Source organism: Halichoerus grypus, chromosome 9 (genome assembly GCF_964656455.1).
Source record: "Halichoerus grypus chromosome 9, mHalGry1.hap1.1, whole genome shotgun sequence".
Classification (NCBI taxonomy): Eukaryota; Metazoa; Chordata; class Mammalia; order Carnivora; family Phocidae; genus Halichoerus; species Halichoerus grypus.
The window spans coordinates 49,238,506-49,748,097 of NC_135720.1; the positions used below are offsets into that span (position 1 = coordinate 49,238,506).

At 39.6% G+C, this 509,592-nt stretch overlaps 5 protein-coding genes, 1 non-coding gene and 2 pseudogenes across 17 annotated transcripts; 4 read left to right on the forward strand and 4 right to left on the reverse strand.

The window, feature by feature from the left end:
- The first annotated feature begins 27,901 nt into the window (after positions 1-27,901).
- TRAF3IP2 (TRAF3 interacting protein 2) lies at positions 27,902-68,546 on the forward strand. Of its 4 annotated transcripts, XM_036105339.2 has the most exons (9): positions 27,904-28,106; positions 40,432-41,268; positions 51,203-51,389; positions 54,732-54,910; positions 56,986-57,074; positions 60,765-60,833; positions 61,966-62,082; positions 65,439-65,513; positions 67,985-68,546. In XM_036105339.2, exons 2-9 carry the CDS (start codon positions 40,440-40,442, stop codon positions 68,129-68,131), a joined length of 1,692 nt encoding a protein of 563 aa, XP_035961232.1. In that variant the 5' UTR covers positions 27,904-28,106; positions 40,432-40,439; the 3' UTR covers positions 68,132-68,546. The 4 variants fall into 4 exon arrangements, with proteins under 4 accessions (XP_077910990.1, XP_035961232.1, XP_077910992.1 ...); XM_078054864.1 differs by lacking the exon at positions 60,765-60,833 and having other exon boundaries at positions 27,902-28,106; XM_078054866.1 differs by lacking the exons at positions 27,904-28,106; positions 40,432-41,268; positions 51,203-51,389; positions 56,986-57,074 and having other exon boundaries at positions 54,796-54,910.
- Positions 31,547-142,040, reverse strand: LOC144379052 (uncharacterized). 4 transcript variants are annotated; one of them, XR_013441150.1, is made up of 3 exons: positions 141,687-142,040; positions 38,344-38,505; positions 31,547-31,842 (listed from the first exon to the last, which is right to left on the reverse strand). XR_013441150.1 is itself a non-coding variant. In XM_078054867.1 (3 exons), the coding sequence occupies exons 1-3, from the start codon at positions 141,853-141,855 to the stop codon at positions 65,816-65,818; spliced, it is 318 nt and encodes a 105-aa protein (XP_077910993.1). In that variant the 5' UTR covers positions 141,856-142,040; the 3' UTR covers positions 65,599-65,815. The 4 variants fall into 4 exon arrangements, 1 of the variants encoding a protein (XP_077910993.1); XM_078054867.1 differs by lacking the exons at positions 31,547-31,842; positions 38,344-38,505 and adding exons at positions 65,599-65,898; positions 67,521-67,586; XR_013441151.1 differs by lacking the exons at positions 31,547-31,842; positions 38,344-38,505 and adding an exon at positions 52,644-54,217.
- REV3L (REV3 like, DNA directed polymerase zeta catalytic subunit) lies at positions 142,017-321,807 on the forward strand. 5 transcript variants are annotated; one of them, XM_078054861.1, is made up of 33 exons: positions 142,509-142,644; positions 151,849-151,976; positions 193,772-193,961; positions 199,924-199,998; positions 205,682-205,842; positions 212,657-212,753; positions 216,988-217,082; positions 217,647-217,751; positions 218,903-218,987; positions 219,072-219,223; positions 225,087-225,206; positions 228,404-228,641; positions 234,326-234,468; positions 235,755-239,910; positions 243,534-244,447; positions 250,360-250,439; positions 251,763-251,888; positions 255,133-255,325; positions 256,596-256,707; positions 261,947-262,062; positions 265,615-265,733; positions 274,522-274,640; positions 283,495-283,636; positions 285,297-285,541; positions 286,746-286,854; positions 288,686-288,892; positions 298,311-298,420; positions 305,339-305,453; positions 309,491-309,628; positions 311,742-311,932; positions 313,045-313,291; positions 315,220-315,429; positions 320,686-321,807. In XM_078054861.1, the coding sequence occupies exons 3-33, from the start codon at positions 193,867-193,869 to the stop codon at positions 320,824-320,826; spliced, it is 9,156 nt and encodes a 3,051-aa protein (XP_077910987.1). In that variant the 5' UTR covers positions 142,509-142,644; positions 151,849-151,976; positions 193,772-193,866; the 3' UTR covers positions 320,827-321,807. The 5 variants fall into 5 exon arrangements, 4 of the variants coding, with proteins under 4 accessions (XP_077910985.1, XP_077910986.1, XP_035961230.2 ...); XM_078054859.1 differs by lacking the exon at positions 151,849-151,976 and having other exon boundaries at positions 142,017-142,644; XM_078054860.1 differs by lacking the exon at positions 151,849-151,976 and having other exon boundaries at positions 142,017-142,644; positions 256,641-256,707.
- On the reverse strand, positions 176,475-176,574 carry LOC118543969 (U6 spliceosomal RNA). The gene has a single exon (XR_004921353.1). It is a non-coding gene; the product is annotated as a U6 spliceosomal RNA (small nuclear RNA).
- A 19,065-nt stretch (positions 321,808-340,872) lies between the features above and the next one.
- LOC118543925 (pleiotrophin pseudogene) lies at positions 340,873-341,594 on the forward strand (annotated as a pseudogene).
- Positions 341,595-354,759: 13,165 nt separating this feature from the next.
- SLC60A2 (solute carrier family 60 member 2) lies at positions 354,760-362,673 on the reverse strand. The gene is given in 5 exon segments (XM_036105347.2): positions 354,760-356,568; positions 356,570-357,780; positions 359,035-359,151; positions 360,300-360,468; positions 362,292-362,673. Coding segments are annotated over 5 exon segments (1,584 nt in total). The 5' UTR covers positions 362,343-362,673; the 3' UTR covers positions 354,760-356,532.
- Positions 362,674-384,299: 21,626 nt separating this feature from the next.
- On the reverse strand, positions 384,300-498,549 carry SLC16A10 (solute carrier family 16 member 10). 2 transcript variants are annotated; one of them, XM_078054862.1, is made up of 7 exons: positions 497,286-498,549; positions 426,461-426,605; positions 423,849-424,311; positions 396,240-396,383; positions 387,665-387,893; positions 386,580-386,695; positions 384,300-385,325 (listed from the first exon to the last, which is right to left on the reverse strand). In XM_078054862.1, the coding sequence occupies exons 1-7, from the start codon at positions 497,620-497,622 to the stop codon at positions 385,047-385,049; spliced, it is 1,713 nt and encodes a 570-aa protein (XP_077910988.1). In that variant the 5' UTR covers positions 497,623-498,549; the 3' UTR covers positions 384,300-385,046. The 2 variants fall into 2 exon arrangements, with proteins under 2 accessions (XP_077910988.1, XP_077910989.1); XM_078054863.1 differs by lacking the exon at positions 386,580-386,695 and having other exon boundaries at positions 497,286-497,950.
- LOC118532133 (U2 spliceosomal RNA) lies at positions 477,410-477,519 on the forward strand (annotated as a pseudogene).
- Positions 498,550-509,592: the final 11,043 nt, after the last annotated feature.

A 509,592-nucleotide genomic window follows, 5' to 3' on the forward strand; every position in this document is an offset into this window, starting at 1 on the left:
AAAAATGTCTGTTCATGTCTTCTGTCCATTTCTTGATTGGATTCTTTGTTCTTTGGGTGTTGAGTTTGAGAAGTTCTTTATAGATTTTGGATACTAGCCCTTTATCTGATATGTCATTTGCAAATATCTTCTCCCATTCTGTCGGTTGTCTTTTGGTTTTGTTGACTGTTTCTTTTGTTGTGCAAAAGCTTTTTACCTTGATGAAGTCCCAATAGTTCATTTTTGCCCTTGCTTCCCTTGCCTTTGGCGATGTTTCTAAGAAAAAGTTGCTGCGGCTGAGGTCAAAGAGGTTGCTGCTTGTGTTCTCCTTTAGGATTTTGATGGACTCCTGTCTCACATTGAGGTCTTTCATCCATTTTGAGTTTATTTTTGTGTGTGGTGTAAGGAAATGGTCTAGTTTCATTCTTCTGCATGTGGCTGTCCAATTTTCCCAACACCATTTGTTGAAGAGACTTTTTTCCATTGGACGTTCTTTCCTGCTTTGTCAAAGATTAGTTGACCGTAGAGTTGAGGGTCCATTTCTGGGCTCTCTCTTCTTTTCCATTGATCTGTGTGTCTGTTTTTGTGCCAGTACCATACTGTCTTGATGATTACAGCTTTGTAATAGAGCTTGAAGTCCAGAATTGTGATGCCACCAGCTTTGCTTTTCTTTTTCAACATTCCTCTGGCTATTCAGGGTCTTTTCTGGTTCCATACAAATTTTAGGATTATTTGTTCCACGGGGCTCCTAGGTGGCTCAGTCGGTTAAGCATCTGCCTTTGGCTCAGGTCATGATCCCAAGGTCCTGGGATCGAGCCCCGCATCGGGCTCCCTGCTCAGCAGGAAGCCTGCTTCTCCCTCTCCCACTCCCCCTGCTTGTGTTCCCTCTCTCACTGTGTCTCTCTCTGTCAAATAAATAAATAAAATCTTTTAAAAAAAAAAATGGTTTGCTTTAAAAAAAAAAGATTATTCCATTTCTTGAAAAAAGTTGATGGTATTTTGATAGGGATTGCATTGAATGTGTAGATTGCTCTAGGTAGCATTGACATTTTCACAATATTTGTTCTTCCAATCCATGAGCATGGAACGTTTTTCCATTTCTTTGTGTCTTCCTCAATTTCTTTCATGAGTATTCTATAGTTTTCTGAGTACAGATTCTTTGCCTCTTTGGTTAGATTTATTCCTAGGTATCTTATGGTTTTGGGTGCAATTGTAAATGGAATCGACTCCTTAATTTCTTTCTTCTGTCTTGTTGTTGGTGCATAGAAATGCAACTGATTTCTGTGGATTGATTTTATATCCTGCCACTTTACTGAATTCCTGTATGAGTTCTAGCAGTTTTGGGGTGGAGTCTTTTGGGTTTTCCACATAAAGTATCATATCATCTGCAAAGAGTGAGAGTTTGATGTCTTCTTTGCCGATTCAGATGCCTTTTATTTCTTCTTGTTGTCTGCTGAGGCTAGGACTTCTAGTACTATGTTGAATAGCAGTGGTGATAGTGGACATCCCTGCCGTGTTCCTGACCTTAGGGGGAAAGCTCTCAGTTTTTTCCCATTGAGAATGATATTCGCTGTGGGTTTTTCATAGATGGCTTTTATGATATTGAGGTATGTTATTCATACTTTTTTAAAATTTTATTTATTTAAGTAATCTCTACACCCAACATGGGGCTCAAACCCGCAACCCTGAGATCAAGAGTTGCATCTCTTCTGACTGAGCCAGCCAGGCACCCGTATTCGTACTTTTTTTATTGCCAAATAATATCCCATTGTATGGATACACCACATTTTATTTATCCATTCATCAGTTGCTAGACATTTGAGTTATTTCTATTTTTTGCCTATTGTGAATAATACTGCTATGAACATTCATGTACAAGTTTCTGTGTACACGTATGTTTTCTTTTTTTTAAGATTTTATTTATTTATTTGAGAGAGAGAGAGAGCATGAACGAGAGGAGGCCAAAGGGAGGGGGACAAGCAGACTCCCCGCTGAGTGTGGAGGGGACCTGGGGCTCTACCCAGGACTCTAGGCAGGGCTCAACCCCAGGACCCCTAGATCACAACCTGAGCCAAAGTCAGACACTTAACCAAATGAGCCGTCCAGGTGCCCCTACACATATGTTTTCAATTCTCTTGAGCATATATCTAGGAGTGGAATACCTAGATCATATGGTAATTTTATCCTTAAACCATTTGAAAATACTAAGTTTCACTCAAATTTTTCTTACTCAAACTAAATAATTGAGAAGAGATATTCCATTTTCATGGATTAAAACATTTAATACTATTAAGATGTCAGTTTTCTCTATATTGATCTATCAAGTCAAGGCTATCCCAGTCAAAATCCCAACAAAACAATTTTATGGAAATTGACAAAATTCTAAAATTTATAAGAAATGCGAAACACATTCTGATAAGAATAACAAAGTAGGAGGACTTATACTACCAGATGTGAAGACTTACTATAAAACCAAGATAGAGTATTTGTATTGGTAATGGGGCAAGGATAAACAAATAGACCAGTGGAACAGAATAGAGGCTCCAGAAATAGACCCATATATATATATATATATATATATATATATAGTCATTTAATTTGCAACAAAGGCACAATTGTAATCTAATAGGAAAAAAGATGCTCTTTTCAATATAATGGTGCCAAATCATTTGCATATCCATGTGGGAAAAAATGAACTTTCACACTTATACCATACATAAAAATTAATTTGAGGGTTGATCATATTCCTAAATATGAAAGGTAAAATAATAGTTCTTTAGAGGAAGACATAGTAGAATATCTTCATGATCTTGGAGTAGGCAGAGATTTCTTTAAAAGATTTCAACTATTGGGGCGCCTGGGTGGCTCAGTCGTTGGGCATCTGCCTTCGGCTCAGGTCATGATCCCAGGGTCCTGGGATCGAGCCCCGCGCCAGGTTCCCTGCTCCGCGGGAGGCCTGCTTCTCCCTCTCCCCCTCCCCCCTGCTGTGTTCCCTCTCTCACTGTCTCTCTCTCTCTCTGTCAAATAAATAAATAAATCTTTAAAAAAAAAGAATTTCAACTATTAAAAAAAATAATTATAAAAATAAATAAATAAATGAAAGATTTCAACTATTTAAAATAAAACATGATAAATGTGGATCTTATTAAACATAAGAAATTCTATTCATCAGAAACAACATTAAGTGAATATGCAAGTTCCCAGGCTTGGAGCAGATATTTACAATATGTATTTTTTTAAAGATTTATTTATTTTATTTTAGAGAGAGAGAGAGAGAGCAGGCACTCATGGGCAAGGCACAAGCAAGGGAGGTGTGGAGGGAAAGACTCTCAAGCAGACTCTCCACTGAGTGAGGACTCAACTCGACTCCAGGCTCAATCTCACAACCCTGAGATCATAACCTGAGCAGAAATCAAGAGTCGGACATTTAACTGACTGAGCCACCCAGGCCCCCGCCAACATCTATTTTTTACAAAGTACTCATACCCAGAATATATCAAGAACTATAAATCTATAAGAAAAAAACAATTCATTTTAAAAATGGGCACAAGACTTGAACAGGCCCTTCATAAATAAGGATATCTAGGTGGCCAATAAGCATAAGAAAAGGTATTCAACAACATTACTCATCAAGGAAACACAGATTAAAATCACAGTGGGATAGCACTGAACAGCCAACAACAGAAGGACTGACAATACCAAAGTTGGGTGAGGAACAACTAAAAGGTCATTCATTGCCGCTAAGAATATAAATTCATTGCACCACTTTGGAAAACTGGCAGTAAAGTTAAGCATATGCCCACTACCCTATGTCCAAGCCATCTCACCCTTAGCTATATATCCAAGAGAAATTAGTACATACACATACAAAAAGACTTGTACATGAATATTCACAGCAACTTTATTCATCATAGCCCCAAACTGGAAACAATCCACATATTCATCAACATAGGAAGGGATCAGTGAGTTGTGGATAAATTCATACTGGGGAACATATTACACAGCAAAAAAAAGAAACTATTGATTCAAGCCAGAATATGGATAAGATCTCAAAATTTTAATATTGAGTGAAAGAAACAGACACAAAGAATACATTCCATACGATTCCAGTTATACAACGTTCAAAAACAAACAGAACTAATCAATGGTAATAGAAGTTGGCCTTGTGATTTTCTAGGGCTTGAGGGATATTAACTGGGAGAGGGCGCAGAGGAACCTTCTGGAGTGAAGGAAATGTTCTGAATCTTCATCAGATTGGTGGTTACATTAGTCTATAGATAAGTCAAAATCCACTGAGCTATTCACTTCATACTAGTGCACATTACTGAATGTAAATTGTTCCTCAATAAAAAAAATAAAATAATTGAGAAAGACTGCTCATCTTAAAAGAGATGTTATAAGGACTTAATTTTAAGTCTACTCTCTCTTTGGGGACAGGTGGAATGTTTACCTTCTCTGAGCCTCAGTTTGTCCTCTGTAATAGAGATAACACTTAATCCATATGTGTTAATCTGATGAGGTAATGTACATAAAACATGTCATTTAACCACTCTTCCTTAGTTTTCCCATCTGTAAAATAGGTATAAAAGTAGTAACTACCTCCTATCAAAGGTAATTCTGAGCCAGTTCACATAAAGCACTAAGAACAGTGATACAGGGACGCCTGGGTGGCTCAGTCGTTAAGCGGCTGCCTTCGGCTCAGGTCATGATCCCAGGGTCCTGGGATCGAGCCCCGCATCGGGCTCCCTGCTCAGTGGGGAGCCTGCTTCTCCCTTTCCCACTCCCCCTGCTTGTGTTCGCTCTCTCGCTGTGTCTCTCTGTCAAATAAATAAATTAAAATCTTAAAAAAAAAAAAAGAACAGTGATACACGGGCACCTGGCTGGCTCAGTCAGAGCATGTGACTTTTGGTCTCAGGGCTGTGACTTTGAGCCCCACGTTGGGTGTACAGATTATTTAAAATTAAAATCTTAAAAAACAAACAAACAAAGAACAGTGACACAGGAAGCTTTCAATATGGAGAGTAGCAGAGGCTACCGCTATTGTCGATATTATGAATATGGACCAGATTAACTTCAAGGCCCCAGTCAGCTGCTGGAGGCATCCATCTATCGATAAATGAAAGCCAGGAAGATCGAGTATGTGGTTCATGCCTCCTGCGACAGGGCTGAGGAGGAAAAGCAGGTCCCTTGAGTCCCTACCAGGGTCTTTCCACCACCTGCCTGGGGAAAAAAAAGAGAGAGAGAGAGAGAGAAAGAGAACAACCAGGGAAGTATTCATTCTGCAGTGATTTTTATGTGCCTGGCCCTCTGTGTCTGCCCAAAAAGTTTCTGTGTTCATGAAGGACAACGTGGCCTCCAGCATGGAGGTGGGGAGAGTCCCGCACCCTATACATGCTTAGACTGATTCCTACTACTCCAAATTAGCCCCTGAGATGCTATGTTCTCTTCTAATTGATGTAGTAAGGCTATTAGCCCAATTTCGTCGTTGAGAGAACTGGCAAACAGGGTGACTAAGTGACTTGGCCAAGGTCACACAGCTACTAAGTGGGGGAAGCCAGGAACCGAGCACACAGTGCCGGGTGCTGGGCTCCACGGTCCTAACCTCTGCGCCGCCGCCTCCTCCAGGGGTTCGAGGCTGCTGCCTTCGGGGTCACAGATCTCCCACACCAAGCACAGCTCACAGCATAAAAGGCTGTTGTGAGTTTGGATTGGGACGGAGGCTGAGTGCCAGAGTTTGACGGGCTGGCCCGCCTGCAGACCCCGCAGACCCCCGTTTGTGTTCTGTTCAGCTCCAAAGGCCTCCAGCTGATACAATTTGCAATCCGATAAAAGGGGTGAGTGGTGGTAAAGCACCTCAGCCTCTCTGCCTGTCACCACAGGAAACTGTGCTCTTTCCAGACCCAGATTTATGTCCGTCCTACATAAACTTTATGCAGTGCCTTGCGGCTGCTGAAAGTGATTTACTCACGAGATGTTGGATCCCAGGAGGCAGCCCTTCGGGAGATCTGTGCTAACCCCGCCGCTGTCACGTAAGGACACCACCGACACGTCAGAGTGATTCTCTGCAGAACCCGGAATCACAGGGGTCTGGGCTGAAGCTTCTCCCAGAGAAGGGGTGGCGGGGGCGGGGGGGTCCTCCTGTTTGCCTTGAAAGCCTGACGGCTATAAAACAGAAGAGGCCTCAGAAGTAGATCTCACTTGTGTTTTGTGGATGGCAGAAAACCCATGTGCCCTATCTTTCCTTTCTTCCCGATACGTACCCAAAGAGAGTCTGAGCATGTTGAAAGGGGGAAAATGTATATTCACATATTATCTGCAGAATTATATATGTATTTTTAAATATGGAAGACAATACCTTTTCTAAATATCTATAGAGGGCATCGAATCTGCCCCTACTCTTCGGTGAATAATGGGGAGAATAGAGCCCAGACCTTGGGCCTCGTCCTGGGGCACGTGGTGTGGGCACAGAGTGGGGTCCCCTGCCGGAGGCTGAGCTTTGGCAGAGAAGTGCTCCCTTCTTGCCTCAGCCCACGTTCTCTGTGCACTGAGGCCAAGTGTGGGTCTCCATGCCGAACCGAATTGTATCAACAACTAACTATACAGAATCTAGCTTCTTCATTTTGACAAGCTCAAAAAAAAAAAAAAAAAAGGAATAATGGATACTCTCTCTCCGCTACTTCAGTTTCAGACAAGCTGTCCGGGGGGGTGGGGGTCTTAAGTTACCTGGTGTATCAGTCAGGGAAATTAATACTACCTGCAATAACAAAAATCCCCAAAGTCTCAGAGACTTAACACAATATAGTCATATTCTAGTTTAATTTGAGTTGAGCAGCTCTCCTGCGTTCTCTCTCCTGGGAGCTATGTCTCAGGCTCTCTCTATCTCACGATACCGCCATACCCTCAAGCTTCTCTGGAGCCTGCTGCTCAGTCTTCCGCCTTCATCTGGTCATCAGTGAAGGGATAATGAACAGGTATTCTGATGGGACATATTAGGGGCTAGATCTGGAAGTAACATTTATTACTGCTTCTCACATCCTATTTATCAGAACTTGTTGCAGGCTTCACCTAGAAGCCAGGAGTCTGAGGAATGTTGTCCCCTCTTGTGCTTGCAAGAGGAAGTGAAATTAGTGGGCGTGTCGCCAGTTTCATCTACATCTAGGAATGGAGGCGAACTAAGAGGTCACCAACTCAAGGTCTGCCAGGCTCTCTGTCCACCTAGAAGCAACATTTAATAATCCCATCTAACGTGGATATAGAGTTCTGTCAACTACCTCGTGTAATTTCTGGACTGTCAGAAGGCTCTCCGACTCCAACATACCTTCTCTAGCTTGCCAATTCTGGAAACGTAACACTAGAGAATCCCACGGGATTCAACATTACCCTGATCTTTTCTTTCTCTTCTACAATGCGCGCCAGTGATCAATTTATTGCTTCTTAACTCCAAATTCATCCCTCATTGCCTGCTATTCAAAAACAGACATGCACCCTTTAAATAGTTTTCCTTTGCAGCGGGCACAAGGTTAAGCTTTGTCAATAAGGATAGTTGGGAAGGGGCGCCTGGGTGGCTCAGTCATTAAGCGTCTGCCTTCGGCTCAGGTCATGATCCCAGGGTCCTGGGATCGAGCCCCGCATCGGGCTCCCTGCTCAGCGGGAAGGCTGCTTTGCCCTCTCCCACTCCCCCTGCTTGTGTTCCCTCTCTCGCTGTGTCTCTCTCTGTCAAATAAATAAAATGGAGACAGTGCAGGAGGAGGGGGTTTTCTGTCCGAGTTCCCCTCAGCTTGTTCGGCAGACTCCTGCAGGTTAGCAGCCCCAGTAGCACTGGCAGCTTCTCCAGTCCGGCCCCTCTACCGCCCAGTGGCCCCCAGCCCCCAGTAGCCAGCAGCTCCGCTCTCGCTTCCCCCGCCTCAGGTGGTTTGGCAGCAGAGCCTCCCCCCCCCCCCCCCGAGGTATCTCCCTATGATCATCTTCTCCTAACACCCTAGACAGCAGATTTCCAGCGAGTTCTACCAGTACAGCCTCCCAGAGTCTTCTCTGCCATCCTGGGAGCCCCAGCTGTGACCTCTTCCGTAAGGTCGAAATCCTGACTAGGGGGCCTCCTGCCTCTGTCTCACTCTATCTCAGCCTCGAGCGTACTTGTTGCTCCTCATCTGCCATTCTTACATTTTTTAGAGTTCTCTTTACTTCTTACTAGCTCTTTGTTACTTTAATCCCCTGTTATAGTTAATAATTCTTTGTATTATACTTTCCCTGTCCAAATGACTGTGTAGATTCTCTCTCTCTTTTATTGGATCCAGAGTGATGTAAAATGCAAATGTCCTTAGGGTAAAATTCACAAAAAGTCAATGACACTTCAGTGTAAAATAGTTTGTTTTGTTTTCCTGGCACCTAGAGAGCAGTAGGTGCCTTGGAGCTAAGAGAGGGGACAGAAGAAAGACCCAGCAAGGGCTGACGGAAAAGTCCTAATGACAAACTTTGCCTATTTGACAGTTTTGCCATGGGCTGACTAGAGCCGTTAAGTGTTAATCTTCATTTCAGTGCAAAACATCTTTGGTTCCCCAAGGTCAGCCTAACAGCACCAGAAATAGAATCAAAACTAGTTTTTCTGGTGTAGTGGCAACCATTGTACTTTGATAAGCTTAGTACATTCTTCCCTTTGTTGTTTTGTTTCTTAATCACACACGAAAATGTGTTGCTATAGAAAACATAAAGAGAACAGCTCTGGATATTTTACTTCATTGAACAAAGCTGGGCTACTCCCTGAGTGTGCATTGGCTCCTTCAGACAGGACATTATTACCTTCAGGCTGCAAGGAAAATATGAATCAAAACCATGAAGATTGTCAGACAATGAAGTGGCTTTGTTAAGGAGAGGCTAGTGTTGCTTTCTCTAGGGATTATTTAAAATAGGGTGGCACCGGGCGCCTGGGTGGCTCAGTTGGTTAAGTGACTGCCTTCGGCTCAGGTCATGATCCTGGAGTCCCTGGATCGAGTCCCACATCCGCATCCTGCTCCCTGCTCAGCAGGGAGTCTGCTTCTCCCTCTGACCCTCCCCCTTCTCATGCTCTCTCTCTCTCTCTCATTCTCTCTCAAATAAATAAACAAAATTAAAAATAAAATAAAATAGGGTGGCACCTTGTACCTTTCAGATGGTATAAGTGTGGTCTTGATTAAAAACTGAAGTAGGGAACAGAGAACTAGAAAACAACCAGAAAACAATTAACAAAATGGCAATCAGTACCTATCATCAATAACTACTTTAAATGTAAATGGATTAAATGCTCCATTCAAAAGATACAGAGTGGCTGAAAGGATTAAAAAAAAAAACAAGACCCACCTGTATGCTGCCTATAAGAGACTCACTTCAGATCTGAAGACACACATAAACTGAAAGTGAAGGGATGGAAAAAGATATTCCATGCAAATGGAAGTGAAAAGAAAGCCAGGGTAGCAATACTCATATTGGACAAAATAGACTTTAAAACAAAGACTGTAACAAAAGACAAAGAAGGACATTAAATAATTATAAACACGTCAATCTAAGAAGATATAACATTTGTAAATATTTATGCACCCAACATAGGAGTACCTAAATATATAAAGCAAATATTAACAGACATAAAGAGAAAAATTGACAGTAATACAATTATAGTAGGGGATTTTAATACCCCACTTACATCAATGGATAGATCATCCAGGCAGAAAATCAATAAGGAAATGTTGGTCTTAAATGACACATTAGACCAAATGACTTAATAGATATATGGAGAACATTTCATCAGAAAACTGCAGAGTGCACATTCTTTTTAAGTGCCCATGGAACATTCTCCAGTATAGATCACCTGTTAGGCCACAAAATAAGTCTCAATAAATGCAAGACGATTGAAATCATATCAAGCATCTTTTCCGACCATAACGGTATGAAACTAGAAATCAATTCTAAGAAGAAAACTGGAAAAATACAAACACATGGAGACGCAACAACATGCCACTAAAGAACCAATGGGTGAATGAAGAAGTCAAAGAGGAAATAAAAAATCTCAACACAAATAAAGGTGAAAACACAACTTTCCAAAATCTGTGGGACACAGCAAAAGCAGCATAAGAGGGAAGTTCATAGCAACACAACCTACCTCAAGAAACAAGAAGACTCCCAAATAAACAACTTTATAACTAAAGGAACTAGACAGAGAAGAGCAAACAAAGCCCAAAGTTAGTAGAAGTCAGAAAACAATAAAGATCAGAGCAGAAATAAATAAAATAGAGCTTAAAAAAAAAAAAGACAAAAGATGACTAACACTAAACACTGTTTCTTTGAAAAGATAAACAAAATTGAATTGATAAACCTCTAGCTAGACCCATCAATAACAAAAGAGGGTCCAAATAAATAAAATGAGAAATGAAAGAGAAGTTACAACTGAACCACAGAAATACTAAGGATCATTAGAGACTACTGCAAACAACTGCAAACCAATAAATTAGAAAACCTAGAAGAAATGGATAAATTCCTAGAAAGACACAACTTTTCAAGACTGAATCAAAAAGCAACAGAAAATGAGGATAGACCAATTAAAAGTGATGAAATTAAATCAGTAATTTAAAAATTCCCCAAAACCCAAAATTCCAAAACCAAACATCTTCATAGGTGAATTCTACCAAATATTTAAAGAAAAGTTAGAACCTATCCATCTCAAATTATTCCAAAAAATTGAAGAGGAAAGAACACTTCCAAACTCATTTTACAAGACCAACATTACCCTGTTATCAAAATCAGAAAAAGACATGACACCAAAAAGAAAATTACAGGCCAATACCCCTGATGAACATAGATGCAAAATTTCTCAATAAAATATTAGCAAACCAAATTCAACAATACATTAAACGGATCATACACCATAGTCAAGTGGAATTTATTCCAAGGATGCAAGGATGATTTAACATCAACAAATCAATCCAACAACACAAAATGAAGGATAAAATCATATAATTATCTCAATAGATGCAGGAAAAGCATTTGACAAAATTCAACATCTAATTAAGAAAAAAGTTCTCAACAAAGTGGGTATAGAAGGAAAATACCTCAACATAATAAAGGCCATACATGACAAATCTACAGCTAACACCATACTCAATACTGAAAAGCTGAGAGCTTTTTCTCTAAGATTAAGAACAAGATGAGGATGTCCATGCCAACTATTTTTATTCAACATAATATTGCAAGTCCTAGCCACAGCAATTAGGCAAGAAAAAGAAACAAAAGGCATCCAAATTGGAAAGGAAGAAGAAAATTCTATTTGCAGATGACATGATACTATATATAGAAAACCCTCAAGATTCCACCAAAAAACTACTAGAACTAATAAATGAATTTAGTAAAGTCATAGAATATAACATTAACATACAGAAATTGGTTGCATTTCTATATACTAGCAACAAGCTATCAGAAATTTTTTTGAATCCCATTTACAACTGCATCAAAAAGAATAAAATACCTAGGAATCTATTTAACCAAGGAGATGAAGACCTATACACTGAAAACCATTAAGACATTAATAAAAGAAATTGAAGACAACATGAATAAATGGGAAGATACACCATGCGCATGGATTGGAAGAATTAACATTTTAAAATGCCCATACTACCGAAAGCAATCTACAAATTCAATGCAATCCCCATCAAAATACTAATGGCAAGGCGCCTGGCTGGCTCAGTCCATGGAGCATGCAACTCTTGATCTCAGGGTCATGAGTTTAGGCCTCACATTGAGCATAGAGCATACTTGAAATTAATTAATTACTTAATTAAAATAAAATACATGATTAAAAAAAATACTAATGGCATTTTCCACAGAACTAGAACAAAAAAATCCTAAAATTTGTAAGGAACCACAAAAGACCCCAAAGAGCCAAAGCAATCTTGAGAAAGAAGAACAAAGCTGAAGGTATTACACTCCCTGATTTCAAACTATACTACAAATCAATAGTAATCAAAACATATCGTACTGGCAGGAAAACAGACACCTAGATCAGTAGAACAGAATAGAAAGTCCAGACATAAATCCATGCATATACCATCAATTAATCTATGACAGAGGAGGCAAGAATATACAATGGGGAAAAGACAGTCTCTTCAATAACTAGTATTGCCCAAGCTAGACAAGTACATGCAATAGAATAAAACTGGACCACCATCTTATACCACACACAAAAATAAATTCAAAATGGATTAAAGACTTGAATGTAAGACCAGAAACCATAAAACTCCTAGAAGAAACCCAGGCAGTAAACTCTTTAACACCATTTTTAGTGGGCGCCTGGGTGGCTCAGTTGGTTAAGCAACTGCCTTCGGCTCAGGTCATGATCCTGGAGTCCCTGGATCGAGTCCCGCATCGGGCTCCCTGCTCGGCAGGGAGTCTGCTTCTCCCTCTGACCCTCCTCCCTCTCATGCTCTCTGTCTCTCATTCTCTCTCTCTCAAATAAATAAATAAAATCTTTAAAAAAAAAAAAAAACACCATTTTTAGCAATATTTTTTTGGACCAATCTCAGGCAAGGGCAACAAAAGCTAAAATAAACAAATGGGATTACATCAAACTGAAAATCATCTGCACAGCAAAGGAAACCATCAACAAAATGAAAAGGCAACCTACTGAACAGGAGAAGATATTTGCAAACCATACATACAATAAGGGGTTACTAACCAAAATATGTAAAGAACTTACACAATTTAATATCAATACAACAAACAAGCCAATTTAAAAAGAGAGGATTTGGGGGCGCCTGGGTGGCTCAGTCGTTAAGCGTCTGCCTTCGGCTCAGGTCAGGATCCCAGGGTCCTAGGATCGAGCCCTGCATCGGGCTCCCTGCTCCGCAAGAAGCCTGCTTCTCCCTCTTCCACTCCCCCTGCTTGTGTTCCCTCTCTTGCTGTCTCTCTCTGTCAAATAAATAAATAAATAAATCTTTAAAAAAATAAAAATAGAGGATTTAAACAGACATTTTTCAAAAAAAGACATACAGGTGGCCAAGAGGAACATGAAAAGATGCTCAACACCACTAATCATCAGGGAAATGCAAATCAAAACCACAATAAGATATCACCTCATAGCTGTCAGATTGGCTATTATCAAAAAGACAAAAAGTAACAAGTGCTGATGAGGATGTGGAGAAATTGGAACCTTTGCACACTGTTGTGGGAACACAAATTGGTGCAGACACTATGAAAAACAGTATGAAGTTTTCTCAAAAAATTAAGAATACAACTACCATGCGATCCAGCAATTGCACTTCTGGATATTTACCTGAAGAAGATGAAAACACAACTTGAAAAAATACATGCACCCCCATGTTCGTTGCAGCATTATTTACAGTAGTCAAGATATGAAAGCAAAATAAGTGTCCACTGATAGACGAATGGATAAAGAAGACGTGTTATTTATGTATGTATACATGTACACACACACACACACACACACACAATGGAATATTACTCAGACACAAAAAAGAATGAAATTTTGCCATTTGCAACAACATAAATGGAGCTAGAAGGTATTATGGTCAGTGAAATAATTGGTTACCAGAGGGGGAGGAGTTCGGGCGGGCAAAATAGGTGAAGAGGATTAAGAGGTACAAACTTACAGTTATAAAATAAATAAGTCATGGGGATGTAATGTACAGCATGGGGAATCTAGTCAATAATATTGTAATAACTTTCTATGGTGACAGATGGTAACAAGACTTAGCATGGGCATCATTTCATGATGTATAAAATATCAAATCACTAAGATCTACACCTGAAACTAAAAAGATATTGTATATCAATTATACTTCAATTAAAAAAAAAAACTGGAGGGGTGCCTGGGTAGCTCAGTCGTTAAGCGTCTGCCTTCAGCTCAGGTCATGATCCCAGCATCCTGGGATCGAGCCCCGCATCAGGCTCCCTGCTCGGCAGGAAGCCTGCTTCTCCCTCTCCCACTCCCCCTGCTTGTGTTCCTGCTCTCACTATCTCTCTCTCTGTCAAATAAATAAATAAAATCTTTTTTAAAAAAATAAAAAATAAACGGAATAGGAACAGACAACGAAAATCCCTTCCAACTTAAAAAAATATATATTTTTACCAGAGTAATATATCTACACAATTTAAAAAACAAATGGTAGAGAGGACTTCTTTAGCAAACCAACTGTCCTCTCTCTTACCTTCCTTCTCCTGCTGTCCACAGATTCCTGCTTCTCCATTTTCTTCATGTTGTGGGGTTATACCTTTTTCATATTCCTTCATTATCATTTTAATGGGTCCTTGAAAGGGAGCATATAGAAACCCATGTGCCCATCTTGAAAAATAAGCCTTCCTCTCAACATCGACTAATTTTTTTTCCTTAGGCAAGAATATAAAAAGCAGAATCCATTGTCTTGAAAATTCTCTGCTTACTGAGTGAAAATGCATACACATGTGTGTCATTTAAACCTGTGATGGAAACATACTTCTTCCATCTAGTCTAGTCCTTTTGACCTTCTAGATATTTCTCTATCCTGTCGCCCACATGGGTTCAGGATCCAGGCTTTTTGCCCTCATCCATTTGGTGCTCTTTGGACAAACATTACCTTGAACATGTACATTTTTAATTAAAACTCTTGATATAGGTCAACCGTTAAAATAGCAGATTGTAATATGATTATCAGAATAAAAACAGCAATGCCGCAAATAATGTATTAGCTACAGTCCCAAAGTGCTGTGCCCTAGGACGGGAGACATGGTGAGTGGCAAAGCAGCTAGAACCCAAGTGGCCGAAGTGTGGGATCCTCACACCATGGCCTTCCACTCTCCCAGGGATGGTTATCCATCCCATGGCTCGCTCCTCAGCTGGCTCCTCCCGCTATCCTTACCATTTCTGCCCTTCCTGGCAGCAAAATGGAGAGCCGGGCAGAGCGTAGAAGAGAAAAATTAGACTAAATTCATCTCTCTCCTACACCACTGCCAGTTAATCCACCTATACTTTACTTCATCCCAATTTCACTTCTCCCCAGCTGCTACACGCCGCAGAGGGCCCTGCCCGAAAGGACCAGCTAAACCAAAGCCACGTTTTAATGAGGCAGCCGAACCACACTAAGCTCCTACTATCGCATGGCCATTGGTCTATCATCTTTGTTTATTAACAACTGCTTTGCAGAGGGCTAAGTAGACAACACTCAGAGAATGCACCTTTATCTGGGTTAGTGTTTGTGAACAGGGAAAAAAAGAGAAGACATCTACTTTGCAAAAAAAGAAAAAAATGCCATCAAAGCTCCTTAGCACATAATACGTCTTAGCAATCAGAGCCAGAACCCAAAAGCATAATAAAGAAAAGCAAGTGAAAATGCCTATAATCGTCATTTTTTAAATGCCTTATTTCCTGCCAATCTTATATTCGCTTCCAGAGAAGCAAAAGTTGCCTGCTCTGCCAGCTCCTTTGTTAGCTGCCAGATGTTACTTTCCTTCTGGAAAAAGGGTCAGAAGGCTGCTGGTAGCTAATAGCCAGCCAGACGCCGCGAGGAAGAACCATGCCTCGTGGGTTTTAGCTGCTGGCTGATTGTCAGTTGAGAGCTACAAGTTCTGTTTTGATAAAAGCCAGCTATAGATTTCAAACCTTCTTTTTTTCTTTTTCCATTTGTGCTTTGAAATTGTCGTGCACTCCAAATGGAACTCTGCGAGCACGCGGGCCTTTGTTCTGCCTTGTTAGGCACCAGCAGTTAGAGTCCTCTCCAGACAGTCACTTTGCAGGGAGGGCCCGTGGGCTGAGGCGAAGCAAGGGAGGCAGGAGGGGAGGGGTTTGGGGCTGGATGAGCTGCGTGATGCAGCCCTGAGTAAGGATGGACCCAGCGGAGAGGGTTTCATGCTCTGAGAGACAAGCTCAGACTCTAGTTGTTTCTGTGATGGCCGGGGGGTGGGGTGGGAATGTGCTTGTAAGTTCAAGTCAGAATTTATTGACTGAAGTCCCCTGAAATGAAACGAGTCACCAGCTCGATGCACCAGGCATGAAATCCGAATCTTAAACTGCTTCAAGGCTACCAACTGTTCCCCAAGGCCAGCGATGAGAATTACCTTCTCTGAGACACCCTGTGGAAATCAGCGCTCTGTAGATTTCAGGGGGTCGGGCAAGAAGAAGGGGGGGCAGCAGGAATTCTGTACAATGGTGTGCTTTAAATTCAGATGCTTAGGGGCTGTCATGTGCCATGCATCAACGGTGAAAAATAAACACCCAGCAGAAGCTGGCTTTGAGTTAAGGCGAGTGCACAATAAATTTCAACTGGTTAAATTAATCGTTTGCTGAGTGTTGTGAATATTAATCCCAGGGAGGGAGCTGGCTTCAACCCAATCAAAAGACAGGTGAAAACTGAAAACAGCAAAACATTTGGGATCTTTAGAGGGAAGGCTTCCCTGTGAGCCAAGCGTTGATGCTGAGTCCCAGCGAGAAGCAGAATCTGACAAACAGCCCCTCCTGCTCTATGGGCACAGCTGTGCTGTGGGAGTCAGCTCGCCCTGCCCTCAGCCCTCACCTGTCCCCTCCGGGGCTCTCCAGGGACGTGTTCGGAGAAGAGTCTTGCCTGAGGGTGTGGAAGATGAAGGAGCCAAGACTCCTAATTTGGCTTTTTTTTTTTTATTGTGGTAAAATATACATAACAAAATTTACCATTTTAACCATTTCCAAACGTGCAATTCAGTGGCATTGAGTGTATTCACTGTGTTGTGCAACCATCACCACTCCCAATTTCCAGAATGTTTTCACCATCCCAAACAGAAACTCTGCACCCCTTAAACAAACTGCTCCTCATTCTCCCCTTTTCTGGTAACCTTTCTTCTATCTTCTGTCTCTATGAATATGACTATTTTAGGTATCTCATACAAGTGAAATCAAATAATATTCGTTCTCATATGTCTGTCTTATTTCACTTAGCATAATGTTTTCAAGGTTCATCCATGTTGTAGCATGTATCAGGACCTCATTCCTTTTTAGGGCTGAATAATATTCCATTTTATAGATTATACCACATTTCGTTTATCCACTCATCTATTTGGTTTTGGGGTTTTTTATTTACGTAGGCTGCATGCCCTGCGTGGAGCCTAGCATGGGGCTTGAACTCACAACCGTGAGATCAAGACCTGAGCTGAGATCAAGAGTCGGACACTTAACTGCCTGAGGCACCCACACGCCTCTATCCATTCATCTGTTGATGGACATTTGAGTTGTTTCCACTCTTTGACTTCTATGAATAGTGCTGCTATGAACACGTGTGTACAGATATCTGTTCAAGTCCCTGCTTTCGATTCCTTTGGGTATGTTTCTTTTTGAGGAATCACCAAACCGTTTCCTAATTTGTTTGTAATCTTCCTAGAATTTCTGATATAACAGAAAGAAAAAAATCATTACAAAAAGATAAAGTAATGGTCGCTTTTGGCACTTGGTATTGATCTCAGTGGGAGATGGCTGTTTATGGAATGACCCCGATGGGACATGTTTGGCCGTAAAAAGTGAGATCCTTTACAGTGGTCTGGAAGGAGAAAGTCACCACCAAGAAAAAGAAGTAGGTGGTACAGCCTTGATAAAGATGCAAAACTATTGTCTTCCCTGGGTGGTGCCGAGACAAGGACCCTGGAAGGAGGGAGAGGAAGAGGTCTCTGGAGAGAGGGAGCCACACCAAGGTCAGGGATCCTAAGGTGAAAGATGGCCAATGATGCTGGAAGGCCTCAGAGTTCATTTTAAGATCGCTGACTTGGTCTGCCCTGGGCTGTCATTCCCCTTCGTTGTCCCTAAACCGTCAGCTAAAATCTGTTCGGCGTCACAAAGTGGTGATAGTGGCCCTGTGAGCTAATCAGGAGCATGGGAGGGACAGGGAAGGGGCAAGGGGCTCTCACTGTGGGGGAGGTTGAACTGTACCCCTATTCGGTGCCAACAGGAAATCAGAGTTGGCTGTAAGGCATGTCCGAAGCCCAAGAGGAGATGAGGTAGGGATTCGCTATCACTTGGAGTAGATATTGAAGGAAAAGGCAGTTGCAGACGAGGGAAGACTTGGGGCTTTCCAGGTTATCCTGAGAATACTGTGCCTCTGAGCAGGAAAACCAGAGCCACCCTAGGTAAAGCCCCAGTGTCAGATGCGGGCAAGCAAGTCCTGCTTAGTGAATGTTCCGTCCCTGCCGGAAACCGAGACTCACCCTCTCTGTGGCAAGTTTTGTCAAAATGCACAGCCTGTTAAACAGAACTCCGTGGAGACACTGGGGCAGCTCAGATGAGATCTCACTTCCCGTCTCTATGAGGAACATCCCCAAACAAGTCGTTCCAGGGACCGGCCTTGAAATAAATATGAACTTGCTGAGACAGAACCCAGCCCGCACTGAGACAGGACCTTGTAAACTACCATCAGCCTCCATAAGGCCACCATGGGTATCAGAACCTTGACCCATGTAATGAAATGGCAGGAATTTGGGATTTTTCCCCAGGCCCCAAGGGAGACCGTGGCCCCATTACCCAGAATATGTTGAAAGGGGTCAGAATAGGCTCCCCAAAATGGCTACAGTCAAGGCTTACGGAGAAAGGTAACTCCGGGGAGAAATTCTCCATGGCAGGCAAAGCGAAGGGTCCTCAGACTAGCAGTCCCTGGGCCCTGCGCTTGAGACCCTCGCTGCTCAGACTGTGGTCCACAGAATAGCAGCATCGGTAGCCCCGGAGAGCTCGTTAGAAATCCAGATCCCAGGCCTCACCACAGACCTACTGAACCAGAATCTGTCACTTAAAACACGCCCTGGCAATTTACATGCACTGCATTCTGATAAGACACGTTTCAGGGTATTGCTCTGCAACCTTGGCTGTACGTTGGAACTACCTGGGAAACTTTTTAAAGTTTTGCCAGCCCACTATCAGAGCTCTCTGGTGATTCTAATACGCAGCAAAATCTGCGAACCACTGCTTTAGAGGGTTCTGCTCTGGCCTTTTCCTGGCTGCGCCCCTGTGCTTGGGTGAGGTGTCCAAAGTCAGTGGTGTACTGATGAACAGGCTTTCCAGGGGAAAGAAAAAAAAAACTGACTTGTAAAGTTCGAAAGTTGGAAGTTTGCCAGTTCTCCTTGTGTACATATTCCTACCCCACCGCAGCTGATTTCAGGCTACCAATGTGGTAGCAGGAGGGCAGAGGTAGGGCGAGATGACTCAGCTCTCAGGCACCTGTACCAGCCAGCACCCGGGCTTCGGACCAATTGGGTGTATCCACAATGAGCCTCTGCCCTCCTCTGGACCATAGAATTCCCTGATCCCATGCAGGCCTCTTCTCCAAGGGGGTGGTACAGAATTTAAACATGGGCCAGGGTGTCCACGCATGAGGCCCCTCGGAGGTGCTAGCATTAGGAAGAGCATGGGAGGGGCGTGAGAGCCGGGCTCTGCCCCATCCCTGTAAGTGCAGGAAGGAGCCTGCAGATAGCCATGCCCCATTTTGAATTTGCAGCTCTTTGCAGAGCTCTGCTATGGTATGGCAACCCTCTGTTATGACCAAACATTCCCCAGTCCTTAGGAACGGGTTTAACTTGCCAGTTTGGGGCTTAGGTGTGTTTCAGGGAAGAAGGGAGACAGACAGCACTCTTGCACTGGGCAAGGGACAGGGAGAGAGGCCAGCAAATGCTGGAAGGACTTGAAGGGACCAGGGACTTAAGTGGGAATAAGCAGGAGAATATAACTCAACCCCGACTGCCCAGGAAGCCTTGGAAATGGTGGGGAGTTGCTGGACTTCCCACAGGATGTGGGAGATAGATTTACGTCACCGTATTTGTTAAAGGAAAGATGATCTCAGAAGTCTGGAGGACTTACAGCAGAGAGCTCGGAGCCTTGAATTAGACTGCATGAATTCAAGTCCCAGCCCCACCACTCACTAGCCTTGTGGCCTAAGCTTCCTTCCATTCCCTACTCCACATCTGCCTTATGAACCTGGGGTGCACTGGCAGGCAGGGGGTTGACCAGATCTGGGGCAGGAAAGGGTCAAGGAGAGCAAAAGGCCTGGTGGCAATAACACTGGGAGGCTGGAGGAGGTGGGACAGAACAGGCAGCAACCCTCTCTGTGAAAGGAGTTTCTTGGGAAGATGGCACTCTGAAAGGACGCCTGGAACCAATGAAGGAAACTGATCAATGAAAAGAGGTTGAGGGCAAACATCACCTCCTTCCCAGCTGTTATTAGCACCAGCCTTCCGCCTCTCACCCAAATGTCAGGTAATACTTCTTTTATTTTATTTATTTTTTTAAAAGATTTTATTTTAAGTAATTTCTATACCCAATGTGGGGCTGGAACTTACAAGCCTGAGATCAAGAGTCGTGTGTCCTACCCACTGAGCCAGCCAGGCGCCCCAGCCCCAGTAAGACTTCTTTTAAAAGATTCAAAATGTGAGGGCTTGAGCTACATCAATTGCTAGAAATTAAGCTTCTTCAAAGGGCCTATGAGCTCCCCAGAATTCTGACATTTCTACCATGTGTGTGTACACATGTGTGTGTGTATGTGTGTGTATGTGACAGAGAGAGAGAGAGAGAGATGTTGTCTCATGGGTTGTCAGGGTCTTATGGCTCCAGCTACCTTGTCAGCTTCAGGTACCAGTCAGCAGCACGATCCCCTTTGCTTGTCTGTTTCCAACTTAGAACTACCCATATTCAGAGAGTCCCAGTCTGTGACTTCCTCCCATAGACTAGCTTACCTCCCCACAGAAGACATGCCCTCTATTCAGGGTCCTGGCCCTATTCAAGGGGCCCCAAGAGAGGAAGAGCTGATTCTCCCATTCTGGTCCAAGGCCAATCTTAGTCCTCAAATCCTTTTCATGATTGAACTCTTCTTGAGATTATTAATAACGGAAATGCCCACAATTCTCAAGGAAAATCTTTTTCCTACCTGAGACTGTTGGAGGGGATGGGGCTTGAGAAAATTGGGAAAATTCCAATAAGGCAAATCAAAGTCAAATATATTATTTCATACCTACAATATAAGTTCTGGTGTCATCAGGGACCCAGACCACTTCCATCTTGCTGCTCTACCATTCTTGGGGTGTTACTGTCAACCACATGGTCCCCAAAAGCTTACATCCACAACTAAATCCACAGTCTAGCCAATGATAAGTGGAAAAAAGAGGAAATCATGCCTCTTCCCTTGAAGGGCATGACACTTTCCTATCTTCTTTTTTTTTTTTTTTTAAGATTTTTTTTATTTATTTGACAGAGAGAGACACAGTGAGAGAGGGAACACAAGCAGGGGGAGTGGGAGAGGGAGAAGCAGGCTTCCCGCCAAGCAAGGAGCCCGATGTGGAGCTCAATCCCAGGACCCTCAGATCATGACCTGACCTGAAGGGAGATGCTTAATGACTGAGCCACCCAGGCGCCCACTTTCCTATCTTCTTAATCAGAACTTAGTCCACATGGCCATATTATCCACAGGGAAGGCTGGGTAGTATAGTCTTTATTCTGGGCAGCCATTTGCCCAACTAAAGATTCTATTACTGTGGCAGAAGAAGAGACTGGATTTTAGGGTTCACTTTCAGCCACTGTTGCAAACATCAACAACCCAAATTGGGTTGAGCTGAAATTGGGTCCATTTCCTTAAGAGAGTCTCCTAGAGAGGGGGAAGAACATGTCAGCCTACCCCTCTAGGAAAGCCAAGGTGAGCATTAAAAGGGGACTTGCTTGTCATGCATTGTCATCATCTTCAGATAAAAGCAAGGTGCTCAGTGAGACAAAGACTATTTCCACAGAGAATAGGAAAGCCCAACATGGGCCTGAGGCCTTGTGCCACCACCATGAAGACACACAGGCTTTCCTCTACCGCTAGACCCTATCTTGAAGAGAAAGAGGGAGAAATACCAAAAGACTGAATAATTGCCAAGGAGAGAGTGAATTGAGACTGAATTGCTCTGAATGGAAGCATAAGGTGTTTCCCTGACTCTTTAGTGGGATGGGAGCTCATGAGGACAGACTAAATCCTAGAAAAAAAGTGTTGCAGGGTTTTGGTTTTGTGTTTGGCTTAATCTACTAATGAAATCTCTCTCTCTCTCTCTCTCTCTCTCTGTGTCACACACACACACACACACACACACACACACACGAGTAAAATTTCCTGACCTTATTGTTTTTAAGATACAATTCTAAGAACATCTTTCTTATAGATAGCATCACTACCTCTGTTTACTCTTACTTCTACATGCGTTCTGCCAAGTAGGCAAAGCTGACGTGAAAAGAATCCATGTTTTTTTCTCTGCCAGGAAGGTGTCATCACCAAGGTAGCACGCTTAGAGAGAGAAGACAACTATGCTTTCAGGTGGCCTAGAGGTGAAGTAGTCCGTCTGTCCCCAGAGCAGAGTGCAGAGCAGGGCGGGCAAAAGCCCTCACCAGGTATGTGGTTCGACCTTTGGTTTTTCCTCAACTGGGTCCTCACATGTGGTTGGATGCTCTGATCTGTAGTAAATTCTCTGACATATAATACTCCTTTAGTCAATTGGTAGCATAAAAGTACATCTTCCTGCTACATATGAATATTTGTATTATCTACTATTTTGTTGTTTTTCCCCCTTACAGTATTGACTGATAACTGATTCTAATTGAGTTACGCATTTGTTTGATAGTTAATATTTATTATTATAATAGCAGCTAGTATGTATTGAGCACAATGCCAGAGACTGCACACAGATCATTTAATCTGCTCTTCATACTCATCCCACAGAGCTGCAGAACACAGTTGTGTCATTTGTCTGGCTGAGGAGGCAAATGGGGCTAAAGTCTACCCTGGTCCTCACTCACCAAGGGCTGTGCTGAGGGAGAGGCTTCATTCCCCTTTCCTCACACAAAGCCAGGAGAACTGCTACCTTTGGAGCCTTACTCACCTGTGAGAGAGAGAGGCCTTACTATTCCCATTCCAGAGATTAAGAAACTAAGGTACAAAGAAGTTACGAAACTTCCCTAAGGTCACACAACTGGCAGGCGGAGGAATAGGGACCCAAACCAGATGCCTGACTCAGAGCCCAGGCTCTTAACCTGGACGCTATTGGTACAATGTCTGTTCCACTCCCTGGGAAATTCCCAGTCTTAGGTTGTAAGCGCCCAGAAGACAGGCTTTTTGCATCCACATGATTTGCCTTCGATTCTATACAACATACTATGTTCATGTGTGCGTAAAGTGCATTCTCGACACTAAAGGAGTGAATGCTCAGATTCTTTGGCCAGAGATCTCCAACTACTGCACCTAGCTGCTTGAGACGAGAATTTCATGCTATAACAAGAAAAGAGGCACTGAGAACTGTGGGCCAGTGATGCCCTGAGGAAATCAACCCTCTAGATTCTCTTGAGGATGTGCACAGTTCTGAGGCCAAGCAAGACTAGGGTCTGGCAGTCAGGCAACCAAGTCTGCTCGAAGGGGAGGGTTTAACATGAAATGTCCCCCTAACTCCCTCGCATCCACGCCTCACATCTTGGTGGGGCCCTGAAAGATCAGTCTGCCCATAAAATAGATCTCCCTTCTAACTGTGTGCCTAAAGTTTCCACCATTGAATGCATTTCTTTGGGTTCGGGTTGCCCTGCCTGCCACCACCCTCCAGATTCTCCCCGCCTGCTCCCTGATGCCTGAAATTCCTTTAATATGGAACAAAGGTTTTCATTTCATAGAGGGTGATGAGGCTTAAAATGCAAGCACCCCTCAGAGAGGTGGCATACTGATTTAAATTCACACCATGTAACTTAGGTATAAATGAGTGCTCAGGTTTTTTTTCCTGAGAGCACCTTTTGATGAGGGGAAGGCAGAGGAGAGAATAAGGACACTAGGAAAGGCAGTGTTAGAAGAAGGGTAGTCTACAGAAAGAAAAGGGCACAGAGAGGAGATGAATCCGTGTGGCTTCAGCCTATGTGGGGCATCCTTGGCCCCCCCGCAGGTACCAGACAGCTCGGTGGAGGGGGGCAGCGCGGCTTTCTTCGAGAGTTCGCTCTGCCTTCAAACCCGGCTGAGTAGCCCTCGAAAGCTACTTAACTTCTCTGCACCTTCCTTTCCTCACCTGGAAAATGAGGTGAAAAAAACCCATTGTGCACGACTGCTTTGGGGATTTTTATTTTATTTATTTTATATTTTATTGTGGTGAAATGCATATAAGATAACATTTATCAATCTTAGCCATTTTTAAATATACAGTTCAGTGGCATTTCGCACATTCACATTCGGTGCAACCATCCCCGCCATCCATCTCTAGAACTCTTTTCATCTTGCAAAACTGAAAGTCTATATGCGTGAAACAATGACTCCCCATTCCTCCCTCTGATCTGCCCCTAGCAACCACCATTCTAATTTCTGTCCCTATGGATCTGACTATTCTAGGTAGCTTATATAAGTGGAATTACATAGTATTTGTCCTTTTATGACTGGTTTATGTCACTTACCATAATGTCTTCCAGGTACAGCCATGTTTGTAGCACATGTCAGAATCTCCTTCCTTTTTAAGGCTGAATAGTATTCCACTGTATGGATAGATCACACTTTGCTTATCCACTCATCCACTGATGGACCGTTGTGTTGTTTCCACCTTTTGGCTATTGTGAATAATGCTGTTATGAACATAGATGTACAAATATCTCTTCGAGACCCTGTTTTTAATTCTTTTGGGTATTAAAAAAAATTCTTTAGAGTATATACCCAGAAATGGAATTGCTAGATCATATGGCAATTGTATTTTTCTTTTGTTTGAGGAACCGCCATATTGCTTTCCACAGTGGCTGCACCACTTAACATTCCCACCAACGGTGCACAAGGGTTCCCTTTGCTCCACATCCTCACCAACCTTAATTTCTCTTCTCCTCCTCCTCCTCCTTATCCTTCTCTTCCTTATAACCATCCTAACTATGAAATGTAACTTACACAGTTTTTGCTTCTGAAAGACACACAAGAACACGTTGAGGATCTTTCAGTTTGCATGCCTAGCACCTGGTGTGTGTCTGGAGTAAGGCAAGCACTCACTAAAGGTTTGGGGACTGGAATACCCAGAAGAGCTGGACTAGACCCTGGGAGCCTGGGTGGTTCTTCTCGTCCTGCCATTGTCTCAACAGCCATGCCACAGAGCTGTCAGGCAGCAGTGTGTGAGCCAGGGGACCCTCTGAACAAGGGCCCTTCTCAGGGAAATTCCTTCTGGAGTGCCATAGTTTCACTCTGCCCTTTCAGCGTTTGAAATAACACCATTTAAAAATGGAAAATCAAGGCTCCTCCAAGGAATGAGTCTTTCCCTTTTTCCTTTCTTTTCATGGATTAATACCGCAGAATGGAGAGTTTCTGAACATCAGGTCCAAATGGCTTTGTTCGGTTTGGTTTACAGAGGTGGGAAGAGCTGACTTTCATCTAAGGATGTCTTTTGCAAGAATACTGAGCAGCTCTAGAAGCTGGCAAACACAAATCCTCCCCTCCTAGACTTCCAACTGGGGGGGAGAGAGCTGACCCCCATCTCGGCTACTCTACCTATTATGTCTACAGCCGCTAGCCCTGTATACACACCCTACGACTGGCAGTCTCAGCGCCACCCTTTTATCGTCTACAGCTTTTTTCCTTCTTGAGTGCTGTCAAGAGTTATGCAAAGGAAGTTACCTGTGTGCACCTGAGCATGTAGGAAGGACAGAGCACAACATGACAAGAAGGGACAAGAAGTAACATCCCCCCGGAGGTGAGACAGTTCTGGAATCCTTTTCCATAGACTAGCTGTGTAAACATGGAGAATTTACTCAATGTCTCTGAGCCTTGGATTCCCAAAAGCCAAGTGGGAATGACAGTAAATGGCTTTCTCGGGACTGCTGGAGGGTTAAAGGAGCTGACAGGTAGCGTATGGTAGGTTCTCCGTGATGGCAGCTAAAAGGGTGTATGTGTTAGTCTGAAAACACCAGTGGGGACTCCTGGGGAACAGAGGTGCTCATTTCCCAGACTCCCTGACATTCCCCCTGCGTCCACATATCCCTGTAGCTGCCTGTGGCACATTCAGACAAGACTCTCTCCTGTTCAGAATACCCTCTCTAAACAGTTTACGTCCTCAGGCTGCTTTCAATAAGGACCCCAGCAAAGGCCCTAGGTAGGAACCATTAACCTGTTCCTCCAGGTGCCTGCCCTTCTGTTCAGGATAAATGGAGACAGAAGGAAGGCCCAGCTAACAGCTATTAAAAGCAGCACTTTAGCACCTGGTTATCTTCCTACAGGGCCCTCAGGCCTCCCATCTGGGGAAACAGTTGGGAGGAGAAATGGAAAAGAAGATTCTCCCAGTTCTTCCTGATGGGTTGTATTCCAAAGGTAGTACTTGACAGAAGCATCTTCCAGGCTTTTCCCAAGCCATATAAGGGATCGAAGAGAAATGAAAACGATTTTCACCCCGCCCCTTTTCTTGGCTCTCCTTCTTGTTTCCTCCCCTTGACATTCTTTTCTTCTCTGTTCTCCAAGTATCCTGGGACTAGCTGCTGTACAGAGAAAACTATTTTTCCCTAAACTAAAAAAGATTATTATTATTATAATAATTTTGAGGCAGAAAGTTCAAGGCCAAGGTAATAAATACTATTTTTAAAAAAATATGCTTGTGGAAAAAAGACTCAAACAGCCCATATGTGTAAATAGTGTAAAAGTCCTCCATTCTCACTCGTTCCCCTCAATCTCATCCCCTGGAGGTGACAACCACTTAACAGTTTGCATGCATTTTTCCAGACATTTCTGATTTCTTCATTTGACAGATAGAGAATGGTTGCCTACTGTGTTCTGGGCAGTGTGTCAGGTGCCCACCAGCAGTGAACAGACATGAATCTATATATGTATGTATATGTGTTTATCTGGCATATACATTGGCAAAAATGAGATCATATAGCTCAATTAATAATATCCCAGAGCCACTTTTCCATGTTAGAATGTAGAAATACATACATACATATTTATAAGCTTTCACAGCTGCATGGTATTCCATTGTAAGGATATACCAAACATACACAACCTGTATGTGTTATTTTAAAAACAATCCGTGTTTCCTCTGCTTGCAGAATGCAGAGCAACCCACTTCATGGGACCTACTTGAGCAGAACCTGGCAGTCTGGATGGGGATGCTCCAGGGTCTGTCCCCTGCACAAAGGTGGAGAGATGGCTAGCTGCACGGGCTGACCCTCGGGCCTCTCAACGGGTAGGCAAGGCCAGCCCCTGAAGCGCAATGTGCCTGCCCAGGCATCTAGCTGTGGTGCCCAGCCGGCCAGTGCCATCACTGAGTTCACCCCCACATCCCTCTGACTCCAGAGCTCTAGAGGCCACAGCTCCCATCCCACTCTGCTGCCCTGGTCATCCTGTCGCCAGTGTCTCCTTCGACCATAACTTCTGTAGGCTACTGATTAAACAAGCAGAAGGAAGGAGAAGAAATAAACTTGAGGTCATGAAAAATGCAGCCAGAGGGAGAACAGTGCGTGTGTGCATGTGCATGGGAGTGTGCGTGTGTGCGTGTGTGTGTTTTCTTAAAAGGAGTCACTTTTTTCATGCCTGTTGATGGGCAGGGTGTGTGTGTGTGTGTGTGTGTGCACGCGTGTGCGCACATGCTCACGTGGGGTGGGCAGCGAGTCCTCCCTCACCGTGAAGGGCAACAAATGCTGATGTTTTAAGCAGCTACAGATAGTTCTTGCCTCATATTCCACCCCGCTATCTGCCCCCAATCTCCTCCTTTGGAGCTGCTAATGAATAACCAATCTTAACACCCAAGTTCAATCCCCTCTCCAGGCACCCTCTCCGGCTAGGGTTAGGGCATGCAGTAGCCCCGAGATCCGGGGCAGTGTGGACATTCCTCCACAGTTACTTAGCTGGGTGGTGGAAACAAAAAATGCACCCTAATTGGTCAGTCAGTGGCCTTTTCTACGGAATGAAGGAGGTTTCTGTTTTAAGAAATAAAGTGACTTCTCGGCTGTTGATTCACTGCCCACAGGGAGATTTTTCGTCGGAGGCTTCCTAGCCTCCGTAGAAATTTGCATACAACTTCCACTTCCTGCTTCAGAGCCTGTTCTACGGCTTACCTGGGCCTGGACAGGGAGGAGGGAGGCGGGAGCCACCCAAGGTGCAGTGTGAGAAGGAGAGAGCACGACCACCCTGTCGGCCGGTCTGTCTGTCCTTGGTGGTGCTAAGGTAAGTTGTTCAGAGCTGTCGCCTGCCTAGCCTTACTTTTTAGCCGCTGACCCATTTTCCCAAACACTGTTTTCTCCTTCACTGAAACATTCTGCCTTCCTTTCCTCCCACCTTCCACCCCCCACCTTTAACTTGTTCGTGCACCCGCTTGGGCTGAGAAAATGACACTTAAAAGTTTCTGGCGGCGAGAAAGTGCCGGTGGTTTAGTATTTCAGACAGGCGAGCTGAGTGAGATTAACTCTTCGAGGAATGGACGGTGCGCACACGGGTGTTGTTTTCGGAGCTGCCTGGGAACCATTTGTTTGAGTACTTAGTGTCCCCACAAGTTTTGGTGAAGAATCCAGCCCCCCTTCTCCAAGGAGGGAGCCCGGGATGGCAAAAATTAAGTAATTGGCTTCCAGCCCCGGGACACGTCAGTTTCAAAGATGGAAGGAAAACTCCCAGTTTTCTTGATCCTTGTCTCATGCAGGAAAAAGATCAACCCCACATTCTTGGGCCAGGAAGTTCAGCTCCGCTCTGTGCCCAGCCGGCTCCCCTACAGCCCCTCCGCCCCTCCCAAGCAGCCCGGACATTTACTGGCAATGAAAACCGGGGGAGAAACGCTATTACTTGATCTCAGCACCTAATCAAGCTTCATGTGACTTTCAAGTTCAAGATGATCTCTTAGAATAGGGGAATTTTTTTTTTTTTTAATGGATGGGGGGAAAGCCAAATAAATAATAAAAAAGAGGACAAGAAACTTGGTTTCAAGTCCTCACTCCACTCCTTGCTGGCTCTGTGACTTAGGCAATTCACTTTGGTTTCCCTAGGCCTGGATTTCTTCATCAATAAAATGTGTGTGGGAGATGAACTAACATGATTTTGTCTAAATTCCCTTCTAACAAAATAATGGGAGTCCCAGAGGGCAAGCCGTACTGGGTGGTCTTGGAAGATTTGTTTTGTTTACGGACTATTCAAATATATTAATTTTACCTCCGGCTACTAGACAGTTCCTTGAGGAAAAAGATTTTGTTTCTTAATCCTCTACCCCCTAGCACCCCATATGGTATCAAATGCTTCATCGGTGCTCAAGCTCTTTCCATATAAGCTGCTTTGATTTCTGTTTCACTCACCTGCTCTCAAGGCACAAGGTAAAAAGCAGCTTTCAAGGCCAGAGACTGGGGGGTGGCTGGGAGGCCACGTGGCTCTGTGTGAGGGCTGCCCGGAATTTAGGCGTTTTTATTGGCTCTTGCTACATAAAACAGGGGGTTTCTTGAATTAGTTCATGTCCCATTTGGGTTCCCCAGGAAGAACTGTCCTGTGAACTTGCCCACAAAGTCAAGGCAGGCCAGAGAACTGGCAGACCAGCCTGGAAGGTTGCCTTACTGACTTAGCTGGAGCTGAAAACCACTCCTGGGCTAGACCAATCACTGGGGGGGGGGGGGGGGGGGGGACCTTCAATGGGAGGTGAAAGGAAGCCGTGCAGCACATCCTGATACCATGTAAGGGTGATGGCTGTGATTGGACACGTCAGATGGCAGACACAGAATCCTTAACCTTTTCCAAACCACTACTTTATTATTATTATTGTTATTATTATTATTATTTCTTTGGGGCAATTATTTTTTGCCAGTACAGCTCCAACAGGCCCTGGCTGACTGGGACGGGCTGACTCAGGGCTTTAAGTATTGCCAAACTGTTTCTGTGGAAAGGCCCTGGTATAGTCATTGTCACGTTCTTAGATGGCTTTCTCTCCCCTCCTCCCCCCCCCCCAGCCCCCACCCCGGGATGAGAGGACAGAAATTTCAAGATGTTTCAACTGTGATGAGTTACCCATTCTATTTTCAAATAACGAAGCACCATTATCTGAAACGAGGCTCACTGCTGCCGGGCTGCCAGCCTAGCTTTTACCCAGAAAGACCACCCACAGTCATTCTTCATCTGGCGTTGCAGCTCCAAGTCATTTCATGATGGAGGTCACGAAATGGAGCCGTGACTGCTCTGCTCGCTGTGTGGGGTGGGCTGCCTAGGAGTGAAGTCAGGGCGATGAACCAGCAGGTCGGGGATAAGACTGCTATCTCGGGGATACTCACTTTTGGAGGGTGCAAAGACAGAAAACGTTTAAGCCTGCTTCTCCCAGGACTAAAGAGTTAGTGACTTTCAAATGGCTCTGAAAACAGGAGGAGAAGGCAGTCATCTTTGCAGGCATTCTTTAACAGGCTTGCAGAAGACAGATTATGTAGGCAATTTGTCTAAATGAAATCTGTTTTACACAGCACAGAATCGAAAGCTCAGAAATACCCTGAATTCAACCATTTTTCTACGGCAGGCAATTTTAGATTAGCCCATAAAAACATGTAAGAATTGCGGGCAACTGTTTGGGGGGGGAAGGGGCACAGATGAAGCACATTAAACTTTAAATTCCTTTCAGATCCAATGAAATGACCCCTAATGTTTGATCACATTTCCTTATCAAAACAATCTTGCCGTCCTTCCGTGAGAAAGCATCTGAGGATTGGAATCAAGGAGCTCTCCCCCTGGGCCTCTCCGGTTTCTTCTCAGTGCGTTGTCACCAAGATATTTTTAGTTCATGAAACCCTAGCTGTCCCTTCTCCCCCCGACATTCTTTGCATCCCATCTCCAGCGGACCTTTACTAGCCCACGTGCGCTTCAGGGCCTGGCCGCGAGCGTCGCTCTGCGCGTGCGTGTGTGGGCGCGTGCGTACGCGCGTGTATAGACACCGTGGGGGGGGGGGGTGCTGCGAGTTGTAAACTGGCTGAGGTTGGGGTGGGGGGGTCCCTTCGTCTACCAGGGGACACCGTAGCGCTGTGCCCGTTTGGCTTGGTTCCCTGATGAGGCAGCTAAAATGGAGCCATTTGGGGGTGATGGAACTGCCGGGTCCTCCCCCAGCCCGCGTGTCCCCCTTCCTTCCACCCTGAAGACCGAGGCTGGCTGGGGTCTTGGCAGGTCCCTCAGCGATGAAGGAAACTTGGCCCTTTTCTGCCTCATTGTTTTCCTGCTCTGGGGGGTTCCAGTGTTTTTCTTTCTTCCCCTCCCAGGGTCACTGGGCCTCCCTCCCGTCTCTGATCAGTCTTCCTCCTCTGTGCTGTCTGTCTAGGCTCTTCCAGGCTCACCAGCTGACCTATAACACTCTTACCTTTCACCTGTATTCATTCTTTCCCTTCCCTTCCAGCTGCCCCTTCTCATACCCAGTAATACATAAAAATCACAATTTAAATAAATCTCTCTCCTACACCAATAAAGGGCACATTTTTAAAGATGTCCTTCAAGGTTTCCCCACTTTCCTTGTTGTCTTTCCTCTTCCATTCTCCTTTCTTACTTAATAGCTCTTCTTTTTTCTCTCCTGATTTTTGCTTTCTGCCCCTTCTCCTTCACTCTGGGGCTTGGACTGAAATTAAGAATCATAGATACGTGCTTAGAGAAACCTTATCTGAAACAAAACGAACGAAAACCTGGGCTGGTTTGAGGTTGTTCTCCAAATATTTATTCCCAGCTCACTACAGAGCAGAATCAGTCCGTTCCCATTAGTCCATGGTCTCCTTGCTTAGCGGCTCAGAGGAGTTCCAGAGCGAACTTCAAATTAGGTCAGGTCATGCTGTGCTGCCTTGGGCCTGATGTGAGTCGTACTGTGCAGGGGATGAATAAGGGCCAGTAAATGCTCCCTTGTCTCTTGGGCTCACCACGACTTCCAGTCCTCTGGCAAACCAAATGGAAGAACTTCTCTGTCTGGGAAATCCTGCAAGTAAACTTGGAAGTATTTGTTTACTGGAATTTGAACTGGAGCCAAACAGTACACTCAAAACCATCTTCCACTGAGCAAACCGACATTGTGAAAGTTTGCATGCATTTGGGCAGTAAACAAAGAACATTAATGAGTTTAAAGATTTTTTTTAATACGTGACTTTTAGACTTTTAATTTATTTTTTTTTAAAATTATTCCCTGAGGAATGAAGAGCTTGAGAATCTGTAATTGAAACTATCTGATCCAAATTGGATCTGAGGATCTTTCTAACTGTAAATTTATATATTTATTTATTATGTCCACCTGAAATATTCATGTTGTGTGTCTCTAGGACTCTTCAACCCTGTTGTTGACCCAAAGAATTCTTTTTAAAAAAATCCAAGCAGTTGGTGAACAGCAAGCCTTGATTATTTAGGAGCTGGTAATGTGGTTTATTAATTACTCAGGCTGCTCACTTCTGCCCTTCCTCTGTTTCTTGCTATGCTATTTGTCTTCTTCCAGGGACATAACACCTTCATTAAATCCCATCCGTCCTTGCCTCAGAGGCGTCCCCTGGAAGATATCCCCTCTCTAGATGCATCACCATTTATCATCACCCTTTGTTTGTGCTCTGTCAACCAGTTTTCAATTTATTTTGAATTCAGTTTATGATTAAAATTTAATGAGATCCAATCAAGTGCTTTTCTCAAATCAAGATGCCTCTGCAGGCTCATCCATGTCCCCTATTGTAATGGCATGAAGGAAAGCCACCACAGGTTTCCCGCCTGGTAATCCTTTATAAAACACAGGTGGCCTGTATCCACGCCTCCTTAGCTGCAAGGTGAATGCTTCCGAAACATATTCATTCCAGAAGCTTCCAGGGGTTACTCAGCTCCTCCAGGCCCCTTCCTCCCTCCTCCCTTCAAATAGCTGTACAAGTCAGGCTCCCACCCAACAAACAAATTGTTAAGTGCGCAGGTTCTGGTGCTGAACTGCTGGGATTTGAATCCTGTCTATGGTGCTTACTGAGCATGTGATCTTGGGGAAGTTACTAAACCTCCCTGTGTCTCAGTTTCCCCATCTGTAAGATGAGATTGACAATAGTACTTACCAAATAGGGTAGCTGTGAGGATGAAATAAGTTAATATATGTAAAGCACTTGGAGCAATATTTGACACATAGTAAACATTCAATAAACATTAACAATTACTACTAATAAAGGGGAAGATTTCTTTCTTTCTTTCTTTTTTTTTTTTTAAAGAGATAGAGAGCATGCAAGTGGGGTGTGGGGGAGCAGAGGAAGAGAATCTTAAGCAGTCTCCACGCCCAGCGCTGAGCCCAATGCGAGGCTCAATCTCATGACCCTGAGATCATGACCTGAGCCAAGAATCGGACGCTTAACCGACTAAGCCACCCAGGCACCCTAAGGGGAAGGTTTCTTTATATTTTGATTTGTCAGTGTAGTCTATATCAGCTGTTGGTAAACTATAACCCTTGGGCCAAATGTGACCCATGGTCTGTTTTTACTACAGCATATTGCTAAGAATGGTTCTTGTATTTTTAAAGTGTTGTTTAAAAAGCACAGTATGAGACAGAGACCATATGTGGTCCATAAAGCATGAACTATTTACTATCTGGACCTTTACAGAAAAAGTTTGCCAAGCCTCTGATCTGTGTGGTTTAATGGAAAGAGTTAGGAGATCTATAGGCTAGATTCGGCTGTGACTTTGGAAAAGCTACTTAATGTATCTAAGCCTCTGTGAAATAGGAATGGGAAAGTGATAGCACATACCCAGTTTGTGGCCCAGCTTGTTTTAAGACAAGAGACAATGTGTATTGAATGTGCCAGAAACTACACACGTTGGTCAAAAAGATATAGTCTCCATTCATTAGGTTCACATAATAGCATTAACATTCAGGTATAAAACCAGTGAACATAGCGTAGAAGAAAGTTCTAAAGCCAAGTCACTTGTAAAAATAATAACAAGATGATGGGGCACTTGGGTGGCTCGGTCAGTTAAGTGTCTGCCTTTAGCTCAGACCATGATCTCAGAGTCCTGGGACTGAGTCCCGTGTTGGGCTCCCTGCTTGGCCTTGAGCCTGCTTCTCTCTCTTCCTCTGTCCCTCGCCTCCACTCATGCTCTCTCTCTCTCAAATAAATGAATAAAATCTTTTAAAAAAATAATAACAAGATGGGTTTTGGGTTTTGAGAGCTTGATACGGGCCAGGCCCTAGAGTCAGCATTTTTTTTTTTAAAGATTTATTTATTTATTAGAGAGAGAGAGCAAGCGTGAGTGGGGAGAGGGGCAGAGGGAGAGAATCTCAAGCAGAGTTCCCTCGGAGCCCGTTGCGGGGCTCGATCTCACAACTCTGAGATCATGACTGGAGCCAAAACCAAGAGTAGGACGCTCAACTGACTGAGCCACCCAGGCGCCCTACAGTCAGTATTTTATTTATATCTTCCTTTATCCCCACAATATACCTGCAAAGCAAACGTTATTTCCCCCATTTTACATATCAGAAAAATGAGGCCCAGAGAAGGTAAGTAATTTTCTCAAGGTCATACATTGAATCATGTAGCTGGCAGAGAAAGAATTAAAATGTAGGGATTTTGAATCTAGAGCCTGTGCATTTAAATTCTGCATATTTTCTGACATCCTCAAACTATGTGTTGATTCGGGGTAAGCCCAGCTGGAAAGCAGAGCCGCAGTTAATTGTGCATGTGGACATTAGATCTCTTCATGTGTGCCCTGACAGAGACTTGTTTGCCACACAGGGTGGGGTGTAATGGACATGCAGAAAGGGAGGTGGGAATGATGGAAGGAAAAGAAGCTTTCTGAGGAACTATGAGATCAGAAAAACAGTGTTGTGAAGGCTTCATAGGCTCTGTTTCTAGAAACAATTCAAGGCAGGATGTGCTGGAGGAGAAAAAGGTTGCTGGGAACAGATATGAGCAAAGAGTTGGAGGCGGCTCAGGGGGATTGACTGAGAGCTGTGTGCAGCAAGAGGGGGGAGGGGATGGGGAATTCTGTGAATGGGACCCCTGGGAGCATTGTCACATAGGACGTCAGAACTGCTGCCATCTGGATAAGATCTGAGCTTCACAATCGGGCTCCTCAAGGTAGAGTGGATATGCTCAGAGAAAGGTTTCAGGCTGGAGGAGACAGAAAGGCAGCCCAAAACAAGAGACTTGGGCAGAGAAACACTGACAGATTTGAAGCAAGGTGTGGTCAGAATCCAAGAGCTAGAACCACAGCTCACGGTCCAAAGGGCAATGAGATTCAAGAGAAGGAAAGTTAGTGTCTCTTGGGTCAGCTTGGGAGCCAGGCTCCCAAGCACGCACAACTGCTTCAGCCTAGTCGTGTGAGCTCCGGACTAGCCCTCTGTTCCAGCCCTCTGTTCCCGGCTTGTGCCAACCCATTCCCACCCCCAGGCAAATGTTCTCACCCTCTGCTGAATGCTCTTTTGTATTTTAAGGGACGTGTTCTTTCCCTGGAGTGGTTTCAGGAATGCCTCCTTCCTTCGCATTGGTTCTTAATCTTCGTGAACATCAGAAGCACTCTGGAGCTATTCCTTTTCTTTCTTTTCTTTTTTTTTTTTTTTTTTTTAGCTTTTAAGTAGATATAGAAGGTATAAAATGCTCCAAAAAGCAAGTCTCCCTCCTGCCTCTCAGCCATCCAGTTCCCTTTCCAGAGGCGACCACTGTTGCAAATGTCTGACGAGATGGCATGTACATACACAGTCTTAGTTTGTACAAAGGGTAGCATACTCTACATGCTGTCTGCTCCTTACTTTTTCTAACTTCACAGATAAAGCTTGAAGATAGTTCCTCCTCAGTTCACAAAGCACTTCCTCAGTCGTTTTTAAAAAGACACAGAGAAGTCCTCGTTTGGCTGGACTACAGTTTTAAAAATCAGAACCTTTCTGGACGTGTGGGTTGTTTCTAGTCTTTGCCATTACAGACAAGGCTGCACTGGCCATCTTCAGAGCCTCTTCATTTCACACGGTACGCACATATCCCTGCAGAGGAGATTCTTAGAAGTGAAATGACCAGGTCAAAGGGCATGAGCTTTAACAGTTCTGACAGTTCCTGCCAAATTGCACAGATTACATTCCCTTGGTAAAGAGCGAGAGAAGCTGTTTACCTGTGGGACTTAAACAAGAATACACAGGAGCCCTGACCTCGCCTCAGAATCTCTAGGTGGGAGGCCTGAGCACCTGTATCGTGAGCCCCAAAAAGAGATTCTGAGCCAGAGACTCCCTTGAATTGAGTTCCCTTAGCCTCTAGCCTCTCCCTTCTTCCAGGAATTTGCCCCAAGGTGAGGTAGACAGGGCCATTGCCCTCCAGGCCTGACAGGCCCAGCTGGCCCCAGGCTTCCTGAGCTGGGCAGGATGCTGGGGAGACACAGACTGTCCATGACGCTGCCAGGGGCTCAGGATCCTGGGGTCACAGGGTCCTGGGGCTCACAGCCCTTCTGGCCCCCTGGAGCCTTCTCCTCTAGGGCAATGGTAGGAAACAGAGTTTTTCTGCTTCCATCCAGGTGTCACCCCCTGTTAGGGACTGGAGCACAGGCCATGCCAGCATTATAACCATGTGGGCATCGTGTGGAGAAGCCCCGCAATAAAACAGGGAAAAATGGAAATATTAGGAGTGGTGAGATATTGAGTGATTTTTTAAAAAATGTGTAGTATTTTTACAATGTTGACATTAAAGACCAAAAATAAAAGTGCCATTTCCAACAACCCACTTATCTGCCCATGGCCCTCTGATGTACCATTTGTGTGTAGCTGTTCTCTGTGACACGGGGGGGATGGCAGGGTTTGTTCTGCCCGTTCTGGTAGGGGCCTAGAGCTGGGAGGGGCCCACATGGTAGCTGTAAGCATGCCTACCCTCTGCTGTGTGGGGCGAAGCCCTCAGGGTGCAGGAACAGACCAGCTCCCTGTCTGGAACAGAATAGCAGATGTTCCTATCACACTGGGTGGTAGAATCACCTTTATTCTCCAAGTGAGGGTGGTGGTCAACTCTGCCATGGGTGGGACCTCTGAGGCATAGCCCAGACTCACCTTGGGGCCTGACACTCAGTGAGCATTTAATAAATATTTGAGATGAAGCAAGGAAGGGGGGCGCCTGGGTGGCTCAGTTGGTTAAGCGACTGCCTTCGGCTCGGGTCGTGATTCCCTCTCCCTCTGCCTGCCACTCTGCCTACTTGTGCTCTCTCTCTGTGTGTCAAATAAATAAAACCTTAAAAAAAAAAAAAAAAGAAGAAGGAAGGAAGGGGGAAAGGTCCCCAGGTGGTATAATTTTTTTTTTAAAGATTTTACTTATTTATCTGAGAGAGAGAGAGAGAGAGAGCACCAGCAGGGGGAGGGGCAGCGGGAGAGGGAGAAGCAGATTCCCCACTGAGCAAGGAGCCCAACAACATGAGGCTCCATCCCAGGACCCTGGGATCATGACCTGAGCTGAAGGCAGATGCTTACCTGCCTGAGCCACTCAGGCACTCCTAATTTTTTCTTAAGAGAGAGGTTCGGCAGTGTGCAGAGGGAAAGGGAAAGAGAGAATCCTAAGCAGGCTCCATGCCTACATGGAGCTCGATCTCATGACCTGAGCTGAAATCAAGAGTCGGATGCTTAACTGACTGAGCCACCCAAGCGCCCCTCCATATAATTTTAAGAACTCTGAGTACTTGGCCCACAAATGCTCCTTGCCACCCACCGTGGAGCCTGACATTCTCACTGTCAGTGATCCCCCCAGCTACCCAGATCTGTACCCTCTCCAAAACAGGCATCGATAATTTATTCATTCAACAAATATTTATGTACCAGCTCTAGGTGGTGAGAATATAGCCATGAGACCAACAGTCAAAAATCGCACCCTCATGAAGTTTAAATTCTAGGGGAGGAAAGAAACAATAAACAAATAAGGCATGTATTAGATATTTGTATTTATAGTATACATTTTGTAGTATGTAAGATGGTGATAATTGCTGGAGAGGGTGGTGAAGCAGGGAAGAGAGACAGGGAGTGAGAAGGGCATGTAACCATTTTAGAGAGGGCGAACAGGGTGATCTCACTGAAAAAGTGGCAGCTGAGTAAAGACCTGAAGGAGAAAGGAGGCAGGCCATGCAGATATGTGGGGGAAGCAAGTGCAAAGGCCCTGAGGTAGGGCCTTTGATTTCCTACATTAGTTTTCTCTCTTGATCTGGATCACAAGTAACATGAAGGTAGGAATGGTGCTTTTTAAGTCCTTAGAAATAGTCTTGATTACCAATTCCCTGTATACCCTTTTGTACTCTTGAATTTTATACTACTTGTAGGTATTACCTATTATAAAAAAAAATGTTTTAATTCAGCTCATGCCTCAGAAGGAGGATACACAGCACTGAGTTGGACACATAGTAGCGTTCAGTAGTCATTTGCTGTTTGAATACTTGATAGTGACAGGTATAAAACATCAGGGTCTGTTTTGTCTTTTACGGATTACCAATCCCACAGCTTTCCTTAGAGGCTGTTCCTTACCTCGTCATCCTTACTACCATCCAGGGCCGTTTGTTCCTTTTTAGTCCAGTTGTAACTGTAGAATTCCTGCCGCAAGATCAACCTTGGGTGTTCAGTTATGTGAGATGACCCCACTAGTCAGCTTTGTCATTAGCTTCCACCCAGCCCCTGGAGGCTCCTCGGCTAGAAGAGAATTTGCAACTTTTTAGGGAAATACTTGTAAGGTATTTAAAAACCCCAGGGAAAATGTCAACAGTGGCACCTGAAGTGTGGGCAATGAACGTGCATCACGGAACAAGAAAGAGTCAACAGAATGCAGTCCTTTTGTGAGTTGACTCCCTTGGGGCATCTCTTTGCCCTCCCATTCAGCTGTGGGCCCACAGATGCTCGCAGGAGATTCCACAACACTCGGCCAGCCCTTCAGAAAATACTTTGGTTTCCTGACCAGCTGAAGAGCACGTTGTATGGCATATCCAATTTCATAGCTATGGACAAATTGTAGGCAAGAGAGGAAAACAATGGTAAGCATTCAAAAATAATTATTTATTATTTCAGCTATTTGCTGAAATATTTGTGTTTGCGGTAGGTTCCTGTTCATTTTTACAAGGTCTGATCAATGTAGGTGATGATATCTCTTTTTTGCAGAGTCCAGGGGCAAGGGGCACCCACCACCTAGACAGCTGCTTAGAAGGCAGGCAGCCAGGAGAAGAGGGAGCCTGAGGCACGGAGGGAGGGCCAGCCAGGAATTAGAAACTAAAAGAGTTTTCTTTTGTGCCAGAAAACAGTACAAAGGTTGTTTGCAGCAGATGGGTAAGTTTGTCACCAAGCGAGGGGAAGAGAAGTGTTAGTGTTCACTTGGCAGAGAGTGGGGAAGGGCAGTTGGAGGTATCTGTCTATAGGCGGTAAAGATAAATTTGGTAGGAAATTGCCGGTCCCACCTCTGCTCAGAGGGGAGCATCTTAAAATGCACGCTGTCCAGTTGCCATTGGGTTGGGTCCAGGGCTCAAGAGAAGGTGAGCTCATATTTTTCAAAACTTGTTTTAGAGCAATAATTGATGTACATCATGATTTTAGGCACAGCAAGCCCCCAGTAAAGGTTTGTGGTTGAAATTCTACATGGACCCAGAACACGCATTTAAAAATCCCCCACCGGCAGCACCACCCGTATTCTCTGATATTACGTCCAAGGCCTGCATAGACAAACCTCTGGGATGTCTTGTTCGCTGTCTCCCTCCCCCTCCACCTGCTCTGGAGCCTTCTGTAGGCCTTCAGTCACTCCTCTGCTCTTTTTTCCCTGCCTGTCTCCTGCCTTCCCCTGGAGCTTGGGTATCCTAGGGCATCATCTCAACCAAACTCAGGATAAGGGGAGGCTAATTTTCTCTCTCATTTTGTCATGTGGATCAAGAGTTCTATTGTTATAGGTAAAACCAGTACTACCTGGACTGTGGGCTAAAGGCGAGGTCGGCCAGCCTTGCTAGCTCATCACAAACCAGATGGTCAGGGCTACCCTAACTGCGGGCATAGGACCAAAGGGAATTAAGTCCTGCAAACAATCTATAGCTGTTAAGTGGAAAATGTCACTATGACCTTTTTTCAGTGCTTTTTAAAAACTCACTCTTCTTTTTTTTTTAATCTTTCGTGTGTGTGTGTGTGTGTGTGATTAGGCAATAGCCACACAGCAAAGTTTTTAAAGTTTAAAAGGTGAAAACTCTCTCCCTGATTAACTCCATCCTCAAAGGCAACCAACGTGCCAAAGCCTGGTGCATCCTGCACACGCGTCTTACACGTCTACATGCACGCACAAAGCAGCCCCCATGATAATTTCTCTTTCCTCAATACTTAGCTGTTGATTTTCATCTGCCCTCCTGTTGCACCATCCATCACATCACTGTCCAGTCACATCCTTTGAGTCACCTTCCATATAAAAATATCTTAATAAGGATTAGAGCTTTTGCTGGAGAATAAGTGAGCAACTTTATGTGACTGGGGCTTTGAAGCACGTTGGTGTCACACTGCTGCTAATTGAAACCACATCTTGAACGAGGTCCCTTAAGGTCATAAAGCTGGGACTCCAAGAAATGATCTGTGGCATGTTTTCTCTTGTTCCAGAAGCTAGAATGAACCGAAGCATTCCTGTGGAGGTTGATGAATCAGAACCATACCCAAGTCAGTTACTGAAACCAAGCCCAGACTATTCCCTGGAAGAGGGATCAGAACCACCTGCTCCAAATCTAAGGAACATGGCTCCCAACAGCTTGTCTGCGCCCAGAACCCCTCACTGTTCCTCAGGAGAATTTTCTCAGGCTCAGCCACCCCTGAAACTTTCAAATCACCTACGGCCTGTGTCCCAGCAGGTCACCTGCCTGCGCACTAAAATCCTGGAGGAGAGCGAAGACAGCTTCTGGAGGAGACACCCAGACCCGGGCAAAGATTTTCCCTTGGGCTCCTCCGCAGCCGGCGAGCATGAGCCCGAGTCTGTGGTTGGAGTCCTCCCTCCGGACCATCAGTTTTCATTTATGGAAAAACGGAATCAATGGCTAGGATCTCAGCTTTCAGCAGCTTCTCCTGACACTGGCCATGACTCAGACAAATCAGACCAAAGTTTACCTAATGCCTCAGCAGACTCCTCGGGCAGTAGCCAAGAGACGGTGCAACAGCCCGGGCCCCACAGGAACCGAGCAGCTCCAGATCTGCCTACCATAGACACGGGGTATGATTCCCAGCCCCAGGACGTCCTGGGCATCAGGCAGCTGGAAAGGCCCCTGCCCCTCACCTCCGTGTGTTACCCCCAGGACCTCCCCGGCCCGCTCAGGTCCAGGGAGCTCCCTCGGTTGGAACCTCAGAGGTACCCAGCGTGCGCACAGATGCTGCCTCCCAACCCTCCCGCACATGCGCAGTGGAACTGTCATTACCGTTGCCCTGGAGGCCCCTATCACCAGGTGCCGTGTAAGTGAACTTTACCTCCTCTGGACATTCCGGGCTGGGTAACTAAGTACACAAGGGCTTCGTGTCCGTGCCTCGCTTCACCAGACCAGCACAGACTGGTCAGAATGCAGGGAGGGCATTCTGCTTCCCAGTACAGGGGTTCTCCGTGTGTGGTTGGATTTGCCAGGAGCTCTAGAAGAATGCTGCATCTTAGCCCAAGCCAGTCCCACTTGGAACCTACTTCTCTATAAAACTTTAAGGAGAAAACAGATTCCTCTGTCTCGGTTAGTTTAACTGAAACCTGCCTACAGGCAGGGAGATGACCCAAATGATTTCTAGAGTATACTTTTTTTTTCTTTTTTTTTATTGTTATGTTAATCCCCCTACATTACATCATTAGTTTTAGATGTAGTGATCCATGATTCATTGTTTGTGCATAACACCCAGTGCTCCATGCAGAACGTGCCCTCCTCAATACCCATCACCAGGATAACCCATCCTCCCACCCCCCTCCCCTCTAGGACCCTCAGTTTGTTTTTCAGAGTCCATCATCTTCTAGAGTATACTTTTGTTGACTTAATTGGGCATCTGGGTTCTTCCTTCTCTGCATGCTTCTTGCCCATCTTAGGTTTGGCAAAGAAAGGGGGCCTTCAGTCTAAAATCCCAGAATGGTCTTGAAAACTCTGGAATCAGGCCATTACCCGAAGATTGAATTGCTCTTGTGATGCTGTTGCTTAAACTCCTTTGGGGACGTGAGCCGCTGCCTCTACTGTACGCTCCGGCCGCCCTCGAGGACCGCAGTCCCCCGAACCGGGCTAACTGCTTCACGCTTGCAAGAGCTTGCGCTTGCCCTTCTCTCTCCGGGATGTTGTTCCCCTCCTTGAACGTTTTAACCCAGCTCTGTACCTCTTCTGTTAACAGCTTTATTGCGATCTAATTTACATACTGTAAGGTTCACCTTTTACCCATTTAGGTGCACAAGTCAGTGAATCGTAGTGTTTGCAGACTTATACAACCATCACCATATACACCTTGTAAGACTTAGCTCAAGGGTCCCTCTGGAAAGTTCCTCAGATCAATCCTTCCTTCAGGCTCTCAGTGCCCTTGTGCTCTGCCCGTCAGAACACCTAGCATCAGTATGGCATCTACTCATGGACTTGTCTACCTCTCCCTCCACATCAGCAAAGGTATATCATTTTTTTAATTAATTAATTTTATTTATTTATTTGAGAGAGCATGTGTGCATGTGCATGAAGTTGGGGGCGGTTGGAGAGGGAGAGGGAGAATCTTAAGCAGGATCCACACCCAGTACGGAGCCCGAGGTGGGGCTCGATCTCGTGACTCTTGAGATCATGACCTGAGCCGAAATCAAGAGTCAGGTGCTTAACTGACTGAGCCACCCAGGTATCCCAGCAAAGGTATATTTTTAATCCATAACTCTCCAGCATTTAGCACAGTGACCAGCATATACTAGACTCTCAATAAATTATTTCTGAATCAGTGGCTAGGTGAATAACGTGTATTAGTGCAGTAAGCATTTCTGAAAGTGATAAAGTCTTAGATTGAGATAAAAGGTCCTTTACAATTCTTGATGTTCAGTCTCAGCTGAGGCTGCTGGGAAATAACAGGGCTTTGAGATATGATATTTTTCTTAGCAAATAAATGCTGTACAAAAAGCAGTTCAAATGGTCAGACCAAAGTGTCGGACCAAAGGCCTGATGCCTAGCTTTAAAATAAATTCTAGAAATAACCAAAAATGTTGTAACCAATCATAATTTATGTATTTGTACATGTACACCTCGTATAAAGCTTCCTAAAATGAATGGAGCAACAGTTGAATTCCTAATTTAAAAAAAAAAAGGAGGGAGAGGAATTTTTGTCCCGATATACGAAAGCTTACGTTCTGGAGGGAGAAGTAGACAAGTCCATGAGCAGATGCCATACTGACATTAGGTGTTCTGACAGGCAGAGCACAAGGGAACAGAGCCTGAAGGAGGCATTGATCTGGGCAGGTTTCCAGAAGGACACTTGAGCTAAGTCGTGGAGGAACTTAGAAGATGTTTGGAAGAAAAACGTAGGAACGATTGTGAGGTTAAGAGTGAGGCCAGGAGCTGTGGAAGCAGCAAGGCTTGGGGAGAAAGAGCCTCGGAGGCCTAAACCTGGGACCTTGAGTTTTGGAGGTTGGGAAGTCACTGATTGGGGTTCTGGACACCGCTGCCCACTCTAAGTGCCCAGTAATAGGATGGGTGCGGCGGCAGAGTTCCTTAAGTATGAATCACTGAGGAGTGAACCTTGGCAGCCTCAGGGCTGCATTTATTTCTCCATGATTTCCAGGTTAAAAGGGAATAATTCTGTGAGGATAATACTGTCAACTACTTTTTAACATTCTACTATCTGCGTTTAGAGAGAATTTTTCTGATCATAACAGCAATATATGTTTGCTCGCAAAATTGAAATATGCCTAAAAGTCCCATTCATATTTCCATCTCCTATTTATCATTCCTTATTGGGGTTTTGACTTATAAAATATATATATATATATTTTTTTTTAATGTAAAGATTAAAATAATTCCCAGTGACATTCAGTGCACTTCTTCCGGCATCATTTAAAAACGCTGCACAGTATTTAATCAGATGGATCTACCAAATTGCTTTTAAGCTGTTCTCTGTTATTGGACAATGGAAAGAGTTTCCAGTTTCTGATCCAGTAAGCAATGCGAGGATAAGCATCATGTATGTAAGTTTTTATCTGCATTGCTGATGAATTCCTTAGATTAATCTGTAGAAGTGTGAATACTTAGTAAGGGCTTTGTGATCCTAAGTCCCAGGCAGTTGCCTTTATCTGCTAACAGGAGAAAGCCTCATTGTGATAGACAAAGAAAGCATTAACTCAATATGATTTCAGGATCCCAGAAAGATCTTCCCACTTGCAAATATTTTTTTGTGTTGAAGCCTGAAGTGACACCACAAGCAGTGCAGGCTTTGGAGGGGAGTGCAAAGTGCCCCCTCTGGGCAGACTCTTTTAAAATGCAAACACCCCTGACTGGGGACTCTTTTAGTCTCTAATACCAGCTGATGAGATTTCTCTCATCAGCTGTCTTGCCCTCCCTCAGTACGCTATTTCCCTCCACTGAAGCAGGGAGGAGAAGGCCGCTGGGGGTCCTGGGAGGGAGGAGAGGTGATGAAAGGCAGAGAAGAGAATTTGGACAGAAGGGGCTAATTCACAGAAGACACACAAACAGTAAGCATATGAAACCAAGCTTAACGTTACTAAATTTAAGAAACACGTGTGTGTATATATATAGCAAAAAATTTTAAGCTACCCTTTTCCTAATTAGGTGTGCAAAAAGGAAAAAATCCTCAGCTGACACCCATTGTTATGGGGTTATGGGGAAATGAACACTCCTACCTGTTCTTGGCAGGCGTGGCAATTGGTACAATCTTCTGGAAGGCCGTCCCACTATTTATCAAAATTTTAAATGTGCTTCCTTGGCCCAACAGCCGCACTTGTAGGATCTATCCCATAGAAACACTAAACAAGCCTATAAAAACACATGAACAAGGATGTTTAGGAAAGCATCGTTGTAGAGTAAAAAGGAAAACAATTCCAATGCTACTCAGTAAGGGGACAGATAAGGAAGTTGTGGTTTATTTATACAGTGGACTACGAGGCCACTGTTACATAGAACAAAATACACATTTTGACAAAAAAGGTTAGGTGGATAAACAAGATGCAGGGCTGATTCCATATGTGTTATTTTTAAAAGCTGTATGTGTTTAAAACCCAGACATTGAAAAGTCTGGAAGGATTGCCCTGTTGTCAGTGATCATGGCATCGGGGGTGGAGGGGGCAGGGAATTCAGAAGAGACAGAGGGACTTTTCCTTCTAACTGTATATACTTAAATTTGTTACAGCAAACAGGTATTTTTATAATTAAAAATAAGTAAACGCTGAAGAAAGAAGAATCCCGGGAAATGGGAGCATACGGCAGCCTCATTCCCCGTGCCTCTTTGCCCTGGCCCTGGCTCCCAAAAGCATGTAATGGGGGGTGGGGAGGGTCAGGGTTGGGCTGGCTTTGTCTGGGAAGCCCAGGGCTGAAGTTTTTCCTCAGGGCACTGCAAGCCGGGAAGCTTTATGAGGCCTCTGCCACCAGTGGCTCCCGGGAAGGTCACTCTGAAGATTAAATGAGATAATATACTGAAGGTGCTGGGAATGGAAGCCATCCCCAACTGGCAGTTCTTACTTATTATTGTTATTACTTACATGGGTCCTGCAGCCTGGTCCTGTAGAGCGCCCCTCCCCTTCCAGATCCCTCCGGCTGGCACAGATTTTAAGCATTCAAAGCAGGTGTACAAATGCTTAGTTTCATGTCAGGACCATAACTGCACTTAATTGCCAACAAAACCACTTCAAAAGAGCTGTTCACCTAAGGGATGCTCGTGTGCTTGGAAACCATGGCTACGTGGTTCTACGTGGCTTTACAAGAGCATTACTTCCTCATCCGTTAATGAAAATATAAATAAATAATGATCGCCATGCAAATGGCATACCTTCGTCTTTGCAAGTTAAAGGAGGAATAGTTACTTGTCACCGCTTTTATGTAAAAAAAAGTTCAAAGCAGGTGAAAATGAGTAGAGAGTAAGTAGAAGTCGAATAAGCCCGTGTTTTCTCCCCTACCCCCAACCAGTCCCCCAGCGAAGCTGGCCTCTTACTATCTCAGAATCCTTCCACTGAAGGTCACTAGAATGGAGATCATGGCTGTGCAATCAAATAAAACCCATGATGCAAATCACTTGGAAAAAAAAGAATGTATGAAATCTAAAGAGCCTTTATTTTACTATTCAAATGTTCGCTTTCTCTACCAAGAAGACCGAATAAAATAAAACTGTGGGCATATGCCTACTATTACTCATAGAAACCCGAAAAAGTGATTATTTGTATGCTGGAGTGCATGCATAATTAAAAGTAAGGAAAAAATAACCCAGATGGAAGAAATGATAAAGAAAGGAGCTGCCTTTCAGGAACCACAGCTGCCTACAGCTGTGGGTGTTCTGGTAACAGTTTATGTTGGCCATTTTGTTTCCTGGCCAAACTGATTGCATTGTATCATCATGCTTTTTGACAACTTGAAAATCAGATTTTATTTTCTCTCTCATACTTTTGTAATACCATGCTTAATAAGGAAGAAAAACGTTGAATGTTTTGACTGATAAGTGGAAAACCTTCTTTAGGATTTGTTTTACAAATTCCAAGTGGTAAAAGGCTAGTAACATGAAGACCGTGTGTACCCAGGCCAAGAGGATCATAAGATTGATAAATAACATACAGTTCTGGGCACCCATTTATGAGTGTGCAAGATTTGTATTTTTGTTCTGTGATTAACCCTGCCTCAGAATTGAGGAGTTACCGTGCTCACAAATCACTTGTCTGTCCCATCATCCACCACCTTCTATCCTCCAGGCTCCTGCAGAATAAATTCTCTTGATGGAATTTTAGGCACTGAGGACAAGTCAGTGGGGGAGATATTTTTGGGCAGTAATTCTTAAGTCTACCAAGTAGGTGACTGCCGACTTGCACGCCTCCCCTTCTCACATACTAACGAGTGTGGGTTTGTGTTTCAAAACAGACACCCACAGACACACAGATTTTCTCTTTATCTATTTTGAGCTACTCAAAGAAACTGTATCCTATTTATCTATGTTCACTGCATGGCTAGCAACAGAGGTTCAACAAATATTTGTTGAATGAATAAGAAGAAGTTCTTTCTGTTCCCTGCCTCCTGGGGAAAGGAGTAATCCCTAATCATGAGTACAGCCTTTGTGATAGCAAGCCTTGGAAAGGCCATTTTTCATGGTCTTGTGGAAGAGGGGAGGGGAAGAAAGGAGGGAGGTCAATGGGACTTGGCAACAGAACTTGTCCATTCATTTATCAGTTTATCCAACAAATATTTCCCCAGTCCTGTGCTAGGCGCTGGTGTACAGTGATCAAACACATGTGCTCCTGTCTCCATGGAGGTCACAGTCTCCTAGAGAACCAGACAGGAGAGATCAGCAAACAAAACAACAAGGTCTAAGTGCTATGCAGGAAGAAACCGGGTGTTAGACATTAGTAGGATGGCAAGAGGAGACCTCTTTAAAAGGACACATCTGAGCTGAAATCTGAAGGATAAGAAAGCGAAGGAAGCAAGGAGCTCGGTGTAGCGAAGGCACCAAAAGCAAGCCGGGGGGGCTGGAGCAAGGTGAGCTACGCCAGAAGGTGAAGGATGAAAGGACCAGGGTAGGGAATTGGATTTTATTCTAAGTTAAACTTCTTTAGGAAAACAGAAAATTGAACTCTATAATCCCAAATAAGAAACTTAGTACAGTATCTGGCATGTAGCGAATGTTCAATAAACGTAAGCCACGATTCTATAGAGAGTACCCAACTAAACAAGCAAGGTTTGGTCAAAATCATGGAACAGAATGATTAAAACGTGAGCAATGAAAAGATCCTCGTTTACCTGATAAACGTTTGCATTTAGCCAATTCTCCACACAACCAAATTTCACTCACGAAAGGGAAAGCTTGTTTTTGATTGACCCTCTGGTGTTCAATATTTCTTTGTTTTAACCAATCAAAGCACAGCATAGAGGACTCTATTGTCAATTCTTAAAAATTGGTAAGGTGGATCATTTTCATCTGCTTGCAGAAACCGGTGTAGGTTTTTACCGCAGGTGGCCATTTCAGAAATGAAAGTTACAGCTAATCAAACCTTAGCCCACATGCCTTAGTGATTTTAATGACACGATTTGTTGCTATGAGACAAAAACATGTTGTGCGGGAAATAATCTGTTAGAAATCACATGACCTTGATTCAAAGGCTTTTGATTAAGAGCACTAACATCCGCTCTCTGGAAAAGAAACAAACCCTATGATTAGAGCCTGGTGGTCCTTTTAAAGCAAATAAAACCTTTATTAGCCACTTATTAATGGATATGGGAAGCAAAAATGGTTGCAAACATTAAAAACTTTTAAGGCCCCTGGCAAAGTTTCTCCTCTTTTACCTTGTCTTTCTCCTTTCTACTTGTGGAGGGAGACACTGGAGAAAAAAGACCAAAGTGGACTGCAGATAAGTAGCCGGTCTCATGGCTTCTCTTTTTCTGGGTGTGAGAAATTGGCTTTGAGAGCATGCAATCTCCATTCACAGACCTTCGATGCTAGTAGGGAAGGCAGACCAAAAGTTGACAAGAGTCATGCTTACTCATACACACGATAAGCGCTATGAAGAAAATAAAATCGGGGGGATAGATTAAGGCAACTGGGTGAGGGGGTGGGCCCCTCTGAACAGGCTAGTGTGGGAGCTGAGCCCAGAACAACAAGAAGTTGGTCTGTAAAGATAGAGTGCGAGAACATGCTAGGCAGAGAGGATGGCCATCTCATGATCCCAGAGTTAGGGACAAGCTTGGGGTGTTCAAGCAGAAAGATGACCAGGGTAGCTGGGGCTTGGTGAGCTTGGGAGAGCATACAAGGGGCTAAGGTCAAGGGCAGGGACCCAATCATGCAAGGAGGATTTTAAGTGCAAGGGGAGATCTCCGGAGGGTTGTAGCTGCAGCTGGTTTTGTAAATGGTCCACTCATACGAGCCTCCTCTAAAAGCAGGGCTGGCCCCCACCTGGGGACCTGATGGCCGTGGTACTTTTTCCCTTTTCTAGGGAAAAGGAGCAGTAGTAACAACCTGCCCTGTTGTCCTGAAATTCTTTTTTTTTTTTTTTTAAGATTTTTATTTATTTATTTAACAGAGAGATAGAGCACAAGTAGGCAGAGCGGCAGACAGAGGGAGAGGGAGAAGCAGGCTCTCCGCCAAGCAGGGAGCCTGATGCGGGGCTTGATCCCAGACCCTGGGATCATGGCCTGAGCCGAAGGCAGCCGCTTAACCGACTGAGCCACCCAGGCGTCCCTGTCCTGAAATTCTACCTGGCCATTGGACCCCTTGGAATATATGTGACCTGCCCCAGAATGGCTGTAAGAGCAAAATCTGTGGGGTATATCTTGTCGTGCAGTCCTGTGTCCCCACTCGTGGAGGTGCTCTCCAAGTCCTGGTCTCCTTTATCAGCCAGGGAGCTGAGATAGATCCAGGAACATCCCTTCACCCCCCTCCCCTTCCCTAAGCCCCCAACATCAAGACCAGCCCTAAGCAGTTGCAGGGAGGCATAATGGGCAGGGCCAGGAGACCGCCTGGATTAGAGAGGTGACAGGAAGGACCTGGCTGGTGTCCTGTGTCAAAGCAGACAATAGCTTGAACCCAGGGAACCTGACCATGCTTGAGAGACGGGCTTGGCCACATTTCCAGGGTCACCCAGCCAAGTTGCCTGAGTCAGGCAGTGGAGACCTGAGGGCAGTGAAGATGTACATTATTTGGTTTCTGTCTATACTTGAGGCTATTGTTCCCCTGAAAACATCCAGGGCTGCTGACTGCCAAACCAAGAATAAAATCCCCAGCCATGTTCTCAACCCCCACATTCTGGTTCCAACCTACCTTGTCTGTGACTTGCTTGCTTGCTTGCTAGTTTTATTTTGCTCTACCTTCCTGCATGTATCCTACCTTCACAGCAAGCAAACAGTATTATTATTATTATTTAAGATTTTATTTATTTATTTGACAGAGACACAGAGAGGGAACACAAGCAGGGAGAGTGAGAGAGGGAGAAGCAGACTCCCCGCTGAGTAGGGAGCCAGATGCGGGTCTCGATCCCAGGACCCTGGGATCATGACCTGAGCTGAAGGCAAATGCTTAACGACTGAGCCACCCAGGCGCCCCAGCAAACATTCTTATAGTTCTTCTTCTTCTTCTTATTATTATTATTATTATTATTATTATCAGAAAAAGAATAAAGACCAATACATGTTGTTTTGAAAAACAAGGATCCTTCTCGTTGTAACCAGCTCTGCCTCCTGATCACCCGGCTTCTTGGGCAGAGGTGGCGGAGCATGGATCACGAGGAGGTACTCATGGTTTATTTTGCAGTTTATCCACTCAGTTCTCTCCAGCCCCTCTGTAGGCTAGACCCATCCCTAAGGCGCATCTGCACACTTACGGCTTAGATTTCCCATTTGAGCCCCTTGGGGCCTGGGCAGGTCCCTGAGGGGCTTCCTGTCTCCCCCTGCCTGGTTTCCCTGCCTTCAGTTCTCTTCTTTCTCTGGCCTTCAGTTCTCTTCTTTCACCTGGTCAGGCAGGCCGCCCCTCTTCCCTGGGGACCCTGCTGCTCCTGGGCCTGGCTGGGACCCACTTTCTTGTAGGTTACATGTGCACATAAGTCATCACCAGCCCTGGCTGTGCCCCGGGGCCTGCCCTTTTCTAACTGCCGTGGCCCCAAGTGCATGTAGGCTTTTACAAGAGAAGACCAAGAAAGTTGGGAGGTGTTGCCAGCCGGTTAGCTACTTCCCAGAGGTAGGAGCCAAGTTTCATCATTCATTTACTTCTTCCTAAAGGAATGATATATGTGTGTGTGAGCGTGTGTGAGCATGTGTGTGTGTGTGTGTGTGTGTGTGTGTGTGTGTTGTGTCCCCTTGGGGGAAGGAAAGAAGAGAGTAGCGATTCTGTATCTATCATGGAGATAACTTCTAGCCTTGGATTCTAGAAACTTGGAAAATTATAGTCAGAATGGTGGTGTGAGAGTTTTTCGTGGTTGGATTATCCTAAGTATCTTATTAAAACAGAGGCCTGTGTGGAGCTCTGTGCTTTCCAATTAGAACACCAAACTCATGATTTCACAGATGTTTTTATTTAGGGAAAAATGACTCAATTTAATAAAAACGATCAAGTAAATAATAGTACAGAAATATGGCAAGCATTACAGAGGTGGTAACTGATATCTGAAACCCACAGTATGGAGACAAGAATTGGCAGTGAGCTTCTGCTTTCACACGAAGGCCGTAGAGTCATTCTGCCCTGTTCACTTTGCTGTCTTCACCTACAGGTGGCCACGACCACCCTCGAGCAGCCTACCAGCAAGTGGTCCAGCCAGCTGTGTGCGGGCAGCCTGTCCCTGGAGCCAGCGTGAGGGGCCCGCACCCTGTGCAGAAGGTCGTCCTGAACTACCCCAGCCCCTGGGACCAAGACCAGAGGCCCGCACAAAGAGACTACTCCTCCCCAGGGCTCCCGAGGTATCACTATGACAGGGCCAACTTTCAGACATTTTTTAGTGGGAAAAAGAATGATGCCAATGGGATCGAGATGTATCACAACTCTCTGTTGGTGTGCCACCCAGGCTAGTGACCGAGCCCCGCGGGGGAATAGACTCTTCAAGTCAGGAGGAAATGGCAGCTGGTAGACAAGAATCTCTTAACCAGATACATTAAAGTCACTGGTGACTCGTCAAAATTCTCTTGAAAGAAAGGCTCTTAAGATGCCAAGGGACACCCCCTCCTTTTACTGTCAAGTCACCTGGCCTTTTAGCCCAGAAATAGATTTTTGTTTTTACTGTGACTGACTTCCACCATTAGGAAATTCATGCTTATATCCCTAGTTTCTACACCTGTTTAAACCCATGTCTTACTTTGAAATTTTAAATTAGCTCTCAGTAGCAATTTTAAAAAGCCCATTGTTTTCTTTTCTAATATAAGCAACCACACATATGGAGCGCCATTATTAGGTCTTTCCGATACTTCTTCCAGAAAACCATTTCTGGCTTTGCTTGACCAGACCAGTTGTGTAACCTTCAGTCATGTCTCCCCTCATTGTTCTCCTTTGCCTCTTCTTCACATTTTCCTCTTCTCTTAATTTATGGATCTAAAATACAGAGGAAGAACTCCTAGAAATGGAACTCCTTAATTTAAGACAAAATTGAAGAGTAGGTGAAATGTTTGCTCTTGCTCAAGCACAATTTTTATATATCACTCAAAGTAAAATTACATTCTGTTTTGAGAATAGAATGAGATACAAAGGTCCTTTTAAAGCAGATTTTTCAGAAACGCAGAAGTTGGTAATTAGCTCAGAAAGTTCATTAAAAGAAGAAAAGCGCATTCTATTTACGATGGCAGATAAGGCACGTGCCTGCTTCCCCCTTTCCTCAAAAGCCCATACATTCTCAGATTTTCTTTCCTGACAGAGCCCTTATTTTTTGAGAACAAAATTACACAGAGTTTGGGGTACCTGGCTGGCTCCATCGGAGAATCATGCGACTCTTGATTTCAGGGTTGTGACTTCAAGCCCCATGTTGGGTGTAGAGTTTACTTAAATAAATAAACTTGAAAAAATTGCATGGAGTTTAAATAATGAAATCAGGAAAATGTGATTTTACAACCAAATAAGTACTCTTGCATAAGAAATATCTACACGTCCAAGAAAACAAACAAAACTTAAGCGTCTTTATGGAAACATGTCCACTGGCATTGGATAGGGGAGGCAATGGTAATTTTCTTTTTTTTTTTTTTTTTTTTTTTTTTTAAGATTTTATTTATTTATTTGACAGAGAGAGAGATAGCGAGAGCAGGAACACAAGCAGGGGGAGTGGGAGAGGGAGAAGCAGGCTTCCCGCGGAGCGGGGAGCCCGATGCGGGACTCGATCCCAGGACCCTGGGATCATGACCTGAGCCGAAGGCAGACGCTTAACGACTGAGCCACCCAGGCGCCCCGGCAATGGTAATTTTCTAAATAAACACTTATTTCGAAATATTTTCAGATTTACAGAAGAATTGCGAAGTTAGTACAGAGGAATTGCTTTGGTAACATCAATTTAAGCCTGCTATGGTCTCCTTGTATTTATTTTATCATTTTAGGATAATGAAAAATAAGTTCAGGTAATGAAGCTAATCCTCCTCTTAGTGATAAATTTGAAAGCAAACCTTGACACAGAAACTTTACTCTGTCATTAATAGCCATGATATTGTTTTTACATGGAAGTTTTTTGACATTACCAAAGCTTTAACATTTTTTTTTTAATCAAATGAGCAATTGTCTTCTATAACAACCAAGCAACTTTTGGTATAAAGGAATTTAATGCAAAAAGGATATGGAACTGGGTCCCCATTAGATGAGGGCATATTTTATAGGGATTTTTCTTCTATATATTAGTAAAAATCTAAAACAAAAATAATTTCCTCAAACATTCACCCTTCAGAAATATAGTACACTTGAGATTCTGTGTAATTTTATTTTAAATCCCGTTGCATAAGACTTTCAAAATTTTTCTTACTCTTTTGGGTAAAAATATAAGCATATGCAATAATCTATAAAAAACTGGGCAGATACACATCAATTTGGAAATCAAAACAGTTTTTAAAATTTAGAATATAAAACAATCTCAAACCTACAACAAATAACAAATATCCATGTTCCCACTCCCTAGATTTTTAAAATGTTAACATATTGCCACACGTCCTTCAGAGTTTTTTTTTAAGAAATAAAACATTACAGACGCAGTGTTAGCCCCCCTATCAGTCAGGATTCAGTGATAGAAACCAGAAACAATTCTAGTTATTTTCAGCAGAAGGGATTTGACATAGGGGAGTGGGCGCTTACAGAATTGTTGGAGGCTGGAGGAGCAAGCTTTAGGCCAGGCTTCCAGGAAAGATCCCAGAGCAGCACCTCAGAGTGGGACGCCGAAGAAGCTGCTTCCTCCATCACAGGGAGAGAGGCAGAAGATCAGAAAGCCGCCAGAGAACTCTCCATTCGAGGCCATGCTGCCATAGTACAATCCAGAATCAGGAAGCCACCACCACTGCAACGATTGGATCCATTCTGCGCCTGCTAGATCTGCACTGGCCCAAAATGGACGCCTCCGCCCTCACCTTGACTCGGGAGGCTGGTAAGGGGACACTGGGATGCCTCCTGAGGAACTCAGCACCTCACGGCAGCGCTTCTCAACAGAAACCGCAGAAGTGGCCGAAGCATGGCTTCCATTTCTTTCGGCTTTCCAAATCTCCCACGAGTGCGTCTGGCGGTTCTCAGCACGACGTTCATGGGAATACCGGCGACCAAAAACATAAGAAAGCTGCCATAGAACAATGTGGTAGAAACTTCTCTAAAGGGTCTTCAAAATCAGATTTTCATCCATATATTAGCAACAACATAAATACTTTAAACCTGCAAGGCCTTTTCTACCTTTTGATACGTAATTAAATGTTATCTATCATGAGTTAAAAGTCCTGCCTTTTTATCTGAATGCCTATAACACCAACCTTGTATATCACCCATTATACTACTTTCTTTTATTGGTGACCATGTCTGCCTTGTGCATACCACTTATCTTCCCAATTAGACAGTCCTTGAATGGAGAAATCGAATCAAGCTCCCTCTTTCGACCCCTAACACGGGTCCTTACATGTGGCAGCCAGCCGAATTACTTATTGACTCAAATTCAATGAAGCAACCCTCGTCCTTCTGGCTCAGAAAAGAAACAGAGGCAGAGGAGAGAGCTAGCTCACTGGTATCTCAAAGGCTTTCTGTCCCTCCAGGTTTGCCTTTGTACAAAACGAAAATTTGACTATAAATGTATTCTTTTCCAGAGACCAACTATATAACCAGCCACCTCATCGAGCTGGAGTTCCTGAGGAGTCCTTGGAGTGTCCTGCAGAGCTGAGAGCCCTAGGCCCTCAGGCTCCATCCCCAGCTGCTGTCCCTAGACCCCTTAGTAACCTTCCAGCCAGAGGGACTCTGAAAACAAGCAATTTGCCAGAAGAATTACGTAAGTTGTTTGCAATGTTGTTTTTCCTTCTTTTTGTCAGGTCTTATACTTTCAGAGTACTTGATGATTATTCACCCATAATCTTGGGTTTTTCTCATATACACAGTGAAATAAATTTTACTTCTTTACTCTTCACCAAAAAAAGTAACCAGCATTTTGTATGAGTGTTTTTAGTGATTCTGACACTGGCAGCAATCCTCACAAAATGCTTACCACAGGGTTTTCTCCAACATACGCTCCAGTGACAAGCCCAATGCCTCTCTCTTCTAAATGATGCTCGTGAGGGGACTCGTCCCTGGGTAAACTGACTGGATGTCCATGTGGTATTGGCCAGGGACCTAGCGTTTCGCCATAAATTAGCCGCAGCCATCAAGAACGAGGTCATTTCCTGTAGGAGTGAGCAATCTTGTTTGGAAAAAGTGGTCTCACATTCTCCATACTGCTTTACAACCAAATGCAAACTAAGCCTTTTATTTAAAGAAACATTCGACTAAGTGTCAGGTGATGATTCTTTTTCCATATTTTGCAGCCAGAACCAGAAATGTTGAAATATCACCAAAACAGTCTCATGTTAAGGTCAGTCAGGACAGTAAGTTCCAGAAATCTTCCAGAAATCTTACAAAAGCAGCCACTACTTGTGAAATTCTTATATTCTGTTGTGCTTGCTAGAGAAGCTCAGGTAATTCTAAGAAGCCCTTTACAAATCTGGGTGCCTCTTTGAACCAAACATGAAAATCAAGCCTTTTGCATTTGCTGACTCCCATCCAGGGAATCCCTGCTCGCTAGTCATTTAGGACTCCAGAAGATTTCTATGGTAAAGATCCACTGTTGTTTATCGTTCAAAAATTTTTTTTAATCTTCTTAAAATCTTACACATTTTAGTCCTGAGTATTTCTGGAGAATGGATGCTGCCTTGCATAGGATAGAACCCTGATGTCAGTCTATAGATCATATTTATCTTACTATAGTCTATAAAGGAGTCCTAAAATTCTTACACAGGAGTTGGTTGAATAGTAGGTGTTAAGGATACATTGAGTGCTATCAATATGCCTGGCTGTTTAAATGAGTCAATATGACCATTGTACACATTTCTATTTGAGATATCTGTTTCAAAAAAAACCAGAGCCCAAACATAGATGGATACACACACACTTATATTTTCTCTCTAGCCTTCCTTTCTTCTCCACTCTCTGCCCCAGGGACTTCCTGAGATTGAGCCTGTCCATTCCAGACTAAAAGCCAACACACAGAGATTATTCATCTGTCACATTAACATGCTAGCCAAATAATTTCCCACAAGAGTTTAGCCTGAGAAAACATCGGTTTGCGTCCTGACTGGGTCGGGCTCATGGGCACAATGCCTTCGGTGGCTCCAGGCTGACCTAGGGAGGAGACAGGGAGTCAGTGATGCTGGATGCCCAGAGGTGGCATCTGTCCTTCAAGCCGCGGACGTTCCTGTAACATTTCTGCTTTCATGTACCCCAACTGCCTGACCTTTCTCCCACCAGTGAGTGGAGAAAGGGCAGGAGGGGGTAAGGAGCCACTTCCTCCCTCTCCCCTAATTGCTCTTGTCAAGCAAGAGTTCAGGGCAGCAGAGAGCATCGTGAGATCAAAAGAGGACACTGCTGGGTGGCCCCTTAGCAAGGTTCGGCTTCTTGACCTGCTGCGAGAGTATTCCTTAGGCACAGTGCCAAGTGTCTCTAAGAAACCAGGAGGTGGCCTGATCTCAAGGACCTGCAGGTTCTGGGTGATGGATTTTGTTAGTGCCTCACGTGGTTTTTCAGCAGACCTCCTTGGTTTGTCTCAGGCTGCCAGCATTCTTCTTTCCCTGCACACTGGGCAGTCTGCACCCCCCTTAGACAGACCCCCTGCCTCTTGGCCTCTTGGGGTCTGCGCGTCTATGTCCTGAGGACAGCAATTCTCCCAGCTGCTGCCGGCATAAGCCCTCAGACCACCCCCATCCCAAAGTTTCACTTTATTATTCTAGAAAGACAAAAGACATCGCATACAATTTACAAGTGTTCGGAGTAGAATAATCTGACTAGTTTCTAATAAATGTGAAAAATCTCTCTTAGGGAAAGTCTTTATCACCTATTCTATGGACACAGCCATGGAGGTGGTGAAATTCGTGAACTTCTTGTTGGTAAATGGCTTCCAAACTGCAGTAAGTATTTTATCCCGAGAGAAGGCTGAACAATTAAAGTGAGTACAGTGAGAAGAAAAACAAAGGGAGAAAATATATATAAATAACTGTTGAGGTTTCAAACTATATTATTTGAGTTATGGGATTATGAACTAAATGCTTATGGATGGAGGTAATTATTTTCCAGGTTTTAAGCTATCCAGAGTCTCCAGCACTTATTTCTTGCATGCTTTTTGAGCGATTCTGAGTACCTCCGAACAGCCAGACGGTGTGCGTTAACGCTGACCGCAAATGCAGCTTGGCCCCTGGCCTGAAGCAAATCCTGGGCCCTTGCTGCCCTTTGGACCTTTGCCCTTTCTCACCAAGCACGCCTGCTTTGGCTGCGATTCCTGTGCTGCAGGAGGCTGCGGGCTTCCCCAGGCCACCTGCTTATTGTACCAGGTCCTTCTGCGGGGCCCTGGGCGGTGAGGCCTGAAGTACAAGGCCCACTGTGCCCAGCTGCCTTCCACACCTTGATGGGGCCATGGCCCTCCGGACAAGGACTCCACGGCCAGGTTCTCAGCTGGTCTAGTCTAGTTCTAGGGGAGGTAGACAACCCAGCCCTGCAGTGCACTGTGATCTTGGCTCAAGGAATCTCAGGAAGCACACACTCCCCAAGTTTCCCTGCAGGGCCTTCCAACAGCACAGCTTAAAGTCATGTACGTTCTTCTGTAGGATAAATAAAATACCACCGGAGGCCACTCCAAGGGCTGGCTTTCCTAAAACACTGAGATCACATCTTTTCCTTCCCAGAGGCCCCCTTGGGGCATTTAGTGACAGTGAATTCTAGAGAGTGGTGAAAAATTAAGGAAAACAACCATGAATAGCAATGTTGAAGGATAAAAAAGAAATACTTAGTAATGAAATGTCTATTTTAATGATTGCTTGGCATTATTTAACAGTTTTTATTGAATTTTTTCTTTAGTCTATACTTTTTTTAATGGGAGTGTCTGCAAGTTTAAAATGCATACAATTTATACATTCCAACTTGACTGCATAGGAACCAACATTTCAATTTCTCATTTCTGAAATAAAGCACTGTGGCAACCATGACATAAAATCAAATTGCAGGTCATAAGGCCAACATTTCAGAAAAGATCCTACTTTTGGTCATTTCCAAATAAGCATACTGATTGCCCCTGGAAAAGAGGATAGGTTTTTATGACCTTACCAATCAGGGGCTACTTAGACAGAACTTAAGTCTGTCCTTGATCCTGATCACTATGAAGCCTTGTAGTAGAATCACAGAGCCCCACCCTGGACAGCTAAGTTACTATATTGATACATCAAGAGCCCCTTAGTGGAAAAAAAACAAAAAACAAAAAACCACTTAATGGGTAATCTAAGGGAAGTTTAATGAAAGGACTATTTTCAAAGCTCTAGGTAAATTTTAAGAAATCCACAGGGAACAGAGCACTATCCTGGGACTAGCAAAAGCGGGGAGTTGCTACCACCCCTAGGTCTAAAGAGACAAGGGAACAGTGGTTACGACAACCTGAAGACGGAGGCTGTATTGGTTTGCTAGGGCTGCTATAAAGACAATAGATATGTATTTCCTCATAGTTCTGGAGGCTGGACGTGTCCAAGATTAAGGTGTCGGCAGGACTGGTTTCATTCTGGGCCTCTTCCTCGGCTTGTAGATGGCCACCTTCTTCCTATGTCTTCATGGGGTCTTTGCTCCATGTGTCTTAATCTCCTTTTCTAAGGACACCAGCCATGTTGCATCAGGGCCCACCCAGAGGACCCCATTTCACCTTAATTAAATCTTTAAAGGCTGTATCTCCAAATACAGTCACACTGAGACACTGGGGGGTTAAGACTTGATATAATGAATTTGGCGGTGGCAGGGGGAGGACACAATTTGGCCTGTAACAGTGGCTGTGTGGAGAAGTTGGCCTGACAGAAGCTGTGGACTTTGGCGGAGATCTGGAAAGACAATCCAACACATTCTGCCTCCCAGAAAGCCCACCTCAGTGGCAAGAAATAATTTAGGTGCTGGGTTAACAATTAAAATAACCATTTATTGAGTACTTAACTTCAAGCCTGGCATTATGATATTGCCATGTCCAATTGTTTTAATCCTCACAACCATCCTGGGAAGTAGGTTTGTTAACCACATATTACAAATAAAAATAATAAGACTTAGAGAGTTTCAGTGATGTTTTAAAAGTTAGACAAGTGGGAAGCGCAGAAGCCAAGAGTAGACCAAGAGGAGAGCCCAGCTGTCTGTTTCTTCTCAACCCCGACGTTATATTGCTTCTGTCTCATATAATAGAAAGGGGTTACCGATCCAGTCACAGAATGCCACACAAGCTTTCTCAAGATTACCTCATGTGGTCATTGGCGATCCGACATTTTAAAGCAGGAATCATCCAAGCCAAAAGGAAACCCATTCCATTTTTGATGTTCCATCAGTAAAGAAACATATTCTGAACTTGCCTGATGAACTGTACGTGTCTGACAGTTTGGTGTACTCGAGGCACTTTCTCGTTCCACAGGAAGAGTAGAGTCACGATGAAGAGATAAGGCAGACATACACGAGACATTTAGCAAATGAAAGGATGTTATAATAATGTGTTAACTGTCCAGGACCACTGGTCACAATGGGGCAGAGGTGGGTGAGGTGAGCACGAGGAAGTCAACGTGTGGGGAGGATTCACAGAGCAGGGAGGCTTGTGCTATGCTTTCGGGGTGCCCGGGAGTAAAGTAGACAGGACACGTGAGGAAAAGAGGTAGATGGCCTGGAGAGCTTGCTGAATGGCTAGGACTCGATCAGTCTTAAATGGCGGACTGACATTTAGGACAGCTGATCTGAGAGCAGTGTGGCTGAATCAAATACCCCTCCTCGAGGACACTGTCCCCGAGTCAGCCATTCTAGTATAGCATCCGTCTTCTAAGCAAGAGCACCTTGTACACCCGCACATTACTCTCTGGCTGCCCGACAAGCCGGAGCCCCAGAAAGGCCGCCTTATTTGGTCTTCTGAAAAATAGAAAATAACTGGTTTTTCTCCCCTTCAAATATTCCTTTGAAGACTTGATATTTAATATCAGTCTTTTCAAGGCCCAAGAGTTCTGCTTCTCGACTTTCATCATAAACCTTTTCCCACCATCTCAGTAATTGTTTTTGTGACTGTTGCTTGGATTTGCTCCAAGTTTCATACAATCCTTTTTAAATGTATAGATCGAAACTGGACGTAATACCATAATAATGACCTGGCTAATGCAAGGAAAGTGCCAGAATTGTATCTCAGTACTTGCACCCCACACATTCATTAAAATGTTCCAGGATGATATCATGTTAGCCTTTCAAATTACATATATATATATATATATATATATATATATATATATATATATCTGGCTTATATCCAACTTGGTCTACTAAGTCTCTCGGATTTTTAAAACATAATTATTGTGTAGCCAAAGATACATTTTGATGTGTACCACTATATCCTAATAATGGATATTAAATACTTAAATGCCTACTAATGTTAAAATAGGGAACACTTTAAGAAACTGTATTTTGTTTTTTTTAGACTTACATGTTCCTCCCTGCAAAATCATTTGTAATTTTTCCAATCTTAAATGCATGTAGTCTCTTGTATTTTCTCTTGCTCTGCATCTAGAGAGAGCTCCTCATTAAGAGCCACCTCCCACATCTTTTTCTCGTAGATTGACATATTTGAGGATAGAATCCGAGGCATTGATATCATTAAGTGGATGGAACGCTACCTTAGAGATGTAAGTACATTCCCAAATTCTGAGCTCGTTTTCTGGTGAAAAAGACAATTCGCCTGTGGAGTTATTTTATGAAAGAAGCACTGGCAAACCCACCAAGTCCAAAGCTGAGAAAGTCCCAACAAAGCCTCCCTTGTTGGCAGCCGTGCAGAGACCTGCAAAGGAAGGATGGGGTCACCCTCGTGGACATGCACAGGCAGGAAATAACGGTCAAACCAGACACAGGTGGTTGATAACAATCAGAGCAAACAATTTTTTTGACCAGAATGGGAAAAGAGGAAATGAAGGCAGGGAGTAGGGTGGGAGCGACAGAATTCAATTTAATCCGAGGCCACCCCAAGTGTTTTGCAGGATCGGGCTCCAGAGCTTTCCCTGGAGGCTGCCCGTGCCGCGCACCCCCACCCCCCCACCCATCCAGGCGCCCACTCGCAGCCCTGTGATTTGTTTTCCACTGACAGAATCTCTACTGACCACTGGGACACTTTGTGCTTTAACAAGATAGAAATTGATTGCTGCCAGAGTGTTTCCGTGTGGGCTGCTTCAGCTGCTGCTTTTGGAGCGAGCGGTGGGGGACAGAGTCTCAGCAGGCTGGGGCTTTGTGGCTTCTCCTTTTGTCTGCAGCCTGATGTTTGCTTTGTGCGGAAGGGGCCGCTCCTCGTGGCTGTGCGGCGGGTCCGCGCGCCCGAGCAGGGCAGTCAGGGGCGCAGGCACGACAGCTTCCATCCAGCGGCCGGAGGGAGGGGGCTTTCCGTCCGCGCCGCTGCACAGCCTCCGGGCCGGGACGCCGCACCGCTTCGTGATTCAGGCGTCGGGCGGACGGTTGTCCCTGGAGGCTGTGCAAGATGGTGGGCAGCACCGCCTGCCTTTAGGAGCGCTCGTCGCAGAGCCGTTTGCTCTGCGTTGGAAGGGAGCCGGGAGGAAGACGGAGGGGAGAAGGGGAGGCAGGAGTCTGCCCGGGGGGGGGGGGGGGGGGGGGGGGGGGGGCAGGGCCTTTCCCTCTCCACGGAGAGCGGCGGGCCCTCCAGCCGGCAGTCTGGCAGAACGCTTACAGTCCTGCTGGCCCGTTTCCAGCCTGCCTTCACCAAAAGGACCGCACTCTACACTGCCATAAACATGCTTTCTCTCTCATTAACAGAAGACAGTGATGATAATTGTAGCAATCAGCCCCAAATACAAACAGGACGTGGAAGGTGCTGAGTCGCATCTGGACGAGGATGAGCATGGCTTACATACTAAGTACATTCATCGAATGGTGAGTGGTGAGGAGAGCGCAGCACAGAGGGGCGCTTTCTTCGGTGAAGGCCCGTCCTCCGCTAGAGACCACCCGAAGGTGGCACGGTGAGGGGTGAAGAATCCCAGGCAGGAGTGGGGGATGTTGGTTCTGGCCCCGGCAACCTTCGGGACTGTGGGCAAGTGACCCCATCTCTGGGACTCAGTTCCTGTCAGTAGCAAGGGGAGATTCATCTGTGAACTCTAACTCCCAGGGCTCTGGAAAACAGTGCTCTGCTGGCTTGGTTGTTCACCAACAAATGGGCAGTCCCAAGAGCGGCCGGGGACAGGGCTGTGAGGAGAGCGGGCTCCTGCATCTGTGTCCTATTCTGTCCCCTGACTTAGACGCAGAGTATCAGAGCGGAAAGGACGCATGCCATTGTGTCACATGGACTTGGTTCAAATTCTGCTTCCTCCTGTATAGTTGGGTGACCGTGGGCCAACTGCCTAAACCTCTCTGTGCCTCCGTGTCCCTCATCATACGATGGGTCACTGATACTTACAGTGTTGTTGTGAAGATTCAATGAAATAATGTCTGTGAAGTGTATGGCACATCTCAATGCTCAGATCAAGGGAAGGGATTGTTCTGAGCTCATGATAGATGAGCAACAGTCCACCGCCACACCTGAACCATGGGGCCTGGCCAAACTAAAGCCAGTGGGAGAAATTTATAGGAAGATAGGCTTGCTTGGCATCTGATAGAACATTCTGACCGAAAATATCACCCAGCTTTGGAATTGGCTGTTTTGTGAGCTAGTGATCTCCCTGCTTTCCAGGATGACAGAGATGCTGCGGAGACAGTTCCGCTTCACTAGGACGCTGGACTAGACTTGCAACTTTCAAAATGTTCTATGGAGTCCCTACTGGGTGCCCATAGGTGCTGGGGGTCAGGGCGGCTCTGGGCCTCCCACCCCACCTCAGCCAGAGCTGGTTTGCCTTTCTCAGGCTTATTTGTTTACCAAGGATTCTGAGATTTCAAAAAGGCTTGACATCCACTGGACTAGAACTTGTAAGCTCCATTCCAACTGAAACATTCCATAGGCACCTGGAATGGGCAGAAAGGATCACAGACTAAGACGGGAGTATGGGGCAGGATGCTGAAGTGGCCCGGACAGAATAAGTAAGTGGCACAAGGCAGGACCCAGGCAGGCCTGAGATGGGCAGCTTTACCTCAGGGGAAGCTGACTGAAGTCCGGGTCTGTCCTGTGGATCAGGAGCACAGGAAAAAGGCAGAGTGGGTGGGTGGGTGAGGCTTCCCCATCTGTCTCCTCTTCTAGCAAGTGCCGACCACTTATTTGAGATTAGAACCAACCCAGAGTAAAGGCCAAGGCAGGGTGGTGAGGTCAGAGAGTAAGGCCAAGGAATAAGGAGCTAAGCATTCGCCATTCCGCCCTCTCCCAGTCTGACAGCCCATGGGCAGGGCCCTGCAAAGGGTCACAGCTGGCTGCTGCAGGTCTGCATGGCCCCAAAGCATTCCATGTCCTGTCTGCATCTCTAGGAGGCTGTCGGTCCGGGGAGCTGACAGCTGGTGTGTGGGATGGGCTCCCGGTCCCTGCCAGTTCCTAAGGAGACCTGTCAAGCTCTGCTGGTGTGCGGCAATGCCAGGCAGTAGAACCAGCCCAACCCCAGAGCCTGTCTGATGGTGCCCCGCCAGGAGCCAGATTGCCTCCAAACTCAGTTTTCTGGGGACAACGATGTCTTGGGCCCTTCCTTATCACTGGAGGGGTTGAGGAGGCCAGATAAGAAGACCTCCAGGCCCCCTCCAGGCAGCAGAAGCCTCTAGAACAGAGGGAATGAAGAGGTTGCCACGAGTAATGGCATCATAGGGCCAATGACCTCACAAAAAGCCCAGATCTGGAAATAGGAGAGAAAGCATGCACTGCGGCTGTCTGGCCGCCAGCCAGCTGGGCGGCCTAGTGGACAAGCAAAACTTTACGGATTCAGTGTCCTGGATGGAAGTCAGAGACTAAATCCAGTTCTTCCCTTGTAACTTATAAACGCTGTGCCCTTCCTTTCACATGTTTTTCCTGGTGATTGGTGTTTTCACGTTGCACAGTACACAGATCATTTTAAACTACGCTTTTGGTCCTCTAAATTTTAAAAGACAGTGGTTCTGAGAACAAAAAACCTTGTGGAGCATTCGTGTGTGCGAGTGTGTGTGTGTGTGTGTGTTTATGAGGGGGTTTCTATGGTGACTTCAATAACCAGCTGTCACCACTGCCACTTTCTTCTTGTCCTGTTTTTATTCCCCTGCACAATGAAGACTTCTCAGTGATAAAAAAAATCAATCAGAAGATGAAATACTTGGGAACACATAATTCCTCATCTCCTTGTCATCAGATGACTGAGAGCTTTGTGCTGGTCACAGCACTGGGAAGACTCCAGCTCCCCTCACCTTGAAAATTCTGGGTTTGATAGAGTTCTTGGCAGCTAAGTCTTTGGGGGCCACTGCGGTGTCAGAACAAGCTGGAACTGTGTGGGGAACCTACAGTGTGGCGGGCAGAGCACCTCACAGTTGACCCCCAGTCTCATCTCCCACTCCCTCCCTAGCCCATCCTGTGCTCCATCCACAAAGCATTGCTAGCTGGTCCCAACCCCACCAACGTTCTTTCACACCTCCAGACATTTGCTCATGCTGTTTCCTCTACTGAGAATGTCCTTCCCTTCATCCCTTACTTCCTCTGCCTGACCAACTTCTTCTTGTCTTTCAGTATCTAAGTGACACCTCCCTTGTAACTGCTGTTCAAATCACTGATGTAGAATGGATGGCCCCCATTTTGGGCTTCCACAGCAATTTTATACTTTTCACAGTGCCCTGTGGTTGGCAGTTTACCCTTCTTCCTGCTCACCAATCTGCTGGCTTTGGAAGGATAGGAATCGTGTCAGCAGTGTTCTGGTAACCTGGTTCTCAAAACAAAACAAAACAAAACAAAACAAAAAAAACCTGATTTGTAGCATTTCCCCATTTCCATGGTATAAATACTCTCATCATGGCCAATTTCAAGCTACCAGTGTAAAATCACTGAACACAGAATTAGGAAGGGAGGCATACAACTGGCTTTCGTGAGCCGATACAAGCCAGCTCAGCACACCCTGGAAGGTATCCTAATCCCTGAAACCCGAAGTCTAGCACAGAGTGTGACTTTTAATAGGCCTTCAATAAATGATTAATGAGTGAGTGAATGGCATGCATGTGTAATGGGGAAAACTTAAAAGTCTCGGTGTGTGGCACTCAAGGAAATCAGAATAAAAATGCTGTCGGGACTTGCATGGTCCTGGGTGCCATTAACTCCTCCTCCTCATTCCTGAAATCAAACCTTCAAATTCTTTCTGTTCCAGATGCAGATTGAGTTCATAAAACAAGGAAGCATGAATTTCAGATTCATCCCTGTGCTCTTCCCGAATGCTAAGAAGGTAAACAAAGAAATAAGCAAGCAAAAAACCTTACAATTCAAGCTTTGGTGTGCTTGCTATCTGGGATTTTAAGTGGAAAAGCTTGTGAACTCTTTTATCGGTCCTTAGAGATAACACTGTTAACCAGAAAGACCCACAGGTTGTAGCACGCAGCTCAGCAGCATGAATCAGGAAGGTTTTAAGGTGTTATCTGATGGACCATCGCTGTCCTAATTGTTCAAACAGCCATTACACACAAAGAAGTAGTTTGCATTTTAACTCATGAGAGAGAAAAAAACTGTTCATCTGATACTTCTTATCTCTCATACATAAAAGTCAAGATATGTACCTTTTTTTGCTGACTGTCCACAGACGTATTTTGGTGCACAGAGTTCAGCTCTCAAATCTGTAGATGACAGGAATTAAATCTACACAGTGACCAAAGTGAGCTTTGCTCTGGTTCACAGGAGGGTTTTTACACCAAAAGAACATGCCAGCAGGTTTGGGGCATGGGGACAAAAACCATCTGAAGCCATGTTCCAGGCTTGGCAAGGGGAAGGCAGAGGTGTAATGAATGTCTTGAGACTCAGACCACAGCACCCTGAGCTTAGGCCCAGCTGCACCCGGGAGGATCCCTAAATGTCAGGACTGCGCTGAGACTTGTATGTGGCAGGAGGCAGAGATGAGCTGAGATGATCTAGGGTTCCGAAGCTCACCCCGCTCCGTGCGATAGCGTGCATTTCCACCCCTTGCCCCAGGCTCTCATTGCTCCCACTGCAGGATCTCCTTACTGGCCTTCCCGTCTACTTTGACCCTATACTAACCACCCTGTACTCTGCCATCAAAGAGGAACATCCAAAGTGTAGATCTGATCTGTCTCTCTCCAGCTTAGAAACTGTGTGGTGGATTCCGACTGACTCCAGGATCGCATCCACCTTTCTTAGCGTGGCAGATGAGGCCCCTTAGAAGAGGGCTGAGCCCACTTGCTCAGGCTTCTCTCCCCACCATGTGCACAGTGACTCTGCTCCGGCCATACCGGACTATCTCAGCATGCCCCCACACCTGCCATGTTCTTTCATGTTTCTGTGCCTCACACGTTGCCCCTGCTCGCAGTGCCCTTCCCTCACCTGTCTGTGTAGTCAACTCTTGCTTAGCCTTCTAGCACCCAATCTCTCTAGATTCCGCTGCCCTCTCATCCCCCTTGCCAATATACTAAATTGTTCCTCTTTTGAGCGCTCTTAGCTCTAGTGCCTTGAGTCAATGTGATGTGGTTGGGAGGGGATGGGCTGCGGGAACATGGTGATGGAAAAGGAGACCGACTTTTAGTTGGTTTTATTGTTGTTTTAAAACTTCTTCAGACAACCCCCTTGCTGCCTGTGCTCAGGGCAGACTGCTCCCACCTCCTGCCCCTTTGGTACACCATTGCCTAGAAAATAGTTTCTTTACATTTTCATTTACATTCCATCGTTAGGCCGGGAACTCCTCAAGGCAGTAACTGTGTCTTTTGGATCTGGGTGTCATCCACACCCAGCATGATGCGTGACATGTAGCAGGTGCTGCTTCTAAGCTTATTCTGCAGGCTCCAAAGGGATCCCATCCACTCAGAGAAAGACCTACAAGGCCCTATCTGACTCAGGCCCCTCTACTTCCAGACCTCCTCCCCTACTCTATCTCACTCACTCTTCTCTGGCCACACTGGCCTGTTGCTCCTTGAACAGGCCAGGTATGCCCCCACCACAGGGCCTTTGCACTGGCTGGACCCAGACATCCACAAAGCAGGGCCTCCTCCGCTCTTTTAGGTCTTTGCTCATTTTCTCAGTGAGACCTTTCCTAAACACTCCACTTAAAGCTGCAAACCTTTCAGCCCTGCCCAGTACTCCCTCTCCCCTTTCTCTGTCTTATTTTTCTCCACAGTATGTATCACCATCGAACACACTATGTATTTTACTTATTCGTGTCTATCTCCCCAACCGAATGTCCACCCCGTGAGGGCAGTCTGAATCGGCACCCTCACGATCCCCGGCTTACAGTTTCTGCTTTTTGCCTGATCACAGACCTGGTGGGCTCCTTCTCCTGCAGGCCAGATCTGTGTGGCTGGAATGAAAGGATAATGAATTAGATTAAGCCCATAGCCTTGGCATACTTCTTCTGAAGCCACAAAGGAATTCCCATCACTCTGCGTGACCTCTGTCCTACCCCTTTTATGTGAAGGTGGTGAAAAGCACGTTGAAATGCAAAGGGCAGGTAGCCTGGGAGGCTGACAGAAAATGCCGCGCACATGTGGTTTCCATAATGAGATCTACAGCTTACACCCGAAGCCAGGAGCATTGCACATGCTAACCCCTTCCAAAAGCCAAACAGCACAACTCCCAGGAGACTTCAGTAGGGCACGCCCACGAAGGGAAGCCATAGAAGTTTGGGAACCGAGCCTGGGCTCTGGAATCCAGGTTTCTCTCTAAAGGCCTTCACTCCTGTCCTTCCCTCTCCCATAGGAGCATGTGCCCACCTGGCTTCAGAACACTCACGTCTACAGCTGGCCCAAGAATAAGAAAAACATCCTGCTGCGGCTGCTCAGGGAAGAAGAGTACATAGCCCCTCCCCGGGGGCCCCTGCCCACGCTTCAGGTGGTGCCCCTGTGACACCGTCGGTCCCCAGAGCCCGGGCTCATGCCGTGTGTGTGTGTGTGTTTGGGGCACGGATCCTGTTCCGACAAGACTCTTCCAGCAGAGGCTGTCCGTTCGCAGTCCCTCTGAGGGTTCCTCCCACCGCAGAAGGCCTGTCCTGCAGACGACTTCTGCGGAGACCTCCACAGACCCTGCCTTTCCAAAAGAGGCTGTGGCTGTTCTGTATTCCCTCCTTCTGATGCCCCCAGCACGTTGCTCCTCACAGTCGGAGGCCTCTCCCTGCTTAGCCAGTAGATAAATGATGTCGCAGTGAACGACCACAACCCCCAGCCCGTTGCTTAAAGCTACTTTTATGAGTTAGCCAGATGCTCGCGTGTCCTCGGACCAACCTGATTCGTGTACAAATAATAAAATGTTTACTCTTTTGTAAGATTGTATGTTGCTTTATCTCAAAGGAGATAGATGTGTGTTAATTCCTAGTGACATGGGCAGTTGCTTCAGGAAAGCTGCTTAGATGCGATATTAGATGAATATAACCGACCGGCCTGTATGAGAGGATTAGAGCCAGATAGTTAAACAATCCCTTTTAACCTAATCTTCAAAGCTTTATTCCTGCAGTAGAACTTTTTAACAAAACCACTCCTGTACACCACACAGCCGTGATTCTAAGTAGACTCTAAATAGGGCCTGGCTGTGCAGTAAGAACATCCGTGTATGGGAAGCACAGCAGCTGTGGCAGAAGGCGGCCCCGAACGGTGGTTTGTGCTCTCGTCTTGCTCCCACCACTAACTAGCTGTGTGACCTTAAGCAGGTCCTTTCACTCGCCTGAAACCCCAAGGACTCGCTTCTAAAATGACGTGGACGGAGGTATCTCGAGGGCACTAAGTGTTTTAAGGTCTGGGACCTAAGTTCTAAATACTCTTTTGAAGAATGACTGAGTTTTCATAATTATATCGCCCAGAGGATAAAATTACATTTTCCCAACAGGGACATTTTTCTCTTTTTTTAAATCTCATCAGCAACACCCTCACATTAGTAATTTTAGAAACATATATATCTTGCTCATCTGATCTCAAGAAAACACAAACATATCCATATATGAAATATATATATAATCTACATAAGCTCTAGAGCAAGGTGGGGTGACGTTAGCTATGGCCTAAGTAGTAGGAAATATGAAGATTTTGAGGTGCGGGGTGGGGGGAGAGAGCTACTGTTTCCTGTTACCTGTGTACCTCATCTCCAAAACAAGGCTCAATGGTGCTCTGAGAGAGTTCACCCCTTGTATGTCACCATAGGGAAAAGACAAATACCAACTATGAATAAGAAGGTTTGCTAACGAGCTGCAAAGGACACAATTTCATTTATGTTGTTACCCGATGTCTACTGGGTGGTAAGGTGAATGTCTTTGTTTAAAAAAAAAAACAACAACCAAAAAACAAAAAAAAACAGGAAAAGGGGAAAAAGCTAGTAAACCTGAAGTAATCATTACCTGAAGTAAGACTATCACCAGCATCTTTGGCGCTGTAGCATCTGAGACCTAAGAAACCCCCCAAACACAAACTTCAAGTCTTCTCTCTCTCTTTTTATTATCTTTTTTTTTGAAGATTTTATTTATTTATTTGACAGAGAGAGACACAGCGAGAGAGGGAACACAAGCAGGGGGAGTGGGAGAGGGAGAAGCAGGCTTCCCACAGAGCAGGGAGCCCGATGCGGGGCTCGATCCCAGGACCCCGGGATCATGACCTGAGCCGAAGGCAGACGCTTAACGACTGAGCCACCCAGGCGCCCCTCTTTGTATTATCTTTTTTTGGAGGTGACACCATCATTAAGGATTCACACAATTGTAAATAAAATGACGTCAGCAACCATTTCTCTGAAATGTTTCTAGTTTGCAAGGGTTTAATTAATGTGCTGTTACCCCTCCTCCCTTCAGAGGCCTGGCCTGAGCTCTCAGCCACTGTTCCCACCCCAAGTGAGTGACGAGGGAAGGTCCCTGGTGTTCCACAAATAGTCATTAAACTGTTACAGCTGGTAGCACTGGTAGCCAAGAAGACAAACAAAAAGTACACACACACACAACACCTGACCAGGTGATGAAAGTTTGACCCCTGAAGTTTCTATGAAATCTGCTGACCATGGACATCAAAGGAATTTTAACAACTATTTGAGAGCGCTGACACGAAGATTAACACTTGGTTTATTTAGATGTCATCCCTGTCCTCGTGCACTCATCTGCAGATATTTTGGGGGTGGATGTGGGGTAGGGCTGACTCAGTAAAAAATAACCTCTTGGCCACAAGGCTTTATTCAGACCAAAACTGATTTTAGGGGTGAGGTGTGCAGAATGCAAGGTTAGATTTTGTCTAATATTTAGTGACCAACTTAAAATTTGAAATGTAATTTTTAATTTCAGGGACTGAATGTACATATGCCTAGTTAGTTTAACTTAACCTCTATATCATCCAGAGACATCTCAGTGCATGGCTACAATCTAAGTATTAGACTAGCTATTTCTCAGTTCAGTGCTCAGAAAAATGATTGTTGTTGATACTCTTTTCTTTTTTCCTATTAAATAAATCACCTATTTAAAGACTGAGTGTTTCTCAGTCGTCTCAGCAAGGGAGGGAAGCCCTCCGCTTTGAGCATTCCAGACCTTGCTTCATGATGTTTTGCCAAGAGCATTTTTCTTAACCTCAGCCACTTCATTAACCACCTCCTCCACCACTTTGCCAAACACCCCATTGTCACCATCACCTTTGCCAAAGGGATTGCAAAGTCCTGTGATCACTGGGAAATGATCCAGAAAGAGTTTCTCAAAACACAGGATCTTTCTGTTTCTTCCTAATGAACCAAGAAGAATCAGTGAGCCCCACCTCCTCGTGGCGAGTGAAAAGAGAAGGAAGGTTAGACTGTGGGAAAATACCACAAAGAAGAATTGCCTCTCATCCTAAAGAACTTTGCGTTACTTTTCAAAATGAATAGCTCTATCTGAGCCCACCAACCAAATAAACAAAAACAAAAACCAGAAAGGAAGAAAGCACCGAAATAAATTTAATTCTTAAATCACTTATTTCTGGAACCATTTGGAATTTTCAATCTGAAAGGCCCCTAGAAATCACACACCTCTGCAGTGTACTTTTATGCATGCGAAGAGAGGGGCCCCCCGAAACCGTGGCTTCTTTAAGTTCCCCTAGGACTAGAACCCAGATATCCTGGTGTCTAGTCTGCAGACATTTATCTGGCAAGCCTAGAAAGCTTTCTGGCTCTCGACGGTAGATTTGTTCAACAAACGACCCAGTATCTCCCAGAGGTAAACTGAGCCTCATGAACGTAGGAGGCCTGAGGGAAGATGCACCTCTGTCCTCTGGTGGCTAGAGGATTAAATGATCATGTTGCAACTTGTTCTGGGGGAGAGTCTTTGGAGAATTAATTATTGCTGTGATTAGATGGAGTGTGACTTCTCTTGAAGTAGTTTTGGCATATTTATTTATTTCATGTGAGTATTATATAAAACCAAAGCACAATTTAAAAGATCTTGGCAACTTCCTGAAGCTTACAGATAAAATCTGCTGTTAGATCAATTTTGTTTTAGTTTTATCTGGCCAATCTCCACAGCAAGAACAATGAAAAATGCTTTTATTTTTAAATCCTGTAATAGTCATCTTTCCCCCCAGTGCTTCTCATCTGACAAGAGTAGCACTTGTTGGAATAATGCATAGCTGTTTGGAAAATCTGCATTACCTTTCAGATGAAGAAATGAGAAAGGTATGGGTCCTGATCATTCTCCTTTGAGTTGGGATGGCGGGGGTGGGGGGAGGCTGCAGAAAAAGCCCCTTTTGTCAGGAGGCACATGGACAACACCAAAGAGCCTAGCCCAGTCAATAGAGCTGGCATCTGGGGAGGCCCTGTGCCCAGCAGGATAGCATGTTCCAAACTCCATACTGATTTGTTCCATTTTCTATTGGAAAAAGCTTTCTGATAGAATCCCAGGATACTTGGTGGGAGCTAGGAAGCTTTCATGGACCCTGGGCACTCATGTGCTGCCAACTCACCCACATGCACCTCAGCCCCTCCATCTGTGACTGTGCATTTGCTCCCAAGTCCTTGGCCTCAAGCCAAACAGGTGAGACCCGGGAGAGGGACACTCAGTGTAGTTGAGCTCCCTGTGTCACTTCTCAAGGAGCATATGAGTGTGGGTCCAGGTCACACTCACCAGGGTCTTTAGGAAGTGATATTTGAGCCTCTGCTAAAACAAGGAGAGAGTCTTAGACCAAAGTGTACCTGGGCCAAGGTGACCATGTGCCGGGCCTGCCTGCTCTTTTCTAGAAACGCTCGTATGGAAGGAATAATTGCAGCCCCCCCGGTCCCCCGGCACTTGTAACTAAAACCACGAGGGCACACATGTCTTGTCCCTTGCCTGACCTCCCTTTGCTCCCTTCACCAGGAAGGCGCTGATGGTAGGCAGCAGCTGGGGTAAGGGGGGGCGGGTGTAGAGGGCGTGAGAGAGAACTCAGGCCTGATGGAGCCCATTAGGCTTCGTGTGCAAAGCAAGTTGAGATGAAGTAGCTGCTCTGGTATTCGTCCAAACTGCTGTTCTATTTTTAGCCTCTCCCGCGTGCTTCTTCGCCCCGCACGGAGCGCCTGGGCACCTGGATCGGCAGCAGAACATGGAACCGAGCCACTCATTTGTAAAAGTGGAAGCAAGGAGGCCACTGATGCAGGGCTTGTTTATCACTGACGGGGAAGGGGACCTGGAATGTTAATGAGGAAGGCTCTCTGAAGCATGCCTTCATGGTTAGCTAGGAGTTCAAAGGAGAAGGGAGCCTCAGTCCTGCGCCACACAAATGTAAACCGTGGATAGAGGGAAGGAGAAATCAATTATGCTGTCGCAGGCTTCCATGTCATTGTGTTGGAGTTGTTAGAAAAGGTAGGACAAGGACCGGATCTCAAAAGGAAACAAAGCCACATGGCCTTGAAGTATAACGAGTTTGCCATGGCAACTGATGGAAATGAGCCTCCCGGGCACCGAGCAGGTGTGTTATCTTACAGAATAAACATACTTCTCTCACTCCCTGGTTTTTATAATAAAACCTGTGTTTGGATTACTTTCGCCTCCTCTTTGTTACCCAGAGAAGTTGGCCGGGGCTCAATCAGCCCAAGGCTCTAGTGAGGGAAACAGCATCGGTGTTATCAAAAGGGCTGCTTTAGAAAAAGCTGGCGCGGGGCTTGGCTGCCTGTCTGGACGCTCAGCAGCAGCTGGGCCGCAGGTACCTGCCTGGCCTTTGCCCCCTGCGGGCGACGCCCTCCACGGAAGGCCACTTGTCCCTGAGAGCATCGAGGTGGAACGGGGAGGCCAGGCTCTCAGGCTGGCGGTGGTCAAAAGCGGCATTCTTCCGAGGAGAGGAGAAATGTATTTAGGTGAGGCTGGGACCCGAACGATTTCCAGCGTCCTGTGTTATCTGGGATACGGGCCAAGTGTTCCTTGAGTTCAGGGATTAACTGATTCTATCGTCCAATCTGTTGTTATCTACAAAGTTCGGGTACTCAGAAGCTTGCAGAGAGCGGCCAAGCGCTTCCCTGAGCTTTAAATCCCTCTCAGATGGGTTCTGCCGTGGTAGAGTCTCATGTTCGAAATGTGCACAAAACATGGAGATTTTATAAAATCCTCCCAAGTTAAAAAGAGAAGTTTCCCTTTTTTGTGGTTACAACGCCAAAAATCATGATCAACTAGGAGAGTCCTATTTTCATTGTTCTCACTTTGTGGCTAAAAGAAAACGGGTTCTAGAGGGGAGGAGGGTGAGGGGATGGGTTAGCCCGGTGATGGGTATTAAAGAGGGCACGTTCTGCATGGAGCACTGGGTGTTATACGCAAACAATGAATCATGGAACACTACATCAAAAACTAATGATGGAATGTATGGTGATTAACATAACATAATAAAATAAAATTTAAAAAAAGAAAAAAGAAAACGGCTCTCATTCTAGCTTCGCATAGATTTTCAAAACAGGATGCTCTTTCACAACAGACTCCAAGAACACAAGACAACTCTAAACTAGGCTGGGGCAAAACAGCTGAACTGGGGGCAAAACCGTCTAGCAGCGCTTACTATTCAGCAGCACCAAACGCACTCCCCGCTCTGGCCCGCGCCCCTGCTTTCCTCCCCCAGGATGCCCAGCACCAGTGCCCCTGCTCCATGTCAAGCCCCAGCCACCCCAGACGATGCCCTGGTGGCCCCTTCCCACATACCCTTATCTTTGACCCTAATAAGTAAAAAATAAGCTCTGGTGTCAGCAGTGGAAAAAGTCTCCTGCACTAACCCTCCGAGGCAAAGGAGTATCCCCAAGTTCAGGCGCTAAACCAGGCTGGGCGGTGACTGAAGGGGGGCGTTCCACACCCAGGTTTTTAAAATTCAAGATTCTAAACTAAGGTCTTTGGATACCAGCATACAGTTCTTCGTTGAAAAGGCAGAGGAAGCAGAAGTCCCAGCGTGAGCATGAAGGTTCTGGTTCCATCATGCTACTGTTTCTAATGAGACAGGTATTCAAAAGCTAATCCCAGAAAGGTCACACAGTGGAAGCTAAGCAGCAGCTAGAGATCAGCAACCAATCTACAATTAGTTATTAAATGCCTACTGTGTGCAAGGTCCTATGTTTGGCACAGAGGTGAGTGATATATGACTCTTGCCTTCAAATTATTTAAAATCTAGGAGCCTGGGTGGCTCAGTCGGTTGAGCATCCGACTCTTGGGTTGTGGGATTGAGGGCTGCATCAGGCTCCGCGCTCAGTGCCCCGCCCCCCCGCTTGCACATGCAGGCGCTCTCTCTCTAAAATAAATGAGTAGATCTTTAAAAATAAATAAATACAAAATCTAGGACATAGATAAAGTTATTTAAAATCTAGGATAGGACATGACACGTGACAAGACCAAATCAAGGCAGTACCCAGTAAATGCTAAGCCAGGGGGCCAGATGCTCCCTTTTCCCTGACCCTCATGATGACCCAGGCCTGAGCCCACATTTATGCAGTTTCAAGGTCAGATCCTCCAACAAGCAGTTGACTGGACATTTTTCCTAACAGAAGACTTGCTCATTCCTCCTCCCCACACACACGTTTTAGATTATAATATTCAACATCCCTATAAACCACCACATGGGTGAGATCCAAGATTAGGAGACACAATGTAAGAAATGGGAAAGTATGGAAAAGCACTGCAGAGCGTACGTATTAAACTAATAAATGAGGGCACCTGGGGGGCTCAGTCGGTTAAGCATCTGCCTTCAGCTTAGGTTAGGGTTAGAAGGCAGATGCTTAACGGACTGAGCCCCCCAGGCACCCCTCTAGGCTCTCTTTAGAGAAAGCTGATGTATGCCCTGCAGACTGCATTGTCATTTATTGGTTTATTTTTTATTATTTTTTAAAAATTTTATTTATTTATTTGAGAGAGAGAGAGAGAGTGAGAGAGAGCATGAATGGGGGGCCGGTAGAGGGAGAAGCAGGCTTCCCGCCAAGCAGGGAGCCCGATGCAGGGTTGGATCCCAGGACCCTGAGTCCCACATTGGGCTCCCCGCTCAGCTCCCTCTCCCTCTGCCTGCCGCTCCCCTTGCTTCTGCTCTCATTCTCTCTCTCTCTGTCAAAGAAAGAAAGAGAGACCGCCTAATCCATCCGGCAAGAGGGCCAGACAGTCCTGCAGTGAGAGGGAAGGTAAGGATGTGCATTTCACACTGCACCCTCCAATGATCTGGGAAGGCAGAGACCTGGCGGGTGCTGGGATCCGCTGGGAGAGAGCAAATGGGTTTCTGGACTTTGCGAAGTAGGGAGTGGGGAATGTTGGAAGTTGTGCCTGTCAGCCAAATCTACAAATAACTAAGTGGGAAAGCAGAAAATGATAATTTGCTGGAATGAGCAAGGAAACCCTCTCCATGAATGAATATTGACATTGTCCAGTTTCCCCAAGCAAGATATGTGGCAGAGAGCACCGACCATGCTGAGTCTGTCTTAACAAGTTTAACAAGTGTCTTAACAAGTTTCTCGCTTGTGCAGGCGCAGTAGCTTTGTAATCAAACAAACCTGAGTGTGGGTCCCAGTTCACTTACAAGTTGTGTGCCCTTAGGCAAGTTACTTTCTCTCAGAGTTTCAGCTCTAAAATGAGGAGGACAGAACCGACTCCTGGAAAGACTGTCAGGATAAGGTAAGATGGATGATATAAATCTTCTAGAATAGTGCCTGGCAGGTAGTAAGTTCTCAGTAAATGTTCCTTTCTTTCCCTTTCCTTCTTGCTTTCTCCCTCATAACCAATGATTATTTATGGGGACTTTGAATACTTTCTTATTTCCGAAAAGTAAAATAGCAAATCCTAACAACAACAAAAAATGAAGCCTTAGGAGGGTCAACATATGAGCTTTTAAGCTAAAAACACTTCCATCTTGTTTTCCAGAGGAGATCGTCAGCATTCATTTGTTTTCTTACTAAGGCCTGGACCACAGCAGACTCAAGAACAATCACAGCCCCTGGACACAGCCTTCTTCCTCCCCTCTGTCAGGTCACTAAGGAGCAAGACTCAGCAGCACTGGCTAGGATGATTAAAGGTTTAACATCTCAAACTTGGCAATGATGTTTGACTTTAAAGGAAACTACCTTTAGAGATTCACAACGGGGCCTCAAAAATAGGATAATGATTTGAAACTTTTTTGAAAAGTAATTTGAAACAAGGCAGTATTGTGTTCATATTATACCTATTATTAAAAAGGAAATTTTGAATTCAGTCCGGGAAAACTGTTATGCTCTCTCTGGTTCTGCTTTTTCAAGAAATGAGGTATCACTGTCCACCTCCAAAACAGCTCACTGCAAGCTATCTAGCCACGAAGGAAACGGGGGGGGGGGGGGTGGTAAGCAAACATTTTAATTGAAACATAGTTGCCATATTGATTAGTGTTTCTCAAACTTTTTTTTTCCCCCCACAAAGGAAAAAGTTCTCTTGAAACTTCCCCCATGTTGGCTTAAGTAATTTTCATTATATCATTCCTTAAATATGTACCAATATATGATTAGGTATAAATGCTTCATACTCGTAGCTCACTAAAAGCTATAGGAACAGAAAATGAAAAAGTTCTAGAGATCTCCTTCACAAGAATGTGAGTATACTTAACACTACCAAACTGTACACTTAAAATTGGTTAAGATGGTGAATTTTACGGTATGTGGTTTTTGCAATTTAAAAAAACTGTAAGGAGGCGCCTGGGTGGCTCAGTCAATTAAGCATCTGCCTTCAGCTCAGGTCATGATCCCGGGATCCTGCAATCCAGCCCTGCATCGGGCTCCCTGCTCAGCTGGGAGTCTGCCTCCCTCTCTCTCACTGCTGCTCCTCCTGCTTGTGCACTCGCACTCTCTCTCTCTCTCTCTCTTACTCTCTCTCTCTCGTGCGCGCACTCTCTGTCAAATAAATAAAATCTTTAAAAAATAAACTATAAGAACAAACCAAATTTACTAATTAAATAAAAATGACATCACCAGATAAATTCAAATAAAAAACAATAATTTACTGTAAAAGTGGTAATATATTGCTGAGACTAAATAGCCAATGTTGGGTTTAATTTATACCTGTCATTATAAAAGCAAATGAAGATGCTTTTTTGCATTTTATCTTTCAATTGTTGACCTAAATATTTGATGTTGAAAGTGACGGACAGTCTTTGACTCTCAATCATTATCATTATTATAATTTTTCCTCCCATCAGGTTACTCATTTGAATCTATCAGTTGATTATTTTAATTGGTCCAATGATTTAAAAATGGTTCACTCCAAAATATAATATTTATTATATTGATAAATCAATTTTTTAGAAAAGTTCTTCATGGAGACTATTTGCAAGCTGGGATGTCAAACAAACACAGATATCAAACCAACACATCTGCTTATAATCTGAATTAAGTGACTGCTTTGCCTAGCTTCTTTTGAATTCAGCCTATGCTACCATGAGACCTGTAATGACTCAATTTTCTCTCCCTTTTTCTCTTTGAATTACTGTAAAACTTCATTTATGCTGGTGCCACGATTCCTTTGGCCTTCACTTTCCATGAACGCGTCATCTTTGTGTTAAGTCGGCCCAGCTCTTTTCTCATTAGCCTGTGACAATTAAAGTAGCATGGCTATTTTTAGGATGGAAAATCAAAATTAATTTATTAAATACATTAAGAGACTAAATTGCATCTTATCACTGAAAAAGAGCAACTTTAGCTTTCTAATTGGTAAGATAATTCACTATGATTTTCATCAAACAGAAAGCAAGATGGTTGTTGTTACTTTGATGCCAGGAATGCCAATCTAAAGATAACCAAAACATTAAAAGTTGAATATTGCCACATTAATGATCACGTGGTGCCAACCCAATTTTAAACACAAAGCACCAATACTAAAGAGTATGTGGCTATAAAATAAACATCCCAGTTGAACCAAACAAGCTTATATTTTATTGTATGAGTGTTTTTAGATTGTTGTTGAAATGAAAATAGTATTTGATGGACCGTCCATAATATATACAGAGATATCTATAGTTTGAGGAAAAACTGATATAGAGAGAGAAAATACAAATCTTTAAAGAATTAGAACACCAGAAAATTGGGGTGAGGAGGGCATCTGGATGAGAGGGAGGCCTGGTGCAGGGTGTTGGGCCCAAGCAAGACAAGAGGGGCATTCCTGCAGAGGGTTGGCTTGGCTCAGTGTCAGAACCAAAGCTGGCTGAGTGGATGGCTCAGGGCAGGTTGCTGGATCCAGGGTGGGTTGAGGATTGGGAATTGGGGGGCAGCCCAGCATGGGGCTTCAGAGCCCACATGGGGCAAGGGGATTATTCTTACAAAGGGATAACCTCATATGTGGGGTGTTTGAGTCCAGGCAGGGTGAAGAGGGCATCCCTGCAGAGAGGTAACTCAGTATAGGATTTCAGAGCCCGGGAGGGATGAGAGGGGTATCTGTGTAGGAAGGTGGTCCAGCACGGGTTGTTACAGCCAAAGCAGCTATGCTAGCTCATAATATACAACAACAAGAACATAGCATCACTTTGTGGTGTTTGACAGAGACATAGAACTTAATCATGAGAAAACATCAAACACAAATGTAGGGACGTTCTACAAAATAACTGGTCTATATTCTTTAAAAGTGTCAAGGGTATAGAAGTCAAGGAAAGAAGGAGGATATATTCTAGACTGAAGGAGACTAAGGAGATATGAGAAATAATTGCATCATGTGGTTCTGAACTAGAATCCATTTGCTACAAAGTACGTTATCGAGCCATGGAGAAACTTGATTGGCATCTGAACACTAGAACTCAATGTGTCAATGTTAATTTCCCAATTTTGCTATTTGGACTGGAGTTCTAGAAGGGAATGTTTCTGTTTGAGGAAATGTGCACTATGATATTCAGGCATGATGGGGGAATTAGATTGGTAACAACCTTTCAAACAGTTTGGGGAAGAAAGGTCTTTGTACCTTACTCACAACTTTTCTGAAAATTTGAAATTGTCGCAAAATTTAAAATTTAATGGTACGATGTTAAGTTTAAAAAAAAGGATAAAAATGTACATATGAAGTATGACTAGCTATGTAGAAATATCTTGCAAAATAGTAAGAGTTCTCATATTGAGCATTTATTATGTGTCAGATACTGGGCGAAGTAGTTTGTATGTTTTATCTCATTTATATTTCACACCAATCTTACAAACTGGGTTACTAGTTTTGTTTTATAGATGAAGAATCTGAGGCTCGGAGAGGTTAAGTGACTTGCCCAGTTCTTAACTAACCTACTGTACTGCTCAGAGAAAAGATTGGAAAAAATTTCCAAAAAGACTGTGTAGGGACTGAGGGCATGCCACACCAAGATGGGCCACTTTGGCATGGAGATTATTCTGAGCTGAAGGCAATCAAGACCCTACAGTCTCAAGAGAAATCTTTGTCCCTTCCTTAACTACATAGAAGAATCTAAACTGGGGGTTCTTCCCAGAGTAAGGGTTATTAGCAGAGATAAATTTTATCTGGGTGACCCATCTGTATGGCAGGGCAAATACCTAATTACCAATCATCTGCTCTTCTTATCACCCTGTGAAGTACATTCCTTTCCTCTGAAGTCCTAGGCCCTACCCGCTTCTTAGTTCAGAATGACATACAGACCTCATTTTGTCTGTCTTTGGAATTTCCATGTCTGTGTGGATTCCCTGTATGTATGCTATTAAATTTGATTTCCTCCTGTTAATCTGCCTTATGTCAATTTGATTCTTAATCCAGCTATAAGGACCATGGAAGGCGACAGGAATTCTTGCTTCCTGACAATTGGAAAATGTTCAAAACAGAACTGCCACTGGGCAGTGGGACTCTAAATGACTTAGTTTTTCCTTTTCTCATTTTCAGTATTTTCCAAAATATCTACAACGTCATGTTACTTTTGTAATTAGAAAAAAAAAAGAGAAAGTTTTCATTTAAAAAGTAAATCATTTGTTGTGGAGGGTGCCTGGGTGGCTCAGTTGGTTAAGCGACTGCCTTCGGCTCAGGTCATGATCCTGGAGTCCCAGGATCGAGTCCTGCATCGGGCTCCCTGCTCAGCAGGGAGGCTTCTCCCTCTGACCCTCCCCCCTCTCATATGCTCTCTCTCTCTCATTCTCTCTCTCTCAAATAAATACATAAAATCTTTAAAAATAAAAAAAAATAAAAAGTAAATCATTTGTCGTGGAGCAATGTTGTAAAAATGTGCTGATTATTCAAAACCGTATTGAATAACCCAAACTATTAATGGTGATATTATCTTTTAGTAGTAGTATTATCGGTGACTTTCATTTTTAATTTTTTGCTTCTGTGTAACTTATTGTTTCCATAAATAATTCATTCAACAAATACTGTACATCTGCTATGATTTATTTTTATAAGAAAAAAATTTTTTAATGTATTATATAAGTCTAAAGTTGTAAATTTTATTCAGAAAAGCAGAAAGGAAGGGTATGTATGCTTAGAAAAAGACTGGGCACCAGAATATTAATAGCATGTTTTAGTGGAATAGCATTATGTTTTAGTGGAAATTCTATCTTTTAAAAATACTTCTCTATACTTTCCCAGTTTTCAACAATAAGAATTCCTCATATATTCTATTCATGGCTATGTCTTCAGTGCCTAGGACCTTAGAAGCAGTGGCACATATAGAAGTTCAAGAAGATTAGTTGAATGCATAAATGCTTTTGAGTACAAATACTCCAAAAATATAGTTTTCAAAAATAGCATTGACCTTTACTTATTCATTCCCTTATGGTAGTTTGCAAACTTTGCATTCAACCTATGCTCTCTTCCTCTGGAGAAGATCTATGAGAAGGCCCAGGTGTGGTAGGGAGTTCTCATGCCATTTACTGGGTGGTAGTGATGTGGAGAGCTATGTTACAAGAAGACAGGGTGAGCAGAAAGAGGGGACACACTATTCAGAAGAACATCACAATGTTGTTTTATTAAGATTTCTATTCAAACAATTTCTCGGAGGAATGGAGGTGACATATCACTATATTAGTGTCCATTGAGGATAGACCTCGTATTGTAATAGGTGGGTTTCTTGGTAGTGATATCTAAGGTTCACGGAGGAATGGAGGGGTGGGATAAGGTGGGGATGACTAGGTCATAAGCTTCTTTTTTGCTTGTAATTATGAAGTTCATTTCTCCGATTTTACAAATGAACTTGGATCATAAACCTTAAGGGACAGCACATATCAGGCCAATGTGGGGAGGTAAGTCCCTTGGCTGGTGCATAACTCAAGCTGACTGCCCAGCATCCATATCTCCACTTGGCTGTCCAGCTCTCAACACATTTATGGAGGAGGTTATGCACTATAGTGATATTGCCAAATGTGAAGATTCTAAAAAACCACACAAGGTAATCCTCATGTATATCCAAGGATTACTAGAAGAAACAAACCTTTGAAGTCATCCTGGAATCTTCTCTTTCTCTTTTAAGCAATACACTGCCAAATTCTGTTGGCTCTACCTTCAAACTATACCCAGAATCTGACCATGACCCATCCACCCCTTACCTCACTTGGATTATTTAAAAAGCCTCTTAACTGCTCCCTGCTGGGCCCACACAGCAGCCACAAGGACCCTTTTAAAACCTAGCTCAGACCATGTCTTTACACAAAAAATTGCAACGGCTATCGCCCATGTCATAGGTGCTACCTAGTGTCCTACGATTCTATGACTCTCTGACCTAATTTCCTACAGCTTTCCCCTTGCTCACTCCACACTGGCCACCTCAATTTGCAATTCCTCACACATGCCAGGCACACTTTGCCCTTGCTGTATCCTCTGCGAAAGTAGTCTCTACCCCCATCCAAATGGCCCTCTCTCTTAGGATCTCACCTCAAACGTCACCTTATCAAACAAACCTTTCCTGACCCTCCACATCAAGCAAAAACCACCTACCCGTACACCATCTCCTCTACCTTGCATTTTTTCTTCATAGCACTTGTTATCATCTGGGACAGTTCTGCCCACAAAGCGTGTCTGATTTTCCCAAACACGTGGTATGGTTGCACTTGCTAACCTTTTGAAGCTGGATGCAGCCATGTGACTTGCTTTGTCCAGTGACATGTCAGTAGAAGTGCCACGTGTCACTTTCAGGCATAAGCCTGAGGATCCAGTGTGCAATTCACCACTCTATCTATTCCCTCTCCCATGGAGACTAGCCATACTCCAGGTGATGGTTCTCCAGGCAGCCTGGGTTCCAGAGTAAAGGTGCACAGAGCCCCCAGCTGACATGCAATGAACATGCAGTGTAAGTGAGAAATAAACTTTGTCCTTTTAAGCCACTGCGATGGGTTGTTTATTGCCACAAAATAACTAGCCTATCCTGACACACTCTCTGACATTACATATTTATTAGTTTACTGCCGCCCCCTCCCCCCCTCTAGAATGTACCTTTTTATGACAGTAGGACTCTGTCTGTTCACTGTTGTATCTCCAGTACCTGGAACAGTGCCTGGCACGTGGTACATATTCAATGAGTATTCGTCGTCTGACTGAATGAATGATAAATTGATCACACCGATATCGGAAGATTTAACAATGACAAGTGAATCTAATACTGGACTCACTGACAAAAACATTCATTCCACCTGCTCTGCATGTGAACGAAATTGCCCTGACTCGAGATCTGAAGTGTGGCTGCTTATCTCACCAGCCACGGTTTGAAAGCACAAATCGCCTATGGGTACATAACATAGCTAGTCATGAAAGCCCATAAAGTAGCTAAAGTTACAACACAAATGGAGATCTGGCATACTGCTGAGGGGACTCAGTGACAACCATAAATAAAAAGCATTAGCAGTGTTTGTGTCAATGCTGAATACTGATGTGGTTTCCTTTCCCTGTGTGGACATTAGCATTGGTAATGAACCGAGCTTCAGAGGACTGGGATTTTATCTGCCGTTGTCATAAATTGGTGTATGAGCCCCTCTCAGGACTTTTGCAAAAGCTGTGTGTGCTTTTGTGAGCTGCTTTCTTTTCACGTGCTTCCTCCTGGTATGTCTGAATGTGGAGGGGGATAATGCATTTCCTGTATCACGTGGCACAGTACAAGGAAACTCATTGTATCCCTTCAGAGGAAGAGCACATCTGTAAGTAGTTTTTAAGGGCGCACTGAAGGATCTTGTTAGGGTGACCTATTCTCCCAGTTCCATTTGGTTGATGAAGTGGATCACGTGACCGATGTGCATAATGAACTGCTTCAGCTGCTGCCAGTGGGAAGCTCAACCTATAAAACACGAAATCTCATAGACTCATTGAGGGCATAGCAAGCTGATCACATGAGAGAGGAGCCTGCCTCATTCTGAGCTGTCATTTCTTACTGCCGCACACAATGCGCCAGTGTTGCTAGGCTGTTGCTTTTACTTTCCCCCAAAGTCACTGCCTCTCCAGCTTATTCCTAATTCACCCAGAAAAGGCACTTCTTTCCGCATACAGTTCCCTACAAAGCTGACGTTATTAAGATGTGCAAGCCATCATCTATTAAACGCACATGCAAGGAGTCTTTATGCTGTCATTAAAAAGGAAAATCTATTTACATCAGTAGGATTGGTGGGTTGTATTTGTTTGTTTGCCTCTCCCCCATCTCTTTTCCTCTCATCCTTTTCTATATTTATTTTCTTTCTCTGTTCCATTACTTATTTTTTCCTCTTTATCCTCATTGCTAATTCCCTAATGACTGCAATCATAAGGGATGTAATTTGTCTCCCATTTTCCATGGTTGATAGAGAAAAGTGATGTCCACGCCAAAATACACAAGTGATGAGCTTATTCCAGGAGTGATCCAACTTGCACCTCACTCTGGATGCTTCTGAGTCACTGAGGGACCCATAGTGAAGGGAGAAATAAAACTCCAGCTTTCGGTAGGATAATAGAAGAAATGATGAAAAAGGCTGTGTCAGTTCAACTCGCTTCTACCACCAACTGTTCACGTGTGTTCACCACTATGCTGGGCACGGTCAGCGAGCAGGAGAGAGCACGTGGCCCCTGACTTGGAAAAAGTCAGTGAATCAATGGTGGTGTATGATGACATAGCCAAATGCCATAGCAGCTGCACACATAATAGGGCTTCGGGTGGTCCCGGAGGAAGATCTCAGTGAGGACTTAAGTTGTCAGGCAAGGCTGTGGGCGGGAGGCAGGAGCCGAGCTAGACCTTGAAAGACAGGTAGGTTTAGGATGCTGTCCAAAGAGCAAAATACTCTATGACAAAGAGCTCAAGAGTGCATGACATCGTGATCGAATTCAGCTGTCTGGGGCGCCTTACGTCATAGCCCCCGTTCCCCCACTAACCACTCACGGCAGCTGCGCAGGTTATCTCAAGAATGTTAGAAACAAATGGTCATCAGGTGTTAGCATAAGGCAATCAGTCACAACACAAAGTACCAAGATGTCACGGCTGTAAGCTTTAAACTGATTATGAAGACAGCAGAAGTGTTTTATATGCCAATGAGTGTCATGGATTAAAAGCGCTGCTGACTTTAAGGAAAATTGAAAACATAATCTGGGAAACAAGCGCTTACTCTTCTAGTAGAAAAACAGCTTACGAAACTGCTTTGGGAGACCTTTAAATATGTCAGATTTGGCTTTCGCGAGTTGAGTGAATTTTCCTTTGTAGACAGAAAGCTGGCATCAGGGCGCTGCAGAAAGCCCCCTGGCACCTCAGCTAGCTCCCTCTGACTCTGACGCTGGCTGGCAGCCTCGGGTGAAAATCCCTGGCTCTTTTCCGCAGAGGAGTGGCAAGACTTGGCAGCAACTGTTGCGTTCACAAAGAGGCGGGAGTGACTTGTTCTCAGGGTCAGCGAGGGTGGGGGTGAGAGGCAGCTCAAGGCCAAGAGTTTGACTTCCTGGCCCTTCCAGAAAAGTCTAGCACTCTTTAATTTATTCCTAATTGGAATACTTTGCTGTGGTTTTCCTGGCCACAAAACATGCCCTTTTAACCATTTCTTCTCAAAAGACCTTTGTTAGATTTGATTTAGTTGTTTCCATATCAAAATAACTTCCACGTAAAAATCAGTACCAAAAATGTCCCGGATTCCTGTTTCACATAACTCAGTAATATGGTTTCTGAGGTCTTAAGGCCAAGACTTTTAGTCCCTTTGGTTCTGAGGGGTTGGAAGGAAAAATTAAATAGAGTTTATGAAGAATAGAAAGAATTCTATTGGGACCATCTCCCTTATTCTGAACGCCACGAATCCTTGAATGGTTGGCACGCTTGTGTGCACACATACACACTCCTCCTCACACGGCACCTATTTTACTGAAAAATACTACGATAGAAAACTTTATTCTTGTTCTTAGGGTCTGGGTTGTAGTCCTTCAGCGATAGGCACCTGAGAAGCATATATGTCTGCAGGCAGCTGGAGGGACAGCTAAGTGGTCTGGCCGCAATGCAAAATGAAATTGAGTTGATAATTCTACTGGGAGAGATTTTTCCCCATGTTTTCATTACCAAACTCCGCCACCCCCACTGCCTATAGGGCCTGAAGTCATGGCAGATAGTACTCAGAAGTAACAACTCCTAAGAGACTCTCTCTGGAAAATCAGCATGCAAAAGGCAGTTGGCCCCAGAAGCCAAGGACTCTTGGCTACAGCAGTAGAATGTTAAAGCCACAAAGCGGTAAAAGGAATCTGGGTTTCCTGTATTTAAAATTGTCTACTGTTTCAGCCTTAGCTTTAGTGAAATCCAGAGGATAAATTAAAGATTTGGCTTTTAGAGTCTTTATAAAAATAAGGTATTTTTGTTGTTAGTCCTTAAAAGATGATGAAAATGAGGTGCTGAAATTTAGATGCCTTCTGAAAATGACTTGGAATAATTACATTTGTTAAACTGGGCAGCCCTGATATTGTATGCTGTATAAATCAACTTTCATTATTCTTTAATGACTCTTTGCAATTCTTTTTTCTCGAACTTTGCAAGCTTGACTTGTGTTCACCTTGCTGTGGAATGCTTTAAAGGGCATTTCATCTAATAGCAGAGGGCAATGATAAATTATAGATGCCAAATCATATAGTAGTGATTTAGGTAGCACTAGGGTAAGGTTGTAAGCAATAAAATAAAAATTTTCCCAATCAACCTCTATATTAGGAGTAAAAAAGAAATAGCTGTCTGCATAATTAAAGAGCAACATGTCAACATGCTTGCTCATATGCTAATCTGAAGGCTTTTTAAAAAAACTTGAAATCACAAAGCAGAATACTGGGAATATTTATCAGTTTAAGCGAAGAAGTTCTATATTTATGAATGAGTATGAAGTAATTTCCTTGTAAGTGTGCTTTGGAACTACAGATATCAAGGAAGAAAAAGAAAGGAACGTGGTCTCAGTCTCTTAAGCATTTGTGGCATCAGGACAATGAGGTGGTAGAGAGTGACCTGGGTCTAAATTTTGGCCAAGTCCCTACTAGCTGTGTGACCTCAGGCAATGTACTTAACCTCTTTGGGCCTCTGTTTCCTCAACTATAAAATGGCGGAAGATAGTGGGTCCTACCTCACAAGGTTTTTGTGAAGATTACAAATAAAGCATTTAAAATAGAATTTAACAGAGGAAGCACTCAATAAATATAGGTTCTAAAATACTTTATCATCCCTCTGCCCAGACTCCTGGGTGGCTTCTTTTCTTATTCTGACTGAAAGCCAAAATCCTTACCATGTCCTGTAAGTCCCAACACAGCCAGCCTGTTTTCTCCATGACCTCATCTCCAACCGCTTCCCCTACACCCTCGGCTCACTCGCTGGCCCCCTGGCTGTTCCTCAGACGCAGACATGCAAGGCACCCTCCCACCTCAAGACCTCTGCAGTTACTCTTCCCCTGCCTTGAAAGTTGTCCCTTAGACATCCTCATGGCTGACCTGTCACTTCCATCAGGTCTTTACTTCAAAAACACCTTGTGTGAGACTTTCCTTGGACTACTATCTAACATTTCAACAGCTCATCCCCATTGATATTCTATGGTCCCCTTTCCTGCCTTGTTTTTCTCCTTAGCACTAACTACTTCCTAATAATACTATGTAACTAATTTATGTTGTTTGTTTTCTACATCTCCCACCAGAACTTGAACTCCAAGAGTGCAGGGATTTTTGTTTCAGTCACTGCTGTGTCCCTAGTCCTAGAACTGTACTTGTCACAAGAGTAGCCATCAATAAATATGTGAAGGCTGAATGAATGATGTTCCTTAGTTTCTAAAAAATAATAATTCTCGGGGCACCTGGCTGGCTCAGTTGGAAGAGGGTGCACCTCTTGATCTCAGGATCATGAGTGTGCAGAGATTACTAAAAAAATAAAAAAAACTTAAAAAAATAATAATTCTACCCTACACACATATTTCCTCATCCCAAAGTTTAATGGAGTGTAATTTTTTTGCCACATAAATTTTCCTTCGTTTTTATGATGACTGTCAACCCTAGATACAGTGACAACCACTCCTTAGAGACCTGATAACTACAGGAGGAAAGTGAGAGGTGCAAGGTTAGGCCACCCTGGCCAGGGCACAGTTGTTTTTCTAAGCCTCTACCAGTTCAGCTGGAGGAAGCAATAATGCTGTTTGCGGGACCTCCCTATTTCCTAGTCCTTTATCCACAGATAAACCGGGGACAGCTTCTGATTTGCCCTTTCTACCTTGTCCTTTTACTAGCTACGTGAGGACGCTTCTTAAGTAAATATGGCAAATAATTTCCAAAATCTGAATGTATGGCAAGGGCAGAGTATATAAAATACTATGAGTTCTCTCTCTCTCTCTTTCTCTCTCTCCTCCTCCCACCCCTCCCCACAGGGTTTTTAAATTTTTTTTATTTTTAGGATTTTATTTATTTGTCAGAGAGAGCGCGCCTGCACAAGCAGGGGGAGTGGGAGAGGGAGAAGCAGACTCCCCGCTGAGCAGGGAGCCTGATGTGGATCGATCGCAGGACCCTGGGGCAGATGCTTAACCAACTGAGCCACCCAGGCATCCCTCCCCACAAGGGGTTTTTTAAAAGATGTTGCTAAACATTGACCTGCTTAGGGGGTCGGGCAGTAAGATGGAATATAAGATTTTCTGAATGCCTACCATGCTCCAGACATTACACTAGGGCCTTTACATACGACATCTAATTTATTCCCTCAGCACAATCCTGCAAGGGGCATACAATTATCCCCAACCTCTAGATGAGGAACTGAGGTGAGATCAAGCCTCGGAGAGGATAAGGGACCAGCTCAAGGGCACCTGACTAATAAGTGGCAGAGGAAGACATGGAGCATTTATCAGAAACATGACAACCATTTTCATTCTCTCTTTGCCCCTGTAAGCAGTTTCCTAAGCATTAGACCAATTTGTGTGTCTTGAGCCAACAACTCCTGAATTAGAAAGTTAGTGTTCATGATGGATTTCTGCAGCAGCCTGAAGTTATTGGGATCTCAGCAGCTTTTCCTCTCATTAGAGAGGTGAGGACCTGCACACCAGAGACGGGCTGACGTCAGAGGAAGAGCGGCATCTGTGCCTGGCCGTGCCCCCCATTAGTAACCAGATGTGATCTCGCCCTCCTTCCTCATTTTACCCCTTTATGGCACTTACACTGCTCTGCTTTGATAAAAATATATGTATTCATCTTACTCTAAACCGCTATTGGGCACGACTGCTGCCAGGTAGGATTCCACTGACTGGGTGTAATAGCCGCTGCATCCAACCACCAGACAAAGCCAGAGTGGGAAGAGGTCACCCAGTCTAACTTCCTAATGCTACTAATGGGGAGAGTGAAGCCTAGCATGCATACATAACTTGGTCAAAGTCACAGAATTGAGACCAGAGCCCTGGTTTTCTTAGTTCCTTAGTTTTCCATTATACCACACTATCTCCCTTGTCTTTAAGCAGAAGTACAATGTGAATGGAATGTGGCTTTAAGAAAAAAGCTATCGGGGCACCTGGGTGGTTTAGTCCGCTAAGCGTCCGACTCTTGATTTCGGCTCAGGTCATGATCTCAGGGCCGTGAGATCGAGCCCCATGTTGGGCTCCACACTGGAGCCCACTTAAGATTTTCTCTCTTCTTCTGCCCTTCCCAACCCCTGCTCTCTCTCTCTCTCAAAAAAAAGAAAAAAAGCTATCTGTGTAGCTGTGTAGGCAGCTCATGGTCCTGCAAAGACTGCAGTGGGGACAGAATAGCAATAGTTCAGGAAATAAATAGCAATTATTTAACTAGGTTGGTGGCAGCAGAAATGGAAAAAGGGAGGCAAATGCAAGAAACACCATGATATGGACTTGCTAGGACTCATAACTGACTTGGGGGAATAAGTTCATGGGGTGACAAAAGGAAAGTTGAAGTGGAAGCAAGAGCAAGTGTGGTGTAGTGGTTAAGCCAGGTCTGGCTTCAAATCCCACATCCTATGTGTTTATTTTATGACCCTCTGTTCATTCAACAAATATTGAACACCAGTATGAGCCAGGCATTGTTCTAGGCACTTGGGCTATATCAGAGAATACAATTGACAAAGATCCTGGAACTTATATTCTAGTTATGACTTAACCTTGCTAAACTTTCGTTTCCTCAGACATAAAGTAGATAGTATCCATTCATATGGTTGTTGTGAGGATTAAGTATTCAACAAACATTAGAGATCATTATGGCCAAGTTTAGAGTCTGGATAACTATGATAAAAGTGATATTAAAGAAACTGTGAAATTGGAAGCATAAGATGGTTTGGAAGCAGGATTCAGTGTGAGCATTTCAAATTACAGTCCTTAATCATTGCAAGCTTCTGGTAACATATGTGACCCAGGATGGCTACAGAGTTTGGTCTGTATGTGTACCAAATTTAAATGTGCCTATATGCCCTGATGTTCTTTAAATAAAAGAAGTTGATATTGTACCCCCAAATCCCAGATTCCTGAGTTTGACCTGTGCTACGTAGGAGTCAGAGGCCTCTGGTGGAAGGACACTCACTCTGTGCTTCTGGGTCTGGGCTCTGTCTTGATATGCAAGAGCCCTGGGGGAATTGGCAGTGAGGTGGTGTGTGGCTGATCATGGGGCAAAGACTAACACCCAACCATTCTCTGAAAAGAACCATGGAACTCTACTATCAGAGCTTAAGACTACACAACAAGCAATCTCCAAGGGGGCAGAGGAAAGTGCAGTTCAAAACTCCAGGCTGAAAAAAGACTACCGAACAGAAAACCAACACTGTCTGATGGCTGCATGTGGGTCATCAGGAGAGAGAGATTTGGGGGGTGTCCACCAACTCTGTATGGGTGCAGATGGGAAAGAAACCTAAACAGCCAACAGGGTCTAAGAACACCCAGATTACCAAGAGCTACACATCTAGCCACCAGGGGTTCTCAAAGTGTGATCCCCAGACCAGCAGCATCATTGTCACCTGGGAACTTGTTAAAATGCAGATTCTTAGGTCCCATTCCAGACTTACTCCCAGAATCTCTGGGGGTGCAGCCCAGCAATCTTTGTTTTCACAAGCATCCAGATGATTCTCTGATATTAAAGTCTGACAGCTACGGAGACGCACTGTTGAGCTCTGAGATATCTTCCTAGCTGGGTGTCTCCAGCCTCCATTGCCCGCCTTCCAAAATTTATTTCCCTTGATTGCCTCTGTGTTTACATATTTCCAGGGTTTTTTTTTTTTTTTTTCTATACAGGACTCTATGAGGTGGAGAAATGATAAATAGTAGGTCCCATTGGGGCTCGAGTCAGTGAAGACCCTGAACTTTATCCTCTCACTCAAAATCTGACAAGAAGATTACATACAGATACTTATCCTTGTAGAATTTTCCACTTATTTTCATGTTCATTAGTAAGCTACTTCTGATTTTTTTAGTCTTCTCTGTAGGACTGTGAACAGGATCAAACTGGGCCTTAAACCCAAGGTGAATTAAAGGCATCATGGATAATAAAAATAAAAATAGCAGCTATAATTGAACACTCACTACGTCATAGGCCCTGTGCTGCATCTTACAGACTTACTTAACTTAATCCTCTCACCACCCTACATTAAACTCTTTTCTTAAAATTTATTTTTTTTTAGTAATCTCTACACCCAATGTGGGGCTCGAACTCACTGAGTCGCATGCTCTTCCAACTGAGCCAGCTAGGCGCCCCTACATTAAACTCTTATTAACACATTATATATATGAGAACATTGAGGCTCAGACAGGTTAAGTATCTTGTCTAAGGTCAAATACCATGATGTGGCATATCTGTAGGGTGACCCCAAGCAATCTGACTCCAGAACCAAAGTTTTGGTCGCTATGCCATTGATCTATAACATTTGAATCACCAGGGAGCATTCCAAAAATATTCATGCTGGGTCCCACCAGAGAGTCTAATATAATTGGTCTGGGTGGGGGCCCAGGCAGGGATACCTTCTAAAAGCATCTAGGCGATTCCGCCATAGGCAGGTTGAAAACCCCAATATATAACACAGTCTCCATGTCTCCATGCTTCTACTACAGTACACTACCCAAGATCAGCTGCTAGTAAGTAGTGGAGCTGGGTTCTGAATTCAAATCTGTATGGGCTCAGAGTTTGGTTCAATCATCACCATCGCCTTAACCACTATGTCTACCATTTCCACTCCAACAGCACTCTACATTTGAAGATTTACAACTTATACAGCATATTGGAAGACATAGAAAAATAAAATTTCTCCAGTCAGCATATCTAATAAAAGATGCTGCTTTCAAAAAATATTTTTATGAGTTCTTAAATCATCTAAAGTTATCATCATCATCTTCTTCATCATCTTTTAAAGGTTTGGCTTCTAGAAAGTATTCCAAGTATAATGGCAAAACACCCAGCTTTCCTATGAGTTTATAAATTGAAGTGGTTCTTTGGGATAAACAAAAAATCTTTTCATCTAAAAATTTAATTGAGACCAATTCAGTGCCCTGAGAATTAGTTCCAATGTTTGGCTCAAGTTTCTGGCACTGAGCACTGGGCCCTGGCCTCAAGCCTGCACTGGGTCACCTTACAGCTGCACCTCGGGGCTATCTGCCAAGAAGCTGGTCTCATGGCAGCACTACCCTATGGCTTAACACCAGAACATTGAGCCTTGATACCCAACCCGGCTGAAAGCAATTCACATGACTGCAACTCTGTTTAGCAAACAACATACAGGAGTCATTCGTGTAGCATTGTAGCACCCTCCGACATTTCTGGGACAAAAGAGGACTAATTTTCAGTAGTTTGTCTAGGGGCAGGGAAGGGTGTTGCTCAAAGTTTAATTTATAACCAGAAAGTTGTGGATTGCTGTAACCATCACATAAAAGGGAAAACGTCTGTCACTTCCATTTGTAGCCAAGTTTGTAGCAGCTTTTTCAAAAAGGGAGAAGTTGAGGGACCAGCTATCCTGGTTCAGGGGCAAGAGAGATCAGGATTTGAAATCTGGTCTTCCCACTAACCAGGTGGGTTTAGGCAGAGAACTTAATTTTGTTGTGCCTCAGTTTCCTCATCTATAAAATAAGGTCTGGGCTCACTAAATGAGTTCTAAATATCAGTCCTAAAGTTGTATTATATGTATGAGTATATATTTATAGTTTTTCTAATTTGGTGTAACCACTTGAAACATCCCCTTACTAGAGCAAATCTGAATTTCTAAAAACCCGGGGTTGACATTAAGGATGGAATTCGAGAACCAGAAATTATAGATTTTTAGCTGTACGAGGCTATTGAGATAATGTACTCCAACTTGCTCCTTTTATCTTCGTCCTCTCTGTCTTCTCTTTCCTCTCTTCTTTTTTTAAAATTCAAGAAATATTTTCTGAGGTCTGCTGTTGCACCAGGCACTGAACCAAGTGCTGGAAACCAAGACTGAGTCCTTAGTCTTAAAGAATTTCCAGTACTGTAGGCACAAGTAAGCAGGTTATTAACACACAACGAAGAAAGTGCTACAACAGAGGTGAGCAGAGGGTACAAAGGCAGACAGAGGCTTAGTCTCAGGGTGGGGAAGGGGTGGGAGTCGGGCCAGGGTTCCTGGAGAAATGACATCGGAGCTAAGGCCAGGAGAAGGGGCACCTTTCTAGGCAGAAAAGCAGCATAGGACTTTAAATACCAGAGGGGGAGCTCTGAAATGGTGGGGAGGATTGCCCAAGGGCATGCAACTGGCCAGTGGCAGAGCTGGGGCTCAAGGCCCTAACCTCCAAATTAAAGGCTTGGTTGAAGGTCAATGACATGAATTACTAGTTTTTGTGTTTGGCTTTTGGCAAAGGTGAAACATTACAGGGCCTGTGTTGGCTGCCACCAACTCAATTAGGACTCAGGGCTCTTCCTGGGCTCTCTAGGCTTAGGACTCCCCTGTCTGGCTCCAGTGTCTTCAGCAGTAACTCATCAACACAACCACAGCACAGGCCCATCAACTGAGAAGCACCAGCACCGACCTGCTTTAGGGATGAGGCTCTTTCAGCTGCTGAGTGGTGTGGATGGACACAGCTTCTGCTGTGACGGGTTTAGGAGACAAGTCTTGGTTAGTGATGGCTCAGTTAAAGAACAGTTACAAGTCACGGTGATGGTCTTCAGATATTTGAAGGGTGGTAGCAGGATTAGATCTATGCTGTGTGGGGTGAAGGGGAAGAATCAGATTCAAATGAATGTATAGGTACAGATTAAGTATATTTCCCTAAGTAAGAACTTGAGGTTGGATGCACTCCGAAGTAATGGCTACCTCTACACCTACAGTATTTAAAACAAGGGCAGAATGACCACTTCACTGGGATGTTACAAAGGGGATGTAGGATTTTATTCATGGAGGTCTAATCAAATCCTTCCAGTTCAGAGTTTCTGTATTTTCACAGTTGGCCCTCGCCAACTGAGGTTTAATTGTTCTAGCTTCTTATCTATTCTTCACAAAGTATTTACTCTCAGTTTTAGTTAATTAACATTTGCAAGCACATTCTTTTTACATTTCTAAGCAAAGAAACACTTATTGTGTGCTGTGATATTTAAGATTTAGCTGGGGTCCCCCAGTAATATCCTTGTAGAATTTTCCACTTATTTTCATGTTCATTAGTAAGCTACTTCTGATTTTTTTAGTCTTCTCTGTAGGACTGTGAACAGGATCAAACAGGGCCTTAAACCCAAGGTGAATTAAAGGCATCATGGATAATAAAAATAAAAATAGCAGCTATAATTGAACACTCACTACGTCATAGGCCCTGTGCTGCATCTTACAGACTTTACAATATACTAAAAAAAAATAAATTTTAAGAAAAGAGTTTAATGTAGGGTGGTGAGAGGATTGGGGTCCCCAGTAATATATTTACTGCTAGGTAGAAGCTGCTCTATTTATGTGAGAAATGGGGCGTTTTGGCCTGTTCTGGCACATACCACACCGACCTACCCGGTCTGGTGCACAGTACTGCCCTATTGTAGGTATACTTTGCCGGTGTATTTATATGCTAGGGTCCACCCCCTTACATACCCAAAGGAAACTTTATAAAGTCTCCCTTTCCTTTCTTCCACCTTTGTTTTTCTTTGCGGAAACTGTGCCACTGCCCCATTAGTTATGGAGAGAGAAGGGAGAGTATAGTCAGTGAAAACTGAAGATATTACTGGCAGTTCTGACAGGTGCAATTTAGATTTTGTTAACCCCGAATTACTTTCAGAGAGCAGTGGTAAAAGATGATTTATATTGTTTTCCAAGGCAGACTACTCTGTTGCTAACATAGTAAAGTAAAACATATAATTTGTTTTTACCTGCTTTCTATGCTTGGTGCATGTAATGTGTTATAAATCAACTATATTAAAAATATTTTGTTTTAACTTAGTATTTGGATCATGTATTACCCAAGGTCTAAAATATGTATGTTTTAAAACAACATAATAGCTTTTTCAAAAAGAGAAAAAGGAAGGCAAGCCCATTTTCTAAGTGTTCGAAATCAACATTAAAAGGACCAGCCAAAATGAGTTGGCTCTTCCCTATAAGCCGGGGAACAGAAATGACTTTAACATATTCTGCAAAGGAACTTGTCCTGCACTAGCTCCCATAGTCTACCTTAGAGAGAAGCTTCGGCTCAACTATACATTGAAAAAACAGAAGTTCCGTAGCTGCCGGTTAGATCAGTTTATTATGCCCTGAGAGAAATGCTGGCAGGGGCTGAGAGGTCCCTAAGCACTCCGTGCAAAGTTACAGGGAACGGCCTCTGGTGTAGCTGTTTCCTATGCATGGGATGAATAAATCATTTTTCCCAAGGTAATCCTGCGGAGGGCCTCTCCTCAAAGAGTCATCATCATCTGGCCTCTGCATGCAAATGTAAAATTATAGCTTTACGTACACTGATATGGCAGCACATGGGAAAGAACTCCACCAAAAATGACAAGCAGAACTTGCAAGGGCTGCAGCAAGCAGCCAACAGACTTTGTTTTTTCCCTCCAGTTGTTCTTCATATGACAAAAATGTTTTGATTAGTGATTTCTTTTACCATCAAGAATGATAAAAGCAAGGGGACACCGGGCCAAATCCCCTGAAATCAGTGCAGGGAGAGAGCCAGAACTCAGGTGGGGCACTGGGCAGAAGAGGGCCGTGGGCCATTTTGAAAGGATGAAAAGGACAGCTGGGAGCAGAGGACGGGACAGTCTGCAAAGCAGGGGAGCAGGTGACCCAGAAGATTCTACAGCTGCTTGCTGCAGCTGCTCTCATAGTCTCCTCTGCTTCAGGAGAGAGGCAAATGTGTTTAGAAATGAAAGGCAAGAAGGCATAGGAAAAATGCACCTTCCATTGCTAACCAACTGGAATATATTCTTCACAACGTGCACTCTGTTCTGCGCTATGAGGTAGTTATTTTCAGGATTCAAACATAGGCAAAATACTAACCAGCAAACTCTGTGCTTCTTAGCTGCAAGCACAATTGGGTACACGCAAATTACGCTGCAATTTCTAAGGACAAACTTGTAGTTGGAGCCTTGAACATTAGAAATGGTAGCAGTTTCGTAATATGATAGTTTATGGCCTTGCCCAGCTGTTTCTGAACTCATAAAATGCTTTGTCACATGTAACCTTAATTTTTATATGCTTTAGGGCACAAAATGGCCTTAAGCCATTATTTCTTGTTTTAAACTCAAATAAGGGTGGTTGATCCCCCTACTCTGAGATGATTTCCAAGAACTCTGGACCCTTTGGACTATCTGAAGGACTGGCTGTGGTTGACTTGAAATCCTATCCTCAGGAAATAAACACACAGTTGTGGACAGAGAGGTCAGGGGCAGGCCAATTCCATCCATCCCCATGTTTTCTTCAGGATCCACAGGCCTCCTAAACGACAGGGTTTTCACCTTCTTGACAGCAGAGAGCACTTACAATCACAAAAAGACATTCCTCAAAAATGTCAGGCACGGAGAGAAGTCACAAAAGAGGAGGAAGAGAGTTAATAGTAACTGCTTAGTTACTGGGCTGTTTTACAGATTAAAAAATAAAAGTCCCATAAAGTTTAGTAATTAAAGTCACACAAGAGGGTCAGAAGTCAAATAAAGGTCTGTGAACACCAAAACTTCTTTCTACTACTGCAAGATGGCCTGAGGGGTGGCAGGGGGAGGGAGGGCCTCAAAATTCTATAGAGCTCTTCCCTCATAGGGTTTATGACACGCAGACAGAGAGTGAGTATGTCACTGATTCCAAAAGGCGAAGCCATTTCTCAGGTTATCTGCCCTCGCAGGCAGGGTGCTCTCCTCCCAACCCCAGTCAGGCACTTAGAACTACGAAAGCTTACTCCAGGGTCTCTAGCCAGGCCTGAGTCTATGGCGGCCAAGGGCCAACAGCTGCCTGATTTCCCAGCTCAAGTAGGCCTGACACGACTCGGGAATGGAGAGCGGTCCTCCGAGTCTGTTCTGGTCTGAGCAGCCTCAAAGAAAACAAACATGCTACTAAATGCAAAGCACTTAGTTCTGTTGAGATGGGTTCCTATAAACATGTTTAGAGAAATGAGGTAACTTCGATGAGCAGTTCAGCTAACAGAATAATAATGCTGATCTCCAGCATGAAGCCATAGTCCTAATCTGAGCCCCTGTCTGATCCTCAAGTCTGTCCCGTTACTCCCTCCCAACTCTGTCTGTTCCAGAGAGGATGTCTCTTCATTGTTCCCACATGCTTCCCTCATTCCTGCCTTCACGCCCCCAGCTGCTGTGGAATCTTCAGGCGAAAATGCCTTCACTACGCCCCACTCAGCAAATCCTACCCCATCTCTCAAGGCCCGAATCAAACCCACCTTTTCTCCATTGAGTTTGCCTTGATAACCTCAGTCAGCAGTGGCCTCTACAATCCCGTACAGTTACCACTGTATCTCCACGATTCGTGTTCATATTTGATTATGTCCAACTTAGAATGTGACCATAAGGGCTCTGTAAACTTTCATTAACTCATCTTTGGACATCCTGCCAGTTGCCAAACTGTAAGCATCTGTTGACATACTAAAATGACTGGTAAAGCGAGCACCATAGCAGCGTTTCCTAACCTCAGATCTATTCTTTTTCTTACTTGGGTTTAAACCAGATGTGAGCTGAGGAATGCTGTCCTTTGAGATTCAACTACATTGGCTCAAATCCCATTCCTTTGTGTGGTGGGAGCCCTACGTTCCTTCCTGTTGGGGATTCTGGAAGGGGATGGGAGTAGTTTACAATTTCTTTTCCTAGTCACCTCTGGCTCCAAGTTCTTGCCTTCTGTGGACTTAGTTCAGTGGGTGGAACAAATGTTTTGCTCCCTCTGAACCCAACATCTCCAGTTATGGAAATCAGCTCCTTTTTTTGCTTCACTAAAATGGGCTAAAGCAGGAACCATATCCCCTTAGGAGAAAAACCAGAAGGGAGGCATATGTGTCCTAGGTCTTCAGATATTGATACTTTATTGTACCTACTATTTGCTTTTGAAGATTTAGAAGAAAAATACTTTGTATTAACTAACTCTTCATTACATAGAGTAGAATGCTAGAAAGAATTTTCTTAGCCATTTTCTAAGTGACTGTTTTATTACTTGTGCCATAACAAAAGAATAAATGAAAGCTGCTTCATTATTTTTCATATACGACAGCCTAGTAATTGCTAATTAAACATATACAGACTTTTGAAGTTAATTATAATTTTACCTCAGATAGAGATTACTGTGTTTTCTGTTTCTTTGTTCCAAATGGGATGCTTCTTGTTGAGAGGGGCAGTAGAATATAGTGGATGAGTACAGAGTCTGTACTGTGTGGATTCAAATCCTGTCCTACCACTTACTACCTATGTGACTCTGGACCCACTACTTAACCTCTCAGTAACAAATAGGGATAAGAATAGTACCTAGCTCATATGGATTAAATGAACACGTGCAATGTTTTACACAGTGTTGGACACACAGTCAACACTATAGAGGGGTTATTTTCTTTTTTATTCGGTATCACATGGTTTATGCTACAAATGCATCATTATGGGCTGAATTGTGTCTCCTCAAATTCATGTGTTGAAGCCCAACCCCTCAGGATCTCAAAATGTGACTGTATTTGGAGATAGGGCCTTTAAAGAGGTAATTAAGTTAAAATGGGGTCATTAATCCAAAATGACTAGAGTCCTCATAAGAAATGCAGATAAGGACACAAACAACAGAGAGAGAGGGATGACCATGTGAGGACACAGAAAGAAGACGGCCATCTGCAAGCCTAGGAGAGAGGCCTCAGAAGAAACCCAACCTGCCAACACCTTGATCTCAGACTTCCAGTCTCCGGAACTGTGAGAAAATAATCTTCTGTTGTTTAAGCCACTCAGTCTGTGGTATTTTGTTATGGGAGCCCTAACAAACTAATACATGCATCAAAAGTAAATTTGTTTAAAAAATATTAAATATGGTGAGAAACTAATGGTCTGTTATTACAATTGAAATGGGTAGGCTATCTCTAAGAGGTTTTGATTTTTGTGAGGCTGAAATATAGTGGTTAAGAGCACTGGACTCTACTCCTGGTTCTGCCACTTTCTGGCCACATACCTGTAGGCAAGAAATCTAGAGACATATGTAAGGACTATATGAGCTCCGGGACTTCATGGGCATGTAAGAGTAAATGAGAGAACATGTAGCACAATGCCTGGCACATAAGAAATGCTAAGCCAATAAAACTCTATCTAGCTATCTATTTAAATTCTCTTAATAACGGTGGTAGGGGAACAGGGGAGACATTTTCTCAGGATCTGGCATTTTCTGCTTTGGGTGTGTGTGTGTGTGTGTGTGTGTGTGTGTGTGTGTGTGTGTGTGTGTGTGTATTTAAATCCAATAAGAAAGCTGAGAGGCCCTTAGAAATTAAGTGATTTCTCTAAGGTTATAGAGAGTAGGGTGGAGATGGGATTCATAGGAAGATACATCTGACTCCAAGACCCATTCTCTTCCCACTCTTATCAATTATCTTTCTCATTAATTTTCTACAACCTCTAGGTTCTAGTATGCTGTCCTCACCTAATACGTGCTTTCCAGTATATATATATAAACATATATATATGTTTTATTTGTGAGGGGTCATGGGGCCAGAGCAATAGGAGATTAAATATCATTCTCAAAGGGTCTTCTCATATATCAAAGAAAAACAAAAAAGAAAAAAATAAATAAAACCCAACCTGCAGGTAGGTACTCCTGCTACCAGTTCTAGCTTTGGTAACTCTACTGTGCTGTAATGGAGACAGCCAGCATATAATGGCCTCATAAGAACATGGCATAAGTGATTATATTCTCACATTGCAGTGTCCTGATTTGAACCAACAGACTATGATTTCTAAAGGATTAGAACTTGCGCTGCTATTGGATCAACCCCAATGTCTAATTTTAGCACTGAACTTGCTCCAGCAGTACTTAGTCCTAGTTAAATAAGCAAAGTGTGTTCTCAGTCACTAAATGATAGCTCTTCATTTCATTTTGTAACTTGCCCATACTGCAAGTCAGTAATCACACACCAGCTACCAATGGAGATATTTTTAAACACCCAAACAAGGTGTTTTTCCAACTAGTTTCTTTAACAGAGAAACAAATAAAACAATAAGGTAATAATTTCTTGAATCATTTAGGTTTTACTAAATCACCTCCCAGAAAATATGTAATTCCATCATGTGAGCAGTTATTTACTGAGTTATATGTAAGCACATATTTACTTTACTTTTGTTAAAAATAGACTGGTTCTTAAAGAAGGTGATACCATGCCATTCAGGAGCAAGAGCAGGAGACTCTTGATCTCAGGGTTGTGAGTTCGAGTTCCACGATGGGTGTAGAGATTACTAAAAATAACTAAATAAACTTAAGAAAAAATAAAAATAAGAGCAGAAGACCAAAGCTGAGTGATGAGAATATTTTTCTACATAGAGCTAAAATGGTTAGTGTGAACTACTTTGCCCTAGGTAATATTTTTGCCACTTCATTAGTTTTATACTACGGCAGAAGCTTGCTTTGCATATTTTTTTAAGTTTATTAATTTATCTAAGTAATCTCTACACCAAATGTGGGGCTTGAACTCACAACCCTGAGATCAAGAGTGGCATGCTCTTTGGACTGAGCCAACCAGGCATCCTGGTTTGCATAAAAATTTAGATACTTGGGTTTAAAATGCAAAACCCTTATTTTCAAAAACTCATTAATCCAGTAAAAATATTTTAAATGTTCACTACAAATCTGCAAGACAAATTGAATTGTTATTTTTAATAGAATGGAATAACAAAAAACTGAAAATTGTTTTTAAAAAATCTAAAAGAATACAGATAAACTATAGTTTGAGGCAAACAAATATGGAAGCTTATTTTCCAAAAACATTGTATAGCTTGTAATTTTCTCTATATATAAAACTTTGAATTCCATAAAAAAATTAGTTTAAATAACTAAAATGCTTTTCTCTTCTGGCTCTTTGTTATTTTTTTTTTTTAAGATTTATTTATTTCACAGAGAGAGAGTGTGTGTGAGTGAGGCAAGGGGCAGAGGAAGAGGGAGAGAGGGAATCTCAAGCAGACTCCCTGCTGAGCGCAGAGCCCAATGCAGGGCTCGATCTTATGACCCTGAGATCATGAGCTGAGCCCAAATCAAGAGTCAGACGCTTAACCGACTGAGCCACTTGGGCGCTCCGTGGCTCTTTACTCTTTTAATGTCAGTGTAAAAGCCTTGCTGTATAAATTGAAATATTTATCCTGAAAAAAAAATTGCTCCTTTTGCCTAATTTCACGAGTAGTAACTCTTTGGGAGGGCTCCAAAGTTGTTACAGAGAATCTGAAAATCCTGGTGTTCTCCAAAAACAGACTGAGGTTTCAGAAAAAAGAACCTCATATATCACCTTACACCTATCAGAATGGCTAGAATCAAGAAGAAAAGAAATAAGTGTTGGCAGGGATGTGGAGAAAAAGGAACCTTCGTGCACTGCTGGTGGGAATGTAAATTGATGCAGCCACCGTGGAAAACAGTAAGGAGGTTCCTCAAAATATTAAAAATAGAACTACCCAAGATCCAATAATTCCACTACTGGGTATTAACTCAAAGAAAATGAAAACACTAATTCAAAAAGAAACATGCATCCCTATGATTATTGCAGCATTATTTATAAGAGCCAAGATATGGAAGTGACCCAAGTGTTGATAGATGAATGGATAACATATATGTTATATTATATATATAATGGAATATTACTCAGCCATAAAAAAGATGAGATCTTGTTTTTGAATTTGCAACAACATGGCTGGACCTAGAAGGTAATATGCTAAGTGAAATAAGTCAGACAGAGAAAAACAAATATGATATGATTTCACTTAAATGTGGAATCTAAAAAAACAAAACAAATAAACAAACAAAAAGCAGAATCAGACCCATAAATACAGAGAACAAACTGATGGTTGCCAAAGGGGAGAAGGTAGGGGAATGGGCAAAATGGGTGAAGGGGAGTGGGAGATACAGGCTTCCAGTTATGGAAAGAGTAAGTCATGGGGATAAAAGGTACAGCCTAGGAGGGGCACCTGGGTGGCTCAGTCGTTAAGCATCTGCCTTTGGCTTAGGTCATGATCCCAGGATCCTAGGATCGAGCCCCGCATCGGGCTCCCTGCTCGGCAGGGAGCCTGCTTCTCCCTCTCCCGCTCCCTCTCTCACTGTGTCTCTGTCAAATAAATAAATAAAATCTTAAAAAAAAAAAAAGTACAGCCTAGGGAATATAGTCAATGGTACTGCAATAGCATTGTATGGTGACAGGTGGTAGCTGGACTTGTGGTGAGCACAGCATAACATAAACTTGTTGAATCACTGTGTTGTATACCTGAAACTAATGTAACGTTATGTGTCAGCTATACTTCAATTAAAAAAAAAAAAAGAACTTATTAGACCGGGGGAAGGGAGAAAGACCCTTCATTTTCAAAGAGGTTGGCAACCATTGCCCTGGCCTCCCTTTGACTTTCTTCCTCTGCCCCTTCAGGAATGGAGAAATAAGAAAAAGAGAGTAACTAGAAGTGGAGGTAAAGATGATGGTAAAGCACTGCCTGATACCATTTTTATCAAGCAGAAGATGTAGGATGGAGCAGCTAGAATCCGATTCCTTTTTGTTCTTTTCTAACTCAAATGCTGAGTTATCATGCCCTCAAAAAAAAGAGTAGAACCACTATATGGACAATGACTGCATTTCACTTGAATTTCTGTGATTTGGGATCCCTCAAAATGACTGAAAGGGCTGAGGGCTTCTAAATCAAGCAGGCTGTTAAATTACATAATTTTGTAAACTAAGACAATATCAAATTGAAAAAGAATCAGCAGAATTTCTAGTCAAGGTGGCACAGTAAATTCACACTTCAATTCATCCTGTATGCTCTAAACACACAATAATGACAGATACAATAGAAAAAGAGAAAACCAAAAGGTCATTGCTGGGCTCAAAAAACAAGATAAACATCTTTGTGGACCAGAAATGCAACAGAAATGCAAAGCAGTGAGCTGGGCGAATGCTGCAGCCTATCAAGCTCCAAGTGTTAAAGCAGCTAGGGGCAAGTGGAAATCCAGCTCTGGTGGAATACTGGGGTTAAAATGCTCTACTCAAGATGGAGACCAAAACCAGCGATGTTACCAAAAGCCAGGACCTGGAGGAGACCAACCATCCTGGTTTTCCCTGGACTCTCCCTGTTTTAGCCCAGAAAATCCCAAATCCCAGGAAATCCCGTGGTTCTGGGCAAACAGCGATGATGGGTCACCCAACTTTCCCTCTCCCCATGGAAGGAAACGGAATAAACCTACTGCCAATATACTGGTTGGAGCTGTGGATTTATGGGAAGCAGTGGACCCAGGAACAGGAAAGCAAAGGACGAAAGACAAACAATACTGCAGCAAATGAACTGAGATACCAGCTGGTTTAGACACTAGATGAGCCATATTAATGACATGGATCAGGAGCATTAATGGCCTCTCAAGTCATTTTACTATCTGGTTCTAGACTGGAGCATGCAGTGGAGATAAGCTCAGGTGGAAATACTCATCAAGTTGGAGACGGGGTAGGAAAGGATAACAGAAATATCTCCCACTCAAAGTGATTGTGCAAATCCAAATTCCAAAACATATAAGGTTAATGCTAAAAAAGACAACTGGGCAATGATGGAGTAAGTAGCACCGGACCAGTGTTCCTGCTCTAAAAGGTTATAAAAATAGATAAAATATATAAAACAACCATTTTCAGAAATTGAACAACAAGCACTAAGAGGCTGTGATCCCTGGGAGGAACAAAACAAATGAGTTCCTCAAGTGCCCCAGTTGTCTGCCTGGAGGCTCTCTGTGGATTGACATACAGAAAGGCAGAACTCAAGCACAGCACAGTGGTTTTGCTGTGTTTAAGAGCAAATGGCTTGGGTCATGATCTGAGGGTCGTGGGGTAGAGCCCTGCATCAGGCTCCCTGCTCTGCCAGGAGTCTGCTTGGGATTCTCTCTTTCTCCCTCTGCCCCACCCCTCCCCTGCGTGTGTGCACTCTCTCTCTCTCTCTCTCTCTCTCTCTCTCAAATAAATAAATAAATAAATCTTAAAAAAAAAAAAAAAAGAGTGAGTGGAACTCAGGAAGGTAACTACAATTTGAGTAACAGGGTATCAGAGAGGAGAAAGATGTGCAGAGACAGAGCTCCAGAAATCTGTATAAGGGTCATCTTGAATGTTTGTTTGAATATTAAGATGCATAAGCATAGGGAGGACCCCTTAAAGCCAGGCAAAACAACTACTGGGAGAGGAACAACTCTTGGGGAAAGAATTACTGGGGATCTGAGACTTGGGCAATGCTTTCACAAATGGAGGCATTTGAACTCTAACCAGGAGAGAGTCCTCTTAAACATGGGGGGTGCTAGGAGACAACATTCTATGACGTGTCTCCATATCTTGTGACAACTTTTGTCCTTGACTATCTTTCCAAGGATGTTTGTATAGTCAGCAGCCTTTGGCAGGTATAGTGTTGCCTTCCAGGAGAAAGGGCAAATTTGTTTCCTGACCAAGATAATAAAAAATGCCTTCTTCCTGGGCAAAGTTGGGGCAGATTTGATAGCAGTTATCTTATAAAATGAGAGATTTTCTAAGTTCAGGACTCCTCAGCTATGATTCAGACTCACTGTGAGTGTAACATCCACTTGAATCCACTCTGCATTTGCCTCCATGGGGTTTGGGGGACAAGGGAAACCAATGAGAACATGGAGTCCATGCTGCCTGCGGCAAGTAATAAAGTCCTTCGTTCTCTGACCTGGGAGTCTCATGTCCTCTGCCAGCCTCTAGACATCCATCACAGGCTTGCCAGTAGGGTAAAATCTCAGATACTGAAGAGCCCCTGACCCAACAGCAGGCATTTAACAGAGACCTCAGAAAGGCTGTCCAGCCCACAAGCTAAATCCACCCCATAGCCTGGTTTTGTGTAGCTTTTGAGCAAAGAATTTTTTTTTTTTACATTTTTAAAGGGATGTAAAAACAAAAACAAAAACAAAACCCAAGAATTTGCAAGAGACTGTATATAGCCTGTGGAGCCTAAAATACTTCCTATCTGGCCCTTTAAAGAGAAATGTCATCTACTTCTACTATAGAACCATCTTAACAAAGCTTTAAAACATGACTTGAAAGGATCAAGCTGATGTGCAAGTAAATTAACTGCCTGATGAAACAACATGCTTGTGAAAAGAAGACAAAAAAATCTAGAAATTCAACAGCATGGTAAACACAGTGTCCAGCACCAATAAAAAATTATAAGACAGGCAAAGAAGCAAGGGAATGTAACTCATAAGCAGGATAAAATCAGTCAATAGAAGCAGACTCAGAATTGACAGAGATGGTAGAATTAATAGAAAAGGACTTTAAAATAGTTCTTATAAATATGGTTAAGGATGTAATGGAAAGCATGAAATAATTTGGAAACAAATACAGTATCTCAATAGAGACAGTAAAAGAATTTTTAAAAAGTACTATTTATAACTTTTGGAGCTGGAAATACATTATCTAAAATCAAAATTTTAAATTTCATTGGATGGGCTTAACAGCAGCAGATTATACGCTGCAGAACCTGAAGCACAGAGGAGAAATGTAAAAAAGGACAGAGCCTCACTGAGGGACAATATCAAGGAGTATGATTCAGAAGAGAGAAAGAGTATATGGCAGAAAAAAATATCTGAAGAAATAAAGGTTGAAATGTTCCCAAATTAGGTGAGAACTTTAATCTCACAGATCCAAGAAATTTCATTTCTCTGGAAACAAGAGAAAAGAAAGGTTAATGATTGGAATAGATGATAATCCCAGTTTCTGAGTTCTGAAGGTAGCCAGTTGAGATTCCTAGGTGTCAGGCTTGAAGCATGTTCAAATGGAGTGAGGGCAGACGGTGGCGATTTGATTGATGGTCCTGGTTTGCAGTTTGCATGTCTCTGGTGATCTGTCTGAGTGGCCCACACAGCGACAGGCACGAAGATGGTACATACATCAGCTGTTGTATTTCTCTTAAGTTTATATAAAGTTGTCCCACTTTAATTTGCATGGCTTTGGGGAAAGGGCAGTTCTCAATGATTCCAAGCCAGAAGGGCGGGAGAAAAAATGAAAATGTTAGTTTGAAGAGGTGTAGCCAAGTATTGGAGGAAATGAGAAGAATTCAGGATCTAACAGAGAACAAAACCTCAAACACAATTAACAGAACTGGAATAGAACCTAATATCCACGAGTATGTATTTTTCTACGGAAACGTGATTTTTCTCTCTACAATCCCCATTTCTATCAAAGATAATCATAGTAAGGCCAATTTGTTGGCAAATTAAGTCTGGTTTCAACAAACTTGGCCTGATTATTTACATAAGTGCAACAAAAATAGTGATTGGCCAATTAGGTCCTAGGTTGGCTTTCCTGGAACTTTTCATAAGGAATCTCAAATTGAACTTTCAAAGCCTCTCAAGGATAGAAAGTCAAACCAAAGACTCATTATCAGATTTTGCCTGCAATACCTATTGATTTGGGTTAATTCCTCTCTTTTTGAGGTCCCCCCAAGTATCCTGAGGTTCCTGCACCTAGCAGGAAGTGACCTTCCTTACTCACCTTGCAAGGCTGCTGGGAACAGTACAAGCAAGGTATCAGGCCAATTTTTCCAAGAGGCTTTAGTGGCTCCATAAAATCAACCTTAGTTCCTGAAAGCTGTCTTGTAATATCTGAGTCTATACATATCTCTCTCAAATATGACAATACAGTCAAAGCCTTGGTGATATAACCAATGTTTCCAAGAATGTCCTGTTACAAAGAGAATAGATTCTCATCGAGCTTATGCAAATAACTATATTGCCACGAAAATAAGAATACTCACTAAGAGTTTCTGAGTCCTAGAGAGATCAGGTAGGAGAAAAAAAAGTAATTGTTCCATCTTTGTTCACAAAGATACTTTACCAAATTGCTGTCAGTCATAGCTAGCTAGCTAGCTACCAAAAAAAAAAAAAAAAAAGTTTCCTTAAATCTAGAAAACAAAAGATTAAAGAACCAGCAATGTTTTGAACAAAAATCCTATAAAATTAGACTCATTCTCATTTAGTCCTATGTAATTAAATCTTGACCTTTCCATAGCAATTTCTATTTTAAAAGGCCAGTTTTTCCTTAGAGTCCTGTAAATTCTTACCCTGTTCAGTGGTATGATCTGAAAATTATCAGAAACCTATACTTGTCAGAGTCCTTTCCATGAATCTCCTTGAAGATGGACCACTTTTGCAAAAGCATCAGAGTAAAACAATAAGTGTCTGTAAATGACAAAAGACTTAAAAATGCCCATGTTTAAGATCTGATGAGAGTTCCTTATGTTACTAACAGAAATTTAATTATTTCTGTGACATACATTTTAAGATAGTAACTAGAATTACAAGTGTTTTGAGAGAGAGAGAGAGAACAAATCTTTTGAGATGTTCCAGGGACTCTCTAAAAGTCTCAAGTTAGTATGAAATCAAAAATACTTCATTTAGAATTTGAATTTTATAAGATTTGTCAAAATATCAAAAAGGCTTGGATGCAATACTTAATTACCCATTTTAAGAGACAAGATTTCAAAAGCAAATATAGAAGGTTACATCGTTCTGGGCAAAACTTAGCTCTTTTAATAGAGAAGACTTGGTTTACATCATCAAAGACGTGATGAAGACAGACTGAAGCACAGTGGGTAGGACACAAAATCTTTGCTTTCCAAGCTGATGACTTAAAAGGTAAAGAAAAGCCTTTGTTTAGATTTCTTGTTAAGAGAAGACCAATAATCTAAGAAGACTGTCTTTTTGGCAGATGAGATAAAAATTAGTTTTACGTAAGTGCGCCATTGGTATTAAAGCTTAATTTTAAAATCCTTGTAATAGGAATTCAATTTTTAGCCACCCTGACTACACAAGATTCCTTCTCTCTCTCTCCCTCCCACCTCCCTCCCTCCGGCCTTCTATGTCCACAGTTTGTCCTTCATTTTCTTCTTTCCCATTCTAAAATAACCAGCTTTATTTTAGAACAAAATCACTTTCATTTCCCTCAACAAAAATGCATTTCCATATCTCATGCCTTTTCTAACCAAAAAAGAAAAAAAAAAAAAGGAAAAAAACAAAACAAAACAAAACACTACACATCTGGGTGCCTGGGTGGCTCAGTCTGCCTTCGGCTCAGGTCATGGTCCCAGGGTCCTGGGATCGAGCCCACGTCAGGCTCCCTGCTCAGTGGGAAGCCTGCTTCTCCCTCTCCTGCTCCCCCTGCTTGTGTTCCCTCTCTCGCTGTCTCTCTATCAAAAAATAGATTAAATCTTTAAAAAATTTAAAAAACCCTACACATCCTACTTTTCTTACATACAGAATTGTTTTCTGTATAATTTCTAGTAGTTTTAATTACATATATTAGAATTCTTAACCCTTAGAAAACTTAATTTCTAGCGAAAACTAAGAAGTAGAAATTGTGAACTGTTACACAGCATTGTTTAGATTGGCAAATTTATGAATACATTTCATGATATCTAGAAACGTACATTTCCTCATAGTATTTTTTTAATGTGGCACAACATATGTTTAGTAAGAGGCCCAAATATCTTTATTTCCTCTGTAGTAAAAGGTCAAATGTAGGTAAACTTAGACTTGTTTAGCAATTAATGTTTCAGTATTTTTATCTTATTTGGAAATGACGAAGACATTCAATGAATTCCCATCATTTAATTTAACTTAGCAAAATTCTAAGGATGGAAGTTACCAAAGGTCTGGGAAACTATTTTGGGGGGGGGGAGGGAGGGCGGACAGACTATTTTTAAGTAGACATAACATAATGATTGCTGAAAAGCTCACTTATCCTACTTACATCTATCGAAATTATTTGCTCCCAACAACTAGGTTTAGACCACCCATGAAAACTTCATTAGACTCTAGACAAAGTCAGTCATCATACCAAGCTACTTTTCTTGCTGACAAATTTTGTAATAGAGATAACATGAATTTATTTGACTAGTAAACCCAGGTAGGATAAAAGCTGTTATCTGCATAATATTTAATGCTGACAACCCTGAAGACATACCTATTTCAATTAAACCAAACTGAAAGCAGCTTTTATTTACCAAAGATTATGCCAGATCACATGAACTTGAAAAACATTTGGGTTAGTTTCCATATTTTTGAGCTTTAGAAATAATTCATAAGTGCTTATTTTTAAGCCAATTAAATAGGGTTCTTTTACTAATTAATTTTGGCAATTCCATCCAGAGTTAGAAGGAAAAAGAAAATCACATACATAACTTACACCCACAGACATACGTAAACATGCAGATGCAGATAGAGACCCTGTAAGTTTCCATTTCAAAATTTTAGCCATGGGTCAGGTACAATATAAAATTCACTAGTTTATAAATAACAGTTGAATCCAAACTGCTTCTAACAGAGGAACAAGTCAAGGTTACCCACTCCAATGGCTAAAGTTTTTTACTATTTGTGGAGACTTTTAAGATTTGTATTTGCCCTTGACAATCTTAGGAAGGCTGTGGACTAGAGTTTGGACAAGAGAGTTTTCATAGCAATTTCTATTTTAAAAGGCCTCTTACCTCTGCCCCGCTTTTTTCCTTTGGCCTCAGGCAGAATTTTAGTTACCTCCTGGGGTGTTTACATTACCAAGACATGGTAAGATTTACATCTTCAAGGGACAGAGAAAGAATGTAAGTTTTCTCCTAGGAGTTCCAGTGCCTTTTGGATGGCTTCAGCAGTCCCCACAAAATGTAGTAACACCACCCTGTAATTAGGGGGTGCCCTGTAAAAACAATTCTCAGGGTCACGTGGGGCCTCTTCAGGTTAGAAATGAAGAAGGGGTATTTGGGGTCACTGAGGTCATGGAAATGATGAACCCATTGGACCATGACAATTTTGTGCAGCAGGAGATGGGCTTCCTCCGTGAGCCTTAGCAGTGATCACTGCGATGGAAGGATGGGTACAGCGCCAGGTAGTGTATATCCAAGTGAGGAGAGGGAGGGCTTGGGTATGAGTCTCAGTGGCTCTAGGGGCCTTTGTCTTCCCAATTCCCGCTTCCTCCTCAGGAGAGCCCTCGATAACCCTGTCCGCTCTTCCCATGGTGGCAGGGATACCTCGTGAGGCATGCTGGTAGGGGAAAGCCGTTCAGTGGAAAGCCAAGGGGGCTCAGGATCTGTGGTATCTCGGAAGGAATGAGCATATAGCCCGGACGGATCTCTGAGAAAGGTATGGATTTTAGGGTCTTTAGATGCTGGCCAGTTAATGCATTTTGGCCACTGTGAGGAATTTAGAGCCTGTTCCAAACAAACAAGAAAATCCACAATAGCCAATTAGCTCTCTTCTCTCCTTCCTACTGCATAAAATTTTTAAGAAAGGTTTGAATTTCATTAGGTTTTTTATCTCAGTTTCTACTTGTTTTTCTCCTGTTACCTTAATCTTATGTGCTGTTACCAGAAAATGGGGGATGACATTACTGTCAGCCCTCTTCATAGGTGGCTGCTTTCTTTTCCAGGGTATCCCAAGAGACTTCTCCAGGATGGGAGTCTGCCTTCAGTAGCGTGATATGCACAGGGTGGTTGGGAAAAGTCCCCAGGCCTCTGGAGCATAAACCAGAGTCTTGGCATGTTGGTGTACATGACACTGAATAATAACCAGGAAGCATCCATGGGCTTTTGCAGTTATCAAGGAGCTGGTGCGCCTCCTCAAGGTTCTTAGGAGGTGCAGGCACCAGATGTTCAGGACATTTATATCTGTTCATTAATTTTTTAGCAACACCACACAAGCAATTGAACCCACAATATCTCATTGGGTCAGGGGACAAAGAGCAACAGTAGTGAATGAAGTGGTGACACAGAGACGGTAGGCCTCTGATGTATTTTCCCTCTTGTGGTGACATTGGCGTCCATTTGCAAGGCTATTTCACTTTTCTGGGTTAGGACATGTAGTCTGGGCACAACCCACCGGCTCGGTGGTAACAGGCAGAGGTCTCCCATCCTCTTCACCTACAGGAATCTTTTCCCTGTGCCTTTAGCCCAGTGCCCTCCTTGGGCAATGACAACAGCCTTGCAATCTAATCCACCCTCCTTAACTCTCCTTAGTGTGGAGGACCCTTATGCACATTAATAGTCCATTAAAGTCTTTATAACTAGTGGTCTCATCATCTTGTTGGCCTTAATCACACTGCTCGGGGGAGATTGTGGGATTATTATGGCAGGCCTGACCTTTTGCACTGGATACTGTAGGCAATATGTGAAAGTGTATAGCAGCACAACAGACCCCCAGCTAGCGTGCTTCTTTCTCAGATGGTGTTACCCCCCTGACTTTGGTGGTTAGTAAGCATGTTGCAGGTAAAGGCATTTCCCGCGGTTAATTGCAAGGGCAATCATGCAATGCCCGTTGTGTGTTGGTCTCAGCCTGTCAATCACCAGTGTTGTGGCTAGAGTGGTCCTTGTGGTTCTGATCATTGCAAGATGCCCTTCAGCAATAACTGTCAGGAAACGTTGAAAAAAAAAAAATAAAGTTTTATTACTAAGAGGACCTGGAAACTACACGGCACACTGGGGGCCACATAGCAAGGTCATGGGTAGAAAGAGAAAGAGAGCACAGTGAGTGCAGGGACCTGGGGTTCTGCTTTTATTGGCGGTGAAGTTGGGAGTCTAAGGTTTCACCTCACTCTTTATTGGTGAGTTTAAAATGTAAAAGCAGGAATTTAAAGCCTGGGAAAAAACAAGTGGCCCAAATGGTCAGTTATCAAGATCAACCAAGATCTCTAAAACAAAGGAACCTCAACGGAGGGAGGCGGCCTGGCTCTGTATCTAGTCGTGTGGCTGGCAACGTGTCCGTTGGAAATAGCCATCTTTGAAGTGAACGCCTCTTTGAAGCAGATGCAATCAAATCTTAAATCAGGCATTTGCATTATAAAAAACAAACAAACAACAAAAAAAGAAGAACAAAAAACAACTATCAGGGCTTACACTACACCCACATTATTTTCCAGTTACACTTCCATAAAGACAGATTCATTCTTTTAACAGATATTTATTGAGCATTTACTATGTTCAGGGAATATACCGATAATATGGGAAGGAGGTAAAAAGGGGGAAAAATCCCAACCACTCATGGATCTTACTTGGGGTGGGGGCAAACAGACTGTAAACAACAATTAAGTGAAAACATAGTATTTCACCACATGAAGAGAAGTGAAAAATAAATAGAGCAGGGGAGGTAGGGGGAGTTATCATTTCCAAGAATAGGCAGGAAAGACCTTATTGAGAAGGTGATGTTAGAGGAAAGATCAAAGGAAGGAAGGGAACAATCTATGTGAGAATCTGGTGCAAGTGTTATATAGCATTGTTGTGGCTGGTGCAGCAAGAGCCCAGGGGGAGAAGCAGGTGGAGTGCAAGTGATAAAGGGAGGAGGAGGGCAGGGAGGACCAAACAGGACCTTACAACACCTTTGTAAGGATGCCAGCTTTTATACTCAGTGAGGTGTGAAGCCTGGGGAGGGTTTTGAGCAAAGGAGTGACAAGATCTCCTTGGATTTCCGCAGAAGCATGCTGGCTGTTGAGATGAGTACAGACCAAAGGGGAGCAGAGGCTGAAAGAAGGTGGCCAGTTAGGAGGCTCCTACAAGAATCCAGGAGAGAGCTGATGACTGTTTCCACTTAAGTGGTAGTCCTTTAGACGAATGGAAGTGATCCAGGAGAGAGGGTGGGAATGATGACGCAGGGGAGAGGGGAGAGTTGCTGATTCACTATCCTTGAGCAGGGGAAGGGATGGGATCTGGTGCACAAGCCGCAGAGAAGTGGAGCTGGGAAGGTCTCATTCGGAGCAAGGAACAGGAAGGCAGGCGGACAATATGGGCACAGATGCCGGTAAGTGACTGTGGACCCAGCGGTGGGGTCCGTGAAAGTTCTTTTCCGATCACTCCTACTTCTCAGGGAAAGAGGAAGCAAGGGTGATCAGGATAGTGGGGCAGGAGGCATTGGTGGCTAGATGAGAAGGTATAAAACAGTGGATTAGGAGAGTAAGAAAATGAAGTTTGGATTTGCCGTGGTTGGTCTTTTCAACCCAACAGACATTTGGAACAGTTCTCTAAACATCTTGCTCCTAAATCTATGGACATGAAGAAAGCATCATTTTGAAGCCAAGTAATTATCAATGGCTATCCATCTTTATTATGCCTATTCTCTGGAGAAAGAGGGAAAATTCTGCCCTCTAGTAAGGGTAGACCTGCCTCAGAAATGCATAGCTCAATGTGAACGGAATGTTGGCAGGTCTGTAGCTTTCTTGTACTTTCGCAGACACTAGATTGCATTTGTTTGAATTCCTTCTTTATTACCAGACTCCTTTCAAAAGAGAATCAGCACATTATAAACGTAAATGCACTTATCATTGTATTTCCCATTTCCCCTAAAATTATAACTGAAGTAAACACTTCAAGGAGAAATTAATGTCATAGAGGGGGAAATACTTGTTTAAAGGGTTGGATGATTAGAAATTTTTTCAAAAAGGCTGTGAAACTCTCTAATGACCACCTGATATCGAAGGCTTAGAAAGAAATGAGTGGTGATTTTTTCACGGCCTGCAAATAGCATCTAATAATTCATCTCAAATAAATAAGGGTGTAAGTTGTGTCATAAATATACTATGCATCAAAATTATAAATCTAGAAAACCTATGATGAGGTGAGAAGAAGACTAATTATCATTTTGTATTTCTTCTATTGATGCAACTCAGAAAAAGAGAAAAGCAATCTTGGGAGTTTTATGAGACATGAGCAGTGTGTTGATTCTCCTAAAACATCTTATTCTCCTAAAACTCTGTATTTGAAGGGGGGACAAATCATACTTAAATTACATTATTGGACTACACTTACATGTATATATTTTTCCAGAATCTAAACCTTTTGTAACTGTCTCATCATCCCCAGTCCTTCCATTAGGGGATATTCCAAGACAGGGATCGCCTGCATCCCACAACAAGGGGATTCAAAGGACATGTATCTTTATAACAGACATATTTTTAACAGGGAAATTATGAGTTTTCCTTTTGTGTGTGGAGGGGATAGCAGATTATTATTTTAAAAAATTAGGCCACTTCTTGGGGCACCTGGGTGGCTCAGTAGTTGAGCGTCTGCCTTCGCCCCAGGTCATGATCCCAGGGTCCTGGGATCGAGCCCCGCATCGGGCTCCGTGGGAGGCCTGCTTCTCTCTCTCCCACTCCCCCTGCTTGTGTTCCCTCTCTCATTGTCTCTCTCTGTCAAATAAATAAAATCTTTAAAAAAAAATTAGGCCACTTCCTATAAATAATTACTGCTCATGTTGGGGAATGAGATGTTTAAAAAATCGTTGTGAATAGGGGCACCTGGGTGGCTCAGTCAGTTAAGTGTCTAACTCTTGGTTTCGGCTCAGGTCATGATCTCTGGGTCGTGAGATTGAGTTCCCAGTTGAGCCCCACGTTGAGCCTGTGTGGAGCCCACAATGAGCCCCATGCTCAGCCAGGAGTCTGCTTGAGATTCTCTCCCTCTGCCCCTCCCCACACCCCCCCTTAAAATGAATAAATAAATAAATATTTTAAAAAGATCATTAGGAATATGCAAAGCCAACCGAAGAGTCAATATACTCTACTTTTTGGTATGAATGGAGCAAAATCAATGAAACAAACTCACTGCTTGCTAGCAAATATTTAAGTTTCTAGAAATGCTGTTCCAACTATTCTTAAAGACAGAGGAAAGCAGTTATAATTCTTACACAGAACTATTTATTCTGCTTAGTCCAAGTTTTAGTTTTGAATGGCTTTAGGCAGTTTTTCACTCTTGGGCAAGGCCCATCCGGCCATTCTCAGGTAGGTTTGACTTTTTCCAGATGGGCAATTTAAAAAATATTGGTTGAAAATGAATAATACAAATGTTCAGATTAGATCCAACCCATGATCACATGGGCCGTTGGGTCTGTGCATGTAATGAGGGATAGGTTAAGAATGCATACCAAAGCAACCTGGATTCCGTTAATACTATATTATAAATGGTAGAAACATTATGGCAGGAGGGCAGGGGGGAGACCCAGATTTTGACTAAAAAAAACTGTAAAGGGTTGTTTATGTTTTCAGCCTATACTACCTCTTGGAGTAACAAGAATTTTCATAATTCACTGAAAAGCTTTATTATTTATCCTAAATTTGTCTTTTCATTCCCTCACAGAAAGGAAATGTAACTCCAATAAGAACAAATTTCAGTCGTGATGTCTCTGGTGTTAAAATATTCTTTTTTTTTTTTAAGATTTATTTATTTATTTGAGAGAGCGAGAATGAGAGAGAGAGAGAGTACATGAGAGTGGGGAGGGTTAGAGGGAGAAGCAGGCTCCTCACCGAGCAGGGAGCCCGATGCGGGACTCGATCCAGGGACTCCAGGATCATGACCTGAGCCCAAGGCAGTCGCTTAACCAACTGAGCCACCCAGGCGCCCAAGATATTCTTGATAAATAAGTTTAAAAAATAATCACTAAAATGAGCTTTTTGATTTATTCATAGATTTTAATCACCTCAGCACTTCTTGCCCCTCATTTGCACACATAATTGAAGGCTGATGGTGCTTCTGCCAAACTCCAGATTTCACTCCGCTGCCATCAACCATGTTCAAAGTTTCAAAGTTTCTCAGGTCTAAACGTCTTTGCTTTCTGAAAATAGTGTCTTTTGTGTGAGGGAGGAGGGGACAGCATGCCTTGCATTGCATTGATTACTTAAAAAACAGCTAATCTTAAAGCCTTATTTGCATCATTAATACCAAACAGAAGCTATAAAACCTGGGGAAACTGAGAGCCGGCCCAGTAAGCCTTCATGTGTGGAGCTCATCTGATTCTTCTCAGGAAAATGGAGTCTGTGTTGGCCTCTGCCTCCATCAGCCTGTGAGTCCTCCATCAACCTGCCTCCTGGGGTCCTCTGACAGACCACTGCTATCATCCTTAGCTTCTTCAGGGGAGGCTCCCCACTGCAGTCACTTACCTGTCATGTCAGTACCTATTCAGCATTTACAGATATGAAGTACTGAATCCATCTTTGTCAAATTGATAAATAATTCCGTAAGACAAGGGGTTCCAACTTGATGACCTCAAAGTTTCCTACCTGGTCTAAAATTTTGATTTGTATTTGTCTCAACCTCTACCTATAGATTTTCAGAACTCCTACGAATGTTTATGTGTATATACAAAAGTTGCCAGTTTGGCCATTAATGGGGTGTTAATTCTTTTCCTGCATTATGTTGGTGATTTAAGACCCAGAGTGAAGTAAAATCCTTTTAATAGTTTTTCTAGATCAGTACTATCCAATAAAAATATAATACAAGCCAAAAAATGCAAACCACAAATGTGATTTATATTTTCTAGTAGCCACATTAAAATGGTAAAAAGAAACATGTGAAATTAATTTTAATGATATAGGTTCTTTAACACCATATGTTCAAAAAATCATTTCAACATATACTTAATATAATTGTTAAGATGTTTTACATTCTTTGTGTGTGTGTGTTAAGTCTTCACAAGCCAGTGTGTATTTTACATTTGTACATCTCAATTCTGACTAGCCACATTCCAAATACTTAAGAGCCACATGTGGCTTAGTGGCTGCTTTCCTGACAGCAGTAGTTTTAGAGCCCTGAAACTCAAAGTCCTCCGTGGACCAGGAGTATTAGGATCATGTGGGAGCTTGTTAGAAATGCAAATTCTTGGAATGAGAATCTGCATCTCAACAAGCACTGCAGGTGACTTGTATGGACTTTCAGAAGCACTATTCTAGAGGGTGGTATCCAAATTCTTTTTTCAGTGAAACTTAATTTTGAATATTCTTATAACTTACACATTTCTAATTTGTATACATTTTTTATGAGTCGATATGCTTCCAGGTCTCCCCATTTTAAAAAGTAACTTTTTTTTTTCTAGTTATAATAGCATAACTTATTTATACTGAAAAATTAGAAACTAGAAATAAGACAAAAGAAAACAAAAACTACTTGTCATCCCATCAACCAGAGATAACTATTATTAACATTTTGGGTGTTTACCCTTCCAGTATTTAAAATGTTGTTTATTTCTTAACATAATATATAAATAAATTCTTTGAAAAAAATTCATACAGTAACATAAAATAAGGTACCTTTAACTACTTCCTGAAATGTGGTCCCTCCCTGATTCACTCATCAGGTGAAGAACATTTGAGTTGTTTCCAAATTTTGGCAATTATGAGTAGAGTTGCTATAAACATTGACTTCCAGGTTTTTGGGTAAATACACAGGAGTGGGATTGCTATTAGAAAACATCTTTTTTTAATGCTGCATTGTACTTCAGGACCTGAATATATATGAAGATATATTTATTCATTCAATCAACAAATATTAAATATTTATACTATGTTAGGCAATAAGAATATAGTGAACGTAGTATTGGTCAGTGTTGGACCCAATCCTCATAGAATTTGTTTTTAATCGAATTCCTATTAATAGACATTGAAGTTATTTCCAATTTCCCTATCATAAACAATATGTTTTAAAATTTCAGTTCAGTCATTACTGATCATCTGCTATCTGTCCAAAATTTTCCTAGGAGTTTTCAAGGAAAATAATGAGCAACTAGGCAGTAGCCTTGGTTGGGAGAGTCACCTAACTCTAACCACTGAGCTCTAGCACTGGTTAAAGTTGGGGTGGGGGAGGGGAGGGGAGACTCTCGCCCCAGGCAGGTGTTGCAGATTAATTCTAGGTTAATGTAGAGAACCTGGGATTATCCTTCATTTTCCTAGGCCAGTGGTTTTCAAACTTTAGTGTACATCAGGACCACCTGGATGGTTGTGAAAACACAGATTCCTGGATCCCATTTCTGATTCAGCAGGTCTGGGATGGGGCTCAATCATTTGCATCTTTAACAAGTTCCCAGGCGAGGCTAATGCTGCTGGTCCCAGACACATACCTTGAGAACAGCCCTCTGCTGTTTCTGGGGAGTTTCTTACTCTGATATCTAAAATTTGGATTCTCCTTCATCAGCAGTTAGGAATTCAGGGATCTAGAAGTAGCCATCCTTGAAGTTACTGGAGAAGTTACTGATGCAGAAGAAACTTTCCTGCGCCTCGAAGCTCCTCGCTAAGATCACCAGACAACTCCAGTTCCTCGCAGTTTATTTCTATTCCTCTTGAGCTACTACCTTCATGCAGGCTCTTCCCAGACTTGCACTGGTTGGCAGGGGAACTTGGCCTCTGGCACTCTCAGCACCACCGGTAGGCAGGGAGGGGCTTCCCTCATACTTGAAGAGTTCTTCTGGAACAATGCCTTAATATCAAGTCCAGAGTTTCCTCATCTGGGTTAGAGAGGACTGGGTTTCTAGCTGCAGGAGCCTTGTGAAAGCGGCAGGCCACTCTCCTGAGACTTCAGAAGGGCTGGGAGGGGATAGGCTTACCCTGGACTTGTGTGTGTATGTGTGTGTATGGGGGGGCAGGGAGTGGATCTTGAGAAAATGAGCTAACTCTGGGAGTTGTGAGGGTCCAGGTCCCCCAGGCAGAGAAGCCAGAGTTCTTAGAGTTGCTGGTGAGTTTAAGAGAAGCCTTCTTGGTTTTCTCTCCTTAGCTAGTTTAGCAGGCGGGTTTAAATAAGTGATCTGTAGTTCATCCCCCTTATAGCAGGGTTGAATGTAGTTTTACCATTCACTAGCTCCATCACTAAGGTTCTTAGGAAACTTCCTCATCTGTAAAATGAGGACAATACCCCCATTCTTAGGGTTACTGTAGGGATTAATACAGTAACATGTAAGTTACCTCATTACTACAGTACTTAACACACAGTAGGCCCTTCTTTATCTGATGGGAGCATGGGTCAGGAGTGAAGCTATGGTAGATCATGCTGTGGGACCTTCGGTGGCCTCATCACAAAGTATGCCTGGTTCTTTTTGTACTTAGGAGTACTGGCATTACTCCCTCTGGAAAATGAGGCTAGCCTGCTTTGGGGGCCTGCCGTCAAGCATTCACAAGCATACACATGGAACCTAACTTAGCTGAGAGGGTAACAGTCACACCACACTAGCATTTAAAGACTTTATAGGATCAAGGATGGCTATTCACAGATGGGACTTTTAGAACTAGAAGAAATAGGGCTGATTCATTTCAACCATTCATTTTACTACCTTGGGAGGTTAAGCGACTGTCTCAGGCTCAGAAAGCATTGCAATGTTTGGAGTTCCTAACTCTGAGCTGGCCTTGTTTTCAGCTATTCCACGCTTTCTGGATCTTGACCCTGTTGCTCTACCCGTAAAGCACTTGCTCTAGTTCCCATTTTATTTCAGATTGCATACAGAATGAAAACGAGAAGTTGATGAGCACAGTTCTGTGGCTCCAAGTTCTTGCTTAGAGAAGGGTTTTGGAAAAATAAGAATTTAAGGTCAATTTAGAACAGTGTGAGTATAGGGTGGCATGACAAAAGCATCAGAACCCACCTTTCTGCTTTGTCATTCCCAGATACTCTAAAAGCTTAATACTACTTATAGGTTCACTATAAACATTATTGCAACAGTCTGATTTTAGCTTATTGGCAATTTAATACTTATGTTTATTTTCTAATTTTCTGTTTTAGTAGTCAGGAATCTTTTCTTGTTATCTTAGGCATATCTCAGCAGTGAAAATAATTTTCTCCTGTGTCAGAAACTTAAAGAAAAAAATCAGAAGCCTAATTTAAAAATCTGTAAAATGTAAACTTCAGATATGACACGGTATTTGTTTTACAAAGGAAGGTTTCTTTTTTATTTTTTTAAGCAAGTGTTTTTTATTTATTTATTTTTAGAGCACGTGTGCTCGGTGGGGGGGGGGGAGGAGAGGCAGAGGGAGAGGGAGAGAGAGAATCCCAGGCAGACTCCCCACTTAGGGCAGAGCCCAACATGGGGCTTGATCACATGACCCTGAGATCATGACCTGAGCTAAAATCAAGAATCGGAAGTTAACCAACTGAGCCACCCAGGCACCCCTCTTTTTTTTTTAATAGGCGTTAAAAAAAAAACCAAAAACTCCACTTGCTGAAGAAAAGGTAAATAATTTCAGAATGGTGTGTACAGAGTGCACTCCCATCCCCACACCCTCCTACTGTCTTCTCAGAGTTCCCACTGGTTTTTCTGAGAGAATCAAGAGCCCATCATGGAAATGAATCTCCATCACAGGAGCTTGACTCCGCACTTTCCTATCCCCCCTACTTAGTAGAAGAGAAGATGGGTGGCGGTTGTTCCGTAGTATTCCAATTGTAAAGGAAGCATTTTCTCATTGAAATGATGTTAAAAGAGATGTATGGGTTTCCCTTAATGTGAATTAGACAAATTTCTGAGAGTTGGCCTGAAAAGCAAATAGCCATTTTAAGATTATTTCTATGAGAATCATATTTGTAGGTCCAAAAATTGGCTGACCATCAATAAACATTTGAAATACAGTCTGTCATAGGTTGGGAAATGGTGGGATATTTTTAAAAATTTGATTTATACAGATTCTTTCAAGTGTGTATTAAGCCACAACCATTCCCGGAGTTCCTGAACATCTGTTGTATTAATAAATGTAGCACCTATACTAATATATCACTTAAAGCTCAAACATAACTTGGGGGCTCATCATACTATTTGTTCTATTTTTGCATATGTTCGAAATTTTTTATAATAAAAAGATTAAAAAAACCTTCAGATGTAAATTTCAAAATTCCCAACGGATTAACCTAGGGGAAAACTGGGAGGCAATATAAAAACCCTTAATAAGAAGTAAAAACTTGAATTTTTAAAAAAATTATTTTTTTTAAAAAGTTTAATTTTTAATTGCAACCATTATATATAGACAGCAAACCAGCCATCAAAATGTTGAAAACATTTCAAATAATGGACCTATTTTAAAGCCTCCAAAATCTCATGTCACTGTTGTTTGTAATTAAGAGTATCTTTTAAATGCCTACGTAGGACATTTTTAAAAATCCATTGCAATTAATATAAAAAAAGGAAAATTAAATTCAGATTTTAAGCATCTCTTTTAACCACATTTCTCTCTTTAAAATGTAGCTTAATACAAATCTATTAGACTTCCTAAGATATAATTAAAATCAGAGTTAAAACATTTACTCTTTAGATATCTATAGTTAACTAATAAATTTTCTGTAATATCCTTTCATATCTTTTATAAACAAAATATTTTAAAGACGTACAATGGCATGATGTAAAAGAGCAATAATTATAGTAGACAAAATAATAAATGAAATATGATATGCCTTCTGCTATATACCTGTGAGTTTTACAGAATAATCATTACAACAGATGTCCTTAGAGAACAAAAGAGAATGAGAAAGTATACAGGTTGAGGAAGGCATGGAAGATATTTTCTGTTATCTTCTACTATGTGGTCTCTCACTGCACTATTCTTTAAATAAAAAAAGGGCTCCACAAGGGCAGGTCCTGTTTCAAATGTCCCCTTACCCTTCTGACTAGAGAATAATGTGTTTGTGTAGGATATGATTACACCAGACAAGGCTGCGAACACATGTGACTTACTCAATGATTCTATTCTGCTTCCTTTTAAAGATAAAGAATGCATTTAAGTCGATTGTGTATGAGACTCTAGTAATTCCTTGGAAGGCTCCATTCGAACAGAGAATAATATTACCCTATTTTCAAACATTAAGAACATAGCCATTTCTGGGGTTTTCATTTTCTTTCCAGAAACTATGAATTAATACTTTCATTTATTTTGAAAGAGAAAAATATGACACATGTAATTACTTCAAAATAGTTTTAATTTTTCTTTGTATAAGCAAAACATCCCCATAAAATATTTACTTTAAAAAATGTTTATATACAAATAACTGTGTAAGATAGAAAAAACGACTAAAAACAACACAACCACCAACACAACAGCTCCTAACAGTAGGCCAGGTCAGGGTGCAGATCTCATGAAAACAAGCTGCTTACATTCCCAGAACCACAATCCTCTGGGTGGAATCTTGTCCTGTTTAACTCACTGGGTGGCGGAGCCCAGAGGAATTAACTCAAACTATGAAAATCCCAAAGCATGGTCACCTATGGGGAAATGAGGAGACAGCTATGACTTGAGCATGGTAATTATTTTCTTGTAGTAAAGGTAAAGAAAACAACCTTACATGGTAAAGGTTTTGTGGGCTCCAACATCAACAGGTAGCTGATTGTACATATATTTACCAAACATAGCATTTGTTAGCTATGGTGGAAAACATACTATGTGTGCTTGCCATTTGGCTTTAAAATAATATTCTCCAGAGCACTCCCATTTATTGATTATAGATGCATGTAAGTGGTATTTAAAATAATAAAACATTACCAACATTTGAGGGTTTACTGTGTATCAGACATACTGTTCTAAGTACTTCATATGGTTTGTTTCACCTAATCCCCACAATAACCCTATGAGGTAAGAACTATTATTATTCCTACTTAACAAAGAGCTAAGGCATAGGGAAGTTAAAGGTCACACAAATAGAAAGCAGAACCAGGTGCCTTGTCTGCAGAGCTCTTGCTTTTAATTTAGCTCCAGTGCTATAATGTGAAATTGGATTTTAAACCCCATTATCACACAGAACTATTCTTCTAAGATTGTAGATTCCGTTTCTTTGTGAACTTCCACCTCTTAATACCATTCTGACTCACGGTTTACCTTCTGCCTCCCGATTCACCTCCTGGTTTCACCTGCCTCCCTATACAACCTGGACCCCCAGTCATTTCAATTATACCGCAAACTCCTGCCCTGACCTCTCCTACTGAAGTCAAACCAAGGAGGTCGCCTGCACCAGCAATCTCTGTTACTACTACTGCTTCCCAGCAGTGAAACATCACAGCTGATTTAATCCAAGAAAAAGTCATGCTTCCTGTTGTGAAGAGGCCTTCACTGCTGCTCAGCAATCCTTTCTTTGACACTTCGCAGCATCCATAGCAGCTGTTCCCAACTTCTTCCAGGATTAAACCCCCAAGCACACCCACCTATTCCTTTGTAGATTATCTTACTATGGATTTACTTAAAATCCATCCAAAGTAGTGCTGCCAGATAAAATACAGGATGCCCAGTTAAATCTGAGTTTCAAATAAACAAACGATCATATTTTAGTATAAGTATGTCCCAAATATTGCATTATAGAAATATCTAAATGCCATTTAAAATAATAAAAATCCCCAGCAAACTATGTACTAAGATCCTACCAAATATTGTACAGAATATACTTAATACTAAAAATGTATTCATTGTGTACCTAAATTTTACTGGGCATCTTGCATTTTAATTTGCTAAATCTAATCCAATCAAATTCCCTTACTTTTCATTCCCAGAAGCACCCTTCCTTTTTTTAAAGGTTAATTCTCTGAGCTATGGTACTGATCTTTCTCCTTGGTTCACTTTCTTTTTCATTCTACATATTCCTTCCCTTCTACTTTCAAGCATACTCAGGTCATCCCTACTACAGTATGAATGATCCCAATTCTATATCCCTCCATGAGCCCACCCATGCCCTTTGCTGTGTCACTTTGCAATTTCTCTACAAAGATAAATTCTATTTCCCACCCCTTGAATCTGAACTTAGCCACATAACCTGATCTGGTCAACAGAATGAAGCAGAAGTGCTGGTGTGTCAGTTTGGAGTCAAGGATTTAAGGGGCCTTGTATGTTTCTGCTTGTCCTCTTAAAATTCTTCTTCCATCTCCATGAGAAGGGTATGCCTAGGTAAGCCAGACAGGAGGAGGATGACATGTGAAATAGAGTCCAACATGGAACAAAGCTCCTGAGCAGGCTTGTAGATGCACAAGCAGCCCCCACTGAGATCAGCCAACCCTCAGACACGAGCTATAATAATAACTGCAGCCTTTTTTTTTTTTTAAGATTTTATTTATTTGAGAGAGAGAGCAAGGGCGAGAGTGAGAAAGAGAGAGAGAGAGCGCCCAAGCAGGGGGAGTAGCGGGGGGGGGGGGGATGCGGGAAGCAGACTCCCTGCTGAGCAGGGAGCCTGATGTGGGGCTCGATCCCAGGACCCTGAGATCATGACCTGAGCCAAAGGCAGATGCCAACTGAGCCACCCAGGCACCCCAATAATAACTGCAGTCTTAAGCCACTGAGTTTTCCAGTGTTTGTTATGCAGCAAAAGCTAACTGAAATATCTACCCTGAAAAAGCTCTTCTTGACCTTACTATACTTACTTTCTTGCACTCCCAAACTGCTGCAAAAAGTACCCTTTATTTTTTTTTTTTGGCTGTGTTTTCTTACCACTTATTCTTGTTATCTGTATCACTTCTCTTAATTGACAGCAAAACCTCCTAATGGGCACTCCTATAGCTGTGACTCTGTCCTTATCTACCTTGGCCTCTGTATAGCACCTGACACTGTAGATGGCCTGATACCTGTTAAATTTCCCCCTCCCTGATTGTACTGCACTGGTCTCAATTTCTTTGATTGTTTCATCTATTTCAGGGGCTCATCTTCTCTCTTCTACTCTTGGGGTTTATTCATTCCCCCAATAGCAATTATCATATATTTGACTCACACATCTTTATCTCCACCCTAAATCTCCCTTCTAAGCTCTAGTTGGGTGGGTTCTCAAACTCAGTGTGCATTAGAATCACCCAGAGGGCATACTAATGTTCAGATTGTTAGGGCCCCACTGCTTGGGTTTCATATTCAGTAAGTCTGGAGTGAAGCCTGAGAATTTACATTATTAACAAGTTCTCAGGTGATGCTGATGCGTAACTTTGAGAACCACTATTGTAGTTTCGTATTTCCTACTACCTAACAGTCTCCACTGGTTATCAAACATTGCACAAGTGATTCAAACATTGCATACAGGGTCAATTAGGGTGTTTTTGTTTGTTTGTTTTGTTTTTAATTGTAAGGCCTAGGAACCAATTTGGGCTAGCTAAAGCAAAACCAAGAATTTATTAGGGAGCTCGCAGAATCAATGTGAAGGCTGGTGAACCATGCTCCAAATAAGGAAAACAGAAAACAGACTACTTGATAATAGGAGCATTACCTCTAAATCTGAAAAAGTAAACAGTGTTTCTTGTGTTCCTGAGTCCCTCTGTTCAAGATTCAATTCCAAGGATGCCTGGGTGGCTCTGTCAGTTGAGTGTCCCACTCTTCATTTAGGCTGGGGTCATGATTTCAGGGTCCTGGGATCAAGCTGGGTGTCCGGCTCCATGCTCAGCGAGGAGTCTGCTTGAGGATTCTCTCTCCCTCTCCCTCTGTCCCTCCCCCCACTTACTCACTCTCTCTCTCTCTCTCTCTCAAAAAAAAAAAAAAAAAAAAAAAAGATTCAATTCCAAATGAGAGTCCCCTACCCATTCTTTAGTTGAGGGCAGGGATAGAAAGGACTATAGTGGAAGTAGCCACCAATGATTGTTCTTCTTTCATACTGTCTTTGTTCAGGCCCTCACAATCAAGCAGGTGGATTACTACAACAACCTCTTAACCGGTTTTCTTGCCCCTAATCTAACCTCCAATTCATTCTCCACATAATCTTCAGTTATCTCTTTAAAACACATGTCATTTTCTTCTTTGCCTTGTCTGGTAGTGTACCTGTCTTATCTCGTTTTAAGTAATAAATTGCTTTTCTTTATGTGCAAGTGGATGGGATAACTTCGCCTTAACAGACTCATAAAATGGAAAAGTAGTTTTATAAGGTAGGAAATACATCTCATTGTTAAATCAGGACCTAATCCTTAGTAATCAGGCAAAGGTCAGAACTGGTCCCAAAATAGAGACCCCTCTAGGAGCCTTTAAGAGATCAATGTCTCACTAGATTGAAAACCCTGCATGACAAGGACCTAGTCCTCATTGCATCACTAGCACCTTGCTCATAGCAGGCGCTTAATGAAATGAATAAAGTCTTCATCCCCAGGCCTTCCCTACTTTAGATTACTATAATAGTCTCCTAACTGATTTCCTGGTCTGCAGTCTCTGCTGCCTATCTCCTCACTACCAACTCCTTCCTGTATACCACTGTTAAATCAAGCCAGTTATCATTTCCTGCTCAAAACCTTCTGACTCCCCAGTATATGTTTGCCAATTCTAAATTCTCCGTACTCAAAGCCTTCAATAATCTGGTTCCAACCAGTTTTTTAAGGCTTTCTTCCATTTCTACTTATACTGTCAACCAATCTAGGTAAGATTTCTTAAATATAACTTACTTTTTCTGTTCCTATTGCTTTGGTTCTACTTTTTGGAATGCCTTTCGCCCATGGTGTTTATCCTACCCTACCTTCAAGTTTGTTAACTTAACCTGTCAGTATTCTCAATTTTTTTAAATCCATGGCCCACCATCCCAGGTTCTTTTGGTCATGTCCCCTTGTACCCTATATCCCTAACTTCGTGGTTAGACATCTTTCTATTTGAAGCTTTTGGGTGCCTGGGTGGCTCAGTCAGTTAAGGGTCTGACTCTTGATCTCAGCTTAGGTCTTGAGCTCAGGTCTTGATCTCAGGGTTGTGAGTTCAAGCCTCCCATTGGGTTCCATGCTGGGCATGGAGCCTACTGAAAGAAGAAAAAAGAAAAGAAAAGAAGAAAAGAAATCTATTTGAAGTTTTTGTTAATTGATGTCTTGCATTTATACATATTTCATAAGAGTTGAACACATACTATCTTAAATTATCACTATATACTTGTTTATTTGTCCTACCAGATTTTAAGAGCTTTCTATCACTTATTAATCTTCTATATTCCTCCAGAAACTACTCTGGTGGTTTACACATAGTACTGATGAATGAAATCTGTTGAACAGATGAATAAATGGATGTTTATAATATGAGGCTAGTCTTTGGGACTGGTCTCCTTGAGGCAGCAGCCAGTGGCTGTGCTAGTAATTCCAGAACTGCTAGAATCAAAGGGTATAAATCTTGGCAGCTTGGAAGTAGAAGGTGAGTCTAAACCAAGATGATTAGATTGAGCACAGAGGCCAGTGCCAAGAAGCCAAAAATAAGCATCAAGTAAAAAGATCCAAAGCCCAAACCTGAGACGAAGTGTAGAACAAAGGGTTTGGAATCAGGCAAAGGCACAGTAGAAGCAACAGTAGCTTAATAATAGGTTGATGGGGATCTGGAATGGTGGACTTCTTTTAGGGGCTTGTGCGTACCATTTCCAGAATCAAAATGAGTGGTTTATTAGTAAAACAGAGTTGCCTAAGAGTCAGAAGTTGGGTGGGCAGCCATTTATCATTTCTAGCAAAGAAATACATGGAAATAAATTTATAACAGCAAATATAGTGAAATATAAATAGACCTGCTTTGAGAGGTAGATTTCATTTGAGTTCCATTTTCTTATGCTCTGCCATCTTAATTTGTTTCACATATTTGCATAAATTCACATCCAAGTTCTAATGCATTTTTTTGATTCCTCCATATTATGGATAAAGAAAAACATATTTTAAGAGAGATAATATCATAGTACCCAAACCAAACACAAAAACTCAGAATTTGGTTTTGCTATATTTTTTAGACTTTCAAACTACCAATCAATAAAGCTACAATAAGAACACTATACCTAATAACCACTGATTTTTTTTTTCTACATTAACTGTTTATAGACAGGAAAATTCTAAGAATTTTTTACAAGGGTTTTTTTTGCCTTTTTTTTTTTTAACTTAAAACAGGGGCACCTGGATGGCTTAGTCAGTTAAGCATCCAACTCTTGATTTCAGCTCAGGTCATGATCTCAGGGTCGTGAGATTGGCCCGCGTCAGGCCCCACTATGGGCTTCCCACTCAAGAGCACAGAGTCTGCTTGCCCCTCTCCCTCCACTCCTCCCCCGGCTTGCACATGTGCACACTGCATGCATGTTCTCTCGCTCTCTTGCTCTCTCAAATAAATAAAATCTTTTAAAAAAATAAAAAAAGATGTAAAACAAAAAAAATCCTATTTATATAAAATGCATATTTTATTATTGAGAGCGCTACAAAGTTTAATTCCTACAGCTACCTTTCCCTATAAAGCATTTGTTTGCTTTCAGTCTGTGAGGTTGGGTTGAGCAGCTCTCTGCCACACACAGTATTTCCTTGTACTAATTAGCAGCAAGCATTGTGGCAAAGACTAATGTCCACATGAAAAGCACAGCAAAATTCACTTTAAATCCTATTGTAAATGTGCAACAGTCCTTTGCATGATTTGTACAATAAATTTTGTTATTTTGAATTAAATGATGAATAAAGTACACTTTTCAAGCCTATATTATTCTTCCTGATATTACTGAGAGGAGGATAAACTCCCATATTAGATCCTTGGAAAGTTAATATATTTTGGCAGGCAACATAAAAGAATAGGAAGATCACTTATCAAGGAGCTAGGTGACCTTGATCCTACCTATTCTATGGGGTCTTAGGTAAGTTATGTATTCTTTCTAAGTCTCACTATCCTTATCATAAAACATAAAGACTTGAATTATTTCAGTGGTTCTTGCAAGGAAGACTGCACCGGGATTGCCTGTGGACATTTTATTTTGACTTGGTAGATGTGAGAAGGGAGGGCCTGGGTAACTGCAGCTTTACACTTCAGAAGTGATTCTGATGCATAGTACTGGTTAAAAACTAATGGTCTAAATAATTTCTTGAGTCTTTTGCAATTCTGAAAGTCTACTTTTTATATCCAATCAATGGAATTTTAATAGCTTCTAGCTTTCATCATTAGTCTCTTCTTGTAATGAATAAATGTATTTTAGGAAATAGGGAAGCTGCCTCTAAATTATGAATAGCTTACAGTTACTGAGTGCTCACCAGTTCTAAGGTATTAACTCATTTAATACATGTAATTCAATCCTCACAACACTGAGGTGGGTACTAGTATTATCATCTATATGTCACAGATGGGAAAACTGAGGCACAGAGAGTAATTTTCCCAAAGTTACAGAGCAGGTAAGTAGGGAAACTGGGTATAGAGCCTACACTCTTCACCAGTATGCTACTGCCATTCAATATAAGGGACCTACACCTGCAAACAGCACCCTGCACTTCTCCCTACCCAAGTAGCACTGCTTTCTCTGTTACTTTAGGAAAAAAGAAGCGTCTGTTCTTAGAAAATTTGTAGAATCTGAAATCTGGAAGGGGAAAGTTGGGAAAGGCAAGAATGAAATGACTCAAGGGAGGTGAGCCTAAGTCCCCAGACCCCGAGTTACAACTAGAGACTACTTAGATTCACAAAAGCCTTGCTAAAAAGGGTAATCATCCCTACGAGTGATTTGCCTTCAGTTCTCACTTCATTCCATAATGTCTGAGACATGGTCTTTTTGACTGACCAAATATTAATTTAAAAAACATTAGAAATTTACTTTATTGGGTGAACTAGACCCAAAACTATAAAGTTAAAACAGGAAAGTAGGCACAAAAGCTATGTTAGAGACTCAGAGAGAGGGTAATGACATTTGAAATTATTCAGCCTACTACTAATTTTGGGTATACAAAGGAGAATTTATAACAAGTGTACCCTGGCATATGGAGTAGAGTCTAGAGCATTATAAGGATAACCTTCCCTTCCCAACAATATGGACAGAGTGACCTAACTGGTCCGTGGTCCTGATTGTACAATGTGAAATGCCAACCTACACAGCAGTGCTATTTTTTCTAACTGGGTGCACTCAGCAATCTGGGTACAGGTACCCAGTTAGAGCTGGTGTTTTGCCAGGTTAGTGACAGCAGGGCAAGCAGGGCAAAGGTGATGTGGTTCTGGCAAGAGAGTGGTAAATAATTTAAAATAGAATGCAGCAAAAGATCAAAGGAAGTAAAGGCAGGAGAAGGATGATAGGGAGAAAAAACAGAAGTCTGGATTGGAGGTCGCACGTCAGAGAAGGACGAGAGACTGACATAGAGGAAGAGCACTGGAGACATCAGGGAACTGAGAATGATGTACTGGGAGGAACTGAGGGAGAGAGCTGGGATGCATGTTGTGGCCAGAGAATGTGAAGTCTGCAGTTAGAGGTGAAACAGATTGGGTGTATGACAGGATCCCAGGTATGGCAACAGAAACGAGCAGCCGAAGATCAGTGGGGATGAGATGTCAAGGAACTTCGAGGGTGGTATTCTGTCTACTTTGGTGATGGATTCACTCAGGATAAGGGTAGCAGTTAAGGAAAACAGGAAGACTGTAAGCCATGTGTCAGTCTTTAATAATTTAAGTCTTGAAAGACTTAAAGATTATTTATTTATTTATTTATTTATTTATTTATTTATTTGACACAGAGAGAGAGATCACAAGCAGGCAGACAGGCAGGCAGAGGGAGAGGGAGAAGCAGGCTTCCCACTGAGCAGGGAGCCCGATGTGGGGCTCGATCCCAGGACCCCGAGACCATGACCCGAGCTGAAGACAGATGCCCAACCGACTGAGCCACCCAGGCGCCCCTCCCTTCATTCTTAAGACTCATCTTTGTTCCACTTTTTTGACTTGGTAAGAACCTGTGTTTCATATTTTCAACTTAGGGCTAGCTTAGTATTTTGCTAAAGTTGAATAGGGAATGAAATTATTGCTAATTCAGGCAAGAAAAATCTCAGCTCCCCACTCTCATAAATTGCTAAAAATAAATGTTTAAAAAATAAATTACAACTCAGTTGCCCCAGTTCTGATTTGAAAACATCTGGTGAGACCCTGGGTACAGGTTTCCACTACTTTTTTTTTTTAAGTATAAAAAATACACGTACAAAGGTTTCTTATAATCTTGAAAGAACAGGGTGGCATGCTATTTACTGACAGGCTGACCTTTACACAAAGAACCTCCACCTTCAACAAGCTGAAATTATTGTTACTGATGCCTTGAGAATATCATTGCCTCAGAACGCAGCATGTTTTGTCGAAGTCACACAGAAGTAGCTAGATAGACACCATTTGGTCACCAAATGGTGCAATGTAGAGGGCAGGGGAAAATTATTTCTACAGTACCAACCATATGCCTGATACTGTGCAAGGAAGGAAAGGAAATGTCAAATATGATTCCTAATGTCAAGAAGCTTACAATTTATTGGTTAATTACGTAATACTTGAGCCCAGAGCCATGTCTTACATTTTTAAAAAAATTACAGCATCTAACATAGGACTTTATAGATATCAATAAGAAGTTAATAACAAATTAAAACAATACAAAATGTTTAGAATTAAGTAATAAAACATACATTTAACATAGGTGACTGAGAGAAGAGGTAACAGTTGAGCTAGTGTCATTGTAATCCATGAAAAAATCTTGTTCCTATTCTGTTTTGAGCGGGTACTGACACAGGAAGGTCCCTATTCCTACTTACTGAAATCTTTAGGGAAGAAAGAAACCGGGTCAGCTTTTCCTACAGGTAGAAATTGGAAAGTCAGGCTTATCCTATGCTGGGGCATCAGGAGTGGCTGAGTCCTTACCTGCATCTTTTCCCAGATGGCCAAGGAAACTAGCCTTGAGCAATAGCTCTTTTAAGTATGCAAAACTATTGACCAACTTGTTATTGAAACCCTTTCCCTCTTGGATTCTTTGATCTTATATTGATATCCTTTCATTCATTTATCAAAAAATTATTGAGCACCTACTATATACCAGTAATCTGTTCCTATCTTTTTACTTCTGATTTCTTTACTACTCTTCATTCTCTACCCTATCACTCCCAATCACCTTTACTCAGCCCTCAGCTCTATTCTTCTTTCTCTCTCTCTCTCTATATATATATTTCTATACACCTATATATATTTGTATATATATATATAATCTTATCCTTCAAAAAAGTACATCAGTCTGCTGAGGTTCATGTAGCCTTTAGGCTAATATCTCCCAACCAGCATATCCTACACATACAGATAGGAGGTTAGAGTGCCTGTAAGGTCTTAAACTTCCTGCTACTGCTATGCCTCATTGATCATCCCTTCTCAGTCTTTCCTGCCGGCACCTCTTCCTCTAGGGAGTATTAGGTTTTGAAAATTTGTCTTTTCTGAATCTGTCTTTTCACTCTACATTCTTACAATTTCAGCTCCCTCTCCCTATCAATCTCCAAGCTTAAGTTTAATTTCTTTCTATTCTTGCTCTTTCTATACTTCAGGTCTTCACGGAGTCTGTTGCCCTAACTTTAGATAATTCCTCTTCTTCCTTAAATTTTAAAGTCTATTCCTTAAGAAGTCTTTGTTCCTTTCCCTAAACTAGGTTAGACAGCTCTGCCATGTGACATTATTGCACCATGTCCTTTTCTTTTGAAGTATTCATCATCTCATATGATCTGTTTAATGGCTGTCTTGTCCAACAGACCAAGGGTAAACAATAGCCCATGGGTCAAATCCAGCCCCACTGCAGTTCTATTGGAACCTAAACACACTCTCTTATTTATGATTGTTGCTGATTGCTTTTGCATTTCAATGGCAAAGTTGAGTAGTTGTGAGAGGCCATATAGCCTGAAAACCCCAAATATTTATTATCTGTCCCCCTAGTTTGCCAAATGCTGCATTAGACTATAAGCACCATGAAGACTGAAATCATGCCTGGTGTTCTCATTTCTATATTCCCAGCACCTAGAGTAATGCCTGACACATAAGTATTTCTGGACTAATTGTATTTCAATCTCAAGCTTTAACCCATCTTGTCAGTGAAACAAATGAGATCACATTAATTGGGCTGTGTTTATAACGTTATAATCACTGCTTATCCAGATAGTGATTGTAGTATTCTAGTCCAAGGGGGAAATAGAATTAACCAAGTAATAAACAAATGAATAGATTATTACAACCAGAGGTAAGTGCTATGGAAAAAAGGAACACTGTACAATTAGAATATGTAACAGAAAACCATAATCAAATATAAAGTTTGGGAAGACTTCCCGGAGGAAGTGGTCTTTGACCTGAAATCTAAAGAGTGAATTAAGTGGGCAAATGAGGTGGAGAGAAGGAACATGGCATGTCCCAGGAATTGATGCTCTTGTCAAATAATAAACTATAAAGTAAGTTCCTTGAAAAGTTAAGGGTAGGATCCAAAATGGAACAAATGCTCAGTGGGATATTTATTATAATGTAAAATTTAAAACACTCTATTGTTGGCCTACTGTGGGAAAGTGGTAAACTGTCGTATGTCCATAGCACAGTATATTCTGCATCTATTAAAATAATGGGTATGAAAAATTTTAATTTGTATGGAAGATGCTTCTATAATGTAAAGTAAAAAAAGTGGGACATTGCTTCCACTAAGTAATATATTCATAGAAAAATGTTCTAGAAGAAAAATGGACTAAAACGTTAATTATAACTGCCTCTGGGTGGGATTGAATATATTTTCTTTATGGTTTTCTATATTTCCTATGCTATGCATTTAAAACCTTTAAGACTGGAAAAATACATTTTACTGAGAAAATAAATGTGTTGATTTGTATCTACACATTTCAGGATAGTCTTTCCTGAACCCTGGAATGAGGATATAAAATGAGGATCAAAACTCAGGAGAGTTCACTGTCAATAACAAAGATTATTAGTGGAAGTTTTCCTGGAATGTGATTTAAACTGTAGATATAAAAGTGCAGTGGAGACATTGGGGCCAGGGAAAACTACCCTGAGATACGCTGCTCTATATGACACCTTGCTTCTGAGATTCTGTATCTTGATTATTTAAATTGGGAACTTAATCTAACCTTACTCCACGTGTGTTTGGTCTCTTCCTGCCTAGCCATAATCCATCAGAAATGCTCTGGTTTCAATTCTGGATATATAATTTAAATGAGGGTCCTGGAGAGCTCATGCATCAGCTCTAATATTACTCTATTCTGAAAGCTTCTCTTATTTTTTGTTCCTCAAACAACATCTTTAATTTATAGGCCCATTGGCCTTTCCCTTAAAACTATTACTGCTAATTTATGGAAGTGGGTGAGTTGAGAGTTGTTTTTAAAAAGTTTTGCTTCTTCCTGTAACTGAAATAAAAAGATAAGAACAGAAATTCTCACCACAATGATTAATTTGACTTCCCTTTAGTTTTAAAAAAAGAAATAAAACCCCATTCTTTTGGTTAAAATATACTTTATTCATCATTCAGGCAATACATATTTGTGTGCCTATCTTACACCCAGGCAGGTGCTATGAATCCATTGGGGGAAACCTGCATGAAGTCTTTTGAGAGTGCATAGTTGATAGCAATTGCTTCCAGAGTTCACCATATAGGGCTTCCAAATCCCTTGGGGGAGGGGTGGAGTGGGGAATGAGTTTCTTTTCCATCATGGTTTCATAGAGGCAACACAGTGGATGAAGGGCTAAGTAAAAATTTCCTTTGGACTAGATCAGGGCTTTTCAACCTTGGCACTATTGACATTTTGGGTCAGATAATTCTCTCTGTTATGGGGGCTGTCCTATGCATTATAAGATATTTAGCTGCATCCCTGGACTCTTACCTACTTGATATAGGTAGCAGTCCTTCAGATGTGATAATCAAAAATGTCTCCAGACATTTTACCAAATGTCCCCTGGGGGTGGGAAAGACAAATAATTTACCTTGACTTCCACTGAATTTACTAGAAAACAAACAAAAGCAACCAAATAATTGAATAAGAAAGAAAATACAGGGGCGCCTGGGTGGTTCAGTTGGTTAAGCGTGTCTGCCTTCCGCTCAGGTCATGATTCCAGTGTCCGGGGATTGAGCCCCGCATCGGGTTCCCTGCTCTGCGGGAGGCCTGCTTCTCCCTCTCCCACTCCCCCTGCTTGTGTTCCCTTTCTCGCTGTGTCTCTCTCTGTCAAATAAATAAATAAAATCTTCAAAAAAAAAGGAAAGAAAATACAAATTTTGCCAGATCACTATGCCCTTCTGCTTATTCCCTAGATTAGAGATAAATGGAAAGACACTGACAGGACAGTCCATTTCCTACAACAGAAATGACTAGCATATAGACCCTACTCAGAAGATTCCCTACAGTAAAGAAGTAAAAGTAATAGATCTGGAGTTAGAAGGCTTAGGTTCTTGCTAAATAGCTTCACTTCTTTGGGCCTCAGTTTCCTGATCTATAAAACAGAGGTGTAGCGGGAAAGCAGTAGTGAGGTTTGTAAATAGATCTTTTAATTTTTTAATTCAATAAACGTTGAAGATATAGTCTAGCCACTATACGTGGGGCTAGTATATAAAAGATAAAAAGACAGGGTCCTTTCCTTCAAGGAGATTACAATGACAAACTACAACTACAATAATCTAAGAGTTATAATAGAAGCATGTACCAAAAAAAGTGGGAGCCTGGAAAGAACAGCTAAATTTGTTTGGGGAAATCAGGGAGACTTTTACAAGAGAAATGGCATTTTAACTAAAACTTGAAAGATGAATAAAAATTTTGGCAGGAGACAAGAAGAGGGAAGATATTCCAGTTAGAAAGGCAAAGGCAGAGAAATCTGATGCTTAAAAAAAAAAAAAAAGGTGTATTTAAGGAACTGTAAGTACTCCAGTGGTGCTAAAGGATATATAAAAAAGGTGAAATGACTATTATATTGTAGTTGATAATTTAAAATTTATGTGATAGACCACCCTTGTCATGGTGTAGAAAGTAAGTCTGGAGGGGAATGAACCAAGAGGCCAATAAGTGACTACTGCAATAGTCCACCTAAAGGTAGTGAAAGCCTACAGAAGGTCAATTATGTGGGCAGGAATGGGGAATATTCATAGAGAGAATGGGCAAGGCTTCAAGTCAGAATGTTGGAGCAATTATATAGCTAAGACTTACTGAGCACTCTCTGTATGTGTGCAATAAATAGTTCATTTAATTCATATAATAAGCCTAATAGGGATGGAAAACAGTCCAATTTGCTAAAAATTAATTTGCCAAAGAATTAGGTAGTTAAATTTACCAAATACTTGTTTTATAGAAAATCCACCTTAAATTTATTTAACAAACACATTCTCTGGTAAAATTACTTTTTACTGAATTGGCTTTTGGTAGAATGACTTACAGCCTAAGATAATATACACTTATCCTCATTTTGTTGAGGAAAAAACTGAGGTTCAGCATTAGCAAAGGCAAGGCCAGGTCTATAGAGCTAGAGCTTTTAATCTCTACATAGCTAATACTAGTATAGGGATAAAGAAAACAAATGATCTAGAATATCTTGTTTCAGCTCTAATGTGTTATGTTAATATACTTAAATCAAGAACCAAAACTTAAAAAAGAGAGATACAATGAAACTAAGTTCAAAATCTATTAAGAGTACCACAGCTTTTTATGGCAACTTCCTCAATTTTTGAGGGCATTTTAAATTTTTCTCCCTTCAGCCAATTGATGAAGATAATGACAGTGAGATAGTTCTCTTTACTTTTCTGTAGTTCTCTACTCTTTTTCTTAACTACCAGAAATTGCCATCTATCTGGAGTCAACTGCCATTTATATCCATGTGACACATAAAACCCACTGATAACTTTTAAACTTTCATCCCAAATATTTATTTCATCACCAATGCAGATAGTATTATTTTTCTGACAATGGGAAAAAGGTCACCATAATTCTGTTCTCTCAGGTATGAGACTTCTGAAATCTTTTAAACTCAACTCTATTTTTCCCTGCCTGAGAATCACTAGCAAAAACCTTGCTTGGATCTGTAATGACCATGGTTCCCAGCCGGAGACAGTGGAGTGCACTCCAGGAGTTCAGTGGAGAGTAGTAACTCCTCTTGGGGGGGCATTTTTGTCAGAGTTGCATGTCGTGCCCAGGGGCCAGGGATGTTAAATATGCTGTACAATGTAGACTTGTTTCACCTAATGCATCAGAAGCCCTTGAGAAACACTGAGCTCAGGGTCAACTTCATGGGCATGCAAACTGTGCAGTTCTACAGGGCACAGTGCTTGGTTTAGTGTTCTGCAGTCACCATTTAAAAAATCTTCATACTTTTATGTTTGAACGTCTGTTTTATAAATGAAGTCCAGTGGTACAATGGATCTTACATTCAAGCAGAGGAGGCAATGTGTGCATCTTTTCTTTCTTGCCACCCTCTTTGCATATAGTCTTCATGGTGTGTCATAAACACAGGATTCTGATGGATCTATGGATCTAGGAACTCAAGGAGTCACAGTGATGAGACAAGGCAAGCATATTACATCAATGGTTGATTTAGTGGACCATTCCAAAAGGCTACACTCTCCATTCGAAACAGAACTTGCTTCAGATGCAAAAGGAAAGCAATGGCATCCTAAAAAATACAAGTGACAGAAGAACCCCATCATACCTTTCTTACTAGTGTGCATTACTTCCCCGTATTACCATTTATACTGAAAATGATGACAGAGAAGGAAGGGGAAAGGTAAGGCAACCCATGGTTCCCTTTCCTTTCAGTCCTTCCATACTCAAATTGGTAGGATGTGTGCATATCAAGAAGGGAAATAAAAACAGTTGAGTTGGTTCTGTGTAGCATTTACACTGTTCTGATAAGCACAAAATGCATATGCATGTATAAACTAGGAAATATGAATTGTGTAATTTTGGTGATTCTATGTATGAGTTAAATGCTTTTATATTTGCATTTATAAATGGCATTGCACAAAATAAAGATGAATGGTAAAATTCATTCTAATAATTTAAAATTCTAATTTTTCTTTACTTAGAATGACATTAAAAAGCAAATAAAAAACATCATTACAAGTCAAGGGAGGAATGACAGAAGAAAGAAAAAGCTTTATATTTTAGTAAGTATAATGGTACTTTTTTCTTCCTTTTTGAACAAGGGGCCCCACATTTTTCATTTTGCTCTGGGCTCAGCAAATTATGTAGCTGGCCATGACTGAGCTAGTTTAAGCAGAAAGGGATTAAAGGACAGTGTTTAGTTCACAGTTCTCTGAGAGAACCAGGCTTGGATAATACATTGCTATAAATAACACCCAGGAAAAACTAAACCAGAAAGAACATTCATCCCACATCACAGGGCTCTTCTAGTGGAAACTCATCCCAACACCACCTGCCAGTCAGCACCTATACTCTAAAAATGGATGCGAGAACTCTTCCCCAGCTACCCAGAAGAACCAAGTATCTCCACCATGGTGTTTGCCGGAAAATCCCATCTCCCTGAGTGTGGCTGAGGCATCATGTTGTTCACCTTCACACATATGTCTTGAATGGGTGCATCTGATTGCTGGAAACTAGGTCAAATGTACTGAAATGCTGAAGCTAGCTGCTGATTGTTAGCATCTTTTCCAACTAATTCCACATTCAGTGAAGTCATTTTGGTAGCTTGGGAGTAATCACACCCCAAACATTGGCCAAAGCTACAAATCAGAGTTTTTCCCTCCCCCAGCCATTAGTAAGCATTTACCAGCACACCATCATCTAGCTGCAAGCAGCACTCTAGCTGCAAGGGAGTCTAGAAACTGTAGTTTTTAATTTTCTAGCTTCTAAAGTGCAGGAAATCAAGCTAAAAGGGGGCTGGATGAGTGTTGGGTAAGCCATCTTATAAAACCTGCTGAAAGATTATGGTAGCCATTGCCTTCTGTTCTAGATTATAAATTGCTAATAGGCAAATACTGACAGACATACAACAGTATTGGTACAGAAGGTTTGGCAGGTTTTTACTAAAAGCATGACATGATGAGTATAGGTCAGTGGACTAGAAGAGATAAATGTCAGTTGAGATGACTAAAATACATTTTTATGATGCTAGACTATAAACTTTGTAAGTAAGAGCAGGGACCATGTCTGTTTTGTCTCACTGTATCTCAAATCACCCAGCAAACAGAAGCCACTCAACAGTAACAACAACACAAAAAGAAATACTTAAGGATAGAGAGAGTTCAATTTTGGCATTTCTCTTATTCTGTGTAGATAAGACAATTCCAAATGATTTTATTTACTCCTTTTAGATGAGTTAAACCTCTGGATGTCAATAGTTCATGATGATACTTTCACATATGTTATCTCACTTGAGTCTGTACCATTCCTGAGAAGTTAAAACAGGAATTACTATCCATTTCATAGATGAGGAAACAAACTCCAAAAAGTGATCTTTTCAAACTCATTCAGCTAGTAAATGACGGTTTAAAATTTTCATTTCCTGACTTAAAATTCCAGAACTCTTTCTTACTCACACATTGGATAGTGATTAATTAGGGAAGTATTCTCAGGTCTTCAATTCAAGCATCAGCTTAAACTCAATTACATGCAATGGACAAAACATCCTAATTTCATGCTGCAAATGTTTTTCTTCAAGAGTGAACATTCTTCCCTTGGCGTTTTGGAAAGATTTGAATTGTGGTTGCAATTGCCTTTTCTTAGTCAATGATGTTGATTCAAGAGGTAGGGGGAAGGAAACCCTTTTCTAGAAATAGTTAATGCAGGAATTTGATACTTTTACCTTTTTCTAGTTAGGAATAGTATAATTTAAATATTGTGGATGTACTTGAATTATAATATAGTACAGGGACTCTCGATTTTATATTACTTTAGTATCATGAGTGGTGGGTGAGGTTGCTAAGACAGATTTCCAGGCCTCATCCCTAAAGATGTGACTTAGTAAGAGCCAAAATATTAAATTTTTTTTTAATTAAATATTTTATTTATTTATTCATGAGAGTCAGAGAGAGAGAGAGAGAGAGGCAGAGGCAGAGGGAGAAGCAGGCTCCCTGCCTAGCAGGAAGCCCGATGCGGGACTCAATCCCAGGACCCTGGGATCATGACCTGAGCCAAAGGCAGACGCCCAACCATCTGAGCCACCCAGGCGCCCCCAAAATATTAAATTTTAAAACTCCAGTGCCATAGACTATTATGAGAATCACTGGTGTCATGCATCTGACATTCAGCTTGTACAAAAATATTTATTTTACGAGAAAATGCATTTTAGCACAGTAATGCTATTTTTAAATCACTTCCATAGGCTTCTAAAACTTAAATCAATTTAAGAGATCTGCCTTTTAAAAATATTAGGTAATTTCCTGTATATTAGAAATCTTGCTACCTATGTTTATTATAATCATGCTCTGAGGTTGAAAACTGCAGGCTAATTTACTGTAGTAATCAGCCTCAAATCCCTTGCAGCATAAATTCTTATTAGCATTATATGTTATGGAATTTATAGACAGCTTCTTACCAGTGATCTGTCCCTTTGAGCCTTTTGATTTTCCTATTTGAAGAACCAAAATGGTTCAAAATGAGGATCTCTCACAGCACTTAAAATACATGGCAACCAACTAACCATTAAAATACACCTGTATCATACGTAAGTGTGAACGATCTCTAATTAGGGCAGGCTGAAAATGAGTGTCAAAAGTCCTTTATTCAGTGTCATACTTCGAACTTGAAACCATGGTTTCTGCCTCCTACTGCTTAAATCTTTTTGTTGGGAAGAAACCCTTCTGGTTTTGTTAAGTGAAACTCTCGTTCCACGGAGGAGGAAACTAAGGTCCGAAGAAACCAAATTATTTGTCCAAGGTCACACCCAGTATTAGTGACCAAGTCAGACAAAAACCCCTCGGTTCCAATATGATGGCCAACCCAGCTGCTTCTGTTCCCCCCTTTTTTTTTTTTCGATTTCATAACTGCACCCCTGTCTATACCCCCCTTTTTGGATAAAGTTGTTTTGTTTAACAGTCCTTCCCTACCTCCTTCTGCTTTTATGCCTTTGGGTAGTAAAACCTTAAACAGATAGTTAATGAATAACACTGGGCGTCCACATCTAATGCGGTGACTTTCACGGGCCTTTTTCTTTGGCCGAACATTTCTCTGAAAGGCTCTTAATCCTGGATTCTGCCGGGGGAGGGAGAAGGGGAGGGAGGTCACTGAGCGCGGACAAGTCCTTACATGTACACGCGCGCGCCCGGAACGCATCCTGCGGGGCCAAAGAGGAAACCAAGGAAGGATCTATTAGGGCGGGAGAAAAACACCGCGGTGGGAAATCCCTGAGCACCGGATCTGCCAACCCCTGGCAAAGCTAAGCAGAGCCGAGCGTGAACAAACTCCTTTAGGTGGCCAGGCACAGACACCGCAGCACCGCATAGGAAGATGGGGCGCGGCGGCTCCAGCCGCACCAGCGGGAGGGAGCGCCCGGGCGGCCCTTTTATAGGCCGGAGCCCACGCTCGCGCGCCCCCGCCCCTCGCACCGCCCCCGGGCCACGCGCAGAGCCGCGGCGTTACCTGAGAAGGGCCGGCTGCATCCGCGCCCGGCCCCGCCCGTTCCGCCGCCCGCCCTCCCGCGAGGCCGCGGCGGCACGAGATCTGCGCCTTGCCTTCCTCCTCCCGCGGGCGGGTTTTCTTACCTTGTAAAAAGCCGTCTCCGCGGCTGCCCCCGCCTCCTCCGCAGGATGTGAAATGGCGGTCGGCTAGGCGAGCGTGAGCACCGCAGCTCCGGCTTATCACGCCTCGCCGCCAAAACGGCCCCGAACACTGGCGGCCCCCCCTCCCGCAAGCCCCTCGGAGCCCATCCATGACATCGGCGCTCCGCCGCCCCCCTCCGCTGCCCCCACCCAGGTGGCCGTGCCCACCAGCCGAGTCATCGATTCCCCGCGCCAGTCGTGGGCCCAGCTTTCCACCAGCTCCCTCCCTCGCTGCGAGCCCCGGGGGCGGGGGAGAAAACACCTTCTCGGCCCCCGCCCGGGTGTCCCGCTCGGGTGCCCGCCCCGCTCCCTCCCTTTCCCGCCGCGTCCCCTCCCCCAACTACTCACCGCCCTCCCTTCGCCACACACACAACCCCCTTCTCCCCTCCCCCAGTGGTTGCGTCCGTGACATCATCATCATGGCAACAAGAGCTGCAGCCTGGGACCGAGGAGCCCGTGTGATTCCCGGCGGCGGCGGCAGTGGCGGCAGCACCAGCACCGACGAAAGCGCCAGGGCTTCTCTCCTATTGCCCCTCGCCGGGTGCTCCTGAGGAGGCGGCGGCAGCAGTGCCAACACCGCCCCGCCCGCCGCCGCTGCTCACGGTTTCTGTGTGTGAGGGGAGGGGGCCGAGCCGAAGAGGGGAGGGGGCGCCGCCGCCGCTGCTGTGGGGCCGTCGCTGCGGAAGAAGCCGCCGCCGCCGCCGCTGCTGCTGCTGCTGCCAGATCGCTCGTGAAGAGGAGGCGGTGGCGGCGGCGGCGAACATGTTTTCAGTGAGGATAGTGACTGCCGACTACTACATGGCCAGCCCGCTGCAGGGACTGGATATCTGCCAATCCCCCCTCACCCAGGCCCCTGTCAAGAAGGTGCCGGTGGTGCGAGTCTTCGGAGCGACCCCGGCAGGTAAGCGGGCGCGGGGCGCGGGCTGGAGCCGGCGGGGCGCCGGGGCTGCCCTCCCCGCCGCGCACACGCGCGCACGCCGCCGGCCCTGGTGTATCGCTGCCGCCTGTTCCCTTCCCTCCGCCCTTCTCGCCTTTCCCCCGGTGCGTGACAAGAGGCGCAAAAATGAGGGTCCGCGCGAGCGCTGCGCTGCCTCCTCCCCGGGGAGGGAGGCGGCGGGCGCCGAGTGTTTACAGTGCGTGCGGCGGTCGGGAGCCGGATCCGGACTCCCTATCTCGGGCCGGGGGGAAGCGAGCGCCCGCCAACAGCGCTCTGGCCCAGGAGGATGGGCCAGGTGACCGCGCCATGTCCTCCCTGAAAGGGTTCACAGGGCCCCGCTCTGAGGTCTGTCGCTGGTGGGACTGCGGACACCCCCGTGCGTCTCCCAAGTGCCCTTTCTGGAAATGGCTTTAAGAGGAGTGAGGAAGTGTCAGCTCTCTGTATTCAGTCTCTCCTCGCCGCCTCTCGCCCGCGCTCTCCTCTGCCCCTTCCGGAGATGCCGCGGGCTGAAGAGTGGCGCCTGGGGCCAAATAATTTTTCGCATTGAAGTGACCATGTGGTTCTGCTGTGAGTGCAGGTCGTGACTCCTTAGAGTTTAAGCCTCAGAGTCTGGGGACTGGGCAGCATCCTCAGGTGCATTGCTTTGAGGGAAACGTGGATCCTTGGGACTAGAAAATGCGTGTGTGCTGCCCAACGTAAAACATCCCACTCAATAACGTGAATTTCTTAAGAACCGCAGCTAAACTCAGCAACACAAACATTTAGAAATGCCCCTATGCTGAGTTGTGGTATTGCATTTTAAATACACGTATCTTTAAAATAAAAACTGATGAACGAGTAGGGTGGGGAGACAGCAGTGACAGAAGCTACATTCTCAAAAGCTCTTAGGGGTTTGTGATAATATAAATAGGCAGTGGCCAGATTTACAAGGTTTTAAAGTGTTGTGATTTTCGACATGCTTTGAACTACCTACATGAAATAATGGAGCTGCCTCCTAGAAAGGGATGCTCTTACCTCTAGCTATGTATTGCCCTATGGGATTTTAGATAGCATTTCCCACTTGATGCTCCTTGCCCTAATCACTATTCATCTTATTACTGTTTCTGTGGACTACCAAGATAACACTTTCTCAAACACAAGCACTCATTTTCAAGCAGTTTTCTTTTAATGTGAATTCTCTTTGTTAAAAATTTCAGTGTTGTTAGTGAGATTTGTATTCCTTTTTAAAATAATGAAAACGATTTTGATGATAGGGACCTGATAAAATGGGGACTTCGAGTGCTGTTCATTTGGTGAAAGTATAACACCTGAAACTTTGGAGGCTGGAAAACAGAGGCAATGAAGTTCTGAAGGATAGATTTTCTGCCCTTTTAAATGTATTGGTGCTTTGTTTCTCATTGGAATTTCAGTGTAATATACTGTTTGTTCTCACTTCAAGTACAGAGGAAGAATAAGATAGTGACGTTTATATAGCTCTCTTCAGCCAGATTTCTGAATTATAAAGTGACATGCTAATAGGATATATTGTGGCATTTCTATGTATTAAAGTTTGTATGATTTGGATTACTTTTCTGCACATAGTTGTTTGTTTGTTTGTTTTTTCCCCCTCTACACAAGTCATTGTGTAGATATTGGATATCATCCAATATCCCTGGATGATTTTCAAGCTGTGTTATAGTAGTTTGTGGAATAGGTGAATTTCACTGTGAGCTAGCAGTAATTCTATAACGTGAGAAAATACTCTTTAAAAGATAAAGATGATGAGGTACTTTTGTGTTTTTCAATATAAAAAAGACACAGGACTATTCGATGATAAATATTTTTTCCCTTCTGGACATCTTACAATAGATTAACAGCCCCCCCTTAAAAAAACTTCGAAAAATGTACTTTGAAATGTATAATGTAAATGAATGTGGATGACTTTTTTGTACATATATCGAAGGATATAAAACTTGATACAAAGAAACTGAAACTTAAAGTTAAGGAGTATCAAATTGAGTTTACTATAAATATAGTTCTCCGTTTTACACATAAAACTTCTGTTTCTTCAACAGGTGAAAAAATTTGAAGTCACGGGCATACATTTAGAGGTTATAGCCTTCAGAAATCAAGCCAACATTTTTAACATGTTAGAAACTCCCAGTAAAATTAGTATTAATGAAACGTAAACAAAAACTGTACAATTATCTGCTCCTGAATTCTCTCCCCAAAGACAACTAGTCCAGTTCACCCATTAAAATAAAACTTGAAAATAATATAAAAGGTCAATCTGACTTAGTAAAACTCTGAATGATAGAATTTTTAATGAAGACTGTTTGGAAATACGAACTATGTTTATTTACTAATTAGTAAAACAAATTAATGAAAAATAGTAACATAAATCTGTGTTACTAGAGTACCATAAATTTAAGCCTTTCATATAAATTTAAGCCTTTCACATATAGTAGTTAATTTTGGAAGCCCTTAATTATCTTGATTTGGAGAAAAGCTGTTTTTAAACTGAGTTTGCTTTATAAATGAGTCCTGAAAAATAAGCAGAAAAAATTGTTTCCCAAATAAAGAGGGCATTTTATATTTGTATTATAAATTCTGAACTGATTGGTTTCTTACATTTTTACTAGTTCAGTTTTTCTATTCAAAAAGGTATTTTTCTGCTTTAGAAAACAGTCCGGTTGACTTCTGATTGTCCTGTGTTTTGAGGGCATATCTTGAGTAATTTAAGAAATAAATTGTCTTAGGTTTAAAAGCTCTCCTATCTTGAGTTGGTGAAATTTGAAAAGGTATTAAAGAAAGTGGCATATTCAAATTTGAATGGTAGATCCTAACTCATTTAATCCCTTGCCGACTGAGGATATTGATTACTGAATCACTTAATTTTTCTTCATGTGAGTGATGGAATTATTTTTAAAACCAAAAAACCTCTTCTGCTTTTCTTCACTCATTTAAAAATGTCTTGAACGTTGTTTTGATATAACAATGTATTGAGCAATGTAACAACGTTTCAGTAACTTGTTTTAATGGAGAGAAGCAAGGTTATAAATAACTAAAGCAGAGGGCTGTGTTTTTTCACTTAGATTTGAATACAGGTGTGACTGCTCTGGGAATTCACTTCAAATAAAATCCTAAGGCTTCATTGTGAAGACCTGACTCCGGTGGATCTGGGAAGCTGTCCGGTTTCCACATCCCAGCTCTTGCTTAGTTGCTTGATGTAACTCACTTCATGTTGAGTTTAGAAAGCTCTCAGTTTTCTCAGCACCAGGTTAAACAGAATTATCCTCTCAAAAAGCTTCCCTGCTGAGATGCAGAGTAGGAGTAAATAGAAGAGTGTGAGTGAGATGTTCACACAGCAAGTAATTAACAAAGTAGGCCAAACAGACTATAGAGGGAGCTGCTTGTCTTTAAGATTACTGTAAGGAACTCTGCCACTCCCCCCTCTAGTCTTCCTCCAGATAGTAAAAATTTTAGTAGATTGTTCTAGATGCTAACTGTTAAACATGAAATCAAGTTTTTCAACATAAGAAATTGATCATTCTGAAATGCTATATAAATTTATGTAGTTGTTTAATAACCTCACTTCTTTTGTAAATTGGATTATTAACTAAGTTTGAGACGAATACAGTTTTGAAAAACATAGCATTTATCAACAATTCAAATTACAACTAATTTCAACTAATTTCTCTAATAAAACTCTTGTTTGTTCATAGTCTTTTTTTTTTTTTTTGCTAAGCCATTTAAAAAGATTTTAAGATCACATAATACCTATTTGATGTAATTACTAGAAAGGTTTTTCAGGAGCACTACTGAGATTTAGTGATTTACTACAAACAAAATTAATGACTTTATTTAGTAGGCATTTGGAGCCCTGAGTAGCAAATTTTGTTAGCTTTCTGTATTATATTTGATTTAAAATCACAATTAGTAAATCAGAGGATGAAGCAGGGCCCTCTTAAGTCTGGACACAGTAGAATCTGGTAATAGTGATTGGGTTCATTCAGTGAACACTTAATGAGAACCTACTGTGTATATTGAGCTATTTTTGGTGTCATTATGAACAACTTTTACCCTCTAGACTCTCACAATATAGTAGAGATGACATGGAAACATAAGTCAAACATAGTTTGATTGGAGTATGACGGAAAATGTGTTTAAGAAAGCAAAGACTCAAAGGAGGACATGTCAGTGACCAACTAGCAGGCAAAAAGGGGAGTCAGGGAAGGCTTCATGAAGGAAGTATGGATTAAGTCATTTTTAAGGAATATCCAAATTCTGATAGAGGAACAGATACAAGGTAATTCACAAAGAGAAAACTGCTCTCGGCAGGGCAGCTTGGCAATACATATCATAATCCTTGAAATGTTTTTTGACCCAATAATTCTAGTTTTAGGGATTTTAATCTATGAATGTAAATCTTTTGGCAAAATCTGATTATCTTTTGAATCCATCTACTTCTTTTCATTATCCATCACCACCCTAAACTACTAGCATTTTTGGATGCATTTACAATAGCCTCCTAATCTTGGCCTACCCCAGTCCACTCTGTTCCCTTCTAATCTGTTTTCTACACTGTAATCAGAGGGATCTTTTCAAAATGCAACCCTGATTATATCACCCTACTACTTGATATGCTTCAGTAGCTTTCCATTGCATTTAGGATAAGGACAAAGCTACATGTCTTATGTGGTGACGTCTACATGTCTTACAAGGTCTTGCATATAGTCTGGCCCCTACCTTTCTATCCAGTCATGGCTTGAGCCATGTTCTTCTTGCCTTGCTCTTTGTGTTCCAGCCATATTGGCCTTATTTCAGTCCCTATTCTTGCCATGCTCCCTTCCACAATGATGCCTTTGTACCTGCTGTTCCCTCTGCCTAGAATGTTTTTCCTTTTCCTTCACCTAAACTCTGATTTATCTTTCCTCAGGGAAGCCTTCCCTATCAGAGACTCTCAAAACTCCATAAACTCTCCTTCATAACACTTGTTATAATTGTAATTGTATATATGTTGGAGATTAATGTCTGTTTTTCCCAATAACCTCCATAAATGCTGGTAATGTGTTCATTTCTGCTCACTATTATACAGTCAATACTTACCACAGTGCTTGAAAATCAAGCATTTTTGCAAGAATTAATCAGTAGATGATAGTCATCAACAGGGCACAACCTCAAATATTCAACAGTTGGGAAGTGGTTACATAAACTGGGCATATTCATATAGTAGAACTAATGTCATTAAAAAAACATTTTAGAAGAATATAAAATAATATAGGACAATGCTCAGTATATTATGTGAAAAAAATGAGTTTGCAAAATAGTCATTTATTAAAATGCAGAAAAAATACACAAAAATATAAAGGTTGGTTATTTCTGAGAGGTGTGTTTTGAATTTTTTAGATTTTCTTAGAGAATGTATTGATTTTATAATTTGAGAAAAAACTGTGTACAAAATTAAGGAAAAACTGGCTTTCTAGGTATGGTTCAGAAATACAGCAAAAGAGACTTGAAGTTCATACTGGGCTCCAAAATAAGTATCCACACAAATGCATGATTGTGTGATGATAGTATTGAACTTTATTATATAAATTCAGTTTAGGAACTGCAGAATGATTCTTACATTAAAGCAAGCCAGTAATTTCTGGCTTTTTTTTTTTTAATTATACCCATTCATATGTAAACTGATTTTAATTTTAAAATGTTTTGAAAAGTAGTGCGGTTTTGGCACATAGCAACAATGAAACAGAGTGGAGGCCAGAAACTGACTTAAATATAAATAAGAACTTTGTGAAAATGGATGCTACCTTTACCCATTAGTATGGAAAAAAATTATTTAGTAAATAGTGTTGAGATAGCCAGTTAATCATCTGGAAAAATAAGTTGGCTTCCTGATGAATCAGAAGATTTAAATGTGAAAACAAAACAAAACAACATAGGATAATTATTTTTAATATAATCTAGGAATGGCAAAGACCTTTCAAAGTATAAAACAGAGCTGGAGCCAGGTTGCTGATCTTTACAACATAAAATAAATTCTGTATAGAGAAAAAAAATCTTAAAAGAAACAGACTAGTAAAACTTATTTGTACACTTTTCACAAAGGACTAATGTCCTGTTAATATACAAAGAGCTCCTAGAAAATAATCTAGTAGACAAAATGAGCAAAGAGAATTCATATGAAAAGGTGTGCAATCTTATTTATAAAGGAGATGTAAATTAAAGCTACAACATACTATTTATCACCTATCAAATTAGGAACAATTGATTACATAGTATAACTTGGGGAGAATGAGAGGAAGAGGAAATGGGCATTCTCATATTGCTGGTGGGAATATAAACTTCATTTTCTATGGAAAGCAATTTGGAAATCATTTTCAAAATTAAAGATACACATATATTTTGATCTAGCAATTTCATTCAAGGATTTTATTCTCAAATATTTTATATATGTATTAAATGAACATGTAAAAATATCTGTGGCAGCATTGTTTGTCATTGCAAAAAATTGGAAACCTAAGCATAAATGAGTTAGGGGAGTGGTTAAGTAAATAATGGTATATCTATTCAATGGAATACTAGGCAACCCTTAAAGTAACAAAGCAACACTGTGTACTGCAATGGTGCCATGTCTAAGATATATTAAGAGAAAAAAAAGCAACATGTAAGACTCCCATGTATAGTATGCTGCCATTTGTGTGGTTTAAAAAATACATATAAAATATATATGTACTTGTGTGTATATATCTGTGTGTGTGTGTGTGTGTGTGTGTGTGTGTGTTTATAAATATCAAAGGATATATGAGAGTTTGGTAACAGTGGTTGCTTCCAGTGAAGGGAACTGGTAGCCTAGAGGACAAAGGTGGGAGACTGAATTTTTTTTAGTATACTGTGGTAATTTTGGAATTTTTTTTTTACCATGTGCATGTGATACCTATTCAAAGTTTGGGTTTTTTTTTAAGTTGTGTTTGAAGGAATTGGTAAAGAAGAACAAAAACAAAAGGCTGTAATAGTTGTGAACAGTTATCAAATGACTACTGCAATACTGTTTAATTTTAGATTTTGCTAGAGGTCTTCTAATTCAGAGCCTCCCGATGATATTATGTGGTTCACTGGAGGGTGGCCCTAGTGGAGTGGATCTAAAGGAAGGCTTTTGGGGTTCCTTTAAGCAGGTACCATCATGAGCAATAACCTGCAGTTACTGCTCCTTTTGATATTTTTAATGCATTAAAGATGTGCTTTATTACTTGGAATCTACTTCAGCTCGCCACAGAATATGCAGCTGCCTCTTGTGGAGAAGGGATCATGGAGCTACTGCTATTGGAGTTTATATTCTGGGTGCCTGAGGAGCATGTTACACGGTGCAAGGTGTAGCCCAATGACAGTGAGAGCACAGAGTAGCAGGCATGTTGATTGCCCCAGGGAGCCCAGCTCTAGGCCTGAATTTCTGTATTCGCCTGTATTGGATCTCCTAGTCATGTGTATCTGATGTGTCATTTAGCTTGCTGCAAGGTGGCTCCCTAATAGTGCATGTATGTTTTGCAAAAATAAACATCATTGTTATTTTGAAATATTATTCTCGATGTGAAAAAGGCTGCATTTGAGATTCATTCATATTATTACAAACCTCATTTAAATTTTAATTTTCTTCTATAATTATATAAAGAAAATGTGATAAATTTTTTTCACCAAGCACCATGTTGATGCTTCCAAATGCCCTTCTGTTGGCCTCTGTGCTGAACAGATATTATTTACAATGTGAAAAAGGTTGGGAAACACTGTTCTGGTCAAATCCTTTCATTTTATATAAAGAGAACTGAAATCTAGATAGGTAAGCTCAGGGATTTGTCCAGTGTCCTATAAGTTGTTTGTGTGGGCTAGGGGTGAAAACTAAGGATCTTGACTCTTAGCTCTCACTGCCTCACACTGTCCCCCCAAACCTGAGGGAAAATTGGAAGAAGGCATTGATAATTGAAAGGTGAACATACTGAACCTTGAAGGAATTATTAGAAGACCGGCATGTACACAGTTTAGAAATCTTTAAGGGCCTACTGTGTGTAATAGTGCTTAGAATCTTCCTGTAAAATAGGTTGTAGTGGGATTCGTTTTATAATGAGGTTTAAGGAGGTTGGGGTTAAACAGATTTCAAAGGATGTTGTCATTAGCGATAGACATTTCAAAGAAATACTCAGCAACTTACTAAGATATGGGGTATGGTATGTTGTATGTTAATTTGGTACCTGGCTGTCATTTTAACACCACAGTGATACTAAATAAGAGAGGAAATAATGGGAGTTCAGGTACAGTGAACTTTGGGTAAAATGTGTTAACTTAGAGTTTCCAGGTAAGATACAGATAGGGCAGGAGTAAGTGTCTTAGGCAATTAAAACAAAACTCCACTGTTTAAACGTAAAGTAGATATATTTTTGAGATTAAAACAAATTATAAGTAAAAATAAAACCCTCTTAATAACGGTCTATTTAATCTTTTGGTGTGTGGGTGTTTTTTTTGTTTTTTGTTGTTTTTGTTTTTGTCATTTAAGTTTTTCAGATGACCTTCTGTGTTTCTTCCAGTTCTCTGTAGCTTTTTAAATATTTCTTTTTTTTCAATGAAAAATATTTTGTTGCTTAATTAGTATTGGCAAACTGGACTGTTTTCTGCAGCAGAAATTGAATGTATGCCTAGCAAAGTAAATTCTGAGAAAGGGTAGTAATTGTCATTGTAAATGTTAGGGTTTTTTTGGTCCAATTCTATTTTCTTTTTAGACGTTAGTTGTGGGAAAAACTAAGAATTTGAGGTCAATTTCCTTGGGGGTAGTTATTTAATTTTCTTTGGGTTGAGAGAGCATTTACTATATAAACGATTCAAATAATAAAAGAAAGCGTGTTACCTCAAAAATGCTTGTGTAATAAATAACAATATAACAAGAGTTTTCTATTTTTCTTCCATTTATTACAATTACCAAGGAAGTATAACCATAATTAAAGAAATATCTTATTTTGCATATATATTTACACTTCAAAGTAATTTATATATTAAATTAGGTTTTGTTTGAGATGGTGAAATGAAAGGTTTTGTAAGTAAGAATACATGTTGATATGTGAAAAAATGTGAAGTTAAAACATGTTGGCATACTCCTAGTTTCTCAGAACAAGAAAATGACTAATCTAAATTTCATTTCAGAATAAAAACCAAGACAAGCCACATAAAAGCAACCTAAAAATTAAACTGTCATCATATTATTTGTTTTAAAACTATGGAATAATATATCTGAGGAAGATTTCTCTCAAAATTGTTTTTCTCAATTTCAAGTAAGTAATTTATTTTGGTTAATATATTGGGGATGAGGGGGGTTGGGGGTAAGCCTTGGCATTGAAGTTGATAAATCCTACTCATCCTTAAAAGTAACAACTCAAATATTAACCTCTTTAAAGCCTTTTGTGACTCCTTTGCCCATTCTCAAAAGGTTATCTCTTTGGCTTCCCGTAGTCTTAGCCCCCTTTCACATTGGTGATAAAGGAGTTACTACATTTAGTGTTGTGTTTGTCTGTAGGCATGGTTACATGGCACCCTTGTGTGCCTCCCTGCCCCCCCCGCCCCCAATACCTGTTAGACTGTCTTCTGCTGAGAGACCCTGGTCAAGTTATTTTACTTAAGTGAGCCCTAATTTCCTCCTCTGTAAAATGAGTTCTAATAATTTTTACCTCATTGGATTATTATGATTAAAAATAATCAGCAAATGTGTGGCATGATATCAATATAAGTGTTACTTTCTTTACTCTTCTAACTCCAGAATCTGCCACATTATTTCATATATACTAAGATTAATTATTAATTTCTCAGAACAGGGCAAACTAAAGTACCTGCACATTGTGGTGTAAAGCTTTTTGTAGTTGGTCACTACCTCTTATGTCTTCAGGCTAGGTAATTACCTGTTTAAAATACTTTTTAAAGAGTTGACTTTTTTATAAATACCCATTAGGCCTGATTTTTCTTTTTTAACTGTTGATCTATAGAGAGAAACAAAAGTGTCCAGGCCTGATCTTGGCCTTGAAAAAGGGCAATGTTAAGCCATTGATTCAAGGAGTAACTATAATTTTCCAATGCTGCAGATTAGGTTAAGTTTATTTCTTCTGAAAGAGCCTTATTTTCCAAAGCCTTCAGTAGTGCCTTCTTTATTAAAGACGGTGGTAGAAAGAATTAAAAGTATGTGTGCCAGAGGTCACAAAGGTGATAATAGGATTTATTGCTCTCCTGTTTTTGCCGTTTGTGAATTCATAAAACACAAAAATTGAAGCCATTGGTTTTTAAACTTATTTAGGATTGTGGAATGTGGACCAAATGAATTCATTATTGCCTGGAGTTTCAATTTCTTCACCATATTTTCCCTATATGTATTCCCAGGTTTGGTTTGGGTTTTTTTGTTTTGTTTTGTTTTTAATAACATTGTCTTTTAATTTTTTTCTTTAAGTCATTAGAAAGATTTTCAAATTAATTTTGATGACTCACTCCTTGGTTGATGATGCTTAATGATTTTAAAATAGAAGCCAGGTTAGTCAAAAGACACTACTTTTAAGTCATTTTACTAACAGAGATTATAGGCCATTTATTGACCCCTTACTATGTACTCAGTTCTAAGTGAGTGTTTTAATCTTTACAACAACTCTGTAAAATGGGTACTATTATCCCCATTTTACAGTTGAGGAAATGAGGCTTGGAGAGGTTAATTAATTTTTGCCTAAAGTTATTCAGCATATATTTACCTCATAGCATGTGAGGATTAAAATGAGGGAATGTGTATTAGCCTAAACAGAAGAAGCAGAGAAGCAAAATCTGAGATTTTGTAATTTGATAATAGCCATTATTGAGACATGACCGTGACCATGAACATAGTCTTATTCACTTTTGTGTATGTATCATAGTATACCCTGCTACTCTGTACTGACCCTTTTTTTCCTGAGCAATATTAAGTCTCTCAAATTCATGTTCCCATTTGGACTGGATTGTTTTGTTTTATGTATATGTGCTTATAAGGTGATAGTGGGACTTGACTATAATATCGGTCTGATACAAAATATCTTTATAAGTTTAGTTTGATTAAACAAGTAGTATATGAATATATTCTCTTTGTGAAATTTAACAAACAGAAACAGGTAAAACATAAATCCACTTGTATTGGTTTTTGCATAACCTCCCCAAAATGTAGTGGTATAAAATAAGCTATTTGTTAGCGTATGATTCCGGGATGGGCTCAGTTAAGCAATTCTGCCCCTGCTGGTGGCTGGGCTGCTTATATGGTGCGGTCAGCTGAGAGGTCAGCAGGAAGGCGATTGATCTAGGATGGCTTCATTCATATGTCTGGATATTGGTGCCAGCTGTTGGCTAGGGTCGTGGAGTGCCATTTGTCTCCAGCAGGCTGGTCTTCCGCTGGAGGCAGTAGTAGTAGGGTTTATGGAAGCAGAAAGTGAAGGCAAGCCCCGTATATTTTATCTTGTTCCATGGCCAAAGCAAAACATGGCAAAGCTCAGGGCAGTGTGGAAAGGGTTTCCTAAGAGTGTGTGACTCATTAGGGGGCCATTATTGCAATAATCTATACCACTGTTGCTGGCTGACTCATTTTTCAGGAAACATTTGTCAGTGTGTCGGTGCCCTACTCTTGAAAAAGTATAGTATTTAAAAATTTATTCAATTCAGATAAATTTAGCTAATTCCTTGTTCTTGTTTTATTCCATTCTCATCATTGCTCAGCATCATTCCTGGTCCCATTTAATCAACAGATATTTACTGAGCCCCCACTAAGTGCACAATAAGGTATCAGGTGGGCAGCAGATGGAGCAGGATTACTGTGTTCATCATCCAAGTTTCTTAAACTTCCCTACCTATCTGCTCTATTATATGAACAGGATTCTATAAAAGCAGGCAATTACAACTTTTCTGAAAATGACCCACAGCCCACATAAGATAGAATATATCTTGTGTACTATATTTTTTAAATGTCTTACAAGAATATTTTCAAGAGAAGAAAAAGTGTAACACAGGTTGTTTTGATCTGTACTCCCACCAGCAATATGAGACTTTTTCCGTCTCTTCACCAAGATTATGTTCTCAAATGTTTTGATCTTTGCCAATCTAATGGATAAAAACATGGATCTCCGTGGTTTTAATTTGCATTTCTTTTATTACAAGTGAGATTGAGTGTCTTTCCATATGCTTGAGAGCCAGTTGTATTTCCCTTTCAGTGTACTACATGTTTATCTTTTATCCACTTTCCTTTTTTGGGTCTTGGTTTTTTGTTTATTGATTCCAAGGAGCTCTTCATATAATAGGAAAATTGGTCTCTATGAATTGACTTTCAAATATCTTTTCCCAGTTTGTTTATTCTTAGGGTAAATACATTTTATTTAAATAATTTTTTTCATTTTATAAAGAACTTTTATACCTTAAATGAGGCTTTAGATCACATTTAGTTGAAGTTAGTTTTAAATATTAATCATGGGAATAGAAGAAAAAAATAGTGACTTTATCACTTCTTATTTAGAGAACTTACTTTAAAATGCTGTGACTTAAAATGAACAATTTCAGAAGGATCCTATTTTTTATTTACTTTTTTTTTCTAATTTTGGTTCTATCCTGAAACCACCCCTTTTGGGGCTATTTCTAGATGATTAGACTGTGTAGCATAGGTGGAAAAAATTTTATGTTACTTAGAATGACTTGATAATGTTGCTTTGAGTCTTGTCCAGTTCAGTTTGTGTGTGTGTGCGCGTGCATGCGTGCACGCAGTGTGTACCACACATACATGTAGTAGTGGTTCAAGCAGTGCTCTGACTCATAACTCTTTACCTATTCAGCCAGACTTTACCTAATCAATCAGATAGCTACATTAAGGTGGCTAGATTAGGCTAGCCTTTACCCAGTGGGCCAAATAGAGGAAAGACAATGGACTCTGACCTTTTTTTGAGAAGGCAGTAATGCTGCCCACAATCCAAACAATGTCCTACATTTTTAATAAGATTGTAGGGAGCTAGGAAGAAGGTAGCAGAGGCATCTATGACCTCCTCTGCGGCATTTGACATTGTGAAATACTTCAGTTTTTCCCCTTCACTTCTGTGTAAAAGGGGATTAGAAAACCGTGAGGCTATAGAGATGAGTGTGTTTTGAGTCATTTAATGTAGTTTTCAGAAGTTTTTAAAGTTGGCAAACCCTTCATACATAATTTTACCCAGCAGCATCCAAAAAAACAAGAATCCTTACGTGATTTATAGTGGGGAATGGTAGAACACCAGTTTTTGCCATGCTTTAGTTTTTAATTTTTCAAAGTTGTTGAAGTGTTCTTTAGGATCTATTATATCATCAATATCTTTATAAATGTTTCACTGACAATTAAAAAGTTTTCTAGATGGTAACTATAATTAAATCATAGTGAGCATTCTTGTCAAATCACTGTTGTATACCTGAAACTAGTATAATATTGTATGTTGGCTATACTTCAATAAAAAATGTTTTCCATTTATTTGATACAAAATTGTGTGGACATACTATTTCCTTGACTAAAGGAAATGTTAACATTTCTGAGGTTGTAATACATCTTACAATGTATGCATTTAATACAGTAATTTTCCCTCTGAGAAGTTGATATTAAACTGATGGGATATCTTCTACTATATGACCTCCTAAAGAAAATATGACATTTCATAATTTGTTTTCATCCTCTGTACACTTATTTTTTTTATGTAATATGTCATGGAATGAAATTGCTTCCCACTTCATTTTGTTCTTCATTTTTGCCTTGCATCTCTAATTGTTTTAACTTGTATATTTTGATGTAGAGTTATTTGGCACATAAAACTTCATAACTAACGGATCTTTTATGGCAGTGCTTTTCAAACTGTTTGTGGTTAAGAATCAGTTTTTTCCTGATACTTCTTTAAAATATATTAGAAGTGAATTAGAAAAATGAAACAAGAAAGAAAAACCAAGAAGCAAAATACAAGCTTCCTTTTTTTATTATTATATTAAACAGGTGTACAATTCCCCTGTCAGATTGCTGTTAAGAGTTTCTAAATGCTTACTTTCAAGTTTTGTACTTGTCTTGTTCCAGACCTATAACAAACAGCTAGTTTATGGACCACGTTTGAGTAGCTCTGTGAACATCTTTTTTTCAATTTAAAGAGACCCTTTCTTCTTGAAACCTACTTCTTGTCCCACATCAAAATTGTTATTCCTATTTCCTTTTAGTATTACTATTTCCATGATACTATCATTGCCTATCACTATTTTTAATCTTTTTTTATGTCATTTCATTTTTTTCAAACCCATCTGAGGATCTTTCCAACAGAAAGGTTTTAAACAATAAAAATTTGTTATAATTGATTTTTTCTCGTATAATTTTATACTTTTTAATAATTTGTTTTACTCTTTCCTTTGCTTTTTGCAATGTTAGACTGTTTTATGTGGTTTTTTTTTTTTTTTTAAATAGATGCAGAGGGCACCTGGGTGGCTCAGTCGGTTAAGCGGCTGCCTTCGGCTCAGGTCATAATCCCAGCGTCCTGGGATCGAGCCCCGCATCAGGCTCCCTGTTCAGCAGAGAGCCTGCTTCTCCCTTTCCCTCTGCCTGCCGCTCTGCCTACTTGTGCTATCTCTCTGTCAAATAAATAAATTTTTTAAAAAAATAAATAAATAATAAAAAATAAAAATGCAGAAATCATCTTAAAAGCTTATATATAGAAATGTAGTTGTAATTATAAAATTTAAGAACAAATCAAAAATATTGTCTTTTGGGGTGCCTGGGTGGCTCAGTCGTTGGGTGTCTGCCTTCGGCTCAGGTCATGATCCCAGGGTCCTGGGATCGAGCCCCGCATCGGGCTTCCTGCTCCACAGGAAGCCTGCTTCTCCCTCTCCCACTCCCCCTGCTTGTGTTCCCTCTCTCGCCACGTCTCTGTCAAATAAATAAATAAAATCTTTAAAAAAAAAAATTGTCTTTTATGTAATACAAGAATTTAGCTTATTTTAGCGTTTTACACTCTCGGCTTCCCAAGTTAATCTTTAAGACTAACTTACAAATGTTGAATAAACTATGTATCTCCTCTTTGAAAAAATTTTTAGCTTCTGTATTAAATTTCAGTAGAACAATTTGTACTCAACTCTACATATTAATTTGGTATGGAGTACCATCACTAATCTGTTTATACCATACCTCTTATACCCATGCTTGAGTTCCAATTTAAATTTCCTTCTTTTGGTTGCCACAAATATGTTTTTAGGTACTATTTTTCAGGAGATATTCATGTGGATTACTTTATCTGAACCCTTGAATATCTGATAATGGCTTTTTGTTGAATGCATGTGTTAATGACAGCGTGGTTCAATATTGTATTCATGTGCTCAGACTTTTCCTTTATAATTCTCTAGCCATTATTCTAGTCTCTTTTACTTTTGACTGGGACAAAAAAGTCCTTTTGATGTAGAGATGCTGGTGCTTTTTATTTGGGGATAGTTCTTCTATTATACCTTTGAATATTGCTTTCATTTCATTTGTGAAGGCTTTTTTTTTTTTAATTAAAGAAATAACCTGTTATTGGTAGATTGGTTCATATTTCTTTTTTATACTGGTCTTCCAGTGGACTTTTGGTGATTTCAGCAGTGATGGAAGCTAATGTAACATCCAGAATGGAGAGAGCTGTGCTGTATCAGTTAGTGTTTTTAGGTGTGAAACATTCCCTGGGTGTGATAACTCTTGAGCAAGTCTGTTTTGAGGCTTAGGAAACTGTCCATGGGACTGGAGATAGTGCTTGCTATTTGGTATTCCTAACTTAGGGTAGTTACGGCACCAGTCCTCATGATCTCATCCCCTGGTACTTTACCTGCTACCTGGGGAGAGCCAAAGAATATCTGCTGAATTGCTGTGAAGACTCTTGATGAAGAGTAACTACTTCACACTGCCTTGCTCGCACATTGTTTCATATTTTATATCCTATAAGTATAACCAAGTGGTCTTCTTGAGTCATGTGAGTCTCAATGTCTATTTGGACCTTAAGCGTTATATATGTATTTCATGATTTTATTTTTTTTGGCTTGTTTTTAATACTTGCTGAGTGAATTTGTATTTATTGCTTATTCTTTTTGTAAGCATTTCAAATTATAAATATGTAATGTAGATAGTCTCTATATATAATATAGATTAGTATGTGTAAAGAATATAACAAATATCTGTTTTAATACCTACGGTAAGACATAGAATGTTACAGTATTGAAGTATTTGATTGCCTCTTTCTCTCCTATCTGATAATTTTGGTTAATCATTGCCTTGCTTTTCTTTATAGTTTTACCTCGTATGTATATATCCCTAAACAATAGATTGTGTGGTTTTATCTTTTTGGAACTATTTGTGTGTGCTTGTTCTGCAGTGATTTTTTTTCTCCCAACATTATGTTTTGGACATCATCCATGTTGAATTATATAGATGTAGTTCATTCATTTTCACTGTTGTATAGTATTGCCTTATATGACTATACCATAGTTTTATTTTTCCATTCTCCTATCTTTGGACATTTGAGTTGTTTCCTGTTTTTATCCCTAATTACAAACAATGCTGTTATGAAAAGTGTTGTGCATGTCTTCTAGTGCATGTATGTAAGAATTTATATGTTTATACTAGGGGTAGTGTTTATACTAGGGGTAGTAGGTAGAAGCTGAGGTTGAGTGTGCACATGTCTCCTTTACTAGGTAATGCCAATTGTTTTCTAAAGTGGTTCTACCAAACTGTATTCCCACCAGCAGTGTGTGAGAGTTCTGATGTTCTACATCATCACCAACATTTAGAATTGTCAGACCTCTTAAGTTCTAAATTAATTCTTATAGGTATAAATGATATCTCATTGTGAGTTTGTATGTTTTCTCTCACTACTATAAAGTTGAATTTTTCCATATGTTTATCATCTGCTTGTTTCACCAAATATTGAGAGAGATGTGTTGAAGTCTCCAGCTTGTGGATTGTCTGTTTCTCTTTTAGTTCTGTCAGTTTTTGTTTCATGTATTTTGAAGCTTTGTTAAGGCCTTATAGATTTAGGATTATTATGTCTTCTTGGTGAGGTGGCCTCTTTATCCCAGGCAGGATTCTTTGTTATGAAATCTTCCTTGTCTGTTTTTAATATAGCCATTCCAGCTTTTTTTGATTAGTGTTTACAGGATACGTCAAGAATTTGAAGGGCCTGAAATTTTACCTTCTTGAAAGCTGTCAGGTTAACTTGCCACAAATTTTCATAGATGCTGACAGTAGACATGAGATTCCTGGATCTCCATTTTATTGACTATTAATAAGGTGGAACTGCAGATGGGAGATGGTTGCAGGTAAAGTACTGAGAAGTCTGTTCAAAAACTGCTACCACAAAGAGACCCATGGGGAATTGTCTCCCAACATATCTTTTTTTTCATCCATTTACTTTCAACCCATTTATACTTTTATATGGGTTTCTTCTAGAAAGCATATAGCATATAGTTGGGCTTACTCATTTAGTCTAATAATCTGTCTTTTCATTGGTGTGTTAAGATTGTTTATGTTTAATTAGTAATACGGTTGGACTAAAAATCTACCACTGTGCTAGCTGTTTTCTATTATTGTCCTTTGCTTCGTTTTTTCCTCTTTTGGATTACTTGGATATTTTTTATTTCCTTTCTCTCCACCCTTTGCTTATTTATTTATACCTTTTGAGATTAATTTAGTGGCAGCCCTAGGGTTTGAAATATACGTTTGTAACTAACCAAAATCTTCCATCATATAACAGTACATAATTTCATATGTACTCTAAGGATTCCAAATTCTTCCTGTTTATCTTTTGTGTTTTTGTTATACGTTTTACTTTTATATATGCTATCAACATATAATATGTTGCTACCAATTTTGCTTTAGACAGTTATCTTTTAAGAGCAATTACAAATAGGGATGCCTGGGTGGCTCAGTTGGTTAAGCGTCTGCCTTCGGCCCGGGTCATGATCCCAGGGTCCTGGGATCAAGTCCCGCATCAGGCTCCTTGCTTAGTGGGGAGCTGTTTCTCCCTCTGCCTGCCGCTCCCCTTGCTTATGCATTCTCTCTCTCTGTCTCACACATAAATAAATAAAATCTTTTTTTAAAAAAAAGCAATTAGAAATAAATAAATGAAGTTTTGTGTTTACTTTCATTTATGTCACTTCTAGTGTTGTTGATTTCTTTGTGTGGATCCAAGTTTCTGTCTGGTATTATATTCCATCTGTGTATTTTTATAAAATATTTTTGCTGAGGGGATGCCTGGGTGGCTCAGTCGGTTGAGCATCTACCTTTGGCTCAGGTCATGATCCCAAGGTCCTGGGATCGAGTCCCATGTTGGACTCCTTGCTCTACGGGGAGCCTCCTTCTCCCTCTGCTTGCCACTCCCCCTGCTTGTGCGCTCTCTGTCTCTCTCTCTGACAAATAAATAAATAAAATCTTCAAAAAAAATATTTTTGCTGAGTATAGAATTGTGGATTGCTTTTTTTTTTTTTTTTTTTCCTTTAAAAAGATACCACTCTGTTGTTGTCTGGCTCATGTAGTTTTGCTATAATTCTTATCTTTGATTCTCTGTAAAGTGTCTTTTTTTTTTCTTTTTTTTCTTTGTCTTTGTATGATTTGCCTTTCCTTTTTTTTTTTTTTTTTTTTAAGTTTTTATTATTTATTTGAGAGAGAGAGAGAATGAGCAGGTAGAGGGAGAGGGAGAAGCAGACTCCCCGATGAGCAGAGAACCATGGGGCTCGATCCCAGGACCCTGGGATCATAACCTGAGCTGAAGGCAGACATTTAACTGAGCCACCCAGGTGCCCCGATTTGCCTTTACTTTTGAACATGATGTGCCTGTTTGCTTTTGCTTGGTGCTCTCTGAACTGCTTGGTTCTGTGGTTTGGTACCTTTTATTTAATGAGGAAACCTCTCAGCCATTATCTCTTCATGTATTTCTTTTTAACTGTTTTCTCCTCTCTGTGTGATTTCAGTTAAATGGATGTGAGACCATAAGATACTGTCTCATAGCTCGTAAATGATTCGTTATGGGTTTTGTCTTATTTTCCCCTACTCTTTTTTTTTCTGATAGGAGATTTATCTTTTAGGGAGATTTCTTTGATAATAGTTGTTGCTATTCCTGAAGTATTGATATTTCAGAAGGTGAAGCTATAGTAGAAAGGCATGTATTTTTTTTTTTTTTTTGGCATGTCCTGAGGGCTTTCAGATTATTAGTAGAAGTTAATAATAAGTTTTGTCCCAACTAAAAAACAGTCTGATTAGATTTAAGGACCATGAGATATGGCCCAGGATTATGGCTATTGTTGTGGAGATAGAATTTAATGTAATAATTCAATCTAAAGTATGTTTAATTTTATGTTTTATATGTCTTATTTTTCTACGTTAATCACTTGAAATTCACTGGATTTTCATTCTGAATTATGCCTCAGTTATTGTAATAGTACATATTTAATTTGGCATAAAAATTAATTGTACAAATTATCAAGTAGCTTGACCCAGATATGTTTATTTTACTCACCTAGGACTATGTAGAATTAAATAGACATGAGAAAGACAAGAAATCAATATTAGTATTTTGTTTTTTTTGTGGTCTGTTAACTGAGAAGGTGTTTTGGAAGTGAAGATGGGATATGCCTTTTGTTTTTTTTTTAAAGATTTTATTTAGTTATTTATTTGTCGGGGAGAGAGAGCACAAGCAGGGGGAACGGCAGGCAGAGGGAGAAGCAGGCTCCCCACTGACCAAGGAGCCTGATGCAGGACTTGATCCCAGGACTCTGGGATCATAACCTGAGCCTAAGGAAGACACTTAACCAACTGAGCCATCCAGGCATCCCAGTGGGATGCCTTTTATGAGACTGACGCGCTGCCTACTGTGCTAAGGAGGCAGGTTGGGATGCCTTTTAAAGGAGAGGTTTTTTTATGCATGGAAGCTTCAAGATCACTAAAAATTAAGAAACCAACTAATATAAATAAAACTTGGAAATTTCAAAGTGTGGGAAAGTTTTTTGAGTACATATACTTTGAATTACCAAAAGTGATAAATGAGATCTCCCTAGTTCTGATAAAATTACATGGTAAATGAATAAAAAGGAATGTTATCTCAAAAGGAAAGTAAGATATACTTCTAATTTTTTTCATTTACATCAATTGAGGTGTGTCAGATTTACTGAAGAATCTTTGGATATGTGTGATTCAAGAATCTTAACTTTTAATTATTAAAAAAAAAAAAAATCCTGACTTTTGAAATCTGAGGTTTAATGGGTATTAGTATAAAAAAAAAAAAAAAGATGTTAGGGGTGCCTGGGTGGCTCAGTCATTAAGCGTCTGCCTTCGGCTCGGGTCGTGATCCCGGGTCCTGGGATCGAGCCCCGCATTGGCTCCCTGCTCAGCAGAGAGCGTGCTTCTCCCTCTCCCACTCCCCCTACTTGTGTTCCCTCTCTCGCTGTGTGTGTCTCTGTCAAATAAATAAAATCTTTAAAGAAAATAAAAATTAAAAAAGATGTTAGGGGGAACTGGTTCATTATAAGCATTTTTTATGTGAGCTCAGCTTTACCTAATAAGATTCCTTGTCATGATACATTAAACTTTTTCATAGAAAGGAAAAATGTTTTGTTTGACCTGTGTTTCAGTAGCTGGCAGATTTTGAAATGGGGACATCTCCAAGTTGATATTGGACACTAGCCACATAAAAGGACAAGGAGCCAAATGCATGAAACATTTTCTTTTTTGGCAGAAAGCTCCAGTATATGCAGATTCTTTTTAAAAATTGAAGTAAACCTGATCATGGGCAGTTTCTTGTTTAGTGTGTTGAACTCCCACCACAGCCCCGGCGTGTAACTTGAGAACAGAGGGTCAAGCTTTTGTTGACAACTATGACACTTTCTGGCTCTACTTCTGCAATTGTAGAATCAGAACAGGGAATTGTTTTTCCTCTGATAAAAAGGAAGACTCTGAATTACTTAAATGCAATTGGAACCCTGATCCTACACATACATACACACACACATAAAAGTGCAGATGCGGGGCACCTGGGTTGCTCAGTCGTTGGGCGTCTGCCTTCGGCTCAGGTCATGATCCCAGGGTCATGGGATCGAGCCCCGCATCAGGCTCCCTGCTTCGCAGGAAGCCTGCTTCTCCCTCTCCCACTTCCCCTGCTTGTGTTCCCTCTCTCGCTGTGTCTCCCTCTGTCAAATAAATAAATAAAATCTTTAAAAAAAAAAAAGTCCAGATGCATAGTGTTCTTTTATCCTGATACGTTTTTCTCAGTAATTATTCTTGGATACATTGTAGGTCTTTGGTAAATATTTATGGAAAAAAATGAATTATTTCTGTATATATTGTCTTAAACAGATGACAAATCTTTACATGTAGATTGTGGACTTTCAAATCCATTCTCTGCATTTCCATTGTTACTACTTTAATTGAGGTCTCATATTTGCTTGGACCATCGTAATAGTCTCTCAGCTTGTCTCTGAATTCCCCTCTTTTCAGATTCAGCCCTTATAATGTCACTAGTGATCTTTCTAAAACCCAGATTTTTTCCAAATGATGACATACTGACAGTGGTACAGGAGAAACTACGTGAAAAATTGCTAATAACCTCAGTGTTAAAAAAATGAAGGATAGGGACGCCTGGGTGGCTCAGTCAGTTAAGCGCCTGCCTTAGGCTCAGGTCATGATCTCAGGTCCTGGGATTGAGTCCCGCATCAGGCTCCTTGCTCAGCGGGAGCCTGCTTCTCCCTCTGACTGCCGCTCCCCCTGCTTGTACTCTCTCTCTCTCTGACAAATAAATAAAATCTTTTTTTTTAATCTTAAAAAAATTTTTTTTTTAAATGAAGGATAGTTACATCTATATGATGTATATGGTCATCAAAAATCTGACTAAGAAATAATATAAAGGGAAAGTGTTCACTTGCCTGGCTAAGTGAAGAAAATATGCTTCAAAATAGTCTGTACAGTATGATCCTTCTGTTTAAGAGTGTATATAATATAAACATTAGAGAAATAATAAAACATAGAATATGAAGGTGATAGATTTAAGTAATGTTTTTCTTTTTTGTGCTTTTTTATATCTTATAAAAGCAGGTATTACTTTTTACTAGGGGGAGAATTAATAAACAAAACATATAATCTATTCATATAATCTTCTCTTTGAAAGCCATTATGAGCGTCCCATATTCTACAGGGGTATTTCCCAAAAAAAGTCCATGGATATGCCTGTTTTAGAATCACCTGGGGTACTCATTAAAAATACAGATTCCTGAGGTCCATCCCAGACATATGCAGTTAAAACCTCTGGGGTTGTCTAGGAATGTGTACTTCTGGCAAGTGCCACCAATGATTCCTATATATTCTAAAGTTTTGAAACTGGCCTACAGTATAGAATAAAACTCTGGATGACTTTTCCATGATCTGATACCTCAGTGCCTTCCCAGCCTCATCTTACTCTTCCCCAGGCACTTTGCTCTTTAGTCTGAACTGCTTGCTCTTCCTCAGATGCATATCTCATGTCTCTGCATGTACTTTTAGCGTAAGGAAAGCAGGGACTCTGGCTGTCCTGGGTGTGGAGTGCTGGGGGTAGTGTTGCCCCTCATTAAATGTGTGATGAATGAATGTATACCATTCCTCTGGATGAAATGACGATGTCCATTCAGTGAATTCTTCCTATTTTAAAATGTCCTGAGACATCACCTCTGTTGTGAAGTGCTTTTGACTTTGCTCAGAGTTAATTAATCCTTTGTGCCACCATTGTACTTTGTACCTCTGTTAGAGCTGTTATCACACTGACATGCAAGTTGTTATTGACTTGTCTGACTTCCCTATTAGAGTGTAAGTTTCATGAGGGCAGATTAGTATGCTGCCAGTCTTTGTGTCCTCAGTGCTTGGTGCCTAGATATGCAATAAAAAGTGGTAGAAAAAAACTCATGATGGAAGGACAAATATTCTATGATTCCACTTACGTGAGATATGTAGAATAGTAATATACATAGAGAAGGAAAGTAAATGAGTGGTTATCAGGGGCTGGGGAAGGGATAAATGGGGATTTATTGTTAAATGGGTGCAGAGTTTCAGTTTGGGATGATGAAAATGTTCTAGAGATAGATGGTGATAATGGTTACACAATAGTGTGAATGTGCTTATTAATATCACTGACTTGTATGCTCAGAAAGTTAAAATGGTAAGTTTTATGTATATTGTAACACACACACAAACCACCTCATGAAGGTGAAGACCTTGGTTATTCACTCAGCTTTGTTCTCTACAGTTCCTAACATTGTTTTGTTTCATTGTTTAATTGTGTTTTCTTTTGATTTTAAAGATGTTTGAAATTAAGTCAAATGTATCGAGAAAGCCCATAGGAAATTCTATAACAAGTCAACAGAATTTATAAAGAGGAAAACCTAGCATATTGCTTTTTAAAAATACATATTTAAAGAAAATGTATTACAAATAGTAATTAAAATTGAAGTGGCTGTCACCTACTACAAACCAGATAGTGGTGAAACAGAAGCAATATGGCATCATGGAACTTCAAATTTGATATGGTCAAAGGATCTTTTTTTTTCTTTGCTTAGAATTGTCTCCTTACTCAAGTCCAGGGTGATTGGCAAGCAATACATTGAGTACCTTGGCAGTATCCTAAGTGGTTTTTGTAGGTGAGCTCCTTTGAGCTGCTTGCATCTCCATGAAGTAATGATGATTCTGTGTTTCCATAACGAAATCATATATGCTATTTAATACTATTCACTTGGAGCTATTGCAAACCTAGTCTGAGTGTGGTGTGTGTGTGTGCGCGCGCACATTCCTTCTAGTACAGTGGTTCTTTCTGATTCAGTTTGCAAAATAATTTTTTTTTAAGGCGTGGGGGACAGAGGGAGAGGGGGAGAGAGAATCTTAAGCAGGTTCCACACCCACCACAGAGCCTGATGCGGGGTTCGATCTCACAGCCCTGAGATCAGGACCTGAGCTGAAACCAAGAGTCAGTCGCTTAACTGAATGTGCCACCCAGGCGCCCTAAAGATTTTTTATTTTTAAGTAATATCTACATCCAACGTGGGGCTTGACCTCACAATCCCGAGATCAAGAGTCACATGCTCTACCGACTGAGCAAACCAGGCACTCCACAAAATAATTTCTTTGGGAGAAATTTAAAAGGTAGATTTGGGGACTTTGCACATAGAGTTTCTGGCAGAGAAAGTCTGGGATGCTTCTGATTTAGGTAGTCCTTAGAACATAATGAAAGAAATACTATTACTGTGAAACCTATTTTGGACTGGTCAAGGTCTCTTTTAGAAGCAAATTACTCTCTTGGGGCTCCTGGGTGGCTCAGTCGGTTAAGCGTGTGCCTTCGGCTCAGGTCATGATCCCAGGGTCCTGGGATCGAGTCCCACATCAGGCTCCCTGCTCAAGCAGCGGGGAGTCTGCTTCTCCCTCTACCCTTCCCCACTGCTCGTGATCTCCCTCTCTCTCACTCTAATAAATAAATAAAAAACAAATTATTCTCATTTTTGGAATCTAATAAAAATGGCATATTTCTTCTTATGACTGCATCATTTCTATCAGCTCCCTGTTCTTTCTTGTCAATGATTGCCACATCTCTTCTTTCCTACCTACTGCCATTTTCTGTCAGGCATTGAGAAATCCTGGTGAGTAACAGGTAGGATGAAGATTTGTTCATTCTTCTCTTCTTTTTCCTTAATCAGTTTTATTGAGGTATAACTTACATACAACAAAATTGACCAATTTTAAGTATATAAATAGATGAATTTTGGCAAATGTATCAATCCTGTAACCACCATAACCACAATCATGATAATATAGAACACTTCTATTACCCTAAAAAGTTTCCTTGTGTCCCTTTCAATCAAACCTCCCTCCCCACCTCCAGCAACCACTGATCTGCTTTGTCACTATAATTACTATATAATTACAATATACAATATAATAACTATAGTTTTGCCTTTTCCAAAATTTCCTGTAAATGGAATCATACAATATGTAGTCATTTGTGCCTTCATATTCTTGCATGTATGAGTAGTGTATTCCTTTATATTGCTAAGTCATATTCCATCATAGGGATATACCATTCACTAGGACCTGGACTTTCGGATTGTTTCTGTTTTGGACTATTATGAATAAAGCTGCTGTGAGCAGTCATGTACAAGTCTTTGTGTGAATGTATATTTTCATTTCTCTCACAGATACTTAGGGATAGGATTGCCGGGTCATATATTTAGTTTACTTCATAAGAAACCACCAAACTCTTTTCCAAAAGAGCTATACCATTTTGCATTACCTCCAACAGTGTATGGAAGTTCCAATTTCTCTGTAGTCTCAACATTTGGTTCCAGTTTAGTCTTTTTTAAATTGTATCCTCTCTAGTGGGAATGTAATGATACCTCCTTGTTTTAATTTTTATTTCTAAGGACTAAGGTTACTGAACATCTTTTCATGTGCTTATGTGCCATTCACATATCTACTCTGGTGAAGTACCTATTTAATAATATTTTTCCTACAAAAAAAAGATTAAGTTTTCCTTCTGTCCAGCACCAGCACCCCCTTGGCCTCCCCACCTGCCCCAGATTCCATTCCTTGGCCCTGTTCTCTTTTTCTCTGTGTTCTTACGCTTAGAACTTTCCAAACTCTCAGCTCAGGCCCAGGCATTTCCTTATTGTTCATGTAGAACTATGAATCTCTATTATCGTATATGGGAATTCTTTGTGGTTCCATCCTTTCTACAGTGCTGCTTATAACCCATGTGGGATAAATTTAATGGTTTCTCTGGCTCTTTCTCTTGTGAGCTGACTAGAATAGTTTATAGTTAATACCTTATTCTCCTCTTGAGCACTCTTAAGATTTATGGAATGAATACTCTCCTGTCCCCCTTTTTAAACTTAGTCGTTCTACCCAGGAGATGCTATCTTAGCTTTCTTGGGTGTATTAGCTTCTACATAACACAGATTGGTTGGTTTTCTTTCCCAGCGAAAACAGCGTAAGCAACAGATTGAGCAGAGGCAGATATGAGAACCCAGCTTTCTCTTAGTAAGCCAGACAGTAGAGAGATTTACAAAAATGTAAAACAGTTTCTATCTTCGTACCATTTTTTTTCTTTTGAAAAACGAAATGTTATTCATGTTAACATGTAATAGGTTTAATATTTTTAATGAATGAAAATGTTAGTATTTTATATATTTCTCAGTTTTAATTTCTAATATGGTAAATTTTCATAGACATTACCCAGATAAGCAAAATTCTTTGGGGTCCTCCATAACTTTTAAGAGTGAAAAGTAGTCCTGAGACCAAAAGTTTTGAGAACTGCAATAGCCAGTGTTTATTAAGCACTTACTACATGCCAAAGTACTTTACATGTTTTAACTCATTTAATTCTCAAAACAGCCCTGTTACATAGGTACTACTATTATCTCCAGTTTACTAATGAGGAAACTAAGGCAGACAGATATTAAGTAACCTCTCCAAGTTCAAATAGTAAATAGAGAAGCTGGGATTCAGACTTAGTCTGGTCCTTTTCAGAATGTCAGCCTCTTAACATTCTCCTTTCCAGTATACAGTTAATCATGAATTCCTATTATTTCTTCCTTTAAAATATTCTCAGTTCTCTCTTTTCTTACCATCACATCCTAATCCTGGTCCTTCTTTCTTAGAGGTGACCACTTCTAGCTATGTTACTTGTCAGCCATTGTCAGATTTATAGCCAAATATACAGCTTTTCTCATTTCTTTCCTCCTCTCCATAATCTGTTATAGCTTACTCTTATGCACTACTTTAAGCCCATACTGTCTTTTCCTTTCTTTTTTTTGTAATTTTATATAGCACTTATCCTCCACCTTGAGGACTCAAATTACACATGTATGAGTCTGCTTAAAGTTGTTGCGTGTGGGTTACTAATATTTTGATCATTTTTTTTCAGGTTTATTTTGTGCCTCATTTTGGGTAATTTCTATTGCTGCTCTCAAATTCTTAATCTTTAATTCTGGCATTTCTAATGTTCTATTAATTCCATCCATTGTATTTTTCAGCTCAAACATTTATTTTTCATCTCTGGTAAGATGAAAATTTTGATTCAACTTCTTTTTATATTGTCCACATCTCTGCTTAACATGTCCAAGCATTCCTCTACTCTCTTCAACATACAGGTTATAAGAATTATCTTGATATCTTTGCTGATTCCAATATTTATCAGTTCTTGGCTTGTTTCTTTTGCTGCTTTTTCTCCTCATTATGGGCCATATTTTTCTATTTCTTTTCATGCCTAATAATTTTTTATCAGATGCCAGACATTACGAATTTAACCTTGAGTTTGGGATATTTTGTATTTCTAGAAATATTCTTGAGTTTTATTCTGGGATACTTATTTGGAAATCGTTTGACACTTTCAATGCTATATTTATGCTTGTTCAGGTGGAACCAGAGCAAACTTTATCCAGGGTTCATTTTGCTCCATTACTGAGGCAATAACCTTATGATTATTCTGCCTGATGTCCTGTGAAGTATGAGATTTTTTTTTCCTTTCTGGATGAAACAAATTATTCGTGCCACTGTCTGACCCCTGAAATTGTTCCCTCTGCTCCTTTTAGTTCTTCTCCTGCTTTGGGTGGATTCCTCTCAAGCATGTGCTGATATTACTCAGTAAAGTCTTCAGGGGCCTTCTGCAGATCTCCTGTCTCTGCAACTGTCTCCTCTGTGGTACTCTACCAGGCATATTACAGCAAGCTTGGACTCATACTTCCTCAACTCAGGGAGATTGCTGAGCTCCACCTGACTTCTTTCTCCCTTTGCTCCCTGGAAGCTCTCTCTAAGCAGGGAGCTGTTCTAAGAGGGCTCACTTTGTTTCCCTTCTGTCAAGGATTACTCTCCTATACCAGCCATTGTCTTATGTCTGTTTCATGTGTTGTTGTTTTTTTTTCTGTTTCTTTTGTTGTTGTTGTTTTTCAGGCAGGAGGGTAAATCTGTTCCCTATTACTCCATGTAGACTGGAATCCCTGTCCATTAATTTTTTAAAAATTCAGCTCAAATATTAACTCCTCTCCAAAATGTTTCATAATCCATTTTCTAGGCAGGAATCATTTAACTGCAAAGAACAGAAGCCCTTTCAAAGAAGTTCTAATAAAAAGGAGATTTATTATTATAATACAGAGAAATTGCTCAGATCTTCACTGCATGGTACAAACAGGTCTGTCTTCTCTTCCATTCTCTTCTCCACACACCAGTCTTCTCTGCAGGGTTCTTTCCACCTGCCTTTGACTCTCACTTGCCATGGTATTAACTCTGGCTTTAACTCAACATGACCTTTCAGCTCCAGTCCTTATACTGTGTAATCAGATTATCTATTTATGTAAATGGCCTCAAGGAGCCAGAAAATTAGTATTAATCTTGGGTAAACAGAGTTCAATAGTGACATGACCATGATTAATATTACAATTAGTTTTTTAAATGAAAAAAAAATTTTTAAAGTATTTTGTGTGAGAAATACCAACTTATAAATCTAACTAGGAAGTTAGTCTCAAATAACATTCAGTAAACACTGTGTTTGTAACAAGATAGCTCAGACATTTTGCTTATGTTTTTAGATTAAATAATATGATTCATCTACAAACATTTTCAGAGCATATATTATGTACCAGACATTGTCCAAGATGAGCAATACAAAGGAGCTTGTATTATAAAGCCCAGAGAACCAAATCCAGCCCCACCACCTGTTTTTCTAAGTAAAGTTTTATTGGATCACAGCCCCTTCCATTCATTTCTGTATTATCAACAAGAGAGTCTATGGCCCACAAAACCTAAAAATTTTCTGTTTGTCCTGTTAGGGAAAAAGTTGGCCAACCTGTGGTATTAGGTGATTGTAAATATTTTTTAATATCAAATGTTTGATTTCTTTTTGCAGTGTCAAGACCTTCTTTATCAGGTCTTAGACTTTGACCAGAATGAATATTTAGAAGTTAAATTATTTTCCCAAAGTCCTGACATTAGACACTGGAAGTTCTTGGTTTCTTTCTCTCCCCCTCCCCGCCTTTTTAAAGAAGTTCTTGGTTTCATTCATGAAGACCATAGGATGGTTTTTTCTCAATTTCTGGTTGGATTTGAAATCTCTCATATGAGGGCATCTGGGTTTACTGGTAATTCAGAACACATGCGGTATGGTATTTGGCAAGAGGTTAAAGGCCAAGTTGCAACCACCCACATAACAATCTTTTGCCAAACCATCAAGTGTTTTCTGTAATTTTAGCAATAAAAACAGATTTTTTTTCTCTCGTACTATATTAACACAAAAACTAATATGCTTTGAGATGTTGGTATAGTTGAAAATTAACTTGTTTTCAAATATAAAAATTAACACAGAAGCTCAGGGAATACTAAGTGTATATGTGCTTGTGAGGTTAGTAATCAGTATATAGTTCCTTTGTGTTTATGGTTATCATTAGTTAAAGAAGTCTTATACAGATTTGCATGAAGTTATTCACTCTTCAGGTCTCTGCTACTATAAAAATAGATCTATTATTCATTTTTAGTATGTGCCTCTTTAAAATGTCATAGCCACTAATCTCAGTATCAAATGCTGGATTCTCCTCCTGCTCCACAGTGGGAGATTCCCACTGAAGAGAATTTAAGAAAGACAAAGTAAAGAGTCCCTTTGATTTGGGGAGTTTTTATAACTAGGTTAACCATTCATCCCAGTTTGCTTGGGATGTTCTGAATTTATACTAGCATAATTATTAATAGTGCCCCCCTTTATTCTGAAAAATCCCAGTTTAGATGACAGATTAAATGGTCACCCTATTTATAATCATGTTGACCATTGAGCAGCTGGATCTGCTTTAAAATTTAGCATTTAACCAGCTTCTGCATTTATTCTGATTCTAAATTTCACAGGAGAGCTGGTGATTGATGACTGCAAGACAGCACAGTTGTTAAAGTGAAATTTAACTTGTAAGCAGGCTTATCTGTTAGTAGGAACCTAGATTATGTGTGTCTTTAAGGCTCAAAATAATTTGAATCCCTACTGCTAAAAATGAACTTACTGTGTAGTGTTTAGGGATTCCTCAATCTCTTTTCCAGTCTGCTTCTCTATGCTTTTCTTTTCTCATTTTTCTCTCTCTTTACCATGAACTCTATTTTTCCACCCCACTCATATACACTTGGATTTTCCTGAATATATCCTACACCACTTTTTCTAACTCCCATACCTTTCTTATATTATTCCTTCTATTTTATTTCTTGCTTTACCTTTTTCCTATCTATGCCTATTAAATTCCTGACTATCCTTTAAAGTCCAGTGGAAATATCACTTCTATGAAACCTTTTTTGCCACATCCCTATTCTAATTCTCTTTTCTCTAGGTTCCCTAAGCATTTTGTTTCCATCTCTGTTATGTCTTATATGTAACTTGGTGCCCCAACCCTATCCCCAGCTAGAGATGGGGCAAGAGACTGTATTTAATTCATTTTAAAATCACATTACCAGGGTGCTCAGGTGGCTCAGTCGGTTAAGCGATTAGTCTCTGCTTTCAGCTTGGGTCATCATCCCGGGGTCCTGGGGTCAAGCCCATGAGTTGGGCTCTCTACCTATCAGGGAGTCTGCTTCTCCCTCTCCTTCTGTCCCTCCCCGCCACTCATGCTCTCTCTCAAATAAATAAAATCTTTTTAAAAAATAAAATCACATTACCTATATATACTAGGTGTTCAGTAAAAATGTATGGTTGGTTGGTGGCTTATTCTCATTTCTTTAGAACAACTAGGCCAGAATTTTTTTTTTTTTAAAGATTTCATTCATTTATTTGACAAGAGAGACACAGCGAGAGAGGGAACACAAGCAGGGGGAGTGGTAGAGGGAGAAGCAGGCTTCCCGCAGAGCGGGGAGCCCGATGTGGGGCTCGATCCCAGGACCCTGGGATCATGACCTGAGCTGAAGGCAGACACTTAACGACTGAGCCACCCAGGCGCCCCTAGGCCAGAAAATATTTTTAAAAGATACTTTCTTTGTAAGCTTTTTAAGGGTAACTTTAATAATCCAATTTCTAAGCTTATTTACTATCTTTGTCTTTATTTTACCTGCATTCTTGTTAATACTTTTTTTTCTTCAGATAGAAGTGTATTCTCATTGACACTTTAACTGGGACCAAAAGTTTCTATTTTTCCTTCCCTTCCTAAGGATTTTGCCATGTTCCAAGAGCTTCTTATGTTCTTTTCCCATTGCCATCTTATCTTCAGTTGATTCTTGAAGATGATGAGATGATCAGTTGCCTCACCACCTACATTAGTTCTCTGGATTAATCATTGCCTTCCACAAATCTTTATCTTGGCTACTATATTTTTAAGGAAGAAGTAGAATGAAAAGTATTAAGGAGTTCAGGAAAGTATACCTTAAACATTAACCTACTTTGTACAATTTTTCTAATGGCACAAAAGAAAAATGAGCAGGTGACATTACAGCCCTGGCATTTCTTTTTCTTTCAAATAAGTCTGATTTCATTAGACTCGTGGTCGAGCTCTTTGGGCATGTTATCTTGCCCAAATTTTTATTTTGTTTAGATGAAAACAGAAATTCACAGGAATTTTCAAAACCTAAAACCAAAAGGTGAAGCCAAATGCTAAACAGCTGTCTTTGCCATAGCTGTTTGATATAGTGACTGGGAATTGGGAAGTTTTGTTATAGAATTGTATTCAGTGCTCTGATCGCATCTTAAACCTTTTGTTTTCTTCACTCCAAATAATTAGCATTTTATTTCACATAAATTATGAGCTAAGGATTGTGACTTGTAAATGAAATAGGATAAGTCAGTTGGTCTCATCTACCTTATTTGTGTTATAGACTAAGTTCTTGGGTCATCGTATATATGGTAGATTAAGTCTAAAGTTAGTCTGTTCTCACATTAGGAAAGTTAGGATAATCACCCCTAACTTGTAGGAGCATTTCAAATTAATGTAGCATCTACAGGTTCTTGGTACTTCAAGGTACGCTTTATATTTCACCATGTTCTTGTGAGATGGATGTTGTTTTGGAATACATGAGAACTCTAGAAACCTATTAGAGGGGAGCCTTATAGTGGGGCTTACATCAAATATAACAGATCTATAGATTTGTTCATACTTTTGAGGAAGAGGTCTCAAATTCTCTGTTACTTCCTCTGTTACTTCATCTTCAGGAAGTTCATCTAGATTGGGCCAAAACACAGGGTATGTATGTTTGGGGCAGTAGGGGAGGTGGTGGGACAACACAGCCTAATGGCAATCTCACCCTTGGTGTTCTACTTTTGGCCCTTCAGTCTATGGCAATGACTCAAGGTCACCTTGAAGGGTGCTGCCATAAACTTTCATCATGAGGGGTAAGTAGTAACATTTCATAGTACAGAAAAATTATCCTTAGGTCAGAATTCCTAAGTTAATTGTGGTTTGAGAAGGAGCTTAAAGATTATGGGCTGAAGAAAAACCGTCTTGTATGTTATGTTTTAAAGAGAGAGAGAGATTGATATATTTTCTAAATAGGGAATTAGAATTGGATGATTTGACAGACTTGAGGAGAGACTCAAAAGGCTAAAAATTGCCTAGAAATGCTAGAATTAGGAGAGTACTCCTCTTGGTAGTTTTGTAAGTTTAATAAACTGAAGAAATTAATGAATGTATAAATTACTTTCATTGAAGGTTGATTATAAGGTAAATGTTTTAAGAGATATTTAAGAAATGCTAGGTAAACTTGAAATCAGCATTGGCAGAAGTAAGGATTAGGAAGGAGTATGGATTTATGGATTAAGGAAGAAATGGCACTGTTGTTAACTGTGCAGATATTCTTAAAGATTTAAAAATATTTGCATTTGATTCAATAACCTTTTAATTTTGGATATTTTTCATTTCCTACTAAGAACTCATTGGGAAGCATCACAGTGGTGATTTTGAAAAATATTATTACATCTGTGATGTGATTATATGTAGGTAGTTCCTTATACATCATTAAATTTATATGATAAAAATATATCCCTGGAGTTTTCGTTATTTTTATTTTTTATTTTTTAAAGATTTGTTTTAGTGAGAGAGTGCTTATGAATGAGTGGAAGGGGCAGAGGAAAAGGGTGAGGGAGAGAATCTCAAGCAGACTCCCCGCTGAGCATGGAGCCCAGCTCGCGCTCGATGTCATGACCCTGAGATCATGACCTGAGCTGAAATCAAAGAGTCAGATGCTTAACCAACTGAGCCACCCAGGCGCCCCAGTTGTTATTTTTAAAATTTGTTTGAGTGGTGCTTTGGTAAAATGAAAAGAACACCAAAATAAGAATCAAGAGTTTATAATACTTCTGGTTCTGAGGTCCTTGGAATTCTTCTCATCCAGTTAACTCTATGACTTTAGGTACTCTGAATCTCTTATCTCATATGTAAAATGGGCAAACAAACTGACATATCTATACAAGGAGTTACTATGGGACAACAAAAAAGAATGAACTACTGATACATGTGACATCCTGGATGAACATTAAAATCACAGTGCTGGGCAAAAGAATTCAGGCACAAAAGAATATGCCATTTTTATGAAGTGCTAGACAAAACTATTGTGAAAAATCAGAACAGTGATTGCCTCAGAGGAGGTGGGGCTTGACTGAAAAGCAGCAAAAGGGAATTTTGGAGGTGATGAAAATGGGAAATGTTCCATAACTTAATAAAGATACATTTGTCAAAATTAATAAAGTGTAGTTAGTATTTGTGCATTTTATTATCTGGAAATTTTACCACTCTTCCTCTCTGTGCCCACCCCACTCCCCCAACCCCCCCCCCAGAAAAGAACGGTAAACAAATACTGCATGTCATCCTTGTGTAAGGGCCATGCTAATCTCTGTATCATTCCAATTTTAGTATATGTGCTGCCGAAGCAAGCACTAAACAAGTATTGAATTTTAGTATATGTGCTTTTCTCAATGGTAGTGGGTAGGAGTTCTGAAAATACTTTTTATGTTTTTTAGGATTGTGCAAACGAGTAAATACATTAAGGAAAATGGAAGCCAGGTTTCTCACTGTTGGATAAAAGAGAACATGGACATAGGGACAATTAGAATGTCTCTAGGGTGTTGGGTTGGAATTGGAGGTATAAATATAGTTTTTATTATATACAGAGAAGGATGGTTGGATAGATAGAGAAATAAATATAGGATGTGTGTATGTGTATAAATATGTAAATTTCCTGGTATGTGCTTAGAGTTTCTAGAAGTAATGATACCCCTGTAGTAATGAGCATAATTTGCATCCAGATCTTGTATGTGTATAAATATGTAAATTTCCTAGTATGTGCTTAGAGGTTCTAGAAGTAATGATACCCCTGTAGTAATGAGCATAATTTGCATCCAGATCTTGATTTCTAAACAATATTCTCCACTAAAAGTAACCAAGACTCCCTTGAGAAAAGTACAAGATGAACCTGGAACATTTCTTGTTCCAGAAAATAAGTATTCAAGGAATGATGGGAATACATCAAAAAGACATTGAATTCTGGTTTCCACTCAGACATGAAAGAAATTAGAAGTCACCATTCTTGAGGTCCTTATAGTAGAAACAAAGCTGAACAAACTAAAAAGCAACAGTTCTTCTTAGATCCATCAGAGAACTGAGATCACAGAGTAAACCAGTGCCCCCAAAACTGGAGAGACAGGCAAATACAAACAATCACAGCTTGCTGGGAGCATAAACTAATGAAGCCAGGAACTGGTAGGAAAACTTAACTGTAATTCATGACCTGCCGGAAGCTGAGTGTGAACTAGCTTGATAGTTAAAAACTCTTGGGGGTCTAGTTTTAAGAGGGCTCCCACGCTCTTGTGAGTTTGTCTTCCACAGGCTCCACCAGGTTCTCACAGTTAAGATTGGGGGGCTGGGGGATTTCCTCATGCTTCCAGCAGGAGGGGAATAGTAACCATTTTGAAATAATGCTCATAGCATTCTGTTCTCTCCCTGCCTAAAAGGGAAACTACCAGAGCCTAACCAACTTGGGGAAACCAACTTCCTCTCTAGCCTTGCTGTCTCATCTATGGCGGCAGGGCGGGGGGGGGGGGGGGGGGGGGGGCGGAGCCAAGAGGCACTTTCAAAAGCCATAGCCAGGGATACAGACCCACTGAAAGACCCAGACCTCATCATGGGATTATGGAATACTTTCCTCACATTTTACCACTGCATCAGCAGGGCTCCTGTGGAATAATAGAGGATTACAGATGAAAGAACTGTGAGGTTTGCACTTTGTTAAAGGAGTTTCTAGGGAAACCCAAAGACAACAAGGAAATTAGAGGAAATTTTAGCTTTTGATACCCATAGCTACAGTAAATACAGCCTAACTTCTAGTCAGATATGGCAGAGATTTTGGAATTGTCAGACTGGGAATTTAAAATAACTATGATCAATATGCTAAGGGCTCTAATGGAAAAAGTGGACAACATGTAAGAACAGATGGGTAATGTAAGCAGAGATTGAAATTCTAAGAATCAAAAGAAAATAATAGAAATCAAAAGCACTGTAACAAGTAAAGAATGCCTTTTTTGGGCTCATCAGGAAAAGAGAGGAAGGAGCAAAAGAAATATTTGAAGTAATAATGGCTAAGAATTTTCCAAAATTAATGACAGACTCCAAACCACCAATCCAGGAAGCTCAGAGGACATCAAAGATGACAAATACCAAATCTACACCTGGACCTATCATAGTCAAACTGCAGGAAACCAAAGACAAAGAGAAAATCTTGAAGGGAGCTAGAGGGGAAAAAAACACCTTACTTATAAAGGAAGAAGGCTAGGAATTATGTTGGACTTCCCTTCACAGACCATACAAGCAAGAAGAGAGTAGAGTGAAATGTTTAGTGTTGAAAGAAAAAAAATCACCAACCTAGAATTCTGTATACATTGAAATTATCTTCCAAAAGTGAAGGAAAAATAAAAACCACCTCAGACAAATAAAAATTGAAGGAACCTGTTGCCAATAAGAACTGTTACTTACTTTGCAAGAAATGTTAAAAATAAGTTCTTCAGAGAAAAGGAAAGTTAGTGAAGGAATAAATGAAGGTAAAATAAAACCTCTTATTTTCTATCTTTACTGGATATAATAGATAATTTCAAAATAATGTATTGAGTGATTATGGATAAATGAAATTTGATAGCAATGTTACAAGGGGTAGGAGAGAGGAATTTGGAATTTACTACCCATGAAGTGCAGTAAAATGTTATTTGACAGTGGATGTAGATTAAATGTATACAGCAAACTCTAAAGCAACCACTAAAAAAAATCAGTTTTTTCTTTTAATACTTTAAAGATGGTGCTCCACTGACTTCTGGTTTGCATTGTTTTTGATAGGTTTGGCAGTATGTTTTTGTCCATTATTTTGGAATTCTAATTTTCATGATTTATAACTGCTTTATTCAGGCCTCCATATAAGCAATTTTATGCTTAGTAGAACTAAATGGCCATACCAGTCTGATACTATTGAGTAACTGAACATAGTCATAAGAAAACTTCCATTTAATTCATATACAAAAGTTGTACAACATTTTTGAAGGGGATGGTTTGAGGGGTGGGAGGTGGCTGTGCTGCTTCTACATTTTGACAGAGCAAATATTAAGTGCATGTGGTAGGTCAGTTTTACTGTTACTAAGTTTACTGTCGGAAAGTTTTATTGTCTTGAAAAATTTCTTACATTGACAGTCCTTAATCTTATGTTTTTGGTAATGATCACTTTAAGTAGAACATCTCTCTGTGATTTGACAACATATCTTAATGTGATTGAATGTTTAAATTAGTATACTTAGTGCATCATTAAGTGGAAATGGAGATATATAAGTGGTTTTGGGGTAATATTTATATTTCTCTCAATTTAGTCATAATTCTATAATGCAAATTCAATAATTCATTTTAATGAATGCATTGTCTCTAATGGTATATTCAGAATTAGGTCTTCTCTTGGGGCGCCTGGGTGGCTTAGTTGTTAAGCATCTGCCTTCGGTTCAGGTCATGATCCCAGGGTCCTGGGATTAAGCCCCGCATCGGGCTCCCTGCTCAGCGGGAAGCCTGCTTCTCCCTCTCCCACTCCCCCTGCTTGTGTTCCTGTTCTCACTATCTCTCTCTGTCAAATAAATAAAGTCTTAAAAAAAAAAAATTGGGTCTTCTCGTTAGAGACCTCCAAAATAAAACAATGAGTATGGATAGGCTAAAAAATTTTGTAAGAGGTTTATTCAGGTACAATTTACAATTTGCCTATGCATCCATGTTGTAGAATGTATCAGTACTTCATTCCTTTTAATGGCTGAATAAGTATCCCATTGTATGGATATTCCACATTATATTTATTCATCAGTTGATGGGCATTTTAGTTATTACCACCTTTCGGCTATTATGAAAATGCTACTATAAGGTTCATGTACAAGTTTTTGTGTGGGTTTATATTTTCATTTATCTTGGGCATATAACTAGGAATAGAATTGCTGATCATATGATAACTTTTATTACTGAGTTGTAAGAGTTATTATAGATACAAGTTCCTTATCAAACATGATTTCTAAATAGTTTCTTTTATTCTGTGTTATCTTTTTACTTTCTTATAGATCGGTAAAATTTTAAGGTCTTTCAGTGTTCAACTATCATAAAGAATGGTGGAACAGTTTACTAGATTTGCATTAATTTAATTACCTGTATCATTTTATTTATGTGTCTTTGAGGGAAAATTCAGGCATTTATATACAAATTTGACTGGAACTTTATCTTGATTAGCTATTAATACTGTTTTATATCACTGGAGGTGAATTTTCAGATAGTATTCAGATTGTTAATTTTACTTTAAGACCCTGAATTACTTACCTTTGAATTGAAATACCACATAGATTAACATGTGTGACCATTCTGGTTGTAAAACATCTGAAACTAAATATTTGGTTTTTTGTTTTTAGACTCCACACCCAACGTGGGGCTTGAACTCATGAACCTGAGACTGAGCCAGCCAGGTGCCCCAAAACAATATTTGTTTTACAAGCCAGGATTTTATTTTTAGCAAAGGTTAATAAATATTATTTTTATGACAGTCTGAAAGGTATACATTTTCTTGGAGATTCTGGCTTGAAAACACTATTAGCAGTTTAATTTTTTAAGGCTAGCCTTTTTAGAAAAAATGTGATGGTATACCGTATTGTGTGAGCCTTTAAATAGTACCCAAACTGAGGTTCCCAATCACTGTTAAAGTCAAAATAATTACTGGTTTCCTTTCTGTAGTAATAATTGCAAACTAAATTACACATGAATTTTGGACATGTCATTTCATCACATTCTTGACATATTAATCATAAGAATATTTGTATATTTTGCTGTGTTAGTTTATTGTTGTTTAATACGGAAAGTTCATCCTTAATTCAGTCCCTTCTAGTACCCTTGCAAATAGGGGAAGATAGGAGGACATTATAAATATCTTTGTTAGCTTTTGAGAAGAAATTATAAGAAAAAAAAAATAAAGGCAGTCAAATTTTCTATAAGACTCAGCTGAAAGACCTCTTAAGGAGTTAACCAATATGAAAAAGACATCCTGTCCTGTTGGTTTTCCAACAATAAATTTTCAATTCTCTGACATCAACTATGGGTGTTCTGTAATTCAACTCAGTTATGACACTACCTGAAATTAGTGCAGACCCCCACAGGATCTGATCCCTGATCAGTTCCACAAGATCGCCCCCACTTCAGATGCCAGCCACAAATGGATACCCAGGCTACCTGCACTTCTGCCTGGCCAATTACAAATTTGGGATTCTCATAAACCTCCCTACCCTCAGGTTCAATAAATTGCTAGAACAACTTACAGAACTCAGAAAAACACTATATTTATACAGTTTATTATAAAGAATACAAATGAACAGCCAGATGAAAACAATAGCGCAAGGTTCAGAAGGTTCCTGAGCTCAGATGTGTCTGTGGAGTCCGGATGTACCACCAACCAGGAGGCTTTCCCAAACCTCATTGTTCCAGAGTTTCTGTTGAAATTTCATTACAAAGGCATGATTGATTAAATCATTGGCCATTGGTGACTGAACTAAATCTTAAGTCCTTCTCCCCTCTCTGGAGGTGAGGTGGCGGGTGGAGAGTGGTAATGATATGGTTGATTCCTCTGGCAACCAGCCCACTATTCAGAAGCTATCTAAAGATCCCATCAAGAGTACCTCATTAGTGTAAATTCAGTTATGATAGAAAGGGCTTCATATGAATAACAAAAGATACTCCTATGAGTCAGGAAATACCAAGAGTTTAGGAGCTCTATGCCGGGAATGAGACATAAAGACCAAATACGTATATTAGGCCACACATGCTTATCCAGCGTGGATGAAACACCCACTGTATTCTAGGCTCTCTGCTAGGCATTGAGAATAGGAAGAATAAGAAGACATGATGCATGTGTTCATGGAACTCACACTATAGGTATGGAGACAGAAACAGTGAAGTTCCATTTTACATGGGAATTAGGTTCTGAGGCAAAGGTATGAGGTTAAAACCTTTTTTAGAATTAGGCAGAATTTCCCTTGACAGTCTCTTAAATTGCATGAATTCTACCACACTATCTTTCAATAAGTCCAGCAGCTTAATTTTCCTTATTTACAGACACAGACACTAATCACTTTTCCTCAGCTGAGCTCTAGTTGAAATAGTTGGTCCGCAATTAGGGCCATGTTTTATGAAAAACTATGTATCTTTTAAACAGAATCACACTTAGTTGGCTCTTTCAATAGGAGATGCTTCTTCCACTTTAGAAGTACAAAGGAACTGAAACAAACTAAGGAATAACATTTATATGCCCTGTCTCATGGCACTAAGTCATAAATTTATTAACTGGGCACACTGGCACTGCTTAATTGCATTCTCATATTCATTCGCTTGATCTTCTTTCTCTGTCTCTGTACCTGAGTCTCTTCCCATCCCCCCTGATTTATTCCTACCCAGTAAATAAAATGCACATATGATGTGATTCCACTGTATGTGAACAGTGTACATCTACGCATAATAGATTTATATAAATCCTCTGAAGACATAAATGAAGAAACGAGTTGTGCACTTACTTTTGTAGGTAAAGGAAGGTGTATATAGTTGAAATAGCAAGGGAGCTTGTCCTTAACGAGAATAGGAGTTACAGTATTTTCCATCTAAATACTAATCATATTTTTTATTTTCTTCAAACAATACTTCACAACAGCCTTTCTCCTATTTCCTCAGTGATGATTCTTCTGGTAATAGAGTATGTTAATTAATTCAAGGAAATATATTGAGCATGTTTAAGACATGACTGAGGCAAAGGATTCTAGTCCTCAGTTTTTTGGGTTTTTTTTTTTGGTTTATGATGCTTCTATAAGTTCTCATTTGCATAGTACCCCAAATTGTACTGGTGAATGTAAAATGGGAAAATTGATCCTCCCTATTGAGTTGAGAGCTATAGGGCAAGATATAATGTGTCCTTTGACTACCTACCAGTTCTAGGTAGTTTTATATCTGCCATTTTGTTAATGTTTTCTCTGTGTCTTATGCTCTTTTGTTGTTTTATTCCTTTGTTATAGTCTTCTTTTATGCTAAATAGATATTTTCTTTTTTTTTTAATTTTATTTTATTATGTTAGTCACCATGCAATACATCACCAGTTTTCGGTGCAGTGATCCACGATTCATTGTTTTTGTACAAAATAGATATTTTCTAGTATACTATTTTAACTCCATTTTTCTTCCTTCCTCCTTTTCTTTCCTCCTCCCCCCCTTGCTCTCCCTCCCTACCTCTCCCTTTCTCTCTCTTTTAGTTATTTTCTTCACGGTTACTCTGGGTGTTACACTTAACATGTTAATTTAAGACAGTTGGATTAATCCCAGTTTAATTTTCATACAGGCATACCTCATTGTGCTTCACTTTGCTGTGCTTTGCAGATACTGTCTTTTTTACAAATTAAAGGTGTGTGGCAACCCCGCATCAAGCAAGTCTGTCAGCACCATTTTTCCAACAGCACTTGATCACTTAGTGTCTGTCTCACATTTTGGAGACTTGCATTATTTTGAACTTTTCATTATTATATTTGCTATGTTGACCTGTGATCAGCGATTATGACTTGCTGAAAGCTCAGATGATGGTTAGCATTTTTTAGCAAGAAAATATTTTTTAAGGTGCGTACATCATTTTTTTAAACAATGCTATTGCACACCTACTAGATAATTATAGTGTGAACATTATAGTGTGAACATAACTTTTATATGCACTGGGAAACCAAAAAATTCATTTGACTCACTTTCTTGCAATATTTGTTTTATTGCAGTGGTCTGGGACTGAACCCACAATATCAGTATGCCTGTAGTACATAAAAACTTTGCTCCATTATAACATCATTCATGCAAATTACATCATTACACATTATAAGCCCATCAACACAATTTTATAATTACTACTTTATGCACCTGTCTTAAATGATATGGGAGAAGGCATTATACATGTTTATTATCTTTTGTATTTACCCGTGTAGTTATCTTTACTGGTACTCTTTATTGCTTAGTGTGGTTTTAAGCTACTGTCTATTGTCCTTTCATTTTAGCCTGGAATGAGATTTCTTTTAGTATTTCTTATAGGTCAGCCCTGCTAGTGACAAATTCTCTCAATTTTCATTTAGCTGGGAACATCTTAATTTCTTCTTCCTTCCTACCTCACCCAGCTCTCCTTTGTTTTTGAAGGGTAGTTTTGCTAGATATAGAATTCTTGGTTAACCATCTTTGTCTTTCATCACTTTGACTGTGTTATCCTACTGGCCTCCATGGTTTCTAATAAGAGGTCAGCTCTTAACCTTATCGAGAAAATTTTGTACATGATGAATTGCTTTTCTTTTGTCACTTTCAAGATTTTGTCTTTGGCAGTTTGGTTATGATACATCTTGGCATGGATCTCTTTTGAGTTTTTCTTACTTGTAATTTATTGATCTTGGATACACATATTAATGTTTTCAATCAAATTTGGGAATTTTTTTGGCCATTCTTTTTTCAAATACTCTTTCCATCTCTTTTTCTGTCTCTTCTTCTGAAGCTCACATTATGTATATGTTGGTATTCTTGATGGAATCCCATAAATCTCTGAGCCTCTGTTATTTTTTTCTTCATTCTTTTTCTTTTTTGTTCCTCAGATTGGAGAATGTCAACTGGCCTGTCTTCAAGTTCATTGATACTTCTACCAGTTCAAATGTGCTCTTGATCCTCTTTAGTAACTTTTTCATTTCTGTTGCACTTTTCAACACCAAAATTTCTATTTGATTTTTTTAATAATTTCTGTCTATTCATTTATATTTCTATTAGGTAAGACATGATTCTTCAGACATGACCTCCTTTTGTTCTTTGAAATTTTTTTTAAGATTTTATTTATTTTGGGGAGGAGGGGCAAAGGGAGAGGGAGAGAGAGAATCTCAAACAGACTCCTCACTGAGTGTAGAGCCCGATGCAGGGCCCAGTCTCACAACCCTGAGATCAGGACCTAAGCCGAAACCAAGTCAGCTGCTTAACCAACTGAGCCACTAGGCACCCTGTTCTTTGAAATATTTTTAATAGCTGGTTTAAAGTCTTTGTCTAGTAAGTTGAATGTCTGCGCTTCTTCAGAGACAGTTTTATTGACTCCTTTTTTCCATGCTTCTCTTTTTCTTTGTATGTCTTACCATTTTTTGTTGAAAACTAGACATTTTAAATAATTTGACAGTTAAGAAATCATATTCTTCCCTGTCCCCAAGATTTATTATTGCTCTGTTGTTGGTTATGTTGTTTGTTTCTTTAGTGACTTTCATGGATTAATTCTGTACAGTCTATATTCTTTGAAGTCCCTGCTCAGCTAGCTTATTGGTCAGTTAATGATTGACCAGTGATTCCTTTAAATGCCTTGAGCTAATAGGTCTCCTTCCACCTTTTGTTGAGAGGCTCTGTATGTTCGTGTGTTGGTGCAAACCCTCAAAGTCAGCCATAGTGAAAGATTGGGGCCTTCTCAGCTCTTCCTGAGCATGCACCCAGCTCCACACATGTGCATAACCTTCTAAATTTCCAGAACTATGTCAGAGCCTTTCAAGTTCTTATGGATATTTCAGTCCTCAGATTTTCCTTTTGAGTTTTTTGTGCAGCCTCTTAGCTGCAGCTGGTAAAACTCCCTCAGGCAACTGCGATGTTAAACAATTGCTGCTGATTGTATTCCATAAAGATGCTACAGATAGGACTATACACAAGGAGTGAGCTCTGAGTCTGATCAAATAAAGTCCTGAGAATGGAGCTTTTCAGTGAGCTACCAGGCAGGTCAAATGGTGACAGTTTTCTGGTAATTGGACTTTTGGGGAACTGCAAATCTATTTTGGTCTCTCCAGTGCCTGCATGGCTATCTGTTTTCACAGCTACTCTGGAGCTGGGGGGGGCGGATGGTGGGGGGAGGCAGAGGAGATTGGATTAGGGCAAATTAGAATACCACAAAGCTTCCTGTTCTTACTAAGATTCATCTGGTTTTCTTGAATAAACACTTGTTGGATTGTCACAAGCCTTTTAATTTATTTCCAAAATGCTGAAAAAAGTTTATTTTGACAGAATTTGCCAGTGTTCTTGTTGCTCTTATGGAGGAGCAGGTTTTTAAAGGTTCTTCCTCTGCCATTCGGAAGTGTTCCTTGCCATTTCTATATACTTTTATCTACATCCTTCTCCCAGTTTCTGATCCAGGCTCTCATTGCTTGTGTTTCTCTTATACATTTCTCATGGACCGTTGGAACTTTCTGTTTCCATGGCTAACATGCTTATATTTTCAAGTATTCGCTGTTACTTCTCTTTCTTGCCTGGCAGTCCTTTCAGGGGCTCACTCTCTCATATCCCACATAAATCAAAACCCTTTATTCCTCCCTTAAATATTACTACTCCTCAAGTTTCTGACCTATGCCCCTTCTTTTGTCTATGTATTCTCTTGAGTGAGCATTTTTACCCATCTGTTAGTCAGACTCCCAAATCTGTCTTCTTCTCTACCCAGATCTCTCAAGCTCAACATCTGTGTACCTAATTGTGCTTAATGTAAATCTCCATTTGGAAATTCTATAAACATGTAAAATTCCACAAGTTCAAAATAGAAATCAGCCTACTCTTCTTTCTCAGTTTTCTTTGACATTCACATCTATCCAGTTGCCTAAACCAAAAATTTGCATCATCCTTGATTCTTTCTCTTTTACCCTTCTCCCAAATTCCAGTTACCTCTAAATTCTGTGCCGTAAGTTGATGTTTTCTTGATGTTTTCGTGATGTTTTCTCCATCTCTACTGACATCTCTCTTCTGAATTAGTCCAGCAACCTCCTAAACATATTTTCCTATTAAAGCTCTGTCCCTAGCTTCTCCCACAGTGGGCCCACAAGGGAACTTTATAAAACGCAAATCCACACAGATCACAGAATCAACACACACACACTCACACTTACACATGCACGCTTTGCCTTTTTCTCCATTGCACTCTTTGCTCCTTCCTGACTACATTTTTCCTGTTCCCAGACCATGCATATTCTCATTTGCTTTCAGATTTTTGTATATACCACAACATTCTCTCTTTGCTCTTCTGTTGCTTCCTCTGGGAAGCCTTTCAATATTCTCACAAATCTGAGTTAGATACTTTTGGATATAAAATTGCCATACTGTAATTGCCTATTTACTCATCTTTATTTCTAAGTAGAGTGTAAAAAGTTCATTAAGTTCAGAGACTGTGATTATGACATGCATATGGTCTAACACCTAATGCTGGACTTTCACAAAGTATTTGAAGAATATAGAAGTTATGCCTACATTTATGAGTGAAAAAACCAATTGTGTTTGGCACTGGAAATACAAAGATATACTAGACAAATGTATAAATAGACCTTTGAAACATCTGGCGCTTGAGGGATATAGTTCTCTTAGTAATGTGGGATTGATAACTTAAAGCCAATGATTTTTTTTAAAGATTCTATTTATGTATGTATTTATTTATTTGAGAGAGAGAGAAAGAGTGAAGGGAGGAGCAGAGGGAGAGGGACAAGCAGACTCCATGCTGAGCATGGAGCCCGATGAAGGCTCAGTCCCATGACCCTGAGATCATGACCTGAGCCAAAATCAGGAGTCAGATGCTCAACCAACTGAGCCAACCCAGTGCCCCAAAGCCAATGATTCTAAATAAAGTCATGTATACTTTAGTTGAAGAAATAAAATGGCATGAATAAATGTGAAACCCCAAAGAATTATTTATAAAGGAGAAAATGAAGAGAAACTGTTTAGCAGAAAGTTAGATACATACGCCCTTTGTAAAGTTAATTATTATACTTAGTTTTTTGTTGTTGGTGTTGGTGTTTTGCTTTGTTTTTTTTTAAGATCTTATTTATTCATGAGAGAGAGAGGCAGAAGGAGAGGGCGAAGCAGGCTCCCCACAGAGCAGGGAGCCCAACATGGGACTCGATCCCAGGACCCTGAGATCACGACCTGAGCCGAAGGCAGATGCTTAACCGACTGAGCCACCCAGGCACCTGATGGTGGTTTTTGTTTATTTGTTTGATTTTCTGGGTCATTTAGAAGTAGATGACTTCTTCCTGCCTTTCTCTTACAGAAATTGTATAATATTTAGAAAATATATATAAGCAAAAAGAAAATAATCAAATCATTATCTCACTTAATGTGTTATATATTTTTATAATTGAAATAAACCTGAATATCACCTGAAATAAGTATATCGTGAACATCTCTTCATGCCAGGAAATATACTTCAACACCATCTGATGCTGAGGTTGGAAACTTTCTGTAAAGGGCCATTTGGTATGTATTTTAGGTTTTGGGGGCTAGAAGGTCTCTGTTGTAGCTACTCAACTCTGCCAGTAGCAAAGCAGCAATAGACCATTCCAAATGGATGTGGTGTGTTATAATAAATTTGTATTTACAAAAACAGGCAGTAAGCAGAATTGGTATGAGAGCCATAGACATGACGTAGATATATCATAATTAATCTCCTACTTTTGGAAATTTATAATATCTTCAATTTTTTTAAACTATTGGTAATACTGTCTTAGCATCTTAATATCTAAATCTTCATGTACATTCTTGTTTTTTTCTTAGATGATAATAGATGATATAACAGTTTTGCTTGGTTCATTTTGGTTTTGTGGGAATGGGGAAAGAAAGTAAAACTTTAGAGAGAAGCAAAGAAAGACTTTGCTTGGAGGCATACAGATTGAGGTAATGATAGTGATATAAAACTTAAAAAGATATTCTAAGAAGAAAATACGAAAAATTCCATAAATACACATTTTCCTGTTCACATACCAAGTTTTTCTATTTGATAGCTCTGTAGAGTTTTATTTAAAATCTTGTGTATATTGAGTTTGAGATTTGGGAGATAGGGTTACAAGTTTCAAAATAAGCATTTCTTATTCAGTCTCCTAAGATACTCTTAGGCCAGCATGATTTTGATTTTGGTGACCAGTCAGCTTATTTTAAAAATAAAAGAAAAAAGAAGACATTAAGCTTTTCTGTTCTAGATGATGAAGTCTAATCGGTTAGAGCAGGGATTGGCAAACTACTATCCAGGGACCAAATCCTTCCCACTGCCTGTTTTCATAAATGAAATCTTACTGGAACAGCACAGCCATGCCTGTTCACTTATGTATTGTCTATGGCTGTTTTCAGCTACAGCGGCAGAGTTAAGTAGTTGTATCAGACACAGTATGGCCTGTAAAGTCTAAAATATTTACTATCTGCTACTTTACAGAAAAAGATTTGCAGACCTCAGAATTAAAGGAATGGTACTTGTTAGTGTTTCTGTTTATCAAAAATATATCTACAAAAAATACAGGTAATTTTTCTATGGATAAACTAGTAAGACTTTAGATGCACGATTTAATTAAGAGACCAAACGTAGGCCCTCAAAATGCAGAAGAAAATGTGGGAAAATGACATAAGAAATGTTGGAATACAGAGGATTTAAAGTTTAGTGTACATCTAAATTCTGTAAAAGATTAGATTCACAGTATCCTAGTACTGGCTGTTACAGAGGCACCTACCTTAGTTATACAAGCCCTACTTACACGGAGTTGGAAAGTAGCCACCTCCACACAGTTTTGTCATGGTGTCTTTAAAAGCCAGCAGTTATGCTATGACAAGTTTCTGTGAAGCTTTCCTGAAACAACTTTATTGCAGTTTCTGAATTAGGCAACATCAGTCAAATTGGAAAGCCCAAACTCTTAAAAATTTTTGAAACCTGTGTGTGTAGGCTTATTCTCCCAACAACAGTCTTTATTCCTGCTAAGTTTGCTGCCTTAATTCAGTTTGACATGACAATAAGAGGGGACATTGAGAAATTAGGGACATAAAGAATGCCAGTTGCTTGCTTTCTTTGGATCCACATGTTACTTAGACGTAGCTTAATATTCTAAACCTTTTAAGAATCCCAAATCATTTAGCAAGGTTTCAAAATAGCATAGCTTTCACTAATTTTATAAAAACATTCTTAAAAGAATCCTGTGTGTGGAGCTTTTTGGAGTGTAGTGAAAAAGCCTCTGGATTGAAGTCACAAGTTCTTCACTAGGCAACTAACTAGATGTTGCAAAAGCCTGAATGTGCAGTACCAGCTACCTAGCTCTGGACTTACGAGAGAGAAACCATTAATCGAATGCTTAAGCCACTGACTTTAGGTGTTTTCTCACAGCTGTATCCTAACTGATGGGGATGGAGCAGAATAGCTTATCTTCAGGGGACTTTACATATGTGTGGCCCCACACATTTGTGTGGGGTAGAGCTGATGGAGAGAAGTCTATAGAAGTGGTCTGTATCTTGTTAAGATAAAGCAGTGCTATTACAGAACTACAAATTTTACAATAATAAAAGACCTGTTGCCAAAAAGAAATGGCATCTCACATTGATTTTTACACATTTCTTATTCCTAGTTTAACTTTTTGAGTTTCTCATTTTATCTTGTTTCTCATCATTTTCTTTTCTGTGATACTCATTCTGTATTAAAGCCGTTAAGTGCAATGCCAAAAATTCTTATGTTGTGTTCTTCAGGAGGTTGTTCTTGAGGAAAGGTGGTAAGGCACTGAGCCATCCGTAGCTGCAGGAGAACGAGAGGGAGGTACATCTGTGTTGATGTAGTGACTGCGGCTTTGCATGGGACTTCGGGTTATTCAGGAAAGGAAAGTGCAGTAAGCTGGGGACTCTTCCCAACACCTATGTCCCCCTATAACTCTGTAATCCTTAGTTGTATCAAAGTCCCTCTGTTTTCATAGATTTGTTTTTTCAGATACTCAAGGCTTTTACACCATTCCTTTCTCCCTAAGCAGTTACTCTATTTTGCTGAGAGTTTGTTCATTTACTAAATATTTATTAAGCACATATTATGTGCTTTGTGCTGGGTCCTGGGGATATTATGATCATTCAAACACAGCACTAGCTCCAAAGAATTTTCAAATGAGAGAGTCAGGTAAGAAAACAGGCATTTATGTTACAAAATAAAAACTGAGGAGTTTAAGAATTAAGGAAACCAACATTCACTTTTAAAAAAATTGAACCAGCAAGATTAAATGAAAAGAGCATTGATTTTTGGATTTTATTGATCTGCTTTTAAATTTTGATTCAATTACCTAGTAGGTACGTGATTTGGGAAAGTTAACCTTTGTGATATTTGCAAGGTTTTTAAATGTTTTAGAAATGAATATATGTAAAGCACTTAGTTCAGTGCCTGCTGAATAAATCATTTCTGCTTTTTTCCTCAGTCATACACCACAAATTATTGTAGTTTTAAAGCCTATGAAATAGAAAGATAATGTCTTTGGCCCCTGCTTCACAGGAGATGTGAAAAGTGGGGATTTTAAAAAAATTCAATGAACTTTGAACACCCTCCCTATAAAGAAACTTAGTAGAAATCAGATTTTATAATTATTTCTTGTAAAATTTATCCAAATTTCCATTATTGAGATATATGGACTGTAAAATTAATATCTTAGGAACTTAGAGAATTGCTTATAAAATATACTGTTACACTAATTCTTGTTTTTTTAAAGATTTATTTATTTATTTGAGAGAAAGAATGCACAGGGGTAAGGGACAGAGAGAGTCTTAAGCAGACTCTGCATTGAGTGTGGAGCCCAACTCCAGGCTGGATCTCATGACCCTGAGATCATGACCTGAGCTGAAAGCAAGAGTCAATGCTCAACTGACTGCACCACCCAGGCGCCCCACTATTACACTACTTCTCTAATCACTGGTCTTAGATTTATTTGTCGACTTAGAAGAGGATACTTCTCTGTCTCCCCACTTTCCTTACCCCCTGGTTTAGCATGCCACTTGCTCTTAACCAAATTGTGGTTTATGTCCTGAGTGGTAATGGATATAACATTTTTCATGAGATGTTTAAAAAGCATTCAAGGAGATCATCAGTAAATTAATTAAATATAATTTTAAGACTCACTCATCATTACAATTTTTTTTTTTCTATTTGAAGAATTAAGAAATAGCAGTATTTAGCAGATAGTGCCATGTTTGGAATGAAACGAAATAATCAAAGAATTTGCTTTTGGTGAAAGGGTTTTTTTTTTTTTCCATTCCTTTGAAATTAAGCAACATAACTGCTGCTAAAAATAGAAAATGGTCTAACAGCAGCACAATTTATAGTTCTTCAGGAGTGTGAAAGTTGGTAGTTGAAATCAGAATACTGAACTTGAGAGGGTATAGATCTTACTCCATTGTGTGATTGGTCTATCCCAAGTTTGCTCTACTGTATGTGATAACTGTTCCAGATTTATTTGCTAATTCTGTTATAGCTATACCTTAAAAATAAGATAAACTGATGTTATTCACTATAGAGTGTGAAATACAAGATATCAACAGAACATAGAACTATTTTCTGTGTCTTTTATATAAATCATTCTAAATTATAAATAGGAAATAATAAGCAAACAAATAGTTACCTTCCTACCAAAAAAGAAAAAAAGCCCAGTGAAGCAGAGTGGAATAAGGGATGGGGAAGAAGCCTAAGGATTGTGTGGGCAGGGCAGTACAGTGATAGTGACAGCATGAGAAAAATGGATATGTTCTTCCATCACTGCCATTCTCCTTGTTTGAAGTAGACAAATGGCATGTACCTAAGGGGAACTAGGGACAGTGCTCTGAGGACAGGAGCCACTTCTGTGCAGCCTGCCAGATTCACGAGAGTAATGGTGCGTCTGGTTTTTGTTGCTGCTGTTGTTACTTAACCTTGTCATGGATACATTACTGTTTCTGTGGCACTTCTTTTGTGGGTTCTTACTCATATTACTTTCTTTGTCATAGCAGTACCTGATTGTCTGTTGGCAGGTCAGCACCATTTACCCCTTTTGCACCTTGCCGGATGGAACGGCTTCCTGGGAAGTGTGCATGCTTGTTTTTTCACCTCTCATTGTGTCTCCCCCCGTCCCATTCCACCAAATGTGCAATTTAGATATCTAGAGGTCCATTATGGACATATGATCTGTAGAGGTTTTCTTTTGCTTTGTTTTTGTCTTTTTTGGTTGTTTTCTTTTCTGTTTTGTTTTTCCTAATAGCAAAATTTCATTTTTACCCTTCCCAAAACCCCCCTCCATACCCTTATAGCAAAATTCCACATACTGGAACTGCTTTTACCCTCTCCTTTCTCCCAGAGCAGTCTCTGTCTCAGGGAATTCTCTTGTTTGAAAACCTTTATGCCAAGACAGACGTGCATTGTTTTATTTAATAAACTTTCAGTGAGTTTTTTTAGATTCGTAATACTGTGCTAAGTGATATTATTATAGGGCAATTCAGTGAAGTATATAAAACCAGTGAGATTGTGAGGGTAAAATATTCAAACATATTTTCACCAAAACTACTATTTCAATCATACTATAATGCTTATGTTTATAAAATGCTTCTATATGTTCTGTTGTGAAATGTAGTTAATATGGGTGGCTTTAATTATGGGTTAATTTTCTTCAACTCTTATCCTAGATAAGCTGTGTTGTCATTAGAACATTTAAATGATTTGCATTCTGATCTTTGTAATGTTAAAATTTTAAAATGCATCTCAAGACTAAACTTTATGATGTGTTATATTTTAGGTCAGAAGACATGTCTTCATCTGCATGGCATCTTTCCTTACCTCTATGTGCCATACGATGGTTATGGACAGCAACCAGAAAGCTATCTTTCTCAGATGGCATTCAGTATCGACAGAGCACTTAATGTGGCTTTAGGCAATCCATCTTCCACTGCTCAGCACGTGTTCAAAGTGTCATTAGTATCAGGAATGTAAGTATATGTTAACTTTTTAAATTTCTTTATCTGTATATCTAGTACCATTCCAAGTAAAGAAAACCTATCTGATTCAAAGATACTGTTTATTTTTTTTTTTACTTCTAATCTAATGGAAGTAAGGCAAATTTTACGCTGTAATTTTTAAAGTAAATTTTTATTGCAGTGAAAGATAGATGGTTTAACCTTTTCCATTTCTCCACTTCTTAGAACTGTAGAAATTCATGTAATTTATTTTTTATATAAATATATATTTATTGAGCACCTTCCACGTGCTAGGCACAATTCTAGGTGCTTGGGATATATTGGTGAACAAAACAAAGATCCCTGCCCCCATGGAGGTTACATTCTAGTAGTGGGAAACTGAAAATAACCAATAGATATGACATGAAATAAATTTATTTATTTATTAGATGATAGTGCTATGGAGCAAAGATGTAGAGCAGGGTATGACGGATCACTATAGTATAGGGTAGGGAAGTGGACTGGTGGCAGTTTTATATAGGGTAATCAGGGAAGGTGTCATTGACAAGGTAAATGACATTTGAGCAAAGACTTGATGGTGAGGGAGTAGGAATAACGTGGAGGTGACTAGAATGGAGGAAAAAGAGAGTAGGACAAAATGAGGTTAGAGAGATATGAATGGATGGAGATCATGTTGGCCAGTGGTTTTTAAAGTATGGTTTCCAGGATCACCAACATCAGCTTTACCCGATTTGACAATTACGAGAATGCACGTGTCACATCTCCAAATACAGGGAGCATAATTGAACAGTGGCCCCACCACCACCCCGAAGTCTATCATTCCATATGAACTGAAGCTGCTTTCCATAGGCTACTTCTAGCCAATGGCTAAGCCTGGTAAGAATACTAAGGCAGACCTGTTCCTGGGAGGCACTTGAGAACTCTCTGAAAGCCTTTCTGCACTTTGATTAAAATTACACTACAATAGAAGACATTTCTACTGATCTTCCCTCTGTCCCTCTCTCTTTCACATGGGATCAGATGTGTATCTAAGTTTGGTGGCTATCCCAGTCTCTCCTGGGTCCCTCCTCATTTTCTCTCACAGGTGTTTCCCCTGATAAATTTCCTGCACATACTGGCATCTACTTCTCAGAGGAATCAGATTAACATACTTAGGAACTTATTTAGTTTTCTTGGGTCACACCCTAGACTTAATGAATCAGAACTCTGGTGGTGGGGCCCAGCAATTTGTGTTTTAATAAGCCTTTGTAATGATTCTGATGCACACTAAAGTTTGAGAACCACTGCAGTGGGTTGTTCTGAGGACTCTGACTTTTACTCTGAGCTATTGCAGAAATTTGAGTAGCCATGATCTCACTTAAACTTGAAAGGATTACTTTAGCAATTCTGTGAAAAGTAGACCATTGGGGGATAAGGGCAGAAGCAGGGGAGAGCATTAGGACTCTGTTTCATTAATCTGGGTGAGATGAGAAAATATGGTAACTTGCATTTGGGTAGTATGGGAGCAGTGAGACATGGTCAGCTTCTGGATCTATCCTGAGGTTTGAGTCAATAAGCTTTGCTGTCTGATTGGATGAAGGTTGCGACAGGAGTCAAAGATGACTATAAAAATTTGAGTCCAGGGTGCCTGGATGGCTCAGTCGTTAGGCTTCTGCCTTCGGCTCAGGTCATGATCCCAGGGTCGTGGGATCGGGCCCCGCGTCGGGCTCCCTGCTCCACGGGAAGCCTGCTTCTCCTTCTCCCACTCCCCCTGTTTGTGTTCCCTCTCTTGCTGTGTCTCTCTCTGTCAAATAAATAAATAAAATCTTAAAAAAAAAAAGAAAAATTGAGTCCATGCTGCTAAAAGGATGGAAGGTGCAGGTAGAGCAGGCTGGCAGGAAAGATTTGGAGCTCATACTAGAACATTTTGAGTTTGATATGTTTATATGAAATCTATCTTAAGTCTCTCTACTACTTACACCTTAATGTAGGCTTTCCTCTGGACCATCACAGTATCTTTTTAATCAAATTTCTTTCTATTTTTGTCTTGCTCCAGAGCCACAAAAGTACTCTTCTTATAATATACATTGGGTCTTCTTAAAATCATTTAAAATCCTTGAATGGCTTAATATTGTTCTTGGAATGAATTTAAGCTTCTAACCACAGCCTGCGTGATCTGACCCCTGCCTGCCTCTGTAATTTTGTTCACTATGCTCTATCTAGAAATTTTACATGGGTCTTCTTTCAGTTCCTCTGATGTGCTGAGCTCTTTCCCAGCTTCGTACATGTAGTTTGCTTTCCTTGAGTGCTCTACCCTTCTCCAGTCCTTCAAATCCTTCACCTCTCCAGAGAAGTTTTCTCTGACTTCTCTACTTAAAATAGGTTGTCATTATTGTTATTCTGTATCTCTGCCCATTCTTTGTTTCCTTCAGCACTTAATATAGTTGGCAATTATTTTAATTATTTGTTTACTTAATTTTTATGTATTTCTCCCACCAGCATGTTAGCTCCACAAGAAAAAAGACCGTGTTTGTCTTTCCACCGTTATATCCTTAGCACTTTGTGTGGTGTTGGGCACTTAGTAAATATGGCTCAGCAACTATTTGGTTGCATAAATGAATGAGGTAGAAGTTCACACATGTCCTATGATAGTAACCATAGGTTAAAGATAATTATCAGCTTTATATTCTAATTTTTTTATGTTTAATAGTTTCTAAGAACTTTCCTATACATATTCTCATTTCAAAGTTTAATTTCCAAACAGCCTAGTAAAATGAATAGTTACCAGTCTTTCTTCTTCTTTTTAAGTAAGCTCTTTCCCCAACATGGGGCTTGAACTCACTACCCTGAGATCAAGAGTCACATGCTCCACCAACTGAGCCAGCCAGGCGCCCCACTCACCAGTCTTTTCTGTATTTTTATTTTTTATTTTTATTTTTTTTTTAAAGATTTTATTTATTTGACAGAGAGAGACACAGTGAGAGAGGGAACACAAGCAGGGGAAGTGGGAGAGGGAGAAGCAGGCTCCCCGCTGAGCAGGGAGCCCGATGCGGGTCTCGATCCCAGGACCCTGGGATCATGACCTGAGCCGAAGGCAGACGCTTAACGACTGAGCCACCCAGGCGCCCCCTTTTCTGTATTTTTAATGGGTATTTTCTTAAAGGTATCGTCATGTTTTTAAGAATCTAAATACCTGAGGCAAAAGATGAGCTGTTTTATGGCTGCCATTCTCTTTTTCCTCTTACCCTATTTTTTTTCCTAACCTGGATCCCCTTTTTCTTACCATACGTGTTAGCTTCTATGATTATTTTAGTCCTTCATTTTTTCCTACTTCTTTAGACAAGGTTGCACATAGCTACCAAGTTAAAATTTGTACATGTTTAATTCCAGTCTTTTTAGATAATGCATTATCCTGAGGCTAGGTCAAGAGATAGGATTATGACCTTAGGCTCATTTCTGGAATTCCTTGCCACTTAGCTGCCATGATTCTAGAAAATATACTATAAAGAGATTCTTTTTTTTTTTTTTTTTAAGATTTTATTTATTTCTTTGATAGAGATACAGAGAGAGGGAACACAAGCAGGGGGAGTGGGAGAGGGAGAAGCAGGCTCCCTGCGGAGCAGGAAGCCCAGTGCGGGGCTCGATCCCAGGACCCTGGGATCATGACCCAAGCCAAAGGCAGACGCTTAACCACTGAGCCACCCAGGCGCCCCCTATAAAGAGATTCTTAATCCATCTAAGTTAATTGAGATCTTTTGCTATCCATTTTCATTTTCCTTCTTACTGTTATGTTAAAAAGCAATGATAAGATATAATTTTTTAAGCATAAAATATCTACTCAAACTCTGTTCCATTCTGCTTTCTTCCATCCAAAGGATCTCCCTGTTGAGGAATTCTTTTGGTAAAATCAACTGAAGCCAACAGCAGGAAGTAAGGGTTGCCAGTTAGATTATACAGAAGCAGAAAACAGAATTTATAGAATTTCCAGGCTATATTTTGGGGCAGTAGATGGTGAAAACAGAATCCTAGATTTATAAAGAATTTTAGAGGTTTGATAGTCTTAACTTATATTCACTTTTTGAAATTTATGAAGTTCTAATTGTAAAACCCTAAAGATTGTTAACAAAACCAAAACAAAGCAAAGCAAACATGTACTACACTGCAAATTTAATTTTTTTCCCAATTTATCTGGCTAAAAATAATTCATGTCTCCAGATAGAGAGCTGTATTTATCTACATGAAGAATACCATAGCAGGAGGAATAAATAGTTGAATTTTGCCAGTGAGAGAGAATGAAATCATTCATGTAATATGTCTTTGTTTCATGGCAGCAAAAATGGGGTAAACGGTGGAAAAGTAGAAAGTAGTTAAGTGTTATTAAAAAAAGTAGGGTGGGCGGGGGGAAAAAAAAGAGTAAAGAAGGGTAAGGGATAAGGAGTGATGGTCAGAGAAGGCCTTTATGAGGAAGTGAGTCTATGTGGAAACCTGAATGAAGATTGAGAGCAAACCATGCCAGGGTTCAGAGCAAGCTTTCCAGGCAGAGAGAATGGCAAGTTACTTGAGAGTGGAGTAAGTTAGAGGGACTGAAATGCTTAGGATGGCAAAAGGAAGAGTAGTATGACAGAAGATTGGAGTGAGGGGCAAGGACGAGATAACCTTTTAGGCCTTGGTAAATAGTTGGATTTTTTTTTTTTTTTAATAGAAGTTGCTTTACAACAATCGTATAGATGGCTCTGACCTAAAAGCTTAAAGTAGCTAAGGGGAAAAAAAGTTTATACTCCAAATAATGACTCTGCTGCCAAATTACTCCTGTATTTGATGTCCACTGTACTGTCAGACATGATGGAACTGGTGTCCTAATGAGGATAAGTTCTATCTAGTGCCCATTATAAAGGGACAGTATTTTTTTAAATGAAAGTGAATGGGTTTACCCACCTAAAAGATTTAACCAACCACTTATTTACAGATAAACTCTAGGGAGATACAAAACTTTTTATTTTGTATGCAGATTCATACTTGTTTATATATTATTTCTAATTATATCATCTTTGAAAGTGATAGTCTGGGGGGCACCTGGCTGGCTCAATCGATAGAGCATGTAATTCTTGATCTCAGGGTTGTGAGTTCAAGCCCCATGTTGGGCATGGAGCATACTTAAGAAAAAAAATGATTATGGTAGTCTGTATATCAGAGGTACTGGTGTAGTTTCAGATCCTCCTGAAATGATGTAATATACTATTCCAACTTATTTCATCTTGCCCTGAACACTTATTTCTCTCTTTACTGTGTCGATTTTTGCTTCTTCCTTTCCCCATTCCAGGTAATGCCCTTGAGAAAAATCCAACCTCAACGTAATTAGGGTCCTTAAGTAAGGCCATGGTCTTCTCAATCTCTTAAGTTCCTGTCTACACAGTTTTCATAGGCTTCGTTTGAGTTGGATGTGTATTATGCACACATATACGTATATGTGCATGTATAATATAGGTAAATTGTCTCTGGCTAGTGAACTTGCAAAATTAATAATATAGAGAGACAAATAAGAAAGTAACATGAATGCTGTTAATTAAAGGACTGTTAATGAAGAACTATAGCTTTTGACAGAAAAAATGGGAAATAGGTGAAGAAGGTGCTTGAAAGGTCTCTGTTTTTTTCATACATGGTCAGAGTAAAGAGAAAAGAGCCATTTTTTAATAGAGTCATTATGATTGAAATTAAGGTATAAATAGTTTGCTACTCCTTTTTGTCCCTAGTTTTTGAAAGTTGTATTTTTAAACTTCTTAAAAGAAATAACCAGATTTCAGTATTTTATATATTAACCTGTTGTAGGTTTAATTGAAAGGTTTTGAATGGTTTTGTTTGTTTTTTGGGGGGTTTTGGGTAATATTAAATATAAATAAGACTGAATTAGGTCACCTGAGTAATTTGGGCAATAAGTTGCATTACTTCATCTCTGAATGCTGAAAATAATTTGAAATATCTTTTTATTTTATTTCAGGCCTTTTTATGGTTATCATGAGAAGGAAAGACACTTTATGAAGATCTATCTTTATAATCCTGCGATGGTGAAAAGGTACAAGATAAATAAAAATATGAATAACTATCACTTAAGTATTTTAATAATAAAAAAAATCTAGAAGAAAAGATTATATAGTTTGTAGCATTATTAAAGAAAGAGACCATAATATGTATATTTATGTGCAAAGAGAGAGCCATAGCTTGGCCTCTAGGAAGGATATTTTAAGAGTGAAGGGACCTTGCTTTATAAAGCTCCTTACTGTTTCTTTTCTGTCTTAGGTTTAGAGAGCTTGTAGAAGTAGATAAGGAGAGATGGATCTTAGTAGCGAGAGCAAATGTTCAATACCAGGAGAAATTTGCTCTTTAGTTTCAAAGCAAAAAGAAATACATGAGAGTGAGTCCAGAGTGTAAGGGCTTCTGAGAACTCAGAATTCTGTTGACTCTTTATTAATGTTAGTGAAATTTTATATCCCAGGTTTTTTGTTTGTTTCTGGTTTTGTTTTGTTTTTTTCCTTCCCTCAGTAAGTCTGTCTATCTTATTTTGTCAATGATCCTGGAGCCTAAGTTATTGATGGCAGGAAGGGCACATATAAAGAAGACTTCAGTCATCCTCTGGGGCTCACAACAAGGGTTTTCACTCTGTGTGGTGACAACCTAGGGTAAAAGTGTCCTTGGAGAAGTGCTGATTATTGTTTTTTCAGAAGATCTCTCTTGCTAGTAAGTACTAGGTTTCAAAAGGTAACCTTTTGGTAAGACACAAATTGAATGTTTCCCCAGAGTGATTTTAGGCACCAAGAGAGGCACAGCTACCAAGGATGTAAGGTTTATTCTGAATTAGGCCAACTGAGTGCTTCACTGAATCACTGCCTTAATCCCAGTCCCTTCTCCAAGTAACCAGTGAAAACTAGTTTTCTCTATAATCTCCTACGCTTATCCCATAACAGCTTCTGTTATGTAGGGTACCAAAATAATTTTTCAGAATAGGCACTTACCAACAGTGATGTTTCTTGTACCACTTCCCCTTGGTCACACTTTCTAATATCCATGGAGTCCAAAAGAACAATCACTGTGAATTCTTACCCTCTCCTGCACACACAGTGGTAAGAGAGTAAACTTAATCATTTTTACTCTTTCTCATCCCCAGGTGTGCTAGAGGGGGAACCATGGATAAAATTTGCATGCATCTTTAAAAATAGCCTAGTTCTACGTGAAGTATACATCTGATCTGTTTTTCTTCCTTGTGACTATAGCAATCAAATACTTATTAAACTATTTCCAGTAAGTTTGCTTTAAGTTACATAGTCAGTTTATCACAGTGCCTATGTGAAATTCCGTGATTTATTGAGAGATTACCTGTATTCAAAATCTGGCTCTACTCCATCTGTTACTTATCTTCCTCATCTGTAAATAGGGTTTATGTTAGTGCACGTTGTTCTGATGATCAAATGTGTTAATATCTGTAAGTCGCTCAGAACAGTGCCTGGCACATTATAGGTGCTGTGTTGGCTATAGTATATATGAAAACGTTAATGTAGAACTTACCTTTACCCTCGCTCTTAACTTTTTTCCCTAGAGGCGATGTAAGAGTGTGGTGTGTGTCCTTTTATTTTTCATACATACATACATATACGCACATATCCTCTTTTTAAAATTTCCACATACAGGGGCGCCTGGGTGGCTCAGTCAGTTAAGCGTCTGCCTTCAGCTCAGGTCATGATCCTGGGGTCCTGGGATCAAGCCCTGCGTCAGGCTCTCTGCTCAGCAGGGAGTCTGCTTGTCCCTCTCCCTCTGCCCCTTCCCCCGGCTTGTGCTCACTCACTCTCTCTCTCAAATAAATAAATAAAAATCTTAAAAAAAAATTCCACATACAATTGATGTTCTGCTAGAATATAAGTCCACAGGCAAAGATTTTTTTTCTGCTATGTTTGATGCTTAATCCTCAATGTTCAGAATATGTGTGTCTGGCACACAGTAGTCAATAACTTTCTGTAGAATAAATGAATACTATACATATCATTTGGAGACTGGCCTCTTGCTTTCTCTATTTGCTCATCTGTGAGCTTTACTTCCATTCTTCTTAAACTACCTACTCTCACCACACCCTGGAATTTGTCCTACCTCTGAGATTTTTTTTTTTTTAATTTTATTATGTTATGTTAGTCACCATACAATACATCATTAGTTTTTGATGTAGTGATCCACGATCCATTGTTTACGTATAACACCCAGTGCTCCATGCAGTACGTGCCCTCCTTAATACCCATCACCGGGCTAACCAATCCCCCTCCCCCCTCCCCTCTAAAACCCTGTTTGTTTCTCAGGTCCATAGTCTCTCATGGTTCATCTCTCCCTCCAATTCCCCCCGCCCATTTTTCCCTTCCTTCTCCTAATGTCCTCCATGTTATTCCTTATGTTCCACAAATAAGTGAAACCATATGATGATTGACTTTCTCTGCTTGACTTATTTCACTTAGCATAATCTCCTCCAGTCCCATCCATGTTGATGTAAAAGTTGGGTATTCATCTTTTCTCATGGCTGAGTAATATTCCATTGTATATATGGACCACATCTTCTTTATCCATTCATCTTTTGAAGGGCATCTCGGCTCTTTCCGCAGTTTGGCTATTGCGGACATTGCTGCTATGAACATTGGGGTGCATATGGCCCTTCTTTTCACTACATCTGTGTCTTTGGGGTAAATACCCAGTAGTGCAATTGCTGGGTCATAGGGTAGCTCTATTTTTAAATTTTTGAGGAACCTCCACACTGTTTTCCAAAGTGGCTGTACCAACTTGCATTCCCACCAACAGCTACCTCTGAGATTTTAAATGCAGACATCTTGGTTTCTGACTACAGTCTGTCTTTTTTTTTTTTTTTTGCAAATTCTTGAGAGATAATTTACCACAAAATTCACACATTTTAACTATATACAGTTCAGTGGGTTTTTTTGTTTGTTTTTAGTAAATTTAGTAAATTTACCACTATGATTCAGTTTTAGAACCTTTTCATGGCTCTAATAAGATCCTTTATTTGGGGTTTTTTTTTTTTTTTTTAATCTTTTCAACTCTGTCCCTGAGGTACTCCCACTCTACTTGTTTTTAGGCTTTAAACTCCCTTGCCTCACTACTACTGCCCCATTCTGTATAGCCTTCTCCTGCAATTAATTTCTTTCCTTTCCAGCTCAGATTCTGTTCTTTACTTCTCAACTCCTTTGTCTGCCAGGTAGAACCATCAATTCTAGGTTAATCTATTTATTTACTTTCTTTCTCTGCTAAACTCTGGCTTCTGATTACTGTAGGATACAAAAAAATCACAGCAGATTGGTGCCACTGTGAATTCATAGTCTTCAACTTCACCTAGGCCCTGCCCTGCCTTATTTCTGCTTTTCTCTAATTTTCTTCTTACCTTTCTCCACCCTCTTTACTCAAATGTTAAGTCCCTCCCAAGACTTTGCCTCCTACTTCATAGAGAAAATGGAACCCATCAGTCTAGAAAAGTCGTTGTCAAAGTTGTGCACTGGGGATTCTTTAGATCCTTTCAGAGGATCTGCGAGTCAAAATCAGACCTCTGTGTTGCTAAATCCAGTTACCTTTTTGTCCTTAACTTTTGACCTTATGTCCGTGCTTGTAGTGCTTTAAAATAACCCCAGGTGTTCACTTTCTTTGATATAAGCCTCCTCTGTTTTTCCTTATACCTGTCCAATCATTCATATTTATGCCATTTGGTTGGCTCCTCTTTTAACATCTGCAGCTGTTCTTGGGGTTATGTCTTAGGCTTTCAGCTTTTCTCTCTGTACTCTTTCCTCATTGTACAGCCTTATCTACTCTCATGGTTTGTTTTTTCTTTTTGTTAATCTTTATGCATTTGACTTCCAGGTATATATCAGTAGCCTAAATTTTCCTCCAGAGCTCTGGATCAATGTATTTAAGGGCTCACAAATCAGAGAAAATTTTAATTTTAGCTTTCCACTTTTAATTTGTATGATTTGGGACAACTTTTTAATCTAATACTCAGTTTCTCTATAAAATGGGGATAATAGTATCATAGGTTTATAGTGAGGATTACTTGAGAGTAAGCATTTAAAACACCTAACACAATGTCCAGTACATAGTCCTTAAATATATGTTAGCTGCCTCTGCTGTGTAAATAGTTATTCTTGTCCTCATTTTCATTGTCATTCATTGTCAGTATTTTCATGGAAACTTACCTGAATACCCCCAATACCTAAACCCCGGTATGTCTAAAACTGAGTTTATCATTAATACCCCTCCAAAAAAATCTGCAAAGAAACCTGTTTTCTTCCAGTCATTTCTATTTCAATAAACCTGGCACCACCAAGAAATCTAGACATTGTCCTTAACTCCTATTCTACCATACCATACCCTCCACATCTAGTCAGTCATCAAGGCCTGACCATTTTATTCATTGTGTCTCCTGAATCAACAGATTGCCATGATCTTTGTTAAAGCCACCATCATCTTAGTTTTTCCACAATAGCCTTCTCACTTCCTATCTCTAGCCCTTTGTATTTTCTAGCTACCCTGGTCATTTCTCTTTCCTGCTCCTCACTTCAAAGGCAAATTCTACCATCTCTTTGAATGTCTGAATAGGCTGTGCATGATCTGACTTTTCATTATCTCTCTAGCCCATTCCCCCGTAGACACACTCACCGCAGCCTCCGTCACTAAGCCTCACTCAATGATTTCAGTTCCCAGATAAGCCACATTTTCTTGTGACCCTTCACATGTGTAATTTTATTTGTGTGAAATACTCTTCCTTTCTTCAGAGAAGAAGTATCTTTAGTTGATCCTTAATCTCCTGCTTAGAGACTTCTCTTCAAGCAGGCTTTGCAGAAACAACTTCTGTACCTTTATCTTATTAATATCCCTTCTAGATGTTTCATATGCTTCCCTTGTATAGCACTTATACTTTTTATAATTGCCTGTTGTTTGTATTCCCCATCATGAAGGAAAAATAAGAAAAGAAAAATATTAAAACGGTAATATTTCTGAGTAGTGGGTTTGAGTCATAAATCCTTTCTCAGAACATTTGTAATAATCTTTTAAAATATTTTTCTCGGGGCGCCTGGGTGACTCAGTCGTTAAGCGTCTGCCTTCGGCTCAGGTCATGATCCCAGGGTCCTGGGATCGAGCCCCGCATCGGGCTCCCTGCTTGACGGGAAGCCTGCTTCTCCCTCTCCCACTCCCCCTGCTTCTGTTCCCTCTCTCGCTGTGTCTCTCTCTGTCAAATAAATAAATAAAATCTTTAAAAAAAATTAAAATAAAATATTTTTCTCAATTTTTAAAAGGAAAAGCTTTTTTTTCTTTTTTAATTTTATTTTTAAGTAATCTCTACACCCAACGTGGGGCTCAAACTTATAACCCAGAGATCAAGAGTCACATGCTCCACCAACTGAGCCGGCCAGGCACCCCAGGAAAAGCTCGTATTTTAAAAACTTTTGACATTCTGTTTTTTTAGTATAATTAGTATTAAGTTCGTTTTAGAAGTCAAAATATTCTTCATCCAGGTAGTTTTTTTGCCATTTTCTTTGAGTGTGCAGCTTACTTTAAAACTTGACCTAAACTTTTAGTTTCTAATAAAATAAAAAGTTTCAGTAAAATTAAAATAAAAAATTTGTGTGCTAATATAATGTGCTTCATTCTCTATAGTAGTGTAATGTTTCACTTAACATTTTAGGAACCATAATTTTATGATGTAACTTTTTTTTCTAATTTAGGATATGTGAACTTTTGCAAAGTGGAGCCATAATGAATAAATTTTACCAGCCTCATGAAGCGCATATTCCCTACCTCCTACAGCTGTTCATTGACTACAATCTCTATGGAATGAATTTAATAAATCTGGCTGCTGTCAAGTTCCGAAAAGCGAGAAGGAAAAGTAAGGTTAATTTTCCAAGTTCAAATTAAAGCTTTGAAACAAGTGTTATGTACTTGATGATTTATAAAATAACATATATTTCAAAAATAACTGCTGAGTGGATAAAGAATAAAAAGAAATATGCAAAGTGGTATTAGGGTTTATCAGGAAAAGAATCTCAAAAGAAATTTTTTTGGTAATTTATTGAAATATAATTCAAATACTGTACAACTCACTCATTTAAAATGGACAATTCATTAGCTTTTAGTATATTCACAGAGTTGTACAACCATCACCACAGTCAAATTCAGAACATTTTCAACACCTCTAAAAGAAACCCTGTAGTCTTTAGCAGTCACCTCTAACCCTTCCATGCCTCTCACCCCTTAGCAACCACTAATCTGTTTTCTATCTCTGTATGTTTGCCAGCCTGCACATTTCCCATAAATGGAATTATATGGTTGTTTTTTTTTTCATTTAGCCTAATGTTTTCAAGTTCATCCATGTTGTAACATCTATTAGTGTTTCATTCCTTTTTATGGCCAAATAATGCTCTATTGTATGAGCATACTACATTTTGTTCATCAGTTCATCAACTGATAGAAAATTTGGGTTTCTACTTTTTGGCTATTCTGAACAAAGCTGCCTTGAACATTCATGTACAGATATTTGTATAGCCATATATTTTCAATTTCCTTGGGGGCACATACCTAGGAATAGAATTTCTGGGTCAGATGGTCTAGCATCTTTTGTTTTTGTTCTCATTGAATTCCTTCTCTTCTGCTTGAAACAAAATGAACCGAACATTTTTTTTTCTGCCAATGCTATTGTCCTTTCTGTTACAATTTTTTTCTTTTCCTTCACTGCCAAACTTCTTAAACCAGAGGCTAGCTTTTTTTTATCTCATAGTTTACTGGCTATTCTTTTTGGTTTAACTTCTTACATTTCTTCTACAGTATCTAAACTGTGCTCTGAAAAGTAACCAGGGAGGATTTTTTTTCCCCCTAAATAGTGGACTAAGTTATTATAATCAACCCTCCTATTAAAAACAATCTAAAGGCTAAGAAGATTTAAAAAAAAAAATCTTAAATGCATCAAAGACTACAAAACAATAAAGAAATACTGGCCAAAAGAGGAAATAGACTGCTGAAAATCAACCTTTGCCCTGAGGGGTTTGGTCATCCTGGAAAATTTGGAGCCTCCATTGAGACAGCCTTACCAAATGAGAGAGGCAGAAAACAAAACCCAGGGTCTCCTTGGGTAAGATGCCATTACAAACTAGGAAGTGGAACAACCTTTGATATACTTCAACAGTTTGAATTCCTTGGAGATAAAAGAGATTCCCAGATCTAGAATTTGATCTGAGGTGGTGATGGTCTGGTCAGATACTCTAGTACAGTAGAGGAATTTTCTTTATTACAGGTCTTAAATTATTCCTAAAAATAACATTTCAAATATAATATGTTCGCACAATTCAGAATATACCAGTCACACAAGAAAACTGTCTCAATGAGCAAAACCTAGCAAACACTGATGTGCACACGCATGTACCGAAGACCTACAAAGAATTCAGTTATTAGAATTATAGATGCAATTTGAAAAACTATAATTCAGAATTCTTACCAAATACAATACTATTTGCAGTGCTTTAATATATAATGTTATAGTCACTTATAGTTGTGTTTGTCGTGTCTCTCGATGATGCTAATAATACCCTATTGTGAAACAATTTAGATTGTTTTATATTGACAACTTATATTAAATATTACATTTTTTAAATGCACAAAAATTGAAGCATTGAGACCAACATATGACTCCCCTTTTAAGTAGACCAAAATAATTCTTTTGTTCATAACTAATTCTACTAGATAATAATCTGTTTTAGGTGTCAATTTACAGTTTACTAAATGCCAGTTTTTCTCATCATCTCAAAATCTTAGAATTTTATAAAATTCTATATAAACCAAGTTGTGTAAATGGTCCATAGGATCCCCAAGATAGAAATCATCTAATAAAGGATGAAGTAGGCTGTCTGCCCAGTATCTTTCTTTTTCTCCATAGAGAAAAGACCAGAAAGTAAAGGCAGGAAGAGAGAAGATATTAGAAAGGCAGGAGAGAGATAACTTCACTGCTTAACTTTCTTCCCTACAGGAATTGTTTCCCCAAATTCTTGTGAGGGCTGTTATTTCTTACCTGGGAGATCTTTTGGGGGGGGGGGTGGGCAATGTAGAGATTTTCAAGAGTAAAGCTTTAAGGAATCACATTACCCAATTTCGAGACATGTATTACAAAGCTACAGTAATCAAGACAGCATGGTATTGGTAAAAGGATGGACATATAGACCAATGGAACAAAAGAGAACCCAGAAATAGACCCACACAAATAACATCAACTTATCTTTGGCAAAGGTACAGTCGTAATTCAGTGAAGAAAGGATAGTTTTTCAACAAATGGTGCTGGAATCACTGGATGCCAGAAAATAAAAATAAAAGAACCCAGACACATACTTCACACCTTATATAAAAAGTAATTCAAAATGGATCATAGACTTAAAGGTGAAATGTATAACTATCAAACTTACAGAAGAAAACAAAGGGGGAAAGTCTGCCTGACCTTGGATTTGGAAATGAGGTTCTAGGTAGAATACAAAAAGTATGATCCATGAAAAGAGGAACTGCTAAGTTGATTTTGTCAAAATTAAAAACTTTTGCTCTGTGGAAAATACTATTAATGAAAAGATAAGTCATACACTGGGAGAAGACATTTTCATATTACATAGCAGATAAAATACTTGCATCTGGAATATGTAAAGAACTCTCAACAGTAAGAAAGCAAACAACCCAATTAAAAATAGTCAAAAGATGGGCGCCTGGGTTGCTCGGTCGGTTGAGCATCTGACACTTGGTTTCAGTTTGCATCATGATCTCGTGGGTTGTGGGATCAAGCACCCCCCCCCCCCAGAATGGAGTCTGCTTGAAGAATCTCTCCTTCTGCTCCTCCCCTAACGTGCACATGTGTGCTCGAACTCTCTCAAATAAATAAATCTTTTAAAAATAAAAAAAGTTCAAGGGGCGCCTGGGTGGCTCAGTCGTTAAGTGTCTGCCTTCGGCTCAGGTCATGGTCCCAGGGTCCTGGGATCGAGCCCCGCATCGGGCTCCCTGCTCGGCGGGAAGCCTGCTTCTCCCTCTCCCACTCCCCCTGCTTGTGTTCCCTCTCTGGCTGTCTCTGTCTGTCAAATAAATAAATAAAATCTTTAAAAAAAAAAAAAAAGTTCAAAAGACCTAGACAGATACTAGCAAAGATGTAATGATGGCTAACACATGAAAAGATGATTGTTAACATTATATATCATTAGGGAAATGCAAATTAAAACCACAAAGAGCTACCACTAAATACCTATTAGAATGGCTAAAATCCCAAAACTAGCAATACATGCTGGTAAGGATGTGGAACAGCGGTAACTCTCATTCGTTGCTGGTGGGAATGCAAAATAGTGCAACCACTTTAGAATACAGTTTGGCAGTTTCTCATAGTGTTATACATAGAGACTTACTATATGACCCAGCGATTGCTCTCCTCTGCATTTACCCAAGTGATTTAAAAGTTATATCTGCGCAAGAATCTGTATGCAAATGTTTATAGCAGCTTTATTCATAATTGCTAAAAGTCTAAAGTAACCAAGATGTCCACTCATTGGGGCAATGGATAAACTGTGATATAACCATACAGTGTAATACTGTTTATCAATAAAAAGCATCAAGCTATTGATTCATACAACATTGATGAATCTTTAACGCATTTTACTGAATGAAAGAAGCTAGACCCAAAGGCTACTAACTGGATGATTTCATTCATATAACATTCTGGAAAAGGCAAAACTATAGAAATGGAAAACATATTAGTGGTTGCCAGGGATTGAAGGACAGGGGAGTATTGACTACAAAGCAAATGTACAGGGAAACTTTTAGGGTGAAGGAATTATTCTGTATGGTAGTGCATGGGTCTATATATTTATCAGACCCATAGAACTATACCTTACTTAGCCAAATGTTGAAGGTTAACATCCTCAGTGGTGTCATGTGGATATTGTGTACTCCTTCATATGAGGTGATGAGAACACTTCATCTCTGTGATACTTCATAAACCCATTACCACAGTCTAATGATGAGAAAAACATCAGACAAACCCAGACATGGGGGGACCTTCTACAGGTTACCTGGCCAGTACTCATGATTCTCAAGGCCATGAAAAACAAGGAAAGACTGAGAAATAGACCAGAGGAGACTTAGGGAGATGGGATAATTAGATGCAATGTGGTGTCCTAGATAGGATCGTGAAATGGAAAGTGGACAACAGTGGAAAAACTGGTGAAATTCAAATAAAGTGTGCAGTTTAGTTAATGTGTCTGTGTCAGTTTATTTTGACAAACGTACCGTCGTAATGTAAAATGTTAACAGTAGGGGAGACTTGGTAAGCAATACATAGAAACTCTGTACTACCCTTGCAACTTCTCTATAAATGTAAAATTATTCCAAAATAAAAAGGTTATTGGGGGAATAAAAGAATATAACAGGTTGATTATTAGTATCAAATATAGATGAGAGTTCAATTAGGATTGAGGAATGGAAAAGATTCTAGACCATGAACAGGAGGTATTTATAGGAAAAGGAGGTAATTTTCGCAAAAGTTTATTTCCAATAGGAAAAAAGCATGAGGAGAGTTTGAGTTGTCAAATATATGTAAGCCATTTGTTTTAGTTATAGAAGTTAGATGAGTATTATTAGAATGTTAATTAGAAGGAATTTTTTTTTAAGATGGAAAATTTTTACAATTTGAAGGCAGAAATACATGAAATTTAGTTGGAAATTAAAACCAGGGAAATTGCTGCAAGTATGATGAAATAAAATTTATATCTTAATTCATTATACTAAATGGCCCTCAGGTTTTGGTTTGTTTTGTTTTGCTTGTTTTGTATAAAAGGTTATAATGAAATCATGGAGAGAATAAGTGAATCACTTTTTTATATTTTATTTTACATTTCTCAGACATCATATAGTTAAACTGATTGTTAACTTCTTACAGTAAATTAATGTATATATGCATAAGTTAACATTTTTATTTTATAAGACAAGTTAATGTACATAATGTAGTCTTACTTTTGTAAATGGAGTAAATTCAAAAGTAAAAAAGATTTAGGAATTTTAACATTTTATATGCATATACAGCTTTTCTCAGTATTTCAGTTATATAATCAGGTATCAGATGAAATGGAAATGGTGCTAACTACTATAGTTGTTAAGGTGAAGTATATAAAGTAAATAGAGTAAATATTTTGAGCACCACAGAGGTATTTTATATTACATTTTGTAACATCCACAATTGAAAAATTATATATGTGTGTGTGTATATATATATATATATAAGTTAGGGAGTTTCCATGTTCTTTAGGGAAATATGCTAAAACAATGCATAAAAGTAGGTAAAATGTGAATTTTTATAATGTTATCAATAACTTTGAATCAGTAAATTTGTGTAGATTCTTTTTTCATATAAATTTATTAGAAAATAATATTTATGGTAATTTTCAACTTACAAAGTAATTTCATATTAATGCCCTAGGCACCTAACAGCAAAGTCTTTAAAAACTTCTAAAGTTATATAAAATCACTTACATGTTTTGGCATGTGTTTTATGGAAATAACAAAGATGGTAGTACCTGATCTCAGTCTTTTTTTTTTTTTAAGATTTTATCCATTTGTTTGACAGAGAGCACAAGCCGGGGGAAAAGTAGAGGAAGAGGGAGAAGCGGACTCCCCGTTGAGCAGGGAGCCCAATGTAGGGCTCGATCCCAGGACCATGGGATCATGACCTGAGCCGAAGGCAGCCGCTTAACCGACTGAGCCACCCAGGCGCCCCCTGTTCTCAGTTTTAATTACACTATTTTGTGATCAAGCTCACCAAATAAGATCAAAGTACTGGGGCACCTGAGTGGTTCATTTGGTTGAGTGTCTGACTCTTGATGTCAGCTCAGGTCTTGATCTCAGGGTCATGAGTTCAAGCCCCTTGTTGGGCTCCACGCTGACATGGTGCCTACTTAACAACAACAACAAACAAAAACAAAGCATTAAATTTAGCTGGAAAAGATTACAAATTTAGTATCTTTCTTAGGATTCTTTCCATGCTACTCAATTAAGCTTTCTCTTAGAATTTAAATTCCCACAAGAGATCACAGAAAAGTTTAGAGACTACTTCAAAGTATGGCCCCAGGACTCAGTGCCTGAAACCTAGACAACTAAGTAAACATGCATAGTCACTTCTTCCACTGCTGGTCAAATTGTTTTGCATTTGCCCCAGGTTTCCACTCACTGTTACCTGCCACCACTTCTGAAATGTGTTGCATATTTTTTGTTCAGGGATTAGTGTTAAAGTATGTTTTGAATCTTATCTGGAATCTGATTTCCACTAGAATTTTAGTGGAGATTCATACAGAATACCCTAGGAGTTTAAAGTCTATAAAAATTCTTAATTTTTCATTATTTTCAAAATGAGTTTTTAATCATACCTACCACAATAGCACACTTAAATGTGTCATACTTTTATTCCAGTATCTAAGTATTGTTTCTATTTCTCTCTCATACCCATATTAGAAATACTTTTGTACCCTCTTAGTTTGGAACCATTGTTCTCAGCTGTGCATATGCATTCCTATGTGTGTATGCATTTTAAGGACACAATTTTAGGAACTAGTCATATAGGTTATATATTATTTTACTTAAAGGGTAATTGTGTGCAAGTTAAAAATAGAATTTATCCCCTTTTACCTTTCTATTCCTAGGTGATCCATTGCGTACAACTGGATCTTGCAAGGATCGGCTACCAGGAAATTCTCTTACTGGTACTTTATTTCGGTGGGAAGAAGATGAAATACCAAGGTTAGTTAATGTTGTAAAGGAAAAAAAACCTATTTATGTACATCCTAATGTATTCAGAAATCAGTGGTTACTGTAATTTAATCTTAACGTTATATATATTTTTTAATCTACAAGTCTGTCAGAGAAGCAAATCTCAACATTAGTATGTTAAATGGAATCACAGATTTTAAAAACAGACCTTGGAAACAGGATGAAAATAGACCTACTTATTATCTAATTAATAAAAGTAATCTGGGTATAAATTTTTATACTTCTCTCCAACATGTCTTCATTATGCATTGTAAATTGATACCCTGTAACTTGTCAAATAAAAATCACATATAAAATAGCAATTTAAAATGTAAATAGCAAATATTTTTAATAAAAATAACTCCCAAATTTCTAAGTATTTTTATAGAAAAAATGTAGGTTGACATACTATGTATGAATAATGTAGTTTGTGATTTCTTTTGACCAAGTATATTATTTATTAGACTTTCTGGGGGAGATAACATTTTCCAGATGTTTAGATTTCCCTACCATAAAGCAGATATGTAATTAGTGCCTATCTAAATTATCAATAATAATTTTATACATAGAATTCAGAGAGGTGGCGCCTGGGTGGCTCAGTTGGTTAAGCGACTGCCTTTGGCTCAGGTCATGATCCTGGAGTCCCAAGATCGAGTCCCGCATCAGGCTCCCTGTTCAGTGGGGAGTCTGCTTCTCCCTCTCCCGCTCTCCCCCTCTTGTGCTCTCTCATTCTCTCTCTCAAATAAATAAATAAAATCTTAAAAAAAAAAAAAAAGAATTCAGAGAGGTATCTGAGGTATCTTTAAAAAATATATAAAGTTTATGTTGTTTAAGATCCTAATATGTACTTCACAGAATTTCCACATTTTAGAATTACTTGGGCTTTTTTTTTTTTTTTTAAAGATTTTGTTTATTTATTTGAGAGAGAGACACAGCAAGAGAGGGAACACAAGCAGGGGGGTGGGAGAGGGAGAAGCAGGCTTCCTGCTGAGCAGGGAGCCCGATGTGGGGCTCGATCCCAGGACCCCGGGACCATCACCTGAGCCGAAGGCAGACACTTAATGACTGAGCCATCCAGGCACCCCTACTTGGACTTTTAATAGCTAAATTTAAGAAAGAATTTCACTAAATAATGATAGAAATACATTGTTTTATGACAGAAATAATTGTACCAGAACGAAACTTCGAGGACTTCAAAGTGATATGCACAGTGACTTGCCTTACCTCTTGATTGACCTTAACAAGTGTTAGGACTTTTTGATAAACGTGCACACACATGTTCATATGCATACATGTGTACTTGTTGGTTCCTCTCAGGTACAGCAGAATTGTTTTTTAATCATGTTGAAATGGTATTAAGTTTAGACAAAATATTATTTACCACATCAAATTCAAGTTCTAATCAGTCCAGAGCGAAGTGACCAAGAAGCTACTTGCTGCCTTCATTTTTTTATGCCTGTGATACCATTCCTCTATCTTTCTGAAATTGGAGCACATCAATTTGATCCAAGGACTTTACCTATTCACTAGAGCCTTTAGTTTTCAAAGTTCCATATTTAATAACTTGTGTTTTGCTTGATCAAATAAGAACAGAATTTATTAGTATTTGAAATCCGTTTATAAGCAACCATCTTTCTAGTTAGGTCATAGTAAAGCTTTACTGGTTAGAAGTAAGTTTGGGGAAACCATATATAATGAAAAGATTGCAACTTAGACTGTTTTTGGGGAGCCCATTTTATTCTTAACAACTGACAAATTATGAGCAACGATACGAATAGGCAAACTAGTGAAATTAGACGAGGTACTCAGAGTTAGAATTTATAATAAATATAGGATAGCTATATATTTTTGTCTCAGATTATCCCACATTTTTTTATTCTGGGGATGCTTATATTGTAATTAACACGAGAATCCATTGTTTCACCAAGTACAAATAGCATAATGTCAAAAAATGTTGTCATGGATTAATACTCTTAGATTTTATTAGTCTCATTTCCGTCCCCAGTGTTGTTATCACCTTCTTGCTGGGTACCTTTTTTTTTTTTTTTTTTAACCAATGTTTTATATTCCCTCACAAACATTATTATAAGGACCATGACAAATAGCAGCAACCTCGTAAGAGATGAGAGTGCTGAGTTAGCAGTTCTGCTAACCCTACTTGTTAACTCATTGTAAATTACCACATATCATGGACCTTCAGGGTCCTTTGCCAGAGTGTTGAATCCACAAAAGTCAAGTCTACTGCAGTAATCTCAACCCTGGCTGCCCATCAATTGATCTGAAGAGACTTTTAAAATTATAGATGTTTGAGCTCCACCCTCAGTGATTCTAATTAGTAGGTCTGTTGTGTTAAGCTAGAAACAGAAATGTTCAGAGAGGCACAATTTTCTAGTTACTATCCTATAGCTTATCTACTTTTCATGACTATAATGAATGGTTTACATGTTTTGCTCACTCAAATTTTTTACTTACGGTTTTTCTATCTACTGGAAACAAATTTTTAATTGTGAAAAGTACTTCTTTCCCTAGGAACACCTCCTGTTCTGAATGTCTAAAGTAGTTTTGTAATAAGGGCAAGAAATAGTTGTAAATTTTTACTATGAGATTGCATTTTTTTTTATGTTATTCTTCCTATCTTTTATCACAAATATGCTACTCCTGGAAAATTCACGCTTGAAATTTACAGTATAATTCTTGCAAAAATTGTGAAACTTTTTGGTAAAAGAAAACTGTTGACCAAAAACTATTTTATCTACTATTTCAATTCATGGCAAAACTGATTTTATTAAATTATATGAATAAAAAAGGCAAGTTACATTGATAATTATTTTTTTCTGAAAGTAAAAGGGATATATTTTGATAGGTTGGCTAATATGTCCCTTCTCTATCAATGGAAAATGATATATGTATGTGTTTTGTATCTACACGTATATGTATACACATATAGGGATTTCCTTAGGAATAGACAGTGGAAAATTAGGTTTTGCTAATATGTTTCTCTTAAAATATAAAAAAAAAACCTTTCAACTAAAAATGTTAATGAAATCTGCCATCACCCACTTTCTAGTAAAAGTTCTCCTTTTCATTTGGGGTCCATATTTGTAGAAGATCTAAATTTTGGAATGAGCAAACTGGTATCCACATTAGATGTTGTACGTTCATTTTATCAAACAGGGACAGTTATGTGGTGTCTTCCTAATCCAGCTCTGATGAAAAAAAAAATGCTTTTGAGTAAAAGAACATTAGTGGGGAACAACCCTCTGAAGTTGTCATAAGAATTAATGCCTTGTCGGGGCGCCTGGGTGGCTCAGTCGTTAAGCGTCTGCCTTCGGCTCAGGTCATGATCCCAGGGTCCTGGGATCGAGCCCCGCATCGGGCTCCCTGCTCTGCGGGAAGCCTGCTTCTCCCTCTCCCACTCCCCCTGCTTGTGTTCCCTCTCTCGCTGTGTCTCTCTCTGTCAAATAAATAAATAAAATCTTTAAAAAAAAAAAAAAAAGAATTAATGCCTTGTGGTATCACCACTTTTCTTAGCTATGATCCCACTGTTGAACTCATATAGTTTCTCAGTTCTGTAGTTATGAAGACTTTTAAAGTGTTCCTCGGCTCAGCAGTAGTTGAGGACAGGGAGAACAGTATTATTTGCCCACTTTTCAGTATGCTTACTTCCCCTTATCTCTTGTTGCATATTTTGTCCTCATTTTTTACAACCATCTATGATTACAGAGCAAGATGCCTCTGGGCAAGTCATTACAAATATATATGGTTTCTGTATCCCTCTGTTGTCCTCTGTTATCTAATCCCATTCTACCCTGGATATGACCCACATGCTAAAGCATTGTACATTCCTTATATATAAAATATAATGAACCAAAATATATAAAATATACTGAAAAAGGATCTCAATAGAGTTGTCAGTACAATAGGTTTTATATTTTTCTCTTCCTGTTTTTTATTTCTTTATATGTACACACACAGTATCAAGTGTGTCATAAATAATTGTGACTTACTATAATATCACTAAACATGAAAAATTATATAAGAAAAGTCTTCAGAAAATTTTCTTTTATGTGATATATATATTTTAAATGTTATTTATTTTTTAAGTAATCTCTGCCCATTGTGGGGCTTGAACTCACAGCCCCAAGATCAAGAGTTGCATGCTTTACCGACTGAGCCAGCCAGGCACCCCCTGATTATTATATTTTTTGATATCTTCTTAATACAGCTCTTTAATACTGGAAGGTGTTGAACCACAGAGTACATGTGAATTAGAAGTGGATGCTGTAGCTGCTGATATCTTAAATCGGCTGGACATTGAAGGTATATACACAATTATTAATACGTGTTTTTATTTTAAAATTTAATGACCAAAGTAGAGTGGAAAAAATAGGGAAGAAAACATTAGTAGGGAAGTAACATGTTACAGAAGGAGGATGCAAAATGTTACGAAGATTTCTTCTGTACCTCTGATGAGATGGTCATTATTTTTTCATTAATACTTTCATTCATGTAAGTATGTTTGCATAGACATGAGCCTAAAGTAAGACACTAAATACATTAGCCATCATAAAAGAATTTCATATACTCTGCCTTTTAATTTTTTAATTTTCAGGTTATATACCAGGGAGGGGACTCTTAGGTGTATTAGCTGTCATCACATGTTTAAATCTTATTCATTTGCTGGGTTTTTGGGAGCCAGTAGGAAGAAAACTAAAAAAGGAATAATGTAATAATGTAGATTGGGAATGTTTGGTCATTTTATTACACAAAACAGGTAATTTTTTTTAAGGCAGTATTTTTTTTTTTTTAATTTTGGATTTCTTTTTCTGAGCAAGTATTTTTCACTTTGATCCTTGTTGTATTGAAGTATTGTTGTGATTATAGCTCAAATTGGTGGAAACCCTGGTCTGCAGGCCATATGGGAAGATGAAAAGCAACGGCGAAGAAACAGAAATGAAACTTCTCAAATTAGCCAACCCGAATCACAAGGTATAAATCTAATAGTACTCTGGTGATTTTTTTTTTTTTTACACTAAATATTCTAATAGAAAAGTTTAAGCCATTGAGTTTTTACCTTGACGTTAAATTTTATTTTTCAAATTACCTTTAAATGTTCTAGTTTTTTCCTATTGTCATTGCTCTGAACTGTAATTCTTTACCTCCAAAGTGTCACTCATTGTTCTCTCCCTCCACCCACACCCCTTATCCCCATAGAAATTGGCATCTTCATTGTCCTTGGTTTTTCACCTTACCTTGTCTTCTTGTCCCACCTCTTAGCTCCTTTTTTATTTTCTAGTATGTTCTAGGCTTTTGTATTTCCAAATGAGCTAGAATACTCACAGAAGATAAGAGTCCCAACTTAGAAACACTGTATTTTGTTCATTAAGCTTTGAAAATGTAAGCTTTGAAATACTGCCCTTAAACTATTTACTGGGTATGTCCTTATAAATTCCCACTTTGATCATCTTGTACAGCTCTGAAGAAAATACTCATTTTATGTATTACTAAATACTGCTACAGAATTTGAGGGCTTAAATAAATGCCATGGATACAATAAAAAATGTTAAATAAAACTAAAAGAATTAAAGACATATGTAAAAGAATAAAAAAGAATTTGAGGGCTTAAATAAATGCCATGGATACAATAAAAAATTTTAAATAAAACTAAAAGAATTAAAGACATATGTAAAAGAATAAAAAGACATAATTCAGAAGGTAAATATATTTGAAATACAGTAGTAAGTATACATTGAAGTCCAATTAAAATTTTTATTATGTCTTGGACACTAAAAATGCTATGATAAATTTTGAATGCCTTCTAAGATAGAAATATTTTATAAGGGGGAAATTTCTAGGTTCAGAGTGTGTGATACATTTATAGGTAGAGAACAATGTTTTTGTTTTAGATTTAAGTTATAATTATAGAACTTAATCTTGAACTGACTTTAAGTGCTTAATTTTATAGCTTCAGTAACAACTGTTTCTCTTTTGTTTGATTTAATAATAGGACTACTTTTAGGTGGTATTATATGTGTCAAGAGAAAGATAGGAAATTGTTACCATTTTAAAAGCTACTCTAAGAGAAAGGAAAATATTTCATTCATTATCTACATGTTTTAATGCACTTTTAAAATTCAAAGATCGCAGGTTTGTGCCAGCAACAGAAAATGAAAAAATTTTTCAGAAGAGACTTCAGGAAATTCTCAAACAGAATGATTTCTCTGTGTAAGTGGTTATTTATTATAGATCTCAGAACTAATTTTATTGCTTTGTTATCTAGTGTGTTATAAAGGATATGTTTTAATTAAGCAGAACATTATCAGGATCAGTGGACTACAGCGATGGATCTCAGGAGTTCTCTGCTGAGTTAACATTGCACTCTGAAGTTCTGTCTCCTGATATTCTTCAGTGTACGCCAGCTAATATGGTAGAAGTCCACAAAGATAAAGAGTTGAGCAAAGGTGAGGTTTGTTTTGCAAGTATACAGAAAATACTAAAATAGACATCAGTATATCTAGCACTGAGATTAGTATTTGGTTGACTTAGCTAAGTTTCTCCCATTCCTTTACCTTTTCTTCATTTCTAGAGGTAAACACTATTCTAAAGTTGTTGTAAATTGTTACCATATGATTTTATATTTTCTTATGTACGTATGTCCATAATATATACTGCTATTTTAGGTTTTAAATTTTACATAAATGGTGTTCTACTTGATATAATGTAATTGAGGAGGCACCTGGGTGGCTCAGTCAGTTAAGCATCTGACTCTTGATCTCAGCTTAGGTCTTGATCTTTGGGTTGTGAGTTCCAGCTCCACGTTGGGCTCCATGCTGGGTGTGGAGCCTACTTTTAAATTAATTAATTAACTAATTAAGGTATAATTTGTATAACATAAAGCACACTCATTTTAAGTGTACAATTCAGGGATGCCTGGGTGGCTCAGTAGTTTAGGTGTCTGCCTTCTGCTCAGGTCGTGATTCCAGGTTCCTGGGATTGAGTCCCGAACCCGGCTACTTGCTCAGTGGGGAGCCTGCTTCTCCCTCTGCCTGCTCTGCCTGCCACTCCCCCCTGCTTGTGCTCTCTCTCTCTCTCTCTCTCTCTGATAAATAAATAAAAAATCTTTAAGTGTACAATTCAGTGATTTAGTAAATTTATAGAGTTGTGCAAACATCCCCATAATTCAATTTTAGAACATTTCTTTCACTTCAGAGGATTCCTTGTGTCCATTTGCAGTCACATCTGTTCCCACCTCCAACCCTAAGTAATCACTAATCCACTTTCAAGATTTGCCTTTTCTAGATATAGCATATAAATGAAATTACACAATATGTGATCTTTTATGTCTTCTTTCATTTAGCATAATATTTCCAGTTCATCCATATTGTAGTATCTACCAGTATTTCAATTTGTTTAATTTTATTACCAGATAGTATTGCATTTTATGGATATTACCATATTTTGTTAATTCATTCATCAGTTGATGGATATTCGAGTTGTTTTCACTTTTTTGGCTCTTAAAAATAATGCTGCTATGAACACTTATATGTAAGTCTTTGTGTAGATGTATATTTGCATTTTTCTTGAGAGACACCAAGAATGGAATTGCTGGGTCATTTGGTAAACTTGCATTTAACTTTTTAATAAACTACAATACTGTTTTCCAAAGTGACTATACTGTTTTACATTTCCACCAGCATTATGTGAAGGTTCCAGTGACCCTGCATCCTCATGAACACTTGTTATTTGTCTTTTTTATATAGCCATCCTAGTGTGTGTGAAATGGCATTTCATTATAGTTTTAATTATCCTTTCCCTCATTACTAATGATGTTGAGTATCTTTTATGTCAACATTATAATTTTGAAATCTATCCTTGTTCATACATGTCTCTAGTTCACTCATTTTAGCTGCTGAATAGTGTTCCTTTGTAAGACTAAACACGTTTATCTGCTTTTCTACAACTATTAGATGGTTTTCACTTTTTAACTGTTATTAATAGTGTTATTTTTGTCATCTTGTGGCAAGAGTTTCTCCACAGAAAACATATAGAAGTATAATTTGCCAGGTCTTAGGGTATAAGTACTCTACCTAGACAGCATCTGTTCTAACAGGGTTTCTGTAAGGTAGTTAGATTATACACGATTAGTAAATAAAAGAATAATGAAAGTTTTATTCCAGGGGCGCCTGGATGGCTCAGTTGTTAAGCGTCTGCCTTCGGCTCAGATCATGATCCCAGGTTCCTGGGATCCAGCCCCGCATTGGGCTCCCTGCTCAGGGGGAAGCCTGCTTCTCCCTTTCCCACTCCTCCTGCTTCTGTTCCCGCTCTCGCTGTCTGTCTCTCTGTCAAATAAATAAAATCTTAAAAAAAAGTTTTACTCCAAAGTCACATTGTTTCATATGCAATTTTTCTAGGCAAGGAGAGCCAGAATAGCAGGAGTAGGATTACAGCTTTCAGCAGAAATGGAAATCCTCCTTTACACTGCTGCATTAGCGGCAGAGGCTCTTTTGACTATATTTAACTACAATTCCAAATGAGCATCGTTAGACCCAGGGCTTCCTCCCTAAGAGTTGCATCCCAGCATTGTGACATCTCTGACTCATGGCAGGTTGCACCTGAGGTCTCCTGAGCTCACCTCATCGGCAACCTACTGGCTCAGAGTTCTGCTTGCATTTGCTTTGTCTTAGCATCTGCCAGCTGCATTCTAATCAAAATGTATCCAGCATTTCCATACTGTTATTTCCTGTGCATTTTAATATCCACTATGACAGCCTCCAGCCACACTGGCTGCCTGCCTGACTGAGTTATCTCCTCAGGTACCAATTATTGATTTTATTAGTGTTCTGGTTACAAAGCTGCATAAATTTTGCCTTAACCTTTTCCCCCCCCATAAGCCCTATTATTTTTAGAGCTCCATTTTTCAGGTTTTGAAGTATGTTAATAATAAAAATATCACATTTTAGTAGTAATAATATAAAATGATCGTACTTAAGTGTATAATCCCACAGTGTACTAGAGCTTATATTTCCGTACATCTTCAATGACATTCGATAGTATCAGTGTAAAAATTTTTTGCCATTCTGATTCTTTGAAATGGTATCTCCTTAGTTTAATTTGCATTTCCTGATTACTAATAAGTTTGAGCATTTGTGTGTCTTTATCTGAGAATTGCTTATTCATGCTCTTGGCTCATTTTCTTTTGGGTCCTTCCCTATCGTGATGTAATGCAAGTTTTCATCCCTACAGCTTATGTGTGCTTAGAGTTTGGTTTTTCACATTTAGGTCTTATAAGTACTTATCTGAAATTTTACTTCTATATATAGTAAGGATCTAATTATGTCTCTCTTTATAAGAGAGGGAGGGTAGAGGGAGAAAGAGAATTGGGGCTCAATATCATGACTTGAGCTGAAATCAAGAGCCAGACACTTAACCACCTGAGCCACCCAAGCACCCCATATTTTTCTGAAGGTAAATAGCTAGTTCCAACATATTTACTGCAAAATTTTTTTTCCACTGAATTATTCCACCTCAGTTATGTTCCCCTATGTTAATATACTGTTGTAATTACTGTTGATTTATAAGTATTGATATATGTATCAGGGGCAGATCTTACCTTGTTCAACTACAAAATTGTCTAGTCTTGATCTTTTAAAGAAACTCTCCATATTAATTTTAGGATCAGATGGTTCATTTCTGGAAAGTACCCTGTTCAGATTTTGCTGGGAGTTTATTGAATTTATAGGCTGATTTAGGAACATTTTTCATCTTTAATAAAGCCAGATCATCTCATCTATGAATAGGATGTATTTCTCATTTTACTTGGTCTTCTTTCATATCTTTCAATAGAGTTTTGCCATTTTCTTTGTAAAATTTGATATCTTAGATATACTCTCAGGTGCCTTATAATTGTTGCAATTGTAAGTTTATCTTTGAAAAATTATATCTTCTAATTCCTAGTATATAGGAACTTCACTGACCTTTGTATATCAATCTTATATACAGCAACTTTTATTAGCACTAATAGTTTATGTCTTTTCTGTTGGACTTTTTGTGTATGGAGTCCTCATCTGTAAATAACAATTTTATTTCTTTACCCATCTTCATACTTTAAAAGAAAAAAATTTTTTAAGGCACTGCTTTGTGTATGGAGTCCTCATCTGTAAATAACAATTTTATTTCTTTACCCATCTTCATACTTTAAAAGAAAAAAATTTTTTAAGGCACAGATAATGTTAAGTAGAAATAATGGTCTTTTTCCTGGCTTTGAAAAGATTGCTTCTATATTTTATTATTACATATGAAATTTACTACAGGATGTTGGCAGATAACTTTAATTAGATTAAGATCTCTCCTATTGCTTGCTTGCTATGAAGTTTAGTTTTTTTAAATCATGAATGGATAATAAGTTAAATTTTACCACATGTTCTTTTCTGAATTTATTGAAATGATCACATTTTTTTCCTTTTACTCTGATAATATAGTTACATTAAAATGATTTTTATTTTCAAATGTTAAACTATCTGTGTACTCCTGAAAGAAATCCTCTTTGTCACAATGTGGTATTTTTTTAAAGCATTGCTATATCTACTTTACTAATACTGTGTTTGGAATTTATTCTTTTTGTTTTTAATAATTGAGAAAGAGCCATACTTTGCCCCATTGAGTTGTGGAGTTTTCTTTCTTTTTGAACTCTTCAAGAATTTTAATAATATATAGAATTGTCAAATCACTATGTTGTACAACCAAAACTAATATAACATTGTATGTCAACTATATTTCAATGAAAAAAAAACAATTTTTATTAGATTTGTATAATCTATTTCTTGGAGATTTGATAGATCTCATCTATAAAGACATCCAGACTGCATAGTTTCTTGTAGGTGAATTTTGTGTTGGGGCATGGAAAATAGAGAGAGGGGATTTTAAACTACTAATTTAATTTCCATAATTGTTACAGGTCTACTCAAGATTACTATTTCCTTTTTTAAAAGATTTTATTTATTTATTTATTTGAGAGAGAGCGCACATGCAGGAGCAGGGGGAGGGGCGTAGCAAGAGGGAGAGGAAGGGGGAAAGAATCTCAAGCAGACTCTGCACTGAGCGTGAAGTCCAAGCAGGGTCCAGTCTCACAACCCTGAGATCACCACCCAAGTGGAAACCAAGAGTTGGTTGTCCAACTGACTGAGCCACCCAGGCACCACTCAAGATTTCTATTTTTTTGTTTGTTTGTTTGTTTAAGATTTTACTTATATGAGAGGGGCGCCTGGGTGGCTCAGTCAGTTGAGTGGCTGCCTTTGGCTCAGGTCATGATCCCAGGGTCCTCGGATCGAGCCCCGCATCGGGCTGCTCAGCAGAGCCTGCTTCTCCCTCTCCCTCTGCCGCTCCCCTTGCTTGTGCTCTCTTTCTGTGTGTGTCAAATAAATAAAATCTTTAAAAATAAAAAAATAAAAAGATTTTACTTATATGAGAGAGAAAGTGCATGAGTGGGGGGAGGAGAACTGTTTTCCAATTAGCTCTAACTGCCTTCCCTTTTCTGCTATTTCCTGCTGCTATTTGCTTTTTACTGTCTCTCTCTCTCTCTCTCCCTTTCACTAGATTATGAGACTCATTTTATCTTTATTCTTAAGATTATTTAATCCAGCGGTTCAAATTAGGCTTATTAAAATCACATGTTGAAGAACAAATTTTTAGATGATGAGTTGAAAGCTGAGAAATGTAAAATTAATTTGTAATTTTTAAGCCATAGAGAATAAAGGAATTACTCTTTTCCCTGTGTATATTTTAATTTAATTAGAGTAATATAACTGTACAAGGCTAAAGAGATTATAAATATTTAGTGATTCACAGACTGAGGCGTTTGGGGTTTTTTTTTTTAATTTTTAAAAATTTTTTAAAAGATTTATTTGAGAGAGAGTGTATTGTGCACACGTAAGCACAAGCGGGGGGGGAGGGGCAAAGGGAGAGGGAGAGAAAAATCTTAAGCGGACTCCTCGTTGAGCATGGAGCCCAATGTGGGTCTCCATCTTACGACCCTGAGGCTATGACCTGAGCCGAAACCAAGAGTCAGAGGCTTAACTGACTGCACCACCCAGGCACCCCTGGGTTTTGGTATTTTTTTTCCCTTTTTTAATTACTCCATGTAACTGGTTAGATATTACTGTGGCTTTTACTAAATTTTATTATGTTTTTATTTAACATATATCACTAACACTTCAAAATTTTAAATAGGTTTGCATCGTCATGCTTCCTAATTTACACAAATTTTAAACAGTAAATTTTAGATTTAAGCTGTTGCTTTAATGTTTTTGTATTCTTTGTCATCTTAAGGTCACACTACACACAACGTGGAGGAAGCTCTTATTAATGAAGAAGCAATTTTGAACCTCATGGAAAATAGTCAGACTTTTCAGCCTTTGACCCAAAGACTGAGTGAGTCACCAGTTTTCTGTAAGTAACAGTTCTACCATAAATTTCAGTATGTTAATCAATGAAAGTGTGTTATGTGAGGGGGTATTTTTCCTTTGGTTTGAAAAGGTTAATGTTGCATGTTCAATAAATCCTTACTGTAAGTATAAAATGAAGCCTTGAATTAAATGAAGTAGCTTTGTTTTTTGTTTTTTACACAGCTTTTTCTAAAAAACAGTTGTGACAGAAAATAATTCTTCTGCTTTTTTTTTTTTTTAACTTCACTTTGGTTGGAGGAAGACCATATTGGTTTAGGGGGGAAAATGCATTCATTTTGAGTTAAAGTTTTCCAAAGTTGAGTACATTAATAAAATACCATAATTCTTTCTTGGTGAGTATCAGAAATTTCTCTGAACAGTTATTTTTAAGGCATTAATTTTTGTTTGGGTAGACTATGACCTTTATTTCTGCGTGTTTTTGCATCTCCCTAAACGCATTTTCATTAGCGTCATAAGCCGTTTGCTAGATTTCATTTCATTAATATAGTCTAAATTACTGACATGTTTTTCAGAAATTTATTTAAAATTTCATTGCAAAAAGTGAGATGTCATTGAGTTTCATGCCTCTTTTATTGCTTGGTTTAGTGATTTTATGTTTCTTTGCGAACTTTCTGTTTTTTCATTCTTATTGTATCAAATGTGTTCCCAGCTTTCTACAGTGTCCTCTGTCTGTTATCTTCATTTTCATTTGAATGGAACACAAATTGACTAGGAACAATACCAAAAGTATTGTACACAGTCATAGATCAAGAATATTTGAGACAGGAGTAGAAAACTTTTTTTCCTTTATAAATGAATGGCATATGCAGAAAGAAATGATCCAGAGAAAAAAATAAGCAGCTGAAAGAGAGGAACATAGAGAAAATGAAGGAATTGAAAAAGAGACTGAGAGAGACATATCCTTATTTCATTACATGAGGCAAATAGAATATATCATCAGTAGATAAATTCCACCTTGCCTAAGGTTGCAAAAATGCAATCTCAATGTTAGTCCAAGATCTGAAAGTCAAATATCTATAATTCATTTGCCTAATATTAATCTTTTTTTTTTTAAGAATGAGGAAAAATGAACTGCAATTCTAGGTTTAAGAAAAGATTTTTGGGGGCGCCTGGGTGGCTCAGGCAGGTAAGCATCTGCCTTCAGCTCAGGTCATGATCTCAAGGTCCTGGGATCGAGCCCCACACCCCTACTGAGCAGGGAGCCTGCTTCTCCCTCTCCCTCTGCCTGCTGCTCCCCCTTCTTGTACTCACTCTCTCTGTCAAAATAAATAAAATCTTTAAAATAAGAGAGACATTTTTGCCAAAATGGCTCTTTTAAGCAACATCTTTATTTTTGCCTTTATATTTGGTAGTATAATTGAACCAATTTCTTTAATGTGAATGAAGAAAACATGAAACCTGATGTTTTAGTAAATAGGGAGTGCATTATCTCATTTTACAGAGAAAAAAGTTGTGTATTAGAACAAACCTCCATCTTCGTGGTTTTTTTTTTTTAAGATTTATTTATTATTTGTTATTTAAGATTTATTATTTGAGAGAGAGAGAATGAGAGCGCATGCATGGGGGGTGGGCAGAAGGAGGAGAGGAAGAGAGAGAATCTCAAGCAGACTCCCTGCTGAGCTCAGTCTCATGACCCTGAAATCATGACCTGAGCCAAAACCGAGTCAGATGTTTAACCGACTGAGCCACCCAGGCACAACCCCCCCTTTTTTAATAATACCTTTTATTGAGATATTTCACATACCAGAAAATTTACCTTCTAATGTGTATGGTTCAGTGATTTTTTAAAAGATTTTTATTTATTTATTTGAGAGAGAGAGCACAAATGGGGAGGAGGGGCAGAAGGAGAAGCAGACTCCCCACTGAACGGGGAACCCGACATGGGGCTCGATCCTAGGACCCCGAGATCATGACCTTAGCCGAAGGTAGATGCTTAACCAACTGATCCACCCAGGCACCCCCAGTTCAGTGATTTTTGTCTTGTTCACAGAGTTATGCAACCATTACCACTGTCTAATTCCAGGACATTTTTATCACCCTAAAAAGCAACCCCATAGCCATTAGCAGTCACTCTTCATTCTTCCCTCCTCTCAGCTCTTGGAAACCACTAATCTATTCTCTTTTTTACTGGATTTACCTGTTTGGGTCATTTCATATAAATGGAATCATAAAACCTTTTGTTTGTGGCTTCTTTCACTTAGCATAATGTTTTCAAGGTTCATTCAAGTTGTAGCATGTATCAGTATTTCATTCCTTTTCACTACTGAATAATATTCCCTCATATGGATATACCATAATTCATTTATCCATTCTTCAGATGATGGCTATGTGAGTTGTTTCCACATTTTTGGCCATTACGAATGATACTGCTGTGGTTATTCATGTATAGGTTTTTGTGTGGACGTATGTTTTTAGTTATCTTGGTTATATACCAGGAGTGGAACTGCTGTGTCATATGGTAACTATATTTAACATTTCAGTGAACCATCAAACTTTTTTCCAAAGCTGCTGCACCATTTTACAGTCTGACTGGCAATATAGGAAGGTTCTAATTTCTTCCACTTCCTTTCCAATACTTATTACTTGTCTTGATTTGGCAAGCATAGTGCATATGAAGTGGCATCTCACTGTAGTCTTCAAGGTTTTTTAAGTAATGTCATTGACCACTTTCAAGCTCTCTTGTGTTTTTCAACCACAGGTTTCATTTAACTGTCCTATGAGCTAAATGAAACTTAAGTGAGAATAACGTGCTCACATGTATTGTTTTTAAGGCACTTCTTCCTTAGCATTCATTCATATATTTATTACGTATTTTGATTTTGTTTTGAACTCTGGTGACCCTATTTGGTTTAGTGCTCCTCAAGCTTAATTGTGCAGTAAGAGCTTGGACAGCTTGTCAAAATGCATCTTCCTGGGCCCTAACTCAGAAGTTCTGATTCAAAAGATGGAAGATGGGTTCTGGGAATCTTCTTTTTAATGAGGACACAAAATCATTACAATGCAAAGAGTCCAAGGATCATCACACTTTGATAAAAGAGCTACATCAACACAGAAGTCTTTGCATGAGCTGTATTTTTTCAGTATGTGCCAGCATCTGTGATTTTGTTGTTTTGTAACTGATCTGAATTGTTGAATTATTTAGAAAAGTTATTTGTTAGTGATGCTTCACTTGTTTTATAGTGGACAGTAGTCCTGACGAGGCTCTGGTACATCTTCTTGCTGGTTTGGAAAATGATGGATATCAGGGGGGAAGAAATAGGATGCCATCACCATGTCATTTCTTTGGAAACACTAAAAATCACCAAAATAGTGACGATGAAGAAAATGAACCACAGATTGAAAAAGAAGAAATGGAGCTTAGTTTGGTGATGTCTCAGAGATGGGACAGCAATATTGAAGAACCTTGTGCCAAAAAGAGGTAACTTTTTAGTTATTTCAGTTACTTTAATAATTTCCTGTTGTCATTTATCACTATTCTTTAATTAGAAATTATTTTTTACTATTATTCATAATATAAACACTTTATAAACTAGTCTTCTTTTGGGGCACCTGGGTGGCTCAGTCGGTTAAGCGGCTGCCTTTGGCTCAGGTCATGATCCTGGGGTCCTGGGATCGAGCCCCGCGTCTGGCTCCCTGCTCAGCGGAGAGCCTGCTTCTCCCTCTCCCTCTGCCTGCTACTCTGCCTACTTATGCTGTCTATCTTTCTGTCAAATAAATAAATAAAATCTTAAAAAATAAATAGTCTTCTTTTAAATCCCTTTAAAGTAGTGCTTTGTTTTTCATGTGGCATAAACTTCATATTCTAAGCAGAGTAAGATTTTGCTACATTCAAAAAGATTAAACCTAGGTGTTTTTTTCCAGTTTTATTAAAAGATTAAACCTAAGTGGTTTTTTTTTTCGAGTTTTATTGAGATATAATTGACCTATATCACTATAGGAGTTTCAGTTGTACAGCATAAAGGTTTGACCGTACGTATATTATGAAATGACTACCACAAATAAGTTTGGTTAACATTTATCATCACATATAGATAAAATAAAAAGAAATGGAGGGGAAAAAAGGAAAAAAAGGTTTCTTCTTGTAATGAGAACTCTCAGGATTCACTCTAACAACTTTCCTCTTTAATCCTACAGGAGTGATGGGGCGCCTGGGTGGCTCAGTCGGTTAAGCTCTGCCTTCGGCTCAGGTCATGATCTCAGAGTCCTGGGATCAAACCCCACGTGGGGTTCCCTACTCAGTGGGGAGCCTTGCTTCTCCTTCTCCCTTTCCCCCTGCTCATGCTCCTGCACTCCCTCTTGCTCTCTCTCAAATAAATAAATAAAATCTTTAAAAAAAAAAAAATCCAGGACGCCTGGGTGGCTCAGTCGGTTAAGCGTCTGCCTTCGGCTCAGGTCGTGACCCCGGGGTCCTGGGATCGAGTCCCGCGTCGGGCTCCCTGCTCCGCGGGGAGCCTGCTTCTCCCTCTGCCTCTGTCTCTCTCTCTCTCTGTCTCTCATGAATAAATAAATAAAAATCTTTAAAAAAAAAAAAAAATCCTACAGGAGTGGTAACTATAGTCGCCATGTTGTACATTACATCCCTAGTATTTATCTTATAACTGTAAGTTTGTACCCTTTGACCACCTTCCTCCAGTTTCTTCTACCCCCATAAACCTAACTTAGAAATTATAAATATAGTATTAATATGTGTGGCTAGTAAGTGGGGCAAAGTAGAAGTGCCTCCTTACCTGTGAACTTGAGGAAAAAGAATGCCCCCTGAGAGTTATATGGGTTACAGCAACAGTTACAGAGTCAGCTTGAAGACAAGAAATAGCCTTTAGGTGTGATTAGACTGAAGGAGTTAAATATTAAAAGTAAATAAATAAAAGAGTCTCAGAAACAGAGACTGGTATTCTGGTTCATTTCTCAAGCTAAATGAATAAGATGGCACTGTGGTTTTCCAGATCAGTTTCTTGTGAGACTAATTGGTTTGAGTTATATGTTCTGTGTGTAGAAAAAGATGAGTCCTTTGAGCCTGAAACACTGAGTATGCCTCTCCTTTAAACTTATGTAGACAATACTAAAACTTCTGAACTCTTTGTTTGAAATTCTCTTGTTATCTGATTATACATCAGAACCCTTTCTTCGATATTTTCACAGTATGCTCCCTCATAGAATTCCATTTTCATCCTATGGGTGGAGAATCCAGACCTGCAAAATATTATTTCATACTTTTCCTAGCTTCATGTACTCAGTTCCCTTTGCTGTGACAGTGATAAATCATTCAAAGACTCAGCCCTTGACCTTTGAAGAACTAATGCTACCTGGTCCAGACAGAATCGGTATTTGATTTCCTGATAGATTTGACCCTCAACAATGTCATAAAATGTCTTTTGTCAGTATTTCCTATCTGTTTAAAAAAAAAAAAAAAAAGTGAGGTCAAAGACAAATTTTTATAGCTCTTCTATAAGTTTTTCAATTTTTTAATATAAACTTTATAAATCTTTCCATGAAATATCCTACTGGGAAATGCCTCAACCACATCAACCTATAAAATGGCTTTGTTCTTGTTTCTCTGTTCTTATTTCTGTAATAATAATTCTCCCCAACATCTGGAAGTTTGCAACTTCAGTGTTGTATTTGACTTGCCCTCCTTTGCCATTCTATTCTTCCACCCCCCTCCCTCCCAAGGTAATGTCCTAGTTTGGGCCTTCATTATCATTTATCTGGAACACTATGATTCACTTTTTAACTGGTCTCCTCCTTGCCTCTAGTTCTCCTTTATAATAGGGGTAATAATTATGATTATTAGGTAAACATGGGCACTTGGACAGGGAAGCAGAGAGTATCAGGAACCTTCATGTGTTCAAGTCATGCTCTACAGTCTTTATATCCTTTTTAAATATGGTTATTTAGGGGAATGTTATAATCATATTGAGTCTTAATTTCAACCACACATTTGGTAAAGTCTTACGTAACATCCTTGTAGATAAGGAGAATACATGGCAGTAGTGACCAATTAGGTGGGTTCACAAGAACTTACATGACTTTGCATTTAAAAAACAACATAAATGCTTAAATGCCAAGTATGCTAGATTGGATTGAGATTGTCACAAATATTAGAGATTGATAATTCTTTGGATGACAGAATATAGATCCAAAAATGCCTCAAAACTAAATAGGTGATGCCTAATAAAGTATATAGACACATGCAAGGGCTGTATCTAGATGAAGTATATAGTCATATGTTTAGGTTCAGTCAGTCAGCTTTATAAATACAGACTCGATAGACCTTCAGCTCACTGTGGGCTTAACAATTTCTGTGGGAAAGCCCTGATTTTACTTTATTAAGAGCACAATAGGGACACCTGGGTGGCTCAGTCGGTTAAGCGGCTGCCTTCGGCTCAGGTCATGATCCCGGGGTCCTGGGATCGAGTCCCACATCAGGCTCCTTGCTCAGCGGGGAGCCTGCTTCTCCCTCTGCCTGCCGCTCCCCCTGCTTGTGCTCTCGCTCACTCTCTCGCCTATGCTCTCTCTCTCTAGCAAATAAATAAAATCTTTAAAAAAAAAAAAAAAGCACAATAAGTCTGTAGTGTTGTATGGTTGCCAAAATAGTGATTTTAATTATTAGCTACCAGCTGTACCTAGGGTAACATTTATTATTCTAACAGATTTTGGATTTTATTAATAAAATAATTACAGTATTTACTTGATGTATTTAAGTCTTGCTGTAATAAATTGGATTGCTTCTTTCATATTTTAGCAACGTGTTGACTACTTGATATTTCTATTTGATCTTGTGGCATTTCACTTTTATTTCCATTTGTTTTTCTCTTTCTTGATTGTTTTATTTTGGTATTTCTTTGATTTTACCTTTAGTGTATCATTAGCATTTTTTCTACAGTTTCTTAGATGATATCTTATTTAGCTATTTATACTTTTATACCTGTATTAAGTAGATACACATTCAAATATATAAAATTCTTATAAAGTCACTATCTACTTGTTATCAGTAGTGTCAGCCTGTTTAAAATCATAGTCATGGTTTGTCCCACAATTAATGAATGCTTGTATTTCATTGACTGGACCAATTCTGTGAAAACCACGCCCAAGTCAACCTTGGGAAAACAAAGCTAAATATTTCATAAATGCACATTAGAGAGAGATTGAAAAATAGAAGTATAGTGTCTAGAAAAGGAGTTCTTCAATTGTATGTGGATGTTATATTCTGCCCTGAGTACCATATTTTAAGAATCCTGAGAAAGGACAGGAAAGGGAAAGAAGAGGAAGAAAAGGAAGGATCTGTGAACATTGTCACTTTTATTTATTTTTTTATTTTTATTTTTTTAATTTAAATTTAATTAACATATTATTGGTTTCAGAGGTAGATGTCAGTGATTTATCAGTCTTATGTAATACCCAGTGCTCATTACATCACGTGCCCTCCTTAATGTCCATCACTCATTTACTCCATCCCCTCAGCCCCCTTCCCCTCCAGCAACCCTTAATTTCCTGTGGTTAAGAGTCTCTTATGGTTTGTCTCCCTCTTTGATTTCATTTTGTTTTATTTTTCCCTCCCTTCCCCTATGATCCTCTGTTTTGTTTCTTAAATTCCACTTAGAGTGAGATCATATGGTAATTGCCTTTCTCTGATTGACTTATTTTGCTTAGCATAATACCCTCTAGTTTGATCCACTTCATTGCAAATGGCAAGATTTCTTTTTTTTTTTTTTTTTGATGGCTGAGTAGTATTGCATTGTGTATATATATACCACATCTTCTTTATCCATTCATTTATCAGTGGACATCTGGGCTCTTTCCATAGTTTGGCTATTGTGGACATTGCTGCTATAAACATTGGGGTGCAGGTGCTCCTTGGGATCACTACATTTGTATCTTTGGGGTAAATCCCTAGGAGTGCAATTGCTGGGTCATAGGGTAGCTCTATTTTCAACTTTTTGAGGAACCTCCATGCTGTTTTCCAGAGTGGCTGCACTAGCTTGCATTCCCAACACTGTCACTTTTAAAGAACAGGAGGAAGAATAGATAATGTTTGGTCTAACTAGAGAGGAATTATGGGACAGATTATAAATGCCTTCAAATATTTTAGAGTTATGTGGAAAATAGCATAGGCTGCATATAGCAACACAGGACAAAAGCAGGAATAATGAATGGAATTTGGAAAATTCTGTGTAATAGAGGAAGAAAATCACTAACAATTAATAATAGGAAAGATTAACCTGTGAAACAGCAAGCCCCTTACACTGAGAATGTAAAAGTGGAGATTTTGTCATCTGTTAAAAATAAGGTTTTTGCATTGAGTAGAAAATTGGACTAGATGACCTCTAATAATTCTTTCAGCTCTTAAGACAATGATTTTAGTACAAATTGTGATTTGGTAAAGCATTAATGTAGAAACTGTTGTACGTATAATTAAGGGACATTTTCAAATTTTTGAGACAAGAGAAAGAAAAGCTTAGGTATGGGTAGAAAGGAAAGTATCAAGCTGGGACCTAGTGAAAAGATTTAAATCGGTAAGAGATGAATCCTGAAGAGATTATCTGGACTTCACAGTCCATCTGAATTCTTTAGTAACCTGCTTTAGAGCCAGTGCTGGGATTGACTCAAAACCTGTGCCACTTCCTAGCCCCTCTATCCCTGTTTCTTGTTTCAGCCTGACCTGAGTACCCCCTTGCTTACCTTTTTGTTTGTTTTTCGTTCACAATGTAGAGATTGTATATTTGTGGAGACTTCTTAAAATATGCCGGGATGCCACCTTTTTAGAAGTTAATGGGTTCTCACCCCAGCTGTTATCTATATCTAATAATAGGATGAGGGGGAGAATATAAGGAAGAATATGATTAGATATGGTAGTCCAGGATATTGTGGAGCTTTGGATACAGGAATGATGGTGTTCTCTAGCTCACATGAAAAGGATTTTAAGTTTATCTGCAGTAACTTTTTATAGGACATGATACTAAAGCAAAATAAATCTGCTTTTCTAAGGCTATAATTTTCAGATCTTTTCGGTTTACTATTATATCATCAGATTAAGCAGATTTTACTAATCTGACATGCTTTTTTCTATGATCATACTCACTAGTGAATCTTAATATTCTGTAGATCACTGTGTAGAAATACCCATAGAAGCTCAACTGAAGAAGATGATTCATCTTCAGAAGAAGAAATGGAATGGAGTAATAACAGTTTGCTTCTAGCCAATCTTTCTATACCTCAGTTAGATGGAACTGCAGATGAAAATAGTGGTAAGTAAACTAATATACTGAGAGCATTTCATGATTTAGCAGCTAAAAATGTATTTGATTTTAAAACTGTAATCACACAGGGGCTCCTGGGTGGCTCAGATGGTTAAGCGTCTGCCTTCGGCTCAGGTCATGACCCCAGGGTCCTGGGATCGAGCCCCGCATCGGGCTCCTGGCTCAGCGAGGAGCCTGCTTCTCCCTCTCCCTCTGCCTCTCTCCCTGCTCATGCTTTCTCTCTCTCTCTCTCTGTATCTCTGTGTCTCAAATGAATAAATAAAATCTTAAAAAAATAAAAATAAAACTGTAATCACACATATAAAATTGGCTGAGTGTGAGGCTTTGACAATACTATCTATTATGTTTTGTCCTTCTCTAAGATTTTTTCTTTTGAAAGAATGTGGATATATGCTTATTTCTCATTTCTAAGAGGATGACATTTGTAAATCACTGATTTAAAACTTCATAAACTTTAATCATGTTAACATTTAAGTAGCATAAGAAACTATAAGAAATATGTTCAGATGTTAATCGAATTTAAATAAAAACTTGAGAAAATGGGCGCCTGGGTGGCTCAGTCATTAGGCGTCTGCCTTTGGCTCAGGTCATGATCTCAGCGTCCTGGGATCGAGCCCCACATCGGGCTCCCTGTTCCGCAGGAAGCCTGTTTCTCCCTCTCCCACTCCCCCTGCTTGTGTTCCCTCTCTCACTGTGTCTCTCTCAGTCAAATAAATAAATAAAATCTTTAAAAAATCTTAAAAACCAAAAAAAACTTGAGAAAAAATATGCTCAGCTTATTTGAAGTGATAATACAAAGAAGCATATTGTTTTATGAAAAATTTTCAAGGTGACCGTTTTTTCCCTATTCACCACAAAGGCACTGAATATTAATCTAATTTTTTTTTTAATTTTTTTTTTTTTTTTGAGAGAGCGAGAACATGAGCCGGGGGAGGTGAAGAGGGAGAGGGAGAGAATCTCAAGCAGGTTTCATGACCTGAGCTAAAATCGAGAGTCAGATGCTCAACCAACTGAGCCACCTAGGCACCCCTAATATAATTTATTTCTGACCAAAGGAATATGTGTTTAAAATAATGACTAATAATCAAGTATAACTGACTTCCTGATTACTTAGATTGAGTTATTATCTTAATGATAGGAATGACCTTTTGAGATAATCATTTTAAGCATAGAAACTTAATTTCATATAGTTTCTTTCATGGTGATAGTATGGAAAAATATTTTAAAAATGAAAAGCATGGAAGTGAAATAAATTCTTTTTTTCCCGATTTCAGACAATCCATTGAACAACGAAAATTCTAGGACCCACTCTTCTCTGATTGCAACAAGCAAGCTATCAGTAAAACCTTCCATCTTTCACAAAGATGCTGCTACATTAGAACCCCCATCTTCTGCTAAGATTACCTTTCAGTGTAAACACACAAGTGCCCTTTCTTCCCATGTTTTGAAGAAGGAAGATTTAATTGAGGAACTTCCACAGCCAAACAACATAGAAAAATGTCTAGATCATTCAGTTGCTTCTTTTACCAATGAAAGCACTTACTCTATGAAATACCCTGGATCTTTGAGCAATTCTGTCCATTCAGAAAACTCTCATAAAGAAAGTAAGAAAGATACCCTCCCAGTATCTTCCTGTGAAAGTAGTATTTTTGATTATGAAGAAGATATTCCAACTGTTACAAGACAAGTACCAAGTAGAAAGTATACAAATATTAGAAAAATTGATAAGGATGCCCCTTTTATACACATGAACCGTCATAGTAGTGAAAATACATTGGGCAAAAATTCTTTCAACTTTTCTGACCTAAGTCATTCAAAAAATAAATTATCCTCTGAAGGAAATGAAAAAGGAAACAGCACAGCTCTAAATAGTTTATTCCCTTCATCCTTAACTGAAAATTGTGAATTGCTCTCATGCACAGGAGAGAATAGAACTATGGTACATTCTCTTGATAGCATTGCTGATGAAAGTGGGCTAAATAAACTTAAAATTAGATATGAAGAGTTTCAAGAACATAAAACAGAAAAGCCAAGCCTCAGCCAGCAAGCAGCACATTATATGTTTTTTCCCAGTGTTGTTCTTTCCAACTGTCTCAGACCACAGAAACTCTCTCCTGTCACATACAAACTACAACCCAGCAGTAAACAGTCCCGGTTAAAAATGAATAAAAAGAAGCTTATAGGTCATCAAGAGACTTCTACCAAAACTAGTGAGACTGTATCCACAAAAGATAATTGTATACAAAATAATCCTTGTAATAGTAATCCTGAGAAGGATAACGTATTGGCCAGTGATTTAATTAAAGTCACCCGCGGAGCTTTTGAAAATAAAACACCCGCAGACAGTTTCATAGACTGTCACTTTGGAGATGGAACCTTAGAAACTGAGCAGTCCTTTGGATTGTTTGGAAATAAATATACACTTAGAGCCAAACGCAAGGTAAATTATGAGACTGAAGATAGTGAGTCAAGTTTTGTAACACACAACTCAAAAATTAGCCTACCTCATCCCATGGAAATTGGTGAAAGTTTAGATGGAACTCTCAAATCTCGAAAACGAAGAAAAATGTCTAAAAAGCTACCCCCTGTCATCATAAAGTATATTATTATTAATAGATTTAGAGGGAGAAAAAATATGCTTGTGAAGCTAGGAAAAATAGACTCTAAAGAAAAACAAGTTATATTGACAGAGGAAAAAATGGAACTATATAAAAAGCTTGCACCTTTGAAGGATTTTTGGCCAAAAGTTCCTGACTCCCCTGCAACCAAATATCCCATTTATCCACTAACACCAAAGAAAAGTCACAGAAGAAAATCAAAACATAAGTCTGCTAAGAAAAAAACTGGTAAGCAACAAAGGACAAATAGTGAAAATATTAAAAGAACTTTGTCTTTCAGGCGAAAACGGTCACATGCTATCCTGTCTCCTCCCTCGCCATCTTACAATGCTGAAACCGAAGACTGTGACTTGAATTATAGTGATGTTATGTCTAAACTAGGTTTTCTTTCTGAGAGAAGCACAAGTCCCATAAATTCTTCTCCCCCTCGCTGCTGGTCTCCCACAGATCCAAGAGCTGAAGAGATGATGGCTGCAGATAAAGAAGCAGTGCTTTTTAAGGGTTCTAATGCATGTAATAACAAGACTGTTAATTCCCGTATGGAAAAAAATAGTCGAGCAAGAGCGCAGGTTAAGAAATCGAAAACCAAGCTTGTTAATCCCTCTGTAGTTACTAAGAAAAGGAACAAACGAAATCAGACAAATAAAGTAGATGATGGAAAAAAGAAACAGAGAGCAAAACAGAAACAAAAAACAAATGAGAAAGTTATGTCAAGAAAGCATATAACAACTAAAGATGAAAAAGTAAAATCTCAGTCTAGTGCTGAAGTTAAGTTTGTGCTGAAACATCAGAATGTGTCTGAGACTTCAAATAGTTCTGGAGGCTCTCAATTACTTTTTAAACAGAAAGATGTGTCACTAATGGGCTGTGCTATAGATCATCCCCTTTCTGCTCCCTTGCCCACCGGAATTCATGCACAACAGAATTTACCTGGTTGCTTTCCTTCTTTTTTAGAAAGCAAGAAGCCTGTAGATATGCAAACATTACCCAGCTCACGAGATGATTTGCATTCATCAGTTGTTTGTAGTTCTTTGGGACCTGGAATCTCAAAAATTAATGTTCAGAGGTCTCATAACCAAAATGCTATGTTTACTCTAAAGGAATCATCCTTGATTCAAAAAAATATATTTGATCTTTCCAACCATTTGTCTCAGGTAGCACAGAATACACAGATATCTTCGGGTATAATGTCTCCAAAGACAGAAGAGAATGCAAATACACAAAAAAACTATTTGTCATCTATCGGAAGGTTAAATGAATATCGTAATTCTTTAGAATCAAAGCCAGACCAGGCGTATGCCCCTAATTTTTTGCATTGCAAAGACAGTCAGCAGCAGATTGTGTGCATGGCAGAACAGTCAAAGCACAGCGAAACTTGTTCTCCAGGAAATGCAGCTTCAGAGGAAAGCCAAATGCCTAATAATTGCTTTGTAACTTCCTTGAGAAGTCCAATCAAACAAATAGCATGGGAGCAAAAACAAAGGGGTTTTATTTTAGATATGTCAAATTTTAAACCTGAAAGGGTAAAACAGAGGTCGTTGTCAGAAGCAATTTCACAAACCAAAGCACTTTCTCAATGTAAAAGTCGAAATGTGTCAACACCTTCAGCATTTGGTGAAGGCCAGTCTGGACTGGCAGTTCTAAAAGAATTGTTACAGAAAAGACAGCAGAAAGCACAAAATGCAAATATTATGCAAGACCCATTATCTAATAAACATCAACCAAACAAAAATATTTCTGGTTCCCTTGAACAAAACAAAACGATTAAACGAACACGATCAGTAACATCTTCAAGAAAACCTCGAACTCCCAGAAGTACAAAACCTAAAGAAAAAATTCCCAAACTTCTTGAAGTAGACTCTCTAAATTTACAAAACTCTGGCCAGTTGGATAACTCTCTATCAGATGACAGTCCCGTCTTTTTTTCAGATCCAGGTTTTGAGAGTTGTTACTCGCTTGAAGATAGCTTGTCTCCTGAACATAATTATAATTTTGATATTAATACAATAGGTCAAACTGGATTTTGTAGCTTTTATTCTGGAAGTCAGTTTGTCCCAGCTGATCAGAATTTGCCTCAGAAATTCCTAAGTGATGCAGTTCAGGATCTTTTCCCAGGACAAACTATAGAAAAAAATGAGTTTTTAAGTCATGATAACCAGAAGTGTGATGAAGACAAACATCATGCCTCAGACTCAGCCTCGTGGATTAGATCTAAAACTCTAAGTCCTGAACTATTTGAGAAGTCATCCATAGATAGCAATGAGAATCATCGCCACAACCAGTGGAAAAGTAGCTTTCATCCTCTAACAACTCGCTCTAATTCAATAATGGATTCTTTCTGTGTCCAGCAGGCAGAGGACTGTCTAAATGAAAAATCCAGATTGAATAGGAGTTCAGTAAGCAAAGAAGTGTTTCTTAGCCTCTCACAGCCAGGCACTTCAGACTGGATTCAAGGTCATACCAGAAAAGAGATGCAACAGTCTCTTGACTCAGTCAATACCTCTTTTACTACAATACTGTCCTCCCCTGATGGTGAACTTCTGGATGCAGCCTCTGAAGATTTAGAATTGTATGTTTCAAGAAACAATGATATATTGACACCAACTCCTGATAGTTCACCAAGGTCTACCAGCTCTCCCTCACAATCTAAAAACGGCAGTTTCACCCCTCGAACTGCTCACATTCTGAAACCACTTATGTCCCCACCAAGTAGGGAAGAAATTATGGCAACTTTATTGGATCATGACCTTTCAGAAACTATTTACCAGGAACCATTTTGCAGTAATCCTTCTGATGTACCAGAAAAGCCCAGGTAATCAGAATTATTTTTTCCCCTTGAGTCACTCTGAATAATTATAATGAATGTAACATTAGTACATGACTGCTAGTTTTCTGGCTGTAATATACTGTATTTATAAGTAAATCGTTGTAAAAGTGGTTCATAATTATGGACTTCTGAGAAAATTCACAAACTAGCTGGATGATTGATTGCACCTTGAGAACTTTAAGTTGATAAGTGTTGGTCTTAGATCTCACTGTTAACACTGTGTCAACATTAAGGATTAGAGATGCAGAGGCTCACCGTGACATGATGGCAGATTAAGAAGGATGTCATAATACTTGAAGAGTACATTTATCATTTTAAAAATGGTATTTATTTCTAAAATTGTAAACTTACAATTTTTAAAAGAACTTTATTTTTTAAACATGTTTGAAAATGAGCATACATGTTTTAAGTACTTCTATGATATATCTCTAAATGAAGATTATTTTAAGTTGTTTGTATTATATCCCTTTCTTTTCATGTTGCCAACATCTTCGATCATATTGTTACTACTGTTAGTTTGTACAGTTATTAGGAACGCAAGATGGACTTCACTTCCCTTTATCTCTCCTTTTTTTAAAGAAGGCTAATTGAACATAATAAAAAAAATAAAAAATAAAATAATAACCATACAAATAGACTATTTAAAAAGGAAGTAATCCCATAGTTCTATGTGGTAAATAAGAGAAAATGTTAGTTAGCTCTCTGAAATTTCTCCCTCAATAATGAACTTGAATTTCTTCAGGCTGTTGGAAATACAGTTGTTGCAAAGGAATTGGTAATGTGGGGTCAGACTAGTACAAAGATTTGTGAATGGAGAGAATTTGAATCCATGTAGGAGGCTCTTACTCAAAGTAGGAATAACCAAACTAAAATCCATAGAAAATAAATAAAATATTGTAGCCAGATGCTGTGCCAAAATGAGTCCTACAATATGATAAATTTGGTGCCATGATAAGGAATAATTTGAAAATAAAACACTGTTAATATGTAACCCAGCGACATAAAAAAAAAATCTTTTCAGAGAGGCTGTAGACAGATGCACAGACACATAGACACACACGCACAGAGCCGATAGCAAAACGCAAAGGCATCAGTATTGGTTGGTTTATTTATAAGCCAGTAGTTAAGTAGGTATTCTGTACCTCTTGCATCACCAAGGTAGAATATAACTGATAGGAGCTAAGTTGGGGAACATGACTTAAGCCAGGCCATTTAAGTGATGATTTTTGTTCCTCCCCCCTGTGTCTTTGATCCCATTTATCTAACCAGTTGCAAGGAGAGGCAGTTCATTTCAGCCATCCAGTCAGAAGCAGAGGAGGGCGGCTAGGACTGCTGTGGCCGACTTAGCCTAGTCTAAATGATAGAAGAGATGTGAAGAGTTAGTAAGGCAAGAAGCCACACCACATGTGTACACTAACCTTCAGCAGCACCGTGTTCCTGATTTGAGAAGACACAGTGAATACCAGGATTTTACCCAGCAGATCAGCAATAATGCATGAGTCTATTTAAGAAGGGGTTGAGAAAAAGTGGTCAGAAATATAGGGTTGAAGTTCCCTCCTCTAAAGACTTGAAGTGGAAGACAGAAAATTTCCTCCCCACCCTTCCTAATACACAGTTTTATAGTTTTACAGTTTTGTTTTGCTTACTACCTATATGTGGTCTTTTAACACAAATGGGACTCTTTTTCTTTATTTCACTGCCAGAATGTATGAATGTCTGTTCCTTAGGCATTAGTTTCCGTTATTTGGGGGGCTTTGGCTTTATCAGTAGTGATTATGATATATTTTTTAATTGAACTGTTTTTTCTGCCTCAGCCTTACATATCTAATTTTTAATTCTCAGTTAACTTACCATGTGTTAGTCATTAACTCTGTTGCTGTTAGTTGTTGTCCAACTTTGAGACTTGTCCTGCAGCTGAAATAAAAGGTTGATAGTCATTATTATTATTAAACATATTTAGTATGTTTAAAAAACAATTTTTAATATAAAACTATTCACTATAGTAAATTTAGGAGGTATAAAAGAATAAATATCACACCATTTCTCTACCTATGGACAACCACTCTTAATATTTTAATGTGGTTTTTTTTAGTTTTTTTAATGTATAGTTTTTATTTTGTTTTATGAAATGTGATCTTACTATAGTCACAGTATTATATACAGATTTTTTTCACCTAATATTCTACTATAAACATTTTCTAAATTATGAGTTTCTGGGAATATCATTTTAATGACTACATAATAATCCTATCATATGTATATTTTATTGGACAGAAAATTTGTTCCCTGTCCTGCCACTGTAGATAATTATGTGATTATTGTTTCCTTCATGAAGCATTTCTTATATTTTGGGGTTTTTCCATATAGTCTTAGAAGTAGGATTACTAAAAAATTTAAGGCTTTTGATACATATTATGACATGAATTATAGCAATTACATGCTGCTGACAATTTTCAAGAGAGCTGAATTTACCACACCTCACCAATTTTTAATTTTTACTTCATTATGATCTCTGTATCATTAATATTAGAGTTGGCTATGTCATATAAAATGTGTGCTCATTTTCTTCAGTAGCGATAGTCTTGCTTCTAATTTTTCATATAGCTGGGAGGTGGTTACGGAGTTAACTATTAAAGGCCAAAGTCTTTCCATGTAAAGGGGAAAAGGAACTGTGGTAACCCTCCAGCTCCAAATCAGAAAACATGAATCCGGTTCATTGAATTTTATGTAGAGAATGACCAGGATGTTTGGGAAATCATGCCCTAGGAGAAGTAATTGAAAAAACTAAGAAATTACCTTCATGTCCATGAAAAATACACCATAAGGAAGAAAAAGTAGACTTTCTTGCTACATCAGACAGAGATAGTACCAGTGGATATATGTTAGAGAAGGAGGTTTAGCTTGGTATTTCCAACTGTTGGAAACTAAATCAGGCTACCTTTTAATAGTGATTCCCCACATACACATACATTATCAGCATTTGTGCTACACATTCTGTGGGCTCTGCCAACTTAAAGTTCTTATGTTAATGTTAAGCCTTGCCATGTAAAGGGGAGAAAGAATTATGGTAATTTTTTTCAATTGTGTGTGATTTTTTTACTGTTTGAAGGGACTTGGGGGAGTACAAAGATATGTTTGAACTGACTGGTTTTGCTAAACTACTGTAGATACTGGAGAATATCTAGAGAGGCTATAGATAAAATCCAGGGATATAATCTCTAATGATAAATTCTTCCATTGTTTTTATTCACATGCGGTGACAGTGGAAAGTTATTTGAGTAGAGGAAAGGAGTATGATCAGTTTGTGCCATCTCCTTGGAGAAAAGAAGACTTCATGGGGCACTTAAAACAAAAAATACCTTCTTTCCCTGGTATTGATGATTCCTTCCAAAGGAAATTAATTTAGTAGCATATACCTGTGAAGAAAAACATATTAAGACTAAAAAGAGTGTGCCTGCATAAAGTATGTAGGGAGAGGGCATAGAAAGGGAAGAAATGGGCATTTTTAAGAATCCAAAAGAGACTTCAAAAAATATCTAGGATAGGGAGCTAAATATTTTGGTAATTGCTCTTTGAGACAAAACAGTTCTAAAATATGTTGTTTATAGGGAGATCGGTGGACGGCTTCTCATGGTAGAAACTCGACTTCCAAATGATCTGGCTGAGTTTGAGGGAGACTTTTCCTTGGAAGGACTTCGTCTGTGGAAAACAGCATTCTCAGCAATGACTCAGAATCCGAGACCAGGGTCACCCCTACGCAATGGCCAGGCAGTGGTCAATAAAGGGTCCAGTAATAGCTATAAAATGGTTGAGGATAAAAAAATTGTGATTATGCCTTGCAAATGTGCCCCAAGTCGACAACTGGTTCAAGCATGGCTTCAAGCCAAAGAAGAATACGAACGTTCCAAGAAACTGTCTAAAACTGAGCCAACTGGAGTTGTAAAATCTGCTGAGAACTTCAGCTCTTCAGTTAACCCAGATGACAAACCTGTAATGCCTCCAAAAATGAGTACAGCTCCACATATACTCCCCACTACAGCACATACCAAGGAAGATGTTGATAACTCTCAGATTGCTTTACGAGCACCAACCACAGAACGTAGTCGAACTATAAGTGAAAGTCAGGCAGTGCCACCGGTTGCTTCTACAAGTGATCATGAGAAAGGTGAAGATGATGATGATGACTATTATGTTAGTTATAGCTCCCCTGATTCTCCAGTAATTCCGCCTTGGCAACAAGCAACATCCCCAGATGCCAAAACATTAAATGGAGACGAGAGACCCACATCACCAGTAGAGGAACTACATTCCCTGAATATTGAGAACTTCTTAAAACCAGTAAAAGATGGTATACAGAAAAGCCCCTGCAGTGAACCTCTGGAGCCTCTAGTGATATCTCCAATTAATGTTAGGGCAAGAACTGGAATATGTGACCCACTCTGCCTTCATAGTACACCAATTGTACAGAGAAAACTTCTGGAAAGGCTTCCTGAAGCAAGTAGCCTGAGCCCTTTATCAACAGGTGAGTTTACAAATAACAGGAAGCCTTCAAAATTCTTTTTCAGAGATTAGAAATGAAAACATTAGATTACGTAATGAAATTCAGAGCTTTTTTTATGTGATTTTTTAAATATATATTTTAGTTTAAATTCAGTTAAAATATAGTGTATTATTAGTTTCAGGTAGAGTTCAGTGATTCATCAGTCTTGTAAAATACCCAGTGCTCATTATATCATGTGCCCTCCTAATGTCCATCACTCAGTTACCCCATCCCCTCCCCCTTCTCCCCTCCAGGAATCTTCAGTTTGTTTCCTGTGACTAAGAGTCTCTTGTGGTTTGTCTCCCTCTCTGATTTCATTTTGTTTTATTTTTCTGTCCCTTCCCCTATGATCCTCTGTTTTGTTTCTTAAATTCCACATGTGAGTGAGATCATACGGTAATTGTCTTTTTCTGATTGACTTATTTTGCTTAGCATAATACCCTCTAGTTCCATCCATGTCGTTGCAAATGACAAGATTTCATTGTTTTTTTTTTTGATGGCTGAGTAGTATTGCATTTGTGTGTGTGCGCGTGTGTGTGTGTGTGTGTGTGTACATACATACACCACTTCTCTATCCATTCATCTGTCAGTGGACTCTGGGCTCTTTCCATAGTTTGGCTGCTGTGGGCATGCAGTGCAGGTGCCCCTTCAGATCACTACATTTGTATCTTTGGGGAAATCCCTAGAGTGCAGTTGCTAGGTCACAGGGTAGCTCTATTTTCAACTTTTTGAGGAACCTCCATACTGTTTTCCAGAGTGCTTGCACCAGCTTGCATTCCCACCAACAGTGTAAGAGGGTTCCCCTTTCTCTGCATCCTTGCCAGCATGTGTTTCCTGATTTGTTGATTTTAGCCATTCTGACTGGTGTGAGGTGGTATCTCATTGAGGTTTTGATTTGTATTCCCTTCATGCCAAGTGATGTGGAGGGCTGTTTTCATGTGTCTGTTGACCATTTGTATGTCTTCTCTGGAGAAATGTCTGTGTCTTCTGCCCATTTCTTGATTGGATCATTTGTTCTTTGGGTGTTGAGTTTGATAAGTTCTTTATAGATTTTGGATACTGGCCCTTTATCTGATAAGACATTTGCAAATACCTTCTCCCATTCTGTCGGTTGTCTTTTGGTTTTGTTGACTGTTTCCTTTTCTGTGCAAAAGCTTTTTTATCTTGATGAAGTCCCAATAGTTCATTTTTGCCCTTGCTTCCCTTGCCTTTGGCAATGTTTCTAGGAGGAAGTTGCTGCGGCTGAGGTCGCAGAGGTTGCTGCCTGTGTTCTCCTCTAGGATTTTGATGGACTCCTGTCTCACATTTAGGTCTTTCAACCATTTTGAGTCTATTTTTGTGTATGGTGTAAGGAAATGGTCCAGTTTCATTCTTCTGCATGTAGCTGTCCAATTTTCCCAATACCATTTGTTGAAGAGACTGTCATTTTTCCATTGGATATTCTTTCCTGCTTTGTCGAAGATTAGTTGACCATAGAGTTGAGGGTCCATTTCTGGGTTCTCTGTTCTGTTCCATTGATCTGTAGGTCTGTTTTTGTGCCAGTACCATACTGTCTTGATGATGACAGCTTTGTAATAGAGTTTGAGGTCAGGAATTTTGATGCCACCAGCTTTGGTTTTCTTTTTCAACATGCCTCTTGGGTATTCAGGGTCTTTTCTGGTTCCATACAAATTTTCGGATTATTTGTTCCAACTCTGTGAAAAAAGTTGATGGTATTTTGATAGGGGTTGCATCGAATGTATAGATTGCTCTAGGTAGCATAGGCATTTTCACAATATTTCTTCTTCCAATCCGTGAGCATGGAACGTTTTTCCATTTCTTTGTGTCTTCCTCAATTTCTTTCATGAGTATTCTATAGTTTTCTAAGTACAGATCCTTTGCCTCTGTGGTTAGGTTTATTCCTAGGTATCTTAGGTTTTGGGTTCAGTTGTAAATGGGATCGACTCCTCAGTTTCTCTTTCTTTTGTCTCATTGTTAGTGTATAGAAATGCAACTGGTTTCTGTTCATTGATTTTATATCCTGCCACTTTGCTGAATTCCTGTATGAATTCTAGCAATTTGGGGGTAGAGTCTTTTGGGTTTTCCACATAGAGTATCATGTCATCTGCAAAGAGTGAGAATTTGATTTCTTCTTTGCAGATTCAGATGCCTTTTATTTCTTTTTGTTGTCTGATTGCTGAGGCTAGGACTCTAGTACTGTGTTGAACAACAGTGGTGATAGTGGACATCCTGTCATGTTCTTGACCTTAGGGGAGAAGCTCTCAGTTTTTTCCCCATTGAGAATGATAATTTGCTCTTGACTTTTTGTATATGGCTTTTATGATATTGAGGTATGTTCCCTCTATCCCTACACAGTGAAAAGTTTTAATAAAGGATGCTGTACTTTGTCAAATGCTTTTTCTGCATCTATTGAGAGGATCATATGGTTCTTGTCCTTTTATTAATGTGTATTACATTGATTTATGGATGTATTACATTGATTGATTATGGATTGATTTATGGATTCCTTGCAGCCCAGGAATAGGTCCCACTTGGTCATGGTGAATAATCCTTTTAATGTACTCTTGGATCCTATTGGCTAGTATCTTGGTGAGAATTTTTGCATCCATGTTCATCAGGGATATATTGGTCTGTAATTCTTTTTGGTGGGGTCTTTGCCTGGTTTGGGAATCAAGGTAATGCTGGCCTCATAGAGTTTGGAAGTTTTCCTTCCATTTCTATTTTTTTGAAACAGCTTCAGAAGAATAGGTATTAATTCTTCTTTAAATGGTTGGTTGAATTCCCCTGAGAAGCCATCCAACCCTGGACTCTTGTTTGCTGGAAGATTTTGGATTACTGCTTCAATTTCCTTGCTGGTAATGGGTCTGTTCAGGTTTTCTGTTTCTTCCTATTTCAGTTTTGGTAGTTTATACATCTCTAGGAATGCATCCATTTCTTCCAGATTGCCTAATTTGTTGGCATATCGTTCCTCATACTATGTTCTTATAATTGTTTGTGTTTCTTTGGTGTTGGTTGTGATCTCTCCTCTTTCATTCATGATTTTATTTATTTGGGTCCTTTCTCTTTTCTTTTTGGTAAGTCTGGCCAGGTGTTTATCGCTCTTACTAATTCTTTCAAAGAACCAGCTCCTAGTTTTGTTAATCTGTTCTACTGTTGTTTTGGTTTCTATTTCATTGATTTCTGCTCTAATCTTTATAAATTCTCTTCTTCTGCTGGATTTAGGCTTTATTTGCTGTTCTTTCTCCAGCTCCTTTAGGTGTAAGGTTAGGTTGTGTATTTGAGACCTTTGTTGTTTCTTGAAAAAGGCTTGTATTGCTATATACTTCCCTCTTAGGACCACCTTTGCTGCGTCCCAAAGGTTTTGAGCAGTTGTGTTTTCATTTTTATTTGTTTCCATGAATTTTTTAAAAATTCTTCTTTAATTTCCTGGTTGACCCATTCATTCTTTAGTAGGATGCTCTTTTTAACCTCCATGTATCTGAGTTCTTTCCAAATTTCTTGTGATTGAGTTCAACTTTCAAAGCATTGAAATCCAAAAATATACAGGGAATGATCCCAATCTTTTGGTACCAGTTGAGACCTGAAAATCAGAGCTTTTTAAATGAAATTTTAACTCCACTAATGAGAATTTATTATTATTTTATCATGTCTTGTAAAGTCATCAATTATCACATGGAAACTTCTTTGTCTTCTGTGAAATCTACTTATATATGCTTCCATCTTACCTTCTTTTGCCTTCTGGGTGAAATATAGGAGCCCTCTCAGAAACCTTCCTTTCTCTCAACTTGATTTTTCCCACTGGTTTTAACATACACCCAAGTCTCTCCCACCCTTTAAGATATAAAGAAAACCAAAAACCTGCCTTGACCTTACATCTGCAGCTTCTACTCTTTTTCTTCTTCTTCAAAGCCAGATTTCTTAAAAGATTGCTATAATTTTTTTTTTAAGATGATTTATTTCTTGGGCGCCTGGGTGGCTCAGTCGTTAAGCGTCTGCCTTCGGCTCAGGTCATGATCCCAGGGTCCTGGGATCGAGTCCCACATCGGGCTCCCTGCTTGGCAGGAAGCCTGCTTCTCCCTCTCCCACTCCCCCTGCTTGTGTTCCTACTCTCGCTATCTCTCTCTCTGTCAAATAAATAAATAAAATCTTTAAAAAAAAAAAAAGATTATTTATTTCTTTATTTGACAGAGAAAGACACAGCAAGAGAGGGAACACAAGCAGTGGGAGTGGGAGAGGGAGAAGCAGGCTTCCCACCAAGCAGGGAGCCCGATGCGGAACTCGATCCCAGGACCCTGGGATCATGACCTGAGCCGAAGGCAGGCGCTTACTGAGCCACCCAGGCGCCCCAAAAGATTGCTGTAATTTGACAACTCCATTTCTTTACCTCCTACTCATTTCTCAGCCCACTCAACATTCAGTTCTGACCCCATCATTCCACTATTATGGCTCTTGTAAAGACTTTCAATAAGTTTCATGTAGCTAAAGCCAGTGTATGTTTTTTTGGTGTTCCTTTCACATGCCCTCTTTAAACAGCCATTGTTCTATCGACCATTCCTTCCTTCGTGGAGGATCAAGCTGTCTATCCAAGTCCCCTTGGCTTTTCTTCTACTCCTGTGTTTCTGCCTGCTTGCTTTCCTTTGAAGCTTTACTCTATATTTTCTCTCTAAATGAATGAGTTCCTGCCCACAGGATTACTACAGATTAACTAACAAATTTAAATTTCCAGTTCAGAACTCTCTTAACCTCCAATCTAGATGTCTATTTGGCATTTCTACTTGAATGCTCAAAAGCACCACAAGGTCAATATTTTTCTCTTTGGGGTGGGCGGGAGAGGAGGAGAGAGAAACAGGCTCCACGCCCAGCACGGAACCCAGTGCGGGGCTTGATCTCACAACCCTGAGATCACGACCTGAGCTGCAATCAAGTCAGACATTCAACTGACTGAACCACCCTGGCACCCCATAAGGTCAATGTTTTTAAAACTCAATTCATGATCTCACAGCACACATTTGCCACCAGTCACCCAGTGTACTCATACACACAAACATACATGCCCACACATAGAAGCCCCTGTGGTTCTCTTTTGGTTTTCCTTACTTCAGTGAATAGTACCACCATCTCTCTGTCACTGAGTTACACAAGTCAGAAACATGGGATTTATTTGTAACACCCACCTGATTCCCTTACTGCCCATCCTATGGTTCCCAGTCCATTACCAACCAAGTCCTGTCACTTTTTTGTTTCCTAAATTACCCACATCTCTCCATTGTTTTCTCTACCTCTACCACCACAACCTTAGGCCAAGCTATCATCATCTCACCTGGATGTCTATCCTAGCCTTCTTTCCACCCACAGTAACTTCCACTTCTTTTGCTTGGTAATCAGGGAAAATCCTTACTCTGTTCCTAGTTAATTCCTACTGTTTCTTCTGATTTTTAGCACAAAAAAGCCTTCCTGATTTCCCTGACTAGTAAAAATTCCCAGTTATATTCCCTTTATCATACTTACCCCAGTTATAATTTCATTTTTCTATATGCATTTGATGAATATCTGATTCTCACTCTAGACCGTGTGAGGGAAGAGACTATTTTTTCCTCATAAATACTTGATGAATAAGTAAATAAATGAATTAAATGATTGCCTAGGATATGACTGAGGTATAAAACTCAATAATTAAAACAGAAATGTTTTTATTTAAAAATACAAAATTTTAAAGTTATTTTGGTGGGGATCAGAGGTTTGAATTAGTTTGATTTTCAAATGATGAAGTCTTTGGGAATTAATAGGACAGTAGGACAGTACTCACAAATGGTACTCAGGAGTTTGGAATAATAAAAATTTAAAAAAGCAGGCAATTTTGATGTACATGTTAAGTATGACATTTCTTTCTACAGAACCAAAAACCCAGAAATTGAGTCATAAGAAAGGAAGTACTACTGACACTCTTAGAAGAGTACTCTTAACACAAGCAAAGGTAACTATGCTAAACATACTTAATGTTCAGTGGAAGATCCATTCTTACCTTAGATTTCAGTTAGATAATTGATAACTTTGTGTCTCAATTTTTTTAAATTTTATTATATATTTTTGCATCATTTTATTTACATATCTTTGAGACAACAAGAAATTGCCTAATTTTTTTTAGTTTTTTTTTTGTTGTTGGGATCTAAAAGATTCTTATATGTAAATACAAATATTACAGAGAAAGTGAATATGATAGCCAAAATGTGGATTATGAGGATACAAATACATTAACTGATTACTGGCAAAATCAGAACAATCCAATGACAGCAAAGCTCAAGTAAGTGATTTTTGATCCCACCAAAAATATATCCTTTTTCTTGGTTTATTACTTTTTCATCAAATATAACATTGATTTTTTCAGTTCATTTTACTAAGTAGCAAAGGAAAAAGCAACATTATTTACTACTGAAACTAAAAAATTATAAATATCTTTATTCAAATACTAAAAATATGGTAATACTTAGAAATATATGACTATGTTAAAAAGGGTTTACATTAAACATGTATCCTTAGAAATAGGTGACAGGAATCACTTACATATTGGCTACATTTCATTAATATTAACCACATAAAATATGTTTTAGCATTTCTATTTTAAAACTAAATACTTTTTAAAAACTTTCATTTTTAAATCAGTATTGTTGAATTACAACTTATTTATATTAAAAAATAGGTACAAGTGTGTTGTGAACATAAATCAATACTTGGGGGGAAATGGTTAATGGATCTGGAAATCAGAAAAAAGATTTAAAAAAAATAGATTCTGTTTTTTCTAAACCCATCAAGATGATCTATATTTTCATTCATCTTTCAGATACATGTTGTGCTAGGGTAAAATACAGACCCACAATTTCAAATCTTTTATAAACTTTAGCCAAACTAGTTGCAAATATATTGCCTGCTTATTTGCCATACTTCCAAGAAAGGTCAAGATAAATGTCCATGTGGTGTAAATGTCAACTCTCCGACAAGACTTATTTTCATTATTTGGGGTTTGTAAACTAAAGATCAACATATGGTTTGCTTACAGATTATATCAGATATTTCTACATATACCCAGTTCTGATATCTTGAATTACTAGCATGAAAAGAATGTTAATAAAATACTTACTAGTTTCTTCTTGGGTCTGAAGAGATGGTACTAGTTTATTGTATTACTAAACACATAAAGCAGATTATCTAAGTAGGAATAAGTGATCAAAAGAAAGAAAATGATTGCTTATTTATCTTTTTCTGGCTATGTGTTGTTGGTTTTTTTTTTTTTTCTTAATAGAATCAATTTGCAGCAGTAAATACCCCAAAGAAAGAAACTTCTCAGATTGATGGACCATCTTTAAACAATACTTATGGTTTCAAAGTCAGCATACAAAACTTACAGGAGGCAAAAGCTTTACATGAGGTAATAAAACTGCAACAGTAAGGATACATACACTATTTAACTCTCATGTTTCATTCTGTGGACAAGTATGGACATTTCTTACTGAGGGAGGAATACATTGAATTCTGTACCTGTTAATCTTCATTTCGTTATTAGTTTATATATTTATATAAAATAGAGAAACTTTTATTTTTGGGGTTTTTGTGGGGGTTTTTTTGTTTTTTTTGTGTGTTTTTTTTGAGAAACTTTTAAAGTAGCCATCAGTTACTGAGACTGCTTTTTGGTTTCACAATTTTCACAAATCTTATAGCTGAAATTTGGTTTATAGAGGCTAAAATTAGAAAAGCTTTTATAACTATTCTGTATGTTATTCTGGGATTGTTATTAAGATGTTATATTGTAAATGAGATATTATGTTTTCTATTTGGTTGGTTCAGTGGATCAGTGCTTGCTAATTCATTTGCTACGATTCTGTTGTTCACATAATTTCTATAACCCAGTTACCTTCACAGCACAGAACATATGCCAAAGAGTAGGAAGCCATCTTGTAAAAATGTACATCAATCACAGGATGGACTAAAGAATATGTATGAATGGGTCACTGAAAATTTATCTGTATTAAAGAAAACACAACTCAGAGCATATATCTGACAGGCAGTAAGGCGGAAATTAGAGTATATTTTCATTGTTTATATCTGTGCTATCAGTGTATTCATTGTTTATACCTGTGCTGGCCACCACTAGCAGTGTGGCTATTGAGAATTTAAAATTTGCCTTATCCACCTAGGAAGTGAATTCTAAATTTTATTTAGTTTTACGTAATTTAGATTTAAAAATGGATACTTGACTCCTTTATTAGAAAATTTTTAAGTATGTTTGGAACTTGGGTATTTAAAACTACTTTTTCAGTTGTAAATTTTACGATAATACAGACCAAGTATTTCCGTATAAAAGTTTAGCATCTGCATTGAAATGTACTATAAATGTAAAATGCACACAGATTTTGAAGACTTAATAGGAACAAAGAATGTAAAATATTCCATTACTAATTTTTTATATTGATTACATGTTGAAAGGGTGATATTTTAGATGTATTAAATGAAAACATTTTTAAATTAGCCTATTTTTACTTTTTTTTAATGTAACTACTAGAAAATTTAAAATTACATGTGACTTTCATGATATTTCTATTGAACAGTTGTTTTTACGTCTTTGCCATTAGAGCACAAAATTTGATTTTTTATTTTTGTATTTTTGTTTTCAAGTCAGTTCTGTCTTAAACTGTTCTAAGGACGGATGAGCATAGACTAAGAGAAAAATTCAAATATTGTCCTCATTTTTACCTAAATTTAAACTAAGATTTGTGCTTTTTTAGAGATTGGAACATAGTCTAATTCCCTAATTATTTGAACATTGTTTCATTCAACAGCATTTAGTTCCTCTTCATACCTACTTGGCCCTGTACGATATCCCCTGAAGCCTAGATAAATAAAGTAATAAACTCAGGAATACATACCTTGTGAAGTACACACCCAAAATTAGAAAAAAAAAATGCTGTGATAAAAATATTAAAGCAAATTTGATAGACCTTAGCAAAGGCTTGTTACATTTTATTATCCTTTATTATTTGAAGGATTATTCTCCTTATGCTCTTATTTTATTTCTACATAACCCATTGCAGAATCATGCACCCTCTTGAAGTTAAATCACTTGGAAGGTCTGGTAGGTTACACAGCTTCTTGCCTATGCAGGCCTTCATCTCAACATATACTCCAAACTGCCACCTGGTGGTCACACTGGGAATGAGCCAAAAAAAATCTGCACTATGTATGCTGTTCCTTTTTCTGGGGAGTTGTGTCCATAGCATTTTTTCCTCTCTGTCCCATTATGCTGCGCTAATTTCTCTTTCTTCTGCATATAAATACTCAGTGCAGAAGAGAAGGATTATAATCCTCAACCCCCTTTGTCACCCACCTCTTTCTTAGTCACACTCAGTAAATCTCTCCCCCATCTCTTCATTTCATGTTTGCTTAAAAAAATGCCCCTAAGATCAGTAGTGCATTTTATATCAAGGAATAGAAAGGCAAAATTTGAATGTGCAGTTTGGCCTACTAAATAAACAAATCAATCTCCACAAATCTTTTGACCTGAAATTGTTTTCAGTCTTCTTTATAGTCTGTCCACTTGTTCATCCTTTTCTAACTAAACTGGTTTTTTTGGTTTGGTTTTGTTTGAGTTTAGGGAGAGGTTTTCCAGTTTACATTTTTTTAATTTACCAAATTAATATGTGATTATTGTTAAAAAAAATTAAACCTAAAGAGCATACATTTAAAAGTAGAAATGCTTTCCCTTAGCTCCCCATTTTACTTACTTTGATGTTTTTAATATTTAGAAACAGTATATATTCAAGGAAAGTGGTAGATTTGTGGATATTTGTTTTATTCTTATGCTTTATATATGTACAATTAATGTTCTTTACATTTTAAAAAGTACTTAATTACAAATTTACTAATGAATGCATGCAGTATTACATGTATATGGTAATCATGAATCCAACCTGTGTTTTATTTTTTTTACCCAGAGTTTCTACTTACTTTGTCTTGGTTTTTAAAAAGAGAACTAAGAATTATAGTTCAGAGTTTTTATTAGTGTATAAGTGTAAAAAGCAAAATACTTTTTTTGCATGTATGTTAAAGCGAAAATGTACGTGGGCAAAAATCTAGCTGTTGTGTTGTTGATGCCATATAATTCTTATATTTTTTCAGGAAAAACTATAATTAAAAACTTGCCTAGTACATACAGAAGTAAATTGTAGAGAATTCATAGGAGTTTCAAAATGAAATACATCTTTCTTTTTAGTTTAAACTATAGGTGAAACCATAGTTAACTGGGTAGAAAGTAAAAAGTAACAGACTCTCACTCGAATGTACAACCACTTGGACTAGTCAGTCATTCTCTTTCTCAACAGTTGAGAAACTTGAGAGGCACTGCATGTATTTTAGAGAAATTATTTTAAGTATATATTGTCACTGAGAAATTATAGCACAAGCAGTTTTTCTAAAATAAAAACATGAATTGATTCAATCTAATCTTGGAAGTAAAAATCTTTACTTTTAATCTGCAGATTATTAAATTGACGATTGTGTCCTTTATGGCCATTTTTTTCCATAATTTTACACATAGTTCCTTGGAGTCTTAGTGAAACATTTCTTTCAACATGTCTCAAAAAGTTGTCTAAAATTATCATTTTTATTTCCTTTTATAGATACAAAATCTTACCCTGATCAGTGTGGAATTACATGCTCGAACTAGACGAGACTTAGAACCAGATCCTGAATTTGACCCAATCTGTGCTCTGTTTTACTGCATTTCATCTGACACTCCACTACCAGATACAGACAAAACAGAACTCACAGGTGTAATAGTGATTGATAAAGACAAGACAGTCTCCAGCCAAGGTATTGTTCATTTTTATTAATTTTGTACCTACCCACCCTAGGATGAACCTTTTAATGGGGCAGTTTCCGTGCTGGAGATCTAAACCAAGCAAGTATCAGGAACTCCTTTTTAAAATGTGTGCTGAAGTAAGAGTAGGAAGTAATGTGTATAGCTTTGTCCTGGATTCATTATTCTTACTTGAATTATTGTCCAAAGTCAGAAGCACTTCATAGAAAGCTATTAATAAAATTTCCAATTAACATTTCTAATTTGTTCTGAATACTATTTTATAAAATATTAATTGATAATACTGAATTAAAATGATTATCTCTAGGTTGGGTGGACAATCTTATGTATGCATTGCTGGTATTTTGCTGCTAATAGAGAGTTTTTCTTTGCTTTAAAGAAGTTACTGGTATGAGTTAATGGATTGTAAGAGACTTTTAAGATACATTCCAATTTTATTTATATCTCTTCCTAAATATACACATTTTTGGTTTAGACATTCTTCACAGAGTATACCACATAATAAGTGTTCTGCAGTTGAATAGTAATACGTGAATTCAGTCAACTGAGGAGGAAGTCTTAGCACAGAATGAAAGCATATAGGAATTTGCAGTTTAATCAGTGGTGTGCTTGAGCTGGCTTGTACCAGTTCACAAGCCAATTGTTAAATTTTTGTGAATTTTCTGAACTAGTTGATGTCATATTGGTAGTTTGAAATCAGCCATGGTGGGGAGTCTTTACATTATGGAAATAAGCAAACACTGCAAATCAGGGCTTCCTTTTTTTTTTTCCTTGAGAAGTAGTTGTAAACATTATTTTTTTTAATAAAATGTTTTCTGAGTTCTAAACCAATATTTCCAAAAAGTGTTGGCGTGCAATCTGTTCATAATTATAGGACTATGTGGTACATACTCTTTTGTAATACATAGTTCCTTAAAAATCAACATACCACTGATTAAAATACTCCCTACTAAGCAAAGTTCTTTCCATAGGAAGAGTAAAGACAGAAGCAAAATAATAAAATTTCTTCTTGGGTGACACGTTATTACTTGAGGAATTTGGTGAATGTAGACTTTTCAGGAAAATAATTGAGAAAATGAAATTTGAATTTTCATTTGCATATTAAACTAGAAAACCTTTAAGAAAGTTTTCAAGAAATTGAGTTAATTATTTACTTTGGGGAACACTTAATTTGAAGTATTTCGGTAGCATAATTTCACTCAAAAGTAAGGGATTATATTACTTACACAGTTACATGTAATAAACATTTTGCTTATTTCTTAGATATCAGGTATCAGACCCCATTACTGATTAGATCTGGAATTACAGGACTAGAAGTTACCTATGCACCCGATGAGAAGGCGCTTTTTCAAGAAATTGCAGATATAATAAAGAGGTATTGTTTTGTATTTTCTGATTTTTCTGGTTTTTGTTCAGAGTCCTTTCTTGCTATTGATTAACATGGGCGAAGGTAGGAAAAAGGAAGAGAATCCCTTCCTATGGCCCTTAAAAGTTATCCTTGGAAAGATTTTGCCCTCATCTCCCACAACCGTTTCCATTTCCAGCAGATTAGGGATGCCAAAAGAATATTCTATTCTCAAGATTGAAGGGTCAGTGAAAGAAATATTGGCTTAGCCTCTAGCTTTCCCAGTTGGATTTTTAGCATGATTTTTCTATGGTGGTGAAATAATGGGTACTAAATTTAAATTGTATTATTCATTAAATAGGCTTCTACCTTGGGAGCCAGCCATCATTTCAGTACTTTTTTTTTTTCTTAAATGTTTTCTGAGGTCTAAACCAAGTTTCCAAAAAGCTTTGGCATGCAATTTGTTCATAAATACAGGATTATGTGATGCATACTCATTTGTAATACATGGTTCCTTAAAAATCTCTTTTGATCATTTGATAGTTGGCCTGGATGGTTGATAGTAAAATCTTGTCAAAATTTATGAAAAGGATTTTTTAAAACAAAAGTATTTTAATTTAAAAATAAAGTAATTAAATCTTTTGCATTTTCTCGAGACTGTAACTTTTGATAGCTATGGACCCTCTTATTAAATGCTTCACTTTTCTGTAATGTCCTTTATATGTTATTCTAAACAACCCCCTAAAAGATTATTTCATTCTTTCAGCCCATTTGTTGAGTACCTACTCAGCATAGGCTTTAATAGGATAAACTTTGGAGTCAGCTAGCTCTTTAATTTTTTTTTTAAGAACATGGCTTTTATTGTATGCTTCTATATCTATATTTTAAACATGTATATCTTAATGAATGGAAGATGTTACTTGAAGGACAGGGTTTTAATTTTTATTTTTATTCCAGTTAATTAACATACAGTGTTATATTAGTTTCAGGTGTACCATATAGTGATTCAACACTTCCATACAGCACCTGGTGCTCATTACAGCAAGTGCACCCCTTAATCCCCATCATCTGTTTCACCCATCCCCTCATCTACCTCCCTTCTGGTAACCATCAGTTTGTTCTCTATAGCTAAGAATCTATTTCTTGGTTTGTCTGTCTGTCTCTCTCACCCCCCCCACCCCCCACTGCCCCTTTTCTTGTTTGTTTTGTTTCTTAAAGTCCACATATGAGTGAAATCATATTGTATTTGTCTGTCTCTGAATGATTTATTTCACTTAGCATAATACTCTAGCTCATCCATGTTGTTGCATCTGTATTTTTGTCTTGAGCAAGTACTTATCTCTCTAAGCTTTAGTTTCCTCATTTGTAAAATGGGTAATAGGTAGGAGAGTTAAATGAGGGACACCTGGGTGGCTCATTCGGTTAAGTGACCGACTCTTGATTTCAGCTCAAGTCATGATTTCAGCTCAGGTCATGATCTCAGGGTTGTGAGATTGAGCCCTGCGTTGGGCTCTGCACTGGGTGGGCGTGGAGCCTACTTAAGATCTCTCTCTCCCTCTCGCCCCGCCCCCCCCAAAAAAAAGGTAGAAGAAGGAAGTTAAATGAGATAATGTACATAAAACTCTTAGCCTGGTCAATACATAAATGTTTACTCTGTGTAAGGTATAGTGCTAGGTGCTAAATATAAAAATGAATAAAATATAAATGCATACTTTCAGAGTTTTGCTGTCTTTATTTTTCTATTCTTAATATTTACCACCTCAGATGGCAAACAAAAAGTAGTATGAAGTGATATTTAAAAAGTTAAACCAAATCCATTGTCTTGTCATTCTTCTCTTTCTATATTTCCTTGAACTATTTAATAATACTACATTTTTCCCAGCCTCCCTAACTTAAATATAAGCTTTGATTTCTCCCTTTCTCTCTTCCCTCCATCCATATATTACATTTTATCCATTTAATGTTTTGAATATCCTGTTTTCTCCAGTTTTGTTTTTTCCTTCACCACTAATCCCCTCTACCCAACCTTGTTCTTTCCATAACTTTTAGAAACCAGGTAAATTAGATATAACTCACCAGAATTGAAGAACAAGTCACAAAGATTTTGTTATTGTCACCAAATGTTTTCACAGAAGAAATGAAATCCTTGGGATTTTGAACTTCAGACATGGTTTAACAGCTTTAACAGTTTCTTAAGACAAAATGGCCTGTAGGTCAAAAAATAAATATACATAATAAATCTGAAAAATATTAAAAACAACTACCCAATTCTTCGAAAGGAATAAAATCTATTTAATCAATTAAAAGCACAGAATAACTTTTTTTTTTTCCGGCAGTCATCTCTGAGCAGTAGCAATTTATAAAAGACAACTTTTTAAAAATAAATATATTTTCGGGATGCCTGGATGGCTCAGTCCGTTAAGCGTCTGCCTTTGGCTCGGGTCATGATCCTGGAGTCTGGGATCGAGCCCCGCGTCCAGCTCCTGCTCGGTGGGGAGCCTGCTTCTCCCTCTCCCTCTGCCTGCCGCTGCCCCTGCTTGTGCACGCACACGCTCTCTATCTCTCTCACAGATAAATAAATAAAATATTTTTAAAAATAAAAATAAATATATTTTCAAAACATCAAAAAGTAAGTGTACTTAACCAACTCTATTATAGTCAGGTGCCACAAAACAGCAAGTAGCTGACTGGAATAATAATTCTTGCAGTAATAAGGTGTTTTATGAATCAGAAATTCAGATGAAGAAATCAGAAGAACTGTCTTTATAAGATTTATCAAAGAAGGGCTCTGTAATCATCTGGCATCCTCTTCATGTACCTGTGCTTAGAAATGTATGCAGTAGGAACTCCAGCAATCTTCCAAATTCTTCTCTGAAAATCAAGGCCAACTGTGGCCGCATTGTAATGCCTATTCTGAGTTATTCTTCGTACTAAAGCAGTCAGCTGCATCAGTTCTTTCCTAAGTGTATGGGAATCCTTCAAATCTCCTATTCCTGCTAATCCCTAGAGCCACTTGATATGATATTTCTGCCCCAGTTTCTCAAATATAGACAGTACATAGTTTTTGGGGAGATGCACTTGTCATTCAGATAACTGCCCTGAAAAGAGTTTAACATTGGGGTGCCTGAGTGGCTCAGTCATTAAGCATCTGCCTTCAGCTTGGGTCATGTTCCCGGATTCCTGGGATCGAGCCCCACATCGGGCTCCCTGCTCAGCGGGAGGCCTGCTTCCCCCTCTCACACTCCCCCTGCCTGTGTTCCCTCTCTCGCGGTCTCTCTTTCTGTCAAGTAAATAAATAAAATCTTTAAAAAAAAAGAGAGAGTTTAACCTTAATGGAAGAATTGATGAAATTGCTATCAACAAAGATAATATTAAAATATTAGATGTTATGTTAGAAGACTAATGAGCAGGAAGAGTGTTGGGAGACCTCTCTTTTCTTGAGTGCCCTAGGATCTTTCTGGACTTTTGTTTTGTATTAGTCTACCTTTTTAGCCTCTGATCTCTGAGACTAAGTATTTGCCTCATTGTTGTATATTGCCTTGTTTTCTTTTGCTTCCCCATGCTCCTGTTTTACCCCTGGTCTTTGTCCTAGAATTACCAGCCATGTGGCACTTTCTACCAAGAAAACACTTTTTTATAGGTTGGTGAAAAGATCCATTTGACTGTTCTATTAAATTAATCAATAAGTGATCATTAAATTAAGTGGTTTTCTCAGAAATTTCAACCCTATTTGTATAGAGAAAAACACATGGATAATATATACATTATCTTTTTCTCCTGGCAAGTTTGAGGACTACTCTGTGGTCCATGGTATAATTGTGGATCACAGCAGATTACCAGATGTTGAAATTTATATTATAGAATGTATTTTGATAGGACCCTTAAGGAATAGAGATCATAAAAAGAATGCTGTTGCAAACATTTGAACCTAGTTCTTTTGACATCACCATTTAAACCCTTCAGGATTAAAAGTAAGGAGACTTTTTTGTGACATTTTTATTTTTGTTGACTGAAAACGAAAGCCATTCAACCCCATCATTTTAAGAAAGCAGCTGTGGAAGTATGATAAAATATTAGCAAACTGGTTTTAAAAATAGATCTTGTGATCTGCTTATGATCCATTGTTAGACCACAGCCTTGCAGGGTGGCTGTATATAGCTGACGTCAGTGAATTAGCATAATCCTACGCTACAGACTTCGGGTGATACTTCAGGTGTTAAGTGACACAGTCTGGACAAGCTGCACAGCCCACAGTAGCAATTACAACCAGTGACATAAAACCTAACTTTATAAGTTTTGTTATCTTTCACTCTGCTTTTTGGCTTTTATAAATAAGACAGTAGAGTAATTTGGAGCATCATTGTAGTTTTTGCTCTCAAAGTTTTTGTCGTCAAATTGTGATGATAATTTTCTCTCTTCCTTATACAGTTTTCCCACTGAGGTAAATCTTCAGGTTTATTTTCCCTTATACTATCACCAAACATTTTTCTGTGGTGGTCACCATGAAAGTACTAAGAGGAGCCACAAAGAGGCTATTTCTGAGTTGAATGCACATTGTCAGTTCAGTATTACCAGTGCAACTGTGTGACTGCAATGAGCACGTTTTTCTCCTAGTTTCTAATGCTTAGCTTCCCCACGTTAACTTCACCCCTGTTAATATTTCATCGTTCCATTAAACTGAGTCACCTTCTCTTAAGTTTAGAGGACAAGCTTGTCATTACTGAGGCCTTACTTCACATGAGGACCAAATCATTACTAAAATTGAGTGGGAAAAGGAAGACATTTTCATTTTCTTTCTCAACATTAAAACTGCTTAAGATAGTATAGGTTAGCGAGAAGTGGCAACAAAATGATCTGGGGGCGATTTTTTCAAAACAGTATCCACACATGCCCTCATACATCACCCTGCCCCTACCCACATGATAGTCTCAATCATATGGTCACTCTAATACTTCAGTGGTAATGCCTCTCTCCCACCCCAGGTTTTTTTTCTTGCACCCCAGTTTCTATCAGCTTCTTTCCTAAATTATATCAAATAAATAGTCTTAGTAAAAACTATGATCACTTTACAAAAGTAGCTTCAAATTAGGAACTCTAATCGCCCTATTCCTTCCTATACAGAAATTCTATAGGTACCACTATATCATCTCTTCTCCATCTGAGAGACATAATAGATTTTTTTTTTTTGTACTTTATATCATGAAGAAACCATTCTTTTGATTAAAGGTTCAAATGTGTGGTCCTTGTTTAATTTTTTCATTCCTTTTAGGTATGATCCTGATATTCTGCTGGGATATGAGATTCAGATGCATTCCTGGGGTTACCTCTTACAAAGGGCTGCTGCCTTAAGTGTTGACTTATGTCAGATGATCTCTCGGGTGCCAGGTATGAAGCATTGTGAATATTTTATGGTTCAACAACTGAGCAAATTACAAAATAAAGACAAGATGTTTAAAAAGTACTATTCTAATTTTTAATACTAAATTGTGTAAGTTCTAGATATATCATAACTCTATTATGGACAAATTCAAAAATTAAGAAAAGTAAAAAAAAATACCCCCATCTCACTGCTATATAGGCAGTTGTTTTTTTTCTTTCAGTCATTTTGCATATGTCTATCTAGGTCTCTTTTTATATAGCTTTAATCATACATATATCCCTTTTTTTTGTTATGCTTCCTTCATCTTGCATCTTATAAGTATTTTTCTATATTATGAGATAGTCTTCTTCATAATCATTATGGAACACATAACATTTCTTTGGTTGATGTACCATAATTTTATTTTGTCTGGTTCTGTGTTTTATCCTTTTGGTTATAAGGAAGGAGAAGATGGTAGAGGAACACTAACTATTGATTTTTATTAAGGTATCAGGCTAAAAACTTGCATGAATTTTGAAGGCTGTTTCCCACAAGTGTGATTCTGTTTGAAGGAGGGGAGCAATAATAACAAGTTTATAAAGCACTTTTCAGAATTATGTTTTTCTTAATAACTACAAAATTTTTAATAACTTGGTTTTAAAGTCACAAGTCTGACTAGGACAAAAGAGCATATATTTTGGGTATATTGGTGAAAACTAACCAAGAGAACTCCTGGGAGAGGTTATGACTTCAATACAATGTCTTAAGTGTTAGTAACTTTAAAAGGAAAGGCTGAAGCTAGAAGATTCAAGAACAGTAAGTATTTTGATCTTTGCAAAAAGCTTGGAATAAAAGGCAAAGATAGTTTTTCACTGCACAAATTTTTCATAGCTTCTGTGTCCCTTGAGTGCTAGGAATAGTGGTATATCTCAATTTTTTTAACATTTCATTTGGGATAGGTTTTTGAATATTCAGGAGCAGCAACATGAGTGTTCAGGCTACTCATTAATTATTTTAATTAGCTGTAACAGGTAAGGTATATGACTTCAGATCAGAAAAGTGAATGAGGGGCACCTGGGTGGCTCAGTTGGTTAAGCGGCGGACTCTTGATTTCTGCTCAGGTTATGAACTCGGGGTCCTGAGATCAAGCCCCACGTGAGACTCCTTGCTCAATAGGGAGTCTGCTTGAGGATTCTCTCTCCCTCTCGTCTACCTCTCCCCCCACTTGCGCGAGCACTCTAAGATAAGTTGTTTTTCTTTTTAAGATTTTTATTTATTTATTTGACAGAGACACAGCAAGAGAGGGAACACAAGCAGGGGGAGTGGGAGAGGGAGAAGCAGGCTTCCTGCCAGCAGGGAGCCTGATGCGGGGCTCGATCCCAGGACCCTGGGATCATGGCCTGAGCCGAAGGCAGACGCTTAACGACTAAGCCACCCAGGCGCCCCTAAAATAAGTTTTTTAAAAAAAGAAAAGTGAGTGAGAGCTTTGTCCACTTATTTATTTATTTAAGTAGGTTCCACACCCAACGTGGGGCTTGAACTTACAACCCTGAGCTCAAGAGTCACATGCTCTACCAACTGAGCCAGCTCTGGCCTTTTTAGAACACTGCTGAAACCATTTTTATGAGGCAACATTGTACAATAGAAAGGGAATGGTTAGGGAGGCAGTATAAAGAGCATAGATTCTGGAGAAAGATTACCAGGCTATCCTCACTAGCTATGTGATGTCAAACATGTTACTTAACCTATTTATACTTCACTTTGTTCATCTGTAAAATGAGGGTGATAATAGAACTTCTCTCATAGAGTAATTGTGAAGTGCTTAGGACAGTGCCTAAGAACAGAGTAAACATTATATAAATGTTAAATGAAATAAACTTTCAAACATCATCTCTTTAAAATAAAGAAAGAGGGGGGCGCCTGGGTGGCTCAGTTGTTGAGCATCTGCCTCCAGCTCAGGTCATGATCCCAGGGTCCTGGGATTGAGCCCCACGTCAGGCTCTCTGCTCAGTGGGGAGCTTGCTTCTCCCTCTCCCTCTGCCTGCTGCTCTGCCTACTTGTGCTCTCTCTCTCCCTCTCTCCCCCTCCTTCTTTCTCTCTCTCTGTCAAATAAAATCTTTTAAAAAAATAAAATAAAGAGGGATGAGTGTATGTACATGGTCTCTGAAATTAGGTAACCCTGGTTTACAGTACTGGTTCTGTTACTGTATGACCTGGGCCAAGGTAATAACATTTCTTTTTTTTTTTTCTTAAAGATTTTATTTCAGACAGAGCACGAACGGGGGAGAGGGGCAGAGAGAGAAGGGGAGAGGGGCAGAGAGAGAAGCAGGCTCCCAGCTGAGCAGGGAGCCCAATGCGGGGCTCAATCCCAGGATGCTAGGATCATGACCTGAGCCGAAGGCAGACGCTTAACTGACTGAGCCACCCAGGACCCCCAATAATAACATTTCTGAGTAGAATCTACTACAATACAAAATGAAAATTATACTAGCATTATAAAGTGGCTAGGTTAAAATACTACTGTATGCATCTTAATATTAATTATGCATTTAAAGATTAAAGTTAATGAAGCTCATCAGCCCCCCAAAAAAATAAATAAAGTGGCTAGGTTAAAATAAAAGAAATAATATTAATAAAGTTCTTAGAACATGATAGACATTCAATATATAGTAAATATATATATTATTCCAGATCCTCTTTTTTTTTTTTACATTTTTTTTATTATGTTATGTTAGTCACCATACATTACATCATTAGTTTTTGATGTAGTGTTCCATGATCCATTGTTTGCGTATAACACCCAGTGCTCCATTCAGTACGTGCCCTCTTTAATACCCATCACCAGGCTAACCCCTCCCCCCACACCCCTCCCCTCTAGAACCCTCAGTTTGTTTTTCAGAGTCCATAGTCTCTCATGGTTCGTCTCCCCCTCCGATTCCCCCCCTTCATTTTTCCCTTCCTACTATCTCTCTTTTTTTTTTTAATTAACATTTGTATATACCCAGTGTTATATAAGAGAAACACATTTTAATTTCTATTCTAGGTAAAATCATCACCCAAGAAACTAGACTCAGAACCTTATTCTTCACCTAGTTGTCCATACAAAATTAGCAGAATTTCATTCTGAATATGACCATCATTAATTGATGTCAGCAAATTTTCAGAGAGTTGTTTAGGTTAAAAACTCTACCATATTTTCCAGGAAATGACCAGTGTAAGAATAAACATATCCTAACACCAAAGAAATGCTGTAGTGTTAGGTGTCATAAGAATAGCACCAGAAATTACCAAATTTAAAGTGAAAAGGGTTTATTATTTTTAAAATATGTGTTTATACACATTTTTATTATTTAAAAAATATTTTCAGAGACATTTCACAAAATTCTCTCATAACAGAGGAAAAAAAATTGTTTTAATCAAAATAATGATTATTCATTCTCTAAGCCTAATAAAAAACAGATGATTATATTTCATCTTTAATCTTTCTCTTTAATTTTTATTCTCATTTTTATTTGGCATAATTTGCTTGGAAATTTGGTTTCTGTGAGTCCTGAAGCAATCTATATTCATTTCTGTAGATGACAAAATTGAGAACAGATTTGCACCTGAAAGAGATGAGTATGGATCAGATACAATGAGTGAAATAAATATTGTTGGCCGAATTACCCTAAATCTTTGGAGAATCATGAGAAATGAGGTAACGTGCTTCATCTAAAATTTTATTGGAAATAAGAGATTAGGATGGTATAACTATTTTAGTTATTGTAGAGTGTTAGTATAATCTACTATGTAACTTACGCTTCTTTGTGAATTATTTTTGTTATACCTAAGTAGAGCTACAAAACTAAATACTACATTCTAAAATGCAAAGCTACAGGACTATTTAATGTTATTGATGTGTTTTAATTTTGTTCCATTTGTGTCTATATAGCAATAACTAGAAAAGTCTACAACTATCAAAGTTTTATGTTGTATGTGTCGAATGTTGTATAATTTCATCATTTTTTGCACTTAGTGCTAGATGAATTCAGCTTGGTCTTTCTGATTTATTAAGTAAGAAGAATTTAGTCTACATAGGAAGGAACCAAGGATATTTAAAAACTGGGTCAGACTAAGAAGGTAAATTGGAAAGACAGTACTTGGAAATAGTTAATAGCAGCTTCCAGTTGAGGCTTTGGGGGTCCAGATAAGGATTTTTGGTAGTATAAATTTCAACAAATGATCTTATTTACAATCACTCAGAGAAATAATTCTTTAAAAATGTAAGATATTGGGTTCTTAGACCATATTTGCAGAAGTTGCCTGATTTCTTTTATTAAAATGTAAAAAGATATCTACTGTAAATTGGTCTATTCTCAGATTTTGGACTTTGGATAATATCAGATAAGATGTTTATATTTAAAAGAAAGCTGTATTCTTCAATCGCTTCTCCTATTTGAAACTACTTTCTCATTATATTTCTATTATACACTCATATTCACTATGATCTTTCTTGCTCTTCCACATTTCTATAAAACATATGACTTTGCAAGCATGCCCTCTGCAATTCTTTTGGGCACCAGCACACAGTAATTCTTTCACATAAGGAATTGGGTTCTTTATATAACATTCAGATGTCCTTATTTTTATTTCCTCTCTACACCATGAGTCTAAAGTTATGCTCCCATTTCATCTAATTTGAAAATGTATAATATATGTAACTGCTTGAGGGTAATTTTTATGTTAGTTATGTTTCTTCTTAAAATATTATCAGAGCACAGGGAATCCCCAGTGACTTCAAAATAATTCCTAATGACACAGCATAGGATATGGAAGGTATAGAGATTGTGGTGTATTTAGTTTGTACATTCCATTTTGTATTTCAAATTGCAGTCTCTGATATTGTCTGTGATGAACACGTAAATTGAATATGTAAACACAAAATTAAATTATTGAATCTTAGTTTCATCCCTGAAGATCCAAAAGGCAGCTGTACAATTATCCACTATTAACTTAAAATCACAAATTGGGGGTAAATATTTTTTCAAAGTTTAGAGCTTTCTTTAGTCCTTACTGAAAATTCAGGGTCAAAGGCTTTCTCTAATTCTGGGTTGAATATACAGTATATCTGATCTTTATTTGTAAATATGGGAACAACTGTGAGAAAGTTATGAGTTGGATAACTTACCTGCCCCCCTTCCTAGATGGGCCACTATTTTTTTCTAACCCAAAGTATTCCTGGAAATTTGGAAATTTCCAGGAAATCTTGAATGAACTTTGGGAAGTTCTGTCTTATATCTCAAGTTATTTTGGAACTTTAAGGGTTATGACTTTGGACAGAAACTGGCCCTGAAAATTTTCATATTAGAGATCCTCAAACTATTTTTTCTGATTTAAACAGTTCCAGAGGCTCCTTTTTAATCTTTATTTCTTTTATCTGTATCTCCCTCATGAAACTTAGCAGTTTCTAACTCTATAATTTTTTTTTTTTGGGGGGGGGCGTTTTAAGATTTTATTTATTTATTTGACAGAGAGAGAGAGAGCGAGAGCAGGAACACAAGCAGGGGGGGTGGGAGAGGGAGAAGCAGGCTTCCCGCCGAGCAGGAAGCCCGATGCGGGGTTCGAACCCAGGACCCTGGGATCATGACTTGAGCTGAAGGCAGACGCTTAACGACTGAGCCACCCAGGCGCCCCCTATAATTGTTTTTAATATGCTCTTTATTAAAAATAATTTGTATTCACTATTAAAATGAATGCGGACAAGTATGTAAAATGAGAGTGAAATCCTCTTGTTCTCTCTAGAACATCTCAACTGTTGCACTCCCCCAATACAGTTTACAGTTGAATGAATATCTTTTCTTCTATGCCTTGTTTGGGTTTTTAAAATTTTGTTTATTTATTAATATACTAGTTTTCATTGTCCTGTTTTTTGTTTTTTTGTTTTTTAAGATTTTATTTATTTATTTGTGAGAGAAAGAGCACAGTTGGGGGAAAGGCAGAGGAAGAGGAAAAGCAGGCTCCCCCCCTGAACAGGGAGCCCAGTGTGGAGCTCAGTCCCAGGACCCTGAGATCATGACCTGAGCCGAAGGCAGACGCCCAAGGGACTGAGCCACCCAGGCACCCCTCACTGTCCTTTTTAACATAAAATTACTACTGTTCTCTCTGGACTTTGAATCCTCAGTAACAAACATAGTGCCTCTTAAATAGTGCTCATGACATACTTGTTGACTGCTTAAATAACTCTTCCCCCAGAAGATGGTGTTTAGAATTCTGGGTATCAGCTTAATCCAGGCCTTTGAAGAATTTGCCAAGTACGAAATATTTATTCATTGCCATCTCTGCTGCACAAATTTGAGCTTGGGGTTAGATCAATCAAGTGTATGGTTGGGGGGCACTTGGGTGGCTCAGTCGGTTAAGCATCTGCCTTTGGCTCAGGTCATGATAGCAGGTCCTGGGATGGAGTCCCGCATCGGGCTCCCTGCTCCTCCCTCTTCCTCTGCCCCTCCCCCTTCTTGTGCTCTCTCTCGCTCACTCTCTCTGTCTCTCTCATAATAAATAAAAATCTCTGGGGGAAAAAAAGTATAGCCGGTTCCTCTATTTTCACAGGCAGAGAGCAGATTATATGGTTGCAGGTGTTGGTAGATAGGTGGATGGTCAATGAGAGTCTGTGAAAGTTCTCTTCTGACTGCCTCAGTTTTCTCAGTAAAAAAGCAGTCAGTGTTCTCAACTGAGAATAAGCATAGTGGAGGGACTTTTTGTTATCTAGGAGAATTCGTGAGTGGTTAATTAAGAAAATATAGTATAAAAGCTAGGACAAATGGACAGCCCATTTGTGATTTGCATCAGAAAAAGCGATAACCTGCCAGCTCTGTTCAAATTCACAAATGTAAGTGTAAGTAACAGAGGGTTAGATTCAACCACAACTCACAGGCAAAGGGTTATAGCTTTGTGAAAAAATAATCAGTCAATTACAGAGCAGGAGAGAGGCAAAGAAAGAAATGGTATGTGCAAGGTTGTGATTACAATTGTGCAATTTGAGCTAGATAAGGGAGGTTGGGGTACTAGAGGGAGTAAACTACAAGGATGGGAGATGGTGTTCAGAGAATAGGATGCATGAGATTATGGAGGGGGTAATTATTGATGGTAATAGAACTTGGAGTATGATCATGGGAGTGGGTGGCTAAGGTGGGACGGAGGCAGTGACATGTGAATTTGCCTCAGACCTAGCTCTCTGGTAGCAGTGTGGAAGAGAACAAGATTAGAGGTGAGGAAACCAGTGACAAGATTATTGGGGTAGCTCAAATGAAAGTTGGCAGTTGTATAAGGATTCAAAAAACAATTTAGAGGATAAATCCACAAGAATTAGATGTACAAAAAGATGAAGAGGAGGTGTCAAGAATAATTATCCAGGGTTCTGGCATAGATGGTTTAAGATCACAGTTAGGTGAAAAAATACAGGGCATGAGGTATCAGATAACCAGGTGAAGATAGGAAAGTCCCAAATATGTAAATAGGAATGTAAATAGGGGGATGCCTGGGTGGCTCAGTTGGTTAAGTGGCTGCCTTTGGCTCAGGTCCTGCAGGATCCAGCCCCAAGTCCATCTCCCTGCTTAGCAGGGAGTCTGCTTCTCCCTCAGCCTCTGCCCCTGCTTGTGTTCTCTCTCACTCTCTCAAATAAATAAAATCTTGAAAAAAAAAAAAGGGAATGTAAATAGGAAAGTCCCAAATATTAGGTAGAGGTCTAGATTAGAGATAGAGCCCTGGAAGTCACATGAGAGTGGATGAACTCACCGAGAAGGGAATGGAGAGAGTGATCAGGATTGAGCCAAAAGACATTTTTGTGAACGAAAACATTTTGAGGAGTAGACAGAGGAATCAAATCCTAAGAAGCAGTCTAAGACGAAGAACCAGAAGAGAACACTCCCAAGAGAGCCACTATGAAAGTCGGATGTTTCCACACAAGCATGTAAACCTCCCATTATCTCAGTTTGGCAACATCAGAATCTGTTTCTTATATTCCCTATTACAGTTTTAGTTTGTCAATAAGCATGTCAGGTGCTTTTAAATAAGACAATGTGATGGGCATTAAAGATTATATAGAAGTAGAATAATGTACTTGCTCCCATTCATATATTGTTTTATCATTTTAAAGCACTTTTACAGACTTAGTCACTTTTAAATTTTGATACAAACATAAATAAGACAACAGAGTAGTGAGGTACTATTCCAAATAGAGAAAACTGAAGTTCACAGAGATTTAGTGACTTGTTGAAAGCCTCATTAGCTAGTAAGGGGTCAAGACTCAGACTCATGGGGCCCCTGGGTGGCTCAGTCGGTTAAGTGTCTGCCTTCGGCTCAGGTCATAATCCCAGCCTGCTTCTCCCTCTCCCTGCCACTCCCCCTGCTTGTACACTCTCTGTCAAATAAAAATAAAAAAAGACTCGGACTCATTGTAGGCATGCTATTTTCAGAGAGCTTAGTGTATATTTTATTTTCAATATAAATATGTATAAAATAAATAAATAAAATATATATACTAAGCTCTCTGAAGACAGCTTTCCAGTGTCCTAGAAATTTTTTTTTTTAAGATTTTATTTATTTATTTGACAGACAGCACAAGTGGGGGGGAGTGGCAGGCAGAGGGAGAGGGAGAAGCAGACTCCCCACTGAGCAGGGAGCCCAATGCGGGACTCGATCCGAGGACCCTGGCATCATGACCTGAGCTGAAGGCAGATGCTTAACTGAGCCACCCAGGCACCCTGTCCTAGAAATTTCTTATATCTTCATATAGGTGGTGGTTACTTGGTTGTATATATACATAAAAATTTATGAGTTCTTCACCTTAAATTTTTGTACATTTCTTTAATAAAGTATGTGTCAATCAAAAAACTTTTTTTAACTTAAGACTCAGGTAATGAGGGGGGCGCCTGGGTGGCTCAGTTGGTTAAGAGACTGCCTTCGGCTCAGGTCATGATCCTGGAGTCCCTGGATCGAGTCCCGCATCGGGCTCCCTGCTTGGCGGGGAGTCTGCTTCTCCCAACCCTCCCCCGTCTCATGTGCTCTCTCTCTCTCTCTCATTCTCTCTCTCTCAAATAAATAAATAAATAAAATCTTTAAAGAAAAAAAAGAAAGACTCAGGTAATGAGGAATAACTGAGGGAATAAGGTGATGGAAGATAGGGCACAGGTACTTATGATCTCCTTCCATTTTTCTTTATTTCATCTTTATTTTCTTTGTTCCCCTGCACTAATTCTGACTGCCTCTCCTAGGTCTGAGTAAGTTTATTTCTGAAGTAATTAACTATTGTGTTTTGCACATTAACTACAGCTGTGAATGGAAAAGTGTAACCATACCTCTATCAGACCATTCCTTTATCAATAAATAAATGTACAAGCATTGTAACTCTTCATATCAATTCTGACTTTGATCTACATAGTACATTTATCTAATGTTTAACTTATTTAGATTTCCCCCAAAAACAAGTAACTCCTACTTCATATTTCTGAATCCATACTTCAACTTCTAGAGTAAATCACTTTCTAAAGATTGGAACATTCTGAAGATAGATCATCTTAATTTTAGAGTTCATGTTTCCTTCCTTTAGTTTTACTCACAGCTGGGATTGTAGCTAAGTATATTTATGCTCCTGTGACACCAAGAAGACTCAAAGTAGAGTGGGTGTCATAAGGTTATAATATTTGTTTAGTCTTAATCCAATTTGTGAAATTGTTCTATTTGAAATAAAATCAACCCAGAACATAGATCTGCCATCTGTCTCAGGTATTGGGAACCAATTTCTTAAGATTTTAAGTTTAATTTGAGTCACAAAATCTGCTAATTAATCCTCATAGGTCAACTTATGTGGCAAGTTTCAAAATTTTCCCTAATGAGAGAGCTACAGGACAATAAGGTGACCTTTTCTGTAGAGGTTTTTTGATTGCTTATGTTACTGAAGACGTATACTACAGCAAAAGTTTAAATTTGGTCTAAAGTGCTATACTCTGTATTAGGTAATTATGTAACTACCAGAGATCAGATGTTTGGCTCCATTTTCTGTAACACTAAATGGGAATTAAAAAAAAAAAAACAACAACCAAATGAAAATATTCGTTAGCAAGTAGAAGAGTCACTCAAATACAGGGATTTGATAATAAAATGAGTTATGTTTGAGAGAAGTACTCCAGGCCAGTAGTGATTGTTGGAAAAAATGGTGATTTACTTCCAAGATAATGGGTTAGTACCTGCTTTATACTGGTGACCCTAGAATAGGCTTGTTCCAAAGTTTAAAACTCTGTGTGTACACACATGTATGCTTGCAATTATACCAATTGCAGTGCTGTCATTCTGGTGAATGATAGAAATTATAGATAGGGGCGCCTGGTGGCTCAGTCGTTAAGCGTCTGCCTTCGGCTCAGGTCATGAACCCGGGGTCCTGGGATCGAGCCCCACATGGGGCTCCCTGCTCAGCGGGAAGCCTACTTCTCCCTCTCCCACTTCTCCTGCTTGTGTTCCCTCTCTCGCTCTGTCTCTCTCTGTCAAGTAAATAAATAAAAAATCTTTAAAAAAAAAAAAAGAAATTGTAGATAAAGTAAGACCAGTTTGGGTCATACACTGAGATGAGCCTTTAAAATTCAATCCCTGTTTTATACCTGCTGGATTGTAGAAGTGGTAAAGAAAATATTTTATAATTATAATGTACAAATGTGAAGTGCTTTTGAACTATTTCTCCCAAGTTGACCTAAGAATGAGGACTGCAGATTCCTCAATTTCCATTTTGCCTTGAAATGCCCGCCGTTGTCTAGATTGCTTGATTCCTATAGGTATTTCTGAGATAGCATTTAGCTAAGGTATGTGTTATGAATTTGGACCCTTTTTTGTATTCTTTTCCCATTAACATACTTTTTCCTACATGTTTTTTTAAAAGATTTTATTTATTTGAGAGAGTGTGCACGAGTGGGGGGAGGGGCAGTAGGAGAGCATCTTTAAGCAGACACCCGGCTGAGCACGGAGCCTAAGACAGGGCTCAGTCTCACAACCTGTGAGATCACGACCTGAGCGGAGACCTGAGCCGAAACCAAGAGTCAGACACTTAACCGACTGCGCCAGCCAGGTGCCCCTTTTTCCTACATATTTTGAGCATGGGGAAACATTTCTGCCATTTCCTTTTAATCTCTTGCTTTGGGAATGAAATTAAGTGACTATAATGTCCATGTATTGGGTCTTAGTACCAGTGTAATTCTTGGAAGCAGGATGAATGCCTGACCTTAACTAGATAACTCATTCTTGAATCTGTGGAATTCTGTTAATCAGCATGTCTTCGTGGACCAAAAAGTAAGTATGGAAAGAACATAAAATTAACTTGCTTAAAAAATGCCTTTTTTTTTTTTGCATGGCAATCCAGATTTATTGAACTACTGATGCTAAGTTATACAAAATTGCACCACTTTAATTAAGGCTTTTAGTTTACATTTGGCCACCTCAGAGTAGTTGTAACATTAGATTGGTCAATTTAAATACTGTGGCTCCCTGTTGGGATCTTTACACCCACAATCTTTACACCCAAACAGTTAATGCATACAAAGCAACAAGGCACTGTTAAATAAAACAGCAGTAGTTACTGCAACTTAGGCCTTATGACCAACTACACATGATTAAAATTACTTCCCACATTCACATCCGTGGTACTCATCCACCATCTAACATCTCAACCAAAACGTTACAAGTGAAACAATCATTAACAGGCAAAAATACTAAACCTGTATATTTGGTATTGCAAATACACTAAAGCATGAGCAAGCAAGGAATTCACAGAATCTACAGCTGCAGAAGCATGAAAATTATTTACAAAAATTGTTAAATCATTAAAAAACTATTTGAAAATATATGCTTCTTGTTGTAGACCACTACTGTACACACAACTATAAACATTGTTCCCTATGTAAACAAAAAAGGAAAGATATAATAAAAGATTCGAAAAGTGTGGACATTTCCTTCCCCACAGATATTAAAGGCATTGTTGTTAAGACATTATACTGAAAGGACTATCATATTGTAAAAATGCTTCTGTCAGGGGTGCCTGGCTGGCCCAGTCAGAAGAGAACGCGACTCTTGATCTCAGGGTCGTGAGTTCAAGCCCCACATTGGGTATAAAGATTACTAAAAATAATAACTTTTAAAAAGTATTTTTAAAATGCTTCTGTCAGTATTTGTATTGGCATAGAGTATAAAAGAAGTGATAAAAACAGATCTCTTAAATATGTCATGACCAAGTTGAACTCATCTGGTCTGATTGTTTTCTAATTAAATATTAGCTTATGAGTATTTCCATCTAGAAGGCTATATATACATAGTTTTATTTTTTTTTGTAACAAATCATTTTTACAGATAGCTTTCATATCCACTGTGAAAAGTTTGAAGTAATATTCCAGATCTTTTAGAACAAAATTTGCACATAAATACAAGCATTATTATAATGAAGTCTTGGTTTTGTTGATTTTTTTTTTTAGGTGGCTCTAACTAACTACACCTTTGAAAATGTGAGCTTTCATGTTCTTCATCAGCGTTTTCCCCTCTTTACCTTCCGAGTCTTATCAGATTGGTTTGATAACAAGACAGATCTGTACAGGTAATTGTTTTATAACTCTGAAGAGGATAATATCTGTTAAAATGAGTATTATTAGAGTAAATTTACATACAACAAAATGCACACGTTTAAATTGTATTGTGCTTTGACTTTAAAAAATGTATAGACCCTGTAACCACTACCCCAGTCTAGATTGTGAATGTTTAATATTTTAAGAAACTGCTAAATTGTTTTCTTTGGCAATTCTTCTGCAAGTCAGCTGGCAATAAATTCTCTCAGCCTTTATTTATCTGAAAATGTCTTTATCACATCCTTATATTTGAAGGATATTTTCAGTGTCTAATTCTGGGGTTGAGGTTTTTTTTTTCTTCCACCATTTTAAAGATTTCACTCCCTTTTCTTCTGGTCTCCATTGTTTCTAATGAGAAATCAATAGTCATTCTCCTCATTTTTCCAGTGTATACAATGCATTTTTTTCAAAGTCAGGCTTCATGAACAGCTGACTGCTGTTGTTCCTCTGTGTAAGGTTTATAGTGGAGGCGGGGGGATTACTCAGCTCTCCTGATCCACAGTCAGTCCTTAGAGGTTCCTAAGGGATGAGGCTTTCTCAGCAGTCCTGCACTTCCACAGAGCAGTGGACCTCTGCTCTGTACTATTGCCAGGCCTTGGCCCCAAGCAGATTTCCTGACTGCCCCAGGGGAAGATGGCTTTTTGCTTCAATTCCTTCCTCATCAGCGCTGTTTCCTTGCCTGGAATCTATGATGGAAAGGTTCCCTGCCTCTATTCCAGTGGTAGACAGCTGTTGCTTGTTACTTAGTACAAGGCCCACAGTTGGAACAGGGCGGTTGCCTGCCCTTTTGCAACTACCCCTTTCCCAGCAGCAGACATCTTTTGCATCTTTTCTTTCCCCAGAGATGGTGGATCTCTGCTTAAATCCTGAGGATTAGAGTTTCCTGCCAGTCCCACAGCAGCTCAAGCCTTTGCTTCATAGGAGAGAAAAATCAGAGGAAGATGCAGGATTTCATTCCTTTGTGCCCTCTTGGTGGGGGTTCCATGGAAAAACACTCCTCTGGTATCTGGGGTTCCCAGTGGTTATAAACTGTCATGCTGGCCCATCCGTGACCTTTAAGAATTTATTAGCATTTTAACTGGTTCACTCTTAAGTGCTTTTATGGCATCTGCTTCTGCTGCCAGTGCTCTGCCAAAGATGACGTAAGTTATGTGTCCTGTCTTTAGATGGATTTGTCACCCTGTAAAATTTAGTTCACCTGATTTTCTTGTAACCTCAACTATCTGACGGCTTCAAGAAAACATAATTTTGTAGATTATCCAGCTGTTTATTATTGTTAGATTGGATTGATGTCAGTGTCCTTTTGCAGCTTGCTTTATCTGAAACAGAATTCTGTGATTTTTTTTTTTCCTGGTTGCTTTCAAGGTTTTTCTCTTTGCCTTTAGTTTTCAGTAATTTCACTATGATATTCCTAGATGTGGATTTTTAAGAATTTGACTTTCTTGGTGTTTGCTGTGCTTCTTAGATCTTTAAATTGATGTTTTTCATCAAATTTAGGAAATTTTTGGCTATTTCTTTAAATATTTTTTTCTGCCCCCGCTTACTCTTTTCTAAGACTCCAAACTACACGTGTATTAAACTATTTGACAGTGTCCCATAGATCTTTGAGGCTCTGTACATTTTTCTTCAGACTTTTCTCTAACAAGCTATCTTTAGGTTCACTAACTTCCTTCTGTCATCACCAGTCTGCTGTTAAGGCCAGCCATTTTGTATTTCAGTTACTGTATTTTTAGTTCCCAAATTCTCATTTGGTTCTTTCTTTTTATAGTTTCCATATTTTGTTGCCCTGTCTATTCACTCCTTAAGACTATATTTTTCTTTTAATCTTTTAAATATTGTTTTCCTTAGATTCCTGAACATATCTATAATAGTTACTAAATCCAACATCTGGCTATCTTCGGTGTTAGTTTCTGTTTAACTGCCTTTTTTCTTAACTGGGTCATATTTTTTAAAACATTTTTTTATTTAAATTCAACTTATTAACATATAGTGTATTACTGGTTTCAGAGTTACAGCCTGTGATTCATCAGTCATATAATAACTGGATCATAGTTTTTGTTTGTTTCTGTGCATGATTATGTAATGGATATTGTTGATGTTCTCTTGTACAGATTCTGGATTTTTGTTATCTTCCTGTGAAGTGTGTTTATTTTTGCTCAAGTTGGCAATTCAATTATTGGCTGATCACCTTGAACTTATGTAAACCTGGTTTTTCTGCTTTGTTAAGGTGATTCTCTCAAAAGCCAAAGTGTTCTCTGAGCCCCTCAAACTTGTCAGGATTCAATCTCCAAACTCTGTCCCATTTGCATATTGCTAGGGCTTGGTTTTAGGTTTGTCTAGAGTTGGCTTTACTCTAGGTCAAAGGCCTCCTAAGGCATGATTTCTCTGGACTCCCAGCTGGCTGCCCAACTTGTTAATAAAGGGATAATGAGGTCTCTCCTCTCTAGCAACCCCAGCACTGTCTGAATAGTTCTTTTCCAAACCCACGCTCACAGCAGCTGCTCCTTAGTAAGCCTCATAGGGTTTCATCTTCCTCATTTTCAGCACAGCCCTAGGCCAGTTACTCACAGGAAACCCCCGCCTGTGTTTCTGACTGCTAACCTCTGCTGCTTGCACAGATAATCTGTCCCTCAGATTCTAGCTGTGAACTGCCTGAAGTCTGATCTTTGCTTCCTCAGCTTAGCAAGACGGCCTACTTAAATTCTAGCATACTGCAGTATAATTAGGAAATTGTCTTCACCTGGGCTGGGGTTCACTAGCACAGTCTTACGTTGCCTGTTGTTCTTTGCCCAGAAACAATTACCTCAACTGTTTTACCAAAGCAGGAAAGCTAGTCCAGTGCCATTTATTCCATCATAGTCAGAAGTGAAAGTTCCCACCTCTACTTTTCTTTAAGTTGAAGTAAAATGATAGTAGTAAGCTTAGAAAATAGCTATATAAAGAAAAAAGTCCTGAAATTAATATGCCCGGTGTTTGAAATGAATGAAGCTCTGCTTATTGAATTGTAAGGCCACATGATGGTGAGGATGGAAATATAGCCTTAAAAACAACTTGAAACATTTGGGGGAACTGCTTTCTGAGTATGTCATCTCCAGTCTCTTTTGAGGAATCTCAAGGAAGTAAAGTGTGAAGTCACAGAAAGCACTAAACTTATGATCAAAGCCTTATAGAAATAGAAGTTTAGGAGAAGTTATCAAATAAAATGAAACTTTTATTTATTTTTTTAAAGATTTATTTATTTATTTGAGTGAGAGAGTAGGGGGGGGCACGAGCGGGGGAAGGAGCAGAGGGGGAGAGAGAATCTCAAGCTGACTCCCCATTGAGCATGGAGCCTGATGCAGAGGTCGATCTCACAACCCTGAGATCATGACCTGAGCCGAAACCAAGAGTCAGATGCTCAACCGACTGAGCCACCCAGGCACCCCAAAGTGAAACTTTTAATATTAATATTAAACTTAACATTGAAAACTACATTTGGTGGTTTACTCATGAGCCCTAAAATGCAGTAAATGCGTATTTTGCTACCTCTAACTAGGCATTATCTAGGATAAGTAATTGCTTTTGCCAAGTGAAATAGAGAGCTGGACCTAACATACTACATAAAGGACTTGAACTAGACATTAGACCATTTATGTTAGATGGCTTGTTTTACATGGAGACCATACACTCTTTCTTTGGAGATACTTTGGAAGATCACACAATTATATTTTTAAATTTAAGTGAAATCTTACCAACAAAGTAAGTCATACTTTTTAATTTGCATTTGCTAAAAAAAAATAATTGCATTTGCTTTCTACAGTGTTTTAAATAAACAGACACATTTTTTGTAAATTGCCTCAGAAATTAAAGGAACTTGCTAGTCAAGAATTTCTTGTATTAAATCTGTTTGTAAAGCATGAGGGAGCCCTGATTATTATCATTTTGTTTTTGTAAATTCACATTTGGTGTCCTGAAAGCCCTTGATTTATATAAATGAGTTAAGTTCTCAGAGTTGTGTTGTTAGAATGTATTATCCCATGAAATGTTATGTTCCATGTTTAGATTCCTCAATCAGCTTATAAAACCTTCCTAATCCCTACTAGTAATGATCTAGGGAACTCATAGTAGCGTTCTGATTTCATCTGCTTTCCAAGCAATAGTTTTGAATACTATTCCAGTTTCTGAGCTAGGAGCTGTGTGTTGGTAGCAGAAGGTTATGTAGCTCAAGAAGATAATACTCAAAATTTTTTTCTTCATTTCCTGGATGTAGAGCCAATGCAAAGAAAAAAGTTCAGAATAAGTGAGTTTTTACTTAGAATTCTTAATTCTTTTTGTCACTTTCTTCTTAGAAGCCCTACCCCAGAAAATACCCTGTGCCCTCAAGATGCTCTAAGTTCATCCATTCAGCACCTACTCAGGCCTATCATGAGTAGCTTATACTTTATATTTCCCTCCCTCTTCCCCAAATAAAAACTTGTATTTGGGCTCCTGGGTGGCTTAGTCAGTTAAGCATCTGCCTTGGGCTCAGGTCATGATCCCAGGGTCCTGGGATCGAGTCCCACATCGGGCTCCCTGCTCAGTAGGGAGTCTGCTTCTCCCTCTGCCCCTACCCCCGCTTGTGATCTCTCCCTCTTTCACTCTCTCGCTCTCAAGTAAGTAAAATATTTTAACAAAGAAATAAAAATAAAAACTTGTATTTGTTTATTATACTTGAATTTCACAAAGTGTTAGGAGAATGACATAATTCTTTAACAACAAAATTACCTAACAAAATTCTACTTTGTCACATTATTTTTTTAAAGACCACAAGTTAATTCCATTCTCTTTTTATACCATGTGGTGACCCAAATAGGACTAGAAAGTAGGAATGAAGGTGATCTTATTTATTTTTTAAAGATTTGTTTATTTATTTTAGAGAGAGCAAGCAGGAAGGAGGAGTAGAAGGAGAGAGTCCCAAGCAGACTCTGAGCTAAGCATGGAGCCCAACACGAGGCTTGATCTCATGACCCTGAGAGCACAACTTGAGCTAAAACCAAGAGTAGGTCGCTTAACCAACTGAGCCACCCAGGTGCCCCATGAAGGTGATCTTATTTTAAAAGATTACTTTTTTAATTTAAAAAGTCCACTTTTGGGGTGCCTGGGTGGCTCAGTCATTAAGTGTCTGCCTTTGGCGTCCCAGGGTCCTGGGATCGAGCCCCGCATCGGGCTCCCTGCTCGGCGGGAAGCCTGCTTCTCCCTCTCCCATTCCCCCTGTTTGTGTTCCTTCTCTCGCTATATCTCTCTCTGTCAAATAAATAAATAAAATCGTTAAATAAATAAATAAAATAAAAAATCCACTTTGTAAATAATTTTAAAATGTCAGGAAAGATACGGAGTGACATCAGCAAGATGGTGGAGTAGGAAACCCTAGATCCTCCTTCCCCTATAAACACACTGATTCAGCAACAATTCACAGACAAACTCCCTTTGTGGGAAATCCAGAAACTAATTGAAATAATCCTGTGCCCTGGATGAATGCAGAACCAGACTCCCCAAAGCTGGTAGGGAGATTTAGGATACTCACTTGCCAGAGTCCCTGCTTCTGGCCCAGAGCTGTATGATCAGGAAATGGCCCCAGCTCTCTGCTTCTCCCAGAGGAGGAGAAGGGTTGGTTTGCATATCTGGCACCCCAACTTTTCCAAAGGGGCTCTGACAAGTTCAGCAGTCTAGCTGGCAGAGCCAAATGAAGATGGTGGCATGGGGCTGGTAGATGCCATACATCCTCCCCCGCTGCCCAGCACAGAGTGAGTAGATGACAAATCCCACCTCTCAGCTTACCCCTGGGGAGAGAAGGAGATCCATGCATCCAGTGCCCCAACTCCTCCACAGCTACACAAAGAACTGCCATCTGTCTTTCCAGTTTTAGAGCTGTGACAGGTTCAACACAGTCTGGCTGCCTAGAGGAGAACAAAGACAGTGGTTTGGACTGGCAGACACCATAACTCCACCTTCTGCTCAACAAAGAGTGGGTGAACAGCAACCACAGCTGCCTGCTTCTACCTGGGAAGGGAAAGAGTTGGTAGAGGCTCCCAGAATCTCTGGCTGGGATGATTGGTGGAGGCCTCCTGTATAAGGCTAGTCCATGAAGACTGGGAGAAGTGCCTGCTTTGTCTAATGTAGGACACCAACATAGAGAGTCAAGGAAAATGAGGAACCAGGCAAAGATACTCCAAACAGAGGAAGATAGATATCCAGAAACTGACCATAATGAAACAGTTATATGATTTACCTGACAGAGAATTAAAAATAACAGTCATAAAGATGGTCATCAAGGTCAAGAAAACATTATATGAGCAAAGTAAAAATTTTATCAGAGATAGAAAATATTAGAAAGTACTAAACAGAAATCATGGAGCTGAAGAACACAATAACTGAACTGAAAAATTTATTAGAGGAGTTCAGCAGTAGACTAGATTAAGCAGAAGAAAGAATCAGAGAACTCCAAGACAGGTCATTGACTGCCATGTGGTCTACAGAAAGAATGAGTCATTAGATCCATTTTGTTTTATTTTAAAGGGACTGACTGAATCCACACATAATGTTATCTCAGATTCACATTGACAAATCTGTATTATTGAAGGATTACCTTAATCTAAAAAATACATTAAAATGTGATACAATTTTTTGCCTATCAAACTAGTAATAACTTATAATCCCCATGTTGACAAAGATGCAAAGAAAACAAGTACTTTATCATCACTAGCTCGAATGTAAATTATTAAAACCATCTGGAAAGCAGTATGTCACTATGTATTAAAAGCTAAATCATAACAGACCTTTTGACTGTATCTAGGAATTTATCTTAAGGAAATATTTCAGCATCAGTACATAGACTTAGCTATAAAGATGTTCATCACAGCATTGCTTATAGTAATAAGAGCCATTAAATTATGTTATAATCATAGAATAGAATATTCAATAGCTATAAAAATATATAATTATGGGGAAATAGTCAAAATATATTAAGTTAGAAATGCAAGTTATAGAACAGTATTTCTTTATTTGATTTAAAAATTGAATATGAAGTTTTTAGGACAGCTTTTTGTTTAATTCTTTTTAATAGTTTTGTTCAGATACAATTCACATACCATATAATTCACCCATTTAAAGTATACAATTCAGGGGCGCCTGGGTGGCTCAGTCATTAAGCGTCTGCCTTCGGCTCAGGTCGTGATCCTAGGGTCCTGGGATCGAGCCCCGCATCGGGCTCCCTGCTCGGCGGGAAGCCTGCTTCTCCCCCTCCCACTCCTCCTGCTTGTGTTCCTGCTCTTGCTCTCTCTCTCTCTGTCAAATAAACAAATAAAATCTTTAAAAATAAAAAAATAAAGTATACAGTTCAATGATTTTCATGTATTCAGTTGTGGAACCGTTACCACAGTAAATCTTAGTATTTGCATTACCCCAAAAAGGAACCCTGCATCTCCTAGCCATCACCCTCCAGTCTTCCCTTCTCTACTCCCACCCCTATTAATCTGCTTTCTGTCTGTATAGATTTGCCTGTTCTGGATATTTCCTATAAATAAATTCATATAATATGTTGCCTTTTGTAACTGACTTCTTTTAGTATAGTTGTCCAGATTAATTCATATTGTAGCATGTGTCAGCACTTCATTTCCTTTTATTGCCAAATAATATTCCATCATGTGGATATGTACCACATTTTGTTCATTCATTCATCAGTTGATAGACACTTGGGTTATTTCCCCTTTTGGCTTTTTTGAGTAGTGCTGTTAAGAACATTCGTGTATGGGATTTTGTGTAGATGGATGTTTTCATTCTTGGATATATACTGAGGAGTGGAATCAGGGAATTATATGGTAGCTATGTTTAACAATTTGAGGAATTGCCAGACTGTTTGCCAATGCAACTGCACTATTTTACATTCCCACCAGCAGTGTATAAGGGTTATAATTTCTCCATACCCTCGCTAACACTTGTTATTATCAGTCTTTTTTATTATAGGGTGATTTTTTCCTTCTTTTCATGTTCGTTTTCCAGTTTTTCTGTATTAGTCATGTATTGTGACTTTTAAAACTTTTTTTATTGAACAGTTATGTGACTGTATTGTTCTAAACGCCATATAATTAAGGGTTGCAATATATTTGAGCCTTAATATTTGTTAAATGAATAAATTTTATTTTTAATATACTTTATTTTTATGTTTTAATATTCAATCAAAACTTTTGTTCACAGCTTTGGTGGAGGGTTTTTTGTTGTTTGATTATTTTCTTAAAAGCAGGGTAAAGAGATTTATGTAAAGATTTAAATCAAAGAACAGAATATTTGTATTTTCACAGAAAATACTGATTTGACATATATTACCCCAGGTATAATCTCATTAAAGTTATTTTCCTAATCATCACCAAATTACTGTGTTTCTTCCCATGAACACATAGGAGGCATGCTTTTAGATTGGTATTCACAGTGATAACCCAAAGCCTCCATGTTCTTTAAAAACCTATAGATATGGTGAATAATAATTGTATAATTATTGCATCAGCAGTAGCATCTAAGAGAGTGTTAATTTTTTATAATAAAAATAGAGTAACAACAAGCAAAATACTGAGAATAATTATTCTTACAAGTACTTATTTTAAACTTTGCATATTTTCACTAGGTTTTATGCCCTTGAAATATATGGAATTTTCTAATGTTTAACTCCTTTACATATTTTGCTAATGGCTCACATCATAACTCCCTCCTTAAATCCTCATTTTTAATGTGTAGGTTTTAGCAGAATTAAGAGTACTAGTTTTAAGCGTCCACATTTTTCCCTAAAGTTCATAGCATGGATTCTCTTTTTAACAGGTGGAAAATGGTTGATCACTACGTTAGCCGTGTCCGTGGAAATCTCCAAATGTTAGAACAGCTGGACCTGATTGGGAAAACCAGTGAAATGGCTAGACTCTTTGGCATTCAGTTTTTACATGTACTGACAAGGGGTTCACAGGTAGGAAATCAATTTTCTTACACACTTGAAAGTTCTATGTGAGTGACATACTTACTTTTGAGATGTTTGAGGTGATTTGATATTTTGAACTCTATGTGGTACTGATATATAGGTAGTTAATCAAATCTTGTCATTTTATTTTCTGGAAAAGCTTTAATTTCACTTAACACCTCCACTTTTTATTTTCTCTCCATACCAACTTTCTGGCCACTGCTAAGTTTTTCATGCTATTAAAAAACTAAATGACTATGTCCCTGGGATGACATTTTGTTTCTGAATATTGTCAGTGTGATTAGGGAGGCCTTCAAAGGCCCCTTAAAACTAGGGAAGAAGCAGCAAAGAAAGTCTGCCTCTCTTTTGTTTTACATTCCTAATTTTAGCATGTTCTAATTCCCAAATAAAAGTTTAATATAAAAAGGAAGAGGATTTAGGATCAATATAAGTACCTATATCACTTTTTTAAGAAATTAAAGAAAAATAGGATCCTAGAAGTAATTTAATTCATAACTTTTTAATTAATTTCCCATGGATATGAGAGATTTTGTCAAATGCATCACCCAAAAAGAGTTCATGCCTTCATTTCAACAAATATTTATTTGAATACCTTTAATGTGTTAAATAAACACTGTGCTAGGCATCAGGGATACTACATTAATTCACTCAGGTTCCTTAACCTCATAAAATCTTTTATTTTAATTATTTTAATTAGTGTAAGTCTATAACATTCCCCCAATCTACTAATTCAGTAAATACAGCAAAAAGAGTTCTAATTACTTTGGCAAGTTTATTATATTGTTTATAAGCTATTTATACCCCCCACAAATTTTAAAAATGATTTGAGCTGGCTTTATAATAAGAGGCAAAGATACCTTAAAACAACATGAGAACATTTCTGTGAACCCATGCTGGTTCTTGTGAGTGCTTTCCTTTTCTAATACTCCAAGCCATCTGCTTAATAGTGGTTATTACAAACAATCAGTAATTGCTTGATTCAATTTTGTGAGGGACTGGTATTAAGCTGACTACCTTTCAATTCTGGAATCCTTGTGTTTCCTTCTTGGAAAATTGGAATAACATTTATCCATCTCAGGTCTCCTGACTTTCATTCTCTAATTTTCTCAAATAAATTTCTCAAAGATCATTGGCCAGCTTTTCAAATGAAATTGTTAAACTGTATAGTCTTTCCTACATCTGTTTATTATGAAATAGATGTTTTTAAACATAAAAAGAAATCTAATTTTGTCTCTTTCCAAATTTGACTTATTGTATAAGTTATTTGATATATTTTACAGTTTTTATAAAAGTTATAGGAATATAGGAAAAGAATTTATGAATGTTTCCTACAGGCACCTGAAAGCTTACTAAATAACCCGTAGTATATAACTGTATTGTAAAAATGCATCCTTGGGGCACCTGGGTGGCTCAGTCGGTTAAGCGTCTGACTCTTGATCTCAGCTCAGGTCTTGATCTCAGGGTCATAAGTTGAAGCCTCGTGTTGGGCTCCACGCTGGGTGTGGAGCCTACTCAAAAAACCTATAAGAATGCAGCCTTATTCAGAAGAGTAGAACATCCCCTAGATGATTATCATATATTCAAAGACCAATATATTTCTATTTAAACTGTTTCTTCTTTTCTTCCTACTTCACCTCTCTGCCTGCAGTACCGTGTGGAATCAATGATGTTGCGTATTGCTAAACCAATGAACTATATTCCTGTGACACCTAGTGTACAGCAAAGATCCCAAATGAGAGCCCCACAGTGTGTTCCCCTAATTATGGAGCCTGAATCTCGCTTCTACAGCAACTCTGTTCTCGTTTTGGATTTCCAGTCACTATATCCTTCGATTGTGATTGCATACAACTACTGTTTTTCCACCTGCCTTGGCCATGTGGAGAACTTGGGAAAGTAAGGGGTTTTTTTCTCATATTTATAATTATGTTGTTGTGCTTTGTACTTCTTACTAAAATTAGGCTTTAAGTGTCTCTTTGCACTTGATACTGTCCTTTTGAGCAAGATGAATGGGCTGTAGCACAGCTAATTCATTCTTTGTAGTTAACTTACTAATTGATGTGGATGTGGATAACTGTATGACTAATTCATCATCATGAATGGATGACTCATGAAGAAGATCATGAATAGATCAGTCTTGCAACTTACTTGTTTCATTCTCCATGTACATCTGTGGTCTCTTTAAATGAGAGTTACATTTAATTTGTTGATATAAATCACTTTTCAGTGGAATAGTTTGAGGAGTATGATCTCCTATCTCCAGCTGTCACCTCCTCTTGACCTCTTAGAAATGGTCAATTATATTTTTAAGTTAAAATTGGTAAATGTTGGGTTGTATTTATTCATGTCAACCAAATTTTATAAACTGAATAACATTTTTAATGTTCAAAGGAGTGTATATTCTTCTCATAAGAAATACAGAGTCTTCCTTTATAGTGATTTTTGTGTATTTAAAACCAAGTTATAGGGGTGCCTGGGTGGCTCAGTTTTTAAGTGCCTGCCTTCAGCTCAGGTCATGATCCCAGGGTCCTGGGATCGAGCCCCACATCGGGCTCCCTGCTCAGCGGGAAGCCTGCTTCTCCCTCTCCGACTCCCCCTGTTTGTGTTCCCTCTCTCACTGTGTCTCTCTCTGTCAAATAAATAAATAAAATCTTAAAAAAAAAAAAAAAACAAGTTATAGTGTTAGTCTAGAGTATACTCGTTCCTTCATAGAAAGTATTCATGGAAATTATATTGGTAATCCTGTCTTTATTAAGAACAGAAATTTGGAAAAGTTATTTAAAATCTTTCTATTTAAGGCTTAAATTTTTCTTTAAGGAACTTAGTGTAAGATGGTCATATGTTGAGCTGAAATCTGGTATTTCAGTATAGATTTTAGCCATAAGTTTTAGGATAATGCCATTTAAGAAATGTTTCTTTTAATAAATTGTGAATACTGAAGAACTGCTGTTTGGTAATAGACAAATTACTAAGTAAATGAATTCATGTTGAAATATTTGAAAATGAATTTCTACTGGAGTTAAAAAGATTCCTAAAATTGTCTAGTATCGCTATTCTATGATTTGCGAAAGTATTTGCTTAATGTTTTCTTTCTTAATAGGTATGATGAGTTCAAATTTGGCTGTACCTCTCTAAGAGTACCTCCAGATTTACTTTACCAAATTAGGCATGATATCACAGTGTCCCCCAATGGAATAGCTTTTGTCAAGGTAATACTCTCTTGTAAGTGAAAGGTATCGACTGTGGCTTAACCTTTGGAGAGCTGATGATTTGGATTATATGTTGGCATATAAAACAAAGAAAAGAAAAGTTTGCTTGAATATCTTAAAAAGTAAAGATATATGAATCTGCTAAGAAATTATTTTTTAAAAACCAATTACCTTGTTTTGCATGAATTTGGGTTTAAAGTCTTTTAACTGTTAGATTTTAGTTTTTAATGAAATACTGAAAGAAATAAATGTGCATATATGCCTTCTGACCTCTATTAGAATCTGAGACTTAAATAGCTATTTGACAATCACAACGATGTTAACTTACAAGATTTAAATTGCTTTAATGTGTAAACTCTAATTGTTCTACATTATTTTAAATTAAGACTGTCTTAGAAATGATATTCTAATATATTTATTGATTGCATTTTAAGATATCCAAACTAATAATAGGGTCTCTTTTTTCTCTCCCCTTATCTCCCCTTAAAAGAGACCAAAGGGAGCCTCATAAATGAATAAAGACAAATAGGAGAGTGATCTAGGAGAAGATTATATTGCCTCTCTTATGCCAACTTCATTCCTTTTTTTCTTTTTTTCTATTTCCTTACCAGTGAGTCTGACTATAATCATGGTACAGTAGGGCAGTTGATGGTAGCATGGACCCCACGAGCCCTCAGATTCATTCTGGTGTACTTAGCAAAAGTAGCATAATTTTCTACCAGTAAGAGGTTGCTGTGTTCAAAGAGTACCCTAAAATTAGCTATTTAGATAGGAGGAAAATTCTCACCAGAGACTTCATGACCTATTCCTTTTTGGAAAATATTACCTCTTTAACATAATGACATATATTACATCTTAACATAAACATTATGACTGCTTCATAAGGTACACAGAATGAATTAGAGGTTAGAATATGTTTTCGTTGTCACATATGTAGTGGCTTGTTATATTATCTTCCTTTAACGGTATTTTTAAAATTTGCATCTACATTTTGACCCAAAATGTAAAGCTTAATAAAACTAAGATTTTTTAATATTCAGAAGTGTGATTATTCTATACCTAAGGTTTTAATTGTTCAGTCCAACATGCATTACCTTGCACGTGTCTGTGAATCATCTTCAAAGTTAATACTGTTTTGTGGTTTTCATTCCTACTGGACTTCTCATAAATTCTCCCTAGTCTTGATTAATACAAATGATTTTTTTTTGGCATCAACAAATTTTATCACCTCACTATTCATCCCCTCTTCCAGATTGCTAATAAATATAGGCCGGAGGGGATGGCTTAGTGGTCTAAGCATCACATTTGAAATACCTAGAGTCCCTGGAACTGCAGGTTTGAATGTCAGCAGAGTCAACCCAGCTCATCATTCTTCCAAGGTAGATAAATGGAGTTCCATGCAGATTACTGTGTGGGGTCATTAGGATGAGATCTTTAAAAACTGAGGTTTGTTATGAGTGATACAAATCCCGTGTGTCTTTCTGAAAGAGTGGGGGTTTGAATCAAAGTTTTGAAAAAAATTTCCCTCTGAACTTGTTGTATGGTCTCTTATGCATTAGTTGACATCCTCCTCCCTGGAGGTCTCTGAACTCACATAATAGTGCTACATTAGATTTATAAACATTACAGGAACCTTTTAGGAGAAAAGTCCTCTTCAAAAGAAAGAAAATGTGATGATTTTGTATTGATGGCCACTGGCCCTGTGGCCACTCAGTTGTTAGTATGTTTCAATTCATGACAGTTGGCCATTGTTAAACTTTGTGCTTCCTTCTTAATTATCTAAATCTATAACTTTTAAGGGATTTTAAATATTCTTTTTTCTTTATGATAGCCTTCAGTAAGAAAGGGTGTCCTACCAAGAATGCTTGAAGAAATTTTGAAGACTAGACTTATGGTGAAGCAATCAATGAAGGCTTACAAGCAGGACAGAGCCCTTTCACGAATGCTTGATGCACGTCAGCTAGGACTTAAGCTTATAGCAAATGTCACGTTTGGCTATACAGCTGCGAATTTTTCTGGGAGAATGCCATGCATTGAGGTAAGTGATAACAAATCTGTAGTTTTTTCAAGAAACTAAAGCAGCATTAAATGAATATCTGTTGATTGAAGTATTTTGTTTAGACTAAAGAGTTTCATTTCCATGACATAAGATCAGTTTTGCTCAAACTGGAGCTTGTATACGTACAAAATGTTAGGGGTTTGGGGGTTTTTGTGTATGAGAACTCTTTATCTTACACATTGTTCTACATATCTAGATGAGCATACGATAGCAAACTACTAGCATGAGATTTAGTGTCACGTTTATAGCAGCACTTAAAACAACCTTCGTACTAAATAATTCCTTTTAATGTATTGACAGATCTGATGTTAGGTTGGCCTCTCCAAATGTCAGAATGACCAAACATTATATGTTTACTAATGTACCAGTAGATACAAAGCAAAACCTTTGTTCTGCAGAGGTAGTTGCAATTGAAAGACACTTTTCACAGAATAAGACTAATTTTTTGCTATTTACTAAATTAAGGTGTTAATTTAACATGAGTACAATATAGTGTGACAAGAGTAATACAGTAACTTACTAGTGATTGAGAACAGAGTAGATTTGTTTTATTGAGTAGATCTTTTTATGCCAAATGAAGGCCAGAACATTATAGTATACCACATTAGTAGTAGTTTAGAAAGGGAAAAGCAGTAGAAGGATAAAGTCCCCGCACAGTACATAATAGGCAGAATGAACTTCAAAAACTTGTCAAGGGACTTTCAGTTTCAGGTCCAGCATGTCAGAAGCTCAAAATTGTCAGTCTCTCCCCACAACAAGTAAAAAGCTGAACATACTGAAAAATCAGCTCTTCTTAGATCTGTTAGAGAAGTGAGGTCACAGGGCAAACCACTACCCCCAAAATTGAAGAGCCCAGCAGGTAAATACAAAGAATCACAACTCACAAGAGCAGAAACCCAAGAGCACAAACCTCTGTAGGAACCAGTGCTGAGGTAGGGAAACCTGAACTGTAACTGATGAATTGCTGGAGGTTCAGTGTGGATAAGTCTGACAGATTAAGACTCCAGGGGACCCAGTCATCCACAGTTTTGTGAATTTTACCTCTACGAGCTCAACCAGGTTCTCAAAGGTGTCTCTCACACACACACACACACAAAAAAAATTCTCCTGTGTTTCTGGCACAGGGAGGGGAAAGAAACCATTTTGAAATACATCAGAGCATTCTGTTCTTAACAGGGTCCACCTTCAGGGGCACTATTTAACTGGAGTCTAACTGACCTGAGAGGAGGGAAATACCCAGCTCCAAGTGCTCTGGCCTTCCATGTGTAGGAGGGGAAATATGCCAGCCCACTCTAGCCATCCTGTCCCACCAAAGATGGGGAAAAAAAACAGAAGTGCCTGTGAAGGGACGCCTGGGTGCCTCAGTCGGTTAAGCAGCTGCCTTCGGCCCGGGTCATGATCCCAGGGTCCTGGGATCGAGTCCCACATCGGGTTCCTTGCTCAGCAGGGAGCCTGCTTCTCCTTCTCTCTCCCTCTGCTTGTGCTCTCTCTGTCAAATAAATAAAAAATCTTTAAAAAAAAAAAAAAAAGCGCATGTGAAGTCCACAGTCCAGAGGTACAGTTTCACTGAAAGAATCAGACCTACTCATAGAACTATAGAACACTTCCCTCCTCCCACAGATTACCACTATATTATTAAAGATCTATTTATAGCAGTCCTTTTTACCTGATATATCCATCTATCAAAAAAAAATTATAAGACATACCAAAAGCCAAAAAACACAGTTTGAAGAGACAGAGCAAGCATCAGAACCAAACTTAGATGTGGCAGGGATGTTGGAATTATCAGACTGCAAATTTAAAACAACTGTTAGGATGCTAAGAGCTCTGATGGATCAAGTACATGCATGAAAGGACAAATGGGCAGTGTAAGCAGAAACATGCAGACACTAAGAAAGAACCAAAAAGAAATACTAGATATCAAAAACACTTGAACAGAAATGAAGAATGCCTTTGATGGGCTTGTTAGTAGACTAGATGTGGCTGAGAAAAGAATCTCTGAATTTGAAGAAATCTCAATCAGAACTGACAAAACTAAAAAGCAAAGAGAAAAAAAGACTAAAAAAAGAATATCCTAAAACTGGAGCAACTGCAGAAGGTATAACAGACACGTAATAGGGATTCCAGAAGGAGAAGAAAGAAAGGAACAGAAAAAAATGTTTGAAACACTAATGACTGAGAATTTCCCCAAATTAATGTCAGACACCAAACCACAGATCCAGGAAGTTCAAAGAACAGCAAACAGGATAAATGCTCAAAAAACTAAACCTAGGGATATCATTTTCATACTACAGAAAATCAGTAGTAAAAAACAAACTGAGGGTTCTGGGGGGGGGGAGGATGGGTTAGCCTGGTGATGGGTATTGAGGAGGGCACGTTCTGCATGGAGCACTGGGTGTTATGCACAAACAATGAATCATGGAACACTATATCTAAAACTAATGATGTAATGTATGGGGATTAACATAACAATAAAAAAATAAAAAAAAAAAAAGAAAATCAGTAGTAAAATTAAAATCCTCAAAGGGAAAAAAACACCTTGCCTATACAGAAGCAAAGATAAGATTTACATCCAACTTTTCCTCTGAAACCATGCAAGCAAGAAGAGAATGGAATGAAATACTTAATGTTGAGAGAAAAACACTCCAACCTAGAAATCTGTATCCTGAAAAATTATTGTCCAAAAGCAAAGGAGAAATGAAGACTTTCTCAGACAAACAAAAATTGAGGGAATTTGTTGGCAATTGACCTGCCTTGCAAGAAATGTTATAAAAAATTCTTTAGAGGGAAGGAAAATGATATAGGTCAGAAACTCAGATCTACATAAAAAAACAAAAGAGCTTCAGAGAAGGAATAAATGAAGGTAAAATAAACACTTTTATTTTTCTTATTCATAATTGATCTAACAGATTACAATTCAAAATAATAATAGCAACAATGTATTTGATTATGTATGATTTATGTGTATACTTATGTATAAGTAAAATGAATGACAAAGGGTTGGGAGGAATTGGATTATTTCATCATTATAAAGTACTTGCACTACTGTGAAGTGGTATAGTAGTATTTGAAAGTGGTATATTGAAAGTAAATGTATATTGCAAAATCTAAGGCAACCAACCACTTTTATAAAAAGTAAAAAGAGATATATAATTGATGTGTAGGAAAGGAGAGAAAATGGAATATCAAATAGTCAAAATCACAAAAGGCAGAAAAAGAGAGGGAAACAAAAACAAGGGCACCATATAGGAAATAATAAAATCAGTAAGGATGTAGTTGAACTCAACAGCACCATCAACTGAATATAGTGGACATTTATAGACTGCTTCATCCAACAACACCCAAATATGCATTCTTCTCAAGCTCCCATGGAACATGCACCAAGACACCACATTCTGGGTCATAAAACACACCTTAACAAATTTAAAAGAATATAAATCATACAGTGTCTGCTCTCAAATCACAATGCAATTAAACTAGATATCAGTAAGAGAGAACTGGAAAAAAAAATGCTTAGAGATTAAACACCACATTTCTAAATAACACATGGGTCAAAGAAAAACCTCAAAAGAAATTTTAACGTATCTTGAACTAAAGGAAAACACAACTTACCACAATTTGTGGGAATCAGCAAAAGCATCAATTAGAGGGAAATTTATAGTATTGAAGCCATTATTAGAAAAAAAAGAGAAAGATCTAAAACTAATCATCTAACTTTCACCTTAGAAAACTAGAAAAAGAATAAACCCAAAGTGAACTGAAGAAAAGTAATAATAAAAATTATATCAGAAATCAGTGAAATTGCAAACAAGAAATCAAGTGAAAAAATCAAAGAACCCAAAAGCTAGTTCTTTGAAAAGACTAATAAAATCAATAAGCCTCTAGTCAACCTAAGAAAAAGAAGACACAAATTGCTAATATCAGAAATGAAAGAGGGGACATCACTTCAGGTCCCATGGACGTTACACAAATTTGATAACCTGGATGAAATGGACCAATTATTTAAAAGATCTAATCTGGGGCGTCTGGGTGGCTCAGTCGTTAAGCGTCTGCCTTCAACTCAGGTCATGGTCTCCAGATCCTGGGGTTGAGCCCTGAATCGGGCTCCCTGCTCAGCGGGAGGCCTGCTTCTCCCTCTCTCACTCCACCTGCTTGTGTTCCCTCTCTCACTGTCTCTCTCTCCTGTCAAATACATAAATAAAATCTTAAAAAAAAAAATAAAAAGATATAATCTGCCAAAACTCATATAGTAAGGAAATAAGTCTGAATAGGCTTATACCTATTAAAGAAATTGAATTAATAACTAATAACCTTCCAAAATAGAAGGTACCAGACCCAGGCGGGTTTACTGGTAAATTCTACCAAACATTTATGGAAAAAAATTGTACCAATTCTCTACAATCTCTTTCAGATATTACAAGCAAAAGGAATACTTTATAATTCATTCTGTGAGGCCAGCATAATCCTAATACCAAAACCAACAAAGACATTACAAGAAAACTACACACCAATATCTTTCATGAACATAGATGCAAAAATTTTCAACAGATATTAGCAACTCAAATCCAACAATATATAAACAATTATATATCACAACCAAGTGGGATTTATCCCAGGCATGCAAGGCTGATATAACAATCAGAGATCAGCTAATGAGATCCGTCACATCACACACAGGCTAAATAAGAAAAGCCAAATGATCATAACAATAGATGGAGAGAAAGCCTTTGACAAAATCTAATATCCATTCATCATAAAGACCCTCAGTAAAATAGGAAGAGGGGAACTTTCTCAGCTTTATAAAGAATATCCACCCCAAAAAAACCTACAGCTAATATCATACTTAGCTATGAAAACCTTGAATCTTTCCCACTGAAATTAGGAACAAGGCAAGGATGACCCCTCTCACCACTGCTTTTCCAACATCATAAAAGAACTGGAAGCTAATGCAGTAAGACAAGTAAAAGGACATAAAAGGTATACAGATTGGGAAGGAAGAAATAAAACTGTCTTTGTTATATATGGCATAATCCTCTCTGTAGAAAATCCAAAAGAATTAACAAAAAATCCTCCTAAACCTAATAAGCGGTTATAGCAGGGTTGCCGAATACAGGGTTAATACAACAAAAGTCACTTTCCTATATACTAGCAATGAACAAATGAAATTTGAAATTAAAAATGTAACACCATTTATATTAAGCATCCCCAAAAATGAAATACTTTGTATAAATCTAACAAAGTATGTATAAGCTCTCTATAAGGAAAACAATACAACTGGTGAAAAATGCAAGAAGAGCTAAATAAAAGGAAAGATACTGATACGGTAGATGTTGACAGATAAGACTCAGTATCGTCAAGATGTCAGTTCATCCCAGATTGATGTATAGATTGAATGCAATCCTAGTCAAAATCCCAGCAAGTTATTTTGTGGATATTGACAAACTGATTTTAAAGTTTACACAAAGAGGTAAAAGACCTAGAATAGACTACACAATTCTGAAGAATAAACTCAGAGAACTGACAATACCTGACTTCAAGACTTACTAAAGCTACACTAATCAAGGTAGTGTTGTACTGGCCAAAGAATTAGTAGTGGAACAGAATAGAGATTTCAGAAATAGACCCACATAAATATAGTCATCTGATCTTTAACAGAGGAGCAAAGGTAATACAACGTAATGAAGATAGAAGATAGTCTTTTCCATAAATGCTGCTGGGATAACTGGATATCCACAAGCAAGAAAGTGGATCTAGACACAGACCTTATACCCTTCACAAAAATTAACTCAAATTGGATCACAGAACTAAATATAAAGCACGAAACTATAAAATTTCTAGAAGATAAACATAGGAAAAAATCTAGATGACCTTGGATTTGGTAATGGCTTTTTAGATGCAACACCAAAGGCACAATCTATGAAAGAAAGAATTGATGAACCATGAGAGACGATGGACTCTGAAAAACAAACTGAGGGTTCTAGAGGGGAGGGGGGTGGGAGGATGGGTTAGCCTGGTGATGGGTATTGAGGAGGGCACGTTCTGCATGGAGCACTGGGTGTTATGCACAAACAATGAATCATGGAACACTATATCTAAAACTAATGATGTAATGTATGGGGATTAACCTAACAATAAAAAATTTTAAAAAAAAATTAAAAAAATAAAAAAAGAATTGATAAGCTGTACTTCATTAAAATAATTTTCCACTCTGCAAAAAACACTCAAGTGTGAAGAGATAAACCATAGACTTGGAGAATGTGGGGGTTAGGGGCACTGACCCCCCCCAGAGTTGAAAATCTACAAATAACTTTTGACTCCCCAAAACTTAACTACAAGTAGTCTACTGTTGACCAGTAGCCTTACTGATAAACAATTAACACATATTTTTTATGTTATATGTATTATATGCTGTATTCTTACAGTTAAGTTAGAGAAAGGAAAATGTTATTAAAATCATAAGAGAAAATACATTTACAGTACTATACTGAATTTATTGAAAACATCCACATATAAGGGAACCCATACAGCTCAAGCCTGTTTTGTTCAAGAGTCAACTGTATATATACCACATTTTCTTTATCCCTTCATCTGTCAGTGGACACTTAGGTTGCTTCCATGTCTTGGCTATTGTATATAATGCTACAACGAACATAGGGGTGCATGTATCTTTTACAGTTAGTGTTTTCATTTCCTTCAAATATATACCCAGTAGTGAAATTGCTGGATCACATGGTATTTCTGTTTTTAACTTTTTGAGGAACCACTATATTGTTCTCCATAGCGGCTGCACTAATTTGCAGTCCCACCAGTGGTGCACAAGGATTACCTTTTTTTCACATCTTTGCCAACACTCATTTTCAGGGAATTTTTACTTTAAATATTTTTCTCATTATGACTTTTCAGGATCCCAACCATTGCCTAAACTGTAAAGCAGTCATTTTTCTCTTTTTAAATCTTATCTCTTAGCCCTGTATTCTTCAAACTAGGAACCATGGCACAAAGTAGCAGAATCACTTTTAATTTAATTACCACTCCTTCCTTCTTCCCACCCCACCCCCCCACTCCTGCCACTGAGTCCTTCACACTGCACGGCCTTGGGGGCAGCTGCAAGAGTTCTGACTCTTCCAGGTGTAACTTAAATGGGTCAAAGTAGGCAGAGGGAGGTAGACATTTAGGATCAGTATGTGTATGTCTCAAAAGCATATTTGACTCTGACACTAGATGGCTCACCCTTCCAGCTATTTGCTGTCAGATATTTTAAAGTGTATCTTGTTTTGAAAGTGGCAACAGATGACATTGAACATTTTATTCAAACTTGAATTTCAGCTAGATAACATGATTTTTTTTTTAAATGTCTCAGGATATAGTTCACATTCTCAAGGTTTTCTATTGCACTAAAGTTCTCAATAGAATTCATGATTTTTTTTTAAGATTTTATTTATTTATTAGAGAGAGAGAGACAGCGAGAGAGGGAACACGAGCAGGGGGAGTGGGAGAGGGAGAAGCAGGCTTCCCGCGGAGCAGGGAGTCCGATGCGGGGCTCGATCCCAGGACCCTGGGATCATGACCTGAGCCGAAAGCAGACGCCCAACGACTGAGCCACCCAGGCGCCCCGAGTTCATGATTCTTAATACCCAAATTAAGTTTCTGCTACCAGTTTTTTGTTTTTTTTTTTTTTAAGATTTTATTTATTTATTTGACAGAGACACAGCGAGAGAGGGAACACAAGCAGGGGGAGTGGGAGAGGGAGAAGCGAAGCAGGCTTCCCACTGAGCAGTGAGCCCGATGCGGGTCTCGATCCCAGGACCCTGGGATCATGACCTGAGCCGAAGGCAGACGCTTAATGACTGAGCCACCCAGGCGCTCCTACCAGTTTTTTAAAATTTATTCCTTTGTTCATTTAATACTTCCTTTTTAAAGCAACCATAAACAGCCTTTTTTTAAAAAATATTTATTTATTTGAAAGAGAAAGAGCACGAGCCAGGGGGAGCAGCTGAGGGAGAGGGAGAAGCAGGCTCCCCGCTGAGCAGGGAGCCCAATGCAGGGCTCAATCCCAGGACCCTGGGATCATGACCGGAGCCAAAGACAGACGTTTAACGACTGAGCCACCCAGGCGTCCCTATAAACAGCCTTTTAAACACTTACCCGATCCTACATTTAGTTGAGGTGATTCAAATTTTACAGTAAAAGGAGGATGATTATAACTATTGTTTGCTTCTGAACACAAAAGTGCATGGTTCTTACTTTAAAATTTTAAAAGGAATGCTCCATTTATGCCAAAGGGCAATTTTCCCCAACCCTTAGCTTTTATGAGTTTAATAAATGAAGCAGCAGCCCTATGCTGGTCTCCTTAATTTACTTAACTGTAAAATATAATTAGTTTGTCACATTTGTCAAGTTCTACCACCTTTTTGTTTTGTTAGTTTATGCCATGATCTTTGTTTAAACTCACTGATGACCAATGAAAGTACCCTTGTTAGGGGCACCTGGCTGGCTTAGTTGGTGGAACATGCAACTCTTGATCTCGAGGTCATGAGTTCAAGCCCCATGTTGGGTGGAGAGATTACTTAAAAAAAAAAAAAAAATTAAAGGAGCACCTGGGTGGCTCAGTTGGTTAAGCATCTGCCTTCAGCTCAGGTCATGATCCCAGAGTCCCAGGATGGAGCCCCATATTGGGCTCCCTGCTCAGCAGGGAGTCTGCTTCTGCCTCTGCAGCTCCCCCTGCTTGTACGTATGTGTGCACGTGCTCTCTTTCTCTCTCTGTCAAATAAATAAAAATCTTAAAAAAAAATTTAAAAAAAGAAAGTACCCTTATTAGACATATATCTGCCTACTTAATTTAAATCGAACACATGTAATATATTTTCCATCATATAATTATACATTTTTCTTTGTATTCTGTATTATCTAAAAATTATAACCAATCACTGAGATTAAAGTTCAGCATTAACTTTAATGATACTGAAAGAAATTATCATAACACTACAACAGAAAAATTTTGAAAAATACACATACAAACACTCATGCACATACACAGAATAATTTCCTGGCTAATTAGTTATAAAGGCATATAAGAAAGTCCTTAAATAAACAAGGCTTATTCTTCCAGGAATTATGAAGCTGTGTACCTTGTGTAAAGTGCAATCCTTTGTACTTACTAATACACTCACAGGCGAATCTGTGTATTGATTGGTTCCTTTCTTTAAATTCTTCACCTTATTTTCTTCTTGAGTACTTATAGAAAGAATGCTGACACTGAAGACTATTTTGTTTTTTATTATTTTCTCCTTATTTCAATTTTAGAAATATTTAGTAATGAAAAGTATTCTATGTTAAAGTCTATTGATTTATACTAAGCTATGTTAAGAAATTACTTCCAATGTGTTTGTACCAACAGGTTGGTGATAGTATTGTTCACAAAGCCAGAGAGACCTTGGAACGAGCTATTAAACTGGTGAATGACACCAAGAAATGGGGCGCTAGGGTTGTATATGGAGATACTGACAGGTAATGAACTTCCTGCTTTATAGTTGTCTTTTTACATATATTTAGATATTCATTTCAGTATTTGAAATGGCTTAAGGGTAATCCTTCCTAAAAACAGTTCTACTTAAGTCCTTCCCAGTCCTTATGATCTCATGATCAGGATTAGCTCAAGTCCTGAATTACCAGACATGATCTTAAGAGACAGAAAATTTAAGTGGCCTGAGCCACAGACTTGTAGAGATTCCCATGGCACCCCTGCAGGTAGCCAGGTAGATAGTGATCTGTAAAAATACTGCATATACAGGAGTCTAGTCTTTAAAGAAACCCACTTTTTAAAAATGTGAATGATTCCTCATATAGCTGCAGCTCTGTGAATTTAAATATATGTCTTAATTTTGAAAGATACCTGTCAAAGCTGTGAGTGGTTAACTTTTCACTAGGCCCCAAAATGTTTTTGACCTTCTGCAAAAAGTGCATATAGGCAAATACAGTTTTCCATTTGATTCCAGAGGGCTCACAGACTTCCTGAAGCCCATCATCCATGGACTGACAAAGGATAGGACTGCCTCTGAGTCCTAAATTAATAACTTCAGCCTGGTTGCTTGCTTTGGTATTTATTAGGGTCTAGGTATTTATGTAACATCTTATTTGTATGACTTATTAAAATTCTTCTAGAATATAGGTATTAAGCAAATTTCTTAGACTCTGATATTCTTCTCATATGGAAGGCTTAGTGTCACGGTGGGATCATGCTAAGAGCACTTGCCTCGGGAGCTCTGATAACTTTACAGCCCAGTGGAGCAGTAGGAGATAACGCTTCTAATCATTACAAACAGCTTCTAGGTAATCCTTAAACAGCATTTAATCTTCTCCATTCTTTAATGCACATACAATCAGCATAATCATATTAGTGCTGAGTGAGACCTTACCTCATATAGCAGCTGTTTCATTACTAACAGGTGGGGATACTTTCAAGTTATCCAGACCCTGATTATCCATAGTCTCTACTCTTCCCTGTCAAAAGCCACTCCTAAGTGAGTATTTCACTGCTCTGTAAAACCACTTCTGCTGAGTAGTCCAGCAAAATAAAAGTTACTAGAACATCGTTTTGCACCTTGTTAGCAGAGCTCCTTGCAAAATATTTAGGGAAGAGGACAAAGTTAAACCTTTTTTGAGTTTAATTCAGGATCATACATGTCCATGGTTGATAACATACAGAGAATCAGAAGTTGGCGTGATTCTGATTATAGTTACTTTGTTTAGCCTTTAAGATCTTTAAGAATTCAAACCAAAAAGCACAGACTCACAGAATGTCAGAGCTGGAAGACTACTTGGGTGCTATTTAGGTCGGCAGTTTTCACACTGTTGGGAGGAACCAGTGCAGGCACATTCTCAGGTACTGCCTAAAAGCACATTGTACACAACCAATGAATTATTGAACACTACATCCAAAACTTAAAAAAAAAAAAAAAATTTAAATAAATAAATAATGATAATGAAAGCACATTCCCCTAAGATAAGAAACTTGTCTAAAATTCCCAACTAGTCAGCAGTGGAGCCATAAAGTAGTACTCAGTGTCTTTTGATTCCTAGCTGGTGCTTTCTCATTAAGTCAGAATTCACAGGTGTTTTATGATTCCGATCAAAGAAATTTATTCATCATTTCATTGAAATATACTGTATGAGGGCAAGTCACTCTAGAATATGCATTATCAATGGTAACAGTATCACCCTAATAGGTACAAATAGGGAGCAAAACTTAAATAGTACTTAGATAGTACAATGGGTTTAGGCCCCACAAAGTTCAACCCAACCCAACAATATTTTATTCCTTGCTAATTATTTTCTCTTATTATATTTACTTTTTTAACTTTTTTCTTTGAGAAGACAGTAATGACAAAAGATTGAGAAACACTGCTTTAGGGATAATAGATCATTGAGAGTGAGGAGGTCTGGATTCTCTTTCTAGCTGTACTCCTAACTGATTGCATGGTTATTAACAAATCACTTAGCCCCTCTGAAGCTCAGTTGCCTCATGATCAGAATGAGAGAAATCTGATAGATGATGGTGAATGACCATTGCCTCCCTCCAATTTCAAAAGTGCTGATTTTATGAATCTTGGGGTCTAACTAAGGGAGATCAGTTACCAAAGCATCAAAATTACTCTGTTAGAAGGGTGTTTCTCTTTCTAAAGCAGTTAATGCATTATTGTCCATTTAGAAAGTATAATAAACACACTGCATTTCTTTTTTTCAATTAAATGATTTTTTATTAAAATATAATTGACATATAGTATTAGCTTCAGGTGTACAATGCAGTGATCTGACAATTATATACATTATAAAATGCTCACCATGATAAGTGTAGTTACCAACTGTCACCATACAAAGTTATTACAATATTGACTAGTGGTTCAAACAGTTATTTTATAGAATAGTGGTTCTCAATCGTATTTACTGCACCCTAGTGGGATATGACCTACTCCCATTAGTTAATAAGAGCTCTCTAGAATCTCTTGGGTCAACTATACTCAAATAAATTAAAAAAAATAAAAAATTTTTAAAAAGAATCTCTTGGGAAATTCATCTGATTATAGTTAAGAAAGGCCTCTCAAGTTATTCTAATATTCCCACTCACCCTCTACCACGTGAAAATCACTGCTCTATATGTGTACTTGGATCTCTCAACCCAAAGATAAATGTTACTTAACTAGATTAAAAGCACCAGTGACAAACAACTTCATTTTAAAACCGTCTCTTTTTGTAGGCTAGTCACCTCCATTCTGTTAAGTGACCTTCCATTAATCTTGGCCAGCTGTCTTGAAGCTTAGCTCCAAATAAAACTGGCCAAAACAACATAGATGGACTCAAACCCACTAACTACTGGGTAAAATCTCTTATATATACCCTATAATAATAACTTTTAAGATATCAAGTTCATCGAGGTATAATTTTTAACAAAAAAGTGCACTATTTTTAAAAAGAAAATACGCAGTGTATATAGTTCAGTATATACATGTATAGATCCGTGTAACCAGTTACCACCTCAGTAAGGGTCCAGAACATTTCTATCAACGTAGAAAGTTCTCTTGTACCCCTTCACAGTCAGTCCCTCACTTTCATCCCCTACCACCAGGCAACCACTTATCTGATTCTATTACCACAGCTTAGTTTTTCCCGTCCTAGAGTTTTATAGAAATGTGTATATATGCACTTTAATTTCAAAGTGTCTTCATCATCATTGCACCTGACCTTAATTTTAAGCATAGTGATCTTTTAAAAAACAAAAGTTTGGCAGTTACATCTCAAGTTAAACATACCCTTAGCATATGACTCAACAATTCTCCTGGGTATTTACCTAAAGGAAATTTAAATTTAGGTCCACACAAAGTCTTGATGTAAATGTTTATTGCAGCTTTATTTATAATAGTCCAAAACCACAAACAATCCAAATTTCCACCAGAGGGTGAATGGATAAACAAATGTGGCATATCCATACAATGGAATATTACTCAGCAATAAAGAGGAACTAGTTACTGTTACTTCAGCAACATGGATGAATCTCAAAAATAAGCTGAAAGAAGCCAGACATAAGAGAGTACATACTAGGGCGCCTGGGTGGCTCAGTTGGTTGGGCGACTGCCTTCGGCTCAGGTCATGATCCTGGAGTCCCTGGATCGAGTCCCGCATCGGGCTCACTGCTTGGCAGGGAGTCTGCTTCGTCCTCTGACCCTATCCCCTCTCATGTGTTCTCTCTCTCTCTCATTCTCTCTCTCAAATAAATAAATAAAATCTTTAAAAAAAAAAAAAAAAAAAGAGAGTACATACTATATAGTTCCATTTATATAAAATTCTTGAAAAAAAAAAAACTAATCTGTAGTAATTGAAAGCAGGTCTTGTGTTGCCTAGGGCTAGGAGTGGAAAATTATTACAAAGGAGTACATGGGTCTTTTGGGGGATGATGAAAATGTCCTTAGTTTTCTAAGATATCATAGATTTAGTGGCTTAAACAACAGAAATTTATTTTCTCACAGTTCCGGAGGCTCGAAGTCCAAGGTAAGTGTCGGCAGATATGGTTTCACTTGAAGCCTCTCTGTTAGGCTTATAGGTGGTCACCTTCTTTCTGTGTCCTCACATAACCTTTCCTTTGCTCATGTGCATCCCCTGGTGTTCCTTTGTATATTCAAATATTCTCTTTTTATAAGGACACCAGTAACATTAGGCTCATCCTCACCACCTAACTTAGGGCCTCTTTTTAACTTAATCACCTCTTTAAAGGTCCTATCTCCAAGTATACTGGGGTTAGGACTTCAACATATGAATTTTAGGGGGACACAGTTCAGCCCATAACAAATCTATGCATTTGTCGGCATTCATGGAACTGTACACTTAAGACGTATTCATTTTGTTATATGCAAATTATACCTCAGTAAAGTTGCTTTTGAAAATAATCTTTCAAAAGGGAATTTTAAAAGCTATTTTAAAAATAAAGCTATATTGGTGTAATAAGCATCAGATGAGCCTAACAACAACAACAAAAAAATTATAGAAAGCTGGATCAAAGTATAGCCTTTAAAATTAATTTAGATTGAGACCATTTTTAAAGACCTTAAGTAATACTGAATAAATACTCATTTTCTTAAGCTTTTCGTATCAGACTCTAAGTATTGTCTCCAGTATTGGCAGAGAAAGCTTTTCCAAAGAAACCATCCAAATGAGATTTAAAGTCCAATATAAAAAACATTTAAGAAATATGAGATTGGTTTATGTGGCCCCAAGACTAGGAACAAGAATCTTAAGATAATGTTTCAAGATATTGTCCATTACTATTTAATATCTTTCCATTAAAATTATAGGGGCGCCTGGGTGGCTCAGTCGTTAAGCGTCTGCCTTTGGCTCAGGTCATGATCCCAGGGTCCTGGGATCGAGCCCCGCATCAGGCTCCCTGCTCAGCGGGAAGGCTGCTTCTCCCTCTCCCACTCCCCCTGCTTGTGTTCCCTCTCTCACTGTGTCTCTCTCTATCAAATAAATAAAATCTTTAAAAAAGTAAAAAATAAATAAAATTATAAGTGAAGGGGCGCCTGGGTGGCTCAGTCAGTTAAGCATCCAACTCTTGATTTCAGCATAGGTCATGATCTTGGGGTCATGGAATCGAGCCCTGCATCAGACTCTGTGCTTCAGTATGGAGTCTGCTTGAGATTCTCTCTCCCCCTCTGCCCTTCCCCCTGCTCTCTCTCTCTCTTTCTCAAAATGAATAAATAATAAAATTTACAAAAAAATCATACATGAAGATCAACTTTATAATCTCTCTTATTTAAATATATTTATTAGCTACTCTGTTGGTCACAGATTGTGTATTATAAAGTTAACTGGATTATGTTAGAGAAAAATACCCAATACTTTTGTTTTTTTGGTTTTTTAGTATTTTTTGTATTGCAGTTTTTTATTTATATTAGAAATCTTTCCTTCTTGACCTGCATATACTGCTGTTGGAATTGTACATTAGAAGTCTCTTCCTTCCTGTCAATTTTGTTGTAAACCTAAAAAAAACTTAATAAATGTAAACTCTTAATTTTACTATTTGAATACCTTTTAAGTATACATATAAATGACAAAGCCTTTTATAAAATAAATTTAAAATAGCAATATTTTTTAAAAAAAGAAATATCTTTCTGAAATTCAAATTTGACAGTATCTTTCAAAAAATATTTTTAGTGGGGCACCTGGGTGGCTCAGATGGTTAAGCGTCTGCCTTCGGCTCAGGTCATGATCCCAGGGTCCTGGGATTGAGTCCCACATCGGGCTCCCTGCTCAGCGGGGAGCCTGCTTCTCCCTCTGCCTCTCTCTCTCTGTCTCTTATGAATAAATAAATAAAATCTTCAAAAATATATATATATATTTTTTTAGTGTATACCATTTACCCAGAAATTTCACTGATAGAAATTTGTTCTAAGGATATAATCAGAGGTGTGACAAATTATTATATATGAAATATTAGCAAAAAATTAAAATAACCTAAATTTTCAATGATGGAGGTTTGGTTAAATTATAATATCCATACATTGAAATACAATACAACTGTTAAAATAATGTAAAAGAACTAAACAATGTGGGGAAATGTTAAGATGTACAACTATATGGAAAGAGAAAGTTATCTAGCAATAATGATCTTTGATCCCAAGTGAGAAGAGATTTACAGATATACCCAGAAAGATTTGTAGTGCCTTTTTTCTGAATGGTAAGATTAGGTGGCTGTTTTCTTCTTTGTGCTTTATGTTTTGTAACACTTCTTCAGTGAACATATATTACAAAATATGTGTGTCTTTTTTAAGTTGGGTGGTTCTGAAAGGAAATTTCCTCCCATATCACAAGTAAATTTTCCATTTCTTTATAATCACATTTTCTCTTATTTTATGACTGATGTAATTGTGTGTCATATAAAGCCATTATTGTCTAGGAATGACCCAAGACCTTGGCAGCTCTGACAGATAAGCTGGTCTGTGTGTAGCTAAACTAGAAATATTAAGTGTCTTAAAGATCTGTAATAAGCAGGGCACCTGGGTGGCTCAGTTGGTTAAGCAACTGCCTTCGGCTCAGGTCATGATCCTGGAGTCCCGGGATTGAGTCCTGCATCGGGCTCCCTGCTCGGCAGGGAGTCTGCTTCTCCCTCTGACCCTCCTCCCTCTCATGCTCTCTGTCTCTCATTCTCTCTCTCTCAAATAAATAAATAAAATCTTAAAAAAAAAAAAAAAAAAAAGATCTGTAATAAGCTATACAAGGAAAGTATGGTAAAACAAGAAAGCTTAAATAGGAAGCAACTTAATAAGGCAGAGTAAGAGGGGGGGAAATGTTTTTTTTGGTGTTAGAGTATTAGCCAGGAAAGTTACTCTTGATGAAATTTTTTTGTTACAATGACCTCCTCATTTTTAATCTTCTTAGTATGTTTGTGCTACTGAAAGGAGCCACTAAGGAGCAGTCTTTTAAGATTGGTCAGGAAATTGCTGAAGCTGTAACTGCTACCAATCCTAAACCAGTGAAATTGAAGTTTGAAAAGGTAAGAGAAATGTAATTAATACTAGTAATCACATAAAAAAAAAAAATACTAGTAATCATGTATGAAATTTACATACCTTCTAGAGATTTTGGACTTGCACAATACATTTTCAGGATCAGTAATAGTATATGGGTCTACAAAGTGTTAAATTTAAAATATTTTCCCTTAGTTTTGTGCAGTTTTCTCAATTTTTTAGTAATGTCTTTATATAAAGAAATAAAAAGGTTGTTCTAGTTAACTGTTGCTGTGTAACAGACTACCCCCAAATTTAATGGTGTGAAACACCCTTTTTATTAATAATGCTTACAGATTTTATAGGTCAGGAATTCAGAAAGGGTGCAGCAGAGATGGCATGTCTCTGCTCCACAATGCTTAGGTCCTTAGCAAATGTGGCATATTCATACAATGGAATATTACTCAGCAATAAAGAGGAACTCCTTAAAGCTGAAGGTGATCCAACCAACACCTAATGGCTGAAATCACCTGAAGCTTGCTCACTCTCATGTCTGGGGGTTGATGCTGGCGGCTGTTTGGAACGTCATCTGGGGCTGTCGGCTGGAACACCTACACTTGGTCTTTCCCTGGGACCGTGTGTTCTTCCTCACAGCATGATGGGTCTGAGTTCCAGGAATGAACATCCCAAGGAAAAACAGACAAAAGCAGTTTTGCTTTTCATGACCTTGTCTCAAAGTCACACAGCATCATAGCCTGTCTAGATTTAAGAGAGAACATAGACTCCCATCTCTTAACGGGAAGAATGTCAGAGTCACACTGTTAAGACCATGTGGGATGGCAGATACTATTTCTTTGGATAGTGCAGTCTGCCATAAGGACCTTAGACTATTTTCATTTTACTTTAGATATCAAATATGTATTTAGTTCTATAAAAGATACTAAGCTAGGAGAGGTGTGGCATGCAAAGAAGCATAAGACACAGTCGCACTCTCTAAGAGCCAATGACCTAAAAGGAAAGATTAGAAACCTTTTATTTTAAACTTACAGAAAGTCTCATGAGCGCAATCTCCCTAAACACTGTAAGAGCACAAATAAAAGGAGGTATTATTTCCTCCTGGGCTGTATGGGGAGACTCCATGTAGGAGGTAATATTGCACTGTGTCTCAGAAAATGGTTAGAATTTCAATAGGCAGCCATGGGGCTGCAGTCATTCTGCATAGAAGAAAGTGGTATGTAGGAGGATATGAAGTTAGAAAAGCACAATATGGGAATATAGAGTACAGGGAGAGAAGTCTAGAAAATAAAGTTAAGACCAGGTTGCAGAGTGTCTTGAATGCCAAGCTGAAGTGTTTAAACTTAATTCAGAAAAGTTTATCGAACAAGAGCATGACATGATCAGAGCTGTTTGGGGAGGATTGTTCTCATGGTGATACACAAGATGGATCGGGAAGAGGGGCATCTCAAGGTAGGGTGCAACCTGTATAGCCTGAACTAGGGAAAATAAAAAAGGGACAATTCAAGAGGTACTGAGAAAGAAGGTTGGGTAGGAGTTAGAAATGGTTGATTTAAGAGAACAGGTATGAAAAGGGTAAAAGTAACTATACCGGAGCAAGAACTGTGCTAGAAGAGATTTCAAAAAAGACTAGGATATGGTATCTACCCTGAAGAGTGGGCATTCTAATTGGTGCACAGATGGGGAGAACAGCTAGAAAACAGTGAGAATGAGTGCTGTCCTAGAAGCATACACATGGTGTGGACACTCGCTCAGCCCATCTGGCAAAGTGAAGAGCATGACATGTTTAGAAAATAACACCAGACATGAAAATTTACCTGACACAGATCATAGACCTAACATAAAAGCAAAAACTGCAAAACTTCTTAAAGAAAATAAACATTAGTTAAGGATTATGATGTATATGTTCATGATGAATATTGATCTGTAGTTTTTTCTTGTATTGTCTTTGGGACAAAAAAAAAAAGGCTAGTTTCATAAAATGAGTTGGAAATGTTCCCATGTATATAAGATTAGTACAGTTATTTTTTTTTCTTAAATGTTGATGGAATTCACCGGTGAAGCTCTCTGGTCCTGACATTTTATTGGGGGGATAGGGAGGGAAGTCATAGATTTTTAATTACAAATTTAACATCTTTAATATATATTGAAATATTCAGGTCTTCTTATGTCAGTTTTGATAACTTGCAGTTGTCAAGGAATTTGTCCATTTCTCCTAGGTTGTCAGATTTATTGGCATGAATTATTTATACTTCCTGTGATTTTGATTTCTGTAAGATCTTTAGTGACATCCCTCCTTGATATTGATAATTTGGTTTTTTTTCTTTTTTTTTTTTTTTTTGCCTTGATCATCTAGCTAGAGGTTTATCCATTTACTGAACTTTTTGGAAAACCATTTCATTAATTTCCACTCTTTGTTATTTCCTTCCTTATACTTACTTTGGGTTTAGTTTGCTTTTCTTTTCCTGTCTTCTTAATTTAGAAGTTTGAATCACTGATACTAAACAAATATTTTTTAATGTATTTTAAGATATCTATTTCCCTCTAAATACTACTTTAGCTTCAAATTTTGGTATCTTGTATTTTCATTATTACTCATTTGTTTCAATGATAAAGACCTAATGTCTAATGTCATTTAGAATTGTTAAGTTCCAAATATTAAAGGATATTCCAGAGATCTTTTTGTATTTCTAATTTAATTCCATTGTGGTCAAATAATGCACTCTGTATGATTTTAATGCTTTTAAGTTTATTGAAATTTGTCCTTTGGTCCAGCATATGGTCTATCTTAATGAATATTCCCATGTGACCTTAAAAGCTATCTGTATTCTGCTTATTGGAATGTCCTGTAAGTGTCACTTAGGTCATGTTAATAGTGGTGGTGTTGAAGCCTTCTGTATTCCTAATGATTTTCTGTCAATTTCTAAGAGAGAGTTGCTAAAGTCTCCAAGTATAATCATGGTTTTGCCTATTTCTTCCTTTTTGTTCTGCTAGTTTTTATTACATAATTTATAAGTTTTCTTATTAGGTCCATACACATTCAGGATTATTTATCTTCCTGACAGATTTATATTTTTATCTTTGATAATATTTCTTGTCTTGAAGCCTACTTTTTCTGATATTGATATAACCACTCCAGCTTTGTTTTGATTAGTGTTAGCATGTGTATCCTGTTCCATTTTTTATTTTTAACCTATGTCCTTACATTCGAAGTGCACTTTTAGTAGTTTATTGCTGTGTCTTACTTTTTGATCAGATCCAATCTGATTACTTCTGCCTTTTAATTGGAATGTTTAGACCATTTACATTTAGTGCAATTATTGATAAAGCTTGGGGACAGAGGAAAGGACCAATTTGGTAGCATTAAAAGGGGGTGGAGGGCACACAACCATTAATCTAGTAATTTATCCAGTAGAATAATCCATGCAAGGTTGTTCACTGGAACACCGATTGGGAACATCCTAAATGACCCACAGTAGTAGGTAACTAGTTACATAAATTGTGATACCCTCCCATAATGGAATACTATGTATCTACAAAATAAACTGAGCTTTCTGTACTAGGATGGAATGCTCTCCAAGATACATTAATAAATGAAATAAAGTACAGAATGATATATATGGTAAGCTACCATTATGTGTGTAAGTATCTCTGGAAGGGTACACAGGAAATCAATAACAGAGGATACCTCTAGGGCAGGGAAAGTAGAGGCAGGAGGACCAGTACATTCTCTTATAACTTTTAATTTTGTACTTAAAATTTTTAAATATGTAGGTGTTAGAGTAATTTTTAATTGTTTAAATAGATATGATTGACGACTTTTGAGAGAGCAGTGTCAGCTACAGTAAGGGCAAAATTTGATAGTGCAAACAAAGGAGTTGAGTGGTAAGGAAGTAAAGACAATTCATTTTGTGTGCTTTCCCCTCTAAATGTTGTATCATGAATTTAATTGGTGCTAAGCCATATTTAGATTTTGTATGTGTGCGATTAATATTTGGTTAAAGACATAAAAAGATATTCATGGTAGGGGAGAATGGTAATTGAGAGGCATTTTGTTAATCCATTACAGCTATATTTGCCCTGTGTCTTACAAACAAAAAAGAGGTATGTGGGTTACATGTATGAAACACTGGAACAAAAGGACCCGGTATTTGATGCAAAAGGAATAGAAACAGTCAGAAGAGATTCCTGCCCTGCTGTTTCTAAGGTAAGTTTTACCTATCTTGTTTTCATCTTTAAGAAGTAAGTTGCTAAAGAATCTGGTGAAAATCCTTAAGCACACATCACGGTGGCCCTCCTAGCCTCTGTGACTATGTATAACTATCAGTGGAGGAACAATATGATTTTTGAGAATTTCATTTCTAATGAAAACAACTTGATTTTAGTCCTTAGTTTCTGACTTCTTCCCACACCTTACCTTTTATCACAATTGCTAAAAAAAAACACATAACTTGGTAAGAATTTCCTGCCTATCACCTGGAGATGATAATATGTTATCATATGACAACACCCAAAACCTAGAGAGCAGGATAAAGAAACTAGCAAAAGAATAATTTTATAAGTAGAATAATTTTATAAGTAGTCCATTCTAGATAAACTGAAATTTTATTTACTTGAATGATTAAATACAAGTTCGATTTCTGAACAGTGGTACCATAAATTACCTAAATTTCTCAACCACAGTAATTTTAACCATAGTATTTTCTATTTTTTCTTTACTCAGGCCCAGACTCCTTCTGTAACAAACCAAAAATAAGTGGTATAAATGGAACAGTACTCTACCCACTGATTTTTTTTAATTTTTTTATTGTTATGTTAATCACCATACATTACATCATTAGTTTTAGAGGTAGTGTTCCATGATTCATTGTTTGTGCATAACACCCAGTGCTCCATGCAGAATGTGCCCTCTTTAATACCCATCACCAGGTTAACCCATCCTCCCACCCCCCTCCCCTCTAGAACCCTCAGTTTGTTTTTCAGAGTCCATCGTCTCTCATGGTTCGTCTCCCCCTCTGATTTCCCCGTCTTCATTCTTCCCCTCCTGCTATCTTCTTCTTTTTTTTTTCTTAACATATATTGCATTATTTGTTTCAGAGGTACAGATCTAAGATTCAACAGTCTTGCACAATTCACAGCACTTACCAGAGCACATACCCTCCCCAGTGTCTATCACCCAGTCACCCCATCCCTCCCACCCCACCCCCCATCCAGCAACCCTCAGTTTGTTTCCTGAGATTAAGAATTCCTCATATCAGTGAGGTCATATGATACATGTCTTTCTCTTTTTGACTTATTTCGCTCAGCATAATACCCTCCAGTTCCATCCACGTCATTGCAAATGGCAAGATCTCATTCCTTTGGATGGCTGCATAATATTCCATTGTATACATATACCACATCTTTATCCATTCATCTGTCGATGGACATCTTGGCTCTTTCCACAGTTTGGCTATTGTGGACATTGCTGCTATAAACATCGGGGTGCACGTACCCCTTCGGATCCCTACATTTGTATCTTTGGGGTAAATACCCAGTAGTGCAATTGCTGGATCATATTCTACCCACTGATTTTTATAAGAGCATAAAAAGCACAATAGATTGTTGTCAATGTCAGTCAGTATATTATGGTATATATATATAACGTTATATGAATTTGAGATATTATTTAATACTAGTTTCTGAAGAGATATCATCCAATGCATTCTTTCTCCAAGGGTAGAATTGTACTTAAGCCAAATTAGCAAACTAAGTGAGTAAATATGCATTGGTTCCAGGATTCATAATAAGATACAGAACTTTAACCTAGAACTAATTTAAATTCAATCCACTACATAAATCCACTGCATATCAGAAATAGTTCCAGCATAGAAAATTCCATCACAATTAATATATATTTGTTGACACTATGAAAGCAAAAGACTGATTTTTATTTCACTGCTTGGTGATATGACAAACTTCTGTCTGTCCACCTGAGTCTATAACAGGCAAATAAAAAACAATACATGAAATCATGTCTGGCTTCTTGTGCTTAAGTATTTCATGTTACTCATTACATAGCAAATGTTTTATTTGCATGTTATTTTGATATGATTTTCCTCAAACTACCTGATACTCTGTTTTTAGAAATAGCAAGCTATATAAGATCTCCAAAATATTTTTCAATTTTTAATCATTTTTACTATCCAGTTACTATAGAGTAGATTGTTTAGGTAAATGGCAAATTACCCAGTAGTTACATAACTGAAAATATAACAAAGATGAAATGTACTAGGGGATATTTTTCTAAACATATCCTTTTTTTTTTTTTTTTTTTAAAGATACTTGAGCGTTCTCTGAAGCTGCTATTTGAAACAAGAGATATAAGTTTAATTAAACAGTATGTTCAGCGACAATGTATGAAGCTTCTGGAAGGAAAAGCCAGCATCCAAGATTTTATCTTTGCCAAGGAATACAGAGGAAGTTCCTCTTATAAACCTGGAGCTTGTGTGCCAGCCCTGGAACTTACAAGGTAATGACACACACCACAGCAGAACTCTCAGTATCAGCAAGTGTAGTCCTGGGATTCTGAGTGGTTTGGCATAGATGAAGACAGCTAGTCCACAGGCAGTTTCTTCACCTGCCCAGATGAAGCCTCACTAAAGGTAAATAGATGCTCTCCCATACTTTGTAAGCTCTGAAGAGGAAGAAGGAACTCCTCTTTTGGGCTTCCCTTGAGAAACTACTACATTCAGTGAAATTATAATCTGGTACAGAGCTTGAATTGTTGTTTTTCCACATCAAAATCACTAGGTAGTCCTTAATATGGGTCTACCAAAGCACTTTAGAATGATACCAAATGGTATCATTCTAAAATCCAATCATCTAACCAGCTAAATTTTCTCTTCTCTTTCACTGTTAGATTTATGATAGTTCTTACTCTTTGGAGATAGAAAACATTTTAAGCTAGTTGATATCTGGCAACTCATGTTGTTTTTCAGGTAGCAATGATTTACAGTGTAAGTTGTTTTTTTTTAAGATTTTATTTATTTGAGAAAGAGAGAGCACAAGCAGTAGGGTGAGGAAGGGCAGAGGCAGAGGGAGAAGCAGGTTCCCCGCTGAGCAGGGAGCCCGAAGCGGGGCTCGATCCCAGGACCTTGAGATCATGACCTGAGCCGAAGGCAGACTCTTAACCAACTGAGCCCCACTCAGGTACCCCTACAGAGTAAGTTTTAAACTCTTACATTATGTCTGCTTGGTGCTCATTAAGTCAAGTGTATATAGCTCTCAAAAAAAAGTTGTAACTCTGGGGCACCTGGGTGGCTCAGATGTTTGGGCATCTGCCTTCAGCTTAGGTCGTGATCTCCAAGTCTTGGGATCGAGCCCCACGTCGGGCTCCTGGCTCAGCCAGGAGTCGGCTTCTCCCTCTGCCTCTCCCCCTGGCTCATGCTCTCTCTCTCTCTCAATCTCTCTCTCTTTCCCTAATGATAAATTTAAAAATCTTAAAAAAAAAAAAGTTGTAACTGTAACATAGAGGTACCACTTGTATTCTCATGGTTTCATAATTGTTTAATTCTCATTTAATTTTCTGGTAAGATGCCTCCATAACAGTTTTTGAATGAATATTTATGTGGATTTAAATAGGAAAATGCTTACTTATGATCGGCGCTCTGAGCCTCGAGTTGGAGAGCGAGTGCCGTACGTCATCATTTATGGGACCCCCGGAGTACCACTTATCCAGCTGGTGAGGCGCCCAGCGGAAGTGCTGCAGGACCCGACTCTGAGACTGAATGCCACTTACTATATCACCAAGCAAATCCTGCCACCTCTGGCAAGAATCTTCTCACTTATTGGTATTGATGTCTTCAACTGGTATCATGAATTACCAAGGGTAAGCCTACCAAATAGTATACCTATGCTATATGACTGTAGAGAGAATTCACTTGCAGTTTCCAGTAGAACTGAAGATTTTATTTATGTGCTGTGAGAGGCAACACAGATGCTCTGTTATCCTAAACTGGCAAAGTGCCACAGTCTTCTGCAAACGCCTTCCCAGCTTCTGTCACATTGGCCAAATTATAGAATATTAAAATAAATTCTGCACTATTTCAGTGATAAACACTTAACTAAAAAATAAGTCATAATAAACCAGCTAATAAAAAGTAAATGAAGGAGAGCAAAAATTCCTTCAAAATGTGTGTTTAAGAAATGTATATAGTATGTAGTATCTAGACATAGTGCTGAAGAAATCAGACTAAAGACTAATGTTAAAAGAACATTATGCTCGGGGCACCTGGGTGGCTCAGTCGTTAAGCATCTGCCTTCAGCTTGGGTCATGATCCCAGTGGGATCGAGCCCCGCATCGGGCTCCCTGCTCAGTGGGAAGCCTGCTTCTCCCTCTGCCACTCCCCCTGCTTCTGTTCCCTCTCTCGCTGTGTCTCTCTCTGTCAAATAAAATCTTTAAAAAAAAAAAAAAATGTATATATATATATATATATACTAAAGTGAAACCTCGAACTTGGAATCTTGGCCAAGGGAGTTTTGCTTGAACTGTTAGTTAACTCACTGGCAGCCTGAAGGAGCAGTCTGTGATCGGATAATCATCTGGGAGACGTGAGTCTCAGAGAGGAGCAGTTTTTATCTACTGTTCGGAATTGGATCTGCTCAGTCATCTGCTATTGTCTCAGGCTATGAAAGACTGATGGTATTCAGGCAAACTAGTAAAAGTTGATCCTCAAATTACTATTAATTTCTCAGCAAGCACGTATGGCCTCAAGGAAAAGAATAAGCTAGGAAACAGGTTGAAGCTGTGCTGGCCGCCGTCTGTCGTGCTGCGTCCCAGCTTTGCACCAGAGGCTTGGACGACTTTTCATTTCATTAGCAAGAATGCTAAACCAATGGCATTTGTAAGAGGCTAACCTAATAATAACTTTGATGAATAGTGATTAAAAGATACCAGAAGGAGACCAAGGGTATAATAACAACATGATGTTATTTCAGTGTCAAAAGAGTACCAGAAGACAGATCTCTGAAACCAGTATTAACTTTCAATGAAGAATGCTTAGGTGAAATATATCTAATTACATTTGGAATGTTCCATGTTTACTCTTGCTTGGATTTTGCACCCTCCTGCCTAACAAGTTATTTTCAACCTTCTACTTGCCTTGTTTCCCTGGCCCAGTTGTGTAGCCTTAAACAGTATCCACTCTCATCCTGGATTTCTTCCACTGTCCTCTCTAATCTCCAGTGTCCTGTATGATCTCATACATCGATGTAGCTCAACCAAAAAACGGAGTGACAGGAGACCATTTTTTTTCCCCAAAAGAAAAGGAAAAAAAAGAAAAATATATATATGTGTGTGTGTGTGTGTGTGTGTGTGTATATATATGTATATATATGTGTGTATATATTTATCTATATATATATCTGATGATATTAACATGTAAGTTCTGTGAACGGAAGGATTTTGTTCATTTCTGTAGCCCTATTATCTAGAACAGTCCCTGACCTATAGTAGCTACTCACTATGTGTTAGAATGAAATAATGCCTTCGTAAACCTGTAATTAGCATGACAGTAGCAGCTCTGCTGTGAAGCTGGATCAGACTTTTTTTTTTTAAGTTTTTTACTTTAATTCCAGTATAGTTAACACACAGTGTTCGTTTAGTTTCAGGTGTACAGAATAGTGATTAAGCAGTTCTGTCCATTACTCAGCGCTCATCATGATGTACATAAATGTACTCTTTAATCCACATCACCCATTTCACTCATCTCTCAGCCCACCTCCCTGAGACTTATTTCTGAATTGATGTTTTTATAGATCCAGAAAGCCACCAGCTCCTCTCGAAGTGAACCTGAAGGGCGAAAAGGCACTATTTCACAATATTTCACTACTTTGCACTGTCCTGTGTGTGATCACCTGACGCAGCATGGCATCTGTAGTAAATGTCGGAGCCAGCCTCAGCATGTTGCAGTCATCCTCAACCAAGAAATTCGAGAGTTGGAACGTAAACAGGAGCAACTTGTAAAGGTATGACCTTGTTAGATAGACCCAGAATCCCAAACAATCTGATTCTTTAGGGAAATGTCATCAATACTTGAGATATAGTTTGGGATATAAAACTGGGTGAAAAGTGGACTAAAGATTCTAAGTTAATAAACTTTTAAAATATCAAAAATATCATAATTGAACTAAATTATTACCAGATGGCTTGTTTTGGATACTAACCCTTTATCAGATATGTCGTTTGCAAATATCTTCTTCCATAGGTTGCCTTTTAGTTTAGTTGATTGTTTCGTAACTTATTTTTTGTTTTTATGGAATAGTGTATTGTGTTTATTAAAACTCAGAACTACAATGTTCTTCTACCCAATTTCTTTTATAATAGTATTTTTTTTAAAGGAAGTACCAATTTCTCTACCATATCTATATACCATTCTCATAAAAATCTGATTGTCATAGAGAATTGCTAATAAACTTGGAAGGCTCACAGTTCTGAGAGTCCAGATAGAAAATAGTTAACATGATTAAGTCTTAATCTGTGCCAGAGAACTGTCACAAATGAGTAAACTGTCACAGAGGGGTTAAGTAATTTGCCCTATGTTACATTGCTAATAAGCAGCTAATAAATAGCTGCTAATAAGCAGCTGGCTGGAATACAGACATAAAATGCAGAGATGATTTTTCAGATGTGGGAATTCTAGCAGAAATAACAGAAATCTCTTGAAATAAGTTGGAAAATGGAATCTGAAGAAAAATTATCTAGCACATTTTTTAAAAACAAAGTAGTGTATTTCTTAAAGGAATGATTATATCTTACACCATCATATTTTGTATTTTTAGCTTTCAGGCTAGAGAAAACAATTTTGGAGTGGAGTTTGTTTTGTCTTGTTTTAGAAAAGCAATATATAAAGTTATTGAAATGTTTGAAAACCAAATAATTTGGTAGGTAGTGTGAGTTAGTGGAAAATGAATCATGCTGATAATAAAGACATCAGGATTCTAGTCTGGACTTCATAATATTGGCCTTGTCCTTTGGCCTGTTTTATCAGAATGCTCTTTTATAAGCCCCTCTAGCTCCGGTGTTGTAAATTCTCTTATACAATCATTCCTCACAGTCCTAAAGTAATCCAAACCAGTATGTGAAGGCCAGGCTCTGCACCTTGTCCTCAAGGTAAAGAAGCTATTGAATCAAGACAGAGTGTCAGTCCACAATCTCAGTAAAACTTAGCTGCCACAAAGGTGAACAGGGAGAGAGAAGGCTCTTAAGAATTTGAATATTATATAAAGATGATTAAGGGTTGGTAAAGCACAGACTATTTCCTCTGCACCATTCTAACTGCTGCAGTTAGTACTGGCAGGAAATTCTTAAGTTTTAGAGAGCACGGCCAGTCATCCAGAATCCATTAAACAGATCTCATTAAGGATGGTGGAATCGTAAAGGTATGATTATTTTGATGCAACCACAGAAAGCCCAGCTTGTTGAAATAAGCTGATTCTTCCCTCTCCCCTTCCACCCTCTAAGTAGTTCTTAAACATCCTCAGTTTTCTCCTTCCCTTCTGTTATCATCCATTCTCTCTCCCCTAAAGTCCTGCGACAACCTCCTACCTGCCATTGTTTCCATTCTTTTTTTTCTTAAGATTGATTTATTTGAGAGAGAGAGAGTGCGCATGTGTGAGTGGGGTGAGGGGCACAGGGAGAGGGAGGAGGAGAGAAGCAGACTCCCTGCTGAGCACAGAGCCTAACACTGGGCTCCAGCTCACAACCCTGAGATCATGACCTGAGCCGAAATCAAGAGTTGGAGGCTTAACCGACTGAGCCACCCAGGCGCTACTGACTCCATTCTTAACACAAGCTAGAATTATATTTTAAAAGTACAAGTCTGGTGCTTTCTCTTTCTCTCTGATAAAATTCAAACTCCTTAGGTGTGCTTTATAAGTCTGTCTCCATTCTGGCACCTTCCTGCTACCTCTCTGTCAGCATTGCTTACCCTTGTCCCTGTTACACTCGACCCTCCATGCATGCCATACTGCACTTTTAGGTCCATGAATGCACTTTAATTTCTCCCCTGTTCTGGCCTTTAGAAATCCTATTCCTTCTGTCTGGAATGCTTTCCTCTACCACCATTAATCATCATCTACAAGGAATCAGCTTGAACCCCTAGACCCGGTGAAGCCTTCCCTGCAGTGGGCTCCTGCCATAACCTGTTCTGCTTTGCTGTGATGAGGTGTAGGTCTGTCTTCCCCCACTAGAAAGCAAGGAGCCCAGTGAGGGTAGAGGCCCTGCCCCTCTCTCACTGCTGAGACGGCTGGGCCTGAGCAGAGTCCAGCCCCTGGGGGTAGTCTGTAAAAATCTGAATGAATGAACAGCTTCCTGCTGAAAGCACAGCAGTATGTCACTGGCGTGATTACCAAACAACTTTTAGCCACTTTGTATTAGTTTAAGGTTCTAGTTGGTGCAACCACTGAAGTCCACTGGATGTTCCCAGCTTCTGTTTTATAGGTTGCTGCCCTGGTGATAGCAACCAACCCTCATAGAAAATTCTCTTGTTGGCTTCTATTACAAGGCGCAAATGTGAGCAGGACCTCCAGAGCTACACTGAAGTCAAAGGCTGTGATTGGTCTCTTCCCCGGACCTTCCTGTCTTCTGCCCTCAGTAACATACACCGCACTAGTCGGTGCCATCGATTTAACTAGAACCCTCGGTCAAGATTAGTTCTTATTTCATATAGAAATAGTTTAAAAGAAGGGATGCTGTTTATAAATAAGGATGGTTCATCATCTTTCAAAAGATATTTTAAACTTTAAAGCATTTTTTAAGAGAATTAAAATGTGTGTCCCCTGTGTACTAAGTAATCAGTAGGAATTTTCATAAAGCAGAAATTATAGGAGATATAATAAGAAACAAATATTAGTAATAGATTTTCATATGCTTCTCCGCCCAAGAACAATCAAGTGATCAAAAAAGTAGAGAAGATGTAAACAACATATGGTAGAACTTAAGATTATATATCAAACTCTGAAACCCAATATTATAGAATACACCTTTTTTCAAGCGTTACAACAAATGTCAAAAAAAATCGACCCTATGTTAGTCTGTAAGGAAAGCTTTAAAAAGGAGCACCTGGGTGGCTCAGTCAGTTAAGCGTCTGCCTTCGGCTCAGGTCATGATCCCAGGGTCCTGGGACCGAGACCCACATCAGGCTCCCAGCTCAATGGGGTGTCTGCTTCTCCCTCTGCCCCTCACCCTGCTCATGCTCTCTCTCTCTCAAATAAATAATATCTTTTTTTTAAAAAGCCTTAATATATTTCAAGAAGTTAGAAATATTAGACATTTTATCAATACAATGCTATAAAGCTAGTAATTCATTATAAACTCAGAAAACAAAATGATCATTCCACTTGGAAATTTTAACTTTCTCTTAAACACTACACACAAGATTCTAGACAGCCATAGCAGATCTGATCTCAGAGAGAAATTCATTACCTTAAACACTTTTAATAATAAACATGAAAGAGTGAAAATGAATGAAATAAGCAACTGATCAGCTTTATTTTTTTCAAAAATTTTCAAAGGATAGCAAAAAGAAAGAAAGACTAAAGCAGACTTTTTTTTTTTTTTTGAATGTCTGCCTCCTTATGAGCTAAAAAGTAAGTATCCAGGTTGTAGTGTTTCAAGTTTTAAACATAAGCTGAATTGAGCTATAGTGCTCCAGGGTTTAAATCACCAGTAATGGATCTTGAAACTAAAAATTGAGTTAAATTTAAAGAGGCAAGTAATTCCATCCTGGCTTATCAGGCACATAGAGTGCATAAATATTGATCAGTTTGCCCGGCACCTGACACATAGCTGTAATACAGAAGCTCTGTATTTGGGAAGAGATGGGAGCCTCCTGGCAGAGGCTCCTTGGTGAACAGCATAGTCTTCCGAGAGCACGCTGAGTAAGTACACAGTTTCTCAGCAGTTTGCTTGGACAGTATTCTAATACTGAATACAGTAACCAGTCTGCTCAGGAAAACGTGCCCTTCAGTTGACTGGAAGATACTGGGGCAAAGAACAAAAATGTTGAGACATCTCTAAAACAGAAGCTCTTTGAGATACAGATCCGAGAATTAACTAAAGTAGTTTGATTTCTCTCTTAGAAGATCATCTAGAGTAGAGGCAGCTGTTTGGTATCCATTTTGTAAATCACTTGGATACAGTATTCAAATAAAAAATCCAGCCTGTATTTGCTTGATCCTTGGGTCCACATTTAATATCCTTTTTAATTTTTTTAATGGTTTTCATGTTTTATAATCTTTTTAACATATATATGACCTGAGACTTTGTTAAAAATCTGATCATTGTATTAAGACATAAATGCTTCTCCTCTGTTAAAAATTGCCTTATTACTTTTCTTTAGGTCAAATCTTATTAAACATCAGAATCACCTGGGGGCCCTAAAAAGTACACATCCTTAGGCTCTTTTGCCTGGAGATTCTGATTCATTGGTCTGGGATGGGGCTCGGGTGTCAGTATACTTTTAAGCTCATGTATAGCAAGGTATGAGAACTGGTCTAGACTACTACTTTCTAATTAATATCTTTTGGGGTTTTTTCCGTACTGGCACTTTCTCTTCTGGAATAAGAAAATGGATCACTTTTTTATTATTGGCACCTAAAAAGATAAATCTGAGTAATTTGAAAAAAATAGTGTTTATAGCTCATTTAAAAGACAGTCTTTAATGGTAATTGGGTCGCTTATTCATGGATCTTAATATACCATTGACCCTGAACAACATAGGGGTTGGGGTAACTACTCCCCTCCCAGTCAAAAACCCACATAGGAATTTTGACTGTCCAAAAACTTAATTACTAATAGCCTACTGTTGACTGGAAGCCTTACTGATAACAGTTGATTAACACCTATTTGGTATGTTACATGGATTATATACTGTATCCTTAAAGTAAGCTAGAGAAAAAAAATCACAGAGAAAAACTTGAGCTTCCTTGTAAGAATTTTGTAACATTTATAGTAGTGTACTGTGAGTTTATTGGGAAAAAAAATCCATATAAAAGTGGACCTGTGCAGTTCAAATCTATGTTGTTCACGGGTAACTGTAATATCCATTAGGGTAGGCTAGGCTTCAGAGATGAAAATTAGTGAAACTTTCTGTAATGTATGAAGTCTCATATGTCTGCCAGTAATCTATGGTGGGTCAGAGAGGAGGGATTATACAAGTTTGTTGTTAACACATATACATAGGGACTTTCCTATTGTTTTATGTATTCCTCTTATACTTTCAGATATGCAAGAACTGTACAGGGTGCTTTGATCGACATATCCCGTGTGTTTCTCTGAACTGCCCAGTACTTTTCAAACTCTCCCGAGTAAATAGAGAATTATCCAAGGCACCATATCTCCGGCAATTACTAGACCAGTTTTAAATTGTCAATATCACAGAATTCCAGGTGCTATTTTTTTTTTCAGTGTTTACCACTAAACTGTTGTGCATGGTGCTTTCTCAACTTTCATCGAGTCAAGTATGTTCACTGTCTCTTATCTGAAGACTGAAGGCTTTTATGCTAACTGAATTAAAAATTGTACTTGTTGATCTCTGAATAGCTCACTTCTTACAATGTACAAATTCTTCATCCTTTTATAACGTATGTGTTGACTTTGCTCCAGTATGTGTAACATCTTGTAAATCCATTTGAGTAGATGATATTTACTTCCCTGTGGAAGGAGCACTGAAAACCTCTTTAAAAAAAAAAAACAAAAAAAAACAAAAAAAACATTCGTGTGTTTCCCTTGAACTGTCTGTGTCAAGACGTGTTACTTAGAGATACTCATTCACTTTATAATTTTGACTGCGAAATATTTTGTAAATACACTTTTTTACTTTTCAAACAACTGAGTAAAATAACGTGCAATGAATTTTATACAAATGATTTTCAAGTTGTTAGGTATATTTCCTCTAGGTTTTGCTTGACTCAGAGTAGAGTTGTTATTTTGATCGAACTGTGCAAACGATAGTACCATGTGTAGCATTTTGACACGTTATTTTCTAAAACCGCTGTCTTGCTTTAGCTCTTCCTGGGGCGTCGTGAGGAACTGTGCAAAGACATTTTGTTACAAACCTGTGGGCCTGTTGCAATACTTTAAAAATAAATTTTATTCCATTTTTGCTTGTTTTGTATAGACATTTCTATTGCTTCTAAATATGCTTAAAATATTTTCTTTCCTTATGTACTGTACAGTTAATCTTATTTGCCATCATCTTGAACACAAAATGTGTATTTAGAATATTTGTATAACTGTATAAAATGAAAAAGGAATTATGTGGTCAGTGCATTGTTTTCTAAACTGGAAATCATTTTGTTTTAAAAGTTAATGGAAACCATATTAAAGTTGAATAAAATATGAAATACGGCAGTGTGATTATTATCTTCCTCTGTTGGTTACATCTTACCCTACTCTTTTCTGAATTTTAATATGGTCAATTTAATTGATGCCGCAAATTCCCTCACCCAAAACTTGAGGATAAAAAAAAAAGTAGTCTAGAAAAAATTCAGCTCTCATCCTTTTATAGTTACAAGAATCTACTTGTTTGTTTGTTAGTAGATTTTCTGTGTACACTTTCACTTAGATACAATTAATGGTGAAGCCAGGACTTTCCAGAGGGACAGCAATAATTAATTACATTATTCCTTTTTTTAAAATTGCCCATTTTTTCAATAGAAAGCAGTTCTTATTTTAACATAGAAAGCTCATCTGGTTGTATACCAGAAATAGGTCTTCCATTGCCAAATCAGGACTTCCAGATACTGCGGGGGGATTCGTTTTTAAAAATGAGATGGTAAATATGGAATCACAGAGCTACAAATCCTGTTTCTGCACATATTTCCCCTAAGTTCTGTAGAGATGAACCCCACTTTGAAGGACTTTTTTTTTATTTGGGAGGCTGGGGCTGGCCCTCAGAATTGGGATTCTGTGACCCTTGCATGGCAGTCATTGGTAAACTTTTCTCTGTCTTTTCTAAGCTCTGTGCTAGCAGGACTCCCACTTATATCAGCTTTCCCATAGTAACCAGATACGGTATTCTCAACAGAATAACTGTTCTCCAGCTCTTTATAATTGAACACATCCAAACTAACAAATGGTTATCAAACCACGAGGACCCAAAACTGGCTCCATTTTACACTCTTCCCATAATCTCTGGTTCCCTTCTCGTAGGAAGTACATCCCTTGGAACACCGTCCTCAGAGTCTGCAGCCTAACTGCCTTTTAATGAGATTCATTTGCTGTTTCAGTGTCACCTGTGTTGAAACTTGGACTGACTTGACCAAAAAAAAAAATTTTGCAAGAAGCTTGCAGCATACTTTCATAATCATTTTCCCTGCCTTTTCAAAACTAAACTATTATAATCAGCTATTAATAGTTTTGTCTTTCACCCAGACCACAAAAAGAAAAACTATTTCTGAGTAATGCTGGAGAGAGAATGTCATTAAACATGCCCTTAAGTTTGTTAAAACATCATTTTCTCTCATTCTGCCCACTTCCCACCAGTGCCTTTCCCTAGATGTAAAGTATTAACAAGAGCTACTTACAACTGTCTCTCTGTCCCACCCCCATAGAGGTCCCAGTCAACGGTGGGAAAGAGGCAAATGCTAATATTCAATTCTGTATGAACTTCAATTTTCTATGTCTGTGAAGAAGGTCAGGACATAAAAATGTGAACACAGCAGTTACAGAACTTTTAGACGGAATAGTCCTGCCAGGGCTGGAGCAGGCCACCCAGAGAGTCTGGACTCTTCGGCCCTGCCCGGGGTCACAGGCCCCTTGCCATGAGTCTCAGGAGGTACACAGTCCCTGCCATCAAGTGTGCTGCCCTGATGACCTAAAATTCTCTTGCAGAGCTAGATTTTATGCCGGTAAATTCTTACAGCTCTGTAATCTTGATCTTTCCATCTTCTCATTTTCATAATAACTGAACTACAGGGATATTCTTTTAGGGCCTATCAAATAAGCTTGTAAGTTCATTTCTCCACTTCAGAATAGTATTTCTTAAGATACTCACATATTTGATTTTATAAAGTAAAAAGCCTGACTACAAATGACATCAGGGCTCTGCCACGAACAGGGGGGAGAGAGAAGGCAGCAGTGCACAGTAGCTATTTTGGGGCTACATATGTCCATCTCAGCCAGACCTGGAGGACAGTCAGCCTGTGCGCTCCACTAGTGCTCCCCATGACATCTCATCCGACGCCCCTGATACGATGAGACGTGGCCTTGAGCCATTTGGGGTTTCATAGACATGAATGAAATCTAATACCACTAATGCCCCAGAGTTCTGCTTAGTAAGTGGCTTTATACAGGAAATTAGTCATGGACCGTCTCTAGCATTTGAGGTCTGAGGAGGCAGTCCTAAGACAGCACGGAATCCGCTGTGTCTGTCTTGTTGCCTTGTCCATTCCCATAAGCTCTCTTGTCACTTGGGCCAAGCTCCAAGAGTGGCTTACAGAGCAAATATCTTGAGGAACTCTCAGATTTATAAAATCAGGTTTCTGTGTCTATTTGGGGAGGAGAGAATGTGACCAGGAAGAGAGGAGGCATTTTTAAATCCAAATACTATCTTACTGCCTGAGTCTTCAGCTGCACTTGCTACTGATGCCATCACAGTGCCTCTACTGGGGGGAAGGATGGGGAGATTCCAGGGAAACAGTGGGCTGGGAGTAAGGAGACCCAGGCCCCAGTCCTCCTAATTGCTACTGCGAATGCAACACTTTGGAAAAGCCACTCATTTGGTCATAGAGATTAAGAAGTTTAAAAACAATCATTCTTTGAAAACAGGATAATACCACCTCCCCTGATCACGTGATAGAGGCTTTATGAACGGGTATAGGGGTGGATGCAAAAAGTTACACAAATGTAAAGTATTAGTTATTCAGTAAATATTTACTGAGCACCTAAGAGACGCCGCACATTTTGCTCATCTAGAGATACCAAGGTAATCCACTGTCCTCACGTGTGTCTCAATCTATTGGGAAAGACCGATAAGTAATGACAGTGGTTTTTGTTCTTTTGGTTTTTTGGTTTTTGTGGGGTTTTTTGCCTCTTCCTCTCCTATAGGATGAACCCAAAAATGAGAAAGAGAAAGGCAGCATTATCGAACTCCAGAAAAGCTTAGGAATAGAAGACCCCAGGTGGGAACCAATTATTTAAAGTGAGCAGACCACCCTGACTCCACATACGTAGGTGACCACGCCCACCCCCATACAGTTTAGTCTTACTCTATAGCAAATGAGAACCAGAGGGGCACTGAACTTGGAGACACTGGGCACTGATGGGGGCAGGACTACATATACCACGAAGAACAGGGGAATTAACTGGCAGTCTGCATCCTCAACAATGAGGTGAGACCCTCTGCCCCACACCCTGCCAAGGTGCAAAACACCAAAAGCCAAGTCTACATTCCCATATCACTGTGTGTTTCTTTGGCTCATAATAATTACAGGTTTGTTTGGTTTTTTTTAAAAGATTTATTTATTTGTCAAAGAGAGACAGCACAAGCAGGGGGAGCAGCAGGCAGAGGGAGAAGTAGGCTCCCCGCCAATCAAGGAGCCCAGTGTGGGACTCGATCCCAGGACACTGGGATCATGACCTGAGCCGAAAGCAAATGCTTAACTGACAGAGCCACCCAGGTGTCCCAATAATTACAGTTAATTGTGTGTGCCAACATTTGATATCAGTGTCTCCATTAAATTCTATATATCATGAAGTCAGAGATCATGTCTGATGTGCTCCCCAACATAACCCACCACCAGCATAACACCCTTAGATTACTGATAAATAACAGTGAATTGAAGGGTTTAAAATGCCCACCTGGTGAGAAACTGACAGCAATTCCCCTAAGGTCAGAAATAAGACAGGGATGTCCACTCTCACCACTATTTTTTAACATAGTATGGAAGTCCTAGCCTCAGCAATCGCACAAGAGGAAGGAATAAAAGGCATCCAAATTGGTAAGGAAGAAGTAAAACTTTCACTATTTGCAGATGACATGATACTACATATACAAAACCCTAAAGACTCCAACAAAAGACTGCTAGAACTGAAAGAATTCAGTAAGGGTTGCAGGATACAAAATCAATATAGAGCAATCCACTGTATTTCTATACACTAATAATAAAGGAGCAGAAAGAGAAATTAAGAAAACAATCCCATTTACAATTGAACCAAAAATAATAAAATACCCAGGAATAAAGTTAACCAAGGAGGTAAAAGACCTGTACTCTAAAAACTATAAAACACTGATGGAAGAAATTGAAGATGATACAATTTCATGCTCTTGGATTGGAAGAACAAATACTGTTAAAATGGCCATACTACCCAAAACAATCTACAGATTTAATGCAATCTCTGTTAAAATACCAATAGCATTTTTTTCACAGAACTAGAACAAATAACCCTAAAATTTGTATGGAACCACAAAAGACCTCAAATAGCCAAAGCAATCTTCAAAAACAACAAAGCTGGAGGTATTGTAATCCCAGATTATAAGACATACTACAAAGCTGTAGTAATCAAAACAGTGTGGTACTGGCACAAAAATAGACACACAGATCAATAGAACAGAATAGAGAGCCCAGAAATAAATCTTCAATTATATGGTCAATTAATCTTTTACAAAGGAGGCAAGAATATGCAATGAGAAAAATACAGTCTCTTCAACAGACGGTGTTGGGAAAACTGGACAGCAAAATGCAAAAGAATGAACTAGACCACTTTCTTATACCATACACAAAAATAAACACAAAATGGATTAAAGAACTAAATATGAGACCTGAAACCATAAAAATACTAGAAGACAAATACAGGCAGTAATTTCTCCAATACTGGTCATGGCAAAATCATTCTAGATATGTCTCGTGAGGCAAGAGAAACAAAAGCAAAAATAAATTATGGGGGCTACATCAAAATAAAAACCTTCTACACAGCAAAGGAAACAATCAACAAAACTAAGAGGCACCCTACACAATGGAAGAAGATATTTGCAAGTGACATATCCCATCAAAGGTTAGTATCCAAATTTATAAAGAACTTATAAAACTCAACACCCAAAAAACAATCCAATTAAAGAAGGGCAGAAGTCCCCTGAAACAAATAATACATTATATGTCAATTAATTGAATTTAAATTTTAAAAAAATTTTAAATAAAAATTTAAAAATTAAAAATTAAATATTAAAAATTAAAAATTTAAAAAAAGAGCAGGAAAAAATGAACAGACATTTCTCCAAGGAAGACATCCAGATGGCCGACACATGGAAAGATGCCCAACATCACTAATCATCAGGGAAATGCAAATCAAAACCACAATGAGATATCACCTCCCACCGGTCAGAATGGCTAAAATCAAAAACACAAGAAACAACAAGTGTTGACAAGGATGTGGAAAAAAGGAATCCTCGTGCACTGTTGGTGGGAATGCAAGCTGGTGTAGCCACTGTGGAAGTATAGAAGTTCCTCAAAAAGTTAAAAACAGAGTTACCATATGATCCAGTAATTCCACTACTGGGTATTTTCCCAAAGAATATGAAAACATGAATTCAAAAAGATATGTGCACCCCTATGTTTATTGCAGCATTATTTACAATAGCCAAATTACAGAAGCAGGGGGCGGAGCAAGATGGCAGAGGAGTAGGACACCTGGATTTCGTCTGGTCTCAGGAATTCAGCTGGATAGGGATCAAACCATTCTGAACACCTACAAACTCAACAGGAGATCGAAGAAAAGAATAGCAACAACTCTCTGAACAGAAAAGCGACCACTTTCTGGAAGGTAGGACATGCGGAGAAGTGAATCCGAGGCGATACTCGGGAGGATAGACGGCGGGGGAGGGGCCTCCGTCAGCTGCTTCTGGCAAGTGATAGAGCCGCGGAGCACAAAATCGGAACTTTTAGAAGTCTGCTCCGCTGAGGGACATCGCTCCGGTGGCTAAGTGGGGGGTGGAACCCTCGTGGGACAGTGTGGTCTCAGGACCCTCGGGGTCACAGAAAGACTGGGGGTGCCTGAGTGCGGCAGAGCTCCCAGGTATCGGAGCGGGAAAGCCGGCTGCAGAGACGGAGCCGAGGCGCGGGCTCTCAGCCCGGGGTTGCCATAAACCATGATCCGCGGCACAGTCAGGCCACTGCTCCTCCAGCAGGGACCCAACAAGCGGCAGATCCGGGGAGACTCCCCTTCCTCCCCCGGGAGGAGCGGCACGGGAGTGCACCGCAGGGATCTGCTGGGTTTGGAGACTCCACACGGGGTCGGGTGCCAGAGATAGAAACGTGCGGTCACAGGCCGGGTGAGCACGGAGTGTGGCCGGAGACCGGGGAGAGGGGAGTGACTGACTGCTTTTCTCTGGGGGCTCACTGAGGAGCGGGGCCCGAGTTCTCGGCTCCTCCGGGGTGGAGACTGGGAGGCCGCCATTTTCACTCTCCGCCTCCAAAGCTGTACGGAAAGCTTGCAGGGAACAAAAGCTGCAGGGAACAAAAGCTCCCGAGAGCAAACCCGAGCAGATTACTTAGCCCGGACCGGACAAGGGCGGGGCAATTCCGCCTCCAGCAAAGACATTTGGGAACCATGGCAATAGGCCCCTCCCCCAGAAGATCCGCGAGAACAGCCAGCCAAGACCAAGTTTACCGATCAATGAGAACGGCAGAACTCCAGCGCTAGGGGAATAATGCACATAGAATTCATGGCTTTTTTACCATGATTCTTTAGTCTTTCAAAGTTAATTTTTTCTTTTTTAACTTTTTTTTCTTGAATTTTTCTTTTTCCCTTTTTCAACCAACATCTTATCAATCCCTTTTTTTTTTTAATCTTTTTTATTTTTCATGTTTAGAGTCATATTCTATCCCTTCATAGTAGTTAACCTTATTTTTGGTATATATATAAGTTGTTCTCTCTTTAAAATTTTGAGATACAGTTTCTTCTAACAGACCAAAATATACCCTAAATCTCTAGTGTATGGCTTTGTTCTAGTCTCCTGCCTGATCACATTCTCTCCCTTTTTTTTTTTTTTAATTCCTCTTCTTTCTTTTTTCAACCAACTTCCTATCTTACCAATTCCTTTTATAAAATCTTTTATAATTTTCATCTTTACAGTCATATTCTATCCCTTCATCGTATTTACCCTTATTTTTGTATATATATAAGCTTTTCTTTCTTTAAAATTTTGGGAGGCACTTTCTTCTAACAGACCAAAATATGCCCAAAATCTAGTGTGTGGCACTGATCTAAGCACCAGGCTGATCATATTTGATCATATTCTTTTTTTTTATCTTTTTCCTTTTCTTTTTTTTTTTTTCTTTCTTTCTTTCCCTTTCTTTTCCCCTGGTTTCAGGTCTCTTCTGATTTGTTTAGTGTATATTTTTCTGTGGTTGTTGTTACCCTGTTAGCATTTTGTTCTCTCATTCATCTATTGTCCTCTGGATAAAATGACAAGATGGAAAAAATCACCTCAAAAAAAAGAACAACAGGCAGTACCGACTGCCAGGGACCTAATCAATATGGACACTAGTAAGATGTCAGAACTAGAGTTCAGAATGACGATTTTAAAGATACTAGCTGGGCTTGAAAAAAGCATGGAAGATATTAGAGAAACCCTCTCTGGAGAAATAAAAAAACTAAAATCTAACCAAGTCGAAATAAAAAATGCTATTAATGAGGTGCAATCAAAAATGGAGGCTCTAACTGCTAGGATAAATGAGGCAGAAGAGAGAATTAGTGACAGAGGAGACCAAATGATGGAAAATAAAGAAGCTGAGAAAAAGAGAGAGAAACAACTACTGGATCACAAGGGCAGAATTCGAGAGATAAGTGATACCATAAGACGAAACAATATTAGAATAATTGGGATCCCAGAAGAAGAAGACAGAGAGAGAGGGGCAGAAGGTATACTGGAGCAAATTATAGCAGAGAACTTCCCCAATTTGGGGAAGGAAACAGGCACCAAAATCCAGGAGGCACAGAGAACCCCCCTCAAAATCAATAAAAATAGGTCAACACCCCGACATCTAATAGTAAAACTTACGAGTCTCAGAGACAAAGAGAAAATCCTGAAAGCAGCTCGGGAGAAGAGATATGTAACCTACAATGGTAGAAACATTAGATTGGCAACAGACCTATCCACAGAGACCTGGCAGGCCAGAAAGGACTGGCATGATATATTCAGAGCACTAAACGAGAAAAATATGCAGCCAAGAATACTATATCCAGCTAGGCTGTCATTGAAAATAGAAGGAGAGATAAAAAGCTTCCAGGACAAACAAAAACTAAAGGAATTTGCAAACACGAAACCAGCCCTACAAGAAATATTGAAAGGGGTCCTCTAAGCAAAGAGACAGCCTAAAAGTAACATAGACCAGAAAGGAACAGAGACAATATACAGTAACAGTCACCTTACAGGCAATACAATGGCATTAAATTCATATCTTTCAATAGTTACCCTGAATGTAAATGGGCTAAATGCCCCAATCAAAAGACACAGGCTATCAGATTGGATAAAAAAACAAGACCTATCGATATACTGTCTGCAAGAGACTCATTTGAGACCCAAAGACACCTCCAGATTGAAAGTGAGGGGATGGAAAACCACTTACCATGCTAATGGACACCAAAAGAAAGCTGCGGTGGCAATCCTTATATCAGACAAATTAGATTTTAAACCAAAGACTGTAATAAGAGATGAGGAAGGACACTATATCATACTAAAAGGGTCCATCCAACAAGAAGTTCTAACAATTGTAAATATCTATGCCCCTAACATGGGAGCAGCCAATTATATAAGCCAATTAATAACAAAAGCAAAGAAACACATTGACAACAATACAATAATAGTAGGGGACGTTAACACCCCCCTCACTGAAATGGACAGATCATCTAAGCAAAAGATCAACAAGGAAATAAAGACTTTAAATGACACACTGGACCAAATGGACTTCACAGATACAGTCAGAACATTCTATCCCAAAGCAACAGAATACACATTCTTCTCTAGTGCCCATGGAACATTCTCTAGACTAGATCACATCCCAGGTCACAAATCAGGGCTCAACTGGTACCAAAAGATTGGTATTGCATATTTTCAGACCACAATGCTTTGAAACTAGAACTCAATCACAAGAGGAAAGTCGGGAAGAACTCAAATACATGGGGGCTAAAGAACATCCTACTAAAGAATCAATGGGTCAAACAGGAAATTAAAGAAGATTAAAAAAATTCATGGAAACAAATGAAAATGAAAACACAACTATTCAAAATCTTTGGGATGCAGCAAAGGCAGTCCTGAGAGGAAAGTATATAGCAATACAAGCCTTTCTCAAGAAACAAGAAAGGTCTCAAATACACAACCTAACCTTACACCTAAAGGAGCTGGAGAAAGAACAGCAAATAAAGCCTAAACCCAGCAGGAGAAGAGAAATAATAAAGATCAGAGCAGAAATCAATGAGATAGAAACCAAAAGAACAGTAGAACAGATCAACAAAACTAGGAGCTGGTTCTTTGAAAGAATTAATAAGATTGATAAACCCCTGGCCAGACTTATCAAAAAGAAAAATGACCCAAATAAATAAAATCATGAATGAAAGAGGAGAGATCACAACCAACACCAAAGAAATACAATTATAAGAACATATTATGAGCAACCCTATGCCAGCAAATTAGATCATCTGGAAGAAATGGATGCATTCCTAGAGATGTATCAACTACCAAAACTGAACCAGGAAGAAATAGAAAACCCGAACAGACCCATAACCACTAAGGAAATTGAAGCAGTCATCAAAAATCTCCCAACAAACAAAAGCCCAGGGCCAGTTGGCTTCCCAGGGGAATTCTACCAAACATTTAAAGAATTAATACCTATTCTTCTGAAATTGTTCCAAAAAATAGAAATGAAAGGAAAACTTCCAAACTCGTTTTATGAGGCAACCATTACCTTGATCCCAAAACCAGACAAAGACCCCATCAAAAAGGAGAATTACAGACCAATATCCTTGATGAACATGGATGCAAAAATTCTCACCAAAATACTAGCCAATAGGATCCAACAGTACATTTAAAGGATTATTCACCACAACCAAGTGGGATTTATCCCTGGGCTGCAAGGTTGGTTCAACATCCACAAATCAATCAACGTGATACAATACATTAATAAAAGAAAGAACAAGAACCATATGATCCTCTCAATAGATGCAGAAAAAGCATTTGACAAAGTACAGCATCTTTTCTTGATCAAAACTCTTCAGATAGGCATAGAGCATACATACCTCAATATCATAAAAGCCATCTATGAAAAACCCACAGCAAATATCATTCTCAATGGGGAAAAACTGAGAGCTTTCCCTCTAAGGTCAGGAACACGGCAAGGATGTCCACTATCACCACTGCTATTCAACATAGTATTAGAAGTCCTAGCCACAGCAATCAGACAACAAAAAGAAATAAAGGCATCCGAATCGGCAAAGAAGACGTCAAACTCTCACTCTTTGCAGATGATATGATACTTTATGTGGAAAACCCAAAAGACTCCACCCCAAAACTGCTAGAACTGATACAGGAATTCAGTAAAGTGGCAGGATATAAAATCAATGCACAGAAATCAGTGGCATTCTTATATACACCAACAACAAGATAGAAGAAAGAGAAATTAAGGAGTCGATCCCATTTACAATTGCACCCAAAACCATAAGATACCTAGGAATAAATCTAACCAAAGAGGCAAAGAATCTGTACTCAGAAAACTATAAAATACTCATGAAAGAAATTGAGGAAGACACAAAGAAATGGAAAAACATTCCATGCTCATGGATTGGAAGAACAAATATTGTGAAGATGTCAATGCTACCTAGAGCAATCTACACATTTAATGCAATCAAATACCATCAACTTTTTTCAAAGAAATGGAACAAATAATTCTAAAATTTGTATAGAACCAGAAAAGACCCCAAATAGCCAGAAGAATGTTGAAAAAGAAAAGCAAAGCTGGTGGCATCACAATTCCGGACTTCCAGCTCTATTACAAAGCTGTAATCATCAAGACAGTATGGTACTGGCACAAAAACAGACCTACAGATCAATGGAACAGAATAGAGAGCCCAGAAATGGACCCTCAACTCTATGGTCAACTAATCTTCGACAAAGCAGGAAAGAATGTCCAATGGAAAAAAGTCTCTTCAACAAATGGTGTTGGGAAAATTGGACAGCCACATGCAGAAGAATGAAACTGGACCATTTCCTTACACCACACACAAAAATAGACTCAAAATGGTTGAAAGACCTAAATGTGAGACAGGAGTCCATCAACATCCTAAAGGAGAACACAGGCAGCAACCTCTTCGACCTCAGCTGCAGCAACTTCTTCCTAGAAACATCACCAAAGGCAAGGGAAGCAAGGGCAAAAATGAACTATTGGGAATTCATCAAGATAAAAAGCTTTTGCACAGAAAAGGAAACAGTCAACAAAACCAAAAGACAACCGACAGAATGGGAGAAGATATTTGCAAATGACATATCAGATAAAGGGCTAGTATCCAAAATCTATAAAGAACTTCTCAAACTCAACACCTAAAGAACAAATGATCCAATCAAGAAATGGGCAGAAGACATGAACAGACATTTTTCCAAAGAAGACACCCAAATGGCCAACAGACACATGAAAAAGTGCTCAACATCGCTCAGCATCAGGGAAAACAAAATCAAAACCTCAATGAGATACCACCTCACACCAGTCAGAATGGCTAAAATTAACAAGTCAGGAAACGACAGATGTTGGTGGGGATGCGGAGAAAGAGGTACCCTCCTACACTATTGGTGGGAATGCAAGCTGGTGCAGCCACTCTGGAAAACAGTATGGAGGTTCCTCAAAAAATTGAAAATAGAGCTGCCCTACGACCCAGCAATTGCACTACTGGGTATTTACCCCAGAGATACAAATGTAGTGATCCAAAGGGGTACATGCACCCCGAAGTTTATAGCAGCAATGTCCACAATAGCCAAACTACAGAAAGAGCCAAGATGTCCATCAACAGATGAATGGATAAAGAAGATGTGGTATATATATATATATATATATATATATATATATATATATATATACATACAATGGAATATTATGCAGCCATCAAAAGGAATGAAATCTTGCCATTTGCAATGACGTGGATAGGACTGGAGGGTATTATGCTGAGTGAAATAAGTCAATCAGAGAAAGACATGTATCATATGATCTCACTGATATGAGGAATTCTTAATCTCAGGAAACAAACTGAGGGTTGCTGGAGTGATGGGGGGTGGGAGGGATGGGGTGGCTGGGTGATAGACATTGGGGAGGGTATGTGCTATGGTGAGCGCTGTGAATTGTGTAAGACTGATTAATCACAGACCTGTACCTCTGAAACAAATAATATGTTATATGTTAAAAAAAAAAAAAGAAGAAGATAGTAGGAAGGGAAAAATGAAGGCGGGGAAATCGGAGGGTGAGACGAACCATGAGAAACTATGGACTCTGAGAAACAAACTGAAGGTTCTAGAGGGGAGGAGAGTGGGGGGATGGGTTAGCCTGGTGATGGGTATTAAAGAGGGCACGTACTGAATGGAGCACTGGGTGTTATACGCAAACAGTGGATCATGGAACACTACATCAAAAACTAATGATGTAATGTATGGTGATTAACATAATAAAATAAAAAAATAAAAAATAAAATTACAGAAGCAGCCCAAGTATCCAATGGAATATTATTCAGCCATAAAAAAGAATGAAATCTTGCCATTTGCAATGACATGGATGGATCTAGAGGGTATAATGCTAAGTGATATTTCAAAGTCAGAGAAAGACAAACACCATATAATTTCACTTATATATAGAATGTAAGAAACAAAGAAAGGAGTGAAAAAAAAAACAGACTCTTAGGGGTGCCTGGGTGACTCAGCTGGTTAAGCACCTGCCTTCAGCTCAGGTCACAATCCCAGGATCTTGGGATCGAGCCCTGCATCAGGCTCCCTGCTCTGTGGGGAGTCTGCTTCTCCCTCTCCCTCTGCCTACCTCTCCCCCTGCTTATGCACTTGCTCTCTCGCACTCTCGCTCTCTCTCTCTGTCAAATAAATAAATAAAGACTTTTTAAAAAACAGACCCTTAAATACACAGAACAAAGTGCTGGTTACCAGAGGGGAACAAACTGGTGGAGGGATGGGTGAAATAGATGAAGGGGATTAAGATTACATTTATTGTGATGAGCACTGACTAATGTATAGGATTGTTGAATCACTATATTGTACACCTGAAACTAATATAACACCACAGGTTAACTGAGAGACAACCAAGAGTTAGGAAGGGTTGAACGAATGATAAAGTTCATCTCCTGTAGGAGATAACTCCTTTAAGATAAGAAGAGGTGGTTGTTTTATCTAGAAACCAACAGAGTGTCAAGGAAAATTGAAAATCAGAGGAATATGTTACTAACAAAAGAACAAAACAAAACCGCAGAAAAAGACTTTAATGAAACAGAGATAAATGATTTACCTGATAAAGAGTTAAAATAACAGTCATAAAAATGCTCACCAAGGTTAAGAGAACAATGCATGAACAAAGAGAAAATTTCAACAAAAAGATACAAAATATAAAAAAAATACCAAACAGAAGTCACAAAGCTGAAGAATTCAATAATTCAACTGAAAAATGCACTTAGAGGGGTTCAATAACAGACTAGGTGAAGCTGAATAAAGGATCAGTGAATTCAAAGACATGGCAGTGCAATTCAACCAGTCAGAGTAGCAAAAAGAAAAAAGAATGAAAACCAGTGAAGATAGTTTAAGAGACTTATGGAAAAACATCAAGAAGACCAATATTTGCAGTACAGGAGTTCCAGAAAGAGAAGAGAGAGACAAAGGAGTAGAAAACTCATTTGAAGAACAAATGGCTGAAAACTTCCTTAACCTGGGCAAGGAAACAGATATCCAGATCCAGGACTCCCAGAGAGTTCCAAGTAAGATGAACTCAAATTGACCGCACTCCAAGACACATTATAATTAAATTGTGAAAAGTTAAAGAAAAGGGGTGCCTGGGTGGCTCAGTCCCTTAAGCATCTGCCTTCAGCTCAGGTCATGATCCCAGGAGCCTGGGATCAGGCCCCGCATCAGGATCCCTGTTCAGCAGAGGGTCTGCTTCTCCCTTTCTCTCTCCCTCTGCCTCTCCCCTGCTTGTGCTCATGCGCTCTCTCTCAAATAAATACAATCTTTTTTAAAAAAAGTTAAAGAGGGATGCCTGGGTGGCTCAGTCGGTTAAGCGTCTGCCTTCAGCTCAGATCATGATCCCAGGGTCCTGGGATCAAGTCCTGCATCGGGCTCCTTGCTCAGCAGGGAGCCTGCTTCTCCCTCTGCTGTTCTTCCTGCTTGTGCTCTCTCTCGCTATGTCAAATAAATAAATGCAATCTTTAAAAAATAAATAAATAAATAAGAGTTAAAGAAGGAGAGGATCTTAAAAACAGCAAGAGAAAAACTTGTTATGTATGAGGACATGCCACTAATACTATCAGCAGATTTTTCAGCAGAGACTTTGCAGGACAGAAGAGAGTGGCATGACAAATTCAAAGTGCTCAAAGAAAAACACTGCCATACAAGAATACTCTACCCAGGGCGCCTGGGTGGCTCAGTCGTTAAGCGTCTGCCTTCGGCTCAGGTCATGAGCCCAGGGTCCTGGGATCGAGTCCCACATCGGGCTCCCTGCTCCGCGAGAAGCCTGCTTCTCCCTCTCCCACTCCCCCTGCTTGTGTTCCTGCTCTCACTATGTCTCTATCAAATAAATAAATAAAATCTTAAAAAAAAAAAAGAATACTCTACGCAGCAAAATTGTCCTTCAGAATTGAATGAGAGAGTCATCCAGACAAGCAAAAGCCAAAGGAGTCAGCACCACTAGATCAACCTTCCAAGAAAATGTTAAAAGGATTTCATTAAGCTGAAATGAGAGGTACTAATTAGTAAGAAATATATATGAAAGTATAAATTTCAGTAGTAAAGATAAATATATAGTTAAATTCAGAATAATCTGTTATGATGGTGATGGGTAAATCACTTGTAAACCTAGTATGAGGTTAAAAGACAAAAATAGTAAAAATAATACTACATAATTAATACTAATAACTACATAACAAAAAATCATAACTACAATAATTTGTTACTGGATACACAAGATAAAAAGATTTAAATTGTGACATCAAAAACAAAATGTGGGGTGGGGAGAGTAAAAATATAGAGCTCTAAAATGCATTCAAATGAGACTATAGGGAAGATGGTGGCAGAGTAGGAGGATCTTGGCTCACCTCATCCCACAAATACAACTAGAATACTACTAAATCATCCTAAATAGCCCAGAAACTGATCTGAAGATTGGCAGAACAAACCCCACAACTAAAGATAGAGAAGAGGCCAAATCGAAGAAGGCAGGAGGTGTGGGGATGTAGCTTGGGAGAGAAATGGATCGTGGCCACTGTAGTGGGGAGGGAGCCACAGTCATGGAGAAGGGCAAGAGACAGTCTAGCACACAGGGGAGTGCGTGGGAAAAACTAATCCCCATAGCAATTGGCTTAGAAAGCAAGAGAGCCCAGATTTCATGAGTTCTTGCAACCAATGGGGCTTAAAGCCTGGAGTTTTAAAGGTCAGCGTGCTTGGCTCTGGGAGAGCTTGGAGGACATTGGGGCTGCTCTTGGAGAAAAGGCTGGGCAAATAGCCTGTGGACAGACAGCATGGAAACAATCTGAAGAGTGCCTGAGGCACAGAGTGCAGAGGTTAGTTGCTAATCTCAGAGCATGTCCCAGAGAAGGAGCATTCACAGTGAGATCCCTCTGAGAACAAAGGAACTAATAGGTGCTATTTCCCTCCCCTGCCCCTCAGCATAAACAGAGCCACCTGTGGGAACCTGTGCAGGGAGAGCCAACACTCACTACATGACTTGCTTACACCAAGCCCTGCCCCAGTGCACTCCAGAAAAACCACCCTTCTCTGTCATGCTTGCCTCAGTCGCAGTGCGGTGGGCCCCCTCCCCAAGAAGACCAACCCAAACCCCTGCCAACACCACATCTCCTAACCCGGGAGTTTTGAGAGGCTTTAGTTCCAGTGGCAGCGGCCACTGGTCTCATTTCACAAGCAGACCAGAGCACACCTAGTTAAAATTCACCACATTCAGGCCAGGGACCAACACTGCCCGCAGCCGACAAAGAGAGCCTCTGCAGATGACTGGCCTGAAGGATAAAGCAGCCAGGACACAATAGCACAGAGTACACAGCACACATTAGAGACACTCCCAGAAGTGCCAGGGCCTGGGGAATGGGAGACACTACACTGCAGAGCACTACAGAACCTCTTCTTCACAAAGCCATTACCCTCAAGAACAAGAGACATAGCTGACTTTCCTAACACAAGAAAAAAAACAGGCACAGAGACTTAGACAAAATGAGAAGACAAAGGGATTTGTCCCAAATGAAAGAACAGGGCAAGGCCACAGCCAGAGATGTAAGTGAAACAGATATAAGTAACATGCCTGATGGAGAATTTAAAGCAATGATAATAAAGATATTCATGGGACTTGAGAAAAGAATAGAGTACAGCAGTGAGACTATCAACACAGAGATAAGGAATAATATAGCAGAGATAAAGGGCTCAATAAATAAGAAACATGCTCAAGGAATGAATAGCCTGGAAGAAGCAGAAAAACCAAGTAATGACTTAGAAGCCAGAGTAATGGAAAGTAATCAAGCTGAACAAAAGAGAGAAAAAAAGAATTATGCAAAATGAGATTAGACTTAGGGAATTCAGTGACTGCATCAAACATAATAATATTCGTATTATAGGAGTCCCAGAAGAAGAGAGAGAAAAGGGGGCAGAAAATTTATTTGAAGAAATAATAGCTGAAAACTTCCCTCATCTGGGGAAGGAAACAGATATCCAGATCCAGGAAGCAGAGGACCCCCAACAAAATCAATGAAAGCAGATCCATGCCAAGACAAATTGTATTTAAAATGGCAAAATACAGTGATAACAAAAAAAATATTAAAAGCAGCAAGACAGGGGCCCCTGGGTGGCTCAGTCGTTAAGTGTCGGCCTTCGGCTCAGGTCATGATCCCAGGGTCCTGGGATTGAGCCCTGCATCGGGCTCCCTGCTGGGCGGGGAGCCTGCTTCTCCCTTTCCCACTCCTCGTGCTTGTGTTCCCTCTCTCGCTGTGTCTCTCTCTGTCAAATAAATAAATAAAATCTCAAAAAAAAAAAAAAAAAAAAAGGCAGCAAGAGAAAAGAAGACAGTTACATACAAAGGAAACCCCCATAAGGCTATCAGGGGATTTTTCAGCAGAAACTTCCCAAACCAGAAAAGAATGGCATGATATATTCAAAGTGCTGAATGAGAAAATCCTGCAGCCAAGAATACTCTATCCAGTAAGGCTATCATGCAGAATAGAAAGAGAAATAGAGTTTCCCAGACAAATAAAGTTCATGATCACTAAACCAGCCCTGCAAGAAATATTAAAGGGGACTCTTTGGGTGGAAAGGAAAGACCAAAATCACAGTATGAAGGTAGGAAACAAAATGCAGTAAAAATGAATATTTCTGTTAAAAAAAAAAAATGAGTCAAGGAAGTCACAAAATAAAAGGATGTAAAATATAACACTATATACCTAAAACATGGGGAGGAGAGGAGTAAAGAATGAGTTCAAAATTAAATGACCATCAACTTAACATAGACTACTATATGCAGAAAATGTTATATACAAACCTAATGGTACCACAAATCAAAAACCACTAATAAATATGCAAAGAATAAAGAGAAAGAAATCCAAATATATCACTAAGGAAATCCAGCAAACCATGAAAGCAAGAAAGACAAGAAAGGATCAGAGAAAATCTTCAAAAGCAACCACAAAAAAAGTAATAAAATGGCAATAAGTACATATCTATCAATAATAACTTGGAATGTAAGTGAACTAAATGCTCCAATGAAAAGACATAGGGTGACAGAATGGATAAAAAAAAAAGACCCATCTATATGCTGCCTACAAGAGACTCATCTTAAACCTAAAGACACCTGCAGATTGAAAGTGAGGGAATGGAGAAACATCTATCATGCAAATGGATGTCAAAAGAAAGCTGGAGTAGCAACACTTATATCAGACAAAATAGACTACAACAAAGACTGTAACAAGAGACAAAGAAGGACACTATATAATAATAAAGGGGATATTCCAACAAGAAGATATAACAATTATAAATATTTATGAACCCAACAAAGGAGCACCCAAATACATAAAACAGTTAACAACATAAAGGAACGAATCATTAGTAATACAATAAAAGTAGGGGACTTTAACACCCCATGTACAGCAATGGACAGATCATCTAAACAGAAAATCAACAAGGAAACAATGGCTTTGAATGACACACTAGACCAGATGGATTTAACAGATATATTCAGAACATTCCATCTTAAAACAGCAGAATACACATTCTTTTCAAGTGCACACAGAACATTCTCCAGAATAGATCACATATTAGACCACAAAACAAGCAAATTCAAGAAGATGGAAGTCATCCCATGCACCTTTTTTGACCACAACACTATGAACCTAGAGGTCAACCACAAGAAAAAAGTCTGGAAAGACTGCAAATACATGGAGGTTAAATAACATGCTACTAAACAATAAATGGGTCAGCCAGGAAATAAAAGAAGAAATTAAAAAGTACATGGAAACAAATGAAAATGAAAACATAACAGTTCAAAGCCTTTGAGATGCAGCAAAAGCAGTTCTGAGAGGGAGGTTTATAGCAATACAGGCCTACCTCAAGAAGCAAGAAAAATCTCAAATGAACAACCCAACCTTAAACCTACAGGAGCTAGGAAAAGAACAACAGACAAAACCTAATACCAGCAGAGGGAAAGCGATAATAAATATTAGAGCAGAAATAAATGATATAGCACTAAAAAAACCAATAGAACAGATCAGTGAAAGCAGAAGCTGGTTCTTTGGAAAAAAAAAAAAATCAATAAAATTGATAAATTTTATTTTTTTATTTTATGATTTTATTTTTTTATTTTATCAGACTTATCAAGAAAAAAATAGAAGGGATCCAAATAAATAAAATCACAAATAAGAGAGGAGAAATAACAACAACACACAGAAATTATAAGAGTATTAGGAAGAACTATATGCCAAAAAACTGGACAGCCTAGAAGTGGATCAATTCCTAGAAACATACAACCTATCAAAACTGAAACAGGGCTTCCGTTCCCTCCCCGGCAGGGCGCAGCGGAGGCCGAGGCTGGATCGGGGTCCCAGCCTGCCCGTCCCAAACCCCGCCGAGGGCGCCGCCGCGCGGAGGACGAGCCGAAGCGGGCACAGGGGAGCGGGAGCCCGGGCCGTCAGCATCCGGGAGCGAGGGCGCCGCCGCGGCGGGCGGCCAGCGGCCACCAGCACCCGACAGAGAGCAGAGCCTCGCCGCGTTCAACAAAGGCAGCCCGAGCGCGTGCAGCGTTTGCAACTCCAAAATGCAGTACCAACAGTACGTGCAGCCGCGTCGAAAACTTGCAGCTGCCTTCCTGGCATTCGTTTTCATCTTGGCAGCTGTGGACACTGCTGAAGCAGGGAAGAAAGAGAAGGCAGAAAAAAAAGTGAAGAAGTCTGACTGTGGGGAATGGCAGTGGAGTGTGGGCGTGCCCACCAGTGGGGACTGTGGCCTGGGCACCCGGGAGGGCACCCGGACTGGAGCCGAGTGTAAGCAAACCATGAAGACCCAGAGATGTAAGATCCCCTGCAACTGGAAAAAGCAATTTGGAGCAGAGTGCAAATACCAGTCCCAGGCCTGGGGAGAATGCGACCAGAACTGGAAGTCTGAAGCGAGCCCTCCACAACGCCGACTGCCAGAAGACAGTCACCATCTCCAAGCCCTGTGGCAAGCTGACTAAGCCCAAACCTCAAGCAGAATCTAAGAAGAAGAAAAAGGAAGGGAAGAAACAGGAGAAGATGCTGGACCAATAGATGTCACCTTCTGTGGAACATGAAAAGGACATCAGCAAACAGGACCAGTTAACTATTGCATTTATACCTATGTAGGCTTTTTATTCAAAAATTATCTATAGCTTAAGTACACAATAGGCAGAAACACAAAGAACAGAAAAATTTTGTAGTAGCGTTTTTTTAAATGCATACCATAGGACCACTAGGGGCTTATAATAAAGGACTGTAATCCTGTTTAGACAGTTGACTTATAGTACATGATACATGGTAGAAAATTGAGGTAAGTTTTTTGAAGTTATGTGATATTTTACATTTAAAATCTTTTTTTTTTTTACATTTTTTTTCTTTTGGTAGCAATTTACGTGTTATGACCATGTAAACTACTTTTCTTGTTAGATAATTTCTTCACCTAGACTTTTTTTCCCAACTGAGAAAAATACATACTAAACAAAGCAGCAATAAAATACAATCATCCTATCTGAGGAAAATATCTTGTTTTCTGCCAGTGGATTTAAAACAAAACAAAACAAAACAAAAACAAAAAAAACTTTGGTCAGCAAAATGGGGAAGGGGGCACGGCATGCTCTAATTCAATGTTGACTTCTTTTTTTTTAAAGAAAAGCATTAAAAGAAATTCTTTCATTTTGGCAGGAACATTTGTTTTCTTGATGAAATTATTTTTCCTTCTGAGGAAAAAAAAGACTAGGAAAATAAATCAAGGTGATGCTGAAAAAAAAAAACTGAAACAGGAAGAAATAGAAAATTTAAACAGGCCAATTATCAGCAAAGAAATTGAATCAGTAATCAAAAAACTCCCATCAAACAAAAGTCCAGGACCAAATGGCTTCACAGGCAAATTCTACCAAAGATTTAAAGAGTTAATACCTACTCTTCTCAAACTATTCCAAAACAATAGAAGATGAGGAAAGCTTCCAAATGCATTCTATGAGGCCAGCATTACCCCGATACCAAAACCAGATAAAGACATTACAAAAAAAGACAACTATAGGCCAATATCTATGGTGAACATAGGCTCAAAAATCTTCCATGAAGTATTAGCAAACCAAATCCAACATTACATTTAAAAAATCATTCACCACAATCAAGTGGGATTTATTCCTGGGTTGCAAGGGTGGTTCAATATTTGAAAATCAATGATAAATCACAATAAGAACCATTTGATCATTTCCATAGATACAGAAAAAGCATTTGACAAAGTACAACATCCATTCATGATAAAAAAAAAAAAAAACAACCCTCAACAAAAGTAGGTTTAGAGGGAACATACCTCAACATAATAAAGGCCATCAATGAAAAACCCACAGCTAACATAATCCTTAATGGGGAAAAACTGAGAGCTTTTCCTCTAAGGTCAGGAACAAGACAGGGATGTCCACTCTCATCACTTTTATTCAACATAATACTGGAAGTCCCAGCCACAGCAATCAGACAACAAAAAGAAGTAAAAGGCATCCAAATTGGTAAGGAAGAAGTAAAACTTGCACTATTTGCAGGTGACATGATACTATATATACAAAACCCAAAAGACTCCAACAAAAGACTGCTAGAACTGATACATGAATTCAGTAAAGTCACAGGATACAAAATCAGTATACAGAGTCCATTGCATTTCTATACACTAAAAATGAAGGACCAGAAAGAGAAATTAAAAAAACAATCTCATTTGCAACTGGACCAAAAACAATAAGATACCTAGGAATAAACCTAACCAAAGAGGTGAAAGATCTGTACTCTGACAACTATAAAATAATGATGAAAAAAACTGAAGGTGACACAAAGATATGGAAAGACATTCCATGCTCATGAATTGGAAGAATATTGTTAAAAGGTCTATACTACCAAAAGCAATCTACACAATTAATGCAATCCTTATCAAAACACCAACAACATTTTTCATAGAACTAGAAGAAATAATACTAAAATTTATATGGAACCACAAAAGACCCTGAATAACCAAAGCTATCTTGAAATAGAAAAGCAAGGGACTGGATATGAAGGAGGGCACTTGTGATGATCACTGGGTGTTATATGTAAGTGATGAATCACTAAATTCTACTCCTGAACTGATTATTACACTATATGTTAACTAGAATTTAAATAAAAACTTGAAATGTTAAAAAAAAAAAAAAAGAAAGAAAATGAAAAGCAAAGCTGGAGGTATCACAATCCCAGACTTCAAGTTATATTACAAAGCTGTAGTGATCAAAACAATATGGTACCAGCACAAAAATAGACACACAGATCAGTGGAACAGAACAGAAAACCCAGGACGCCTGGGTGGCTCAGTTGGTTAAGCATCTGTCTTTGGCTCAGGTCATGATCCCACAGTTCTGGGATCAAGTCCCACATTGGGCTCCCTGCTCAGTGGGGAGACTGTTTCTCCCTCTCCCTTTGCCCCTCCCCCTGCTTGTGCTCTCTCTCTCTCTCTCAAATATGTTGGCTAATTGAACATAATTTAAAAATAAATAAAAATTTTAAAAAAGAAAGGAATCTAAGGATACCACTACAGAAAATTATCAAATCACAAAGCAAGAAAAGAAACAGAGGAATTACTAAATAGAGAACAATTAACAAAACTGCAGTAAGTACACATGTACCAATAACTACTTTAAATGTAAATGAACTAAAATTTCCAATCAAAATACACAAAATTGGGGGAGGTGGCGGCACCTGGCTGGCTTGGTCACTACGGCATGCAACTCTTGATCTCAGGGTTGTAAGTTTAAGCCCCACATTGGGCATGGAGCCTACTTAAAAAAAAAAAAAAATACACAAAGTGGCTGAATGGATTAAAAAATAAGACCCAGTGATATGCTGCCTACAAGAGACTCCCTCAGCTTTAAGGACACACACAAACTGAAAGTGAAGGTCCTGAAAAAGATATTCCATGCAAATGGAAACCAAAATAAAGCTGGGATAGCTATACTTGTATCAGACAAAACAGACTTTAAGACAAAGTCTCTAATAAGAGACAAAGAAGATCACTATATAATGATAAAGGGGTCAAACAAAAGGATGTAACATTTGTAAATATTTGTGTACCCAACATACATGCACCTAAATATATAAAGCAAATATTAAAAGACCTAAAGTGAGAAATAGACAGCAATACAATAATAATTGTAGGGGACTTCATTACCCACTTCCATCAATGGCTAGATCATGCAGAGAGAAAATGCATAAGGAAACATTGGCCTTAAATGACACGAGACCAAACACACAACATTTATAGAACATTCCATCCAAAATCAGCAGAATACACATTCTTCTTAAATGCACATGGAACATTCTCCAGGGTAGATATTAGACCACAACAAGTCTTAATAAATTTTAAAAGACTGAATTCTTGTCAAGTATCTATTCTGACAACAATGGTATAAAACTAGAAATCAATTACAGGAAGAAAATATGAAAATTCACAAATATGTGGAGATTATACAACATGCTACTGAACAACCAATGAGTCAGAGAAGAAATCAAAAGAGAAATTTTAAAATATCTTGAGACAAATGAAAATGGAAATACAATATACCAAAACTAATGATGGAACCAAAGTTGTCTTAACAGGGAAGTTCATAGCAATAAATGCCTACATTAAAAAAAAACAAAGATCCCTACCAACCTAAATTTATACCTCAAGGAACTAGAAAATGTACAATAGCCAAGACATGGAAAATGTCCACTGACAATAAATGGATAAAGAAAATGTGATACACACACACACACACGAATATTAGCCATAAAAATAAGGAAATCCTGCTATGTGATACATCAATGGAACTTGAGGGCATTATGGTAAGTGAAATAAGTCAGACAGGAAAAGACATACACCGTATAATAAATCACTTATATGTAGAATCTAAAAAAATTTTTTAATTAAAAAAAATTTAAAAACAAACCTGAACTCATAGATACAGAGAACAGATTGATGGTTATTAGAGGTGAGGGTAGAGGGTGTGCAAAATGAGTGAAGGGGGTCAAAACGTACACACTTCTAGTTAAAATGTCATGGGGATGTGAAGTATATTATTGTTAACCATAGTTAACTATACTGATTGTATATTTGAAAGTTGCTAAAACAGTAAATCTTAAAAAAAAAAGCATAAATCTTAAAAGTTCTCATTACATGAAAAAAATTTCTAACTATGTGTGATGATGGATATTACCTAAACCAATAGTGGTGATCATTTTACAATGCATATATATATCATTATGTTGTACACCGAAAACTAATAGTGTTATGTATTATTTCTCAATAAAGAATATATTTATATTCATTTTATCTATGTACATATACAAACACTTCTTTGTATATCCAGTTATCTCTAGAAGATGTACAGAAATGACAATAAGAATGGTTGCTTTAGGGCGCCTGGGTGGCTCAGTCGTTAAGCGTCTGCCTTCGGCTCGGGTCATGATCCCAGGGTCCTGGGATCGAGTCCCACATCGGGCTCCCTGCTCGGCAGGAAGCCTGCTTCTCCCTCTCCCACTCCCCCTGCTTGTGTTCCTGCTCTCGCTGTCTCTCTGTCAAATAAATAAATAAAATCTTAAAAAAAAAAAAAAAAAAAAGAATGGTTGCTTTAATGGGGGTTGGAGTTAAGGGTGAATAAGATCTACTTTTTAATTTACCTTTGTACTATTTGATTGTATTACTGCGCACATAGAATATCCATTAAAAACAATTATGTGCTCTTGCTGTTTCTCACTCCTTTATTGCTAGTGGGCTCCATTTATCTTAGCTATTTGGTCGGGTCCAAGAAGTCCATCCTTTGCATGGTACCTGAGCAGAGAGCTTCCCGGGCCAGCTGTGTGAACTTGCAGCCACACAACGTCTTCTTCTTCTTCCTGGGTTTTTTGGGTTTTAAGATTTATTTTAGAGAGAGAGTGTGTGTGTGTGTGTGTGTGTGTGCGCGCGTGCGCGCACGTGTGCAAGTGGGGAGAGGGACAGAGGGCAGAGGGAGAGGATCTCAGGGAGAATCCCTGCAGAGTGAGAAGCCTGATGCAGGGCAGAGATCCCATGACCCCGAGATCATGACCAAAGCCAAAATCAAGAGTCAGCCGCTTAACCAACTGAGCCAGCCAGGCGCCCCTCAGCCACAGGTCTTCTTACTGATATGTTGGAACAACTAAATGTTCTTGTGACCCATAACCTTATTAGCTTAGTCAGGGTGTCCCGCCTGGCCTTCCCAACCACAGTTATTAAAAACTCTTATTATTTCCCTTTTGTTAATGGTCTCTTTTACTAAACTAGTGAATATTACTCTATGAATAAAATTTCCCACTTGTGCCCGTTTTATTTTGGTCCTTTGGCTGAGTGCTTTGGAAACAGTAATAAAAATAGTAATAGTAACTAACCTTCATTCTATACTTACTATGTGTATTAGTTTGCTAGGGCTGCCAAAACAAAGTACCACAGACTGGGTGGCTTAAACAACAGAAACCTTCCCCAGGATTCTGGAAGCTAGAAGTCTGAGAGCAAGGCATTGGAGGGTGGTTTCCTCTGCAACCTCTCCCCTTTGCTTGTAGAAGGCCGCCCTCTCCTGTGTCTTCACAGGGTCTTCCCTCTGTGCCAGTCTGTGTCCACATTTCCTCCTCTTATAAGGATACCAATCATGTTGGATTAGGACCCACCTTAATGACCTCATTTTAGCTTAGCTGCCTCTTTAAAGACCCTATCTCCAAATATTCAGTGTGGGCTATTAGAGGTTAGGACTTCAACACAGGGATGGGGAAGGGGGGAGCAACACAATTCAGCCTCTCAGTGTACGTATGATGCAATATGCTAGGTGCTTTAAGTCTCCCTGCCTACCCCATGAAAGAAAATAGAGGCCCAGAGATTAAGTAGTGTGACCAAGGGAAGAGTTGGCTGGGTCCGAATTCAAATTCAGGCTGATAGACTCCAGATCCCACACTTAACCACCACACCACACATGAGCTTTTATAATGTGTTCTATAGGGTCCATTCAAGTTTCCCAAAAGAGAGAAACTGAAATGGTTGCTAGAGTGAGCAAACAGAAAAATTCCACTCCCCAAACCATTATCTTTTCCAGTGGGTGGTAGCAGGAGCCCCAGCCAATGCTCCTGTCTGTATCCTTGTAAACCACAGTGCCTTACCCCAGCCTTCCCATGCAGGGAACACTTAGAAGCAGACGTCATGGTCATTCAGCCCGCTCTCATGCCCAACCAAATCCATGGAAGTTGAAGCAGAAGTACCCCAAGCCCCTACTTCCTCAGGGAAAGCACTGGGGACTCCTGGATATCACAGTCAGCTACACTTGAAATCCCATCACATCTGGCTCAATGCCAAGGCTTCTAGAGCTCTGTATTTAGGAGGAGCCAGAAAAAGCCAAGCTTTGCCCAGAGTCCCTGGCATGATGCGAAGGTAAAGATCCCTGCCCAGGGCAAGGTGCACAGCTGTAAACTTAGATCGCTGAAAGCAGAGATGGCAGCATTCAAATAAGGACACCCACAGTGTCATTACTAACTGCTCGGGTAAGACAGGAGAGAGTATGCCGTTTAGTTTCTCTCAGCTCAAAGGTTCCCAGTTTAAAAATATCTTTCCCTTGGGCACCTGGGTGGCTCAGATGGTTAAGCGTCTGCCTTCGGCTCAGGTCATGATCCCAGGGTCCTGGGATCGAGTGCCGCATCAGGCTCCCTGCTTGGCGGGGAGCCTGCTTCTCCCTCTGCCTCTCTCTTTCTGACTCTCAAGAATAAATAAATAAAACATTAAAAAATATATATATATATCTTTCCCTAAGACTCCAGTAAAGTGTGAGGGGGGTGGAGAGGTTGCTGTACACCTGAATCATGCTCCAACCTAGAAGCATTTAACCATATTATCACTACAGTTGTTTTAAACAAGACAAAAAGGGCTGTGGTCACTAACAGCAGGCTTTCAGCTGCAGGTTCTTTATAGAAGGGAAGCAAGGAGAAACACCCCAGTTTCTCCTTGACATGCAATTTTGAAAACTTCCTTTCCATTCTGAAACAAAGACATAACTGTAATCATCTTTAATTAGGGAACTGTTATTCAAGTAAAATATATATATTTTTTAAAGATTTTATTTATTTATTTGACAGAGAGAGACACAGTGAGAGAAGGAACACAAGCAGGGGGAGTGGGCGAGGGAGAAGCAGGCCTCCTGCTGAGCAAGGAGCCTGATGCGGGGCTCGATCCCAGAACCCTGGGATCATGACCTGAGCCGAAGGCAGACGCTTAACGACTGAGCCACCCAGGCGCTCCTCAAGTAAATATTAACTAAAATATCCAGCTAGCAAAAGCTTCTTCGGTGGACTTGTAAATTTAGAAATTGGATCATAAACTTAAGAGAAACTGAAGGGCCAGAAATGTTAGACATCATCAAAGATGTTAGATGTCATTTCTAAAGTACCCATGTGCAGTGAAAATAGTACACTACTCACACTTTAGGAGCCTAATACAACTACCACATACATATTGGAGCACTCACAATCTAAAATCTGGAAATATTTTTGACTAATTTCTGGAGACATGCCAAATTCATTTTTAAGCATCCATGAAATGAAACACCAATTTTATCTTAAACCAACACGAGTATTTATTTATATCAATATTTTATTCAAACAAGCTTTTACATTGTACAGAGCCATGTAAGTTGCGAGCAGTCTTAAATACAGATGTAATCAATCTACGAGGCTATCCCTACCTCGTTAAGGCCCCCAAATCAAAACTGATTGGTGAAAACCTGTCTAGAAGGGCAACCTCCAACTGGTGCAGGTTCGGTTTCATTTCAAGTAGGATTTCAAACCAAGTAAGCTCTCCGACACTTGCTCAATGACTAAATAAAAAACTGGAAGCAAAGAGAACAAAACTGAGGTAGATGTCTGATACAACCTTTCATCTATTCAGTATGTGGGTGATACTAAGTTGATTATAATGGGCTGAAAGTCTGCCTAGGGTTTGAAGCAATACTAACAAAAGCATGGGTTTCTCTATCTTCTTATAGCTGGTTTCTTCTGGGAAAACTGATTAGGACAAAATATTATCTAAGTCCAATAATGAAAGCACCCAAAAAAATTAAAAACAGAACATATGATCCAGCAATCACACTTGTGGGGATACCCAAAAGAACTGAAAGCAGAAATTCAAACAGATACGTGTACATAAATTTTCATAGAAGCATTACTCACAATTGCCAAAAGGTGGAAGCAACCCAAGTGTCCAGAACAGGTAAATGGATCAACAAAGTATACATTCAAAAGACTATTACACAGCCTTACAAAGGAAATTCTGACACATGCTACAACATGCTAAGTGAAATACACTGGGCATAAAAGGACAAATACTGTATAATGCCATTTATATGAAGTACTTGGAGTAGTGAAATTTGTAGAGACAAAAAGTAGACTGATCACTGTCAGGACTGGTAGGAGGATGGAATGGGGAGTTACAGAGTTTAATGGGTTATGGAGTCCCAGTTTTGTGGATGACGGCTGTGAGGGTTGCACAATAATGTGAATGTGCTTAGTGCCACTGAATTTATACACTTAAAAATGGTTGAGGTGTGCCTGGGTGGCTCAGTCGTTAGGCGTCTGCCTTCGGCTCAGGTCATGGTCCCAGGGTCCTGGGATCGAGCCCCGCATCGGGCTCCCTGCTCGGCGGGAAGCCTGCTTCTCCGTCTCCCACTCCCCCTGCTTGTGTTCCCTCTCTCGCTCTGTCTCTCTCTGTCAAATAAATAAAATCTTTAAAAAAAAAAAAAATGGTTGAGATAGTAAATATTATGTAATGTCTATTTTATCACAATTAAAAATAATTCTTTTTGTTTTGTAGATTTTATTTGTCAGAGAGAGAGAGAGAGGGAGCACACAAGCAGGGGCAGAGGCAGAGAGAGAAGCAGGCTCCCCACTGAGCAGGGAGCCCGATGTGGGGCTCGATCCCAGGACCCCGAGATCATGACCTGAGCCAAAGGCAGACGCTGAACTGACTGAGCCACCCAGGCATCCCTAAAAATAATTCTTTTAAAAAGCACCTTATAACCTCACAAGTTGTTCAGAAGCTAAAAAGCCCACAGCCTTAAGTCACTCATGTCATCTAACAACTTTTACACTTCTCCAGGCCATCCATTAACTAACATAACCAAACACATCGAAGGCAAGTTGCCATAAAGCCAGAGACCAGACAGGAAAGGCATTCTGCAATTAAAAATATAAGCCAAAAGGAAGACAATACATAAGAATTAATGGCCACGGGGCGCCTGGGTGGCTCAGTCGTTAAGCGTCTGCCTTCGGCTCAGGTCATGATCCCAGGGTCCTGGGATCGAGCCCCGCATCGGGCTCCCTGCTCAGCGGGAAGCCTGCTTCTCCCTCTCCCACTCCCCCTGCTTGTGTTCCCTCTCTCACTGTGTCTCTGTCAAATAAATAAATAAAATCTTAAAAAAAAAAGAATTAATGGCCACGGTGCAAGAACCTAAGGGATCTTTTCTGCAAGAATTAAGAGAAATGAACAAGGCAGAAGTACAGGACATGAGAACACATAATTAAGACAACCACCAAAAAATGTTGGAAAATATAGGAAAATTTTCTTTGCAAAAATTCAATGTTATAAAATTTTAACTCATTAAATATGAAACTATTTATAGCTAAATAAAAATCCAAGTGCAACCTAGCTCAAATGCCAACTGGCCAAAGTGCATAAAGGGAAAGAGCTTAAGTCCTCCTGACAAACAAGGTGACCAGCCTCGGTTTGCTTCCTTGACACACAAGGAAAGACAAACCTTCTCTTCCAGACCACTAAGCACAACTTTCTACCATCAGGACCCAGAAAACTAGGCCTTTCCTTAAGTGCCATGATAATTTATATTATGCCATTTGAGAAGGTATCTAGCACAACTTTTCTGACCCCAGATACTTGTAAACTTCTAGTACAACAGAAGATAAAGCCTTCCTGGAACCATCTTGTGTGATTGTTTGTTTGATACCTGGTTTCTCCCGCTAGACCTGTGTTATCCAATATGGCAGCGACCAGCTAATGCAGATATTTAAATTAAAAATTCATTTTATTTGTATTAGCCATATTTCAAGGGCTCAATTCACCACATGTGACCAGTGGCTACTGGGCAGTGCAGATATAAAATGTTCCCATCATTGTGGGAAATCCTACTGGATGGTACTGCTTTAGAGGGTAGGTTCCACGGAGGTAGGAACCTTCTGATCTTTCACCAGTGTAACATAACACCTCTCACAGAGACAGCCAAATAGGAGGCATTCAACAGACATAAGAAATAAATATTCAACAGCCAATGCAGTAAATGGAGAGGACTGAAGGGAACTCAGAATAGAGTCTGGGGTTTGTGTGTTAAGAGAGAGGAGGGGGCGCATGGGAATACAGACTCCTACAGATTTAGGGTCAGATTTAGAAAAGCTGAAGCAAAACAAACTGAATTCCCTAGAGTAGCAAAGAATTTGACCCTCTCAAAAAGTGAATCTTGCTACCCAAAATGTGGTCAGTCCACAGGCCAATAGTTCCCCATCATGTAAAAGCTTGTTAGAAATGTAGAATCCCAGCCCCTATCCCAGGTACTACTGAATTAGAATCTATATTTTAACAAGCAATTCAAATACACATAAACGTATGAGAAGCACTAGCCTAGTTCTCTACTCTCCAGATTGAGCAAGTATCCCTCGCTCAACAAATTTAGAAAAAACAAAAACACTAGGCACAACTGCATGTAAATCTATAATAATTGCAATAAAATTTTCAATTAAAAAAAGGGCCATTTCTAACAAACTTGGAATCATACCTTAAGCTTCTTTGTATCCCTTCTCTACCACCTCTACCCCCACTTCACCCCTACAGTATAGGAAAATATCAAACACACATAGTATCTGTGAGTTCACACACACAAACACACACACATTCAGAGCACTATGAACAAAACAAGTGGCACTTAACAGATACAGGGTACCCCAGAAGAATGTTATCTACTTCCACTAAGAAACTTAAGCTCTATTTTAGTAATAACTTTTAAGTGGCAGGAGTGGTATACCGCTATGGTAAACCAAAAGTTCTGGTTATGAGAAAGCTATCCTGATTATTCAATGATTCTACCTGAAACGCAATCATTTTACATGTAATCCGGGTCTCACACAGTTTTTAGGAGGGTGTTACTCCACTGATCAATTAGGTTTGTTTTGTTTTGTTTAATAAGTTACAATTCTTCAAACTAATAACCAGTCCAACAACTGCAGTGGCAATGCACTCTGGACACAAAATTCAAGTTGTTTCTGAAAGTTTATCTGGTAGGAGGGAATTTTTTTTTACCCCTTTACCCAAGAAATTATGTTGAGGAGAAATCTTAAGAACTTTTCTAAGTGTTTAGAATTATAAATTACTTATACAGGGGCACCTGGGTGGCTCAGATGGTTGATCGTCTGCCTTCGGCTCAGGTCATGATCCTGGGGTCCTGGGATCGAGCCCCACATCGGGCTCCTGGCTCAGCAGGGAGCCTGCTTCTCCCTCTCCCTCTGCCTCTCCCCCTGCTCATGCTCTCTATCTCTGTGCCTCAAATGAATAAATAAAATCTTTTATAAATAAATAAATAAATAAATAACTTACTTACTTACTTATACAAGGGTGCCTGGTAGGCTGAGTTGGTAGAGCATATGACTTGATCTCAGGGGTCGGGAATTCAAGCCCCACATTGGGCAAGGAGCTTACTTTAAAAAAATATAAAAAAATAAAAACTTTGCATAAATTACTTATACTTGTCCCTTACATTTTTATGGACTTCCCCAATCTTCCAGCTGACTTTTTAATACCTTCATTACTTTTACGATAAAAACAGGTTTTTAAAAGGATTTTTCTTTAAAAAATAAGAGTAACTGAAAGATGCCCTCAAAGCATCTTTACTTTGAAAATTATTACTATGAAAATATAACTAAACTGAAATTTACCTATTTCTCTTATAGGAAGCTGCGTTTGAACAAGTTAAAATCACAGTGGGAAAGAACATAAAATGTCAAGGGGAAAAAAAGCCTAACTCTGAGTTAGCCCATCCATTGCCCCACAAACAGAATCTCTTCTATCAGGTTCATTGGCCTGGCCTAATGGAGCCTTCCACCGCCACTCACTCAGTTTGGTACCTATAATCACTTTCGATGACTGCTGAGGGCTTCTTGTCCCCAGCTCCAACTTTTTAGTTCTCTTGCACCATGGTTTTGCAAGTACCAGAGTGTGTACAGCATACACACGCTAAGGTAACACCCAATGAGTCGCATCTCTGCACTAGCCTCTCCCCCTTGAGTTTGGGTAGAACCCGTGACTTGCTTCTAGCCAAGAGCATACCGCAAAGGTGAGGGGATGCCACTCCTGTGATTATGTTAAAGAAGACTCCAGCTTAGCAGACTGGGGTGAGAGATTCTCCTGCTGGCTTTGAAGAAATGGGCTGCCATGTTGTGAGAGATCTACAGAGGGCTGCCTGGCAAAAAACCATGGGAGGTTCTAGGAACTGGGGCTGATGGCAGCTCACAGCCAGCAAAAAACAGGGACCTGAGCATACCACAGCAAGGAACTGAATACTGTCAACCACATACATGGCCCTGGAAGTGAACCCTAAGCTCCAAAATGGAGCATAGCTCTATCCAACAGCTTGACTGCAGCAGCCCCACGAGACCCTCAACAGAGGACCCAGTGAAGTCATGCCCAGATTTCTGACTCAAGAAACTGTGAGACAAAAAATGTCTGTTGTTAGGGCGCCTAGATGGTTTGGTCGGTTAGGCAACCAACTTTTGATCTCAGCTCAGGTCTCAATCTCACAGTTGTGAGTTCAAGCCCCACGCTGGGCTCCATGCTAGGCGTGGAGCCTACTTAAAATAAACAAAAATGTTGTTGTAAACTGCTAAATCTGTTATTCAGCAATAGAAAACTTCAGTATTGGCTATTTGTATATCAGCAGACACTTACCTAGGGACTGATTATTAGAATGAATGCTAATTCTTGGAATTGTACGAAGTCTTATCCTTCCAATATGGAAATACATCAAACTTTAACAATGCCTACAATCTCATATGGCCACTCACATTTTGGTTTGTGGGACTCTTGTGGATTTTCCAGTGTGGATTTCCAAATTTTCTGCCATGTTCTTATTATCATCCTTTTCTCCCTGAGCTGCATCTTCTACCCGTTAAATGTAGATGCTGCAGATAGAATCCCTGTTCTAGCAAGCGTCCCAGCTGCCAAATAGCATCTACTGCCTAAATTCCAACAACCTGAGAAAAAGCAATAAATGGAACACAGGTGGTCTCCAAGTTGTAGCTAAGAGAAAAGTACAATACAAAAAGAGCAAGAAGAATACGCTTTTTACTGTTCATTTCTCCACCGGCCCTCTCCAAAATTGCTAGGTTATATATACAAACCCATATTATGGCAGGTATTGAAGGTGAATGAGCAGTGGTCAAAAAAGATACATTTCACTCGAGAAAAAACAAAGGCAAATTTGTAGAAATTAGATAAATAAGAGAAAGCAAACATACTGCAAGCAGGTAGAAATTAAATGTTATTCACCATAAAACATGGTAAAGAGAAGTAAACAAAAGCGGTCATCAGTGCTAGTCATTTATCAAAGGAGAGCTCACACCAGCTTTGCCATACTCATATGAAGTACCCTTTGTGATCCCTGACCCCTAGGCCACCAAGCCCCTTTCTAATCATTATTTTGGTTTCCCAGGTATTTCAAACTCAGGAAGGAAGAGCCCTGGGTGGAACAAATATTCCAAATACTGCAGAAGACTGTGCCTCTTTGTAAATTAAACTAGCAGCGTAGTTTACAGTGCTTACAATGTAATTACCAGCCAAACTCAATAAAGAACAAACCCTGTACGAGCAAGGCCCAGACCCAGACTTCATTACTAAGGTAGGCCCCACTACTAACATAGTAATTCTCAAGCAGCTTTTAAAGTTGGAACATTGCATCTCCAAATCCCACTTGAACATCAAGAAAATCAGCATATAAAAATAACTTTTCTTTTTAAAATATCTGTAAAAATAGTAAAATCTCCATAATTGAATGAATTACTGTAAGACACCGATTATAACATGCAACATTATTTTGTATATGTACATGGATAACTGTCAATTAAATTTCATCACAAAATGTTAAGTGACCACTGACTTTAAGACATATTCTGATTTCAGAGATGTTAAAAATGTGAAAAAAGGTGCATCTTAGAACTGATGAAACACAGTACTGAAAAATGTGTTTTGCAGTAATTATTAAACACTGAGTCTCTTAAATTGACATGTATTCACAATCAGTATTCTCAAAACTATCACTTTTGTTTCACTTCTCATTTGAAATGAAGAATGGATGGGACTTACGTTATTTCTAACAGACACACTGCACAAACTTTTTTTTTTACTTTTTTTTCCTTGCACAAACTTTGAAACTTATGGATTCCTAGTTTGAAAATCATCTCATTTTCACTAATAGAATCACAGATCAGGAGACAGATAAACAAGGCCTATTTAAGGACTGAGTACAGGGCCAGAAAACTAGTGAGCAGCAGTCCTGAAGCCGGGTCTCTAGGGCCCTGTTCTGTGTTCTCCTGATAGAAATCAGAAATCAAATGAGGAATCAGCATTCTCCAGCGCAACACTACAGGGAGGGCAAAGCAATTAATAAAAATCTCTGTCCATTTTCAAAGTTGCTCTTTTATGAAATGACACTCCTCTACTTCCCTGGTAGAATACTGAAGACTGATCATTTGTTCAGCTAATCAATTCAACTACTAGATGGTTTCGTTCTATTAGAACAGCACCCAACTTCTCAACAACAAACACCTTCTTTGCACGCTCTGAGGGGTGGAGACCATAAAACATTACCTAATCAGCCACATGCCAAACACCAGCCTCACAGTAAGATCCTGCCGGATGAGACCATTTGTTCTTTATGGAAAACTCTAGAATTACAGAACCTTTCAAAACTTTGTAGCATTTGCTATACTCTGACCTAGAAATTTTGATCCCCAAAGCATGTTGAAGATCTGTTAATGCTCTGCTCTGACTGGCTTCTTTACAACTGGAGATTATTCAAGGAGGTCAGAATAATCCATCTTCTCTAGGTGTTAGTCCCTTTTAGCCTGGTTTCTTGCAAGGTGATTCACAGGGAACTGGCCACTATTAACTCGAGGGGACTCCAATACCACTGCACTGGAGTGGAATTGACTGGAGACTTCAGCCAAGGGCTCCATCAAAATATTTTTAGATGTCTCTATTACAGAATTCCTCATTGTATCATTCATTTCAATCACTTCAAAATCCATTTCATTCCATTTTTCTGCATCCTCTTCTTCATTGTCTTCCTCATAGTCATTTAGCTCAGAACTAGACAGCAAAGCTTTCTGGTCCTCGCTTTTTGTGTGTTCTTTTCGCTGCTGATTGAGAGGTGAGGTGGCTAATTTATAGAGCACGGGAAATAAAATAGCAGTGGCCATCGATGCCCCCAAACAGGTGTACAAAACTACAGGCAAATCAGGGTATTGTCCTTGAAGAATACCAATTATTGCAGGAATAGCCATTTCTCCCAGGGCAGCACCGACTACAAAAAATGCTGCAGATTTCCCATGGATGGTTGTGTACTGCTCAATCCAAGAAACACCACTGGGAAACGTGGTTGCCATCGAGGCCCCATATACCGAAGTCGCTATCCAGAGACAAACTGGGCTCTTGTCAAAAAGCACCAACAATAAGGATGATGTCAGGCTGCCAATGTTGCTTAACACAATCATGGTTCCAGGCTGTAAACATGTAGCAAAAAAGATTGCTAGGCCCCTGCAGGCTGCAAAGGTCCCCCAGAAGATGGAGTTCAACCCAGCCGCTTCACTTTCCGTCATGCCTGCGTGGCTGGTCGCAAACGTGAAAACGTAAGAGCCATATGTTACCTCGGCTCCAACGTAAAAAAAGAAGAACAGAAAAAGGAGACAAAGAAGGGCATTGTGGTATTTAGCTCTTCGAGACCTCTGAGCAGATGCTTTTGCTTTTTCCTGCCTTGAGCTCTTCTTTAAAAACAGAGCCAAAAAAAAGATAGCAACTACAAAAACGTAAGTACCGATAACAGCATACGCCCACAGTAAATTCACATTGTCAGGTGCTCCGAGTAGAGATTCTGAGTCCGCTTCAGATGACTGGTTGAGGGCAGAATGGTTAGAGTCAGGCTCCGCGTGGTGTTCAGCAGACGCCGTCGTGCCCAATGCCAACTTAGCCAGCAGTGGAGCCAAAAAGGCACCCAAGGCAAAACTGAAGTGTAAGGCCTGCATATGTGGGGCTCCTCTGTCCCCCCAGATAGCCAAGATTAGGACGTTACCACCTACCAATGAAAGATGAGGAAAATTATTTAATCATGGTAATTTAGCAAAAAACAGTTCACTACTATCAGGAGGAGGATGAGTCTATTTTACATGGCACAGGGATGAAGGTATTCTCAGTCATCAAATGTGGCAACTCGGTCGATTTTATGATTAAGGAACTCTAACCTACATCACCACAGAACTCTAAGCATCGGAACATCACATACTCACAAATGGATTCTACAAGCTAGTAAACCACAACCTCCTAGAGCCAGGCACCTTAGCCCAAGGCTTTTTACAAGACAGTTCTAATACGAGGCTGGCAGGGGGTGGGGAGGGTGGGAAAGAGGTGGATATTTATTTACTTGTAAACATTTTAAATATATATTACCATGAGATAATGGCCAAATTACCAAATAACCAGTTGAGGAAAATTATTTAGGTATATAGCAGATGCAAAACACATGTTCAGAAACCTGAACACTGTAGAATTCTGCTGGGCCCATTACAGGAAACAAAGGTGAAAGGCAAGAAGCATCAAGTGTTGTGTTATCTTTCTCTTTTTTTAACATATTTGCAGATAAACATACAATTGTACCCCATAATTTCACGACCAAACTAAGCCTAAAGTATAAAATATCCCCGATATATCAGGTAACAATAGAGCAGGGGAAGAAGAGAGCTGGTTTTAGGGGTGGACAAATGCCAAGTATGTTGTTTAGTAGGTTTTAAAAGATAACAAGACACATGAAGAGGATCTCCTGCAGGAAGACAGGAGCTTTTGAGAGGGGAAAAAAAGAGAGAAGGAAAGTAATACACAGCACAGGTTTCTCTTAGTTCAAAAGGCAGAGGGCTTTTTAAATTGGATAGCTGCTTCTATGATTCCTCAGTCAAATATGGTTCCAAAGTTGGTTTAACCTATTAACCCATGAATTCCTCCCATACTACACTGATAAAGTTCTATCCCAAAATGAAAGCCCACTCACCTGCACCATAATTACCCACATGGGGGACCCTTTCCTGTTTGGGTACTGCAAATCAATAATCTCTCACTGAACAAAATTCCTTAAATTCACTCCATGAATTGCCAAAAACAGGCACCCTACTTGGCAAGAAGAGTAGTTCCCAAAGGGTAGTTCTGACTGGGTGACCCCATGAGCAATTCAGTAGGTCGGTGTCATTTTACACTGCAAATGACAATTTGATGTCATCTGCTCTACTTTTTCTAGTAGAAAGTCCCTACTCCCAGAGATGACCCTGCAGGGCTCACTGACCTGTATCGAGAATGCCAGCTGAAACACCAAAGACGGACATCATGACAATCAGTAATACTGCTGTCTTACAAAATGGAACAAGATAAAGACCAACTGTGGTGGTCAACATTGACACCCCTGAGAAGAAAGGTAAAAGTCAGCTCTAAAAAACAGTATTCATGCAAGGAGTCATAAATCAAGTCAACATCATAGAAATTCCCATAAATGCAAAGTAGGTCAAATTACAATTGGGTAACAGTAAGTGGATAAGAGGTTCAGCATCCATAAATGGTTATTTCCTTTACAAGCTTTCATAATATTTATGGACTATAAAATATAAGTTAATCTAATGTGAGTACATTTCTAGCATTGCTGATAATCAAACCATATACTACAGGGCAAAGTTTTATACCAAACTGACAACTCAAAAATTTATTTAAATATTTCATATTTTAAAAAGAGACTTTTAATCTAAATAAATAAATACACACATACATACATCAAATAAATAAAATAAAAAGACTTTTAGGTGTGAGGTAAAAAATTAAAAAGAAAAATAAAATGCATTTATGATAGTTTGTAGTAGAAATGTATTAAGTAATTCAGCTTGGGAATAAGGAGGGAAATACAAGAGATCTATATGTTCTCAACCCACTTTGGAAATCTGAGTAATTATTCATTTATTCATCAACAACAGTAAATTATTGTCCTTACTTCCAAAGCACTTTTATCACATTAATCCAGATTTTCTTTAAACGTGTCTATTTATTCAAAAAAGAGTAAGTTAAAAGCTTTGCCATCTACTTGAAGGGCGAGGTAGAGAGGTCTGGAGGCATCATTAACATGGGGCGGCTGGGACAAAAATTTAGCCTACGTCCTTTTGCCCCCAGTACTTCCCACCTTCATTCTCAGTTCAGGGCCTAGCCTGGGCAGGTTCAAGGAATTCATTCTGATCTCTGGTGGCCCCAGGAGATCTGCCCTAAACCCTGACAAGCAGAGTTCTTTGGACAACTAGTATATGATCCAGGGGTGGTGCCTAAATTACACTGATGGTCAGGAAGGCTGAAGATAGTAACACATTCTAGGGCTAATCTAAATTTCCAGAGCGGCCCTGCATAGATTCCCTATAATTGTTGAGATGAAAACAGGCATCAAGGAAACCTGATTTTCACCGAGGATGCCTGAACACTACTCATCTGAGTTGTCAACCATAAAATGTTTCATTTTTAAAAACAAAGCGTAAATTCCTTGAAAGTCATAAAAAGCTAAAATTGGTCTTTACTTACCCAAAAGTAGAAAATGATTCATAATGTCAAGAAGAACTCCACCAATCACTGAGCCACTTAAAAATCCAAAGGCACGGCCCACAAAAATCAGAGAAAGACTGCTAATATTGCGGTTCACATTTGTTGCCAAATCTTGAAATGTCGGTCCCAGTATAGCAACACTCATTCCCTAAAATTTAAAAAGACAAAACCTTTCACTTACAATCATTAAAATAATGTCTATCTATGTGGTAGTTTTTTTCACTATTAAAAAGGGAGGAGGAGGGGCACCTGGGTGGCTGAGTTGGTTGAGCAGCCGACTCTGGATTTCACACTCTTGATTTCAGCTCCGTCATGACCGCAGGGTTGTGAGATCAAGCTCCATGCTGGGCTTGGAACCTACTTGAGATTCTTTCTCTCCCTCTCTCTGCCCCTCCCCCACATCTAAAAATTTAATTAAATTAAAAAATAAAAATAAAAAAGGAGGAGGGGATTTCAGTGTAATGTAGGGGATTACTTTAAATCTCACAGTCGGAAAAATTCAGGATGACAGTACTAGGACTCCTAGACTACAGGCTACTGAATGTGGTGTGTCAAATACTACTGGTTTTCTAGTTTTGACAACTCTCAAGTCTAAAAAAAAATTCTTTAATTTTTTTGGCTCTCTGCTACAATTTTGTTTCCTTTTTGAACAATACCACAAAAGACTCTTGTATTAACAGTAAAATGTAACATCAAAATCATTTTTGAAAGTTTTGTGCACTTTGAAATATACTATATGCACAAATAACACAGGAATTTAGATGTTAAAAATTTAAATTATCAAACCATTAAAACAGCATTCCTGTTTTTTTATGGTGTTAAAACAGCAATATTTCTGGATGTACATGGTGTCCTTCCTCTGACACATACAAAATACACAGAAAATAGACAAATCAAACGTTTCTAAATCTGTATTTTTCTTCAAAGAAAACCCCAAGCCATCAGAGAATATTTGTTGGACACTTAAAAAAAATGCTTCTGTCTATGCTTCAAGAATAATTCATTCTAATTGGACTGCTCTGCTCAAAACACGGGTGTGCGTCTTGCCCAAGCCAGAGCAGAGCAAGCACTTGGTACATGGAGGGAAGGCTGAGCTCCATCTCCAATCAAATTACTTCCTCCTTGTAAAGCACTTAAAACAGGACCTGGCACAAGGTGAGGGCTCAAGAAGCGTCTGCAATGATTTTTCTTTTTTCAAATTAAAATACTCCAGGAATCCCCTGTGGCTCAAGCGAAAGACGTTAAGTGACTTCCTTAGAGGACTCTCTGAGAAGTGACTCTCCTCAGAGGACTCACCCTACCAAATCCCCAAGAGCCCAATATTCCAGACAAGTGATGAGAGGACCATCTCCAGAAATAAGGGAATCGTGGGGCACCCAAGGGGTTTGTCAAAAGGCGCTTCTAGCCTTGCAGTTCGCTCTTAAAAACAAAAACTGAAGGATCTAAAGGTTTGTTTTACATAGGATTGTGGGTAGAATAAGAGACCTATTATTCCTGCCTCCACCACTTAAACCCAGCTGTGTGGTCCAGAAAAGTCATTTTCCCTCTATGGGTCTATTTTGCCCCGTCTGCAAAAATAAGGAGTTGGCTGAATTTGGTCAGACAAGGAAGAGGAAATCCCAGAAAAGCAGCTTTGTGTAATAATTTGGGGTCTGCGTGGGCTCAAGGGGGAGGGGCTATAGACCTGGCAACACCCCCTTGCATCTATCTCCCCCACCCCACGTAGGAGAAGTAGGAAGGTTTGCTGGAACTGGCAAATATATTAGGAAAATCAATTTCCCACTTGACAATAACCAACAGTAGAACTGTGCCCATTTTTCAGATTAAGAAACCAAGGCTGGGGCAGACGAACGCGCCCAAGGTCACACAGTTTGCAAGTGGCAGAAGCGAGACTCGAACTCAGAAGCCGGCGTTCTCTGCAGGACGCCCGCTTACGCCCCCGCCTGGGAGGATTCCAGCCCCGGCTCTCACCAGCCCCAGGAAGGCAGCACACAGGATCACGGTTATGAACCAGCGCAGCATGCTTCCAGCCTGGCGGCTCCGCCGGGAGCCCGCCACCACCACCGCCTCATTCTCCGCCGCGGCCTCGGCCCCGAGGAGCCGCTGCCCGGCAGCCGGGGCCCCGGCCCCACGGAGTTCCAGCTCCAACTCCAGTTCGGCGGCTCAGGAGAAGCGGTCTTGCTGCCGCCCGGCTTCTCAGCGGAGCCTCGGGCACTGGGAGCCAAGCCCCGGCTCCGCCCCTGCAGGCCCGGCCGTCCCGGCTGGAGCCACTTCCCCAGGAACTGCCCCCTGGTCAGGGCGGGGAAGTCGAACTTCGGGAAAACGCCGGGTGTTGCAGGCCGGTGACGCGAGCCCTTCAGCCGGCAAGGTGCCGGAGGGCGTCACGTGGCGGAAATGTGGCCTCTCGCCAACCGCGGCCTCTCTCAAACCGGAAGTTTATGTGGTTGCCTGGGAGACCGGACGTGGGCGCCCGGGCCGCCGCATCACACACAGCTGAGCCCACAGAGGCCCCGCAAGCGGGCGCCCCGTGGCGGAGTGAGCTGAAGCTGCAGCCTGGGACCCGACGGATCGTGAGGTAAGACGCGGCCACGCCCTTGCGGGCGAAAAAGCTGGCCAAGATTAGCTGGGTATGGCTTTGCACCTGCTCCCCGGGTCTCCTCGCAGGGCAAAGGGAGCCCGGTCTGTCCCTTATACAGCTTTCTAGAATTGCTGCCCTCGCTCCTCTGAGCTATGTCGTCCATCTGTCACTCCGCCACATTTGTTGAACCTCATATGTAAGCGTTCCCGGGTATTAGCTCAATGAATCCTCAGAACAACACTCCAAATTCCACGTTTTCCTCGTTTTACAGACAGCTGGATTAAGTCATAGAGAATAAGCAGCAACGTGCCCAAGGTCAGGGGCTGTACATGGTGTAACAGTAGCTCAAGAGAAGTCCCGACCCAAAGCTGAGGTCTCAAGCACACTCCGGCTCCAGTCCCTGCAAACAATACCCTTGTTGTCAGGAAGTGGAGCAGGACGTGGATTTCCAGGATCCCTGAGGAAAGGTGTGCTTGCAGAAAAGGAAAGGCCTTGTCTTCTTTATCCAGTTCCAGCTTTTTGTTTCCTTTTGCTCTTTGACCAGACCACGGCCTCAAGACGTGCGAATATTTGTTATTGTCTATCGGAAATGTGCTTTTGCACCCAATTACTTTTACGCACTTAGGCTCCCAGACTACAAACCTAAATCTCCTCATCATTTCCTTTCCACCCCATCTCTCCAGACCCATCCATTTGGTCATTAAGCCCTTCCCAGGTTACCTCAGAAAGTACAGAGGCTGTGATGTAAGAGAACCTGTTTTAGATTTCAGAGTCAGGGAAGGCCTCTTTGAGAAAAGTTCGATGTGGCTGAAACAAAATGTATATGTATTAAAGAGAACAGAAGGTTATATGAGAAGCAGGTTACAAAGGATTTTGTGTGCCTCCTCCATGGAGGAGTTCTGTCTTTGAGCGACACACCTCCAACTGGCTCACTGAGATTTAATATAACCAAAACTATTCTGTAGGAATTCAAGCTTCACAGTATTTCATCTTTATCACCTAAAACCAAACTCCTTTTTTTCCTAAATAAATTTGCCCCTGCTCTTTGATACTCCATGCTGGTATCACCACCCACCCAGTCATCTTTGTAAGGAAAGTGAGATCCTGCCTTGATGCTTCTCTTTCTCCCTCCTCATCAAGTCCTGCCAATTTTACCTCAACAGATGATATTTCTGAAACCAGCCCTCTATGCTATTATCACAGCCTACTTTTAAAACTTTATCACCTCTCACCAAAACTATTCCCCTAAGTTCCTAATGGGTTTTCTCCCCTCTAGTCTTCTGTTCTCTCATCTTTCACCCCTGAGTAGCTCACTGAAATGAAAATCTGCTACATAAAACCCTTCAACTCCTCAAGAATAAAATCCAACTTCATTTGCTCCCCACCCACCTCTCTAGCTTTATCTCTTTACATTCCAACAACATCAAAATTGCTATTAGTTCCTTACGTGTGGCTTCTCTCTTCCTTACCTTTGATCATATGGTCCCCTCTATCCAAAATGCCTCCTTTCTCTTTCACCTGCTGTGGGAGAGGCTGCTAGCTATTCATCAAAATCCATTTGCCCTTCCTAAGTAATTGAATTATAACCCAGTGCATGACTGCCCTAGCCCCCTACATTTCCCAGCTGAATTTGCTGTTAAGGACGCCAATAGAATGTGAGCAGAAAGGCCAGAGAGAATTCTTCCCTCTGACTGTTAAAAAACCGGTTGTTGTTGTTTTTTAAAGATTTTATTTATTTATTTGAGAGAGAGAGAATGAGAGAGAGCACATGAGAGGGGGGAGGGTCAGAGGGAGAAACAGACTCCCTGCTGAGCAGGGAGCCCGATGCGGGACTCGATCCCGGGACTCCAGGATCATGACCTGAGCCGAAGGTAGTCGCTTAACCACCTGAGCCACCCAGGCGCCCCCGGTTGTTTTATTAAAGATTTGTTTGTTTGTTTGTTTGTTCATTGGGGTGGGGGCGGACAGAGGGGGAGAGAGAGAGAGGAAAAAAACCTCGAACAGACTACCTGCTGAGCGTGGAGCCCGACACGAGGCTCATTCTCACAACCGAGATCATGACCTAAGCCAAAATCAAGAGTCTGGTGCTTAACTGACAGAGCCACTCAGGTGCCCCAAACCTGTTGCTTAAATCACTGAATTTTTGTTACAGTAGCTTAGTCTCCCCTAACTGAGAGCACCTGCCTTATTCCTGCCTATCTTCTCAATAATCATATATATTTTAAAGAATTTAAGAGAAAAAAATAAGGATTTTTATGTTAACCTAGATAGTTAAATTTTATTTCACCTTCATTACTGAAAATATTTTCACTGCATATAGGCTTCTGATTCATAGTCCCTTACTTTCCACACCTGGAGATGTTCCAGTGTCTTTTAGCTACCCTGGACTCTGCATTCAATCCTTGCTCTTTATGTAGTATTTCATTTTTCTCTGGCTGCTTTCAAGATTTTTTTTCTTTACCTTTGTCTTTCAGTAGTTTGATTTTGACAGATCTAGGCATGATCTTCCTTGAATTTAAGTTCATCAAGTTCACCAAGCTTCTGGAATCTGTAAATATACGTCTTCCACCAAATTTGGGAAGTTTTTAGCCATTACTTTTTCACATAATTTTTCTCAGCCACTTTCACCTGTCTTTCTTGTATGTTAGACCTTCTCATACTGTTGCACAGGTCCCTGATGCTCCTATGTTCTGTTTTCTCCAGCCTTTTTAGCCCGTTCTGCTCTTCAGTTCAGGTAATTTCTGTTAATTTATCTATCTTCAAGTTCACTGCTGCTTTCTTTCATCATCTCCACGGTGCTATTACACCTATCCAGTGAACTTGTTTCTTTCAGATACTGTACTTTTCAGTTCAAAATTTCCACTTGGTTCTTTTTCATGCTTTGTTTCTCTGCTGAAAATGTCTTTCTTTATATTTATCTCACGTGTGTTTATCTTTACCTCCTGCAACATATAATAGCAGGTTTAGAGTCTTTGAATATTCCAACACCTGTGTTATCTCAGAGTTGTTTTGGTGATTGTCTTTTCCCTCAGGATTTGGCCACATTTTCCTGGTTCTTTGTATGACAGGTGTTAACCTTAAAAATAAAACAGCCAGTAGTTATTTTACCAGCAAAAATGGATTTATTTGGGAAGAGCAGAGAATTGCAGTCTGGGGCCGCAAGCAATGGCAAAGCCATTAGCAAGTCTGGAGAACAAAGGAGAGGACTCCTCTTTTATGGAAGAAAGGGGGAAGTTGGGAGAACTGTTATAAACAAAAAGCCCATTGGAGTAAAGCGGGAATTCAAAGTATAGTGGCTTTTCATTGACTGAGTTGTGACGGTCTCTCATGGACTGGGCTGTTGCCAGAGGAGGAGGAAAACCTCTCTTCCTTCCTGCTAGGATACTAAGGTAGTATTTAGAAGTAGTACCCAACTTGCCTATTTGCAAGTTATATCTCCTGCTGTTGGATCTGCAGTTGACCACGAGTGGCAGGGCATGAGAGCTCCCCCTGCTGGCCTCCTGACTTCATTTTAAACAAAGTTTCCTCCTATTAATTTTTACACAGGTCATTTTCTGTCGCCTCCTGAACATAGTGACAGTTAACATTGCGCTGCCTCTGGATCCTGTTAAAGTCCTCCTCTGGAGAATGTATGTTTGTTTAAGCAGGCGATCAACCTGATTGAGTTCACATTACAGGTTTTGTATCACCTTCTGTGATGGTTTCAATCTCAGTTCAGTTTTCAAAGCCTCTGCTCTGTTGCTCTGGGTCTGTCCTGAACATGTACCACTCAGGGGCCCATGAGTAACTGTTAGTTGTCAAAGCTTTTGCTGTGCTGCTTTGGGTCTCTTGCAGACAAGTGCAGCTCAGCCCTGAACCTAAAACTTACAGTGGATGGGACACCTGTGTGGCTCAGTCGTTAAGCGTCTGCCTTCGGCTCAGGTCATGATCCCAGGGTCCTGGGATCGAGCCCCGCATCGGGCTCCCTGCTCAGCAGGAGGCCTGCTTCTCCCTCTCCCACTCCCCCTGCTTGTGTTCCCTCTCTCGGTGTGTTTCTGTCAAATAAATAAATAAAATCTTTTAAAAAAATAAAAATAAAACTTACAGTGGTTCCTACACAAAATTAGGAATCACCTTCTGTGACCCTGTCCTCTCCCTCCTCCCTACTCACTTTCCAACTCACAGAGGACCCTTTTCTCAGTTCCCTGGACCTTCCCTCAGTATCCCTGGATAGAGAGACAGGGTTTCTATCAGAGTGTTAACTACTCATGCAGCCAAACAGTTCCCACATGGGCCCTCTCCTCAGGACAAAACCACAAGGAGAAAGAGGAAAAAAGGCCAGGAAACCGATCCCCTGGATGGTTTCTTTTCCAACTTGTGCCTTCCCTTCACAAGCTTTTACTTTTCAGAGTCCTGAGGCAGTGGTTGTCTCTATTTTGTCATGAGTTTTTAGTTGTAATTAATGGGAGAGATAGACAAGAGTAGGCTTATGATGCCAAAGCAATACCAGAACTATTCCTACCTTTAAGAATCTGCTTAGGCATGGGGCACTTGGGTGGCTGTTGGTTGAGGGTCCGACTCTTGGGTTTTGGCTCAGTCATGATCTCAGGATCATGGGATGGAGCCCCGTGTGGAGCCCCAAGGTGGCTCAGCATGGAGTCTGCTGGAGATTCTCTCCCTTGCCCTCCCCCTCTGCCCCTCCCCCAGCTCATGCTCTCCCTCTAAATAAATAAATAAAATCTTATCCTTTAGCATAGTGCCTGGCACAAAGTGGGTCTTCAGTAAATGTTTGTTGAATGTAGTAGACTTTCTCTGGTCACCCTAACCAAAAATCTGAATTCCTGTGTAGTTGTGCCACTCCTCAATTTTCTTCCACATTCTAGCTTGTATTATAAATATTTTAGCATGTATCTTTAGTTTCCTAGTAGATTGTAACCTCAAAGTTTTGTATCTCTATCTCCCCTGTAGCATGTAGCATTGTATTACATACTTAATAAACACTACTAAACTGAATTGAGGTTCAGTAAACTAATTTTAAAGTTAAATGTTTTAATTCATCCTGATTAAACTTGCAAACAACAACAACAACCTTCTCTAAATGGAAGGATCTACTTTCTAATTCTCCCCGCTTCACTCCTGAAAGCAGCAGGATATTTTGTCCAATTGCCTCCAGAGGTCACTCACCACCTTTTAAGAAAGTGTGATGAAAATAGGGTACTGTTTTGTGCAGATTTCTCTTTAGGCTAATAGGATAAAGGTTTTGTGTGAGACAATTCAGGAGAAATAAAAATGTTGATGGGCCATTTTTTTCAGTTGAAAATAAATATAGCTTTTTTTTTTTTTTAATATTTATCTATCTATTTGAGAGTGCGTGAGTAGGGGGAGGAACAGAGGGAGAGGGAGAGAATGTCAAGCAGACTCCCCACTGAGCTGGGAGCCTGACTCAGGGACACGGGGCTCAATTCCACAACCCAGAGATCACAACCTGCGCTGAAACCAAGAGCCCAGCTGAACCACCGAGCCATTTTTGTTTGCCCTATGTACTTTGAAAAGTTCAAAATAATACTGAAAGGATCTGACATGGGTGTCTGATGGAATTTTTTTATCTCATTAAAAATAAAAACTTAGGGGCACCTGGGTGGCTGAGTCAGTTAAGTATCGGCCTTCGCTCAGGTCATGATCTTGGGATCCTGGGATGGAGCCCCGCATCAGGCTCCCTGCTCAGCGGGGAGTCTGCTTCTCCCTCTGCCTGCCGCTCCCCCCACTCGTTCTCTCTCTCTCTCCCAAATAAATAAATAAATCTTTAAAAAAAAAAAAAGTTAAAACTTACTGATTTTTAAATTTCCTTTTTAAAAAAAAAATTAGAATTTCCTTTAACGGGGTTCATTCTAACATTCAAGACTATAGGACTCTTTGATCTGCCATCATAATGGTCTCCTGTGCTGTTTTGATAAGATAAAATCTTTGGCTTACTGTACTGTTATTAGCCAAAATTGACTTATCAAGAGAATAAAAACAAAGCAGCCCAAAGTGAGAGATTGGCTACTGTAGGCTCAAATAGAAATAGACTAGCATTTCTTAAAGTACTAAGTGCTTCAGGAGCAATTAGAGTCGTCTGCATAAAAAAAGGGAAACTCCTCTAGGGCTTGAAGTGCTCTGTAAGAGATCCCGCCTTCCTCCTCTGCACAGAGGCGCTGAGGCGGCCACGTACCCAGGGCTCAGTGCTGCTCTGCCCTGGAGCCAAGCCGTTCTGGCTTAATCCCTGCCATCTAATACCACACTTGCTACCATCTGCTTGGGCAAAGTCCAGCACCTTTGCAGAAATCCCCACAATGACAGAGACTGTGTTGCTAACCTAGGAACAAACACCAGTAGCAGTTTTTTTTTTTTTTAATTTCTACGCAAACTATATAAAAGCCCACCTGTTCATTGATTTACTCATTAAATAATTATTAAATACCTGGTTTGTGCCAGGCATAGATCTAACAGTGAAAAAAGCAGACAAAAGTTCTTGCCCTCGTGGACAAGGTAGAAAATGAACAAATGCATTTGTAATATGTCGATAGTGATGAGTACCCTAAAGAAAAATATAGCAGAATAAAGGACATAGCGAGTGATGGAAAGGGGTTATTTTAAACTAAGGCAATGTTGGAGAAGGAGCCTGTGAGTGACATTTGAACCGAACCCTATTTGAAGTGAGGGAACCAGCCCTGCAGGAAGAGCATGCCAGAAAGAACAGCAGGTACAAGGATCCAGTAGCCGGAGTGAGCTTGGTGTATTTGAGAAATAAAAAGGCCGGCATGGCTGGAGCAGTATGAGTGAAGGGAGGGTTGGTAGAAAATGAGAGAGCAAGCAGGGTTTCTGGTTGCGTGGGCCTTATGTTAAGGATTTTCCAGATGAGTTGGAAGAATACACTAGAGAGGAGCATGGATGGAGAGCAGAGAGAGCTGTGTTTTAATAATTCCTTGACAAAATTGTAACCAAAACTAGGATATAAAAAGAGTCACTGAAAAGTTCCATTGTAGACATCTAGGAAGAATTGAGAGCAAATCCTAGATCAGTGAAGGAAGAATTTAATAAAATCTGAGGTAAACAAATTACTCAAAATATGTCAAAGTGAAAAGTTGAGGCAGAAAAGCTTGGGAATTTGCACAGAGAAATCAAGGTGGAGTAGCTGAAGGGCAGAGAGAAAAGCAAACAGGAACTCCTGTTTGCTTTGGAGTTTTAACTCCAAAGTAGAGTTAAAAATAATGAGTTGACCACTTTTACTAAGTGGTAATAGGTAAGTCTGGAAAGGCATTTGGGGGCCAGATTGTGAAGAGCTTTGAAAACCAAACTGAAGACATAATCTTTCGACTTTAGGAAGCTATGATAGGTTTTTGAGGAGTAAGAGTATCGTGATGAAAGCAGAGGACTAAGAACATCAGCAGGCCGTACTGGCCAGGTGAACTGGAGTAGGAAGAAACTAGAGAAAGGGCAATAACTTCAGTGGTTTCATTACACAGATTCGTGAAGTGATCATTATATTTGCACCAGAGTGGCTTGGTAAGAATGGAAGGGTGGGTACGGAGGCAAAATCCCCATGGCCGTGTGTGTGTGTGTGTGTGTGTGTGTGTGTGTGTGTTCTGTGCATACATGCTCAGTGGTAGCTTCAGAATTTCTATAGAAGAAGGCATAAGATAACAATCTGGTCGGAAGAGTTAGGGGACTTTTATTCAAGATAAACCATTTTTACTTCAATTATAGCTTTATTTAGAGTGGCTGAGGGTAAGGAACTAAAGGAAATTGTAGGCGGGCTGCATTGCTCCGTGCCTCACCCCAAGCCACCCGTTGGTACTCATCTTGATACAGGGAAGCCTCCAATGATGTGAAAAATATGGCCCTCAGAACTCATATCTAACTTGGAGGTTCCTTCAAAGGGAGAGATTATGTACAGTGGAAAATGTCCACCTAACCCAGCTCTTACTGGGGAGGCTGCGGCAGGGTCAGCTCAGTTGTCCATTAGCTTGAAACACAAATGCTTTCTATCTTTTAATTTAGTGGGGAGACCTGTTGGGAGCCCAGCGAAGGGAGCTGAAATAGTCAAAATCCATGAGAATGAGTCAAACTGAGTCATTAAAAAAAGAGCCTAGTGGGGCGCCTGGGTGGCTCAGTCGTTAAGCGTCTGCCTTCGGCTCAGGTCATGATCCCAGGGTCCTGGGATCGAGCCCCGCATCGGGCTTCCTGCTCGCCGGGAAGTCTGCTTCTCCCTCTCCCACTCCCTCTGCTTGTGTTCCTGCTCTCGCTAGCTCTCTCTCTGTCAAATAAATAAATAAAATCTTAAAAAAAAAAAAAAAAAGAGCCTAGTGAAGAACGGGAGCTGAGCTGCTAAGTCAAAACAAGGGGCTTGGGAAGCCACAAGAATGAGGAGTTAGGGCCAGGACATGGACCTAGCATGCCAAAATAGCATATTCATAACACCCAGCTTCTATCTGGTTTATATAATGTCATAAATAGTTTATCATACTACTATGTTCCTGGACAATTAGGGAACATTAATTATATACTCGAAAACATTACTCAGTAACAGTTTATTGGAGCTCCCTGGTTAGGTTTTCAACTCTTTCCTGGCTTCTTTGATGATGATTTCATAAGGAAACAAAAATAATCTGCTCTGGACTGAATTGTATCCCTGCCCTGCAAAGTTATGTTGATGCCCCAACCCCCCGTGTGCTCGTATTTGGAAGTAGGCCCTTTGGGAGGTAATTAGGTTTCAATGAGGTCATGATGGTAGGGCCCCATGGTGGGATTAGTGTGCTTAGAAGAGGAAGAAAGACCAGAGCCTCAGCTCACTTGCGCCCCAAAGGGTGGTTTCCACTGCCCTCCTAACCCGGACCTCACGTACCCCCACGCCACGCCCCCCTGCCAGCAAGCCCGCTCCTGAGGCCCTTCTGTATACACCTACCCTCGGGTTCATCAGTGAAGCTGTAATTTCAATTACAAAAACACTTAAATCCACCGAAGTTTTTTCATCATGACATGAGAATGCACACATTTGCATCATGTCTAGTATCCATTATTTAGATTGAAAACCTCAGAAAGCACAGATGCATAAAAAAATAAGTACTCATTCATCTTGCCTTAGTAATCCCGTTCTGGGAAACTCAGTTTAAGAAAATTATCAGAAATATAGAAGAAAATTTATATTAAAGTGGTCATAGCTACACTTTTTTTTTTTTAAGTAAACTCCACACCACATATGGGGCTCGAACTCAACGATGACATGATTTGACCCTAGATTCTACCATGTCTGATGTCACATGATACATGAACTTCTCACTCTTTTGCTTAAAGCAGTTTTTGTTGTTGTTAAGATTTTTATTTATAACACCCAGTGCTCCATTCAGTACGTGCCCTCTTTAATACCCATCACCAATCAGTAAATATTTAAAAAAAAAAAAGATTTTTATTTATTTGACAGAGAGAGACACAGCGAGAGAGGGAACACAAGCAGGGGAGTGGGAGAGGGAGAAGCAGGCTTCCCGCAGAGCAGGGAGCCCGATGCGGGTCTCGATCCCAGGACCCTGGTACCATGACCTGAGCCGAAGGCAGACACTTAACGACTGAGCCACCCAGGTGCCCACAGTTTTTGTTTTATCACCAACAACAAAAGTCAGGATAAATACAACATGAAAAGATATTTACAAGTCCTACATGAAAAAAGCATGTTGCAAAATAGCGTATTTAGTATTTCCTCACTTTTAAAAAAACTTTTTTTAATTTATTTGAGACAGAGAGAGAGAGAACACAAGTGGGGAGGAGAGTCAGAGGGAGAGGGAGAAGCAGACTCTCCTCTGAGCAGGGAGCCTGATGCGGGGCTCGATCCCAGGACCCTGAGATCATGACCTGAGCCGAAGGCAGATGCTTAACTGACTGAGCCACCCAGGCACCCCAAGTATTTCCCCACTTTTATAAAACATCTCCATACATAAGACTTAAGGGATAATGATAAAGGCAATTCATTATCTCTGAGTGAGGGATGGGGGGGGTATTTTCTTCTTGTTTAATATCTTAAGACAAGCTTTTGTCTTCCTATAAAATTAGAAGGTACTGTAGGATTTCCATGAGTGTCCCCTTCAGCTCCATTATGCTAGCATTGCATTAGATTTAAAATACAGGGACTTCACTCTAACCAAGTATCTACCATCTGAGTCTCTGTGTTACAAGGTTGAGTATGAAGAGATAGTCATTGCTCCTGGCAGGTCACTGCTTCTAGGCCCTCAGGGGGCAGAGCTAGGAACGATACGTACAGACACATATACACCTCCAGGTCCCACACACGTGTGCACATACACACATATTCATACCACATTTTCCAATTCCAGTCCATCACCACAGCATCTGTTCTAGCCTCCCTTCTCCAACAGTGGAAACCTCAGTATATTCACTTCTCTGTTTAAGCTCCATCTGTGGAATCAGTCTCCTGACTCTGTGGGCCCTCCCCTTGGCCCTGGGCCAGCCATGCCAGCCACGCTCTCCCCAGTCCTGATCCTGCTATGGCCAATTCACCCCCGCTGTACTGGCTGAGTTCTCTAGGGAAATGTTCCCAAGATGGAGGAAGTCAATATGCTAGTGTTGACATGTTTGGAAACCATTTATTCAGCAAATAATTATTGAGCACCTTCTCTATGCCAGGCATTTTTCTAAGCACTGGAGATAAAACAGACAAAAACCCTAACTTTGGGGCACCTGGGTGGCTCAGTCAGTAGAGCTCTGACTCCTGATTGCTGCTCAGGTCATGATCTCAGGGCCGTGAGATCGAGCCCTGTGTCAGGCTCAGCACTGGGCAGAGCCTGCTTAAGATTCTCTCTCTCCCTCTGCTCCTCCCCCCCGCACTCTCTCTCTCTCAAAAAAAAATTAGATAATGAAATTATGGTTTACTTCTACAAAATAAACAAACAAACCCCTACCCTTGTTGAACTTACAGTCTAGTGGAAAAGCCAGACAATAAAGAAGATAAATATATAAATTGCTAGTGATAACTGCTAGCTAAGGAGAAAAAAATGACCTTGGGAGTGGGATAGGGAAGTGTCAGGGAGGGGAGATTAAATTTTAAACGGTTAGGGGAGGCCTCACGGAGAAGACTTTTTAGCAAAGTCCTAGAGGACATGACAGAGCAATCCAGGTAGAGAGCTGGGGGCAGAGCAGTGAGGGGATGGGAGTGCAGGGAGGCAGGTGGTTCAGGAGGAGAGAGCAGGACGTACCGTCAGAGACGTGACCGGCGCCAGAACACGCGGAGCTTTGCTGGTCACAGCACGACTTCGGCTTTTTCCTTTTCTTTCTTTTTCTTTTTCTTTCTTTCTTCTTTCTTTTTCTTTCTTTTCCTTTCTTTCTCTTTCTTTCTTCCTTTCTTCCTGCAAAGTCATTGTTTTTATTTGTATTTATTTATTTTTAACTTTTTTTTTTTTAATTCAAGTTAGTTAACATATAGTGTAGTATTGGCTTCTCGGCTTTCTCTGAGGTAGGTAGCCACAGGAAGATTCTGAGCAGAGGACTGACTTCACCTGACACGTTTTGACTGGGTATGGAGGCTGTTCTGTAGAGAATAGACAGAAGGGGGAGCAAGGGAAGGGAACAAAGGACGAAAGGATCATGAGGGCGTGGTTCGGCATGGTAGCGGGTGGCAGTAGTGAGAAGTGCCGACTCTGGACATATTTTGGAGGTAGAGCCCATAGGACTTGCTGGCAGACCAGAAGTGGGTGTTAGAGCAGGAGAGAGGCGGTGAGGATAACTCCAAGGTTTTTGGTTCGTACAACCAGAAAAATAAAGTTGCCATTCACTGGAGTGAGGAGAGCTGCAAAAGAAGCAAATTTTGGAGGGAATATAGGGAGCTCAGTTTGGGATATGTTAAATTGGGAGATTCTTTTTAGTCATCCAATTTAGAGGTGTTAGGTTGGCAGTTGGATCTATGGGTCTGAAGTCGAAGGGTGAGGTATGTTCTCCATTGCTGATGTACGTAGCAACTCCATTCACGAGCCAGAGGGTCACTGAGGGGGAGCATGTAGGTAGAACAGAGAAGCTGTGAGGTACTCCCAGTGTTTAGAGCCGGGAGACTGAGCCAACATTGGAGACTGGGACGGAGTGGCTAGCAAGGAAGGAGGAAGACCAGGTAGATGTGTTGGCACTGGAGTCTGATTCAGGGATCAGAAATTGATGCCCACTGTACCGCTCTTGATCATTCAAATACAATGAGGACTGAAAAATGACGATTTGATTTAGCGATATGGTGCTCAGTGGTAACCTTGAGAAGGGCAGTTTCAGCGGAGTGGTAGGGACAAAATCCTAATGGAGAGGACTCCAAGGAGAATGAATAGGAGATAAAATTGAAGAGAGTGAGTAGAAATTTTTTCAAAGTTTTCTTTTTCTCTTTGGCTTCTTCTAAATGGATGAAAAGAAATGAGACAGTAGCTGCAGGGGACACATGGGTTCAAAAGAGGTATTTTCTCCCCCAAGATGGGAGAAATAATAGCATGTATGTATGCTGATGGAAATGATCCAGTTGAGGAAGCTAGAAGTGTTTAATTTGCAGGGTGGGATATGTAGGGGCAACTAGTGAGCTGAATATTCAGAGAGCTGTTTGGATTTTTTTTTTAGATCCCAGGAGTAAGGGTAGGGAACAGTGTGAAGAGGGAACAGATCTGGTAGGCTGGAAGGGAGTGGGGATTGAGAGGGATGGAGTCAACCGAAAGAAGAGCTCAGAGTTGAAGAGCAGGCCAAATGGACGTGAGAAAGAGGGAATAAAGTGATCCTAAGTCACGGATAAAAGAGAAGGATGATATTAAAGATTTCAAAGGTGAAACCATTTCCAGAGATGACAAGGTTCCAGGTGTTGCTGTTGAGTGTGAGTGGAAGTAAAGTTGCTCCCCATGAACATTGAACATTGGACCAAAAGCCATTTGCTGGAGTAACTGACAGAAGGACAGGAGGGACCAGGGAGGTCCACAGATGCCTGCGTCAGGGACAGGTGGTTAAGCTGAATGGCATGAGCGTGGGAAGTGAAGGGCCCAGCCATGGAGGAAACCACTGTTTGGGGTAGGAAAAGTGAGCTTCCTATCCCTGAAAGAGTTCAAGAAGACACTTGTGACCAAGTATTTAAAAAGAGAACTCATTTAGATTCATTAGTTGGAGATTTGAGAGCTTTCTGTGTTAAGTCTGATACTGTAATTATTTAATTTGAGCTATGTCTCTAGAAAAATTAGGTTTCCTGTATACAGTAGAATTCTTTTTTTTCCTATAAAAATTATTTTCCCAGGAGAGTGAATTTTATCCCGCTGGGGATCAGTAACAATTTCTCATATCCATTCTCTCCTGGTTCTCTAAAAAGCCCTCCAGTGGCCTGCACATTTTTGCACCTATGTGCAGTCATGTAAATAATTACTGGAGTTGGGGCCCTTGGGTGGCTGGGTTGGTTAAGCGTCTGCCTTCGGCTCAGGTCATGATCCTGGGGTCCTGGGATCGAGCCCCGCATCGGGCTCCTGCTCAGCTGGGAGTCTGCTTCTCCCTCTGCCTCTGCACCCTGCCCCACTCCACTCATGCTCGCTGTCTCTCAAATAAATAAAATCTTTTTAAAAATAAATAAATAATAATTATTGGAATAAATGATTATCACAATTCCATATTCGAGTTTAATGTATAAAATCTCTTTAGCACCATTAAATGAAAATAATGATTTGCTTTGTGGTTAGGGCACATCCAGTAATAAACATCCTCTGACTGCAGAGTCAGTTTTTCTCTGAGTATCCACCAAAATTCCAGCCTGGTTCTTGATCATCCCCTGAAACTGTCAGTGAGTCAGAGGTCCCAAGTAACAGCTAAATGCAATAAATTTAATCAGTTTAAGTAAAACAGTAATGTAAGTCAAACTACAAAAAAGGAGTGTCAAATAGAAATCGTTTTTGGACTCTCCAGTGCTTTGGGATCATTTCTATCCCTGTCACTTGCCCAGGAGAGATAATGATACCCAAGCACATTTGGAATACATGTATGCAGCTTAAAAGCACACAGCTTATTTTTCTTTCATTCAACACAGACGGTTTCCTTCACTTCAGTAATTTTTCCTTCCCTCATCTCCGCAGGCAATTCCATAAATATAACCACAGAGCCTCACAGAAATTTGCTAAAATTTTTTTATTGTATTTACTGAGAATACCACATTGTTCCACAGTAAAATGATTTTATTCTCCAAATGATTACAAAGCTCTTTCCATTAAAAAGGTTTTGGTTATCTATAGGAAATTGCACATTATAAAAAAATCAGTTATAAATTACACTCTTTAAAAAGAGAAAAACAATTTTTAAAGGCAAGTACTAAAATACTGCATACTGATCAAACCCAGCATAATTATTTCACACAGTGATCTATATTTAAGCAACTGTTGTGCCCAAAATGGCGTCCTGTGCAGGCAGAGACCAGAGCCGCTCTGCAGTATACAGCGGCCCTGGGAATAGTTTGGTTTTGATGTCTAAGATATAGCGTGTTTTTCTAACTTTGAAAATATGCAAATAATTTAAAATTACTTTTCAGATAAACATTAAAATAAGTTAACATGGAAAATGTCATTATATGAGGAGATATTTAAAATATCCACACTCTCTTAATACTGTAGGATTCTGTTTGTTGTAGCTATAATTTTCAGGCTAAAATAAACTGAAAGGAGAACAAACTGACAAAATGCAAATTTATCAAGCATTGCACAGTGCCTTTGGAATCTTACAGTTCTCAAACCACATAAATTAAGTTACATCAGAAGTTAGTAAAGGGATATTTCATCTCACTGTACAGTAACTTCTGATTAACCAGCCCCCATTCTCCCTTCCACACATAACTCCTGTTAACAGTAGTAAGGAGTTATCATTAGTTAACAGAGAATCCAGTATACTCTAGTAGATTCTAAGTGTATTGTTTTCCTAATTTCCTAGAGTGTATCATTTTTCTAACTTATATTTATAAAATCCTCATAGAGTTAAGGCAGTCTATAAAAGCAGGATTAAATAAAACCCTGTTGTCCTCCTCACTTCATCGGAATCCTACTCACAAGACATTAAGACTCAGAGACGCACGTGGGATTTTAGGTGGGTGTCATACAGTCAGCCACAACCATGATGCTGAGAACCCCGAATAAACCATAGGTCTGAGATTTGCTCACACTGACCCAGATGTAGTCTTTACTAATTTGTCTTTATGTTAAATCCGAAAGATGAACACTGATACTTTTGGTGAGAATTTTTTTAATGTAACTCATTATCCAAGTTTTAAGACTGATGACTCCCCTCTTAATTTTAGCCTGAAAAACAGCTTAAAATATCCACTAAACAAGCTCATTAAAAAGCTATTTTGTACATATGTAAATATATATACAATAAAATATATATAAAACTTTTTATACACCCTCAGAGTTACAAAATACTTTGAATAGCTAACTTTGTGCTAGAAACATTGACAAGGGACTTTTTTATTTTTTATTTTTTAATTGAGATATAACTGACATATAACATTGTATGGGACTTTTTCCTTAAAGTTACTACCTTTGGGGGGTATATTCATTACTAAGTTTTCATTTGGTGATCATTTTCTTATCAGTTTCATACTTTAAAGCCTTATGTGTCAATGAAAATTATATGCCTGTAAATAGATATCGGAACTCAATTGCTTTTTAGGTGAGGTTTTTTTTCCTTAGATGTATATACAAAATACAACATGCATAATACTGCTGGATCTACACATTTCCTATTGTGATAAATATATTTAAAAAGAAAAAATAATTTTGAAAAGAACATGAAATTTAGCACCAATTTTGACCTAATTTTTCTTTGGTAGGAAAGAAAGGCACCAAATATATAGTCTGCTCATTGCAATGGGGTCAAAAAAAAAAAAAAAAGCACTCATACAACCCTCAGTCCCTGAAATACTATTCCAATATAGACTGAATTATGAAAGATACTTTGACCCATTAACTTTCTAATATATGAGAATATACTATAGAAGACTACATTTAGGGAAGATCGTAACAGAAAATGTTTGTGTGTTTACCCACATTTAAAATATTTAACAAATTGCCTCTTCTAATAATGGACAGATAGTAAAAAGTATTATTTGGTAAAGAATAAAAGTCATATATCAGAGTTTCCAAAATAGTGTCACAGATTTCATTAGATTTCCAAAAGTTATTTTATACTGATAGTTCCTACCGCACACATGGTTAGTGACATTCAACTCCAAAATACTGAAAGGCCAGAAACATCTTCCATTAGATTGGGAACTTGTGGGTTAGCTCCTACACCTACTGCCATACTCAACGACAGCATTTTTTAAAACTCCAGGGAGACAAAAGTTCGTTGCCACAGTCCCTGTTCCACTAGGAAAGGGGTGCCTCTTGCAGGAGTTTCACACGTAAGCTGTGAGGTTAAGGCACAAGCATGTAATCTGTTGTCAGTGATTATCCATTTTCCTGCCAAAGAAAACACAAATGAAAACAAGACTTCATCGTCAAGCTGCCAGTGTAGTTTGAAAAGCCACTGGTGAAACACTTTAGTAAGTGTCCATTATTATATATAGATTGTAAATTTCTTGTTTTCCTGCTTCAGATTATCCACAGGCCACATTAGTTAATACTCCTTTTTTTGTTCCTCTTGTATCTTATCAGAACAAAGCACTTAAGAAATTTTACTGATATTTTGGCCCCTTTACTCCTTGCACTCACTTGCCTTTTAATCTCAGAGTCACTGCTAGCTCCCTTCTGATTAAGCAAGAATTGATTAAGCTGGGCTTTTAGTTGGACACTGAAAGCTGAGGTAGGTGGACTGTCATGATCAAGTACTTAGAAAGGTTTATTTCATTCCCAATGTCTAACACACTAACAAAAAATTGAAATCTGCTGTTTTGTAAATGAGGTAGCCTCCTATATTATATGTCAAGAAAATAGTACCGTGGGAGATTTCCTTGAATGTATAGAGGTCAAGATGATTAATGTTCATTATTGAAAAATTGATAATTTTAAAAAGGTCAAGCTAAGTAAACTAGATCCCAAGTTTCAAGGTTTTGAGTGATTCAAACATGTGGCAATGAATTGTTTCATGGGTCTTTATTGTCTCAGAAGGAGTCATCTAGTCATCTGATTAAGTCCACATTTATGTAAGTTCAGTAACTGTGGTTGTTTAAGTTGTATGTGGGTTTCACATTTGCTATGGGCATTTGGCCCTCTATTTTTGAGATTGTAACCTATCACTCTATAGCGTATTTATAAAACAAAGCATTAATGTCTGCCAACAAATAAACTGATAAAAAGGGCTGTGGCTATAAAATTATAGTGAGCCCATGAGCTGTCTATTGTTGCTTTCTGCCTTGTTATTCTTTGCCCCACGAACCATTCTCAAACTCAGCTCCAGATGGTCTTTTTATTTCCTTTACACCTAAGCATCAACAAAAATCAGTGAGTGTAAAACGAGCAGAATTAATGATTGTCAGTCAAGTAGAGTAGCAAGACTTCCTTCTCTGCTGTGTTCGTATTCACATTAATCCACATCACCATCACAAATGGTAAACTTGTTCTTCTGTTTTAGTCACAAGGTAAAAATTTTGTGGTTTTAAGAGTTAATTAAACTATGATGATGACACTTTTTCTATTAGCCAAGATACTACTTGTCTTTCAGTTAAAGAATATAAATGTAAAATAAGAACATTTCACTTCCTTCTCCTTTTCACACATTGGGAAAAGCAACAATTTTCAGCCTAATGGAAAAAGTGCTCCTTAATGTTATGCCAGCAACAATGAAGTTTTCGGTTAGAAGTTCCCTAAGGAGTTTAAAACTTAAGTTGTTTACATATTTTTTAATTGGAGCTAATTAACTTATCCTTTCTACTTGTATCTCTAGACTCTGGGAATTTACTCCAACACCATTCACCATAAAGTATAACGCAGCCTAAGGCAGATTCATGAGGAACCGCATCTGAGGGGCCCACTACATTCCAAAGCATCCCCCACGATGTGCTCTCAGGACTAAGTTTTAGCGAAATTTTAATAGAATATGAAAATCAAAGTAAAAAATTATGCCCTCTGAAAATACTCATGTTAAGAACTTGACAGTCTTTTCTCTGAAAGCATGACCTTAAACATTTAAATAAAGTTTAACATATTAGCACAAAAGATGCCAGTTATATGAAACATATTACTTCCTTCCCAGATTTTAATTGCATAATTAAATAATGTTTTCAGTGTAGACCAGTAGAACTCTAAGTTCAAGGCTGAGAGCAAGCTGTTCACCAGGTTACATGACATAGCCTGGGCTTCCATTCTCTGAAGCCACAGGGACCAGCAGTAAGTAGGGCAGCTAAGCAGCCAGTGGAACTAGGCAAGGATGTTAATGGACTCCTCAGCAGGTTTTTGGAGGATGGGGGAAGTAAAGAGAAAAAGAATGATATGGAGAAAGAGACCAGGAAGAGCAAGCAAAGAGGCCTAAGAAAGAGTGGGAAAGTGCGCTGCCGGAAGCCCCCACTCAGTGCCACCCACGCTGGACTGGCCTGCCCCTGATCGCTGCATTTTCTATTCAGTTTTCTCGATTTAACAACAGAAGTCATCCGGACATAAAGTGCTTTATAAATAACAAAGGTAGAAATTAAAATATTCTTCAGTGCAGTTAAAAGGATTAGAATTAGGAGCAGGAAAAACAAAGCTGTGTTTACTTTACAACTAAGTACACATTTACTTTAAAAGTGTGGACAGTTGAAGCTAAGAGTTAAGGTTTGCTCCATACTTGGGCAGAGCCCATGGGATCTTCTGCAAACACGTATAAAGAGATACTGTAGATCAGGTAGTACAAATGAGGTCCTGCTTCTGTTCATGAATAGAATTTGAAGCTTAATGCAAGCACTATGCAATCTCAAGTGGACATTACAAGTCTCTTAGTAGGACTGTAGACTAAGGATTGCAACTGTGATCAAAGAAATTTATAAATTTTGAATAAAGTATCAATCTGGGTGGTTTGTTGTTGCTGGAATGGATGGATACCAAGAGTATCTACTGCAATACAATTGAACTAAAATGTTTCTGGAAGATCCATGGGTATCTGTTACAATAGTATCTGATTAAGAGTCTCTGTAAAGGGGAATAATTGCTCCCCTTCTTATATATTGTTGGCCTCAAATGCTAGAACCTTTTGAATGTGAGAATTTGCTGAGTTTTATCAGAATTAGGATGATGAGATAGAAAGCAGAGTTCTGACTCTACTCTTTTCCTCTCAAGTGTCTGGATTGAACAAAAAAATTCAGGCCCACCAGGTCACTTTATTGCAATAGTAACACTGCTCAGAAATTAGAAAGGATTTACTTTGAAAGATTAGGGTAATGTTTCTTGGTCTAAATCCTTATGGATATTAGTATTTTTCATTTTCTAAGTCTGTAGAACTTTTAGAACTTCAGACTTCTAGAACTTTTTGTACCAAACATGTTATGAAATATATATTTTATAGAATTTAGCATCTTTTATACTTTATATTATTACAGCAAAGAACTCTCCATAACAGTCTATTACAGTGGAGCTTTTTCAGTATCATAGGACCTGTTTAATTCATTCCATCGGACTGAAAACTGCGTATGTGTAATCTTGTACATGAATATAATATTCTGAGATCTAAGTTTTATTATAAATACTTCAGCTACTTTGTTTTTTTGTTTTTGTTTGCTTTAAGTAGGCTCCACACTCCTACTCACAACCCTGAGATCAACACCTGAGCTGAGATCAAGAGTCCGAAGCTTAACCAACTGAGCCACCCAGGCGCCCCACTTTGCTCTTTTATTATGGAACCTAACCAAGCAAGATCAAGTCTTTTGAGTTTCAAATTATTACTTTTTTTTTTTCCTTTCTAAAATCAGCCAAATTTTGAAAGGGAAAACATTTTGGAAGTCTTTACAGAGTAAATTTTCTCTTTTTAGAATTCTTTCTGTAAAATTGGCAGGAGCAGGGACAAGTCTTAGGAGTCTGTGCTAAAACTATAAAAAAAAATTTTATAATGGCAGGTTTGATGATTGGTCTTAGTTGTATGTTTTTGCTGATCTCAAAAGCACTGATAATAATGAGGAAATAATGTTTTATATAACTAGGCATGGATAAATGCAGAACCCAATAATATAGTATCATTTCTAAGTTTTTTGTTTTTATTTTTTTTAGAGAGAGAGCATGTGTGCGTGGGGAGTGGGAGAGAAAGAATCTCAAGCAGTCTCCACGCCCAGAATGGAGCCTGATGCGGGGCTTGAACTCACGACTTGAGATCATGACCTAAGTTGAAATCAAAAGTTGATCACTTAACAGACTGAGCCACCCATGTGCCCCTCTAAGTCATTTTCTAAAAGTTTAAAATAAGAGTATGAAAGGGCAGTATATGGTCAAAATATAGTTGTTTTTTAAGCAACATAACCCTCCAAAAAAACAAATTACCCAAGTTTCCTAAATATGAAATATAGAAGTACTGAAAGTTACAACCATGTGTAGGTCATAGTGAACTGCTGAATATCTTCACAATCAAAAATAATTTAAAATCCTATTAAAAATAAATTCCACATTTGGCATTCCTACTTTGAACTTCTGGGTTTTCTAGCTGTTTAATTAACCGCCTCACTTCCCTCCAGCCCCCTATGTGGCCCGCCTCCCCCCCCCATCAACAACTACAAATCCATATCCTCTTCAGGTTTCTACATCCTCAGCTAAAGACAAAGAACAGAAGCTAAAAGGAAAAGTAGGGAGATAAGAGATTAAGTTTCTGTCCTTCCAGAGAAGTTCGAAACAGATGGATCCTGGAGATGCTTTAGAAAAAGATAGCATTCTTCCCAGGTGAACAAGCTACATTTGAGGAAGTTCTAATACGCATTTATACTTAGGATTTAAATATACTTTGCATATTATTAACTTTCAAAGACATAAATAAGAAACATGTACTAAAGTATAATTTCAGGATGAGGAAAGTGTTCCTATTTTTTGTAGATGAGTATAGGTCATGGCATGACTTTGGTTTTAATTTTAGCTCTTTAAAACTTTAATAGCTTTCATACAAGTGTCTCTACATAAATAGAAAAAATACTGGGAATGTTAATGGGGAGCGGGCTAGGATAAATACCGAAGAATGCAAATTTTTGCCAGTAAGTTTTGGAATACAGAAGTTGTTTCTCTTTATAAGTCCTTTTAACTTTTCAAGACGCATTAATTTTATAAACAAACTGGAGCAATTGTTTCTATCAGAAATATTTTCTGCATGAATACAAAGACTTTTTTTTCCCCATTTGTACCTGAAACTGCAACTTGGTAACATGCTCAGTAAGACTGTGGAAATGTCAAGTCCTAGTGCTAACAAATCTCAAAGTCAGAAAAACTCTACGTTAAGATGGCCAGAATCTCTTTGATTCATTCTATTTCACTTTATTGTTACACTTTAAACAAGTTCAGAAATCTGGGGGGTTTCTGGCTACTTGAGTAATCAACACACGGCCAACCGAAAGGAAGCAAATGGAAGTGGGAGAAATGCCCGCCTCCTGAACTGCTCTGCCCTTACGACCGTGATCCCTTCCACGCCGCGCTCTGAATGCCGACACAGCGCTGCCATCTCTCCCAGAAGCCCCCCGGACACCGGAGCAAGGCAGAAGAACTTAACCTCAGATCCTAGTTAAGAGCAGGCAAGCAGCTTTAACACAGACTTGAGGTTTTGGTAGGTCTGACATTATCTAGAATCCAGGCTTGAATCTTGTAAAAAGTTTCCAAACAGCAGAAGAAATTAAAACAGAGATACCAGAATTAAAAACATCACGTGAGACAACAAACACAATTCCAGTCCTAACCAAATTGCAACCCTTTCATTATAGCTTGAGGTATTTTTAAATATTTGTACAAGCTTATTAGCATTCACAGTTTCCAGAGTTGCTTTTTACTGAGATAGCATCAATGCTCACAATATTTGACTTTCCGACGTAAGTTTTCATATACCAGACTCTCTGCCCCCACACTCATGGAAATACCAGACAGCTAGCTATTCAGTGGCAGAAAATGGTTCTTGTAGTAATAAGCGTTCTAGTTCCCAATTATTGTGCTATTCTTAGGATGAGATTAAAAAAATAAGAAATCTGCAATTTATATAAAAGGAAAACTTGCTTAAACTTCTGAAAGCAAGTTCAGTCTGGTGGAGGTATATAAGACATTAAATAACAGAGTCAGATTCTTTCTTAAAGATTCCAGGTGAGCTTGGCAACAGAGAGTTCTGATTCTCCAACATTTTCTCCATCTTTTCTCCTCCGGTGGTTTTATCAATCTCTCTTTGCTTCTTACTGTGGATCCAGGGGATAAAACAAAGGACAGCACCTCCAATAAGGGGAGGGATTCCAGCGAGGTAGAATGCCACATCATAGGAGCCCAGCTTGTCACGAAGTAACCCTGGGAAGGGAAAAAACTGTCACCAAGAGAGAAGAAGGGTGGCTCTTAGGGGTCTCAGATCAGTCACACATTTCTTAGGAAATGGGTCTGAAGTATAAACCTTTTCTGATATGAGAAAGGAAAAGATCTTAGATCTTTAATCTTATCACAGACTACAGGCCTATGGGTTTGCGTACCAAGATATTACATGGAAAAAATATTTGTAACCAAGCTTTGGCTTTTTCCAAACCATTCAAAGGGCTTTGGGGTATTCTGACCCAGGTCCTTATTTCAGGGGTCCTTATAACGGTCCTTATTTCAGGGGAAGGTGGATAAACCACCAAGCTGAAACTTCTCTCATACACACATACATACCTCACAGTGTCTACATTTCAAACCTTCTTGGGCCTATTTATGAAATAACATGAAACTATTTAAAATTAGAATTCAAAATCATGAAAAATTATAAATCTGAGAGTTAAGATGAAAAAGTTTGTTAAATATACTTGTCAGCACATGGGAGTAAAATGTTTGGCACTCTGATAGATCCTTGGGCTCTGCTTCTTAAAACTGTTATTCAGAATACTCCTTGTTTCTAATTTCTCTAACAAAATCCAGACTTTTTTTTAAAGATTTTCTTAAGTAATCTCTACACCCAACATGGGGCTTGAACTCCCAACCCCTGAGATCATCAAGAGTCACAGGCTCTACCAACTGAGCCAGCCAGGTGCCCCACAAAACCCAGGGTTTAAAAGTTATCTTAGTGTTTTTAAACTTTTGTAACTCTTACTATAAAACCTCACCTATCTGAAATGTCCAGGGAACACAGTGAATTGAGTATCAGACTTTTTGCAATAAACAGCTGAGAATTTGTCCAATTAAGTACTGACACATTAAAAAGGTGTACATTTATTCTAGACAGAAATCTAAAATATACAATGTATAGAGATACAACTTTCTTATCTTCTGAACCAGAATATTCTGTATATAACGAAACCCTTCCTCCTTCTGAACACTAATTATCGTGTCTGACTATAATCCTGTGATCCCTCAGAACCTCCTGGTGAGCCAAGAGCTTTCCGAGGCCAGCTGCGGCGTGCTGTTCTGCCTAACTTCGGAAGTTTCCAGTTATCTCCCTTGTCATTGGTCTGTTCTCAGTTATTTCTAGTCACAAACACCATTCCTACCAAAGTGCGGCTTATAATCTGCTGTAGACGTGGAAACCCTAAAAATCTAAGCTTGTAAGGTGTAAAAATAGTGTAAGTAGTGTATTACCTGGGGGACAGGGGAAGGGCTGGAGGGTTCTCCCACAGGGAGTCTGTGACCTTCAGTGACTGCGTGCTTGTTCATGACTAGGTTCCCAGTTCGCAAAGTTGCTAGATGTGTTGGTTCTGGACATAAGAATGAACTTTCACTGAGCCCCTCACATGCCAGACTCAGATGACAATACATACATTTGAATTTTATCCTAGTTTTATCAAATCTAATAACTCAGATTGGCACCCAAGTAATATTGAACATGAGGCACCTTTATACTATTCAGAAGATTTCTAAAGGTGAAATTCATACAACATAAAATTAACCATTTCTGTGGCATTTACCACATTCACAATGTTGTACAACCACCACCTCTATCTAGTCCCAAAATATTTTGATCACACCAGAAGGGAATGCCATACCCATTAAGCAGTTAGTTATTCCCTAATCCCCCTCCTTCCAGCCCCTGGAAACCACCAATCTGCTCTTTGCCTCTATGGACTTAGCTATTCTGGATAATTCATATAAATAAAATCTTACGTATGTGACCTTTTGTATTTGGCTTCTTTCACTTAGCATAATGTTCTCAAGGTTCATCCACCTGGTGGCATGTATTGGTACAGTACTTCCTGCCTTTTTATGGCTGACTAATATCCCATTGTATAGCTACACCACATTCTGTTTATCCATTCATCCATTGATGGACATTTGAGTTGTTTCCAGTAAATGGTATTTTCCATTAATTATTTATAGGGGGGAGATATGATCTCTTACACAAAGCATACATATTTAGAAATCTTTCAGAATCTTCATCTCTTTTTAAAAAGCAGCCATGTTTCCATTTCTCCAAAACACATACTAAATGAAATACAGCAATTGTGAAAGCTTAAAGCCCAAAAGCTTACAATTAAACATGTTATAGAGTGTGTTATGTACCAATAAGGAGAAGAGGGACTCCTCAGCAAACTTTTTCAACATGTCATCCAAGGCTGGTCTTATTAAAAATGTTATCAGTAAGGCACACACAAAAGCAAAAAAATGGTAACCAAAAAATCGTAATATATTTTCCATATAGTAAATTACTGGAGAATCATTATATTTACCTGCAATAGGTGGGCCGACAGTCATGGGTATAGACATGAATCCAAGTAGAAATCCAATTGCTTGAGAAACATCCTGGGGGCCAACTAACTCAAAGGCAATGGGGGCCATAATGGAAATGAAGCATCCATCGAAGAGACCCATGATGAGGCAGACAGCAATGAGGGCCCCAAAGACCCTACATAGGGGAATCATCATGGACATCAGACCAATGAAGAGAAAGGAGAGTACCTAGGACAAGACAGCACAGTGTCAACTCTGCTCTCAGGAAAAGTGAGTGTTACAATTACTGAGCAACATGCTTAGGACTTTGGGCCGACTATTGGTTAGTTGCCTCCCTGGCCCAATCCACCTTGATTTTATATATATAATCAACTCCCATAATCATCTCCCCTAAGTTCCCCTAGCACTTTCTCAAAATTTCCATAAAGGGACAAGAATAAAATAAGTATTTTTACATACTTACTTTCCCTTCCAGCCTGTAAGTTCTTTGAAGTCAGAATCTGTACAAAAGTCATCTTTGGACTAGATAATCTAAGGTTTAAGAATCTTACACCTGGTCAGTACTCAATAAATATTTGTTCTTTGAGAATCAGCTCAAATTCATTCATCAAACATCCGATTTTGAAATTGTATATACTCTACTGGTGTTAGTCCTTTGCAAAAGGAGAATATGCCAGCAAGATCAGTACTTCATATCACAGAGCTTCCAGCTTGGGGAATACGATGATGGAAGGTTTAGCTATTTAAATAATTTAGAATATGTTGCCTGCCAATATTCCAGACATATTCCAGATATGCAGACCAAGTGAGAGATTAAAATAAGTAACTATGTGTATTACATAAATATGTACTGAATTTTGATTATTCAAATTCCAATTAAGTTTTGACTGTCATAGGAAATACGTATAATATGTAAATGAAAACATAAACATATTCTACTAGAACATCCTAAGAGCTAAATTATGTAATCCAATTTTACTTGATAATGTAAATCAATCTGATTATCAAATGATATTTTCAAACACTGTCTTCTGATGATCCAGCACAGATATACCCTATTTAAGCACCCAGAGTTAAGGCTGAGAAATATTCTGAGCCACGGAACACGTTCATTTAACGGTAGAGTAGTTAATAGAACCAGACTCTTGATTTTGCCTGCCATTGGGTAGTTTCTGTGCTCTGTGCCGTATACTATGCCACGTGAATAAGCCCTGGTTCCTACCCTTGGGTTGTGGGGGGACAAACATGGAAGATGAGTGCACATCAAGTGTTCTAGATGTTGCCACAGTTGTATATTCAAAGTACGGTGGGTGCAAAAAAGGGAGCAGGCAATTCAGTAACTTTTTTAGGCAAAGAACTAAATAAAACTTGACAGTTCACTAGTCAGCGGAAGAAATGTTTCAAAAAGCATCAGCCTTTTTAAAAATACGTGTACAACAGCAGCTATCATTTACTTAGTGTTTATTAGATGCCAGGCACTGTTCCAAGCACGTTAGCTAGCGATCTCCTAACAACTTTATGAGGTGGGTACTAATGTGATGCCCATTTTATAGCTGCAGACAGTGATGCTGGGAGACGTTCAGTAATGTGCCTAAATGTGCCCACCCGGGAACCCTTGGTCTGCACAGGCGGTAGCAGCCAGCAGGAGGAACTGCTCCCAGAGGGTACCTCCAATGACGAGGGGGCTGGGGAGGAAGGGAGAGAGCATACAAAGCAGCCATCTGGGTCACCATCTTCTCCTGTTTTTCCGAGGGCCCACAGGGCCCACCAAGCTTGGGTGCTCGCCTCAAGGCAGCCGCGCACAACCTCCTAGGGGTCAGGATTTCCTGCTGTGGAGGAGTGCAGGGATGAAGGAACAGCAGCGGTGCCGAGCTCTCCAGCTGACCGTGACGCAAGCGGTCCATGGATCCCACAGTAAGAAACACGCTCTTGAAAAAGTGTCAAACTCCAGACTGGGTCTCTTTTTGACACCATCATCCCATACAGCTGAGTGCATTTTTCTTCTTCACTATTAAAATATGACTTTATGGTATAATTATTAGTTTAAGACTCTGAGTTAGTTATTGGAAAAGTCTGGCACTTCACATTTTCTAAAGAACACAATCTCCCATTGTCCTGATTTTTTCTTCTTTTTTTTGGTTAAAGATTTTATTTATTCATTTGTGAGAGAGAGGGGGAGAGCATGAGTCGGGGGGCGGAGTGGCGCAGAAGGAGAAGAGGGAAAAGCAGGGATCATAACCTGAGCTGAAGGCAGACACTTAACCGACTGAGCCACCCAGGCACCCCTTTTTATTTTCTACTTAAACATTTTCTCCAACCCAACTTCAGTGAAAACACATGCTTAATTTCTTTGCATGGGTAATTAGTGGGCTTGCAGCCTGTTAGGTTGGAAAGAACTAAGGTTCAGAGGAACAAGACCAGGTTCCAGCTCTCTGTGACCTTGAGCAAGTAAAAAGGCTTCCCGATGTTTCCCATCTATACAAAAAGATCTAAAAATAAATAGAAAGTAGAAAGTGATTTGAAATTCACAAGTAGGTAAATGACAAGGAGTACTGTCATTGATAAACTAACCACACTTTAATTGTCTTAATTATACATACATTTTTAACTCTACCTACAAACACAAAAGCAGAAAAACATGGAAAGTTATTTGAATCTTAGAAACTCATCTATTATCACAAACTCCAGAGAATCTAGAATAAAACTTCAGGACATTGTGGGGCCACATTCCATGGATTTAATTGGTAAAGCCACCGACCAAACATTCCCAACCATGCCACTGTAACTATACTAGGTTACCTTTCAAGAATATTTTTTCCTTTGAATATGTTTCCTATTCCTTTACTATTTTGTTCAGTAAAAATCTCTCCCAAGATAAGAGAACCAGAGTGAATTATTGAAAGCCTAGCACACTACTTGGCACCAAGTCAATTGTGCTCAATAAATGAATGTTTTTCTCGGACAAATTTACATAACATGAGACCCAGGTGCTTTACTTCTGGTAGTTATCCTGATTTTTCTATACATTTTTGGCCCCTTCCAGTTTTTGTTCTTTGGTTAGTTTTGTAAAAAATAATTCACTCAGGGCGCCTGGGTGGCTCAGCAGTTAAACGTCTGCCTTCGGCTCAGGTCAGGATCCCAGGGTCCTGGGATCGGGCCTCACACTGGGCTCCTTGCTTGGCGGGAGGCCTGCTTCTCCCTCTCCTTCTGCCTGCTGCTCCCCCTACTTGTGCTCTCTCTGTCAAATAAATAAAATCTTAAAAAAAACTTAAGAGTTTCAGATTTAGGGGTGTCTAGTGGCTCAGTCAGTTAAGCATCCGACTCTTGATTTGGCTCAAGTTACGATCTCAGGGTCATGAGATCCAGCCCTGTGTCGGCTGGGCTCTGCACTGGGCGTGAAGTCTGCTTAAGATTCTCTCTTTCCCTCTCCCTCTGCCCCTCCCCACCTTTCAAATTTATTACTATATATTTGAGCTTATAATTTCTTAATACTTTACCTGACTACGAGTTCCCCTCAGGTAAAACTATATTAACTATATTCTCTTTTTTCAATTATTTGACAATAATTACTAGTTTTTATTCAAAATTGTTAAGTTTTAGTAACTTAAATAGAAATTGTTATTTAAAAGTAAAATTTCTTGGTTTTTTGTTAAGAATTGAGTTCATAGGCATTTACACATTTATCCTTTTAGTCTCTCTCAGAAAATAGCTGGTGAACTGTTCATACGGGAGTTTCTGTACTTCATCACTTCCCCAAATAAATATTGATCCATACATCAAATATTGATTTGTAAATACTGGGCTCCAGTTTGAAAGATAAATAAATTTAATATTACTACAATCTTCTTTCCCCTCCTCAAACATAGCAGCTCTGGTTGGATTTAAATGAGGTATTCAAAGGTCCCTAATTCTCTTCTAGCCTCTGGCACTGACATTTAATAAGGCATTGACAGTTGAGATGTATTTCCTGCTTTTGTTTTCTTAAAATCATCCAAGGAAATATCTTCTGTCACAATATTATAGGTTCTATTATAGAACCCCTTGCTTAAGTTAGTTTACATACTTAAAGAACAAAAAAAATTGGGTTTTTTTGTTGTTGTTGTTTTATCCATCCCCATTTCTATCACAAAGAGAACATTCTTGGAGAAATGTCTGTTTAAGTTTTGCTCAGGAATCTAAGTATAGCTCAAGAAGAAAAATGAGCTGCACGTGAATAAGCAGAAGGCGTTTTCAGAGGCAGACACACAACTGGCCACAGTTAGATTCAAGTGTTGCTCCTACAAATTTATTCACTATAAAGTTTCCAGATTTTTCCAGCTAGGAACCCAGAGCAGAAAGCCTTTAACCATTATTATTCCAGATAATGCAGTTCAGTCATCTCTTTGCTCAGCATTTAAAACGGTTAGGCTGAAAATACCTGGAAACCAAGACCTTGATAGAGTTTACATTCAGAACTCTGAAGCAAAAGCGTGAGACTCCTGAACAAAAAGTTGAGTCTATCTATCAGCAAAGGTCTCTGGGGCACCTGGCTGGCTCACCTGGTGAAGCATGCAACTCTTGATCTCAGGGTTGTGAGTTTGAGCCCCATGTTGGGTGTACAGATTACTTTAAAAAAATTATAAGCAAAGATGTCTAGTTCGGGATAACCAAGGTCTCCTTTCTTGAGACCTGTTCCAAATCAGGATCTGCTTCAGTATTTGATAGACTATTAAAACATAATCAAAGGAAGGATTTATTAATCATGCACTCTGGGCTGACACTTTACATAAGTTGTCACCATGAATCCTCACCGCAGCCCTTGGCCGGTTCTGGAGACAGCTGGTGACGAGAACTGGGGTGAAATCGTGTCTCACTCCAGAGCCTGTGCTTTTCTGCTCTGCAGCCTCCCAGACCCAAGATGACTGTGACCAGAAATTAGACCATGTGGGAGGTTGTGAAGTGTGTTCTGTGCCCAGCTGCTAGGAGACGGGGAGGGGAGAGAACCATCACAGCCCCGTGAGGTTGGGCTGTCACAGACAAGAGCAGGGAGCAGGTATGTCCGCACCACCAGTGACGAGAAGGTAAGGAAGGTAAGCAGTGGAAGCTCCAGCTCTCAAAGGCGAGGCCAAAAGGCAGCCAGCCAGCGAGGGAAAGAACGGTGGGAATAAGCAAACAGGCAGAGCTGGAGTTGGCTGCAGCAGAGAACAGCCAAGAACCAAAAACCACACTGAATGGTTGGGAGTTGGGCAGGGGAGCCAGGAAAAAGGAGAGACAGAGGCAGGGAGTGATATAAAGGAGCAAGTCCACATGGGTTGGGCCTGTGGCACTCTGTTCACAGGCGGGGCCCGCTGGTGGCCCCACAGCCACACGGCCCACAGAAGGCCTTCTGCCTCCTTCACAGGCCTCTCGGAAATGCAACCCCTCCCTGTGACTCAGCACACACTACTGTGGAGAAGGGATTACTGCTTCCAGCCCAGGAATCTCTCCTCCACATACAACCACAGTGACTTTAAAATGTGAAATCAGGGGGCACCTGGGTGGCTCAGTCGTTAGGCATCTGCCTTCGGCTCAGGTCATGATCCCAGGGTCCTGGGAACGAGCCCCACATCGGGCTCCCTGCTCGGCTGAGAGCCTGCTTCTCCCTCTGTCCCTCCCCCTGCTCATGCTCTCTCTCTCTCAAATAAATAAATAAAATCTTTAAAAAAAATAAAAAAATAAAATGTGAAATCAGGGGCGCCTGACTCTTGATTTCGGCTAAGGTCATGATCTCAGGGTCGTGAGATTGAGCCCCGTGTTGAGCTCCACGCTCAGTGGGAAGTCTCCTTGAGATTCTCTCCCTCTCCCCCGACTCAAATAAATATAGCTTTAAAAAAAAGATGTGAAATCAGACCACATCATTCTCCAACAAAGACCCACTACACTTAAAGTAAAATCTCTTCATTTTGGCTTTTAAGGTCCTGTATAATCTGGCCCTTCCTAACTTTCCAACCTCTTCCCATGTCACTCTCCCTGTCTTCTTGAGTTCTTCATTTTTCCTGCCCCCAGTTTTGCTCCAGGAACTCAGGGGCCACGCACGTCGTGTGTGCATCACCCCGCCAGGGTCTAGCCTAGAGCAGAGTAGACACAATCTCTGGAAAGAATGAAAGGAAGCGGAAAGTCTGTAATGCAACAAGTGTCCATTAGAGGGTTCTCTTGACCCTTGAGAACAAGACCAACTGATCCACAACAATATCCACAGCTGGGTCCTAATAAAAGGGGAATGATCATAATACAGTAAATGCTTTCAAAAGTAGCACTCTACCAGCTATGGACACTTCCTTCCCCCATGTGCCCAGACTCCTTTCTGCAGCTGTCTGCTGGGACCTACACACAGACACCCGCAGTGAGGCCGCCTCTCTGTTCCTCAGGGTTCACACCTCTAAGTGCAAGTGACCACGATACCGTCGTCAGAGGGCTGGGGTGAGGAATACCAGAGAATGCACGTCTGGCACATGGAAGTACTCAATAAAGGGTGGATGCTGTTATTTCAAATCAATCAATGGAAGTTACTTTATCTGTAGTAAATGCCTTTTCCAATCATTTTCCTGCACCCAAATCCCACTTCTCCTTCAAGGCCCAACCCAAATACTGCCTCCCATCTATAGAGTGAGGAGACACACTCAATGCCCCAATCTCTAACTGCCCCCTCCCGGGGCTCCCCTTCACCTTCGCTTCAGAGCCAAGCTTTTGGGCAAAGTAGTCCACATGGCCACTTACTCAGTGATCATGATCCATCTTTAGCACCTGCCACTCCAGTGAAACTCTGCAGCTAAATCCAGTGAAAACCTTTTAGTCTTTAATGTGCTTGCCCTCTCACTAGCTGCCAACACTGCTGACCACTCCTGTCTCTGAAAACACTCTGTGCCCTGCTTCCTTCCCACCAGTCTGGGCACCCCTTCCATTCTCCGCTGCACACCCCGCTCCTCCGCTCCCGCCATATAGCCCATGGATGCCGAAGTCCCACGGGTCTCTGAGACTCTCTCAGGAGCTCCAAACCCGGCTTTCCCACAAACCCCACAAATTTAAAATGGCAACAACGAACTGAGCATCTTACTCCATTACTGAATTATTGATCTTAATGAAACAACACAACCATCCACTCTGTGACGGGAGCCACAAATCTCAGACCCAGCTGAGGTGGCTCCATCAAACTCTCATTCCCAATATCCCTATTTTACACCCTGTCTGATTCCAGTGTTTCTGCCTTGGTTCCTCCTGCCTAGACTACTTCAACAGTCTCCAACTAGTCCCTCTGCCTCCACTTTTTTTAAACAACAGCTTTATTGAGATAATAAATTCACCTACCATAAAAGTCACCCCTTTAAAGTAAATAATGAGTGGGTTTGAGTTAACAAAGTCGTACCACCATCACTAATGCCTAATTTTAGAATATTTTTATCACCCCAAAAAGGATCCCCATACCCTGTAGCAGTTACCCCCCACTGCCTCCTCCCCCGGCCCCAGGCAACCACAAATCTACTTTGTCTCGTGGCGCTGCCCATTCTGGCCACTTCCCAGAAAGGGAGCTATACAATATGTAGCTTTCTGGGACTGTCTGCACTCTTGCCCCTCCTCCACTTCATTCCACCCTACACAGTTCCTGGATTAAGCTTAATAAAATACAACTCCTATCGTGTCACTTCCTTGGTTAAAACCCTCTTATGGCTCCTGGTAGATTTCAGGATAGTGTTCATCCTCTTCCTAACCTGGCTCCTGAGCCTCTCCCTCCAGCCAATTTAGTGCTCTCCCTCTATTCCCTTTCTCTCTCCTTTTGTTCAGTTTCCCAGACATAATATACTGTGTCACACCTCCACCTCCCTGCCCATGTGGTTTCCTCGGCCTGGAACACACTTCTCTGCTTTATCTATCTGACTACCACTCACCTCTTAACAGCCCACCAGCCCAGGAAGCCTGCTCAGACCCTCGCTAGTGATTCAGATGTTTGGAGCCTGCGTTTCTATGGCACCCATCTAAAATAGTCATTATTCCACTGTGCTGCAACACTGTTTTATCTGTCTACCCATGAGACCATTAGCTACTAACTGAGGGCACAGATCATGTTTCATGCTTCATTTGCAGCATTCAGCCCAGTGTCTAGCATGGAGGAGTCATTTAAGAACTTGTCAAATGAGTGTCAGTATGATCTTGGAATTAGCATTAGTTTAGTGCACCCCTCTCAACACCCAGGAGGCAATCCGCAGTAAGAAGTTCAGAAGAAACACACCCCCCTGAACTTCACAAGATATTGCAAAAGGCGCATGACTATGAGAACTGTGCCAAAAATAAAACATTCTTCTTAGGAAAAGCAACGGGCAAAAAACATTCTGATTTGGTGGAGTTCCATGACAAAACAAATAAGATTGTTTGATCGCCAATGTCCCATGTTGAAAACCCAAAACTCATAACCAATTTTGCCCTTGAAAAACTGCTGGTAGAAGTTAGGTTCCAGAAAATATCTGTCATTTTTACAGAAGAATTTAAGCAAATAAATACGTATAACGAGACATAAGGGGATAAAGATAATTTTGCTGGGGGAAAAGTGGCTTAAGAAAGTACCTGAAGATAAACCTTCTTCACACCAGGCACATAATCTGCAATCCTGCCAAAGAGCAGCCGTCCAACCCCTGAAGTGATGCCAATGCACATGAGAACCACCTCTTTATTTTTTCCATCTTGAAATCTTTCATTCACATGTTTCATCTGTGGACCAAAGAGAAAGAGGCAACACTAAATACGGTAGGAAAAATTGACAAGTTTTGACACAAAATGCCTTTGTGTCTCTACAATGTTATGGACTCTCACCCCCTTCCAAATCCAAATATTTATAAAATTTCTTCTGTGATAATTTTTCATCAGAACATATGAAGACAAGGCTAACGTGATTTAGCTTGCATAAAAGAAACAAGAATCCTTATGCGAGGTCTTATTTCAAAAACGCGTTACCAACACACATTTTGTAAGTTGACATTGAGCCATTAGCTAAAGGAAGAGAACATACTTTAAACATACCAGACAACCTTGCTCTCTCAAGGTCACCTAAGGACCCAATTATCTGCTCTCTTAAAGGCAATTTAAGGCAGTTTCATATCTTCTTGGAGAACCTGAACCAAACTGACAGCCCTGAAATAAGCTGTGCTGGAGCTTCCAGGGTAAGAGCGTAAGGGTCCCTACCTGTGAACCTGCTTGTGTGCCATCAAAACGGACAGATCCAGAGGCAGCTGAACGCAGCTGAACACAGCACTTAGAAGAAAAGCCTCTTAGAGAGACTGCTTGGGTTCAAGTCTAGGGTCCATCCCTTATCAGCCTGATGACCCTGAGTAAGTTCTTAACCTGTAAGTCCTCAGTTTCCTTGTCTATAAAATGGAGATAGCAACAGTACCTCAAGAAGGTGGTTATGAGGATTAAAGTAAAGTATCTGTGTAAAGAACTTCGAATAGTGACCGACACAGTTAATAATGATTAGGTATTAATTTTAGGGGACGCCTGGGTAGTTCAGTTGGTTTAGCATCTGCCTTCGGCTCAGGTCATGATCCCAGGGTCCTGGGATGGAGCCCCACGTCGGGGCTCCACAGGGGGCCTGCTCCACAGGGGGCCTGCTTCTCCCTCTCTTCCTGGCTTGTACTCTTGCTGTATATTAATTTTAGCCTTTTTTAAAGGACCTTTTTCCCTTAATTTACACCGTACCTAGAACAGTGACTGTAAAACGGGCACCTGACAATGTTTTAAAAGGCAGTGTGACCAGGCAGGTGTTATCCTGGGTGATAAAACATGCAACTCAGCACCCACTAGCATAAGCTTTGCTCCACAGCCCCTAAGTGTCACCCCTATCTTAGCACTTCCATTCTCTCAATGATCATCTGTGTTCTCACAGTAAGGATAAAAAGCATGTCTGTACTCCTACTGTTTTCTCTGAAATCACAGAGATGTTTTAACAAATCCAAACAGTTGTTTGAAACAATCAGACTTACTGTTCCCTACATCAAACTTTGGCCTGAATTCCAGAAGCCTGCAAAGCAAATTACCCAGCAAGTTCAACGGCCCGATGTTCCCAGGGGGTCCTAGCAGCCTTCAGGGATGAATGACATCCCCTTAAGAGACTTCCATTTTGCATTTTTATGCCCACTTGGATATGCCAACACCTATATTTATATTCTTTACTTTGGTATTAAAAGCCCTTCATAACCTGTCACCAGTCTATCTTTTTGCCTTTATTACCTACTGATCCTCAACTCAAAAGCAGAAAATGCAAATGTCTAAAGGACTCAGGCAAGTAACATTAAGGAGTGAAACAGACTTGTTGGGGAGAGGGAGCACGTACTTAAGTTGATTATTACCATATAGGACCACCATGTTGCCAAGTCTATCTCCCAGCCCTTTTCTTTTAAAGGAAAGTCAGAAATTTTTTTGTGTGGAAATGTTGGCACCTACCTTAAATTTAGAACCTGGCATGATCTAACCCCATGCAAGCCAAACAAAACATGTCTGCAAACTGCATTAGGCCGGCTTTGATCTTAGCCCTAATCCTATCTGGCCCAGCAGGACAGGTTTATTCGGTGTCGCTTAAACACGTCTCACACTTTCTTACCTCTACATTTCTGCTACCTCTTCCATCTTCTTTGACTTTCTGAATCCCACCCATTCTTTCTTTCCTTTTTTTTTTATTATGTTATGTTAATCACCATACATTACATCATTAGTTTTTGATGTAGTGTTCCATGATTCATTGTTTGTGTATAAGCCCCAGTGCTCCATGCAGTACGTGCCCTCCTTAATACCCATCACCGGGCTAACCCATCCCCCGGCTAACCCATCCCCCACCCCCCTCCCCTCTAGAACCCTCAGTTTGTTTCTCAGAGTCCATAGTCTCTCATGGTTCATCTACCCCTCCAATTCCCCCCCCCCCTTCATTTTTCCCTTCCTGCTATCTTCTTGTTTTTTTTAAACATATAATGTATTATTTGTTTCAGAGGTACAGGTCTGAGTCAACAGTCTTACACAATTCACAGCGCTCACCATAGCACATACCCTCCCCAATGTCTATCACCCAGCCACCCCATCCCTCCCGCCCCCCATCACTCCAGCAACCCTCAGTTTGTTTCCTGAGAATAAGAATTCCTCATATCAGTGAGATCATATGATACATGTCTTTCTCTGATTGACTTATTTCGCTCAGCATAATACCCTCCAGTTCTATCCACGTCGTTGCAAATGGCAAGATTTCATTCCTTTTGATGGCTGCATAATATTCCATTGTATATATATATACCACATCTTCTTTATCCATTCATCTGTTGATGGACATCTTGGCTCTTTCTATAGTTTGGCTATTGTGGACATTGCTGCTATAAACTTCGGGGTGCACGTACCCCTTTGGATCACTACATTTGTATCTTTGGGGTAAATACCCAGTAGTGCAATTGCTGGGTCGTAGGGCAGCTCTATTTTCAATTTTTTGAGGAACCTCCATACTGTTTTCCAGAGTGGCTGCACCAGCTTGCATTCCCACCAACAGTGTAGGAGGGTTCCCCTTTCTCCGCATCCCCACCAACATCTGTCATTTCCTGACTTGTTAATTTTAGCCATTCTGACTGGTGTGAGGTGGTATCTCATTGAGGTTTTGATTTGGATTTCCATGATGCCGAGCGATGTTGAGCACTTTTTCATGTGTCTGTTGGCCATTTGGATGTCTTCTTTGGAAAAATGTCTGTTCATGTCTTCTGCCCATTTCTTGATTGGATCATTTGTTCTTTGGGTGTTGAGTTTGATAAGTTCTTTATAGATTTTGGATACTAGCCCTTTATCTGATATGTCATTTGCAAATATCTTCTCCCATTCTGTCGGTTGTCTTTTGGTTTTGTTGACTGTTCCTTTCAGACTGCTCAAATCCCACCTTTTCTATCAGGCTGTCCTTGATTATCTCTGTCTTACATCCCCTTCTTGTCACTGCCCAACGTCTTCATTGGCAGCTTAAGTACTGACTATTCCTACCCAGCCTTTCCAGCTTCTAAGGCTACGCATTCTCTTGTGTCAACTCTTACATGTCAAACTAGACCTATCCACTTGCCTGTTCCAAAGACATCTCAAAGCCACCATGCCCCATGCTGAACTCCTCTCCCCCTCACAACCTGCCCTCCCTCCATTTCAGGTAACACTACTACTGTTGGCCCAACTACCCAAGGGAGAAACTGGATAACCACCCTAAATTACTCCCTCTCCGTTCCCCGAGATCCAGAGTCACCCCTACCTAAATTCTGATGATCTTACCTCCTATCCTTCTTAGACACACTTCCTTTGGTCTTTGTTCCCCGTGTTTTAGTTTAGGTTCCTTTTTTTTTTTTCTTTTTTTTTTTGTGGGCAGCGAAGCAAGGTTTATTGAGTGATGGTAAAGTGATAGTACAAAGCTCCTGAAGAGGGAGGGGACCCGAGGGAGGGTTGCCTTAGTTTAGGTTCCTATCACTCCTCACTTAGACAACAATAGCCTTCTAGCATACTTCTTGCTTGAGCCCCCACTCCTGAATCTCTATTCTCTGAGACCACCAGATTAAGTTCAAAATTAAAAACACTTCTCTGCCTAAGATCCTTTGATGGCTCCCATAGCCTTCAGGGTAAAGCTCCGACTCCTGGTTTGACAGATGAAAGCCTTCCTGCTTTGCTCCTGCAGCCTCACCTCCAGCTGCCTCCTTACACGCACCGTGCTAACACTGTGCTGTCCGGTACGGCAGCTACTAGCCACACGGGCACTACTGAGCACTGAAAATGGAGCTACTGCAGACTGAGATGTGCTAAGTATAAAACACACAGCAAGGGGCGCCTGGGTGGCTCAGTCGTTGAGCGCCTGCCTTCGGCTCAGGTCATGGTCCCAGGGTCCTGGGATCGAGCCCCACATCGGGTTCCCTGCTCCGCGGGAAGCCTGCTTCTCCCTCTCCCACTCCCCCTGCTTGTGTTCCCTCTCTCACTGTGTCTCTCTCTGTCAAATAAATAAAATCTTAAAAAAAAAAAACACACACAGCAAATTTAAAAGACTTACTGAAAAGAAAGCATGCAAAATATCTCAACAATTTAAAAACTGATTCCAAGTTGAAATATTTTGCCTATATTAAATAAATAAATATATACTGTTAAATATACTGTGAAACTAATTTCATTTATTATTTTTAAATATGGAAACTAGAAAATTATAAATCACATATGTGGCTTGCATTATATTTCTATTGAATGGTGTTGGTCTAAGAAATCCACTTGTGGCTGCAAAGATAAGACAGCTGTTTATGATAAAGGTAACCTCAAACTGGCTTATTCCTCCAGGCCCTTATCACTCCTCCATAAGTGAAATCAGACAAAGTGGAAAGATAGATTCCAGCTCAATTCTGAAGAAAATGAATAACCTGATTTAAGGTAGGTAGGATATAATTATGTGTATTCATCAGCTTTATTTTGGAATTTGAATCCAGACTTAATGTATTAATCTACTTCAGTAAGTACCCAAAGGATCTATTATAACTTTTCAAAAGACATTTTTTAGTATTCAAAAAAACTAAATTTAGGGGTGCCTGGGTGGCTCAATCGTTAAGTGTCTGCCTTCAGCTCAGGTCATGATCCCAGTGTCTTGGGATCGAGCCCCGCATTGGGCTCCCTGCTTCGCAAGAAGCCTGCTTCTCCCTCTCCCACTCCCCCTGCTTGTGTTCCTTCTCTCGCTGTCTCTCTGTCAAATAAATAAATAAATAAAATCTTCAAAAAAACCAAAAAAAAAACCCAAAAAGTAAATTTACTAGTCATTCTTTTGATGAAACTAAGAACACCTGCCTGCCAAACTGCTATTATTCTTTATTAGTGGTTTACTATTCCCCCTTGTTCTACTTTGTAATCCTTAAAAGGAATATTAAGGTGAAATATTTTGGGTCTTTTGAAAGTGGGTAGGTTTGGTAAAATCAAATTATGCTTAAGTGGAAACTTAGTTCTTCAACTATAAGGGGTATTATTTCATTGAAATTCGTTGCTGTTGTTGCTGTTAAAATAAAACAAGAACTTCAGCTTCTACTACCTCCTCCCACAGCCAAAATCTGCAAGCTAAAGAAGTTTCTTTGGTCAGCAAGTAAGGGAATCTGAGGGGTTGGAGAACAGAATCTAGGGATGCTGGATCTCTGGGTCCTAGAGATCCTTCCTCACTGAGGTACCAGTACCTCGAAGATCTGGTGTTTTCTCCTTGCAGCCTGGGCCTCCCATGATTGCTGCACATCATTTTATGAATCTCTGCCTATGTCTCATCCTCTGGAGACTGGCGTGCACTTCAGCAGAAACATGAATATTAGGCAAAATCGATATGTCTAAGAAAGTTATATGGATAAGGACATTCAAATGTTGGACAGATGTTTCCATATTTAACTTTTTAACTTTTTGGGGGGGGGCGGGCAGGGGGAGGGGCAGAGGGAGAGAGAGAATCCCAAGCAGGCTCCACACTCAGCGCAGAGCCCAGCGTGGAGCCCGATCCCATGACCCTGAGATCTTGACCTGAGCCGAAATCAAGAGTCGGAGGCTCAACTGACTGAGCCACCCAGGCGCCCCTTAATCTCACTTTTTTTTAATGAGCATTTTTTTAAAGCTTTAGAGAGAGAGAAAGAGAGGGAGAGAGAGACTCTCAAGCAGACTCCCCACTGAGTACAGAGCCCAAGGTGGGGCTTGATCGTAGGACCATGAGATCATGAGCTGGACACTCAACCAACTGAGCCACCCAGACACCCCTAATCTAATTTTTTAAACCAATACAGAGCTTAAAACAGAGGCCACTAGTGCATAAGGAATAACATCATTTTGTAGAGCAGTTGTTTCAAGTAGACTTTATCTGAATGTGTAAGTGCCTTCCAGGCAGGAGTTAGTCTTTTATTTCTGTTCTCAAACATGTGTTTACTCCAGGGCTGCACATCTCTCAGAGATTACCAAAACCTTGCTGACAGTTTGAATGCTACCTGCTCCTGAAACATTTTTCATCATTTGAGCAACAACTTTTGTTAACCACAGAAGCCATTTTTGGATTTTGTTATCCATAGTAACCACAAACTCATATCCCTAAATATCTGCTCATTCTACATCATGGGTGAAAGAAAGAAAAAAAAGACAAAGTAGTTCACAGTTTGCCCTTCCTCCCAACCATCCCCACTTCAAGTAAACGGTGATTCAACCTATATCCACGGATGACACGTCTCTGACCAGCCAACTGACGGGTGAGGTTCCTCTCCCCTCACTAGAGCCCAGACACAGATTCCTTTTTGAGAGGCTGGGGCAGGAGTGTAAGAAAGTCATCTTGCTGGGGGACCTCTCCATCTCTCCCCTACAGAGAAGCCACGGTCCCAGACACAGGGAGACGTAAGACATAATGTTCTCCCATGGAGAATCCAGGCTGAGTCCTCTGGCTTTTAGGCAACCATGAAGGAAATTAAATGGGTGGCCATAGTATAAAACCAGCTCCAATAAAGCTGATGTAAGGGCATTAGAAACCCCCACTTGTCCTTGACAAATAGTTGCACAACAGAAGACTACCCAATAGGAGGGAACCCTAAATCACTTTATTTGTAGAAACCCTTGAAACCCAGTGGTGGTACATACCAGCAAAGCAAGAAGGTTATTGGTCAAAAAGGTCTGATCATTACCTATAGTTGTTTTCTAAAAGTGTGTGATTTGGCCGATGCCATGATGGTCTTTAGCCTCAACTGCCCTTGCCTCCAACTTTTTAAAGGGAAGGGTGGTTTTTGCTTAATGTCTTTTATGTAACATTTATGTAACTTATTACATAAAGAAGATGATCAAACTTTTGTACCTAGAGGTTAGACTATATATCTTTGGGGAATAAAGAAGAGGAACTACGGGACACTTCAAGATAACTATTTCTGATGCTGGACGTGCGGTAACAGCTGCTGAGTCAAGTTCGGAGTGCTAAAAAAAACAACAACAAAAGGCAGTAATGTAGGGAGGCCAGGAAAGCAAGACAGAAAGAGCTCCAACAGAGCACGGCCGGCTGTGGCACTAACAGAGCTTCAGCTACCTCTGCAGAACTGGGCGGGAAAAATCAACAGTATTTGTCCTCCACGGGTGTTGTGGTTACTGTGCCCTTTGAGAGAGAAACTGATTCCAGCAATGCAGTAATGCAGCCCTCATCTGTCCTTGCCTGTGAGGATTCTGCTTCTCTGCCCTTCTGCCCTTCCTCTTCACGTCCACATCATCAAACTGGACAATAGGCACTCATTCTGTCCCTAGGAGAATAAACTCTTGTGGCCAGGTCATGGGACCTGTATCTCTTACGTTACATGCTACCTCCAAAAATGGGGTAGTAAACGCTGCACAATATTTTCAGTGGTTTTGTAATAATGATTTCTGCAGCCTCCCTACTTTCCAACAGGGATTCAGAGTTCAGAGCACTTCTACTCACTTGCTCTTCACTCCAGAGATTAACAGCTTCAGCCTGTTGCTTCTCACTTGCATGCAATTTAGTTTCTAACACATCCATTCAGTATTTGAAAAGCTATTCCATCACTCTAAAAGACTGTTCTGCTGAAAATATACTTTTTAAAGACAAACTCAAAGAAAAGAGCCTGGCCCCTTTAAAAATTAGAAAGGGAGCAGAAACTCTGCTAGAGTAGTTAATGGATAATCTTAGAATTTGTTGCAAATCAAAACTTTACCCTTTGACTTCAAAGTAAGATGAATAGAAATCTGAATAGGAAATAGGATTTGGTCTTTTTTTTTTTCTGTCTTTTTCAAGCAACTGTGTTTTCTCTCTCTCTGTTTCTGCTAAGAAAAGAAAAGGAAGTAAATTAAAACAAGTGGGGCATTCACTTAGGTTTTTTACATGTGCCCTGTACACCAGCAAGCCCACTGAGGTGATCAAAGGTGGAAGAAAACTACACTCACAGATTTGGAATCATAAAATTAAGCCCTTTATATCATAATAATGTTGAAATAGAACTTTATGGCTATTAAAAGATACTCCTTGATTAGGTCAGCCTCAAATGTCGTTTTAGCTTGTTAAATCTGATCAACTGTGCTTTGAGAATAAAACAGCGCTAAGATTTGAAGTGAAAACATAAAATTCTTTGCCTAACAACATTTTTAAGAGCTACCATCTTCAGGCAGCCCAGTAAAGCCCAGCTTTACTACGAAGATGTTTCTGTTGTGACGACACCTGCCGAGCAGGTACCAACTGCCTCCTCAGCAGCTGACCAGGTAGGGAGCAGACCTTTGGCCTGACAGGCCTTTCGGAGGCACAGGGAGCTGGCGCTGCTTGTTTTCTTAAACGGCCAGTCTTTCCATTTCGCCACGATGGGCTTCTGTGGTGTGTTATCACATGTGGCCCTGTTAAGACTCGTAAAGGTCAGGACTGAGAAAATAGAGGGAAGAGTTTCCAGAGTGAAGGTTACTTAACAGCCACCAAGGAGCAGAAACAGAAGAGTTCAGAAGGAAGAAAGATGGCTGATGGCTCAAAAAACCCTGATCTGATTTTGAAAACATTTTCTAACCCTAAAAGCATTTATTTTTCCTTTTCTAAAAAAATAATTTCCCTGAGATTAAAAAAAAAAACCAAAACAGAAAAGATAAATAGTCCATCCCTGACATAGCATTAATTAGATCAGATCTCGATTTGGCAAAATGTTCTAGAGGAATTATCAATCAAAACCAATTTGGATTTAGATGCCAGTTCAAATAATCCTTTAGAAGGTGGACTTCAACTTAAAAGAGAAAATAAATCACTAGGGTTTTGGAGTAACTTGAAGTTTAGTGACCCTGACAATTTCTATGCCAGATATTTCACAAATTATCAAAAACTGTTCTAGTCCTTCCTGATCAATTAAAGATATTTAATCTGTTGGTTTATTTAAATTTATTCATTCCACCTAAATCCAAATTTGATTCGAAACAGTCGCCTTCTTGGACTCTCATTCCTGGCACAGATTCAGCACTCTCTGAGACCCTTGGTTCCCAGCTAATTTGCACTGTGAATTAAGACAGTGTCTGTCTGGAGGCGGGTCGGGGCTCAGTTGGCTAAGCTTCCAACTCTTGATTTTGGCTTAGGTCATGATCTCGGGGTCGTGAGATTGAGCCCTCTGTGCTAGGTGTGGAGGCTGCTTGGGATTCTCTCCCTCTCCCTCCGCCTCTCCCCACCCCTCCCCTCCTCTTGTTAAAAACAAAAACAAGAAAAGAGTATCTGTCTGTGAAGGAGTTAGACCATCTCCCCTCGACTAAGATGAGGACTCAGCCACAGTCCACAGCCTGCCTGTGTCGCTAACACTTCAAAGAACACTCTGAAAATACACCCTGGCCGCAGCAGCTCTGCACACATGGATTCTGGTTTGTGATGAAGGCTCTTCTGAGGTATCATGTGTTTCCATGTTTGCATTTGCTTAGAAAAGGGGATGTGCCCCCTCTCCTCCAGGCTTTGTAAGGCATATAGTGATGAGTCTTCTCTATCAATTCTAAGAATTAGCTAATTGCTAACCCACTCCCTAGTATCACATCAAGTTAGAAAAAATTTTTTATCTGACTGATGATGAAAAATTGTTAGGATTGGGCCTAGATCAGTTTTCCTTCCACTAATGTCATTTCCATAACTTCTGAGATTGTCTACCCCCAGTTTGTTTGTTTGTTTGTTTGTTTTACCCTTTCTTAAGAAATAAGCCTATTTCAGAGTTCTGGGGTGGATGGCGGCGGGGAGGGGGGGGGAGGTTGATTAACATTATTTTAAACATGTTCAGTTCTGTTTTGTAGTTTTAAAGTGTTCAGGAAGAAAAAGACCACACCGGTAGAGGAGGACAGAAAAGAAAATGGAAGGCCTGAGTGGTCTGGATTAAGGATGTTGGCACAGGGGCGCCTGGGTGGCTCAGTCGTTAAGCATCTGCCTTCGGCTCAGGTCATGGTCCCAGGGTCCTGGGATCGAGCCCCGCATCGGGCTCCCTGCTCAGCGGGAAGCCTGCTTCTCCCTCTGACCTTCCCCCTGCTTGTGTTCCCTCTCTCGCTGTGTGTCTCTCTGTCAAATAAATAAATAAAATCTTTAAAAAAAAAAAGGATGTTGGCACAGCAGAGAGAAAACCTTTGTGATGGAGAGTTGGAAGGCCCAGGCGTAGCAGGGGGAAAAAAATCTTTGGAGCTGAATTGTGAGCTCTACTCCTTACTGATTTCAAGATCTTGGACATCAGTTTCCTGATCTGAAACCAATACTGCACGCTGGTTCACAATTTGGCCAGTACCATCCCCTCAAGGGTGTTTTGAAAATTTGTGGAGGGCATTTTTATCTTTCTGATAAGGCTGTGCCCAAGTTTTAGCTTTTTAAAAATTTTTAAATAAAATGTATATCACCTAGTATTTACCATTTTTAACCATTTTTAAGTGTACAGTTCGGTGGCATTAAATACACTCACCTTGTGTAGCCGTCACCACCATCCATCCCCAGAACATTCTCATTTCCCCAGACTGAAACACTGTATCCATGAAACACTAACTCCCCATTTCCCCAAACCCCTGGCAACCACCATTCTACCTTGTTTCTATGAATATGCCTACTCTGGACACCTCATCCAAGTGGAATCCTACGGTATTTGACCTTCTTTTTTTTTTTTTTTTTAAAGATTTTATTTATTTATTTGACAGAGACAGACACAGTGAGAGAGGGAACACAAGCAGTGGGAGTGAGAGAGGGAGAAGCAGGCTTCCCGCGGAGCATGGAGCCCGATGTGGGGCTCGATCCCAGGACCCTGGGATCATGACCTGAGCTGAAGGCAGACGCTTAACAACTGAGCCACCCAGGCGCCCCGGTATTTGACCTTCTATGGCTTATTTCACTTAGCATAATGTCTTCAAGTTTCATCCATGTTGTAGCACGTATCCCAAGCATTAACACTAGAGGCCGCTTTTAGGCAACAGGCTTGAGCAATGGAAACTTGAGCAAGGCAAAAGGGCCCACAGCGACCACCAACCACGAGCTGACCCAAACAGGATCATTAAGTGACCCACCTTGAAATAGCCCTAGGCCCTAACTGACCTATTACAAGCAGGCACAGTTCCTAAGATTACCAAAAAAGGGAAAATTCCGTAAGTTCCCACCCTCCTTCGCTCTGCCCTGTAACTGTGGCCCCTCATCACCACCTTGTCGAAGACAGTCCCTCCTTTGCTGTCCTGCTCGCTGCTCCCATGCGGTATATTCAACAAACTTCTATCTCCTTCATTCTACCCTGGGTGAATTCTTTCACACCTGTGCCACCGGCCCCCACCCAACTGGGATGCCCCACATTTGGTGGCCAGTATGGGGACCCTCGTCAGCCCTGGACTCTTCCCAGATTCTCCAGGAATTTCTTGGGACTTTCCCTCAGTGGACTGGACTCTAGTACCTCTGGCCAAAGTTACTCCTTGGTGAGGATCTGAAGCCCCATGGGGAACCCGCCAGACCATCCTTGCCTGAAAGGGTGAGGGATACTTCCCTCCCTCTTTTTCTTTTCAGCCCTTCGGCAGCCAACCCTAGTACTCCTCAGACAACTGAAGGTCCCTGACCAAGATGGCTCCCTGGTGTGGTCCGAAGGTCTGAGGGCAAACAGGTTGGACTGCCCATGCTGTGAGGGTGAAGGAGCCCTTTCCACTCCTCTCCCACTGCATCTACAGCTCATCTAGGGTGAATGTGCACACCTTAGAGACAGTTGGGACCCTTTCTTGATCCTGGCTGACTCTCAGCTACCTTGCTCCCCCTTTTTCCTTTGTTCTGGCAGATCCAGCCGCATCTTGACCAACAGGCAAAACACATTTCCACATCTGAGGGGTGAGTCCTCTCCCTTCTTTTTCCAACCCGGTTTGGCAACCATGTGTCCGGCTTTCCCTGTTGCAGGGGACACCCCAGCAGGGATTGCTATTGCCATTTGCTGTGACCCTCTCCTCGGTGGGATGCGACAGTAGGGTCAGTCACCCTGCATAAGGTCCTGTCTTTTCTCAGGTCTATGGGACGCCCTGACTGAAATTGCGACCAGAAGTCAGAGTTTCATTCCCTTTGGTGGGAGGCCTCTTTGGAAATCGGCAGCCAGTCTTTCCCACTCTGGGACAAACCCCCTCTATTCCTTTGGACTCACTCTTGGGCTGTATTCTTAAATACCGGAGCAAATTTGACCCCCAAAGCCTGAGGAAAAACATTTCATCTTTTTATGTAATGTTTCCTGACCTCAGTACAAACTCCCAGATCAAGAGGTGTGGCCCCTCCACAGAACCCTTTCTTATAATACTATCTTCCAGCTTGGCCTTTTTTGCCAGAACTCCTCCAAATGGTCGGAGGTCTCATATGCACAAGCCTTCATGGCATTGTCCCCAAAATCCTGACCTCCGCAAAAACTGTAGAATGTGTCTTGTTCAGTTTCATGGCCCATCTGACCCTCTGTATAGATTTTAAAGTCTGTGGTAACCTGAAACTTTCAAGTTTTGCTTGGATGATAAATTGAAATCATTGGACAGTGAAGTCACTTCGAAATAAGATAAAATATTAAAGCAGTGAGTACTAAATATAGGTTTATGCTTTTGGCTTCTCATTGCAGAGAAACTAAAGATACTTGGGTCTGTTGGAAAACATGCTTTGTGCCTTATTGAAAGAATGTCCTATGGAAAAGTATGTTTTTAAAAATTATGAAATGTATTCATAAATTTCAGATCTAAAGAATTCTGGTGTAACAGTTCACAATTGGTTATCACTTAGTTTTCACTGGAGACTAAGGTTTCTAAGTTAAAATTCTGCTACGTAATTAGGACTGATGGAAATAAGGAAAGCAACTCTGTATGTAGAAAATTAGGAAATGTATGAGGAAGATACCTTGCTTCCAGAGTTCCCAGCAGCCTTACCAGGTGAGTCAAGAATGTCACTTCCTGGCAGATGCAGGAACCTCAGGATATTTTGGGAACCTCAAGAAGAGGAATTTGCTCAAATCTACAGGTATTGCAGCCATGTCTGACAGCACGTATTTGGCTTGGATTCTGGCCTAGAAAGGCTATTAAAAGTTTAATCTGGAGATTCCTTATAAAAGTTCCAGCAAAACTGGATTTAACGGATCTATATGGTCAAACACTATTCTTACTGAGTTTATGTAAATTATTAAGCCAAGTTTGTTTGTTTGGGGTTTTTTGGTATGTATTTTTTATTTTTATTTAAATTCAATTAACATATAATGTATTACTAGTTTCAGAGGTAGAGGTCAGTGATTCATCAGTCTTATATAATACCCAGTGCTCATTACATCACATGCCCTCCTTAATGTCCATCACCCAGTTACCCCATCCCCCCACCCCTCTCCCCTCCAGCAACCCTGTTTGTTTCCTATGCTCAAGAGTCTATTATGGTTTGTCCCCCTCTTTGATTTCATCTTGTTTTATTTTTTCCTCTCTTCCCCTATGATCCTGTTTTGTTTCTTAAAGTCCACATGAGCAAGATCATATAATTGTCTTTCTCTGATGGACTTATTTCACTTAGCATAATACCCTCTAGTTCCAACCACATCATTGCAAATGGCAAGATTTCATTTTTCAAGGCTACATAATATTCCATTGTGTGTGTGTGTGTGTGTGTGTGTGTGTGTGTGTGTACATATACATACCACCTGTTCTTTATCTATCATCTGTCAATGGACTTCGGGCTCTTTCCATAGTTTGGCTGTTGTGGACATTGCTGCTATAAACATTGGGGTGCAGGTGCCCCTTTGGATCACTACATTGTATCTTTGCGGTAAATCCCTAGTAGTGCAATTGCTGGGTTGTAAGGCAGCTCTATTTTTAACTTTTTGAGGAACCTCCATACTGTTTTCCAGAGTGGCTGCACCAGCTTGCATTCCCACCAACAGTGTAGGAGGGTTCCCCTTTCTCTGCATCCTCACCAACATCTGTCGTTTCCTGACTTGTTAATTTTAGCCATTCTGACTGGTGTGAGGTGGTATCTCATTGTGGTTTTGATTTGTATTCCCAATTAGGCCAAGTTTGTTAATACTGGACTTGTTTTACAAACAAATTAGTCTTAGGGTGCCTGGCTGGCTCAATTAGTGGAGCATGAGATCTTGAGGTCGTGAGTTCAAGCCCCATGCTGGGTGTAAAGATTACTTAAATAAAACTTTAAACAAATAAATTAGTCTTGATTTGGCTACCTGGAAATAAGGGTGCGTTCAGAGAGAAAAATTATGTTTCAGTAATACATCCTTAGGGATTAGATTCTAGTTTTGATTAACTATCTTTATTTTTTTATTGGGGGGGGGCAGAGGGAGAGGGAGAGAGAATCTAAAGCAGGCTCCATGCCCAGCACGGAACCTAATGTGAGGCTTGATCTCACAACCCTGAGATCATGACCTGAGCTGAAATCAAGAATCAGACGCTAACCGAATCAGCCACCCAGGCACCCTGATTGTCTTTTAAATGTTTGTTGTTTGCCTAAGCTAGACAACCTGAGGTAAACTTTAGAGAAATTGTCACAATAGCTCATGTATAGACAATCTTCAGGCCAGGTGCTAGGGATGGAACCAAGGAAAGGGGGCTCTGTCCCTACCCTTTAACGTATCCAGTCTACTTTACCCATTTATTCTTTACCATTTCCTGAGGTGTCACAATTCACACACAAAGCTCCCCAATATTATTTGTAGAAAAATCCAGTTTTCACCAGCCTTTCCCACACTTACATTGAATACATTATATAGTATAAGGGCCCGACAAAAATATGCTATTGTTGGTTTCAATTGAAGTTAAAAAGAGGTCTGTGGATGGGGCACCTGGGTGGCTCAGTCATTGGGCATCTGCCTTTGGCTCAGGTCATGATCCCAGGGTCCTGGGATCGAGCCCCTCGGGCTCCCTGCTCCAAGGGAGGCCTGCTTCTCCCTCTGCCTCTGCCTGCCACCCACCCTGCTTGTACTCTCTCTCTCTCTCTCTCTCTCTCTGTGTCTCTGTCAAATAAATAAATAAAATCTTAAAAAAAAAAAAAAGAGGTCTGTGGATTTCTTTCTCTCCCATTAATTCAAAATCTCTTAGCAGTTTGGGGCCTATATTCTAGGGATAATTTTCATGACTGAATAAACCATGTATCACTTCTAAAAGCTACTGTTGAATTATCTACAAATACTTCTTTTTGTTTAACTAAATACAATTTGGAATGCATGACAACTTACTGCCTTACTAAAAGCAGCAGCTCTGTTTTAGTTTTCTTATTTGTAAATGATCAGCTTTCTAGGCTTCTTATGTATTATATCCTGTACTAACAAGTTCCTATGTTAGTATATTACACTTTGAAAGAGGAAAAAAAAATAACAAAACAAGACAAAACAAAAAAACCCCAACTAGCTTGTTTTGATGAGTGTTCCGTAGCTATTTAACTTCCACTATTAATGAATCCTAAGTGGCCAGAAATAAAGATCCTTATTCATTTTAAGTAGGAAAATACTGGTGAATACTCCCTGAGGCACAAAACTGATAAGTGGGCAAATTTTCACTAACCTGAGTAGTCAAATTGCAGCAAATGTTGAGATATGCAGGAAAATAAATGCAAGGTTAGAAAAGCAAGAAAAGCACAGACACTATGGAAAAAATCTGAAAAAAGTGGGGATTAAGTGAAGGAGAGGAGAGGTCTAATCATTAACGTAATAACCACATGAGAACTGAGGAAGAGTAGTGTATTTTTAGAAGATATAAGTACTAAGTAAAGTATCTGAAAAAAAGGCAATGTTTGGGCCCGATGTAAGACTTTTAAATTTTCAACATGCACATTTCAATACACCAGATAAAAATAAGCTGGATAAAAAATTCATCAACTGTTGGCTGGCCTTATAGATATAAACTAGAGAGATTCTCTGTCATAGGCTTCCCAAGGGCAATAGGAAGCAGTCATATTTTTAGTATCTTCCACATATCTAATTCTGTCCTTCACCAATAGAAGGTACTTACTGTCACCTCCTCAAAGAGGTTGTCCCTGACTTCCCAAACTGAAATGACCTCCCACCAGCACCTTCCATCGCATTTTATTTTCTTCAAAGAAAATACCACTATTTGAAAACTACCTTGTTTACTTATTTATCGAGCTCTGTGAGAGCCAAGATCATACCTGTTCTCACCACTGCATCCCCATACCTACACTAGGTGCTAATGGCACCTAACAGGGGCTCAGTGAGTATCTGCCGAATGAATGCTTCAATCTGTTCAGGCGAGTTGTCATTACAGGAAGACACACACATCAGAAAAAAACATCCGAACAATGGGAATAACCCGTTCTAATTCTAGTGACACCCCTGCCACTTACTGTGCAACCCTGAGCAAAATAAAACCTCTCCAATCCTCACGGTTCTTAATCTATTCAGTATCAGTGTAGCTTCCCTCATAAAAGGTTGCTGTGAGAACTGAATCAAAAAATGTATGAAACAGGGCCGCCTGGGTGGTTCAGCCGGTTAAGCATCTACCTTCAGCTCAGGTCAGGATCCCAGGGTCCCAGGATCGAGCCCCACATCGGGCTCCCTGCTCAGCAGGAGTCTGCTTCTCCTTCTCCCTCTGCCCCTCCACCCCCGCTCCTGCTCTCTCTGCTCTCTCTCTCTCAAATAAATAAAATCTTTAAAAAAAATCTATGAAACAAACTGAGGGTTGCTGGAGGGGAGGTGGGTGGGAGGATAGGGTAATGGGGTGATGGGCATTAAGGAGATGTAATAAGTACTAGGTGCTATATGCAACTGATGAATCACTAAATTCTAACCCTGACACTAAATAATAATAATAATAATAATAATAATAATAATAATAATAATAATAATAAATGTATGTGTGTGGGGTGCCTGGGCTGGCTCAGTTGGTAAAATATATGACTCTTAATCTTGGGGTTCTGAGTTCAAGCCCCACACTGGGTGTGGAGATTTTAAAAAATATATGTGTGAAATAAATACCTTCATATTCTTTTTGGAAGTTTGCGGGGAAAAGAAAATGAATGAATGAACGAATGAACGAATAAATAAATGAATGAAACATTTCCAGATTACATAACAAAAAACCCTGCAAGAAATGTATATAGGTGTTATACATGTATATATAATCAACATAGTGAATCTCAATGGACGAATCCTGATATTTAAATTAATCCACTATACAAATATCCTTGTGTCAAAGAAATTTATAAGCCTATTCTTAAATGAAAAAGAGAAAAATAAAATAAAAATTACACTTGATCCTTGAACAACATGGGTTTGAACTGTGTGGGTCCACTTATACACAGATTTTTTTCGATGAGTACAGTAGAGTACTGTAAATGTATTTTTTTATACTTTTTTAAACTTCCATTTATTGGGGTGCCTGGGTGGCTCAGTCGTTAAGCGTCTGCCTTCGGCTCAGGTCATGATCCCGGGGTCCTGGGATCGAGCCCCGCATCGGGCTCCCTGCTCTGCGGGAAGCCTGCTTCTCCCTCTCCCACTCCCCCTGCTTGTGTTCCGTCTCTCACTGTGTCTGTCAAATAAATAAAATCTTTTAAAAAAATAAATAAATAAATAAACTTCCTTTTTTTTTTTTTTTTTTTTAAAGATTTTATTTATTTACTTGACAGGGAGAGACACAGTGAGAGAGGGAACACAAGCAGGGGGAGTGGGAGAGGGAGAAGCAGGCTTCCCGCGGAGCAGGGAGCCCGATGCGGGGCTCGATCCCAGGACCCTGGGATCATACCTGAGCCGAAGGCAGACGCTTAACGACTGAGCCACCCAGGCGCCCCAATAAACTTCCATTTATTAAGCAATCTCTACACCCAACATGGGGCTCAAACTCATAATCCCAAGATCAAGAGTCACATGCTCTACCAACTAAGCCAGTCAGGCACCCCTCTCTTTTAATTGTCTTAACATTTTCTCTAGTTTACTTTATTGTAAGAATACAGTATATGATACATATAACATAAAAATGTCTTAACTGACTATTATCAGTAAGGCTTCCTGTCAACAGTAGGCTATTAGTATTTAAGTCTGGAGAAGTTAGAAGTTATCTGCAGACTTCTAACTGCATGGGGGTCCAGTGCCCCTAACCCCTGCATTTTTCAAGGGTCAACTGTACTTAAATTAGAAAATTTGGTGAAAAAACAATGTGATTACACTTTATTCTGCAAAGTACCAAAACATTCTGCATTAGCTAATAAATGTCAAAGTAACAATCAACACAATTAGAATAATAAACCAAAACCAAGGAGAAAAAGGGAGAAAATGAAACCATTAGCCCCTAGTATTTAGTCTCCAGTGTTTAGCCTCTAGACTAAAAACAAAATTTAAATGTTAACTTCATATTTTTATGACGTTTTATGGGTTTAATCTGATTATAGAGCAAGTAAGATCGACAGGGAAACTCTTCAGACTATACAATTCTATCATAAATCAATTTAAAAATATTTCTAAAGCACAGCATCCATCCTCCCCAAGGCTGGGGATATTTAATGAACCTCAAGGCTTCTCTCCTGTCAGAACCTTACCGTGATCAGTGAGAAATACAGCAGCAGAGATCAGCTTAGCAGCCCAGCAGCCCAGTTCTGGCCCAACGCACAATAACCTTTGGTTTACAAGGATCCTACTAGGAGGCCTGTATTCTCAGGACACAAAAACCTTGACCTTGAGCTCCAAATAGGTCCACAAAAGAAAGACAGCAAAGCCAGTATAAGTGCTAATGGCATCTCTGAAGAACTGGAACGTGTCAAAATGGCAAAGCAACCCCTGACTAGGAAATGAATCTTAGGAGTTGACCAGGGTTAATGTTACATGAGAAAACTTTTTCGTTCCTCTAAAAATTCTGTTTCTACTACGTACACATTTACATTTTAGGCTACGATAAGCTTCCATTTATTTTCCATTGATATTCTCGGATGTTATGCTGGTTCTGCTGCTTTTTTAACTATGTGACGTTTGGCAAGCAGCTTACCCTTTCTGTGCCGTGGTTCCTTTACTAGTCTAATAAAAAAAAAAAAAGGTGCAGTTAAATCACGCATATAATCCCTTTCAACTCCTAAATTACTGTTATATCTTTGCAGGTATGTAAATATTTTATTTAAAAGCCACACTCTGAAGAGGAGCTGGGCTCAAGGCCCGGCTATCCTAGGTATGAGCCTTGCATCACACCAATCTCACAGTGTGGCCCCAAGACTCCATTGAAAGATAATGTTTGTGGGAGCCTCTTGTAAACTGAATGTTAATAAAAATGTGGGTAGTCAATAAATGTTACATCTCTTTAAAAGAAACTGGTAGGGGCGCCACCTTAAGCATCTGCCTTCAACTCAGGTCATGATCCCAGCGTCCTGGGATCAAGCACCATGGCGGGCACCCTGCTCTGTGGGAAGCCTGCTTCTCCCTCTCCCACTCCCCCCTGCTTGTGTTCCTGCTCTCGCTGTGTCTTTCTCTGTCAAATAAATAAATAAAATCTTAAAAAAAAAAAAAAGAAAGAAAAGAAACTGGTAGTTTAAAACAAACCCTTGCGTGGCTATGAGGCCTGGCTGGGCAGAACCTGAAACCATGCTCGGAGCTTTGGGTGCTGCAGTTGTTCCTGCCATGTTACTCCAAGAATGAATCCGTTCGATGCGACATGGATGCAGACACAGCTGGATTGCATAAGCTGTCCGTGTTTGCAATTCTGCCTCCAAATGGTAGGCACTACCTACCATTAACTGAGCTTTTCTCCAAATTTGTTACAAGGGAATATGAACTTCCTGATTACAAGTGAGCTGCCAGCAGGCAGAGGAAGGCAGAAAGCTAGATACAGATAATGGGAACGGAAAGCAGGAAAAGCACAGGGGAAAATGGACGGTGGCACGGGCAATCTGGGGGCTAATACAGAACAGATGTGCAGCCCTCAAATGTTCTTTGTGTGCTAAAGACTCTTCCCTACAGGACAATTATATAACTCAGGCCTGTTTCCTCTTATGCCCTATAATCCCTGGAGCTAGTGTCTGCAAGGGCTTCTCCAAAGAGATGCTCCAGAACTTGGAGGTAAGGTTAAACTAGCAGAAATGTACTCTCAATGCATCAGACAACACTCTCCACCTGTCACAACCACCTGATAAATACGGGCTAAAGCCAAGGTCCAAGTATAGCCTCACAAAGGGAAGATTCAAGTTCAGATTTCTATTCCTATTCATCTTCTATCATAGTAACTTATTTTCTAATTGATACAAAAATCATAATAGGACCCTTACCAGCTAATTTAGGTTCTTCAAACTTCAACAAACTTTAATTTGATACTAATCCAAGCATTTGAGGGATAAGCAACTATCCACATAACAGTTAAATTTTGAAATTATTCAGAAGTGTATTTTAACAAATAAAACCTGAGAAACTTAAAAACAAAACAAAAAAACCTGGTGAAATTTACACATTAACAAAAGAGAAGGAACAGCTTTCTAACACAAGGACTCTCTAGGCCCTTCTCAGGACACTAATGATCTATCAGTGGCCTCAGTTTATATGTAACTCTAAAATATAAGCAATTTATTTTTTTCCCTTTTTCCTATAATAGTACTTATGTTAACCAAATATATGACAGACCTTGCTGTAAATTTTTACATTTGTCCATTTTTTCTTCTGCTATACTTAATGTTTATTATAGAAATCAAAACCTCACATAAGACTATGTATATTCCATGTTCTGCTTGCCAAAGACTGTGAAAAGCAATTCAGTTTTCTCACATCCACAACGTGCTAGAAATCAGAAGAGGAGATGAAGGGGCTGGAATATGGTTACATGACATCCTCTCATGCGCATTACATTAGAACAGAAGCCCATTTCCTGCACAGTCCTCTCCGTGGCTGTGCAGCAGGCTCTGAGTGCGGGGATGGCCCAGTCCAGCACTGCCTCTTTTCTTAGTTCTGAGAATGGAAGGGAACCTTGCAAGGCAAAGAACACTGCGCTTGGTAACAGGCAGCACTCCATGTGTGCGGTGACTTGATGAAGGACAGCAGACTCTTTCATAAGAAGAACATGAGACTTGGAGTCCAACACCTGTGTTCAAATCCCAGCCCTGAGCATAACTCAGTGAGTGAACCCGAACGAGAGTCGTTTCCTTAGCCCTAAGTTTGTAGTTATTTATTATACCTGATACACTCATTCTTGTGATAGGTACATGAGATTTTGTGCAAATGCCTGACGTATTATAGATTCTTGACAAATGTTACCTGAATCTCCCTCTGAGGAAGCCACAAACTGATGAAAACATGTATGCTGTTCCCATTTGCATGGCTCAGCGCCCTGAGCTCTGGCTTGGAGTAGATTCCTGCTTTCACAATATGAACAGAGGGGCCCTGACCAGTGAGGTCTAACAGTGACATTCCTGTACTGACCCAGGAGAGCATGTGGCATTCATCAAAGTTAGAAAATGTCTCTTGAGGTACTACAATCTCATTTATTGGCATGTTTGTCTCAAAGTTTCATTTCTAGTTTAAAAATACAACTTGTTCATTCTAATTACAACTGGACTTGGTGTCCATTTAATTGCCCTGTCAGCACGCAAATGATCGGGTCTTTAATCATAGAATCAGATAAATGGGTCTTCCCACCAGATCAAAGTTTCTTTTGAGAATAATCACTTCCTGACACAAAAATGACACATTCCTGTCTTATCACGGAGTTTTTGAAAACAGGCTAATAAACACATATATTGCAGATTACAACACGAGTCAGTCATCTTCTCTTTGATAGAGAACTACGTGGGTCTAAAGCTTAAAAACTAAAATTCGACCCAACTACCACATGTTCTAGAGTCAAAGAACATAGGTACTCAATAGCTGCTTTTCGAGGTGAGTAGTGATGGAGAAATGTGAAAGTAATTAAAACTAAATCATCACCCTCGTATTGAGGATGGAGCACTTCAGGTCACTGAAAAAAGTTAATAGTCATTGCCATTCCTAGACATTTATCAGTCATCTCACTGATGTGGCCCTGTGCCTACCAAAGCAGACTTTTGGTCAGACTATAGCTCTGAATCCTACCCTACCCTTACACACTCCACCTACGGCTCTTTGAGATTTTCAGTTGCTACCCAGTAGGGCAGACACCAACTATCTAGCTTTCCTAATTAATGGGGATGGCCACAAAGGGTTCCTATTTCCTCCTTCCATATACTTACAATAGTGACAGAGACAGAGAAATTTCTTCTACTTATCAAGTGACAATTTCAACATATGCAAATAAAGCTGTGGGTCAAAGCAAAACATCAATTCTTTACTCCATTAACAGATGGCATTAGTGTCAATTATTCTGAGGTCTGCAGAGTCTGAGTTATTAACTGTTTAATGAATATGAATACCATCAGGTCCTATAAAATGGGAAAAATGTATAAATGTGTAAAATGTAAAAAATCATTATGGCATCAAATAGAGAATTTTAAAGACTGAAATGGTGAGAAAATGAATATTGCTTATAGAGTGTTGCTTTAGACTTACCTGTGCACTAGGCATTGTGCTAGGTGTTTGGGATCTCTCACTGAACAAAAAAAGATCCTTAGCCTCATGAGGTTTATATTCTAGCAGAGATATACATAGAGATAGCAAATAATAATAATAAATAAATTAATCATAATAAATAAATTATGTAATATGTTAGAAGGTATTAGATGCTATGGAAAAAGAAAAAAAGCAGTGTGAGCAGGGTTGGGAATGCTGTGGGCGGGGAGAGGGAAGAAGGGAGTTTTAACCAGGTGGTCAGGGTATGCCTCAGTAAAAGGTGAATAGCGGGGTGCCTGGCTGGCTCAGAGGAGTGTGCAACTCTTGATCTTCGGATTATGGGGTTCAAGCCCCATGCTGGGTGTAGAGATTACTTAAAAGTAAAATCTTAAAAAAAAAAAAAAAAAAAAGGTGAATAGCAAACAGGGCAGTGTGGCAGGAGCAAGGGAGGCAAAAACAGAAGATGAGATCAGACAGGGAAGAGGAGCCAGATGATAGAGTACCTTATAGACATGAGTTTCTACTCTCAGAGAAATGGAGAGCCCATGAAGGATTTTGAGCAGAGTGATTTATGTGTTGAAAGAACACTGGTGGTCTCTATATAGAGAACAGACTGCAGCGGGCAGGGAAGTTAGCAGGGAGTCCAGTTCCGAGGCAAATGCACAGATCCGGGCTAGGGATGATGGTGGCCTGGTCTATGGGGTAGTAGTGAGGATGATGAAAGGTGGTCAGATCCTGGATATATTTTGAAAGGAGAACCACCAGAATTTCCAGACTGGATCAGGAGTGTGGTATGAAAGAAAGAAGAGCCAACAATGAATCCAAAGTTTTGGGCCTGATTACTTAGAAGGATGAAACTGCCATCTCCTGAGATAGGGATGGCTAGGGGCAGAGCAGGCTTGTGAAGGGGTAAGACCAGGACTTCAGGGTTGGACATGTTAAATCTGAAACACCTAACGGTCATACAAGTGGAAATATTAAATAGGCAGTTGGTTCTAAAAGTCTGGTAGAGAATTTAGGAAAGAGGTCTGGGTGAGAAATACAAATTTAGAGTGACTGGCATATATCCAATGTTTGACCTGAGGAGACTGGATGAAATCACCAGTGGAGTAAGTAGATACAAAGATGAGGGAGAAGCTCTAGGACACACTGATATTAAGGGTCAGGGTGAAAAAGGAACCAGCAAAGATACTACGGGGTGATGGAGAGGTAGGAGGAAAACTGAGAGAGCACTATGCTTCTAGAAACTAATGAAGAAAAACTGGATAAGGAGAAGCCATAAAGATGTGTAGCCTAGAAACAAAGCAAAATGATTCTCAGGCAAAAGGGGCAAATAATAAAAACTGAAGCAGATGCTACTAACATGGTTATTTAGAAAGTTAGGCTTCACCTAAATTGATCTATAAGATTTGTACCCTCACAGTGGAGATTACAAGTGGGTAGGCCTAAAAGAGAGATCATTTGACAGCTTTCAGGAAGCAATATGATTCTTCATCTTTAAAAGTCAACTACTAGGGGCACCTGGGTGGCTCAGTTGGTTAAGCATCTGCCTTCGGCTCGGGTCATGATCCCGGGGTCCTGGGATCGAGTCCTGCATCGGGCTCCCTGCTTGGCGGGAAGCCTGCTTCTCCCTCTCCCACTCCCCCTGCTTGTGTTCCCTCTCTCGCTGTGTCTCTGTCAAAAAAATAAATAAAATCTTAAAAAAAAAAAAAGTCAACTACTAAAAGACAAAACCTCCAACCCTGCTTTAAAAGCAAGACTGACAAAAAGCATACATATTCTCTCTCAAATCATCATGTATAGTCTAACAGGTAAAAATCTTAGAATTTTTAACTTAATCACTTAGTTCCCTAGTTGATTAAGAATCTGAATTTAACACCAAATTTCATGCTCAAGGCCCAACTCCAATCCTGTGAAGCTTTTACTAACCACTTTTCCAAATGGGTATCATCTTTCTCCTTTGACTCTTTTATAGCCCTCACTTAAAAACCACTCAATTGGCAATCACATGGTCTTTAAATTAAAATATCTCTCATTTTTATACCAGAACTGGATAGATGCTTTACAGACATTTTCTCTAATCCTTACACCAACTCTACAAAATTGGGTTTATCCCTATTTTGTAGATGAAGAAACTGATTGTCACAGATGTTACTCAAGGTCCTGCAACTAGTCAGGGACAAAACCCAGATCTGTCTTAACTGCAGAGCCCTTACCTTTACCCAAGATACAACACTGCCTCTGGAATAAAAGTGCCACACCAGTTATTACCAACCACTATTTCTGTGACCCCAGGCAAGTTTTTAAATCTCTCAGTTCCTCAGTCTTTTCATCAGTGAAATGAAGATGTTACATCACAAGTACTCCACTGCTGTGAAGATTAAATAAGATAATGTATGTAAAAATTACCAACTATAACAGCTTTTATTATTACATTTACTAGATTTTATGCTCTTTCGACAGGTTCTTATACTCCCGTCTGTATTCCCTCCAACACCCAATAAAGGGTTTAATATGAATTGAACATCTACTTGTGTTTGGAAAGATGACAGGAGACACCTTTTCCTCCTTTAAGAGGAAGCCTGGATCCATGAAGCCTGGATTAAGTTAAGGATCCACAATCCAAACCGTAATTTACAACACAGTGACAAACTCCATGCACCCATCAAACACGGGATTTAAACAGCCCATGCGGCATTTAGCTGTCTGGTGTTTCCTCTCCAACATGGCTTTCAGTGCTCTCTACCAGTTTGACAAAGAGAAAAGCACAAATGAAAAATATCAACACCTTTGTTAAGAAAACATGCCTGGAAGGAGAGAAGGCAGAAAAAAGACCTGGTTTGTTATCAGAGTTAACAGAGGCCTTATTGTTCTGTGTACTAGCTGATTTACAGCCTCCTGATGACAATAATGTAATACTGTCTGACTCATCCTTCGTTATGAAATTTGATTTACTTTAAGAAGACGACGACGACCAATAACATATTTGTTAAATTTCCTTAGGCAGAGTCATTTCACTTAACATCTTTGAATGGGAACCAGAAGTCGCTTAACATCTTGGCTAATGATGGATCTGTTTTCCAGCCTGAGCAATGTGGGCTAATACTGTTTATTTTGCCTACTTCACAGGTTTTTTGTGAAGGTCAGATGAAATAATAGATGTGAAATTATTTTACAAATTATAAATATGTTACCAGAAATAACTACACAGTCACCCACCCCTTGTCCTTAGGCAAATGTCTGGTATTAACAAAACTGAGATACTGATTTCTCTGCATGTGCTCACTTTGTAGCACCAAAGAAAAATTTTTTTAAAATCTTATCTTTGAGAAGGACATCACAAGTGTTTTAACCATAAAAGCTACAGAAAAGATAGTTGATAAAGTAGATCCTTCCAACAATGGATCTATATTCTAACAAAAAAATAGCTTCAAGATGGTTTAGATATGCCTTCCTAAAAGTGTGAAAATGGACTATCAGGTCAAGATGTAGCCACACACTACACAGGTGACAGGGGTCACACGCTAGGGCATTTTACCTAGTACCTCAGTCTCTGCAGAATGCCAAGTGACTCAGAGTACTAAAAACTATTCTTTCTCCCTGCCTCCCATTGGTCATCCCAGTTGCTTCTTCAACACTTATGCCAAAATGAGAATAAGAGGAATTGAGAAATCAAAATTATTCTTAGATCCAGGACTGCTTACCATTCCTCTTCCTGTTTCCTTGACTTAATTCCTTTCTGAATTCAGCATAGGAACCCACAAAGAGTTGATGACATAGTTTACTAGCTGACTCCTTGAGCCCAGAATTCCTTGAGCTGTTACCAACTTCCACCAAAACTTTAAAATTGCATGAATGTCCAAAAGTAGACTAAAAGCTAGAAAAGATCCAAGTTCATACACATAGTGTACAGATAAAAGTGTATCCTAGCATCATTTTTATCATTTATCAACCATGTTGAACTGTAAATACATTTTAGCCACAACAGTAAGAAAAAAGGAAGAAACATAAATAAGCACTTTGAGCAAATTTCGCCAGGGGCAAATACTTCAGATACTGCTAATTCTTGTATCAGTATCAAGAGGCTTAAATTTGCCTTTGAGATAGAAGTAAACAATATAAATTGCTTGAGCACTTGAATTCTTAATTTCCTGTGAAATCTTGTTCTCCCCACATTTGGAACTTGCTACCATTTCTCTCATTTCAGTAATTCCTCTGAAAGAATTCCCATTTTCCCAGAAGTATCCCACAAGTAGATGTAATGCTTCTTTGTGCCAAGGCCACTGGCTTTTACAGTTTACCTCATTTCTGTACCCTTTTGTCAAAAAGTAATTGATGTTGGCAAAATCACTGCACCATCTTTGTCCCTGATTATGATTTGTAAGCTACTTAGAGAAAATGTGACCTATTAAGTTTTTGTATTGATGACATCCGTTCTAGTATTTTAGCCTTCCTTTTTTTTTTTTTTTTTTAATTTTTAAAAGTTGTTTCTGTTTATTTAGGTTTGGCAATTTTTAAATTAAATTAAATTTAAATACCAATGCACACCACGAAACATACCCTCTATTTAATGATCTGCTGGATGTGTTGACCTTGTCTTAAGGGACCCTGAATTTCGAGAGTCCCTGAATTACAACCAGGATAATGCTTAAGGCAAGGCCAACTTCAGTGTGATCTATCTTGCTCTTCTAAGAACTTTTCCTGTATGAAATAGTAATACCCATTACCAGCAAAGCCAAAGAAGCGTACTCACCAAGTGAACATAAGGCACAAAGTATCCAAAAAGTGCAAGTGGTATTCCAACTGCCCAAACCGCGTAAGTGGTCCCCTTGAAGATGGCAAAATTGAAAACTTTTTGTGGAGGACCAAACTTCCTCCTGGAAAACAGGGAGAATCTGTTGCCTCCTTTGGTTCCACTCTCTTTGTCTCTGGCATTTGGAACAAGAGGTCGGTAAGTAAAGCTAGCCAGAAAGAGAATAAACGTGAAGATGCAGAGGCCCCTCAGTGTGTGGAAGAGGCCCACGCTGTCAGTCAGGACCCGTAATAGGAAAGGCAGCAAAATTGTGAAGATGCTGCTGCCGGCGGTGACGATCCCATTCACCAGGCCGAGGCGCTTCTTGAAATAGTGGCCCAAAATGACCAGCGAAGGCTGGTAGGCAAAGGAGCAGCCACAGGCAAACAGGACTCCATACGTGAGGTACAGAGGCTCGATGGAGCTGTGTAAAGATGAAAAAGATGGAGGAGCGGTCGTTATTCGTCGCAAGTGCTTGGCAGAATAAAACCTCATAGCAACGTGGGTATTCAGTTCATCAGCCTATTGTATACAAGTAAAGACTTACCAAAAAGAGGTGAAAAACTTAATACGTCAAGAATAGGACACTAAAAAGATGCTAATTCAACCTGAATGGATAATAAAATGCCTCAAGTGTGTGAAAAATGACCAGGAAGGCCATCTGAGATTTTGTCCCTCCTTCCTCTCTCCGTGGAGTTCCGGTGAGCCGAGCCGCCCTCGGTGGCACCTGCTGTGCTCTGCACAGCTCAGCAAGGACAGGGCCGGGAGGGGCTTCAGCGAGCCCGACAGGGATGAAACTAACAAAAAACCTCGTCTCAATAAAAGCTTTGAAAAATTATACTTTTACAATGAAAACTCATTATTTTATTTTTATTGAGATTTCCCAGGCACTTACCAAGCAATCTATTCAAAGGAAAAGCTGCATTTGAAACTTTCTCCACAAGGTTATGTCAGAAACATTTGCACAGAGAAGCAGTTATACCTCATTTTTGTTGGCCTAAGGGCTGTAGACCAACCTTCGCCCCTGTATTGCGCGGTTCTCAGTGTTGTGCAAGATAACAAGAAATGATACTCTGACTGCAGAAAGACTTCGTGAAATATGTTATTAGTGATCCCACCTTGTAAGTTTTAAGGCCATGTACACCTCAAAATAATAATAAAGGATTAAGAATTTTATAGTTTAACCAAAAATAATTACACATCTCTTATGAAGGTCAAGGATCATATTATTACATTCTTTGAAACAATTAAGGTAAGGACTAAAAGAAAACTGAAGTTTTTTCTTTTGAAAAGTCCATTCAAAAAGCTATATATCAGTAGTAAAGGCAAATCATTTATTAGAAACTAACACAGATGAAGTTGGTTAATAATTAAATTTTGAACAATACTACTAGTCTAGCAATATGCTAAGGTAATCATAAGGAACTCTAGCATCTGATAAAATCAAGGCATGTTGGCAATCCTCTCTCTAAGATGCCCTTTCCCCTCTAGTCACCCACAGCTAGCACAATCTCCAAAAGGGTCTCAGGAGTCACTCCTGGGCTCTCCCGAATTAATTTTACCTCATTCTGATCACCCTTTACTGAATCTCTACTCTATTCCATATCATATATTTAGCAGCTATACATTCCAGGTACTTGGTGAAAAAAAAATATTAAAAATGTGAAAATGCCCTTCTCATAATTTGCTTAGTGAAACAAGACATCTACCCCAAATAATAATATAGAACAAAATATAAATAATACTTTATTCATTCTGCCTCAGTTTTCCCACGTAACTGCAACTTACTTCTTAAGGTGCTATTTTTATTTAGATCTATTATACATTTCTCTGCCTTTTTCAAAGCATATGTTAAAAATAGTACTGACAACACAGTATCATCATGAACATCTATATCTGAACAATTATTCTGCAGTATTGTAAAGCTGTCAGTTGGAAAACCAGACAGCCATGGATATAATTCGGAAACACTTTCTTGCACACTATTTTAAATACTAAATGCTGGGTGATATTAGCTTCATATCTCTCCTACAGAGTAAAGCACATAAGCACAAATGATGGCATTTTCACTGCTACTGAGCCTCTTTTACTTCTAAATTTTCACCTCAGTAACAGCTCGTTCCAACTGCTGAAGCTTGACAACTGAAGAAGTGCAATTTAAGTCAGTAAATAACAATCATGTTAGTGTAAAAAGGATTCCGAGCAGGAATACTGATGTGACCTGGAGTTGCTAGAGAAGGCTCTCCTAAGAAGGCAGAACTTGAACTATAGGAAAGTGGGTTCGACACCTGGAATTTATATCACATTTCCCCTTGCGCCTCTGAAAGCTTGGTAGCTTCTGATCAGTGGGTAAAAAACGAAATTGAATGAAAAACATGAGAGAGCTACAAGCAAAAACATTCAAATCATGAAGCTCTGACTTGCTGCTCTGGATAACACTGTTTAAGTCATACTGCTTAAAGCTTATGCAATGAAAAGGAGGGTTTTTCCTTGTAAACAGCAAAGTTTCTGAAGGAACGACTCTATGGTATCTAACAGTTCTTGAAAAGCAGCATGAAGAACCAAGTCCTTACCTTACAAAAGAACTGGACATGAGTCCAATGAATCCAACAGCAGCACCCACAACAGCTGTCTTCCGACAACCAAACATGTCTGTGAAGACACTGGCTATTGGGCAGCAAAAGAAAATCATCCCCATGGACAGAGAACTTACCCATGCTGTAAAAGAGGGACAAAAGGGACATTATGATATGGCAAAGTGCATTTGTCCTTATCCCATAGGATATAATACATATTTAGAACAATATTAGTGCAAAAAAAGCTATTACTTTTTGGAATGGGAGGGAGTTGGAATAAATTAGAAGCAAATCTGAATCACAGCTCAAAGGACTTGCCAGTACTAATTATAACTAGCAGAGCAATTATTTGTGTTTAACTGAATTCTTGAGAAGTTTGTATTCTTAATCAAATCATTCTCCTATGACCCAAACACTATTAATCTCTAACCTCTTATCTATGGTTTTAAGAAATTTCTAGTCTATGGGAAGTCATTTTTTAAAAAATGAGTTATATTGGGGCGCCCGGGTGGCTCAGTCGTTAGCTTCTGCCTTCGGCTCGGGTCATGATCCCAGAGTCCTGGGATCAAGCCCCGCATCGGGCTCCCTGCTCAGCGGGAAGCCTGCTTCTCCCTCTCCCACTCCCCCTGCTTGTGTTCCCTCTCTCGCTGTGTCTCTGTCAAATGAATAAATAAAATCTTTTTTAAAAAATGAGTTATATTTAGGAATGCATGCCTAGGTGGTCGAACTGAAGAAATGATGACCACTGAAAGTCAGGATAGTAGTTAACACTTAGGGGGAGGAAATAGAATTATAATCATCTGGAATCAGTAGTTAAGAATTGAACATCTGCCTAGAGTCTGGGCTTAGTTCTTGTGCTAAGAGAATCAAGACATACACAGGTAGACTATTTGTTGACCTGGATAATAGTTTCTGGGTATCACTTTATTTATGAAACCACATACACACTTTTTCCTTTTTTTCTGTAAGTATGTTATCTTTCACAAAAAAAAACCCTTAAGAATCAGAAGTCATAATTTCCTGTCTGACTCTGTAAAAACTACAACAAAAGGGAACCAAAAAAAGAGAAATAAATACTGAATACAAATTAGGGTAATTTTCTACCAAAGAAATGAGTGATCTCACAAGATATTAAGTCTATAAATTCTTCTTAGAAAGTATAAAAAACGAATGGGACCTAAGTAAATATGGGCTAAACAACAAACAGATTTAGGTCCAAATCCCTTGGCCCTACAATATCTCCTTAGGCAAGTCACTCCCCCTGAGTCTGCTGATCTTGAAAGAGGATCTAACACCTACCTTTTTTCCCCAACCCCAGCTTTGTCCCTTTTCATGACCTCTTCCCCTCTTCCCTTGCTGCCATACTCTCTACAGCAGGGATGGGGAAGAGAGAAGCTGGGACAAGGAAGGCAGACGCCATCATAAGTGGTCCTGCCAAAAGACCTGTCGGATCATGTTTGAAGCTGACTCTCTTCTCAGATGCACTTTTGTGGGTTCTTCAGAGTCTCACCTCAGAGACCTTCTGGCTCCACTGACAAGAATAATTCATTTTCCTCCTGGCTTTCTTGCTGTTACTTAAAAACCCAACTGTTGTAGCTTCATTGTCCTTGTAGGCAGTGTATCTGGGCAGGAATCAAAACAGCTCCAGACTGCCCCTCTCCTGTACTAGGCCTGCCTCTGAGGTACAGGAAACATTCATATTGCTTTGCCCTGACACATGTGGGAGTGTAGACAAATTCCAACACAATCACCTCCTGGATAGCTTTGCCGATGGGAGCAGTTAGCCAGCTATAGTTCTCTCCTTGTTGGATTTTTTAGGGGATTCAGACCCCAGTCCTCTGGTCCCCCTAACTGAAGAGAACTCTTTAAATCTCTAAATGGTCCCTCTCAAGTTCCCCTCACTAGATATCAAGTGAGAGAGCATGCACCTCTACTTCTCCCATGCGATAAAAGAAGCCATAGCGTAATTTTGTGGAAGAATCCTCACAAAATGTTCTCCCTTGACCCATAAGTGTCCTTCTTATGTGTTTTAGAGCCTCTAATTGGTTCTTGAAATATGTCACTTTTGAATTTCACACTATTGTACCTTAGTGTCTTGGCTAAAATCCCAACAGCACATTCTGTTATGATAATAATCAGCAACAGATGAAGTTAGGTCCATCTTCTGATCAAATTCAAGAAGAATCTAATTCTTAAATGAATAGTTACTTGCCATTGTTAACTCATAAAATTTCTAGCTTTTACAAAGTTTTAACATGGCAGCCCAGAGAATGCAAGGTCTTATGGGTTATGATACACATCATAAAAATAAAAGACTGCTATTGTCTTTCACTATGAAAGACTGTGAAGTCTGTGATTATTATTAATAAAAACTCAATAAAGTTTTGAGGTAATGTATTTGTATACTCAGAGATGATCTCATTTAATCCCCAAACCTCTGTAGGTAGGTACTCCTATTAAGTTCATTTAACAATTGAGAAACTGAAGTACATAGTCACTATACCCAGCATGGTAAAATTTTTATTTAAAAAACACGCAAACAATGAATCATGGAACACTACATCAAAAACTAATGAAGTACTATATGGTGACTAACCTAACTAACTAAACAAACAAACTAATTAAATAAAGCAAACTAGCCCAGTCCCTTGATGGAATTCAACCAAACACCTGCACAGGGTTTCCTATTATTGTTGAGAAAACAGATCTTTTTTTTTTTTTTAAGATTTTATTTATGTATTTGACAGAGAGCGAGAGAGCACAGCAGCGGGAGTAGTAGAGGGAGAGGGAGAAGCAGACTCCCTGCTGAGCAGGGAGCCTGATGCGGGGCTCAATCCCAGCTCAATCTCAATCCCTGAGATCATGACCTGAGCCAAAGGCAGATGCTTAACCATTTGAGGCACCCAGGTGCCCTGAAAACAAATCTTTTTCAATGGAAGAGGTGCTATTTAAGTTATGGAATAGCAACACTCTCTCCCTTCCTATTAAAAGTGCCATTTCCTTCAAGGCACTATCCTAGGCTGTTGATAATATAAAAACAACCAAGAGATTTCTCTACCTTCCAATAATTTTCAATCTAGTACCATATATGCAAACAAAAGTCCAATCAAAACACCACATGGAATATAATAACTGCCTTAAGAGATACAGATGTCAAAAAATGTATAATAAAGTCTTTAGAATATGTTTGTATACGTGTGTGTGATATTAGAGAGAGAGACATCCAGGAAAGGGCACGTTGGGGAATCTTTTTCAAAAACACCAGGAAGCTTTCCAATTTTCCCATTCAGATCCTGTTTCCTACCAAGAATCAATCCTCAGCTCTCAGTATATGGCCAAAGTGATGCACATCACTCAAAGGAAGTGTTGGGTTTAATACAGAAGAAGACTTTCCTGCAGGGGTGCCTGGGTGGCTCATTCGGTTAAGCGTCTGTCTTCAGCTCAGATCATGATCCCAGGGTCCTGGGACTGAGCCCTGTGTAGGGCTCCCTGCTCAGCAGGGAGCCTGCTTCACCTCTCCCTCTGCCCCTCCCCCCTTCCTCATGCTCTCGCTCTCAATAAATAAAATCTTTAAAAAATAAAAAAATATTTTCCTGCATATTAAGTAAAATAAAGGTGTTATAATTATGCAGATGTAAATGACTGCAAGCACAAAGTGTTTACAATTGAAAATACTCAAAGGGAAGAACTACTATAGTTCGTTTAAGGTTGATATTCTTTTGCCCTTTTTTGGTAGCTCCAACCCCCATTTCCACTTGATCTTGGCCTCTTTCAAGACATCTTTGCTCTGTAATATTTCAACATTGGTCTAACAGCTTCAAATAAAATGCAACAATAGTATACAAAACTGAGATTAAAATGCAAAATATTATTTAACAAAGTCCCAATGACTCTTGGGGCACAGAGCTGTCTGGAAACTACACAAAAATTCAAGAATGAGTAGACTGTACTTGACTTGACCATTTCATTGCCATCCTAAATTTTATTTGGTAGTTATATTTCAACTAAGGAGTGGTTTTTAAATTATTTGCTTTTGAGGCACTTAGGTGGCTCAGTCAGTTGAGCGTCCAACTCTTGATTTTGGCTCAGGTTATGATCTCAGGGTTGTGAGACTGAGCCCTGTGTTTTGCTCCGTGCTCAGCAGGGAGTCTGCTCGAGACTCTCTCTCTTGCTCTGCCTCTCCCCACCACTCACACGTGCACACTCTCTAAAATAAATAAATCCTTAAAAAAATTATTTGCCGGGACGCCTGGATGGCTCAGTCGGTTAAGCGGCTGCCTTCGACCCAGGTCATGATGCCAGGGTCCTGGGATCGAGTCCCACATCAGGCTCCTTGCTCAGCAGGGAGCCTGCTTCTCCCTCTCTCTCCCTCTGCTTGTACTCTGTCAAATAAATAAAATCTTTAAAAAAAAAAAAAATTATTTGCCATCAACTTCTGTTAATAGAATCAGAGTAAAGTGGTCAAGCAAACCCTCCTGCAGAGAACAATTATAATGTGTGTGTTGGAAAAAAAAGTATTTAAACACAGGAAAATGTCTAAAACAGTCAGAAGGTGGAGGAGAGTTTATCCTTGAAAAGCTGAAACTGAAAGAATTAAAAATTTTAAGTCTGTGGGTTTTTTTGAGAATCAACAAACTATACAGGTGCTGGATAGGCTAGTTAGAGGTCAGACTAAAGAAAAGTAGCAGCTAGAGAAAAAGAAAAGCAGCAGCTAGAAGCTGTAAGAACTGAACAGAGATTATCACCTGCTGCACATCATGGAGTGACAGTTTGCAGTTTGAGTCTAGGCAAGCTAACTGCCTACTAGGAACAAAAACTCAATAATCCTTGGAAGAACACAACAGAATCAGAGCCTTACTTCAAAATATATCTATAATATATGTGTTTCAACCTAAGATTATTAGACATTGAAAGAAATAAGTAATATTAATTGACGCTGAATGGGCTAGATATTGCATTTAGCAAAGATTTCAGAATGTTTATTATAAACATGTTAGAAGTATAGAAGGATAACATTTTCAAATAATTAAATATAAAGTATAGTCTTAGTGAGTGTGCAGATAGGGAATCTCAACAGTGAAATGGAAACCACAAAAGAAAAGGAAACTCTAGGGGTGAAAAGCCAATAACTGAAGAATGCATTCATAGGTTCACTAGCAGATTGATAACAAAAGATAAAAAAGAATATGGAAATCTGGGGACGCCTGGGTGGCTCAGTCAGTCAAGCATCTGCCTCCGGCTCAGGTCGTGATCCCAGGGTCCTGGGATCAAGTCCTGCATCGGGCTCCTTGCTGAGTGAGGAGCCTGCTTCTCCCTCTGCCTGCTGCTCCCTGTGTGCTCTCTCTCTCTCTCTCTCTCTCTCTCTGACAAATAAATAAATAAAATCTTTAAAAAAAAAAAGAATATGGAAATCTGAAGACAGGAAATAGCCAATACCAAGAAGAGAGAAAAAAATAGTGAATAAGATATTAAATAAGAATGAGTCTTAGAGATCTGTGAGACAAAAATCAAAAGGCCCAACATATGTACAACTGAAGTCCTAGAAGGGAAAAAGAGAAAGGAGCAGAAAACATATACAAAGAAATAATTAATGGACCCCCCAAAATCACAAATTTTGTGAAAAACATTAACTTACAGATCTAAGAAGCTCAAAGAACCTCTTAGCAAACCACTCCTAATCACATCAGAAACTTCACAATGCCAAAGACAAAGAGAAAATTTTGAAAGCAGCAAAAGAAAAAAATGATCTATTATATCCAAGGAAAACAATGATACCATTATCAGTTGGCAACTCATAAGAAATAATGGAGGACAGAAGACAGTGGAACTGTCATATTCAATGTGCTGAAAGATGAAAAACTGTCAACCATGGATTCTATATCCAGCTAAACTATCCTTCAAAAAAATGAAGATAAAATAAGAACATTTTTAGATAATAAAAATAGAGAATGTGTCACTAGGAAACTTCCCCTACAAGAAATACTAAAGAGACTGGTTCCGGCTGAAGGGAAATGATACCAGCTGACAACTTGGGTGCAAAGGAAGGACTGAAATACACATGTACATGCTTTTTCCATATAATTTATTTATAAAAACTTATATGACTGTTTAAAGCAAATTATAACACTGTATGTAGATGTAGTATACGATAACAACACTAAAAATGAAGATAAATGTTATATACTATTGCAGGTTTCCTATATTTCACCTGAAGCAATGCTGTATTAACTTGAGATGCATTTGGGTAGCTTAAAGATGCAGATTATAATCCCCACAGAAAGCATTAAAAAATAATGCAAAGAGATATAGCTAAATGGTCAACCGAGAAATTAAGATAGATTACTAAAATTCTTTGATTAATGGTTAAGGCAGAAGAGAAGGAACAGAAGAACAAAAAACAGATGCGACAAATAGAAAACAAATAGCAAAATGTCAGACCTAAATATGACCATATCAGTAATTACATTAAATAAAAGTAGACAAAAGATTCTAATCAAATGGCAAAGATTATCTGACTAGATTAAAAAAAAACAAGAACCAATTATATCCTGTTTAAAGAGATGCTTTTAAATACAAATATACAAATCAATTGAAAATAAAAAGATGGGGGAAAATATGCCAGGTAAATAACCCTAAGAAGGCTGGAGCGGCTCTACTTGTTTTAGACAAAACAGATTAATAAAACAAGTATTACTAGAAACAAAAAGGGATATTTTATAATGATAAAAGTGTCAATGCATCAGGAAGATATAACAATGATAAATTTATATACACTCAATAACAGAGCTTCAGTAATATAGGAAGCAATAAAATTTGATCCCTACTTTACACAATATTTTAAAATTACTTCAAAATAGATAAAACTTAAATGTGAAGCTGAAAACTATGAAACTTCTAGAAGAAAACACTGGAGGAAATCTTTGTGACCTTGGGTTAGGCAAAGATTTCCTAAATACAATATTAAAAACAATCCATAAAGTAAACGTCATTAAAACTAAGAACTTCTCTTTGAAAGACACTTTTTAAAAAATTTATTCAAATTCAATTACCATATATTATTGGTTTCAGAGGTAGAGGTCAGTGGTTCATTAGTCTTATATAATACCCAGTGCTCATTACATCACGTGCCTTCCTTAATGTCCATCACCCAGTTACCCCATCCCCCCACCTCTCTCCCCTCCAGCAACCCTCAGTTTGTTTCCTGTGCTCAAGAGTCTCTTATGGTTTGTCTCCCTCTTTGATTTCGTCTTATTTTTTCCTCTCTTCCCCATGATCCTCTGTTTTGTTTCTTAAATTCCACATATGAGTGAGATCATCGAACAATTGTCTTTTTCTAATGGACTTACTTCACTCAGCATAACACCCTCCAGTTCCATCCACGTTGTTGCAAATGCCAAGATTTCATATTTTTTTGATGGCTGAGTAGCATTCCATTGTGTGTGTGTGTATACATATATACATATATATGTATATATACACACACATATATATGTATATGTGTGTATATAAATATATATGTATATGTGTGTATATAAATATATATACATATACACCACATCTTCTTTATCCATTCATCTGTCAATGGACTTCTGGGCTCTTTCCACAGTTTGGCTATTGTGGACATTGCTGTGGTAAACATTGGGGTGCAGGTGCCCCTTCGGATCACTACATTTGTATCTTTGGGGTAAATACCCAGTAGTGCAATTGCTAGGTCATAGGGTAGCTCTATTTTCAAACTTCTGAGGAACCTCCATCCTGCTTTCCAGAGTGGCTGCACCAGCTTGCATTCCCACCAACAGTATAAGAGGGCTCCCCTTTCTCTGTATCCTTACATCTGTTGTTTCCTGACTTGTCAATTTTAGCCATTCTGACTGGTGTGAGGTGGTATATCATTGTGGTTTTGATTTGTATTTCCCTGATGCTGAGTGATGTTGAGCATTTTCTCATGTGTGTGTTGGCATTTGTATGTCTTCTTCGCAGAAATGTCTGTTCATGTCTTCTGCCCATTTCTTGATTGGATTATTTGTTATTTGGGCGTTGAGTTTGATAAGTTCTTTGTAAATTTTGGATACTAGCCCTTTATCTGATATGGAAAGACACTGTTAAGAGGATGAAAAGACAAGCCACAAACTGGGCAGAAAGATCTGCAAATTATGCACCTAATAAAGAACTTATATCTAGATTATATAAAGAATTCTTAAAACCCAATAAAAAGCATACAGCCCAATTAAAAAATTGGTAAAGATCTGAAAAATCTGGGGCGCCTGGGTGGCTCAGTCGTTAAGCGTCTGCCTTCGGCTCAGGTCATGATCCCAGGGTCCTGGGATCGAGCCCCGCATCGGGCTCTCTGCTCGGCCGGGAGCCTGCTTCTCCCTCTCCCACTCCCCCTGCTTGTGTTCCCTCTGTAGCTGTCTCCCTCTCTCTCTGTCAAATAAATAAAAATAAAATCTTTAAAAAAAAAAAAAAAGATCTGAAAAATCACTTGACAAAAAAGATATATAAGTGGAAAATATGCATATGAAAAGATGCTCAACATCATTAGTCATAAGGGAAATATAAATTTAAAAAATAATGAATCCTGGTGATGGGTATTAAAGAGGGCATGTATTGAATGGAGTACTGGGTGTTATACGCAAACAATGAATCATGGAACACTACATCCAAATAAATAAATAAATAAATAAATTTATTTTAAAAAAATAATGAAAAACCACACACGCCTATTAGAATGGCTAAAATGAAAAGGACTAATCATACAAGTGCTGGGGAGGACATAGAGCAACTGGAACCTGCAACTGGAACCATCACACACTGCTACTAGGAATATAAGATTGTTCAATCACTTTGGAAATCAGTTTAGGAATTTTTTTTTTAAGTTAAACTACCCCTATCATATGACCCAGCCATTCCACTCCTAGGTATTTACCTAAGAAAAACAAGTATACAAAAACTTGCATACAGACATTTATAGCTGCTTTATTTTTAACAGTCAAAAACTAGAAAGAATCTAAGTGTTCAGAAATAAGTGACTATATAAACAAAGTAAGGTATATTCATATAATGGAACACAACCCAGCAACATAAACAGGAGTGAACTCCTGATAAATACAACAACATGGATGAATACCAAAATAATCACACTCAGTGAAAGAAGATCAAGAGTACATAAAGTATGATTCCATTTATATAAAATTCTAATATATGAATTAATCTATAGTGACAGGAAGCACATCAGTGTTTACCTGGAGGAGGGAAGGAGCTAGAAGAGGGATTACCAAGGGGCACAAAAAAACCTTTGAGGGTGATGGTTATGTTCATTAGCTTGACTGTAGTAGTGGTTTCACTGGTATATACATATGACAAAACTCATCTAATTACATACTTTAAACATATAGTTTATTACATATAAATTATACCTCTATAATGCTGATTAAGAAATGAACCCATATGGAAGATTTCAACAACAACAAAAAATAGATGTCATAAAAAACAAACACATAAAACAAAACTAACAGAACTAGACAAATCCACAATCACAGCTGTATATTTAGCACATCTGTCTCGGTAGTAGAAATAAGAAGACCAAAAAAATCATTAAAATATAAAATTCTGAGGACACTATAAACCATTTTAACCTGACATTTATAGAACACTATATCCAACAACAAATGCCAGGAAAAGTGTTAATCACCAATGAGGGTGGGGTTGAGACAGATGGAAAAGAGAACATTTCTGGGATATCTCCTAATCCATGGAAAGCACCTGCACAGAATTGTCATTAGCTCCTCGGGCAATCCTGTGAGGTATTATCTTCATTTTAAAGATGCGGGAAAGGGGCACCTGGGTGGCCGTCGTTAAGTGTCTGCCTTCGGCTCAGGTCCTGATCCCAGGATCCTGGGATCGAGCCCCACATCAGGCTCCCTGCTCGGCGGGAAGCCTGCTTCTCCCTCTCCCGCTCCCCCTGCTTGTGTTCCCTCTCTCTGTCAAATAAATAAATAAAATCTTAAAATAAATAAATAAATAAATAAAAATAAAGATGAGGGAAAAGAGATTATGGGTCCTAGGCAACTTGCCAAGGTTATATAACTTTGGTGGGATTCAAACTAAATATCCAGGTTGGAAACACAAATAAGATGACATGCCCAGGGCTCGTGGGTGGCTCAGTCGGTTAAGCGTCTGCCTTCGGCTCAGGTCACGAACCCAGGGTCCTAGTTGTAGCCTGTTTCTTCCTCTCCCTCTGCCACTCCCCCTTGCTTGTGTGCTCTCGCTCTCTCAAATAAATAAAATCTTTTTAAAAAAAAAATTCAGAATAAAGAAGACATGCCCAAGAGTCCTTCATTAAAAAACACCCACAAGGCACACACAGCCAGGCACTATGTTTGAAGTTGTGGATAAAAAGTTATCCCTTCCTGAAGAAGCTCACAATCTAGCTAAATTAAGACAAAATCCAGTGAATTCACAGTTCCACGCATCATCCTCTGTTCCAAACACAAAGTGATACAGTTAGATACAATTAGATACAATTAGAATATACATATATATTTTTTAAATGATTCAAAAAAGACCTAGTCATGGGCTACAGACTACCTGCAAAAAGGGATAGGCTAAGTTGGGCCTGCTTTCTGGAGTCCAGGTCTAGAAGCAGGCATTGGCCATTGTTAAGAGGACTAAAAGTACTCCCTGTGAGACAGAAGAAAGCAAAGCTCACTGACAAAGGCCAGAGCTGGAATGCCCCCACACCTTTTAAAAAGGAGACTGGAGGCAAGACTGGGAATTTAGTGATTTCTATCCAGATTAAAGATTTAGAATCCTACAAGCCTCCAGGGGAAGGGAGGATACAGCCTCAGCCTCATGAGTAGGCCTGAAACAAGGTCCCAACTGGCTCTCTGGCTGGTCTGCGAGATTTTTAGTGTTACTGTGGAACAAGAAGCTTAAAAGACCTTGTTCTAAATTGGGAATTTAGCGAGCCCAGAGAAGACCCATTAGAGAGGGAGGGTGAGGAAGGAGGGAATCAAACAAAACAATATACTTCCCACTCAGAATGATTCTGTAAACTCAAATTCAAAAAAATTGAAGCCAGTCCCATGCCAACAAACTACCAACAAATTACCAATTAGCAGTCACTCCAGATGAAATTAATTCTGTAGACCAGTGTGACTACCACTCCAAAATGAGTATGTTTAGAACTTTCAAAGAAATTAATAAAATAATATTTTCATTAAAAAAACACTATGAAACAGGGGTGCCTGGGTGGCTCAGTCATTAAGCATCTGCCTTCAGCTCAGGTCATGATCCCACGGTCCTGGAACTGAGCCCCGCATTGGGCTCCCTGCTCTGCAGGAAGCCTGCTTCTCCCTCTCCCGCTCCCCCTCTCTGTCAAATAAATAAATAAAATCTTAAAAAAAAATAAAAAATAAAATTGAAAAAAGATTTTATTTATTTATTTGAGAGAGAGAGAGAAAAAGTGAGTGAGAGAGAAGGAGCAGGGGGAGGGGCAGAGGGAGAGAGAGAAACAGATTCCCCACTGAGTAGGGAGCCCGACGTGGGGCTCGATCCTGGGACTCCGGGATCATGACTTGAGCTGAAGGCAGTCGCTTAACCAACTGAGCTACCTAGGTGCCCCCCACCAAAATATCTTGAACTCATGATAGAAAAGTATTTCCAGTCATAGGCACAAACCATGAAGAAAAATATGGATAAAATTTACAATTCCTATGCAAAAAAGGACACTAGAACCAAAGCAAAAAGAAATGAGCCACAGGATGGGAGATCACGGCAGGGCATATAAGTAGTAAATTATTATCATTTGCATTTATAAAGATAGATTATAAATCAATAGGAAAAAAGACAACCCAAAAGAAAAATGGGCAAAAGAGTTCAGAGGAAATACACAGAAAAGAAAACCCAATAGCCAATTCACATTTACAAAGATGCTCATTAGTAATCAGAAAAATGCAAATTAAGAGAATAATAACAGACCATAATTTGGCAAATAAGAAGTCTGACCATACCAAGTTTTAGTGAGGCTATGGGAAAATGGGAACTCCTGTGCATACCAACATCAATTGAAATAACCATTATGAATAACAATTTGGCAACATCTAGGAAAGCCAAGGACATGCATACTCCACATTCTAACAATTCCACTCCCAGTTATGTACTTCAGAGAAATTTTATACATGTGCACAAGAAGACCTGAATAAGAATGTTCACTGAAACGTTGTTGGTAATAGTAAAAAAATGGCAACAACCTAAATGCCCATCAGCATTAGAATGAAGAAATGTTGGTGTTAATATATAATGGAATACAGACTCACACATGTAGTATAATACATGATGGGAATAATAAAGGCAAATTCAGCACAGTGATTACCTTCTGGGAAGGCATAGGTGAAGATTAGAAATAAAGAAGGGGGTACACAGGTGACTACAATTGAGTCTAATATTTTACATTTTAAAAAGGAAAAAATATTAGAATCTGAGTACTGAGTAGTAGTTATATAGAACATACATTTGTTGTATTATTCTCTACATTTTTCTGTTTGTTTGAAATATTGAATAAAAAAAGATACATAAAGTTAGTTTTCAGATCCTCAAAGGTTCCTCACAAGTAGTCCTCTAGAATACCAGAGGAGGTAGAATAACTTTATTAAAAAGGGCTAACAGGGGTGTCTGGGTGGCTCAGTCGTTAAGCATCTGCCTTCGGCTCAGGTCATGATCCTGGGGTCCTGGGATCGAGTCCCGCATCGGGCTCTCTGCTCAGCAGAGAGCCTGCTTCTCCCTCTCCCACTCCCCCTGCTGTGTTCCCTCTCTCACTGCCTCTCTCTCTCTCTGTCAAATAAATAAATAAAAATCTTAAAAAAAAAAAAAAAAAAAAAGGGCTAACATATGGGGTGCCTGGTTGGCACAGTGGGTTGAGCAGTCAGCTCGTTTCAGCTCACGTCATGATCTCTTGGGTCGGGAGATCGAGCCCGCGTAGTTCTCCAAGCTCAGTGTAGAGTCTGCTTGAGATTCCCTCTCCCTCTCCGTCTGTCCCTCCCACTTGTGCTCTCTCATTCAAATGTTTTTTTGTTTTTTTTTAAAGGGCTAACATAGGGAAAACAATTTCAAACTCCTTCCATTTATAAAGCTCACTATAAAAATGACAGACTATTCTGGCAAAATTGAAATCTTCAAATCCCATATATTCCACTGCTCTGGAATTAAAGCTTCTCTTCACATTACATCATTAACAGTTCTGTTAAAACATCAAATATATATTTAAATAAATATTCAAAACATTGAATTAAAAATATATCAAATAACAATAGAAGAGCTATTAACCGGAAGCGATGGAGGCATCACTTCTGTGTAGCGATTTCATGGTGCTCACAGATGAGAAAGACTTTTTGTGGGGGGGGGGGAACCTTTAAGTTCCCAGGTGCTGGCAGTTAGGAGCATAGTTCTAACACTTGCTGTGGCATCTATCTGCCTTAAAACTACAGGTAGTTTGAGGTTATATTTTATGGTTTCACTGATTCTGCATGGCTAACTCGTATCTACAACTCTTGGAAACCCCATTCTCAAATAAAAATACCCAAGTCTTATCTCAACAGTAAGATAAAAACTTGAGACTTCTTTTTATTTTTTAAAGATTTATTTATTTTATAGAGAGAGGGAGCATGAGTGGAGGGAGGGGCAGAGGGAGAGGAAGGAGGAGAGAAGCAGACTCCGCACTCAGCGGGGAGCCCCACACAGGGCTCAATCCCACAAACTTGAGATCATGACCTGGGCCAAAACCAAGAGTCAGATGCTCAACCAACTGAGCCACCCAGGCACCCTTGTCTTCTCTACTTTTTTAAAAGTAAACTTTTTAGAATAATGTTAGGTTTATAGAAAAGTTGTGAAAACAGTACAGAGAGTGCCCATATACTCCACATCCAGTTTCACCTATTACATCTTACATTATTACGGTAGATTTGTCACAATTAATGAACATTGATACATTATTCAGTCTATACAAAGTCCATACTTTATTCATATTTCATTAGTTTTTACTTAATGCCCGTTCTAGGATGCCACTTTATATTTAGGCATCATGTCTCCTTAGGCTCCTCCTGACTGACAGTTTGTCTGACTTTTGTTTTTGAAGACCTTGACAGTATCGGGGAGTACTGATCAGGTATTTTGTAGACTGTCCCTCAGTTGGGATTTGTCTGATATTTTTCTCATGCTTAGACTACAGTTAGGAGTTTTGGGGAAGGAAGACCACAGAAGTAAAGTGCCATTTAATCACATCATATCAAGAATACATAGTATCACAATATGACATCACTTTTGATATTAACCTTCATCACCTGGATGAGGTAGTATTTGTCAGGTTTCTCCACTGTAAAGTGTACCTTCTTTCCCCCTTTTTCATACTGCATTCTTGGAAGTCACCAAGCACAATCCATACTTAAGGGGTAGGGAATTATGCTGTACTTCCTTGAGGACAAAGTATCTATCTACATAAATTATTTGGAATTCTGCACAGGAGATTTGTCTATTCTCCCACATTTACTTATTTGCTCAATCATTTATTTATATAAGTATGGACCAATGGGTATTTATTTTATACTTTGACTTACAATCCAATACTACCTATTTATTTTGTTGGCCATTGGAAACTCTTTCAGTTGGCTCCTGTGACCCTTTGACGTACCCCAAATATTGTGGAGGAGGTTTTTTTGTGGATTTTGCTTTGTTTTTTGAGCACTTCCTGGCTTGCAGGTACTGTGAGATACTCCAGGCTCATTTTATATATTTTCTGCCCCAGTCCTAGAATCAGCCACTTCTGTAAAGAGCCCTGGTTCCTTTCAGAGAATGGTATTAGAAATCAAGACCTGGGTGCTTAGTGTGCTTGTTGCTATGTTTCTAGGCCCTCTCATGTCACAGAGCTAGGTAATGCATGTATGTACATCAACCCATGTATATACCTATTTCTATAAATACTTCCTATACGTAACCATCCAGATCTACATTAAACTAAACAAATTCATATCAATTCCTACAACCCTAATCCATTATCACATAAATCATCCTAGCCTTCTCCATTGCTTGTCTGTAACCTTTCATTCCCACAGTGAAAAATCTCAGAATCTCCTATTTTTCACCTCAAATAGTTACACAAGTAAAAGGAGAAATGAACTTATGCTTTAAGAGGAATCACTTCTCCAAATAACAATATTTTTCTGCTGATAGTATCAAGATTCTGTAAATAAAGAACTTTAAAGCAACACTTCGCTTTGGATGAATATCCAAATGTTCACTTTCCAATATTTCCAGGTCATGGCATACATAGAAAATAATAACACTTGTACAGACCACTGAGGTAAAATGGACAAAGTTGTTCATGGCTGCAGACAGGTTCATCTTTAATTTACAGCTCTCAGAAATTCAAAGCCTAGTACACAGATAGTTGAGTTTGTGGGTTTTGTTCTTCCCACTCTTAACTTAGGTTGACAATTGCAGCCTCTAATGCAAAGTTCTCACTCCGATTTACTGAAACTCACACTAAGAGTAATGAACATTTGGGGTGCCTGGGTGGTTCAGTCGGTTAAGCATCTGCCTTGACTCAGGTCATGATCCCAGGGTCCTGGGATGGAGCCCCGTGTCAGGCTCCTTGCTCAGCAGGGAGTCTGCTTCTCCATCTCCTCCTCACTTGTGCTCTCTAATAAATAAAATCTTTAAAAAGAAAAAAGTAATGAACATTTTCTAACCTTACCATAGTTCAAAGTAGAAGATAAAACCCTGCAGCCCACAGCCATAATGCAGTGTGCCAGTCATACAGCTAACTGAGTCTGCTCAGGTTTCTCAATCTCCACGAGAGGATGCCGACCTGACAGGCTGCTAGTTTGATCTCTAAAGGAGATGAATCCAGTGTAATTCAAAATAAAATACCCACAGTACAAGTCCTAAACTCCTGGGCAGCTCTTATCAAAAGCCCTGTTGAAAGCAATGACATTTAAAGATGGGGAAATTGTGCAGTGTACTCTCCATGTTACCCTTAGATTAGGCCAGACCTGGAACCTGTGAACTCGGTCAGATCACACAGGCCCCTGATGGCACTGCTTTCAGATTTGTCTTTTTTTTTTTTTAAGATTTTATTTATTTATTTGACAGAGGGAGAAACAGTGAGAAAGGGAACACAAGCAGGGGGAGTGGGAGAGGGAGAAGCAGGCCTCCCGCCGAGCAGGGAGCCCGATGTGGGGCTCGATCCCAGGACTCTGGGATCATGACCTGAGCCAAAGGCAGACTATTAACGACTGAGCCACCCAGGCGCCCCCAGATTTGTCTCTTGCTGTCACAGCCTCAGCTGTTAGAGAGACACTTAGAGAAACTGCCTGATGAAACCCATTACATTTACATCTACCATAAAGGTAACGCCAACATTCTTTCCTTCATTCCTCGGTGCTTCCCACAAGAAGCTAAGGGTTAGGAAACCCTTCATTTGCTTGAGTAATAAGTAAATTCTCTCCTCTTTAACCACCTCCATCATGCCTTCCTTTTCATTCTAGTTGCCAAAAGCCTAGATCCATTTTTGTTATTGCATTATAACAATACAGGCCCTTAATGGTTTAGGTATTAATTAGGTAATATTTTCCCCGGTCTTAACCACCCACCATATATTTTCAATGGTTCCTGATTTCTTATTTTCTGCTCCTATCTTACCATTTTATTTGTGTAGTGTTCCATGCTTCTGAAAACCACCTAAAATCCTTTGTGGAATGAGGTAGCATAAGTTAATACACATATAATCCTATTATTACCATACTTGTTCAAACTTGGCAGTAATGACAGGATTAATGGCCTATAGTGGGCAACTTGGTTAAGAGGAAAATTTTTTACTATGTTCTTATAGAAGAGATTGAAAAATATTCTCCAAAATACAAAGAAAATAAACAACTGTTCTTTCCCTGAACACCATTTTCTTATAAGACACTAATGACATAATTTTAAATTCCAGGCCACCAAGAAAAATACTTTTCTAATTAGATCCCCGTCAAACAGCCATTTCTGTGTGGCTCTTCTCCACCACGGTGAACTTTCATCTCTTTCCTTAACCGCGAGAACTACACAGGTAGTGGCTACACCAAGAATTAAAATCAGACCTACTACCTGGCAGCAGGTACACTAAAAATATACTCAGGACAAGCATCTTGTCTTTGTAAGGAGAAAGGAAAACTAACACTTAGTGAGTACCTACTATGTGGCAGACAGTATGTGGGGCACTTTATTATTTTTTTTAAAGATTTATTTATTTGAGAGAGAGCATGAGAGGGGGGAGGGTCAGAGGGAGAAGCCGACTCTCCGCTGGGCAGGGAGGGGGATGCGGGACTCGATCCCGGGACTCCAGGATCATGACCTGAGCCGAAGGCAGTCGCTTAACCAACTGAGCCACCAGGCGCCCTACGTGGGGCACTTTATATATACCACTTGGTTCAATCTTTGAAGCAACCCCAGAATATAGACAATATCCCTGTATTACAGTGTCTGAAATAGCCAAAGCTCAGGGATTAAGTGATTTGCCTAAGGGTACTCAGCTATTTAAGTGGAAGCCTCCAGATTTATACCCCATACTGTCTGGTCTAGAGCTCTGCTCTGTCCATTCCTTCACCCCTTGTAAACAACCATACTGCTTTTATGAGCTCTCGTCAGGGCACCTAAGCTAGGGAACATGTTAAAGCTAGGAGAACAAGATAGTAACCCTTCAGCAGGATGATAAGGATCCATAAAAATGCTTCTTTGGAAGAAGAGGTTAGAGCCAAGCTTATCCAACTGGCCTTCAGTGTTCTCTCCCTCTTCTGCTTCTGCAGCACTTACAGTTGGTAGCACTCACTGTCAGCGACCCCAGGTTCTTTACCCGGTGCATTGTCCACACACACACACACACACACACACTTACAGTTGGTAGCACTCACTGTCAGCGACCCCAGGTTCTTTACCCTGTGCATTGTCCACACACACACACACACACACTTACAGTTGGTACCACTCACTGTCAGCGACCCCAGGTTCTTTACCCTGTGCATTGTCCACACACACACACACACACACACACACTTACAGTTGGTAGCACTCACTGTCAGCGACCCCAGGTTCTTTACCCTGTGCATTGTCCACACACACACACACACACACACTTACAGTTGGTAGCACTCACTGTCAGCGACCCCAGGTTCTTTACCCTGTGCATTGTCCACACACACACACACACACACTCTTACAGTTGGTAGCACTCACTGTCAGCGACCCCAGGTTCTTTACCCTGTGCATTGTCCACACACACACACACACACACACACACACACACTTACAGTTGGTAGCACTCACTGTCAGCGACCCCAGGTTCTTTACCCTGTGCATTGTCCACACACACACACACACACACTTACAGTTGGTACCACTCACTGTCAGCGACCCCAGGTTCTTTACCCTGTGCATTGTCCACACACACACACACACACACACACACACACACTCCTGTCTCTCCAAGTCTCAATTTCTTAAATGCCACCACCATACGTTACATATGCTTTCCCCCTTCCATTCTCCATATTATAGTAGGTCATCAAAAAGGTATCAAATGAATGAATGGGAGCATTCAATCCTGAAGGGGGAAGTTACTGCTGGATATATAAGGTCAGATCACCCTACCTTTCTCAAAGAAGGCCGCATCCACCTCCTTTGTCCACGGTAAGATGTACCTCCCTTACTGCAGCAGCGCGACCTCTGAGAAGCCAGAAGAAAGTTCTTCACGTACAACTAAAACTACTTACAGCATAGCATCAACAATTTCTATATTACTTTACTTCTTCCACAATGAAATAGTCCTCATTCACTAAGACTTTTCTTGAATTTCTCAGTATAACCTGTTCTGCTGTAAGACTCACAGAACTAAGTCCTATGTAACACTGAAGGATTTTTTTAAGTTATCTCTAATAAAATGTTGAAAAGAGCATAGTTAAGGTAAGGGCCAAGACATGAAAGGAAACATAAGTTCCATCAATCAGATTTGTATGTGACACATTCATTCATTCAATATTTATCAAAGGCCTGTAACACATGCACTGTTGCTGTTTTACGTGCTCAGGAGACAGAGAAATGAACAAATCCCTGCCCTCATGGAGCTGCCCTTCCACTGGGGGATAAAAAGCTAGGGAGAATGGTTAATATACTGGCTGGCAAAAATCAAGACTTGAAATCAGTATCAAGAGAAGACCGAAAGCAACAAAATCAAATTTAATGGAGGAAAATATATATAGTATTTTACATGTAGAGTCCAGGAAATTAAATGGACAAATATGAATGAGAAGGGGTTATAAAGCTTTATTCATGCAATAAATACGTATTAAGTCACAGACTCTGCTGGGCACTGGGGATCTCAAGTCCCTAATCTCAAGAAGCTCATAATCAGGAGAGACAGACAGACAAGGACAGAGCAGTATACAGTGTGATAACTGACCAAGGTATGAACCATATATTGGCACCATGAGAAGGGGTACCCACTCCGGGAGGGGAGGCGCTGTCAGACACTCTTTCCTCAGGGTAACGCCCAAACCATCTTGAAGGATGAACAGGCCTTAATCAGGCAAGGACTGGGGAGAAGAGGCAGGAACATTCCACATAGAGGGAACAGCATGTACAAAATTAATATCTATATTAATAGATATAATATTGTGGCTGTCAAAAGGTACAGCCAGAATCACAGTACAGGTGTGTCTGTTGTTCTAAGAAATAGAGTTCAGGGGCGCCTGGGTGGCTCAGTCATTAAGGGTCTGCCTTCAGCTCAGGTCATGATCCCGGGGTCCTGGGATCGAGCCCTGCATCGGGCTCCCGGCTCTGCAGGAAGCCTGCTTCTCCTTCTCCCACTCACCCTGCTTGTGTTCCCTCTCTTGCTGTGTCTCTGTCAAATAAATAAATATATAAATAAATAAATAATCTTTTAAAAAAAAGAAAGAAATAGAGTTCATATGTTACATGTTAAGGAGTCATCATTAAGTTTTAACCTGGGAATTACACGAGCAGATGGTATTCTAGAAAGTCCATTCTGCGAACAGTTTAGAGAGCGGACTATTCATGGGGGAGACTGGGAGGGAGGCAGCTGCAGGCTGCTACAAGCGGCCAGTGATGATGGTCCAAACCCTCAGAAGTAGCAGGGCATCCAAAGGGACAGATTGGAGATGTGGGTGGTAGAATCAACAGAACTTAGACTGATTAGTTATAAAAATAAATAAATAAATAAAGGGAGTAGCAATAAGTTGACTCTTAAGAGACCTGGCTAGGCGACAAAGTGAAGGGGCAGAGTCTAAGAATGTGGAAAATGAATGGGTTTGGGAAGTAGGGAAACGGAAAGATGAGTTCATTTGAAAATGCCAGCAACTACTCAATATGTCTGGATGTAAGGCAAGTTTCTTCTTCCAAAACGGTTCCTCAGGAATAATTGAAATAATTGCTTTATATTAAAGCAGTAGTTGCTTTATACTAAATTCTCTTTTAAAAGTTTCCATACATGGGGCACTTTCTCAATCTCTATATTTTGAACAAATTATTGTTAGGGAAGTTACAAATAAGCCTCAAACTACCTCAACCATACCTACTGTTGTTGGTTTTGGATAGTACTAGAGATCACCTGATGGATGGGATTGGTAAAAGGGAACAAAAAAGTTTAACACATTTATATATTTCCCTGGGAGCATACTTCACACTTGCATGTTTGGATGCTACAAATTTCAAAAAGCAACACAGTGAGTAAGCACTTATGTTGTGGAGATCACAAATATGCACCCACATGACAAAACATCTGTCCTAATAATGCACCAGTAGACTTGCCACAAGGAACCTTCCTGGTTCCCTAGCCTCTTACTTCCATTCAGGGACTTCCCAGGAGAGAGAGGCCTGTCTCCACCCCCTCAGCAAATACTCCTGGGGAGGATGACTATCTGCTTGGTGCCTTTGGTGGGAGGAACTGAATATGCTCAGTCAGCCCCTTCTGAGCCACAATGCTTAGTAGTGGCCTGTCCTCAAGAGGTCCAAATTCTCTGATCATCCATGATATAAGCTTACAAGGCAAAGCCTGCAGGAGAGATGTACAGCGGACCTGGAACTGCCACACCAGCCCTGTCCTTTAAATACAGAAGGAGATATCAGGTGGCCATAGATCATAATGATATTGATGATGATGACAGCTGACTTAAAACTCACCATGTGAGTTTAAATGGTGACTTAAAGGGGCACCTGGGTGGCTCAGTGGTTAAGCGTCTGCCTTCGGCTCAGGTCATTATCTCAGGATCCTGGGATCGAGCCCCGAATCAGGCTCCCTGCTCGGCGGGAAGCCTGCTTCTCCCTCTCCCACTCCCCCTGCTTGTGTTCCCTATCTTGCTGTGTCTCTGTCAAATAAATAAATAAAATCTTTGAAAAAAAAATAAATGGTGACTTAAAACTCACCATGTGCTGGACACTCTACATGCTTTACATATATTCAGTCATTTAATATCCACAGCAATTGCATGAGGTAGGTTACTCTTAAGAACACTGAGACATGGAGATTTTAAAACCTGCTAAAAATCACACAAATCTAGTGGGAGGTAAAGCTGGAATTTGAGCCAAAAGCCCTCACTCTTAGCCACTAGGCTATATTGACTTTAAAATGATCTAACCAAAATTGTAATATTAAGAGGATGAGAGAAAGGGTAGTATGAAAGAGTCGTATCTTCATCCTCCATAGAAGGAAGTCTGCAGATAAGTTTGAAAATTCAAAATATAGCCATATTCTATAGAAATTTTTTTTAGAAATACAAAGATAACCATAAGAAACTGTTAAACAAGTTGAAAGCAGTGCCTTTGGAACAGAGTAACCAGGGTGAGGGGGAGTGGGATAGGGCAATGCTATTTTTTTTTTTTTTCCTGACAGAGAGACAGCCAGAGAGGGAACACAAGCAGGGGGAGCGGGAGAGGGAGAAGCAGGCTTCCCGCAGAGCAGGGAGACCGATATGGGGCTCGATCCCAGGACCCTGGGATCATGACCTGAGTCGAAGGCAGACGCTTAACGACTGAGCCACCCAGGCGCCCCACAGGCAATGCTACTTTTTATTAGGACTTACAGAAGTCTTTTACACTATATACACATATAACTGATAGTCATAATTAATTTTAGAAAACTGATACCAAAGTTTGTTAGAATTAATCAGGGTATAGGTCTAGTCTGCTTTTAAAAATCATATGACCCCATTATGATGAAATAATAAAACTACCCAGCAGACAGCCTAAGCTGAGAAGATACCACTGGGAATAGGAGGGTCATAATGGTGATATGGCCTGGCTCAAGATTTGACAACTCTGATCCAAACTCCTAGGAAGAGATGAAATCTGTGGGTCGGATATCAAAGAAACGGTAGATTCCCTAAGCCCAGTCAAAACACAGCTTGTCCTGATGGGGGGTTGAAGGGGTAACAAGAAACAGTCTTATGCTAATGGGGCACCTGGGTGGCTCAGTCGGTTAAGCGACTGCCTTTGGCTCAGGTCATGATTCCCGTGTCCAGCCCACATCTGCATCGGCTCCCTGCTCAGGGGGGAGCCTGCTTCTCCTCTGCCCCTCCCTCTGCTCCCCTGCTCATGTCTTATGCTTAGAACTGGTTTTATCTGAGCTAAAAACTGACTTCAGTTACTAACTTGCCAGAACATCTAACCCTGGAAAACATAAAGACAACTATCCTTCCTTTAACAACAAGAATATCTGCAATGTGAAGGGGAAATGGAGGGTTAAAGTCATTGCCGTAAAGCAAACCAGAGAACAGTCCTGACTATGAATAGGCAACTTCGCCTGGCAATGTCAGTTCTGCAAAGGAAGGTAAATATCAGGCCAGCATAAGTAGAGGAAGTAGAGGAAGACAATTATTTCAAAAAACTCCCTTGTGAGAACTGGGAGAATTTGAAATTATAAAGCTTTATCTTGCTTTTCAATACTTAATAGTATTAAGCAACATGTGTTGTTTTAAAAGGTAAAAAGGAGTATTAGACCTCACAGAACTGAGTAACAAAGATCATCCTAGACAGCTACAGTATCTCCAATTCCCTTCAAACGGGAAGGAAGACCTGTTTACTCCTTTCTAAGGGGTTTACCTGAGTACAAGTAATTTAGGTAGGTGTAGGATAAACTCTAAGGTAAAATTTCCAGTTAATCTCAAACCATCACCCCTTTGGTAGCCCAGAACTTGGTATACATTTCCTATAGGGTTTTGTGCTAAAGTAACAAATATTTATCAAAGCTTACTATGTGCCAGGAACTATGTATGTGCCTTATATGCATAATTCATTTAATCCTTACAACAACCCTGATTGAAGCACTCTACTATCCTTGTATAAAAGGGGAAACTGAGGCAAAAAAATGGTTAAACAACTTGCCCAAGGCAAGATACAGAGTGGAGGAAGACAACCCAGACAGTCTGAAGGCCATGTCCTCAGCCACTGCACACCACCCAAGAACCCAGTTTGTAAAGGGCTACAGCAAACCTTCTGGAGACACACAGAAGCACCTCCTCCTAAAACTGTCATGTACAAACAAGTCTCAGTATTCTAAGAAAGCATCAACCTACACAAGTTTGTACCTAACACATGGATTTCTGTCTTGGTGAATCAAATGCCTCTTTGCCCTGCCCTAAGTACCAACTAAACAAAGATGCTCTGATAAGAACATTCCTAGCCACAAGTAATTCTGCCAGGGAGTTATTTACTACTGAATGGCAGGAAATTATGAGAGCCGTTAAACTGCCAAGATAAACCACAAACTGCACATATGGCTGGATTGCAAGCCAGGGCTCTCACTCACATTCCTCCCTGACTGGAGTTAGGACCTAGATCATCTTTTATATGAAGAATTCATAAAGACAAGTTGACTTGATGAATGAGAAAAAAAAATACTTAAAAGGATACCAAAACCACTCATCCTTTGCTCTGTTCTACTATGTTTAGAAATCTTGATCTTTCCATAAGCATAAGAGGAAAGATTGGTCTTAGCCAAGTCAAAACTATCTCTGCCATTCTGCTTAATCTTTTTTTTTTTTAAAAGATTTTATTTATTTATTTGAGAGAGAGAATGAGATAGAGAAAGAGAGCATGAGAGGGGGGAGGGTTAGGGAGAAGCAGACTCCCCACTGAGCAGGGAGCCCGATGCGGGACTCGATCCTGGGACTGCAGGATCATGACCTGAGCCGAAGACGGTTGCTCAACCAACTGAGCCACCCAGGCACCCTCTGCTTAATCTTAAAATCAAATTTAAATACTAAACATCTACTGAAAGTATAACGGTGAAAAAGAAGACTCATGATCAAGTAAGGCCTACAGAAGGGTAGGACAAGAGGGACCCCTGCCCAGACCCCTGCAGATCACAGATGCACATGCTCATACAAATCTCATTACAGACACATGGATGCTCAGTACTGACACAGTGAGACCTGTAACTCTGAACACGTGCTCTTGTTCAGGCCTCAGAGAAGCACATCTCCGTATCTGTTGTCCTATGTCCACAAAAAAAAAGGGGAGCCCATCTAAATGCCATGAAGTTGCAGCTGTGCCACTGCAAAGCACTTAGATAAGAAAACAAATTAACTTATAAAATCCTTCCTCTAAGAGAACATGATTCCAGTGAATTCTTGAACAATGAAGTTTCACTTCCAAGTAGAGCTTGGTATTCATTTTCTTGCTTTTCTTCCTGTTCCAATTCATGGTTCTGGTGGCACTCACTAATCAACATGAAATTCACAGCCATTACACACGGAGAAAAACATTTTGCACCATTAAACACTTCATATTACTCTTAAATACATACATATGTTATGGGATCTAAAACGAGTGAAACATGACAATGACTGTTTATATTGAGAATTAATAGACCCTAAATGTTAGAACAATTTTGATTTTACAAAACTATTTAATAAGACTTATTAAATTTCAAAAATACATCAAATTCAGGGGGCGCCTGGGTGGCTCAGTCAGTTAAGCATCTGACTTTAGCTCAGGTCATGATCTCGGGGTCCTAGGATTGGGCCCCGTGTTGGGATCCCCACTCAGCAGGGAGTCTGCTTGACCCTCTCCACCGCCCCTTTTCACATAAAATTTTTTTAAAAAATCAAATTCAGCTATAAATACTTTGCATTTAAAATTAAAACTGGAATATATTCTGTATTTTGCCCTTTGATTTTTCTCATGTAGCTATTTTAATGAGATCTAATTCACATACCATACAATTTGACCTTTTAAAATATACAAGTCAGTGGTGTTTAGTATATTCACAAAGTTGTGCAATCATCATCATTATCTAATTACAGAACATTTTTCTCACCCTAAAAAGGAATTCTGTACCCATTAGTAGTTACTCCTATTCCTCCTTCCACCCAGCCCCTGTCTAACATGAACTATCTATTCTGGACATTTTATATAGATGGAAGTACAAAACATCCTTCCATTTTGTGTCCAGCTTCTTTCATTTAGTGGTGTTTTCAAAGTTCATCCTCATAACATGTATGAGTAATTTGTTCTTTTTTGTGGCTAATATTCCATTTATGGATATACCACATTTAGTTTATCCATTCATTCGTTGATGGATATTTGGGTTCTTTCCATTTTTTGGTTATTATGAATAAAAGCTATGCTGAATGTTTGTACACAAGGTTCTCCATTCACATAGCTTTTCAATTCTCTCAGGTATAAATTGCGGTGTCATACAGTAACTTAGAGAGGAATTGGCAAATTGTTTTCCAAAGTGGCTACACCATTTTACATTCTCACCAGTAATGTATGAAGGTTCTTTTCCACATCTTTTCCAAAATTTGTTACTATTCATCCTTTTTTATTATAGTTAGCCTAGTAGGAATGAAATGGTACTTCACTGTGATTTCTATTTGTATGTCTTCCTAACGACTAGTGATGTTGAGCATCTTCTCATATGCTCGTTGGCCATCTTTAGATCTTTTTGGAGAAATGCCCATTCAAATCCACTGCCCATCTTTAAATGTGTTCCTTGTCTTTTTATTGTTGAGATGTAAGAGTTCTTTATATATTCTGGACACTAGTCCTTTAAGATATATGATTTGCAAAACATTTTCTCCCATTCTGTGAGTTTTCTTTTCACCCTCTCGATAGTGTCCTTTGAAACAGAAGTTTTAATTCTGACGAAGCTCAATGTATCCATTTTTTCTTTTGTTGCTTGTGCTTCAGATGTCATATCTAAGAAACCACTGCCTAATTTGAGGTCATGAAGATATAATGCCTATGCTTTTTTCCTGAGTTTTACAATTTTAGCTCTTATATGTAGGTCTTCGATCCATTTTTAATTAAGTTTTGTATATGATGTGAGATAAGGATCCAGCTTCATTCTTCCTCATGTGGCTATCCAGTTGTTCCAACATCTTTAGTTAAAAAGACTATTCTGTCTTGGCTTGCCTTTTTTTTTTTTTTTTTTTTTTGCTTGCTTGTTTATCTTCATAATTTTTCATATTTAGGAAAAAAATAACATTTTTAAAAATTTTTTTCACAGTATGGAGGTTCCTCAAAAAGTTGAAAATAGAGCTACCATATGATCCAGCAATTGCACTCCTGGGTATTTACCCCAAAGATACAAAAGTAGGGACCCGAAAGGCTACGTGCACCCCGATGTTTATAGCAGCAATGTCCACAATAGCCAAACTGTGGAAAGAGCCAAGATGTCCATCAACAGATGAATGGATAAAGAAGATGTGGTATATATATACGATGGAATATTATGCAGCCATCAAAAGGAATAAGATCTTGCCATTTGCAACGACGTGGATGGAACTGGAGGGTATTATGCTGAGCGAAATAAGTCAAATAGAGAAAGACATGTATCATATGACCTCACTGATATGAGGAATTCTTAATCTCAGGAAACAAACTGAGGGTTGCTGGAGTGGGGGGTGGGGTGGGAGGGATAGGGTGACTGCGTGTTGGACACTGGGGAGGGTATGTGTTCTGGTAAGCGCTGTGAATTGTGCAAGACTGTTGAATCTCAGATCTGTACCTCTGAAACAAATAATGCAATATATGTTAAGAAAGAAAAAAAGAAGAAGAAGAATGTAGCAAGAGGGGAAGAATGAAGGGGGGGAAATCGGAGGGGGAGAAGAACCATGAGAGATGATGGACTCTGAAAAACAAACTGAGGGTTCTAGAGGGGAGGGGGTTGGGAGGATGGGTTAGCCTGGTGATGGGTATTGAGGAGGGCACGTTCTGCATGGAGCACTGGGTGTTATGCACAAACAATGAATCATGGAACACTATATCTAAAACTAATGATGTAATGTATGGGGATTAACATAACAATAAAAAAATTTTAAAAAAATTTTTTTCATTTTTTTAATAATTTCACAGACCAATTGTTATGCAATAAACTGCACATAAAGGGCTCAATGAGAAGCTTTGGCAGGTGTATACACACCACTGCTACAATCAAGATAATGAATATTTCTACTCCTCTAAAAGTTTCCTCATACCCAACTGCAATTCCTCACTCCTGCCCCTTCACAAACAACTGCTGATTCATTTTCTGTCACTATAGTCTGCATATTCTAGACTTTTCCATAAATGGAATAATACAGTATGTATTTTGTTTCTTACTTTTAATTTGCATTTAATTTGCATCTTTGTTGAAAAGTATTCAAATATTGTGGTTCAAATGCAATTACCTTATTTTTTAATCCTTAAATCATTACTGTGACTACATCTTGTTACTAATAGACCAAAATGTCTTGATTATAATAGCATGCATTTTTTGCTGAAATAAAGGCAAATAATTTTATAGAATTTGTGAATATATTTTACTTTATTACTCAACCAAACATCACAGGCCAATCGAAATAATACAAAGATATATGAAATAATAATTCAGCCATCTTTGATATTTTGCTAAAATTGAGTTAAAACCACAAGTTTACATATTTCCTAATTTTGTTACTAGGAAGCTTTATTTTTCAAGGTACAGAGAATATTTTAACAGTTTTTAGACATAAGGTATATAGGACTCCATTTGTACTTTAGAAGCAGGCTGGGCTGGCAATGTTCTGTTTCTTCATAAGGGTGTTCATAATTATCCTTTATAGGTGTGTTTACACCTTTCTATATATAGGTTGTATTTCACAGTGAAAGAAAGAGATAAAGGAAAAGGAAACAGCATCACAGAAGGTCACAATATGTGTGACCCTGGTGGACACTGTAAATCTAACTAACTTGGTATAAAGTATGGGTGAAATGGAGTCATTTTGCTCACTTTGTTCATATGTGAATTTAGCTTTTGGAGGATTTGAGTCAAGCCATACAACTCTCCAGGATCCTCGCTCCCTCAGGCAACCAGGGACCTTCTACATACATTACACTTCTAATATGGTCAGAACTGGGAAGGAATCAGGAGAAAAGAACATCCAAATGACACTCTGGTAGGCCAGGCATAGGGCCAAAGGCTTTCCATACATGTGTTATTTAATCCTTGCAGCAACTCTGCCAGACAGGGAGTACTGACTCCATTTCACTGGTAGGAAAACTGAGGCTTGCAAAGATTAAGTAATTCTCCAAAAGGCCACAGAGCTAGTTAGTAAGGCACTAGCTCAAGGCCAGCTTGCTGAAGATTCATTCATCAAATATACCAAATTTATTAATTTATCAACAGTGGAAGAAAGATCTAGAAATTAGAGAAACAAGCAAACCATCAAGATGAATAAGACAACCAGTCTAGGAGTTCAAAGACCAGATTCTAGTCTCAGCTCTTTGACATCACACACTTCCCTGCCTGAAATACACTCCTGCCATCCTGACTATCCCATTTATTTATTCATTCCAACTCTTACTAAGGAATGCAAAATTCTCCAGGTTTTCTATGTTAGCATATTTCTAAGTAGGAAAAAAAGTATTTTACTTTATGATTATATAATGTTTACCATATGCTAGACACAGTCCTAAATGTTTTATAAATATTAACTCATTTAATCCTCTTTACAACCCTGTGAGGAGAGCATTATAAGTATACCCTTTTACTAAGGAAGCCAAGGCACATAGAGATCAAGTAACTTACTTGAGATTACACAGCTAGTAAGTAACCCAGCCAGGATTCAAACACAGACAGTTTGGATCATGCTCTTAACTACTACACATTGCTGCCTATTAAAAAACAGATGATTCTTGTAGGAAAAAAATACTTTATTATCCCAGTGGATTCCATCAGAGCAGAGATGGGCAGGTAAGAGCATGGCCGATGGCTAAGTGGAACCCAAGCCTGGGGCCCAGCGAGAAAGGGGGGGTGTATGCAGAAGCAGAGGTACCAATAAACAGCAGCAGCAGAACGTGAGTGGCCCTTCTGCCTGGTGAGGGCAGATGTAACGTCTACCAAGCCACAAGGCCGCTCTACCGCACACAACAGGATGCCTGGTGCTGAGAGTACAACAGTGGTCACTCAACTAGAACATCCAAAAACAGGCAGAGGCAACCAAAAAAAGAACAGCTCGTGAAAAGATGCTTTTTTCTAGTCACTGTTTAAATGTAAACACAAAGGAAAGGGCCATATGCAGTGAACAGGTTCACTGAAGGCCGTCACATGAATAAGTTTCCGTAGTAGAGAAGAAAGGCTTTATGTGAATTTAACAGGAAGACCTGCTCCCCCGGAAATCAAACTGTGCTGACTCCACTGTGGTGGCACCGCATCTAGAACGATTCCCCCTGACCTAGATGCATGCTCCAGGGCTGACATGTGCCTCCAATTTTTGTTATGACAGAAGTAGGGGGGGACATCTCAGAGAGTACACAAAGAAATGCTTCAAAGCAAACTATATATTGTGATATAGTGATATGTCGTATAATTAAATTTTCCAATTCATAACTCAACTACAGGCATCCTTAAATTGTAATGGCCTGAACTTAACAATAAAACCTGACTTTGGAATTCTCATTTTGGAAATCTCCCAGAGATATGCTGTGTAAGAGGACTTCAATCAGATCAAATCAAATGTGCAAAAGCCAAACAATCATAAGAATTACTTTGAATTTTACTTATTTTATAAAGGAGAAAAGAGGAAACAAGTATGTCTATCAATTGTCTTAGGCTTCTCTGAACAGGTTTAACAGGATTTCTACTTTGTCCCATTGTCGTTCACTCAAGTTACCTCTTGTCACATCCAGAGGCACAAGAGAAAAAGGCCAATTTGGATAGGGGAGCTATCAGTAAAGATCCTGAATATGGGATTGATTCCACCCTTTAGGGTGTTTGGAGTTTGATCTTGGAGGTCTCTGAATGCATGTGGCTGGTCTACAGTTACACAAATTTGAAACTTAAAAGCCACTGTGAATTAAACTGAATTTAAATACCGAATAACAGCTTTATCACTAAAATAATATTTGTCAAGTACCCTGTGCTTCCACTCTGATAAAAGTAGATTTGTAACCAGTAAGTAACTTTTAAAGCACTGAAAAGAGCCAAACACTGGTGATTTTGACAAACCGTAAGGCATTCCCTACCCACTACAGTGTTGCTGTCATCTAAAGTCCTGTCTCAGGTAGGGGCTGTTTCTCCGCTTTCCCAACACTGAACTCAACCAGCTTGTTAGTTTCACATGGGCTCCAAATCACGGTATTTTTCCATTTCTCCCCTGGCTTTCTTGGAAGCCTGACAGACTGGATGGAAAGATGAAGACTTTCCAAGGTCCAAACACACAGCTGCTCCTTCCAAGGCTAGCTCCAAAACTGACGTGGCTGCTTGGCAGGCAGTGCCCTCAACTGATCATGAATGCCTTATAGGCTTTCATATTCCAATCTTCTCGTTTTCACTGGAGAGACTTATTGCCCAACTTAAAAACCCACTATAACATTAAGTGAAAAATTAATACTGTACAACTATGTATAAATTATATATAAACAAGAACTGGAAGGACATGTGAAAAGATAAAAACAGTCAATTTGTTGAGGTAAAGATTTTTCTTGATTTATAAATTATTTTTTTATTATATTGTTTGTGCAATTAAAAACCACTAAAGATGGGGCGCGCCTGGGTGGCTCAGTCAGCTGAGCATCCAACTCTTGATTTTGGTTCAGGTCATAATCTCAGGGTTGTGAGATCAAGCCCGCATCAGGCTCTATGCTGGGTGTGGAGCCTGCTTAAGATTCTCTCCTTCTGCCCCTTCAAACCTCCCCACCCCCCCAATTCAAGCACACACGCTCTGTCTCTCAAAAAGAAAAAACCATTAAAGAGATAATAATCACAATCTGTCACTGGTAAGCCCCCTTCTATAAGGGACAACACATCCTCTTTTGAAGAAACAGAGGTATTAGTTCTCTCTTCAATAAATAGCCTTCCTAAATGCATGTCACTTCATGTAGTATGCAGGTGAAATTCTTCAAAATAGAAAGGTTTATAGTATGGTGCTATGAAATTAACTTCCATATTTCTTAAAACAACTGGTATCATCTTCATCAAGTAGGCTACACTCTCCAGTAGAAGAGGGTCACCCCCTCTTATCAGACCACTAAATAATCAATAAGTAACTTAAATATGTAAGAGAGTGAAGAAGAAGCAATTGAGAGTATCACGTCTACTCTAAGATTAAGTACAGCTTTGAGCCCTGAGCTTTAGTGACCTGCTCTGGGACCACATGTAGATTACTTAACCTCTCTGTGCCTCATTTTCCTCATCAGTAAAAATGCAAGGTTAGCAGCACTTACCTCGGATGGTTTAAGGATTAATAGAATAACATATGTAAAAGAGCTTGTAACTAACTCTTAGTAAGTACTCAATAAATATTAGCCACCATAATAATTACATATATTATGTTAACTGATCAATTATCATGGCTAAACTGATGGAATGAGTCAAAGAAATAAACTCTCAAGGGACGAGAACCTTGTCCTAAGAAGAAAACACAAGGGTATCGCTGCCCCTTTTGGCCTCAAAGGAGATGGAAAAACTGCTAACAGTCTCAGGCTACAGAGCCAAGGCAGCTGCATCCGAGCTGCACCGCCTGGATTCACGATGAGCCTGGGAGAAACATGGCCCAGGCTGTGCACACCCACCCGTGCCACCTCAAGGAGCCACAGTTTAAAGAGCACCCCTCACCTCCGTGCATAATAGGATCTTGCTTTATCGTCCCTCCCCTACCTCCTAATCTCTATTTCAGATCCAGTGTTCAGAAATAGCCTTTTTACCATTCTCCCCACTCTGTCTCCACCCTCACTGCCCTTCAGACTGTTAGAGAAGCAGATTCACTGATAGATAACAAAAACCATAATGTCACTTGAGAGATGCCTGCTGTGAGAATACATGATAAACAGCATCCAGTATCAGATCAGGAGTACGCCAGCAAGAACACTGTGTGGGGCTAACTGTTATCTGCTATGTGCTAGTTTTAGGACACAGAAGACACATCTGTTCCTTTCTTTCATAACACCTCCCTAGTTGCTTGCCCAAAACTGAACATTTCCCTCCCCTGCTCAAAAACCCAACACTTAAAGGAAACCCAAGCTCTTTTCCCTGGCTTACAAACCCTACCCAGTGCGGCCCTCCACCCCTCCACACTGGACAGTGTCTTTCTGTTCCCTGCCTCTCAGCCTTTGCACTTCTGTCTTCCTCCTCCTGGAATGCTGTTTCCCTGGATCTACACATGGCTATGGTCACTTGGGTCTCGGACCAAATGCCACTTTCTCCAATAGGACTTCCCAACTAAGAATGCCCCTTTTTAAGCATTGTCCCATTTTACCTTCCTCAAAGTTCTTGTCACTCCACGAAATTCTTACTGACTCATTTACCATTTCTACCACTAAAACGTAAATTCTATTAGAGAAAGGACCATAGGTCCTATGATGCCTAGCCCAGTGACTGGCACAGAAAAGGGGCTCTCGATTTTTGTTGAGTTAAATAAATGAGTAATAGCCTCTGAAGATGATAATGCTACCTAATATTTACTGATTCTGAACAGTGTCTACCCATTATCTCATTTAAGCTCTCCAGCAAGCTTACAAGATACCCCATTTTACAGGTCAGAATACCAAGGCTTAGAGAGAGTAACGTGCTACAAAGTCACTCGGGTAGTATTGGCAGAGCCAGGGTTCTGGTCTCATTCATAAAAGAATATATAAAAATATAAAAACTTATATTCTTAACCATGGTACTATATTTTAAGTCATATTTCTTCATTTGTAATATGATAATAACCATGTCATCTCACTTGACTTAACAGGTTTATTGTGAGGAGTAAACATAAAAAAGAGATTAAAAAGTATAAAGTGCGGGGCGGGGGCGCCTGGGTGGCTCAGTCGTTAAGCGTCTGCCTTCGGCTCAGGTCATGATCCCAGGGTCCTGGGATCGAGCCCCACATCGGGCTCCCTGCTCAGCGGGAAGCCTGCTTCTCCCTCTGACCCTGCTTGTGTTCCCTCTCTCTCGCTGTGTCTCTGTCAAATAAATAAAATCTTTAAAAAAAAAAAAAAAGTATAAAGTGCTATGCAATGTAGTATAGCATCCTAAAATAGTCACACACTGCTTAACATGAATCTAACAAGGTAAAAAAAAAAAACAAAACTTAATAAGCAATACAATTCTTTAATCTCACACTTCATCTCTGGCACAGCTGGTAGTACTGGCATAAATCTGACACTCCAGATATATTTCAATATAAGTCAATGCATGTTATGTCCACCGATCTTCAACTGCAACTACACAAATATGGGAAGTATGGGAAGAAGCTAATCAAAATACTGGCATCGAAAAGAAGACATATAAATACCAAGAAAATACTCTTGGTGAAGTCAGCCTTCACACCAGCACATTGGCTCCTCATGCCTCACATGAAAAAAAAAAAAAAAGAAAAATGAGGTAACACCCAATTTGGAACACTGCTTTGAGCAGTCTTCAAAATCTTAATATCTCTTATTCTAGGACTTTAACACAATTCCCACTAAAATAGTAAGTGGTTCTCAGCTATAAATCCAAAAATAAGGCACTACTGGGGTACCTGAGTGGCTCAGTCAGTTGAGCATCCGACTCTTGATTTCAGCTCAGGTCGTGATCTCAGGATTGTGAGATTAAGGCCCTGCGAGGGGCTCTACGCTCAGCGGGGAGTCCGCTTGACATTCTCTCTCTCCCTCCTCCTCTGCCCCTCCCCATCCCCCGTGCGCGCACATTCTCTCTAAATAAAAATAAATAAATAATAAAAGTAAGGCACTGATTATAATTCTTACATTTATGACAAATATTACATACATATAAACACCTACCATAAAATATACACATGCCTGTGTCTGAACAAAGTCACTACTGATTCAAGTTACTAATTGCCATGACTGTCTTAAGAATTCATAATGTAAATCAGTATACAACAGTATTCAGTATAGAGTATTAGAAGGAACATGGAGTTTGGAGTCCAAAGATCTAGTTTTCAGGTACCTCCTATTTGATCTAGTCAATCTGAGCCTCAGTTTCCTCATCTATACAGTGAGGATAACAATAATACCACCATCGTACATGTTGGTCAAGTTAGGATTAGGGGTGTTATTTATGTAAAAATACATCAGAAAGTATAAACAGATTTTACATTTGTTATATAGCAATTGACTGCAATTCTAACAGCAAATCTACAGTATACATGTAATGTTTCCCTGATATTCAGAATAAAGAGAGTTGTAGGAAGTACTTATTTAACCATAGAAATATCTAAGAAATTACACTTTGTTATTCAAACTGTCTAGAAAAACTTAACAGAGGCAAAGGGATTTCAAGGACAGTTTGATGAGACATGGAGAGAGTAGCTTCTGGAGAACTCATCAAGTCATACAGATTTTTCAGTATGTCTTAATCATAACATCTTACTGTAAATGTGCCCCCATTTTCCAGAAGTTTCATGGGAGGTAAGTGATAACCACTCCATGCCCATACATATTTATCAAAGCATACTACCATTTCTACAAAGATTCACCCAAACTACTCCCCTTAGCCCTGAAGATGATCTAATAAATTATCTATAATTTAATAACACTGCTTGTAATGCTGATGTGATCTTTAGTGTGGTTAGTTATCTTCGAACTAAAAATAAGTCTGCAGATTTCATGACCTATTTAGGTCTAGCTGAGGAATTTAGAAACAAAAATGAAACTCAGGGTTAAAATTAGTTTTATTAATAAAATTTAAGATACTTTAATAAAATATTTTTCTAACTGTATTTCCTCTTCCCAGTATAACAGTACTAAGGTTGAAGTCTGACAATCTTTAATTAATGTGCCACTTAGCCATCAGGACTTATGATTCAAAGTCTTACTAATTAACAGTGAGGAAAATTTCCAAATACTGTGCAATGAACTGAACTTGAACTCTGACAGTCATTAATGGATAAAATTGCAGAGGTAGGAAAAACAAACAGTTGATAAGCAGTTTATAAACATTTATTTTTCCTATAGAAGGTCTATAAAGAACATTTTCTATTTCATGTTTTCAGAGATTTTTACATCATACTAAAGCTCACACTAAAAATTATTATACTCTCTCATTCCTACTCAATAACCTAAGCCAGAATAAAATTTTAGGGATTCAGTGAAAGAAAAGCTCTCTGTTGGGGAAAAATTTTAAATTAATTTTTTTCAAACTAGAAGTACACAAGTCCATTTCTCAGCCATCGACCAACCCCAAATAATTAGGTTCAGAACAAACAGATGAAAGGCCCCAACTTAAGAGTTGAAAGCATAGGGTCCTTTGTATTTCTATGGCCAATCCCATCACTCAAGGTTTACTTACCTTGTGACAACTAAAAAGCCCACTGCTAATCAAGAACCCCTCCATCTTAGGTCTTAGAATGAAATTATCTTGGATTTAGGGCAATTTTCTCTTCGGAAAGTCTTGGTGTGCTCTTCAGGCAGCATCTCAGCATACCCTGGAGTAGAGTACTGGAGCCCGTGGCCCTTGCCCACCTCTGACTGTCCTACTTTCCTGCTTCTTCTGATCCAGTCCTGACCCCAACTCTGGGACTTCTTGGAGATTTGAAAGGGGAAAAGGAGGAGAGGGTGGGATTTCAGCCAGTGTCTCCCTAATGGTGACATAACACGAACTCTACTGCTCTTGTACTGATGAATGTCAGTGCCTCCTTCAGGAGGGCTTTTAGGTGAGAAAAGACCCCTACCCCCTGAGCTGAAGGTCACAGAAGTTAGTATGAAGGAGGACAAAGACTCAAATCCAGCACCCTTGGGAAACTATCTCTGATGAGGGGCTCCAATTCAGACTACTATATGCCCCTTAGACCTACACTGGAATATTCAGGAATTTTACCAGTTATTAGTCTATTGTAACACAACAGAATCAGACAAAGATTACCTCCTGGTTCTAGGGCTCAAAGTGTGAACCAAATACCCGAGGGAGCAGTGCACCTCAGCCAGCAGGTCTCCCTGATTTCAGTCACTAAATTAGACCCTGAGGAAGGAGGCTAATATCAGACACAGATCCTTCTCCAGAGGGAGCCACGGTCTCAGAGCTACACTAACACATACCTGAGCATGGACATGAATTACACAAGTAAATAAATAATTGATCCAGTAAGCAATGAGAGGCTGAAAGAGAAAGGATTCTTTTACACTGTAGTAATCTGAAGAGACTTCCTTGCAAGCATCAAAGCATCCTCGGCTGTGGCCCTTACACCGGGACTGTCAGGCACAGGTGCTTGTGACAGGATTATATTTGACAGGGAAGGTAAGAGTAGGTAGGATGAAGAAATGAAACTCCAAAGCAAAGTTACTATGGAACCAGGCAGAGAGCAGCCTGACAGGATGATGACAAGTGGGAGGTATGGGCTAGAGTCCAAAGAAGCACCTGATGATAAAAACATACACGGGGAGTAATAAGACCCAAATCACACCAGGCTCCAAGATCATGCTGATCTTCTCAAAAGGAAAGTTAATATGCAACATGTGAGTGAAAAGCAAGTATAAAAATATTATACCATGAACAGGTGAGGCAATGTTTATTTTCTAAATCAGTAATGATGAACTGGCAATAAATAAAATACCAGCAGCAGTATCTAGTGATTACTCAGCACCCCTCTCCCAGATGGGTGACAGCCGGCAAATGAGGGTGAACTCCAGCCACGCAGAACGGCTTAAAACAGAACCCACCAGTTCTCTCTGGGGAAGCAGGAAGCAGGAGCTATGCAGAGTGTGGTAAGAACTTGATAAAAACTGGGTAACAAGAGCCCTTACCTAAACCAGGTGCTAAGTCTGCAGGGAAAAGCTGCACCTAAAGGATCTCAATCGTGCCCTGGACACTTTAAAGAACATAGTGAGATAAAAGGCCAGAGTTCCGCCCCAGCTAGCCCACTGTGGAGGAAGTTCTCAGACTAGACTAAAGCCCAAGGACAGAGTCAGGTCCAACTTCAGTACACACAAGAACAGAACACAGGGGCGCCTGGGTGGCTCAGTTGGTTAAGCGACTGCCTTCGGCTCAGGTCATGATCCCGGAGTGCCGGGATCGAGTCCCACATCGGGCTCCCTGCTCGGCGGGGAGTCTGCTTCTCCCTCTAACCCTACCCCCTCTTGTGCTCTCTCTCATTCTCTCTCTCTCTCTCAAATAAATAAATAAAAATTCTTTAAAAAAAAAAAAAAAAAGAACAAGACACAGGATGCTGTCAACGAGGGGAATGAATGAATGCAGGGCCATATCTTCAAGGCCAGGGAACTCACAGGCAAAAATAAGGGCAAGCCATAGTCAAAAAATCCATGGGCTCCCAAAGTCAGAAACTAGGAAGCTGACAAGCATAGGGACAGGAAAGGAACTCAGTTTGGAGCAGAAATCATTCCTGGCATTACATGTTCACATAAAAATCACATGTTTAGGGGCTCCTGGGTGGCTCAGTCGTTGAGCGTCTGCCTTCGGCTCAGGTCATGATCCCGGGGTCCTGGGATCAAGCCCCGCATCGGGCTCTCTGCTCGGCGGGAGGCCTGCTTCTCCCTCTCCCACTCCCCCTGCTTGTGTCCCTCTCTCGCTGTCAACTAAAAAAATAAAAAATCTTAAAAAAAAAAAAATCACATGCTTAATAAAGATGTGTTCTGTCAGAATATACTGTATATAGTAAAAATATAGTAAGCTGAGTTAGAGATTACTCTTCCGACCAAAAAGCCTCACAGGTCCAGTTTATCACACATCAGATTTCATGTAGGTTTGTATAACCCAACTTGAAGAGAGCTTATCTTTCTATTTGAAACATATTAAGAGAAGCCACTGATACTGTACAGTCACAGTAGAGAAAAATTAAAATGTGTAATTAGCATGAATTTTACCATTATCTTTATGCTATGCAATGTTACCTTTAAATGCAAATATAAGAACATTAAACTCATATGCAGAATCACTGAAATTACACAATTTATATTTCATAGCTTGTTCCCAGAGGGTACCCCAAGCCAACCAGAAGAGACAAATTCAAGCTAGACTCAAGAAGGTTGGAAGGAGGAGAGGGTGCCCCACGCACATAGCCGACCCAATGGAGCACTCCTTTGGGCCCAAGAATACTCATGGGAAAAGTTCAGACCTTTAAGGGGCTGGGGAGGGGGGCTTCAAGCATATGCTCAGGTCTGATGGCTCCTGGGTTTTCCCTTCAGACCACCTACCAGACTGAGGGCAAATAAAGCCAGGCATTTCCCCTGCCCATTGGCCAGCCACCAGAATCCATGGCAACGGTTGCCCACAGGTTTTTAAACCTCCACACCTGGACATACTAGATACCTAGATTGGGGGTAAGCTAGGGACCAGCCAACCAAATGTGTCACTGTGCTGCCAGCCTGGGGCAGGGTTGGCTCTCACCACTCCCCACAACACTCCAAGATGTGGGTCCCTGTGCCCAGGCCCCAGCAGAAACTAGAGGGTCATAGTAGAACATGGGCCTCCTCCTCCCTAACATGACCCAGTTACCACCCCAGGTGTGAAGGGCGGCAGCACACAGGGGGCAGTGGCTGAGAAGGGGAAGCAGAACAGGGCCAAGAGAGGTGGAAAGGCAGACCTGTACATGAGCCAAGGCCCGCAGCACAGGCTCCACTGTCCCATCAGACTTCATTTACAAAACAAGATCAAATATAAAATGAAGAATTTCAGGGGTGTCTGGATGGCTCAGTCGTTAAGCGTCTGCCTTCGGCTCAGGTCATGATCCCAGGGTCCTGGGATCGAGCCCCGCATCGGGCTCCCTGCTCCGCGGGAAGCCTGCTTCTCCCTCTCCCACTCCCCCTGCTTGTGTTCCCTCTCTTGCTGTGTCTCTCTCTGTCAAATAAAAAAATAAAATCTTAAAATAAATAAATAAATAAAAATAAAATGAAGAATTTCAGGATGCTGATCGCAAAGCATTAAACCAAACATGGGACCCCCAGAGCACCGGGTGCTGCATGACTGTGTAGGCTGTATGCCGGGAACCTGGGCTTGCCCGGTTCTCTACCACAACATGAAAATCAAAGGTAAAGGAGGTTAGTCTCTAGCATTCTACAAAGCTTCTAGAAATTACACTTTAAGTGGAAGTAGAAGAGTAACAGAATTTTTCTAAAAACTATGTCCTTGCAAACACAACAAAATCTTGATAATGCTGGTGCCAAAGAACTAAACTAATCTAGGCCTGTGGGGTAACCATGCTCTCTCCAATCCTCCAACACTGGGTGGGAAGCATGTGTGCTGTATTTTACATGTTGTTCCGACCCATGGCTCATTTAAACTGGAGTTTTAAGAAGCTGATTGTACCCTATGTGTCTCACTGTGAGGCACTGTGGATCTGTGATTGTTAAAAGCAAGTTTGGGATCAATTTAGGGTTAATTGTCTAGGTCTGGCATTTAAAGGGAGTGCTCACTCTGGCTAAAGCCTCATAGGCCTTTTCTTCTTCAAAATTGTTCTCAGGACCTTGACTGGGAATACAGAGGCTTAAAGTAAATATATAGTAATGCCTCTATCTGATGGGCCTCATCTGTTTAATGGAGAATTACCAAGTACACTCATGGAAGCAGAATTTTAGAGTTATACTGTCCAATACAGTAGCCACCAGCCACATGTGGTAATTGGGCACTTGAAATGCAGCTAGTCAGAACTGAGTAAGTGTAAAATACACACTGGATTTCAAAGACTTAGTACAAAACAAAACAAAAAAAAGATCTCAATATTTTTATATTAAGGTTGAAATAGTTCAGATACATTGGATTAAATAAAATATATTAGGGGTGCCTGGGTGGCTCAGTCGTTAAGCGTCTGCCTTCGGCTCCGGTCATGATCCCAGGGTCCTGGGATCAAGACCCGCATCGGGCTCCCTGCTCAGCGGGAAGCCTGCTTCTCCCTCTCCCTCTGCTGCTCCCCCTGGCTCGTGCTCTTTCTCTTTCAAATAAATAAATATTTTTTTTTTAAAGGCTGTTTATGGTTGCTTTAAAAAGGAAATATTAAATGAACAAAGGAATAAATTTTAAAAAACTGGTAGGGGCGCCTGGGTGGCTCAGTCGTTAAGCGTCTGCCTTCAGCTCAGGTCATGATCCCGGGGTCCTGGGATCAGGCCCCGCATCGGGTTCCCTGCTCGGTGGGGGGGCTGCTTCTCCCTCTTCCACGTCCCCCTCCCCGGTCTGTGTTCCTTCCCTCGCTTTGTCTCTCTCTGTCAAATAAATAAAATCTTTAAAAAAAAACTTTTTTTTTAATTTTTTAAACTGAAGCTGGTTGTATTGTATATTCCAAAATCACTTGGCAATAAACATTCCAAATACACTCTGAATTATGAATAAAAAAATAGATGAACAGAAATATTTTGCAGAACACTTTATATTTTTTCATTAGGGAAATAAAATTCCTAACTTGCCTCATATCCACACACATTTTAAGAAGTATTCCCCACAAAATATGCTTTATTTCAGAGTAGTTCAGTTTACACCAGAAGTTCTAAAGAGTAAAAATAACCGACACCTTAAGATACTGCCAATTCTTAAAAAAATAAACAAACAAAAAAACACATTAACTACTCTGCAGTGACTGAGACAACCCTAATCTCTTGTTCAGATACAAAAATCAGCACTATAACATGATGTTCATCCTCTTTGTCAAAAGGCTGTCAAATAATCTATGCTACTGTTGGTGCCCCGCATAAGTTAAAGTTACTGAAACCAATGCTTAAAGTGAGTGGTCCATGGATGGGTGCCAGTCTATAAACTAATTACCAGTTCACAAGATAACTAAAGAAACAGAGTGTTTAGAAAGGTTTATAGTGGGTGCCTGTGTGGCTCAGTTGGTTAAGCGTCTGCCTTCGGCTCAGGTCATGATCGCAGGGTCCTGGGATCGAGCCCCTCATCGGGCTCCCTGCTCAGTGGGAAGCCTGCTTCTCCCTCTGCCTGCCTCTCATTCTTTCTCTCAATCTCTCCTCAACAAATAAAATTTTAAAAAAAGAAAAGTTTATAGCAATTTGAAAGGGTAATTTTATGTCTAATAAATCTAATATAAAATACAAATCCAAAATCATCACGTTTGCTTTTGTTTTTCTCTTTAAGTAATTCTAGACTAGAGATATGCACACAATAACAGATTCCAATTGACATTTTACTTTCCTTCCATTTCAGGTGTGAACTTTATATTGTGTAGAAACTATAGAAAAACACTTCAAAAGAACAAAGGCTGCCAGAGTTACCTGACTCTCTACTAGTCCATAAACAAGTTCAATCTCTAAAACAGTGACATGTAGGAAAACAGACATGGGTCAACTTCCACCTCTCTCCCACCACCCATTTTTGGGTGCTTATGTTTATTTTTAAACACTACTGATGAGCACTTTTCACACCAGGCATATGCCTGTGATTTATAAGTAGACCCACAGGAAAATGTCTTGATTATTTATCTAAGAATCTGAAGAAGTGTTACACACAGAAAAAGGAGAAATGGAAAAAATGCTTCATGACCCAAACTAAGGATGTTGGAAGAACAATGTCAGCGTGTTTGTCTGAATACCAATATGATTCTGCAATGTGAAGACATGTGCAAATCAGCTTTTATGGAAATAGATGCAGGTGTTACAGTCATGACATATTTCATATTTCTAAGTATTTTAAATTAATATCTATGATGGATGTCCCCATTAATACTACTTAATGGTTTAAACCAACTTCATATTTAAAAACTGCACCTCAGCCTGGTTGGCTCAGTTGGTTAAGCGTCTGCCTTCCACTCAGGTCATGATCCCAGAGTCCTAGGATCGTGCCTGGCATGGGGCTCCCTGCTCAGCGGGGAGTCTGCTTCTTCCTCTGCCCCTCCCCCCGCTCGTGCTTGTGCTCTCTCTCAAATAAATAAAAATTTTAAAAAATAAGTAAATAAAAACTGCACCTAACCGGCTTTAAAAAATTCCTTTATCATAAAATTATGCATTTGGATACATAAAATATTTGAAGGAAACATCCAAAATGATAAAAGTAAAGACCAGAAATCCTGCCAGTACCATAGTCTCCAAACCAGTAAGGTTATAGTGCTCCTCTGCAATGTTATTTAGTTTCCAAAATTCCAAGTCCTAGGTAGGGCCTGGATATGATCAAGGTCCAAATAACATTAAATACATTCATCATAACTGGTTTTTGTGTGGTTTTTTGTTTGTTTGTTTTGTGGTTTTTTGAGAGCCAGAGTGAAGAGCCATGGACCCATGAGGTAGTAATAATTATTTAAGTCCAAAATAAATACGTCCCATTTTATCTGGTTTACTCACCCCTTATACTGAGAGGTGAAAGCCTGCCTCTTCCCTTCTTATTGCTCTACTGATATCCTAAGCACACTTGTGGATTTGATTTTGAAATCTAAATACAAAATATTCACAGTTCATCCCACCAGTACATGCTTTCAAAATGCCCCAAATAGAAACAAAGAGCAACAACAAATGCCATAAGCAAAAACAAAAAACAAATGACAAACTGGCAAAAGTACTTGCAACTCATATCACTGAAAAATGGCTGAGATTCTCAATAAATTAGGAATTCCGACTAATCTATAAAAGCCAACATCCTAGTAGAAAAATAAAAGATATGACAGTTCACAAAAAGGAAATACAAATAAGTGACACTTTATACACAAGAGAAAATCCTCAACCATAGTAAGAGAAATGCAAGGTATAATGAAATACCATTCTTTCCCTAAAAGATTGTCAAAAAGTGTTAACATAATAGTGTTGAAGCAGAGGGTACATTGCATTCTCACGTACTACCCTAGGGAATGTAAAGTGGCAATATAGAGATAATATGGTAATTTTTATTAAAATCAGAAGTATAGACCAGGGTGCCTGGGTGACTCAGCCGGTTAAGCATCTGCCTTCAGCTTAAGTCATGATCTATAGGTCCTGGGATTGAGCCCTGCATCGGGCTTCCTGCTCAGCAGGGAGTCTGCTTCTCTCTCGCTCTTCTCTCTTCTCTCTCTCTCTCCCCCCCTCTGCCCTTCCCCACTGGTCATTCTCTTTCTCTCTCAAATAAATAAATAAAATCTTAAAAAGAAAAAAAAAAAGAAGTATAGACCAAAAAGGACATTATTGGGTCAAAGGACATTATTCCAAAATTGGAATGTGGATTATATATGTTAAAAAAGGGTATTGTATCCATGCTCAATTTACGAAGTTGATAACTTATTATAGTTATGTAATATATAATTTACTATAGTTATATATTATATAATATATAGTTATATATATATTATATAGTATTGAGGAAATACACACTTAAGCATTTAGAAGGAAAAGGCCGCAATATATTCAACCTATTTTTTTTTCCAACTTATTCTTAAACGGTTTGGAAAAAATTTTTTTCTCACATATATGTGGATGTATGTATGTACACACACACAAACACACACACATCAGAAAGAGTGTACAAGGGGCACCTGGGTGGCTCAGCCGTTAAGCGTCTGCCTTCAGCTCAGGTCATGATCCCAGGGTCCTGGGATCGAGCCCCACATCGGGCTCCCTGCTCAGTGGGAAGCCTGCTTCTCCCTCTCCCCCTGCTTGTGTTCCCTCTCTCGCTGTGTCTCTCTGTCAAATAAATAAATAAAATCTTAAAAAAAAAAAAGTGTACAAGTATGCACAAACGCTAACACAAATGGAATAAAAATGTTAGGAGGTGATACAGGGTTTACAGGTATTTTTATACTATTCTTATTCTCGAAACCTTATCACTAAATAGTTTTTTAAAGTGAAAAAAAATGTACATATACTTTGACCCAGAATTTTCACTTTAAGAATATATCTACAAATGTACCAATATGTTAATAATTTATATGTACAAAAAATATTTATTATAACATTGTAAAAGCACAAGACTGGAAACCACTTATGGTCCATCAATGGGAACCAGTTAATTATGGGACATCCATACAATGGAACATCCGCAGAGCTGCACTATAGAAGTAGCTACTGAGCACTTAAACCGAATATTCATTTCAGTTCCCAGAAAATTTTTAAGTATGCTTGGAACAAATTATGTATGTGAATCCATTTTTCCCAACTGAACATTTTAAGAAATCTAAATACAAGATCATTCTCAAGCATTCAAATTGCAATGTCTATAAATGCAAAACACAAAGAATTTCAAAGATTTAATATGAAAAAAAAGTGCAAAATATCTCACTAGTAATTTTTTTACTTTGATTACATCTTGAAATAGCATTGAGATATTTTAAAATATAGTATTAATTTTACCTGTTTGTCTACTCTTTAAAATACAGTTACTAGAAGACCTCTTCTTACATATATGGCTTGAGTTCCATTTCCCTTGGCACGGCTGCTACAGAGCAGCAGTAAACAAACCATTGCCTACAGACCAAATCCCACCTGCCGTCTGTTTTTATGCAGCCCAAAAGCTAAAAATGGTTTTTACATATTCAAATGGTTGGGGGGAAAAAAAATCAAAAGAATATAACAAGTTATTATGTAAAATTCAAATGTCAGTGTCCAATAAAGTTTTACCGAAACACAGTCATACCCATTCATTTACATGTTGTATACGGCTGCTTTTCTGCTAGAACAGCACAGCTGAGTAGGTGCGAAAGAGATCGTTTGGCCTACACTAAAATATTTACCGTGCGGCCCTTTATAAAGACCACCTGCCCACTCTTGCTACAGAAGATGAAAAATAAGGCATTTCTATATGATCTGATTGGGCCCACCTCTAAAATATGTAATTTAGTTAAAGAGCACACTGAATATTTATTACTTTTACCCTGCTTACTTCCAAATGGGATCTGAGGGGAGCTATTTTTGTGTCAGTAATACTAAAATATTAAGTTCAATCCTCTTACCAGAACTGCTGAGCTGGTTTAGGCCAGATGATAAGGTCTGTTCAGAGATGTGGCACATGGTTACCAAGGACAGTAACCCACTCAGTCCCCTCACCTGGCTTCAGAGTTACGGCACAGTCCAACCCGTCTTCAGCCTGACACCCTCCAATAACTACACTTTGATCCCTTTCCTATTTTGATGATTCTCTTTCCTTGGCCTTGTCTTCCTGGGGCCCCGCAGTAATCTTCTGAATGGGGATGAGGGCATTCCTTTAGTCAGATCTGAACCAGCTTCTCTATCTGCGTAGGGCACGGAAGGAGAGGAAAATTAGGTGCCAAGACCTAGTCTCAACTGCTTTGAGACTTTCACAGTTTCCTTCCTAGTGGTGTCTTGTCTGTAAACAACACCGAAGGTAATTCATCTATGGAGGCCAGATAGGATCAAATGAAGGAGTTAAAAAAAAGGTTTAAAGCTACCATAACTTTCATGAAATTTATTGACCAGGTTGTTTTCGTCTTTTACCATTTGCATTGCAGTTTTTTCCATTATAATTACATTTCCTAATTAGAGTAGCTTGCCAACAAAAAGCCCTGTAAAGCCAATGGTCTTAAAAAAGTTTGTATGTAAATTTTTTACCTTAAGGTAGCAATATGCATTTATTACTTACACTTCAATTATGTTGCATACTTTTTCATGTTTATTATATTTCTTCTTTGGTGAATTATCCGTGTCTTTTACCTATTTTTGTTTTGGGGTGCTAGTTTTTGTAAAAACTATTAACTTAAGACGATAATGACATCAAGTCCAATGTTCTGTCCCTTCTGGAAAAGTAGCCTCTAAAATGTCAATAATTTGGGGCGCCTGGGTGGCTCAGATGGTTAAGCGTCTGCCTTCGGCTCAGGTCATGATCCCAGGGTCCTGGGATCGAGTCCCGCATCGGGCTCCTTGCTCAGCAGGGAGCCTGCTTCTCCCTCTCCCTCTGCTTGTTCTCTCTCTGTCTCTCTCGCAAATGAATAAATAAAAAAAAAATCTTTAAAAAATAAATAAATAAATAAATAAATAACATGTCAATAATTTGGCTCTGCTCTCCCTTTCCCTTCTCCTCTCCTTGCAGTACAACAGAAAGGGCATTAGATTTGAAATCCTAAGACATAGGTTCATTGCTGCCTCCCTGGTACTTATTATACTTACCTATAAAGTGAAGAAGCTGAATTAACTGGTTATAGCAAGGCCCTGAAGATCTAAAACTTTTTCAGTCTATTAGTCTTTTCTATTCTCTCTTCAGTCATCACCAGCCCCAGTCTACCTAGGATGGCAAGATGATGTAACTATGAGTTAATTATGGGACTTTTTTTTTTTTGGTAGCTATAAGTCCATGGTTATGCAAAAATCAAAAATAAGAAGCACAGAGAAAAGAAATGGTTGTCACTCCAAAAGGTTCAGTTTCTATATAAATGATAAAATTAGTTAAAATTCTACCATCTCGGGGCATCTGGGTGGCTCAGTCAGTTGGGTGTCTGACTTCGGCTCAGGTCATAGTCCCAGGGTCCTGGGATCGAGCCCCACGTCTGGCTCCCTGCTCAGCGGGAAGCCTGCTTCTCCCTCTCCCTCTGCCCCTGCTTGTGTTCCCTCTCTCGCTGTGTCTCTCTCTGTCAAATAAATAAATAAAATAAAATAAAATAAAATAAAAAGAGATTCTACCATCTCAGTAACCAGTTAAGATTCTACCATCTCAGGGTCAGACTGTGGCTCTTGTGAGGATGTTAATGGCATTATTGCAAACAAATAGCTTCAAAGCAAATAACCAAATATTGACTAAAGCAGACACAGTCCAAAAATTTGGTTTATTTGGTAGAGCAAAAGAATAAGCCAGTCACATTGGCTTTGATCCTCCCACTTCTTTTTACCAATCCTCTTCAATACTCTGATTTCCACACAATTGTACTAGGCCAACTTACTTTGAAAAGACAAAATTAAATAATATGTGCAGTGCAAACGCAAACCTGGTTTAAAATGTTTTAGTTTTATCTTCAAAAGGGCCACTACTTTTAGTTTTCTAGTATCCTCCAACCTACCATCTGCCATTTTCTTAAAGAGAAATTCATATTTTTCTTTAAAGGATCTGGCTCCCCCCCCCAAAATAAGTACGATTTTTTTTAAACAAATGATGAGGGGAGAAATCCACTCAAAATTCTACCATTTTATTGTATTTTTTTAAATTTTTTATTGTTATGTTAATCCCCATACATTACATCAAAATTCTACCATTTTAATACAACTATTTTTTTTTTGTTTTTGATTTTCCATATTCCCTTCATCTTTGTTCATGTTCACATACATTTCTAGAGTCATAGCATGGTACACCTGCTCGTTTCACCAAACATTTCCTACGTTGTTACATAGCAATCATTATCACTTACAGTTGTAATACAATCCATAAAGCAAACTGTCATCATTTATTAAGCCATTTCTGTATTTAGGGACATTTAAATTGACTCTGAAGTTTCCCTTTTTTACAGTAATAGTATAGTGAAGGTCTTCATGCATAGAACTTTTTCTTTCTTATGAGTCATTAGGCAAGATCCTAGGGAATGAAATTTCGGGTCAAATGGTATGACTATATTTGGCACTTTTTTTACAGATCTTGCCAAATTTTATTTTAATCAACAGTAAGGACTATTAAACACCTAAGTGTGATACTAATATTATAGAATATGAAAAATATTCCTTTTTTAATGGATAGAGGAGGTTAAGGACCCCTAAAGGTAATGTGATCAAACAATATCCCTTTCAGCCCCTAGATTCCTCACTGCTTTGGGCATAATAAGCAAACAACCTACTGCAGTCCTTTCATCTGGTGGTAGCAGGGTAAAACACTTTTTAGGTTTCAGTAAAAGGATTAAAAAAAAAAAAGTTCATAAGCTTCATGACCCTATTTTATTTTATTTAATTTTTTTTCTTTTTTTAAAAGATTTTATTTATTTATTTATTTGAGAGAGAGAGAGAAAAAAACAGCATGAGAGGGGAGAGGGTCAGAGGGAGAAGCAGGCTCCCCGCTGAGCCGGAAGCCCAATGTGGGGCTCGATCCCAGGACTCCAGGATCATGACCTGAGCCGAAGGCAGTCGCTTAACCAACTGAGCCACCCAGGTGCCACCATGACCCTATTTTAAAAGGGTCTTTATCAGATTTCTAGGCATGATAGTACTTTTTTTTTTTTAAGTAAGCTCTACACCCAAAGTGGAGCTGGAACTTACAACTTCCAGACCAAGAGTCGCATGCTCCACCGGCTGAGCCAGCCACGTGTCCTGACAGTACTTAACTCTGTTTTTATTCTCAAGACCTGACCTCTCTAGACACCTATGACTAAGAAAGAAAGAGTAAGGGAGCACCAGAAAAATGGCTTCAAAGAAACAAAAAATGGAAACATTTTCTTACTACTTATTAACACCAAGAAATAATGCCAGCCAATCCTATTCATTCTGTGACATCTTTAGCATTAAAAACTTTGCCCTTTTTATCATTACTAAAACAGCACATGATAGGTCTCTTAATTCACACAAAAAAACGGAAATGTAGGAAGCCCCCAGCCTTCCCACAACAGCAACAGCAACAACAACAAAACCTGCTATGATATGACAGACATAGGAAAAAGCCTGAAAGAACACAAAATCAAATACTGCTAGAAGATAAAATAGGATCCACTATATATAGACTTTTGCAACTTGCTTTTTATGTAGCTTTTAAATATATAATTTTCATTACAAAATACAGCATACAGAAAAGTATAGGAATTCACCAACCAGGTTTGTCTAATCATACTTTTTTGTAATATTTGCTTTAGATTTTTAAAAATAAATTCTAGGGTTGAAGCCCCTTGTGTGGCCCTGTCCTCTACATCCTTCCTTCATAGAGCTGAACTACATCCTGAATTGGCTATATATCATTTCTATGTATGGGTTTTTTTTTTTAAGATTTTATTTACTTATTTGAGAGCAAGAGAGAGCGGGGGGGGGGGGGGGGAGGGGAGGGCAGAAGGAGATGGAGAAGTAGGCTCCCTGCTGAGTAGGGAGCCTGATATGGGGCTTGACCCCAGGACCCCGGGATCCTGACCTGAGCTGAAGGCAGACGCTTAACCGGCAAAGCCACGCAGGTGCCCCTCTATGCATATTTTTATATTTTTATTACATAAGTCCATTTCAATAAAATATATCTACCGGGCGCCTGAGTCCTGCTTTTCCCTCTCCCTCTACTATTCCCCCGGCTTGTGCTCTCTCGCGCTCTCTCGCTGTCAAATAAATAAAATCTTTAAAAAAATAAAATAAAATAAATCTACCTTATTTCTTCAATTCTAAGATTCATTTTTTCATATTAAAACATCTATAAAATTAGGATGTATCTTACAATCAATAAATTCAGTGTATATACAATAGTGGTGCATCTTAGCATCAATAGCGTTTTAGATTCTATGAAATGTATTGTTTTACACGTTTTTAAATGAAATGTAGATGTATCATATTAAACATTCTACAACTTCATATTTTCACTCAGTACTATATTCTTGAGATTTACCAATGTTATTACATGAATGCAACACCTTTAAATGTCTTAATTCACCATTACACCGCAGGATTAGAAGTCAGTGAGGTAAGGAGGAAGTGCTTGCTAGTGGAAATGGTAACCTCTATGTTTATTTTTTTTAAATGTGCCTGCTTGACTAAAATAAAGAAAAGGAGTAACAGACAAGACAGAAATAAGAAAAAAAGGAAGTAAAGAAAACCAACAGAAGAAGCTGCTTGCTTGATTTCTGAGTAACTGGCAACACCAGACATCAGAATAACTAAACATGATGACTCAGGAATAAAAATGATGACAGGAAAATTTCTTTCCTAGATATTTGTGCTGCTGTTACCCCAGAGCCCAGCCCAAGAGGCAACCTGCTCATGTCAGCCTAGCAGGCACTAAGACCCCCAGATCCCACCTTCACACAGCCCACTCCTCTCACGCCCACAAAGTGGGCAGAGCTCAAGCATCAGGATAGGGCAGGCCTCAGTGATGAGGCGACAGAGCAGCATTTACACAACCAAGAGTGGAGCCTCAGGCTTTGTTTCCTCTGATTCTGCTCCTCCCTGCCCCTCCCCTCCCCTCAAGCCTCCTCTCCCCTCACTGCCTGCTCTTACTACTTTAGTGGAGGAAGTCCATTTCAAAGATCTATGTCTTTTGTCTGTCTGCTCTCCTACGCACATGCATATCCACACAAACACACACACATTGAAAAGCCTTAGTAATCACTCAGGATTAGATTTTGCTGATGGTACATAAGAAAATTTCCATTACTTTTCCTAAAACCAAACTCCAGTTTCAGCTTACTGAGAGTGAAAAACGGTAAGAAAATAATAGAACTAGAGCTCCTAATAGCTTTTCTTTATTCCTTCCATATGATCCAAAAATACCTTACTGGAGGCAGAGTTTTTTTTTAAAAAGACCTCAGTGGGTTTTTCTGCACACAAACACAGAGCCCTTACCTTTCAGAATCAGAGGACATACTGTGATTATTCTTATAGGGATGTTATTTTATTGCTAATTAATTCTTATATGTGTATTTTGCCCCATTACATCCATTTAAACATAAGCCAGTTGGGGAAAAAAATTATATATATCTAATACCAGTTATCGCTTCTCGGCCTTTTGGCTAAGATCAAGTGTAGTATCTAATACCAGTTAACAGAGAAATCCCCATATTTGTGCATATTTCTTAAATAAAAAGTATTACTGAATCTATTAATAAATGTAACTATAAAAAATATAATTCCTAGTTTATTAATACATTAACTATATATTTTTATCTTTAATAAGGGTAATATTTTAAACTCTAGTGTTTTTTATTTCATACAGGGTAATAGTACCAAACAGCCCCAAACAATTTTATAAGTTTTCTTTCTCCAAAACATTACCATAAGCCATAAAATCCACTTGCATTCCGCTGTTTTGGAGTATTCTGCAACTAAAGTTCTGTTACCTGCTGATATATTTGAAGTGTGTGTGAACATAAATTATTGGAACATTTTTTCAACTCTCAAATTTGATTAACTCACTTTCCTCCAGGTTATCCTAATTAACCTACAGCCTTCAAGCTTTGGGATTATTGCTGCCAATTCTGTACAACCATTTGTTTAATGCACAATCTTCTCTAATACCTTCAAGGTGAAATTGCAAATATAAACCCTTTTTGATTTCTACTAATTAACTAGACATTGGAATGTGGCATGCCCTATAATCTGTATTAATGTGTGAATACAAGTTTTGCCTACTTTATATGAAGCATTCAGAAAGAACTTATTAAACTGAAATAAATTCTTTCAGTAAAGGATTTTCATGTGTTCAAAAACTCCACTGAATGCCTACTATGTGCCAAGCACTAGGCCAGGCAGTACAGATAAAACTGTAAATAAGACACACATAGATAGCCTCTGCACTCACGGACCTTACAAGCCTAGTAAGGAAGACAGACATTAACAAATAATTACAACTAAATATCGAGAAAGCTAATGCCATAATTTTGCCTTGCACAGCACCTACCAAAGTTAAGCTCAGTACCTACTATTATCAGTATCTCAATCTCAAAAATACAAATACTGTATCCAGTAAAGGACTATGTTGAATTTATTGATCAGGAGTAATAGAAAGGGAGGAAAAGAGATGATAAAGTCATGCCTCAAATTAAAATTGTAGGACAGTGATGGGTGCACAACATGGTGAATATACTTAATGCAATTCAATTGTACACTTAATAGTCGTTAAAATGATAAAATGTTACATATACTTTACCACAATTTAAAAAACTACATTTGGTTGTTAAATGTTTAATCAACTTTACCAAAAACACAAGGTGTATAAAAGGTAGAGAGAAGAGGAAGCCACACAGCATAGAGCTGAAAACGGACAAAAAATGTAAAATTGCTTTGATTCTTTTCCAACTTTACATCAATTGTTCAGTTCACCTTCCCTGGTCACTATCAGGCTGCGGAGCATAGTCGGGGGGAGGGCGGGGTGCAGAAAAAGCCACAATCTTGGAAACTGGTTTCACCACACATTCACATTTTCCTATCTTGGTTGAGTTCTCAGAGCTGTTATCATTCCTTTTTCTTCTCACTTCTCAGCTCCCAAACCTCTGCCACTCTCTTCAGATCCGCCCCTCTACCCCAATACATGACACTTAACAAATAACTTCTCAGAGAAAACAAAAGCCCCTTTAGCTTCCTGATCCTCAGCAATCCTACCTCCATTTGCTCCTGTTTTTACTTCCTTCTCTCCAGGTCCGGAATCAGTGGTACCTCTGGCAACCCCCACCCCCCCGCCCCCCTACCAGCACCACCAGCAGTGCTTGGATTCCTTATCTGACTTGCTCATGAACCTTACTCTATTCATTCGCGCTTGGTAACCATCTCCCTCTCTACAGGCTCCCGCTCAAGCTACTCCCATCTTTTATAAAGTTAATTATTACCTCCCCTGATGCTAATCCTCCTCTAGCTACCACCCTATTTCTCCTCTTGTTACTTCTCAGCCCCCACCCCCCATCTCTACTCCCCATTCACTGCGCCACAAACTAATCAAGCCCCACTCACCTCCACCCACACCAATGAGTTTAAGCTAGCTAAAGTCATCAGTGATTTCCCATGGACTCATTTCAATGGACCCTCTCCAGTCTTTTTCAAAAATAGGAAATTTCAGGGGTGCTTGCGTGGCTCAGTTAAGCATCCAACTCTTGACTTTGGCTCAGGTCATGATCTCAGGGTCATGGGATAGAATCCTGGTTGGGCTCCAAGCTCAGCAGGAAGTCTGCTTCTCTCTCTCTCCCTCTGCCCCTCCCCCGCTCGGGCGCACACACTTGTGTTCGCTCTCTCTCAAAAATAAATAAATCTTTAAAAAAAAGTAAATTTCAGCCATATTTGACTCTCTTGATTGGGAATACCACCATTCACCCAATTACCCAAGTGAAAAATCTGTCTTTCCAGAGTCCTCCACTGTTTCACCTCCTCAGTCACAATTTCTTTTAATTAAAAAAAATAAATATCATCCTCTTGTGAAATTTAAAAGTTCAGATAAGTATAAATTAAGGTGCACAGGAGACATGAAAACATAGGTAACTGCACACAAATGTTCAAAGCAGCACTACTCATAATAGGCAAAAACTAGACACCCAAAAGTCCATCAAGATGTGAATGGAGGGACGCCTGGGTGGCTCAGTCGGTTAAGCATCTGCCTTTGGCTCAGGTCACGATCTCAGGGTCCTGGGATCAAGTCCCACATTGGGCTCCTTGCTCAGTGGAGAGCCCACTTCTCCCTCTGTCTGCCGCTCCCCCTTCTTGTGCTCACGCTCTCTCTCTGGCTCTCTCTCTCCCCCCCCACCCTAATAAATAAAATTTTTTAAAAAAAGGGTGAATGGATAAAAATTGTAGTACAGGCATACAAAGGAATACTACTCAGCAATAAAAAGAAATGAACTACTAATATATGCAACAACATGGGTGAATCTTCAAAACCATCATGCTGAGTGAGCACTAGAGACAAAGAAAAAACTGTATGATTCTATTTACACAAAATTTTAGAACAAACAAAACCATAGTGACAGAAAGCAGATCAGTCGTTGCCAGGGGCCAGGATAAAGGGGAAGACTGACTGGAAAGAGACACAAGAGAACATCTTGTGGGTGATGGAAAGGCTCGATCATGATTGTGATTGTGGTTCATGACTGTATGCATTTGTCAGAACTCATCAAATTGTAGACTTAAAATTGCTGAATTTTATATGAAATTATCCCTCAATAAAGCTGGATTTTAGAAAAATTAATTGAACCAAGGCGCCTGTGTGGCTCAGTTGGTTAAGTGTCTAACTCTTGATTTTGGCTCAGGTAATGAACTCAGGGTCGTGAGACTGAGCCCCACATTGGGCTGCGTGCTCACGGAGGAGTCTCCTTGAGATCCTCTCTCTCCCTTTGCCCCTCCCCCATGCCCTCGCTCTCTAAAATAAATAAATATTTTTTTTAAAAAAATGAGCCTTCTAAAATGTGTCCCAGTTAATACTTCTAAACCTTCGGGGTGCCTGGGTGGCTCAGTCGTTAAGTGTCTGCTTTCGGCTCAGGTCATGATCCCAGGGTCCTGGGATCGAGCCCCGCATCAGGCTCCCTGCTTGCCAGGAAGCCTGCTTCTCTCTCTCCCACTCCCCCTGCTTGTGTTCCTGCTCTCGCTGTCTCTCTCTGTCAAGTAAATAAAATCTTTAAAAAAAATTTTTTTTTCTAAGCCTTCAATTGTTTTCTAAAGTCCTAACTTACATTTTGGTTCTAAAGTCAGTCAGTCCCGGGGCGCCTGGGTGATTCAGTCATTAAGCGTCTGCCTTCGGCTCAGGTCATGATCCCAGGGTCCTGGGATTGAGCCCCACATCAGGCTCCCTGCTCAGCGGGAAGCCTGCTTCTTCCTCTCCCACTCCCCCTGCTTGTGTTCCCTCTCTCGCTGTCTCTCTCTCTGTCAAATAAATAATAAAATAAAATTAAAAATCTTAAAAAAAATTTTTTTTAAAATAGTCAGCCAGTCCCACATATAGTCTTATGTTTCCATAATGACACAAATCCTTCTCTAGTGACTGGAAACAACACTTAGCAGAATTGTTTTGTTTCCAGAAACCTTGTAAAAGCAACAATTTGTAACATACACAGGTGAATTTTATCATCAAAATGGCATTACTTTGATTGTGATAAATAAGTAGTGTCTCTGATTCCACCCACATAACCTCATTTACTCTTTTTTTTATTAAAGATTTTTATTTATTTATTTGACAGAGAGACACAGCAAGAGAGGGAACACAAGCAGGGGGAGTGGGAGAGGGAGAAGCAGGCTTCCCGCTCGCTGAGCAGGGAGCCCGATGCGGGGCTCAATCCCAGGACCCTGAGATCATGACCCGAGCTGAAGGCAGACGCTTAACAACTGAGCCACCCAGGCGCCCCTCATTTACTCTTAAATATAAAGATTCTTTGGGAACCTCATGAATGAGGACCTCAAACTCCAAAAAGTGAATACTAGTCTGCATTTGAGACACTTTACCCATGCTCAAAACACAAGGCTAAGACTTCCTCTTTTTTTTTTTTTTATTCCTTTGGCACTGAAACGTACACCTTTCTTTATTCCCATCCCCATCCCTAGCATCTAATACAGTACTTAAAGTTGACTTCTTCAAAATATTTATTCAATGCACAAGTCAATGTAATTGCTGTCCCCAAAAGACTCACTTCCTAACAACCTATATTCTAGCCAATGTTATAATGTAATTAACTTGCCTAATTCTAATAACCAAAACCACATACACAGGTCACAAGCCTTTACCTGTTATGGCAACTATGTTAATCCTCAACTAACAGGCTTTGTATGCCCACCTGAAAACCACAAGGTTGTGTATTAATAGGTGTTCCTGTTGTTCCATTTACAGTGGCCAGGGTTTTAGGATGATCATGCTACAGTGCAGGACAGAAAGGGTTGCAGGCAACTAGTTTCCGTGTACTTATTATTAGACTTAGAAAAGCTGATCAATTTTGACAGTTCTACTAACTCACTGACTTGCTTTCCAAAAAATTAAGGATATTTCCAGCTAAATAGAGTAATTATCCAAAGATTAGTGACCAATGATTAATTTATCCTCTTAAGGGACCATAAATAATGGGGATTACATTGCCTTGACATTTTTCCATAACAATTCTCAGTTGCCACCAGACACCTGAAGTTATCATGATGAATTAGAGGAAGAAGACAGATTAATTGGATTAAGCATTACTTTTACTAGATTTTTTTTCCAAAAAGAGTAATAGTCTGCCTTTTGATTTAAGTAACTCATTATCTGTTTTCTAATCAAAGTTACAAGAAACAACTACCACATATACAAAACTATAACAGCATACCTATAACAAATGAATGCAAAGTTATAGAAAACAGTGTGTTTTGAAGTCAATACCAAAAACCTACACTGCTATTTTGTGATTCCTGACCTTTGCTATTAGCAAGTCTTTTTCTGCCCGGTGTATTGCCATGGGATTTAAAAGACTGCATGGCTTCTGTTTATCAAACTCTGAGGAAAAAGTGCTTTCGTTGGACTTCCCTTTTCCTCCCCTCTCCATAAGCACTAGATATCAAATGTACTTGTCAGCAAACTAGTACTTCAGGTCATCCTAGCGAGCACAACAGGAGACAAGCACGGTCAAAAGACTGCATTAGACCCGGACATTTGTTTTAATACAGACCTTGTAAATGAAGTCAAATGACATTAAAAACAAAACAGTTACTGGAAAGGTAAGAGTGTCTTACCCAAAAAGGCAGATAGCCTCTTCTTACACAACTATCAATTCCCTTTCATCCGCCCCCTGCGCTTACAGGTTCTCCCACCAGGGTCACTGCACTTCCAACACCTTCAGCTGGGCTTGAATCACAGGAGAGCAATTCAGGACCGAGTTCTGAGAGATTACAGCACAGCACGTGAGTCAACACACACGCCCACGTATTGGCTCTGTGCCAAGCTGCTCAATAACAATACTGTTTGACGTATCGGTGGTGCTTTATGCATCCAAAAGCACAATGACCTTCTACTGTCTTGCTGGAGTCTCGCTGCTATGCTATGTGACACAAAACTAAGGCAAAATACACCTGGGTGTAGCCAGACAGCCGTTTATTACCTGAATTAGGACCAACTCCATTCCCGGCCAGCGAGCACATGTGGACACCTCCTCCCCTCCCTGCCAAACCTCAGAGGTCTAGTGTGACGGAATTACAAGTCAGTCCTATTTCTTAACAAACTGCACAATATTCCACCCTACTCCTAGTCAGAGAACTTAAATTCATTTATACTAGTTTCCTAGTCTTCCTAGACAATTTTTTAAAAAGGGAGCCTACACTGAAAAGAGTTAGCTGTTTTCATTATGAATTGTAAATGAAGTAGCTGACTCAGTTACCAAACTCTGTGAAGACGGATCTACAAGATAACATCTGCCTGTTGAATGGGTTTTCGACCACCGTCAATACTTTACATTTAAATTTGAACTACATAAATTAATTAAAACTATTCTAAGCTATTCTCATAGTCTCTTGGTCTAGAACACCTTGAATATAAGACTTACAGACTAGCTTAACACATCACGGATGAAAGAAAGAGTAAATGCCAATAGCCTTAGAGATTGTGCTAAACTACAGGGGAAAAAAAATAAGTCTTAGGACGACACTTTGGAAATACTTAAGACAATGATAATAATACAATTCTAACCTTTGGGAAGTTGCAGATCTGAATAAGAAAACTCTAAATGCTAGAAAGACTTTTTAAAGGAATGAAGTTTTGTTACTTTTTTTTTTTAAGATTTTATTTATTTATTTGTCAGACAGAGAGAGAGACAGTTAGCGAGCACAAGCAGGGGAAGCAGCAGGCAGAGGGAGAAACAGGCTCCCCACTGAGCAAGGAGCCCAATGCAGGACTGGATCTGGGATCATGACCTTGAGCCGAAGGCAGACGCTTTAACCAACTGAGCCACCCAGGCATCCCGAAGTTTTGTTACTTTTAAATAAGATGATTTCAATGGACACTAACTAAACTCCTTAGGAGCAACCCCCAGGTCTGCTTGAGACAGAATTTCTGGGTTTCTCTTATCATGTTCCCCTTAGAGGCACGTGCTCTTTCCAAAGCTCTACCTCCGGCTTCAGCTTCACTCTGAGGTTCCAGGTTTGCATTTCCAGTTATCTGCTTGACATCATCCCCTGATGTCCTGCTAGCATTTAACACTCAAATGTCTAACATCTGAGTCAGTCTTTCCCTGTCAATTCCTCCTCCTCTTGCCCCTGGTCCTGACAGTGTCTACATCCACAACTGTCTACAGGATGAAAATGTGGGGCTCCCAGTTCAAAAGTCTTAATGCAGACTCCAGATGCAGGCATCATCTCTGCTTCCATGTGACTCTCTACACCCAACATCTGCTAAAATTCCCTCAGTCTATCCTTTAAAATGTCTCACATCTGTCCCTTCCATCCCATTTCAACTACTGTGCCTCAAATCTCACCCAGCTCTCAGCCAACGACTTTATAATTGGAGTTCCTCCTATTTCCCTCTGCAACCTAGTCACATCTTTTTAAGGCAATACTTCAGATCCCTTCAATATCTTCCCATTGCCTCTCTATTAAATCACGTCCAAACTTCTTAACTCGGCATTCAAACCTTCCATTCCCTAGCTCCACCATTCTCTTCCAGCCTTATCTTCTGTGACTTTCCTTACATACATATCCTGGCTCTAGGCAAACCAAACAGCTTGCATTCACTAAATAAGTCCAGTGTGTACTCAGGTATAAAGAGCCTGGGTCCTGATGCAAGAGACTTAAGCTCAAATCCAGCCCCCACTGCTCACTAGCCTTAGGTGCCTATCTAAAACATGATAATCATAATAGCAGTTATATCATATAATTATGGGATAGATAAAATATAGAGTAAAGCACAGTAAAACATCCATTATTAGGCTGTCTCCTAGCCTTTGCCTAGGCATCGCACTCTACCTGAAATACCTCTACCTGCTAAATCTGCTGAAGAATCTAGTGATACTTTAAAGCCGAACTCAAAAGCTACCTCCATGAAGCCTTGCCTGATCAGCTCAGAAGTCATTTGGCCTTCCCCTAAAATCTTGTATCAAAAAAAAAAAAAAAAAAAATCTTGTATCTTATTCGTACTGCGTTTAACATGTGTAGCATATTGCCTTAGAGTTATTTACGTTTTTGCCTCCTCTCATAACCTCTCGTGTATGGAATACGTCAAATTTATTCATTTCCTGCATGACTCCTACTACATAGTCTGTGCTCGATAAATGAAATGATTTCTATATCTTTTTAAAAATAAAAGGGAAACATTTTTTAAGCACACATACACCCAAATTAATTAATTAAAGCTATTTTCAACTGAATTGCTGGGTCAGGAGGCGGCAGAGACAAGACGATAGCACATAGAATGAGACAGGGCTGCTCTTGCAGACTTGATCTTCTCAAGGACAAGGTGTCACCCTGAAGAGTCAGGAAGTCCTTCCAGCCAAATCTCCAGATGGTTCATTTCCATCCCCACGTTTAACCCCAAAAGAAGGCCTTGATCAACATCTGTCCTGAGAGCACAGGAATGGCAACAAGGATGTACCCCACCTGCTAGGTGTGTCAGGTGAGAATCTAAAAACAAAAATAATCTCAGGTCTTCCTAGTATTCCCACTTGTGGTAACAAATTTACTCTAACATATTTACTGGTATGTGTCCTCTTGTATTTCCAGATATTATATACAATTGCCAGGACATTTTGCTGCTTCTAAAGGGCTCAAAAACTGGGAAAACACATAGCCCTAAAAGCAATGAAATATAATTTTTAAAAATAGTATTGACACTTATCAAATTAGCAAATACTAATAAAAATTAAACTTAACATTGGTAGGGTTTTCAGGAAGCCAATATATTGCTGGTGCACAGTAAACTGCTTTAAGTTTTCTAAAGAACAATCTGGCAATGTGTAACAAGTGTTATAAAATTGTTCATACCCTTTGAACCAGTAATCTCACTTTTGGACATATATCCCAAGGAAGCAAAAACAATTTCTTTGTTCAAAGATGTATACAGATAGGGGCACCTGGGTGGCTCAGTCATTGAGCGTCTGCCTTCGGCTCAGGTCATGATCCCAGGGTCCTGGGATCGAGTCCCACATCGGGCTCCCTGCTCCGCGGGAGGCCTGCTTCTCCCTCTCCCACTCCCCCTGCTTGTGTTCCTGCTCTCGCTATCTCTCTCTCTGTCAAATAAATAAAATCTTTAAAAAAAATAAAAAAACAAAATGTTAAAAAAAAAAAAAAAAAAGATGTATACAGATAGGATACTTATATTGCATAACACTGCCTGCAATTCAAACATCCAGCAAAGGAGGCCTGGTTAGTAATCTAGGATGCAGCAGTATGGCAGAAGGCCACACTTACTGAAAACCTTAAGTAGGGATACTATGTGGTATAGAAAAATGTACCTTAAAAAGAATGTTCACTGAGAAACTGAAAACAAAAGTTTTTTGTAAGATGGTATCAACACTCACTTGGAAGCAAAATATAATCTGAACTGACATGAGACTATTTATGGTCTTTATTCATCTACTTGCTCTGAATACCCATAGATTTTGCTGCAGAAATATCAATGTATTTGATTACAGGGTGCTGCCTCAGATTGCCCTGTAGGGTGTTAAAAAATTGAGATGTATGTAACAGTTTACTTTTTTAAAATCCAAAAAAATCTGAACCCCAAAGATATATGGCCCCAAGAGTTTCAGATAAGAGATTGTGGCTCTGTACTAACGACCTCTATACACATGCAAGAACATCTGTATATATGTATCTGTTATAAATTTAAAGTAAAAGAATTAGTTTGGTATTCCTTGGCTTTCCATTTCCAGCCTATTCCATAATTAACATTTTTCTCTGAGTAGAAAGAGATAAAACCTAACACGTACAACTAAAACTCCATACATCTATCACTTATTCCTACAAAACAACTTATTCTCAGGGCAAGTTTACTATTATAGTCATGAAAGTTAATATTTCTAATGCTAATAATGAATTACTTTTAATATTAACATTTTTATTATAAAAGTAACACTTGTTCAACATGGAAAACTTAGAAGCCACAGACAAACCAACAGAAAGTAAGAAATCCAAAAACATGGCACTCAAGGATAACTATGGAGTTGGGGGTGTTGCTGCCAAAGTTTGAGTGTTACATTAGTATAGAACAATGGCAACATTCTGCCCCCATCTGCACTAAAACATCAATTAACTTTGTGGAATAACGTTGTTTAAACAACTATTGACAAATGTGAATCCTTTGAGATGCTGCCATTTGCAAACTGGAACATGAAGTCAAAACTAATAAAAAGGATAATTAAGCAAGATGAAAAGGTTTTTACTATTAAAAAGTCACCAGACTAACCCACTCGACTTGGCATTAATACCAATCTACCCAGAAGAGTCCAGAAATATCTCCATTTAATGAGTAGTGGTTTTCTGTTTTTATAAAGCATAGCTCAGAATTAGTTTTGGATTCAGTCTAAGTTTGTCACAAGAATAAATTTTGACTCTCTGAATACATACAGAACACCTCTTATGCAATTTATTTTTTAGTGGGGCACTTGGGTGGCTCAGTCATTAAGCGTCTGCCTTCGGCTCAGGTCATGATCCCAGGGTCCTGGGATCAAGCCCTGCATCGGGCTCCCCACTCAGCGGGAAGCCTGCTTCTCCCTCTCCCACTCCCCCTGCTTGTGTTCCCTCTCTTGCTGTGTCTCTCTGTCAAATAAATAAATAAAATCTTAAAAAAAATTTACTCTTCAGCAAAAAAAAAAAAAGTAATAGCTGAACAACAGACCAATGCATAAACTCTAGTCAGTGATTCTCCTTCTTATGGGAGAGCAGCATTTCTGACCAACATTGTTCCCTCTTGATAAACATAGAAGTCTCATAATCCTTGAAAACTTTAATGCACACCTCCAAGGGTAGTTTACCCTTCAAGTGAGAAACCCTAATATTCAGAAGATAAAGACATGCTTCTGTATTTATCCACCGCCAAGATTTTGTCACTTTCCTTTTAGTTGTATAATGGAAATAATTAGGATTCTTTTTCTGTTTTTTAAATACAAAATTATAATCTTGACTATGCTTTTTTAAACTAAATGTGCCTTGGGGCGCCTCGGTGGCTCAGTCGGTTAGGCATCTGTCTTTGGCTCAGGTCATGATCCCAGGGTCCTGGGATTGAGCCCCACACTGGGCTCCCTGCTCAGCAGGGAGCCTGCTTCTCCCTCTTCTTCTGCCCCTCCCCCCTGCTCGAGTGTGCTCTCTCTCTCTCAAATAAATTCTGTAAAAAAATGAAAATGAACTAAATGTACTTCTGTGGAACTTCTAATATGCTCCTCGGGGGGGGGGGGGAAATGTCCTGCCTTCTCAGACCCATACACCTCTCCAGACTTAATTTAAGCAGAAACACAGCTTTGGTCTGTATGCATTATTTCACATCTGTATTTCATATGTATCCCCATAACTAAAAATTAATGAAATGAAAAAAGACTTACAACTTGGAAATAAGGCACATCATTTCCTCAGTGTTTTTTTTTTAGATTTTATTTATTTATTTATTTATTTATTTGAGAGAAAGACAGAGAGCACATGAGAGGGGGAGGGTCAGAGGGAGAAGCAGACTCCCTGCTGAGCAGGGAGCCCGATGCGGGACTCGATCCAGGGACTCCAGGATCATGACCTGAGCCGAAGGCAGTCGCTTAACCAACTGAGCCACCCAGGCGCCCTCCTCAGTTCTTTTAGCTCTAGTTCCTATAGGCAAGATGGGGAGTTATTTCTGTTGTTACTGAAGAAAGAAAGTATGATCACACACATCTGGTACATGTCCATGTGAAAGTACTGCTTTCCTCCATCACTCCAGTCTCAGAGGGACTGGCTCTTGTGTGGTGGGTTTGCACACTCCCCAGGAGTGCTGGAGTTGCTCATTCTGAATCACTGCCAAGAAAAACACCACGGTTCATGAGCGGCACCAGGCTAGGCTGGTGCTCAGAGCCGTGGTGAGCCAACTGTTCAAGGAGTGTTTGGGAGTTAGTTTGATTTGTTAAGGTTTGTTTGTTTAATTTGAATATGAGATCAGATCTCTGATTGGATTGTAATAACTCTAAATGGAATTCTATTCCAAAAGCAACTTCCCAGGATTTCTGATAACTTGGGTAGAAGATACTATTAAGGTTCTAGAGAATATATAGGTAATATGCAGAAAATAGTTTCAAGGCAGAAAAAAGGCAGGGTTCTACACTTCAGGACAACTTTAACACAAGTACAAATTTTTACCCAGCTGAAAAGATGCTCTTAAATTCAACATAATAGATGTAAATACTGATATCATGTGCCGCAACCCTAAACTGTTCAAGTTCCAACTTTCCTATCTATAAATGGAAGTAACAGCACACTACAAGCCTACCTAAAAAACAATGTATGAATATATATGAATGTATATGAAAGCTCTTTAGGATAAAGGACTACGCAAATTATCATTTAAATATGAATTATCCTTAAAATGCCACTCACAGAATGGTAGATTAGAATAGGTTGCAATTAGGTTCTCTGTCTTCCACCTTCAGGTTTGTTTTTGTTTTTTAGTTTTTGTTTTTTGTTTTGTTTTTGTAAGCACTCTCTAACCCCAACATGGGGCTCAACCTCACCACTAGGAGATCAAGAGTCACATGCTCTACTGACTGAACCAGCCAGGCACCCCTCTGTCTTCCACTTTAATCTTAATTCATAACTCATTTGAATTCATGCTATTCCCCCCAAATGTTCCAAGTGCATCAAAAATGTAACAACAGTTGTATAAAATCATTGTTTTGTCCCATGGTTATGACAAAAGGAATAAAATGGCCAACAATTTCATCAGAATCTTACAAGGATTAACCACCACACTGAAGAGAGGAGTGGCACACTAATACACACTAATATCTTTTGCGTAGAGGCAAATAAGTTCGGAAAAGTGTAGCGTTCAGCGTGGCCAGAGCACAAAGAGGAAGGGAAAGAGGTGAGAGGCAAGGCTAACAGGTCAGGAAAGGGCCAGAACTTGAAGGCTTCTGGTGTACGTAGTAGTAAGTATCACCGATGCCTTTAAACAGAACAATGATATGGTGCTATGTTTTAGAGAAATCACTCGTGCATAACTGAGGACAGAGGGACCAGTTAAAGCATTAGGACAATAATTGAGGCATTAATGAAGGCATGAATTAAGACAGCACTAAAGGAAAGAAAGGGATTGATTTATGAGGCATTTAGGAGGTAAATGTAAAAGGATTTTGTCTAGTTTAACAAAATAGGAAAAGGGAGAAATAAGAAGATGAATTCAACATGAGGTGTCAGGCACCGAGAAAATTCAGAAGAAAGGATAGGTTTATTTACAAGTGGGCTGTTGTTTTTGGTGGCAGAAGATTGTATGGGGTGGCTAAAAAAAATGCATTCATTTTGAGTATGATATACCTGTATATCCAAATGGAACTGTCCAGATATAATAAATACGGGTCATGAACACAGAGAAGAAATTTGGAATTAACAACCCTAAGAGAGTGGCTGGAGCCATGGGGTGTGTGAGACACCCAAGGAAGATAGGAAAAGTGAAGCCAAGTACATGGCCTGGGATGAAGCCTCAAGGAATTGCAATATGGATTCAATAAGAATCCATACAAAAAGATGTAACAAATCACAATAAGAGCAGAGAGTACAATTTATTCTAAAAGATACCTCAAAACCCTTCCTGAAGTAATTCTGGTATGCTTTTATTTTTGATTGATTTCATTCTTTGAGCAGTTAATTTTATTGATAAAAGTTCCATGATAAAACACCCACAGGAATACTCATTATTGTATTTGATCAGAATTCATTATATACTACTCACACTGTTTCATCTCGCTCTGAATTCAGAAACATTTTGGAAATGGAGTACAAAATGCTCACATCGTACTCCTTTATTATTCCAAAATCCTGAAATCATTTTTGTGATCTAATGACCTACTGTAACAGCCAGTCCAGGTGAATTTACATGTAATATAAGATTGGATGTTTTAAGATGGAGGAGAACAAAGGAGATTCAAGCATAACAGCCATAAGTGAGTTCTCTTAGTTTTCAACCTCTTCCAGTGCAAATAACAGGCATTTTTCTTATAGCAAAAGATGTATTGAACCATGAACCAGATTGTTCATTCACCGTAGTCAGTTCAACAAAACATTAAAAACCTTCCTAGGATATAGAAATTATTAGTTATACAGGCAGCTTTCCACACACACACACACACACACACACACACACACAGCCCTTAGCATAAAGACAAGACATAGCAGTTTGGTTCTGAACTATAATCAACTTCCTATAAGTTTAGGTGTAGCAAAAAACTGCAGTGTGTAGATATCAGCATAAATGTAAATGTGAAAACTTTTTTTAAAAAACCTTCAAGACGGGGCGCCTGGGTGGCTCAGTCGTTAAGCGTCTGCCTTTGGCTCAGGTCATGGTCCCAGGGTCCTGGGATTGAACCCCACATCGGGCTCCCTGCTCCGCGGGAAGCCTGCTTCTCCCTCTCCCGCTCCCCCTGCTTGTGTTCCCTCTCTCGCTCTCTCTCTGTCAAATAAATAAATAAGATCTTTTAAAAAAATAATAAATAAATAAATAAAAAACCTTCAAGAGCATGAACTGACTTGAAGTTTCAGAGGTGCCAGCAGGACTATATTGAGAGATGTTACAAGATGCATTGTTCCCTAAATGGTATTGAAAATCCTACTTTGTGACTGTAACTGTCTGAAGAGCAATCTACCTCATATAGGGAAGGCAAAGTTGCATCAAAGATTGTAGCCAGAGAGCCTCCCTTTTGGGACCTTTTTGATCTACTTTTCTTTAAAACTACTGAATTTTGGGGCACCTGGGTGGCTCAGTCGGTTAAGCGTCTGCCTTCGGCTCAGGTAATGATCCCAGGGTCCTGGGATCAAGTCCTGCATCGGGCTCCTTGCTCCGTGGGAAGCCTGCTTCTCCCTCTCCCACCCCCCCTGCTTGTGTTCCCTCTCTCGCTGTGTCTTTGTCAAATAAATAAAATCTTTAAAACTACTGAATTTTTAATACCTTGATTTGTACTTTAAATACCCAAGACTGGAGGATAACATGCAGTGTTTCCCAAACTTATTTAACCATAGACCTCCACTTTAAAGAAAGGCTATTAAAGAACACAATTTGGAAATTACTGAAAGAAGCAAGAGTCTACTTGACCAAGCCTCTGGACCACAAAGACATAATATCTTCAAAAGGATATCATTAACTACACTAAATACTGATTCTGAAAACATATTTGTTTTAAATAAATATATTTTAAAAGTGAATATACCATTAAAATATTTCTCTTTCTTCCAGAAGAAAACAGATAAGTAAATGAGATTAATACCCTAGTAAGATCCCAGAGTGTCCATAGCGCTGTATTTGAAGATAAAAGAACCCTTAATTCTTTATCAGTTCCATGAAGGAACTAAAAATGGGTTTTCTAATATCCAGCACACTTGTGATTTCTAAGGGAAAATACGTTCCAGTTAACTGTAGTAACTGTTTTAGTTTTCCCCAAAGCATCTGATTTACCTGTACCCATGTGAACAGGTAAAAGTTTAACTGAAAAGAGACAACTCAAGTTCAGCCTGCTCCCTCTGATGCAGCACTACGTGTGAGGCTTATCTCTGAGGATCACGTCACTGGCAGCTAGGACAACACAGCGGGGCTGTGAGGCACTCAACAATTTTCACTCGTTCCGCTGCCTAACTTGTAGTTCAGCTTGCTTCCCTTTTCCAGAGTCCTAAATTCACAAAGTAAGATTTATTACCATAGACAAAGAGGCCATCAAATGCCTTTCCCAGCCACCACCATTCACGGGAATTTCCTTAGAATTTCAGCTTTTTAAAGTAAGATTTAGTCCTGGGGTGCCTGGGTGGCTCAGTCGTTAAGGGTCTGCCTTTGGCTCAGGTCATGATCCCAGGACCCTGGGATTGAGCCCCGCATCGGGCTCCCTGCTCGGCGGGAAGCCTGCTTCTCCCTCTCCCGCTCCCCCTGCTTGTGTTCCCTCTCTCGCTGTCTCTCTCTGTCAAATAAATAAATAAAATCTTAAAAAAAAAAAAATAAGATTTAGTCCTGATATATTACAAATGCCTCAGGGAAATATTCTGTTTACTCATTTGTATCCCACAGCAGATCAAAAAATCCTTGGGAACTGCGGACCTTGTTTCTTTCAGTTACCATCTCCAGTGCCCAGCACAGAGAGGGTCAGAAACTTGGTAAACGTTTGTAGAATGAATAAGGAGTAACATTAAGATGTATAAACTAACCTATAGCTTAGTGTGAATGAAAGTCTTCAGGGCCTTTCCTGAGAAGTTTCGGGTAGATCATCAGTTGCATTGAAAGAGTTAAGGTAACCCTGAAGAGGGCCGCCTGGGTGGCTCAGTCGGTTAAACCTCTGCCTTCAGCTCAGGTCATGATCCCGGGATTCTGGGATCGAGCCCTGCATCGGGCTCTCCGCTCAGTGGTGAGTCTGCTTCTCGCTCTCCCTCTGTGATCTCTCTCGCTCTCTCTCAAATAAATAAATAAAACTAAAAAAGATAGCCCTGAAGAGAGCCTGAGAAAGGCTCCTTTTCAGTTCTGTCTGGAAACATCATCATACCATGGATCAGTCTAAAGGAACATCGTTCTTCAAAAGAAACCCCATACTTCAGCTGAATGCCATATGAAATTATCTTCTCATTGGAAGTCCCTCTACAAAAATCTATTTCAGTGAGACATTAACAATTGGCAATCCTTTATGACAGCAAAGTAAGACCAAGAAACAGGGACCTTAATCTTTCAGACTTCTTTTCTAACCCTAGAATTCCTGGTATGGTACTCAATCAATTGCTAATGCTTGAATTAATCAACAACATAAAGAAGCTGGATTAGCAGAAGGTTATCCAGCCAATGCAAAGGATCAATCATTAAAAACCCAGTTTCTGGAGTCAGATAAAAGTGAGGTTGAATCCTGGCTCCACTGCTTACTCTGTAAGCCTGAGTTTCCACATATGAAAAGAAAGATATTTATTAAGCCTATAACGTGGAGTTGCAGTAAGGTTTAAATAGGAATATATACAGTTCTTTGCACTGGGCCTGGCACACAGTTAGTTCTCAAGAAAAGTGAGCCATCATTTAGAAACCTAGATTCACATTCCACCACTACCTCCCTATGTATCCTTGGGCTCATCACTAGGAAGAAGCCAATGAAAACAAAATTAAGGGCTCTCTAATGCTGGAATTGTCAATCATAAATAAGGTAAAAGAAAATGGATCAAAACTTTTTGAAAAATAAACGCCTTAAACAATTCAGATATTTTTTGGCTTTGTACTTGAAGCTTGCATATGTTTAATCACAAATGACTCAGCATCAGAATATCAAAATGAAAAAGCCTGAACAGGCAGACTTCAGGTATTCTCAAATACTTCAGTGCCTGTGGTGAAGGCTGGACTTTATGAAACACCTGTATATGTTGGGGGTGGGGGCGCAGGTCTCTGTATTAAATGGCTTAAAGACAATCTTGTTACCTTTTTTTTTTTTCCACAGATGAGGTTAAATCTTTTTTCTTCCTTAGACCTTAAAATTTATCAGTATCAGCTCTGTATAGCATAGCATCCAAGTAAAGGTCACTGCTCAATCTAGCAGCTGTGTTATACAGAACCATTACAAGTGCATAGGCAGGCACCCAGAGCGCAGGCTGGTTCTCTGTCACCACCTACCCTGTGGTGGGCACCTTTGTGCAAGGGCACAGCCATACACAGCAGTCATGCAGATAAGCACAAAGACCTTCAGTATTTAACTGGCATACCTGTATAACTATTTATACAACATACACCCACACATACACAAACATGACAAAGTTGTCAGGATTTAACTGAGTAAATGAAGAAGGATATTCATCAAAAAATGAAAATACAGAGCTTCAAAAAGTTCAAGGGAGCAGGTTCCTGTCCCCTCCCCCACCCTCAGCTGGCCAGTACTGGGATACTGTAGCCAACAGGAATTTGGGGGATGGGAGGTAGGTAGAGGCTTCAACACTGTAAAACTCCGATCCCTGGAATAACTATGGCCTTTCCCCAATAGTTGCTCACTCACACACTCACTCTCAAAATGAAGATAGGAGAAAAAAACCCACAGATAGCAAATGACCTACTCACCTGAGTCTGCAAGAACAGGGGTAAACAAACTGTTGTCTTGTTTGAACTGCATTAAAAATCTGTAATCCCAGGCAAGAATATACTATATGCTAAAGGAACCAGTCTGAAAATGTTGACTGTCAATTCTGCCTCCTTGAGCTTTTCCCTACCAGATACCCAATGCTCATATAAAAAATTATTTTTTGTTCAATATTGCATATGCATATCAATCCCGCTGAACTTTACAACAGTTGCCTTCCATTAAAAATAAATACAGGACATTACATTTCTAACACTGTGACCTGAGAAACACCATAGTTCAAGAGCTATTTAAGGAACAGAAATTCCAGGTTAAATATGGTGTATTATCACATGTGCAGAGACAATGTACAAGAATATTCATTGCAGCACTGTTTATATTAAGTTTGGAAGTAATCTAAATGGCTATTAAAGAGAATGCATTAGTAAAGTATAATACATTCATACAATGGAAAACCTTGAGTTAAAATGTAAAGATTTTAAGCTACCAGTTCAAATTGAGGTATTATGTGGATAAACTGCAAACAATGCAGAGTAGAAGAAAAGCTGCAGAATGATACATGTAATACTATTTATATAAGGTTTTAAAACTCCCAACATTACCTCTGCCTTAGAATTTGTTGGAACAGTCTTGCATGTTCCTTGTATGTACACTAAATACCTAAGGAATATTCACTCTAAAAATAGAAAAGGTTAAAAAAAAAAAAGACTATTAATCATATAAAGTTTCCCCAATGGCAGGGAGGAACCTTATTTAGTACTGGAAGTCACTTAACCCTTTAAGTCATAAGATGTGTGCTCTATCTCCATTCTACTACTCACCAAGACGCTATTTTACCAAGCCTCAGTTTGCTCACCTACATGGGGTTGATAACACCTGCCTCGCAGGTTGAAGTGAAATAATGCATGTAAAAGAGTTTATACAAAAGGTCTTGGACTTGTTTTTTGCCTATCAGTCAAGAGATCACACAATAACGCCCTACAGGGGGAAAAAAAAATGTTGAGTCTGCACTTTTTCATTTAGTCTCGTATATGGTTAAATATGACAAAGAACACAACAGGAAAGGGCAACCCCTCACCTTCCTCCTCCCAGTCCCTGATCTGGCTTGCCTCCTATGCTTTCTATATTTGGCACGCATTGCCCCCCCGCAAAAAAAAAAAAACAAAACAAAACACGAAACCGTGACTCTTGCAGGGCTCCCTTCGGAACTCCCCGTGATCTTGGAATAAATCCCTTTAATCTCACCAACCCTGCCGCCCCTCACCACAGACACCCCTCTGCAGCCCCGGAGGCAGATGAACGAAAACCCAACGGTCATGGCCACATAAGAGACCGTAAAAATCACAGTGCGATGTTGTTGGGTTTGAAAGGTTCTGTTTGTTTTCAAAAATTAAGAGGAAAGTATACCGTAGACTCTTAAACCCTACTCTTAGAAAGAAGATCTGGGCAAATAAGTTCTGCGACTTGTTTCCAAACACACCGTCCCCACATCTGGATCCAATACAAAGCCAGGCATACCGAGGCCCCTGGAGCGGCAGGCTGCGTTTGCAATGGGGCAGACCCTCCTCTCACACCCTCCCGCACACAGGCACCCACCGAGGCGCACATGCCGCCGCCGACACACACTCCGCACGCGGGATGCTCTCAGAGGCCCCGTGCCCGCTCTCCCCCCACTCCCGGCTGGCGCGGCGGGCTCCGCGCCTCACCTGTCTTGAAGACCATCTTGTCATCGTCCTTGGACCCGAAGGTCTTCAGCATGGCCACGAAGAGCACCCCGCAGGCGTTCTGGATGCCGAACACCGACCCATTGCACCACATGGCGGCAAACATCACCAGCCAGCCCCAGCCGCCCTCGGGAGGCTGCGGGGGCTCAGCGCCCGCCGGCCCCGTCAGCTCTACCTCCACCTTCTCGACGGACGCCTCGGGGCCGTCCGAGGGTCCCGCGCCGGGCAGCGGAGCGGCCCCCACCGTAGGCGCGGGGCCCGGTGGCTGCGCCTCGCTCGTCCCCCGCGCGGCGGCGGGCTCCTCGGGGAAGGGCACCATGGCCCGAGGCGGCCCCCTCGGGCGCCAGGGGAGCGCGAGGGGTGCGAGTCCCCGGCGAGCTCGCGGAGGAGCTGCCGAGCGCCGAGCCCGCGGGCTGGTGAGGCCGAGGCGAGGGCGGCGGAGCCCCGGGTGGGCCGTCAGCGCAGGGCGCGGAGGCTGCCGCGAGGAGGAAGGCGGAGGCGAGCGAGCACCTCACAGCCCAGGGACTCGGGCCTCCAGTGCACAGCCCCGCACCCGCCACTGCGTCGGGGGCCCGCCAGCAGGCTCTTAAAGACGCCCCCCACCCCGCTGGCTGGGGGCGTGGCTGGAGCGGGACGTGCCCCAGACTCTCGAGATGATTGGGCTTCAGGAGAGCGGAGGCGGGGCCCACCCGCCTGGAGGAGCCAAGACCCAGGTGCCCGCGGGTGGCCGTCTCTGCGCGCGCGCCTGCGGCAAGGCCTCCTCCTACCCAGTAGGGGGTCATAGATGTGTAGGTTACCTCGCCGCAAAGTGTTAACGGAAGGAGCGCGAATCCTCCTAGGTACAGGCTGGGTGTGTCATCACACAGCAGTACGGGAGCTTCTTTAGCCTTAGCTCACTGACAGCTTCACAACCAAACTAACATTGCCTCTTTGTTTTTGTTTTGCTTTTTGGCATTCACCTCTTATTACTAATTATAATATATAAGCTATGTAATGCCACCTGCTTACCTAAAAGAAAGTCAGAAGAGGACTTACTGAATTATTTCTCCTGCTTTCATACACAATTTCCTATAAATACTTGGCACATTAAGGATGCCCATTTTGGGGCGCCTGGGTGGCTCAGTTGGTTAAGCGACTGCCTTCGGCTCAGGTCATGATCCTGGAGTCCCGGGATCGAGTCCCGCATCGGGCTCCCTGCTCAGCGGGGAGTCTGCTTCTCCCTCTGACCCTCCCCCCTCTCATGTGCTCTCTCTCAAATAAATAAATAAAATCTTTAAAAAAAAAAAAAAGATGCCCATTTTGTAAGACGCAGACTACATAATACCAAAGCCTTCAAATAACATTTTTGACAGCTGAAAAACATTACTTTTAAACTACAGCACAGTTGTTTTCACTTTAAACCTAAATGAGCACGTATATTCAACTCCTCTGTCTCCCCGAAGCATGGAGCAGCAATGTATGTGAAAGAAAGGAAGAATAGCCATGCAATATTGAGCACACTTCTTAATTTCTCAGTTACTCAGATTCTTCACTTCAAAGTCAAAATATACTAGTTATTTTGTGTGCCCACCACTACAGTGGAGTATACAGATGAGTGTGATTGATCATATTTCTTCCTCTACCTGTTAATAAACTAGTAGGAGAAAATCCTGGGTTAGAATAGGAGGCTCAGATGGTATTATAATACATATATAACAAATAGGAGTGGGATGGAACCATAAAATTCTCTTCAAAACACTATAGAAGAGCTTCTACAGCAAGTCGCCATGGAGCTGAGCCCCAAATCAAACAGGTAACTTGAGTGGGCAAAGATAGGGGAAGAGCATTCTAGGTAGAGAAAATTGCCTAAGCTATGGAAAGCAGGGTGTGCTTGAAGAACAGGGGACATAGCTCAAACAAAATGTGTCTTAGGGATAGGGTTAGAATAATAGACTAAGATTAGTCATACAAGTGCACCAAAATGAATGCACAGGATGTTAATCCAGCATTGTTGGAAAATAAGGAAAAAGTGGAAGCAAAGATATGCATCAGTGGCTGGTTGATTAAATACATACTACATAACCTCTAGAAGTTCTGTTGTTTACCTCTATTGACTTTGAAAGTTATCCACAACATTTTATTTAGCAAAGAAAGGACATCATTAAAAAAGGTATGGATTATAACACAAAATATAAAATAAGTATCCATAAAGTATATTAAGTCTTCCTCTCAAAACCCATAATCCCAGTCTAATCATTAAAAAAAAATTAGACAAGGGCACCTGGGTGGCTCAGTCAGTTAAGCCTCAAACTCTTGATGTTGGCTCAGATCATGATCTCAGGGTTGTGAGATTGAGCCCCTGATCAGGCTCTGCACTGGGCATGGAACCTGCTTAAGATTCTCTCTCTGCCCCTAACCCTGCTCCTGCAGGCACAAGCTCTCTCTCTCTCTTAAAAAAAATTAGGGGCACCTGGGTGGCTCAGGTGGTTAAGAGTCTGACTTCGGCTCAGATCGTGATCCCAGGGTCCTGGGATGGAGCCCCAGGTTGGGCTCCCTTCTCAGCAGGGAGCCTGCTTCTCCCTCTCCCCCTGCCCCTATGCCCACTGGTACTCACACACACTCTCTCTCTCTCTCAAATAAATAAATAAAATCTTTTTTAAAAAATTAGACAAGTCTCAATTGAGGGACATTCTATAAAATACCAGACCAGTACTTCTCAATACTGTTAAAGTCATCAAAAACAAGGAAAATCTGAGAAACTGTCAGATCCAAGAGGAACTGAAGGCAGTGTGACGACTAAATGGAATGTGGCATCCTAGATGTAATCCTGGAACAGAAAAAGGACATTAGGTAAAAACTAAGGAAATCTGAATAAAATAAATTATTAATATTGGCTCATTAATTGTAACAAATGTGGAATACAAATTAAGATGTTAATAAGAGAATTGGGTGAAGAGGTATGGGAACTCTGTATTATCTTTGCAATTTTTCTATAAATCTAAAACTGTTCTAAAAATAAAATTTGTTTTTTTATTTTTATTTTTTTAAATAAGCTCTAGGCCCAACATGGGGCTTGAATTTACAATCTTGAGATCAAGAGTCACATGCTCCACCAACCAAATCAGCCAGGAGCCCCTAAAGTTTATTTTTTAAAAGTTTGTGTATCATGATTCCATTCTTGTAAAAATACATATATATGTACGTAACAATTTTTAAACATGATACTGTTTATTTTTAAGTTTCACTTTATATATGATTGTTATATGTATAGCATATATAACATTATTTCTAAGCATTATATAATGTGCTTTATTTTCAGATTAAAGTTTGACATTTTTCACGGGGATTGATTTAAGAATAACTTGGACTTAAAGGATTAAAAAGTTAATGCCCACAAACCACTTAGACAGTGCCTGGCACACAGCAAACTCTTACGAAATGTTAGCAGTTACTACCATTATTATTACTACTGATGACATCGATGATTCCTTCCAGTGACTTCCCAATACCAGCATTTTATTGGAATCAAGCAATTTAAATGGATGTTTACATTTTTATAAATACAACTTTTATTTAATCACAAATATATCAAGTTAGGAAATTAAAATATGAAAACATTGAAATTTAGGAGCTTAGATGTCCTTGTCCTCAACTACTATGTTATCTATTCCTTAAAGAGAAATTTATTTCCCACCAGTTACTCTTTCCCCAACTCACAAAAGGCACCACTTAAAAAATCTGATACTAGGTCTACAACACAAATAATTGGAAAGATATTCCATGCTCATGGAATGGAAGAAGTAATATTGTTAACATGTCCATACTACCCAAAGCAAACTACAGATTCAATGCAATCCCCATCAAAATACCAATGACATTGTTCATAGAACTAGAACAAATAATCCTGAAATTTGTGTGGTGCCACAAAAGATGCTGAATAGCCAAAGCAATCTTGAGAAAGAAGCACAAAGCTCCCTAATTTCAAACAATACTACAAAGCTATAGTAATCAAAATAGTAGGATACTGGCACAAAAACAAACAGATAGATCAATAGAATAGAATAGAAAGTCCAGAAGTAAACTCATGCACATGAGGTCAACTAATCTATGACAAAGGAGGCAAGAATATACAATAGGGAAAAGACAATGTCTTCAATAAATGGTGTTGGGAAAACTGAACAGCTACATACAAAAGAATAAAACTGAACCACTATCTTACACCATATACAAAAATAAGTTCAAAATGGATTTAATTTTTTTTAAAGATATTTTTTATTTATTTATTTGACAGAGAGATAGAGAGCACAAGTAGGCAGAGTGGCAGGCAGAGGGAAAGGGAGAAGCAGGCTCTCCGCCGAGCAGGGAGCCCGACGCGGGGCTCGATCCCAGGACCCTGGTATCATGACCTGAGCTGAAGGCAGCCGCTTAACCAACTGAGCCACCCAGGCACCCCGAAAATGGATTTAAGATTCAAATATAAGACCTGAAATCATAAAACTCCTAGAAGAAAACATAGGCAGTAAGCTCTTTGACATTAGTTTTAACAGTATTTTTTTGGACCAGTCTCCTCAGGCAAGGCAACAAAAGCTAAAATAAACAAATAGAATTACATCAAACTAAAAACCTTTTGCACAGCAAAATAAACCATGAACAAAATGAAAAGGCAACCTGCTGAGTGGGGCAAGATATTTGCAAATCATACATCCACTAAGGAGTTAATATCCAAAATATATAAAGAATTTATACAAATTAATATCAAAAAACCCCCCAAAAAACCAATTTAAAAATGGACAAAGGACTTGAATATACATTTTTCCAATGAAGGTATACAGATGGTCAAAAGACATGTGAAAACATGGTCAACATCACTAATCAAGGAAATGCAAGTCAAAACCACAATGAGATATCATCTCACACCTGTCAAAATGGCTAAAATCAACAACACAAGAAATAACAGGTGTTGGCAAGGATGTGGAGAAAAGGAAAACCCTGTGCACTGTTGGTGGGAACATAAATTGGTGCAGCCACTCTGGAAAACAGTATGGAGATTCCTCAAAAAAATAAAAAATAGAACTACCATACAATCTAGCAGTTCCACTTCTAAGTATCTATCCAAAGAAAACAAAAACATTCAAAGAGATATATGCATCCCTATGTAATGCAGCATTATTTACAATAGTCAAGATATGGAAGCAACCTAGGGACGCCTGGATGGCTCAGTCGATTAAGCATCTGCCTTTGGTTCAGGTCGTGATCCCAGAGTCCTGAGATCAAGTCCAACATCGGGTTCCCTACTCGGCAGGGAGCCTGCTTCTCCCTCTGCCTGCCGCTCCCCCTGCTTGTGTGCTCTCTCTCTCTCTCTGACAAATAAATAAATTCTTTAAAATACATATAAAAAGTAAATTAAAAAAAGATATGGAAGTAACCTAAGTGTCCATCAGTAGATGAATGGGTGCATATATGTCATGGAATATTACTCAGCCATGAAAAAAGAATGAATCTTGCCATTTGCAACAACATAGATGGACCTAGAGGGTATTATGCTAAGTGAAATAAGTCATACAGACAAAGAAAATACTGTATTATTTCACTTATATGTGGAACCTAAAAAAAAAACCAAATGAACAAACAAAACTGAAACAGACTCATAGATACAGGAGAAACATACTGTTAATTACCAGAGTGGGGAGTGGCTGGAGGTTGGAGAATGGGTGAAATAGGTGAAGGGGGGATTAAGAAGTGCAAACTTCCAGTTATAACCATGGGGATGTAATGTACAGCATAGGGAATATAGTCAATAATATTATAATAACTGTATGGTGACAGATGGTAACAAGACTTATGGTGGAGGTCATTCATAATGCATAGTAATATTCAATCATTATGATGCACACCTGAAACCAATAGGATCTTGTATGTCAATTATACTATAATTAAAAAATTAATCTGACACAAAATCTCTCTCTCATTACCAACTTGATCTGTTTGGAATTATTGGCTCATTTACACCAGGGCAAATTATTCTTCTAGTCTATGGTCTGAGTAAAGGGCATATACTGAAGATTACCAATAAAAACAGAAGTTCCAGTCTAGTTAAGCCACAGATTGGCTTCTCCTTCATCTCCACTGTTTTGCTTTTCTCAAATTCCTAAGTTGGTGAAAGAAAAGATGTCATGATGTGAAATGAAATAATCAAACAAAACACTTTTTAAAAAATAATAAAGTGCCTTAAACATTAAAAGTCAAGAGTTAGGGGCACCTGGGTGGCTCAGTTGGTTAAAGCGTCTGCCTTCGGCTCAGGTCATGATCCCAGGGTCCTGGGATCGAGCCCTGCATCAGGCCCCCTCCTCAGCAGGAAGCCTGCTTCTCCCTCTCCCACTCCCCCTGCTTGTGTTCCCTCTCTTGCTGTGTCTCTCTCTGTCAAATAAATAAATACAATCTTTTTTTAAAAAAAAGTCAAGAGTTATTTTAGGTTTCTATGCTCCTTGAAAAAGATATTCTGGACCCCCAGTTGGAGGCTGGGTTGAAATCTTATTAAATCTGGCAAGTTTGTGCTTGGCATTTTGTTTTTCTATATCAAAGGGGGAAACTTGAATCAGATTTTCTTGTCTGAATGTTTTTTACAAGAAAGTTTTTACTTTTATTTTTTTTTAAGATTTTATTTATTTATTTGAGAGAGAGAGAGGGAGAGCTTGGGTAGGGGGGAGGGGAAGGGGGAGGGACAGAAGGAGAAGCAGACTCCTCGCTGAGTAGGGAGCCAGATGCCAAACTCGATCCCAGGACCCTGGGATCATGACCTGAGCCAAAGGCAGATGTTTAACCCACTGAACCACCCAGGCTCCTGAAAGTTTTCACTTCTAAATGCCAATAAGCCACTGACTGAAGCAAAGACTTGTGTGTGAAGAGAAACTACATTCTATTTCTATGTCTACACCTGCCACTAACTTACATCATGCTACTGGACTGACCTCTTGCTTCACGTTCTCCATCTGAAAATATGGAACTGTTCATATATAACTACCTCCTAATAATGGTATGTTCCTTAATGAGTTCCTATTTATTAAGCACTTGGTGATCATGAGATAAAAGGATTTATAAAATACAAAACATTATAATTGTTCTTTAACTCTAAATGCCAGCAGTAACTTCATGGTTAGGCCTTTTCATCTATAGTTTATATTAAACTTATTATTTATAGGAATGTCTGGGTGGCTCAGTCCTGGGATCTGAGTCCCACTTTGGGCTCCTTGCTTAGCAGGGAGTCTACTTCTCCCTCTGCCTGCCGCTCTCCCTGCTTGTGCTCGCACTCTCTCTGACAAATAAATAAATTAAATTAAACTTATAATTTATAAACTAACTATTTATTAAAATATCCTTACTTGACTCCTCACTCTAGTCAGAAATGTCATTCTTTCCTATTTAGGAGGGTCTCATTTTTTAGCTAAATGTTAACACTTTCCACTCTCCAAGAAATGTTCTCCATCTAGTCCAGTTCAGCATAAATGCTCCTTAAACATCTGAGTTGAACTGAATATACTAAATACTAAAGTACTAAGTTATGTGGTCATGGACTTCCAGTTATGCTCTATGAAATCCAGTACATAATACATGCTTTGAGGCCATTTTAATTACTGTTTTTTTTTTTTAAAGATTTTATTTATTTATTTGAGAGAGAGAATGAGATACAGAGAGCATGAGAGGGGGGAGGGTCAGAGGGAGAAGCAGACTCCCTGCTGAGCAGGGAGCCCGATGTGGGACTCGATCCCGGGACTCCAGGATCATGACCTGAGCCGAAGGCAGTCGCTTAACCAACTGAGCCACCCAGGCGCCCCTTAATTACTGTTTTAAATCTAGTGGCCAACAATAGCTTTGGACTGCCTTGGTGGCTATGGACAAATTCTAACACATAATCTTTCTGTGTCTCTATTCCCCAAATCACAAAATAGGTATAGTACTATCATGGTGATTATTTGGTAGGAAGTTGGGAACTGCTACAATAAAATCAAATTTAAATATGCATACACAGATATGTGACCTAGAAATCTTTTTGTGAATGCTTTGATTAAAAACACATGCACAGGGGTGCCTGGGTGGCTCAGTCATTAAGTGTCTGCCTTCGGCTCAGGTCATGATCCCAGGGTCCTGGGATCGAGCCCCACGTCAGGCTCTCTGCTCAGCGGGAAGTCTGCTTCTCCCTCTCCCACTCCCCCTGCTTGTGTTCCCTCTCTCATTGTATCTCTGTCAAATAAATAAATAAAATCTTTTTTTTTTTAAAGATTTTATTTATTTATTTGAGAGAGAGAATGAAATAGAGAGAGCATGAGAGGGGGGAGGGTCAGAGGGAGAAGCAGACTCCCTGCTGAGCAGGGAGCCCGATGCGGGACTCGATCCAGGGACTCCAGGATCATGACCTGAGCCGAAGGCAGTTGCTTAACCAACTGAGCCACCTAGGCGCCCCAATAAATAAAATCTTAAAAAAAAAAAAAAAAACACATGCACAGAGATTCTTCAACACTGACTTGTACAAATGATAAATGAGGATTTTAATGCTTAAAACTGCACTTTATAAATGACACTGAATCAACTCTCTGACCTCCACTTCCTCACCTCTTTTAAAAATCTCCTCAATCTACTCCTCCCCTAGAATCCCCTAATCCTTCCAAATCTAGGCTAATAAACTAGGGCTCCTCCTTTATATACCTCTACCCTAGGTAGGGGCCCAGGGCAGGCTGCCCTCACACGTACCCTCAGGGCATGTTGATTATTTTGATTTGAAGCTACTTAGGAAGGAGTGGTGCAAGCACACTCAGACCCTCCTCTGTCTCCCTGAAAGGAGGAAATAAATCTCCCACATGAAAAATACCCACCCTATACAAAGAAGTTAAAAAAAAAACAAAAAACAAAAAACCCTTGTCACCAGAGATAGGGACTTTAAAGTTGAGAAGCCATAAAAGAAAACCTTTTACTTTTTACTAATCCACTATCTTAGCCCAAATTCCACTTAGAATTTCTTTCTAATTAAAAATCCCAAACACCTCTTTTCCTTATCCTGTAAATTCCTCACAAATTTGTCTCTTTGTCTAAAATGTATAAAAACTGCCTGCCTTGGTCATTTCTTTAGATCTCAATTTCGTTATTGGGCCTCCAAGTGCACATAATAAAAGTGCTTTCTTCCTCCTGTTAATCTGTCTCACATAAATTGAATTCTTACTCCAGCTGGAAGAACTTGAAGAGTAGAGGAAGAATTCTCCCTCCCCTACATCTAGTTCCCCCAAATACAATCCTGCCAATTCCAGCTCCAGAAGTTCTTCTGACTGGCCCCCTCTGCTCCATCTAGCTGTGGTTCCCTAATGATTCCTTATCATTTCACATGGACCACCAAAATGACCTCCTAACTAGTCTTGCTGCCGAAATCTCTGCCTCCACCAATTCGTCTTCTACACTATCTCTGCCCAAACTCTGTTCTCCAGGCTTAAGACCAGCTCCTTGTTTAAAGAATAGGTATAAACAACTCTATGCCTGACATCCTGTAGACCCTGCTTTTGAAATGACTTCCTTTCCCCTTTTCTGAATGGTGACAGAGACAAGCCCAAGGAGACTACCCACTGAGCACAGAGCCCAGTGCGGGGCTCACTCTCACGACCCTGAGATCACAACCTGAACTGAAACCAAGAGTCGGAGGCTTACCCAACTGGGATACCCAGGCATCCCTAACTGGTGTTTTTCTAAGAAGAGATTAGGACATAAAATGAGAGACACCAGGGAAAGGCCAATGTGAAGATAAAGGAGAAGGGAACCATTTGTGAGCCAAAGAGAATGGTCTCAGAAGAAACCAAACCTGCTGACACCTTGATCTTGGACTTCTAGCTTCCAGAGCTGTGAGAAAATTTTGTGTTGTTTGAGCACCCCAGATTGTGATATTTTGTTATGGAAGTCCTAGTAAACTAATATACATCATAAAGCACAATTTTATATCTTGCATTTTCTTCATTTAACCCTCATATCACAAATAATTTCCCATATTATTAAATATTCTTTGGGTCACCTGGGTGGCCCAGTCAGCTACATGTCTGACTCTTGGTTTCAGCACATGTCATGATCTCAGGGTTGTGGAATTGAGCCCCACATAGGGCTCCGTGCTTAGTGTGGAGTCTGCTTGAAATTCTCTCTCCCTCTCTTGCTCATGCTCGTTCAATCTCTCTCTCTAAAATAAATAGATTTTTTAAAAAAATATTCTTCAAAAATATGATGTTTGGTGGCTATAAAGTACTCTACTATAGAGATGGACCATAATTTATTTAATCATTTCCTATCACTGCATGTATCTGTTATTTCAGGTTTTCACTATTATAAATAATGCTGCAGTAAACATCCTTACACACAAATCTTTGTCTGCATCTTGATAATTTTTTAGGATAGAGTTCTAGATGTGGGATTACTGACAAAAAGCCTATGAATACTTTAAGGCTCTTAATACACTGCTAAATTTTTGAAAGATTTTATTTATTCATTTGAGACAGAGACAGAGACAGAGAGAGAGAGAGAGCACAAGCTGGGGGAGAGGCAGAAGGAGAGGGAGGAGCAGATTCCCCAATGAGCTGGGAGCCCAGCATGGGGCTCGATCCCAGGAAATTTTAAAGCAACTTTATCAATTCACACTGTCACCAATGCTACATAAGAATGGCCACATTAGGGGCGCCGGGCTGGCTCAGTTGGTGGAGCATGCAACTCTTGATCTCAGGGTTGTGAGCTCAAGCCCCACACTGGGTGTAGAGATTACTTAAAAATAAAATCTTTTAAAAAAAGAGCGAGAGAATACCCACATTAGTGGACCTCAGAAAGTATTGAATAATATGATTACTTTTAAATCCTGCCAAGTTAGGATTAAAATGAAATCTCAATGTTAGTTTATGTTTCAGATCTGTGGTTATGAGTGAGAAAGATCATATTTATTGACCACCTGTGTATCCTTTTTCATAAATCATCTCTAGTTATTCTCCACGTTTTCCCACAGGGAAATTGATGTTTTTCTTATTGCTGTTTATGGGTATTTCTCCATACAGGTCCCATACATTTCTTGCTAGAATTAGTCCCAGGCATTTCATTCCATGTTGTCCCTGCTTTTGTGAATGAATTTTTTCCATGAGAACTTCTAACTCGTTATTGCTAATATAGTAAATGGCAATCAAGTTTATATAGTTATCTGATCCCACCACTCCAGTGTATTACATTTTTGAGAAATCTGGAGGAATTTAAATATAGTGCTTCAATTAAAATTAAATGGTTATTTTTATTTCAGTCTAACTTTGACAGTAAAGCAAGCTCCACTAGATTAAGATAATTAATACAAGCCTAATAAAAACTTTTATCATTTTACAGCTTATGTTAGATCCTAATTCTACAGCCTAAATGGGTAAGTTTTTACTGTGTGTATACATTTACGCAGTTCACATTTCTAACTGAAAACGTCAACATTTTCTTTTTTTCTACTGCAACAACTTTTAACACAACAACTTGTCTTCAAATATTTGGTTCTCAAAAAAAGTGTCTTTAAAAGCAAAATATTGTGCATCCGTTTTTATGCTGTTGACTGTTCCTTCAGCCTTCTCAAACTCTGTGCTGTGGTGTTCTGTAGGACAGGGCAGAGACTGACCTGGGGCTTGCTGGATACTGCTCAGGCTAGAGTCTGAACACCTGCACGCTAGTGGGTGCAATGTGGGTCCAGAGTCTGGTCTTCAGCTCTTTGTTCCAGAATTCAATTATTTCCCCTCACTAGGGTCATTTGTCTTCTAGAGAGGGACTCAATCAAAGTAAATCCATAGTAAAACTAATTAAGAACCTGGGATATAGTTTTTAAATGTAATTTCATATACTTTCAGGCCAACTTGGATATTCTTAGGGGTTGCACAGTGCCTTGTTTTCCCAGAGGGAAAAACCTGCATTACAAAACCTATTACTATCAAAAGGCTGTTAGGGGATCTTAAGCCAGGTTGAGAAGGTTGAATAATCTTCAGAGAAAATGTGTTCAAGCCTAGGCTACCCTGATGCCCTCTAATTCCACCATAGAGGACACAGGCTATTATAGCAAGAATACTTGGAATCAGAAAATGGGCTTCTGTCACTTCACCATGTGTATTGCCTTGTTCCAGGTACTTGCTGTCAAGAGCCTATCTGCAGATCAGTGCTGGAGACCCAAACACAATTCCTCAGCAACCAACCCCAATCCACCCAGCCCACATACTCCATCTTTCCAGCATTACACCATGCTACAGCTTATCGCAATATATTTTAGTATCACTAAAGGTATTTG

Bases quoted from the DNA above. Each gene is read 5' to 3' on its own strand.
- REV3L (XM_078054859.1), top strand. From the start codon at position 142,506: ATGTTTTCAGTGAGGATAGTGACTGCCGACTACTACATGGCCAGCCCG. The intron at 219,224-225,086 runs GTGAGGTTTGTT...TGTCATCTTAAG, and splicing joins AGATAAAGAGTTGAGCAAAG to GTCACACTACACACAACGTG. The intron at 315,430-320,685 runs GTATGACCTTGT...TTATACTTTCAG, and splicing joins AACAGGAGCAACTTGTAAAG to ATATGCAAGAACTGTACAGG.
- TRAF3IP2 (XM_036105339.2), top strand. From the start codon at position 40,440: ATGAACCGAAGCATTCCTGTGGAGGTTGATGAATCAGAACCATACCCA. The intron at 41,269-51,202 runs GTAAGTGAACTT...CTTCACCTACAG, and splicing joins CCCCTATCACCAGGTGCCGT to GTGGCCACGACCACCCTCGA. The intron at 65,514-67,984 runs GTAAACAAAGAA...CCTCTCCCATAG, and splicing joins TCTTCCCGAATGCTAAGAAG to GAGCATGTGCCCACCTGGCT.
- SLC16A10 (XM_078054862.1), bottom strand. From the start codon at position 497,622: ATGGTGCCCTTCCCCGAGGAGCCCGCCGCCGCGCGGGGGACGAGCGAG. The intron at 387,894-396,239 runs GTACTTTCTTAA...GTCTTGTCCTAG, and splicing joins TGAAGAAGGTTTATCTTCAG to GTACTCTCCTTTCTCTTCAT. The intron at 386,696-387,664 runs GTAAATATAATG...TCTTATGTCCAG, and splicing joins TGTCGGCCCACCTATTGCAG to AACCAACACATCTAGCAACT.
- LOC144379052 (XM_078054867.1), bottom strand. From the start codon at position 141,855: ATGGATGGGCTCCGAGGGGCTTGCGGGAGGGGGGGCCGCCAGTGTTCG. The intron at 67,587-141,686 runs GTAAGAAAACCC...CTTTCATTCCAG, and splicing joins CGGAGACGGCTTTTTACAAG to CCACACAGATCTGGCCTGCA. The intron at 65,899-67,520 runs GTAAGCCGGGGA...TGTCATCTACAG, and splicing joins TCAGGCAAAAAGCAGAAACT to ATTTGAGAGCTGAACTCTGT.